This window comes from Peromyscus eremicus, chromosome 2 (assembly GCF_949786415.1).
Source record: "Peromyscus eremicus chromosome 2, PerEre_H2_v1, whole genome shotgun sequence".
NCBI classification, from domain to species: domain Eukaryota; kingdom Metazoa; phylum Chordata; class Mammalia; order Rodentia; family Cricetidae; genus Peromyscus; species Peromyscus eremicus.
Window position 1 is genome coordinate 17,927,346 of NC_081417.1, and position 576,716 is coordinate 18,504,061.

General features: G+C 40.0%; 5 protein-coding genes and 1 pseudogene across 6 annotated transcripts; 4 read left to right on the top strand and 2 right to left on the bottom strand.

Annotated features, from left to right (window-relative positions):
* Positions 1–666: 666 nt before the first annotated feature.
* Pip4p2 (phosphatidylinositol-4,5-bisphosphate 4-phosphatase 2) lies at positions 667–62,235 on the top strand. Its single transcript, XM_059253886.1, has 7 exons — positions 667–889; positions 26,134–26,282; positions 32,380–32,486; positions 33,482–33,605; positions 45,002–45,054; positions 59,382–59,472; positions 60,747–62,235. Exons 1-7 carry the CDS (start codon positions 784–786, stop codon positions 60,888–60,890), a joined length of 774 nt encoding a protein of 257 aa, XP_059109869.1. The 5' UTR covers positions 667–783; the 3' UTR covers positions 60,891–62,235.
* A 12,630-nt stretch (positions 62,236–74,865) lies between these two features.
* Positions 74,866–101,041, top strand: C2H8orf88 (chromosome 2 C8orf88 homolog). Its single transcript, XM_059253887.1, has 6 exons — positions 74,866–74,999; positions 80,678–80,776; positions 84,929–85,002; positions 88,926–89,001; positions 95,794–95,900; positions 100,627–101,041. Exons 2-6 carry the CDS (start codon positions 80,698–80,700, stop codon positions 100,648–100,650), a joined length of 360 nt encoding a protein of 119 aa, XP_059109870.1. The 5' UTR covers positions 74,866–74,999; positions 80,678–80,697; the 3' UTR covers positions 100,651–101,041.
* A 6,104-nt stretch (positions 101,042–107,145) lies between these two features.
* On the bottom strand, positions 107,146–257,220 carry Necab1 (N-terminal EF-hand calcium binding protein 1). Its single transcript, XM_059255604.1, has 12 exons — positions 257,035–257,220; positions 249,246–249,270; positions 230,211–230,319; positions 197,136–197,161; positions 190,107–190,204; positions 149,971–150,107; positions 137,622–137,743; positions 134,168–134,244; positions 128,710–128,763; positions 121,921–122,033; positions 114,737–114,814; positions 107,146–107,236 (listed from the first exon to the last, which is right to left on the bottom strand). The coding sequence occupies exons 1-12, from the start codon at positions 257,131–257,133 to the stop codon at positions 107,146–107,148; spliced, it is 1,029 nt and encodes a 342-aa protein (XP_059111587.1). The 5' UTR covers positions 257,134–257,220.
* A 95,612-nt stretch (positions 257,221–352,832) lies between these two features.
* Positions 352,833–401,703, top strand: Tmem64 (transmembrane protein 64). Of its 2 annotated transcripts, XM_059253888.1 has the most exons (4): positions 352,834–353,833; positions 368,767–368,922; positions 371,046–371,217; positions 401,588–401,703. In XM_059253888.1, exons 1-4 carry the CDS (start codon positions 353,039–353,041, stop codon positions 401,632–401,634), a joined length of 1,170 nt encoding a protein of 389 aa, XP_059109871.1. In that variant the 5' UTR covers positions 352,834–353,038; the 3' UTR covers positions 401,635–401,703. The 2 variants fall into 2 exon arrangements, with proteins under 2 accessions (XP_059109872.1, XP_059109871.1); XM_059253889.1 differs by lacking the exon at positions 401,588–401,703 and having other exon boundaries at positions 352,833–353,833; positions 371,046–372,978.
* Positions 401,704–498,765: 97,062 nt separating this feature from the next.
* Positions 498,766–499,855, bottom strand: LOC131904466 (heterogeneous nuclear ribonucleoprotein A3-like). The gene is given in 2 exon segments (XM_059255605.1): positions 498,766–499,261; positions 499,263–499,855. Coding segments are annotated over 2 exon segments (1,089 nt in total).
* Positions 499,856–535,108: 35,253 nt separating this feature from the next.
* On the top strand, positions 535,109–535,489 carry LOC131904467 (E3 ubiquitin-protein ligase RBX1-like; annotated as a pseudogene).
* The last annotated feature ends 41,227 nt before the right edge of the window (positions 535,490–576,716 follow it).

Genomic DNA, 576,716 nt, shown 5'->3' on the forward strand with positions numbered 1-576,716 from the left:
AGCCTATTTTGTGAAACAAAAGTTGTAAAAGTCAACACCTATGCTTAAAGTGCCGAAATCAAATGTCAGCACTCATGTTGCTAAAAATTCACCAAGGAAAAGAGGAAACCCCAACGAGTCCGCACAAATCTTCCTTAGTCGACAGATACTGGGCTAAGATTCACAACAAAGGAGAAACTTCCAAGAAGGAATTGATACCCAAGAAATAAACTTTCTTTACTCAACTGCAAAGTTTATCAGCAAAGTTAGAGCCCCCTTCTTCTTGGAGGAGCTGAACTTCATTGCTCTAATTTTCCCGTAATCAAGTACAGGCCTTTTCTTTTAGTGCCTTTCCAAGCTGCTCTTTATCCTCTTTCTCTAAGTTTAAAAGATTCCTCACCCTCTCATGCCATTGGCCCCTCCTCGTGCTTACTTGATCTCTTCCCCTCCCCCATTTCCTAAACAGTCCTAATCTGTTCCCTCTTTTCTCAGACTGGCTGGGTGCCCCTCCACCACTTCTTCCCTTCCTCCTCCTCCTCCTCCTCTTCCTCCGGGGCTCTTTCTTTCCTCTCCCCTCCCCTCCCCCAGCAAGGCTCCCGGCGTGCTTCCCTTCCCCCCGCCTCTCGGTCCCGCACCCTCCCCTCCCCCGCCTCCTGCCTTGTGACACATCCTGGGCCCTCCCGGAGGCCGTAGCAGCAGCAGCAGCTCGGCAGCCGTGCTGGCCACCACCTCCTCCTCCGGAGCCGCAACCCAGCTCAGCCTGCGGCGGGCCTTGCTGCTGCTGCTGCTGCTGCTGCTGCAGTCATGGCTGCTGACGGGGTGGACGAACGTTCGCCTCTGCTGTCAGCCTCCCATTCCGGGAATGTCACTCCCACCGCCCCGCCGTACTTGCAGGAGAGCAGCCCAAGAGGTAAGGCCGGCGTAGACCTTTCTGCTGCTCACGGAAAGGTCTGGAAGGATGAATGCCGGGGAGCCCTGGCGCGGGGGCGGAGAGCCTCTCACTTGGGCTGGGGGAGAAGGATGCGGACCGTTGCCTTCCCAGGCGGTGCCTGCCTGCCCGAGAGCCTCGCTGCAGGGCTTCGCTGCTGCTGCTAGTGGTGTGGGGAGTGTGTGCTTGAGCACTTCTCACCCGGGTTTAGGATCTGACGTGAATTTCCCGAGCTCTGTGCTGCTGTTTCCCAAGCAGCCCCTAAGTGTAGCTGGGCGGTGGTGCAGATCCTTCAGTCATTCACAAGTGCTTTGAGTTGCTGAAAAACCCGGGGTACTTGGGATTACTGCTCACCTTGGCATCTGTCCTTGAGAGGACTTGAGCACCAAACAGTCTCTTACACTCACCCCACAGCCCAATGCAACCAGGGAAGTGCCTAACCAGAAGGGACGGAGTTAACCAATATTCCCAATATGTCTGAAATCCCTAGGCTTTGGGTAATAGTCCTGCCTGTGAGGAGAAGTGTGTGTCACAGCTTGAGTGGTGAATGAAGAACTTGCAGATAGAAGGGAAAGTGAAAATTTTTTTATGTACACATCTGGGTGAGGTTGAAATTAACTTCCAAAAGTTACCCGAGTTCATACTGTATATATTTTTATTTGTATTTCCAGTGTAGAATAAAAAGGAATTCGGGTAAATGGTGCGGTGAGGAAAAAGAAGTCTGTTTACCGAAGGATTCGATTTATTCAAAGATCTGTCTTTGTTCAAAGCCTTCTGGATGATTATTACTCCAGGAGTCTGGAAGGCAAGCCTTGCAGAGACCATTAAATATGGCACGTGCAAACATAGCTTCCTCCGTCTTTCTGTTTTGGCTGAATGTGAATGAAGTGTAAAGGCCCAAGGAGGCCAAAGCTAATGCTTTTGAAGATAGAAGCAGGTCACGTGTCTTGTAACACAACTTTCCCTAAGTTCGTGTCTGAAATTGGAGCCACACTGGAACAGGTTGAAGTTGCCTGGCATTTAGCATTTCTGTTTAACATTGTATAACTTGAAAATTAGCTTCGAGGATCTCAGCCCACCTAAGCAAGACAAAGGAAAACTATGCTTAGTTGGGAGTAATTCAGTGTGATTGACAGCTTGAGAGGAAAGGGGCAAAGTCCGACAGAACTCACCCACAGAAAACCTACAGGTTATACTTGTTGGCCAGAATTTCACCAGAAACCAAGTTGGGGGATTTCCCTTAGTGGGCCAGTTCAATATTAATATTGTACTATTCAATATTGAAATAAATATTGAATAATATTTATTCACTGATTCCTTAACGAATATTTCAGTTTCTTTAACTTAGTCATTTGAGAGAAAGTATTTGACAATTTATTAGGGGACTGAGTTTGGACATGTTTTCATGCTCTGTCATGGAGCCGTCTTTTCCTACCTTTAGTCAGGTTGTAGTTACAACAATACATGATTGATACGCACACACACAGACCTGCATAGACCTTCGTTATTTTCTATAGATTTCCTTACTTTGATCAGATTCCTCAAACCACAGAGGAAGTGTGGTACTTTCAGATCAACCGCTGAAGAGAAGTAATTTCACTCTAAAGAACTTTTAAACCAGTACTCTTAAGGGTGTGTTTAATCAAAGAGCTCATTTGGCCTTGTAGTAGAATAATTTTTTCGGTACCGATGAAGGAGATGAGTGAGATATTTAAAACACTAATTTCATATGGGCAATACCTATGACGCAAGAAACATGAATGTGAAATAACGTCATTTTATTTGCATCTTGACAGTATTTTTTCTTGATTAATAACAAAGAACTATTTGCACATGTTCTAAATCTTGAACCCCATCAGCATTCATTCATTCAGCAGCTTTAGGGGCACCACAGTGTACCATGTGCTGTACTGCTCTGAGTAAGCCTGACCAAAACTGTGCCTTCATGGGGCTCATGCAGTGGGAGAAAGAGTAAATAAACTTCTGGCTTAATCAGTTCAGATTTTTAAGATATTTGTTATCACCAGACTCTGTTAATAGACGAAAACAGTAAAATTCTTAGTTGGAATCCAAAGACAAGAAATTGAATGTATATTTTGATGATTAACTTTAGTTTATGATATCATTTATAATTATTCAGACTGTGTGTGTTTGTGTGTGTGTGTGTGTGTGTGTGTGTGTGTGTGTGTGTATGTATGTATGTATGTATGTGCGCCATGTCTTTGCAAGTGGTCAAGGATGCCAGAAGAGAGCATTGGATGACCTAGAACTGGAGTTCCAGTTGATTGTGAGCCACCCATTGTGAGTGGTGGTAACCAAACATGGATCCTCTGCAAGAATAATGTGCGCCCTTAACCACTGGGCCACCTCTTCAACTCCTCTTTTTCTCACTTTCTAAGGACATAAATTTTAGTTCCTATCTCCTATGAAGAAATAGTGCATTTGGGGTTGAAAATTATGGTGTGTTTATTTCTAGGTAGACTATTAATAATGTAGTGGAGGGTATTTAACATTGGACACTAGGTTTTGCCCCAGAAGAGTCACATGTATTTCTTGGAAATATCCACCTGAGTTTCTGAGTAGAAAGCTAGTGGTCTCCACTGTCAGTATTGGGTAGCTACAGAGTGCGACTTCTCTCCTGACTGCAATGCTCCATGGTATATTGGCCAGCTTTTGTTCAGGCATAGAAATTAAAATCAAAGACAGCTTTAGTCTCATTTGAAAGGAAAGTAGGGACAAAAAAATACCACAAGCCTTAATAGTTTGGCTATATTAATTGATTCTCTTACAGATCTACTAATGTTTTAGACAATGTATGGGAGAATGACATAATTTTACATTTGCATTCTAGTTTGCTTCTCTGTTGATGTAATAAAACACCATCACCAAAAGAAATTTGGGAGGATAGAGTTTATTCTAGCTTACAAGTTACAGCTGGAGGTAGGAATCTAGAGGCAGAATCTGAAGCAGAGGCTGGTGAAGGAATGTTGCTTATTGGCTCGTTTTTTCCATGGCTCGCTCAGCTTGCTTCCTTATACAACCCAGAACCACCTGCCCAAAGGTGGTACTGCCTGCAGTGGACTGCTACTTCCCATGCCAATCATTAATTAGGAAAATGTCTGACAGACATGCCCACAGTCCCTTCTTGGGGAGGCACTTCCTCAGCTGAGCAAAAATTAATTGGCTCACTTTGCAAAATCTGTGAAAATGTTTTGAATTCCAGGTTGTCTAATTGTGCAGAGTATTGACAATGGGAACGTGACTTATTGCTTGAGTGTAATTCAGAAAGGGAGGAGATCCTTGGTTACATACAGAGGGACAGGTCTAGGTTTGTTTCTTTCCTTTATTCATCTACGAATCCTGGCATGTTAGCCAAGCTGTGGTAGGAAAGGGAAAACTGACTAGTTTCCTTTCTCTTATGATGTAATGTATTTCATTCACAGAAATACAAAATGCAAAGGGGACAGGACTGTGTTAGAAACACGGCTAGTACAAAGATACATGCTCAACTATGTTCATAGCAGCATTATTCATAATAGCCAGAACCTGGAAACAACCTAGATGCCCGTCAACTGAAGAATGGATAAAGAAAATGTGGTACATATACACAATGGAGTATTACTCAGCACAGAAAAACAATGACATCATGAAATTTGCAGGCAAATGGATGGAACTAGAAAATATCATCCTGAGTGAGGTAACCCAGACTCAGAAAGACAAACATGGTATGTACTTACTCATAAGCGGTTACTAGATATACCAAGGACAATCAGACTGCAACCCACAGATCCAGGGAGGCTACCAGCAGGGAGGACCCTAGGATGACTGTGGCTTATATTAAGTTTTGGTTTTGCCCAATCACTGGGCATGCTTTAGTGAAACATTTCACTATTAGGATAAAAATTTGTACCGTATCAAGCTGATGAAAGGATATGTTGGCTGTACTTTCAGGAGGGGAGGCTAAAATCTTTTTAGATTATGGATTAACCTATAGAAAAATGTCTGCTGTAAATCAAACAATAAAGGGGAAGATGAATAGGAATCTCGCTTATACAACTTAAGTAAAACATAGCTCTCTGAACAAATGAAGATAGGTTTCTTCTGTATCCCAGAATCTAATCAATATTTATATGTATAATTCAGCTAATATTTGGCTTAAAAGGGCTTATTGGGAAATGTTATAATTTTTATTATTTTCTACAGAGAACGTATTTTCCAGTTTCAAATAACTCTGGACGTTGGAATTATAACTTGTTTTATGTTTAAAAAAAATTAAGTGGAAAATGCTGAAGGACCACTGAACTGGATGTTGTATTTACAGATCTATATCTGTATAAAATAATGATTATAAATGTTTGTTTAAAAAGGTAAAGTGCAGGGTTGGGGATTTAGCTCAGAGGTAGAGCACAAGGCCCTGGGTTCAGTCCTCAGCTCCAGGAAAAAAAAAAAAAAGATGAAGTGCAAATGTGAATTTAACAAGAAGTTGTAGATTTTCAACACTGTACACTCCTTTGTTACATATAAATATTTATGCTTCTTACAAGAAAGAAAGAAAGAAAGAAAGAAAGAAAGAAAGAAAGAAAGAAAGAAAGAAAGAAAGGAAGAAACATGTCTAGTACCTTGATCACATACATTGTGATTTAACCTGGTTAAAGGAGACTGGAAAGGCTTTCCTGAGCCTTGATTGGAATTTAAAGATGGGACAGAGGTTATCCAGATGAAAAGCATACCAGATGGTAGGCAAAGAAAGTATGGGAAAAAACTTGAGCAGAATGGGGTATGGTAAGCCCTAGTGGGGAAGGAAGTTCAGTGTTGCTAAAGTGGAGATAGATGTAGGGCACATGCTGTAAAATGAGATTAGAGAGGTAGGTGGCTGATATTTCCCATAGATTCTCTCTCCTCCCTATAACTTTGTTTTCATGTATTGCAGCCCTGTAGAATTTCTCTGCTTCAATGTACGCTGACCCTGTGACTTGTTTTTGACGTCCAGAATAAGGTAGAAGATGTACTGAATGAGTTTAGATGCTAAATGAGAAGAGATTATACCGTTTGGGCTTTTGATATTTCAGAAGTACACTATGGAAAAAAGTAACTTGTCATGTAGGAAATGGGATAGCTGGAGACAGTCATGACTAGAGAAAGCCAAAACCAACCATGCAGAAAGGCCACATAGAAGAAAGATGTCTGACCAGCCCTTAGCCATGTGAATGTATTAGATACACCTCAGAGATGGGTCTTCAAATGACACCAATGCAATCCAAACTGTTACTGTATCTACATAAGAGACTGTAGATGACAACCCAACTGAACTGTTGGCACTGATCTTAAATTTTTGTTTAAGATACTAGAATTCTGAGTGATTTGTTCTGCTCCACTAAGGGACCCTACAATGAATATGAGTTGACTCCAGGGCATTATAGGCCATGCGAAAGAAATTTTGTTTAAACAAAAAACTGTGTCAGGTCATTATTTTAAATCACTCTATAGAATAAATGAATTAAATGATCTACCAGAGCACATGAGGATAACTGTCTTACTAAATTGCAGTAGTAATTCAGGTAAATTTGATGAATTATGCTGGTTGCTTGGACTCAGGTTGTATTAGAGATAGAATGCCCAGGGATGAGGTTTAGGAGCCAAGCATTGTGGCACAAGCCTATAACCCCAGCCACTCAGGAGAATTGCAACTTTGGGGCTATCCAAGGCAATTTAACCAGATCCTGTCTCAAAATAATTCAAAAAGTAGCAACAATGAAGAAAGAGATGGAAATCAAACCCAGTGGCATAGCATTTAACTAGCAGACAAGAGGCCATGGGCTTAATTCCCAGTCAAAACCCAAAGCAAATCTAAGAGTAGATCGGATTGAACTTGTTGGTGGATGGCTCTTGGGAGTGAGATGGCGATGGCAAAGATCTACAAGAATTCTGCTTCTATAGCTTTATGGTTTATTTGCCTGCACTAAAACAAAGAACACCAGAGGACTGCACTTTGGAGAAGACAGATCCCGAACTTAGCTTTAGGGCCCTATGAGCGTGCCAGGGCATATGCATGTATCCATAAAAAAGTGTTATGTGAAAAAAAAATTTAATTGCTTGAGTGTTTACAGCTCTAGTTGGTGGCATGTGGGACCTAAAAATAAGGTGTACTGAAGTTTCACGCAATATTCAACTTTACTCGAGCATCAGGCAATTTATACTCTGAGGATTAAGGGCAGTGGTGGTACATGCTTTTAATCCCAGCACTTGGGAGGCAGAGGCAGGATCTCTGAGTTTGAGGCCAGCCTGGTCTCCAGAGTGAGTTCCAGTCAGTAACGGCTACACAGATAAAACCCTGTCTCAAAAAACAAATGGAAAACCAAACCAAACCAAAATCACGTAAGTAAGGTGTTCAATCACAAGGACAAGCCACACATGGCAAAAACATGTTTTTCCATAGAGGCACATGAGTGACAGCAGTTGAAGTCAGCTCACTCCTATCGAATACCCCTGGGAGGGGCACAAAAGCACATTCCAAGAAAAATTTCGTGTTTTTGAAGAAAGTGAGGTCACAAGACTTTTTTCCGAGACAGGGTTTCTCTGTGTAGTTTTGGTGCCTGTCCTGGAACTCACTCTGTAGACCAGGCTGGCCTCGAACTCACAGAGATCCGCCTGGCTCTGCCTCCCAAGTGCTGGGATTAAAGGCGTGCACCACCACTGCCTGGCAATAAAACTCGTCTTGTTTTCTGACAAGCAGTTAGAATTCCCCCTGCACAACCCCATTCTTGGACTAAGATTGTTAGGGTCTGTGAGAAGTCCCAAGAAGACCACCAGTCACGATTCAATCAGCAGGAGCATTTATTATACCACATGCATGTTGGGTCGCTTACCTGTAAAATGTCGATCAAACTGAGGGAGACGTGTAAGCTCCTTTTAAGCGCAGCTGAAGGAATTCTAAAAGCAGTGTGACCATTCTACTTAGGATTGGCTTACACAAGTGGCTATCATATTAGTACATTTCTGATTGTTTAGGGCTGGCAGGGGTGGGCTAAGGCTATAGCTTTTACATTCTTGGCAAGACTGGACAAGTCCAAGGCTTTGTCCTTGTTTGATTATTACTTGGGGGAGGGGTGAGGAAGAGGAGTTAGGGGAGGAGTGAGGAAGGGGAGTTGCTCAGGCATATGCGCTTCATCCAGTGTCAGGGGCATTGCCCCTTGTTTGTGAACTGAGGCCTAGTTCTTTTTTTTTTTTTTTTTTTTTTTTTGGTTTTTCGAGACAGGGTTTCTCTGTGTAGCTTTGCGCCTTTCCTGGAACTCGCTTTGGAGACCAGGCTGGCCTCGAACTCACAGAGATCTGCCTGCCTCTGCCTCCCGAGTGCTGGGATTAAAGGCGTGCGCCACCACCGCCCGGCTGAGGCCTAGTTCTTAACTGAGTTATTGGGAGCCTGTCATGATATTTGCCTGGCCCTCTCAAGGTCTGAGACTGGAGGACATGTTTTCAGTGATGAAATGGTAAGTTTATTTGTCTCACTGGGTGAGAATAAGACCACTACCAAAGTTTTGAGCCAAATTTGAAGCAACCTTTAGTTAAATACTGGCCAGGATTATGGACTCTGGCCAGGTCCATTCCAGGGTTCTCAGAAAATGGTGAAGAGTCACATTTCAGAGGCTTAAAAAGACCAGATCCAATCAGGGGCAAGCATATATCCTGACATACTTTCTGACTGCGTCCCTCCTGCCTACATTCGATTAAGTACATCCAATGTAGTTGGGTCAAACAAACTTGTTTAGGGGATCAAAAACATGTAACTTGTTATCTTACATAAATAGCTTCCATCATCTCAGAGAGTATCTGTCCTTGGCCAAGGGGCTTACAGATTAGAGGCATTTCTGTTTTATGGATCTCTTAGGCACAGTAATTAAAACTTCAGACATAAATTTAGTTCTCACAAGTTGTCATTTATTATGCACTATTGTGATCATTAGGAAATACCGCTTGGTTTGGAATTATGTTCTTAGTGACCCTCTTATGTCTTATCCTTGGAAAAATCTGAATTTAGAGATTGTGCCTTAGTTCAAACTGGATGTGTAATCTTAGTTCTTTCGGAACTGCATTTTTCTATATTTCAGTAGACTGATACTGAGTCTTTAGATGTACTTTGTCAGTCTTGAATTTCCAAATCTTCTTGCATACTTGAAGAACCAAGATTGGTTATGTGTTAATAAGAAGAAATGATTTATATGCAAGGCCCTTTTCTGCACACAATCCCTGGTGAAGTTTATTTAAATGTTCATGTTATTTGCCAAAGACCCACTGAGAAGTCACATTGTCATGATAAGCAAGAGATGTAAAGCATTTTGGAGACAAGTGTCACTAAGCTTCTTCAGTGCCCTGGCACAGCGCATACCTTCTATGATGCTGAACAAACAGGGTCTTGATGAACATGAAAATTTGACCTTTGTGTTACTATAACCCACTTATGCCATTTTAGGGATGTCTTTCATATTGTTTCTTAAGTTAAACTTGGCTTCACTGAGATCAAATCTTCATTAAGGATGAAGTGTACCTGCTCCTGCCACTCTAGTGGAATGCCATGCCCATTTCCTGTTAGAATCTTTCCCCTAGTTCCGTAAGCACAGGCCTTCAAGGTTCTTTTATTCTGTTTTTATAATTCTCACATTTCACTCAGGTTCTTTCCAGCATCTTTAAATGTTAAATCAAGACCCCCTCCTGCACCCGCCCATTCAGCCATCCTTTCAAATATTTGAGTGCCTATTTTGCTATTCATATGCTGAAGAACTTCCATTCACTTGAGCTATGTACAGTAAGCACTATAATTTAAGAATAATAAGCAAGGAACAAAGGCAGAAAGTATTTCAGATGGGCGACCAGGAAAGATATTTCAGAGGTAACAATCAGAGCCCTGAAACATGAGTCAGAATCAGCCATCAAAACTTTAAGAGAAAGAAGAGTTTTCTGGACAATGGGGACTGCAAATGTAACAGCTGCAGTTTTACAGAGCTGGAGATGCCATGGGTTAGAGCATGGAGATTGGGGGAAGAGCAGTGGAAGAGGTCATAGCTATAGACTGAGAGACCAGGAGGCTTGGTGAGTCACCATCCAGAGAGGGTAAAGAAGACACCTAAACTTTTGACTTTTTAAGACTGTCCTGATTAGCATATGGAAAATGCATACTCGAGATGATGAGAAGAAACTAATAAGATACAACACTAACTAAGGGCTGTCAGGTGTGGACTTATGTTCTCAATTGTGGTGGAAGGGACTGAAAAACTGAAAACGCTGAGATGTGAAGTCAGTATCCATCCATCTATTCATTCATGTTCATGTTTGGAGACAGGGTCTCACTAGGTAGCTCAGGCTGTCTTGGAATGTGTGCTTCTCCTGCCTCAGCCTCCACACCTGTGTAAGCAGAGAGCAAGCATAGAGCACTTCCACCTGCTGATGGCACTGGCGGATGGGCAGAGGTGTTGCAGGAGAGAGCTAGCAAAGTAGTTCATAACTGTCTACCAGGGTAGTAATCCCTGGGAAACGATCGGGGGAACTTCTCCAAATGAAAACTGTAATCCTATTATGAGGTGAAGTAGGCAATTCTGGAGAAGATTTTGGGCTCAGCTCTTTTGCATTGTATTTTCATCATCACTAAGAGGTATTAAATATAATGGGAATAACATCTTCATAGTTTCTAAAAGGAATAAATATGTGTTTTCAGGGTTTGGGGTTTTTTTTTTGACAAAGCTTCTATACTTTTGTGGGTAGGGGAGGAAGAGTTCTAATGGATTTGTGTTGCTTTTATTTATTTATTTATTTTGTTTTTTTTTTTTCGAGACAGGGTTTCTCTGTGTAGCTTTGCGCCTTTCCTGGAACTCACTCTGTAGCCCAGGCTGGCCTTGAACTCACAGAGATCTGCCTGCCTCTGCCTCCCAAGTGCTGGGATCAAAGGCGTGCGCCACCACCGCCCGGCTGTGTTGCTTTCATATGTTTCTAGATATTTTTCTTTAATCACGTTGCTGTTATAAAATAACCCCATTTACTCCTTTTTATGTTCTATGAGAATAAAAATAAGGTATGTATAAAGACTTGCTCTTTTCCTTGACTTCAGGAGAGACTTCCAAGCACCATGGAATTCCATTCCTACATAGCCTCAGAGTCATTCTTACTGCTGCTGGGTGCTACCTATTTCATTTCAGAGCCCTGGTTTCTCATATCAGAAACAGTATATAATGTGACCTTTGGCTTTTATGCTTTATGGCCCAATTGTTTTGTTGTTTGTTTATAGCACCTGGAATATACCTATACAGAATATCTCTCCCAAAGTTTTTGGGATGAGAAGTGTTCTAGCTAATTAATTAACTAATTAATTAGAATATTTGCATAGGCTCTGCAGGTTGAACATCCCTAATCTGAAAAGGTAAAATCTGATATGCTCTGAATCTGAAATACTCTGACTGCCATGCTAGTGTTCAAAAAGTTCTGTATTTCAAAACATTTAGGGGTTAGATTCTTTTTTTTTTTTGTTAGAGATGCTCAAACTGTAATATATACTTAACCTGTATTACCTTTCTTATCTCACACCTTTACTTCCAAAGTCTCATCTTTGCTTAAATTCTTTTTTTTTCTTAAAGATTTATTTATTTTGTGTACAACTGGTCTGCCTGCATGTATGCCTGCATGCATGACAGAAGAGGGCAACAGATCTCATTACAGATGATTGTGAGCCACCATGTGGTTTCTGGGAATTGAACTCAGGACCTCTGGAAGAGCAGCTAGTGCTCTTAATCTCTGAGCCATCTCTCCAGCCCCTTAAATTCTAAATGTTGTAGTATTTAGAAATTGGAAAGACAGTATGTGAATCTTTTAGAACTATTACACATTTCTTCTTTTCAGAATTAGAAGTCTAACTAGCATGGCATATTTCATTTCTCTGTATATGCATATGCTATGTGACTGATTAGAGAACATTTGTTCTCAGCATGGGTGGGTGCTTAGAGGGAGTGGCAGATTATTTCCTCTGCCCCTATTTTAGTGAGTTATTTAAACTTGGTTGATGCATAATATGAATTTCAAAATAGTTTATAAGAAAGGCCCTAATTTTCCTAGATTTGAGTATATTATTTCAATAAAGGAAGAAATTGAAGATGGCATAGTACAATATAATAACCTTGTGGTGTCAAAAATTAAGAAAAGTACTAAGATTCATCATCCAGAAGAGAAGTAATATGTAGAAACGAGAGTGATTTAAATAGGAAGATTTTCATGGGATGTTACCCAAACAAAAACAAAAAAACAAACAAAAACAAAAACAAAAAACCCAAAGCAAAACTAAACAACCCCCCCCAAAAAAAAACCAAAACAAAACAACAAAACAACAAACTATTGATTTCTACTGAGCTCTGTGAATTCTATACATGAATACAAAATTATTTTAAAATTTGATAGTTTCCAAACTCATAGAACTATCTTTGTTCTCTGTATAGGACACTTTGCTAAACTCAGCGTAAGTAAGATTTGCTACCAATCTCTAATGAGAACAAAAATCATAAAATCTCTAAGACATGCTTCAATACAGGATGCTCCAAGTAGAAGCCAGATAGTATGTATGACTGAGGTTGAAAGTCAGATGATCATCACATCTGCCAACTTATTGGTTTGTAATTACAAATCACCTGGGTTCAAAATGGAGCAACTTCATCTTTTCATGCTAAGAGTGCCTGAGAACTCATGGTCATGTTACAAAACCACCACAATAAACCACAACATATACATTGAGAATAGAATGCTATGCAGCTGGAAAAGTAAGAAGTTTTTGTTTTGTTTTTCAAGACAGGGATTCTCTGTATAACAGCCCTGGCTGTCCTGGACTGTGCTTTGTAGACCAAGCTAGACACCAACTCACAGAGATCTGCTTGCCCCTGCCTCCAGTGCTGAGATTAAAGGCTTGTGCCACCACACCTGGCTTGCAACGGGAAATGTAAATGAGGCACCTGTATATACCATTAGAACACTAGTGAGGGAAGATTGCCAGAATATGCTGAGAGGTGACAAAACATGAAGTACAGTGTAAGGCACACGTCTTGTGTGTACAAATATAGGGCAAATGAGAATGTGCATATGTGCATATTATATGCAATAGCCCAGAGAGACACAGGAAGGGTGTTTAAAAGGTGTGGCTCCTGTGATCTACAGTGAGAAGACTCTCAGACCAGCATATAAATAACATTGGTATGATAATGTAGAGTACAGTTATTTTTCAAAATAAAAGTTATGGCAATATAAGCTTAAAGTAAAATTTTCATGGGGAGAAAAACCCACTATTACTTACAAGCTCATGATAATAATAACTCTTAACATGAAAGGGAAAACTTCAGAACTTTAAGTTAATGAATATTATCTTTTAAGGTATTTTAAGGTATCTGTACTATCCCATCATAATTATGAATTATAGCAAGTTTACAAGTTTCAGACGTTTTCCCTTTTCCAGATTGAGATTTACATTTCCTTCCTGTGGATAGACAAATGGAAAGGCAACTGTGGAACTATTAAAAGTAAAACTGCAGTAGCCCAGCAAAGCTCTTCTGTTTTGTGAAGGTTTTACCAGGAACTACATGTCCCCTCAACAGTGTGTGTTCAGTTTGTGTCCTAATACTTGTGTGTGTGAACTACATGTCCCCTCAACAGTGTGTGTTCAGTTTGTGTCCTACTGAGACAAGGCACAACATTTTCTCTTAGAAAATACAGTTTGTCATCCTCAGTGAAATGTGATGGGTGAGAAGAGTAACAGCAGAGGAGTCCTGCACCTGCTTAGGCAGGAGAGAAATTTCTTTTCTTTCCTTCTTTTTTTCTCCCCCATGGAAGTAATTATTTGTTCTATGTAACAAAGGAGAATCTAGGTATTTTTTTGACATACGTATCTGAAAGCAATATTATAAATGTCAAACTGAGAATGGAGCCATGCAAATAATCAGTGTGATTCCACATAAATCAGTGCCAGAAGTTTTTGTATTTCTGGAAATAGCAACAAATGGAATAATTGAAAAGCAAGATAAAAATACATTGTAAGACATCATGTCTTGGAAGCAGCTGCAGCAACTCCACAGGTGAAATGCATTGTTCAGGTCCAAGGAAAGTAGAAATCAGAGCAGAAGCTGTTGCTATCTAGGAGTTGGTTATTGGCAAGTCATTAAGTATTTCTTGCCAGGATCTCCAGTTATGTGGCCGTTCTTTGACACAGTCTATAACCTGAGACCTTAAGATAGTGCAAGATAGATGATAATAGTTCATAGAGAAATTTCACATTCATTGTTGACTGATAGAAATACCTGATTTGTTGGTGCCTCAGGTCTACCCTGGCTTCATGTAAGCACCTATAAGGAGGACTAATACCCTGGGATGTAAACCGATGTTGGTCTCAAGCTGTACATAAGGTGTGGCTATTTTTCTAGAGATGTTGATTGGAGGAAGACATTAATGGTAAAGTTATATGGAAGTGTTACAGTACTTAAAGGAATAAATGTAAGTTTTGCAGAAAGGACTGTGTTCACATCCTTTCCTCCTCCACTTGCAACCCTGGCACATGCTCTGCCTTCATCAGATTTTTCTTTTATAAAACAAATTGTATTTCTGTTACCATACAAAGTAATGATTGTCACTGTGGCATTGTTGTACATATAGAATCGTTATGCTTTGCTCTAATTTGCTCTCTCACTGCCTTCAGTGATCCTTCCTTCTCCAAGTATTTTAATGCCACATATGTTCTGTTAGCTTCTTGACCTCTTACTTGCTCCATTTAAACCTCTTCTACATCTTTCATAGCCCTGTTTCTGTTGCCATCTCATATATATGTGAGTGTATACATAAACATATATGTGCATAGACACACGTATATTTAAAGTCTAGATCCTGTAAATGAGAGAACATGACATTTCTCTTTCTGAATCTGCTTTATTTCACTCAACATAATGATCTCTAATACAGCCCATTATTCTGCAAATGTCATAATTTCATTTACTTTATGGCTGCAAAAATTTTGTTTTGTACATGTACATTTTCATTATCTATTCTTCCATTTAAGGACATCTAGGTTGATTCCATAGCATATCCTGGATACTATGAACAGTATCATAACATGGATGCCCAAGCACCTCTATGGAAGCTGACTTAGGGTCTTTCAGGTCCGTACCCAGGAGTTGAATAGCTGGGTCAATTTTAGTTTTAGCTTTTAAGAACTGTATTGATTTCCACAGTGGCTACACCAGTTAATGATATTCCCAGCAGTGGATTAGGTTTCCTTCTCCACTTCTCCAGATGCTCACCAGCATTTGTTGTTTCCTTCCTTCTTTCCTTCTTTCCTTCCTTCCTCCCTCCCTCCCTCCCTCCCTCCCTCCCTCCCTCTCTCCCTCCCTCCCTCCTTTCCTTCTTTCCTTCTTCCCTTCTCTCTCTCTCTCTTTCTTATCGCCACCTCTTCACCTTTCAAGTCTACCATAATGACTCTAACGTCTGCTATTCTTCCCGGGATGTGGTATTGCTTTCTGTGAAAATTCCAGAGACTTCCACTCTGCCTTCTTCGTGAGCCAGAGAAAAAAGGTGGCAATTAAATGGTTGTCAAGATGTTTGCGTAAATTATGTTTTCAAGAACTATTAAAATACCTTTTGAGTGGGTTCCAAGATGTACTGGAACTACTGTGAATTGTGTCCAATGAAAGACTCCATTATCACTTGATGGCCATTTTGAGTCTATTCACAGTGAACATTATTTGAAAGTCAGTTGAATTGCATTTTCTTTCCTCTGTAAACAATCAAATTGGTTACTTCAGCTTTCTTTGCAGAAGTTAATAGGAAGACTCACAGTGTATATACTAAGGCAGATGCTTCCGCCCAATCACAAGTCACCCAGTCCATATAGATGCTCTGGTTCTGTGAAGCTGCTTTTATTGGAAACCAGATGAAGGACTGTGGTTCTGCTGTAGCTTCTGAAGTTACATTGCTGGTTAGGATACCTAGAGTTTTTTCTATACAGCCAAGCAATATTTTTGCAGGTTAGCTAACCATTTTAATCCCTGGCTAATTTCAATTAGTCATTGCCAAAGGTCCCTGTGAGTCAGTATTTGAAAAATGCATGACCTTCCTTCATAATCCATGTACTCTTGTGTCTTTAGTGTTGACGTCTGCTAGTTTACAAGTTACTCTACAGTCCTTGTTCCCTACTGACACCAGACATCCCATCTGTGAGGGTAGTGTTAACCGTCAACTTCATGAAATCTAGAATCACCTGAAACACTCTGGACGTGCCCCGGAGGGGGAGGGGGAGTTATTTTGATTTCATGAGTTAAGGTACAAAGACCTACCCATTGGGGGTGGCACCATGGCCTGGATAGGACCCTGGACTGTCTCCACAGAGAAAAGGAGCTGAGCTTCAGGAATTCCTAATTGTTCTCTGATTCCTGATGTTGATGTGATGTAACCAGCTGCTTCAACTCCTGCTCTCTGGACCCTATCACAGTAGTCAATATCCTTGGCGTCAGAATAAACCTTCTCTCCCTTAAGGTGCTTTTGCCACAGCAACACATACACACAACTAAGACACATTCTAAGTGTATTGTGCCATACTATGTTTTCTCTGTATTGGAAAGTAACCACAAGGATGCCTGATTTCCTATAAATGATGCTTCATTTATTGGTTTATCTATCTATCTATCTATCTATCTATCTATCTATCTATCTATCTATCAATCTATCTATCTATTTTGGTTTTTCAAGACAACGTTTCTCTGTGTAACGTCCCTGGTTGTCCTGGAACTTGCTCTGTAGACTAAGCTGGCCTCAAACTCAGAGATCCACCTGCCTCTGCCTCCCAAGTGCTCGGATTAAAGGTGTGCACCACCACCACCTTTGAAATGATAGTTTTTGATTTCTTAGTGAAGGGAGCATGCTGTGAGCCATCTTAGGAGATGTAGTGATGTACACTTACATATACAGCTTTCTTGTGAGAAATCCACTCTAACATTCTCAACTCTCTGAACCTGTGATTGCTTCTTCAGAATCATAGTCCAAATGTTTTGACATCGTATAAACAGCAAAGTAAACTCTCAGAGCCAATTCTAGTGATATATACATCTATGTGTATATATTTTTAAAATTGAAAATAAATTCTTGTCATATAGTATGTTCTGAACACAGTTTCCCTTCCTCCCAGATCCTCCCCACTTCCCCACCCTCCCAGCTCCAAGCTCTTTCTTTCTCCCTTTAGAAAACAGGCAATCAACCAAACAAAAACCAGTCAAATCAGAATAAAAAACAAAACAAAAACAAAGAAGCATAAGAAAGACACACACACACACACACACACACACCTTAAAAACACAAAATTGGAAACCATAAGGTGCAAACAAAAGACCAGCAAGACAAAAAAAAATACCCAAACAAAACCATATGAGACCAAAAGTCTACAGAAATAACACTGAGTTCCTTTTGTGTTGGCCAACTACTGCTGGGCATCGGGCCTACCTTTGAGTGTGGTTCATGCACCCATTGAAACTCCACTGGACTAAACTAAATTTTTCTTTGCAAGCGGTTGGAGAGAATTTCTTGGTTAGGTATGGGAGCTTGTGTCTGCTTCTCCTTCCCAGTTCTGGAACCCCATCTGGGTTGAACTTACGCAGGCCCTGTGCATGCTGCTACAGTCTCTGTGAGTTTCTATGTACCTCAGCTAATTCCAGCTTTAAAACAAGGAATGAGTCTAGAAAATCTGGCTCAATTCAGCATTATATTTTATCTACTTTTGCTCATTCCTTGAAGATCTACTCAAAAATATTTTCAGGTTTGAGGTGATATGTACCACCAGAAATCTTGCAGTTCTCTTAATGTGTAAGTCAATTCTGTTTTAGAGTTTGATTTTATTTATTAAATTATTTTTAAGATTCATTTAATTTTACTTTATGTGCGTCAGTGTTTTGCAGTATGTACGTGTGTGTGTGTGCGTGTGCGTGTGCGTGTGCGTGTGTGTGTGTGTGTGTGTGTGTGTGTGCCTCTGGATCCCTAGAACTGGAGTTACAAATGCTTGTGAGCCACTGTGTGGATGCTGAGAACTAAACCTGGTCCTTTGCAAGAGCAGCAAATGCTCTTAATCACAGAGACATCTCTCCAGCCCCAATTTCATCCTTTTAAAGCACGCTGAGATTTTGCCATCATCCTGGCTCTTGAGGCAATAAGGGATTTTGATGGTTGCTCGGAAGGAAAATGGCCAGCCATCTCCTTGTAGGCCCTCTCCCTCAAGGGAAGGCTGACCTCCACAGATCCTGAGAAAGCTATTTTCTACTTGTGAGAGTCTTAGGGTCAGGGCTGTAATCTCAGCTCTGCTTGCATACATTCCAAGATCCGGAATTCCACTCCTTTGTAACCAGCGCTCTTCTTGGCCATCAATGGCAGACTCAGCCTGTGGATTTACCTGACATAGTTTTTAATCACCACAACTAAATTTTGTGTTTGGTTTCTAATTAGGGCTTCACACTTGCTTGCTTCCTTTTTTTGTTGTGGTTGTTTGTTTTTTTTGAGACGAGGTTTCCTCTGTGTAGCCCTGGCTGTCCTGGAACTCATTCTGTAGACCAGGCTGGCCTTGAACTCAGATTCACCTGCCTCTGCTTCCCGAGTACTGGGATTAAAGGTGTCACCACCATCACCTGGCACTTCCTTCCTTCTTTTGTTCTGAGGAGTAGGCAATTTATCAGAAGATATATTAATACCATCTATTGAGAAACAAAGGGGCAGAGCATGCAAGCTCTGAGAGTTTAGGTCTCAGCACTAGAGACAGACAGTCTGTCGGGGTCTCTGAAGAGAATCCGAGTTCATGTGCCAGGGGAGGGAGTCTCTTTGTATGCCTTTAGTAACCATTTCTTTATTAAAAATACATGATAATTTTAAAGCTGTAACAGTTGTCTGCTTCTCTGACGGGCTGAGAGTTTGAAGATATGAGCCTTCTTTTCTTCAAGGACCTGTATATTCATGTAAATTCTTTCATATTCCAGCCTGTACAGTAGTTATTACTGTTGTAATAATCGAATGAACCGGCCATAGACATCAGCTGTAACCCCAGGGTTAATCAGGTTCATCAGGATGACACTATACGTTGTGGATTAGTACCCTCCTGTTTCTCATTGATGAGGAGCTCAGCATGCTGGTCAAATCCAGACTCATCCAACCACTTATCTCATTCCATCCTTGTTTCTCCTGAGGTGTCTCCTTATGTTAGTTTCTGTAGCAGTCAAGATCTCATCAGAATATGGAAACAACTCAACAGAATTTAATATAAAGAATCGTTAGCTAGGTATGGCATTGCTAACTAGACAACTGAAAGGTAAATATCTTTCCCTCAAGTGCCCAGGAGGTAACAAAATGCAGTGATCACTGTTAGGGCCCAGGGAACCAAAGGAAAGACTGAAACTGTTAAAGCTCCTGAAGAGCTGAAATATGGCTTCTGAAGACACACCAAGCAGCTGGCCCTGGTATCTCTGAACGCTAGAAAAGACCATGCACCCACCCGAGGAGGGAAGTGCTGTCTGGAAGTTGGGGTACACAGTGAAGTTAGTAGTTGAAGACTGCAAACAGGATTCAGTGTTGCCGTGGGAAAGTGCTCTAGCCACTGTGAAGGAGTGCTCTTGGGCAGACATTGAGATGACCAGTGGGCAGTTTGGAAGCTAACAGGTAACAAACAGAAGAGACAAGTCCCTTCCTCCTCTGGTAGACTCCCTCAAGCACCTACTAACAGAGCACCTGTAGGCAGCTTACAGAGTCAGGGGGTGGGTGGCTGCCCTGTTTCCGCTCTGTAGTCACAATACAGAACAAAGGATGGTGAATGTAGGTCCCAGAATAAGGGTCAGGAACCTGATCACCAACGCACCGTCCTAGTTGAATTAGTGCCAGATACCTCCTCCAAACAGAGGCATGGTTCTGGGAGAGCCCGAGAGTCTCTTGAAATGACGTAATTTCTTTGGTTTCTGGGAAGGGGAGGAACAGGAGTGGCCTTTCCCTTTCTCTGTGTTGAGCTGCATTGGAGGGAGTGGCCACTGAAAGCAGATGTCCCATGACAGCTCAGCTGACTATGTCTTTAACCCGCAGTCTCCCAATGACCATGAGGAAAGTGGTCCTGAGATGGAAACCAGGGGAGAATAAAGCAGACCTTCCTCCCAGGCAGCTCCTCTGTAGCAGGATCCTAGACCATCTCAGACTTTAATCTGATGTCATTTTTCTGTTATGCATGCATTTTTGTCAACATTCTGTACGGCTGGATATAGTGAGTGTCTGGGTGAAGTAAGTGAATTCAGTGGGCAGGAGTGATTGAGATAGTAAAGGTCAGAGCAGCCAGGGAGGCAGTGCCAACCTTTAAAATACAGAGAGATGTGTCTGTAAACAGAGAGTACAGGTTAATACACTAGGATGAATTAGCAAAAATGGAGGGCTGTTTGGCCCAGAATAGATGAACGATGCTGATGCTTGTGATGGGAAACTGCAATCTGATCACTTGTGGGTTTGCAGCGTGGTTCTGCTTCCTCTTGAGTATTTCTGGAGCAGCATGATGCATGTCCTTTGATCCTTGGCTTTCAGTCTGTCTTTTCAGAGTCTCGGTTTTTCTATGAAGTTTTCCTTACCATAGAATGATTCCTTCATACTATTCAATTTTTAACATCCCCTGACTTTCATCTTTTTCTTTATCCACTGTACCCCAGATCTGATTCTTCAGAAGCCTTCACTAATAGGGTCTTGCCTGTTTCCATCGCCTCCCTTGTCTTTTCACCTTTCCCCCACATGAAGTCTTTGCCTATAGAACAGTGACTGGGTTCTGGGAGTGGCGGAATCTCTCCAGAGCCCTGCAGTGGTCAGCATCTCTAGGCTTTGGCTTCTTTGTAGAGAAAACATTAGACTTCATAGATTGATTCCACTTCTAATGTGGTACGGTCCTGAAGATTTGACAGGGTGGTTTAGAATTAAGGGCTGCAAATACATAGAAAGACAAGATCTTTCATTTAATATAACCGCATGGAGGAAATGACCATTGTTTAAGTGTCTACCAAAACTGAAAAACAAAGAATTTTTGACTTGAAAGTTAGTGAGCTGCAATTCTGAGATCACTGTACCCTTTTTATCTAGAAATTTCACTGAAGTACAAGTGGTTTCTTGGCTGTTTAAACAGTGAAAATAGATGACGTGAGAAAATCTAAATCCCAATTATTGTCGGAGTAACTGACTACATTTCCAGATTTGCAGGTCTCTTATGGGAGGAGATAGAGCTGTGGGTGAAGGTTTCCTTGGGGGTAAATTCCAAATGAGAGCTCAGTGTCTCTAAATTGCCTTAGGACTAGAGTGATGCTCAGACAATGGGAAGGAAAGGCCTAGAAGTGCTGGCTGGCTAGTGGAGCAGTTAGGCCACAGTGTCTTCCACTCTACTGACTGCATTCGTGTGCCGGGTCAAGCCGGTGTCCCCAGCTTCTCACCTCTGAGGGCGAGGTTTGGAAGGACCATTTTTCCACAAGGAAGAGAGCTTTCTTCTTTTTTTTCCCCCTCCAATGTGGAGCCATTCTTTTGTAAGGACCCTAGCTCCCCAATGAGGAGACTGGTAGTTATTTATTCATTTAGTCTTATTTTTCCAAGAGACATTATTGTACCCAATAAACATAAGTGCTTCATGAGCTCACTTTAGTGCTTCAGTAACTATGTAGTGAATGTCAGCCACATATGGGGCATCATGGCAGTGCTAGGGACTGAGCTATTAACAAACCAGGCATGCTTATCATCATTGGTTATCCCACCATTCTCCAAAAGAGCAGATTTGAACTTATTTTTGTCATTAAGGGCTTTTCCTGTTTGGCAGATTAAAAATTATAGTGCAAATCTTTGAGGATAAATTTTGTATTTCAAGTGATTGTTTTGTATTTCAAGTGAGGATTTTGTATTTCAAGTGATTGTTACAACACTGACATTTTATTCTTAAAAACCAAAACCTGAACCAAAAGAGACACAGGAGCTGGAGAGTTGACTTGGTGGTTGAGAGCACTGGCTGCCCTTCTAGACGACCCAGGTTCAATTCTCAGCATCCACTTTGGCTGCTTACCACTGTCTGTAACTCTAGTTCTAGGGGATTTGATGCCCTCTTCTGGTCTCCTCAGGTACCAGGAATACATGTGGTGAACAGACATACATGCAGACAGAATACCTATATACACACAAAAAATGATAAGATACTAATAAAAAAACACTGTATTTTGTTATTTTCATGTATGCATCTATGTGAGTGAAAGCCACTTGTGTGCAGGTACCTGGGGAGGCCAGAAGAGGGCATCAGATCATTTGGAGCTGGAATTACACGTGGTTATGAATTGCCCAGCATGGGTGCTGGAGACTGTAGGTCCTCTGAAAAAGTGCAAACATTCTTTGCTGCTCAGCCACCTCTGCAGCCCGCTCTTCCTTCTTTCCGTCCTTCCTTTATTCTCTCTCACAATTTTGGAAATGTATGTGTGTGTGTGTGTGTGTGTGTGTGTGTGTGTGTGTGTGTGTGTGTTTGTAAATTGCAAGGCCTTAAGTGTCTTCTTCACTCACTGTGGCTTTGACATGCTCTTGTCTTCTTTAAGCATGATGGGTCACTCTAGACCAACCTTAATGTTCTTTCAGGGATTTCAAACTGTTTTTATGATTTAAGACATGTATAGTTCTCTTTCATATTCAGTCTTTGGCAGAGCTCTGGCACAAACTTCCCAGAAATGTAAGCAATAGTGTCATTTCAAAGTGGCCGCTTGCTTAGAACCTTGGCTGCCTCAGGAATCCACCTCACGGATCATTTGACTGCACAGCACTTGGCGCTACATGTCTGCAAAACAGTCAGTTTAATAAGGCTATGCAATAAAAAGACCATATGTGGATTTTATTTATTTGTTCATTTTATTCATTTTACATACCAACTGCAGATCCCCCTCGCATCCCTCCTCCCGCTCCCCCCACCCCCCGGCCCCTCTTCCGCTCCTCTGACAGGGTAAGTTCTCCTAGGGGGAAGTGGGGGGACAGCTAAGCCTGGTTCATTCAGTTGAGGCAGGACCAAGCCCTTCCCCACTTCATCAGGGGTAAGCAAGGTGTCCGACCATAGATAATGGGCTCCAGAAATCCAGCTCATGCACCAGGGATAGATCCTGATCACACTGCCAGGGGCTCCTCAAACACACCCAGCTACACAACTGTCTCCCATGTGCAGAGGGTCTAGTCGGTCCCATGCAGGTTCCAAGCTGTCGGTCTAAAGTTTGTGACTTCCTTTGAGCTGGGTTCCTTATGTGGATTCTCCGTGGCGCAATGGATAGCGCATTGGACTTCTAAATATACCAATTGTACTGTTCTCTGACACTTTGAAAAAAATGTCACGTGATTCCAGATCTGAATTTCAAAGGTAGCTCTTTTCATGGAGTTGTTTTCTGTGTGCATGTCAGTTTTCTTTGGTGGCACTTCAGTCACTTGTTGGGTGGGTCTTTGTAGACGTCCTAAGATAATCCCTGACATCAAAAAGGCTTTTGATCCCAGAGGAGAGGTATGTCCCTTAGAGTATTGGCCTAGCTTGTGCAAGGCTTTGATCTCCAGCACCGTTAAAAAATATCCTATAGTTAGAACCAATTTGATGGCCTTGTAATCCCAGAATTTGAAAGGCTAAGGACAGAGAATCATGAGTTCAAGGCCAGCTTGGGCTAAATAATGAGTTAAAGCATTGGGCCTAACACACATACAGAGGAGCAAACAGAAAACACAGACTGGGGCCAGGCGTTCCTGTGGAACCCCTCCCTAGAGTGCCGTGTCAGGACCCTTTCTCCAGCTGATTTTTTTTTTTTTTTTGAAAAATAAGTGTTTTAAATTAAAATATAATTGCATTATTCTCCCTTCCTTCCTTCAACCCCTTCCATGTACACCCTCCCTGCCAACCTCCTCTTAAATTCATTGCCTCTTTTTCTTTGTTATTTGTTACCTATATGCATAAATGCACAAATACACACACACACACACACTCATATACATAAATTACTAAGTCCGTTTAGTGTTGCTTGTATGTATATGATTACAGGGCTGACCACGTGGAATAGGATAACAAATCGAGGCCTCATTCCTAGGGAGGACTGTTTCTCATGTTCTCAGAGGCTCAGGGAGGCTCTCAGTTGCCTGTCGTCCTTTGTCTAGGGTGCAGCTGTGAGATTTACTTCTAGAATATCAGATGATTGTAAACTAGGCATAACTCTTTACCCACTCAATCCAGTTTAGACATCTCACAAAGCAAAACTACGGCATCAGGAAATAGCTGTGTGTATGTTTGTGTGTCTCTTTGAGGCGTGGGGGGTTTCAAAGGTTTTACTTTTCTGGGTACTTAGGTTTATAAACCTGCCGCCTTCTTTCCCCGTATTTGAAAAGAAATTGGGAAACAAAATTTGGTCAAGGAAAAGGGATGTGTTTGCAGTTTGTCCATTGGTAGGTAGGGATGCCTAATTTCCTGCTCATGTCACCTGTGACCATTTTGCAATTTATAAGCAGCCATGAGAAAAGGGGGGAATTTATCCATAAGACGGCAAAGCAGTTCCTGGAGGAAGGGACCCAGACGCCAGGCTCTCTGTTTTCTGTTATGATGTCAGCTTTTTATCTAATCCCTGGCCAAAGAAAGTAGAATCTTACAGATGCTTCATTTTGAAGGGAAAGGAATCTGGGAGCTTTGTGGTTCATAAGATCCCCATGTATACTTAGAACGCCAGTGCTTTTCAGCTTGGCAGAATTCTTTGTCCATTCCTTCACTGTAGCTCCATTCACATGGAGGAAAAAAAAAAAAAAGAGACAGGTGATGACCTGATAGCTGGGGTGAGGGGCACAAGTCTGCCTTTAGAATATCTTCTTCCCTGCCAAGTCTTTGGCTTAAGATCAAGGTTAAAAAATATGTGAAACACATGTTCTTTTGTATCATTATATTCACTAGCTGTCATTGGTCACTCATGAATTTCCAGCCCTTTTTGTTGTGGTTGTCTCTGGATTATCTCGTCTCAGGCATCATTTTATTTTACTCATAACTCGTACGTCTTCTTTTAATGTTCTTAATGGTAAGTAAACATTTGAAACTAGAAATGGTTAAATTTACTTCATTTTGTTTGTGTCTGAAATGTGGATAGTCCCATCTTTTTCTCATCCTGTTAAGTTCAGTTTGCCTGGGTTAATTTTTCTCTCTTTAACTTTCTCATAATCCTTATTTTATTCTGATCATAGTCAGTCATTTTACTGGCCCAATATATAGAGAAAGCACAACAGTATTCAATTTATGCTATGTGTGAGAGATTATAATACTTCAGTGTGTTGACTATTTTTATTTTCTAGTAGTGAGAACATTTATTTATTTATTATTCTATGAAAGAGTCTTTTATGGCCATGTGAAACAATGTCTTGAGGGCTGGTGACATGAATGTGAGTAAAAAAGAATTTACCAAGGGTCCAAACAGTCATAGTGAAAATTGATTGAAAGGCAGGTTCTTAGAGAGGATGTAGCTGAGGGGATCTTGGCTCTAGGAGGGAATGGGGATTTTTTAATGCCAGTATAATAATTAGCAGAGAAGTTACTTGGTCTTATCTTTGAGCTGTTTGCAGGCATCCACATGTGGATAGATAGGCAGGCTTCTTAGTATCTTAAGGAGTAAATTTTACAGTGCTGTCTCTGGTCATTTAGAGTGTTGGGTGTCAGCTGTAAATGTCATTGTAAGTCACTGTGATTAGTCTCTAAGTAGGTCACAGCCCAGTTGTTAAAGTTGGGTCTCTCCAGCCTTTTGTCCCTTCACCCATGTAGTAGTCCAGGTTGGCTTTGTTTTTGCTATCCTCCTGTCTCAGTTTACCAAGTACTGCAATTACAAGTGCACTAGTATATGATTTTCAGTTAGACACAAACTACTACCACCACCTATACAAATGAACGTGAGGAATGGGGTGGATGTTTTGAGTAAAGGAAATTCCCCACTGTTAAGAGACTTAAACCATCAAAATTTGGGTTTTAGCAGAGTTAAGAATCATTCTGTTTGACAACACAGTCACATGCGTGTTTCCTCCCTGCAGCTAGGGCAGGTCAGCTAGTGTTACATCTTAAGTGTGGAGGAAATGTTTTTGCAGTTTCTACTGCGTGTCTAATGCTTCTATGCCCACACTAGCCACGGTAATTTTGAAGACTCTGACTCTGTGTCGTATCCTTTCAGCTGAACTCCCACCTCCGTACACAGCCATTGCCAGTCCAGGAGCCAGTGGTGTTCCTGTGATCAACTGCCGTGTGTGCCAGTCACTAATCAACTTGGATGGTAAACTTCACCAGCACGTGGTTAAATGCACAGTTTGCAATGAAGCTACGGTAAGTGGCGATTTTCATCGGAAACGTAGCTCACTAGTGGACGCCTTATTTCTAAAGGAGGCTCTTCAGTGGTGTTAGTTAAGTGCCAGTGTGGGTGTGTACAAATATGATGATCCTTTTCACTTTTCCTTCTGCCTGTCTTTTGTTATGTAAGGATGTCTCTACATGTTTAGGATAGCACCATTACAATTTTTTCTTGGTTAACTATAATGTCTTTTTCATTCTTTACAAGGTATTTATATTTATTTCTCTTTAGTATCTGTCCATTTTTATTTTAGTGCAAATCTACTGGGCTTTACTGTAAATGTGGTCTGTATCTCTATTATGTAGAAAACTGTTTATTTAATATCCATATAATGTCAGCATTCTTTTTCTTTGATTATAAATTTATTATTTCCTTTTGTGCCAATTCGTTTATTTTTAAATAGCCTAGCATTTAATCCATTTGCTAGATATTAATGCAGTGAAATTTGTAAATAAATGAAGGGTACTTTTAAAAAACTGATCTTTGGGAAGAATAACTAAATCTAAGCAAAATTTTTACAGTTTCAAATAGTATGTGGTAAGGGATGTACTATTTAGTTGATCTCTGTTCCTACTTGTATAGTTAGACTTTAAAATTTTTTCAGTCTCTTTTGAAATCTGCAATTAACTATGAATCAAATTTTGGTGTTTGTATTTTCTTCCCGTTCGGAAAACTGTAAAGAAGTTTGCTGGGGATCATTGTCTGTAATAACCACACATCATAGATACTGGGCTTCATATGTTTGATAGAAAGTTGTAAAATAAAACTAATTTGCAAAGCATTGTATTTCATTGCAATTTTTTTCCTGCCCATCATTTAGAGAAATGTGTCATGATAAACACTCATAACTACAAAGCTAGTGAGCGAGCGTGTAAGTTGATCAATCACCGGTGAACTTAATTAGGATCATCTTCTGTTGTGTTCTATGTAAGCTTGGCAAGCAAATAAAAGTGGTCAGACAAGGCCGGGCGGTGGTGGCGCACGCCTTTAATCCCAGCACTCGGGAGGCAGAGCCAGGCGGATCTCTGTGAGTTCGAGGCCAGCCTGGACTACCAAGTGAGTTCCAGGAAAGGCGCAAAGCTACACAGAGAAACCCTGTCTCGAAAAACCAAAAAAAAAAAAAAAAAAAAAAAAGTGGTCAGACATAAGTACTGATTTTAAAAGGCAGAGCTTTGAAGCTTTTCTTGGATTTAATATTTTCTCCCATTCTGCAATATCTATCCATGTGTATTTGAGATGGTGTCTGTCTTAGATGGTTTCCATTGCAGTGAAGAGACACCATGACCATGGCAACTCTTAAAGAAAACATTTAATTGGGTGGCTTGCTTATAGTTTCAGAGGTTCAGTCCATTATCATCATGACAGGGAGCATGGAGGCATGCAGGCAGACATGGTTTTGGAGAAATAGCGGAGTGTCCTACATCTTGCAGGCAACAGGAAGTTGATTTACCATTACACTGAGGGAAGTTTGAACAAAAGAGACCTCAAAGCTCACCCCTACAGTGACACACTTCCTCTAACAAGGCCACACCTCCTAGTAGTGCCACTCCCTTTGGGGGGCATTTTCTTTTCTTTTTTTTAAATTTATTTATTGTGTATACAGTGTTTACTTGCATGTGTCCCTGGAGGATAGAGGAGGGTTCCAGATCTCATTTTAGAGGGTTGTGAGCCACCTTGTGGTTGCTGGGAATTGAACTCAGAACCTCTGGAAGAACAGCCAGTGCTCTTAACCTCTGAACCATCTCTCCTGCCCCCCCCCCTTTTTTTTTGTTTTTTTGTTTTTTGAGACAGGGTTTCTCTGTATAGCTTTGGAGCCTTTCCTGGAACTCACTCTGTAGTCCAGGCTGGCCTTGAACTCACAGAGATCTGCCTGCCTTTGCCTTCCAAATGCTGGGGTTAAAGGTGTGCGCCACCACCACTGCCCGGCAGGGGGGCATTTTCTTTCAAACCACCATAGTGTCTTTGGGGATGTGGGTGGGGGTGTGGGGGTGTGGTACATGTGCATGTGGAGGCCAGAGAGAGATTTAGGATGCCTTCCTCTGTTACTCTTGGCCTTCCTCCTTTAAGACAGGCTCTCTCACTGAAGCAGAAGCTCAACCTTTCAGCTAGGCTGACTGTCTAGAGATTCCTCTACCTCTGACCGTCCCTGCACCCTACAATGCTGGAGTTACAGGGGTGTGCAGTCATGCCCATCTCTTTCTGTAGATGTTGGGAATGAGAATTCAGGTTCTCAGGCTTGCACAGCAAGTGCTTTTACCCATGAGCCATCTCTCCAGTCCCTTTAGGCACATCATCTTACTACATAGTTCAGGTTCCCTCAAAGTCATGATCCTCCTGCCTCAGCTCCTGAAAGTGTTAGGATTACAAGAATGTGTCACCGTGCCTGGCTTTTGTTAATGATAGGAACACACACACACACACACACACACACACACACACACACACACACACAAGTTTTAAGGCTTTGTGTTTACTCTTCGCAAGTAAACAGAACAAAGTAGGTCATTCTTGCTAAAACCTTAAAGTTTCTGAAGGTTCAACAAACAGGATCAGTCAGTTAGTAATTCATTTGTACAGGACCAGTGCAGTTCAGGACTTTGGTTCCTAAACAAAATTATGGCGATTCTTTCCACCATGGAGTAAAGAAATGTAAACAATCATGGAGACACTAGACTAGCTAATAGCATGTAACCAGACTGACTTGTTTCCTAGCTCTAACTTCACAGAGGAGGACAGAAGTAAAAAGGAAGTTTGGAGGAGTACCTGGATGTGTGACTTGATAATGTCCACATGTAATTTGATCATAAGCTTGTACATGAATTGTTGTGTGGCACCTGGGATTAGCTTCAGAGAACATGTCGGAAATAATGAATGAAATCGGCTCAGGTCCAACAGTGATTTCTACACCCACTGTCTCTGTCCCCTACGGTGATCCTTTCCCAAGCACCAGAAATGGGGCCTCAGAGTCTGTGTGGTAGCCACTCTGATAGGAACCTGGTATGTCTGTCGAGATTAAATGACCCAGAGCTAATTGTGGGCCTGAGATTCAAAGGCAGACAGACTGGACTGTGAGTCCCTGTTTTCTGCTCAGTAACTGTGTCTTGGGAGACTTCATATCTTAAACTGTGACTTCATAAAATAATACCAATTTGTATAATTGTTGTGGGAAACAGGAGTAAAATACCCAGCATAGTTATTGACAAAGCTACTTTTAATATTATTATTGTTGTTATTCGAGACAGGATCTTACTGTGTAGCTCTGGCTGTCCTGGAACTCACTATGTTGACCAGGATGGCCTGGAACTCATAGAGATCCACCTGCTTCTGGCTTCTGAGTGCTGGGATTCAAGGCATGCATCACCATGCCCAGCTAGACAACTTTGTTGTGCCAAATAGTAATTTTAAAACATGTGCTTGGGCTGGAGAAATGGCTCAAAGGTTGTTCAACCACTTGTTGCTCTTGCAGAGGACCTGGGTTCAGTTCCCAGCACCATTTGGTAGCTAGCAAGATTCTGTTGTAACTCCAGTTCCAGATGACCCATTGCTCTCTTCTGGTCACAGGCACTGCACACATGTGGTGCACAGACACACCTGCAGGCAAAACGGCCATGTACATAAAATAAAAATAAGTAAGTCTTAAAACAAACGAAAGCATGCTCCAGGGCGTGTCTCTTCCCTGTTTCCCACGCAGACCAAACGGGACATGATGAGGGGTGGTTCTGAGGGATAGGGCTCGAAGCCTAACTTTCTTGCCTTGTGTTATAAGCGAAGAGACTGATGTCCAGAAGTGAGAAAGTAATAAAGTGTGTGTGAAAAATCTTATCCATTGTCAAACATACATTCATTTCATGGTAAATTTTGAATACCATAAAAAAGTTTGTTACATAAATAAGCCCAAATTCTGTTTTTCTGGATGCTTTTCATACTATAGATATACATATCCTTGATGTTTGTGAGCATTAAACATTCAGATTTAGTTACCTGAAATATAATTTTAATTAGTTATAGATTGTTTTTTACTAACATTTATGTATTTCTATCACAGTTCTTTGCTTAAAATCTTTGGAATTCTTTTTTGTTTTTTAAAGAATAAGTGTTAAAAAATCATGGTATGTATGGATGCTTCTCGAGTTCCATCGCTTTTGTAACAATATGCCCATAAGAAACTTTTAGTACACCACGGGTACCGAGCATCCCAGCTTGCCAGTACAGTATGCTCACTGTGCAGTGTAGGGTTTTTCCCGTGCTGATCAAGGGGCTGAAAGCTGTAGCTTGCTGCTGATGCCCAAGAACTTCTTCAGAGAATCTCATACTTCATATTGCTAGCTCTGAAAAAGATTAAAAAAAAAATCAACATTCTAAGAGTGCTTTCCACTGAGCACAGACTTCTTTCTTCAAATCACCAAGTTACCGACAAGCTGCAAGTGGGACTATTATAATTTAAGGACTCCCTGCAGTTCAATATGAAGCATTCCCAAATGCCCATCATCCTGTTCTACAAATGTTAACACTTACACTATACATGCTTTTCTTCCTAAATAAATTTTACTAGTATAAATTTATCAAATGTAGAAAATTAATGTTGACATCATTCTGCTGTCTAATCTTATTATTTTTTTCAATTTTATTTATTTACCTTTTTTTCTCTTCCTTCGTTCTTTCTTTCCTTCCTCCTTCCTTCCTTCCTTTTTCTCTCTCTCTTTCTTTTTTTCTTTATGTGTATGAGAATTTTGCCTGTTTGGGTGTCTGTGTACCACATGGGTACAGTGCCTGTAGAAGCCAGAAGAGGGAGTCAGATCCTTTAGAATTGGAGTTCTCGATCTCTTTCTCTCTCTGTCTTTTCTGACTCTCTGTCTCTGTCTCTGTTTCTCTCCATCTCTCTCTGTCTCTCTATCACTCTGTCTCTGTGTCACTCTGTCTCTGTGTCTCTGACACACACACGCACACACACACACACACACACACACACACACACACACACACGGTCCTCTGGAAGAGTAGCTAGCTAGTGCTTCTAAGCACTGAGCGTCTCCCCGGCCCTGCTGTATGACCTAGTTCATGTTTCCCAAACCATCTCATTAGTGTCTTTGGGAAAGAAAAACTTCTGCTTCAGAAGTAAAACCAGAATCACGTGTAGCATATGTTTGTCATATTGCTGTAACATTCTTTTATCTGTAATTTGCTCTTTTTTTGTCTTTCTATTTATTGCTTTTATGTTTGGATCAGTTTAGGCAAGATATTTTGTAGACTGTCTCCCAGTTTGAGCTGTCTCCAGTTTCCCCATGCTTGGCTTCAGGTCATGTGTTTTGGAAAGAATATCGCAGAAGAGATCTGTTCTTTTCAGCATGACCATTCAGTTTAGCAAGCTTAAGTTCTAATATTGCAAGGAATGTTTTCTTCTATACTATTTATTCTCATTTTAAATTTACTGTAAATTTAAAAAAATATATACTAGTATTTGGAACAATGGCAATTTTTTTTTTTTGAGACAGAATTTTTCTGTGTAGTTTTGGTGCCTGTCCTGGATCTCGTTCTGTAGATCTTGAACTCACAGAGTTCTGCCTGGCTCTGCTTCCTGAGTGTTGGGATTAAAGGAATGTGCCACCGCCGTCCAGCCACAATTAATTGCAAATTTTTAAGTTAGATATGCCATTAAAATTAATCACTTGTACTGAGTAGTTGAAGAAAAGGTCAAATGAGCCCATTTTTCTCTAATGTTGCTTTTGTTGAGTGTGGGCCAGGTACAATAGTCCTGTGTATGTTTCTTCCTAAGTGGCTGGGTATATGACCTTCATTTGTGAACTTTAAGGAGAAAACAACCGGCATGCTAGATAACTGTTCTTACCCTATGTAAAGGCCAGCTCTAACTCACTTTGAAATGGGTTCTTTACAATCAAATCCTCAGTCCCTGAATTTCGGAGTGCTTGCCAGCATTTGAAACTATGTGCTGTGCCTTGGTAGTACTGTGGGGCCTTCCATGTTCAAGTCATTGTTTCCTTCTTAGACACAAACGATATGTGACAATTTGTATTTTGGTTGATTTCCTGTGTTTGCATTTTCTCCATTATCTAGCCAATCAAAACCCCCCCAACAGGGAAGAAATATGTTAGATGCCCTTGTAATTGTCTCCTCATATGTAAGGACACATCTCGGCGAATAGGATGTCCGAGACCCAACTGGTAAGAGATAAAGATTCCTTCATTCATTTGTTTGTTCATTGAACAAGTGTTTGCTAAGGCTCATTATGTGCGAGGCTTTGTCCTCAGTCACTACAGAGCATAGATTTTTCTTGTTAAATAGATTGTAGACCGAGAACTTGGCAGTCAGAAGTATTTGTAGATTTGTAGGATATAATGTTTTTAAATGGACAATGGATAGTTTCTTTTTCGTATGTGGGTATTTAATGAACTATAATAAATCGGTGGCTTACTTAAGTTACTTAAAAATAACTACTTAGCTTACCCTTGATATAATTAATTTTAACCCAGGAGACTTTTTTTTTATTGTGCATCTCCTTGTATGCTACATGAGTATCTATATAATATGTATTAATGACTGGGGTTGTTTGCCTATACCAAATGCCATTATGCATGTGCTGGCATGCAAGTGTATAAACACCTTCACCATTTTCTTTTTCCTGCAACTTCTCTGGCCTTTTGACCATCAAATGCATCATCTAAAAGATTGAAGAATAGAAAGGAAACATGGGCCCCACTTTACTTTCGCTACATCTCTGAGTGAATAATCAAGGACTACTAGGTTTTTCAGAGAAGTTTGGTTTTAGCTCAGCGCTGGGTCTTTCCTGACAGACGTATTTATTAATGTGGAAAATATTTTGTGCATTCAGTCTTCTTCCAAATTCAGGTCACCTGTGTAGATTAAGAAAAAAAAATGACCTTTCTGATTTGAAGTTATAAAAATTTGGAAATAGCAGTTAAATTGTTCCCAAAGCCATTGATTAGAACTGATGACACAATATGACTTATATTTGAAAAACGTATACTTTTTGCTTTACTTTCGAGGGATTATTGATACCTGCTGTGATTTGGGGCCCAGGGTTTGCTACCTGATTCAGTTAACCTTCCTTACTGTCATCTATTTCTGGCTGTGTGTTCTGGGTTTGCCCTCCGTCTGCTTGTGGATTCATGGGTTTGTTTGCCTTTTCTTTCCACAGTCGGCGCATAATTAACCTTGGTCCCGTAATGCTCATTTCTGAAGAACAGCCGGCCCAACCCGCATTGCCAATCCAGCCAGAAGGTACAAGGGTGGTGTGTGGGCACTGCGGCAACACATTCCTGGTAAGGAGCTGTGCCTCGGTCATTGGATACTAACCTGTAAATCTAGGCCATGAGCTCATAGATCTCAGGACTGTTTATAACTGTATGGTTCTATCCAAGTGTACATTGGTCAAAATGTTAAAATAAAGCCTGGTTTATGAAGATAAGGAGTCCAGCATATAGCAGGGATATATAACATCCTTTGTGCATTAGACAAAGAGGCATCCACTTTTAGATCTATGAGGTATCTTGTGAGCAAATAAATCATAGCTCTCTTACCTTACTTAGTGGCAAAGTACACATGTTCAACCTGGTTTATGGCTTCTAGACTCAAGAACCATTCTTATTATGATTTATGAAAAATTTTCTGACTTTAAAAATTATACTTGGTAGCGTGCAATGGTGGCACATGCCTTTAATCCCAGCACTCAGGTGGCAGAGGCAGGCTGATTTCTGTGAGTTTGAGGCCAGCCTGGTATACAGAGCAAGTTCCAGGACAGCCAGGGCTACACACAGAGAAACCCTGTCTTGAAAAACAAAACAAAACAACAAAAACAAAAATTGTATTTGGAGTAAAGGAAATTAAATTCTGATACTCATGATTAGAGAAACCATTGAACAAAATCTAAAATAGAAGTATCTGATGTGAGCAAATCTGAAGTTGTTTTTGTACTTCTAATTTCACCTCACAGTTGATTTCTAAAGAATTATTTTCATCGTGACTCACCCCATCTGGGAAGGTAAGAGGGGATTTCTATTATTACTCAACACACAGGAGAAATGAGAGTTATTTTAGGTCCTTAATACTAAATACTTTTTAGAGTAATGGAAAGGAAATCTATGAATGCTGCCATGGAATGAATAAGCTTAAGAAGTGTGATTGGCTCTTTTCCTTTTAAGTGTTTTTTGTATTAAAGCAATTTGTGTGCATACATTCTAAATGTCAAATCAGGCTTGGGACCACCTCATCGCCCTGGTAGTGTCCCTCAAATGCTTTCAGCTCTTCCAGCTACTTGACTAACAGTAGTTTTCTCTGTTCAAGCTGTTTCTTTTCCTATTTCTTTCTGATTTGTCAAGTTTGGGTTTTATTCACTACTTTGTAAAATGGAACTTGAACATTTACATTCACACTGCCTTCATTGTATTCCCACCCTCAATTCCTTTCTTTATTCCCAGTGGACTGACTGGGTTACTTAAGGTTTGTGGACTTTATACGATTAGGGTAATTGTGTTCATGGCTGAGCCTGTGATGTGGTACATTTTCCTCACATGACTTTTAGTATTTTGTTTGATCTGTAAATATTTGGCCCTCTGCTTTGGTTTCTTTAGTTTTCTATGTCTACATTCCTTGTTCCTTACGTGGTGTCTTAGATCTATAAAATTGCTGTATCTAGTCAGATGTAGCTAAGATCTCCTGCTTTGGGCTCCATAGCTATCATTGGGACCTCCTCCTCCACCATCCTGAAAGGTCTTTTTCAGTCTGCACCTTTGTCCCTCATGCTGACTTCGAGACTGTTGACTTTGTCCTGAGAAGAGACAGGAAGTAAAACTTATTTCTTGGGTGGTTTTTAATCTAATGTCAAATTTCCATAATGATTTCTTTAGATATTGAATTTGAAATTTCTGTTGTTCTTTCAGAAAATTACAGACTTTCCCATTGATAATGAGATTTTTACCGTTTTAATTCCAAGTTCTTCCTATTTGGCCTATTCTTCTCTATTTCTCCTTCTTTTCTTTCATTTTCCTCATTGATTTGAAATTTCATGAGGCGTGTCCCGGGGAGAGTATTTCGTGGGCCTTTGGATTTATTTTAGATGATCTAACTTAAGCTTAAATACCCAAGAGGCCTTTCAAATTCTGTTTCCTTTTGACTGTAATCTCTTCCTCATGGCATCATTCAGAAGAGACTAACTATACTTTTTAGGAGGTGTTATTTTTCTCAGTGCTTCTTCTCTGCTTCATCCTCATTTTTCTGTTTGTGTTTCTTTCCTAACAGAGATTTTACTCTAGTGTTTATTTAAGTTCCCCTATTGGACTCTACGTGTAGATAGAGGAGGCTAGATGATTTCTTTTCCATTTTCTCTGAAAATTTGTCATTCATTAATACTTGTAAATCTGCTGAGGGGCCAGTTTCTCTGGGGAAAGAGAGTTGGATCTGGGATCCAGCATTCTAGGCACTGATAGAGCAAAGTTCTTGCCTCCTGCTCAGACAGTAGACTTTAATTCCTTTGTTTTTAGAATACTTCTGCTTTTGTAGGGTTACAGGCTTGACTGCTCAATTTCTTGTCAGAATAAATCACTCATTTCTTGCATGTGTTCAGTGAAGAGTGCTTCTGGCTTTGTAGTATGGAGAGAGAGTTTACAAGGAATACTTTGGTATTTGGTTTTCAGCCTTGTGATATAACTGACAATGCGAAATCATATGTATTTAGGAGGTACAACTTATATTCATACACATGTATACATTAAAATCATCATAATCTAACTAGTGAACATTTAGATCACTTGGTATATTCCCTTATTAGTGTAAGTATCATAAAAAAACAACACTTCTACACTTAATATCTGCTTTCTTCATAAATTCAGGAAGATGAGACAGTACCTTCTTATCTATTCTTCTTCATCCTTCTGGAGCTACTGGAACAATGGTTGTCCTCTCTGCCTCCATAGGTTTCATTGTTTTCAGTTCTGTATACAGATATGGTCACACAGTGTTACTCTTTCTATGTCTGGTTTATTTCGTTTAACATAATATCCTCCACATTGACCTACATTGTCATAATGTGCTGCAGTTGCCTTCCTTTTTAAGACTGAATTATTTCATTTCATGTGTGTACCACCATTTCTTGATCTGTCAGTGAATTTATGAGTTGCTTCTGCATTTTGGTTATGGTGACTAATGCTTCAGTGAGCACGGAAGTGTGATGCTCCTTGCTTTTATCACACCCTCTAACATCCAACTTAGAAAGTAGGTCAAGCCGGGCGGTGGTGGCGCATGCCTTTAATCCCAGCACTCCAGAGGCAGAGCCAGGTGGATCTCTGTGAGTTCGAGGCCAGCCTGGTCTACAGAGTGAGATCCAGGGCAGGCACCAAAACTACACAGAGAAACCCTGTCTCGAAAAACCAAAAAAAAAAAAGAAGAAAAGAAAAGAAAGTGGTTCAAATACCTGAATTGCTATAGGAGTCCTATAGCTCAGTGGGACCTGCCTGCTTTTTCTGGCACGTCTCTCTGTAGGTAGTTAAATTGCAGCATCTAGGTCACTAAGTCGCTTGCTAAGCCTTTGATTTCTACTGTACACAAATTGGAAGCCATTTGCCTTTTGATTTTGTTGTTGTTATTACTTTTCTTATAGTATCTTTAATTTTTTAAAAAATTAATTTTATGTACATTGGTGTGAGGCATCAGATCCCCTGGAATTGGAATTATAGACAGTTGTGAGCTGCCATGTGGGTGCTGGGAGTTGAACCCAGGTCCTCTGGAAAAGAAGCCAGTGCTCTTAACTGCTGAGTCATCTCTCCAGCCCCATGTATCTTACATCTTTAAATTCACTTACTATCACTTTAGTCATGCTTGGAGAAGGAAATGGAAATTTATTCACTCATTTAATTGTGTGCATTTCATCGTAATGACTCCGATTTTCCTGATCTAGGATGAAATATAAATCTCCTTACATTATATTTTATTGATAAGAACAGTGCTTAGATAAATTATGGAATATACTTGGGATAAACCATCAATTTCTGTTTACAGTCACTTCATATTGACTTAGTACAGATTAGTGTACTTTACAGATGTCAGCAGACATAAAGTAAATTGATTTGGCTAAATATATATTTAACACATTTGTTGCTCTTTGTCTCACATGAAGAAACTGTCTTTTGACTGTAAAAATAATTTTTTTTAAGATTTATTTATTTATTATATATACAGTGTTCTGCCTGCATGTGTCCCTGCAGGCCAGGAGAGGGCCCCAGATCTCATATGGATGGTTGTGAGCTGCCATGTGGTTGCTGGGAATTGAACTCCAGACCTCTGGAAGAGCAAGCAGTGCTCTTAACCACTGAGCCTCTCTCCAGCCCATGTAATAAACATTTAAAACTCTTCAGAACAGACTTCTTTCCAACTTACTGAGGAATCTCCTTCTAGGGTGACCTTGCATTCTTTAAGTTTTATATTCCTAATCTTTCCATGGCTTATCTTTGTAGTTACCCTACAAAAGAACTAATATGATTTATTAAAAAATACTGAGAGTGTATGTACCAGGTGCTGGGCAAATCCCAAGGAAATCATGGCAAATAGGAAGCCATGTCTTTTTTCATAGTTTTCATATCTAGTAGGAAGGGAAAAGCATTTAAGAATCACATGAAAAGATGGGCATGGTGGTGCTCGCCTTTAATCCCAGCACTTGGAGGCAGAGGCAGGTGGATCTCTGTAAGTTCGAGGATAGCTTGGTCTACAAAGTTAGTTCCAGGGCTGTTACACAGAGAAACCTTGTCTGGAAACAAACAAAATAAACAACAACAGCAGCAGCAAAGAATCATGTGGAATGTATTTGGAATAGAGCATGGGAATACATTGTTTTAGTGCGGAGATGCTAAAAAGGCATGGTAGTATCTAGGAGTAATGGAAAATTATAAAAGTGCCTTCTGCAAGACTGGCAAGATGGCTGAGCAGGTAAAGGCACTTGCTGCCAAGACTGATAACCCTAGTTCAATCCTAGGAAGCCACATGATAGAAGGAAAGAATTGATTCCCACAAGTTGTCTTCTGACCTCTACAATGTGAGTGCACACAAACACACACACATATGTTGTTGTGTGTTTTTACTCTTTTGGGGGTGGGCAGCCACCCAGCCCCCAAATAAATCACACACGGAGGCTTATTCTTAATTATAAATGTCTGGCCTTTTCTTGGCTTGTTTTTTTTTTTTTTTTTTTTTTTTTTTCTCCGAGACAGGGTTCCTCTGTGTAGTTTTGGTGCCTATCCTGGATCTTGCTCTATAGACCAGGCTGGCCTCGAACTCACAGAGATCCACCTGGCTCTGCCTCCTGAGTGCTGGGATTAAAGGTGTGCACCACCACTGCCGCCAGGCCTCTTGGCTTGTTTCTTGCCAGCTTTTCTTAACTTTAAATTATCCCATCTACCTTTATCCACTGGGCTTTTCCCATTCTCTTACTTCTGTAAATCTTACTCTGTGCCTTGCTGTGTAGCTGGGTGGCTGGCCCCTGGAGTCCTCCTCCTTCTCTGGCTACTTTTTCTTTCTCCCAGGGTTCTACTATATATTCTGTCTGCCTGCCAGCCCTGCCTATCCTTTCTCCTGCCTCACTATTGGCCGCTCAGCTCTTTATTAGACCATCAGGTGTTTTAGACAGGAAAAGTAGTAACACAGCTTCACAGAGTTAAACAAATACAACATAAACAAAAGTAACACACCTTAACATAATATTCCCCAGCACACACACACACACACACACACACACACACACACACACACAAACACACACTAATGCAAAATAAAAAAATGTAAAATACGAATAAAAAAAGAAGTGCTTTGCACCTTAGATACATGGATGATACGCATAGAGTGGACTGACTGTACAGAGCTAAACAGATGTTCAGCTTTTACTCAGAAAAGTGATGATGATGATGATGGTTAGAAAAAGTATTCAGAATTTGAGAGAGAAAATTAATGATAGTCTTCATAGTGTGGGAAAGAGTGGGGAAAAGTTCAAGAAAAATACTAAACAGACACATACATATATTTAAATTTAAATTGCAGTGTAATATGTTAGATATCGTTACGGCATTTTGGAACAAAGTGTGTTTCCGTGGTTCTTCCTGTCATCTCCCCCGCCTCCCTGTTAGCCCGCCCCCTACCAGTAACTCCCTCGCTCAGTTCTTTATTCTTTCCCTTTTCATGTCCTCTATTTAGTACCAGGGGATCATCTGACAGTGAATTCTAGAGAAATGATCCAAATTGAGAATTTAAATAGATAATGCAGGAGGGAGAATTTTTATAATCTTAAAATATAATTTATGCATTTAGATATTTTGCTATCTGAAACCACAGACTCACATCTACAGGCAAATCTTCTCCTTAATATGTATAGGCCAGGCAACTGAGTCAGATGATCAAATTAGCATATTTTCCACAATAACAATAAGTAAAAACTTGAATTCTTTATCTAGAAGAGATGTTCAGTTTAAAATACAGAATGTAAAGATGATTTCAAGATTTCTGGGAAGTTATTTTTGGTAATAAGAGAGAACATTGCTGGTATTTAAAGGATGGGAGCTGAGTTTGACAGTTTCAGGTTAATGAGAGAAGCTGGATGGGATTGGGAGCTCGGTGACAGCTCGCTGGGGGTTTCTGCAGTAGAGGGGGCGTGCCTGAAAGTTAGGAGCCCCGAGTTCCATCCCAGCACACCCGCGGTGGAGAGTAAAGATTGCTCAGTGTTCATAAGTGAGCCCTGGCTGCCAAGCCCTTCTTGCTTGTGGCCCCATCATTATTGTGCTGGACATGAATGATCTTGACTCTTTGACTAGTTCTTTGTCCTGAGTGCAGAAAACCAAGAGAAGAAAAATGCGTCAGAAAAGAACATGAAATAGTATGCAGATACTTAATCCTGCAGAGATGAAAAGCTAGGCTGAACTATAGTTGAGTTTTCTAGAGACAAAAAAAGAAAAAAAGAAAAAAGAAAAAAAAAGAAGAAAAAAACCCACAGTATCTTAGAAGATACTTATGACATTTTAAACAAAAACATAACAACAATGAAAAAAAAAAAAAAGGCTTTCTCTGGACTCCAGAGACCAGAGAGGACATTTTTTTTGTGGATTCAAGCTCACTATGATGACCTTGTTCAACAGGTTGCTTCTGTTTTTCCTGTCATTTTCTAATAGGGTTATAATTCCTAAGTTAAGTTGGTTAGGAATTTACCATTTGACACTGTTTCAAGACCTACCTGCACTCATTGAGCAGTTTGGAAGAATGAGAGTTGTGTTTGTAAAATATATTTAATGCCATGTTTATTTAATGGGACCATCACTTATTATTCTATAAATACTTCCATAGATATTGGGAAGGGGTAGGCTAAAAAAAATGGGCAGAAGTTTTTATAAGTGTATTCTTTAGTACTTTCCGTGTGTGTCACTGTTGACATCTGAAAGGGAGTTTTTATGTTTTGAGAGAATCCTGTGGTCAGATAACAGCGATTATTTTGAGAGGCATGTTGAGAAAACAATTTCCTAGGAGAATAAAGTGATATGCAGGCTTAAACCAGTCCACCAGGAATATAAAGACCTTTCTTAATGTGCAGTGGAGGTTAACACTGCGTCCATACTGGAGACAGGTACGCACTTGCTGATAAAAGGCATATTTGTCCTGATTGAGGCTAGTGTTCTCTTACAGAACTGCCCAACTCACCACATGCGCTGAGTCACAGACAGTGGTGCAGTGGCCCAACTCACCACATGTGCTGAGTCACAGACAGGGTGCAGAGGCCCAACTCACCACATGTGCTGAGTCACAGACAGGGTGCAGAGGCCCAACTCACCACATGTGCTGAGTCACAGACAGGGTGCAGAGGCCCAACTCACCACATGCGCTGAGTCACAGACAGTGGTGCAAACTTTTCTCTGAAGTGGGCCAAGCTGGTACCTTCTGACATGGTCAGATTTTCTTTACTTGAGTACAGAGTTAGTGCCATAGCTGAGGGAAACGCTGGTTTCAGCGTTTTTTCCAGGTGTTTCTCATTGTCTATTACATCCATTAAAAATATTCCAGTGAGGTAATAGTAAGTGACTGATTTTATGCAATAAAGCCTTATTTATGAGCTTTCTTAGTTGAAAAATGTAACATGGGGCCACTGAGTTTATCTGTCCAGTAGAATGGGCTAAAAACAAATGCAATGTTGAAAGGTGTCTAAAAATGATTAAGTTTTAGAGAAGTCACTTTTAATTTTTTGACAGAGTGAGATTTTTTTTTTTTAAATGAGAACCATGTTATTTAACTAGATTTGCCGTGAAAGAGCAATAACCTTTACTTACCACTTTCCTTGCTGTTGTATAAACAGCATAGGAGCTGAAGGGCCGGCCTCCCTGCCGGATTCCCCACTTGAATCATGGGGGGAAATGCTATTAAATGGACTCCCCTGTGCGGCACAGAGAGAGTGAATAAGCATGCCTTTATAGAGACTTGCTGTGCTGTTACTATCTTAGGGTACAGTCAGGCCAGAGACAGAAGCAAGGGCAGGGGTCAGTCTAAGGGTCTCTCAGAATTAACCTGAAAAGCACCGAGCCCAAGGGTACCATCACAAAGGCGGTTACATCCAAGGAGGCCAGGCCAGGAATTGGCTAGGCTGAGAGCTTTTCTCAAGTGTTTAAGTTTGAGAGAAAGGGCTGCTAAAGTCCGTTCTTCTCTTTTCTGCATGTCCCCTTAGCTTCTAGATCATGGACAGAGGGTTCCTGCTTGGGAGCAGACTCAGCTCCCCTAGAATTTCATGATTCCCTAAGCTTCCATCAGGCGGGGAGTGGAATCTCTCTCTATGTGTGCCTGTGCCTGCAGGATGTCAGACAGAGATGCAGCTCCCTTGACCAGTTCTCTTGCCAGACTGTGAACCTCTTCCACTAAACTGTTGAAGATCTCAAGAGTCTCATGCAAACAGCACTTGGGAACCCTCACAAAGTCGTGTAATTGATGTTGTAGGGTATGATCACAGCCATATCTATATTGCTGTGTGGTTTTCTCCTGACAAATTGATCGCATCAAACTTGGAGTCAAAGTCTACCACATGTCCTTTCCCATCCACCACTGGCAATGCTGAGACTTGGCACTATGGGAAGACACTCAGAGCCATGCAGATGAGGGTGATGGTAAGGGCTGTAGCCAGTCTGTAGCTTTTCTAAGGATGCAGTCATGAATTCTGGCATGAGAACTCAGTGACAGGGAATTTGAGTAAGGGGATGTACGAGGCATTGCTTGATCCTGGTCCAGTTACTGTACATCTTGTTTTAATTAATGAAGAGATAGCATCAAACAAGCTGGGATGAGGAGAGATGCAGACAAGTGGCGTAAAGGAGCCCTGTAGGTATACAAGTCTTCTGGTTTCTGTGTTGTGCTTTCCAAGCTCATGGAGGTGTACCCAGGACGGCTCGGCTGCAGCAGTGTAGCATCTGTGTGAGACCCTGATGGTCAGCAGGCACACCAGGCTTCTTCCCATTTCACCACAGAACAGCACACACACCGCTAGTCATCGGGAAAGATACTCTCCTCTGCACCCAGGAGCATGGAGGAATCAGGGCAGAGCAGGGCTGAGCATTTGTGCAGGGAGGTAGACATGCTATTCTTTGGATTCTGGAGTCTCCTGCAGGTGTCATACCCCAGGTAGGAAACTACCTGAAGGGACCAAGATGCCAGAAAAAAGTTTGTTCGTTTTGCATGTTTGTTTCTATCAGGACTTCAAGGTTTAGCCGTTTTAAGAGTACAGGCATAGCATTTTAGATAAGGAAATTGTAGAAAGTCAAATTCTTTGCAAAAAAAAATTTCATCCATTTAAATACATTGACAGAAAATCAAGCCCAGCTTTAAAAATCTTTTCTTTTTTAAGTTGAGAGACCGCACTGGAGACAGCAGCAGCACCGTTTCTGTCAGGGTGCCAAGCGCATAGTTTACCTCCTTCACAATCAAGTCTCAGATGTTAGTAATCAATGAATTCGCCAAGATTAACCTGTGCTCAAATGCGCACTGTAAGATAATCATGTTGAGATGAGCAATCCTCTTTGGCTAGTCACCTAAAATTCGTATTCTGCAATGTGTCAACCTTAAGTCTTGGGTTTGGAGTTACCCTTGACTTAAGGGTTTTTTAATTGCCTCCTCAGGCCGTTTTCTGGTTTTAACTATAAAAATCACTTGTGAAAAGCTGTATAGATAACATCTGAAATGATATTACAAGTCCAACAACTCATCTGTTGAAAATACAAAAGAACACTTTATTTTGTGTTCTGTTCTGGCATCTGTGTAGGTCTCTGTTTGGCACATTAATTCCAGACTCTTTTGCAGATAAGAGTAACTGAAATAAACTAATGTGTTACAAAGTGTAAGTAGTGAGAGGAAGTTTGGTTGCTGCTTGAAAACAGTGTGAGTTTGGTTGACATTCTCCGATGTTGAAAATAATGTCTCTGAAAAAACTGAGTATTCACATAGTTTCATTCCTAGTTTATTTCCCTTGGGAGTATGTGCCCTACTTCGGTGGAAAGAGCATGTGAAGGTTTTGTTAAGGTTAGTGGGGTTTCATGAAGTTTGAATTAAAATGAAGAAACAGAGCACAGGAAATCCACACCCTTTGCTCATTTCTTAAATCTGGGAATGAAAGAAAAATGTAAAAGAAAAACCCGTAAGGTATTTTCTTAAAATTATCTTTTGTTATTTGGAAAAAATTAGAATATGCATAAGTTATTGAAAACTCACAACAATTAGAAGTTAGACACCTAGAATCCCAAGCAAAAATTAATTCTTATATGGGAGACTAGTTTTGAGTCAAATTAATGACATATTTATATCCCTGTAAAACCATGAAAGAAATATACTATTATCTTACTTAAAGCAAGATGGATAATTAGATTGTTGGGGTGTCATTGAGAGCCCTGGACCCCACGCTTGTTCAACATCAACAGAAACTCAGAGCAACAGCCACACCACCCTAGAAAGCCCTTTGAAAATACTTTCATGAGATAAAGATTTTAGCTTAAATTTACAGGAACTTTCTTTGAAAAACTTTGCCCTAAGGTCTCTATGCTATTTTGAGAATCCGAATAATAGTCTTATGAGAAAGGTTATACATTCTATTACATTTACTGGTAGATAGAGAAGAAAATTGTACCATTGGATTAATGTGGTTTTGTTGCATTTTACGAACAAGAGGGAGCAAGATAGTTTCCTGGTTGCAGTTCTGTTAGAATTTCATTTGGTTAGTTTATTATGTGTGCTGTGGCTTCTCACACAAGTAAAACAGAAAGCTGAAAGAAGTTATAAATCAAAATATTCAAGCATTTACAAGTTGGCTCTCAGGGCTTAAAGGAAGATAAAGTTTGAAGGTGCATGATCTACTTCATAAACAACTGAGAAGCGCAGAGGAAAGAGGTAATGTGAGTGTAGAACTGCTTTCTCTTTTCTTGCGAGGCAAGTCTAGATGGCGTCAGAGCCCTGAGAGAGGCGTGGGAACCGGTTCAGACTGGGATCCCAAAATGTGTTTTCAGGGCATGAGAGAACTGTTGGAGGTGAAAAACCGTGGAGCCGGGAGAAGGCGACTGATGGCTGCTGTCGTGATCCCTGGTGACATTCAGACTAGAATAAACATTTTCTCAGATTGGCTGGTTTTCAGTTGTTTTTCTTTTCAAATCCCTCTCTGTTTATTTTACAGTGGATGGAACTGAGGTTCAACACTCTGGCAAAATGCCCACACTGCAAAAAAATGTAAGTTCTCTGCTGCTGGAAATACCATTGAGAAGTGCTGGAGCTCAGTCTACAGGGTTTGGGATTCTCACTTAAGTAGATTTGATTTTTAAGATGTGCTATGAAGTGAGTGAATGCTTAATATATTATCATTTTCAAGACAAAGACAAGGTGTCTTTAGGCTAATATAGTCCATTTTGAAATTAAAATAATTGGGCTTGATTATTGTTCTTTAAAGGGAAATTCATTTCTAAGAGAGCAAAATTAATAAATTGTTAGTTACCTGGAGAGTTTTCCAATGTTATAAAGGTTATAATCTCTTGCAACTAATCTACAGTTTGTAAGAAATATTGTAATCAAGGAGAAAACCTATATTGTTTGTGAGTCTGTAATTAGTTGATGGTTAGTTTTCTGCTCCCTTCCTAATGAGATTATTACTATGGCAAAGTTTATGTAACTGTCTGTTTTAACTATGAAGTCTATTTATCTATGTTTCTAACTGGTTTGCTTAGGGAAAAGAACAAAAAGCAATATGACCATGGGAAACTACAAAGATATTTTGATTGAAAATATTTTATGGCTTAAGTGTTGGGGATTCTGAGGACCTAGATTCCGACTGAATCACAGGAGTCAGTCATTACTACGGATGATGATTTACTCTAGCTGAAGAGTATTAAGCATACTCAGTGAAGGGAAAAGACAATGGAGAACAAACCTTGGAGACATCAAGCGGCAGCTTCAAAGAGGCCTTTCCAAATGGAATCTTCCGTGAAGGATTGGTACCACATTTGCAATGTGTGCCCACTAAGGGTGTTCACTTGAGGCTTGGTGCCCTGGGGAACATTGGCACCTATTGCCAAGCACATACCCACATTCCAAATGCCCAACAGGAAAGTTCATATTTGGTATAACCCATATCACTCACAGAGAGAATGTATACCCTATAAGCCACTCTTACTACTTATGGAATGCTGGGAACTTTTTAAAAGCCTAAGTGCCCAGAGAGCAGCTAAGGACCAACCTCATAACAGGGGCTTTTTAAAATGATAGCAGTCTTAGGCTTGATATGTTAACCTTTCCACACATTAATTTTGATAATGAAAATTTAAATAAAAATGATTATCCCCTTACATGTGTGAATTATAATGTAAGCAAAGTCAATTAAACTGGAATGTTTTGACAATTCAGTTTTTAAAAGAGAAAATATAGATTCCTACTTTATATGACCTTTACTATGATCTAATTAACTTCATCTATTTTGACAGTAGAAGAATCCCAAGGATGGTTTCTCAGAGAAAATAATTAAAAAGTACCTGGAAAATTGAGAATATATAATAAAATGTCTCTATTCATCCCTGCTAAATGATTTCAATTAAATATATTCCTGGGATAATTTTCTTTATCATTCATTTTTAACTTTAAAAGAAGAGATTTTTTTGTGAAATAAATTTGTGAAATAAATCACCTACATTTTTAGGTTTATTGAATCTAGTGGAAGTCCATTCATAGATAAGAAAAGTAGACAACCCCAAATACATACACAGAAAAAAAGTCATGTTGGGAAGACAACTCCTAATATGTGAATACAAATGCTACCAAAATATGTGAATGTGCACGCTATCAATACATGTTTAAGCATGTATCACAAAATGCACAAAATTAAGTGGTAACTATTTTTCCCAAGGACATCAAGGAGTATTAAAAAGATCACAAAAAACAAGAAGCAAAGGATAGGATGCTCTAAGCACGGTGACAGCAGCCTTCCCAGCCCTGCACACATTGTCCAGAACTTCTGCAGGAATCTTAGAGTGCAGGGATGGCTGGCCTAGTCTTCCACGTTAGAAACTGCTGAGAGAGGGCAAGGGTTGTGCTTCCGGAACTTGGTGGATTTACTGCTTCAGAACAGGGCCCTTTTTTTGCCGATAAGAATGTTAAATTTCTGATCAGAAGGCTGTTACTTAGGGAGCAGTGTGCATAGAAATTCATGTGGATTAAACCAGCTTAAACATCATTCTCAGAAGATGGCGTGTAGAGTTGGAGTCATATGCTAACCATGGGGAAATTCAGGGCATTTGTTACTTCTGAGTAGTAAGTGTGCAGATACTGCCATGACATGGGCACCGTAGCTGGTTTCTAGATTTCTTTTTTTTTTTTCTTTTTTCTTTTTGGCTTTTGTATACGATTAAGCTTTATTAGAAACTTGGAGGGTCACATGGGAGCATCCATCCGACTATTATTGCCACTCTTCCAGAATCTTAGTTCCACTTTGATCCATGGTGGACTCATGACAGACTCATTCCTGTGCAGGTAGTGGTGGCCTCAATAAGTTCTGTGAGACTGTGATTGTATTGCCTGTGTCACACCCAGAATGCAACATTTCACAGGCCTCCTCCCTCTGTTCTGGCTCTTACATTCTTGCCTCACTTTCTCACCCCCTGAGGCGCAGGGGCTGATATAAGGTCCTGTTTAGGGCTGAGCATTCAAGCATAATGTATTCTCAGAATCCTGAGTATCTGTGAGTCTCTACATTCACCAATTCACACAGGCAGTCTTGGTTGAACTCTGTTGCCTTTACATGTTGCTCCCTGGACAGCAAACTGGTGTCTCCTGGTTTCTAGATTTCTTTCGGCATGTTTTTCTTTATAGCGACATGATGGGTTTGTTACAATAGGATGCTGAGACAGCACTTCATTTCTTTAAACATAACTGTCCTAGAATTCCTTTTTATTTATAGGAGTTATAAAGTCATTACTCCAAAACGAGTATGCCAAGTGTTGATCTCACAAGTGTTTGGGGACAGCTTTTCCCACAGCTCCACAGGCAAAGAAATGTATTCTCCTATCCCGTTTCCTTGTTCATGCAGAAGTGTAGGCTATTGTAGCTGAAAATGTGTTTTCCTTTCATTGTGGCTGGTGACTGCCATCTGGATATTGAGTTCTAGCATTCGGAAGTAGAATTTGGGCTGTAGTCCCCCACTGAAATGCTATAATGGATCTACGACTAACAGAGACATGGGCTTTTCAACTAAGTTCTCATTGAGTATCAATTCTACGCCCCCAGGAACTCCTTTGTGAATGCCTTTCTACTGTTTTCGGTTATTACGGACTCTTCCTCTTGGATGCTGTCCTTTAGATTTTCTAAGTTAGACCCTTTACTTCAGTAAGCACTCCAGTGTTACTGGGAACTTGAAATAAAAGACAAAAGTCTTACAGTGACACACCTTAGTTTGGTAGGCAAAAGGTGGGGAAGGGGCAGAATAGAAAAGCACAGTAAACCTTTTAAGTGCTGTCTTGGCAATGTTTGCTCTACTTGGAAGATTGGAGGGAAATCGATCATGAGAGGTGGCCTTCAGAAGAGGGTGAAATGTGATCCAAGTTGCGTAGACAAGGGGGGGTTGTAACGAAGTCAGTATGGTTCACCGCAGAAGCAGTCACTTGTTGAAAGGCAAGGGAGGACTCAGAGTGTAGCCATGCTGTTAAGGACGCAGCCGAGAGGACTGAGCATGGGTGGAGGCAGGCTGGGGCCAACAAGGACCTTATTTCCTAGATGCTCTGGAGACTTTAAGGAGGAACTCAGGATCTAGAAGACATGCAGCTGCAGGAGATGATAGGCTCCTTTTTTATCACAGTTGATCTAAAGAGACTCAGGTTTGCTAGTCACCAAGTCTTCACCTTGTCCATCCCCTATGCAAACGACGTTTTGGGTCAACATGGTGGTGACTTTCCCCTTCTTTCCGCAGCATAACTGAAAGCTGAAAATTTTGGTATTGGTTAGCCTTTTACTAATGTACAGCTTTACCCTTCCACTAAAGCTTTGCTTTTTATTCTCTTTTGAGTGTCCTTCCTTAATTTCTACCACATTGTCCAAAACCACTTACGTTCAGATCTTCTTGTTCCCCTTACACCCTTCAGCTCAGCCTCCTCGCTTTCCCAGTCTCCGCTGATGTGCTGTTTTCCATCTCTGTGAGACGACTGGAGCTGACTGTGAAAAGTTCAGCTTGAAGCCCTGTCTATGAGCGTGTCTTTGTCTAGGGCCGCTCTCCTTCTCTGGGGGGGGGGGGCTCTTCTGCGTAGGCTTCACCTCATCCCCTCGGGAGGAAGCCACCACTCACGGTTACTCTCCAGAGAGCCACTGACTTCGCTATGAGGAGAATCACATCTAGTTCCCAGTTCCAGCCACTCAGCCCTTGCCCACCTGTGTCCTCAGAGCAAGTTTGACCATTCTGGTTTAATATTTGTTCTGCTCTTGGTTATCAGAAACTGCTTTCTCTTGAGTTTTTCCACTCATGAGCACACTCCTTTGTTATTAATTTTCTCGGTCTCCTTGCCTTTTGTAACTTGTTACGTATTGGTGCTCTCCAAAGCAGGAATTTCAGTGTATTTTATGTGGGTTTTTATGTGCTGCGCTGTCATCTGGATGTCATCGCATCAGTTCAGATTTCTCTCACAAACTTCAGATGTAGCTAGATAATCTCCATTCATAATCTCATCTACAATTACTTCATTCTAGTATCTAGCTGACGTCACAAACACTTTAACAATTTCCCGAGCCCACTCTGCACACCAATGTTCCTTATAGAGGATGGATATATCAGTGAATCTTACCCCATCTCTCTAGTGCAGCCAGAATTCTGATTGCATCTTTTCTTTAGTCTCCATATATGGATGCTGATATCATATCAGTTATGTCTCTTGCCACTTTATTTTTCCCTCCATATTCTTACCATTTCAACTTTGCTTCACTCACTCAGCACCCTGTGTTAGTGCTCTGGCAGTGGCCTTCTGACGTAAACTTTAGCCTTAAAGTTTTCAAACAATTTCCTAGAAAAGCGTGCCCATATCCACATATGATTTTAAAGTCTGGCTTCAGATCTTCTAGTAGTTCCCATGGCATGCAAATGTGTGAGTTACATGCTGTATAACTCAAGAAGATGCCATGTCCCTTCTTATCTTAATCCTGTTCATGTTTTCTTAATTTTATCTTCCTAGTGGCATATAAATTGTTTTGAGGAAACAGTTTCTCTCTCTGTCTCTCTCTGTCTCTCACTCTCTTCTGTCTCTCTCTGTCTCTCTCTGTCTCTCTTTCTCTCTCTCTCTCTCTCTCTTTCTCTCTCTCTCTCTCTCTCTCTCTCTCTCTCTCTCTCTCTCTCTCTCTCTCTCTCTCTTTCTCTCTCAGAATGCTTTGTAGGAAGCTTTATACAGTCCCTAGATTTAAGTCTCTACCTACCTTCTAGAGCTTTCTTTGTTTTTCTCTGTACCTACAAACAACCCCTATGTGCTAACATCAGCAAATTCTTTTACTTCTGTAAACATCCTCTGCAATTCCTCCATTCTTTCCTTTATTCTTGTGTGGGAGCCATGAGCTGGCAGCGTGAGATGGCCTGGCTGCTTTACTTCCTCTCCCCTGCCTGCCTCAGAGGTGATACCCATTAAACCCCACAAACTAGCTGAAATCTCTTTTGCTTCTCTTGTTGACTTGTACAAACTTCCTGTGAGAGAATGGCTAGAGTATTGTTTTTTCTCATTCTTGTTTTTGGTTTGTTTGTTTGTTTGTTTGTTTTTTTCGAGACAGGGTTTCTCTGTGTAGTTTTGGTGCCTGTCCTGGATCTCGCTCTGTAGACCAGGTTGGCCTCGAACTCACAGAGATTCTCCTGGCTCTGCCTCCTGAGTGCTGGGATTAAAGGCATGCGTCACCACAACCCGGCTTTTCTCTCATTCTTGAACCATACTATTATAAACTAAAAGGGCCCATCCTTCTATCTATTCACACCTCGCCCTGCCTTCAGACCTCTCTGTATTGGTTCATTTTGTCTTGCAATGATGAAATATTATAGATTTCAGCATTATAAAAACAAATAAGGCTCATTTTAGCTCATATGATCCAGGATTAATAGCCGATATGTGGTGGTGGCCTTCTTGCTGGCAGAATTTTGGGATGGTACAGAGTTTCACAGGGCTAGTGATTGGGAATGTACACATGTGTTTCTCTCTCTGGTATTTCTGCCTATTCTTTAAGAACAAAACAAGCATAAAATTCATTCATGGTGCATTACCCTGGTGACTATATCTAATCCTAATTACCTTTCTAAAGCCACACATCTCTACATTCTCCCAATTAAATTCTCACACTCTAAAACCCTCACTGTGAAGATTACACTCCAACATGAGTTTCAGAAAGGAAGAAGCAATGTTCAAACCAGAGCACTTACCTTCCCCCATTACCTCATCTGAAATGCAAAAGAACATTGCTTGGCATAAAAAAAAAAAAAACCAAAAACGTTTTCATAACAATAACCACACCACATTGTACACGTGTCCCTCATAAGACTAGCATACCATAAAATGGTTTTGTAAACAGGGAAGTTTGTAATTTGAAGCATAATTAGATGCTTGGGAACACCAAATAATCTCTCCTCTTGCAAAGTCACTGTGCACATTTTTAAAATATACTTTTAAATAGCTATAACAAACATCCTCTTTGATACATAGCTTAGCCAATAGGAAAGTTAAAAAGAATCACGTAGGTTCCACAAATGAAGATACAATGGTAAGTGGGACCATCCTGAGGCTTTAGTGTTCAGGTAAAGAGAAATGGCCTTTGCCTTTCAGGAGATGGAAACATTGGAATACTGCTCCCTCCCAATAACCTTCTTAAAATATGTTCTCTCCAAATGTGTAGGTAATGAAAAACAGCCTACCAGAACAGGAAGATGTGGAAAAGATAGCTTGTGTCAGCAAGCATCTTAATAGCAATATGGAAGTCATAAGAGAGGGTTAAAAATACAACAGTTGGGGGCTGGAGAGATGGTTCACTGGTTAAGAGCTCTTCCAGAGGTCCTGATTTCAATTCTCAGCAACCAAATGGTAGCTCACAATCATCTCTAGTGGGATCTGATGCCCTCTTCTGGCATTAAAGTGTACATGCAGATAGAGCACTCAATCATAAAATAAATAAATAAATAAACAAATAAATAAATAAATAAATCTTTAAAAGAAAATAGTGTTAAAATTAAAAAAAATACAACAGTTGAGCATGGAGTGAAAGTAAAAGGACAGAAGAAGATATAACCATGAAACACTCACCAAAGGCAAATGCACACCAGGCAAATGCTAACGAATGTCAAAACATCCATGAGTTTAAATAGCAAGTCTTTTGTGCTTTTCTCCCTTTTAGTAACTGAACTCTGTCCCATCCCCACCCCCAGCTGTACCCTCTCTTACAGTGGAACAGCTATGTGCTTAGGTTGGGAACAATGGAATCAACAGTGATGAGTATAGCTTTCTGGCACACTCCTCAAACACAGAATTGATTGACTTGCAGTTCTCTTGCCTCTCTAGCGATCTGGACAGCTAACTGCAGCAGGAACCTTGCTACCAGTTGAGTGGAGTCTGCCAATGCCAGTTAATCACAGCATAGGGCCATTACTCAGCTCTAGGCTAGATACCTGCATCTGACTTTATGTGCAAGAGAAACATACTCCCTTAAGTTACTGTAGTTGTGCGTTTCCTTTGATGGTCTGGGTTTCTCTTTTATTACATGTACTAACTATGTAGTATAAAAATACCATCATGACCACTTCATCAGAAACATTAATTTCATACTTGGATGCACCATATACTATATATAGTATATATAGTATATATAGTATATATACTATATATATATATAATACTATAATGTCACAGTATGTAAAAATAGAAACTGGCAGTTATAATGACTATGTTCTTAAGATTTGAGATACAAAGAAACACAAAATTTTAAGACTTTAAAAGATAAAGTATTTTTGTAATGGATAAGAAAGAACTTCCTAGATAAGGTACTTAAAGGAAGATTGGTAATTTTGAATATACATAATTACCTTGGGCTGGAAAGACGGCGCTGTGGTTAAGAACATGTATCAGTCCTGCCAAGGACCTGAGTTCAGTTCCTAGTTCCTGCATTGGGTGGCTCATAATCAGCTGTTAATCCTGCTCCAGGGGATCCAACTCATTTGGCCTCTGTAGACACCTGCACTCATGTGCACAGGCACATATACCTACACATAATAAAAATAATAGAAATAAATCTTGAAAAAGAATTGCCTTATATTACATTGACTTTCTTGATTAAAAAAACTATCAAAAGATGTTATAAGAATGAAACTGGGTTACACAAATAAACCCTGTCTTGAAAAACCAAAAAAAAAAAAGAATGAAACTGTTTTTAATCACAGTGTGAGATATATATAGCACATATATCCATACATTTATGTGCCAGGAATATTATCTATAAATACCACCTGGGAATCAGCACACAAATGACAGCCTGAGTTAAAGACATGAGCATGTACTGAGTAGAAAAAGAATGGCCAACTATCAGTTGAAGTGTTTCCCCAACTTTAAAAATCAGGGTTACACTTATTCAGTAAAGTGTGTATTACTACAATAAAAACCCTTCTCGGCATGATAAATAAGAACAATACAAAATGGTACATGCTGGCAAGAATTTAGGTTGAATAATGGCATGTATCATACAATTTTGCTGAAGACATAAATTTTATATTTATTAGGGTTAAGGGTATGTTTATGATATAACTCAACACTATTTTGAGGAACATGTTTGAGAAATTATTACATATAAATGACATAAAATAGCGCTCAGTTCCCAGGTGGTCGTGGTGCACCCCTTTAACTCCAGCACTCGGGAGGCAGAGGCAGGTGGATCTCTGTGAGTTCAAGGCCAGTCTGGTCTACAGAGTGAGATCCAGGACAGTCAGGGCTGTTACACAAAGAAACCCAGTCTTGAAAAACCAAAACAAAAAATAGTGCTCAGAGTAGTGGTATAAAAAAATATATTAAGAAAATGTTCCATTCGTAAGATGAAAATTTATTATGACCTAAATAGTCTCATATCAATATAGATTTCCCCGTCAAGTATTAAACAAATCAAAGGTCAGATCCTAGGCAAACAGTTAAACACACACATCTGTAAAGGTTTCACAGACGCAGACATTCCTGGGTACTGCACACGGCACCACATATGTACTAAATACTGAGAAGGTTTTGACCTGTGCAATGAGCAGTCCTTGGTCCTTGCTTCATCCCTATGGTGGGTTAGCACTTAGGCTGTGGAATTGCAGTGGTTTCTTCCTTAATTTAAATGATTAAAAAAGGCATGGATTTTCTATTCAGGATTTACACAGGAAGGCTAGTGTAACTGAGTTATCCTCTTGGTTCACAGAAAAGCTGCTCTCATTTCACTCAGCATCTTTGACTTCTACAGTGGACAGTTCTAATCACCTTAGTTGGTTTCTCATGCATGGTAAATTAGAGACCAGCACAGATTGCTACACAGGTAGTAATGAGAAAGAATTAGCTGTGAGCTATAAGGCAGGAAACAAGAGTTAAACCCAAAAACAGTGTGAGGCCAAGCGGAGCATTAAGGCATTGGACTGTACATGTCCCAGCGATTGCAGACAGCCCTCTGCACAATGGAGTGTCAGTTGTCCCCAGGGCACCCAGATGTTTGTGTTAATGTTTAGTTCAGGAAAACTGATGGTACATATATTGCAGCAAAATTCGTTAACTTCTAGGAAGATTTGGGTACTGAAGGAAATTATTACGCAAAATTAACCTCTTTAGAGTAGCATGTTTATAAATTATGTCTAACAAGTGGCCTGGTCCTCTCTTTCACTCATTCAGAACAATCATTGTGTAGATGTAACCAACCTTCTTATTAAATAAGAAACACAGAACCAATGCAAAGAAGAAAGCCAAGAGGTCAGAGCTAAGAGCTAAAACCTTACCCTTCCTCCTGCAGTGGCCCTACCTCTCTGAACTCACTACCCCTGTGTTAATGTCTTTATATAGTGTTCCTGTTCTGCCTTCTCATTGGTTGTAAACCCAACCACATGACCGCCTCGTCACGGCCTGTCTGTATAGGCCTCCAGGTTTTCCTTGCTTGGTATTGAGATTAAAGGCATGTGTGTCCAATAATGGCTGTATCCCTGAACACACAGAGACTTACCCAGCTCTGCCTACCAAGTGCTGGGATTACAAGTGTACGCCACCCCTGCCCTGCTTTCCTATGGCTTGCTAATAGCTCTGACCCCCGGGCAACTTTATTTATTAACATACAAATAACATTTTAATACAAATAAAATATCACCATATTTCCCCTTTTCTATTTTAATAAAAAGGAAAAAAGAAAAAGCTTATAACTATCATAAGAAAAACTATATACAAAAGTACAATAACTATATACAATATATACAAGTAATAAATACCTAAACAATGTCTAGTTCATTTGTATTTGACAAATTCAGAGAAAATAATTCCATTATCTATTCTATTGTATCTAATTCACTTTCTATCCTAATTAATCGTCAACTATAACTAACTAATCTTCAACTCCCTCAGAGACCCAAGAAGGAAATAGCATTAGCTAACAAAAAAAAAAAAAAAAAAACAAACAAAAAAAAAAAACAAACAAACAAAAAAAAAAAAAACAGGAAGTATATGCAAGCAACTTCCAAAAACTTGTGAGTTGACAGAAACAGCCAGCTGCCTGGACAATCATCTGAGGTTTCTCCGCAGTGTTGGGGCATCATCTTCAGCCTATAGGCTTAGCGTATCTGACAGACTCATTTGTGAAGTAGAATGTACACAAGGTCAACAGTTCAACCTCACATTGGGTGAGAGCAGTCTATATACCAGAAATACCTGAATTCCACTAGTGTCATGTCATGATTCAGGATTTTAAATTCTGGAAATTGTTGATGTTTTTTGAATTCAGCTGTCCATTCTTCTTGGCTATGTGTGTATGTGGCTTCATTTCAGCATCCCGTTCTTCTCCACATCCCTCTATTAAATGCCATTCTTCTGTTGAGAGGTGTGAGCTTAATTACTCTTCAAGAATAACTGTTTCAGCTACCTCCCCATTGCACATCAGAAGCCATCGGCCCACTGCCTGTTCAGCTGCCTTCGAAGAAAAGGGCACTGTACCTTTCCCAGATTGCGAAGGCCACTTCAGGGATGGTGCTATATTGTCCTGGCCTCAGAAGATGCCTTTTGATAAAGCCATAACCACACTTGTTTTCACAAGAATCAGTAGTCCTTTGTTTCGTGTCCTGTCTGTCCTGTTTGTCAGCAGTTGATTCGAGGATACTTTGTTGTCCAGTGGCTAACTTTTGCTACAATGAAAGTTAACTCCAATTGCAGTTTTTTCAATTCCCATATTTTCTCTGAAGTAGATTGGTACTGTCAGGAGCCGACATGTCTCATAGTCATAACAAAAAAGAAAAATTTTCTAAGTTATTAAAACATTTTAAATGCCATATTCTGTAGATCTCTGAAGGGTTTGAAGATAACCTGTCTATCTAAAATATATCTACTCAATCTTGAAAACATACCTAATATAACTACAAGTTCTATTATAATGTCTAACTACTAACTTTCATTTCTTTATATCCTAATAGTTGGTAATAACAACATTCAAGGATTAGAAAATTGCATTACATTGTTAAATGAATGGTACAATTAGAAATATACATATAGCATTTTCTAACAATATCAATTTCAATATATTTAATTTGTATACAATATAAAACAATCCAATCCAATGTAAAGTATTTACATTTTTCTTTTCTTTCTTTCTTTCTCTTTTTTTTAAAATAAGAACCTTGGGGCTGGAGAGATGGCTCAGAGGTTAAGAGCATTGACTGCTCTTCCAGAGGTCCTGAGTTCAATTCCCAGCAACCACATGGTGGCTCACAACCATCTGTAATGAGATCTGGCGCCCTCTTCTGTATACATAATAAATAAATAAATCTTTAAAAAAAAAAAAAAAAAAAAATAAGAACCTTAAATCTAATCTCCTTTGCTTAGCCCTTTTCCTCACCCTTTACAACAACTTGTAACCAACCCCCCTAATCAATGAAAATTATCCCAGACCCAAAACCCATTAAAAGACCTAAAAGACCAAAAAAAAACCCAACCACCCCACACCACCTCTTTAGGAATGTGGGCGTCGTATTCTTGAAATTGCTTCCTGCTGGGTATGGGCGAAGTTATCTTTATCCTGAAAGAAAAATTTTAGGTTAATTGTCAAATTCTAGGAAAGGTAACTATATCCTTCGTTATCCAGTCTGTGTATAATGCCAAAGTTCAGGGTTTATCTCAAATCCTTATTCAAGTAGTCTTTGAGACTGGATCATCTCAGCTAGCACTCTCAAAATTGCTCTGAGCACTTTGTAGTTCAAAGCTGATCTGTAGATGATGTTTGTCAGCTTAGTGATGTTATTATTGTCCACGTGGAATTGTTGTTGGTGTGGGGCCCCATTTTCTTCCTGGAGACTTCAGTTGATGTTAGGCCTGACCGTGATTTCCTGCAAAAAACTGATAAGAGACTTGAACATAAAGACTATATATGCGGCTTTTTAGAATTAGTTAGTACTGTATATTACCATTTATATCTTAACAAAGTTTAAAATGTATATATATCTATATATATTAATCTTGTAAATTTTGGTATAAACTTCATACTTTAAGAAAAGTTTAAAGAATCAGAATAGAATCAAAGAGTTGAGATTAGTAATAGAATAGTCCCTTAATTTGGCTTTTCTCCTGTCCCAAAGCAGAAGATGGCTCTTTTCCTCTGGCATGATACAGGGAGTCTGTATTTTCCTTTTAACAACATGCTTGAGTTTAAAGAAGGAGAGAGCCATTCTCCAACTCCAAAGTCAGCTTTAAATTTTAATTGAACTGGGACTATTAGAAGTTAAATAGTGTTAAATCTTTAAAGAAAAGCAGAAACAAACATTTAGGAAGACATAAAATTTTTTTAGATAACATACCCATACGCCATTTCACTCTGTTTCTTAGGATAGACGATTTGTCCCTTTTCTTCAGTTGTCTCATTTGTCCAGTGTTCTTCAAATTCCTTAATGCAAAGAAGAAAGCCAAGAGGTCAGAGCTAAGAGCTAAAACCTTACCCTTCCTCCTGCAGTGGTCCTACCTCTCCGAACTCACTACCCCTGTGTTAATGTCTTTATATAGTGTTCCTGTTCTGCCTTCTCATTGGTTGTAAACCCAACCACATGACCGCCTCGTCACGGCCTGTCTGTATAGGCCTCCAGGTTTTCCTTGCTTGGTATTGAGATTAAAGGCATGTGTGTCCAATAATGGCTGTATCCCTGAACACACAGAGACTTACCCAGCTCTGCCTACCAAGTGCTGGGATTACAAGTGTACGCCACCCCTGCCCTGCTTTCCTATGGCTTGCTAATAGCTCTGACCCCCGGGCAACTTTATTTATTAACATACAAATAACATTTTAATACAAATAAAATATCACCATATTATTGATTACACATGGTCTTGGCACTGGCCATGTATGGTGACACCTCTTTCTGTCATTCACTGACGGTGCCTTCTCATGGTATGTGTTAATAAATATGTGCACATTAGCAAACAGTGCCCACCGGGCTTGGGTCACTTGCTCTCTTTATGCTTGCATCATTTTGAAAATTACCAAAGTTAGGAGTGGAGGTAGGTAAATATTATCGGATTTGGATTTCACTTGAGAAGCATAGTCTCAGTGTATGCTTTGATGAATTTTCTATAGGCTTTTCGACAGTGTTGAGACACCTTAAAAATTGAACCCCTACGATATCATAATTCTAATTCTAAAAAACACAAGACAATGATGAAAAATAAGCACAATGCTTTTAAGTGATGGTCAGTTGCCAGGATTTATAATGATGAAAACACTTAGGTGTAAGTGAGCGGGGAGGTGGTTGATTCCGCTGCTTACGTATTAGAACTCCGTTTTGCGAATGCTTGATAACAGGAAAGCGTTCGTGCTGCCTATGGGTCAGTATAAAGACGGGCAGGAAGAGAGTGCGCTGGGACACTGGGAGATGGTTTTATGGCAGCAGAATTACACGTTCTTCCCCTTTTCATTCATGTTTCTGTTGTCCACATTTTCTGCACTAAATATAAACCCTAAGCAAGCCAAATGTTACTTTAAAGCCAGCATTTATTCACCATTCTGGAAAAGACCTTTGGATATGGACATTTATGATCGAGGACCACGGTGATTTATTGTTGTTATTTATGTATTTGTTTTGTTGTTATTTATTTGTTTGTTTATATATTTATTTATTTATAGATGGGTATTGTCAGTGAGCAAGGAAGGCACCGTTTACCTTTGTCACTTGTTGACAAATGTCATTTTATACACACTATCTGTTACGTCCAAGAAACAAATGAAGCCAGTAAGTTAGTGAAGCCAGACATAAGAATTCAAGAAGACATGATGGAAAATCTTGGCATGATATTTCATTTGTCCCTTTGCTCTGCTCTTTACAGCTCTTCAGTAGGTAGTGCACTTCCCCGGAGACGCTGCTGTGCCTATGTGACCATCGGGATGATATGTATTTTCGTCGGAGTTGGATTAACTGTGAGTACTGCCCTTGTTTGTTTCTTTGTTCTGATACAGGCTGTCATGTAGCAGAGACTGGCCTTCAAGCTCAGGATCCTCTTGTCCCTCCTGTAATCCCAAGTGCTGGGATTATAGGTATACTGAGATTACAGGTGTACCCTGCCAGGCCAAGAGACTGAACACTACTATTAGAATTCTTTCTGCAGCTGTATCAACTTTAATCTGTCGTGAGACTTGGGACAGCCATCAGAGATCCCCAAGATGGTGGCCACTCAGCATGACAGGCTCTAGAGCTTCTGAAGGACTATGGTCAATCAGATAGGCAATTCTTGAGTAGAGGCCAGCAGAAGGTTTCAGATTCTCTGGAACTGGGGTTATAGATGGTTGTGAGCCCTGATGTGGGTGCTGGGAATCCAGTCTAGGTCCTCTGGATGAGCAATCAGTGCTCCTAACCTCAGAGCCATCTCTCCAGCCCCATTTTAAAAGATTTCATGACATTATATTAATTATATAAAGTCAAGATTTCATTGTTGATGAATTGTTTCTAAGGAGTCTGCCTACCCAGGGAAAGCTATGTTTGTGTCCCTCTCAAAGTCTTTAGCACTGAGAAATTCGCTATTCATTTGCCAAAAGCCCTCTTATTTTTGTTGAGTGGGTAGAACCAACTTTGCATGGTCATGGAATATCTTATATCCAAAACAACACTTGTTTTCATCTGAAAAATCGTTCTCTTTATCCATGTCAAGTAGAGATTTACGTTTGCTATGAGGCTAGGTTAGTTTCAGAGAGACTGAAGTTGAGCAGTTGGCATGGGAATTACATCAGGAGAAAGGAGTGAGGAATTGATCTGTTTTGCTTTCCATGCTCTGTGTTCTTTGGTCAATACACCTGGTCCCATGTTATTAGTAATGCTCTACGGTGCCATATGAGAGTAAATATTTACATGGATTAAATACCTTACAGAGATAACATCACATGAATTTCCTTCTTTACTTTTTTTACTTTTTTTTTTTTGATACCGAGCCCTGAGATTTATAGGCATTCACCACCATAACTGACAGTGTGCTTTTTTTAATTTACTTCATAAAATTAGTAGTTAATACAAATAGCATTGTTGTCTGTCAGTTAATCAAGAGCTACACATAGTCTTAGAGGGACTTATTGCCTTTAGTTTGGGGACATATTTCATGTAATCACAAACAGGAAGGACCAACACAAATTTTCCCAGCAGACATTTTCTTAAAGTTTCTAATCTCTTGTTTTTGTATTTTTTTTTTTTTTTTTTGTTTCAGGTTGGCACTCAAGATTTTTCAAGGAGATTTCATGCAACCTACGTATCTTGGGCAGTTGCTTACCTCTTAGGTTTGATTTGCCTTATCCGAGCTTGTTACTGGGGTGCAATAAGAGTCAGTTATCCAGAACACAGTTTTGCTTAAATCTGCCCCTGAATCCTTGACGCAGGTGAGAGTGTCCAGTAGTTCTTGATAAGCTCTTTTGGACACCTTCAAATCATGTAGCCTCGTGGATTCCATTCTGCTTTGTATAATAGTTTCAAGACTTTGTGAGTCTTTTCTGAACAGATACTCACTACAGTACATTATATGCAAGTTCACTTTGCTGCTAGGTTATCAGACTTGGAAAAATTAAGTGTGTCTTTGTTCTTTTAAATCAATTAAAATTATTTTTGGATTTGTCATCACATGTTACATCTAATATCAGTCTTTTATTATGTTTAAACCATTTTTTCCATTACTTCTGTGACTATTCCCAAGAAGTGTTTATAAATGTTTCTACACTAGGTTCACATTTATACTTACATTTTCAACAGAATTGCTTGCTTTAAAAATCTAAGCAATATGCGTTTTTGCTTGAACTGCTTACTGTAATTTTAACCTAAGACTATAGTTACCTTATTCAGGAAAAAAAAATTGAGTGTACTTTCAAAAACTTGACATTCTTGTCAGAGAAACATTTCTAGATATTATATGCTTGTTTTTCTGTTGTTTGTAGAAAGATACAATATTTTGGTAGTAAATTAAAATACTTAGGATGAACATATTTGTTCACAGTTGGATATGTTGGATAAATGTCTTTTCTCTAAGATTACAGAACTTTTTGCCTTTCATTTTTGTCTTTTTATTTAGCATTTACAAAAGTCTAGTCTGAGTTTATGGAATGTAATGTTAATCTGCTGGATGTATTCCTTTATAGACTGGAGGAAGTATTTCAGAAAACATATTTTATAATACTTCATCATCTCATCAAAGATATATTTACACTGGGTACACTTCCTTTCTTTAGGTCATGGCAAAACTTTCTTTTTGAGATCCTTGTGCACCTGTTTCTCTGTGAAGAGAACCTATGGCATTTTATATTAGCTGAAATGTTAGAATTAGAGATTCTCTTACCATTTCTCAGCTGACCAGATAATGACTCAACTTATTCAAGAAAATGGATCAGAGACAAAGAGTTTCATGGTTTCTTAAAACTTTGCTTGAGGTTCATGGAATCAGCTCCTTCACTGCCCATTTTTGCAGTTTCGAAGGAATTATTTGAGAATTAATGGTCTAAATTCTTTCAAATTGTAAAATTAGACAATGAGATGACCTGAGTAAATTAGTAGGTGATTCCAAAGAACAAGACTGGTATTTTAAATTATTTATGTTCCTGATTAATATAAAAATGTACTTACCACGAAGTTTGGAAAGAAATACATGTAAACCTCAAAGAGAAAATGATAAATGTATAAATGCAGTAGCTCAGGATTATATGTATCTTTGAAAATACACTAATAAAGATTATTATTCAAAAGTTACTTTGTCCTATTTCATCTTAAAAAATAAGATTTAGTTCCTAAAATTTACTTTGAGATCTTGCTCTGAAATATTCATCTTAAAAAAGACATAACATTTACAATGTTAATTTGTCATTTTTGTGCTATTTTCATAACTATGCTTTTCAAAAATCATTTTGCATGCATGGCGTTGGTAGCATATTTGACATGGAGTATCAGATAATCGACTTTGTCCCGTCTCAGTGACAGTCCTTTACAGTAGTGCAGGATGTTGATTGTCAACCCATTCTTCCCCTATTGGTTTGGAATCTCACATTGTGTTAGATGCTATTGGACAGTATCCTTCTGAATATGACTCTGGGAGATGTGTGACAGCTTGTTCACATGGTCATCCCCATTGAGATCTCTTCCTGGTACACATGGACTCTGTCTGAATGGAAGGATGAATGTGCACTGGGATAAGTGACTGTGGTATTTTTAGTCCTTATGTACACTCAGTCAGTACATGTGCATGAGGGATAAGTGACTGTGCTATTTTTAGTCCTTATGTACACTCAGTCAGTATATGTGCATGAGGGATAAGTGACTGTGGTATTTTTAGTCCTTATGTACACTCGGTCAGTACATGTGCATGAGGGATAAGTGACTGCATTATTTTTAGTTCTTATGTACACTTGGTCAGTACTCAGTGTTTTGAGCTAGAATATTTAGGTAGATATTATAATGTTAGGTTAAAGAAAAAAGTCCAAATATTACCTAGAAGCAAACTATGTAAAAGATTGGTATAGTAAGTGATTGAAACCAAGACCAACACTTCAAGAACTAGTGTATGAAAAAAATAAAATTTATAAATAAAAGCAAAAAGACAAATTGGTGAAGATATTTTCAAGATAGTTGAACCAATCTCTGAAATACGGGAAGGGTCTAAAGGCAGGAAGAAGCAACTTACAAGAGGAGAAATAAAGCTAAGCATGATGGCGCCCACCTTTAATCCCAGCCCTTGGGAAACAAAGGCATGGACTCTGAGTTTGATGCCAGCCTGGTCTACACAGCAAATCCAGGCCAGCCAGGGTTTCATGGTGAGAACCTGCTTTAAAAGAAAGGAAGGAAGGAAGGAAGGGAGGGAGGGAGGGAGGGAGGGAGGGGAGGGGAGAGAGAGAGAGAGAGAGAGAGAGAGAGAGAGAGAGAGAGAGAAAGAAAGAAAGAAAGAAATATGCAATTAATACTAATATCTTTTAAAAAATTCATTTCTTTTTTAAGATTAATTTTTTATCTTTAACTGTGTGAGTCTGTGTGTGCACATGCATGCAGGTACCTGTGGAGGACAGGGTTTTGTGTTTGTGTGTGTGTGTGTGTGTGTGTGTGTGTGTACATGTACACAAGCACCTGTGGAGGGCAGGGTTGTGTGTGTGTGTGTGTGTGTGTGTGTGTGTGTGTGTGTGTGTGTGTGCACATGCACACAGGCTCCCGTGGAGGGCAGGGTTATCAGATACCCTGGAGCTGGAGTTGCAGGCAGTTGTGAGCTGCCAGACCTGGGTATGAGAAATCAAACTCAGCTGTCCCGTCAGCGCTTGTGAGCTCTTAACCACGGAGTCATCTCTCCAGCCCAACAGGCATGCTTGTTTCTAGTAAAGAATGTAGACTAAACCAAGAGATGGTATTTTTTCCATTAACTGATAATGAAAAAGAGCAGTAATAACTCAAGAATTTTTAGAATATGAGAATCTCAATCTCTCCTGATTCCCAAATTCTTTGGCATTGTAATTCTAAGAATTTATACCAATGGTGCTAGTATTAGAGCAAATGTGTATATGGATGATGCTTATCACATTTCTGTTGGTAAATGTTAAAAAGAGGAAAGAGTTGTTTTTCAAAAGAATGGGTTATGGCCAACCAATTACGGCACATTTAACTTGTAAAATAGAAATCCACCACTGAAAACGTGCAAGAGCCAGGCAGTGGGGCACACGGCTCCCGTCTGAGCACTCAGGAGGCAGGGTTAGGTGGATCTCTGTCAACTCGGTGCCAGCCTGGTCTACAAAGAGTTCCAGGACAGCCAGGACAACACAGAGAAATGTAGTCTCGAAAACCCAAATAAATAAAATAATCAAATAAATGAATAAAAACATGAAAGAGATGAAGTTTATCAGTCACTAAGTAATGCCTGCATTTTGATCCATCGGGGAAAGTATGTGTCTGTATTCCAAATACCAAGGGAAAAAACAACAAAATGTTACCTCTGGATGGCGAGAGAAAAATGATTTAAACACTTTCTAACTACATTAATAGCTGAAAACTTCAAACTTTGCTCTTGAAAAATTAAGTATGGTGTGATCATATCAATATAGTTTCATTTAGATTTGTATACATATTAAAGCTTAGTCTTAAATAAATTACAACAAATTTGCTATCGATTCTAAATTTTGAAGCTTTATACCCTATATTATCACTTCTTTTGTGTGTGTGCAGCTCACTTCTCAGTGCCCAGTGAGTCTGGGGCTAGCATGTTTTCTCAAAGACCTTGTCAGAGTGACTAACCAGAGCACAAAGAACTTGTTCGCCCCCTGCTGCCCAAAGTGCTAAAAATTCCATGTTTTTAGAGGGGGAAAATGAACCTATGATCAGATATTTTCTTTTAAAAAGTATTTTATTATGGTGTGTGTGTGTGTGTGTGTGTGTGTGTGTGTGTGTGTGTTCATTATTTCATGTGCCATGATGTATGTGGTAGGTTACGGAAACTTTTGGAAGTCGATTCTTGCCTTCATTATTTTGTGGATCGGTGCAGGTGATCTGGTTTGGGCAGCAAACTTTTTTCCCCACCGAGCCATCTCACCAGCCCTGATTAGGTATTTTTGACCATCTTTTGTGAATATCGCTGTTATTTTAAAATAAAGGAATCTACCTTATCTCAGAGGAGGGAATGGGGGGTGGGTTGTGGCGGAGGGAGGCTGGGGGCGGGAGGAGGGAAGAGAGGGGGATCTGTGGTTGGTGTATAAATTGAATAAAAAAATTTCTTAATAAAAATACACATCAAATGACAAAAAAATAATTTATATTTATAAAAAAAAGGAATAAAGGAAATCTAATAATGATGTGCGCCAGGTACTGTGCTAGAGTCTCAAAACAAGTTGTGTACTTACAGGTGCCAAGGAGGGGACTGTGCTTTCTGTTCTACAGAGAACATGGGCATGAAATGTCAGAGTCAAACAATCTGCATTCAAAACAATCATTGCTAGGCCATTCTGGTATGTTTCTAGATTACTCCGTTTAAAACATTGTACACCAGATTGAACCCCCCTCCCAATTTCCTGATATGGAAAAACTTCTAATTGCATTTGAGTAACTAATACAATTCTTTGGTTTTGGCATGGCTGTATTTGGTTGCCTCTGCCATCGTGAAATGCTATGGCCGTTTTCATGTTCAAAATCCACATACTTGCTATAAGGCCAACATTTTCAGCTTCCGTATGTATGCTCTGGCATGCACGTAGGTATATATGTAACAAGCAATGAAGTAAGCCCTAGTGTTAATTGAGGGTTATATATATGTATATGTATGTATGTGTACATACATTAAATGTCCATCATACACATGAGATTCTGAAGAGGTTGAGTTGTTGAAGGCCACTGAGTGATAGCCCTAGCTGGCATCAGTTGGTCTGCTTTCAAAGCTCATCTGTCTTCTACTGTATGAGGCTGTTTTTGGAGGGGGATGGTTTGAGACTGGGTTTCTCTGCATAGTCCTAGCTGTCCTGGATCTCACTTGGTAGACCAGGCTGGCCTCGAACTCCTGCCTCTGCCTCTCGAGTGCTGGGATTAACGGCGTGTGCCACCCGTGCCCAGCTACTGTATGGGATTTACTGTGCCTCACTCCGTAGCTAATGACTTTTGGGCTTTATGTCCCTTTTTATCAAAATTAATAGTATTGTTTAATGAAAGTAGTTATCCTGAAATAATAGTTCAAAAATCTATGAATTTGAAATATACAACTGCATCAATTTAAATTTAATTTATATATTTTCATTTTAATAATTAACGTAATAGGAAGAGTGAGTAGGAATATTATTAAATGAGAAAACGGACATGAATTGAGCCTTAAATAACTTAGTTTTATTCTTGTAATGCTAATTAAAATGGTTACATAATAGTTTGTAAAAGGTTTTCAATTCATTTTACATGCTGACTCATAAATTTACATTTTATGCTCTTTGTTTTGCTAAATGTTCATGGCTTGAAGTGAAATACTCTGGAAAAAGTGAAAAAACCAAACCAAACCAAACCAAGTCTACTTCTTTTGAAGGCTGCCTCTCAGTAATGTGTCAGGAATGTCTGAAGACCCGTGAAGGTGGTGGTGGCACATGCCGTTGATCCCAGCACTCGAGAGGCAGAGGCAGGAGTTCGAGGCCAGCCTGGTCTACCAAGTGAGATCCAGGACAGCTAGGACTATGCAGAGAAACCCAGTCTCAAACCATCCCCCTCCAAAAAAAAGCCTCATACAGTAGAAGACAGATGAGCTTTGAAAGCAGACCAACTGATGCCAGCTAGGGCTATCCCTTAGTGGCCTTCAACAACTCAACCTCTTCAGAATCTCATGTGTATGATGGACATTTAATGTATGTACACGTGCACACAAATACACATACAGCTTGACCCTGGCAGGTGAGGGCTTTCATCTGCTGGAGCCCTGGTTTTGTTGAGAGTTGCCTGAGGTAGCTTTCTAAGGGAATCTGCTTATGTTGAGTTTTTGAATATTCCAAGTGGTCTATTTCTGTTTGTGTGTTCGGATTTAAACTGTTAAAGGGAGTTGGAAGTCTTGGTGGTTAACGTCATTAACTGTTTTGTTTTTTGAGATAGACTTTCTCTGGGTAAACAGCCCTGGCTGTCCTGGAACTCACTCTGTATACCAGGTTGGCCTCAAACTCATAGATATTCACCTGCCTCTGCTTCCTGAGTGCTGGGATTAAAGGCAGGCACCACCACACCAGGCAAGCATTAACTCTTTCAAAGTCCTGGAGTTCCATTTCCAGCACTCATGATTGGTATCTCACCCACATTTTGTAACTCATAAGCACCTGTAGTTATAGCTAGTGGGGATCCAGTACCCTGTTCTGCCCTCTGAGGACACCCACATACTTGTGTGTACATGCATGTGGTAGTGAGCACACACACACACACACACACACACACACACACACACACACACACACACACACACACATTTTAAAAAATCTTAAAACTATTCAAAGTTTCCTAGTGTACCAATAACATTTTCTTAAAGCCTTGAGATGTCTGGTATTTCCATATATCTTTGGCTTAAGGTATTGTACATTTGAGCAACCTGGAGACTTTTCAGACTTTAGTCTTTTGTAACAGGACGTGTGTGGAGAACTCCTTAGTCTGGGTAAGGCTTTTCTTCTGGTCTCTTCCATCATACCCGCTTTACTCATTACATGTAGCTTCCTCTCTGCATACCACTTGCTACCCACAAGTCTCTCTTTACATCTTCATAATCAATGGAGATTTCAGAATGTGTTTTTCATTCTTATCACATGGCACCACGTTAAATGTGAATGCTCTAATAGTACTGTAGTCTAGATCAATGCCTCTTAGACTTTTTCCATTCATGAATCCTTTTCTCCTGAGAAGCTTTCATGACACTAAGTATATATGCATATAAAATAGTCATGCAAATAAAACATTTACTGACAATAAAACATGAAGAATTTGACTTTGGCACACATAAAAACTTACCATTCATTAATGATGAAAGCAAATTTAAATACTAATGAGATACATGTGATTATTGTTACATAAAAATTAAAACTTGAATATTTGACAACGCATGGCACAGAACACCCTCAACATTTTCAGAGTTGAGTTTAGAGTCATTTCAAAAATGGTCAATTTTGTTCCAATATAAAGACAAAATGTTGCTTTGTATGTCTGTGGTATGCATGTGTACAGGCGTGCGCACCTATGACACACAGGATAGAGAAGAGGTCAAGTGTCTTGCTCTTTCATTCCCCACCTTATCCCTTTGAGACAGGCTCTCTCACTGAACATGGAATTTGTGTTTTTTTGGCTAAGAGTCAGCAAGTGCTAGCAGTCTCTGACTCCCCGACAACCCTGTGCAGGAGTTAAAGGAGCCCTCGGAAACTCCTGGCTTCTATGTGACTCTGAAGGATCTAAACTTAGGCCCTCATGTTTACAAAACAAGTGCTTTTATCCACCAAGTCACCTCCCCAGCCTGTGAATAATCTATGAGACTCAATTCAGCAACTCAAAACTGAAAATCAAATATTATAATGCAATATAATTAAAAATATGAATTTAATACACGCTGAGGAATGGAGCTAGGAAACCATTAAAAGTCCATGTTTTATGCAGCCTAACTATGGTTTACATAGAGCAGAAAACTTTAATATTACTTTTATGTGTATGTTTTGTGTAAATTTGTGCATATGAGTGCCAGGGCTTGGCAAGACCAGAGTGTCAGATATGAATCTGGAATTACAGGCAATTGTGAATCACCTGCTGTAGGTGATGGGTGATGGGAACTGAGCCCAGGTCCTCTGCAAGAGCAGTAGGTGTTAACTGCTGAACCATCTCTCCAGTCCCCCAAAGCAGGGAACTTTTCCATAAAGTAAAAGAACTACAATTCAAAGCACACACAGTCTTGTTCATTGACGTGTGGCTTAAGGGCATGAAGGGTGCACATACTGTGTGTTCAGAATTCCTTAGTTCTATATAATATAAAGCTATATATTCAACATGAGTGAGTACTGGTGGATACACCTTAGATTATGCTTCATTAAGAAGGAATTTTTCATCATTGTGCATTCAAAAACCTTTTACTCTTGTTGTTTTCAGCCCCCACATTTAGCTATGTGACCCTGTGTGGGTCCCAGCCTGTAGCTTCAGCATCTGGGCTCTAGACTCACAGTTCTTTGCTTCTGTTGGAACATTAGTCCTGTTCCCTTCTTCCTTGTGCCTCCTCAGAGGAACCACACAACTTGATATCTATATTCATCAGGGTGCCCACGTCAATAGTTGGTTTTACCAACTATTCATGTCTCATTCTCATACCCTCTACATTCTATCAGGTTTTTTAATCTCAGCCACATGCACTTTTCTTTCTTTATGAACACTATTGTTTGTGCAAAGCTCTCTAGTATATTACTTGGTGACTGTAAAAACGTCTACCTCTTTTACCTGGTGTCCTTCCTACCGTTTTCCCAATTTCTTTCCCATATTGCCACTTTCCAAATTATCACATTGAACCTAAAATCTTTTAATGCCTTTTGGTATCCTTATAAAAGAATAAAAGATCCTTCTTCTACAAAGCAGTCACTTGTATTTTATGCTTCTGTGGGATTGAATTGCTGTTATTTGTATTGATTCATGTTTCATTTATAAATGTGTGTAACATATATATTTAGTCGTTAAATAATACATATCATTAATATTATATATTAATATATCACATAATGAAATAATATATCTCTTTGTGTTTGTCTTGTCATTGCAAGGAGTATAGCTTTCCAATGGATCAAACGTTTTATGTTTGAAAAGTCTCCTTAGGCCCACTTGCCCAGTGAGCCCTTCCCTGGGCCTTTTATTCCTCTGATCCTTCAACAGTGTCTTTGTAATACGTTGTTTCCATGTGAACACTTCCACTACATATACCAACCTCTCCTTTGTTAGTCCATGGACACTATTGACACATTAATGACTACCATTTCTCTTCTTGTTAAATGTGCTTCAGCAACCCTAGTCTTTCCCCCGTCTCAGCTTGTATTCTTGATTTCTAGCATCTTCCATCAAACTTTTCTTCCTAAGTTGATGGATTCAAATATTTAGCACACTGATGCAATTCTACCCCTGTATCTGTGCAGGTTCTGTGCTCTGTTCTCGATTCCTTGTGGTTGTCTGAAACTGTGAATAGTGCTGAACCCTATCTATACACTGTTTTTCTTATATATACCTATGACAAATATTAATACACAGTAAGAGACTACTACTAACAACTATTCAGAAAACAGAATGGAAGAACATACTGTTATAAAAATTCCAGAATCATTGTTCTTGGGCTTTGGGAACATTATTGGTAAAATAATACTCACTTGACTATAAAGGCAACTGTCTTATCAATCTAGCCACTGAGATAGCTATGAAATAATTAAAGGGCATCTAATATATACCAAATTAATACAATGGACAGAGGAATGATTCAGCAGTTCAAGAATCCATCAAATTACTGAGAACATACAATTTAAACCTTATAAATTATTTCTGGAATAGTCTGATTAATATCTTTTATATTCTTTTTAAAATTAATTTTTGCATTAAAATTTTTTTTTGTTTGTTTTTCGAGACAGGGTTTCTCTGCGTAGCTTTGCGCCTTTTCCTGGAACTCACTTGGTAGCCCAGGCTGGCCTCGAACTCACAGAGATTCGCCTGGCTCTGCCTCCCGAGTGCTGGGATTAAAGACGTGCGCCACCACCGCCCGGCAAAAAATTTTTAGTACTATGTATTTTGATCATATTTTTTGCTCTCCCCCAAGTCCTCCCCAACTCTCCATCCATCTAAGTTCATATTCTTTTTGTCTCTTCAAAAAATATTCTAGCCAAAACCCAACCAAGCTAAACAACACAAACAAAAACCAAAACAACCCTCCCCCCAAAAACACCCAAAAAACCCAGAAACCAAAACAGTGTACCCTGGAATGTCCAGTGTCACCCCACTGCGAAGAAAACAGATTTTCCCTCTCCCAGCAACTATTGACTGTAAATAGCTTCTTGGTGGAAAGGATGACAGATACCAGAAAAATTATTTCAGAAAATATTTAATTATCTTCCACAACGCTTTACTCTATATTTTTAAATTTATATATGCATATATATTACTCTATCATTTGCAACAATATTTTGGTAATACGTTATGTTTAGTACGAACAAAATTTGATATCTCTTCAAACATTTTTTAAATTATTGAAATTTTATTTCACAGTTTGTTTACTATAATATCAATTTTTAGTACTGCTAAATTTGGTGAAACCTGTCATGAGTTTTGTGAGCTCTGAGATCTCAGGGCAATGCAATTCTATGGTTATGTCTGAGACAGACGCTCACTGTGCAGCCCCATTTGGGCCCAAACTCAGGGTTGTCTTGTTTTAGCCTCCTAAATGTTCAGGTTATAGGTCTCTGTCTCCATACCAGGCTCATTCCAGTTCGGGGCCAATAACAAGCCTTACTCAGTTAGTTGAAGCCATTTGTCTGTTGTCAAGGTTTCATGGTGGGTGTTTTGAATTTTAGACTATAGTTATCTCTCTCACGCCACAGCAATACGGATTTTTTTAAAAGGGTCAACACCATTGCATGGCTCATTTTCATCAATTATGAAAATAATTCAGGTGTCTCTTAATAGTATTTAAAAATTAATCTCAATAAGTTTTACATGAAAATGTCTTGCAACTAACATTTTTGTCACAAAAATTCCTATGGATTTCATGTAATATAATTAAAAATGTTATTGTAAGATGCTTATAAAGTTATACATTGTTTAATGTATTTATGAAAAAATATTTTGAATAGATGAAAATTGAATATCTACAATTTTCCACATGGGGGTTGGAGGATATGTTGTCTGTACTGCCCATAACTTCTAGTGCTATGTTGTAAGCCACATTTTTATCAAGATAAATCCATTACCTGACCTGAACTTTAACCTTTGATGCCAAGTGAGATACTGTCAGTGGATGGTAAAGAGTGTTCCTCAAACCTCTTTCTACACCAAGATAACCAGCAATACATTGTACATAGAAGTTTGAAACAGCTATTTTCTTTTTGGGCCATCAACCAGCTCCCAAATCATGACACGGAGACTTAATATTAGTTACAGATGCTTGGTCTTATCTTAGCTCTCATTTCCTGCTAGCTTTTATAACTTAACCTGTTTCTTTTCATCCACATTTTGCCTTGGGGATTTTTACCTTTCTGTCTTTATGGCTTACTTTCCTGCTATGTCTATGTCTGTCTGTCTGTCTGGCAGCTGCCTGGCTGGCCCCTGGCGTCTCCCCCTCTTTCTCTTGTGTTCTCCTCTCTTCTTCCTCTGTTCTCTTGAGCCAAGATTTGTCCTCCTATTTATTCTCTCTGCCCGCCAGCTCCACCTATCCCTTCTCTGCAGTTCAGCTTTTTATTAGACCAATTGGGTGCCTTAGGCAGGCAAAGTGAAACAGCAACACATCTTTTCATAATTAAACAAATGCAGCATAAACAAATGTAACACACTTTTACACAGTTAAAGTAATATTCCACAGCATAAGCGAAAGTAACACATTTCTAGTTAATTCCACAACAGAAGTGTTTTAGAATTTCATATCTTCTAAAATGGTAAACCATATATCACATTCCAGATCAAGATCTTTGTTTCTGAGAGCTTTAAAATAAAATTCAATTCCCTTAAAACCGTGCACAAAATACTGATTTTTGGCTTTTCCCATTCTCTAAACTTGTCAACATTATCGTTTTGTTTTCTATAGTCCAATTATACCAGCCTTACCTCAGTTTCTAGAATACGGCAAATAACAATTTTCTCCCCAGGCTGTTCTACCTAAACTCCCTTGCGTGGTCTCTACCGACACTCAAGCCTAGGTGACCATCCTTCTTCTGTACCCCACTCCAGTCAAACTTTGACTTGCCCCCCAAGTCTCATTTCCTTTGGAGGTTATTTTACCTTTTGAGGTTTTTTTTTTTTTCCTCCTAAATGCTTCCTTCTGAAATGTGCAAGTTTTTCTTAAACATATTTTCCTAATTCTCCAATTTATAATGCCCATGAAATATGTGTGTATGCATACAGAACATGTACCAGTGTACATTTTCTGCAGTTTTTGATATTACAAACTAAACATCCCATTATAATCTCACATGTAAGTCTCAAACTCTTCCTTTCCCAGGCCTACTTCTTGTATCCCATACATACATATATATTCCACCACTACTGACTCAGTTCATCCTCTATCAGATATCCTGGACACCCTAGTGTCTCATTCCCCTCTCCTACCAAACTGGCAATAAATTCACTGCTGTCTCTTCCTTAAGATCTCCCTTCTTCCATACTTAATGCAGACATCTCGTTTCTTGGTAAATTTCTCCACATGACTTGTGTTGCTGTGTCTGCCTCTTTCCAGAACATCTACCCCCCACAACACTGTTAGAATGGTCTTTAAATAATCAATTTTGATCATGTCATTTTTCTGTCACTTAAAGATAGACCATTAAATAAAGCCTCAAAGTCTGGTTTAATGTTTCATTTTCCTCTTCATCCACCTCTGCTAACTCTGCGCTGAAAACATTTTCCTCTCTCTTTGTACTTCCTCGCACGTTTCTTCCAGGTAACTGAAAACACGGAAGCATCGCCTTCTCAGAAAACTTTGACCTGGGCCTAAGCGTCAGCTTTGGCATGTTTCTACTGTCCTCCCAACCTAAGTGTTCTGTTCCAGTACCAGACCCACAGAAGGGGCTACTACTCTGTGTCGCTTTGTGTAAAGCCCTGTGAGGGCTGTCCTACACACACACACACACACACACACACACACACACACACACACACACACACACGTCCTTCAGCACAGGCCTGTGGGCACCCTGAGATGGCAGTGAACAAAGTTGACGAGAACGGAAAGGAAGGTGGAAAGCAGTGGATTTGGACTGAGTTTCGTTAACCAATTTTGATCTTTTCAGGACTGTAATCTGCTGAGTGGGATGTGGTCAACTCTTGGATCTGGAGTCACGATCTGTCTGTGAGGGAGTTTCTAGACTGGGTGGAGGTGAGAAAAGGAGCATTATAAATGGGTTGGGCTTGCGGGACTGAGTGAATGGGGCGAGGTGAGCTGGGCACCAGCGTTCACCTCCGCTTTTGACTAAGGATTGGCTATGACCGGCTTGCTCTTGCCGCACCGTCTTCACCAGGATGGTCTACAACACTGTGAGCCCACACAGATCCTCTTCTTTAGTTGGTGCCAGTGCTCCTTCGGTCACAAGAAACAGAAAACACGGTGAAAATGTGTATTCCTGCTGGATGGGCTCCATTTCTCCGCCACCATCCTTGTCCACAGCTGGAATCCAGAAGACATACCAGGCAGAGTCGCCGCCAGCCCCTTTAAACAGGAAAAAAGGCTTGGGGCGCCTGCTCCGGAGCTTGGGTCACAGACGCGGCACCCGCGGACCCCGCGGCCCTCCCTGGGTTGGCCTCGCTCACAGAGGCGGCTTCGCTCACAGAGGCGGCCGGGACCCCACCCTCGGGCTCCACGCAGCGCAGACGGCCCGCCTAACGGTCCCGCGACGGTGGGCTGAGGACTTGGGTGCCCGAGGCGGTCCATGCGGGCGCGCCCGGTCCAGGGCAAGCTCACCGCCCGCCCGCTCGCCCGCCCGCCGGTCCGCACCTGCCGGAGGAGGAGGAGGTCGCCGCTCGCCCGCCCGCCCGCCCCGCCTGCGCGCGCCGCGCCGGCCGCCCCAGGCGCTGCCCCCGACGCGCTCCGCCGGTTTAACGGTCCTGGCCCCGGGGCCCCGCCCGCCCGCCCGCCCGGGCCCGCGCCCGCGCCCCGCCCCCTGCCCGCTGCCGCGGCGCCCCAGGCCGCGAGCCGACCGACTCGCGGCGGGAGCCGTTCCCCGACGGCAGCCGGGCGCTCGGCCGCCGTGTCTGGGCTGAGCGCCGCGACGCCGCGCCGGAAACCCTCCCGGGTCTTGAGGCGGTAGGTGAGGGGAGGCCGCCCGCAGAGCCCGGGCGCCGGGTGGGCTGCGGGCACCGCGGAGGAGCGGGCACCGCGGGGGAGCGGGCACCGCGGGGGAGCGGGCACCGCGGGGGAGCGGGCACCGCGGAGGAGCGGGCACCGCGGAGGAGCGGGCACGGGGAGCGGAGGCACCGACAGCCCCGGAGCCTCGGTGCTCTCCCGCCCGCCCGCCCGCAGGTGCCCGCTGGTGAGAAGGTCCAGACTGCTCCGCACACACCTGTTGCCTGGACATCTCGTCTCAGCGATTCATTAAACTGTGTCTTTTATTGAAAGACACTAAAACAGACAAAACCAAAATCCAAAACATAAAAACAAACAACAGCAACTGAAAGCTTTTTTGTCGCCCACCCCCTGAGGTTTTTAGAGAAAGTGCGAAAATAAGATGCTGCGGGTAACTGTTGGATAGTTTTTGATTTTTTAAAAACCAAATAGGCCAGTTAGATTTATGGAATATAAAATTCTTTTAACTACCTAGTAATAGATTCTATCTCCCGTTCGTATTTGTTTTCTTACTTTTCATTTTTTTTTTTTTTTTAATCAGGACTGGTTGTCTTACCAAGCAGCGTTTGGTTTTAAGAAATACTTTGTAGTGTAGAATTTTGAAGTAGGAAATTGAATTTAAATCTTAACGAGTTTTCACATGGGATATATACGGAAGGTAAATAAAAGTGATCTTGTTTTTAAATTATACTAGAACTCCGCATCCTTATTTTGGTGGTGCTAGGAATAGATCTCAAGGCCTCACACATCCTAGCGTAGCACTTTCCCGCTGAGATACATCCTTATCCTCAAGACGCCCAGAATTTAAAGGGGAGCTCTTAATTTTAGTACTCAGAGTGTCTAGCCGTGGCTGGTCTCTAATTCACTCTGAAGCCAGGATGAGTTTGAATTCCTGATCCAAGTGCTGGGATTATAGGGGTGAGCCATCATACCAGGTTTTTTGCAGTGCTGGGGATCAAATCCAGTGCTTCGTACATGATAGGCGAGTACTTTACCACCCGAGCCACACACCCAGCCCTATATATCTTAAACTCTGAGTTATGATTAGTATGAGGAAAACGTCGCAATGAAATAGTCTAAGAAAAAATGTAAATTGAGGAAATGGAAAGTGTTAGCATATACAATGTATTCACCAAGGCTTTATAAATGAATGTGCCGTCTCCTGGTTAATTTTTCATCAATACATAAAATAATTGCATGTAACAGTGGAGTCATGTCTGAACAAATAAGCAACTTTGGAGACTGATGAATTGGCTAACTCTGTAGACTGGGGTTTCTGAACCTCATGTTTGTCATCTGTAAGGTGGGACTAATCATTTGGACAGTTAATGTATAGCTCAGTGTTAAGTAACATTTGTAAGGTATTTAGGATGTAGTAATATCTAAAGAAATGGTGTTTTAATTTAAAACATCTATACTCTATACAGATTGCATCCAAATTTTTCAGTTTACGTGCTTATTCTACTATATTTTAGAAAATTCTAGTTAATTTGTAATCTCAGAATTGATGAGGACAGCTTCTGCAAAACAAAGAAACCGAGGATGTAGTTAGTATTGGTACCTGTGGAATAATAGCTACAAGGTGCTTCACTAATGGGCTAATAAGTCCACTGATTTCACTCCTAAGCAACTGGTCCTTCAAGAGGATACGTTTTTCAAACTTGAAAGAAACTTTATTTAGCAACCATTCTGAGGAATATATTAATAGAAATGAATATTTTTGAGATATTGTGCCAAATGACCTTTTAAAAATATAATGAGGTCTAAGTCACAAACTGTACATTTGCATTCTAAAAGAGAAACTTCTTAGGGCCTGCCCTTTGCTACTCAACGTTATCAGTAAGATCGTTTCTTTTGCAGCTACTGTCCTTTGTAAAAGTCAAGGAGATAAATGCGTACTCTGGGTAGCGCTGGCAGCATCAAGGAAGCTGTTAAGCTCTAGGATGAAGCAGGCATTAAACACAGAAGTTATTTTATACAGCACCTTAGTAGTTCAGCTAAACTTCTGTTATTTTTAACTAATGGAATTTTGGATTGTGGAGTCCTCTCTTGATTAGAATCTATAGCTCAGATATGTGTGGTGGTTATCTTGTAAATACTTAACCCTCTAATTAATAAATGATGATAGCGTGTACTATTCTAAATCATCCTCTATCATGTCAGTGTGTCTGTGCAAACCGAGTTTGGTTTTAAAAGAAAACATACATTAAAAAGTATGTGTGCATCCATATTTTCTAATTTCCTGATTGATGTGAATTTATATATGGGAAGTCGTAGGTATCTCTTTTCTACTATCGACTGGAAGGTAGGTGGTACCAAAAGGGCTTCATTTTCTGTGTAGTGTTTTGCAAGATCTGTGACTCCCAACTCTTGACATTCCCCAGTATGAATACTGTGGATTTGCCTTGCTCAGCAGCTGGAAGAGACTTCACAGTCTACAGCTCAGTTTCAGCTGAGCAATGGAAAACAAGGAACTGTGTGCCAAGGTCTTCTATTCTTTTGTGTTCTGATTCACTAGTTTTATGTGGGAAACAGGGAGGACAGTTGCTGTGTGGTATTACTAGAGTCCTCATCAGAATTGTTAGGATGACCATGAAGTGAAGAAATATGTATTGTAGTTAATAATTCACATTAGACGGCTTTTGACCCTTATTTTAAATATTCCGTATAGGAAACAGTCAATATATATTTGAGGGTTTTTTCTTCCTGTTAGATCAGTGTTGTATCATGAACAAATGCAGTATTGATTTGTTTAGAAGGCTAATTGCTACGTTAAGACAGCACTAGTTCATATAAGAAAGCAAGATAGGCACTGATGGCTACTGGTTGGCTTATCCCCACACTTCAGGAAAAACTAACTCTGAGATGAGTTAGCATGGCTAAGAAGGAATATACTTGTTATTGTAAAATTGGAATTATGTATGTCCAGACTTTTAAATAAGAGAGAGCATCTCTTAGGACAAAACAGTAATTAGTAATCATATCTATGCTTGAGGAAATGTAAGTAGGGCTTACCATTTGCTTAAGATCATAATTAATTTTCAATGACCCGTTTAAAGTTAAGCAAGGTCTGTACACCAGAATTTAGGAAGCCATGTACTATGAAGATGTTGGGAGATTTTAGTTACAATAAGAAAGGTTTTTTTTGGTTTACTTACTAAAATTAATTATGTCGTAGATAATAGGATGAAAAGATAATTGAAATACAGTTCCTGTGGCCTCAGCCAATTATTGGTATATTCAAATAAACATATAATATATTTACATGCTACATTTTAGCAAAAAGAATAGACCAATGGAGAAGGAAGGTAAGGAAAGCCGAATTATTATTATTATTTTACTTTTGACTACTTATCAGAACATTGAAAACTGCTTTGCTTTAAGCTATGTGTTGAGACTCGAAGATATTCTGTGAGGAAAAGCAACACCTGGCTTTTGGTCCAGAAAGATTAATAGCTTTTGGTTGAAGAGCGGCAGGTAGAGTGAAGAGTCTAGATACATAGTTGGATTTGCATCTACGGTGAAACAGAATAACATTCATTCAAAAACTTAGTCAATATCCACCTTCACAGAGGAGTTGCTCACATTAGATGCGTTCCTGAAAGGGAGAACTGGAGCTCAATAGTTGGTGGGGGATTGAGAGTGGAGGAGAGTAGAGGGTTGGTATGATCATATACATTGAATACGTGTATGAAATTCTCAATAAATTTAAACATTGATTAATAGGTAGTTGCAATGTGTGTAATAAGTACTGGGTTGGAAGAGGTTACAGAAATGTTTTGTGAAATCATAAAAGGCTTCTTATTGAGAATCTGAGCAGTTTAGCCTAAGTGTGGGAAGGATCGAAGATTGTCCCCTAGCATGTGCAAAGCCTAGCCATCACTTCCTAGTCTGCTGACCTTGTATTATTACGTTCTCTGTCTATACCTGAATTATAAAATGAGAATGACACGTTAACTTCTACTGAATTATGTAACACAAGTGTTCCTCAGTGATTTATGTAAGTTATACTATTTAGTATTTACATCAAGCTTAGGGAGTACGTTATTATTTACTGTCATATAGGTAGGTGTTAGAGGCATGATATGAATCCAGGCATGCTTACATAAAATTCATTAATTTTGAGACACAGCCAAGTAGCTCAGGATGGCTTTGGATTTAACTAGGTGGCCCAGTGTGGCCTCTAACTTGCAATCTTCTTGCCTCAGCTTTCTGAGTGGTAGGATTACAGGGCATACCACTCTTCCTGACTTCTATGAATGGTATAGAGTTATTTATAATAATATGTACATAAGTGGTTTGTTATACATACCATGGATATAACCTGCTTCTATTATTATTATACTGGTGGGCAATATTTTTGTTTTGTTTTGGTAGTGTCAGGTAATGTAGATCCTTGTGCATGGTAGGCAATATATCTACCCTTAAGATATATTCCAAGGTATTTTTAACTTTTTTATTTTTCACATAGGATCTTGTTAAGTTGCTTAGGGTGGCCTTGCAATTCTTCTGCCTTATTATCCAAGCAGTAGTGGTTACAGCCTTCAGGCATGTACCACTAGTCACATGCTTATGTTTTTAAACTTTAGGTGTATACAAAAGGATCACAGTTCAAAAGATGGCAATATTTATCTAGTTGCTCAAGGAATAGCCTGCTTTATCCATATTTTATACTTTTCAGAGGATATTGGGTGAATTAATGTTTCTTCATTAAGAAGAACCTATTTTCCACTTTTGTCTAGTATGGAAGAAAAAGTATACTATAATGTCCTCTAAATGTTATAATGTAGACATATTCTTGGTGTCACAAGGTCACATGTGGGAATCATTTACATCTATTTAAAAGGTGGTCAGAGAGATCAATTAAGAACTTCTATGGCCAGACAGTGGTGGTGCATAGCTTCAATCCTAGCACTCAGGAAGCAGAGGCAGTTTGAGGTCAGCCTGGTCAACAGAGAGAGTTCAAGGACTGCCAGGGCTGTGAAATTAAGACAGTAGATAAGAATACATGAGGAATCTTTGGCAGAGAAATGGACAGGATCAGAGTGACTAAAACCATCAGACTGAGGGTGTGTCTAGTAAAAGAGTGTTTAAGGGAGTTGGTGATTAAAGAATTCAGGAGAAGAACATTTTTGATACCACAGCTCTTCACTCCATTTTGGAGATGTTTAATTGACATCCCAATGATAATGTAGAAATGGAAATAACAGTGGGACTAGCATTTAATACATAAAGGCTAAGGTATACATCATATCTTATTTTCATGTGTATGTGGATAGCGGTAAATATGAATATCAATGAGTTAGCTGAAAGGACTAAAGCTAAATGTAATCATCCGTATTATAATTATAGAGTAGAAGAGGAATCAGTTAAAGCAATTAGAAGAGGCAGCCAAAGACATAGGAAACAATACAAGATAATAGAGTCACATAAATTGAAGGAGGGAATCCCTTAAAGAGGGATTGTTGTGTGACTGTGGTGAAGACTGTATAGAGGTTGAATATTTTAAATGAGTTTCGTGTGTGTTTCCACTTTAATGTTTTCAAATCAGTATTGTTGTTGTTTACATATATGGAAAGGGTATAAATGGTATTTATTATTTTGTCTAAAAGATAAAAATGTGTTTTTCCCTATTAAAGTATGGAACCTCAAGGTCTTTATGACAATGGAAACCAAAAAATTGATTGGCAAACCGCTTCAACCAGCAAGACCTGTTCGTCATCTCTCTTCTTCTCCAGGTGAGTAATGGAGTATTTAATTCTTTAAGTATTAATTTATTAACTACTAATTAGTATTTGGAAGGTTAAATCATTTATAAGTAATTATTTGATGTGGATTTTAAAAGAAGTAATAAAAATTAATGATCCCTTCTGTTGGAAGAGTTTACAAATGCTTTCTAATGATGAAGAGATTATTAGCATCTGCTGACCCTGAGTCTTCCACATCAGGCAGGGAAGGGAGAATAAGCCCTTACTTGGGAGTAGCTGACTTTTAATGTCTTATTGCATAGTTAACTGGTCTCTGGTCAGAGAAACACCCTCCATAGAAATTATTTGTACCTTGTGATTATTGCCAGTGCATAGTAGTCATGTTGTATAATGTCTTTTAAAAACACGGGAAACAAAATGACCATTTTTGTAGCAAACAATGCTTAGAGGCTAACATTACATTGTGCATGTAATGCCAATAGGAGTTGGGGACATGCTTGAGCTGTTCAGAAGTCAAACAACAATAACAATGTAAGTAAGCCAGGACTCATGGCTGAGGCCTGTGAACGACCTGAAACATTAAGGCAGTAAGATCGCAAAGTCCAGGCTTATTTGGGCCATAGAGCCAATTCAGGTCTGATTGGACAGCTTAGTAATAACCTATTTCAAAATAAAACCAAGGGGCTGGCAAAATGGTGCAGTGGATAAAGGTGCTTTCCCCCAAGCCTGAAGACCCAACTTTGATCCCTGGGACCAACATGGTAGAAGGGAGAAGTGACTCCTGCAAGTTGTCCTCTGACCAATATGTGTGTACTATGGCGCGCACACACACATACACACACACACACACACACACACAGAATAAATAAATGCATTTAATAAAGAATACAAAATTGGCTAGAGATATAACTAATTCATAGAGCCTGGAACATGCGAGGTCCTAGGTTCAATCCCTGGTAAACCCTTTCCCAATCTTAAATGTTTTTCTTCCTGTTCACGAAAGTGTTCTTGGACACAATCTTGAACTATGTGATTCCTTGCTGCTAGAATGGTTTCTGTGGTCTAAATTAAGTGGCACACATATAAACTACTTCAAAATTTCTTTAGTCTAGTTTGTCCCACTGATTTAATGGATTGCTTAATAAAGGAAAAATATATTCCCTTTATTTCTATAAAAATGAAGCAGGAAATGTAGACATGTAACCAAACTGCTCCCATCCTTGGTTCCTCCAAGAAAATGGTCAGTATGTAGTCATGCTCCCTTTCAAGAGAGTTGTGCATTAACACAGACAGGTAACTTACTGGATCTTCCAGTTCAACAGCATTGGCATATGGATCCCATGTCCTCTGAATTGGAAGCTCTTGAGTAGAGTCAGATTTCCAATTTATCATAGAGTGAATGGCAGCTGTTCCTTCCTGTGATCAGCTTTTAAAAAATTATTAATTTATTTTACATCCTGACTGCAGTTTTCCTTCCCTCCTCTCCTCCCACCCCGACCCCGAATCCATTCCTCTTCTGTTTCTGTTCAGAAAAGGGCAGGCCTCCCATAGGTATCAACGAAGCATGGCATATCAAGTTGGAGTAAGACTAAGCACCTCCCCTTGTATTCAGGCTGGGCAAGGCAACCAGGATGAGGAGTAGGTTCCCAAGAGCCAGCCAAAGCATCAGGGACAGTCCCTGCTCCCATTGTTAGGGAGTCCCACGAGTAGACCAAGCTACACAACTGTCACATGTAGAAGGTTTAGGTCAGTCCCATGCAGGCTCCCTGGTTGTTGGTTCAGACTCTGAGTTCCAATGAGCCCAGTTAGTTGATTCTGTCGGTTTTCTTGTGATGTCCTTGACCACTCTGGCTCCTTCAATCCTTCCTTCCTTCCTTCCTTCCTTCCTTCCTTCCTTCCTTCCTCCCTCCCTCCCTCCCTCCCTCCCTCCCTCCCTCCCTCCCTCCCTCCCTTCCTTCCTTCCTTCCTTCCTTCCTTCTGCAGGATTCCCTGAGCTTGGCCTAATGCTTGGCTGTGGGTCTCTGCATCTGTTTCCATCGATTACTAGATAAAGGCTCTCTGATGATCATTAGGATAGTCACCAATCTGATCATAGGAGATGGCCAGTTCAGGCTACATATCCACTATTGCTAGGAGTCTTAGCTAGGGTCATCCTTATAGATTCATGGGAGTTTCCCTTGCATAAAATTTCTACCTGACCCCACAATGCCCCTCCCCCTCCATCAAGACCTCTCTTTTAGTTCTCTTCCCCTCCATCCACCCACCAACCAGATCCCTCAAGTTCCCATCCCCACCCACCCCCAGTCCACCCAGGAGATCTCTTTTGTTTCCCCTTCCCAGGGAGATCCATGTGTTCCCCCTTGGGTCCTCCTTGTTACCTAGCCTCTCTGGGTCTGTGGATTATGACATGTTTATCCTTTACTTTATAGCTAATATCTACTTATGAGTGAGTACATGTCTGTCTTTCTGGGTTTGGGTTACCTCATTCAGCATGATTTTTTTCTAGTTCCATCCATTTGCCTTTAAATTTACTGATGTCATTGTTTTTAACAGCTGAGTAATACTCTATTGTATATATATTTTTTATACATTCTTTGGTTGAGGAGCATTGAGCTTATTTCTAGGTTCTGTCTATTACAAATAAAGCTGATATAAACATAGTTTAGCAAGTATCCTTGTGGTATGATTGAGCATCATTTAGGCATGTGCCCAAGAGTGGTATAGCTGGGTCTTGAGGTAGATTGATTCCTATTTTCTAAGAAACTGCCATATTGATTTCCAAAGTGGTTGTACAAGCTTGCATTCCCACCAGCAGTGGAGGAGTGTTTCCCTTGCTCCACATCCTCTCCAGCATAAGCTGTCATCAGTGTTTTTGATCTTAGCCATTCTGACGGGTGTAAGGTGGCATCTCAGAGTCATTTTGATTTGCATTTCCCTGATGGCTAAGGATTTTGAACATTTGTTTCTTTGCCATTGACATTCTTCTGCCATTTGAGAATTCTCTGTTTAGGTCTGTGCCCCATTTTTAACTGGATTATTTGGTTTGTTTATATGTAGTTTCTTGAGTTCTTTATATATTTTGGAGATCATCTCTTTGTCATATATGGGGCTGGTGAAGATCTTTTCCCATTCTGTAGGCTGCTGTTTTGTCTTATTGACAGTGTCCTTTGCCTTACAGAAGCTTCTCAGTTTCATGAGGTGCCATTTATTAACTGTTGATCTCAGTGCCTGTCCTACTGGTGTTCTATTCAGGATGTTTTCTCCAATGCATTCAAGGCTCTTCCCCACTTTCTCTTCCATCAGATTCAGCTTAACTGGGTTTATGTTGAGGTCTTTGATACACTTGGTCTTGAATTTTATGCAGAATGATAAATAATGATCTATTTGCATTCTTCTACATGCAAACATCCAGTTATTTGTTGTAATCAATATCCACCATTTGTTGAAGATGCTTTATCTTTTTCCATTGTATAATTCTGGCTTCTTTGTCAAAAATCAGATGTCCATAGGTGTGTGGATTTACATCCGGGTCTTTGATTCGATTCCATTGATCTTGTTCCTGTGATCAGCTTTTGTCAGCACTCTTCCCCATCTCAATTTTGCAGGTCCAGATTTTCACTGACCCCTTTCCTCTAAGGCTGTGACATAGATGCATGGGAAGGAATGCAAGGTGACCCTGATCTGTAATTGAAGTATAATACATTTAAGATAGAGTGAACTGGAGGCTTGTTAGATAGAAAGCTAAATTAAAAAAAAATCAATCTTGAGCTTTCACAACATATTTGCACACTTTGCACAGCTCAAGTCCTTAGAAGAATTTTCTTTTCCCTCAAATGCAGATTAAATTACTTCCTTTGTGAAGCCTTCCTGGTACCCTCAACCAACTATGGCACCCCTGTGATTTCTCTAAAGCTCACAGTAAGAGTATAGTTACTCTGTATGAAATTATATGGTAACCATTACTTATGAGCTTGTTTTTAGACTGTGAAGTCTTCTCATGCTTGCTACCTTTCTCCTAACAAGCTATGACGCCAGAGGATGGAGTAAATATATGTTGGATAATGAACCTTCATAAGCATTTTGTAACAATGCCAAAGATGTCACAATCGTGTGCTTTTAGACTATGGTATATCATTTATTGAACATGTGAATACTTAAAATAGTTTTTCCCTCTTCTTACAGGACCAGTATTCCCTTTTAACTTTCAGAATGAATATCCATGTAGCACTCAGTGCTTACAAAGTGGAGTTGGCCGAGTAAGTCTTAGAGATTATAACAGATTGAGCTGGGGAGTAGCTCAGTGGCATAGTTCATGCTTATCCAGGGATTTTGTGTGTGTGTGTGTGTGTGTGTGTGTGTGTGTGTGTGTGTGTGTAATATATGTGCACACATTATAGACTATAAAATGACATTGCTAAGTGGCTGTATGCCAGATCTTATGTTAAGAGCATTGTTCTCTTTTTAAAAAAAGTTAAGATATATATCATACATATATCAATGATTGCATGCCACCCATATACTTCTCACTTAGCATTTTAAAATGTAATATTTTTCCTATATTTGTTTAAAAAATTAAAAACAAAAGCCTGACAATTCAAAACTGACTGTGTATTTCTCTAAAATTAATTCCCTTTTCTTGCTACCCTCCCCAGAGCTAACTGTCCTGGTTGCTATTTTTTTCCATGAATATATTTTCAATTTTTGCCATAATAGAATTAACTACTTTATTTTTTTTAAATATTCTTTAACATCAATGTTTGTGTTGAAAAATTAAATTCATGAAGTGATACCTAGTGAAGCTTTCCTTCTGGCCTACGGCCCTTCCTTGGTGGTCCCTTTCCTGGTAACCTAAGTAGATATCCTGATGCAGATACATCCAGAATTAAGCTGTGGGTACACAAGTGTTGACAACTGGAATTCTGGGCAACTGTCTAACAAACAGAGCAGCTCCATGGCTGCTGATGGAGAAAAACACTTCAGCTTACACGAACAGACCCCATTGTGAGTCCGTTTTCTTTTGATGGATAGTTGTTTCAGTTTTATACCAATGTCACAATGGCTCTCCAGTGCATTTTTCATTTTTTCAAGTTTGAAAGATTCTCTGTGATAAAACAATAAACAAACAAAACCAGGAAGAGAATTGCTGTGTTAAGCAATGTTTTCACAGGTGGTGGTGCAGGCCTTTATACCTTTAATCCCAGCAGGGAGACAGAGGCAGGTGGATCTCTGAGTTTGAGGCCAACCTGGTCGATAGAGCAAGTTCCATGACAGCCAGGGCTACACAGAGAAACCCTGTCTGGAAAATCAAACTAACAAACAAACAAAAAAAATAAAACAGAAAACAATGTTCTCACCTTTAGCTCTGTTAGCTACTCAGATTATGCAGTGAGGTAAATTTTCTATGTAGGGCATGGAACTCTTTCACCTAACCAAGGTCCTTATCTTGTTATTATCAGACATTTTTTTCTTGCCTAAGTGGTTGCAAATTCTTGTGTTGCTTTTAATTTTTATCTCTGTGGCCTAAGAATTGGAGTATCTTTTCATGTGTTTAGTTTGACTCATATAGTTTTTGTATGTGCAAAGAGAATTGCCAATTCACATCATTGCCCATTTTGTTCTTGTTAACTTCTTTCTTTATATTCCTTTGAATATATTTTAGCTTTTGATATTGTTCTTATATACACAGAAAATATTTGAAGAACATGGTCTATGAGAAAGTTGTTTCACATTTGGGAATTTGTGAGTTCCTGAAAAGAGATGTCATGTTTTTCTTTGTATTTCCAATTCAAACCACAGTGCTCCTATTTCATGGGTACCCTGTGTTCCTTAAGTGACTACATTCATTAGGGTGATTGCTAACTAACTGGCATCTTTGTTATATCAACAATATTATTGAAAAATTACAAGATGGTTATATTTTGTTCCTAGTCATTAAAAGTCAACATCAGTATGGCAAATGGCACTCCTTTAGGTACACACCTCATAGCTGTGTATACCAGCACCAGTCTTCAAAGCCCACTTCAGCTAGCTCTGGTCTGGCATTTGGCTTGTCACAAAACTCATCTGGTCTTTACTTTGACTGTAAACATGATGATCATGTTTACCTTTGTATGATTATGACATGTCACAGAACATATAATCACTTTGCAAAACTTTGAGTAAGTATTCTTTTTACAAGTGTGAAATATTTTAGATAATGATTATTTTAATGTGAATAGGCATGAAAAAGTATAATTTTACCTTTGATGTTAGGCCTTGCTTTGAAGTGGCTGTTTCAGAGTTTAATGATCATCCACTAAAATTTCAGATGTGAAAAAGAATTTTTCACATGTGTTTATTTGTGCAAAGTGTGTGTATGTTTTATAACTCACTGAGTATAGTTAGTGTTACTTGCATGTGTGTGGGTGTGGAGTTACTTAGTGGGTCATGAGCACCTTACCAGTGGCTGAGCCTCTAAAGGAAAATACCCGCCTCTCTTCCAGCTACCATTAAAGCCAATAGTCTCCATCTGGTCCTGGAGCTCATGTGCCCCTCTGCCCCCATGCAAGAACGCTAAGGGCTCAGTTGTGTGCAGGTCTTGTGAGATAGCCATAGCTTCCCTGAGTTCAAGTGTACGATGCCATGCCGTACACAGCAGCAAGCATCTCACAGCATCTTTATATCTTATACTGTTTTCACTCCCACCTTGGGGATATTCCCCGAGTCTTGAGGGGTGGGAGAGATACTGGTGTTCCATTTAGGGATGAGAATCAGCTTTCACTTTGACCAGTTATGAATCTTTGAATTAACTACTCCCATCCTATCAGAATGTGGTTAGTTAACTGCAGAACATGCATGCCACTGTTTCACTACTATTCACATCTCAATACTGGCAAGTCAGTCTTACATAGCACATGGGGGTTATCTGCAGCTGGAGTTTGCTCCAGTCCTGCCTGGCCCAAGGTCAGGACAAGTCTCTCTCACCCACCAGTCCCGAAGTCACTCAGACCCAACCGAGTAAACACACAGAGACTTATATTGCTTACAAACTGTATGGCTGTGGCAGGCTTCTTGTTATCTAGTTCTTATATCTTTAATTAACCCATATCTATTAGTCTATAAGTTGCCACATGGCTTGTGGCTTACCGGTACCTTACGTCTCACTTTTCATGGTGGCGGCTGGCAGGTCTCTCTGTCTCAGCCTTTCACTTCCCAGAATTCTCCTCTCTCTTTGTCCTGCCTATACTTGCCTGGCTACTGGCCAATCAGTGTTTTATTTATTAACTAATCAGAGCAACACATTTAACATACAGAACATCCCACAGCAGTTATCACTGTATCATCAGGATGAAAGCTATATGTCTGTGACCAAGGATGAGAGTATGAGTAGTTAGGAGTGTAGGCATAAAGATTTGGAAAGACTTAGACATGTTCATTTAGCAAAGCAACAGTAGTAAATTATCCCCGTAGAGTATATTACCTCACAAGCCATGGGCTTTTGACCAGGTTTGCGGAACCACGCATGAATTCCCTTCTGTGAAATGGGCCTGAAATCTTAACAGAATTAAGTGGTTAGTTAGCTGGGTAACATGCATGCCACTGTTTCACTGCTGACCACAGCTTAACTGGAAAGACACTATTATATAGCATACAGGGTTTATTAATGCATAAGATCATTCATAATTTGCTCCACAGTAGCCTGCAAAGCATCTTTTGGCACTATAAAAGCTAGCCACAGGGGAGGAAGTTTTCAGGTCAGTTCCAGTTTGATGCCTTTGTGGCAACCAAATGTGTGGTTTCAGAATCAGAGTCTTACCATCTAGTTGTGTTGGGTAACCAAGGACAATGGCAATAATTATATTGTTTTGGGGAATTCTGCCCCCTCTCCCTCGGCTCCACGAGCAGCTCATAGGTGAGCTGAGATTGACTTGGAATACTGTCTCCCTCTGTACCAGGCTGACCTTGAATTCACAACCCTCCCACCTCTGCCTCCTGAGTGCTGGAGCTGTAAGTGTGCAGCAGAATACCAGCTTTCTGTTGTCCACTTTAAAAAGCAAACTTATAGCTGGAGTTTATTAGTTAGCTCCAAGTATTCTGTGATTAATATTTTAGGCCTTACAAAATACCTCTGGGTGGTAAAAAGAAATGTTATATAAACGTTTCAGTCCCAAGTTTAAAAGTATGTTTTCTTACTCAACAGTGTAAGACAAATGGAATGCAAGCCTTTTCTCAAGGTCTTAATGAGCAACAGCAACACCAGTCTCCAGTTAAAAAAGGTAAACTTTTGCTAAAATTCTCAACTTTAATCACAGAGTATCCTCAGTATTCATATAAAGCTAACTCTTTGTCATTTTCCTACCTATCTATACATAAGAATTTTATTATATTTTAGGTTGAATTGTTTGTATTAGTAATTACATTCGTTTTTCTGCTCTCAAAGAGACGTCAGAATAACAGTTATTTCAATGAGATGGAAGGTTATATATTTTATCAAAATTTTCATTGGGTGGTTTGTTTGACTGACTTATAGTATACATATATATATGCACATACATACATATTCTCTCTTTCCCTCCCTCTCTCTCCTCTCCTCCCTTTTCCTGCCCCTCTTCACTTTTAGTGTTTAACCCCATCAGGTACCAGACACCTGATTTCCAAGTGTTTTCCCTGCGCTGGAACACATTGTCTCAGTTCCTTCTTTCAGTGCTCAGCATTTTAATTAGATGACTCCCGACTTGGAGTGTTTCTCTTTTGGTGCTGTGTTTTAGGATTAGATGGGAAAAAAAGACTCTTACCTATTATGAATATTTACCCTTGGTCCCCTCAGAGTTTGATACTTTTGTAACTTTTGGGCTTTTGATCCATTTTGAGTTAATTTATGGATTTATTGTGAAATTAGAGTCCAGCTTCTTTCTTTTTTTTCATGTAGCTATTCAGAATTAAAGACACATTTTCCTCATTGAATGTCCTTGGAACCTTTATTGGGAATTAGGTGATATAGACATTGGTGTTTGTTTATGAACTCTCAGTTCTAATCCTTTATCCTATATTTTTACCCTATGCTGGTGCCACACCATTTGAATACTATAGTAGCTTTGTAGGAAGTTTTGATTGTTGGAAGTATAAACCCTCTAATGCTGTTCTTTTTCAAGGTAGTTTAAACTATGTGGGGTTCATTGAAATCCATATGTTTTTTAGGATCAGATTTTCCATTTATGTAATAGACAACACTAAAATTTTGGTAGTGATGGCATTGAATCTATAGATCATTTGGGAGGAATATTACCATCTTGAAATACCATGTCTTCCAATCAGTGAGCAAGGTATGTGTTTGTTCCAGCTGCTGTCTCTTGTCCTGGGAATGCTTGTCAAACAGATTGAGTTTTTAGTGAAATTACAGAGTTCAGAGAAAGTTGATTCTTCCAGGTGTTAACCAGCTTTTTCCCAGCTTGGCTCTTTTCCATGATGTCACTCAGGTTTTCCCTCAATTTTCACTTTGTCTTCATTCGCCATCTCTCTTTGCTCAAGTACATTCTTCAGAAAATTTAGGAAGAAGGGTGTTGAACAGGTGTTTGAAAATGACGTTTTTCCACTTTCACATGTGATTGATAGTCTGGCTAGATAGAAAATTTCAGTTGAAGATGAACTTTCAAAATGCATGCTTTTAATAAGGTAGACACAAAATCTGAGCTATCTTAAGTTCTCGTTTACACGAAACAACTAGAAAAGGCAAGTCTATAGAAACAAGCGAGACAAAAGTGAACTTTCTCAATATGAAGATACTATAGGTAGGGTCCTCAATGTGGAATTTTTTTTGCACATTTCTTTGGTAGTTTTTCTCCACTCCATTTTTCTCTCTGTTTCTTTTCTAAAGCCCCTATTTGAGTCTGTTGTTAATAACATCGGCTCTCTAGTGTGTTTTATATTTCCTTAGTCATTTTTTACTTTCTGAACACTCTTTCCCTGCCATGCGCACATGCTCACCTTGCTAATAGCTTTTCTTTTTTTTTTTCCTGGGGCAGCACAGCCCAATGTGAAGTTACAAATCCTTAGTTTTCAGCCACTGGCTGTTCCCATCACGGAATTGATCCCATCCTATGAGCTGCTTCTACACAGCACTGTTTAAAGCAGCAACTATCCAGTCTCTTCCTCCTCATCTTATTATCCAAATTTCAAATCCTTTCGTCTCAGAGAGTCTATTCCTTAGGAGCTTTACCGAAAGATACAATGTAGATATTGTAGAAGTCACCATTTTAAGTGGGTGAATTGTCTGTCCTCTTGCTAAACTGCAGAACTGTGTAAGAATCGCTGCACTTCCATCACAAACACACTCATTTGTTGCACATTTACCTCATTCCCTATTTCCACACTCAAGCAGCGAATACTAGCTGCTGTCTTTTTCTATTGTGTATTACTTTTTTGTTTTTTGTTTTTTCTTGAAAAGTGGTGGATAGGAATTTCACTATATGGCTATACAACATTTTATTTATCCTTTTGCATTTTAATGTTTGATTATTGTTGATATTGATTGTTTATATAAAAAGTTATTGTTTGGATTTTTTTATTTCTCTGGAGTAGAAGTTGGATTGATGTACCATAGAAGAGGTAGATGCATAATTTCATCATACTGTTTTAGAGTGACATTATAGCTAGATGTATCTGTGACTCGAATTGCTTGACAGTACTTGACATTCATAGCTCATCATTATTATTTCAGTTGCAGTAATTCTAATAGACTCTAATTTTCAAATGGCCATATCAAGGAAATTTAAAACCTGTGTTCAAATATGTATATAGCCATTTCATCATGTTGAATGTTGGTAGGAAGTTGCTCATCCTATGTCTTTATTTTATAATTAATGTTTGATAAGAACTCTATTCTTTTTCTAGACAGTGGCCATTTGAGGTTGTTTTTTGTTGATTAATCAATCTACTGAGATGATAGTAAGAATCAGCTTTGTCTTTAATTATTTTGCTTTGTCTTTGGTGATTGTAAATTCCTTTGTCTTACTTTGGGTTTGTTTAGTTTGTCCCCCACTTGACCCCAGCATTTCAGTGTAGCTTATTAGGTCATTACTTGTATATATTTATTTTCTTAATGATATGATTTGTCTCCACAAACCTCTTATTGAGGCTCAATTCCCCATTATAATAGTAAGAATGGGGACCTAGTCTTTAAAATAGATTAATGCCAGTCCCTCTAACATGTTCATGCCTCCTATGCTAAGATGCCTCCTTGCGTGTTAAGATGAAGTCAACAGTTCCTTCCTTCCCAGATGCCATGGTGTTTGGATTTTTCAGCCACCATAATGATCAGCTGCTTTTCTTTCTCAACTACCTACAGTCAGGTATACTGTTAGAAGAACACAGAAACAGAACAAAACATTTCTTTATATGTTTTATGTTTTATTACATATGTTTAAAACATACATGTGTTATTAGTTGAGAATTTTGTACAAAGTGCTTTGATCACACTCATCTCCCTCTCATAACTCCTTCCAGATCTCCCCCAACCCTCCACTTTCCTACTAATCCAATTCTGTGTCTTTTTACTCTTTGAAACTCATTAAGACAAATTTCTGCTACCCCAATATTCTTAGATGTGTAGTATTCTGCTGGACTGTGGTCAGTTTACCAGGAGCTATAATCTGGGAGAAAAATGATTAACATTTTTCTAACAATTGCCAAGAGCTCCTTGGCTAGGGAAGGGACTTCATGTACAACCCCCTCTCCACGCCGGGATTTGGTGTGACTTGGGCTTGTATTGGTCCTGTGCAGGCTGTCATAGCAAGCACTGTGAGTTCATATGAGCCCTTCTGCCCTTCTGTGTCTAGAAGACACTTTCCTTATAGTTGTCTACAGCCTCTGGCTTTTACACTCTGTCCGCTACCTCTTCTTCTTCAATGATCTCTGAGCCTTTGGAGGAGGAGTTGGAATATGTCTGTTCCATTTAGGGCTGATCATTCTGCAGTGTCTTATTCTCTGCACCATGGCCAGTTGTGAGTCTGTGTTCATCAAGTAAATAGAAGCTTCTCTGATAAAGGTTGAGAGATGCATTAATCTAAGTCATGAGCAGTCACTTTAATACTGTGTTCACTTAGCAGAATAAAAGTAGTAACTTTAGGGATGGCGGCTTGGTATTGATAATCGATTGGAATGTTCTTCTTTGGGAAGACTACTTACTTCTCCAGCTCGTATTATTTCTTAGTTACCAGTAGTTCTTACTGTAGGGTCAAAGCCTGTTCGCTTTCCTCTGTCGACGTTAGCATGTCTATTGGTATTGTCCTTCAAAAACAATTTTTTTAAAGTAGTAACTTCTCCCTTATGGCCTATGAGTTGTTCAACTATAGGTCCTTGGCCCGATAATGGTGCCAGGTGTGGGTTTCATGTTGTGGAACAGGCCTTAAATCCAATCTCAAAGTAATTGATAACGTTTGTTGTGTTTACGGCACTACTGCCACAGTGGCATGGCTTGCCAGCCTGGTCATTATTATGGCTCCCAAGGTGTGAGATAAGTGAGGTAAGATTGATGGTTAACTTTTCTCCTCTCGTAATGTTCAAAGCACCTTCCAGTACTATGAAAACAAGCCAGTAGGGTGAAGCTTTTAGATCAGTACCAGCTTGATTTCTCCATGTTCTATGACTCAAATATGTGATGTCTTCAGCAATAGAGTTGCCCCAAACCTTTGATGCAATAAGAATTTGTTCCCATTGAAGCTACGTTTCAGCCATATTGTACATATTTGAGAAAGACTTACGTTTTAAATTTACGTGCATGAATTTTTTTTGCCTGAGTATATATATCAGGCACCAAATGTATGCCTGATGCCTGTGGAGGCAAGAAGAAGATGTCAGATCCCTTGGACCTGGAGTTACAGACAATTGTGTACCACCAAGAGGATTCTGGGAACCGAATCCAAGTCCTCTGCAAGAGCAGCAAAGATTTTAACCTTTGAGCCATCTTTCTAGCCCCACTCTACAAATTTTAAATGCTATATTTAAATTGTTCACTTTAAAATATTTTTAATTGTATTTTATGAATGTATGTTGAACTATATTATTTGACTTGTTAGAAATTTGAGATTTTATAGGTATTATAGATTTATAATTTAAATTTGTTATTATATAGGCTTTAATTAATTAAGACTTGTTTATGGTCTGACTTATAAGTGCTATCTGTACATGTACCAAATATATTAAAAAGGAACTTACGTTTTTAGGTGTCATGTTTATAATTTTAGTTAGACAAAATATTTAATAATGTTCTTGAGATTGCTGCTGATTTTTGCGCTTAATTTTCTTACTTTCTGAAGGAGGGTTTTATAATACTTGATGTTATTGTCTAAGTTTCCCAATTTATTTCTGTTAAAGTTGCTTCATGTCTTTTAAAAGTCCATTATGTAGAACATAATGATAATTACCTCTTTGTTTGAGAAGATAGCTAGCCACTTCAGATTTCTTATTCCTAGTCTTGGTATGATCTATCATATACATATATAACACACATCTATCTACAACATACACACATATGTGTATATATAGCTTCCACACAAATATATTTGTTTAATGTGTCATTTGCAGGCAGTACAGAGTAAGAAGAAGGCCTTCTTTACCCGGTGTCAACTTGTATGCATTTATGCAACGCTTTTCATAGGAGTCAGAAAACTATGGCTTATGGATCAAATGCTTCTTTTAGAAACAAAATTTGTTGAAAGAGAGCCACACTCTTCATTATGTATTATTGGGGGCCACTTTTGTGCTATGACACAAAATTGAATAGTTGTAACAGGTTGTATGATTCCATGATTGTCAAATATTTGTTAACTGGCCCTTCCTAAGAGAAGTTCTTGTTTTTTTAGAGCATTCACATTTAAAGTGATTGTTGATATACTTGGATTTAGGTCTATTATTTTATTATTTGTTTCTGTTGATAATAGATGATTTTTATTTTATTTTATTTTTTCTTGCCTACTTTTAGATGGTTTTGTGTTTTTTATTTCATTTTTATTTATTGACCTGATTTCTGGTTACCTCAGAGATTATAATATCTAACCTTGTTAACCTTGTTACTTATTTTTAATATTGTACTATTTCAATATATGGTGATGGTACATTTCTGGACATGTATGCAGGCCACTCTATACATCTATAATTTAGAAACACACCAGACCACATTAGAACTCTAGCCTTTAACAGTGACACACATTTGAATACAATTTAGAGGAAAGAGCATGAGTCTGCTGCACTTGGCCAGTTTATCATTTCTTGTGCTCTTGCATTTGAAGAGATAAGTTTCCATCTAGGATCATTTCTTTTCAGCTTGAATGACCTCCTTTAACAGTTCTTGCTGATCAGGTCTGCTAGTGGATTCCTTTGCTTTCCTTTATGAGAGAGTGTCAGGAGAATTCCTGTGGAATTTTCTCTCCACATTGATAAGAAATATGTCAGTTTGTTTCTTTTAGTTCTTTTAGAATATTATGGCCATTGCTTTCAACATCAGCATATGGTCAATATTGATGATAGTTCTGGATGATTTATGAGGAGAAATTGGGAGATACTTGAATAGTTGGTTGCCTTAAAGATATGGACCCTGTCTTGGAACTCTTTACCAGTATCTAGCATAATTCTCGATATACAATAGGCATATAATAAATGTTTTTGACTTAGTTTGATTGTATTAAAATTATAGTATTGATTGAGATTAGATAGGATCACCGTGGTTCCATTTTGGCATGATCTGAATATTACAATAGATATTAATAATATCCATTGGCATAGTCAACAGATATTGCTGCTGTTACACTTTATAATATTAGGTCACCTTGCTATACCTGAGTAAGCCCTGTATTACGTATTTTTCCATCAGATTCTTCTTTCCTTTTTTCCCTTCCTTGTCTTTCTTTCCATGTGAAAGGAAAATTTGATAAGCTTCCCCCCCCCTATCTTTTCAAAAGATACTGCCTGCCATTTAATAAAATAGTGGACAGTTTAGAGACATCTAAACCAAGTCGAAGAGTTATCTAGAATAGTATTGTTTTATAATTATGTTTAAATTTTACTATCTACAGAGAGAATTAAATACAGCAGAGATTTCTTGTTGAAGCTTTCAAGTGTTTCCATCTGCAGAAAAAAACCAGAATTTCTGCCTGATCATCCCATTGTACTTCAAAAACCAGTGAGTCATTTGCTGATCTTTTATTGCACAATTATGTCCCAGGTGTTAGTTTTTAACATTTTTAATTTGATTATTATAGATTAAGAATTTTGACATTCTGTATTGTAAGGTAATGGTAGTACAAAAAGCACAATAATTTAAATGTACCCATGTAATCAATCATAAAATAATCATTCTGCCGGGCGGTGGTGGCGCACGCCTTTAATCCCAGCACTCGGGAGGCAGAGCCAGGCAGATCTCTGTCAGTTCAAGGCCAGCCTGGGCTACCAAGTGAGTTCCAGGAAAGGCGCAAAGCTACACAGAGAAACCCTGTCTCCAAAAAAAAAAAAAACCAAAAAACAAAAAACAAAACAAAACAAAAAACATAAAATAATCATTCTACTTAAGAGATAGAACAAAATAATTTTTGTTTTCTGAATGCTAAAACTCTTCAGCTGAAAGATTATGAAAATATCATCTTGCAGCCTAAACGTTCTAGCTTAGTTTTCAATTAACTTCTATAATCTACCTGAAATTTGAAATTTATTTACAACAAAATGAAGTGGGAGTTGTTTTAATTTTTTTCCTGTGTGGATATCTAGTCATCCTAGCAATATTTAAAGAAAGGCAGTGCCCTGACACTGTGTGGTAATGTGTCCCTGGCCTATTTGTAGGCTTCTATTCTGTTCACTTAGTCTTTTTTTAAAATACAGACCACTCGTGTTATCTCTTTACTTTACTATTTAGCCCCTTACGTTTCCATGCCAAACCACCAAATATAGAAAAATACACACAGTAGTATATAATGCACCCTGCTGAATGCTTATAGGAAAGGACATGGGTTTCCCTATCACACTTGTGGTAGAGACAACTGACCAAATTGTTGCTTCACTCTGTATATTGCTAGTTCAAGCTTGGGCAGTAACTTTCCTTGAACCTCAATTTTTTTTTTTTTTTTTTTTTTTTGGTTTTTCGAGACAAGGTTTCTCTGTGTAGCTTTGCACCTTTCCTGGAACTCACTTGGTAGTCCAGGCTGGCCTTGAACTCACAGAGATCCACCTGGCTCTGCATCCCGAGTGCTGGGATTAAAGGCGTGTGCCACCACCGCCTGGCGAACCTCAATTTTGTAATTAAAGATGAGGCTGATGACTTCTGTGTGGCTAGGATTAAATCAAGTAACATATAAAAATACAAATAATGTGCCTACCAGTCATTTTGCATTCCATAACTTTTTTTATGTTCTTTTTCATCTCTACTAATTTTTGCCTTTTTTGTTTGTTCTCAAAACCACTATTTGCTTTAGGTAAAAGTAACACTTTTTCTTTTTTCATTCAAATTTTTTTCTCATATATTACATCCCAACTACAGTTCCCCTCCCCCATCCCCTCCTCCCAGTCCCAGCACACCCTTCCTCTCCCCAGATCTACTACTTCTCCATTTCCTTTAAAAAAATGAGCAGGCCTCCCAGGGATATCAACCGAACATTGCATAACAAGTTACAATAAGACTAGATACTAACCCTCATATCAAGACTGGATGAGGCAACCAAATAGGAGGAAAAGGGTCCCAAGTGCAGGCAAAAGAGTCAGAGGTACCCCCATTCCCACTGTTAGGTGGCCCACAAGAACACCAGGCAAGTGTCCTTGTGGTAGGATGGAGTGTCCTTTTGGTATATGCCCAAGAGTGGTATAGCTGGGTCTTGAGGTAGATCAATCTCCAAGTTCTGAGAAACCACCATAATGATTTCCAAAGTGCTGTACAAGTTTGCACTCCCACCAGCACTGGAGGAATGTTCCTCTTACTCCACATCCTCACCAGCATGAGCTGTCACTTGTGTTTTTGATCTCAGCCATTCTGACAGGTGTAGGATGGAATCTCAGTGTTGTTTTGATTTGCATTTCCCCGACGGCTAAGGATGTTGAACATTTTTTTTTAAGCATTTCTCAGCCACTGGAGATTTCTCTGTTGAGATCTGCAGTTCACTTTTTAATTGGATTATTTGGTTTGTTGATGTCTAGTTTCTTGAGTTATTTATATATTTTTGATATTAGCTCCCTGTCAGATGTAGAGTTGCTGAAAATCTTTCCAATTTTGTCCAATTGGCAGTGTCCTTTGCCTTCCAGAAGCTTTTCAGTTTCATAAGGTCCCATTTATTGATTGTTGTTCTTAGTGCCTGTACGATTGGTGTCCTGTTCAGGAAGTTGTTCCCTGTGCACGTTCCAGGATATTCCCACCTTCTCTTCTGTCAGATTCAGTGTATCTGGTTTAATGTTGAGGTCTTTGATCCATTTGGACTTGAGTTTTGTGCATGGCAATAGATATGGTTATAATCGTATTCTTCTACATGCTGGCATCCAGTTATTGAAGATTCTTTTTTCCATTGTGTATTTATGGCTTCTTTATAAAAAAATCAGGTGTTCATAAGTATATAGATTTATGTCTGGGTTTTCAATTTGATTCCATTGATGAACCTGTATGTTTTTATGCCAATACCATGTGGTTTTATTACCATAGCTCGGCAGTACAGTTTGAAGTCAGGGATGGTGATACCTCTGGAAGTCCTTTCATTTTACAGCACTGTTTTAGCTATCCTGGGTTTTTGTTTTTCCATATGAAGTTGAGTGTAGTTAGTCCTTTCGAGGTCTGTAAAAAATTGTGTTGGAATTTTGATGGAGTTTGCATTGAATCTGTAGACTGCTTTTGGTAAGATGGCCATTTTTACTATGTTAATCCTACCGTAAATCCATGAACATGGGAGATCTGTCTATCTTCTGATATCTTCTTCAATTTCTTCCTTCAAAGACTTCAAGTTTTTGTTGTATAAGTCTTTCATTTCCTTGGGTAGTTACTCTAAGATATTTTATATTATTTGTGGTTTTTGTGAAGGGTGTTGTTTCCATGATTTTTTTCTCAGCCTGTTGGTCATTTGTATGTAGGAGGGCTAATGATTTTTTAAAAAAATTAATCTTGTATCCAGTTCTTTCACTAAAGGTGTTTATCAGCTGTAGGAGTTCCCTGGTAGAATTTTTGGGGTCCCTTAAGAATACTATCATGCCATCTGCAAATAATGACACTTGGACTTCTTCCTTTCCAATTTGTATCCTCTTGATCTCCTTTAGTTGTCTTATTATAATTTTAAGATGAGACTCAGCATTGTAAGTTTGCCTGGAAAAGCTCCACTATGGGGTATAGAATACTTTCTCCTTTTCCTCTTTTTGGAATTTTAAGTCTTGAAAATTCATCCTATTTCCACAGTCATGAGGCTGGGATGATGGTTCATTGGACAGGAGCACTTGGTGCACAGTCATAGAGACCTGAATTTGAACCCCCAGAACCCGTATAAAAAGCTAGGTGTGGATGCATATGGAAATAGGGGGTTGCTGACTGTCAGCTGAGTTCCAAGTTCAGTGATAACACCATATCTCAAGAGAATAAGGCAAAGTCATAGAGCAAGACTCTTCACATCCCCATTTGGCATCTATGCATATGTATCTGTGCTTCAGTTGGCACACACATACAAACCCCACTGTAAATAAATAGATTTCCTTGGCCATAAGTTAAAATGTTTTATATTCATTGTTTCTATCAATATTCTATAATTGAAACTCCCTAACAGCTTAGGTGCCTCCAGCCAGTTTTTTATCACATTTTTATTTTATCTACTGTGCATGTGTGTGTATGCCTGACACTGCACAAGCATAGAGTCAGAAAATAACTTTGCAGGAGTCACTGTTCTTCCCACATATAGGTCCTGGGGATCGAACTCAGGATTAGCAGCAAGCACCTTTATCTACTTAGTCATCTCACTAGCTCATTAGCCATTTTTTCAAATTAAATCAGGAAATACATTTTTTAAAGAATTATTTATTTATTATATATACAGTATTCTGTCTGCACGTATGCATACAGGCCAGAAGAGGGCACCAGATCTCATTATAGATGGTTGTGAGCCACCATGTGATTGCTGGGAATTGAACTCAGGACCTCTAGAAGAGCAGCCAGGGCTCTTAACCTCTGATCCATCTCTCCAGCCCAAAGGATAGACTGCTTTTTTTAAAAAAAAATTTTTTTTTAATTTTTATTTTTTATTTTTCAAGACAGGGTTTCTTTGTGAAACAGTCTTGGCTGTCCTGGAACTTACTCTGTAAACAGGCTGGCCTTGAACTCAGAGTCACAGAGATCCACCTGCCTCTGCCTCCTGAGTGCTGGGACTAAAGATGTGCGCCACCATTGCCCAGCTTGGAAATAAATTTTTAAATAATACTCTTAAGAACGGAATATTTGGTGAAGGTTTTAAATACTTGATTTTCTCACCTGTTTGAAGATTAAGGGAACATATAATTTCTTGGTCTGTAAGAATAAATATAAATTCATAAAACAAATCAGTCTTTATTTCCAAGCTTAAATAATTTATTAACACTTTATTTTGTTAATAAAAGCTTGACAAACTTATTTTGGATAAATATACATTAGAATTGCTTACTTTTGTTTTATGCATTAACAGCATTTATAAAACTAGGTACCACAGAGACAGAACAACAGACTTAGAATACAATTTACTATATTTAAAAATGGATTACATAAGTTTATTGAAACACAAATGTATTTGATAGTTCCAGTTACTTTGTTTCTATAGTAACATGCATTTACATAGAAGTAGATTCATAGTATTTGATTGAATAAGCTAATTTGTGAAAACTGTTTTCAGTTAGTCTAATTGATAAATTATCTTTCTTCTATATTACAGGAAAACAACCAAAGTTATAAGTAGCATTTTAAGAACAGATGAATTTGAAGATAAAGAATTATTCATTTTATATTTTGGACACCTGCAAATGAAGTGGACCTAGTAACAATAACTAATGGACTGTGACGATTCAATTTATTTTTACTTTTGATGGTTGGCTATTTGGCTTCTCATAAAATGAGAAAAAAGAGATATTTTAAACTATAAAGAATTTTTCTAATCAGTTTCAGCTTTGCAGGCAGTTCCTGCAAAACTTGGAAAGTAACACTCAAAAGTGGGGATGTTGTTGGCGAAGTGGGAAGACTGTATTATAATTTGCATGCTACTTGCAATTCTTGTTTTTCATCACTTGTAATAATGGAATGGAAATGTAAGCTGTAAAGATTCTCAAATATAAAGTATTTGCTATGATGTATATATGGTACATAATTTTTGTTGCCTGTAAAGTTAATGTCCCTTTTCCCCACTGATTTCATACCAGTCCTGAACAGGTCATTAGGATGTCTCCAGAGGCTCAGAATGATTCAGGGTGTTCAAAGCAGTTATCAATGGGGGTGGAAGAGGGGAGGAGACTTTCTGATAGACATTTCAAATACATGATTGATGGTTCTCTAGGTTCTTAATAATAACATGGTCTTAGATCCATAACTAGTAGTAGAGATAAACATTTTGAAAACAATGATAGTTAATGAAACTGAAGTTGAAAAGCAGCTGATACTTAATGGCACTCATAAGATTATATGATTGAGAGTCAAGCAGTTGGAAAATAAAATTGAGATTGCTTCTAAAGGAGGACAAATGCAGGAATTTGCAAATAATTGAGGTACATTAAGTTTCAATTCTGTAATTTCTCATAATAAGAATATATATGGATGAAGAATTTTGATGCATAAACTTTTGGTTTTTTTGAGACAGGGTTTCTCTGTGTAGCTTTGCGCCTTTTCCTGGAACTCACTTGGTAGCCCAGGCTGGCCTCGAACTCAAAGAGATCCATGTGGCTCTGCCTCCCGAGTGCTGGGATTAAAGGCGTGCGCCACCACCTCCCGGCAGATGCATAAACTTTTAATTCCTAGGAATTTAGTGCACTAAGTTTCAGGAATACTGCAGACAGAAAGGTAAGCATAAACCCAGTCCTTCACACTTGTGTTCGGGGCCACTGGGAAGTCACTCGAGGTCACTAGTCACAGAAACCTTGTTTCTCCTGAGTGTGAAGTACCAAAGCCAGCACCTCTGCCACAGTAGATTTCCCAGCTTGCTCTTTTAGTAGCTTCTTTTTCATTGCTTTACTCCTCAGAGAAAGAATTGTTTTTCAATAGAAAAAAAAAAAAAGACTCCTGTTCATTTAGCGTAAATGCATTGTTTGTTTGAAAATGAGATATTTATACTATGGAATCGTGTGTGTGTTGCCTCCTATTGTTTCTTTTTGTCTTGGGATCCAGTGTATGTATGCGTGTGTTTCCATACATATTCATATACACATACACACACTTAAAAAACACATAAATAATAGCTAAGATTTACCATAGAGTTAAATTGGTTAATTATTTGCCTTTTTCTCAAGTCCTTTTGATTCTAGTTTAATATATTTACAAAACTCATTACAATTTGTAAGCAGAGGGCCTTTCTCCAAACTCTGTTGCTGGGCAGAGACCCTCTTCAGTTATACTACTATGCCACTTTGGGAACTACCTTATATGCAATACACTTGGTAGGATTTTGGGGTTGAATATAAAGTGGGCCAGCTAAGACAATGTTTGGATTGGTTGTAATTTGTATTTTGAAATCATTTATAACCAGCATTTCCAAGAAACATTTGTATGTTGAAAGACCCCTGGGTTTCAGAACTTTACAGTGTGTAATCACAGTGAGACCACAAAAACTCCCCTGCTGTCTCTTTGCCTTTCACATAAATGTATAATTTTTGTCTCAATAATCATTGCATAAAAAACTCCATTAATATTTTTGCCTTGCATATCTATACCAAAAGTGTTGAGCCAGGCAATGTTTCATAGTGCTTGAGGAATATACATATGCAGTGTGTGTGTGTGTGTGTGTGTGTGTGTGTGTGCGCGCGCGCGCGCGTGCGTGCGTGTGTGCATGCGTGTGTGTGTGTGTGTGTGTGTGTGTGTGTGTGTGTGTGTAGAAATTTGCTCATTTGGTCTAACAGAAACTATGAAAATTTACATAGATTGTTAAGTACTGAAATTATACAAAAGCATTCAATAAATCAATGTCCCATAAATTATTTGAGATAATATTCTAGATTGAGTCTCATATTTATGAAAAGAAACTTTCATTCAAGCCTTGTCTTTACTTAAGTTTTGCAACTGTTAAAAATACCATAGTATTTTGCATGTCTTTTTCCCTTAAGACACAGAGTTTCAAAGGCATTTGTATGAGAGAATAACATGGTAATAGTTCTATGTGTATTTTCGTAGCAGAATCTATAACAAGAGTTATAGAATTCTTGAGTAGATAAGCTGTGTAGTTGTTATCTTAGGGAAGTATATAAAATAGGTATATTCAGTACTAATGTTTTGTGCTTATTTTAAATTTCTTTATTCAGTTGAGCTGAAATTTTAGACTTAAAGTACTGAATTTGAAAATCTTCATTTAAATGCAAGTGTCCATTTTTCATAAGAATAGTTAGCTATTTGGATCATATATCAAAGCCATCTGCCATAAACTTTAATTTCCTCAATGTTTGCTCAATAATGTTTATCTTATATATGAGAGTCATACAAGCAAAGGTGTCACATTAGTAAATGCTCTAAGTTACTACAGAGTGTTCACTTGCAAAATACCACTTTACAACATGACTCACAGACAGAGCGTCTACAGGCTATAGCCAGTTTACAACATGACACATGGACAGAGCGTCTACAAGCTACAGCCAAGGTTGTTTAGTGCATTTATGTTAATGTTAAAGGAACTATAAAGAGAATAGTTGGAGGACCACGTGATGAGCATGTGGACCTTATTGAAGAATGTGTTAATGAAAAAGTCACAAAGCATGGATGTGATTCTTTAGAGCATATGCCAGTTTGCAAACCCTGGCCTATGATACAATGCTCTAGAAGTTCTCACTTAGCGTTTTTTTTTTTTTGTCTTAATTCTCACAATTTCATTACTTAATTTATATACCATTTTTATATACTAGGATTTTGTTATAATTTTGATTACAATGTAACAAATCAATTAGCATCAATTATCAAGAGTAACAATAAACTTTGAAAATAGTTACAGAACACACTTCAGAATAGTATACTTATAGTAAACACCTTGAACAAAAGTGTGCAGCCAATTGACAACCACAGAGAACTTTCCATTTTGAATTTTAGATAAGAACACTTGTACTTGGAACAATGAAGACAATGTGTAGGGGCATCTAATTGTTGTTCAGGATCCACCATGAAGCTGAAAGAAGAAAAACAATAGTTAAAATATGTGTTTTTAGGGCAGAGAAAGTCTAAACAGAAAAGAGTTCATTCCCTTCGTCTTCAGTATGCATAAGGCTTTTCTAGTTTTCAATTCTAGACTCTTTGGGATATTGATTTATTCCCATGTAGTTATACTATAGTTTTTTGTACTTTGTTGGCTAAGATGTTTTTGTTATATATGAATAACATTTGTTATAGCAAGATTATCAACACCCAGATGGTGAGTCATGTTGTTGCAATCTACCCAATAGTAGCAGTTGTTAGGAAATAACATAAGGTACTCTACATACATGCTTCAGGAAGTTTGAGTCTAAACAAATAGATGTATTATAAACAATATTTTTAATATTTTTAAATTTTAGCACTAGAAATGTGTTCCCCAATGAATATAAACACCTAAACATAACCTATGGCAAAGAAGTATGGTGGTTGGCATGCTGTGGTAAGAGGCAGATGGAAGGGAGTAAGCTTTGTTTTAAAGCTGTTGGCTTGCTTGCACACAGACCTTACTTTCCTGTGTACTTCTTCCCTTTATGGTAAGGACATTCTGGCTCCTGAGCTGAGCACTTAATTCCTGTTGTCTGTGTGGTTTATGATGGTTAGTGGACCTGCATCGCTGTATTCTAGGATGCTTCATTTGACACTTGCATTTAATAGCTTATAGGGATATACTTTGGTGTGTACTTATGTTGAATGGTGTTCAGCTTACTTGAGATGTGTCTTCTCTGTTTCTAAACACCACAGGTACTGCCTTCAGTGTTTAGACGTAAGTTTGTGCAGTGACTATGGTTTTGTTGTCATTTCTAACCTTCATTGTGGTATACCATACAAAATGCACAAAACTGGTCATTAAAATTAGTATTAGAAGTGTTATGGAGCACTAGTTGGACTGAGAGGTGAGTCTTTGTCCTCATAGATTAACACTCTAGCCTCTAGGCTTTGGGCTCAGGGGCATAACCTTGTGCCCCCACACCACCACCCTTTGCAGTCCCAGTTTCAGGTCAGTAGGAAAGTTTCCTGGAGACAGCTCAGGCTACCACCATCCCCCACCAGACCCTGTAACCCACAAACCCCACCCCTCTCAAACCCACCAACCTTCCAAGACTTCAGCTACTCCCTGAGACAGAGCCCACCAGTGCCAATTGGACTAAGAGCCCGGATTAGACCAAGAGCTCCTATTGGACCAAGAGTATCGATCGGACCAAGAGAGGCTCCCTCAGACACAGGGAGCTTACACTGAGTAGAGAAAGAGATGGGTAGATGCCAATGCAAAAAATACAGTCAACAACATAAAGATCAATATGGCACTATCAGAACCTAGTGGTTTCATATCAGCAAGACTTGAACATCCCAATGCAGAAGAAACAGAAGAAATTGGCCTTAAAAAATGACTTAAGAGGATAATAGAGGTCTTTAAATAAGAAATGAAAAATTCCCTCAAAGAAATCGAGGAAAAGACAAACAAAAAAATTGGAAGAAATCAATAAATCCCTTAAAGAAAGCCGAGAAAATGCAAACAGATGAAGGAAACAGTTCAAGATTTGAAAACTGAAATCAAGACAATAAAGAAGACAAACTGAGGGAATGCTGGAAATGGAAAATCTGAGTAAATGAACAGGAACTACATAACCAACAGAATGCAAGAGATGAAAGAGAAAAATCTCTGGCACTGACAATATGATAGGGGAAATAGATTTGTTAGTCATAGAAAACACTAAAGCCAACAGTCCTAACACAAAACGTCCAGAAAATTTGGAACACCATGAAAAGACCAAACCTAAGAACAATAGGGATAAAAGGAGAAGAATACCAACTCAAAGGCACAAAAAGTATATTTAACAAAATCATAAAAAAACTTTCCCAACCTAAAGAAGGAAATGCCTATGAAAATACAAGAAGCTTACAGAACACCAAATAGACTGGATCCAAAAAAAAAAAACCCCTTGCCACATAATAATCAAACCACTAAACATACAGAATAAAGAAAAAAATATTAAGAGCTTGCAAAGGAAAAAGACCGAGTAACATATAAATGCAGACCCATAAGAATAATAGCTGACTTCTCAATGAAGACTCTAAAAGCCAGAAGTTCCTGGACAGACCTTATACAGACACTAAGAGACCATGGATGCCAACCCAGACTATTATACCTAGCAAAACTCTCAATCACCATAGATGGAGTAAACAAAATATTCCATGATAAAACCAGATTTAAACAATACCTATCCACAAATCAGCCCTACAGAAAGCACTAGAAGGAAAAATCCAACCTAAGGAAGTTAGATACACCCATGAAAACACAGGCAATAAATAATCTCACACCAACAAATACCAAAGAAGAGAAACACACAACACTACCAACAAAAAATAACAGGAATTAACAATCACTGGTCATTAATATCCATTAATATCAATGGTCTCAATTCGCCTATAAAAAGATACAGGCTAACAAAATGGATACAAAAACAGGATCCATCCATTTGCTGCATACAAGAAACACACCTCAACTTCAAAGACAAACACTACCTCAGAGTAAAAGGCTGGGAAAAGACTTTCCAATCAAATGGACTTAAGAAGCAAGCTGGTGTAGCTATCCTAATTTCTAATAAAATAGACTTCAAACAAATCAATCAAAGAGATTGGGAAGGACATTACATATTTATCACAGGGAAAATCTACCAAGATGAAGTCTCAATTCTGAACATTCATGCCCCAAATACAAGGGCACCCACATTTGTAAAAGAAACATTACTAAAGCTTAAATCACATATGCCTTTAATCCCAGCACTAACCTTAAAGTCTGGTGGTCTGTACAGACAGGAAGTGATGTAGCTGGGCAAAGAGAAGAAATGAGATGGCAGAACAGAAACGCATATAGGAGTGGGTATATAGGAAGTAGTCTCTTTAGAGGCTGAGGCATGTGTAAGGTGAGGTTGGCTGTGGCTTTTCCTATTCTTTTGATCTCTCAGTTTTTTACCCCAATATCTGGCTCCGGGTTTTTATTAATAATACTGTCTAGCAATTCGTGTTACAAATCTTACTCCTAGCTATTCTTCCTTTAGCTTAGGTGGCTCTAGATTCAACTCCACTCCTCATCTTGATCTGAGGATCCACCCACTTGTTCTGTTTCTAAGGATCCCTCATCATACTCATTCTGGACTCCCAGAACTCTTTGTAAAACCAGATCACATTACAGCATTTGTATCAGCTCCAGGGTGGAACTCAAGAGAAAGAGTTTGCAACCTATATAAACCTTCCATCATGAAATAAACTGGAAAGCTAAGTGTCATTGCTATGAGTGGTTACAGAAAAAGAAAGAGATACCCCAGAAATGCTTTTTGAAGAAATTCTGAGTTACAAAGTCAGAACCAGTGACCAGCTTGCTTATTGCATTTCTTTGAGAAATACTGTGGGTTGCATTGTGAATGACCAAATGATATTTACACTATGAGATACTGTAATAGCATACTGTTAACATCCTAAAATATTTATGAAAAGATCTGGAGTATTAAAACATCCACTTAAAAAACAGAAGCACATGCAGAGATCCACGGCTGAGCCACAGGTGGAGCTCCGGGAGCCCAATCGGCGCGAGAGAGGAGGGATTGTATGAGGGAGAGATATTGAGACCACGATTGGGAAAAGCATAGGGACAAATAGCCAAACTAGTGGAAACACATGAACTGTGAACCAATGGCTGAGAAGCCCCCGTGGAACTGGACCAGGCCCTCTGGATAAGTGGGACAGTTGATTATCTTGAACTGTTTGGGAGGCCCCCAGGCAGTGGAGCCAGGACCTGTCTTTGGTGCATGGGCTGGCTTTTTGGAGCCTGGGGCCTATGCTGGGATACTTTGCTCAGCCTTGGTGTAGGGAGGAGGGGACTGGAACTGCCTCAGCTGAGTCTACTAGGCTGGGCTGACTCCCCAAGAGAGACTTTGCCTTGGAGGAAGTAGGAATGGGGGTGTTGGATTGGGGGGAGGACTGGGAGAATTTGTGGCTGATATGTGAAATTAAGTTAATTATAAAATAAAGGTATATATTTAAAAAAAATGGAAAGATCTCCCATGCTCATGGATAGGCAGGATTCACATAGTAAAAATGACAATCTAACCAAAAGCAATCTACAGATTCAATGCAATCCCCATCAAAATCCCAACACAATTTTTCACACACTTGGAAAAAAGAATACTTAACTATGGAAAAACAAAAAGCCCAGGATAGCTACAAGAATCCTGTATAATACAGCAACCTCTGGAGGCATCACGATCCCTGATTTAAAGCTCTACTATAGAGCTATAGTAATAAATATAGTACAGCTCGGTACTGGCATAAAAACCAATATGTGGACCAATGGAATCCAATTGAAGACCCTGACAATCTGCACACTTATGAAAACCTGATTTTTGACAAAGAAGCCAAAACTGTACCATGGAAAAAAGAAAGCATCTTCAACAAATGGTGCTGGCATAATTGGATGTCAACATGTAGAAAATTGCAATTAGATCCATATCTGTTGACATGCACAAAACTCAACTCTAAGTAGATCAAAAACCAACATAAATCCAGTTATACTGAACTTGATAGAAGAGAAAGTAGGAAGTAGTCTTGAATGCATTGGCACAGGAACCACTTCCTATATATAACATCAGTAGCACAGACACTGAGAGCAACAATTAATAAATGGGACCTCCTGAAACTGAGAAGCTTTTGTAAGGCAAAGGACACAGTTAATAAGACAAAATGACAGCCTACAGAATGGGAAAAGATCTTCACCAACCCCACATCTGACAGAGGACTGACCTCCAAAATATATAAAGAATTCAAGAAACTAGACATCAAAACACCAAACAATCCAATGAAAAAACAGGCTACAGATCTTAACAGAGAATTCTCAACAGAAGAATCTCAAATGGTTGAAAGGCATTTAAGGAATTGCTCAACATCCTTAGTCATCAGGGAAATGCAAATCAAAACAACTCTGAGATACCATCTTACACCTGTCAGAATGGCTATGATCAAAAACACTGAGGACAGCTTACGATGGAGAGGATGTGGAGCAAGGGGACCACTCCTCCATTGCTAGTGGGAGTGCAAACTTGTACAGCTAATTTGGAAATCAGTATGGTGGTTTCTCAGAAAATTGGGAATCAATCTTCCTCAAGACCCAGCTATACCACTCTTGGGCATATACCCAAGGAATGCTCAATCATACCACAAGGACACATGCTCAACTATGTTCATAGCAGCATTATTCATCGTAGCCGGAACCTGGAAACAACCTAGATTTCCCTCAACTGGAGAATGGATAAAGAAAATGTGGCACATATACACAATGGAGTACTACTCAGCAGTAAAAAACAATGACATCATGAAATTTGCAGGCAAATGGATGGAACTAGAAAATATCATCCTGAGTGAGGTAACCCAAACTCAGAAGGACAAACATGATATGTACTTACTCATAAGTGGATACTAGATGTAAAGCAAAAGATAACCAGACTATAACCCACAACTCCAGAGAAGGTAGCCACCAAGGAGGACCCTAAGAGGGACACATAGATAGCCCAGTGAAGGAGAAATAGATGAGATCTACATGAGCAAACTGGGGGTAGGGGATAATGGAGGGCAAGGAATGGGGGATGAACATAAGGAAATGGGAGGTTCGAGGTGGAACAGGGACAGAGTGGAAGAGCGAGGAAAGAGATACCATGATAAATGAAGACATCATGAAAATAGGGAGAAACAGAGTGCTAGGGAAGTTCCCAGGAATCCACAAGGATGACCCCACCTTAGTCTACTAAAAATAGTCGAGAGGGTGCCTGAACTGGTCTACTCTCGTAACCAGATTAGTGAATACCCTAACTGTCATCATAGAGCTTTCATCCAGTGACTGATGGAAGCAGATGCAGAGATCCATGTCCAGGTGCCAGGCCAAGCTCCAGGAGTCCAATTGATGAGAAAGAGGAGAGATTCTATAAGCAAGGGACATTGAGATTATAATGGGAAAATGTACGGAGTTGGCTAGCCAAACTAGTGGAAACCCATGAATTGTGGACCAAAACCTGTGGAGCCCCCATGGGACTGGACTAGGCCCTCTGGATATATGAGACAGTTGTTTAGCTTGAACTGGTTGGGGGGCCCCCAGGCAGGAGGATCGGAATCCATCCCTGGTGCATGAGCTGACTTTTTGGAGCCTAGTGCCTACGGTGTGACACCTTATGCAGCCTTGGTGTAGGGGGGAGGGGCTTGGACCTGCCTCAACTGAATGTATGGGGTTCATGGGAAACCTTGACTTGGAGGAGGTGGGGATGGGGGGAAGGTTTGGGAGAAGGGTTGGGGGCAGGGAGAGGGGGATCTGTGGTTGGTATGTAAAATGAACAGAAAATTTCTTTATAATAAAAAAGGAAAATATATGAAGATGTAGCAAATAAAAAAACAAGAAAAGTTAAAAAAAAAGAAGTGGTATGGCTGCTAAAACTATACATATTGTCTAAATTCCAGATTTCTGTTCAGGGTTGTCTTCCTGCAGTCACTCCTAGTAAACTTTAAAATAGGTTGGGATGCTCCAATGGATGGTAAAATTTTGTTTAAGATAGGTTTTAATTTGTGTTAGAAGCCAATACTAGCTTTTCTTTATATTCTGTTGAGTTCTATTTATCATTGTTGAGATTAGGTGTGATGTGGAAATTAATGCAAAGCTGGACAGAACTTAAATTGCATGAAGTTCAGCCTCCAAGGATGAGAGTTGATCCAGTTTTACTTGTGCCCAATTTTTCTCTGTAAATTAGGGAACACTGAGAGACAGTGGAGTGGAGTAATGCATGTATCAGTGATGAAATAGTTCATCACATCAAAAGTTCATTCAAAATCATGGATCAGAAAACTTTAGATTATTTTATATTTACAATGCTTACAATAACATCCCCCCACCCTCCACTTCTAGTTAACTCATGAGCTCCTTTCTGTATTATTTTTCTACTCTATTTTTGCCTACATGTTTTCTGACCTGGATAGACTCAAGACCCCAATAAGAACAAACAATACTTTCACCCTTTTGAACCAATGGGGTTTTGGGAGATTTGAAAATGGATCTGAAGGTAAACACAAAAATATTAATATCAGGTTTTGGAGATTTGAATGTCCAATACCAATACATTTGTGGTATGGAAGTCTTCATTCCTTCTCTTAGAAAAGTTTTACTGTTTTTGGGCATACAGTAGCAGCGGAGCCTTAAAGAAAAAGATGAGCAGATAAATGCTAGCCCTGCTTCCCTTCATTCTGTCAACAAAGGCAGTAGTAAGTCATATTTACATCATTGATTTGTATCATAGGCTGAACCTATTTAAAACAGCAAGTTCAAGCTTGCTATAAGAGTGAAGCTAAAACTTTACTAGATACACAGAATGTGGCTGCCTCAGTCTCTTCCTTCATTGTCACCACACTTTCCTGGTCTTCCCCAACTATGGCACCTCGTAATACAAACTGAGTCAAAGTGCAAAGCCTGAGGAACTTCACCATGTGCGTGTTTGTTTGTTTGTTTGTTTGTTTGAGGATTAAACCAGCTATACAGTGAGAGATTCTGTACATGTGTGCCCCCAGAGGCTCTCCTGGCACACCAAAGCTCTGCCTTAGACTGTGAGGATCAGCTACATTGAAGGCTCTCCCACTCGGCTCCTGGATCCTCAACCAGCTGCGGTTCCAGAATTCATTGCCTGGTCTCCATCTGTTCCTCAATATATCAGATCCCTACCCCTCCACTAAGACTCTTCTCTTCAGTGATGACTTTGTCAAATCCAATTTCCTGTGCCATTTTTCAATCACTTCACCCTGAATGCCCCAAGGAGCATGGTATCCTTGCATTCCACTCTGATGCTATCAGACCTGTTCTGGTTCTCCCTGGGATGGCGCCCCTTGTTCTCCTTAATAAAGTACCCCTTCTTCCTCTGCGCATCTGTTACAGAAAGACATTTCCTGGGCCTCTCTCAGATGTTTTGTTCTTATCTGCTCTTGTCCTCACTCAGAACTGATCTCACTGTGTGTCTGCAGCTGGAATCCCAGAAGGCTCTTGGTGTAGGTTCTTTTATCCTCTGGTCACTGTCCTGCTTGGTTAGTCTCCGCTCCATGATGACTACTTTGTCCATACGGTCAGTTATGACTGAGTGGCTCATGATGTCATCCATTTAAACAGCCTTCAAGGCCTCTAAAGCATTGCTTATATGACTAATTAGGATATTCTCCACCTTAAAGTTGAGTAAGAGAACTTCTTTAAGTCTACAAAGCATGTATTGCCTCTGGTGACAACTACTGTTTTGTGCCTTGAACTGTGTTTTGTTTTTATGTAAATGTATGCCCTTTGTAAACATTTTTTTTTTTTTTGTCATACTGCATAGACAGCACTTTACCCTTAGAGACTTTGCTTTTACTTTGTACATCAGCTCTTAACAAAATGCTTGGTCAGAACAGGATCCCAATCGGTGCCAATAAATCAGCTAAGCACCTTAGGAACTCCCGGGCCAAGCACACGCTATTACCTGGTAAATATATGCACAGTTAGCAACTGAGTGGAAAAGTAGACAGCAAGAGAATTTTCTCAGTGATCTTAAGCTTTGTTCAGCCTTCTTAGGCAATTTCATTCCAAATTTCTCTCCTCATAATCTTCTTTCTCCCAGTTATAAAAATCATTTTAGCAACTATCATAATGAACTTTTCTAACATTCTAAAATCTATCCTATGATTACTTATTTTAAATTGCATTCAGCATACTAGTTGAACATACTAGTTGTAATATAGTAAACCATTTAAATAATTGTTGAAGTATATTGTCACCACCTAAAATTGTGGTGACCAAACAGCTCTCAGTAATAGGCTTAATACAGCTAGAAACAAATAGTCATTAAGGACAAAAGACGAATGTTTCTTCCCCCTCCCTAAATTTTAAATAAAGGAACAGTAAAGAAAGCACCATTGACAAAGTGTGGAAGATCATGTTATCTTAAAAAAAAAAAGGCAGTAGAGAAGCACATAGAAGCATGGAGCATGCTCCAGAGTAGTTACCAGGAACTAGCATAGTAGATGTGAGCTCTGGAGTCTCCAAGAAATCCACGTTGCTTCTTTGGAAGGTCTTGCTGTAGTTTGTCTGGAGGTGGCTGTGAAATGATTGTAGGTTAAAGGTGTGCATTTTTGTTTAAAACCTTCCTAAGTAGAGTACAGCAGAGATCAAATTCAATCAAGATGTCAAGATTTGGGGTAGCTTGAGCTAAATGGCCAGATACAGTCTGCTCTGATGCTTATTTAACTTGGATAGAACCTGACTAGCAATAATTGTCATCAGAAATTGAGAAGAAAGGGCATTTAAGATAAGCATATAAAACATGCAACAACAGAAGGCAGGTTAAAATTTAGGAGAAATGTGCAAATGAAAGCATTCTAATACCTGCATGTTTAAAGTGCAGGATATCTAATATCAGCAGAGAATAAATGCTTGGAGCTAAGTTGCCCTCCAGGACTCTGCCTGAAAAAACATTGTTGTCATTATGTCTTCATTATAGAACAGAATGCTTCGATTATTTATTACTGGACATCAACACTCTACAATTGAGTTACATCCCAAGACTGCTCCTTGAAGCCACACACAAAAGAAATGTAAGGTGAAATACGAATCAAATGAATTTCCCAGCATTTTCTTTTATTTCCATATTTAGCACCCTAAAACACTGATTATTGGAGAGCTGTATTATTCTGTACTACTTAAAACCATCAGGAACTGTTTATGAGATAGAAGAACAAAACATTCCTTCATCACATATTTTTAAATTGCATATTTGTTAGTCATCATTTTTACTTTCAAAGTTGATTTGTAAGCTTTTCCAATGTCTTTTATTCCTTTATTTGTAATGTTTAAGGACATTTTAAAAAATTGTGTTAGCCACTGTGTATAGTTTTAAATTAAAAAAAACCAAAATGATGTCCACAGAGCTTATAGTTTATGAAGCTTCAAGCCCCCATCACTTCTTCCTGAGATGCCCATGACTAATTCCACTTCACCAAGAACATTAGTAAAATTCAAAAACTTAAAGTGAGATTGTTATCCAAAGCTATGAAACAAATTCCAAAGAGCATAGGATTCAGTGTAACAGGGAAGGCAAGTTTTAAGATGAGGTAAGCACCTCAGATCTGGTAGTGCAGGTCTGGAATCCTAGATACTTGGGGCTGAAGCAAAAGCATTTCAAATTCAAGGCCAGACTGGGCTACAGAGTAAGTGCAAGACCATCCTGAACAACTTATGCATCCTGGTTTCAAAGCATAAACTTAAAAGGAAGCTGGAGCCGGGCGGTAGTGGCGCACGCCTTTAATCCCAGCACTCAGGAGGCAGAGCCAGGCGGATCTCTGTGAGTTCGAGGCCAGCCTGGGCTACCAAGTGAGTTCCAGGAAAGGCCCAAAGCTACACAGCGAAACCCTGTCTCGAAAAACCAAAAAAAAAAAAAAAAAAAAAAAAAAGGAAGCTGGGATGTATCAGTGACAGAGTGCTTATCTAGCATGCTCAAAGTCTTGGTTCAATCTCTAGCACCACAAAAATAAGCAAAAATACAACTTTCCCAACAGCCTAAAAGTTTCACACATACATTGCCACACCCCACGTTTAACACAAGTCATTTTTCCTTACAACTTACCGATTCCACACACTGCTGTTCTCCCAGAACTCATAAATCATGTAGCGAGATTCGTTTGAAAGCTTCTGTATAGAGATGCTGAAATAGAAGAGGCATGATTGGGCCCTGGAAGTTAAAGAAGCCGCGGAGGGGTGGGGGAGATGGCTCAGGAGGCAAGGCATAAAAGACAAGCTGCGTGATCCTCATTGCGAGCTGCCTAAGTTTTTACCTTAATGAATAATGTGGAGAGCAGCGAGGGCACACTCCTAACAGTCTCCAGCTTCCATCTGTACCTGTGCGCACACACGTATGTTCACACACATATCCATGACCACTCACAGTGCACACACAGACAAAAGCGAACCAAATTTTCTAATCGCTATGTGTAGTATACAACAATGTTACCTATATGTATAGGAAACAAAGTAACTTAAGCTGGGTAGACTATCAAATGGATTTATCAAGAATTGAGTAGCCCCGTGCATCTATTTTGGCATATAAGTTTCAGTTTAATATTATCTTTGAACACTTTTATTAAAAAAGTTCTTCATTATTTGTGTTGTTTTGTGTTTTGCTTGTATGTATGTCTGTGCATCACTTACATGTCTGGTGCCCATGGAGGCCAGAAAAGAGTATCATATTCCCCTGAAACTGGGGTTACACTTGGGAGCCACCATACTTGAAATCTAACCTGGGTCCTCTGGAAGAGCAGTCAATGCTCTTAATCACTGAGCCATCTCTTGAGGCCCCATTCAAAAGTTTAACTAAGCATCCTTTGTGCCAAAATTCATTAAAAATAACTTGTTTTAAAGTATTCTGCTCACAGCAGTGTGGAGCATAATAGAGGACAGTCATATAAAGTGCAGAGAAAAGCTGAGCAGGTGGTAGAAGACGTGAGCAAGAGCCACATCAGCATGGAAACAGAAGAGCAGAGGGACAAGCTCATGAGCTTGTGTAAGAAGAGACAAAAGCGCGGTGTATGCAAAAACTGAGTTCTTAAAGGATATCTTTTTAGTCGAATTTTTCGTAGTATATTTAAATTAGGAAACAAAGTGAAGGATTTAAAAAATAAGGATTGATCAGTGAAATAATCAGTGAAGATTTAGGATTTATCTACTTGTGACCAGCAGGTGGCAGTAAGTACACAAAGGAATTTTAATATATTTTTGTTTTTAAAAGATCCTGCTCATGAGGCTGAGAGTGGATGTTTAGGTCAGCCTGAGCTACAGAGAGACTCTGAGACTCTATGTAAAAACAAAATAAAAATTAAAAAATAAAACAAACAAACAAAACCCTGGCCTTTCTGTAAGCCTTCAAAGTTTCTCTGGATCTCCTTGCCTCTCAGTATGTTTAATGAGGTGAAGGAAATAAAAAATAAAGTTTACAGTTTATCAAATTATTGATAAGAATGAAATGTGGTAGCCTAGTACACAGAAAGAATAAAGATAATCCCTGCACATAAGTGCCCAATAAATATTACCTATGTTAGTAATTATTTTATCACCAATATCATCCTCATTATCCCATCAGAATGTAAAAAGAGAAAGTGTTTTGTTCAGTGCTGGGTGTGCAGGCACCGAGTAGCCATGTCCTCCTGCACCGTGGTTTAGATCTCTCCACAGACTGTGCCGGGTGTGCTGGCACCGAGCAGCTGTGTCCTAGGTCCCATCCTGGCTGGCTGTGTTAAGTCAGGTTATGCCTTACTGTAAGTTATCATATATTGCATATAACTGTGCTTGTCAAAAGGCTGCACACTGCTCTAGAAGACTCCATTTTACAAGTATCTTCTGATTCCATTTTGAGGGGAAAGGAGGAATGTACCCCCGGGTGGACCAGAAGCTGCACCATCAGGCAGGCACTGTCACCCAGCACAAACTGGTGCAGAACCTCTTCCTGGGATGGAGCCACCCTGTAGGTTCATTGTGAGTGAGTTGCAACAGTAGATGTATTAAAATCGTATCACGGAAACCAGACCCAAGAAGCTGCTAGATACATCAGACTCAGGAAAGGGCGTAACTCCTTCATTTGGACCCATAAAGTGATGCACACATAATACTTCGATGGTACATCAGACTCAGGAAAGGGTGTAACTCCTTCATCTGGACCCCATAAAGTGATGTAATATTTCAATGGTACAGCTCCACACAGACCTATTATCTAATACCTGTTGAGTGCATCACAGACTGGCAAGTGAAGAACCCCCTGACTGTCCCTGGAGGTCAGCTTGTTCGGGTTCCCTGTTGTTGACATGTCTGCATGACTGCCTGTCCATCCACCTGCTCTCCCATCTGGTCCTGGACCTAAACCCACCATTTCCAGCTCTGGACGCTTACTCAGTCTTTCACTCACAATGGCAACACTGTCGCGCTCACTTCCTGATGCCAGCAGCGAGCCCTTCCGGGTTGGCACTAACCCAGTTCTTTAACAGACTCTCTCTTGGCCCACTCCTGACACCTCCTAAACTCTGCTGCAGGCTCTTTAACTTGTATTTATTCTTTAAACCACATATTAAAAAAAAAAAAGATCCTGCTCATGGCAGTGTGGAACATGAATACAGGACATTTTGTTCCTTTAATTTCTGTAGTATGGTATTTTTCACGTTTTTTTAAAATATAAGTATTCATTATGCATGATGTACTAATATTACTAACTCAAGATTTTTCTGAATAAATATTTGCTATATAATAATAATACAATAGGGAATTTGTATTTCTTACCCCAGGAGTTCATGGGTAAGCTTTGTGACTTTTTCCATAAACCTCCAAAGTGACCTGCAAATTAATGTGCACATATACTTTTTCCTGGGAAAAGAATCTATAGCTTATTTAGTGTTTTGAAGGTGTCCCTAATGCTCAAATATATTGCAAATTTTAACTATGTTTTCTTTAGAGTAAAGATTAAAACACCCAGCCTAGTATTTCAGGTCCCTCATTAATTGCCTCCTGCAAACTAGTTATTAATATTACTGATTATCTTAAAAGCCCAGTCATTGTACGATGAGAACCTTACATTTTCTAGACTAGCACAGAAAGGCTTGTAAACCTGTAATTGCAGCATTTGGAGGACAGATGCAGGAGGGTCTTGAGTTTGAGACCAGCTTTGGCTAAGTGGTGAGATATCCCTCCAGCAATCACACGCTGGAGATGTACTCATTGGTAGAGCACTGTGTAGCAGGTGGGAGATCCTGCATTTGATCTCCGGCGTTGCCCTCCCAATGAATTCACATGTCAGCACAATGCTCAAGCTTTCTGAAGACTGGGGTAGAGGATTAAAGATATCATGGTGTGATAGATGGTGGGCTAAAGAATGTCCCAACAGTACTACCACTCATTAAGTGTGCCACCTTTGGCCCATACTCAACCTCAGTTTTTCCTTCTGTGAATGGTTCTATGAGGACTGCAGAGGACTCTCTCTTACTCTTGGCTTTCTTCCTTCTCCAAGTGCCTGCCCTGCCTTACCCACAGGGCCAAACCAATGAAGAAAAAATGTAATAGGAGGTACATACTCCCCACATTTCTCTACACTGAGGTCTAGGTTTGTCCACCATATTTTATCTTATTCATACATATTGATAATTAATGTTTCAATGCACTCCATTAATTCTTAAGGGTGTCTCAAGAGTAATTTTTGCAATATAATCCACAGTCATGTTTCCTAGGCCTTTGACATTGGAAATATGAACATATTATATTTCTAGAATTTTGTAGCTGAGAGTAGCCTCAGAGATCACTTAGTTCTATTGAAAAGCTAGAATTTTAGGACAAGGATGATTGGAATTGCCTTCTACCTGCATGAGTAAGGATCCTGTTTCCAAAGTTAGATCATAAAACCATTGAAGACAGAAGCTATTTCCTGTCTGGCATCAAGGCTGATTCTAAGACCACACTGTATATGCCATTTACTCAACTGGTGATACTCTCACAAAAGGTATTGAGCATTTGTAATTGCAGAGAAAGTGAGCAGCATGTAATACTATGTCATTATATATCCACTTACATGAATGATCTGAGTTTTTCTCCAAATAATATATATAACTCTATCTATCTATCTATCTATCTATCTATCTATCTATCTATCTATCTATCTATCTAAATATCTATCTATCTAAATATCTGTATCTATCTATATCTATATCTATATCTATATCTATATCTATATCTATATCTATATCTATATCTATATCTATATAATTGGTTGTGTTTGTGTGTGTATAAGCATGCACACCAGGGTGGGTATGTGGAGGTCAGAGATAAGTTGTGGAAGTCAGTTCTCTTTTTCCACCATGTAGAACCCAAGGGTGGAACTCAGATCACTGGGCTTGGTGGCAAGCACCTTTACCCCCTGAGCCATCTTGTCAGCCCTATCCTAAGTCTCTAAAGCACCATTGATAGAATACTATATATAACCAAACCTCTGTCAGTCCCCAAACTTCCAAATTTCTTAGGGTACTCAGAGCAAGTGTTCTAAATTTGCTGCCTGAATTTAACAAGATTATTACTGTTATAACTGAAACAGAAGGATCTTGTGTATGCATTCCACTCCTAGTTAGCCACAAAAGGTTCAGGAATCTTTAATTCAACTATGATTATCCTGACAAAGATTGGACACATGGTTTTGAGTGCAGCTTGGGCAAGTTTTTAACACACCAGAGTCTGTTTTTTTTCTAAACTGGATGTAATGTATGCCTGTAACAATTCTGGTGAAAACTAGATATGAAAATAGCTAATCTTGTAAGGTATCACCCTTGGCAGCACTCTGTGTCCTACAAGAGGAGGCTTAGCTAAGCATTATGGGAAAGAAACCTTAAACCTTTGCTAATTCATAAAGCTTCATCAGCTCAGCACTAGGCAGCTGTGGAGGGTACCCAGGATCATGGCTGCTGACGTGAGTGGCATTTGATGATTCATCAACAAGTAGAGAACTGGAACTGATTGACCAGTTCATCTGAAACACTGAATCTAGACTGGAGAAGTCTCTTCCACAGGGTGTTCCACCAGTGTGGTCATTTTCTGATACTCATTACATTTGATAAAATCTACGTTCTAACAATTCCGGCAAAAAAAAAAATAGCTGAAGAATCAGCAACAAGTGGATGAAGAACCACTAAGAGACACAGCAGTGCTTGGAAGAAAAGGCAAGGCTGGGAGTCTGTCCTTCAGGAAGTGGTCCTCTCCTTACCTCTGCTCATAGCAGAGATAGTTCTTCCTGATTCTGCACGGTTTGCAGCAAGCATTACAGACTACTCCTTCTCTGACCTGCCCACAGCAGGGTCCTCCTCTCAGGGCGATTCCAGCACCCAGAGCAGTTTCAGACCTTTAAGAAATTTTTGTCCTTTTAATAAGTATAAAACATCTAACCAATCCCCAGGAATTCAGCACAGACTTTTCTCCGATCTTGCTGTCTCAGAAAGAGTTTACTGAGTTCAATGTTCTGCAACTGCATAGGTTCCTTTTGAGTTTTCCAAGTAGTTTTATTTTTAAATGAGTGGGCTTTTAGAAACTACATATATTTCTGTCTTGGCAAATCTCTAATTCTTCCAAGGGTGAAAATACTTTTATTTGTGCTCTTCTGATCCTGATAGAAAGTGGAATAGCAGTCACAGAAGTGCAACATTTCCTAGTGTCTGTTACAAAAGGCTGCACCGGGAGGTTGAAAGGAGTTAATGATGCTCACACTGCAGAGGTGGAAGGTCAGTCAGGAAGAAGGAATTAGTGAATCTAGCTCAGATTTACAGTCTTCAGTGGATGGAAAATACTATATTGGGCAGTTCACACATAAATATCCATGAAATGTGTGTGTGTGTGTGTGTGTGTGTGTGTGTGTGTGTGTGTGTGTGTAGGGATTGAACCCAGGGCCTTATACATGCTAGGCAAGTATTCCACTTCTGAGGTACATTCCTAATGCTTTCTATGTTTGGGACAAGATCTCACTAAAATTGCCAGGTTGGACTTAAATTCATTCTATCACCAAGACAATCCATGGACTAGTTATCTTCCTGCCTCAAGTAGCTGGGATCACAGGTCTGTGTGAGCAGGCCTCCTCCACAGGCCTTGATGATAAAAAGTGAGGTTTACAGCTAGTGGGAATCCCTAAGACACAAAGCTATGCAATCCCAGCTTTAGCCCAAGTTTAATCCTAGTTTACTTCAGAGACCTGAATGGTAGGCTTGAGCATAAATAAAAATCCATTAACCACCAGACAGAAGGGCAAAACAAAGATGTAACGTATGTGTTTTTGTGCTCATACAGATGTCTACCTCACTAACACACATCTGCCAAAACACACTCCCTGAACATTGAAAGAACATTAGGGAATGCAGTTGAAATAAGCTTGCAGGTGGAGGTAGATTGTTATGGAAGTTTTCTAAACACAGGTAAGTTTGGGTCTGTGCTGTGGACTTCTGGCACAGCATGAGAGACTGGCTGGATGTATATTTATGGAAGAGCTTGGTCAGATCTGAGGCATGGTAAGAAGGAACAGATAATGCCGGGTTATTGCTAGATGGCTGTGCCTATGGGTTTCTGGGTTTGAAGGCAGCATACTCATAAAGTCTAGCCAAATACCTAGCATTTGACATGATACTCCTTGGAGAGGTACTGCAGAGTCCTCACGATAGGAATTCTACCATTGTTTGTGGACAACTATTCTAGTACTGTTTTATTGGACCAGTTGTGATGAAAAACTACAGATAAGGTGTAGCATATTTTATTAGCCTTTTCATAACAGTGGAGAGGAAGCCATGGAATGGAGGAAAGAGATATTGCCATTGCTTTTATGAAGCAATCGTAAAATCTTAATTTTGGAGAGCCCTGTTCTCCTCACAATAGTGGAAATGGTCATTAGTCCACAGGGTAATCGAGGCCAGACACCCATGAGTAGGAGCCTTGTCTCCACAGATGATTTTCAATGGGTGCTGGTAGCCTGTGTGCAAAAGCGGAGATTGCAATCTATTTGAAAGCCTTCTCGTTCAGATGACTCTCCACTTTATTTCCCTTGGTACGTCTAATGATTAAATCAACTCTGGTTCTAAGATCAAACAGAGAATATCCTGTTAAACTCTGCAAATGCCATAACCCAGAGGGCTGGACTGCCCTGCAGAATTGAAGATGAGGATTTGGAAATGCCTGTGCTCCGGCACCTCCACCCTCACCCAGACTCCCACGTTCACCACTGTGCAGGGTGGGGGCTTGAATGTGAGCACTTACCGCAGGCACCCACTTTGGGCTGAGGCGCTCTCCACGTAGTGTTTCAGAGCAAGCTGGAACTCTTCCAGATCATCTTCTGTCACGGACATCTGGCGCTGCACGAGCATGATGTGCTGTGGAGGAATGGGAGCTTGCAGTTACACGCACGACTGCCAGCCAGAAACTGACAAGGGAAAGCCGTGACTATTCCATATCTCAAGTTACACAAAAGCCCGAAAATATATAGCAACAGAAGCTAAAGAAAGTGCCCTCTGCGCTGAGGCGTTTCCTCTTTAAAATTAAGCAAGAGAAGCCATTAGAATCATGGAGGAGCTTTCAAGAGTAGGTCTCTGTGAGGCGGAGGTGGCTGACCCAGGCACTGGTATCTTAAAAACTTCCCAAAGTGCCTCTGATGTGCAGCTGAGTCATCACCACCCCCTAAAGATATCAAGTTTTAAAGAGTTCTATCGCAATCTGCATAGCTTCAGCTTCTTGGATATTTTCTGATATCAGATACTGTGACAATCATTACAATCAAATTTGCTTTTAAAAATGTGGGCTTATGGATACGTTTCCAGTGCTGCATCGGTGATTAAAGGGCTATCATATTACCCATTTACAACATGTGCTATTCAGGATGCCATAACACTGTGTGATGCCCCATACTGTCAACTGATCAGATCCAGAATCACCTAAGGGACAAACCTCTGGGTTTGGTCTGTGAGGGAGTTTCTCTATCAGGCTAATTTAACTGGTAAGACCCAGCTTAACTGTAAGGCACCATTCCTGGAGTTGGGGTCCTGGACTGAGTAAGGAGCCAGCAAGCTGGGCACCAGCATTTACCTGTCTCTGCTTCTTGACTGTGGACATAATAGAACCAGCTGCCTCCTGACCCTGCCTCTGGTACTTTGGTGTCATGATGGAGTGAGCCCTCAAGACAACAAGGCCAAACAAATAGTAAGGCCTCCCTCCCTTCCTTAAGTCGCCTTTGTCAAATGTTTTGCCATAGCAACAAGACAAGTTGCTATTACACCCTGTTTAATGGCTCACAGTGGGCTGGCTGCTAACTGCTTTTCCTAAATAATCTTAATAATATTATAACAATTGTAGTTTCAATTCCCTAGAGAACTGCCTAGATTTGTGTGCCTCTCATGGAAGTATAGGTCTCAATATTCATCCTTTCTTCTTCTGCAAAGATTGAGGGAAAAAACTTAAAAAGTGTTAAAAATAAGCCCCATAAAAGTGAAAAGCAAATTTAAATTCACAAGAGTTATATGGAACATAAACAAAACTTGCCCACTATTTCTAGGCATGCAGCACAGAGGCTGCAGTTAAACCCTGATCTTCTGTTCCCTGTTTTATCCAATTCCTCAGCGCCAGTTAAATAGCTGCTGTTTGTCAAGCACTGATTGCACTGTAGGAACTACGTGAGGCACTAAAAATATCCAGTTGTGGTGGGTTGAGTAAGAACTGCCCCATAGGCTCAGATGGAGTCACCAAGGGAGTGGCACTATTTGAAATGGATAGAAGGATTAGGAAGTGTGTCTTTGCTGAAGTAGGTGTGACATTTTTGACAGAAGTGTGTCACTGGGGGTGGGCTTTGAAGTTTCAAAAGCTCAAGCCAGACCCAGTCTCTCTCTCCTTCTCCTGCTCTCAGTCTGCAGATTAGGATGTAGATTTCACAAGTCCAACACCATGTGCGCCACTCTGCATGCTCCCGGGGTCCCTGCCATGATGATGATAGACTAGATCTCTGAAACTGTAAGCAAGCCCCCCATTAAATGCTTTCTTTCATAAAAGATGACTTTGTCATGGTGTCTATTCTTAGCAGTAGAACAATGACCAGGATGTCAATAAATGCTTTTTTATTTTGTCACAGTAAATACTACATGCAGGATTCTGAGTATGCAGTGATAGATAAAGCCTAGATTTCTAGGGCTAGGGATTTAGTTCAGTGGTAGAGCACCTGCCTAGCATGTATATGTCCTGGCTAAATTCCAGTGCTACATGCACACACACACACACACACACACACACACACACACACACACACACACACGACTTCTTGTTTTTAAAAGCAAATAATAAGTCTATCTGTTTTTTGAGAAACAGTATTGCACTGCCATTGAAATACTAAAGCCAGTGATAAAATTATTCAGCTGTTTAGCTGTTAGAACTATGTTCCTGTCCACAAGTATATATGAACACTCAACGGGCTATGAATAGTGTATGTATCTTCCCCACTCCCCAGGAAGTGATGTTCTTCAGTTGGCTTTTACAGACCATCACAGAGGTTAATGGACCAGGGAAAAAATTTTTCACAAAAACAATTGGGTGGCAAGGCTATTCCAAGAATTGAGACCCAGTGTCTAATCATAGAATTCCCTAGCTGAAAAACGTCTCTCAGCTTGAATTCGTTGTTGTAATCAGGCAGTGAGGGCTGTGTGTTTCTCATCCACCCACCCCATTCATGCCTTATGGCCTAGTTTGATCACTGTGGTTCTCTCTCTCTCTCTCTCTCTCTCTCTCTCTCTCTCTCTCTCTCTCTCTCTCTCTCTCTCTCTTTCTCTCCCTGCTTCCCTTCCTCTCCCACTCTGTGTCTATCTGCCTACATGTATGAAAGGCTTGGCCATCACCAGCAAAGCTGATGCCCAGCTGACCATAGATATCTGAAGGGGGCCACCGGGGAGTCACAAGAACCATGCCACTGATCCCTGTCTAATTTTCCTCCCCATAAAGTCGTGGTTATTGTTTCCAAGTCCCTGAAGTTTGGGGTTGGGTTACTAAGCAGCAAACTAGTGCAGCATACATGCTTACTTAGCATCTAGAATAAACGTCTACGATTGCCTTGCTCTATTTACTACATGTTCTGCTTACTACAATTGTATCCTGAGTATGTCCTCAGAAGTAAAGTAACTTTTCTTGTACGGTGTAACTACATTTTTATTTCCACCTTTCTTTTTTCCTTTTATTGAAAATACGTTTTTTAAATTTTTATTTTATTTAATTAACATTTTTTCATTTATTTTACATACCAACTACAGTTCTCCTCCCTCCTATCCTCCACACACACTGCCCCCACCACCTCCATCTATCCCCCACCCCATCCACTCCTCCTCCATCTCCATTCAGAAAGAGGTAGGCCTCCCATGGGCTTGAACAAAGCATGACATACCAAGTTGAGGTAGGACTGAGGTCTTCCCCCTGCATCAAGGGTGGGTGAGGGAATCCAGCATGGGGAACAGTTCCCAAAAGCCAGTTATGTGCCAGACAGGTCCTGATCTCACTTCTAGGAGCCTTACAAACAGACCAAGCTACACAACTGTCACCCACATGCAGAAGACCTAGTTGGTTCCATGCAGGCTTCCTAACTGTTGGTCCAGAGTCCATGTGCTCCCACAAGCTCAGGTAACTGTCTCTGTTGGTTACCCATCGTGACCTTGACCCCCCTAGCTCATACAATCCCTCCTCCCTTTCTTCAGAAGGACTCCTGGAGTTCGACCCAGTGCTTGGCTGTGGATCTCTTCATCTGCTTCCATCAGTCACTAGATAAAGGCTTTCTAATGACAATTAGGGTAGTCACCAATCTGATTACAGTGGTTCAGACACCCTCTCCACTATTGCTAGGAGTCTTAGCTGGGGTCATCCTTGTGGATTCCTGGGAGTTTCCCTGGCACCAGGTTTCTCCCTAACCCTGAAAAGCCCCCTACCCCCATCAAGACATCTCTTTTATTACTCCCCCGCTCCGTCCTGCCCCCAACTTGACTCCTGCATCCCTCAAGCTCCCATCCTCTCACCTCCCCCATCCCCACTCCCAGTTTACCCAGGAGATCTTTTCTATTTCCCCTTCCCAGGGAAATCTATGCAGCCCTCTTTGGACCCTCTTTGTTATCTAGCCTCTCTGAGGCTGTGGATTGTAGGTTGGTTATCCTGTACTTTACTTCTAATATCCACTTATGAGTGAATACATACCATGTTTGTCTTTCTGGGTCTGGGTTACCTCACTCAGAATGATTTTTTTTCTAGTTCCCTCCATTTGTCTGCAAGTTTCCTGAGGTCATTGGTTTTTACAGCTGAGTAATACTCCATTGTGTAAATGTACCACATTTTCTTTATCCATTCTTCAGTTGAGGGGCATCTAGGTTGTTTTCAGGTTCTGGTTATTACAAATAATGCTGCTATGAACACAGCAGAGCAAGTGTCCTTGTGGTATGGAAAATAGATTTTTTTAAAATCACATGATATGTCCTGTTCCTCTTCTCTTTCCAGTTCTTCCCCATCTGCTCTCCCCTCTGGATCCACTCCCTTTCTATCTCTCATTAGAAAACAAACTGGTTTCTAAGTCACATAGGAATTGGAAAAGACAAATGAAAATGAGAAGAGCCAAAGGAAGGCACAAGAATCAGAGACTCACTCATCCCCTCACTCAGGAATTCCATAAGAACACTAAACTGGAAGCCATAACGTAAGTGCAGAGGACCTGGTGCAGACCAGTGCAGGCCTTGTGCATGCTGCCTCCTTCTGTGAGTCCACATGAGCTTTGAACATGTTGATTTAGAGAGCCTTGTTTTCTTGCAATTCTCTATCTCCTGGGGCTCTTACAGTCTCTTCTTTATGGTTTTGTATTAAACATATAATTCCGGATGCATTCTCTGATCATGTCCACTTGTGAAAACGTATACTCATCTATAATATTCTTTACCACATTTTATTACTGGTTCTAGTTTAATTGACTGTTTCCTTCTCATTTGTTTTCTGACAAATAGTATTCACAAATTTATCTCTAGACCTTTTCACCAACTGATGCATAGCTGATCCTTCAGTATTTTGTTTATGGAAGGTGCTTTTGCTTTTAGCAAGTGACATTTAGTGAACGTCCTTTAACACATTCCATGTATTTATTTATTGCAGATTTTAAGTACTCTGAGAGCTCTAGAGTACTGGAAAGGTGTGGTGTTTTCTTCTATCTGCTTCTACCATTTGCTCTCTTGTGTCTTCTCCTTTCTCAAGAACAAGGAGTATAAATACAAATGAATTGGCTTCACTCTTACTGGCTATGAGGCCTTAAACAAGATATTTGTTTTTTTCTTAAGTTTGGATACAAAAAATTGAAATACTGGTATTTGTATCATAAAATTGAGGGATACTACATAGTCTTATTGTCAGAACATAGTTCAAGAGTGGAGTCATGTGAGAATTCTCAGAGCTTGTAAGAGAACTCCAAGAAAACAAGGCGATAGTCTTGTGACCTCAGTTTCTTCAAAACACAGAATTGTTCTTGGAATGTGCTTTCCTGCCCTCCCGGATGTATAGGATAGGAGTGAGTTGACTTCAGCTGTTGTTCACATACCTCTATGGAAAACATGTGTTTGCCATGTACACCTTGTCCTTGTGATTGTACACTTTACTCAGGTGACTCTTCTTAACCTTTAGAGTATAAATTGTCTGAATAAAGTTGATGCTCTGAATAAAGTTAGTTATTACATGAGACTTTAGTCTGCCTCAGTTTTAGGCCCTGCTGCTCTCCCAGGTTCACACTGCCAACTAAAGTGGTAAATGCCTTATAAAAACTTTGTCTTATTTCCCTTACTTTGAGATGATGGGGAAAATGGGTTTTAGGACATAAATTGTATCTTGGATTCATCATTATGTAATGGCTCAAAAAGTTAGATGCAATAATGGTTAGATTTACTATGTTTCAATAAGCCCACCAATTAATCTAATCTCTTCTCACGATGGAGAAAAATCTCATGAACAACAACAACAACAAAAATCAACTGTTAATCCACAATCTTGCTAGCAATAAGCACCTCTACTGCAGTGGTGAGAAATCCATGAGACACTGTGTTGAGAGTGTTACCAGAGTGTTGAGAGTGAGTATTTGGGCTTCTGGAGCTCAGCTGTAAATTTAAATCTCTCTGCACCTTACTTTCTTCTTCTATGAAATGAGGCTAATGCTACTGCACCCCCATTTGGCTATCTTGAGGATTAACAACATAATCTCTTAGTATTTAACAGTCCCCAGATTTAAGCTAATTGCTAGAGATATAGTGATATGCAGGACTAGGTTTCAGCTTGGGCCTTTACAGTACTCAACCTAGTGGTGTTTACAAAATGCCTTTAGGATGACATCTGATGGCCTCCTTCTTTGCCTGTCATATTCAATTATGCAATAACTCATTGTCTCGTAAGTTTATAAAAACTTCATTTTGCACCTTGTGCGTGACAAGTTCATTCACACAAGCAACTATTGCCTGATGTGAAGCATTTGGTCCTCACAAATTCACATTAGCCAAGCAAAATGAATACAAGCTTTAAACAAAGAGCAAAACAATTGGAAAATTGCTGAAATTGTAATTTTTTTTCTGAAATCTGTCTGTATACTGTGCTCCTGGGTTTAGTAACTAGTAATTCTTTTTTTTTTTCTTTCTTTGAGATAGGGTTTCTCTGTGTAGCTTTGTGCCTTTCCTGGAACTCACTTTGGAGACCAGGCTGGCCTCGAACTCACAGAGATCCGCCCGCCTCTGCCTCCCGAGTGCTGGGATTAAAGGCGTGCACCACCACCTCTTGGCCCTGGTAACTCTTATGATGGGTTTATCTTGCTTTTTTGCATGCCATGAAATGTTTATTGTTATTGAAAGCAAAAAATAATAGATGTGATAATAAGTGCCATGGTAAATCTAAAAGGAGTGAAATGTGTCCATCCATTATTTAAGTTTTCAATTTGTTATTGGGGCACTAGATTTTGAGGGAAGTAAGTCTTGTCTTCAAAGTATGTATTTCTGACATTCTGATATGGAAATCACTCACAGGTTTAGTGCTCTCTTCAATAACTTCTTCTTCCAAGGGCTCAAGTTTCAGATCCTTCAGTCAGGGGAAGTAAAGGTAGAGAAAAAGAAAAAGATGTCAAGTTACATAACTAAAACAATCGGCATAAAACCATAGTGTAGTTTTGTTTCCATGGCTAATATTGAGCCTGAAGTGTAGATGTATCCAACCGTCTTATTAAATAAGAAACACAGACCCAATACAGAGATGAAAGCCAAGAGGTCAGAGCAATAGCTAAGAGCTAAAAACCTTACCCTTCACTGTCACTGTACCTCTCTGAAAGAGAGCTACTTCCTGTGTCTGTCTTCTTTTAGAGTTTCTGTTCTGCCTTCTCATTGGTTGTAAACCCAATCACATGACCTCCTAGTCACTGCCTGTCTGTACAGACCTCCAGGTCTTCTATGGTTGGTATTGAGATTAAAGGCATGTGTCTCCAATTAAAGACAATGCTGTCTCCGATGTCTCCAATGTGTATCCTTGAACACACAGAGATCTACCTAGCTCTGTCTACCAAGTGCTGGGATTAAAGGCGTGTGCCACCACTGCCCAGCTTTCGCTATGGCTTGCTAATAGCTCTGACCCCCGGGCAACTTTATTTATTAACATACAAATAAAATCCCATTTCAGTACAAATAAAATATCACCATACTGAAGCACTTTACTGTTTGAAAGGAGATAACTAGTTTTCATTTTACAAATTGAGCTGTTCTGATAAAGAGATATTGTATCATTATTAAAAATCAATGTTAAGGAGCTATTTATGCAATGTTTAAGTTGTTACTGCTCACTTCACTGGTGCCATCAGAGAGCAATGGGGAGACTAGAAATGCATTCAGAGGAGAAGCAAAGTTGGAATGACCAGCCTAGCAGGCAGACTGACTTTGCTGTGAGTATTGTCATGTCTTTCTTTCGTTAGGAGGGCATCATAGATATTTGTCTATTGTTATAATGCTTTCGTGCTCCAATGTAAGTTTTCTTTACTAAAACTGGTGAATTGAAAAATAAAGGAAAACTACTAATATTTGTTAAAATAAAATAAATATTTTTCAAACTTTTAAAACCTTTGTGTGTGTGTATGTGTGTGTGTGTGAGCGCGCACGCGCGCGCATGTGCTTGTGCATGTGTGTGTGTGTGTGTGTAGGCATGTGTACACCACAGTGTACGAGTTTAGAAGAGAACCTTTGAATGTCAGTCTTCATGAATGAAAGACTTTTACAAAGACCTTCAGGTCCTCAACGGTGGTCAGTGGTTAACACTGATGTACCCAGTAAAACCAAGAGAGTAAACCTTCGACACTTGTGAAGATACGTGTATTCCAAGTGAGGAATACGTGAAATATTTCCCTCAAAGAACTAGGAATAAATTGGCCATTGTAGAAGTCCAGTTTATGATAGACAGTGTTAAACTGGTCATCACAGAGCAGGTCTGCTCTGGCTTGGCTGTGTGTGGTAGAGCTTTGGGCAAGTGATTTATCAACTCTGGGATTCACTTTCAGTCCCTTCTGCTGTAAATTCCTTTCCCCATAGGCCTTCCTCTAGATGGCTCCTTCTTATCTTTCACACCCAGTTTTAATACAGCATCCTTTGCACAGACCTTCCCAGACCATCCACTCACACTGCCGACTTCAGGAGTTCAGCTGTTTGACTTGATTTCTTTCATAGATTCTTTCACGTATTTCTGTCTGTCTTTGTAGAGACAAACTATTTTACCCATTTTAAGTATTTCTGGACTGCTGTTGCCAGAATGCTGCTAGGCACATAGACATTGCAGAATCACCGAGTGCCTGGGTGATTCTAAATCATGGCTTTTCCAAAAGGTAAAATCGTGTAACGAATAAGAATATGAATGGAATACTCAGAGGACAGCACTGACAGAGCTGTGAGCTGGCAGTCTCTGACCATGTTTCTCTCACTTTTCAGTTCTACATTGTCTGATGTAAGGGAAGGAAAGCTTTGCTCATATGAGTGTGCCATCCTCAGTCAGTCCTCCTCTGGTGATCTGATGATACACTGGGGAATGAACAGTCCTTATCATTGCCAGTGTGTGTGTGTGTGTGTGTGTGTGTGTGTGTGTGTGTGTGTGTGTGCGTGTGCGCGCGCGCGCACGTTCCATAGTGTATGTGTGGAGGTCAGAAGGCAACCTTGAACATCAGACTTCACCTTCTATCTTGCTGGAGCTAAGGTCTCTTTCTTGTTTGCTGCTTCACACAACGGGATAAATGGCCTGTGAGCTTCCAGGAATTCTCCAGTCGCTACCTCCCATGTGTCTCCCCAGAGAAGCACAGGGATACAGATTGGTGCTGTTGCACCCAGCTTTTATATGGTTCTAGGTATTTGAACTGGGCCTCTCTTGCTGGCATGGGGTACATTTATGCCTAGAGCCATCTCCCCAGCCCTAAAGGTCTTTTGTATAAATTCAATTTAGCATGGTTACAACTTCAGTACACATCCATTATTACCCATGGAGACTGGAAAGGACAGACAAAAACCTGAAAAACTTGCAGGAATCATGAATGTTATTAACCACCAACCCCTCGAATGGTATCATGTTTAGTTTATAGTCTAGGAAGGATTATCACAAATATTTAATAGGCAGAAAAAATAATTTATGTTCTGCCTCAAGTGTATTTTCTTTTAACAGGGAGATGAAATCTAATGCTAACAACCACAGGAAACAAGGGAGTCAGCAGTGAGACGACATGCACTTAGCCGCTCTTTGGCAATTGGGTAGCTTTCCTCTGGAAACCTAATTCAGCACAGTGCAGGATAAATCATACAAGCAAACCTAACCCATACTGCTCCACTACTCGTTAAGACAGCTCACGCTGAGCACACACAGTGGGAGGCCCAGGCTGAACACCATCACACTGTACTTTCAGCAACTCTTGGATGCTGCTCTCACAATAAAACCGTTTCACAGGAAGGGAGGGAGACAAAAGTCTGGGAAAGAAAGGGATGTGACAATACTTTGATTTAAAACAGGTTAGAAAGCTATTACTAAAGTTTAAGCCATTCCAGAAAAAAGAACTGCACATATTTCATACACCAAGAAGAGATAGTTTCCCCAGGAACTTCAAAACCACTTCAAAAAGAGATATTTTGTTCTTTAAAAGAGTGTAAACTTATTTAACACAGGAACCCTTATGTTTCCATTGGGTTCTCTTTTCAAAACAGAGTCTCATATTCCTAGGCCTTTTGATATCAAAAAACTAATTTTCATATTTTTCCTTTAGTCCTAGCTGAAAATGTAGTTTTTTTGAAATGAAAGAGGAAAGTTGATCTGCAACATGCTTATAGTTCATGTGTTTGCTCCAGTAGAGGCCAAAGTCAATGAAGATGCCCTGGCTGAAGGACTGGAGCTATCCAGGAATGCTTCCCTCTGACGCGACTCCTTGTATAGAAAGAACCTTGTTCTCAGCATCCTGTCCATCTTCAGGCCCAGAGGTTTCACCTCAGCTGTGCCAAGTGTAAGACCTGACCTGTCAGCTGACCTCGTTACTGACACTTAAAGGGGTACCTTTGCCTATTGTACCCTGAAGTTGATGAATCTAGAAAGCCAGCTTCCTTTCTCATTGAACCTCAGAGTGGGGCACCCCTTGTCCCTCCCCCCATTTCTATGAGACAGTTTCTATGGACTCAGATAGGCTGAAATCCTCACATTGTTTGTGGGTTCCCAGCATATCCATCTGGTGGTACTGTTAATTCTACTTCTGATCTTGGAAGTCTTTCCTTTCCATTCACTCACATAGTATGGACCCATCTCTGGGTTCTGGTACATAAACTTGAAATTGATACCGTTGTTGGAGATGACTTCTTCAGCTTGCAACCTAGTCTTTTCTTGTTTTAATCCATTTTGATCTTGATTTAAAGCAATTTGTATCTCACTGCCTGGTTTTCTACCAAAAGATCTTATGTTTATAATTACCAGTTAAAAAATAATAACTGTGTCTGTTGTTCCCAAGACCAAGTCCAAATCCCTCCGTCTGTTAGAAATGCCCCTCATGATCAGGCAGCAATCACCAGGGCAACTTAGTCCTCACTCCTCACTCCTTTCCTAAATGAAAAGACAAAGCCTTTCCACTTCCATGCCTTCGCCGTCCTCTCCAATTAATTTCTTCTTTGTTTACTAAAACTTTACTTCTTCAGTTTGTTAGCTAATCAGCATTTATTCCAACTTAAATGTCAACACATTTTCTTTTCCATGAATTACTCTTCTCTTTCCACTGCAGTGGTCTGAAAGTCCCCCCCCCCGCCCCCACTTTCTCCAAGAGGCTAGCATGTGACCCTAACAACACCAAGCCCGTCTTCCCACCTGGAATCATGAGTAGAACATAAACAGACTGGAAATGGTTTGAACTCATTAATTCTAGTGGACATAGCCCAAGAAACTATAGCTCCTGCTAGCTAGACATCTGGAATCATCTTATCTCCCAAATTCCTGAATTCATGTCTTAGAATCCATTATCTGTGGATTTCATGAGTGTTTTCTATATCCTTCCAGAAATTTCTCAATTTTATTAAATTTTGAAAGATGATTTCTATTACTTGTAATCAAATTATTAATTGAGTTGTCATCAGTATTAAAATATAACTTACACACTTTGTGAATGTGAAATCGTTCCAAGCACCCAGCTCATGGAGACCATTCCTTCAGGTAAACATCTGCACATTGCAATTTTTTGGCACATGTCAAGACCTACTGAGCATTAGCTATGAATTCAGTTCTGACTATCAGTCATTTAAACAACAAACGCCTTTCCTTTGCTTGATTATTTGTACAATTATACATGGGTTCTTCAAAACTCGGGTTTTTCTGCCAAGCAAAAATATTCATTCTTTGTTGTCCTGAAGTCACAGAAAACAAGTCTTTTTACTGATTGACAAAGGTCACCATTACCATCAAGGCTGTATAAGCATAGTACCAGTATACTGTTAGGACACTTGATACAAGCTGAATCGCTCCATAAAGATATGTAAATTATGAACATACAATGGAGCTCCAAAGAAGTCTTCATCATATCCCTTCTTGTCCACTTACTAGGCAGGCTTGATGCTAAGATGATCAGTTAACATGTTAATCTCTAGAAGTTGAGCATAGAATAATCCTTTCTCCTAATTAAACTGAAAGAGTCATAAGACCTCACTTGTATTTCTCTATGAGATGCCATTAGCATCATTCAAACGTAACCTAAGAGTTCATTTAGTTTTCAGCCCTGGACCTCATTTTAAATGTAACTCTGAGCTTTCATATTTGACTTAACAAACAAAGAACCAGTCAGAAAACAAGCCCTTGTAGCTATAGCCAGCCATTTGGAGAGTCAGCTGGATGTTGAGCATTACTCTATCCATGTGACAGCCGTGGGTGGACATCCAGGAGGGAGGAAACTGGGTCAGAAGATCTTGCAAAGAAGGAAAGAGTAGAAAGAAAAGGGAGTACCTACCTTCTTTTCCAGTCTATCAATTAATTTCTGGAGTCTGTTTATCTGGGTCATCCACTGGTTGTCTTCTTCTAACAACGCTTGGGAGAAAATCACAAAGGCAGAATGTTAAGTTTTTAATAATGCAGAATGCTCTTTCCACCCTGAAGGAAGAACGCAGTGTCACTGATTTTTTTAAACAGAGCCCTAAAAACGTATCCATGAGTGATGTCTCACCGATTCACAGAGATCCCTGCATCACTGACTTTTTTCATGAGTCTGTTTTATTTTTTTTTCTTTTTAATATTATTTTCTGTACTGGCCTGTGAAGCTCAAGACAGCAGACCCTGCTGAGCCAGTTTTACCTTCCTAGAAGACAGTTTTCTTTTGAAAAAGAAGGAAGGCACTGATTCTAAACTCAGCTATGAAGCAGGGGCAAGGACAGGTAAAATCAGAACCTTGATATGTGGGGCTGTGCTGTAAAACAAGTGTAATAGTAAGGTAGCTGGTATTGTCTTTCCCAGTGACTAACCTGGGACTGTATGGACCCTTCGGTCATGGCTTAGGGGTGAAGAGTGCAGACCAGAGTCTGTTGCACTGTATTCATGTATATGAAATATGCTCATGTATATGTGTGGATATAGTAGGGACTACCTATGGATACATGTGCAATTGTATATATGTATAACACATATATACATACATACCGAATATTTATCTGCACTTATCTGCGTATCTGGTACCATGCAATATATATGACGTTGGCAAGTGTCATGTCTGAGCTCACTGGAAGCTGGCTTGAGAAATAGGATTACCCTCCCCACTCATCTCTGCGTGTTTGTTTACAAGTGTTCTTCAAGGCTCCTTGTCTGGGGATGAGCTGGCTCTCGAACTTTACAGCAGGGAGGAACTAGATCAGCAAAACAACTCAAGAGTAAACACATTACGCCCCCAGAAGAGCCAGCAGGTAAACTATTTCCAACAAGTGTTACCACTGTTTTTTCCAGGATTTAAGAGTGTCTGTAGTGGGAAGGAGAAGCCAGAATTCCAGACCCAGGAAGCTCATCCATGAACAGAGTTTCAACTGTAAACTCCATTGATTGCCTCAGCCTCCCAATTTAATGATGTCATCTTTAGGTGTTGCTATTTATTCTTTTACTTGGAAGCCTTGGCAAAGGGGATACTCTTCTGGGACTCTCCATGAGGAACTCCAGCTGGCTGCTTTAACAGGCCTTCTTCAGTCAGCTTCTATGGGATGTTTTTAGAGCTTGTAACATCCTCTCTCTTTCTCTCTCTCTCTCTCTCTCTCTCTCTCTCTCTCTCTCTCACACACACACACACACACACACACACACTATTCTTTTATTTTGGCTTGTTATCTACCTGATAAGCTCATCATTCAAAATCTAAAATATGGCTGTTATAGATCATTCTCTGGACTGTACAGAAAACACCGCTTTAAATACCACATAAACACTGCTGGTATTATTGCTTAACTATAAAGATAAAAAGGGAGACATTATGTTCTGAGACCTTGAATGATCATCCTAGCTTCCTGTGTGCTGATGACAACTCACTTAAGATGTCTTACAAATGCTTGTTGAAGTTACATTAGTTATTTTTCCTTGAAATGAGGTCAAAATGAATTCACAGCTATAAATCTTGCTTTATCATAGAAAGAAATGGACCTAAATTGTAAAGAGGTACTATTCACATATGAAAACAGCACAGTAAACCCGTTCATCTTTAAGACTGCAAAACATAAAGCCTAATGATTTGTATCAAAATGTACTTCTGTACCCACCTTTTGGAGAAAGAAATGCACCAACAAGTTATAAAGTAAAAACAAACATTAACGCTGCGACAAATAAATGCTATCAGAAATGAGAGTTTAAAGAAAATACTTTAAATGTAAAAACCAACATTCATGTTTAACACTTACTGCTCAAAATAGGTAGCATATTTATCTCTAAGCTGCATTGTTCCCTACAGGGATTTAAGGAAAATCAAACACCTTGGGAACTGTAGTTTTGACTATGCCTTTCCATTAAAGTAATAGCCAGGCTTCATCCTACTTATCATCTAAGATTAAGTCTGATTGATACACTCAGAATAGCATGACCATAATTGAGTATTTTCTGTATTTTCCCCCAAATTACATCACATTTATATTTTATTTATTTATTGTGTGTGTACTTTTGTATGGGTGTGTGTGCTTGCACACTCAGGGAAAATTCATGCATTCCAAGGCTTGTGTGTAAAAGTCAGCTGCCAACCTGTGGGAGTTGGTTCAATCATGGGGTCTGACTTTCTACTGTGTGGGTTTAGGGATCCAGTTCTGGTTGGCAGGCTTGGCAGCAAGCTCATTTACTTGTGGGGCCATCTCCCTGGCCCTGTGTTTTCTACATGGTTAAAATGGAAATAGTATAATCTGTGCTTGGCCTTGGGAACTAAGCACAGCCATTTTCGAGCCATGAGAGCAGCCTGTAATTTGCCTGCCGATTCCTTGCTCTTTCCTTCTGCACAGTTTCTGTGCAAGCCCTGGGGTGCGTGCGTGCGTGCGTGTGCGTGTGCGTGTGCGTGTGCATGTGCGTGTGTGTGTGTGTGTGTGTGTGTGTGTTGGGGGGGTGGACTCTGTACACCTCTTGCTATGGTCAGGGGCATAATTTCCTGCTCCATGACTAGTGGGCTTGGCATGTGACTTATTTGGCAAATGGAAAGTTAGGTGGCAAAAACTACATTGTAGTTTCAACCTATTTATATAATTTTGGCCTGGTTGCTTGTGCTTCTGACATTTACCAGGAGGCAAAAATGCTCTGCTTGTCACTTATTCCAGATGAAGCTACCAGGAGCAGAGAACTCAGCCTATAGCCTAGAACCACATCTGGCTGACAATGCCCAAACCACTGCCAATCACACACTCGTGAGGGAGAAAAACAATTATTTGTAGTTGTAATGATAGAGATTTGGGGTTTCTTTGACAATAAAAATGGACTAGTAGTCTAGATGATCTTAGAGAAGTCACTTCATATTTGGGGCTTTGGTTTCTTCCGAGTGAGCTGGAATAATGTGGAAACACATGTAGAATGTGTAAGGATTTGGGATAGAATAAGACAGCTATGGCTAAACCTAAGAGTTTCCCGGAAGAGTTCACGATACACACTTCAGGTGATTTGGTCGGGGTGTGTGTGTGGGGGGTAGGTACTGGGTGGAGGAGCAGTTTCAGAACTCGGGTGCGCTGCAGGGCCAGTCTCTCGGGAATCGGCTGCTGGAGTGCTTTCCTGTGCATTCATTCCTCTGTGAGCTGTCCAGGCACAGCTGCTGGGATCTGATGGGACTGGCGCTCATCACCTCCTCACTTCCTAATAAATACTCTGACCTCTTTAGTTTCACGTGCATTTGGTGAAAAGGAAAGCGTTCCGGGCTGCTGGTTTAAAGTCATCCACATGATGAAGAAGAGCGTCGAGGTCTGCCTTACCTGGACTGCTAACATTGAACTGCGGGCTGTTGGGGGAAAAGCTGTTGTGTCTCTGCACACGGCGGCTGGATCGCTTTCCAGGCCACTGAATAGACAGGACTTCCGGTTTGGCTGGGCCTTGCCTGAAACAAGAACCAACGCTGAAACTTCCTGTCAGACCTTCCGTGTGTTGCTCCTAGGATAAGGTCCTGAGGTATCAACCACTAGGCTTTTCTGGGATATTTAATGGAGACGCAGGGGAAATACTGTTTGCAAACATGCTCAGGGAAGTCAAGCTGATTGTTACTACAGTATACAAATGCAAGGATGAGAATGCTCTAGGCTTTCATTTTTCGTAAAATTAAGCCCAAGTAAATGTAGTTTGTAAACTACCCCTTCTTTCCATCATTGGCCAAGTCTTTAACAGAAAAAAATTTGGTGTATGATGTGTTGTGTTTTGCTTAATTTGAGAATGCCTATGGAATTTTCTTTGCTTAATGTTTTAAACTTTTGTTCCAATCTACTAAAATTTCATATATTCTAAAAAGTCAAATAATTCCATAGTTCTTACTTCAACAGATTGAAGCTCCCTCCTCCTCTTCCCAGATGTGCCTCCACTCCCTTTTCAAAGACATTTCTTAGCAAGTGCCTATTGTGCTATTTACCATCCTATCAGAACTCAGCATGCTTAAATCACTATGTCTGTGGTTTTATTTTAAGCTTCCCTATTAGCTTCCCAATGTGAAATTAGCTAGTGATAAATACATGGAAAAGTTGTAAGAAATGTCCAAGAAAGAAACTTAATTAAAATGGTGGATTTAGTAAAAGAGCAAGTTTGTCTTTCTTGTTTCTTGGTTGGCACACAGAACATTGTAGCTGAATTTCAACTCTCTTCAATTGTGGCTAACTTGAGAATGTAGGAGAAGTGCCTGGGATGTGAAGAAGAAAGACTGACCAGTATCGAGATGTTGCACTGGCCTTAGGCTGGCCTATAGATATCTCTAGCTAGAGAAATCCCCTAAGCATCTGAGTCACTTTCTAGATTTTCCATTATAGGCAGTCAACTACAGCACTCGCTTGCCTTTGTGAGAATCAGTTTTTAACTACCGTTCACTAGTGAAGACTCCTTTAGCTTTTATCCTGTGTTACTGGATTCCATTTTTCCATGGTTTGCTTTGTTTGGTGATAAATAAGTCCCGAATTACTTCCTAAGGTGGATTTCTCACACATTTCAGTGTGAAATACTCCCCATGGCGTTAATTTTTATGGCACTAAGCCTTTGAGGCAGCCAGTCATCTTAAAGAGAGTGTCCTCTGACTCTGGCTAACTGCAGATCTTCTTCTGTCCATCCTCTCCTCCAAATCCAATCCTCTGGTCTCATCGCTAGCTCCATAGCAGACCACCTGCTGTACCCTCCCTCTGCTTCCACCCCCATCTCCAAAAGATCACATAGATTTACCCCTCCGAGCTCCCTTCCCCTGACTCATTTAACTCCATGAGACACTTTCTGGGACCCTGCAGGCCACTCTGGCCATCCAAACAGCTAGTCTAACTTCAGATCTTCGCTTCTCCCTCTTTCTCCAAGTCCAGCCCCCGAGTCTGACTCCCAGTTTGGTAGTGAGCCACGTGTTGCAGCCTCTCCTCACTCTCTGCCCCTATTACCAGGGGACTAAGCTGATCCTGGTGGAATAACCTGATTTCCCCCCCCCCCCATGGATAACCTCAAGCCTTGCCCACGTCCCATCCCTGTTCCTAAGGATCAGCTTTCAAAGCTTAGAAACACATTTTGCATGGAATCCCCAGTGGTCACATCTATCAGGATCCCAGAAGAATTTCCACAACACTCCCCAAAGAACCAGAGAGAACAACGGAAAGCAAGGAACAAAATACTCATCCACAAAGACAGGACCAGACACCAGCACCCAGAGTTATCATTGTCCTAATGCCTAGATACCAGCATAAAAATTCAATAACAGTGAGAACACTGTCTCCACTAAAACCCAGCAATCCCACCACTGCAGGCTCTGAGCACTGAAACATCACTTAAATGCAAGAGAAAGACCTTAAAATAGACTTTATAAATATGATAGAGGGCAGTAAAGAAGAAATGAATAAATCCTCCAAAGAAATCTGTGAAAACACAAACAGTAGAAGGAAACGGATAAAACAATTGAAGACCTAAAAGTTAAAACAGAATCAATAAAGAAAACTCAAACTGAAGGAAATCTAGAAATGAAAAATTTAGGAACTTGATCAGGAACTGCAAGGATTCGGACCTTAATTACATCATCAGCCTTCGACGGCGTCCCAGCCTAAAAAGCGAGTGGGCCTTCTGTGTGCCCCTCTCTTTCCTTTCCGCTCCTTCCTTCCGTCTGGACCTCCTTCTTCTCTTTCCTCTCTCTCTCTCTCTCTCTCTCTCTCTCTCTCTCTCTCTCTCTCTCTCTCTCTCTCTCTCTCCCTCTCTCCCTCCTTCCCTCTCTCCCTCTCTCCCCCTTCTTCCAATAAAGCTCTAAAAAGGTAACCATGGGGGGCCAGAGAGATGGCTCAGTGGTTGAGAGCACTGGCTGCTCTTCCAGAAGACCTGAGTTCAATTCCTGGCACCCACATGGCAGCTCATAACTGTCTGTAACTCGAGGATCCAACACCTTCACACAGACATACATACAGGCAAAAACGAAGCAAAACCAAACAAAAAGCTACCATCATTATTTGCCGGGCAGTGGTGGCGCACGCCTTTAATCCCAGCACTCGGGAGGCAGAGCCAGGCGTATCTCTGTGAGTTCGAGGCCAGCCTGGACTACCAAGTGAGTCCCAGGAAAGGCGCAAAGCTACACAGAGAAACCCTGTCTCGAAAAAACCAAAAAAAAAAAAAAAAAAAAAAAAAAAAAAAGGTAACCATGGCTGTGATTCTTCCAATCAGCACTCTCCTCTGCCGGCATGGCCGCTGCCCGCGGCGGCCATCCATGAGCAGCATGCCATGTAACCAACAGGAACCTCAGAGACAAGCCTCACCAATAGATTACAAGAGATAGAAGAGAGAATCTCAGGTGTTGAAGGCATGATAGAAGAAATAAATACCTCAGTCAAAGAAAATGTGAAATCTAAAAAATTCCTGGCACAAAACATACAGGAAATCTTGGACACTATGAGAAGAACAAATCTAAGAATAATTGGGATAGAGGAAGGAGAAGAAACCCAGGTCAAAGGTACAGAAAATATTTTCAACAAAATTGTAGAAGAATTTTTTTTAACTAAGGTACAAGAATCGTACAGAATATCAAATAGGCTGGACCAGAAAAGAACGTTTCATCACCACATAATAATCAAAACACTAAATATACAGAACAAAGAAAAACATTAAAAACTGCAAGGGAAAAGGACCAAGTAACATATAAAGGCAGACCTATTAGAATAACACCTATTCAGGCACCAGATACGGATAGCCCAGTGTCCAGGGAAGATGCTACATCCGGCGTGGGATATCTGAGGAAAAAAATCTACGCATACGATGCTCTTATGTCTGTTAACTTTATTCCTCTAAGACAAAATTCTATCTATACAGCCACAGCTCCATCAGGCATTCAGGGCAGGAGTAAATCTAGATACACTAAGCTCTTTGTCCATCTACTTTATTTCTCTGGGATAAAATCCTGTCTACATAGCTTCAGTTCCATCCTGACACTCAGTTCCTCTTTGTCCTCTCTTTTACTGTTCTCTCAAAGTCCTGCTAACAACTAAGCTCTTAGGCTTCCTGCCTCATCTTCATCCTCTGTTTCTTCACTCTCTATCTCTACTTGCTCTCTACTCCTGGCTCTGATGAACTCTACAAGAGTTCTGCCTTACCCTCTACAAAAGCTCTTTGTTCTTCCCTTCTCCCTGGTCATGCTGTTTTGTGTGCCTCTACAGAAAAACAAAATCTAACACCCCTTCATGATAAAAGTCCTGGAGACACTATGGGTACAGAGGACATAGCTAAACATTTTACAGCACACTCATAGCTTACATCAACTTAACTACAGAGAAATACAAAGGAATCCCACTAAAATCAGGAACAAGATAAGGTTTTCCATTCTCTCCATGCCTATTCAATATAGTACTTGCATTTCTAGCTAGCAATAAGGCAACTGAAGGAGATCAAGGGGGTGCAAAATGGAAAGGCTGAAGTTAAATTTTGTATTTATATCTATACTTACCACCCTGTACAAAACTCAACTCTAAATGGATAAAAGACCTCAACATAAAACCAGACACATTGAACCTGATAAAGAGAAAGTGTAGAATAACCTTTAACTCATAGGCACAGGAAACAACTTTCCGAACAGAACACCAATAGCACAGGCACTAAGATCAACAATTAACAAAATGGACCTCATGAAACTGAAAAGCTTCTGTAGGGCAAAGACACTGTCAATAGACCAAATGACAGCCTACAGAATGGGCAAAGATTTCTACTAGCTCCACACCCAAAAGAGGACTAATATCCAAAATATATAAAGAACTCTAAGAACTAGATATCCAAATCCCAAATAATCTGACTAAAGATGAGGCACAGATTCTTTACAGAGAATTCTCAGATGAGGAAACTGAAATGGCTGAGAAAACCTTAAAGAAATGTTCAACATCCTTTACCATCAAGGAAATGCACATCAAAACAACTTTGATATTTCATCTTACGCCAGTCAGAATGGCTAAGATCAATAAAACAAATGATCTCTCATACTGGTGAGGATGTGGAGCAAGGAAGATATTCCTCCATTGCTGCTTGGAGTACAAACTTGTATAGACACTATGGAAATCATTGTGGTGGTTCTTCAGAAAGATGGGAATTGATCTATCTCAAGATCCAGCTATACCTCTCTTGGGCATATACCCAAAGGATGCTCCATCCTACCACAGAGACACTTGCTCAACCATGTTCTTTGCTGCTCTATTGATAATAAACAGAAATTGGAAACAACCTAGACATCCCTCAACAGAAATATGGATAAAGAAAATGTGGTACATTTACACAATGGGATAAAAAATGAATGTTAAAAAATGAAATCACAGAATTTTCAGGTAAATGGATAGAACTAGAAAAAAAATCATTCTGAATAGGTAATTCAGACCTAGAAAGACAAATATGTTATGTATTTGCTTATATGTGGATATTAGCTGTTAACTGTATTATAGCAATTTTACATTCCATAAAACCACACAGATATAGAATAAGGGACTTGTGGTGTGGGGACAGATAACTCCTCCTAGGATATGAAAAGAGAATAGATAGTTATGGATGGATGAGAGTTGCTAGAATTGGAGGATTGAGTGGGAAGAGGGAGTGAGGAGGGGTAGAGAGAGTGACAAGAGAGGGAATATGGAAAGAGACAGCTAAAATTAAGGACTATTTGAGGGGTAGTATGAATACCTAAAACAGCAGAAGCTGCCTGAAATATCTACATATTATGAAGGGGATCTAAATGAATTTGTCAAATAATGGAGGCAACATAGCACCATCTGGATATCTCTTGTCACCAAACGAAGCTTCCAGTACTGGAACTGGGTTGCATCTAATTGAGTTGTTGGCCAACAGGATCCCTTGGGAGTTCCCTAATCACCCAGGCAATTGCCAAGACTATAGGTTCCTCTCCACAATCTGATGGCAGGTCCCCACTGTTGAAGACAACACCTAGACAACTCACTGAACACAGAGGCATTGTCTCGGGCCTACATAGCACCCTTACCTGCATGTCTTAGTGTCTTTGGTACAGAAGGTACTCTGCACACTACCAAAAGAAAAATACCAACCCAGTTATAAACCCTTTGATTTATAATGGTGTCCTGCCTGCAAGATATGCTAGGGCAATGGTGGCACAAAGCCTGTGGAGTAAACAACCAATGTCTGGTTGACTGAAGGACCACTTCATGAGATGGAAACCATTCCTGATACTGCTTAGGGAAAGCCCAGGTACCTATGGTAAAACCAAATACTACTTTTTTTTTTTAAATGTAGCAATAAAATGACTCCTAATGACATTCTGCCATCCTCATAGATCTTTGTTTTGCTCAGCCATCATCAGAGAGTCTTCCCCCTTCATCAGATGGGAACAAATAGAGACCCACAGTCAGACATTATGTGGAGATTTGGAGATCTTTGAACACTCAGCCTTAAATGGGATATCTCCATCAATCCCTACCCTCAGGCCCCAGGGAATCCTGGGTAAGAAAAGGCAGAAAGAGTTTAAGAGCCAGAGGGGATGGAGGACACCAAGAAAACAAGGTCCTCTAAAATAACATGATCAAAGCTCATATGAACTCACACAGACTGTGGCAACATGCACAGGGCTTGCATGGGTCTGGACCAGGTCCTCTGTGTATATATCATGGCTTCCAGTTTAGTGTTTTTATGGGATTCCTGAGGGTGCAAACGAGTGATCTAGGCTTCTTGTGCCTTCTCTTGGGCTGTTTTCCTTTCGTTTGTTTGTTTTGTCCAATCCAATTCCAATGTGTTAGTTTTTGAAAGAGAGAGAGAGAGAGAGAGAGAGAGAGAGAGAGAGAGAGAGAGAGAGATCACATTCCAGTTCCCAGAGTAGATCCCTTTGTCCTTTCCAGATGTCCTGGCTTCTCCCTTACAATATTTGGACACATCTTGTCTGTAATATTCTAAAATGTCCTGATTGCATTCCTTAGTGTTAGATTAAAAAACATCGTAATGAGTTCTTAGTCTAATGTATCAAGCTGAAAACACATACACTTGTTCTGAAAGCTTTTCTTGAATTCTTCTTTGGATAATTATTCTCCCTTGTTCTTTTTCTGGAATTTCTGTTTCACATATATAAGATCTTTTAGACTATTCCCCAGTTTTCTCATTATATATTTCCTTTCTTGTTACTTTATAAAGATTTTTCTATAATTTTATATTAAAGTATTTCTCAAAGACGTTCACATTTTTGGACTCATGAGACAAGAGCTCTCTTCTCTGCTACGGCTTCTTTTTCCTTCAGCAACATCTTTACCAACTGATGGTTTTGGCTCTTTTAATATATTCATTTTCTCCTCTCTGAATCATTTTGTGATGGCTAAAGAAAGTCTGTTTTGTGCTACGGGTCCATCTTGGTACCTAATAGTTGTTTGTCTCTGACTCAGGTTCCTGGAAGATGAGCTCCTGACAATCCTGACTCCATGACCCAAACACAAAAATGTACAGTCATGACTATCTGCCTGTGATGATGCCTAACTGCTGGGTTTAGCTTCTGTAATTTGCTTATGCAGATGTTCAAGGACTATTTTATGGTCACCTTGACCATCTAATCTTGGCAGAGCAGAAGAGCTCGGTGGTTTTTGCCTTTCAAAGGCCTTCCTTTAAGCCAGGCAGTGTTGGCACACACCTTTACTCCCAGCACTCAGGAGGCAGAGGCAGGTGGATCTCAGTGAGTTTGAGACCAGTCTGGTCTACAGAGTGAGATCCAGGACAGCTAGAACTACACAGAAAAACCCTGTCTTGAAAAATCAATAAAAGGGGAAAAAGTCCCTCCTTCCCCGCCTCTGCACTGCTTGTTTCTGGTTTGGATTAGGGACTGTGTGGCCTGCTGGGTGCTTTAATAAAGCTGGCTAATTATAATCTGAATTGAGTCTGGTGGTCCCTCCCCTGGAGTCTCAAACTCCATAACAATTTCTGTTTCTTCTGTTTCTGTTTACTTGGCTCCTTCTGCTGCTCTTCCTCTCCCTCTCCAATCCAGTGGGGGAACTCACAAGGCAGGCTGGCATTTTTGTGTGCACTGCACATTAGCCAAATCAGGTCTTCCAATTGGAGTCTTTAAGCCTATTCCTAGGTCTGTCTCGGACTCTCTCTTAGATTAATCAGATCTTTCACTCCAGTGTCCTCTAACTGGATACTTGGAGCTCTGTAGTCAGTGATCTGGAAACACAGGATACAAAGGGGGTTTTAGATGCACCGGTCAGGATGAAGGCCTTCACTTGATGTCTCATCTTCAGATTTGTGCCACGCCCCCATTGTACTTGGTTTATACTTGTTTACCTCTAGGGTTCTCCAGACTGGGAAGGGGCAGTCCCTAAAAATGCCTGGTGAGGATTTCCACAATACACAGTCTCCCTTTCACCTCACTGTCAGTTCTACACGGCTCTGTTGATTCTTTAGCACCCCAGGTTCTCCGTGCTCACTGCTGTGAGAGCATCTTCCTCTCACATAGCCTGTGTGAGCTACTTCCCCGGAGCTTTGAAATCATTCTACATTCTTCTTTTCAGATTTCCAGTTTCTAGTTTGGGGGTTGGCTTTAGGGTGGGGCTTTCCCCTTTTTATTGTTTGTGTGTTAATGACTATTTTATTCAGGCATTTTAAATGTCAATTTTGAAAGTTTAGGCAAACAACAACAACAATTCACATGTATCTAGTCTCCAATGTCTAATTTCCCCTATGGATTTCCACACAGCATAAGCCCTGTGCTTTGGTGACACTGGCAATCAGTGCCGCCTTTCTCTGATCATAAGCCACAGGAGGATTTATAATCCCTTGTCAGTAAAATTAAGGCCTTTCCTTTCTTGTTCAATAGACAACATTCAAAAGGCGGAAGAAAAAATGACTTCCAAGCCCAGAGGGATTCGTTTGTATCTCTGCCTATAGAAGAAACTTGGAAAACAGATCAAACTTAGAGATTCCATTATACAAAGGAAATCCACAGATAATTGAACTGTGTTCAGGAAACGTAGCTTGTGAAGAGGAGGGCTTATGCAATAGAACAGGGGTCCTCTGGAGGGAAGCCTCCACATCCCATAATGATTATTCTTGCTGCTGGCTATTAGGTTCTTTGAAAAGATCGGGAATTAAAGTGGCTCCCACTTAGCCAGTTTGCCAGAGCAGATACAAAGATGGCATAGGATGCCATCTGAGAGTCTCACCTCTGTGACATTCCAGCTGTGCATATCCCGCTCTCTGAAATTGCCATTTTCACATGAATGGGCACAGACATTGTGCCCAGCCCAGCACGTCTGACTCATTATTGCGGGATGAATGATGCTGTGTGATTCTGCCTGGGGCTGCTAGAAGAAAGATGTTTTCTCTGGATTTCATCCTTCCCAACAAGTCTGTATCCCTTGGTTTCACAACTATTAAATTCTAAAGTAATGTTGATGCTGAAGGGGAAGAAAATTATTATGACACAGGGAATGTTAATGAAATCTGCCACTTACAACTCTTGACTTAGTAGGGCATCACGGAATCCTCCTTTGTGATATTAAAAACTGAGGAGTTTTATAAACTCTGTTTTGGCTTCTCCTCACTCTGTTCTTCTCTCCCTCAAATATGTGCTATATACAGTTGCAAGACTAATTTTCCTTTCCTTTCCTTGGTTTCATTAGAATATTCTTTTATAATCACTAACAGCAACCTATGATAGAATGAACTTCCAATGCATCTGTCTACCTTTTAAGGATAGCAGACAGATTGGTCTCTTCACTGTCCCTAACATGATGCTCACTTCCATTCATTCAACATGTATAGGGGAGAAATGCAATGTTCCTGCCATCTAGAAATGCAAAGACTAATGGAGAGGATGAGTTAGTTCAAGGCTGAGTTAATGAAGTGGGAATACAAGCCACAACCAGAGCACTTGGTATGGGATGTGGAGATGTGAGAACCTGATCTACATGGAGGCTTTACAGACAAAGAATTGTGGAGTGAAAAAACAAGCTTAGAAAATCTAGTCAGATGACAGATATCCAACATGGGGTGGCCAGAGCACAGTCCCCCAGTAGAGAATATCATCCTCCTTCTCAAAGTCCTCCTAAAGATCCAGTTCAAGGATCCCCAACTTAGGAAGCTTTTCCAAGGCTGTTTTGATTGATGTCTTGGGACAGGACAGCCTTTGTGCTACTGTCATTCTGTCATTGGTCCTGGTCCTGGGGTCTCTGCTCACATTGGCCTTTGGTGACAGCAGGTAGGAGACATAGCCTTCTAGGTTAGGGCTAATGAGTGCTTCCTTCTGAGTCACCAGAAACTTCATAATGGATATAATGGGCACAAGCCCACAGTGGTGTATTTTTTCTACTTATTTAAAAAATTAATTTATTCAGAAACTCCTGAGAGTATCTCAGAATGTAGTGGGACCTGGGCGTCCTTGGATGCTTTAGTGACATTCCATATCACAGCACTCTCCACAAGGACAAGAGACCTGTGAGGGATCCCATTATTCAAGCAGTTTGGGGGCTATAAATCTAGAAGTAAAAGGTTCATTAATCCTTTGCTATCTTCTATTTTTCTTAAACTCTGAATTACTTTGTTCCTTCTCATTAAACACAGCTGCTATGCAGCTTCTGGTTGCAAGCATGAGCTGAAAGCAAGCCTAACCCAAAACAATGGTTCATTAAACATTTGCTGTGTGTGTGGTGCTGTGTGTGGCCTGTGTTTGTAGGCAAAAACTATAGAGGGGGAAAATAGAACTAAGTCTCTTCTCAGGTGGAAAATGATTGATTCTAAAAGGAAAGAGTTTGAGTCCATGAGATCCAAACCAAAGAAATAATAAGGATCATCATTTTCTCACCAAGAACATGAAATCAATTTCATCATGCTTTAAGGCATTCAGTTATCTTCTCAAACTGGAGGAGGTGGGTTGCTGATGTCCTGAAGTGAATTTCTATGCCTTGCTGTTTGGTATGAAACCACTCAACACAGTGAAAAGAAGGTGTGCACAGATCCGTCGAATAATGCATTCCAGTGCTCATCTACTGCACTACAAGTCTATCACTGCACAGGCTCACTGTATTCTGAAGTTACAGGCTTTCCTTTGCTGGAACTTGGCAATGCTCATTCATCTGACACTATACACATGGCTGAAAATTCCATGATATTATGGAGATGTCTTGATAGTCATGTGTCCATTAATTTGTTTAGAAAAATTGGTCTTACAGAATAAGTTATCATCACCTAATTCAAAACCCTTACTGCACGGTCCCAACATGTGAATGTTTCATAAGGCATATCTAGAGGCTTAAAGTGATATCTTAATCAAGGTATGTCAGAAGAGCAATAGTTTTGCTATTGCCGGTGTTGCAAGGCACCAACAATGTCAATTCTGTAACATACTAAATGGTTTGACTTATTCTGACATCACTTCATCTGCTTGTAATGCAATCTTCTCATTGGCACTAGTCCTTTATTATGTTGTTAATTTTCTTCTTAGTGATACATACTGGTAGCGCTAGCTCTTAAATCTCTCTCATCGCTCACTTTTCTCCATTTCAAAAATAATCTGGCTTGCTTAATTAATGCCTAATCTTTCCAATATAACCACTATCATTTTATCTAGTAAGGCTTTTTTTGATCATTTCCATATTTTCAAATTATATTGATTTTGAAGATAGGCCGTGACTTTAAATTCCACTTTACCATATTTAATATTTTACTCTTCAGAAACCCATAGACAAGTTATTTCCCTTTCTCTGCATTTATTTTGTTGTGCCTTACAGTTTAGTTTCAGTGACCATGTTTTATGTATGTAATAGGTCTTAGCTCCTTAAGGATTAATATCTTGTTAAATATATATTAATATCATCTATATTGTCTTTTAAACTCTTCTTTACTTACTACATTCTCAATTCACATTTGTTGAATACATGACAGACAACATAATAAAAGGTGAGATTTTTTTCCCAAAGCAAATACCCTAGAGAGGTCCTTGGCATTACTTTAAAATCTATTAATTTATGTAATTAGCTTTCTCTAGAATAAGCAGAATGACCCCTCAACTGCCTTTCCGTAAGTAAAGCATTCAAACGCAAGGTGGAGCCTGAGGAACCCCAAAGAAGAGGGGGAGGAAGAATTATAGGAGCCAGAGGGGTGCAGGACACCACAAGAACATGGCCCACAGAATCAACTAAGTAGGGCTCATAGCAGCTCACAGAGGATGAAGGGACAACTGGGGAGTCTGCACAGGTCTACACTAGGTCCTCTGCATGTATGTTATGGTTGTGTAGTTTGGTGTTCTTGTGGGACTCCTAACAGTGGGAGTAGAGGTGTCTCTGACTCTTTTGCCTGCTCTTGGGACCCTTTCCTTTCACTGGACTGCCTTGTCCAGCCTTGATGTGAGGGTTGGTGCCTAGTCTTATTGTGTCTTGTTATGCTGTGTTCATTGATATCCCTGGGAGGCCTGCTCATTTTTTGAAGAGAAAAGAGGAGTAGATCTGGGGGAAAGGGGAGAGGGGACTGGGAGGAGTGGAGCAAGGGGAGGCTGCAGTTGAGATGTAATGTGTGAGAGAATAATAATAAAAAGTACGTATAGTATACTTTCATAGTATAAATGGTATAAAAGTATAAATAAAAATTAAGAGTATAATAAAAAAGTATAGCATAATCAGAGATATAGAAAACATTAGTTGCCTTTCTTGACGGGTTTGCTCCTCAGTAGTTTCCATGGCACATTCCAAAGAGTTCTGGAGAGACTGCAACTGATTTAAGGTCTCCTTCAACAGAAATCGAGTGACAAATTGTTCCAAGTTGGAGGCTTCTTGGTAGTCCTATGGGTTACAAAACAAATGTAATTAGAAATTCAGTAGCGACAAACACCAGGAATAGATTTTCCCCTCAAGTACTCATCATTTTGAGACTAATCCTTGGAAGGGAGAGTGGAGAGAGGAAAGAGGCTCAGAAGTCTGCAGGAGGACACTGTCCACCTGCCAGAGGCTGAATCTAACAATAGTGTGGACTGTATCACTTCTCATTGCACCTGCCTAAAGTTTATCAAGGACAAATTCCAGCATAATTAAGTAATAGAGATCTGTGGGAAAAGAAAACATTTCTGGAAAAAAATGTTGGAGTGTAGCTAACTTGCTTTGTTCTGTTTTATGTAAACAATGACCATGACATCATATATTTTCTCTTTTACCAAATATATATCCATGTTTCAACAAGTGCTTTAGTTCATTCTTGATGCAATTATCATGCTTTTATCCGTATTCCAGAGAAGACAGAGAAATTAGGTGTAGTTATTTTAAAATCTGGAAAATGTTAGGGTTGGAATATTTAAAGGCTTTACTCAATCTGTTCACGTCCTGCTCAGGCATGCTAAAGACTGCAGCTAACTTCTATCACAAAAATTCCTTCTATTCCACCAGCCACAAGTTGCCATGGAGCTAGTAATGGCTTTTACACAGCTTCTCAAGTCAGGTGAGTAAGCTCTAAATCAGTGGTTCTCAACCTTCCTAATGATGCCCTGAGACCCTTTAATGCAGTTGCTTGTGCTGTGGTGACCCCCAACCATAAAATTATTTTCATTACTACTTCATAATTGTAATTTTTGTTATTGTTATGACTTGTAATATAAAATATCTGTGTATTCTGATGGTCTTATGTGACCACTGTGAAAGCTGTGTTCAATCCCAAAGGGGTCACGACTCACAGGTTGAGAATCATTGCTCTAGATGCTACCAGCTGTAATGTCTCAGGGAGAACCAAGGAAGAAAGCTAGGTTAGTAAGAATGCAATGGCAGCAGAGTCTCCCTTTCACTTTATAAGAAACCAGTTAAATCTGAGTTTTTAGCATCTAGTAGTGCTGTGGTTTGAATCTCAAATGTCCCTTAGAGGCACATTTTGAATGTCTGTTTCCCAGTTGGTGGAGTTATTTTCAGAGGCTGTGCAAACTTTGGGAGATGAGTCAGAGCCAGAGGAAGCAGGTCACAAGTGATTGGCCTTGAAAGTTATATCCCATTGCTGCCAGCTTATTGGTTCACTGTCATCTGAGAAGCTTCTGCCACATTCTCACAGTGCCATGGACTTGCTTCTAGGCTGTGTTTTCCGTACTCTGTCATGAGCCAAAATAAATCTTTCCCCCTTAAATTGTCTCTGTCAGACTGTCTTGTCACAGTGATACAGAAGTAATTATTCAGGTGGGAAGGGTATAATTCAGTTCAGTCAATGAAAAGATTTATTTGCTTCTGTCCCTAAACAAAATGATATTTTTCATGATGGAAAATACAAAACCAAAAGGAATGATGATGATGAGATGCTGCCATGAATCATGATGTTCTGGGAAATTAGAAGGTATGGTTGCAAATCCAAACAAATGAAATATAGTTATTTAACCTTTGGGGACCTCATCCTTTTTGCTTGAAAATTAGGCTAAGTAACTCCAGCATGCAATACAAACTCAAAATATTCTGTGCGTCTATCAATTCTAATTTTAAAGTATTTGCTTGTGTCCTTCCGATATAAATTATTTTTTCCTGTCCACAAAATAACATCATAGAAGATTTCATTTAGGAAAATTTTCAGTCATTGGCCTTTAAAAAAACCCATTCCTTAGAGTTGAAAACCCAGACATTTTTCTTATCCACAACCTAGCAGCTTCACTTAAGAATTCAAAACTGTCCTTAAACTCTACTTTAAAAAAAACAAAAAACAAACATAAAATACTATGTCCCATGCTTACAATAGACATAAGAACTTTGGATAAGTTGAGTTAAAATACACAAAATACCCCATTCAATCTCAGAGGTTACTAATTTTTGCAGTCAAAGCTTCACAGAATTATTTCTCAGTAATTTTTTTTTTACAACCAAAGGAAGCTTCCCATTGACTGGATGTGTTGATGGAACAAAGGCGCATTGGATTCTTACCCTGCAGCTGCTCTCATTTTACCAACACATATTTTAAAAATAAAATTTATTAAAATGAACTCAAGACACAATTGCACAGCCAGAGATTCTGCCAACTCATCTGCATCTCAGTGTAAACTGTGACTAATCCTAAACAGGATGGCAAGTTTTGTACTCATTTGCAGACAGCATTGAACAGCAAAGATCAGTGAGCAATGACTACAGTGCTGGCCTTATTTTTCCTCATTTAAATGTTAAATATTTGTCACTATTATATCAGACTAGAAAAAGAATTATTTTAAAAAGTTAGCCAGTGGCAAAATTCCAGTCATCATTTTTTAAATTTTAGCTTCTTAGACGCAGGGAATACCATATATATGTGTGTATGTATATATGTATATATACGTATATGACCAAGGTAAATATTTACTTGATATTTTAGTGCCTTGCTTTGCAGATATATGTCTACTCTAAACTTTTATTATGTTGATATTGTTTCTATATATAAAGACATCAGTAAACTTTGATACTTTAAAAATTATTAATTTTTCTTTGACAATTTCACACACATATGATGTATCTTCATCAGTTCACCACTCACACACTTCTCTCTCAGAAATGTTGAGAGCCTGACATTGACAAGGATGGGAAGTGAGATGAAGCTTTGGGAGATTAAGATTTTTTAATCATTTATAAAGGATTGCTGCCATGTGATGTGATGCTCTTAGGTATGAGAACAAATAACTTGTCTTCTTTTAAAAATGTTAAGCTAATTTTTGTTAGCATACAAAACAGTGCATTTCATGGTGGCGTTTTCATACTCCGTCTTCCACTGCTGGTCCCCCTCAGTACCCTCCCTTCTGACTTCACACCACATATAATTCTGCTATCCTCTCTTTCACCCCCTCATCCCTTTGATAGTTCACCCTCCCCTCTATGGTCCCCTTTCTAGTTCATCACACACACAAACACACATACAAACATACCCAGGTAGAACATGCATTTTTTGTCTTAAAATGGGGCTCCCTTGTGACCATTCCTGGGCACATACCCAAATGATTCTGAGTCCTGACATGATGCTGAACTATTCACAAGAGTCAGGAAACAGAACTGGTTGAGGTGCTCACCAACAGATGAATGGATAGAGAATACAGTATACATACACACTGGGATTTCACTCAGCCATGAGAAAAAAAAATTATGATAGATGGAACAGGAGATCATTACTCTAAGTGAAAAAAGACCTTGATTTCTAACATTCCTGTATATCCTCCCAGGCTGACCTCACAGCACTGTCTTCATAGCCTTCACTGACCTGGACCCATCGTTTATTTTTACATAGTCACTTTCCCTTCTCTGTGTCCCTGGAACATTTTTTCTTTACTTGGGGCATAGGATTTGGTATTTTACATTGTAATCTTGTGTCACGTTCTTAGGTGTAAAGATTGTATCTTTTTCTTCTCTGTTTCCCAAGTGTTCAGAATAGCTCCTGGCCCACACCGGCTGCCCCTGAAATGGTTAAAGAGTGTGTGAAGAACAGGAAACTATGTAAAGACCTTGGGAGCCAGAAGGAATGCTTGAGCCAGGGTGCTCTAGACCTTTGCAGTTACCAGCTGCCTCCTGCAGTCGGCTCTTGCGGGTATGTGCCTCTGTCTGCTTTGTGTGGTTCTGCTATAAAGGGAAGTACAGCTTTGCTCTCAGCAGACTGTTTGTCCTCATTTCATTTCTTTTTTTTTTTTTTTTTTTTTTTTTTGGACCATTTGTTAGTATTCTCTCCTTTCTTTCCTCTGGATCCCATGATTTGAGACTGCAGACCCAGGTGGCACAGATCCAACCTCCTTCCCTTCTCCCACACACACGCAGATGTTCCTTTGGAAGGCAGTGGCAAAGAGGCAGATGGAAAATTAAATAGATAGCAAGCTGGGAAATGTCAAAGCCTGGACCTTTTTATCCTCAACAAATGTATTGATGGAGAAGTACAAAAAGCGATCTTTGCATTCCTGTCTCCCCAGAAGACTGGAGTGTTGGTATTTGATACACGTTCATCAAAGCCTAGTGTTTCCAAGAATGGAGAGAAGAATCTATAAAGCTTTGGATAGCAAATACTGGGTGTCTGGATTCTTCTTTCTCAGACATTGTTCAGTCTTCCTGACTATTATGAAGGTTATGGAGAAATGAGAGCTGGTTCTATTTCTCAGATCTAAATGATTTTACTCAAATCATTGGTAACTGAATCATTATAAGGAAATTGTTAGCCATATGCCCTTAAAATTTCCATTTTTGCCAAAATGCCAGCATCTCAATTTTAGGTTATTTATTTATTTATTTTGTGTGTGTGTGTGTGTGTGTGTGTGTGTGTGTGTGTGTGTGTGTGTGAGAGAGAGAGAGAGAGAGAGAGAGAGAGAGAGAGAGAGAGAGAGAAAGAGAAACTGAATCAGGGCTTGCATTTGTTCAAGTGAAAACCCCAGGGTTTGAAGCTAACTTGAAAATTGTGTTTCTTAGGGGACTGCCTGTGCATCTTAATTGGGAGATCATTTGTCAGCAAGTGAGCACAGCACATCTGCATGATGGAGAGTGGAGAACTTGGTTATTAACCCAATATGCATCATCTCGGTTAATCAGGAAGTTGGAGTATCAGACTTGCTTGTTTGTATTTGCCATATGTGAAACGTAACTAAATCAGTGGAATCCAGTCACAACGTCTCCTTGCTGAGGGCAGTTGGCAGGGCTACTGCTTTTATCTCCCTCTGCAACCAGCCTCCAGAACCCATGCTGTTCTGGTGTGAGACATTGTCTTTATTTTCAAACATTGTTCAGTCTTCCTGTCTATTAAAAGGTTATGGAGAAATAAAAGCTGACGCTATTTCTCAGATTCAAATCATGTTTACTCAGGTCACTGATAAGAGACACATACAGTGAATTATTGGGTGGAAACTGTTAACCATTCGTAAGCCTTTGCAGGGAGGAAAGGGAAGTGAGAAAGGATGTCATATTATAATCTCAAAAATAAAATTAAAAAAATCCTAAAAAATATTCTGAAGATGGCCACATGAGTTCTGTTCTGTGCTTGTGCCACTCGACAGCTGTGAGAAGTTACAAAAGTGTTCTATTTTTCAACATAGAAACTGTTAAAAATAGTTATTGCCAGGTTGCTTCAAGGGTCAAATGAAGAAAGCCATGTGAAATGCATATTATGTTGTCTAGCTCATAGATTTTGATAAATGTTTATTATCACTATTAATATCATGAAGGAGGATGTCATGAATTATGACCAGTAGCTCAAAACAAAAAAGACCGAGGTAGCAGGAATCTTAAAGGTACTTGTTAATAAAATTAAACCTTGGCCAGGTGTTGGAGTGAATGCTGGAAGGTCAGAGAACCAGAACAAGCCACAGCTACCTCACCTCGCCGGATCCTTAGTTGATCTTGTTTCCTCAGACTAGAGGCCTCTGAGTCCTCATCCAGAATGGGTCTCAGCTGAACTGCTGCTAGAAGCCTGAAAGCTTAACCAGCCAAATGCTTAACCAGGCCAAATGCTTCTAGTTCCTGGTCCTTATACCTTATATACCTTTCTGCTTTCTACCACCACTCCCTGGGATTAAAGGCTCGCTTTCTGGGATTAAAGGCGTGAGTCATCATGCTTGGTTGTATCCTTGAACACATGGATTTCTGCCTCTGGAATGCTAGGATTAAAGGCGTGTGCTACCACTGCCTATCCTAAGTATCTAGTGGCTTTTCTGTTCTCTGACCCCAGATAAGTTTATTAGGGTACACAATATTTTGGGGAACACAATATCACCACAGGTATACATTTGTCCTCCACAATAACAGGACATATCAGAATTACTCCAAGATAAATGCACAGTTGGTATTTGATGTAAAGTGGGTTCCCTATATAAATTATTTTTTTAGAATTGTTTATACCCATATTTTCATTTAAAAAGTTGAATTTTCAAAAATCTTTTGAGACATAATTATATCATTTCCTCCTCCCCTGTCCTCCCTCCAAACCCTCCCACTTATTCCTCTTGCTCTCTTTCAAGTTCATGGTCCTTTTTCTATTGATTGTTGTTACACACACACACACACACACACACACACACACACACATACTCCTAATAAAACCTATTCAGTCTGCATAATATAGTTTATTATTACTCGCATGTATTTTTTATGGCATATGTGCTACCTTGCTTTCTCTAAGATACACACATTTCATGTATAGATGTGTTGCTGTATTTAAGCTGTGGTTTATGGAATTGTCTTTGAGGAGGATGAAGTTTAAAATGTAGAGTTCTGTGGCAGGGTCAAAAGGTTTTTATAGCGTTGACTTGCTTCTCACTAAGGATAAATACATAGGGCGCAACTGATCAATCCAGTCATGCTTCTAGTATTGCCTTTGACCTCCTCTGAACATTGTCTTATTTCCTTCTAATGAATGCCCCATTGTCCAGGATCTTTCCACAATTCCTTGTCTGTCTCTGACTTTACTGTGTTTTCTTTGTTTCTTTCCAGATTGTTAGGTGTGTGGTTAAACATTTTTTGCCTTCTTAAGTCTGTGCAGGCCCGACTTTCACCATCGAGGCTCAGTTGTCCCCTGTTCAGTATCACAGAAGTATAGAAAGTACAACAAATGACTGTGAGGACTGGGGAAGAAGGAGAGTCCACGTTAGAAGAAATAAAAACAAATGGCAATATACAATACCGTGATAGGAAAGAGGGAACGAGAAATACTTTAACAACAAAAAGTAGCCAAGAAAAGAAACGAAGTTGAGTGGAAGTGACAACTATGGAATACAGAGAGTCAACCTACTGACAGGGTAATTCCAAAGAAGAAAATCGAATCTACCAGAGGAATGGAACACCAGGATCTAATGTTTAAGTGTGAACCCTCAAAGTTGAAGAGATTCCCCATAAAAACCTGCATGCTGCAAGGAAGAGCTATGAATTCGGAAGAACACAGTACTGGAATCGAAAACACAAAGCAAACACCAGGTGTGATGGTGCATACCAGTGAGGTTGAGGCAGGAGGATAGCGATTCTAAGACAGACTGGGCCACATATCAACACCCTGCCCACCCCCAAAAGGAGTAAAATTTCTTTGTGCACATAGATACAAAAGAAATCATTCAACTTCAGAGGTAAACTGAATATCCAAACAAAAAAATCATGACTTTCAAAAAGCCATTCTTTTGTGTTAGAAAAATATAGCAAAATATTTGTTTTTAAAATAAAATGATCTAAGGATTCCAGAAAAAAATTGACTTCTATGATGCAAGTCTTTCTGTGTCCCATGGCCCAACAAAATGTCAATATTTGAGAACTCCGGTATAATAACATCACTTTGAACCTTTCACAGGAATCCAGTAGACCACACCATAGACGGCCGAAATGACTTGAGAGTCTTCAAACAGGGATGATTTAGGTTCTAAGTATAGGCAAACTGGGTATGGAAGTAAGGCACAGGTTTTAGGCAGTGTGGATTTTAGGCTCTGTGAACAACGGGTCATGTATCCTGCCTCCGGAGTATGCAAGCAGCTATAGAACCTTTTCAAATGAAAAGTCTGGCTGTGTTCATAGACCACATAAAATCAGCAGTTGGTAGAATTTGGCCAGGTCTGGACCTTGCTCACCCCGATTCGGGCATTCCGTGTCAAAGGCTGCCACTTTGAAAATACATGACTCACAGTCTGTGAGTGTAGATGAAAGGGCGCTCGGGAAGGCCAGCCTTATCAAGTCAATGCTGAACTGGGCTGAGAATTTGAAGCAAACACTGAGTTCAGAGGACCCTGCTACTTTAGCGAGGTAAACATTGATACCTGAACTGTTAGCACAGTTTAGCTGATCTGCTACAGATACTTTGAAAAGTAAGTAAATAAAGCTGACTGGGGCAACCTGAAATGTAAAAGTGATGAAACAGATAAAAAATGCAGCCCGATCTGGTTTCTCGGACTGAACACACACATAATAAAGTCACAGTGAAAGGCAAGGAAGAGATGACCCGGGCAAGCAGTTTGCGGGTTACGCTCAGGGAAGGCAGGATCACCGCTCCTCCAAGAGCGTGTGGAAAGGCGCCCAGGGTCACCGGTTGCTTTTTGTTTTTTGATCTCAGGAGGTGAGGACTTATTTCCAGAATGTTTGCCTTAAAATCATCAGGCTCTCCACTTATTAGTTCTGCTTTCCTATTGTTGTTCCATTCCACAATAAAAAGGTCAAGATGTGTGTAAGAACCAATCTGGTAGAGATAAGCTATCTTCATATATTTGAACAGCTGTGGGAATAGACAGATAGAGGCTATAAAATATGGGATTCCTTGGCACGCAGTCGGGCCAGAAAATGTGTAAACACTTCCCAATTGGTAATTTCTTTCACCCCTCATATGCTCTGCCTTCAACGGCTAGCCTGCATTTCTTTGAAGTGTAATACAGTACCAAATGGTGCATTTTTCAGTACGAAGTCTGCTGGCCTACATTCGTACATAAATTATGCTCAACTCACATTTGCTGATTATAAATTATTACCATGTTTGTTTGTTTTGATAAATCCAGTGCTTTCTACCTTACTGCTCACACATTTTATTTTATTTTATTTTATTTTATTTTTTTTTTAGTATCGTTTTAAGCTCACAGAACAAGGATAAGACAATGCGGAAGCAAACCCAACCCCAGGGGCGACGCCTCTTCCTTGGCTCCTGCTAACCAGCACTGTGTCAGATGGATACTGCTATTTTAACCACGCTGCTATACTGTCTTCAGTTAACATCTCCAAGTCCCTGCATCTCCAGACAGAAATGCATTTTCAAAACACCATATTTAATCCTTTTGCCTTCAAGACATATTATCCTTCTCTTTGATCTGAACAAGTTTTGAGACAGGACAAATATTTGAATATTAAAATACTATGGACATTCTCCATCACCATGGTGTATGGGGAATAGTGGATACATTTTAGACGTATGAGCACCTGCCAAGTTTTGAATTCCACTTGCCCCTGTGACCTATGTCTAAAGAGAATACTCATGTACTCCACCAAGTTTTCATTCACAAAATAATAGCCCCAAGAATGATTAGCTTCTTCAATGATAAATAGACAAGAATTTGGCCCAGTAGAACTTGGAAGAAAACTAAATGCTGTAGTACATTAAATATAAAATATTGTTAGTTATAAGATAGAATATTACTTTGGTCTCTTTAGACAGTAATAGCATTCAGTCTGTTGAAACGAAAGACAAGATTTCTCATCAGAAAGTGGCAGTCTCTATATTTCACGGGTAACCAGCACGAAAGAACTGCATACAACCCTTCATTTCTGAAGTGAGGCCCACACAGATGGAAGACACTTGCTCAGGACAGGAGAGTACGGCCACGCTTTTTCTGCTGCCTACTGTGAAGGGGCATGTAAAACACAGCAGCTTACTGATCACTTCAACAGACTCCAGTCTCAAGAACCAGTGCAAGTCAAAGGGTCTTGATCATCACACTCCCAGCAAGGGCATCGCTGTAAGGAAAGCTTTTCAGGGCAGTGAACAAGCAATTACAATGGAAAGGAAATATTTCCTAGATTACAGGGAGCTTCTGTTTAAGCAGAGGGGTGCAAGAAGGCAGCATGATTTTCCAAACACACTGCTCTTCTGTAGAGAGACTTAAGTCGTGTCAGTCTTGGAAGTTTTTTAGGCAAGGGTTTATCAAAGTCTATCCTATGATGAATGTTTCCATCATCATGCATTTGTTTAATAATTTTACTTCTTAGTTTCATATTTGATACAGGCTTTTTGTGTTGAACCAAGCAACCAAAAACCTTCTTGCTAAAAGGCAAACCTCAGACTCTAGAAGGGATATGTCCCTATTGCCTACCAGTCTGCTTTTCATCACAAAAATAAAACTTTAAAAATATTTAGAATTATTGCTGGGCAATGGTGGTGCATGCCTTTAATCCCAGCACTCAGGAGGCAGAGCCAGGTGGACCTCTGTGAGTTCGAGGCCAACGTAGGCTATAGAATGAGTTCCAGGAAAGGTGCAAAGCTACACAGAGAAACTTTGTCTTGAAAAACCAAAAATAAATAAATAAAAAAGATAATAAATAAATAAATAAATTAGAATTATTAAAACACATCTGTACTGTTGAAAAAATTCAAGAAACTGATGACACAAAATTAATTCAATTATTATATAAACAACAAAACACATTTTAAGTTTGTACTTTGAGGTCCAGGTTCCGAGAATTACAGGAAAGATGATGAGATAATGAGAAACTCCACGGTAGCTTGATTATTTCTTACAAAACTGTTCATTTTAATCAGAGGCTTACATCTTGCTCTTTTGCCATGGCAACAGGTAGAGAATCCTGTACCCAGAGGTTACAGTGATGATCTTCATTAAGCTCAGAAGAGGCCCTGCTGCATTCCAGTGATCAGACTACAATGAACTAATTGGAATGTTTCCACTCAGGTCTGAGTAACATTTTCTGACCTTAATGGAGGATAGGGTGCTAAGCTGGGTGACAGACTTGACCACATTGGTTTCTCGAATCTATGAAATGGGAATGTCTGGCTTGGCTTTTTTTTCATCCAGAATGAGTTCCCCTACATCTGGGTGGGAAAAAGGAATCCTCTTTCTTTTTGTCCCACAACACAGTGTACTTACCCTTGTCCAGCCTGTTTTCTCTTGCTATAGGCCCTACACAGAGATTGGCAAAGGTATGGCCACACAGGTTGTGGCCATCATACTGTGGCACATTGCCATTTCACATGAGTTTGAATCTTCTTATTTCCACTTTTGAGAAACTACTCATTTGCTTAATGAAGTGAAGATAATAATTCTAATAATGAAAATGCAGCAACAGTAAACAAACTCCTCAAGAAAGACAAGTACTAAAGGTTTAATTATCATGCTCAGAGAAGAAAATGGCTTCACAACACAGCATTAAACACCACTAACTTCCCTGAAACATTAGTGTATGTTTAGCAACACTTTGTGTACGTGTGTGTTCGTATGTTCATAAGTGTGTATGTGTACGTGTTTGTGTGTATCTGCATAGATGTGTGCGAGTGTGAAGATATTGAGTGTCTTCCTTAATTGCTTTTCTATCTTATTTTTTGGGGGTTGGGGTGATCTATCACTAAGCCTGTAGCTCACTGATTTAGCTGAACTGGATAGCCAGCAAACCCCAGGGACCCCTCGCTGCCCCAGAGCTGAACTACAGGTACAGGACTCTGCGTTCAGCTTCTTATGTAGCATTGGGACTCTGAACCCATGTCTTGGTGCTTATGTGACAATACCAAGTGGCCCGTCTCCCCGGCCATTAGCAACACTTGCTGTCATCCTCACCGTGTATCTGATTTACATGCTTTTCATCTTTGGTTTCAGAATATTTCTGGAACATTTTGAGAGCACTCATATTTAGCCTTATCACAATATTGGTATTAAGCATTAAACTGACTTGAATTGTGAGTTGACTTAATGAGGAAGGGAGACTTTCTGGATCATTATGGGGCACAAGAAACCCATATAAAAGTCAAATGACCCAGTAGCCAGGCAGGAAGTATAGGCAGGGCAAGCAGAGAAGGAGAATTCTGGGAAGAGGAAAGGCTGAGTCAGGAGTCATCAGTCAGACACAGAAGAAGCAAGATGACAAGACAGAACTGAGAAAAGCTACCAAGCCATGTGGCTAAACATAATAAGAATTATGGGTTAATTTAAGTGTAAGAGCTAGTCAGTAATAAGCCTGAGCAAATGGCCAAGCATTTATAAATAATATTAAGCCTCTGAATGATTATTTTATAAGCAGGCCACGGGACTGGGGGGCTTGGTGGAGAAACTTTCTGGCTACAAGGGTTGTGGAGTGGCACCTTGAATTCCTTCCAATTTAAAGTTATTCTCACAGGGAAAAAGTAGGCTTGGCAGTCAGCTTTTCTATGTAATGAGTTGTGTGATTATGAGAATCTCTTCATTATGTTAGAAACGATCTGTACATATGACACAGAACTGAGGCCATATTATTTATCTGCTAAGAAGAAACAGGCTAAACCTAGGAAATTTACAGGGGATTAAGAATTTAATGTTATGAGATGAAAAGCCAGAAGGGGCTCGCAAGCCTTTAGTCCCAGGACTTGGGAGGTAGAGGCAGGCATATCTCTGACTTCAAGGCCAGCCTGGGCCACAGAGCCACTTCCAGGACAGCAAGGGCTACACAGAAATTCTGCCTTGAAAAACCAAACCAAACCATACCAAACCAAACCAGAAGAAAGACACCCCCCTCCAAATTGTAATGAGATGATAACTAATCTCATCTGACAGCAACAGCAAATGTAAAACAAATTATTCTTTAAGCTGTTTGGTTATTCCCAAAGCCATGCAAACCGTCTGTCCCCCTAATTTATGGGAAGCAGCTACCGACTTCTCGTAGTGTACTAAGCAGTGAATGGAGGCATTCCTAACCATCACTTGCCAGTGTGCCAGTACACTCATCAGGAACATAATTAGTTGTCTCCTAAGATGCCATTTTTGAAAGGTTAATGAACCCATTCACATTTCCCCCAGAGCCCTGGGGGTTAATTTTTGTTTGACTGTACATAATGTAATTCTACTGTTCTTTGAAATGCAATACAATTCCCAAAGAATTAGTAGTTTTCTTCTATTTGACTTACCTTTTGAACATCAGATCGTATGCCTTTCTGTACTGTTGAGTAACATAATCTGATAGTTAAAATTTTTATTAGATGATCTATTACTGCACCATATATAATGAGATAGCCGTTATAATTCAGCATTAACAAAACCCCACTGGGGCCAAGTGTAAGCCAAAGTTCAGTATTTTTCAGATCCTACAGAAGTAGGACCTAAAACACACCAGGTGTTCAGTAATACAAGATATGGAGACTCACCATGTAACTACAATATTGCTATTTTTCCCCACCGAAGTTCTCTGCATTAATACAGGTTTTGCTTCTAGATGGATTTGGAATCTATGTTTATCAAGCACCAACGAAATTAAAGCGTTCTATTTTTAGAAGTTCCGGACAGGAAGTGGTGGGACGACAGTGAATGTCATTCTAAATACCCTCTTGAGGAGGCCCTACAAAGATAATGAGAGGGAGAGAGAAGCTAAAAATGTAGCATAAAGTTGCAGCAGGGCACTTTGATTGCTGCTTTCTGTCTGTTAAATATGTAGATGAATCCATCTACAAAGTATCTCTCAAGCTTTATACACGATAGGATAGAGCTATAGAGCTTTGTCTAAAATGAGCAGCGAAGGAATTATCCTCCCACTAGAGAGCGATTAGCTCACTGAGATTTCATTGTGTCTGACTTGAAGGAGACAAATACACCTGGAGTGGAGGATATGAATTAAAGGAAGCAAACAGCTCCTTTCAACCACTGCTACATACTTATTCCACACAGTGAAGCACTCTGAAATGGCAACATTGTATCTGATCTTGTAGGGCTGTGGAGGGTCCCATAAATTCCTACCCGAATTTCTTTTTATCAAATTGGTAACCACTTGTTTTATCAGCTGAAAAAAAAAAAAACCCTGCTACAAATGATGAAGAGAGAGGTATTTAAAATACATTTCTTATCATATACACTTGATTAGAAAATAGGTTGTTGATCATTACATTCCTTTTGATGGCTAGCATCAGCCAACGTTTAGAATGTGGACATTGCTCCTTGTGATTTAAACGATTTGGGTTAAGAAACCTTTCAGCCACTACATACAAGACCTTCAGTTGTTTGATTATTGCTCTTCAGAAGACGTCTGTGCTTCCTCTGGGTTGAGCCTGGCTATGCTGTTTGCTTTTTGGAATTTGGAGGCATAGGATTCTGCTTCAGGAGCTATTTATAACTGGGGTATCTGGGTCCCACGTGCTGCCTTTCTGCTTCCAACTGTGTTGTAGGAGTGTATGTTCTGTCATTCAGATGATCTGTTTTGATCACCTTAATAAGAAAGTGGCTGACTAGAAGTTGTGCTTTCATCAAAATCTCCCTATATTTTCATGGATTAATTTCTGTTCAGTTTGATAATTTTGCTGTTGACAGGCATCTGTGCCTCCACACAATTCTCTACGCCTCTGCCTGTAAATAACAGCTTGGTCAATCATTCAGGGAAAATTCTCAGTCTTTATCAGAGAAGAGACTGCAGAGTGCTCATTCCTAAACGGGATACCTTTTCCTGCCAAGGCTCAGGGCTCATTGCTGAAGGAGGGGTGGAGAGACTGTAAGAGCCAGAGGTATGAATGACTACAACAAACCAGCTTTTTAAAGACACAACAGGGCTGCTGCACATAGGAACTGACAGTGGCCATGACGGAATGCACAGGACCTGCACATGATAGAGCCAGACAAAAGTCTAGCACGAAACGGGGAGAAGGCCAGGAAGTCCAACTCCTAGCTGAGGGGTGAGACAAAGATGGCGGATGGGGAGGGGAAAGCAGTTTTCTTCTTGGACGAGGTTCCTGAGAGGCTACTCATATTCCCATAGACGATCCCAGACCATAAACATGCTGGTAGCACCAAATGGATTCCATGAGTTTTTTAAAATAGAGAACACATGAAAGGGGAGGGAGTATTGGCAGTGGGGATAGAGGAAGAATCAGAAGGGAGTGAATGAGGGGTGAACTTGACCAAGGCATATTGTATACATGTATGAAATTCTCAATCAATAAAAAAGAAATGATGATATCTTTATAAAACATCGATCCATGTTTCCCAACTGTTTTCAGTAACCAAGCTTGGAACTTGGGAACAATTTTAGCAGTAAAAAGATAACTGGTCTATGTTTGTTCTATTATGGGATACATGTAGTCATACACTTCTTACATACACTGTCTCATTTTATCCTCCCAATATCTTTGAGAAAGAAGTAGAATTGTTCACATATACTAAAGGAAGAAATGGAGACTAGGAATTTAACATAAGTGTATATTGAGCATTGGAGCTAGGAATCAAATCAATGTAGAATTTTTTAAAATGTTGTTTTTTCCAGAGGCATTACTATATGTATGTCCTGTATACTATTTATATAGACAGTTTGGAAATACTTTTCCATATGTTACTGTACAAGAATAGGAAGCTATGTAGAACTCAAAGAAGAACAGAGAACTGAGAAGTAGGTTCCATCCTGTATAATGACACACATTTCCTAATACACTAAAAGAACTGGGCTCTGTTTAGCACCATCATTATAAAAAACTTCATCAGATAAAAAGGACAAAATTCTTTTTTGATATTAAATATTTAAAAGAAATCAAGAAAAGGGATGTTTATTGCCTAGAAGATTAATATTTTACATCACAGAAGAGATTATTTGTGATATACGATGATTACCAATATCAACTTTGTACACTGAACAAATTCAATCAGTCCTAATTGAACTCATTCTTTTCTGGTAGTAATTAATCAGAAAACACTATTTAAGAAGAACCTTTTTTCTACCAGCATTTTAGTAAGAAAGTAACAAATTCAGAATAGACAAAATTCTTAAGAATATAAAACCAAACACATTGTATGATTTTATGCTATACATGCTTCTATTTTTTCCCTCTTTGGATGATCAGCATGAGAATGAGGAATCTAAAAATATTGTTCACCTGCGCCTACCATATTCTGCCACATTATAATATTGGTTACAGCTCTGAAAATGTCAGAACAGAAGATCACAAACTGAAGATATGTCAGAGTCAAAATCTGCTCAAAGGCAAGTTCAACATAATGGACTAAGGAAAAAAAAATCCAACTGTGAGAAAACTTGATGCCGACCTACAATTTTTAAAAATAGCATTTACAAAAACACTAAATCGTGTGAGCACTATGTTAAGATTGTGAAGCCGAGTTTGTTTCCCAGACCCCCTAAGCTCTCTGCAAAGCGCACCTGGCCCCCTTGCAGGTGTACCAATTGTGCCCTGCGGAAATACCCAGTGCGATCCAGACAGATGGCAGAGAGCACAGCTTTTACTTCATGAGTGGTCAAATTCAGAAAGAGTAATTTATTTGCTCCAGGAGAACAATTATGGCAAAGGTTTCAAGCAGTCTCGGGAGAAAATTTGTGCCTTTGTTCCTTTCTCATTCTTTCCCTGGTTCCTTGGAATTCACATCCCTTTGGCTCCGGAGACTTCCCAGAATTGAAATATGGTTGTGGAGCCCCTTTTTCCTTCCAGTTTATTCATAACCAGCAGTGAACTGCAACATATCCTTTGTGCTTGTGGGAGCCAATATTTTTAACATTACGTGAATGCCTTACTAGCCCTAGCAGTAACTGTTGATGACGCAATGAGATATGACACTTTGTGTTACGGAAATAACAAACACCTGAGATAACCAGCCAATAAGTAGAAAAGGTTAATTTTGTCTTACAGTTTGACTGGGCAGATGCTTTCAGACCTCTCTCTAGTGGAGGGGGAATATCATGGCAGGAACACCTGGAAGAACAAAGCCAGCTGACTAGTGGCTGAGAGACAAAAGCCTGGAAGAGGAAGGGGCTGGAATCCCACTATTTCCTGAGAGGCACACTCCCAAAGACTTAAAGACCTCTCATGAGGCCCTCCCTCATAAGGTTCTTTTCACTACATCCAAGTAGGCTGGGTGCCAAACCTTTAGTATCTAGGCCTTTGGGGGACATTCCAAGTCTAAATTATAGTACACTTTGATTGACAGAACAAACACAGATTAAAAAATGATAATGAGAATATATGTGAGGAACTTAGAATAAACAGTCCTCTTTTAGAAGATAAAGATTTCCCAGATGTGGTGGTCGTTCTTGGTTGTTAACTTGACTACATTTGGAATTAACTAAAACCTAAGAAGCTGGATATGCTTGGGAGAGATTTTTCTTAATTAAATTATTTGAAATGAGAAGACCCGCTTTTAATCTGGATCTTTTGAGGTGGGAAGATCTATCTTTAATCTGCGTGACACCTTCTGGGGGCAGCCTGCTTAAAGAACACGGAAGAAGAAAGTTTGAGCTCTTTGCCAGCTTGTCCTCACTGTCACTGCCAAGTTCATTCCTTCACTGGCATTAAAGCCTACTTCTTTGGGATCCCTGCATATCCTGACCACCAGGTGAGGTATCTAGCCTCAAGGACCGAAAAACTACTGGATTCGTGAACATTGATAGACAGCCATTGTTGAACTAGCTGGAGCATAGTTTGTAAATCACTCTAATGAATCTCTCTCTCTCTCTCTCTCTCTCTCTCTCTCTCTCTCTCTCTCTCTCTCTCTCTCTCTCTCTCTGTGTGTGTGTGTCTGTCTCTCTGTCTCTCTCTCTCTCTGTCTCTCTCTTTCTCCCTCTCTCTTTCTCTCCCCCACTCCCTCTCCTTTCTCTCTTTCTCCTCTCTCTCTCACACATATGTATGTGTGCATGCATGTATGTATGTATATATGTATGTATGTATGTATGTATGTATGTATGTATGTATGAATCTTCCATTCTATCAATTCTTTTCCTCTAGAGAACCCTGAATAATAACCCTGGGAATCAATATTTACACCATTTCATAGTATTGCCAAGACTATTACAGGACTAGGCAGAAGAGAAGCAAGTGAAATCCTGAGGAAGGTTCTGAGGAAGGCAGAGGAATGCCATCCACAAAGAAGGATCATTGAACTATAGAGTAACTGAAGCTGAAAAAACATGGAAAGGATTGGCAAGAGGTGGGACAAGACACATGAGCAGGGTTACTAGATGTAAATGGAAGACTCAAGATTGAGTGTTCCTTGTGTGCTCTAAGAAAAGAGTCTTTCATGAGAGTGCTGGAGAACCATTGCAAGGCTTTAGACAGATGAAGGTAAGTCCTACTTTTGGAAGGATTTCTCATTGCAATGGTGTATGTACAACACTGGAAGAAGAGTAATGTATTAATGTCTGTTGTAAGAAATCTAGTGACAGCTGGGCTGATTCTGTGAAAAGTAGCCTACGTAGTAGGTTAAGATGGCAGAGGATGGAAAGGATTAATTTTTTAAAAGATTAATTCATTTGTTCTGAGTGGCTGATTCGACTTTAAGGGATAAATGGATGAAAAGAATGTGGCAAAATCTGAAGGGAATGTAAACATGAAAATTATCCTTTTATTTGAGTGCTGTTCATGAGTTACTTCTAGAATTGAGTAGTTCTGCATAAAATCACGTATATTAAGTTACAGAGAAAAATTTGGTGGATGGGATATTTATTGGCTGAACATTTCTGAATAGATAGAAATTATAATCTCGAATATTTATTCAAAATAGTTCTCATTGCCCATAGCTGATGACTGAGAAGATGCTTACTTAGATTTTGCATTGGTATGACCGAAATACCCACAACACAAACAACTAAAGAGAGAAAGAGTTTCGGTTCATCACGATAGGGAAGGTATGACATAGTGGAACAGTTTATATCACAGTGGGTCAAAAAGGAGGGAGGGAGGGAGGGAGGGAGGGAGGGAGGGAGGGAGAGATGGAGAGAGGGAGGGAGGGAGGGAGGGAGGTGGAGAGAGAGGGAGGGAGAGACAGACAGACAGACAGACAGACACACACACACAGAAAGAGAGAGAGAGAGAGAGAGAGAGAGAGAGAGAGAGAGAGAGAGAGAGAGAGAGAGAGAGAATATTCCCAATGACCTGTGTCTTACTTCCTCCAGTTCTGCTGTAGTTCCAGTTTCCAGAACTACCTTAAATGGTTCCACCAGCTGGGAACTAAGAACTCAAAATGAGAGCCTGTGGGGGACATTTCATACTTAAATTATAATAGTCTATCTACCCTTAGTTCCCAGAAATTCTTGGCCCAGTTTACCTTCAAAAGTCCCCCAAAGTCTAATATTAGTTTCAACATTATTCAAACTTCTAAATTAAAAGTTTCCACCTAGACTCAATATATATTGACTATTTGATGTAAGCAGTATGAAATTAATTAAAATAGTTACATATTTCCAAGATGCAATGGCACATATATTCACACCACAAAAGTGAGGAACAGAGGCAAATAAAGGAGAAATACAATAAAAAAGGACTTGACTTGAGAGCAACAAATACTGAATTATGTAGCTCTGTCCCAGTGCCCAGAGCATGCAGGTGCATAGTGTGACTTCTAACATCTTTAGACAAGCCCGTCCCCATGGCTTTACTGTTGTCAGGACACATAGCCTCTCTCTTAAGATACTCCGTTTGTTGCTTGGAACTTTCCTTGGCAGAAATTCCAAAGCCTTATTACCTACAGCATTTTGGGGTCCCTGTTCCAGGTTAGACTTCACCTTCATTGCTTCACACATCACACTGGAGGTTACCCAGAGGGACTCCATCCTGATAGACGTTGCCTAGCCTCACAAGATCCATTAAAGATCCCAGTGGTGGCCTCTAGAATATTGTTGTGAGCCTAGCCTTTAATGGCTGAGCCATCTCTCCAGCCCAGGCCTCTAGAATATTGTAACACTTGCATTCTGCGTGCATGCAAAACCAGCATGGCATGAACAACTTCACATTCTGCTGCCAGCTTGAGCAGTAATGGGTCCTTCTTGGACCAGAACTCTAGTGGCCTCCTAGTGCTACTACTACTGTAGTTCTTTGAAAACAAGATATCCAAGAAGCACTCTTTTCTCAAGGAGAATTCTTTAAATTTTTCCATTTAATGTATTTAATATTTTAAAATATATTTAAAATGTTAAAACATTTAAAATGTCATAATTTTCATCCCGCAGCCTGTAAGGGGAGGGGTCTTGATGGTTTCTTCAAAGGCAACTTTCCTATTATTTCAGTGTAAAGCATTAGACTTCTTTTTCATTGAGCTTGTTTAATGTGGGAGCCCACAGAGGTTTCCTAGTGAGAGCTGAGCTTGCTTTACCCAACAGGACTGCATAAGAGGATGATTGGACCACTGGGTACCAGGTGTTTGGAAGGGTCTACACTTGGCTGGATCTAGCAGAGGGAGGTCTTTTGCCTCACCTCTTAGATTTGTTATAAAAACCCCTTTTGAATAAAGTTCTAGGCTGGTGGATAAGGATCCAGGCCCTCCTGAGGCTATCCTGTGTTTCTTCTTCTGATTGTCTAGGCCTATCATTCTGTCTACAAGTTCCTTATTCCTCTTTCCTCCTCATAGGATCCCTGGAAAAGTGGGGACTGGTCACCCACAGTTGGCATCAGAACTAGGAACTTGGGTGTGGAGGAAGTTAAGTGATAGTAGGAAAGTACTCCATGGGAAGCAGTTGGGCATGGCTGGTAATGAATTAGTGAATTAAGGTTAAGGCAGGGGTATTCTATTCTTTGGGAGTAAATTTTTAAATATAAAGTAGAGTAGTTCAAGTTAAGCTAAATAAGAAAGTTAAAGTTAGGCTGTAACAAGTATCTCTCTAAGTTTCTCTCTTTCTCTCTCTCTCTCAATCTCCATCTACTAAATTAGGTTTAAAAATGGTAGTATAAGTAAGTCATAGAAATGTAGGCTTAGGTATATTAGGGTAGAACAAGCTTTAGGCATAAGGATATTGTGTAGGCTTAGGTATATTAGGGTAGAGTAAGACTTAGGTATAATAGAAATTGAAAGTAGAGTAGTCCCCCACCTCCACCCGAGTGCGGACAGAACCTGGGACATAGAAAGTAGCATTTATAGCAGACTGTGAGCTTGGCACTCTGAGCAGCTTCAGAAGCTCCAGAAGCCACCAACAATGGTGGATGCCAGAGCCAGCACCAGCAGCAGCAGCCAGGCAGCAGCACCTGAGACTCAAGTGGCATCAACGCAGTGCAGGTGGCAGGTGCCCGAGAGCCAGCACGAGCACAGAGGTTCTGTGTGCTTTCTTCCATGAGGAGCTGTGGTGAAGAGAACACAGTCAGTCAGGGTGCTTGCGAAAGCCTGACTGACACAGCTTGAGGCTACACTCAACCTTGCCAGCCGAGCAGGAAGACACTATGCTGAGAAAGAGGCAAACGACAGGCAGAGGCTTGGAGTGCAGCAAAGACTTCGGACCCCAGCAGGTCTGTCTCCTGGAGCTGCAGACCCTGGCAGCTGGAGCCTAGCAGAGACACTGCAGGAGAGGCAGAGAGCCAAGTGGGCAGCTGGACAGTGAGAGCTCAGGGTGCCACGGCAGCTCTGCAGAGACAAAGCCTCCATAGAAAGATGCCCTCAGGGTGCACACCAGGAGGGCCAGGGAACAGGTGCTCTGAGTCTGAGTGCTTTCCCAGAACACTGGGAAGCTTGAGGTGGTGAGGCAGAGCATGGGATGCAAGCACCACTGGCAGAGCAGGTCATGCAGCCAGGGTGCAGCGGTTGTGACTGACCACGGCTGGGTTTCCTCCTGGACCTTGGATGCTGAGAGCAGTGGTTCATAGCAGCAGGGTGGCCTCTTGAGCTTGTGTGGTGTGAGGTGATTGAGAGCCCTCAGGGCCTCAGAACACAGGGGTACTGGGAACAGCCCAGTTATAGGAGGCACAGATAGAACAGGACTGTGAAAGCTGTTGAAAGCCAGGAGCCAAAAGCCTTGCAGTTTCTGTTTGCTGGCTGTAAGAAAGTCTCTTTTGAGAGGACTTTGTACCAGCCAGCTCTTGTGGAGCTAATAGCTTTCTGCCTGAAGTAAGGTTCCTACGAAAAGACTGCCATAAAATCCTGCTGTAACTGGAAACACAGCTATAGCTGAGTGTGAAAGCCTCAGAGACACAGGCTTGAACTGAGTTGTTGCATGCCAGGGGGCCACAACAAACTTTGGTAATGGGACTCCTCATATTTTGAGCTGTTTGCTTCAGAGTCATTATAACTCTGACAGCTATACAAAACTTAACCGTGGCTGATGAGCCAGGCCATGATTTTGAGCACTTAGAAGAACTTTAAGACTGATATCAGAAAGCTTTCAGAAACTTTAAGACTGGTGATAGAACTGTGTTTTTGAACTTTTTGGACTTAAGAAATGGGATAGACAGGAGTGATTTCATTGCAATGGGACAATTTTGATTTACCTACACATATAGACTATTAACTGTGATGATTCACAAACTGTTTTGTGTTAAAAAATGGAACTGTTTTGTGGAACTGTTCGTGTTAAAAATGGAACTGTTTAAATGAGAAGTTTGGGATTTTTCTACCTAAGCTCAAGATGCAGCTTAAGAAATTACAGAGAAAAGGGGGGGGGGTTTTAATATTCCTCAGTCTATTTAATTTAATTAAAAATATTTTATTGCCCCTTGAGTGGACTGCTGTTAACTTGTGTTAATGTACCTTATGTTTGTATAATTCTATAAGAAATTGCTTTTGGATTTTGTTTGTTTGTTTGTTTTTGTTTTTCAAGACAGGGTTTCTCTATGTAGCTTTGGAGCCTGTCCTGGAACTCACTCTGTATCCCAGGCTGGCCTTGAATTCACAGAGATCTGCCTGCCTCTGCCTCCCGAGTGCTAGGATTAAAGTCGTGTGCCACCACTGCCTGGCTTGCTTTTGGGTTTTTGCTAAAGTTTTTAAAGTGTTAATGGTTATATTGAGAGTATTGCTTTTGAATGTAGGTTTGTAGGATTGTAATTGTGTATAGTAATATTAATGTTAGAGTTATTATGTTAACCTATTGATATTGATGCACCATGGTTTGGTTAAGTTAAGGGAGTATTTAAGTTTGATGTGGATGCATCAGAAGTTTATCCTATGTTTTGTTAGTAAGAAATGCAAATGGTTCTATTAAGAGATCGCTTTAAAGTGTATTTTTGCTCAAGTTTTTAAAGTATTATTGGTTCTATTAAGAGTTTGCTTTTGGATGTAAGTTTGAGAAAATTGTAATTATGTATAGTAATATTTATGTTAGAATTATGTTAAGCTGTTAATGTTTGGTGAAGCTAAATGAGTCTTTAAGTTTGATGCGGTTGCATCTGGAGTTTATTGATTTAAAAAGGGGCTTGGTGTGGCTAAGACTGCTATAGACATCTTAGATCCATTCAAAAAAGACCCATCTTTATCATACTCTACTCCTTCATTGGGAGGTGTAGCAGCTATGGGGATTGCTGTGGTTGTTATAGCTACTTGCAAGCCTTAATGGAGAGCTTTTTAAAATATTAAGAAGAGGGACTGGTGGGAGCCTACAGAGGTTTCTTAGTAAGATCTGAGCTGGCTTTACCAAGCAGGACTGCATAAGAGGATGACTGGACCATGGTCCTGGGTACCAGGGTACACTTGGCTGTATCTAGCATTTGGAGGATTTTTGTCTCACCCCTTGGCATTGTTATAAAAAGCCCTTTCAAATAAAGTTCTGGGCTGGTGGATAAAAATCCAGGCCCTCCTGAGGCTATCCCGTGTTTCTTCCTTTCATTGTCTAGGCCTATCATTCTATCTACAAGTTCCTTATTCCTCTTTCCTCCTCCTAGGAACCCTGGAAAAGGTGCGGGCTGGTCCCACACAGTTTAACAACCACAAACATATTGTCCTTAACATTCAACTCACTACATATTTTTCATGCCCTTCTTCTCTGAACTTTGCTCTCTGCAGTTTTCACTGCAACCCTAGATAAAGGCAGTCAGCAATAACCACACACAGCCTGAATGCTATGCTATCTTGAAACATGTTCAACCTACTGAGTTAGTCCATTGCTTTCTAATTCAACCTCATTCAAACTCTCAGGCCGTGGGCAAGATGCAGATACATTGTTTGACAGACTGTAAGGTGAATGATCCATAACCCATTTCAAATACAGTACTTATTCCTATCAGAAACCTCATAGCATGCATTACTATCAGTATTCTAGCTTTTGAGCACCAATCAAAATCACTTTTTAAAGCTGAACTCATAGAATTCTAGGGCTTCTTCAACTTATATCTCCAAACTTCTGGTTTCTTCCATAATCCAGTTCTAAAGTCCCAAGAATCTCATAGCCAGATTTAGTCACAGCAATAACTTTACTTCTCTGGTACTAATTTTGTATATTAGTTAGCTTTTGCATGGCTGTGTGATAAAAATACACAACATAGAAATCTGAGGGAGAAAAGGATTCATAAGTTTCAGCATGTCATGGTGGGGATGGCATGGCAAGGTAGAGTTCACATCACAGCCAGACCATGAGGGAAGCTTAGAGAATGTCACAAGAAAGAATAGATATAGTATATCACCAAAGACCCATGTCCAGTGACCTTCCATCTAGGCTCTCTATCCAAAGATTCTAGAATTTATCAAAATAGCAACACCAACTGGTGCTGAGTCCTCAGGAATATTTCAGATACAAACCACAGCAGAAGGTAATGTATTTCTCTACCACAACAGAGATAATACATGTGCATTAATCCTTCAGCCCAGCTAAATTCCCTTCAGTTGAAATATTGGTAATCAAAATAATACAGAAAAGCATATGACTATGTGAGGAAAAAGGAGTGATAAAATATTTAAGTTGATGTTCCCAAATAAACAAAGAAAAATCTTTACACAAACATCTTCTAAACATTTAACAAAATTGTTTCAATTTTGCTTACAGCAAACATTCTTGGGCTTTATCAAACTGCTGTGCTTGGATCATATGAAAATATATAGTCAAGTAGGAAAATACACAGTTCTCACAGTCTTGGCTTCATGCTTCTTGATTTATTTAGGGCTTCTAATAACCCCAAATAAATCAGATTAAGTATGGTATTTTTCATTAAAGTTTTTTCTACATAGGAATAAGTAATTCTTATTGGAAATAGTGAAAAAAAAAAACCCTCTCTAGCATTCATGGAAATACCTAAAATAGCACATGCATAAACATAAGAATATGCTATACCATGTATAATAAGTCTTCCTGAGAAGAAAAGGGAGAAATATTATGACTGATGTAAACACCCTCATTTTTAGATATGACAGGAAACAAATAAGGACCCATGAGAGGAGCAAAATCATGCATACTTATGTACACACACACACATAAAATAAGTAAATAAATGCAATTTTCCAAAATTAAAAAAGAGTATCTTTCTTGTGATAATAATTGAGGCCTGTCAGGTCTGAGAAATACAGTGCTGAGCAATTTTAAATCTCTTTCCCTGCATTTTTCCTCTTCAAATAAAAGAAATGAGTAACATCACATGTGATTATCTTGACAAAGGAATAGTGTGTGTGTTGTATAGCCCCGTGACAGTTCCTGTTCACTTTTTGTTCAAAGATCAGTTCTTTAGAAAAAGGTCTATATAAATTCACTCCAGTAACTGTATTTCAGAACTATAGCCTTAGGCAAAATAAACCAGATTTTATGTTAAAATAGTGTACTTTGTACACATCATTTTACTGAGCACAAAATTAACTTACTGTCTATTAATAACATATGTGTTCTAGTTAGTGGTTTAAGATAGATAAATTTTTAAAAATCCACATGAAGGAGACAGTTATTCAAAAACTATAAGTACATGATATAAAATAAAAATAATTTCATATAGTTTCTTATAACTGAGGTGGAGGAAGGAAGCAAAGGGTTGGAAAAACTGGGAGACTATCAACAAGTAGAGTGCAATCACAAAACTGTGATTATTAATGAGTCCCCTGCCTTGGGCGGGCATCAGTGGGGCTTCTGTTGCAATGCTAGCAATTTGTTGACATTTGTTTCTCTTTGTCTTTTACAGGCCAGGGATCAAATTTTGAATGCTAGAAAGCCCTGACACTGAGCTATAATGCTAGGACTCTGTTGAATTATTCCAAACCATTTCAACTCAAGATGGTTTGCAAGCTCACTGCTTGCCATTTCTGTACTCATTGAAGAAACAGTAAACAGAATGGAACTTTGTAAATTGCACCTTTGTGTGCTCTGGGTCCATTCATTCAAAATGACAACTTTTCTGTTCGTGAGGGAGTGCTTCTAGCAGAACCAGCCTTGAAAAGTGTCTCTTTAAAAGGTCAAAGAAATGCTATCACTCACTGGCTCTTCTATCCTTTCTTGATTAAAATTCTACACATTCTTCGATGCTCATGTCAGGCTTATTTATTTATGACCACTCAAGTGTCACCAATCTCTCCCTTTATTTAACAACAGCTATATCTATTGTTTGCATAGATGCATTAGTAATTAATTTAATGCATATTTTATTTTGTTCATGTTTGTTATTTTTCTTATTTTGTATCTTTTGAATTAAAGTATATAAAGAATCCACTGAAGTTTTAAACATGTTTGTATATGCAACATTTAACAGCTTAACTTTTTAAAAAACTATACCTGGTTTGTATAATATTCTAAAGGAGAGAGAGGGAGGGAGAGAGAGAGAGAGAGACAGAGAGAGAGAGAGAGAGAGAGAGAGAGAGAGAGAGAGAGAGAGAGAGAGAGATTGCCTTGCGGCTCTGAAGTAGGACTGAAACCTTACAGACTAACAGTGAATGTAAACTTTAAAGTTCCTGATTAGAAACATGAAGACCATGTTTGTGAAAGACTAGTTGGTTTTCCTGGAAGATACACAAGCCTTATAGTGGCAACAGATCTCAGGACTCAAGCCTAGAGAAGCAACAAATGAACTCCACATCTCTAGCTACTCAAGAGAGTGGCTACTGGAGTTAGGGACATCTATGGATGTCAATCACTTCCCAATATCACAGTAGTGCTAAGTTGTGAAGATGGAGAAAAACACCATTCAAAAAAAAAGAGACTAAAACATAAAATCACTGGATTGATAGAAGAGAAAATGTCTGAACCTGTATTAAATATTATAAAAAATGTACTAAGAGATAAAAGGAAGGTTGACTAAAATAAAAAATAATGCATGTACCTTAAAGAGAAGGGGAATAAATTCTAAATAGTTCTCTTAAAATTGCACATTCAATAAAGATATAACAACTTTAATGAAATGTATTAGTAGAGAGGAAAAACAGTTAGAAAATTTATATAAAATAGCAAAACAGAAGGGGAAAAGAAAGGAGGATTCTCATTTTCACATTTTAGAATGTGTTAAGTATCTGAAGTGAAAATGCTGTTCAGTGATAGAAGATACAGTTGTGTCAGGGGAAGCAGACAGTGGACTCTGACACAAAGCTGGTGTGTGACAAACATTCAGCCAATGGTAAAGATGGCATTTGATGTGAAAGGGTCAGGGATGAATTAGTCAATAAGTAGCCATGGATTTTCTGCTATTTGGAATGTCAACTGGTCGCTTGTTTGGATGCTTTGGGTCCCTGATAAGTTCATCCAGATTTCAGAAGGCCACCAATGTTTGCCTATTGTTCTTGACCACATTTCATATGGGAGGGTTTTATTTCATATTATAGTGAGCTGAAAGCTCAGTACACCTTTAACTTTTTGACACATCTCACTCAGTAGCCCAGCCTGGACTTGAACCCATGCTCCTCCTGCATCAGTTCCTTCCTTCTGGAATTACAGGCATGAGCACCACACTAGGGTTAAATAGTCATCACTTGACGTGAAATGTAACCTACCCCATTTTCCAGTTAAAGTTCAATCTTCTGTGATGACAATAAACTGTAGAAACATATAATTTCCTTTGCTTAGAACTTTGCTTATGTATCTTTTTCTTTTGGTTTTAGTATTTGATTATTATTTAAAGACTTAAGTATAATCTGCTTATGTCCATAATTTCTTGCACTGAGCTCTGGACATCTACTTGTTCAAATGTCTAAAAAGTATTCATGAAAATAATATAAGAAATAGGATGCATATCTCCATATCCTCCCACAGCTGAACATTCAAAAGGGCAATCATTAAAAAATCCAAGTATCTAACACAGAAAGTTTCCATCATGATATATGTTAGGATTTTACATTTGTTTTTTAAAATATTGATTTGATCCTTATATTGTATATTTCACAATTTTATTTGCATTAATTTTACTTTATTTACCTTCTCCTCTAACATCTTGTGCTATTTTTTAAAGATTTATTTATTTATTATGTATAGTGTTCTGCCTGCATGTATGCCTGCAGGCCAGAAGAGGGCACCAGATCTTATTATGGATGGTTGTGAGCCACCATGTGGTTGCTGGGAATTGAACTCAGGACCTCTGGAAGAGCAGCTAGTGCTTTAAACTGTTGAGCCATCTTTCCAGCCCTAGGATTTTATATTTGTAATTTAAATGTAGATTATAGAAACCTTAAATTAAAAAACCATTAGGAACTGATTAGATGGCTCATGGGATAGAGGCATTTGCTGCCATACCTGAGTTCCATCAAGAATCAACTTGCTCAAATAGCCCACTGATCCATACACATGCACTACCAAATGTATGTGCCCACACACCTACACAGCATACACACAAATAAATGTAAAAAAAGTGTATAAAAATTTTCCTGGTTTAAATCTACCTTTATGTGCTCAGTAAACCAATTAAAAACTGAGTGATTCTGTTTCCTCACTTCTGAAATGGGGATACTGTGGTAGAATATTATTTTAAGGTGTGTTACTTTTGTTTATGTTGCATTTGTTTAATTCTGTGAAGCTGTTTGACTGTGCCTGTCTAAAACACCTGATGGTCTAATAAAGAGCTGAATGGCCAATAGCAAGGCAGAAGAAAGGATAGTCAGGGCTGGCAGGCAGAGAGAAATCTGGGAGGAAAGGAAGGAGAGAAAGAAGGAGGAGGATGCTGGTGGCCAGCCACCCAGCTACACAGCCAGCCACCATGGAATAAGTAGGAAAGAAAAGAAATACAGGAATAGAGAAAGATAAAAGCTCAGAGGCCAAAGATAGATGGGGTAATTTAAGTTAAGAAAAGCTGGCTAGCAACAAGCCAAGCTAAGGCCAGGCATTTATAATTAGGAATAAGCTTCTGTGTGTGATTTGTTTGGGAGCTGGGTAGTGGGCCCCCGAAAAGAACAAAAACAACCAACAACAGAATATTACCATTTGTCTAGCATGCCTCATTAGAATATCACCAAGAATAACCAAAACTTCTGAGTAAGGTAGTAGAACAGAAGTTGCCTCCAAGTGATCAGGTTAAGAAGAGTCAGTCAAAGAGAAGGGATTCATTTGCACAGCGAGAAAGAGAAAGCCTCCAGAAACCCACAAAGGCAGTGAGTGGCAACATGTGGGAAAAGTGCTGAGAGAGGACAGGCTAGGTGACCCTCTGGAAGAAGACGACCAGTCCAAACATGGCCCTAGACGAGTGACTGCCCAGTGGAGAAGATGGAGCAGGAACCTCATCCTATGCTGCAGGTTTTATTGAGACAGTGGTTCCACTGAGGGAGAACACGGGAACAGTGGAGAGGAATCTCATTGCTCTCTCTGTGGGACTGCAGGGCAGTGGCTGCATGCTCTGTGGAGAAAAACTATTGTTTAAAACTGTGCTCCTGAGAGGATCAAGAATATGGAAGAACCTTACGTTAGGGAGTGTGACCTTTACCTGCTGCGGTCCTAGGATGAGGCAGAGGTCTAGGAGACAGCTGAGAGCACATGCAGCAGGAAGCTCAGATGAGGCATCAAATTGCTCGGGAAAGGCCCTTCTTCCTGCAGTGGCCCACAGCAGACCTTATCAACGGAGACTAACCCTGGGTTTGATAGGCCTGAATCTGAGGTTGGGGGATGATAGGTGCCTGGGCCAACTGTCACTCACTGCCGTAGAGTCTGAAAAGTCTGAAGCTTCATGGAGTACTGGACACTCAAAGCTGCATCCTTCCAGTAAGAAGATCAACAGTTACCGGGCACAGGAGGATAAAGATAAGTCTTCCACTTGTATAGTTTGTAGTGCTTTTTTTTCCCTTTTCCCACTTGGAAGACACTTTCCAGCGAGAATACCAGCCACTCCACGGAGGTACAATCTGGAGTGACAGGAATGTAGGAAAATCACTTAGCCCACAGGCTTCAAACTAAGTGTAACTAGCAAGGCCCTCGGTATGCACAGCAGGTAGTCACTGAAGTGGAGACAGCTCAGACAGGCATTGGACAGTTGTCCAATCTGGGCTCCATATCAGCATATCAGAAGCTACCATAAACGCAGCTGCCCGTCCCCCATTCAGAGAACTGGAAAAATCTGATCCAGTTCTCTTTTCTCCAGCCCCACCCCCACCATGCCACCCAGGCTTCCACTGCATTCTTGTTTTTGCTGCATAAGAGAAGAAAATTTCACTTTATTGTTATTTTTTTTTATTTTTTATTTTTTTTGGTTTTTCGAGACAGGGTTTCTCTGTGTAGCTTTGCGCCTTTCCTGGAACTCACTTGGTAGTCCAGGCTGGCCTCGAACTCACAGAGATCCGCCTGGCTCTGCCTCCCGAGTGCTGGGATTAAAGGCGTGCACCACCACCGCCCGGCTCACTTTATTGTTATTTAACTACAGAAATTTCTCTTTTACTATTTCATCCCTCCTCGTATATACACCTAATTTTCCTTATGCCTTTCCCATTATTGTGTAATCTTTCTTCCTTTCTATTTTTTTCATCCCACGTGTTTCCTCTGTTTTTAAAATTTTTTATCACACTTTTAGTAGTATTGACATTATTTGTGATTATTCATTTAATAGAAACTCTTATTTTTATTTTTATTGCTCATTTTACATTTATCTAATTTTGTTTTTGACATTTCTTAGTATTGGAAGGTTCTAGAGAATTTTCTATTCAACAAACTCAGAATCCCATGAGAGATTTTCTAAATCAGGCCATATTCTTGATCACAGAGCTGTATTTATACACTACAAAAGCATTAAAACACTTGATGTATTTTGTCAGATCACCTTGCACCAAAAAAAAAAAAAATGAATTCAAAATAGATCAATGACTTTAATGTAAGACCTGATATCTTGAAACTAGTATAGGAAAAATATGAAAAATACTTCAAGATACAGGCATAGCCATGGACTTTCTGGAAAGAACTCCATTAGCATATGAAACAACACAAGAATTGACAAATAGGATTCAATAACATTAGAATCCTTCAGTACAACAAAGGAGACATTTACCATAGTGAAGAAACAATCTAAAGAATGGGAAATAATCTTAGATAACTGTACATCAGACAAAGGATTACTATCTAAACTACATAAAGAATCGCAATAGTTAAACACAAGAACAGCAAATTATCCAATCAATGAATGTGCTAAGGAACTATCTAGGCATCTCTTAAAAGGAGATCTGCAAATGGCCAATAAATATTTGAAAAGATTTTTAATATCCTTAGCTATCTGGAAAATGCAAATTAAAATGGCTTTGAGATTCTGTCTTAAGTTGGAATGCCTTACATCAAGACATTGAATGACAACAAATGTTGGTAAGGCTGTGGGGGAAGAGGAACCAACCATTATTCATTGCTGGTGACAATGTAAACTTGTAGAGCCACTACAGAAGTCCTTGTGGAGGTTCCTAAGAAACCTAAAGACAGAACTACCATATGACCAAGCCTATACCACTCTTGGTATGTAAGTAAAGGACTCTAAGTCAACACAACACTAAAATACTTGTACATCCATGTTTACTGTTGCAAAACAGCTAAGAAATGAACCAGCCTACATGTCCATTAACAGATGAATATATAAAGTAAATGTGCTACATACACATAATGGAATTTCATCCAGACATAAAGAAAAATGAAATGATGACATTTGCAGGAAAATGGATGGAACTGGATACAATAATGTTAAGCAAAAAAATAAAAAAAATCTGGATTGAGAAAAACAAACATCATATATTTTCTTTCCTATGTAGAATCTAGGTTTAATTTATGTGTGTCTATGTATCTATGTTTATATCATAAAGGTTGAAAGATGAGTATGAGAGGTGAGGAGAGAAAAGAGAAGTCAATGAATCCATGTCGCATGAAAACAGAGGGGGTGGCTACTTCTGCGGAGGGTAGAGGTCGTCAAGAGCAGGACAGGAATGATGGGGAAGACAGAGAGAAATGAAGGAGAGAGTACAATGTCATGAATATGTGAACATCATTACTTTTTATGCTAACAAAATACTAATCATAAAGAAGAGAAAAAGAGTTCATGGACATTAGAGAATACTGGACACTCTAAATAATTATGTAAATACTAATTGGCGTAGACTGTTATTCCTAAGCTTCATTTTATTCTAGACTTTATTCCTTATCTTGGTTTTAAACTAAGTGTATTTAAGTGTATAAGTGTGTGTCTGCCAGTTCGTTTGTGCACTGCCTCTGTAAAGATGCCTGTGGAGGGCAGGACAGGGTGCTGGGACCCCTGGGACTGGAGCTACAGGCAGCTGTGAGCTGCGTCACCTGGGTGCTAGGAACTGAACCTGGGTCCTCTGGAAGAGTAGTAGCAAGTGCTCTTAGCCACGGAGTCATCTCTCCATTTTGCTCACCGGTTCTCAAGCGCTGCACTGCCAGCAAAGAGCAAGTAGTCCTCGTAGGTAACTTGGTGTAGGAAGTCCCATCAGCCACCAGGAACAGGGTGGGGCTTCAGCAATGGCGAGAAAGCACCAATGTCATCCGTGGTTGTCACAGGACAGGTAATCCAAGTCCTGAGCCAGCCCAGCCTTGGTTGGGAGCTCTGTTCTCTACCCTTTCAGCCGTCGCCTTGCTGATGATCCTTGTATGAATTAATACCCACATCACCTCGTGAATAGTGACAGGAAACTCAGTGCTCTTCTCCCCTTCACATCACCTCAACAGTCACATTCATTTGTTTCTCACTTCTGTCCTGTCCCTCTTTGCCCAGTCAGAGGTGCTCGGGTCTTCTGCCCAGGACTGCTCAGTTTCTGGGTCAGCAGTGCCACAGAGTTCTTTGCAAGGGCCTCCGCTGAGAGGACTGTGCTCTGATTTAATGGAGCGGCCTAGTGTTTCCCTCTGCCAAGTACTGGGCAGCAGTCTACATAGAAGTTTCTTCTCTCCTGCAGGTCTACATCTGTGGCCTCAAGACCCTGTTATCTCATTTTCCATGCCCATGCTATCCGTGGCCCCTTTGCTACACACACCCACATTTCCCAGGCCCGTGCTATCCGTGGCCTCCTCACTACACACACCCACATTTCCCAGGCCCGTGCTATCCGTGGCCTCCTCACTACACACACCCACATTTCCCAGGCCCGTGCTATCCGTGGCCTCCTCACTACACACACCCACATTTCCCAGGCCCGTGCTATCCGTGGCCTCCTCACTACACACACCCACATTTCCCAGGCCCGTGCTATCCGTGGCCTCCTCACTACACACACCCACATTTCCCAGGCCCATGCTATCCGTGGCCTCACTATATACACTCACATTTCCCAGGCCTGTGCTATTCACGGCCTCCTCACTGCACACTCACATACAAGTGGTAAGTGACAAATGGGAACCTATTTTGTCGTGAAGTCCAAGAGTTAATTTCCAGTTTAAAGAATGTGTAAAGGATAATAATGAAACAACAAAAAATGGAAACACCTGTCTTCTATCAGCCGAAATGGGCACTTCAATATTTGACACCTCATTTCACTTCTCACAGTTTGACGGAAAGAAGGGGTATTTTTTTTCATGATAAATCCTAGCACCATGGTAGTAATTATCATATTTTCCTCATAGTGAAAAGAGAATCATGAATATTTATTCATTTTTTGTATTAATAATAAAACTTAGAAACTTTTGTAATATTAAAATAGTGAGAGAAATCCAGGTCTCAGAGAAGCTTAGATACTAAATAATAGAAAAATGGGGATACTGGAGATATGGAAAGTTTGAAGGTGTCTAGTGTTGCCAGAGAAAGAAGCAACAGTGACCCCAAAGGCAGATAAGAACCAAGAATGACAGAGGTCTGCTCTAGAAATGGACTATTTTTCCTAAATATTGAAGATATTCTGTAAGATGTTCTTGCTTAAAACTGAATTCTAGATTAAAAATTATATACATATTTTAAATTTGGAAATTCCCATAGAAACATTCAATATAGTAACCATCACAACCTAAATATCATTTCAAAACTATTATTCTTCATTTTAGTTTATAATAACCTTTTAAGCCTTAATAATCAATAAGCAGGGAATATCACATACTTGCATAAAATTACATAATAACTTTGGCTGCATCAGAATTCTACGTTTTTATTTTGTAGCTACAATCACACTACAAACTGATGCTATAATAAGGCAGCTTATTACTCACTCTATCAAAAGGAGAAAAATAAATTGACAAATTTTGTCAATATTGGATGAGGGTTCTGGTTTTCCCTACTTTGATACTTGTCAAATGACCACGTGGAGTTTCATCTTCTTTGTTTTCTTCCAGATAAGTATGTACAGCCAATTAATGCAGGCCCTGTGGACCCATGTGAAGACTGGGGTAAGGAGACAAAAAGGGCAGTGTCCGTGCTACACTGTATCTGTCCTGAGTCACTTCCTGGGGTTTGAGTTAAACAGTTAGAACCCATTTATCTCTTCTCTGATATGGCAAACAGATGTGCTGCCAGTCAAGACATCACAAATAGCCTGGAATGTCAGCCTTTCCTACTGAGACAGCACTTTTCATCTGGATAAAAATACACCAAGTTTCTAAAAGAGAAACACTGGCTGCCGGTCAGGGTACTTCTTCACGCTGGCAGAGCAGAGAAGATAACAGGTCCCCGGGGGCTTGAAAGGTGTTGGGATGCTGAACTGCTCCATCTTTAAGCCATCATACTAAGATACGGCTTCTAATTTTATTTGCTACTGTTCACTTTCTCTTTTATAAAAGAATGCTTTCACAGATTAAGCAGCATTACATAAATCAAACACATTTTAAGGGTCAATGCCAAGAAAAAAATATAACTTAATGAAAATGAAAGATTGGCCATGGTTTAAATGTCACAAAGTTCCATTGTATTGGCACAGGGGAAAAAAAACCCAGGATTTTAGTGTGTATTTGTATGAAAATATAAAAGATTATGTGTCTGGCATACCTTCCTATTCAAAGAAATTTAAAAGCTTCTAGAACTTAGGAGAATTTTTTTTTCTTAAAGTAATTGAAGTTTTTAGCTTTTTTAGTGTATGAATGCCCCTTTAACTAAAACATTTATTTAATACAGCAATAAAATTTACATTGTGAGGACCTGTTCAGGGCTTAGGGAAAATGTGGCAGGTAAAATAAATAAATAAAGACATTGTTTTTATTTCATGCAGAAGTTTTTTTTCATTATGTAGTTACTTGTAGCTACCCATTGTCAGAGTCAATAGCAACAAACAAGTAATTTTGTAACAGAGGTGAAACTTTGTAGTCAGAGTAGCAGGACAAGCTCTGTATACCACAACTAAAGATAAGACCTAAAGAATGAAGAGGAGGACCATGCTGTCCTGCTGATTTTCTCATTGCTGTTTTCACACATCTAACAAGGAGCAACTTAAGAGGGTTTCGGCTCACAGTTTGAAGTGACACAGTCTGCCAGACAGGAGAAGGCATAGTGGTGGGTGACTTCATGGTGACGGAAGTGGGCAGCTGGGACCCTTTACCTTCTTATACCTTGGCAGAACAGGAAGTAAAGAGCAGATAGGAGGTGGAACAGGGCTATAAAACCCCAAGGTCTTCCCCCAGTGACCAACATCTCCAGGTAGGCTTTACCTCCCAAAAGTTCTACTACTTCCCAAAGCAGTGAAACCAGCTGGGAACTAAATGTTAAAACACATAACTCTGCAGGGTACATTTCACATTTGAATCACAATACATACCAAATTGATTTTTATTCATTTAACTGTAATACTAGGACTTGAACTTATGACCTTATGGATACTAAGTAAGTGCTCCAGAGATATACCCTAACCATTGCCCTTTTATTCTTTCTTGTTTTAGTTTTTTTTTGACATAGGGTCTTGCTGTGCTGCTCAGGCTGGCGTAGTGTGTAACCCAGGCAAGCCTTGAACTTGCCAACTTCCTGTCACCGCCTTTTAAGAAGTAGCCTACACCACCAGGCTCAGCATAGATTTTAAAATGACCACTTCTGGAGAAAAGTTACAAGAGGCAAAGTCAGTGACAGTTCCCAGAGTCTCCCAGGAAGTGAAGGTAAAATGCTTTCTGCTTCTGCTTCTGTTCTCTTTGCTCTGCTCACCTTCTGTGCCAGTGGTTATGGGTAAAAACATCATTGATTGATACCTCAATTTTCTATTTTGCTTTGCATTTGGGGAGACCTTCTAAAAAACCTGCTAGTATAATTGGTGCTCTCGTTTCACTTTCTTGCCTTGGGGTTGTCTGTTACTTCTTCATAACTGTAATATCGTCTCCTATTTTTATAAAGAGGTTAAAGAAAATATTTTTGAAAATTTCATTTTCCTGCATAATTCCCATGTTAACTCTTTTCTGTCTCCCTCTGTTCTTCTTTTCTTCTTCTCCTATTTGTGTCTCCACCCTCTCTATAAGAAGTCTGGTGACTCTTCTCGACAGATTGCATATTCAGTATCAAGAAGTAGGGAGGTTAGGGCATGCTGACCAGTGTTAGAGGGGAGGAGGTCTTGCTAGACTACACCTCCTTATGAATCTTTAGTTTTGTCATTTTGTGCTGTTGGGATTTTTGAAAGAAGAGTCTCCCTATTTGCATCGAGGATATATTGCCCAAACTCCCAGACTTTAGTGAGAAGAAATCTGGATACCTTTTCACTTACGATGCAAATTTTACTTAATCCCTCACTATGCCTAATACCTCCTCAGACCACAGATAGTATCTTACCCTTCAAATATCTACAAATTTCAATCTTGGTTGACAAGAAGTCATTGCTGAGCAGAGGATGGGATCTGAGGACCCAGTGCTTCCTACATACATTTCCAACAGGTCACTCCGTTTCAGCCCTACCATGACTCACCCTCCCCATTGTGGTAGCAAGGATTGCAACAGATCCTTGAGTCTCTCTTTACCTACTTCAACCTGAGGCTGTTTCCCCAGTGGGTCAAATAGTGCAGTGTCTCTCCTGTTAGCACCTTGTGCTCATGTCCATCTGCTTTGCTGTTTCCCAATTGTGTTGCTGTAAACGCTCCCATCTTAAAGAATCTCATTTCGGGGTTGCTCATGTGGTGTCGGAATGTCAGGATTCACTGGTGGTATAGATTTGTTGTCTTTATCCAAGAATTCCATATGTGCTTCAAAAACATTTTACCTGTCAAGCATCTTAAATGTTACTGTGCCACTTGATTCGCTGACAATGAAGAATTTAATTCTCATCTCTTAACTTCTACATAGCAGTCAGCATCAAACCACTCCCCATACCTTCAAATACTTCCCTTAACTTGTGGACACTGTGTGCTCCTGCTCAATCCCCTATCCTGGACCCTTCTCTCCCTACCATCATCAAAAGCTGTAATGTCTGACTGAGCAGTGTTATAGTCTCACCTTATTTTAGTTAATCCCCTGTGTCTAGATGATGCCAGTCAAGTTATTTATTGCAACTCCAACTCTAGATGTCACTTATGAGAAATAGATTTCTTTCTCCAGTGGTTCAATTGTCTCCTTCAGACACCACTAAGACAGTTTAGATTAAATAAAAGCGTATGCTCTTACATTGTCACATCTGGTCCTCTTTCAACATTCTGCCTAGGTAAAGTCACTACCCAAGTATCCAAGCTAAAGATTAGATTTATCCTGAATACACCCTCATTTCATCCCACAATTGCTGTGGGATGGTCTGTATGTCAAATGTGTTGCTGATTGGTCAATAAATAAATCACTGATTGGCCAGTGGCCAGGCAGGAAATATAGGCGGGACTAACAGAGAGGAGAATTGCGAGAACAGGAAGCTGGGTGAGGGAGACACTGCCAGCCGCCACCATTACAAGCTGCATGTGAAGATCCCGGTAAGCCACGAGCCATGTGGCAAGGTATAGATTTATAGAAATGGATTAATTTAAGATATAAGAACAGTTAGCAAGAAGCCTGCCACGGCCATACAGTTTGTAAGCAATATAAGTCTCTGTGTTTATTTGGTTGGGTCTGAGTGGCTGTGGGACTGGCGGGTTAGAGAGATTTGTCCTGACTGTGGGCCAGGCAGGAAAACTCTAGCTACAAATGGCGCCCAATGTGTTGGCAAGAGTTTCCACCTAAAACCTGAGTAAAAAGATTCTAAAACAGAGCTAAAAACAGCTCCTAGTTGTCTCTTTCAAGCTAGTGGCAGCCTGCGTGTTTGAGCTACTATGGCGGGTTCCTGGCATGTGCGCTGGACCTGCAGTATGGCGGGAATGGGCCTCTACAAGTGACACATTAAGCTGTGTGGTGGCTTTAGCCTTTGCTAGTACAAAACAACAACAAAAAAAGAGGTTTCTGGGCTACACGCTGCTTTGATAGAAGCATAGACCCACTATTTCTGAGAGTTGATGGCTCCCAGAGCTGGCAGAAAACATACCACCGCCATGTTGGGAAGCTAAAGTGGGTGGAGCCAGCAGCCATAGCGCCAGCGCCATTTCAGGCTTAGAAGGCTGCAGTTTAAAGCAATAGGCTCAAGCTAATATAAAAAAATAAGCCACATAAAGATGGCTACCACACAGAGAATCTGGATTATGTTCTCTTTGATATTCGTAACTAAAGAAAAACATTTGATTACAAAAGCTGTTGAGTTATGCCAAAACATATATTTTAAAGGTACCTTGACTTCAAAATTTGGATGTAAGGATATGTTGCTTTGGAAAGGAGGCTCTGCTTTTGTTTCCACAGAAAGCCAGAGGCTATGGATTTGTTCCAGATTAAGATACATCAGGTTTGACCAGCCAAGACCACCTGAAAGGTCTCCGATGACACCATGGCCCAGATGATCCAACATCCAGAACCATTTCAAGGCAACTGGCTCAGACGATACACCCTCATGGACTACTCCATAATCCTAAAATATTCTTTGTGTCCCCATAAGATACAGCACCCCCTCCAGCAGGAAGTGGTAAGAGAAGCTACGCCCAAATTCCCAAATATACCAAGCTGACTTTGGAGATGTGTAAAGGTTAAAATCTTTTTTTTTAAGAAAAGAAAAGGGGAAGTGCTGTGGGATGGTCTGTATGTCAAATGTGTTGCTGATTGGTCAATAAATAAATCACTGATTGGCCAGTGGCCAGGCAGGAAGTATAGGCGGGACTAACAGAGAGGAGAATTGCGAGAACAGGAAGCTGGGTGAGGGAGACACTGCCAGCCGCCACCATTACAAGCCACATGTGAAGATGCCGGTAAGCCACGAGCCATGTGGCAAGGTATAGATTTATAGAAATGGATTAATTTAAGATATAAGAACAGTTAGCAAGAAGCCTGCCATGGCTATACAGTTTGTAAGCAATATAAGTCTCTGTGTTTATTTGGTTGGGTCTGAGTGGCTGTGGGACTGGCGGGTGAGAGAGATTTGTCCTGACTGTGGGCCAGGCAGGAAAACTCTAGCTACACACAATTTCAACCTTTCTCCAAATTCCACAGCTACTATGCCAAAGACAAATGCACTTCACTTTCTATTCTCTGTTTTTCCCACCAATTTGTTCTCCAGATACTAGTATCTCTCACCAGAAATGGTTAACTAGCCTCCTTCCTCATCTTCCTGATTCTATTCTCTTGTATTTCTATCTCAACCACAGCCTAGTTCTCACATGCTCTTTCTGAAAGACTTCATGTCTCTGCTTGAAATACTGTTTTTATTTGCATTTCGTGTGTCGGCTTACATCCTTAGCTTTGGGTGCACCGTGAAAGATCAGCCCTTCCCTAATTCAGCTTCATCTCACGTTGTGTTAATCCCTCGTATTTCTGAACCTTAGTCTAACTATTCATTTTTACTTCCTAGAGTTGCCCTGGGCCCTTTCTGACACAGAACTCCTGTACATGCCATTACCTCTCCTTTGTCTAGTGACTATTATCTTGATTTCTAAATCTCGGGTGTTACTTCTTTCAGTGTGAACTAAGAATTCTATCTTGCATCCCTCTCTGTTACATAATAATGCATTTATTTACACAACTTGTGTTCCCACCATACTAAGAATTGCCAGAATAGCTTTGGATGTCTTTTTATTCTGAGCACAAAATAGTGTCTGGTTCATAGTTGATGCTTGTAATTGTCCTGTGAGTGAATAATACAGCCAATATAAAAAAATGAACTGTTACTGATAAAAGCAAACTGTATTTTCATTATATACTGAGAAATGCACATAATTTTAAAGAAAATATTTTTCAAGGAAGATACTGTTCTGGAGAGTAACCATTGACCTCCTTACTTTCTTTGTTTTGCCCATTGCCTTCAGGATGGAGAGATTCAGGTCTTCAAGTGCAGCCAGTACATTCTCATATTCACCCAAGTGCTGAGAAAAATATTCTGGAAAGTAAAAGGATTAAAATCAATTTATGTCAGAGTCTAGATAATCATAGGACAAAAATCTCAACTGATAATTTACTTCATAAATCAGCAAGCAACCTGTTGGCTATATATAAAAACCGGAAATCTTTCAAATGAGACTAAGGTAGCAGTATACTAATTTCATGAGGAAAGTAAAACAGAAAAAGAAAAATAGCCTAGCTGAATATAATTATCCACAAAAGTGTTCTTTCCTACAATGCCCCCCAGGAACACGTGAGTTTTGGTGTGATGACAAGGTTGATTCAGTAAAAGGTTATTCTCAACAGGATATGATCCTAGATCACAATAGGACAGTAATTTGAGAAAAATGTAAAACTGCTATTATTTCTTCAAGGAAACATTTCTGAAGGATAGCTTTCCCTCCAAGTTTGGTTCTGCAAATCACAAGGGAGGTCTGCTGTGGCTCTACTCACAGATATACTTATGTCGTGAGTTGTTTTTAATAATCTCAGCCACTTATTTCCATGAAGCAAAAGTCATATTTATCATGTTTTTCCATTGCTAGGAATAACTACTGCCTCAAAAATTATGATTAAAATGAAAACATGGCACACAAAATAATTTCAAATTAGTTGAAATGTGATACAGATAAAGGGAAACTTTATTTACAGAACTTTATATTTCTGAAATCAGAGACCTCTGATCTTAACAAACATTCATATTCTAGAAAGAGCAGAACTTTCATGTACTGTGTTCTGGAAAACCAATAGCCCTTACCAGTCCTATGAACCATCTATTGATGAACTACTATTTATTATTGTATTTCTGTAATGTATCATGATATTTAAAAATTACATTAGAATGATATCAACTCACATGCAGACTTAATTTTGGGCTATACTGTAATATGTTTGATAAAAGCTGCTTTTGTTAATCTAATACTCCAGATAGAACATTTGTTGAGATTGGTATTAACAAAAGTGGAGGCTGGAGATTTAAATCAGCTGGCTAGTATGCTTGTTCAATATGCACAAAGCCCTGGTTTCTATCCCCAGTACCACATACGCCATGTGTAGTGGTGCATGTCTGTAATCCCAGCACTCAGGAATTGGAAACAGTAGGCTCAGATAGTCAAGGTCATCCTCAGATACATAGAAAGTTCAAGTCATGCCTGGATTACACGAGACTTTGTACTGGACAGTTGACTAATTGGATACCCAATGTATAAAGTTCTCTGAGAATAAAAAACAATGAAGCACAAACATTCTAGATATTGCCATAATGCAGCCTATGCATACATAAATTAAAAACAAATGAAATATTTTTCCTAAAGCAAAATACATTCTTGATTCTGCAGTCTCTAAAACACTGTGACTCATCCTTTATAGAGATTCTTTTAGGGAAGAATTAGTGAAATAATAAATGAAGAAATACTCTTTAAATAAATGAAAAGTAAGATTTTAAGTTTTGGTTATGCTATTAATTTTCTGATAGGATTAGCAAAATATTTGTTTTATCTGTGTAGTGATTGTAATAAACGAAATCCATGTGGACAGTACTCTTTATGAATCAATATGCAGTTAATATTGCTGTAGAATATTCATAAGATGGGAAAATAATGTGTATCAAGATAGAAGCAATATTAAGTTAAAATAAGCAAAATATGCAAAGAAACATGAAGAAATGATAAGTTTGTTCATTTTTATTTCAATATATGCACAGCCTCAAAGAAGATTGTGCAGGAGTTTTACATGTAAGGAGTGAGAATTCATACTGTGAAAATACAAGAGAATTGAGTGTGTTAGAGGCTTTACACAAAGCAGCTAGAGAAGAAGCTATTTTCAATTTAAAAAGACCCATCACAGAACTCTTCTAATCATTCAGGATCCAGCGATGGCTTGCACCAAGATGGCGGCGACGAAAATGTTCAGATTGCTGATACATTTTGACACATATTATTTTAAATATAAATATGTGAAAAGTAATTCTGGATTTATGTGCACATTTAAAGTAAAATATGTCTTTCTGTATTTTTTGCAGGCATATACTTCAGGATGCTATAAGGAAAACTCATTGTGATAAAGGCTCCTTGGACTTGAGATTATTCTAATTGAAATGAAGACAAGAATGAGGCCAGGTGATGTGAACACAGATGTTGAAATTGTACAGACATCAAATAAAGGAGCTAACAGAAAGAAGTACAAATTATATCTAATATGTAGAAAATTGGAAAAGTTAATCTGCGTGGAGTAATTTGATTTGAGAGACTTTTGACTTCCACACAAAAGAAAATCAACGGAACTGCAGTGATGGCTCTGGAAGGTCTGGGGTGTCACTTGGCTTGAAGACCATCTTCCTCCCAGACCAGAGCTAATCCACCAGTGAACGCCAAAAGGTGAAGTGGTTTACAATGTGCAAATGAGAAATCTGATGGAATTTTTCTCCCAGGCTTTGTATTTAGAAATAGCCAAGTTCTCTAAAAGATACTTTATTAGCATCAACAACACAAAATATCACATGTATTTACTGGCTTATTTTGTTTTTTTATTGCTGTTCTTGAATTTTTAAATTGAGATATCTGTGTTTTGACTGAAAAACAAAACAAACCCAAATAAACAAAAAACAAAGGGACTAATGGATAGAGCTTAATTGGTAGGGTGATTGTTTTGCATTCATGATGGTCTAGGTTAGATCTTTACACACACACACACACACACACACACACACACACACACACACACACACTGAGAGAGCCCAGGAGTTTTCCTTTTTCCTTTATTGTTTCCTTTTTCCTTTATTGTTTTAAGAACGTCACACACACTGAATCTATGCCACCCTCCCTCTCCCTCCAAGTCCTCCTGTATCCCCACCTCTCACTTCAAAATTTTTGACCTCTTCTAAATGATTATTGTTACACACACACATGTACCTATGTAACATTTTGAGTCCATTTAGCGTTGCTTATATGTACATATGTCCGGAGCTGACCTTTCAAAATAAAGATGCCTTTCATAGTCAAGACGTTTGGCTTAGCTAGCAAAGCGTGGTGAAGAGAAATTCAGGTTTCTTTCCATTTTTACATCACGTGTGCTAGCACATGCATGCAGAGGTCAGTACAGCATATGAGGAAACTATGTCTGGAGGCTTCAGATAGGAACCCCTCAGGGTTTCATTCATTTTTCCCCTTCCTCATTTACACATCTGTTCACTTAGATTCCCCACATAGAGAGGGCACAACCACACGGTAAGTGATATAGCAATGACTGATTCTGAGCATGAGGGAATGACAAGACCATCCCTGAATAACAGCTTGAGCTGGGAAGCTAAGCAAGGTGGTGAGGCTCAGTGTCCTAAGATCGTCAGTGAGAGAGGAAGCTGGATGAGCTGTGAACACTCCTCACTTAGTGTTCTCCTTTTATCCTCAAGTTTAGGTTAGTGTTCTCAACTGTCTGTGTCAGAGTCCTCTGGAGCCTCACTGATTTTCTTCTCTGTGGACCAGCAGTTGGAATTTTAGATCACATCATCTCAGGCTCACAGGCCTGCTGATTCACAAATGTGCTTTAATAAGAAATGAGGTGATTTATGGGTACATTTAAGTTTGGGAAGCATGAATCTAGGGAACTTGCTACAAATGAAGATTATTAGTAAAGTCTCATCTGCTAAATCAGAATCTTGTGGTTAAGGCCCAGAAATCAACATTTCTACAGATTCTAAAAGTTTGACATGAAAATTAAATTTAAGATGGCTATGTGCAACAGGTAGGAGAGACATTTTGAAAAGAAGAGTGTTGTAGAATATTATTTTAAGGTGTGTTACATTTGTGTATCCTATGGAACATTTGTTTTAATGATTCAAAGATGTGTTGCATTCTTCTATGTTGCATTTGTTTAACTCTGTGAAGCTGTGTTGCTGGACATTTCTGATTGTGTTTGTCAGATTACATGGGATAAAACCCTGTATCTCATCTCACTTAGTTGCTTTTTCTGCCTCATTTACAAGGTGCTAACAAGGTGCACACTGTGGAAGTCATGTAGATTCATGAGAATGTTTTCTGATACTATTTCCTACACTGACGCAGTAGCTATGGGTCCTTTTGTTCTGACTTGATCTTCTTAAACCAGACCTGAAATTCAACTTGGAAGATTGAATTGCAGAATAAAATCCAAAATTTCATTAGAGATTATTCTAAGAGAGTTTGATAAGTGTGAGTGATCAGTCCAAAAAACCTTAACAGAAAAATGTACCTTAAAGAACCATGCATAATCAAAATTCCCTTGTCTATCTTGAAGGTACTATCCACATTCACCAATGGTGATTCAGCTTATATACTCAGACAACGCAATGTTATTAATTAAAATATTATTTATATATTACTCTCACAAGTTAGACTGCAAAGATATTTTAAAGTAATATTTTAATAGATTTTGAATTTAGGTCCATAATTGAATTAACTGGTGAATTAAGTAAAAGCTTAATTAAGCTAAGATCTAGATGCCTAGAATCTGTAATTGGTTTCTAGGAGAAAGTGCATGAAATCTCTGTTCTGTCAATCAAACCCCACCCCTCCCACGCCTACAGGGAACTTGCATGAGATGTGACTCGACATATTTCACTTGCTGGCACAGAAGCCTTGGTTCTGATTAAAATCCAACTTCAATATTTATCTTATATTCAAATAATAATTTGAAATGAAGCTGCAATCTAGAAATAAAAATGCATATTCTACAGCAGAGAAGAGGATTATAACAAGAGTGTGAATATAATCACTGGATTTAAAAATATAAAGAAATTCTGTGTTGAATTAAAGCCCAATCACTTTCTTTCCTACAACTATGGGGAGAGGGAAGCGTTCAAATTCTCCAATATGTACAGAGTAGATGACTAATCAAGTCTCATTATTATAGGGAAAGAAAACAAAATTCTGCTTGGATGATTAAGTGAAGACTCACAGCTACGCTTTAAAGTTTAGTAGTTTTAGGAGAAGACAGATCTGTAAGATACTCCTTAAGGACAGACAGACAACAGAGCAAACAGACAATAGTAACTAAATGTTTTTTGAATTAAAGATATTAATAAGTTATTTTTTCAATTAACTCTTCTTACTGAGGCAAAGGAATTTTTTAAACAATTGGAGAGAGTTGTTAATTTGGCCTGCTGCTGTGGTGATATTGTGTTCCCCAAAATATTGTGCACCCTAATAAACTTATCTGGGGTCAGAGAACAGAACAGCCACTAGATATAGAGGCCAGAAAATGGTGGCACACACGCCTTTAATCCTGTCACTTGGGAGGCAGAGATCCATCCGGATCTCTGTGAGTTCAAAGCCACACTGAAAACAACCAGGCATGGTGACTCACGCCCTTAATCCCAGGAAGTGATGACAGAAAGCAGAAAGGTATATAAGGCATGAAAACCAGGAACTAGAGCTGGTTAAGCTTTTAGGCTTTGGAGCAGCACAGGTCAGCTGAGAGGCATCCAGTCTGAGGAAACAGAATCAGCTGAGGAATTGGCGAGGTGAGGTGGCCGTGGCTTGTTCTGCTTCTCCGATCTTCCAGCATTCACCCCAATATCCAGCTCCAGGTTTGTTTTATTAATAAGACCCTTTAGGATTCATGCTACATGCTGCACCCAAACATCTGAGAGAAACAGGTCTCCAAATTCACGAAATGAGCAAGGTGGTTGTCTCAGTTCCTCCCATTATCTCACCTTCACTGGCAAGTGTTGTGGACCCGTGAGAATGGATTGCAACTTGACCTTCGTGGGCTTGGCCGTTCATCACACATTTTGGTGTCATGGTCCAGGTGAACTCTTTCATCTGTTTAACCCAGTAATTGTCATGTGTACCTGAAGCTACCTGTGACTGTGTGAAGGTATGGCAGGATTTCGCCATAACTCCAAAAACCTAACCCCCTGTGATACCCAAATGCCTGGCTTCTGCAATGGAACTTGTTTCTTCAGTTGGATGCTTGTCCCTGAACCAGAGAGGCATTGTGCAGGTATTATGCAGGAAGCATAGCGTCTAATGGCCACTGAAACATTCGAAAGCTCCTGGTCAGTGGTTATCATTTGCTTTGTTCAGTTGCTGCCTTCACACTGGATTGTGACACACCATCCTGGCAAAATCTCTGTTGATCTGCTGGAGGGTCAGCAGTCTTCAACAGTAGAAAGTGTCCGTTTGGATGATTGTGGTGAGCTCTAACATTGTAAGAAGTCTACAGTACTGAGAAATATTTGTGATTTCAATGAGGAGTGTTAGAAGACCTTTCTTCTAGCTACCTAAATGTTTCAGGCTGTCTAGACGATAAAATCATACTTGAGCAAAAGCGGTATTTGACACATTCGTCTCAAAATGAAAAATATCAAATCTTCCCATATGCAGAGACATATATATCTGTTTCAAGTTTAGTAGTTTCCATTTTCATAACAAAGAATAAATTTCAGATTATTTACTTTCTACATTTTTAATCTCTGCCCTCTGATCCCAGCCACAAAAATAACAGAAATAAATGAAGACTAGGCATTTGAAAATATTTCTTTCTCTGCACTTGTACATTTTTCAAAAAGGCATTTAAGTTTCTAGAATAATTGCACAGATATGGAACAAAGTTATTTTTATATTTCAAGGATACTGTTTTGGAAAGGCTGCATGTTAGTTATGAAGCAAATGGAGAAGCTGCATTTAGCTAGCGAAGAATTTGTTTCTGTAAAAACTATTTCACAATCCCAATTCTCTTTTCATGAGCAAATTAACTAGGCCCGACTGTTTAAGTAATATACACACCGAGGCCAAGGACACACAATTCCAGGACAAGAAAACCTCGACTGCTCTGCCAGATGCTTTGCTTTACTTCCGGACTTTTAACACCAAGGTGTGAGAAGTCTCTCACCTTACATTATCCCTTTTCTGAATCAAATCAACAACAGTTTGGTTGGTCTTAAAGATACTCACCACACAGTTCTTCTGTGTCAAGATTGCTGAAAAGAGAGAAAAAAAGATGTTACTCTTTGTTAATGGTTTTTCACTTATCTTTTTTTTTCTCCAGAGCTGAAGACTGATAAATTCAAAATATTGGGATAAAATGTTAATAAATATATTACTGTCAGAAGAATAATGCCATGGCCATGACCTGTGGTACAGAAATGAAAAGATACTTTGGTATTAGTCAATTACCTCACACATGATACAAAAGATCTTCCATGGGTCCGTCCATAGCCCTTCATTTAAGTTTCTAAACAAATACAGTTATTCTCCAGTCCCCATAACTGTTTAATAACAGTGTGTGGTTAGGATAGTTCTCTTAGCCATTCTACATTGTTGAGTACTTGCACGTTATTAGTAATGATTAAATCAGAGTCTGTCTTGAACAAATAATTCTGTATTTGTGCTTTTCCTTTCAACATACTAGAAAAATAATACACAATAGCAAAGAACATGAGCTCTGGGGCCAGAACGCTTGAGTCCAAATCTTAACTCCACAGTGATCTTGGATACTTTACCCCAATGAGTCTTATTGTCTCTGGCTCAAAAGGCTATTTCAGTGTTCAAGTGGATTGGGCAAAGGAAACTGGGATCACTGGGGCAAAGTTGATCATTTAATAAAAGCATCATGATTGCTGACTTAACAGAACCAGAGCTGACATACTTTTGAAACAAGTTTGCTTCAATGCTTATTTCAAGTGATTTCTAAGTTGTAATAGTTACATGGCTCAAAGTTCAGATATAAACAATAGAAAATCATTACAATTATGAAGAAAAATTCAAAATACTGGGATGAAATGCTAATAAATATATGTGATTATCAGAAGAATAATGCCATGGCCATGGTCCAAGAAGGGTATGGTACAGGAATGAAAATATACTTCAGTATTAGTCAATAAATCGTTATAACTAATCACATTATGAGAGAAAGGAGAAGCATACAATTTTAGCAATGGTAAATAAGAATTTAACTATAATTCCTGTTTTTAAAAATTAAAATACGAGGACTAGAAACATACCTCTTAAAGATCTAAAGTATATGAGGATCAGCTAGGAACATGAGTTTGAAAAATCTTAGAACTTCCACTTGTCACATGTCAAAGTTCAACATACACTTTCATAGACAAGTCTTCTTGTAAGTCATAGGAAGGGTTGCCAGACATGAGAGACACTGTCATAGCATTCCATCACCAGCCCTATCATTCTTTGTAATGTAACTAAACTCAAGATTTCATTATATGACACCAAATATTCTATCTTGTATTTGAAAATTTTGATACTTCAATGCATGGTTTTGTAAATAGATTTGCCACTAGACAGAATATGTAAGGTCTGTTGTGTTAGTTTTGGTGTGGGCTCCTCATTATTCATTTGTTTATTTCACAGACATGTATTGCTACATATTAGATATAATTGTAACTGCCATTAATACCTGAGGCTGCAATATATATCAAAATGAATATATTAGATTCCTAGTCTCTTGGAGCTCATTTCAAAAGTAGACCCAGAGGCCAGACACAGTGGCACTTGCCTTTAATCCCAGCACTCAGGAGCCCCAGGCAGGCAGATCTCTGTACATTCAAGGCCAGCCTGGTATACATAGAGAGTTCTAGGACAGTTAGAGCTACATAGTGATACCTTGTCTCAAACACACACAAAAAGAGGTAAACTCATATATAAAATAAATAAATTACAATAAATCAGTTGATTTCAGAGAACTGGAGAACTTTTCTCAGGGATCAAAGATTGTATCTCAGGGGAATACAATTAAGCTAAAGTTCAAAGGTTAAATGTGAGTAGAAAAAGTAGATGAACAAGGGATATTCTTATTAAAAATATTTTTTCAATAGAAGTTAAAAGCGTGACTAGGAATTCATTCAATTTCAGGGAACTAAGCTATTCCTTTGACTGAAATGTGGGTCATCAGTGAGGAAATGGGGCTGAACAAATAAAAGGCCTAATACAACAATATATGAAGTTCCTCTTTGCTTTCTTATCAATCTGGAATCACAGAAAAATCTAAAGGTGAGCCACTTGATTAGATTACAGTTTGACTAGGTTACAGCTTGACTAGGTTACCGCTTGACTAGATTACAGCTTGACTAGATTACCGCTTGACTAGATTACCGCTTGACTAGGTTCTATTGACAAATCAGTTTCAATTAGGTAGTGGTAGAAAAAAAGCAAAGACAGAGCCCCATTTGCAGGTTACCGAAGTATTCAGGGCTCACTGATGTGGGTGGAGCACACAACCCAGTGTGTACCAGTCTCATTCACGAGGTGGAGCAAGAGGATATCTTTGTATTTACATTTAATACTAACCTTTACTTTATTTTTGTGTATACTTATACAACATACAAACAAGTATGTCTATAAGTCTATATTTGGTTTATAATCTAATAAAACAGTATTTTTTTAAGATATAGTTCTCGATACCACTGCCCAGGACTCCACTTTTCCTATATTAACTAACAAGGGAGTGTGGTCTGTAGCAATTCTCTCCACTAGTGGTAGGCAGAGATGAGGAGAAGGGTGGGAAAAAGCTGATACTTGTGAAAAGTTTTGAAGAGAAACCAACAGAATGTTTTAAAACACATAGGATTCAGGGTTAGCTAGCACAGGCATTTTGTAGGATCACTGTAAGATATAAGATTTTGTTCTAAGTCTTACTGTTTTTATAGAACTGCAGACTTGAAAAGGACTTTAAAGTGCATTGGTTTTGTACTTGTTTTCTTCAATGGTCCACAGGTTCATGATGAGATTTATTTTGAATTTCCAAAAGAATAAACAGTTCCAATTTATTATTGAAAATTAAATTACTTGGAATACAGTATAAAGTAGAACAGCTAGGAATAATGAACACAAGAGCCCTGCTCGTTCATTACTACAAAATGATGCTTGTCAAGTGTTCGTGGCTCCAGCATGTTGTATTCAGTCGTTTTTGTGCCATGCTGTTAGTAGTGGGTAGGAAGTCATAGTTCTCGTTACAGCAGGCTTACATGGATAAATTACAATGGGACTCATTTCAGACTGTGATCTATTACCTCCTGTAGTAAGGCAAGATTTTAAAGGACACATCAGCTACAGAAGAGTCCAGAGTGTATCTGGTAACATGCAGGATTTTCCTGCTTCTTTCCATGTGTATAGCAAAAAGTCCAATGGTATTTTACCAATGGCATCATATTAAAATAAAAGAGAGAGAGGGTCAGGGTAAGAGAGAGAAAGCCAGATGAAAAGAATGAATTCTGGTTATAAACAGTTCACATTCCTACAGAAACAGAACAGGAGGGGTATTAATAGAAGAACCCCTTCTCATCTTGCAGCCAGAAAGGGATAGAAACCAAACACAAAGCTACCCATAGCCATCTGACTGGCAATAATGAAAATAAAGACAAAGAAAGCAAATGTGCAGTAGATGAGTAGCCATGTGAATTGTGTGTTATTATAGAATCACTAAATGCAACTGAAGAGTTCTCACTATCATGGAATATATATATATTCAAAAATTATACAAATATCAAACCAGAAGTAAATTGGCAATATACATACATATTGGTCCAAAATTATTTGGAAAAAGTGAATGAATATGGTGGTAGTGGACCCACACTACTCTTGGGTGATAGGACGTCAGGGAAGTTTGTTTCCTCCTTTTACTTTTCTAAAATACCGTTGTCTATAATCATTACATTTCCTTCTTAATGGAAATGATAAATTTTGTGGTTGGACTGAAAGAAATCAGGAAAAGTAAGGTGTTAAGGTTAACAGGTGAGATCCATAGTTTCTTTGCACGCACTATGCAACAGCCTATGAGTTTGCTTAGTAGAGGTTGCATTCAATCTGTTCATTTTGACCCAACACTCAATTTTAACACTCCACCACTTGACATTCTGTGTATAAGAAACAGTGACATAGTGGGCAATATTTAACAGCGTTCACATCCAACCCGAAGGTCCTGGAAGCTGTACTCTACTGTGCTGTGTTGTGCTCTCTAAACTCTGATGAAACCAAACTTCTCTCTTAAGTATGTTTGCCACTCAGCAAAAGAGAGAATACCATGGCACTGTGGTCGGTAACTCACGATCCCCAGCTCTCAGCTTAGGTTATGCCTCAGAACAATTTTATATTCATATCAATATTCCTATTATCTCTCTTAGGTATTTTCCTACAGATTTACCTGCATTTCAGCTCAAAAATACTAACAATGGATTGTAACTTTCCCATTGAAAGATCACCATTCTAAACTCCTCCTTTGCTGTTTCTGATTATATTCATTTCTTTATAGGCTCCTTTCCAAAACTACAATTTCCATATCCTATGTATCTTTGCTGAAATCTTTAAAGCTCAAGTTCATGTAAGAATTTGAACTCTCCTAACATTGAAACCAATTAAAATTAAATTGTTTTTTACACATTAACACATCACATATATGGGAGATAAGCTAGAGTTAGAAAAGGCACATTTTTTTTCCTTGAGCTTCAAGTTATTGATTCATTCAGCCATAACATACTAATTATTTCCTCTGTGCCTTGTAGTAAGCTGCTTTTTGTCCTCAAAATACTTGTGTCTTATACTCAGTATGTGAAATAAGGTCTTTGTAGATACAATTAAGATGGGGGTTATATTGCATTAGTATGTGTGCTAAGTGACTTCCTCTTTAGTTGAGAAAAGGAAGAAAACTTGGGATATTGAGACACAGACACAGAGAAGGCTTGTGGAGTCAGGCAGAGATTGGAACTGTTCTTCCACAAGCCAAGAAATGCCAGCATTTGCCAGCTACCACAAGAAGCTGAGAGAAACAAGAAAAGCTTCCCCACTTAAGACTGGAGAGAGCAAGGTCTCGCTGAGCCCGTATGCTGGACTTCAGAACTGTCACAGAATAAATTCCTATTGTTTTCAGCTACTCTGTTTATCACATTTTCCATAGTAGCTCTAGGAAACTCTTAAAGCCTTTTCTAATATCATGTGTGGGGTTCAAGTAGCCATGCACATCAAATAGCATCATGTTTTGCTCTCTGTGTCTCTTCACTGTCCTTTGGGCACTTCATGAACTCAAGAGATAGTTTAAAAGTTGGGTGTTACTACACTGCATTATGGTGAGAAATGTAAACAGATAGAGCTGGTAAACCACTGCTAACATGCATGGAGTACTGAGCAGGAGCTGTAGACCCCTTGAGCACCTTCCAGGGCACTTCACTCTACATAAAGACTCTATGACTTACCTGTTTCTTTCTCATTGTACAAGTGATGCTGTTTCTTATTAGAAATACCCATCCTATCCATTGAGTGAGTGGTGTCACCTGTATGCAAACCCAGGCACATCTAACTGGAGAGCTCTTGTCTTCTCATATGGGAATCTGGAGTCAGCTGCATACAGAATAGTCAGCTACAGTAAGGAAAGAGGTGAGGCTCTGAGGAGCCCTTTAAGAATATTCACCGGGACTCTTCATGCAAATGCACCACTTTTTAGACATACGAAGGAGAGACTAGGAAGTTCTCCAATTTTGTCTTCCTGGTGGGGCTCTATGCCACCCCACAGCAAGGACTAGGCACCATTCACCGAATATACAAATACTGAGCAGAGTTACTTCCACTCTGCAGAGACTCTTATTGCTCTGTAGAACTCTACAGAGATCTAAATGATGGTTTTTGGACTGAATCTATTATTTCAGGCACAAATGGAGGGAGAGGGACTACAAAGGAACGTGATGATCAGAAGAGCAGCCAGGAGGAACCAGTTCAGAAGGCAAGGAATAGGGAGCCATAAACTCAGACACAAAGGAGAAAGTACAGGAAGGTCTGGAGAGGGCCAGCTTGCAATTCACATTTAGGGCTTTTGATAACGTTCAGAACAAGACTTACAATCCTTCTCTGAAATCTGGAGCCTTGGAAATAACAGAACTATGACTCTGAGAAATGAGGCATTAAAGTATAACCAATGAACACAGTGTCTTCAACCCAGATGTGGACAGATCCCAAACAAGGACATAGATAACACAAAAGAGTTCAGTGAAGAAAGATATATTCTCCAGGCTTATCTCCAAACAAAGGGAACATGAAGATTTTTTTTTTTCAGGGAGGTTATACTCACTCATGTAGGGATTGAGATTGCCCAGTTTAAAGTCATCATTTAAGAAAGCAGAGATAGTAGACACAGTTTGGGATACACATGGGGCTATGCATGGGATGCAGTTTTGCAAAGATCCAAATACGGGACAGGCATGTCACCGGGTGTACTTAGGTTGCAACATAAAGAGCTTCTGCAAATAAGGAGAAGGGCTCTTTGCAGTTACACTAATAAAGTTGGACCTGAAAGGTGCCTGTATTTCTAAAGCTAACAAAAACAGGAAATAAGGTGTGACTAAGGAGACTGAGGGCGGAGGGCACAGAGAGAGGATAGCAGTTGCATTCGCAAAAGTGTAGAATTATAATTGAAAAATGAGGCAAGATGAGGCAAGGGGAGGGGAGGGGCCACAGCAGAGACCAAAGAATGGCCTGGAGAGTGGGAGGCAATTTTCCTTCTGAATTTGTTTTTCTTAGGGCAGAAATCTAATAGGTTTGTGCTCCAGCCTAGTTTTTAGTTTAGAGGTTTCTCAATCTAACTGAACTTAGGAACTGCCCGGGGAATTCAGAAATACAGATTCCCAGGCCAAACCCCTAGGAGTGTGCTTCAGGGACTCAAGGTGTGTACAGGGAATTCTCCTTTAGAAGCCTGCTGAAGTGATGTTTTGTTACCAGCCTTCACCTTTTAAAACTCTCACAAAGCAAACGAAGCATTTCCCAACAGTTGAACATAATCCACAAAGAATATTCCTTGCTCTGCAAGCAGGGCTTAAATTTACTATAATTATATACTCTGTTAATCTAAGCTCAATAATTATATACACAGCAATACACTCTGTTTCTCCTTTGTTCAGCTCCACAGAGAACTCAATTGCATCCAGTAGGGGGCGAGACCTGATTGTTTAAAAGGTCACTCCAAGTGTCAACAGACTATTTGGCTTTGCTCTCTTAAAGCAACCATATAACTGATGCAGAAACCTGGCTTTCCTGACTATTCTCCAGAGGACTGAGGACAACTGCTACTGTCCCTCCACATCTTTTTCACCTAGGGCTTATTATATTCGTTTCCTCAGGTATCATTGCCAGTAATAACTTACTTTCTTGGCCTTGGATTCTGTTTTCTCACTCAGACTCTGGTTTAGTTTGTGCAGCCACCTTCTGGGTTTTTTTTCACTTGAATATTCTACTGCTACATATCCCCCTCCATCTCAAACTTCTTCTTTTTTTTTTTTTTGGTTTTTTTTTTTTTTTTTGGTTTTTCTAGACAGGGTTATTTTGTGTAGCTTTGCACCTTTCCTGGATCTCGCTCTGTAGACCAGGCTGGCCTCGAACTCACAAATATCCGCTTGCCTCTGCCTCCCAAGTGCTGGGATTAAAGGCATGCACCACCATCGCCCGTCTCAAACTTCTTTTAATGTTAGAGTCACTCAAAAAGCTTGTTAAAATGTAATTTCCTGGACCCTATGCCTAGAACTTGCCCTACTGAGCAGTTTTTATCTCAAGCTTCCCACAATTGTGCTACTGATTCCGGGGTCACAATTTAAGCAGCAGTGATGGATGTCAACAGGTGCATTTGAGCTCAGTGTCTTTTTTCCCTGGTCCAAGTTAGATGCTCTAAAAAGTCAGGCACTCTGAACCACAAATGCCACCTGTCAGACTGCACAATTCCTGTCTCACTAACTTATTCTCAGAACATCAGCAAGTTTTCTCAACTTATCAATTATTCACAAATAGACTGACTTTAGACCCTACCTTTAAAACATTCAAAAAACTCAGGACAGTTTTCTTAAAGACTGTGATTTTTGAACAGTCTTCTAAGCACAATGTGAAAAATTGTATCTTGACTGATGGGGCCAGTATAATGGGCCTGGCAACTAATATTCTGGAATATTAGTTTGCATCCAGAAAACAGTCTGAATTTACAGTTGTGCAATAAGCTAACAAAATGAAGAGGAAGCGAAGAGAAAGAGGTAATAAAAAAATTGCCAGGCACTACACTTATTAAAATGTGTTGTCCAAGTGCTGAAGCATACCCTAACTGACAAGCTGAGGCTTAGCACTGGACTCCTGCTGCTTGAGGAGTCTTGAGCTCTAATTGGCTGATTGACAGTTATTGCCTTTCAGACTGACAAAGCTGTCCCATTGCTGATGTCTTCAGAGGACACACAATAGGCAGCTCTCCACCCACTCTCCACTTCTCTTTTCTGCTCTGTTTCACTGCTTTTGCGATGGTGTGCAACACCTCCCACATCCAACCTGCATGAGCTTCCAGACTCTCTGGGGACCTCAACTCCCCTTTTCATTTTCTGACTGTTTCCTTTATTATCTCTACCACCTCCTCCTGCCACTTCCTGTACATCATGGTTTTCAACTGGAAAGACTCATCCGTAAGATACAGTAAGCATCTCTTACTACTTCTACTTACTCCATCTATTCTGGGACTCACTTTCCCTGTCTTTGGGGAACTTGCACTCAACTGTATATTCCAGGAGGGGCTGCTGGTCATAGTACCCTGACTTAGTTAACTTTCTTACCACTGTGACAGGATGTCTGCTATAGACAACTTAAAAAGAGGGGAGATTTGTATTGGCTCAGAGATTTCAACCCATCACGATGGGAAAGCATGTGTATTAGTCACTTTTCTTGTTGATAAAATACCTGGCGAGAAATAACTTAAAGAATGAAAGGCTTACGTTGGCTTACAGTGTGGAAGGCTATATTCATTACTGCATCAAGACATGAAGGCAGGCAGGAAAGCATGGGGATGAAAGTGAGAGGCTGACTGGTCATTGGTCATCCACAGCCAGGAAGCAGAGAGTGAAGAAGAACGTGGGCTGTGCTTTAAAAACCAAGATATGTTTCCAGTATCCCTGCTTCTTTCATGAGAGCCCGCCTCCTACTGGCCCTTTAAACCCCACTGTTAGCTGGGGAACGAGTGTTCAGTGCATGAACCCACAGGGGCATTTTGCATTCAGACCACAATAGCAAGGTAAAGCATAGAAGCTCATAGCACAGCCAGGTAGGAGCAAAGAGTAAGACACTGGCCTTAGCAAGCTTTTCTTTCATCTCCTTTTATTTCATCCTGGCCACCAGCACAAGGCATGATCCCACCCCCAGTCACAGTAGGTCACCTTCAATTAGTTAATGCTCTTTAGAAATGCCCCCGAGTGTGTTGTACTAATCGCTTAGGCATTTGTTTGTTTGTTTGTTTGTTTGCTTGTTTGTTTTTGAGACAGGTTAATCTGTGTAGCTTGGCTGTCCTGGAACTCACTCTGGAGACCAGGCTGGCCTCAAACTGGAGATGGAACTGTTTCTGCATCCCGAGTGCTGGGATTAAAGGCATGTACCACCTGTGTGCCAGATTATCCCTGAATTCACTCTGTAGCTGAGATGACCATCAATTTCTCCTGATATATCTGCCTCAACCTTTAGAGATGGCTGAGTGCACCACCTGGGGATTGAATCCAGGGTTTATGCTTGCTAGACAAGTACTCTATCAACTGAACTGTATCTCCTACTAGGCATTTCTCAATCCAATTAAATAAGAATTAATATTTATCATCACATAACTCAATATTTACCCTACTTCAACCCAACACACCCTAGTCACAGGCACATGGACCAAAGTCTTCTCTCTCCTTGGATGTGACAAATGGTCCCAGACTGAGAACTTTACACAGTACTAGTCCACTGACTATACCTTTAGGACTTTATATGGCTGTCATAGGAGGAACGTTAAAGTAGCTGAGGTGGCATATTAACTTCACACTGTATAAAGTCAATCGCCCTCTGCGCCATAACGCTCCTTCTGGTTGAATAGAGGAATCCTAAGACCATGTGAAAGCCGAGGAAAGGAGTAAATACATAAGAATAGCGACATAGTGACTTAGATTATTTGAACCTGTTGTCGAGTCCAGGAAATCATTCACCACCACCCCTCACTCAAACTTCTCTCTCCTGTCCAAGCTATTTTGAGTTGGTGTTCTGTCATCTGTATCTAAAAGAAGACTGACTAAAACCGAACATTCGTAGCCACTGGGAACAACTAACAGGTAGGTTAATCTTTCCTAGAAATGTTAGTTTGGGGTCTTCTGTTTGTTTAGCTTTATCTGTTGCTTAGTGTTTGAGTTCTGTCTGTCTCCCTTCTGTGCTTCTTCATTTCTCCTCCACCAGCTCATCTACTAGCACCTCCCCTCACCCCCCGGAACTCTTCAGAAGCTGCACACAGCTCCTGAGGAGAGCTGTCCATGCTCTCTGGTGAAGTGTGGGATGCTTACATTTCCAATTCCTGCCAGACTGATATCTTTGTAGAACACTATAAAAATGAATGACTAGATCATGTACTTGGATGTCATGGGAGTGACAAATTGCTACAAGATTTTTCACGGAGCTCTTAGGCTCTTTGCTTGTCTCCATGTGGACAAATAACAGTTTGTGAGTTGACATCAGCCCGTGGCCTCTGCCATGGGTGGCACCCACATGGGTAGCTGCAGCAGTTCAGCTGGCTTTAAATCTCCTGATCTAAATTATATTTAAGAAATTGGTTTGTGTTACTACACTGTGGAATAAAAACCTGTTCCTGTTTGGGGGACTGTCACGAATAAGTCAAGTCTCCACTGTTTAATTTTGTAAACTCAATAGATATTTAAGAAGTCCAATTTTAACAAAAAAAATGAAAAGCATGTTCATTTAAGAACTCTAGTTCTTAAAGACCAAAAAAATCAAGAAAGCATTTATCATATTAATATCCATCTATCTTTTTACCATTTCATAAGTTATTGCACAATATCATCAGCACTGATATCATGAAATGTTTCACTAATAAGAAGGTTGAACAAAGGGAGTGAGTCTAAGAATTAAATGTCAGAAAACTCATATACAGTTTTGTGACTATACACAAAGCTTGAGAAAATTGTACTAATTTGCTATGACTTGGAATGTTCAAATCTTTTCAAAAAATAAAAAGAACTCAGAGAAATAAAAAAGTTGCTTTGATGAGTAGGAAAATTATGTGTTAGGAGCACTTAAATACCTTTTTATGTGATAAAAATTGTCACGCATAATTCTGAGCCTGGCATACCTCATAAAATGCTTGATCTCTATTTTTCCTAATATTTCAAAAATCTAATCTTTTAGGCTTATTGCAAAATACCAGTTTCCTTTTGAGTATTCAGTCTTTGTCATCAGGCAGACAGTACAAGAAAGTCAAGCAGAAATGTTCCAGAAAAAGCTGTTCAGCACGACAGGGAAAGACAATATAAGGAGTAAAAAAATGAATTTCCCCCTTTCAATCTTTTTTAAAACTGATAACATGTTTGTATCAAAATTCATTCAAGACTTTGAGTTAGACACAAGGGGGAACTGAATTTCTTATATAAATTTTGGTGTTATTAGGCAAGTTCAAAGTGACAGAATTGAAGCACAAAGTTAAGCTAAAATCACAAAATGTTACTTATAAATGAATGGGAGGGGAGTTATCGCAGGGACTCAAGATACGTTGTATTTGCTTCAGTTTTCTCATGGGCCAATTAGCAAATTTTCAGATAGCTTGAATTTTGTATGTGGGATGGAAGAGAACGGCTGAAGAAAATCCCACATTGCAGACTTTACATATATCTTTATTTATAATGATAAATAGAATTTTACTTTACTAATTAATTTATCTGCTTAAGATACCTTTGGGTTGTGATTTATATGAAAAAAACTCTTTCTCAAAGAAAAACAGAACTACATATGCCTGCATAATATGCTGAACAATATGTTCCTTTAGCAGCCTATACACTAGTAACTCATGAGGGATCTGACTCACTGGTTTGCCCTCAAAATGTCCTATGTTACTAAGATTTCTAAGACTGTTACTTGAAGTTTCTATTCCCTATTGCCATTAGTATCTCCGTTTCATCATCATGCAGTTGACCTGTCTACCAGAAGAGATAGTGGATGTGCATGGTATGACATCCATGGGATGAAGTCACCTTCAACAGAAGGAATACTTCCCCACCCTCTCTACCCTGAGTGGTAGCTCTTTTTCCAAAGGATACAAAGAAAATTATGCCTTAGTGGTCATAGAAGGTGAAAATTCTTAGTCAATTGTCATGTGACAGCCTTGTCTTTACTCTTAACCTTATGGAACAGTTGCCTTTCATCAGGAGGGGCTGGTATAACAAGGCCTACGCCATTCTATTTCTAACTGGTAAATTATACATATGACAGGGTAAGAGGATAAAAGTACGAGGTGATTATAGTCTTTATATCTTATCCCACCTCGCAAAACATTTCTGTGCCTTCCCCTTTCCAAAGAGCTCAGGTAGAAAATGGAGTTGTATATCACTCTGCTCACCAATGTCGGGTACCTAAAGGGCCAGGAGCTGCTGCTTATAAAGTGTTCCAATAGGGCGACGTTGCTGTGGTTTCCCTCTGAAGACTAGCTAGGCTTCTGATAGTGAGTGTCTCTGGACTTTCCTGACTTCAGAAACAGCTCTAAGACTTTAATATCACAAAAATCTCAGAAGACAATAGATAGGAAATTTGGCTGTTATTGAATGTTATAACTTCAACCAAGCTAAAGAGATCTAGAGAAACACCTTCAGACTGATGAGGGGCATTTTCTAAGAGTACCAAACATTTTACCTACTAGCTTATAAAAGCAATGTATTAATTAGTCTGAGACTGAGAAGGAAGGAAAATTTACTCTTGATGTTCAGTGAAAGAATGTTTCCAAGGAAGCCAACTCTATGGTGCCTGCCTATATTCCTTGCATTTAGGGAGTGCAGGCAGAAGGGGAGGTCATCAAGAGTTTAATAATATTCTGGCTACATAATGAGTTTGAGGCCAAAGTAGGCGACATGAGACCCTTTCTTAAAAGAATAAGACAATTTCTTCGAGATCCTGAAGACTACATTTTTCTTCTTTAATACTAGTGGGTGTCTTTTACCCCCCAAACTTATCTCCTACTCTTTTCTGGTCCCCTTTCCTCGTCACCGATTCCCAGGAGCTTTTCTCCCACAAAGTAAGTCTCCTACACTCTGGATACAACTGGTGTTCTGCAATTCAGCTATGATTCTAACCATGAGAAGCTAGTATGAATCCATGCAAGGAGGGCTTAATCCCAATGAATGCCCTTTACTTCAGATGTCAGTTATAAGTAATGAATTCCAAAGCAGGTGTCTGCCTCTATGGAAGGCACAGAAGCCCCATGTGCTCACCAATCCAGAAATTCAATTTAGAGTTTTAAGGGAGGCCTCACCTCTAGGCATGACAAATGATATCCTGACAACTAGTGATTAATTCTAGTCCTATAACATCTAATCCTTTCCCCACAGGATGAGGAGCTGCAGAGGTAATAGTTCTGATCTCATCACAGGGCGGCTCCATTGCTATCTGGTCCCCATTTTCTAAGAAATATTCTTTTGTGTAAACACTAGTATGGTTAAAAGGGGCTTATTATGAAAAGCAAAAGACGGGCCTCTGCATACCACCTCTCAGGACGTTTAGGAGTTATGGGCCAGAGACCATGAATGATGAACGCATACAAATTTCTTGTTTTTCTACAATATCACATGAGTTCAGTGGATACACAGAGAGGAGATATGAACCCACTAATTAGATACAGGCCAAGTATCCTGCCTTCCTCTTCCCTTCCAGCTGTCTAGCAGCGCATATTTTCTATGGTTTCTCTGAATCACGTTTTTCATATCTATCAGTGTTCTACATAGATGAAAATATTTTATGTGACTCACCTTCTTCTTCTCTCCAAGCTTTACTGTCTGTTTTAGATTGTTCCTCGGGCCTCTTTTCCATTATGTCATAGCTCTTCTATGCCAAAACCTTTCTATTCACCATTAATTTTACTGTTTCTTTATACAAAATGTCAGTGAAAAAATATGGTGCACATGGCCATTTCTAAGTTGTGGAAATGAGCATCAAGAGAAATTGCTACTAAGAGGCTAAGAAGATATTTTTTCCCTTCATGTAGAGCAACTACACTAAACCTATTGAATTACTTGATATTCAAAAGAATAATACACTAAAATCAAGCCATTGTCTTTTCCAATCATCTCTCTCTCTCTCACCCACCCACCCATGCACGTACACGCAAGCACACACACACACACACACACACACACACACACACACACACAGAGAGAGAGAGAGAGAGAGAGAGAGAGAGAGAGTCCATCTAATTTCATTTTTCACATTTCTATTTTTATTTTCTTCCTTCTGTTTCATGAGGAGAATTAGAAGTTTAAGTGTTTCCAAAAGTTAATTGACAATCATTCTGACAGATTATATTTAGTTATTCTTGCCTCTGATAATTTTTGGCACATTAAGTTAATGCTGCTCCATAGTCCTTTTCTTTGTAACTTGAAAAAGTCCAGGTACAAAAGCCAATTGATGTAGTATAAAAACAGAAAAGATAACTCAACATAATCATCAACCATAGTGATTTTGTTAGTAGTTCTGTTAGAAGCATATCTAGAGATATGCATTTTTAAATCTTCCATTATATCAATGCTAAATTAGAAACATAGTTTAAACAGTGCTATAACTTCGAACTCTTGGTCTGTTGTTTTTGCTACAGTCTGGTCTGGTATAGAGCAAACACCTAATAATAGAGGAAAAATATGGGTAAAAATAGTAAAAACTAACAAAACAAACCCCTACAACTTGTTTTTTTCAACGGTGCAGTCCTATTTCCAAATCATTTAAAACTAAATTTCCTTTCTTGACACCGTTGCTAACAAAGAGTGAATTTCAAAATCCCTATTGAGGCGGTTTTTGAGGCTGGTAGAACTATCGAATTTTAATAAACTAGAGGTCAAGTTAAGTTCACGGATTAAAACTATTACGACATAATTGCTGCACTTTCCATTTTGATGACAGTGCCATGCCTGTTATTTTTGTCTCCTCCTGAAGGATCAAGTTTAAGGACAATCACTGGGAAACAGTTGCTCTTGCCATTTCAATATTAATAACAGCTGTGTTGGAACATCAGGCCAGGGAAGACACCGCATGCCAGCGGCCAAAACACAGACAGGCACACTGGGAGCTTGTGAGCCCGAAAGATCTCCATTAAAACACATGTTGGCAATGTTGGGGGAGTCATTCCAGCACTGAAAGTTTGGCTTATGTAACTCTCTTGAAAATCAAACGCCATCTCTCCTGGTCCGAGGTACATTAAAGCTGGCAGGAAGGTAATTAGGCGCCATTCTGTGGTAATTAAAGATATGCCACTTTTATTCACTTAGCCCAGCTTGCTCTCTGCTTCACAGAATTTAGGATGTACCAGGTGGCATTGCATTCTCGAAAGCCCCGTGGTATGACGGCAACTCAAAGGCAGACACAAGTGGTGCTTTGCTTGCTTTCAAAAGCTACTTCAAGAAAAACACACTTCAAAAATTAAGAAAACGGATGCTACTCAAAAAACAAAAACATCCAGCTGTTCAGAGAAACCCCATTGCTCACTTATGAAAGTTTTCACCAGATTAAGGGACTGTTGATCTTCTGGTCTAAAAATCAATCTTTTCAATTAATAGAATGGGTGGTCTAACTGTACAGAGCAATGTAATCTGTGGAACATAAACCCATGCCATTTATACCCAAGTGCTGTAGCCTGTTCTGCTCTCTGCTGAAAAGCAGCACAGTGTAGAGAGAGGAGAGAAGGTGGCAGAGATTCAGAAAACCTGCTTTCCAGCCTACGCTGGGTCAATCATGGTTGTTGGAAATCACCTAACCTCTTTAAACTCAGTTTATGTAAGATAACATAGAAGAGCTGGAAAGGAAAACCCCTTCCAAAGAGGGGCTTTCTTCTTAGTGTACCCTGTCAGTGTCCTAAATTCCTTCTCCGCTGACATGATAAACACCATGGCCAAGAGCAACTAGGGGAAGAAAGGGCTTGCTTTAGCTTCTAGGGTATCGTTTATCATCCAGGGAAGTCAAGGCAGGAATGAGGTGGCAAGTACTGAAGCAGAGGCCACAGCATGCTGATCACTGACTTACTTCCCTGGTCATGCACAGCAACCTTTCTTAGACAGTCAGGCCACCTGTCCAGAGTGGTACCAGTCACAGTGGGGGAGCCCCATACACCAATTATCCATCAAGACTTTGCCCCCACAGACATGTCCACAAGCCATCTGATGGAGGCAATTCCTCAGTTGAAGTTCCCTCTTCCCGGCTGTGTCCAGTTGACAATTAAAGCTAATTATTAGTCAGTTATCTAAAAACACAAAGCAAGCATTCATCTTAGAAAGAGGTAGGTAGTACTGTGCACAGGTCCAAGATTCCACATCTGGTCCTTCCTAGCCCAAAGCTAACACCAGGGTTAAACAGATACTTGCTTAAGTGAAACAAAACAAATTCTAGCATTCAGTGTGGGCACTCCCTGTGGTCCAGGCATCTCCCCACGCCTCAGCATAGTGTTGAAGCATGTAGCAGCCAGTTCTCTAACAACATACAGCTGGATACAGCTGGGCCTGTGAGAACTCATTAAACACATTTCTATGCTACAGGCCAAGCAATATTGAAAATCTTTTGTTTGCGACTTGGTTAATCACAGCTGTTTTGGAACTTAAAGAAAAGGATAGAAGGGAAAAGCGTGAAGAGACCCCTCTTTACTAAGGAAAGAGTTTGCCCATGACCCTCTTGGATATCAAGGGGAATGGGATTAATAATTACATCCATCAAAGAAATGCTACTAGAACATTGAACAGCAGACATTTTCCATGAGTGCTGACCCCTACGCCCCACAGCCAAGGCTATTTTTCTGGCACCTAGAATCACTGCTGACCATTTCTCCTGTCTATACCAACTTTAATAAAACTCACATATCAAACAATTCATAATATGCATAATATCCCAAGATCTATCAAGAAAGACAATGAAAAATTCTCTGGCCACCTAAATGTCATCCTTGTCTTTGCACTGTTTGGTGTTGTTATGCAAAATGTCCCATGTCAGAAAAGCCTCTGGGTATGGTTAAAAAGTACCGACAGTCTACAGAGAAGAGAAAGCCTAGAACTTACTTGATGAGCAAAGAGCTCTCTAGGAGACAAGCTGTTCCAGCCCCCAGAAAACAAACAGGGAACAGCAACCAATAAGCCCTCCCACACAGTCCCTTGAGGGCTGCTGAGTTTTCCTCTATTTTCCATGATGTTAAGGTGTAGCTAAGCCAATCTGCCCTTCTCTCCTCTACTTGTCTCTTAGGGATAAGAAGCAAGGAAATGTTCAAAAAGAAACAACATCACATTTATTTGTTACACATATAGATTTTTGTATTAGACAAAACTTCAAGCCCCAGGACAAGGCTGTCCTTTGAAGCTGGAGATAAATAAACCTTTTAATGGGTGACAATCAGCTTGTAGACCTCCCATTCTAACTCTAGGGAACCACAGGCACTCTTGACTATACAGTCCTCCAGCTTCTGGCCCAGGCAGGCAGACCTCCACCACTGGGATTCAGAATGCTTTTCTCCATTCTCAGACTGGCCACCTCCCCACTATCAACCAGAAAGGATCTTCTCTCCCAAAACTGAAAGCCAGCCTGCTCAGCTACTTTCCTTCCTTGATGTCCTTGAAAATAAGTCTCAGGCTGTTGTCATTGTTGCTCAACCAAACACTGGGAGTAGACAGGGAAGCAGAGTCTCAAACAGGAATACCAGCTCTTAACTCAACCCTCCTTTCAGAGGAGTTAAGTGAAATAGTTTTAGTGTTCTCCAACAATATTCTACACCTGCCATCTACCTCTCTACTGTGCAAATCTATGTTCTTAAAGAAAGCCCATTTTACAAGGTATTGTTGCATCCAGAAGACATAATGGGTGTGGAGGTGATTTCTGTCAACTGCCTCTCATTTGTAAAGCTCTACAACAGAAGAGATTAATCTTGCAGAGCTCTATTCCTAAGCTAGGTTGTTGCCCATTTTTTATGAGCTTATCATTCTATTTTATTGTCCTTTATAGTACCTCTTGAAACATTAGATTTCTATTGATCAGGCCTAGCTGCGAACTAGTATCACGTATATTCCTGAATGGAGAGTTAGTGTGCAGAACTAAGTCAATGGCTTGACTTCACAGCCACCACACTTTCTCCTGTCCGGAACCCAGGAGGCAGCACTAAGCAATTAATTAATCCACATACCATGTGGTTCTGTATTCACAAGTACTGCTGACTCCAGTTAAACAAACTTCATCTATTTATGTAGCACCTTCCTTGGCTGGTAGAATAAACTGCTTAACATTTGTTCCTAAGCTTTCACAATTTTCCTTCCAGAACATATTATTAGCTCCACTTAATATTCAAAGAGAGTAGAGCATTGGAAAGTCTTCTTGGCCAGAAGCAGAGTGAAGATTGCTGCTCTGTCAGGCGACAAGGGAGTGAGTGTACAGAGGCAGATTCACTGAGCAGATGGGCAGAAGATGATGTGACTTTGGGGTGGTTCTCTACTTCACTGAGACTCAGTTTCCTCCTGTGCAAAATGGCATCCATTAGGAAGGAATGTGCCTTCAAGAATGAATTAAAAAATTGTTTTCTTGATACAGGTTCTCACTATGTATCTCTGGCTGCCCTGAAACTCCATATGTAGACCAGAATGGCCTTGAACTCACAGAGATCTGCCTGCCTCTGCCTCCCATGTGCTGAGGTTAAAGATATGAACCACATACCTGGCTTTGGAGATTAAGCAAATTAATGAGTAAAAACTACTTAGACCTGAACATAATAAACAATCCATAAAACTATTAATATTTTTCTACATCCCGGGGTAATTATCGTGATCCTTCTAGATCAGAAATGTTTAAACTGACACAGGAAGACGAAGGGTATAGATCCTTCGAGAGGGTGCTACAGACGGCATTTGGTCAAGCACAGCAGCAGGAAAGTCTTAACTGGTATGCCACCTCCAGACTTGTTACCTTTCATCAATTCTCTTTACTTTGGGATATCTGCGTTTCACTCCAGCCAGCTTCCGGCTGAGACTCTCACCCATCTCTGCACTGAACAAAGGGTAGACATCCCAGTGCCCTGCTGGCTCTTAAGCTCTTCCACAGCCAAGGCTTGCCTGTCAGGCATCTCTCTCATCATCTTGAACTTGAAGCTTCAGACATCGGCATGTGTGATCTTCAACTGCCACATTCTCTCACCTCAGGGCTTCCATGTACGCCCTTCTCTTTGATCAAGCTCTCCCCTCATCTCCTGCCACAGCCACTTCTTTGCCTTTCTTTGTTAATACACCATGAAAACCCAGCCATGAGCCTGAGATTTTGAGGACCTCTTTAGACCTGGTCAGTGTACTGACTCCCTCCAAAACACTGCATTTCCCTGTTATAAAAAAACCATTTTTATTTTGTTTTAATAAAAATATTTTCATACAATATATTCTGGTCATATTCTTTCCCCTCTCCAACTTCTCCTAGACACCCCCACCTCTCTATCCACCCAACTTCATGTTCTCCCTCCCTCTCTCTTTCCCAAACAAAAAATGAAAATAAAACAAACAAAAACTAATAAGACAAAACAAACAAACAAACCACTAAATCAAACAGAAACAAAAAACTCAGAAAAAAACCCTGGAGTCCACTTTGTGTTGGCCAACTATGCCTTGGCATAAGACCTTCCTTGAAGTATGGTTAATACAGTCAATGTTACTTCATTGGAGAAAACTGATTTTCTCTTTTCCAGCAGGTATGAATTGCAAAGAAATTCTAAGTTAGGAGTGGCACTTTGCATCTACTTCCCTTCCGCACGCTGGGATGTTGTTTGGAGAAACCACGCTCTATGTGCTATATGCTTACTTTCTCTACGAAAGGATAAACTTCTAGTTCACCATTACATTCCCAGAACCAAACAAAATACCCATCACTTAATAAACACTCAGTAACTCATTGCTGAAAGATGGCAAGCTCTGTTTGGATGGGCAAGACAGAACTGATTTCATGATTGTGCTAGACACAGTAGAACTTGAGTTCAAATTAAATGTTTCTTCTCTTCTTAAATGCCTGAGTCCTCTCCCCTGGAATCCTTTAGAATTTTTACTGGGCCTTTGCAATTCTCTCTTACAATATCAAACTAGTTTTTCTATAGCAGAATTAATGTAAAATGATTCATAAAACATGACTTGTAAGCTAAAAGGAAGATAAACAATAATGGTTCTTTGATGTTTGCACATAAAACATTGAAAGTTTTGTACAACAATTTAGCCGTTCTTTTTCAGTTCCCACCAAAATGAAAACTACAATATTTATGATATTTTATAGTAGATGTCCAGGATTGATGTTGCTCAGGTTAAAAATTTTGTTTATTTTCTTTGTTTCAATGATTGTAAACAACGAATCAGGAAACATTTCCTGTGTGGTCTGTTCCCATGGAAAGGATATTCTTGTCACAGGCTTCAACATTCAGATTACTTTGTTCACTTCACAGAAAAAAAAATTCAGTAGAATGCAATGAAGATAAATCCCACAAAAATAAGTTAAAAGCATAACCTGATATCTGAATCACAGCTCCTCCTGAGGTTCAGAAACCATCACGGAAGAGGGGGCAGAGAGACTGTAAGAGGCACAGAAGATGGATGACTAGAGTGAAGCAGTGCTGTATCTGCACATATGAATTCACTGCGGCTGTGACAGCATGCACAAGAACAATAAGAGGTCAAGGCAGACAAAACGCTAGAGGAGGGAAATGAGCTCAAAGTCCCACTGCTGCCTGATGAGCTACAGGATGGCTGATGGGAGAGGGAAGGTCAGCTTTCCTCAAGGATGAGGCATCTACCTATGCTCCAGGAGATGGCCCTCCATCTGTACAAATATGGGCCATGATGAGTGGACTCATACACTTGTTTGGGGAAAGTGGGGTTAGCATATCCTGGTCTTTTCATGGGAATATATCTCTCTGGAGACACCTTTTTACTTACATTATTTCTATGCATTCTCATTAATCATCCAAGGTATAGATACAATTAATGGACAATAGAAAAAAATGAAACATACAGTATAATGGCCTCAAATCCAAGATTGAGAGCGCAGAATACAAGTAGGAATTCACAGGAATTAGATTAATTAACAAACAAGAATTTTGATTTTAGACACCTCTTTTCAGCTTTTCTCATTTAAACAAATCCAGAACACACACAATTTCTTACCATGAAGTTGGAAAAGGTGGGGTGTGTTACAGAAAGGAATTAAATACACTAGACACAGTTTTACTATTCTTATTAGTGGTTTGAACAAATGTAAAATGATAATAAATAGTAATCCTCTGTTTATTTCCTGGTCCATAGAAAAGTGTTTAATTATTTTTCAAACAATTGGACTCTATTTTTCTGTCTCTAGTCTTTTTTTTAAACAACTGACCTTTGGGCCCAGAAGTCAGGTGACCTCCCTGAGATCAATGCATTATACAAGCATCTCTGGCTGCCTGGAAATATTGCCTTTAAATAACTTCCAGACAATAAAATTTTTTAAAGGACAGATTATTTGAACATAATGATTCTTATTAAGAAAGTAATACACAGTCATGCTAAATTATATTTTATCATCAAAATTAAGCACTGTGAAGATTGTGGGTTAAAGTCAAACATGGATGGAAATATCAAGAGACAAGGGTGTCTTACCAAACTTCTCAGTCATGGAAAGTAGAAGACATCACATATATTGGAATAAAAATCAGTTTTCTATAAGTTATTTGAAAAACAATCTCCCATCCATGAATATATCAGCTTACCTTAAATACGAAGCAACTATTCATATATAACACATGGCATGTGTAATTCACTGTAGGTGATGAATAAGTACTTATTGGATAAATAAATGAATAAGTAGAGAATAAATGACTAGTTTCATGGAATCTGCAAACTCAGCCAGAATAATTATTATCAAAATTGACAGTCTGGATTTTCACAGTGAAAAAGAAAAAGAAAAAAGAAAAAAAAAACTCAGCCAAAAGAAATTCTTCGTTGTGGCCGCAAGAGAGTCTTTATGCTTTTCAACCCCCATGCAATCAGGATGGAAAGATAGAGAAAATTAGTTGTTGCAAATTCTCAAACCCTATGGTCCAATAGAGGTAGATTTCTAATTATGCTGAATCACTATGTTTAATCTAAAGTTGATTAAAAATAGAATCCTTGAAAATCATAAAAATAAAATTAAATCCCTAAAGCCATTAGTGAATGAGACAAGAACAATAATGTTCACCTGAGGATGGTGCTCAGCTTTCACCCTATTAGATTTTGAGATAAGTGCTAAAAGCTTTTGTTATTTAGTCTATGTTTTTCTTACTGAGAAACCTTTTAAGGCCAGAGAAGAGCATAATAGTCTATGTAGTAATCACTTCTTCCTAAGCAATAGAAACTATTTTTACATATAAATGAAGAACCATTAATATTGGGAAAAATAAATTATTCATTTGTACTTATCTGTCTCTGTTAAAATAAGGAATTAAATCACATTTATATTTTAAATTATATTTCACAAGTTTTATTTCACAAGAATAGAGTATTATTTTTAAGAGAAATATTCTTTGAAACTAATTTTCATTCAGTCTTAAGCCAAATTAATCATTTACTGGGCTCCAAATAAAAGGGCTAATTAAAGAATTTATATGATAGACTCTATCAATGGCATTACTCCTTTTATCCAATCTATAGGGTCTAAATGCTTAAGTTCTTATAAATATACCTCTGCAAAATATCTTACATCAAATCAATACATAATGTTTACGTGTCAATCAATTAACTATAAGTTTAGTACAGTGATTACAAGAACTAGAAAACACGGGCTCTTGTTTCAGAGATTATAATTAGATTTAGAGACAAGATTAACAAGCTAATGAAACAACTATTTGAAAAGACATTATATAATTAGATAGTGCTTTAAGAAGGCACACATTATAATTATAAAACTAAAGAAAGATGATCCAGGAAAGCTGGAAAGGTTAATGAATCCATCTTAATTATCTTCATTTTATTGTTATTTTGGGCAGCTATTTATATACTGTTGGTAAGTTTTGTAAAAATGAGTTCTTATATTGGTTTCCTTCTTTTGACAAAGAATTTGAGAACAAATTATGAAGAACATGAGCTCAGCGTTCCAAGACAAGACTCTCCAGGTATTCAAGCCCGAGGCTGGCGATCCCGTGAGTCTTTTACACATTGCAGTAGTGCTGCATTGTGAGTTTGATGGACTTCTATGACTGGCAACTTTACTACGCAGAGAAGCAAAAGTATCTAAGCAAAAGGCACAGCAGGAGGTGCAAGAGAGCAGGAATGCATTTTCCTTTTCATCTCAAATACTTATTGAGCTCACGATATGTGCTGAAAAAAAAAATCAATGAAAAGCGAAGTAGTCACGACGTCTGCCTTCATGAAGCTCAGATTTGGGGAGGAGGCATTAAACAAGGAGTACAATAGATCTAGACTTGTAAATGATATAGTTGCTACAGAGAATTCTTTTTTTTTTTTTTTTTTTGTGTAAATGAGTTTATTGATGAATACACAAGGTAAAGTTTCTCCCCATCCCCCCACCCCCCCACGAACAGATCCCAACAAGAACAGAAGAATAAGCATTCTTAGGGCAATCTTTACCCTCACACCTGGCTCCATGGTCCCAAGCTTCACAACACAGACACATGGACCAGGCTTGGCTGAGGACACACTCAGGGAATCTGACCCGAAAGAGCTCTGGTGCGTTCGCTCTCCTACCCTCTATACTCCAGCGTGTCAGAGACACACTTAGGCCGAAGAGAGTGGACACAGGGGAACTGACCCCCGTTCTCCAATCTGGTCAAGTTTGAAAGGGGCCCGAAGGGAAGCTGTGGCAGGGGCAACAGACTGTCTCTTCTGGAGAGCCCCTTCAGGTGAAGCAGCATCCCCCCACCCCCACCTCCCACAACTGCCTGGGGTGAAATGAGAGGTGCCTTCCCCATGGGGTCAGACATCACGGATCGGCTCAGTTAGGCCAGCAGAGAACAGCAGCTGTTACCCATCACTGCAGAGGCTGAGAGGCCTCACTTTCAGGGGTAGACACATTCTGGCATCAATTATTCTCTCTGCTTGCCCTGACACATACTCTTCTTTTGGGAACTACAGTTTGCTTTGAGAGGAGAAAACTGTGTTTGTAGTGTGAACCCCTTACACTACTCATCTCCAACGGACTCCATGAATGAGTCTCACTCAACAAGGGAATTTTGTCAACTTGCTTTTCCACCCAACGTATCACCAACCTACCTGCCTCCCACACAACCCTGCAGTATTTCCTATTCCCCACATGGTGAGGGAGGGATGTATTTCCCTTCCACCAGCCAGCAATCCTCTTAAAGATTCTCGAGGCTTATGGAACTGCTACAGAGAATTCTTATGTTCCTATGAGTATGCAGACCAGAAAATGTTAATCGAACAATGAAACTTAGAATAAAGTTTCATGAAATATGCACAAGTATATGTAATAAAATACATAACATATATTGATGGAGAATGTATATAAAGCCATATTTTAGGTGGTAAAGACAGTCTATGGGGTGGAATAAGGCTAAATAGTAGAAGATAAGAAAGATAAAGAAAATAGCTTTCCATGATCATACTGGGATGTATAATTAGAAGCCATTTTAAGCAGACACTACTGTGATTATGTCAAAGTGACAGGGTCCCAGGAGTTCTATGCTCTGACCTGAGATTTTCTGAATTGTTTCAGTTCATTTTACAACAACCATGCTATTTTTAATCTCTTAATCATGGGTGACTTATTCTTTCTCAGTGATCTAAATGATTATGTTGGGCTTAATAATTAATAAATGACAGAAATTTATTATCCTATTTCTTGAGGCTTTGAAGTCCAAGATCAATACACCAGCAGGTTGAAAGAGGTAACAAGCTCCCTAGGAGATCTCTTATAAAGGCCTTCATCCCATTCAAGAGGGCTCCTGACTAAATCACCTCTCCAAGTTCTCACTGACTCAGGAAATCACCTCAGAGATTTGAATGTAAAGAGACACAGACAGTTGGAGAAATGTTTTAAAAAGAAGTTTTTTTTGAAAAACCTTTCACTTCAGCCGGGTGGTGGTGGCGCACGCCTTTAATCCCAGCACTCGGGAGGCAGAGCCAGGCGGATCTCTGTGAGTTCAAGGCCAGCCTGATCTACAGAGCGAAAGTCAGGACAGGCACCAAAACTACACAGAGAAACCCTGTCAAAAAAAAAAAAAAAAAAAGAAAAAAAAAAGAAAAACCTTTCACTTCAAAAATAATGATTTCAGGTTTTTGAAATTAACTCCTGCCTAAATAACAATTTTTTTTTAGAATAATGTGGTTTTAAAGATAAAAACTTTGTAGTGAGATGGTTGTAGTGGTAAAGATTTTATAAGAGCAAATTTTGTTGGTGCATTGGGTATGTGGGAAGAAACAATCCAAGAGGTGAGTACAGTGTGCTTTAAAGAGATTTTTGTTCCACTTCGACTGAATTTATCTCGTGCATCTGGTTGATAATAGTAAAGCTAGAAAGATTACACTTATGTATAAATAATTTACCCTAGAAAACTTTATTTCGAGTAGTAATTGACTTCATTACACCATTAGCAACTGCCCATGGCTTCTCATCTTCTCAATGAGGGAGTTCACTTAAGATGAAGGGAAAGTTCAAGTTCTTCATGGGGAAGAATTCATGACAACCAGAAGGAAATATCAAAATACTAAAAATGTTTGAAATATCAGCCTCTAATACCGATGATTTGAGAAACAGTGACACTCTGAGCATTCTGGAGAACAATGAGAAAATAGAGCAAAGCAAAGCGAGCAAAGGAGGGCAGGGAGCAGTCTAAAAGTAGAAGCTGACTTCCAGGTGTGAAGGAGGGAAAATGGGAGAAGAATGGAATTAATGTCCACAGGGAAAAAAAGAATACCTTTTCTACAGTGTAGCAACTCCCACACTTTAAAAACCCAACACAATAGACATAAAAAGCGGAGATAAAGGCAGCAATTAAAATAATTGCCTCTATACTGTACATCCAAATATATTCTATGGTTGGGGAACTAGCCCTCTTTTCATCAGAATAAAACACTTCAAAGTGACTTTTAAGAAAGGCCTTGAAATATTTTGATTTCTGATACACAAAATAGCTAAAAATATGGACTGTTCTTGAGATGGTATGACAATAAAGAGAGCCTAAGTCTTGATTTTCGCTAGACCTTGGGAAATCTCACGCTTCTATACAAGCGATTCAAGCACCTCTGGCACATCAGTTAACTGTCACTGATGAACTGCAGGCTGTGAATCGCAACGCAGTCTTATAAAGTCTTTGTGGAGATTAAACAAAATGATACAAATAAGTGCCTAGAATGTAGCTGTCTAATAAGTGACTCTCCCTATTCAGTTATTAATTGCACATTTCCCCTAGAAATTATTTTTTTTAGAAATAAGTGAGATGCCTTGACACAAATTTGACTTCACTACCATCTTTATCAGAGAAAATTAGAGACAATTTATTTCTTAAATTATAACTAAGGATAAATCATTTTCACATAAAATTTCCTTAAAATTATCTCTGTTGTAAATCTCCCAAGGTATGATAACACTTTTTATTGTAAAGTAGAATTTGGCTTATTAATTTCATACTCTTCCATGTGGGTTGGGGATATCTCTGTCTCTATTCACATTAGAGGCTGTGGAGTGACTTGATTTAGGAAGAAACCAAGATGCTATTGATAAAGCATCTTCATAGGAAAGAACAGAGCTTCCAATCAACTCTCAGAAATGCTTATATTTGTTTTTCTTCATTTCTTTGATAGAGAAAATGATGCTCCAAGTTAGTAAACAGGCTTAGCTAAATACTGAAGTAAAAACACATCTCAAAAATGGATGAATAACAAATAAATCTGTTGTCCTGGGTGGGCTGTAGGACAAATAGAATAAGTAACTGGAGATTTAATAGTAAGTTAAAGTGATTCATGTCTTTCAGCTTCTGTGGGCAAAAGTACACCCACAAAGGATGTAACGAAGTAGTGTTTCTTTCACCCATGCACATAAGTCTTTCTACTCTCTAAATTCTCAAGGGATTAAACTGGTATGAAATTCAAGAATATTTTGATTTCTACAGTAGGTGGGATTATGAGGGAGTTAGTGAATAAATATTAGATGTTGCTACATCCAAATTTTGGCAGTCATCCTAAATACACAGAGGACAGGACAGACCCCAAGGCCCAAGGAATAGTGTGACAAGCATGATTCCAGAAGAGTGTAGGGAAGCTAGGACACTGGTCAGTCAAATGGATGGAAAAGTCAAGAGCAGGGGGTTTAGTGGGATGTACAGGACCATGGACACCTTAGTGAGACCAGGATGCCCATTAGAACACAGAGATTTTCCTGAATTCAGGGTTTTCAACTACAGGTAACTTCAGGTTTTCTGATGATCCCACTGTTAGAATATTTTAAGAATTTTAACTTCTCTGAGCCTTTTTTGCTCTTCAAAAGGGGTTGGTTATGTTTCTATATAGTATAAGATAATAAAGATTTTTGAGGCCAAGTAAACAATTCTTCGATCTGTAGGAAACCCAAGTTGTATCAGCCAAGAATCTATACTCCTCTATTGGGATGCAGCATCCTGGTTTCAGTTCACATTCTCTTTCCCCTGAAACTGTGATAAATTGTTCACATATGCTCAGGAGAGCAAAGTAGGATAATGATTCAAAACCAGGATTTTGCTGTAGCAGTTGGTAAAGAACGGCAGTCTCTCTGATAGTTTCCTAGGCTGTCTTCTAGCCATCCTGACCTCTCAGTCCTTCTGAGAGAAGAGCTGATAGAGATAAAGGAAGAGGTAAACAATGACCACGATTCCAGTACCTGCTTCCCACACACTTCATAGTCACCTCCGGCTTCATCTGACACATGAGCAAGGTTTATCTTCCTTAAGTTAACTTAGGTTTTTGTCACAACCAATGAACTCCTTCTTTTCATAGTATCATTTTCCTTATTGTGACCTTTTCCCAAGTTGAGCAAAGGAGAGATTGAGGAATATCTGTTCAAAAAATGATTTTCCCTGGCTCCACAGCTCTGAGAATCCTGTATCTCCATCCTTTATCCAAAGCATTCTAAACACCATGTCTCTTGAAAGCAGTTTCCACATGCTGTTGTCTCAAAACAGGAGGCTTCGGGTGTGGACAAAGGATCAACCCTTTACCTAGTTTCTACAGGTAAGCTTTGGTCATGCACAGAAACAGCCTGTGTTTGATGCTGGCTTCTCTTGGCCAGTTTGAGTTATGAGCACTGTTCTGCCAGGGCTTCTCAGCCAAGGTCTTAACCATTGAAACTCAACCATGCCTTGCCCAGGCTGACCGCTCTATTAGGGACTTTCCTGGTCATTTGTTCCTTTGGCATATAGCTCTACTACCTTCCACCCTCTGGCTTCTTGCTTATAGCCACCACATACTTGTAATTAACATCTGGGATTGTGAACTATTCTACTCTTCAGGTACTAAATTTGTGGTTTTACCTCCTACATCCTCAATTCCAGTTGAAGGTGGTATAGGCTACACTAACAAGGAGATCCATCTCACTCACAGTTAAAATGGCAGTGGATTTTCTAATCATAATACCATGTACAACTATATTGCATACCCTTCAGAATGCCCTAATGTTTACTGCATGATGTTAACCCTGCATTCTTTTTCTGCTCCTCACAACATATGTCTCCCCTTAAGCAGTATAATGAATAACTCAGGAAAGACAGTAGCATTATCAACCAACTCATCATTCTTTAGTAATTAACCGTCATGCATAAATATAGGCTAAACAACTTTTCTATTTTAGAAGAAGCATAACTCTGCCATCTGAAACAAACTCTTTGATATAATTACTCTCTAATTATTATGGGATTTTAATCTCATCATTGGCGCATGAAAACTGCTTTCAAATGTTGGAGAGACATGTCATAAAATATTCATATTCTGAATAGCCCTAAGGAGTAGACTAAGTGGAAATTAGAGAGAGTGAGAAAAAAAAACAGTTTAGTATAGGAAAGAATGTTTCAATTCCAGAACTAACTCGTTTTAGTAGTTGATGATATTTCTGTCACTCTGGTGAGCTAACCAGCACAGGGTTGAAATATCAGAGCTCAGCATCCAAAAGACTATTTTAGTCTGGAACAAAGAATCTTCTGTTTGAACGTATGAGTTCCTAGTCATGAGCCCCTCTCTGAGAGTCTTGGGATACTTTCTTTATGTTCACTTTCTGCATCATGAGCAAAACCATCTGGTCTACCATTTGGTCTGCCCTGACAATCTGGAGCTCCTAAGTGCAGTTCACTGGCAGAATTGCCTTAGGTCTCTAGGGAGACTTTCTCCCATGCTTCTGCTATGACTAATACCTCAAGGATTGATGCTAAATTTTCTTTTTTTCATCTAACTGACTGCCAAATGTACCTGTGCTGGCTTTCTAGTGAGTAAAATTACTTCCTATGAGCTGTAAAAGTTTCTCCCTGACCTACCAGTCTTACCTTTATTCTTTTTTATTCACGGGGTGCTGGTCCTCATTTATGAGCATCTAACTATATATTTAGTTTTTGCTAATATTATTTTTCCCAAACTTAAGTATTAATAGAATTGTATTTTTTCTGAGTATGTCTTATTTTCATACAAGATGAGAAAACAAATGTGTGTCTAGAAATATACCTGAGCTGGGAGGGTTGCAATAAAAAAAAGCTAACTTAAATCACTGGGAGATTAACAATTTTTTTCTTTTCTTAAAGAAGAAAGATTGGGCATATCTGCCTAGAAAGAAGACAGTTCATATGGAGATTGAAATTATAAGTTTTAATAAGATGGAGGTGAAAATTTCTATTTATTTTGAAATATTAGCTTGTTCACAGTTACTTTAAGAAGTGAGTTTTCAATAATGTCACTCTTTGTTAACAATGTTTATAACTTCATCATCTTCTCTTCATCAGTCCATCTAATTCAAGTATTGTTTTTGCATACTCCATGAATCGCTCTGCAACAGTAATCCAGAAAGAAAAACATTCTAAGTGTTCAGACCTCATGAAAAACCCCTATCAATTTAAAATATTGATTTTAAAAAGTGATAGTTGAACATATGATGCCTTCAAATTTCTTTTCTTTCACTCGAGGTTCTTTTCGCTTTTAAAAACTCTGCATTGAGCAAAATGTTGAGGTTAGATGCATGAGGAATTCAGCTTCTGGGAAACCATTCCCCATCCTCAAAGTCTGACACAGCTTCAAACACGCAGAATGCTGCCTGGGATTCGCCTTAGAATGAGATTTTCTGAGCACTGAGCTCAAAATCATGCCCTATCCTGGACAGTGAATGTGAAGCGCTTTCCTTAAAGTCAAGGGCCACTGGTTCATAGGCTGGCTTGAAAATGAATTTAAAAACTCTTTCAACTAAGGCATTCCTTTTATAAGAAATAATTTACCTAACTTTGATAATTAACATACATTAATTTTACTGCATTGTAGATGCAAGCAATACTTAAACTTCTCTAGAAGACTGCTCCTATGGCCAAGTAAATATTCAACCACAAGACATTGGGAGGGACAAGGACCAGGGAGCTGCTGTAAGTGCAGAGAGAGTTAATTTGCTTGGTTCTCTCCCACCAACATTAATTGGCTTCTGGTGGGCCAGGCTGTGCTACTGATTACATTAGAGTGACTTTGGTTGTTGGGCAGTATCAGTATTTGGGAGGGTAGCATATGCCCTGAGAAAGTCAGTAGAAAAGGAAAAGCAATTGACTTTTATAGCAAAAACTTGGATCTTACAAGATAAAAGTTTTTTTTTTAAAAAAGCTTAAAATAAAGCTTTAGAATTTCTATGTTGAAGTTTGAATTAATCTTTGTAAAAGATCAAAGCTTGACACTGACAACCTGTTTTAAGGAGGAATTTCATGAATATAATTCAGAGGTCTCCAACTAATATTTTTAATTTTAAATTGATTATAATTATGCCAGAAAACACAGTTGTTGCTAATGCATATGATAGTAACCAATAGTAATATACATTTCTTTAGACTTGTATAAATCATTACACATCTCAGTTTTTGGTACTAAGTAGTCTTAAAAGTATACAGAGTAATACAAACTATGAAAAACGTAAGTAAAATGGCAAAATCCAACAAATAAAACCAACTGAAAACTTTCTCCTTAACTTTAGTAAATATGCATTGAAAAATATTCATGATACCAAATTCTAAAACTAGAACTCTTAATAAATGTTCCAAATCCAGATACTTTTAAAACCTGACATAATAAAGAGGCAATCATCAGTATGCTTGATGTAGTGTTAGAATACCAACTTCCAACAGGATACCCAAGACACAAGGGGAGCCTCTGTCTCCTCTGCATCCTTTGTCCCGATGGCTTCCTTCTCTGCATGGTCGCTCTGTTTCCTCAGTATCCCTTTAAAGTTTACCTAAGATCTGCAGTCTCCTCCATCTGCGTCATTTTAGCTGGTCCCTTATTGGAACCACAGTGACCTATACGATGTTGCTGGAGTTCTTGACTAGGATACCTTTGCCTTGCATAAAGTTGAAGTACTTTTAAAAACTCAGAATATAAATTATTTCTCACCCAGACCATTCTTTCCTCTGTTAATCCCCCCACTTTCAGCTGTATAGTTGACACTTTAGCGATCAGAAATTACTCTTTCTCACCTCATGCATCCAGAAGTTTCTCCATGCCTTTTCTTTTTGTTTCTTATTTTGTGAATAACTATTTTATTTCCAACATAGTATTTTTATTGATTATTTGGGAATTTCACCCAATCACACCAGCTTCCCAGTCCCCCCCAGGCCCACTCCCCCAACTTTTGAGCCATCTCTTCTCCTGAAAAAAGAGACAAAAATACTCCAAGTACAATTTGTGTTTCCCATGGACTCATATGCTTTTTCTTGATTGGAATGTTCTCCTCAGTTTCCTGCACTTCTTTACATAAGCAGTTTTACTTTCCTGTCATATCTAAGTTCCTGAGCCACACTGACCTATGATGCCCTTCTTTGTGATTCCCAGATATCCTATAAATATATCAATCACAGAATTTTTGATAGTATACGGAAATTATCAGTTACTGAGCCTAATACTATTTCTGACAAGAAGAGACTTAAGGCATTGTCAAAGCAATTGAAAATCTTGTTGAATTATAGAAACTTACTGATAGTTTAAAAATTATCAACCACTTGAGTAAAATGAATTTAACCTTCTAATTTTTTAAATAGTTTGCCTCAAGCAAATGTTTGTTCATAGGTAGAGCTCCAGAGCTTGTCTTAGCAGACTGGCTTATTGCCTGGAACCATGTCGGTGCTTTGCCTGAAGCACAATGTGATTGTTCAGCAGTAGGTGATGTGGTGGGTCTCCAGGCGTGTGTGAATCCATGCTCTTTTGTATTAGACTTCTATAATTGTGACGGTGAAAAATAATATGATTTGGTTCAGTAACCTTAAACTAGCAGTACATTTCTGTTGATCTGTATCCTAAAGTCCTTATTATCTTATATTTTCAGCATGGGAGAATATGAACAGAATCTTCCTACTCCAAAAGAGAGAGTTCCACATGCCAAATAAATGACGGTCATGGATCACCCTGTGTATCATTCTCCAGAGCTATCCCCTGCCCTACATTACCTGCATCTCTCAAGTGGCAGTGATTTTCAGTTTATAACTGCACTAATTTCATCTCAACATACCAGTATAATAATATCCAGAGGACAATTTTCAAACAAAGAAAGTTTGGCTTATACCAAAGATGGATAGTAAGATTTTACTTATTTATTAATGACAGACTATATTTATCATATCCTTTTTGTCTTATATTCTATAAAGAAGATACAATATAAAACTAATAGAATATTTATTTTAAAGATATTGAAGGTTTTTAGAATAATTGCATTTTTAGGAAAGGATATTACAGAATTAAACATTACAGAATGTACCATCTACGTGTCTCTGAGTGACTCATTCACATCCTCTCCACCTCATTCCAGAGTCCACTGATAAGAACTATTCCTTACTTGGTATTGTGTGTGTCAATGGTGTGGAAGAGCTCATGTAGTTCTTCTCCACTGAGAACTCCATCTGCAAAATATGCTTTAAATTCCTCAAAGGACAATTTTCCATCATCTGAAATAAGAACAAACAGAAAAGAAGCAAATCAATGTCATATACTGGTCTACTCTTGATTTTTAAAACTTACTCCTAGTGTTAGTGCCTGTCCTATTTATGTGGGGCACACATACGTTTAAAAAAGAATGAATGAAAGAAAAAAGAAAGAAAGGGGGGAAGGAAGGAAGGAAAGAGAGAGAAAGGAAGGAAAGAAGGAAGAAGAAGAAGAAGAAGAAGAAGAAGAAGAAGAAGAAGAAGAAGAAGAAGAAGAAGAAGAAGAAGAAGAGAGATATGTTTGAAGTGTTAAAAAGAAAAGAAACCAATTTACTGTCTCTTCATTGGATAAAGAAACTGATGAATGCACTGATGTATGTCTTCTTGGTTTTGAGTATTTTTGGCTGGTTTATTGCCTTCACAAACATTTAACATTCAAGGAAACATTTACCTAGCCACAGAAAATGATATCCACACAGCAACATAAGGGCCAAGCAGACGTTTCACTTACATGACACCAAGCCTACACAGAATCTATCAGACTGCAGGATAAATACTAGATGCTTAACAAGTATGTTTTGATTGTTACTTATATACAGTAACAAGTACATAAGTTACTGTAATTCAACAAACTATGTTCATTGTTGTAGTCATTAAACTAGTGAGTGCTTTTAAAGCTAAACACATTTTTCTTATTTGGGACACAATAGCAGAACACAATCAGAGTCTAATAAAAGATAAAATGTACAGACATAGCATACGTATTTTTGCACAGCTGGGAACTGTAAATTCAACAGGAGACAGATGCACTTTAAAGGTATGGGAATTCGAGTAATGGATTCTTTTCACTTCTAAGAGTGAGGGGCAGGGTTAGTATCATTTACACCTGACTTTGAATAAAAGCTCCAGATAAGCATAGCTGGAAAAAAAAAAACCCACACAGATTATCAACATGCAAACTATCTACGCAGGGCACAGAAACAACAAATCTGAAGGAGTGAAGGGCGCCCCAGGGAGAGTGAGCATCCTTTGCTGTGCACAGTCATCTATCAGCTTTTTCAGAGAGGCTGCCAAATGACTCTAAGTGATGGAATAAGCCTTTGCATTTATAACACAGGAGCCTACTCAGGCAGACCAGAGAAGGAAGTTGCCCAGGATCACAAAGCTCCTCACGCAGACCAACCGGCAATACTGCAATAAATAAAATAGAGTCCTGTCACTGAATAAAAAGTATGATTTAATAGGACTAGACCATCAAGATTATTTAGAACAATTTTCCAACAGATGGACCCAGACTGCCTGAAGTATTGTTTAAATGCTGGTTCCTGGGTGCTGCCCTAGCATCAGAATCACACAAAGAGCTCAGAGTGTGGGTCAGCAAGATGGATGGTTTTTAACGCCTGTACAGCTTCTCCTTGCATTCCAGGAGGTATTACTCTAAAGGAAACAGCAGGCCTGCATTACTCAGTTCTTCAGTAAAGACTTAAAGACTGGGGTATTTTTAAAGATCCTAGTTGGTGAAATACAGATCCTTGAGAGATTTTAATTTTCATTTCACTTTGCTTTTTCATTGAACAGTCACGATACACCGAGCTTCCATTTCATTCTTGCTAACAGTTAGCAGAGACGATGTGGATAAAAATCTGGATCTGGATCAAGCTTACAAAGCATCCCTGACCTGAGTGACCTCCTGGGCCAGTTACTCTCAGCCATGCAACCCCAGCATAGCTCAGCACAGTGAGAAGATCAACAGACCGGCTTCTCTATTGTCCGATCCATGCTTGTTTTTTAGTGAGCTATGGAAATTTAGCCCCATTCAGCCTATTGTATAGCTGGATTGCATCTTCTTATTTTGATAAAGAAATAAATAAGCAAGTAGAAGGAGAAATTGTTCATCAACTAGAAATTGTTCAGTCAGCTGTAGTGGTGCACACCTGATACGCCAGCACTCAGGAGGTTAAAGCAGACAAATCTAGATTCCAAGGCTACAAAGTAAGGCCCTGCCCATAAGCAAACAAACAAATTAATTAATTAAAGAGGAAAAACTATAAATGAACACACTATTTTCTCCACTGTCGCTGTGTTATGCAGTAAATATGACCTTACAAACTGATAATGGGATGTTTCTTTCTTTTTTTTTTATATTTCAGGTTTTATTTTATTTTATTTATTTTATTTTATTTTTCTTTATTAAGAAATTTTCTACTCACTCCTCATGCTATCCACAGACCCCCCTCCTCCCTCCTCCCACCCCCAGCCCTCTTTCCCAAGCCACCCCACATCCCCACATCCCCCAAATCGAGGTCTCCCATGGGGAGTCAGCAGAGCCCAGCTCACTGAGCCTAGGCAGGTCCAAGCCCCTTCCCACTACACCAAGGCTGTGCAAGATGTCACACCACAGGCACCGGATTCTAGAAGCCTGCCCATAGACCAGGGACAGATCTAATGGGATGTTTCTTATGGTGAACTTTTAATATTCTCCAGTGAGTTGAACCAGGCCTCAGAACTGTGGATTCCTGTGCTTCCTGTGGGTGGGGCAGGCCTCTGAGGTATGCTGCTTTATAACTAGGGGAACAGATTTCAAGCAGTAATGCACATTTTATAAAATAAAAGCTTCGGCTAGCAAATGCCCTGCTTTAAAAAAAATAACAAAAAAATCTCCTATTGGCAAAAAAATATATATATAATAAGAGAATATAAGCATTAAATTGCAGTCCTGGCTTGAAGAGTGGAAAGTATGTGTTGAAAGCTGTTTTTATCACATGCAGCATTCTTGAAAGTCTTCATGACAGGCTGCCACATTATGAAACAAGCAATTGCAAAGAATTCCTTTCCAGTAGTTCTAAACTAGTACTAAAATGTTAAACAAAAGCTTAAACAGAATGGTGAAAAACCCCCTTGTGTGATTCGGTATTAATAAGGCAATTATATTTTTATTAATATATTTTATTTCAACTTCAATATTCCTGCTGAAATCTTCATTTGAAATGGAACAAAACAATAAGAACTTGGCTTAAATTGGCTTGACTCACAAAATAGACATGCCTTCAGAGGCCTGCCTTCCTCCAGGACAAAGCTTCACTTTTACCACAATGTACACAGGCTTTTCAACTTCTCTTTTAGAATTATGTTCATCACTCAGTTTGTCCTGAACATTTTGACCTTCTCAGATTCATTTATTTTATTTTTTAATTCAATTTGCTCTTTGGCACCTGTGTACGTATATATTATGAATTCTGATTAATTCTCACACTGACTGTCTCTCATCTTTCTCCCTTCCCTGCCAAACCCCCTCTTCCTGGGTAACTTCTTTCCCACTGTTTATGTCTTCTCATTCTGTTGGTGCCCCTCTGGGTTTTGCCAGCTCCGCCTGTGGAACTCTGGGATTGGAACTCACAGTGGAGTCTGGCCAGTATACTGGTGGTCACACAACTGAAGACAGTGGCTATCAGTGGCCCACAATGCAGCAGTGAGGATTAAAGGCCCCAAAGCCCCTCCCAGTCCATGACTAACAGTTGAGAATCTTGTGCCAGTCCAGTGCAGGTAATCTCAACTGCTGGGAGTTATGACCACCTGTGAGTACTGTGTCTGGAGGAAGGGATCTTGCTGCCTCCCCCATCTTTCAGCTCTTACATTCTTTGCATCCCCTCCTCTGCATTGTTCCAGGAGCCTCACAGGGATTAGCATAAATGACATGTTGAGGACCAAACCCTCTTCCTATTCTCAGCATCTTGGGCAGCTGTGAGTCTATGCATTGACTGCCCTTCACTGCGAGGAAAAGCTTCTCTTATTAGAGTTGTGGGTAGCCTTAGTCTAAGAGTATAAACACATATTTAGAAGGCACATTGACATTTTGTCTGTTTAGCTAACCAGCAATAGTAATTTCCCTCATATGATCTATGAACTTCTAAGACAGGCTTTCCTTATTTATTAAAGTTTCTCATTCAATATATTTTGGGCATACTTTTTCCTCTCCAAACTCCTTCCAGACCCTCCCTACCCCTACCTATTCACATGACTTTGTTTGTATGCTCTCTCTGTCTGAAAACCTTAGAAAAATGAAAATAAAAACAAATATTTCTTGTTGTTGTTGTTGGTGGTGTTGTTGTTGTTGGTGGTGGTGGTGTGTGTGTGTGTGTGTGTGTGTGTGTGTGTGTGTGTGTGTCTGTTGGCCAATTACTCCTGAGTAAGAGGCCCACCCCAGTGACACTCCATTGGAGAAAATTGATTTTTCCCTCTGACAGTGGGTATGGTTTGCAAATAGTTTCTTGGTCAGGGGTGGGACCCTATGTCCACTTCCCCTCGGTGCTCTGACCCCATCTGACTTGTGTCTGTGCAGCTCTTGTGTGTGCCACCACAGTGTCTGTGAGTCCACCTCTGCAGTCACATTGTTTCTGGAATACACTGACTGGAGGCACCCACCCAGCACCTCTGATTATTACCGTCGGTGTCTCCTCTTCCCCAGAGCTCCCTGAGCCATAGGGAAGGAGTGGGAGGTTCCATGTCTCCTCCAGGTCACAGCCACAAATACACCAACAAACAGAGCCAAGCTCAGCCTTGTACCTCCATGGAAATTTAAGTGTATTTTTTTCTGATCATTGAAAACAATTCTGTAAATTTTTATGGATTTCATTCATGTGTTGTTTGAACATTTTCGAAGGTTTTAAATATTGTGGTTTATCAAAATCAAAACAACAAAACATGATCATCTGTCAAAAACAATATCAGAATCTGTGGTACAAAATGAACATCTGGGGAGGATTGCTGAGTCACACCAAAAGGACCGAGTATGTTTTGCAGGGGCTCGAAGAACATCAGATAACATCCAAATCCCATGTAATTCAGATTTAAGCATATCAGACTTAAACTGAAGGCTGCCAAGGACAAGGAGAAAATTTATCATGGAGAAAGCAGCAAGATAAACATTAATTGAGGACTATGGGTGAGAATACAGAATAATGGACTCACTAGCAACCAAACCAGTAGTAAAAGGGTATGTATGAAAGTATTTAAAGTGTTTAAGGAAAGCATCATTGTTAGAATTCCTCGCTCCTCCCCCAGCTACCTGACTGTACATGTGCTGTCCAGTAGCCAGGCAAGATGCTTAGTGATCCCAGGTCCTTTACATCCTACATAATCTGTGCGCTGCATGATCACGTAATTTGCCCACAGTGTGACCACGTAATCTATTTGCATGTGTGGCATAGCTACATAAGCCCATATGCACATGTGTGGAGAGAATCTATAAAAGCAGGTTCCACATATCCCTTCTCCTCTTCCTGCATGATTTTTTTCATAGGCCTAAGCACCCCCTTCTATTTCTTCCCCTTAATAAACTCTTATAGTGGGTTTTGATGTACCTCGTGGCTTTTCTTGCACGGTAAACAGTCCCACTTAATGAATAACATTGCGCTGCTTAATAAATAACAATCATGACATAGGATTCTATATCCAGTATGCCATGCTTCAACAGAGAAAGTGAAATCAAGATTTCTACAGGCAAACAAAAGCAAAATAATTCATTGCCTGCCACTGGAGCTGCCCTGAAAGAAATGGAAGAAACTGTTCTTTAGGGAGAAGGAAAGAAAGATTGGTAATAAACTCAGAGCCACATAAAACAGCATCAGAGAAAGAGGCAATGGAAGTGGAACACGATGTCTTATGTTTCTTATTCTGAATGACTCTGAGAGATGACCTTATGACACCAAAAGCATGTCCATGATCACAGCTCATTAATTGTGACAAATATATCACAGTAATGTAAGATATAGTATGAAAAGTTAGGTGTTGGGTTCATGAGAATTTTCTATATAGTATTGGTACCTTTAATTTTTAAAATGTGTTTATCGGTTATAATGTAAAGAATTATGTGGAGGGGAGGAGGGTCAGTATATGGTAGACATCACGTCTCCAGTGTTAGCCACATTTATATTTGATGTGGCATCTCTCCCTGGCCTGGAACTCAACAAGCAGGCTAGGCTGGGTGGTTTTTGAGACCCAAGAAACTGTGCCTTTCTCTGCCTCCCCACTGGTGGAATTACAAGCATAAATCACCAATCACCATGCCCAGATCTTCTTACATGAGTTCTGAGGATTGAACTCCGGTCCTTATGCCTGCAAAATGTCCTGTCCTAGTTACCTTTAAGTGGCTGTCACCTCTAAGTGGCTAGAGTCACCTGAGCAGGGATTAATTAAGGGATTGCCTTGATCAGATTAGCCTGTGGGCATGTCTATGGGTATTGTCTGGGTTGTTAATTGGTTTATAAGGGCCCAGCCCCACTTTGGGTGGGCAGTACCATTCCCTGGGAAGATGATCCTGAGCTGTATAGGAAAGTTAGCTAGGTGTGAGCCTGGGACTGAGCCAGAGAACCATCCAGTAAGCAGCATATTTCAATGGTTTCTGTTTCATATTCCTGCCTTGAGTTCCTACCCTGATTTCCCTCAATGTTGGACTGTGACCTGGAAATATGAGATAGATTAAACCCTTTCTTCCTGTAAGCTGCTTTTAGTCAGAGTGTTTTATCACAGTAATAGAAAAGAAAGGAAGGCACAAGGCACACTCTATCAACAGAGCTGTCTCCTAGGCCTCGAGAATTTTTACCTCATATTTTATTGACTGTAGTCATTACAACAACTTCATAGAATAGTTATTCCTTCTTATTCTTTTCAGGTAGAAAAACAACCCAGAAAACATAAAGAGGTAAAGTGGCTGACATGAGGTCACAGCACATCTCCTGGGACACGTTCCCGGAGGCCAGTCTTCAAGGCTAGTGTCAGATCCACCGAGAGCTCATGTGCCTCTGCAGACTCATCCTGCTTCTTCCCGGAATGGCCAACATACTGACAGGTTTTTATTGTCCACTTGTGTCTCATCTGAGCAGAGGGAACCTCAACTGAGAAATTGCCTCCATCAGACTAGCCTGTGGGCATATCTGTGGGGAATTGTCTTGATGGATGACTGATGGGGGAGGGCCCAGCCCACTGTGGGTGGCATCATCCGTAAGCAGGTAGGCCTGGGCTATATAAGAAAGCTAGCAGAGACCGAGAGAGGAAGTAAGCCAGTAAGCAGCATTCCTCCATGGTGCTTGCCTCTGTTCTGCTTGAGTTCCTATCTGCCTTCTCTCAAAGACAGGCTATAACCTGGAAGTGTGAGATAACACAAACTCTTTCATTCCAAAGTTGCTTTTGGTGTTTATCATAGCATCAGAAAGCAAATTAGGAAAGCTACCAAATATTTAGACACTTACCAGGAAATCTATCTGTTATACCAGAATATTTTCATTACTTTGGAATTGTGCTGGGAATATTAAAAAATAAACTTAGAGAATGAGTGAATATTACTGAAAAAAGAGACACTTAATGTCACTTCTACTGAGAACTAACAATAACATTTTATGTGAGATTAAAAATAAGGAAACCAAATACACCCCCAGTTACTGAGGCTTTCAGATAATGACAAATAAAGTATTCGTTAGAGGAACATTTAATTATTTATAGAGGACACAGATTCAAAATTAACAGCATAAAGCATACTCCAATTACAGACAAACTTAACTCACAAGTGAAAAATAAATTTGATACAGACCTAGGAGAGTTCAGCCCATAGCTGACTCGCTTCCTTTCCCCCCACCTCACCTTCATCCCTGACTGATCATCTCGGCTTTTCCTCCAACAGAAGAAAAGGCATCATTTTCACTTCATCAGAAGCCATTCTCCCTTCTTTGGATGAAACTGATTTTTACAAGGAAGATCACTAGTTCTTTCTCACTGGACTGCAGCTTTTAACATCCCACCCCATTCTGTGTATGTGTGTGTGTGTGGTGTGTGGTGTGTGTGTGTGTGTGGTGTGTGTGTGTGTGTGTGTGTGTGTGTGTGTGTGTGTGGTGTGGTGTCACATGTCCACATGTGGACATGTGACTATTTGGCCACTCAGAGAAAACTTCAGATTTTTACAAACTCATCATGGAGAAAAGGCCTCTCATTTTTGTCCTACTGAACTGGTGCCACGTGGTTCAGGAGGTAGCTTGCCACCGCAGGTAAGAAAGCCTACCTACCAGAAGACTAGCAGAAGAAACTACAACTGAGAAGCGGAGTTAGAGAGAGAGAAAGAGAGAACAGTTTCTGAATACTTGGATCTGACTGAGCCTGAAGCCATACAGTTCCTGGGTGTGTCAATGTTAAAAACTGGCGATTTCCCAACTTTAGTTACACTATTTCAAAATATTTAATTTAAACTTAATTGGTCCTAACCGAATATACATCTTTGTTTTCCTCTGGTTTTCTGAACCTTTACCCTTCCTCAGAGAATTAATGCAGAATAATTATTACATAAGCCTTCCTAGGCCACTCTATGCCTGGGGACCTTTCTTATTAGAAATTTTTTACACCTGTAGTCTTAGTAGTCACCGGGGCTCTGGATATCTCTTGCATCATTGAAGACATTGTTATTCAGTTTCCACATGCTTACATGATACTAAGTTCCCACAGGCCACCCTCATCCAGCAGTGATCCCCTTCTTTTCACATCACTAAAGGTTTCTTATTGATTAACTAAATTTTCTCAAATCTATGTACAATATTAAAGAGGAATCCCTTTCATTTCTCAAATCTTTAGTGTGTCCTATGAATATGAAGTCTAGCAAGAGCTCAGTACTGGTCCAGTCCACCTTTCACGGCGAATCTACAACTGAAGAATCCTGTCTTTAGGACCTACAGGGAATCGGTGAAGGAAGCTGACATGTTTGCATTATTCATAATACTAAACACCATCTATGGGGATTTACCTTTCTTTTTCTTCCCAATTTCCCCACAAATGAAATTTTATGATTGCTACCTAAAAAGCAAGAAAATAAGCTCAGAGAGATTAATTCTCCAATATCACAGCATAGTAAATGTATCCTAAAGTTTATATATCCTTTTCTCTTTGTATTCTCAAAAACTAGGATATTCTGTGGCACACAAAGGATGTAGATCAAAATATCTGGTGTATATACAAACGAAAAAACCCAAAAAAGTCAAGGTTAACATTTGATCTGTGTGGTTGCATATCTCCATTATACCATGCATCTTCAAATACGATAATAGTCAGGATAATTCCACATTTCCTCTCTTTTGTTCTCAAATTACTTTGAGTTACTCAGTATTATTCATCCATTATAGAAGATCAATATTTCTACTCTGAACAGAGCAACACTCTGCAGAGATGAGCTGTGGCAAATAAGGTGCCCTAGCTAGGTGCTAAGCCCCTTAAGTTAGAAGGGACTCTGGATACAAACTTTATTTATAATCTTTATGTCCTTGAGTTTTGTCTCAGATTACTCTTGCATAAAACGGGAACAATGATATCACCCTCTCTGTGGAATCTCATGAAGACTGGCTAGCATCTGGTATGAAGAAATGTTTTAATAAGTTATTTACTATTAGTAGTACAACAATTTCATTTGATGCATGAACTAATATTCTCAAGATTATATAAAACTTGGTAATATACGGACTATTAAATTTCAGAGTTTTATAAAACTATGTGTGATTTAGAATGTCTTGAGAAACACAGAAATATCACAGGTGTTTGTAGGAACTTTCATAAATAAAAGTGATACAAACATTGCAAAGAATTAAGCTCTTAATATGAGGCTCTTGCTAAGCAGTTTCACTACCTACCTTGAGTACCGAAACCAGAAAACAAATGTGCTTCCCACTCCAACTGCCAAGCACAAATATGTGCTGTTGAACTCCTTCATTTTTTCTAACTAACCCTTCAATTAATTAATAGTTATTTGCTAATTATAAGTAAAAAAAAAGTCACATTCACTTTGTAATCACTGTTCTTTTACCGCTGACCTATTGATGCCTTCAATAGCTCTACTCTGGTGGGTTTTATGATGTGCTGAGTCTAGACTCCAGAGGCTCTGGACTAGCAGGAACATGTGGAATGAGAAGCCATTGGATATTGACAGTGGAACCGACAGGCATGCTAATGAATTGAATGCATAATTACTAGAAGAGAGGGAACATGGAAGTGGTTGAAGCTTTTGGCTGGAGTCGCTGCTAACTGGTGGCCCTGTCCTCAGACAGGAGAGACTTCTGAGGAGTAGAGCAGGGGGCTAGGACCAGATGTTATGTTTCAGACATCAATGTGGGCACTGTCCAATATATACTTTTACAACTTGAGAACTTGTCTTCCTTATTCTCAGTGTTTATGACTGAGCTCTTGCTAATTCACTTCCCTGGAATCGCTTGTCCCCTAAATCCTCAATAGGATGAACTGAACTTTTCCTCAACATCCCAGGCAAAATTAGGCTCATTTCCCTTCACAGCATCACAACTATTTCATGTTTATGACAAACCTACCACAGATCAGGAGTTACACTTGTTGCTAAGCATAATAAGATGTAAAGTCCCTGTTTGAAAAGTGAGTATGTATGTATATATACACACACATACATAACTTTATATATACACATTTATATAACTTTATACATATATAATTTTACATAAAACATTTATATTTATATAACTTTATACACACACATGTATATAAACCTTTATATAACTATATAACCCTATAGAGACCAAGGGAACACATCCATAGACTAGCTGTACGATGTGGTAATATATGATGCTATGGATGGAAGAATCTAAGATAATTGGGTGAAGCATCAGTATTTGTTAAGTTTACCTTTCTCACTCGTGACATTTTCATGTGATTTCAACTTCAACGGTCCCATGAGGTAAGCATATGGGTATATGTTTATAGGTGTCAAAAGGATTTGACAAATTGACCCTTATTTATAAAGAATTCCTTTGTTGTCTTAGGGTTACCATTGGTGTGATAAAACACCATGACCAAAAGCAAGTTGGGGAGAAAAGGCTTTATTTGGCTTACACTTCCAGATCATAGTCCATCTTTGGAGGAAATCGGGATAGGAACTCAAGCAAGGCTGGAACCTGAAGATCGGAGCTAATGCAGAGGCCATGGAGGAGTGCTGCTTACTGGCTTGCTTCCCATGGCTTGCTTAGCCTGCTTTCTTATAGAACCCAGGACCACCCAGGAATGGCAGCATCCAAAATGGACTGGGCCCTCCCCCATCAACAACTAATTAAGAAAATGCCCTTCAGCTGGATCTTATGGAGGCATTTCCTTAATTGAGGTTTCCTCCTTTGAGATAACTCTAGCTTGTGTCAAGTAGACATAAAACTTGCCAGCATATTCTGCCAAACAGAATTCATAGAAGGCTGAATGGAAAGGATAAACTTTATTGGAGACCAATGGTTTGAAAGTCATTTCCAGCAGACAGAGCTATGCTTGTACATACACAGAGAGAGGTCATCTGGAGTTCAGTGTCCTACAGACACTAATGGAGGTAAGTAAGTAGGTAATGCCCTGCTAAAGAGCCTGTGCTTCATCCTGTGGACAATGAGTAGCAAATGTAGAATTCCAAACACACAAACAGAAAGATTACTCCAGGATGGCCCCTAGGGAAGACTTCTACCATGGCATTCATTATAATGTATAGTTCATGTCTAAATCAAATATATTTCTCCCTCAAAACTATGAACTTTGACTGTCACGCCAGACTCCTGCCTAGGGATCAACTGTCTGGAAACTTTGCAGAAGTCAGTTGAAGTAGTCGTCTCCTTGGCCATGCCTTCCCAGCAAGAGAAGCCTTTGCCCATGGATCAGGTGTAATGTCCAGTGGGAATGGACATATGGGCCGAACCTGAGTAAAATCCAGAGTCCATTTGCTGAAGCTACCATCAGACATAGGGATCTAATTAACAATGTAACGGAGAAATATAATCCCATCAGGCCTTTTTTATAGGATTGTCCAGCAATGTCTCAGGGACACCACTTGGTGAATAATTTCCCCAAACCTGTGAGTTTGACAGCTGGGTACTTCACTGGAATAGCATGCTCCAAGGATGCACACTGACATCAAATGGCCATCTTAATGTTCTGTATCTTTTCCATCTGTTAAGAGTTATCATGGTCTCTTATGTAACCCCTCCTCTGAGTCACTCAAACTGCTACCCTTTCTATCTTACCCCTTTGCCAGCTGAAAGCAGTTAGGGCAGTCTGTCCCCCAACTACTAACAGCAGTTAGGGTGACCTCTGGGCATCACGGGGGTGAGGGACCATGGTTAGATTTCCTGACAGGCAGACAGAGAGAGAGTGGACATAGGTAGGTAATAAAGGTAGTGAGTTTACAAGACTGGCTGGCTTCTTGCTCAGGCAAGAGACTGACAGTTCCTACCTAACAAAGGCCTTACCTCTCATCCCAACAGGCCCCCTGCTTGAAGTGCAAGGCTGGATCCGGCATGTTTACATAACAGTTGGGAGCCATCCTGTCTTTCTCCAAAATGACCAACCCTAAATTAGGGAAGGACCACCCCTCAGAGACTTTAAAAGCCCCAGACCTCAAGGAGAAGTTGAGCTCAGCCTCCCAAGCCCCACCCCACACCTACTTTGCAGAAAGTCTTTTCTTTCTGTCTTTCCATGTGTCTGCTGTATATGTGTGTCTCCTCAGCCCTAATAAAACTCTTTCTTTACTGGCAAAAAAAAAAAAAAAAAAAGAAAGAAAGAAAAAGAAAAAGAAAGAAAGAAAAAAAAGAAAAGAAAAAACAACAACAAAAAACCAAACTTCATTTTAACTAAATTCTGCTCTGTTCCCTGGTATTCTGTTCTCTGACTTCTGAGTGGCCATTTACTGGGCCCAGAAGTTGAATCTAGATTTCCTTCTGTGATATCTGATAAGCCTTGCTATGTAAAGACCAGAATTTTCACGATTTTCTACTTCTGGAAGAAAAGTAACACATTTGTGAGTGTGAAACTGCTTTACATATCAGAAAAAAAGAACTATGGGAATAGAAAATTTGTTTTCCCTTATTTTGTTAAAAATAAATCATTAGAGTCAGAATCTGCACTCTAGAGTTCTTCCCACACTCTCGGCACTGTGTGCTGTTCCTCACAGGGTCCTTCTTAGGGCACAGCTTAAGTGGCTCATTGCTCAGAGATACGGCTTTGGCTTCCAGGGTGGTAGGTGTCTAGTTGACTCTCCATTATACCTAAGAAGAGTCGTGGGCACAGAGTTATCTGAGAGTCCTTCTGGCAAATTGTCTTATTCTGTTTCATATCCATTTTAAGAAATGAGTGAGAAGTTATGAAATAAAAATCAACCTTGTGCCAATAATGTTAATTTCTGGGCATGCATCTCAATCTTTCCATTTTATTTGGGGCCACGTTCCTGATTACAAACGGGCAGGATTTGGGACTTCGCAAGGTGGAGGGATACCCGTCTGTGAAGCACACATTAAAGCACAGCTTCTTGACAGTTTCCAAAGACCACAGACCTCTCTAAGGCTCCGAGGTGAGCCTTAGAGGCGAAAACCTCGCCTCTCAGTAAAGAAGCTCTACCTACCGAACCTTTGTTTTAGTCTCTACCTATCTTATTTTCATGAGAAGATCAAATAAACCAACCTCTTGGAAATGATCTTGAAAGGCTTTTTAATCAATCCTCATACAATCAATTCAATATTCACTGACTATAACCCAATGTTGTCTTCAAAATAAATAAACAATATGTGAACTGTTGCCCAGGATTTTTCTTAGCTAATGCTATTTCCTGGAGATTTGCTAGTCATGCATTTATACCCTTTTCAGCTTTCCAGTGAAATATTTAACACATTAAATAAATGTAACTATCGTGTATTGAAAAAACAGAACACCAGACTTTTGTAGACTTGGGTTACAACTACAACAAATAGTTATGCATTCACATGCTAAAATATATACAATGTGTATATATATATAAAAATGAATAAGTCAATTTGGAGTACAAAAAGTCTTGAGCCTTGATTCATAATGCTGGTTCTGTTGTTAGCATGAGATATAACTCAAAGATAATTATTTAACCCTTATGGTTTCATTTGGTCCAATTAAAAAAGAAACAATGGCTATAAATATGAGCTATTATTACCTTGGTTGAAATTACTGCTGCACTGCTGGTGAAAAGTTGTCATCAATAGCCTTACTAAGCTGTGGACCTTGCATGCAACAGTTCAGGCAAGATGAGCTCACTGGTAAACAGTGGCAAACCTATCATGGAGGTAACCTTCCATTTTCTGATTGGATTTGATGCCTGCTTTACATGAGGAGTTTCACATACGATACTGTAAACATGATCAACAGCCTATGGCTGGGCCAGGGAGTCTGAAGTGAGGAAGCTACTGTTGTTGTTTTGCTGAATGGACATGATATATCTGTCAAATTACCTTCAGAATAACAATGCTACATACACAGAAGAGTTTTGCCACCAACTTTGGTCAAAGAAGCATCTTTTTTTTTTTGTCATGTGACTTTTAATAGCTCAAAGTACTGAGAATAAATGACTTTTGAAGCCCACTCCTAAGTGAGACAACTATATTGTAGTTGTCTCCACCTTGCTCCTCCCCGAGCCTCAGGGAACATTGCTGAAGAAGTGGAGAGAAAAAAGTGTAAAAAAAAAAAAAAAATCAGAGGAAGATGTGGGGAGCAATGTGGAACCCTGACTTTTGAGAGTTACATGTCTACTGTATGCCTGACCTCACAGCACGTATAACAATACACACAAGGTCTACACAAGATCGGACCTGCCAATACCCTGTCATGGAATTGGGAAGTGTGGGGGCTTCATCCTTCTCTGAGAATGTGTAAGCAGTTAATAATCGATGAAGGAAAAAACGTTTTCTTCAAGAATGCCCCTGTGAGAAATCCTAATGAAACTCAGTAAGTCACCAAAAGTAAAAGAAGAAAAAGAAAAAGGCATGAAAGAAGAAGAGGGGAAAACTGGGAAGAGGTAAAGAAAGGATTAGTGAGGGAGGAGAGGGTGTGTGTGTGTGTGTGTGTGTGTGTGTGTGTGTGTGTGTCTGTCTGTCTGTGTATGTGTGTGTGTGTGAATATATTATTCATTAAGAAATATCATAATGAAATCCATTATTGTGTATAGGTAACATAAAACAATAAAAAGTAAAATGCTTCAAAAGTATAATCTCATTTAATTCTTAAGACAGTTTTATGAGAATACTTTCATTAACCCATTTCCCAGATGAGGAAACACAGGAAAGATGAATGACTTGTTCAGTATTATGCAGCTAGACAGAGTAAGAGGCAGGGTACTGGAGCTCTTTTTCCTCAAATTCTGTTCTTCCTGTGGCTTTAAACTTTCACTTTCTGTGAACTTTCAGACTGATTCAAAACAATGTGTATTAAGATCTTAGGATTGGTCCTAGGCCATAATAGTCAACCATAAATTTTAGTCACTATTAATAATTGGTAGAAATAGCTACATATTAATCAAGGGTGAAACTTGATTAAATAAATTCACATGATTTGGTTTCCTCTACAGATTTCAAGGTCAAATTGTTGATAATGACCTTCTTACAAATATTCATATCTATTTATTGAGCACCTATGTCATGGCAGGCACTTTGCTCAGACTTTGGGACCTCAGACAGCTCTGCCCTCACAGACTAGAGTAACTGAAAGCCAGAGGAGAACTACGTCACAGGGCAGTTCAGTCGGAGGTTAGTCATTACACAGAGGTCACAGCCGCCATTTATTCACCCTAACCATTTGCTGACAAGCTCAGCAGTGGATCTGAGCAAGTGCATATCAACAAGAGGGACTGGATGCCACTATTCACCACTAGAAGCCTTTTCATTTTGCTTTTTACTAAGCTAAAGAAAATCTTTTGGCCCAGACGCAGAGCAATAAACACCGTATGATCTTAGTTATATGTAGAATCTGAAAAATGTCAAACCCATAGAAACAGAGAGTAGAGTGGCAGTTGCCAAGCACTGGGCGTAGGAGAAATGAGGTGATGTTGTTAGAAGGATACAAACGTCCAGTCATAAAACGAGCAAGTTCTGGGGACCTGCTGTGTACTACGGGTGCCGATGAATGTGTTAATCAATTTGGTGCTACCCATTGCATAAATGAGGACATACAGCCTAATGTCATATTATATACAGTTAATGTACACAATTCTATTTTGCCAATTAAATATCCTCAAGTAAAAATTACAAGTAAAGTATTTTTTACGAATTTGAAATATGCCTGTGTACTGCTATCATTTTCATTCAGGCCATGTGTGAGGAAGCTTCTTCAGAGTTCTGCATCTCTGGGTTTAATTTTGGGCTTTGGAGATCAAAGAACTGGTAACTCCCCTAAGCAACACTGTTTTCAAGTCTGTCTTTCTGCTTAGGATCCTAGCCTGTGATTTAAAAACAACAACCAGACCAAGAACTATCTCTTTAGGACACCATTATTATAGCTAATCCCTAATCATGTACTTTCTCCCATTTACCCAGCAGCTTCTCTTCTATGTCAAACAGAGTCCAAATGCTAATTCTGTCCTCTGGCAGGCGAACTCTCATTCTGTTTATTGCGTCTCATCCCTTTCATTATTTCAGCACCAATTAAGCTGTCCACACGGGTTTCCATCACATGAGAGTCTGTTACCAAGAGAGCAAATACACATAATGGCTGCTGATTTGCAACTATAAAATACAATAATTAGATGGTACAGAAAGATGGCTACTTTTTATCTTCTTATTTACACTAGATCACCCCCCTCTCCTTTTCTTTTTCAACTCAGCATGACCGGTAAATAGCCTTGTGTTTCCTCCCCACCCAATCCTGCTAAAGGAGATGTTACCGAAAGATCACCAGTTGCTTCGTATAGCCAAGGCATCAATCATGACACAAAAAGAGCTCACAACTTGGAAATTAAGTTGCTGTTGTGTGAGAGGCACTACACTAGAGGTTTTACATCATCTCATGTGTTATTTACAATGATCCTGACATACATGGAGTCACACAGTAGAAGAACTGTGATTGAAGTCTAGACCTGCTAAACTCCAAGCTTCCTCCAACTTTACACCAAGAGTCAGAGTGAAGAATAAGGTGGAGAGAAGGCACAGAGGAATGGACAGATCGAAGCAGTGTATCGTGGGCAGAGTATCTTCATTAGTAACTTAGTAAGCAAATATCCACTAGTGGAAAAGTATGCACTGGGCATAGTGTCGATGCAAAAGACAGATTTCTGCCCTAGAGAAGCACATTTGGCTAAGGGAACTGGAATCTCGGGGGATCAACTTCAGCCCTTCACTGTGATGATCTATATATGCGGAAGGGTTAGGAACTCAGAGAGTGGGTGGGGCCCGGTAGCATAGGGAAGACTTCTTAGAATACGATGCCTTGTGAGCGAGACCACATGCGATATGTGTACATTCTCAAGCTTCCTACAGTGGAATGCCATAATAAGCCATGGTTAAAGCAGGCCTGTATCATGGAGGTGAGCGAATGGAGAAATGCTCAGGAAACTGTGTTTCAGAGGATGGCAGGGTAAACACAGGCAAAGACTGTGAGAGGCTAAGAGCAGGGAGAAGGTGGTTTTGATCACGTGGTTAAAACCAAGCACTGGGAAAGGGAGTGGGGAACAGAAAGGAATCACAGGGGAGGAGTTGTCGGAAGTACAGGAAATGGAACTGGCGAACAGATATTCTGTGTAGCATAACTGTGAGGTTACTGTCAGCCACTACATTCATTCATGTGAATAGATTCATCAGATGATTTTTGTCGTGAATATGGATTGTGGTAACCGGATTTTACTATGATTGTGGGATATGATAGTTTTGATAGAAAGCAGAGTGATCGATAAAAAGGTAATATCAGGACTTGATCAGAGTTTTGAGATCCAAGGAAACAAAGGTGCAACCTGTAAGAATAAGGAGCTTCAGGTGAGAGAGGCCAGGTATATCAGAACAGGAGGCAGGTGCTGAAATACACAGCAGCTACATAAAGACCAGTGTGCTGTGTTACCCCAGGCCACTAGGGCCAGATACCAGGCAAGGTGCTAAAGGATCAGATATGAAAGCATCCTCACTTCCATATTCAAGAGTAATGAAGTGATACAAGTGAATAAAAGGCATCCCTGAATTGGTAATATAACAATTTCTGCAACATAATTTGAAAGAAAATATTCTGATGGTCACACAGAGGTTTATGTTATCAGACTCCGGATCCTTTCTCAGAACTCCCTGGATGGACAATTAGGTATTGGGAAGAAAGGTGTGCAGTGTCAGAAAAGCTCTTCTGGATCTGGATGCTTAAGGACAAACACAAAAACATGTTTTAATGGGCATATCTGACTGCAATCTTGCCTTGGAGATAAGAAATGAGATTTCCAGAATGGGAAAGAAGTCTTTGTATCCTGAAACCGACAAGCCACTCTTACTAGTAATATAAAAGTAGTGAAATATTTCAGTAGAACAGACTTAACAAGCTCTGATTCTATGGGACGAAACTTCTGGCAGAATCAAGGAGCAAAAAATACTTAAAAGCTCATAATTGGACTTAGCGTAGCTGCCTCTAAATTTCCAGGGCAGATTTTTATTTTTGGTTTGCCGTCTCTCACTTCTCTGTCTCTGTGGATGAGTTTCCCATGCCTCAGATGGAAGAGTAATTCGTACTATTTCCAGGCAGCTCTCCCAGGCCTTTGGATTTCCTTAGGCCACTGTGAGATGAGTGAGCCTAGATGCTGGTACCAAACAGGTTTATGTTGAAGACGCTTTCTAGCTTAGAACTCTAAGACTTAATACAGACGAAATACACTCTGTCAGCTCAGTACACTCTGAGTCGAAGCTGCTATTGCTCGATTTTTTTTCAAGCATTAAAGGGAGAAGTCACAGCCCAAGTATGACAAGACTCCTCACTTCAAAAGCATAAATTCCATCTTTCTGTCAAATTTGAGTTCATCTGCCAACTTCTCATGAGTATCTGGAGCCCTAAACTTGATGAAAATGATAACTATGGCTAAAACTGTATTTTACAGTTCAACTTCTACTCCTTTGTTATTCACATAAGACAGTCTAATGAATTAATAAATAGAAATTATAGAATTTTGGTCTTACCATTTTTGTCAGCTCTCCTCAGTATCTGGAAAGAAAAGAAGAAAATTTATTATTATTATTATTTTTTCTGTGCTGGGGCTGTAGCTCAGTGGTAAAGCACTTACCTAGCATATGTGATGCCCTAGGTTCAATCCCCAGGATTGGCAGGGGAAGAAAGGAAGTTTTTTGTTCCTAAATATTACACTGAATGCTATATTTACATTAAACAAATGAAACCCCAATGTTAAATGAATGGTTAACAACTGAGATCTTCCCTTTTTAATATTCTACTACCTGGAAGCAGCTCAAATGTCCATCAATAGGTAAACTGATGAACTAAGTGTATGATCAATACAGTAAAGAGTTAGCCAGCAATTTAAAAAGGATCAGCTATCAAAAATATTTTGCATGTAAAAATTTGGATGTGTCTGAAAATAATTAGGTTGAGTAGAAAGCCTGGACACAAAAATGCCTAGGCATAATTCTAGGTATATACAGTTTTTAAATGCATAGTAACATTTAGTGACAGAAAACAGATCAAAAGCTATCTAACAGTAGTCAAAGCCGAGAGCTATGGATTAGAAAAGTGTATAAGGAAACTGTTGAGGACAATACAAATATTAAATTATCTCAAATTTAATTGTTTCATTGTAGAGGGCATGAGGTCTTTGTGCTCATAGATAAGCAATAGAGAAACCAGGAATTTTAATCGCTCAGGGGTATGGTCTCAATGGAGGAAATAAATACCTGTTTTCTACCCAGAAGGCTAGGAGTGAGTCTTGTTAATGACCTGGATGGAGACCTTTGCTATCTGTAGAGCCAAATCCCCAGAATGTTTATCCCAGACTCTCCCTCCCTAGACCCTTATATGTAGCTTTGTTTCTCAGTCAATTGAACCCATCCTCAGAGGACATGCCACATGACCTTTATAAGTTGCTCACCTCTATGCTACCTCTGTCAGAGAGCACACCAGATCCTAGGCCCTTAGGCTATAGAACCCATCTTCATGTTAGAGGTCACATGTACTTTTCAAAAGAGTTCTGATGTAGTTATACCTTAAGCTTTATTGTGTACATGGGATTGGGATGGTTGTTACTTGTTACCAGGAAACTTTTATCCAAAACTCTACTGTATTTGAATACGTCTGAAATAAACTGGTCTGATGTTGGACTCTACAAGTCTGAACCAGCCCAGCTAAGTCATGCTGAACCGGGTTTCCATTCTTGCCTCTCCGCAGCTTGTTTGGCTGCTAGTCATGATGCTTGTAGGGACTCTCACATTTCATGTTAAAACTCAACACATTTATATCTTAAATGTATACACTTTAATATAAGGTAATTGTATTTCAATAAAACAGGAAATTAAAAACAGCAAAGAAAAATAATAAGTGATTGGCAAACAAGAGCCCACATAGCTCTACTACTTGGCTATAGTAATGTCATCCTGGACCCTCTTTAAGGTGTTTTGATGTACAGCAATTGTTTGGCCATCTGGTGTCCATTACTCAGTGGTAATGATTTCTAATTATTCCCTGAGAAACTAATCTTTCCTCTACTCTTGGTTTCTATGTTAAAGGGCTGGGTGAAGCATGTAGGCCTGACAGTCTTACATTGCTCTGACAATGGCATTTGATGGGTCAGGAGCACCTTAGTGCTAATGAATAACAGTCCACGCTTGAGCAGTTAGGAGAAAGATACTCCTTGTTTGCTTCTGGATTTAAACCTGGAAAGATACAGGTAAGGTATGCCCTTGGACGTTATGTTATCATATATGCTGTGGGTTGAACTGTTTTCCCCTGAAAACAGGTGTTGAAGCTCTGGTTTCTTAGTACCTGTGACTGTGACCTCATTTGGAAGTGGGTCCTTCATGAGGTGGGGGCCCTAATGTGATGGCCTTATAAAGAGACAGTGATTGAGAGACAGGCATAGAAGAGGGCTGATGACAGACCGAGGTGCTGGAGTGATATAGCTACAATTCCAGAATGACTGGAGCCGCCGCCGCCATCAGAAGCTAGGACAGAGTCACAAAAGATCGCCACCCTGCAGCCTTGGCAGAAACCATTTCCTACCAACACCTTCACTATACTCTTCTGGCCTCCCCAACTCTGAGGTTTCATGAGTTCTTATGTGCAAGCCACCCCATCTGTGATAGTTGCTATAGCCTTTTTCTGAAATTAATATAATTTATAACTTGAAACAAATCAACACTCCAGAAAGTTATGTTGAGAGATTAGAAAAACCAAGAGGCACTCTCTGAGGCCCTGGCTAGTCCCTAAGGAGACAACCCCAACTGTTTATACTAAGGCCAATATACTATTATTATACATTTAAACCTTAAACAAGTTTTGGTTGCTTCCTTCTGTTAGGAGCAATTAAATGAAGCCCATGTGATGTAGGTACCTGCAGAAAACTAACGGGATGACATAATGCGTTTCATACACGCCCACGGAGAATGATGCTCTACTGCATTGCAAATGCAGACTTGAATTACATGGAAAGAGCCCTGGAGGGTCTTGTTTTCCTGAGTAAGCTTTAATTATTGATAAATAGCTGGAACTCTCCTTGTTTTTAGATTGGCACTTCCTGGTGAACAGTTTAAAACACAGTCTACTTTTTACTACTACTTTATTACTATTTTTAAAATTTTTCTTCATTCTATTATAGGAAAAGTAATCTCCTTTCATTCTTCTGACTTCACAGAAGTGAGGTATGGATAAATATACTCTTCACTAAGATGTTTTCTATTATAAAATACCATATTATTCTAACAAGTGTCTTCCATGGAACTTTCCCAGCAACAGATGGGTGTCACTCTAGCCATCAGACATAAATGGCTCCTCTGCTTCATAGAATAAACTCAACTACTACAAGAGGATGACTTCATGATAGGAAATATGCTTAGAGTAGCCTGCACAGATTCTTTTTACTGCTTGGAGTAGTTGCTAGTGGAGACTTTAATGATCCATTCTTCCACTGAACAGCTTCTTCCTGACTTCCAAAATTGAAAGCTACAGCCAAGCCAGGGAAGCAGGAAGCACATCCTATCTCTTATCTCTGATTGGCCCTAAGGTTTGGCTTTTGAACCCTACTGTATACTCAAGAAATGACTAGAATAGAACTACACCTTAAGGAGTTGCACCCAGGATTTCCATCATTTCATTGCATAAATAACAACCGGATGTAGCACTCAGGCTCTCAGAGATGAAATTAAGACAGTAGCTCATGTTATTAAACTCTTGTAATTATGTATGGAAAGAACTGCCTTTCCTGCAAATTTTGCCTCAGAGCTCACGAAGTAATAAAAAAAAAATGCACTGCAAATGAAAATGGACTTTAGTATGCAGTGTTACCATAGTCAGCTAATCCTAACAGCTGCCCTCACCAGAGGATAGTAAATAAGTTTAAATATGTCCAGGCAGGACGCTTAAACACAAGGGATACTGCATTTTGCTATAACTTAAGGATTATAGTACAGATTCTTTTTTTTTTAACCTCCAAAGATACTCTTTGATGTCCATAAGTGAAATTCCTTATTTCTCACTTTAAGTTATTGAGGACAGACTTTAAACATAAATGTCATCTTGAAAACATAAGTCATCATTCACTGAACTAACAAGTGCCTCAGACCAGGATTCAGGTTAAGATTTAAGATAAGATGAGTTATCAATCACTTGACAGGATCCAGGAGAACCGGGATGTTCAACAGAAAATTGGAGCTCACACAGAGCATCAACTGATACACAGAAATAAAGAGCTAGGGGATGAGCCCTGGTGCACAGGCTGGGCACTCAATAGATCGTTTGGTAACACACCACTGCCTGCTCTCAGGCTGCAGGGAAGTTGGCACTGGAAAACACAGGACTGAAATGTAATCAGTACATTCTATTCCATTCTTCTCAGTTTTGCCCTGGGTAAGTCCTGTATGGAAAAACATGGCAAAAGCCACTTGTCTAGCCTTTCACTTGGCATTTTCCAAAACGGACAATCTCATTCAAGTAATCCAGTGTGCATATGTGACTGGGCAAGGCAGGGGATGTGTGACAAAAGCAGAATTCAGTCATAGTGTCATGGTGTCAGAAAACCCTGTCTGCTCTCCCAATCCTCCATCCATGTCTTCTCTCCTACAAACAAGTATGTGCCGAGCCTCAGAATCAAACATGTTTAAAAGGAGAAGCTAGTACTCACTTTTTCTGTTTGTTTTGTTTTTACCAGGTTCTGACCTTGCACGCCATGTGCCTTGCACAGGTTGATACACTGGGATGGAGGACCAGTAAATGTCAGACTGTAAAGCCATCCATCTGCTGACCTTCCGGCCTCAGTCCCACCTTACCAGTACAAGGAAGAAGGCCCTTCTTCTTCCCAATCGAAAGCAATGAGAGGCTGGAGGTGTGGTCCAGGGGTAGAACACCTGCCTAGCACGCACCAGGCCCTGGGTCAGATGCCCAGCACTGAACAAAAGAAGAGTCAAAGGGAACTTGTTCAAAGAGGGCAGTGCCATCAGATGAGCAGAGATGCAACTCATTTCTTTTGGAATTCCACTCGTGTCAAGAGCAGAATTGAAGGTTCTCCCCCACTGCACAGTAGCCCAGTAGATTAATCAAAAGAGCACCTGACTGCTCCAGGGTCTCACATTTTCAACGTGACTTTATTCTCCATTATCTAGAATAAGGGAACTTGGGGACATAAAGTGTAAAAGGGAAGTGATTGTCAGACTTCTGATCCTTTTGTGTTGCTGTGTGCTGGAGCCAGCTTGGGTCCTGTCTCACGACTCACAGGTGTGCACTGTGTAAACATGCCCAGCAGCAATGTGCCAGCGTGTTTGGGCACCAGCACTGGACAGAGGTCTTTAAAGTCTCACCCTCAGTAGGTATTCACAAGCAGTTACCATAAAGTGATATGTACTTCTGCCACCTTGGGGGATGTAATATAGATTATATTTATGCAGTTCCTGTATTAGTTTGTATAAACTAGAATTTAGCTACAGCTGTTTTTGAATTGAACATGAAACACTGACATACCACAGGACTTCAAATGTATATTGCATGCGTCCTTTCTTCCTTTGTTTTGTAGACTGTCACCCCATAATGACAACAGCCTTATCAAACTCATGGCAACTGCTGTGTGTAACATAAGAAAAATGAAAGACAATGACTTACAAAATCTGATTTTCACGTTCATGTCAACCATTTATCTCTAGTTTCTAACCAGCTTGCCGAGTCAAGTCATATTATCAACAGTATCCTCAAATGATGGTCCAATTTCTCTAAGAAGTCTAAAGATCGACTGTTTCAATGATACTTGAATATGAATTCAGTTGTCCCAAAATTTGGAAATTAGTCTGTGAGATGCAAAAGTCCCACAGTGGTTCCGTGTCTTTTCTAGTACAGGCAATACCTACCACCTTCTCCTTATGATTTTAATAGAATTCAGACAGCAATACCTACCACCTTCCCCTTATGATTTTAACAGAACTCAGACAGCAACCGTTCTTAGCAATGCTACTAGAATATACTAAATCTAATCAAATCAAGTGATGTATTTATGTTTCACATTTTGTTTTTGCTAAAAGCAACAGGATCCAGAAATGAATAATTCAGAGATCCCTAAATAACCAATCCTTTTTCATGTCACACAATTCACCAGAGTGTTAGATTTTTTCACAAAATAACTCAGAAATGTGTAAACAACATATTTTCTATCCAAGAAAAAAATTCAACTGCAGTTAATCTTTTTTTTTTTTTTTTTGAGACTACATTTCACTGAAAAACAAGCATGTTCACGCCTCTCCTGTGGAATCAGGTGGGCTTTTTTTTTTTTTTCTCTTCTTCTTCTTCTTCTTTTCAGTTCTAGAAATAGACATAAGAAGGCAAGGGAGCTCTGTCCAAAGATGAAAGTTCCTTCAGGACAGGGCCCTTACACTGTTTATAGAACTTGGGAACAACTGTGCGTATATTTAATAAATGAGATTTAAAATTTTGTTTTAGAAAACTGACTTGAACTGAGAGTGTCGAGTCAGGCAGGGTGACTCACTCTCCTCTTGTATAGTTTCAATTCGTTCCTCACCAGAGCACCAACCGGGGGTTCTTAGATGCGTAAGACAAAAAAAATCACAAGGTAGCACTCAGTATCCTTGGAGGGCAGAGCAGAAATCAGGCCCGAATGGATGAAGGTCCCACTTGACCCCAGAATTCACTTCTTAGGAGATTAGTTTTTTTCCTCAAGGCTCTGCCTGAGCAAGGCCCTGACTTCCTCTGACCTCAGGGATTGTCTTCTTATGGCTTGTCTTTACATTCACCCAGCTTAGTTCCTCAAGGGCTATGTCCTGAACGGCAGGGCATGAAGAAATAATACCAGCTAATGAAAGCATCGGCTGAACCTATGTAAAGATCTTTTTTTTTTTTCCCAAGAAGAATAAACTATAACAATTTGGTGCAGCAAAGGTGGAAATCAGATTCTTGTGTTTTCCAGGGAAGAAATGTCTGGCTCCCAAAGACCGAATCTTGTGTTGGAACTGCATGGTGATGGAGAAGGCTCCGGGAGCTGGGATTGAACCAGATCAAGTGGCTTACACAAGTTTTAATTATTGTTATGTACTTCTCTGCCAATTAAAAAAATCTAGAACATTCAAGACAAAATGAGGATTCCTTGCTTCTCTCTCCATTGTCTTCAAAATCTCTGACTGGCCATTATGATACTAGTATTTTATTGCCTCACATCTTCATTTTTCACAATCATTTGGCCTCTGGCCCACCTCCCACTTGCTTGGACTTTAATAAGAAATGATGGCTTGGAGAGGGGAAGGGCAGGGACAAGCGGGGCTCCTTGGCATGCTTTGCCCATTTTCCAGCATGCTAAACAAGCAGCGGCTACACCTGCCCCCACTGAGCCAGACACTACCTGCGGGAACAGAGTGAATTTGACAAGTGAGCAGCAGCAGCGGGAGAGCCAGAGCCCAGAAGGCATGCAACCCAGGGACAAGAAAGCCAGGGAACCTAACAAGGTAGCAGAGTGAGAAACAGAACCGGAACAGCAGAGGACAAAGCGAAGCAGAATCCAGGAGCAAATTAAGATCTAAAGCTGCCACAGAGAGAGAAATCACAGCACAAGTGGAGAAAAATAGCCCAGAAAGAAAGGAATGATCATGTTAGAGACGCGAAGGAAGGAAGTCAATTCCCAAGCAAGGAATGGGACCAAAGGGAAAACAGTCCAAAGCTAGAGGAGAACGCAATGATAGCAATTACAATTTAGGCTCAGGGGAAGAGAATAATGGGGAACGGAGAGGGCATCAAAAGGAAAAGAATCATCATCATAAAAGAGACCTTGGCTACCGTTGTAAAACGAAAAGCAAATATGTTCGAAGAAACTGTTTTTGGAGGCAGCTGGGAGAGGTTGGAGGGGCATCACAATTTCTAAGGCTTCCATCAGCGTTCCGCAGCACAAGTGGGGGTGCCTATCAGCAAACTGGGCAGCAGGGATGAGCCGGGAATCAAATCCTATACTGCCCAATGGAGATTCCTGTTTCCATCCCTGGCAGAAGCCTAGGCTGCTGGGAAGTCGAACTTTTTGGTCTCCCATAACGCTTGTAATCAAAGCTGCAAGTCTGGGACAGCTCTTCTTACAAGTTGAGTGGCGGTCCTTTCTCTGACACTTGCCTAGGGTCCTCTGGGGTGGGGTGAGGACAACGGACAGGAGATAGTTTGGGTGGAGGTCTGAGCTTATAACACCAGCAGCCAGCGGCTGCGCCCGACCCCTCCTCTCTCACAGGGGGGTGATGCCTAAGGTGCCCACATAACTCCTTCGTCTATACTTACGTCGAGGAAGATGGACATGCCCTTGGACAGCTGCAGGGCAGAGCTGAGCTCTTCAGAGGAGTTGTTGGAGGACGGCGATGTCTCCTGGGAATCCTCCATCCTTTGGAGCCCCGAAGTCGAAGCCGACGGGCGGAGACCGACTGGGCGGGATGCAGCGGCTCAGACCTGGTGCTGTCTCAGCTGCTGCCTCCCTGCGCTCGGATGCGAGTGGGTGTTCGCTGGGCGCGCGCCTCCCTCCGCTCAGCGCGGACTCTCCTCCCTCTCCCGCCTCTCGGCTTCAGCACGCTGGCTCTCACCGCCCCCTTCCCACGAGCTGACTGCGTCTCACTGGGGATCCGACTCATCCCTGCACTTAGCAACAACGTAGCTCCCCTTGCCTGTGAGCATTTCCTGGCTCTGGCACGCCCTTAGCCTCATGCTAGAGATAATCCTCTGGGACCCTGCCCACCACAAGACACCTTGCAGGACAGACCAGACAAGGCTTTGTCCTGAACAGGCAAGGGGCCAGGTCAGAACCTCTGGGGCGGGGAGTGGGGGGCATGAGTGGAAAGAAGGAATCTAAGTGGTGGAAGCAGGACTCTGCTTGACGCCCCGTCCCCCGTTCCTGGATTCCTCTCAGGAAGGGATGAGTAGTTCAGTTTGGAATTAAGGCACTGGGTTTGGCCATCTGCCCAAGCCTGCTTAAGTTACTTTGTTATCTTATGACCCAGCGAATCCCTAAGTCTTTAAACCTCAGTTTTACTAATCGGTAAAATGATCATCTTGGTGGTACTTAGCTCATAGTTCTGATGTTTACACATGGTGGTACTATCAGGTGTAGGGTGAGTCAAGCCAGGCACATCACAGACAAAATGTAGGGAGATCACAGACAAAATGTAGGGAGATAGCCTGCTCTTGTTCCGGGGGTCCTGGCCATTTGCTTTCCAGCTTTTTGTATCCTGGTGTTTCCATGTTGCAACTCCAGCCCGGCTCTGTATCTAGTGTTTACAAAGTATGAGTTTGGCTGGTCTCAACTCTGGCTGTACCGTGGAATCATTCAGAGCATGTGTTAACTTCAAAATGTCGCCATAGCCACAGATAAATGGTCATTTTTCATTCAGGTTCTCTTCATTCCTCAAAGACTGTGCTTTCTGAGGCAGGGCGCATAAAAGGCCTTACAGCTGCACCTTCCCAGTGGAGTATTTACTTGTTCTAGTAGTCAGAAACAGAGGAATTTTGGTGATTTTGAGCTACCATACTCTAAGAAAGCCCAAGCTATATGGAAAGGAATGTGTAAGTAGGTATCTGACTGAGGTCCAACTGAGCTGGGCCTTGATATCACCCCAGCCTAATTATTAATATTAGAATGGTCTGTAAAGACACCTCCACATGACTCCAGCCCCCAGCTCCTCGAGACACTTGTAATAGTCTGAGCCCAAATCCCAGACATCAAAGATAACCAGAAGATTTCCCCACAGAACTTGGAAGCACAATAAACTATTCATTAGATTTTACAAATAAGTTTTGGGCATCAGCCTGGAGCACGTAGCCTAAATAAAAAAGTAACCCCCCACCAAAAAAAAATATAAATTAAGGCCTGTACTTCACATTCAGACTCAAGTTCAGCTAGCATGTGGTTGTCACTGTACACACACACACACACATACATACATATATATATATATATATATATATATATATATATATATATATATACATATACTCAAGCAATCCTGATGAGCCCCTGATTAATAAGTACCTAAAGAAGAAGAGCTGTAGTAATTAGGTTGACGCTAGTGAACTCAGACCCGTGAAGTCCAGGGATAGAGAGCACTGAGCTTTATGAAGTCTAGGGTCAGAAAGATGAGACTTGATTAGGGGAGATATTGATTGGAGCTGTGCTTTGAGGTCTATTAATCTTGCATCTTTCTGTACTTATACCTTATTAACTGCAAACTTCCTTATCTGAACAACTGGAATAGATTCGTTCCTTTGACATTTGCATATGGAAAAGAAATTGAAAATCATTAAAAAGTCTAGCCAACCCTTCAGAGAAAGCCTGGTCATTCAAACCACACAGAAGCAAGTGGGATGCTGATGATGAATGCTATTGAGTTTGCAAAAACATCATATTTGTGCTCACTATTGACTGAGGAATATATTTTTTGTCAATAAGTGCAGCCTAAGTCTGTACTCTCTAAGTTGTATGAGTCTTTCTGCCCTTAAATTCAGCCTTGTGAGTATAATAGGCTTATGTTAATCCCATGGGAACAGGCATGGGTGATAAAGAAATTTTTTTTTATTATAAATGAAAAACAGGAAAGTAATCCAACACCATTGTTCAAAACTAGAGAACTAGCTGTAACACTCCAGTAAAAACATCCCTGTTTTTACTAACAAGGCATGACATTTTATGTACCTGTGGCTTTCCTTATTTCTCCAAAGGGGCTATCAAGAAGGAACATCAGCAGGCTGAAGAGAAGACTTAGTGGCTAAGAGCCCTTGCTGCTCTTGAGAGGATCTGGGTTCATTTTCAAGCATCCACAAGATGATTCACAGCTGTCCAGTTCCCCCACATGGTGCACATGCATACACATTCAGACAGAACATTGAGACACATAAAAAAAATAAATAAAAAGAATAGGAAATGTAGGACTAGTGAGGTGGTTCATCCAGCACAGGTACTTTCCATGAAATCCTGGCTGAGTTTAACCCCATGTAAAGGTGGAAGAAAGAATGGATTTCACAGTTGTCCTCTTACCTCTATAGGGAGTTCAGAGCACATGTGCCTGAACATAAACCACACACACACACACACACACACACACACACACACACACACACACAAACACATATGCACACACATAATTTTAAAAGACTACATGTAAATTATTAAAAAATCTGCTGATTGTTATTTCTTGTGGTGATATATTGTGTACCCCAATATATTGTGTTTTCTAATAAACTTATCTGGGGATCAGAAGGCAGAGCCAGCCACTGGATTAGACATAGCAGCAAGACAGTGGTGGCACACAACTTTAATCCTGGCATTCAGGAGGCAGAGATCCATCTGGATCTCTGTGAGTCCAAGGCCACAATGGGAACAGAACCAGGTGTGGTAGCACATGCCTTTAATCCCAGCACTAGTTAACCATAGATGTCTAGAGGTCTGTACAGACAGACAGGAAGTAACAGAACTAAGAGGAAAGAGGAAAGTGATGTAGCTGGGTGGAGAGAGGAAGTAAGATGGCAGGGCACAGAAAGGTATATAAGGCACGAGTATACAGGAAGTAGCTCTCTTAGGCTAAGGATTTCCTGACAGTAAGAACTTGTGGCTGGCTTGTTCTAATCCTCTGATCTCTCAGCTTTCACCCCAATATCTGGTTCCAGGTTGTTGGTTTTTTTTTATTAATAAGACCATTTAGGAATTTGTGTTACATCTTTTTTAAATGATTTCAACATGAATTATATTATGCTACAGCTGACTTATTTTTATGATGGGTGTAATGTTCAAGGAAGACTCCACTAGAAACGGATGACAATTAGATTCTCATTCACAGCCAAATTCAATAGGCTTTACAAGTGGTAACCAAACATATTTTTAGTTTTCTTTTTATCTAGACAGTGAGCATTTTGAAAACTGTTTTCACACATCGTTTTCCTGAAACACAGATGCTGTACTGCTGTGCATAGTATCAGTTGCAGACAGCAGACAGCTGACTGGAGGGAGGAAATGTATCATCTTCCCAACTTATCTGTAGTGAAGGCCTAGGAAGAAAGAAAGCAAAGGAGAAGGGAATGTAATTTTAGATTATAGCTCTCAGACCTGCTATAAGACTGACATGCAGGTATCTGGAGCATTTCAGCAGATGATGGCCATGTGGAAGTGTATTGAATTTCAATCCATCCCTGCCTTATGGAGGAACTATTATCTAAGCCATTTTAGAATGCCAGGGATCTATTTCATTTATACATTAAATCTAGGTAGTGCTATCCTTCAGAGCAATAACTCAGGACCCTTCCAGTCTGCTTAATGGACATTCTGTTGCTCTGGCAACCTCAGATCCAAACCCACTTTTTATCTGGGGACCTAAACCCAGGAGGTGTGTTCTGAAAACAGGCTGGACTCACATCTTCTCTACAATGGAATATGATTCCACTCGTAGAATCTAGTGTAGAGATTGAAATGTAGGCTTAGGTGACAGGGTGCTTAAATCCTTATCTATTTAGGGAGAGGCATTTGTTGATTACAATGGGTGCACAGAAGTGAGTGCGGAGGGGCCACAATGCTGCAAGAGCTCTGCAGACAACTCAATTAATTTAAAGAAGGATTTTGTGAATGAGATTTTCCCCTGATTTCTTTCCTGGCAATTGAATTACTGCTAATTAGAAACACCACTGATTTTCCTCTGCTGATTTAGTGTCCTACTACTTAAGTTATCTATAAGACCTAAGAGTTTTCTGGTAAAAGAATAAGGTTCTTCTGAATGTATGATCTTGTCATCTACAAATAGGGATAATTTGACTTCTTCCTTTCCTATTTGAATCCCTATTATTTCTTTCTCTGTGTTATTGCTCTATCTAAGACTCCAAGCACTGTACTGAGTATGAGTAGAGAGAATGGACACTCTAGCTTGTCCCTAATATTAGGAAAAATGTTCTCAGTGTTTTAGACAATTTGAATAATATGGTCTAAAGCTTCTCATATACAGACTTTCTTGTGCTGAAATATATTCCTAGTTTCTTCAGCGCTTTTATCAAGAAGGGTTGCTTAACGCTGATGAAGACCTTTTCTACATCTATTGAGACAATCATGTCATGTCTGTCCCTGAGCTTATGTATATGCTATATTTATTGTACTGAGCATGTTGAACCATCCTGGTGTCATTCAGTTTGAACCAATTTAATTGAGAGATATTGCATTTATATTGACCATTAAAATTGGTCTACAGTTTTCTTTCCTTATTGTTGCTCTACCTCATTTGATATCAAGTAATACTGGCTTAACAGAGTGCATCTGTTAGTGTCTCTTCCCTTTTAATTTGTGCAGCAGTTTGAGGAACACTGGTGTTAGCCTTGGTGTGTGTCTTAGTTGAGGTTTTTATTGCTGTGAGGAGACACCATGACAATGGCAGCTCTCATAAAGAATACGTTTTGTCTTAGAGTTTTTATTGCTGTGAGGAGACACCATGCCCAAGGCAACTTTTATAAAGGAAACATTTCATTGAGGTGGCTCGCTTACAGTTTGAAGTTCAGTCCATTATCATAACGAGGAGCATGGCAGTGTGCAGGCAGATGTGGTCCTGAAGCTGAGAGTGCTACATCTTGGCTTTCAGGCAACAGGAAGTAGACTGACACACTACGTGGTATCCTGAGCATATGAAACCTCAAAGCCCACCCCTACAGTGACACACTTCCTCCAACAAGGCCACACCTCCTAATAGTGCCACTCCCTCTGGGGACCATTTTCTTTCAAACCACCACAGTGTTGAATTCAGCAGTGACCCTAACTGGTCCTCTGTTTACTTTATCGGGAGGTTGGGTTTTGTTTGTTTGTTTTGTTTTCTTCTGTTTTTGTTTCCCATTGCTTTAACCTTGTTACTTGCTATAGGTCTATTTAAGTTGTTTCATCTCCTCTTAATTTAATTTTGGTGGGTGCTGCACTTAAGAATTTATTCAATTAAAAATTTCAATTGAATCGTCTGTCACACACACACCCCTTAGCTCTCAGTTTTATTATCTTGAGTCTTCTCCTTTTTTAAATTTATTTTTTAATTTTTTTATTTTCTGGCTGGGTTAGCTAAGGAATTGTTAATCTTATTCCATAATAGCTTAACAAAATAAAATATCTGGTAATAATGTAACTTACAGTAAAAAACCTTAAAATACTGAAGAAAGAAATTAAAGACACTCAGAGAAAGACTTCCTATGCTCATCGATTAGCAGACTTATATTGTAAAAAACAATAGTAATGGCTGAATTACTGAATGCAGGTTACAGATTCAGTGCAACCACTGTCAAAATCTAATGACATTATTCACAGAACTACAAAAAAAGCAATTCTAGAGCTCATGGGGAAGTACAATGCCTTGAACAGCCAATGCAGTCGTAAGCAGAAAACAACACTAGACATCTCATATACCTGTTGTCAAATTATACTTCAGAGTTGCATTAAGAAAAATGTAGCAGTACAGCACAAAAGCAGAAATGTACACTTAATGGAACAGAGCAGAACACCCAGAAATAGACACATCCTGGTACAGACGCCTATTTATTCACAGAGGTTTCAAAAACATGCAGGGAGCGGTGATTATTTTCCAACAGATGATTCTGGAAACCTGTGCATCCACACACAGAAGAAGAAATCAAATTCTGAATCTCTCATCCTAAGCAAACATCCATTCAAAACTGGAACAGCTCTTTCCTCCATCTTGGTACCTGGGAGGCCTACTGGGAGCAGGACTTCTAAAAGGCAAATACGTCTGGAAGGCCGTGATGAAAGGGCATTTTACTGTAAGTGAGGTCTCCAGAACCAAAGGAAGCACTCGATTCTTCTTAAAATTGAAGGTGTTTATGCCTGAGATCTACTCAGACAAGAGCTGTGCTTGTGTGTATAAAGCAAAAACAAACAAACAAACAAAAACAAAAACAAAACGAACAAACAAAAAAGAAACAACACAGTGATTTCCGGAGGCAAACCAAACAAAACCAGAATAATTTGGAGAAAGGTAACTAAACCAAATTCCAAAGCAAACTTCCCTTAAAGGCTATTGCACACAGAATCCATGTGATGCTGTAGCCCTCCTGGATTTAAACTTGTGAAAAGCAAATAAGCAAAATTTAAATAATGGAACAAAGAACGAAATAGAAGACCTGAAACTCTGAAACTGCTAGAAGAAAACATTTCAAGACACAAGCATAAGCAAGATTTTCTGAAAACGACTCAGATATCACATGAAATAACCCCAAGAATTGACTAATGAGAGTCCATGCAATTAAACGTCTTCTGTACAACAAAGAAAACAGTCCTGATGTGGAGGGGCTCCCAAATAGCTTGACCACACAGCAGCCATGACAGGCTTAGGGGCCTAGACACAGCTTCTGTGACAGGCTTACTGGCAGGCAACACCCAGATCCAGGAAAAGTCTTAAGCTGATACCACCCAGGGATCCACCCAGGGGTGAGGAAGTACCTGACATCCCAAACATTCCAACCATTAGATAAGGTGGCCAGATGTCCTGAGGATAGCACACACCTATTTTTGTTTTACAGATACCCCTGGACAGCCAATCAGGGTCCTGGACCCTGGAAATCCCCTCACCGCAACCTCTGCCATGATAAAAACTCTGCCCCACCTGAGCTCAGTGCTCTCACCACTGTGTTGGACAGACAGAGGGACCAAGCTCTGGAGCTTGAAATAAAGGCTTGTTGCTTTTACATGCGGGATTCGGTCTCCATGGTGGTCTTTTGGGGGTCCCTGCGATCTGGGCATAACATTTGTGGGCTATCCTGGATCCTCCAAGCCCATCGGGACCACCAGCCTGTAGAGCCTGAAGAGCCGGCTGATATGTTTTCTGTGTGTCTGTGTTTACCTGTGTCTACTTTTGAGTTTTCTGTGTTTACTTTGTTTTGGTTTCGTTTGGATATCCTTTTATAAATGGGCTTTTGGAATATCCTTTTGTGAGTGGGCCTTTAGGGGACGTTTGGATATCCTTTTGTAAGTGCCCAAAATTTGTAAGTACCTGCAGGTATTTGATTTGTACAGATGACGTGGGTTACTCCCATGGGACCAGCGTGAGGCTGGTGTCTTTTGGGTTTTGGTTTTGTCTCAGTGTGCCAAGAGAGCTGTTTTGCTATCTCGTTGTCTTGTGTATTCTAAAAAGTTTTGTTTGCCTTTCTGTTGAAATGTCCTACCTATATGAATGTGTGACTGTATGAGAAATGTGGCCACACGTATGTGTGTTTTATGCCCGGGCATGTACGTGTGTTATGACTCCTAATGGAAGTGGATGGACAGCCTTTGGGGCAGGATGGCCAGCTGAATGTGAAGGAGGGTTCCTTTGGTTGAACTGGGACAGACTAACAGCACTCCCCCATTGCTTCCTTGCTCTCTGACCAGAGCGTGGGCAGGGGGTGGGGAACACACTGCAATCAGTCCAGTGGGCAGCAGCTGCGCAGCCCAGGGGCCGCTGAGTGGGCTAGGCAGGCTGTGAGCACCACAGGACCCAGATGGGGCAGGTTCCAGACCAAGCCCCTGCTCTCTCAGGGAGCCATGGGGTGGAGGCATTGTAGCATGCCTCAGGTGGCGCCCGGTCAGCCCTGAGACTGCACGGGGACTAGGCATGGCTGGGTACTGGGGTGGACCTGAGCACTGTGGGGCCCTGGCATGGCCTGCAGGTTCTGGCTGGGCCCCTGTGCTGAGAGCTGCAGGGCAGAGCTGACAGGAGCCAGCAGGGGCCTTGAGGAGCTCAGAGTGTGCCTGAACCTGGTGGGGCCTGGTGGAGAACAACTAACTGCCCCTCCAGGGTCACAGCAGAGAAGTGGCCTACAGGTCCCTGGGCCCAGCCAGAGCAAGGAGTCACTTTCAGTCTGCCGCTCTCGTGTACTTGAGAATCGGGGCACAACACTGGAGTGAAGAAGCAGCCTTCAGAATGGGGGAAAATCTTTCATAGCTGTACAAGAGACAGAGGATTAATATCTTGATTATAACTACTGAAAAATTAAATACCCAGAATAAACCATGCAGTCCATGAGCATACTGATGAACGGAAGAGACAGTTATCAAGGGGAGAAATGCAAATGACCAACACATATTTTTTGAAATTGTTCAACTTACTCAGTCATTAGAGAAATAAAATTAAAACTGGAGATCTGACCTCACCCCAGTAGAGTAGCTATCACAAATGAAATAGATGACAAGAGGTGCTAGCGAGGATGTGGGGGAAGTGAACCCTTACTCACTGCTATTGAGAATGTAAACTCATGTAGCCATTGTGGAAATCACGATGGAGGTTTTTCAAAAGGCTAAAAAGAGAACAGCATTGTGAACCCAACAAAAGCCGTCTTAAGTATATACCTGAGAGACTGAGCCAACATGCCAGGGAGATACTCGCACACTCAGGTTTATTAAAGCACTATTCAAATAACTAAGAAACAGATTTTCATCGATCAATGGTAGGATAAAGAAAATGTGGTGCATATAAATAAATAATGGAATTTAATTCAGCTGTAAAGAAAAATTAAATCATGACACTTGCAGTAAATGGCTGTAACTGTAGATCATTATGTGAAGCAAAATAAAGCAGACTCAGAGGGCAAATGCTGCATCCTTTCTCTCATACAAGGAGTCTGGATGTGTGTGTGTGTGTGTGTGTGTGTGTGTGTGTGTGTGTGTGTGTGTGTATGTGTGCGTGTGGTGTGTGCACACGCATATGCATGTGAATGTTGTGAGGAGGATGAGGGAAGGAAGAGATCTATGAGAGCAATGGAATGCGTGTGACATGAATGCAGAAAGGAGGTCCACTGACAGGGAAGGAGGACCTGCAACAGGAGGACAGGGAAGGAGGACCTACAACAGGGAGGACAGGGAAGGAGGACCTGCAACAGGAGGACAGGGAAGGAGGATCTACAACAGGAGGACAGGGAAGGAGGATCTACAACAGGAGGACAGGGAAGGAGGATCTACAACAGGAGGACAGGGAAGGAGGACCTGCAACAGGAGGACAGGGGAGGAGGACCTGCAACAGGAGGACAGGGAAGGAGGACCTACAGCAGGGAGGACAGGGAAGGAGGACCTGCAACAGGAGGACAGGGAAGGAGGACCTACAGCAGGAGGACAGGGAAGGAGGACCTGCAACAGGAGGACAGGGAAGGAGGAGAGCAAGGGAGAGAACGATGAGTTAGAACAAAGGGTAATGGTGCAGACGCAAGAAAATGCATAGTGAAGCCCAACGCTTTATAGTCTAACTTAAAATATAATTCAAAGAAGTTGTTCATCGAAGATATAAAGAAAGAATAGGAATTATTAATTCAGCAGCCCATTCTCTAAGCTGTCCTCTGAGCAATCCTTCCCACAGACTTCCTGAAAAACCTAATCTCTTCCCTAAACTTTCCTTTCATTTCACTTTTTTAAAAGATTTGATTGAAAAGAATTTAATTACATGTATGTGTATGTGGGGTACACGCATGTGTAGTGCCTGTGGAGACCAAAGGAAGGTGTCGATTCCCTGGATTTGGAGTTACAGGTGGTAGTGAGTCTCCTGACATGGGTGTTGGAAACCAAATTCTACTCCTCTGCAAAAGCAACCCATGCTCTTAGACTCTGAGCTCTCTCTCCAACCCTTCAGTTACACGTTTTTCAACACCTTTACTAGGGTACATTAAATGTACAAAAGGAAAGATTTCTGGGCCATGGAGATGTGCCCACTCCCCAAGCATGAGGGCCTTGTTCAGATCCCAAGAATTCACATAATAAAGCTGGGCACAGCAGCACATCTATAATTCCAGCTCCAGGGAGGAACAGAGACAAGGAGATCCCTGGAGTTCATTGGCTGCTAAACAGCTTAGCCAAATGCATGAACTCTAGGTCCAGTGAGAGAACCTGCTTCAAACAAAACCAAGGCAGTGAGTAAGGAAGACACTCAAAGCTAACCTCTGGTCTTTACACACACAAAGACACATGCACACCCCTATGTGAACACGTACGTGCACACAAAATGAATGAATATAATTAAAAGCTTCATGATACTTTCATACATACTTTTGGCATATTTAATTGGTCACTTAGTATTTTTGCTGTATTATGCTCTGAATAATAAACTCTGTCTAAATTTCTCCTGCTAAAGAGAGCCATAGCTTAAACCACAAATTAAAAAATGTTTTAAAAAAGTCAGTTCTCTTCAAATACACATTGAGTGCCCACTTTATTGCAGGCAGCTGACAGCTATGGATGAAGAATGGTTCTTGTCAAAATCTACAAGTTAGGGAGACACTTTTGAGTAGACAACCATAATGCAGGACACAAGAGTGCTGCTGCAGGGCTGTGGTGGGGCTGGAGAGGAGACTAGGCAACCATAATGCAGGACACAAGAGTGCTGCTGCAGGGCTGTGGTGGGGCTGAGGGGTGGAGAGACCAGGAAAGGCTCTTCTTTCCAGCAGCGCCTGTTCTGTGCAGACATCTGTGCAGCTGCAAACAGCAAGAGTAGGCCTTGAGAGCTGTAAGTACTGTGGGCTTCTTAAGCATTAGCTAATGGTGACTACTTTGTTAGAAGCCATTTTCTCCTGGGGATAGAATTTTTCTTTTATGCCACTGTGTGAGTAAATTAAGCTCACATTTTATTGGCTTATTCAGTGTGCACTTCTACTTTAGTAAATCATAGAATCCTAATCATTAACTCTTTATGTTGCTCTGTATGTTTATTAACTCTGTATGTTGAGAATACTCTGTCTTCATTTTACTCATCTGTGGGTATTGCAGTAGAAGTCTGAAACGCCCCCATCAAGTCTTGCCACTTTAAATGGTAGGCCCCCAGCTTGTGGCACTGTTCAGGTGGTCTAGGAACCTTTAGGAGGTGAGGCCTGGCTGACAGAGTAGGTCACCAGAAGCTGACTTTGACTGGTAAACTGGTCCCTGATTCTAGCCCTCTTCCCTGATTTCCACCACCATGTGCACATCTGCTGCCACACACTTGGTCCACCATGAATTGAGCTGCTCCCATGTGCCACAGAACTGCCACACAGTGAAACTTCTGAGATCAAAATAAACCTTTCCTTATTCCGTGAGGTATTTTGTCACAGCAGTGAGAACAGGAATACAGTGGGCAAGCTTCCTCATTTGTAAAAGCAGTAATGAGGTATTATGTGCACAAGGCTCAGACAAGAGGAGTGTGCTCAACAAAGATTGTCATTGCCAGCCCCAACAGCCTTGTAAGGACAATGGATCTTCACATGAAATTTACAGAGCAGCATTTGCACACTGGGATGAGGAAGCAGTGGTGGTCACTGATACTGTGACGTGTTGTCTATTTTTCTAAACACTACTGATGGTTCCCTCTTTCTTGAACCCTGAGCCTGCCTTTTGAAAAAAATTACAATTCTGATTTTCTCAGCCTTCTTCTTGGAATTCTCCAGCTATTCTAGCCTTCTAAATGCTGGTCTCTGAACGTTGATCCTTACTCAACTCTCATTATTTCTCTTTTCCATATGCCAATATCATCTAACACTACAACGTCTATGGGTCTGAAGGCTGATGACCACAGATTTTTATTTTCATCTGGCCACTACACATCTCCTTATAGACATTTCTTAGAAATTTTGAGTTGAGACAATCTGAAAACACAATCCTTTCTCTGTTGAGGGAGATTTGTTTGTGTTGCCGCTCCGAGACTGCCAACAGAATCAGACCTTGGCTCAAAAGGCAGAGTCCACATTAACAGAGTTTTCTGATGGACTCAAAGGAAGCTAGAGGGACACCCAGGAGGAATAAGGAGGGGCCCAAGTATTGGGTGGAAAGAAGGTGGATTCCAAAGAAAACACTCGCCACTGATTGGATAAGGATGAAGATAGAGCAGGGGAAGGGTAGAGGAAATAGTCTAAGATTATTCCTAGGTTTCTCTTTTGGACAAATTAGAAGGGTGACAATACTTGGGTAGGTAGGGATAGGAACAGGAGGGATCAGGCAGAGGTGGTGGTGGAGGAAGAGGGTACTGGGAGAGATGACTGGAACTGGGGGGCAATTGGAGAGCGATGTGTAAACCTAGCGCAGTGGAAACTTACTAAAATCTATAAAGGTGACCCTAGAGAAGACTTCTAGTAACTGGGGATATGGAACCTAAACTGGCCATCTTCTACAACCAGGTAAGGCTTCCAGCAGTGGGACTGGGACTCCAACCTAGCCACAAAACCTTTGACCATTGACCTGTCTTACCTTCAAGATATTCTGGGGTAAAAGTAGCACAGAACTTGTGGGAGTGACCAACCAATAATTGGTCCAACTTGAGGCCCACATAAGGAGGGTGAGAGCCCATGCTTAACACTGCCTGATTGCCCAGTAACCAGAGGCTGGACATCTAAGAGACCCAAAATAGAACCAAACAAAACTGAGAAAAATTTCAATGAAGTGATTACTAATTATATTTTGCTGTACTCATAGATCTATGCCTAGCCCAAATGCCATCAGAGAGGTGTCATCCAGCAATCGATGGCAACAGATGCAGAGACTCACAGCCAAACACTAAGTGGAGCCAGGAGAACCCCACAGAAGAGCAGGGAAAAAGGATTGCAGGATCCAGAGGGGTCAAGGACATCACAAGAACATGGCCCACAGAATCAACTAAGCAGGGGTTGTAGGGGATCAGAGAAACTAAAGTGACAAACACAGACCCTCTATGGGTCTGAGCTAGATCCTCTACATATACCTTATGGTTGTATAGCTGTGTGTTCTTGTGGGTGTCCTGACAGTGGGAGTGGGGATGTCTCTGACTCTTGTGCCTGTTCTTGGGACCCTTTTTCTCCTACTGGGTTGCCTTGCCCAGCCTTGATATGAGGGTTTGTGCTTAGTCTTACTGTAACTTGTTATGCTGTTTTTGGTTGATATCCCTTGGAGGTCTGCTCTCTGTTTGAAGGGAAATGAAGGAGTGGATCTCGGGGAGAGGGGAGGTGGGAGAGGGGACCGGGAAGACTGGAGGGAGGGAAAACTTGTGGTATGGATGTAATGTATGAGAGAAGAAAAAAGGAAAAAAAAATACCAAAGAGAAAGAGGAGACAGATAGTGTAGAACATTATTTTATGATGTGTTACATTTGTTTATGCTGTGGAACATTTGTTTAATGATGCAAAGATGTGTTGCATTCTTTTATGTTTCATTTATTTAACTCTGTGAAGCTGTGTTACTTTGCCTGTCTAAAACACCTTGCCAATAGCAAGGCAGGAGAAAGGACAGGTGGGGCTGGCAGGCAGAGAGAATAAATAAGAGAAATCTGAGAAGACATCAGAAGATTTAGGAGTGAGAGAAAGGAGGAGAGGAAGACACCAGGGGCCAGCCACCAAGCAACACAACAAACCACGAAGTAAGAAGTAAAGAAAGGTATACAGAATAGAGAAAAATAAAATCCCAGAGGCAATTTAAGTTAAGAAAAGCTGGCTAGAAACAAGCCAAGCTAAGACCAGGCAAGCATTTATAAGTAAGAATAATCCTCTGTATGTGATATATTTGGGAGCAAGGTGACAGGCCCCCAAAGAGTAAAGAGTGAAAAACAACCAGAGAGGAGACAGAGAGAGAGAGAGAGAGAGAGAGAGAGAGAGAGAGAGAGAGAGAGAGAGAGAGAGAATACGTATGAGGTATTTGGATTTCTATCCCCTGTTTTGAATATTCTGAAAGTCAGAAAAATGTGTTTGAATTAGTTCCCATTTGGATGGCATTTCCTCGTTACTTTAAGAAAAAATAATCATTTAAACAAATCTAAGCATATACACTCCTACTTAAAATTCCCAGAGGCTCATTGGAGTCTGAAAAATAAAAAAAATACATTCGTGCATTGTCTTTGACATTCTCTGCCTACCTCCTTCCCAAACTCAACACTCTGGCCACCGTGAATTTCTGGAGTCAAATTGGGTGGTAAAGTCAAACGACACCCAAAAGAGCTGAGCGCCAATCCTAGCCTGGCTTACCATCTTTGGGTAATACCAAGGCACGCTGATTAGCTTTTATTTTTCTCAACTTCCAATTGAAAACGGGAATTGTACCCACCATGTGGTGTTTAGGTGAGGATACAGTTAAACAGTACATGCAAGACATTTAGCATGGTGACTTGCACAAAAATAATGGCAAAAATGTGGTATTTATCAGTATGTGCAGATTCCTAAATTTGACTTACTCCTCCATGTTCCTGGGCTGTTGCCCTTCACAAGGACTGTCTGGAGCACACATTTTCCTTAACCAGCCTGCCAATCACAGAGACGTTATTTTCTCCCCAAGACAGTCCTCTGCCCCCACACTCCCACCAAGAGGCAGAGCACAGCTGATCTCCCGTCTTCCCTTCCTTTCTCACAGGCTCTAAGCATAGCCATCTAATGCCCATTTTAACATCTATGTAAAACAATATTGTTGTGTCCTCTGCCCAGCTGAACTCAGATGCAACAGAGAGCACACTGAGATGGTGAAGAAGAAGAATTTGCTTCACAGCCTTAAAAATAAATTATCATCCAATAATGGGAAAGAGATAAATTAATGTCTAGGGAAGTTAGTGCTGCCCTTTGGTTAAAGTTAAAACATGTAGATCCTTTGCCTGAACAGTGTTGTTTCTAGCACTCTATCTTTTTTTTTTTTTTTTTTTTTTTTTTTCCTGAGACAGGGCTTCTCTATTGTAGTTTTGGTGCCTGTCCTGGACCTTGCTCTGTAGACCAGGCTGGCCTTGAACTCACAGAGATCTGCCTGACTCTGCCTCCCGAGTGCTGGGATTAAAGGCGTGTGCCACCACCACCTGCCTGGCTTCTAGCACTCTTTCTAAGACGATGACAGATGATGACAGATAACTTCACAAAGATCTTATCTTAGCCCAGTTTGCCTAGGTATAGAGTTTGAGGCAAGATTTGCATGGGCAACTCAAAATGGTAAATGCAGTCTCAAAACAACAAGCTTAGTGGGAAACAGTATCTAGACAGGAAAAGGAGGAGGGAAAACACTATCTAGACAGCCACAGTTTTATAATAACATATAGTCAATCATTGCATCAACCTTCTCCTGTCTACTATTTGGATCCCAGTGGCTCTCCGGTGGAGGAAGTAAAAGGGAATTCTCACATCATTTCCTTTCCATCCTGTGTCCTTCTCTGCTCAATTTCCCTTCACTGTTCTACTCTCCCCACATTAGGATTTCCTGTGTTTTAGGTTGTGCTATTGGTTCATTATCCAGGCAGCCTAGGAAAGACAGATTCAGTCTCCACCACACATTCCCAGCTCCGCACTCCCAGTGTGTCTGGAAGTATTCCAGGCCGCAGGACCTCCATGGATCCTTGAATCTGATCTGTACTGTAGCTGCATTGTCAAGCTGTCCCCACATACTATCACCCTTGCTGAATCTTAGATGGCCCAGGGACAGAAGATTGACTACTAGTAAAAGTAGCCACTGCCCTTCATTGAACTCCACTGAGTAAAACTCTGAAAGACAACAGAACCAGAAAAGTTTGGAGAATACCAGTTGCATTTCACACAGACACATATGGCACATTGATTTAAATGCGGCTTATAGAGTCCATGTTTTTATGCAACCCCAATTTCCAGGAATAGGGCATGAGGTCAATAAACTTTGATGAATTCAAATTTGGTTAAAAAAAATCAATATTTCCAGAATAATGTAAGTAGTTATATAAAGAGATTGTGATTGCCTGTAGGGTGAGTGTGTGTTGTGTCTAGAGATATAAGGAAGAAAATCCAAGATATTTTTGTCTATTTTCTATTTCATCTTAATGTAATATTTAAAATAAAGTTTGTTTTCTAAACATTTTCTTTCCTTCCTTCCTCCCTCCCTCTCTCCCTCCCCCCCCCCCCTCTCTCTCTCTTTCTTTCCAAAACAGGGTTTCTCTGTGTAGCCCTGGCTGTCCTGGAACTCACTCTACAGATCAGGCTGGCCTCAAACTCACAGAGATGTACCGGCCTCCACCAGAGTGCTGGAATTAAAGGCATTTGCCACCACCACTTAGCTAAACACTTACTTAGAAAAATATAATGACCGTATACTATATATTATCTGAAATATTAGAAATTTATTTCATGTGGAGAGAGATGTTTAAATAATAATAATGGAATATATTCATCATACATAAGAAAAGATAATTTCCCTTTCTGGGTATGCCATGCTCTGGTAGGTCCACTGTACATCTCATCTCAAAAAATATGTAACATCATATATAATGTATGTATTAAATATATATTAAATATTTATATCATATAAAAAGAATATGTGTGTATTAAAGATATATAATGTATATATTAAAAAGTATACATCTCAGAGAGAGAGAGAGAGAGAGGAAATTTACTCTGAAGCAACAAAGCTGAAACACATCTGTAGGCATGCTCATCATTACCTGCACAGCCAAACCTTTGGTCTGTGTTTGAAGTCAGTTAGCAGGGACTCCTTACATTATCCCTTCCTCTCTCTTTCTTAGACTCTTCTCACTATATTTTCTCTGGTGTCTCTAACTGCTCTCTCCCTCTCCATCTCCACTCATGCTTTGCACCATCATTACATCTCCAGCTCACACATCAGCCCTCCCAAAAACCTTCCCAGATACATGAACCCATTTGCAACTTGCTATGATTCCTAAAATTCCTATGCCTTTGTCAATATATCAATAAAATTCATATCATTAAATATTGTCAGTAATCCAAAAGAAAATTTGATTTGCCTACGTAAAACATCAATAACTATATTTGCAGTTTTAAATGTTCAAATTTATCATTTTCTGTGACAGGGATGAATCATGTTTAAAATGATACTTATTTATAAATAAAGATAGTTATACAATAAAACATATCCCAAAGCATCAAAATTAAAGAAATAAAATGACAATGGTTTTGAAGACAGACTCGGAAGCCATTTTGATGTTAGTTTTTGGTCACTGTAAGAAAGTATTGAGAAAGCCAACTGGCTCACAGTTTCAGAGAGTTGGTTCCCTGGTCATTTGTTCCCATTGCCTTTGGCAGCACAGTGCACTATGGCAGTAGTGTGAGTGGAAGAATTGCCTCATGATAGCCAAGAAGCACAGTGAGAGGAAGAAGAGGTCAGGACCACACCTCTCCCCCACAGACTCCCTCCTGGGCATGCTCCCTGTGGCCTGAGTTTCTCCACTAGACCTCACTTTTGGAAGGATCCACCATCTCCTGATCTAACACAGGCTGCTGACGCATTCAGCAGATGGGCCTTGGGGGGATCAGTGAAGAGTCTAAGGATATCAATTCCAGAGCTCTCCTTGATAACTTCCCAGGGAGAAGGTCACCTGCCAAGGCATCTGAATAGAAGGAACAACAGATCAGAGGGGCCAGAATTTGAGAGCTGAAGACAGTAACTCTCTTTTGCTTCTTGGCATCCACAAAGCATGAGGCAGGCCATGTCAGGGGACACCAAGGTGAAGTAAGGTTGAGGTAGGAGAGCAATGCTGTCCAACTTTCCAGTTGAGTAACTCAGTGTAGTCTGGAAGGAGGCATGAGTCAGAGACTACCAGCATATACCAAATAGTGATAAAAAATATTAGCAATTAATAATTTCACAAGGAACCTTCTGTCAGAGAATACTTGGAGAAAATATGCTTCTTGGAATTCATTGGACATTCAACCACTATGAGGTAGATATTATCCTTAATTTTTTCACAAGGTAATTGAGAGAAATTGGAATAATCTCAATTTGTGCAACTTGTAAAAGGCTTGATCTCAGACAGATGGTGATTCTGTCACGTCTGTTGGATTCAATATAGGTCACTGCTCTCTCCAAGGGCCTAACACCATCTCAGAAGCACATTAGTCTGGCCCTGAGGACCTTTGCCAGGGCATTGCATAGGCCTATAGGAAAAGTTCCCCATATTGACAAATTCTCCTGCATTCAGTTTGTCATTTTTTTCAGATAGCACCCCTAAAACTTCTCTTCAATGCACCCACATCTGTCCTTTGTATCCTTCCCAGTCAGCCTTATAGAGACTGACTAAAAAATTATGCTGTGGTATCAACCAAGCATTGACTATGAGTCCCGAGGACAGGAAATGTAGTCAAGTGCATCCCTGTGGCTATGGCAATTCTCTGAGAGGAAAGAAAGCCAGCATCTGCTCTCACTGCAGCTGGAGAGCTGTAACACAGCCTGGTCAAGGGGACCTGATGTCCCAGAGCCAATCTCCTGATTCCAGTACTGTGTGTATATGGACGCGAGTCCAAGTTAGGTAAATTATATAAATACAGTACTTGTATGTGAAATTCTCAAATAAATAAAATATTTAAAAAACCCAAAGAAAATATCACATGAGCCAGTTGCAAGACTGGTGACACTCTCAAAAACTCAAGCCATGCAAAAAGTGGTCTCCTCCCTACTGTCTCCTTTTATTTCACTGGGATACCTGCAAGGACAGAATAAATTCTGAAGAATAACTGTACCTGCTACAGATAAAGCTTTAACAAATAAGAGAGTCTTGATTTCTTCTTGATTCTGTCCTTGTCCACTTTCATATTTATACACTGGGCTTATCAAAGGCATAGCCAGGAATATAATAATAGCTGCTACGTGGGCTAGTGAGATGGTTCAGGGGATAAACACACTTGCCACTAGATTTTTATATTCATGACCCACATGGTGGAATGGAAGGCCCAACTCCTGCAAGTTGTGAACATGCAATACACACACACACACACACACACACACACACACACACGAATGCACACACACACACACACACACACACACTATCTCTCTGTAAATAAATGCAAAAATGTTAAAAAGCTTCAAAATAAAACAGAGAGTATGCATGAACTAAAAGCACAGGTACCTTTTCACTTAGCCTGGTCTGCTAAATGCTGCAGCTAAATATTGGAACAATAAGAGTCATATTTTTTTTGGAGCTCCTGGTATTTGTGTCACCCTTTAAGGGTGAAAAAGAGAGTAGGCGGTAAGTTAATTACATGCAGGTTTCCTTCCCTAGAAAGGATGGCAATTCGTCCTGGGGTAGAAGCAGGGATTATCTGTGCTTGCCACAGTTCCTCAACTGGTAGGGTCACCAGAATATACAACACTGCCTAGGATCACGAGACCCACAGCCAAGGCAGTGCAGCAGCGGGCATACGATGATAGGCTCCAGGGCTCCTGAAATACATGTTTTCAGTATCCTGCTGGTGTAAGATGCTGTTCTTCACGATATGTTAGATCCAGTAATTTGAGATTCATTACATGACATTGTGTACACAGTAAATAGAGCACACGAGTTTAGGAACTAAGGCACAGAACTGAAAATAACCCCAGTTACAGTCAATGCAAATAAATGGCTTTCTTAGGAATTCCTATTTTCCATCTTGGCAACACTGAGCTGGATAGAATAATGATTCCAGTCCCCAGAAAGGGAGAAGTCCCACCAGTGGAGTCAGCAAAAGTCTCACCCATCATAAATCTATTGCTGCTACCTGCTGGCTTGGGGGTCATTCCTCTAATAAAAGAACAGACAAAAAAAGAGAGGTTATGCAGATCATCAAGAGGAAATAAGATTAATGTCCTGTACCTGGAGCAGAAAGAATACACTTCAGACACACATCATCCAGGGAAGCCTCTGTTCATAGTTTCACATCCGGTTGTATTTGAAATGATAAATACAGTGGCCTGGCAGAGGCCAGGGAACCATAGGGTCAGAAGCATCAAGGATGAGGGGCTAAGCCTATCAGCAGGCAAGCCAGCTAAAAATGTCACTGAGGGAAAATAATGACAGTAGATGAAGAGAGTGGGAGTGTATTTCAGTTGCTTCTTTGGGATCAATAGCAGTAGCAATGCTGTAGGATGTCTCACTGATCTTCTGATTGCAAGTTTACCCATAAATCATGATTAAATACAGGCCAGAAGAAGCTGTGTATATCTTGGAAACAATGTAAGAAGCAAGTGCATTTGAGCGGTGCAAGGTGGGCTGTAGAAGTCTTGATTCTGTATCTAGATGCCCCTTGTCATACCATTGCAACTTGCTCCAGGTACTGTAGTTGTTGACTGCTGATAAGCTTTGCCAGTGAAAGAAACCTAAGCCCTACCTATAGATGCCTTATTTTGGACACAGTCTCTCAGTGGAAGTAAGTCAAGTCCAATAACTGACATATTTGGACATATAATAGGTAACATCTATGCTATGGCTTGTGTATAAAGCTCTCCAATAAAAATTCATATGTTGCCGGGCAGTGGTGGCGCACGCCTTTGATCCCAGCACTCGGGAGGCAGAGCCAGGCGGATCTCTGTGAGTTAGAGGCCAGCCTGGGCTACCAAGTGAGTCCCAGGAAAGGCGCAAAGCTACACAGAGAAACCCTGTCTCGAAAAACAAAAAACAAAAACAAAAACAACAACAACAAAAAAAAAACCTCATATGTTGTAGTTTTGGTTCCTGGCTGGTAAATTTAATAATTGAGGTGTGATTGGATCACAAGGACTCAACACTACCAATGGATAATCTACCAAAGGACTCATAATTTGATGGGGTTATTGTGGTGATGGAAAATTGGAGGTGGGACATATGTGGGGGAAGTATGCCATTGATGCATGTCCTTGGGGCACATATCTTGTTCCCAGACCCTTCCTTTGTCTATTTTTGCATTGTGGTTACCATTGAAGAAGTGAGTCACTTTGCTCTGCCATACCCTCTGCCTTGCTGTTCTGCCTAGCACCAGAATCAGATGACCATAGGCTAAAATCACTAGAGCATTCCCTTTGTAAATCATTTGCATAAATGTCTATTTGAAGACTCTGTGCCTAGGGAATGTCAGTAAAGACAATGTACAAGCATAGTTTTCAATGAATCATTAGTATTTTGGTACCAGAAAACCATTCAGAGTCTGGGTGAGATGCTTCATTCTTTGCTGGAACAGGATTGAAGATGAATGGGAATTTGCAGAGGAAAATGTCACTAGCTTTGAAGAATACAGGACTGCAAACACTGAGGGCTACACAACAATTTCAAGGTAGCCAAGTATCTCCTTGTACCTGGAGAAACAGCCCTTATAAGATAAATTATATATTTGGGTAAATGAGTCAAGAAGGATTAGTAGTCATTCCTAAAGACCTCCCTGCTTATACACTCCACTGCATTCAGTCAGACGGAGGCATTCTCTTCTCCTGGGGCATCAGCTCCATGATTATAGATTTCCAGTAATGACACTAAATAAACATTTGCACAATGCATGAATGAATTCTAATATCCCTGATGTCAGCTAGTGTGTATCTGAAATGCCTGGAGCCTGCTTATCACCATATATAATATTCATAAAGCATTCAGAATCTCTTGACAGAGGCTCTCTGAAGAAAGGATACAGTTATCTCTCTCTAAAGGATATGGTGAAGATTAATTAGTTAATTTCTGAAAAAGCTTTAGGGATGAAATTTCTTTGCAGAAACTAATTATAAATAGCACAATGTGTTCATACTATAAATTCATACCTCTGGAGTTGAATAGAACTTGCTTTTTATTTATGTAAGAATACTTAGGTATGCCATTACTTTTTTAAGCCACTAAGATACTTTGCAGTTCAAAATGTAGGCTTGTGGATAGTGTTAGATCACTGAGGCAACTTGAATCTGGTTAGACTGTCAGGAAATTTGTACAAACTTCTCATCTGGGGCCCATTCAACAATGCAGACATAGTCTATTATCATTGAAAACATATTAAATGTAGAAGTTAATATCCTTACTTATATACCTGCTAGGAATCTTTGCAAAATTTCATTTAGCAGATAGCAGGACCCAGCTCATGAGATTAAATCATATAATGTAAAGTAGGTTTAGCAAAGCACCTGCCTTCTTGTTAGCACTCAGCCCTTGTTTACATACCTAAGTAGAACAAGAATGATCAGAAACGTGAGGCTAAAATGATTTATATTTGTCTCCAACCATTCAACTCTGTTTTATTCATCGGAGGCATGTTTTACTGTTGCACAGAACTCCTAAGAGGCCTCCGAACTTTCCATCTCTCTTGAGTCACTTCTGTCACAGTGCCTTCTCAGTGTGGCAACTAGACCTGGTCTCCAAATTCCAGCAGTGAATTTGGAGAGAAATCATTTGTCTCACCTCGAGTATAAGTGGAGTTGCACTGCTTGCTTCTGGAGAATAGACTTGGGCTCTATAGCATAAAACAAGACAATCTAGCCTTCAGCAACCCTCAGGATTGGCAAGGTGTTTCCATTCATAGGAAACTGGTTTTGAGTCATGAAAGCTGACCCCGTAGGCATTAAATGAACTCTCCCTTACTATAGGCAGGATAGCTGGTGCTACAAACTTTGATTCTATGAAGAAGGAATCTCAACTGCAGATATGGAACACTAAAGAAATGGAACCTGACCCACTAAATATAAAACCTGGTTTTTCAACATTGGCTTAGTCTATAAAGGCTGCCATAATCTGGTGTATAGTATCACAACAAAGAGAAATTAATTTTTGTATAGTTTCAGTACAAAAGTCCAAGATGAAGGTACTAGCAAATTCAGGATCTGGGGTGGTTTCTCCCCATCTCACAGTAGTGTGAATATGTTATACAATTGTCCTACCACTAAGCTACATTCTCAGAGCTTTTTCCTTTGAGACAAGGTCTCATTATGTAGTTCAGGCTTGCCTTGAAGTTGAATTTGCTAGTACCTTGCTCTTTGTTGACCAATATGTCATGTAAGGACTCTAAGAAGTCTCCAAGCATTTATTTATAAAGTTGGCTTTCCTAGACATAAAAACTGATCAAATTGGGATTCCATGGTATCTATGCCTTTAATCATGAAAGTATCCACATAGCATTGGATACTAAATCAAGTATAAACATGGTCTTAAAGGTGTCTTACCTTGATGGCATGAAAACAAAACCTAAACATATGATGTATTAATTATATTTCTCATTGCTATGACAAAACGCCTGACCAAAAGCAATACAAGGGAGTGGTATTTATTTTGGCTTATGGTTTGAGGGCACTTAGTCCATTTTGGCAGGAAGGCAGGGTAGCTGGTGACTTCATGGCTACAGGAATACACAGCGACTTGCTCACTTCTCAATGGACAAGAGAGATTCCTCTGGTCCGGGGGTTGGTACAGTCCATAAGACCCACCTCCTAATGAGCCACTTCCTCCAGCTAGGCCCCACATCCTGAAGACTTCCCAAGACAGCAACACAAGGTTGAGACTAAATGTTAGAACACTTGGGCTTGTAGGAAGACAGTTTACATCCAAACTATAATGTGTGGAAAATTTCTTTCTGTAGAGGTATATCTCAGAGAGATTAATAAATCAATAAGCATAAGTAGGCAAAATTATGTGGGAATTTTTAGAAAAATGCTCTAGTTTTGTGACTAGGAGCAAAATTTAATGACATACATGTATGAAAATGTAATGATGAAGCCTATCACTTTGCATGATAGCTGTAAAATGAATTTACAAGTTTTTAAGTAGAAAATTGAACTAAGTTAATTTTTGTAATGCCTTTGGAACAAGTCTGGTTTAGGATAAGCACTTAGAAAGTACTAGATGGTGAAGCTATTATTATTGATGAATTTAGCACACATGGTCAGGACACTAGCACATAGTTGTTTTAGTAAACAAAAATCCTCATCAACTAGTATAAACAAAGTTTCTAATGACCTTTAATAAGAATATTCTTTTCCAATTTTGTATCTACTCATAAAGATGAGAATTATGTAAGCAACTTCTTTGCAGATTTTATTTTGGAAATTGTTATCAGGGCCTGATAGTTTAGATATAATTTAGCAGTGTATCCTCCGAGGACTCATATGATTGATTCTGCATGAGTCTATACAGGAGGTGGTTTAGCCTTTTAAGGGGTGCTGCTTACTGGATGGTCCTCAGCTCACTAAAAGTGCTGCCCCCAGAGCTCAGAACAGGTTGTTAATTCAGTCAAGAGCAAGTTGTTAGAAGAGAGAACCCGACTCTTGACTCTCCTGCTTCCTGTCTGGTGGTGTGCTGTCTCCTTCTCATCTGGGCTCTGGCCATCAACCCAGAGGCCATCATCAGAGTCAAGATGATGCTGTGTCACTGCATCTGCATCTCCAGAATGATGAGCTAAGGAATCCACCTTTACTTACAGAGATCCTTTATGCAGGTATTTTATTACACTAATTAAAAATGGACTAATATCCAAGGCAAAGATAAAATGTAAGGCTGATGCAGAGGTTGAGAAAGCAGGGCCTTTGTATAATAATGAATGAAACTAAAGTAAAGTTTTCATAGAGGGACATTTGATAATAAATGAAAAGCTTTCAAAACTCCAATTTTTAAACCCTTCTGTTTCTAGAATAAATCCTAGAAAATTTTGATCAGGAAGATGAACAAATGCAGGTGAGCAGAATACATATATATGCATATATATTTCCTTATATATTCATATATACATATATATAAATATAAATATGTATGTATATATGGTTTCTTAAGAAATCTGTAGCCCAGTAAAACATTGGACATGGTTTACTTATCTATTATGAAGGGAGCAATGAAGTAAATTATGCTATATATTACAACAGAACACTTCTCTGCCACTCAGTGGATATATGAAACCATTTTAATTCAAATGCCCATTATGCATTGGTAAAGGAGAGTGGCAGTTTGTACAGTAGTTCATAGCTGATCTTACTAGATAAAGTATAGAGTAATAAGCACCATTATATTTGTTCAGTTGTGCATAAACGGTAAGATTTGGATAGTTTTACATTTTGTTTGTATGAGGATGTTATATTTTTGCAATCATTGTGTAATTTTAAATGATGGAGAGATTCTTACTTGTATTCTTAAATCCATCCTTATTTTTCTTAGACTAGAAGAGAATTGTGCCTAAGAATGTAGATCCTATTTTTACAAAGCAATCCTTTAGGGAAGTTCACAGCCATTGTGAATAATCTCCCATTACTATAACTCTTATGCCATCTTCTGGTCTAAATATAATTCACCTAGCTGAAGCTGCCGAGCATTGCCTGTATGTGCTTTAATGCTGTTTCAGCTAGCTTGCCTTTTCTCTTTATGATTCAAGTATTTCTTTGCATATCAAATGCATAAACACTTTATAATCATGTAAAACAGCTGTAACTTAACAAGATAGAGCATTGGCAAATCTTGCCAAAATGTAACAGAGTGAGAAAATCCTTCACTGAACAGCCATAAGTCTAACAGATAATATGAATGTAGTTCTAAATATTGATTTAGGTACATTATAGATTGGCGCAGGACTTGGAATCAAAGCCTAAATTAGAATACCAGACCAGTGACTAACTTACTCTGTGATCTTCCTTAGCCAATTTATCTTCTCATTCACCTTTTATTATCTCTACTCAATGGAAATTATTACTTATGCCTTTATGAACTGCCTCAAATTCTCTCCTTTCTTTGCTTTTGAACTTTTAAAACTCTATATTATCATACACCACTGGCCGTGCACTAAGGGTATAAGGAAATATTTCAGTTTAGGACAAGGTAAGCTGATATTCTTTCTAAAAAAGAAAATAAAATAGTTGTTTGGGGTCCTTTGATAATTTAGAATCCATATTCTGTAATATTGTATACAAACTATATGACTACTTTGCATACACTGTAACACGCAGGATGAGAGTTAGCACAGTAACATCATCTTATCCAGTGCGCATGAAAAGGCATCACAGACCTGTAAAAACAGTGCTTCAAAAGTGGCAAGATTGTGTGAGAGATACTGTGGGAATTTTTTTATATTTATTTTTATTTTATTTTATTTTACAATACAATTCAGTTCTACATATCAGCCACGGATTCCCTTGTTCTCCCCCCTCCTGCCCTCCTCCCCTTCCCCCTAGCCCACCCCACCCCCCATTCTGACCTTCTCCAGGGCAAAGCCTCCCCTGAGGACTGAGATCAACCTGGTGGACTCAGTCCAGGCAGGTTCAGTCCCCTCCTCCCAGGTGAGCCAAGGGACCCTGCATAGGCCCCAGGTTTCAAACAGCCAACTCATGCAATGAGCACAGGACCCGGTCCCACGGCCTGGATGCCTCCCAAACAGATCAGGCCAATCAACTGTCTCACCTATTCAGAGGGCCTGATCCAGTTGGGGGCCCCTCAGCCATTGGTTCATAGTTCATATGTTTCCATTCGTTTGGCTATTTGTCTCTGTGCTTTATCCAACCTTGGTCTCAACAATGTGGGAATTTAAGAAGACAAAATACTGCAGTTTGGGTTTTCTAATCAAAATAAAAGATCACTCTTATTTCCTGGCAATAATTTCAAAATCAAAGCTTATGCACACATAGCCAACACCTCATCATTTCATTTCTGCTATTCAAAACCTAGGAACTTGCTCAGTGATTCATTACCTTCTGTACTTAGACCTCAACTCCCCTGAAATGCTGAAGTAATTTACACCTGTTACTAGCATTCCCTGCTGCCTCAGATGGAATCATTGTCAATCTACATTAATTTGGGGATTTATTTTTCAATTGATTAATATCTCCTCACCAGCTTAAACACTATCAGCTCTCTTTAATATCAGAGCAAATACCAAATTTTGTCTAGGACCCTGAAGCTACTTCAATGCATGCAACATACTATGCCCTCAACTAACAGTTTAATCAATGACTTAATGAATATAAAGAGTAAAGTGAAACAGGTTAAGTAGGTTTAAGTAGAACAAGTGTCTAAACCCATTTTAGTTATCACATTGAATACTGAGACTGAGTACTTATATAGAAGAGCTTTAATTAGTTCATCATTTTGGAGACCTAAAGTCCCAGACAGCAGATGTCTCTGGAAAGAGCACTTGCGTTGTGTTGTGTTGCTTCTTAGTGGAGAGCATCTTGGTGTGTGAAGAGATGACGGGATGAAAGGAAGCCAGGATGAGCAAGACCAATATTACTACCTCACACTACCCTACTAGGAGGCCTGGGAGCAAGCTGTGAAGCTCCCCATGCATGAATACTTAGAGGACACACTCAGATCATGTATAAACCATAGCAACAGCAAAGGCAAGTGACCCCCTACATTTGATCCCCGTTGTCTTTCTGGGAGCCTCGATACTACAAATGTCTTGTTGTACTCTTCTTTTGTTACAAAAATAAGGACCTCCTTTTTTTTTTTAAACAAAAAGCAAAAATATTTCATAGGGGAAGTTAAAATACAAGCATTATTTTATAAATATAACAATGTCACTCTGAAGAATTATGTTCCAAGTATTTTCCAATATCCCCACTATGTTCCATGCACAGATACTTAAAAAGTAGGCACTGTATAAGCACACTGTTCTTTTCTTTTTCAAATATCTTAGAAATACATAATTATCAAAATAACATGCTCATTAGTTAAATAAAAAATACATCTATAATGCCCATTGATAACACAGTCACCAATATTCTGCTTCAGCTCTGGCAGGTAAGATAAGAGCCAGGACCTTTCAACAGTCATAATGAGAGCACTCAATGATCAGAAATGGTTTAATTTGTGATCTATATTCTGCCTCCTAGAGGAAAAAAGCTCTGTAGTGGATTTTATATAAGATAGTATGTAAGGATAATCAAATTTAACCTTCATGTTTATCTAAAAGTGGTTTGGGAGAGATTCTCAACTGTACAGATAGAAGGTGGCATGAAATACAGGTGCATGGATCATCTGGGTTCAGAAGGAAGATGGCTCATGCTCTAGCCTCTCCGTTCACTACCTGCAAGATTCTTACTCTTCTTCTTAGGGCCCAATTCTCTTTGTCTGAGAAGTAAAACCAATTTATCGTATTGAAAATAATTCCAGCCACATTGCTAGCATTTGATAAACATGGCCCCTTATTCTTTTTACTGAAGAATGCAAGTGTCCTTTAGTTTTTATGATACTCTAGTTGTGAACTTTTAATTCAGGATTTGGGGGAAGTAGGCTTCTCCATCTGTGGATGTTCTATCAATAGCTGAGGATAGGGTACAGAGGAAATAAAATTTTTAAAAATGTGTTATTTACCCCATTCTTGGCTACCTAATTGAATCATTCATTATGGCCTATTTTACACACCTGACTTCTGCTAGATGCTTTCTTTCTCACTCTTCTTCATTTTGTTCCTAAGTTTATATATTGATTTCTCCTGTTTATAATGTCTGACAGAACCTCAATATGTTTCATTTCTGTAATGATCATCCCTCAGGGTACTACATACATACATCTACTCTAATCAATTCTTAACTTTATTTTGTTAACAGTGCACAGTTTCAGGTTGATTGCTCCAAATATGAGCCCTATCAGCATTGAAAACTTGAATGGATTCACAAGATAGTGGTTGCCCTCTGGTATTCCAGAGAAAATAATGATATTCAATGGTAAGTAAACCAGGAAGGCTCTTTAAAATAGTTTTGTGTGCTTCAGAGTCCTGGGTCTATTGGCTGGAAAATGGTGCAAACACATTATAAGTTTATTTTTCTATCATTTCTGTGAAAATATAATTTCCAGTTATATCTAATTTCCATAAACTAAAAACTAAACTTTGAACTGTCTTAAAATCTATATGTCAAGTATGGTATTAATACTTATTAATTATTTGCTAGACAGGAAAATAAATGACTTAATTGAACTGAGGTTTTGATATTGCTTTTCACTAATTAGAAAAAGAAGTAAGACCTGTGTGCATGTATGTATGTGTGAGTGTGTGTGCATGCACCTGTGCAAATAAGAAAATATCCCACAATAATGTTCTGGGAGATTTTTCCTGGGGAAACGTGAACAAATGTTTATTCACCACAGACACAGAACCAACGACAGATACAAGTAAATGTTCCAACAAAGCAGAACCTGAAGAACCAATGAGTGTTCCTTACAGGGTTGCAGTTATTTACAGGGGCATGGATGACTCAATGCATGTGCATAATGACAAGTATTACCCCAGCATGGGCCACTACTCATGAAACATGAAGCTCTCAATTCTGAAATTTCTGCAGAACGTACAGGAAGATCAACATGCTGGAGAGTTTCCTCCAGGAAACTTGGCTGATTGCAAGGATTTCCTAACAGTTAATTACTGCTTTTACTACCTTAGGGAGGGGCCTTGGAATCTTATTTCTGCTTTCCCAGACTAGGTAACATGTATACTAGCTGAGTCTCATGAAGCTGCCTCTTCTCTCTGGTTCAACTTGATTGGGTGTTTCTTGAGCGTCATTACTGTTCTCATGACTACTCTACTCACATAATGTAGCATCTTTGCACTTGGCAGGCAGTGGAAGCTATTTCACCTGAGTTCACACATGTTGTGGTTTATTCTATGAACTCCATTTAGCATTCTATGTTGACATTTTCTGCTAATTATACATTTCTTCAGAAATGTACCATAATATTACATATTGTCCCATGCTACAAAAGGGCTACAATTATTTTGTAATTGGCTTCAGATATATACGTGGTCACCAGATAGTTTTTTGAAAAAACAGAACAAGTCAAACATACTATTCTTATCTTAACCATCTGTAGTTTTTTTTGGAACCTTTAGCGAATAAAAAATTTAAGAAAATATTTTAACTTTGTGGAACATTTTTCAATTAAAAACACACAATTTTAATGGATTAAAAAAAAACAGATTTATTTCACTTTGGCCACCCATCCCTAGCCTTTCTCTTCAATGTCTCTTCTACCACTAGCTGACTGTTCTACATTGACTACCAATAATCCATCTTTAGCCTTCTACACTCTCTTCCAGTCCAAGTTCATCTAGTCACTAGTGAAACTCCATGGTGATGGTTCCAATTTCTTTGGTCCAAATTGTTAGGTCTCCAACCTGGGACAAGTGTCTAATTGAGGTGACCATTAATATACCAAAGTGAACTCTGGCCACCTAGTTCTCCCAGCATCCCTCAGTACCTGTTAGAGTCATCCTAGCTGGCATACTCCGCTCCCTACCCTGAAGTCTCCAACCCAGGGACTGGGCTGGACCTCTCCCAGCTGCTCTTCCCCATATAATCCAGCCATTTCGGCCATACAGGTCCTTTGTGGTCTCTGCCTCTTGGCTGCTGCTCTTGGCTTCTGACTCTCCCATCTCCCTTCCTCCACAGCCTGACTTAGTCTGCCGGTCATGTTCACTCTGGACTCTTACAGATGTCTCTGCCTCTGCCTGTGCTCTCCTTTACATCTATAATAAAAACCTCAACTCCTTAGGAGCGGTCATGCTCTCCTTTGATTTCTCTTTTTTTCATTTACATATCACCTTGTTGCATCTCTAGCCTTGATATCTCACTGCCCCCTGGGCAGCCCTGTCTTAATATACCCTACTCACAGCAAAGAAAATACATTCAAATGCTGAGAAACAAGTCATCATAATGTCCAGAGTGACGAATGAAGTCCTTCCTGACAGCATTCCATAACTTTTGTCTCCATCACATTTGATATCTAATAAATCATTACATCTTTTCAAAGGATTCCTAAATATTTCTAAGTTGAATCTTTTTCTCTTCAAGTGCTTTAGCCCAGATATTCATCATTTGTTTCCTGGACTTTACAATACCCTCTTTAATGCTTTATCTACTTTGGGAGTTCACAGTTTATAGTTCAACTTCCTCCAGTGATCTTTCTGAAATCCGAGTAATTTTATCCCTCTATTCCTGTCAGTCACTTAGCAGCTCCCACTAGCTATGAGGTGACATCTAAGTGGGGTATCATTTCGTCTTGACCATTCTCTGTAGCCTTATCTCCTATTCCTTTCCAATCTGCATTTCCTTATCTACTTATTGATAGACTTCCTTTCTCTTGTGTTCAGTCCTCCTGAAGCCCTGGAGAAACGTTACTCACATGCTAAGACTGCTTAATTTTTACATTTCCCCGGGAGAAGAGCTGTCACGTGATCCCATCTGTGTAATTCTGTTATGATTTCACAGTATTGTGAGATTCTGTGTGTATTTCTCACCAGACCAGAAATGTTTAGCTTTATGTGCTACCTGGCATGGAGTATCTGTGCTCTATCTGCTCAATAAATACCTCAAATAGTCATGTGCTTGTTCACAGGGTCCATTTTAGCACCTCCTTTCTGTACCACATGTGTCTTATTGTTTTTGCTCAAGAATAAATTAGTCTTATTTTCACGTATACATTCACGTAGGTGGCTTCTGAATAAAGACCCATATCAGATCTCTTTTCTCATTTGTGCATCTCCTAAACCATTGGTTTGTTGGTGAATGAAAAATAATTGTTTGTGGTGTTTTGAAACTGTGAACTTTATAACTGATTTTACTTTCTTCTTCCCTTTGACACTAAAGAAATTGTGTCTGATACACGACTGCCTCCAGAGTTGTCAGAAACTTACATTAGGATTTGTACATGAATCCTAAATTTTATTTCAGTGTTCCCTTTGTCTTTTATCAGATATGATTGATTTATCTTTCCTATATATGTTCTTTTAAAATATACATAAATATACTAATTAATACTTCTCAAATACCTCAAAATTATTCATGTTATAGTATGCAAACTGTCTTATCTTAATTCTTGTGGGAACATGTTTTTGAATAATATAATCCTTTTTCATTTCTTTGAATTATTAATAATGCATGCTTACTTTAAGTCTTGATTGGTTAATCAATTTCTGAATATTCTTATTTTTCTGCCTCCTAAAATGATTTATACTATACTTGGAATTACTAAATGTCTTGGATAAATGTAGTATCACTTCTTTGTATGAAACACTAATAGTCTTCAGTTTCTGTGTGTCTGTCATGGAAATCAAGAGTGCTGTATTCCACTGGGTGACAAAAATCATTGGTTAGAATATTGATACAATTTTTAAACAGGACATATATAGTGATATTGTGTTCCCCAAAATATTGTGCACCCTAATAAACTTATCTGGGGTCAGAGAACCGAACAGCCACTAGATACAGAGGCCAGAAATTGGTGGCACACACACCTTTAATCCTAGCATTCCTAAGGCAGAGATCCATTCAGATCTCTGTGAGTTTAAAGCCATACTGGAGACAGCCAGGCATGGTAACTCATGCCTTTAATCCCAGGAAGTGATCCTTTAATCCCAGGAAGTGATGGCAGAAAGCAAAAACGTATATAAGGCATGAAAACTAGAAGCTAGAAGCTTTTTGGCCTGGTTAAGCTTTCAGGCTTTTGAGCAGCACAGTTCAGCTGAGATCCATTCAGATGAGGACACAGAGGCTTCCAGTCTGAGGAAACAGAATCAGCTGAGGAATTGGCGAGGTGAGGTGGCTGTGGCTTGTTCTGCTTCTTTGATCTTCCAGTGTTGACCTCAGTACCTGGCATCAGGTTTGACTTTATTAATAAGACCCTTTAAGATTCGTGCTACAGATATATTTCTTAAGTTCTTCATCTTATTGATAATTGTATTGAATAGTCAACATACTTTTGTTGAACCTCTGTCTTAGTTTGTTTTCTATTGCTGTGATAACACGACCCAAAGCAGCTTGGAAGGTAAAGGTTTATTTCGTCATAATTTCCACAGAACAGTTCATCACTGAGGGAACTCAAGGCAGGAATGTGGGGACAGAAACTGAAGCAGAGCCCCTGGGGATGCTGCTTTCAGGTCTGCTCATATTCAGCTACCTTGTTATGCACCCTAGGGGTAGCACCGCCCACAGAGACTGGACACTCCCTCATCATTCATTAATCAAATACCCCCACTGCCTTGCCTACAGACCAGTATAATGGTGGCATTTTCTCAGTTGAGATTCCTCTTACCAGATAACTCCAGTTGTGACAAATTGACAAAAAACAGAAAACAAAACAAAAACAAAAAAGCTAATCAGGACACTATCTATCATGACTTTTACAAATGCATCATATTTCAAAACTAAAAATTTAAACTAATAATTCTATAAGTCTAGGCAGATATAACATTAATCATAAATATAACCCAGGGAGACATATACACCAATTTTAAATGATGAAAGTATGTACTTTGCTTTGTCAGTTAGGTTATTTGAGCTAATTTTACTGCTAAGAACAACCAGAAAACTTTCATAAACTATTGTTTTAAAAGATGTAAGGTGAACACTACAAAAGCAAAGACAGAATTCCTAGAGATAGAAATCCAGAATAGCAAGCCAGAGTTTTTCCCTCTGGGGACATTAGTTAGTCAGCAGTAGTTCAGAGGCTGAGAAGCTAAACTGAGGTTCCAGCAACAACCTAAGTTTAAGATGATAAACACTGGTGTACAGAGCCGTCCAAGGAGAGGTATGTCCCCCAAACCCCACCCCAGGCTTTATACTGAAGTTCCTAATGGCTGTACTTGAAGATTCAGGATGAACAAAAATACTTAGGCCTTATCAGGACTGAGGCTCCTTCTTAAATCACCTCAGTACTTGATTTACTTGATTGGATTAAGGTTAGCTAATAGTGCTTTCCCCTCAGCTATCTGGCAGACACGGATGTAAATTTTATTTTGGAGAAAGATAACTTTATTTTAGACTTCAAATTGCCCCAGTAATTTTTCAAATGCAGCAACTGGCACTGAATTTAAAAGATTAGGGAAACAGAGAGACAAAACAATGTAATGAAAACCCAGAAGGAAACAACAGACAATATAACAAACATTCCTAACATGCAGCCAGTGATACTTTAGACACAGGCTATTTAAAGTATAAAAGAGAACAATGCCATATACAATCTTATAACATGTAAAAGCTAAAAACCCAACGATCACTTCACAAAATGTAGCATGGTTTGCAAATCCTTATAGCACACGGCAGAGCTATAATACTCATTTAAACAGTCGCTGAGAAGGAACTCATAATAAACAAACTAACAACGGAAAATAAAGGGCTGTGCACCAAATCCAAACAAGGAGAAAACAACGGAGCACAGAAAATATAGTGGCCAGAAGAGAGGTAGGAAAGCTACAGTAGGGCCTCAAAATCAGAATGAACACAAAACAAGAAACAGGACGAATGTCTTGATCCCAACAATGAAGACCATCATCTGAGCTAAATGAAATAGATTCTCCAACAACAAGTAGGGATTGTTAGGGCAGAATAAGAACAATGGCTGAATACATGATTGTTACAAGGAAACAGTTTAACTATAAAAACAGAGATATTAAATTCATTAATCTGGGGAAAATACCAAGTCCAAGAAAGGCATAGCTATCTAAATAGGATAAAGAAGATAAACAGTATATGAGAGATATCATTCTATATTGATAAAAGACTATATTCATCCAGAAAATCTACAAATTCTGTCAAGACCCAACACATGCAGCCTGAGGTAGCTTTTCTTCAAGGGCTGTATTACATTATGTCTACCCCTCCTTCTCCCTGCTCCCATGCTATTGGGGACTCACACCCCACGAACCTCGCAACTGTCTGGGAGACAGTTCATGCAGGATGAAGAGTGAACGTTGAGTCCGTACCATCTTTGAAGGTCAAAAGGCTTCCAAAGTCTGACCTCGTGGTTTATTCTTACACATTTAAACACAGCAGAACTTTGGTAAAGGGTTTCCACATGACAATTATCACAACAGAGCTTTAGGCACGACTACATAGAAATTCCCTAGCAAAGTCTCTGTGACCTTTGCTATAAGAATAAATTCTACTGGCTGATAACTAGAGCTCAGGGCTAGGGCCTAGAGAGGAAGGATTTGGAAAAAAGCATAAAGATGGATTTTATTGATGGAGGATGCAAAGTACATGGGGCCTTTTTCATAAGGATGAGTTCTACTCACTGAGAGACAAAACTCAGGATTAGGGCCTACACATTGCTCAGGATACTGGGGGATTCAGGTGGAGGTGGGCTCCTAAGAGAACAGCAAAGGGCCACTTGGTTTTTTGACCACTGTCACCGGCATTCCAGGTGACCAGGTGTCTTTCATTGCCTTCTTTTGAGGAAAACAGGCCTGCCTGACTGACAGCCCTGATTTCTCCAAAGTTTACTCTAAACTGTGCTCCCTACACCATGCCTCCCCCAATTCCTCTCAAATTCACAACTTCTTAAAAATTAACTTTTATTGATTCTTTTCGGATTTCACATCATGCATCCCAATCCCATCCATCTCTCCCTCCCCTGCTTCTGCCCTCTGCCCTTGCAACCTCCCCCCAAAACAAAACAAATCTAAAAGAAAAATGAAAACCAAACACCAAACAAACAAAACAAGAAAGGAAAGGGAAAAAAAAAGAAGAATCCCATCGTGGAAGCTGTGGTGTGGCCGGTGGGTGAGTCACACAGTTTACCCTTTAGTTCTTTCCTCTTCACTTGCAAGTGTTTATTACCATGAGTGGCTGGTCTGGTTTGAGGTCTCTGTTGTCTGTCACACCATTGACAATGGGCTCTCACAGAGGGTCCCCAAGAACATCCAGCCATTGTCCTGTGTCCTGGGGAGCCTGCAGTTTTGGATCTGTAGGTTCATCCCCTTCTCATGCTCTAACAGTTCATTGATGAGGTGGATGTTGGGGTGGGCACACTCAGCCTCAGTCTGGGCCTGGGTGGCAGCTGGACAGGTCAGCCTGCCGCTTTCCCCTCTTGTCACCACCCAGGCTCACTCTCCAGCACTGTCAGCCCACCCAAAGCGTCCTGCAGCAAGGAGTGGGCCAGTTCACCTGAATCAGGCCCTCTGGTCTGGCTCACTCACACTCACATCACCAGGGCCAGCTCCACTGACATGATCAGGCAAGGTGCAGGACCCTCTCTCCCAACTGCTGTAGTGGGCATGTGGGAGTGAGGTGGGGTGAGGTGGAGGGTCAGCTCTTCTGTTCTCACACCCTCAGGGCCAGCTCACCTGTGTCCCTGACAACAGGGTCAGCTCTAGTGTGCTGCCCAGGTGAGGTGCGAGCCTGTGGTGAGGAGTGGGGGCATCTTTCTCTAGTGTGGGGGACCAACTCTCCCGTTGCAGTACCCAGCAAAGTGCAGGACCAGCTCTCCCAGGGCCTGTGAGAGGTGTGGGCAGCTCAGCATGGCCCTTAGATTTCAACATGCATGGTTTCTGTGATCCTTTTGGTAATATGGACCATGGACATCAACACAGACCCCAGCCACTGCAAGGCCATGAACCTAGACATGGCCCTTGGCAGCAGCTCAGGCCCAGATGGCTCCATGGCTCCAGAAGGTAGCAAAGCCCCCCGCCCCCGGATCAGTATGACCTCAGCAGCAGCATGGCCCTCAGACACCAACATTGTCTCAGGTGGCTGACCACATTCTGGGCATCTGTACAACTCTTCGTGCCAACAGGAGCCATGGACATCAACTCAGACCCTGGCTGCTGTAGGGTCGTGGACCCCCATGGCCCTTGGCAGCAGCTCTGGCTTAGACGATACAATGGCTCTGGATGACAGTGCAGGCCATTCAGATCAGCTTGGCCCTGGCACTGGCATGGCCCTCAGGCACCCACATGGCCATAGGTTGCAGCCTAGATTCCTGGAATCTGTGTCGCCTTTGATGGCAACATGAGTCACGGACGTCAAAACAAACCCGGGCTGTGGTAGGACCACAGACCCAGATATGGTCCTAGGAAACAGTCTAGGCTAGGATGGGATGTCACCATGGCCCCAGGTAGCAGTGCTAGCCACTCGGATTGGCATGGCCCTCGTGGCAGCGTGTCTCTTGGATATCAACATGGCTCGAGGTGATGGCCCACACTACAGATTTCTGCTTTGCCCACAATACAGGCTTCTGTTCGACCCTCAGTGGCGACAGGGGCCATAGACTTCAGTTCAGGCTTCCTCAGCTGCTTCATGACCTCAGATCGAGACTTGGCTCACGACTATAGCTCAGGCCTGGACACCATCTTGGACTTGGGAGGTAGGCAGGCCATCACGCTGGCCTGTTCCTTAGCACCCTCACCTCTTCAGATGGATCTCTCTCCCCCTGGCCCATGAACCGCTCAGTGTCTCTTTCTCTTCCACCTCCTGACCCTGTACTCGCATAATGGGGCCATTTCATAAGAGATACCACACCTGCATTCTCATGCTTCTTTGGTGATAACTCTGTGACATGTCGCACAGTATGGAAGCTCAAACACTATCTAGTGTTAGCAGATGCCTGCAAGACGTGCTGCAGTGAGAAAGGACAAGAGCCTGTCTATTTATCTCCACACTGTTCACTTGATATCTACACATTGCAGGTATCTGGTAAGAATATATTTGGAAGTTTAAATGAAAAAAAAAAAAAGGTTTGGCATACAAATATGAAGAGCAAGTTCCAAGGAAGAAGAAGCCTAAGAATATGAATATAAATTTTCTGGAACTTTATCCCCAGCACTCTGGGAAACCGAGGCAAATGGATCTCTGAGTTGGTAGCCATAATGAGGTTTTCATAATGAGATCCAGACCAGCCAGGGCTACATAGTGAGATCTTGTCTCAACACACACATAAACAAACAAAAGTCTGGGGACTGGAGAGATGGATAAGTAGTTAAAAACACACAGTGCTTTTACAGAGGACCCAGAATCCATACCAAAGAACTCTTAACTGCCAAATTTCCTCCACCAAAGAAATGAGTCCATTACTTCCAAATGTAGCTTCAGGAAATGGGCAGTAAGCAGCCAGATTCTTTGCCAAAATAGCAGGAATGGTCTATAGCTCCGTTGCTGTTGAGGTCCTTGTTTTCCTCTGAAACCTCTTTAGCTGGGCTTCTACAGTCTGATTTCTTTTTCTCGGCATTACTTTCTTCCAGGTTCCTACAGGGACAGCCTTAAGCCCTGCACACAGCATTCAATCACTGATTTTCTAGTCCAAACTTCATCTTCTACATTCCTCAAAAAAAAAAAAACCCCAAAACAAACAAACAAACAAAAAACACCCAACATGGTCAAGTTCTTTACAGCTACAACCTACTTTCTAGTGACAACTTTAGTATTACCTTTCTGTGGCTGTGATTAAACACCATGACCAAGCAACTTATAGAAGAAACAGTTTATTTGGGCTTCCTATTCCACAGGGATGGGTCCATCATGGCAGGCAGGCGAATCAGGAAGCAGCTGGTATGCTGGCAAGCACATGAAGCTGAGAGTTCACATCTTTGAATGCAAGCTTGAAGTGGGGGAGAGAATGGATTTGGGAATGAGCCCATTTGATCTCAAAGCCTGCTCCCAGTGATGTATTTCCTCTAGCAAGCCTGGACCACCTAAACCTCTCCAGATACTTAGACCCACTGGGAAACAAGAGCATTGAACCCAAACCTATTGTTGACACTTCTCATTCACACAACTACAGCATCACCTCACTTTTAGCTGTCCCATTTCTTAGTGACTACTGATGTTCCTCCAGTCTTCCTTTATTTGAAGAGGTCTTTGCCACTCTGCCTCTTCCCATTCACTAAATCACACAGAGGCAACTCCTAACCCTTCATCTCACCAAGAAAGAAACTGGCTTTTAGTGAAGAAATTTCAATAAAGCTGTACATGCAAATTTGTGGTAAATTATTCAGTCCTGGATTCAGGCTAAATTCTACATATAGGAATTTAAACTAAGAAAATAAATCAGTGAAATTGGAGGCCAATAGCCCCATTGCATAATAACAGAAGTAACTTAAGAAAATAAATCCATGATGTTAGGTGCCAATAGCCCCATTGTATAATAATAGAAGTAACTGAATAAACAGAACATTCAATAAATGTGGATTTTTACATAACTTACAGCATGTGTAAACACTAAATACAATGTAGCAAAAAATGTTATCACTTATTTGATTGAGAAATAGACATCATTTATTTTAGAGATAAGAAAAGGTTATATTATTAAAATATCTCAGTGAGTCTATACCTAAATGCAAATGCAGTTTATAGATACATGGATAGCCTTTATTTCTTCTTATTTAGATTGTATTTGCCATTTTTCTACAGTGGATATACAGTACTAATATAAAAGATGATCCCAGTTTAAAAAAGCAAATCAACAATGTGATTTGATTATGTCTATGCTACAGGACCAAGGAAGATATTTGTTTTTATGCTCATATTTATGAAAAGAAGGCAACACTTAAGAGTGATATTTAAATTAATGTGGAAATAAAAACTTCTTTAAATGTTTGATATAATGCAAAGCTCATTTACATTTTAATGTTAGGACTTGAGATATTAATGAAATTTTATTTAATGAATATGACTTTTTTCTGTTCCTAAATTTTATGGTACTATAATAGGAATATATTAGCAAAAAGCATATGGCTAGGAGAGACATGAAAGAAATATAAAATGATTAACTTCTCATAGGAAAACAAAAAAAGTTCCTAGTTCAAGAATAGTATCAGTCAAATTGTGTCAGGGTACTATAATGTCATTCTCTGTCTCAATACTGTAAGCTTAGCATTTTGTAAATACTTCCGCATTGAATTTTTATGACTGGCTGTTAGCATGGTGGACTCTTGTGGCTCTGTTATGAGGGAGGAGAATGAAGATCAGTGAGAATTGTTGTCTGGAAAAGCTCATAGAGATAGTGCATAGCAAAGCCAGTCAGTATACCTGCCATATCTGACTTTTGCTATGCTTCCTCATATTCCTGACTTTCTCATAGATTCAATGCAAAAAAATTGTATTTTCCCTTCCTGAACAAGAGTTAAAGCACTTATATTAATAGCTAAAAGCTTTTAAAATTAAATATACACTGATCAATATATTGTATTATAGCATTCTATTCAGAATCCATTGTTAATTTGAGTATAATTTTATCTACAATAAAGGGAACCAATCCTAGGTCATATGTCAAATTTATAATATTGTATCTCACCAAATCAAGTCTTTATTTTCACTGTACTGTAAGGTACACTAGCAAATTTATAACATCGAGAATTAAGAGCACAGAAAAGGCAGTAGAATTCAAGATTTATGTCTCTACTTTAGGCAAAAGTAGTTTTCATATGAAATAAAACCTCAGGCCCCAAATATAACTGTAGCAAATAATCCTTTCCTCACTGAGTTACTACATTGCTTTGAAACAACAAACATATTTTGTTTGTAATGTGTGTTAGAAAGTGATGTGCTATTTTCTACTCAGAAACTTAGAGTGAGTGCATGGTGTAACTTTTTGTCTACATATAACTAAAAGCACATCTTTGGTCACTGAAGGATAATAAAATTTACTAAGCGAACTGGGGTTGTATACTGCTAAGAAAATTCTGGGCCTGAACTTCAGCATTTGTTCTAATTTTGTCCCTGGGCTGCCTTCAGATGTGGTAAGTAGGGTCCCACTGTGTCTGCATCCCACGGCGAGGAATCGGGGCCTCCTGTTTCTCATTGCCAGATCTGAGAGATACCTGTATCACAATGATGGGACTCTTAATAAATGTGCGATTAAAATAAATGTGCACATAAAAATAAATAAATGTTCTCCAGCCTACAGTTTGCTTTACAATGGCAGAATGTTTCTCGGGTCATCTCTAATCTCACTTTAAGTTTAACTCTAAAATTAGCATTCTTTATGAAGAATTCAAGGAGAATATCCTGGTCATGAATACCATAAAACTCATATTCAATACTACTGAGACGTTGTCATTCAAATGTTTGTGCCTTTAGAGAATAAAAAAATTATTTAAACCATTTACTGTTTACTTAAAAAAAAAAACCGTAAAGGATATTCTCAAAACAACAAAAAATATCTCTTTCCTCAAAAGAAAAAAAAAAAAAACAATCAAAAGGCAATGAATGATTCCTTGCTGTGGTGTTTCTTTCATAGATTGACTCATAATCACTTTTCTGACTTGCTCAGACCTAACTCCCCCTGTGAGCCCAGTGTACAATGAGTGTCCCCCTCTACAGCGAGGTAGAGTGGGGTAGTGAATGCCCATAGACACCGGCTCATCTCCGGCATGCTCTTAGAACCTGCATTCACGACTTCCACTGCAAGTCTCAGCCTCTCTCGCAGCTCAGCACTCCTCAAATTCTCAAAGTATGGTAAGTTTGCAGTTTCCCATAATCCAAGATGTCTGACCAAGAACTGGGTTTGATAATACAGCATTTGCCATTAAACTTTCTAAATAGTTCCTCGGGGTAATTCCCCTCTTGGTAAGATGGTTGCGTAAGTTAGGCTGATCGTTTAAAAGTTCTCTAAATGAGGTGTCTGTGATGAATACCTTACTTTTAATGATATCAACATTCTGAAATATGTGGGCACATTTCAATTTTCTTTTCTACTAATCAAGAGTCATCAAAAAACAATTCACAGCCTAATCCATTCAGTCCCTTGTTTTTAGTTTCAGAGTTTCCTTTGAACAGAGCCTCTATTATTCATTTCATGTTGAATGGTTGTGAAAGTTATGGAATGGTTTACAAAGCCTTCACTATTTCTACCTGGTTCCTTACAGTTGTTGTTTGAGTATATCAAAGCCCCACTTGTCTCTGAGCCTGGAGCTGTCATCACTTCTTTTACAAGAGGGGCAATTGTCACTCACTAAGAAGGTGGTGCCTGGAAGCCTGAGAAAGACGTTCCCATTCATCTTTATATATCTACTTTTATACAAGGGCTTGTGAAATTCCAGGACATGCTCATAGCAGCTTTGGCAGCTGTCACCCCGAGGGCAAAACATGCTCTGAGCTGCAGATGTTCACCTGTGTGAACTCAGGGGCCAAGAGTAGGGACCAAATCACCTGGAGGTGAGATGCTCACAACAGCCACCCGCCTGTCACTGTAGTGTCTGCTTTGCTACCTGCTTTCTCGGTTTTAAGTTTCCCACAGCAAGCCTAGCCACTCACTACCAGTCAGCTTTTGTTGGATTGTTTCCAAGCAGAAAGCATTTCCCAAAACATAGAGCTGTAACAACAAAGACTCACTTCGCATTTATGCTCCAAATCAGCTATGGAAAATTTTCAAGATCTGATTCCAGAATCCAGCCTGAATACAGTTCCTCTTTGGTATATGCCACTTTATCAGCAAGTTAAAACTAGACGATTGAACTTGCCCTAATAAACACGGAATAGGGAAGTGTCCCCTCCCCTAAAGAAAGCATTTGTGGCAGGCACTTGCAGTGGATAGGATTATAATCTTACAGGGAGCATAGTGAAATTTTTGGAATGGTAGTACAGTTTATAACATGATCTTGTTTATGTCTTTTCCACTCTTGTCAGGACCAGGAACTTAATTTGGCCTCTGACACCTTCAATCCATGCGTCTGATTTGGACACAGCCTGTGGCGAGAGATGTGGCCTGGGGCCTTGCCCATGCTAGGCAAGTGTTTACCCACTGTATCTACTTTCTTTGATGAGTCGAAAACATCTGATCCCTATCTCTCCTGGGAACCAAATGAATTCTGAAGGCACGTTCGCAGAAGTTACTGTTCCAAGTCCAGGTACTCCAAGTTCCTGTTCAGAATCGCAAACCCAAATGGAGCACCATTGGTTTTGCTTTTAATCATTTTCAAAGATTTATTTTTATAAATTAGATAATTGTTCCAAGTTCTGATGAAAAGAATTGAAAACCCTGTTCTCATATCCACATCTACCTCATGGAGCTTTTTGTATTATTGATGAATTTTAAGCAAATGGTTTTTCTTAAAGCATCCTGGGAACTTGTTTCAAAAAGGATTTAGAGACAAGTTTCTCAATACTCGTGAAGAAGAAATATCATCACTGTATATAATTTGGATAGTATTTATATCTGAATATTAATTCCATAGTTGCATGTAAAGCTTAGAACTATACTGTTACTCTATGGTCTTCTCTCCACCTACAAATATGGTATGAAAATAGGTGTGAAATACAATGTATTGAATGTGGTATTTTGTAGCTGAAACAAAACATATTGGAATGACTGAAGCAAACAATGAGGATGAAATATTAGAAATGGAAGGTGGTATATGCTAACTACTCAGGTCTTTCAGTTGACAGGTGCTGATGTCAGGCCTCGCATCTGGCTTCAGCAACTTCAGTAATCATAAGCAGTGGTCAGAACACCTGACAAGGTAAATTTTCCAGAAAAATGATGGACCTTATCCAATCCCTAGTTATTATGATATCCTGTAAAATTAACTGTTCCTCAAATAAGTCTCTATTTGTGTATTACCAGAAAACCCCTGTAATTTAGAATAGTTTTCCAAATCCAAATGGCTGTTTTCTTCACTATCATTAGATGGGGCATTTCTAGTATATACTGAGAGACAATCATATGATAAAAAGAATTTTCTATGATTAAATTAGGGAGCTTGGCTAGCTGATACTGTGTTTGACAAACATGGTGTATGGTATTTGAATAGGCAGATTTTCCAAGGTAATATATGAACAGGTGGGCTTCAGAGTTGATTATTTATTGTAAACAAACCAAAGTTTGTTGTTCTCAAAGCAGAGTAAATAATCCTCTGAAGGTAGACAAGATGTCCTCATCAGGAATGATTATGGGATAATCCAAGGCACAGCTGGAAAACTGGGAGGGGCTTTTCATGGCTGAGGACTTACTTCCTCATTCCCAGATTCAAGTGAGTTTGCCTCCCTCTGAATGTGAACACCTGGCTTCTGGCATGTTCATCTCTCCATTTGTTTAAACACATGGGTGCTGGGAGAACTGGAAACTTCCCATGGCTTGTCCACTGCATGGAAACCTACTAAATGCTTTCCTCAAAAAATTTCTGAGACAAAAGTCTACCCTGTATTGCAGCATCTCCTTGAGTATAACCTAAGGACAGCCTGCATTAGAGTCAGCCAAGTAGTTCCTTTACAGACAAAATCATGACCCCTAACCCATCTCTACTAAAAGCAGAATATTAGAGGGAGGATCCTGGGAATTTTTTAATTGGCAGGCTGAGTGGTTGCTATCCACACAAGTATTTGAGAAGCATAACTGGGTAATTTAAGCAAATTACTCTCCAGATGTTACAAGCTATAAATGGATTCACTTTTCTAGGGAAAGCTTTGAATTTCTCTATCAGTTCTGCAATACGGTGCCTACATCTCAGAAAGTTGCTATTGCCTTGCAGAACTGAATGTCCTTCATTAAAATAATTTGTGGTATCATTTCAGTTCTCCAAAGATCAGAATTTAGAAGCCGGAATCAATCTTAAAGGACAAATTAATTAGTTGCATTGTTATCTTTTCTAGCAGAGGGAAAAGTTGTGTAGGAAGTAGAATTGAGAAGAGCAGCAGTCACAGAGGCTAAACAACAACCAAGGTTAAGTTCAAAATGGATATAGAAACCCTGTTGGCAGAGAGCTACCATACATATTAGACTCAATTTGAATTTATTTTCAAGGTACTACAAAAAAGAAAAAATAGAATACGCCATTTGAAAGATGACCTCGCACGGTTTTCCGTTCTCTGAGTATTCTCTCTAGGATCTTTACTGTCAGCTGTTTAGTGTACTGGAATAATAAATACCTTTAATTACATGACTATCCATGACGGGCCATAACATCAATGACAAAACTATACCAGGTAAACTCACTCCTCGACTGATGGCAAGACAGGAGGCAGTTTCTGGCTGCAGCACTTTCAAGCTGAGATTAAACTGACACCAACATTTGCCTTTTCAAACGCCCTGGTCAGTGCTCACACAGATTTCTTACAGGTGCAGGATCAAGTCTCAGTCTCTCACACACTAGGCTTCAGCTTGTCACTCTATCGGCAGAGTGAATGTGGCTCTGTTACGTGCCTACCCATGGGGGTTCTACCTTGAGCTTCCAGGAAGATAGATGTCCTCAGGTTGAGGTCAGTGTGGAGAGGCCAAGGGAAGAGACAAATGCCCAGACTCTTGCTTGACCCCTGCTTCACTCCCACTTCTAGGACTCTAGCATCTCAGGACTCTGTCCAGGGGTGTCATTTACAGAATAAATTCTGTGCTGAGCTACAGCTCAGAGTGGGAAGGAACTGAAATGAGAAGGGAATAGCGAGTCTAGAGTGTCATTATTTCTAATTCCCATGCTACTCTTTCTACCATCTTTTAAAGGCAATAGCTACCTGGGACTCATTCTACTGCTTTCTATTCTCACACACCTCCTCACCATTGGAGAATCATCCAGCGACTTCAGAAGCATCATCCCTCTGAAGGCTATCACTGCATCCACTGTGCATCTGTGTGCTTTTAATGAGACTCAGGGTGGAGAACTCGGATTGTCTGTTCAAGGTCACCTTCACAGTCGGTGAGAAGCAGAGTTGGCTGCAGAGACACTTTAAAGCATCTGCTCTAACTTGGTACACCTGTTGCCCAGATCCTCTCCTGTGCCAAATTATTATCTGTTTTGTAGATACTTTGGATTGTAAATCCTGACATTCCATCAAACTGGCATTTCTGCAAGTGTTTTCTTTAGAAAAGAAAGACCTTCAATTTTACATTTGTACTTCTGGAGTTGAAAAGCAACAAGTCCAGAGCAAATGCTGTCAGCTCTGTTCTTGCTCTGGAGCAGTGGTTCTCAACCTTCCTAATGCTGCAACCCTCATGTTGTGACGACCCCCAACCATAAGATTATTTCATTGCTATGTCATAACTGTGATTTTGCTACTATTATGAATCATAATGTAAATATTTGACATGCAGGATATCGGATATGCAAACCCCAAGGGGCTGTGCCCCACAGGCAAAGAACTGCTGGTCTAAATGATGCCTGTCTTCTGTCACTGTGACCATTTTCATTCTGAAGCTGCTCCATGTCTGGCTTACAGTGATCCTCATCACTGTCTTCCAACCCTCAGATGCTTTCCCAGAACACAGACTCATGGACCCACCCCTAGATGGTTGCTTTCCCTACCCAGAGCCAATCTCCATGCACAGGTCAAAACAATTCATTGTTTTTATAAAATGCACTCTTGAGAGTGTGTGTGCAAGGGTAGAGGTGAGAGCTGGGGGTGCCAAAACTGGGTATTAAACTTATTTAGAGAGAAGACAAGCCAAACTGGACTTGTTTGCTATTTTGTACTAGACAGGCATGGATCCCATGAACAAAATAATGTGAAGGAAGTCAATAAAACACAGCGAATGCTGTATTTTAAAACCTTTAGTAAGGCCGGGCGGTGGTGGCGCACGCCTTTAATCCCAGCACTCGGGAGGCAGAGCCAGGCGGATCTCTGTGACTTCGAGGCCAGCCTGGGCTACCAAGTGAGTCCCAGGAAAGGTGCAAAGCTACACAGAGAAACCCTGTCTCGAAAAACCAGAAAAAAAAAAAAACCTTTAGTAAATAAACCATATGAATGGGGATTGAATTATTTAACAAATGAAATTATTAAATTTAGGGCAAGTCCTAGCATTCACTTGTGCCTCCCCACTTCATAAAAACACAGTGCAAGCCCCAGATAGCTGTGAAGCTATGGACTCTACCCTAACTGTGTAGACCCTGAATCAGAGTCAGAAGCAGGTCCCTCTGCCACTGGGATACAGACTCAATCTTAACACTGATATATTCCATATCAATTATACAGAAAAATGGACTCAAGTTATATAATTTATCCACAGAAATAACACTAGTAAGAAGACAACAAAAAATGTTCATGGTGAGAAAAGACTTTAAGATGAAATACAAAAGAATCCCTTCCAGTTAAATGCTTTTTTAAGAATGTGTGGTTGTCATGGGATAATTTTAAACTTCTTAATTCAGCACTTTATTGTTTAAGGGACAGTGTCTGCAAACACTTTCCTGGATGAGTGCTGTCCCCTGGAGCAGCAGCTACAGTATCTCCTCACTGTTTTCTTTCCAGCTGTGTGTCCATCTTTCATCTCCTTCACATCCTGTTCATGTCTCAGTGTCAAGTCTTAGCTTTCTTTACCCATGAAGCATTTTCCAAACTTTTTAGGACAGGGCCTTTCTTCCCCCCCAAAAATGTGTAGCATTGATTTTCTAGAGAAATTATCTGGCAAATTGTTCTCACATTGTCTCCGGCTTATTTACTTTTTTTACTTTTACCTTTCATTGTGCCTGTAAGAGCAAAAATTACATATTCCTCTCAATCTAACCCACTACCCTCAACTTCGTTCTTTGTTTGTAATATTCATATAAAATGTGCTCGTCATGAAGGCAGTAAAAAGATCAGACCTCGAAGTCACTCTACTCTGGTGGAGTTAGGTTTAAATTCGCTAACTCCATTCTCCACAGTAAAAAGCTTTTAGTAATTATATTCTCTAAGATGAGTGAAATGTGAAATTCATGTAAGTGGTATGAATTACAGTTCAGTCACTAATATAAAGAAGGAATTCAATAAATTGTAGCTACTTATCACCATCATCATCGTGATCATGATGATTCACATAGTCCTTCAGATCAGGGGTCACATCTACTATTAGCTCCACATTACTTGTTCAACAAGCATTTGTTATGACCCTGTTGCATGCCAGGCATGACATGCTGTTAAACACAGCAAATAAATTCTTGCCCTCTGTGTCTACAGCCTCATGGGAACTGGTTTTCTCCCTAGAATCAAATCTTAAACAATCAGGGCAAGAAAGTTCTTTTCCAAAGACAACATTGTTAACTAAATCATAGTTTTTCTGTTATGAAAAATAATGCATTTTAACTTCTAATTGATTCAAATTACATTGTTTCATTGATTTACTTATTTGCAGAGAAGGCTTACATAAACAACTTCACATTCAAACATGGCCACTAATTTTGATTGGATTGTTTTGTATGTGACATGACTTTGTGTCATTTTTGTTATATTTTTGATGTTCATAAAGATTAAAAAAAACCCTTCTGTTGTGACATCAGAGAGGAAGCATTCTGAAGTACCAAGACTTCTTCACATGCTCCACCCTGGGCTTATGCACTGTACACAATAGTTTAGTGTACTTGGTGTGTCAGGTATCTGGCACCACCACGAAACTAAATGGCTTCCTTTTCTTTCATTTCCCAAATCCCTACACACCAAAGCTCATTCTAAAGCAGCCACTTAGCTGTTAACAGATGTTGCTGAAGTGTCTCCTGACATCAGCTGAACAAACATTTCAATAACGTAATAAAAAGTCCAACTTGTAAAACACTGGCCCCTAGTTAAACTTGATCTTGGAACTATGTCCTATAAATCTAAGGTCTCATTTTCCATAGCACCTGTTAGCTTCTTGGGTAATCAGTCAGCTTGGAGGCTAATATTTTCCATATAAATCAGTGTTTCAAGCAGCCTGGTATGTGACCTTAAGTGCAGCCATGAAGGACAAATCCTAAGAGTGAAATGAATATGGCCAGGAAGGGAATAGTGGTCACGGAATGGGGCAGGGACAAAGGACGGGGATACTTCACCTTGTCCCTTAGGCCTGGGGGAAGAAAAGGACATTTTCCATTTAGTTTACTTACTATTTACACATTCTAATACATGACAAACAGGACCTCTGTCATCTCACATTCCAGGGATAGTGGGTGGCTGTGGATTTGCCTTGGTGCCACTTTGTTTTTGTCTAGCTGAATGTGGGATGTAGACAAATTTGGAATTTTATATAAAGAAGTTGTGGAAGAGCTGGGGGTAGTTTTCTGGAAGAGGAGAGTTATTTGATAGCTTCCATAGGCATGGAATCTCAGAGAGAGAGAGAGAGAGAGATGCTGAGACATTTCTCATGGAGTTTTGCTATGTGTTATGTGACTGAACTCTAGCCTCTATGGTTCTTCCCACTGAGCTCTTCAGAGCTCTCACTGTGTGAAGGGGAAGGTAAATATAAGGCCACTACTGGCTGAGAAAGAGCCACAGGAGAGCTGGCTGCATTGCTTAAAGAAGAATTATGTCATTCTTCCACTTAAAATTTACCTCATTTTTCTTTGGTGCAAGGACACCTGAGTTGCTAACAAAAAATCTTGGAGTACCTTATCATCTCAAACCAGTTTCCTAATGCATAGCTCACATAAGTCAACTAAATGTAAAGATACATTATCAAGCAAACAATTCACTATTCATAATTTTTAAATGTAATATTAATCTGTCATTTTACATATTTGTGTCTCTCTATTTTCTGGGATCAAAATATCTAACAGTGTTTGTACAGAAAGTAAAATTCAGGGCAGAACTCTCATTTCTAAAAATTGTTTCTTATTTGCATTATTGCTAGGCATCCAGTTCTTGGGTTCAGGGAAAATTTTTAAAATTTCTTTTGTTGTCCCCTACAAGCTCTATATTTTAAAATCACTCCCCAGTCTATTTTGACCACCTGCTCATAGCTCTGTGAAAACAAGCATGTGCCACTGGTAACCCTGGCACAATGAAATTACAGAGTCCTTTACACTTATGTGTTCCAATATACTAAATGATGTTTTGAAGTTTAAAAACCATTAAATTGGACTTTCTATTATTTCCTCCTAGGTTGAATGAATATTTGAGACTCCACAATATTCACATTTAAAATGTCTTTGGCCTCATAATTATTTGAGAAGAATTAATATCTAACTCTTACTAGTAATAAAAAAAGGAAAATAAAATGAAAAGGGAGAATCCTAAAAGCCAGGAAGAGAAGGCCATTATGCTTCTGTTCTTTTCATATCCTACATGGCCTTTGAATGAGGAGGCAGCCTTCTTTCCCTGGAATAGTCCCTTGGTAGCTTCCCTCTGCTCTGTGCTGTGGTCCTTCATCCCCCACACTGTGGCTCACGAAACCTCCTTGGTTCCCATTCTGATTTTGGTCCCTTTTACATCCTGACCAGTGCAAAAAGCTGTAGTTAAATAATAGTAAGAACAGTTCAATAAGTCATTCATTATTGTTAAAAAAAAAAGTTATCCCTGCCCACTGACTCCTTATTGCTTTTTGCACCACACTTAAATAAACTCTCCAAACAATAGGTACCTAAACCCTTTCCTTCTGCCTCTGCACCTTCTATTCAAAACAGTGTTTAGGACTTTTCATTTCCTTATTTCCATCAGTATATTTATATATTCTATATTTATATGCATGATCCTTTCCCCTCACAACCTTCCAATCAGTTTTTAAAATTCCAATTCAAAACTAAAAATTGCACTTAAAATGCATTTCTATTTCTACAAGAGGTTTACCCTGAATAACCTAGTCAATTTCAACTCATGTAAGGCCTGCCCTCCTTCATGGTTTTGACTCCCAGGAAATGTTTTATTTATTCACTATTTGTCCATTCATCCATTTATTAAAATCTTTATTATGTACTCAAAATTAGGAACAAACTTGAATGCCAAAATGATGAAAATTATGGGCTTGGGTCTGGATCCTAGCTCCACCCTTTGTCAAATGTGTGATTAGTCCTGGTAAGTTACTTAACTTCCTTACCTCACACTTTTCCCATGAGTCACATAGACTTGAAAATAGTAACCCCCTAGTTTATTGTGAGTTTAAAAAATAATCTATGCAAAGAACTGTGGCCTAGTGACTGGTTTATGTCACCTATTTGTGATCTAGAGATGCATCACATTGTTTGGCATGAACTGGTCATGCTATTATTCTAATTTCTGTGTTCATCCTTTGGAGTAAGGGCACTGTAATTGGGCTCTACTCTTCTTCTGTGTCTTCAGGGTAATGAACTTATGGGGAAATATGTTCACAGTTCTTGTACAAAAGAAGCATAAGCTTCTCAGAAGCAGGTCCATTCTGAGGTAGGGATCCTGAGTCAAGGAATGCTATCATGATGGGAGAAGGGACTTTCTAATGCATAAGAGGATTCTGGAGCAGTTAGAGGATCCATATGTGAAGAAACTGCCTTGACCAGTGGTGTGTTTAGATAGAACCCTATCTTTTAGACATGAAGTGCATATTGAAAGGGACTGCTCATATTTAAAAAGTCCCATATGATGGCTGACATTGTCCCTCAGTATGGCTACTGTGTCCTAACAATAAATGTCCAGCTGTCATGATGTTCTGCACTGAGCCAGAAAAAGAAGAATGAGAGTGGAAAGTCGAAAGTAGGGATGCTGGCCTTTTCCTCTTTTACCCACAATGCCTTTGCTAGGGAGGTCTATGGGTGGGGGGAGGCAGGGATTTGATAGACATTTCCCCCTTTGCACTAAGAAGCCCTCTAGGCTGGTCAGAGTCCATTTATGACCACGTCAATTTTTAAAATTAATATTTAGTACACTTTGGATATGTATTACACAAAGCAATCTGTCACAAAACTTGAAATAGACACCCTCAAAGGGAGAAAATAGAATAGAGTCCTGATATTAGTTAAAATTAGAGATTTGTTTGAGGGGGCAGAAAGGCAGACAAAAACCACACTAGTGGTCAAATTTAGCTCCTTCTTTGTTTAGTTGTTTTCATTCCTGCACATTTGTATTCTTTATTAATAATACCTTAAAATCTTTCATGTAACATATTTACACACAGAGAGAGAAAAAATTCTATATTGTAAATTCCTATCCCCATGCTTTGGAAACTATAATTCATAAGTTATTGCAGAATTCATTTATAAACTGGATTGATTTCCTTGACTCTCTGTACCCCTTTATGTCCTTTTTTGGGGGATAGCAAAGTCAAGGATGTTTGTTCTTGTTTAAATGTTAAGTAGATTGGAAAATAAAGACATTATGAACACAAACAGTGTTTTAAACACTATTTCAAAGATTATCCTTGTCATTTTTCTATTGTTCTCCTTTCAGGTTTCTGTTGACTCCTTGTCCTTTCTAGAAAGGGGTGGATTCTGAGCACAAAGTGATGGCTTACAGTGGACAGGTAGTCACACCATAGAAATATTTTTCTGTTTAATGATCTGAAATTATAAAGTGTTCTTTTATTGCTTTGGCTGGTTTCATTTGCATTTATGTTCTGCAGTGGAAAGCTGGTTCTCCTAAACGGCTGGAGTGACCCTTTCCCAGAAGGCAGCACAAGATGGTCTAAAGTAGAAGTCCCTGGAAATCACCCAGGGGAACCTGGCGATGCTGCCGAGAGGCCCATTGTGTCACTGCAGGCCCCTGGCATCATGCTCTGGAGCACTTTGGCAAGGATGAAGAAATGTCAATTATTAGACAACTTTTACTAGATAGGACAGAGGTGTAACCCTTAACTCTCTTTTGAGCGCAGTGGTTTCTACTTATCCATTTTATTTGAGTTACAAAAGAGCAGTATTTCATATTCTAATAAAAAACGCAAACACGTTTTGTTGAGATCACTCTGCCCAAACATTCAGAGTTTTCCTAAAATTTGAGTTTAATTTGAGTGAGACCCTGTTCCTCTTTCTCAACAAAACCAGAAAGAAAAAAAAAACCTGGAATTTTTTTCTATCTTCACAAAATATTGAGCCTCAACTTACAATTTTTTTCTACTTTCACCAAGTCCAATCATTATACTACAGCATACTACAGTAGCCACTCAAAACAGCCAATGTAAGCTTATTCTTACTTTATTTCTCTAAATGAATTTCCATCTTAAGGCTGGCAAAGTGATTTCCCCATTCTTGCCTCTTACTCTATTTGAATCTACTTTTCCCTCCTCTGCACAGTTTCTGTGTACCATGGAACTCATGTGTCCCCCACACAGTACTGTTCGCATAGAACAAAACCTGGCATCACCTACATTTGTCAGGTGAAGAGGACATTTGGAGTCAATCTAATAGTGATGACCCAAAACTTAGGCATGAAAGTAACTCAAGAAGTACCTTTTTCTCTCCTCCCTTAATTATTCATAGAGGAGATCCCATAGCCTCACCTGGCATCCTAGTTTCCACAGGTAAGAAACCCTGGGTATACATTCTAAGGTTTTCCACTTCTCACGCATGGTTACAAGCTTGTGAAGCAGGGTGTAGTCAGTATAGGTGACTCCTCAACTCTTTCTCCTAGAGTTCTTGTGACACACTATAGCAGGGATTAATGATGCCTAAATTGCTTGGTGGTTATTATTGCCATATGATCCAGTAACTGCATTCCTTGGTGTTTACCCAAAGGTGCTGAAACATATTCATACAAAAAACCTGCACCCTGATGTATATAGCAACTTTATTCACAATTGTCAAAATAGGAAGCAACAGGTGACTGGATAAATGGTGAATGATGCAGATGATGGAATATTTTGAGTTCTAAAAAGATGTGAAGTATCAACCCATAAAAAGAACACGGAGAAAACTTAAAGGTGTGTTACTGAGAGAATCCAACCTGAAGTGAAGAGGTGCCATACCATAGGAATGACTTTTGACTGTGACCTTCTAGAAAAGGCAAAACTATGGAGATAGTAAAAGATCATGGTTGGAGCAAGGGGGGAATGACTATTTGGGGGACAGTAAAAATTACACTTAATGACAGATATGTGCCATTGCACATGTGCCCATAGAACATACAACACTTAGGGTGAGTCCAAGAGTAGACTATGAACAGTGGGTATCATCTGCCTATGCAGGTTAGTGAACTGTAACATGCGCACTCCCCTGGTGAGGGGCATTTGCCATGGTAGTCTGTAAATATCTGGGCATTTGAGGAATCCTAGTACTTTAAATTTGCTATTAGGACAAAACTGTTCTAAAAAAAAATCAAGTCTTAATAAGTAATTTCATGGACTAATTAATGCACAGTTTCCTGTTGGCTTCTTCTTCTTCTTGCAAAACCTTGGACAATATTTTGAGTTTTATTTTAATATCTTTGTGACAACAAATATATTTTGTCCTTTTCTGAATAATAACTCATAATCTTATATCTCCCCTTAATTATAAGCCTCAGTATTATAAACTTCTAATTTAATATGCTTTCTTTGCTGAGTAATTTGATGATAGTAGTACAAATTCACAATTTATAGTGTGTAAGAGTTGGGGCTGTGTGCTGACATTATGTGTGCATAATAAAAATTGGAAAAACAATCCTTGTGACTCATGTCTCATTCCTATGTTCCTAAGTTATCTGTGAAGGAAACTGTGTGTAGTAATGAGATTTGCATATTAAACGTCTCCAAAGGCCATATGCTAGAGGGCTTGATCACTCTCTGACAGCTATTATGTGGTGGTGGATCCTCTAGGAGGTAGGCCTGGCTTGGAGGAGACTGTCCCCATAGACTTCTATGTTTGAATGCTTAGTTCCCAGTTAGTGGAACTGTTTTGGAAGGATTAGCAGGTATGGCCTTATTGAGGGAGGTATGTCACTAGAGGTGGGCTTTGAGGTTTCAAAAGCCCATGCCAGGCCCAGTTAGTTATCTCTACCTGCTTGTAGATCAGATGTAAGCTCTCAGCTACTGTGACAGTACCATGCCTGCCTCCCTGCTGCCATGATCCCTCCCATGATGATCATGTACTAATCCTTGGAAACTGTAAGCCCTCAATAAACTAGTGTATAAGCTGCCTTGGTCATGGTGTCTCTTTGTAGCAATAGACAAGGAATGAAGAGATGGCCTAACAGAAATAAGTTAAATTATGGAAGACATACGGGATCCTTCCTTTCTCTACTTCTTGGCACCATGGGTAAGCAGCTTTTCTTCAACATACACTTTCTACCATGACCTTTCACCTTACCTTAGACCAAAGTAATAAGCCTAGGTAACCATGAACTGAAACCCTTGAATCCCTGAGCCAAAAATCAATCTTGCCCCTTGAGACATTGACTTATCTCAGACTTTTTGTCACAGTGATTGAAATTCAACACAATTTCTTAATCTTTTTTTGTTAAATTTTTAATTTGTTTTACATATCAACCATAGTTTCCTCTCCCTTCTCTCCTCCCATTCCCTCCCTCCCACCTCTTTTCTAACACTCCCTCCCAATCCACTCCTCAGAAAGGGCAAGGCTCCTCCTCCCTACATCAAGGCTGAGCAAGGCATCCCACCATAGGTAATAGGTTCCAAAAAGCCAGCTCATGTGCCAGGGACAGATCCTGATCCCACTGCTAAGGGCCCCACAAACAGATCAAGCTACACAACTGTCACCCACATGCAGAGGGCCTAGGTCAGTCCCATGAAGGCTCCCTAGCTGTCAGTTTAGTGTCCATGAGCTCCCCACAAGCTCAGGTCAGCTGCCTCTGTTTGTTTCCCTGTCATAATCTTGACCCCCCCTTACTCATATAATCCCTCTTCCCTCTCTTCAACTGAACTCCTGGTCAGTCTAGTGCTTGGCTGTGGATTTCTGCATCTGCTTCCATCAGTTACTGGATGAAGGTTCTATGATAACAATTAGGGTAGTCACCAATCTGATTACAGGAGAAGGCTAGCTCAGGCACCTTCTCCACTATTGCTAGGAGTCTTAGCTGGGGTCATCCTTGTGGATTCCTGGAGTTTCCTTGGTACCAGGTTTCTCCGTAACCCTGTAATGGGCCCTTCTATCAAGATATTTCTTTCATTGCTCTCCTTCACTGTTCCTCCCCTAACTCGGCCATCCCAGTCCCTCATGTTCCCATCCCCCAACCCCTCCCCTATCCCCTTTCCCACCCCTCACCACCAGTTTACTCAGGATATCTCATCTATTTCCCCTTCCCAGGGCGATCCATGCATCTCTCTCAGAGTCCTCCTTATTACCTAGCTTCTCTGGGGCTAACACAATAATTTTTAAGAACACATTTTTGTTAGTAATATTCAATAGTTCTAGTCTAGAAGAAAAGAATAACATAATAATTAGACTAATTATAATTAATATAATAATTAGAAGAGAAAGGGTATGTAATTATCTGGTCTGTCACTCAGATTATGTGTGATTCTGTGGTATGGAAAATGTCATCTGTTGGGAGATCAAATGAGGTCATGCTTGTAAAAATTTCTAAGCACATTATCTGCTAAGTGGCATGTTTTTGTTAGTATGGAGGACTGGAGACATTTTCTGACTTCTAAACGAATCATGAGCAGAGCCTTCAGATCAAATCTTACACAGTGCTTCCTGAATGGATGAGAAGGCAAGTGCAGACGACTTTCCTTCCCTCACACCCTCCCCATTGCTCTGGCTTGGCCTGTCCTTTGGTACCATGATCTCAGTGAGGAGGCCACCGATGCCTGCAGTTCTCTGATCTCACTGCTGCCCAGTCTAAGCTGCTTTGTCGTAGCTCTGGACACACAGACACCAGTGAACTCGGGCACCCTCCCCTCACGCTCTTGGGAAGCCACAGTCTTCAGCTGAGTGTTCTGGGAAGGTGTGAGGCAGGGGTGGCTCCGTCTCAGCCAGTGGGTGCTGTGGCCGAGAAGGGAAGAGACAGAGGTATGTATAACATTCAAAGTCCCACCCCACTCACCTACCTTCATCACCCAGGCCTCAACCTTCAAAATAGTGTCACTAGTGGGAACAAATAATTCCAAACAGCCTGTGAGGAGCTTTTCAGGTCGAAACCATAGCAACAAACATTACTTTCTCTTGTCTTCTTAAGCAAGACCGCAGGATGCTGTGGGAGAAAGTAAAACAAACAAACAAACACCCCAACAAAACACAACAACAAACAAATAAGAAGCCCAGTGTCAATTGTATCACTGTGTTCTTACATTTGCTCACGTCACCTGGAAACTCAAGGCCTTTCAGTAATTCTCTCATGTTTGGTAAGCTGTCTCTTCAATTCTACACAGAATCATCTCAGCAACACACTCTTCTTTTCTACAACCCTGACACTCCTTTCCTGCCCTCATTTGTAATTGATGACTAACTTTGCTTCCAAGCATTCTCTCTCTCTCTCTCTCTCTCTCTCTCTCTCTCTCTCTCTCTCTCTCTCCCACAGTTAAATTATATGTGGACCTTCCCATTTGGGAGACTGTCAGAACACAGATATAAGACAGTTCTCCCTCATCTTAAGGTTTCTGGTTTGGTTTGGTGGAGGGAGGATGGCAATTCTTTTCAAATTACTGGGGAGGGCCCCCAACCTCCTCAGTGACCCACTCCTGATACTGCTGCAACATCATCCAGAAGGAAGGGAATCACATACCAAAGGAACCAGCCAACTCACAGGAGATGTAAAGGGTAAAGAGAGGGGACTAAATCTTTTGGGGGAAAACTATTAATTATCCATTTTAGAATACTCATTTAGAACATCCTCACCTGCTCCAGTTTCTCAGCTACTCTACTTTCCTGGCACTTCACTTCCTTGCCAATCACTTGCCAATTTTGTTATCTCCTTTCTTCCAGCACATTGGATCAACTAACAGAATGTTCTCCCAGAGCTGGCTGTATCCTCGTCACCAGATGTCTTGGGAGGACCAAGCAGCTGCCAAAGTCTCTGTCCAAACAACTTAGAACACTGGCTGGGATTTGCAGCAACTTTCAAAGCACTAATCCAAAATTGCTGGCCAGCATTTGATCTGATTGACTAAAACCTGGGTATTCATTTTGCCGACTAAGTTCCCATAAGCAGGCAGATGTGCTTGTGGACCCCTGTCCTGGGTGGTTAGGCTGAGACAAGGAGTTAGTTCACTCTCTAACAACAAAGGCATGCCTGGAACAGCCAGGGGCAGGGTGAGAGTCTGAGAGTGAAGAAATGTTCTGGCTAATGAGATCCAGATGAAAGAAAATCTTTGATGCTTTAATGTGTTCTTTTAGTTTCAGCTAATATGTTTATTTTCGTTGCTGATTAGGGGGCTTGTTTTTCAAAATCCCCAAATCATTCAAAAGGACTGAGTCCCTGTGTGACTCTCTTGCTTTGCCAGACTCTGCTTTCTTATCTCCTTGCTTCCATTTGGGCATGGAACAGCATTGCAAAAAGTCAGCTTCATTCATGTCATTAATACTTGGCTGCCTGTCACGTCTGGAATAAACCCCAAATCCTTATTCAGATTCACAAGGAGTTGTCTCATCTGACCATTGCCATCTCTCCACGCTCTCTTTCCACGCCACTTCCTCAACCTGCGGGGCACCAGTATCCTGCTCTGCTGAACCCAAACATGCTAAGTGCACTGTGACTTTAGGACCTTCGTGTTCTTTCTCCTGAAGGGCCTGAAAAACTTGCTCAGTTAAGCTTTCTTGATGTATTTGATAACTGTTTGGCTCACATAAACAGGATTACGGCAAGCCTGTATTTATTTAGCACTCCTGAGCCTCTCTTACCACCCTTGGAATGAATTGATAAATATGCCTATGGTAGCCATGTTTTATATTATAAATGGCATCATTCATTCTCCAAGAAATAATATGCTGCCTATACCCTGTAAGTCTAGTGTTTAAGCTGAAAAGTTTAGTTAGTAAAATTCCGTCTACCTGTTAGATTTATAGTATTGAGTATTTAAGACCAAGCCAACTTGACCTTGGTTTCTTAGATAGAGACTATACTTCTGTAATAAGGAGCCTCAAATGAACAATGGCTTTGGTAGAATAAAGAGTTCCCTGTTGTGTACAGCATAGGTAGCCCAGGGGGGCTCTTACTTCTCTATCAGGACTTTTAACAATTCAGATTCCATCCATATTTCTCTTCTGGAAACCCTGGAACTCAATTCTCTTCTGCATAGTCAAACTAGCCTGCAGCCATAGCTATGATTTCATACACAGGAGAAAGAAAGAAAGCAACTTCTTTTTAAGCCAGTGAGGTGGAATTTTCACTCATCACTTGTGGTCATTTTCTTGGTTCAATGGGGCTGACGAATAATCTCTATATGTGCATCAATGTCTGTGGAAAACTGGGGACCCACTATCAATCTTCCATGCTCATGGAATCAGTGCTATATTTGAATAAACAATTAATTGATACACAGATGACAGACATCACTCTCTCTTATCCTGTATGGATTAGAAACAAAAGAAGGGCAGAAAGAAACTAAAACAGCTTAATAATTCCAAGTTTCAGAATAAGACAGACATAATCAAATCCACGGCAGCATTGGACCAAAACAAACCTTTCTGTGGGGGTGGACGGAGCTTGCCCTTGAAAGAACAGAATGCTTGCTCTGTGCAGGCAGATTGTCCCAAAAGGAGGGATAGCGAGACTCAGCTAGCTATGTTCAGATACTGTAATCTAATTTACAAAACATGCCATTTGTTCCCTTTCTCCTGAGGTGATGTGAGGGAGGCAGCGGAGGGAGCCTAGCACATCCTCTTTCCTAACAGCAAGAATGAGGAGAGCAAATCTCCGACTGAAATCAAGCGAGCAATGCCGGCACATCGCTAAGACCCCCATTCTCCAGCAGCCCTTCCTTTGGGTCCGAGGACGATCTTTTCGTCTCTCTTCTCGCACTAATTTCAGCTGTTCTCATTTTCCTCATTTCCTTACCTTGAACGTTTTTCTCTATTGATTCCCACAGATAAACATGGCGGTATCTTTCCATCTTACAGAGATTCTCATTTCCTTGGACCCTGATGCCTACTTTCTACAGCACAATCTTTGTTTGGAAGTGAGACCCTTGAAAGAGACTTAGGGATTCATGTCTTCGTTCTCTATTCATCAGCCCACTGAAACTGACTTCTGCCACCTCCGTTACCAGAAAATGCTCTTACTAGCTCAAAAATTAAGTGATTATTTGGTAGTCCCTTTCTTTCCCCACCCATCGGCGGTAATTAATACTCATCCCTACTCTCTATATATTTTAAATCTCCTTTCCTTGGGGTTTCTATGATAACCCTCTCTTTGCTCAGGCGAAATCCTAACTTACCTCACAGTGATAGGGAGCTTTTGAAGTATCCAGAACTTAGGATCCAAAGTAGTCACGTTGTGATTATCCACATAAACAGAGGCACTGATGTAGTATTTAGTGCCACAATCTTCAGTAACATTGTTCTGTTCCTCATGTACTTCATGCAGCATTCCAGACTCTAAAAATGTTGGGGGCCACATCATGGAAGTTACTGCTTAACTATATTCTAAAGCCAGAACTTAAATTTCAAATCCACGGCTTCCCATCTTTCTGTATTTGCTCTAACATATAAACTGTGAAATGTTAATCTGGAAGAATTTATGCATCAGCTTTTAAATAAAATACAAGCAAATCAATATTTGTTTTATTATGCAGTTTTGCAATGGAATGTGTATTTTATCATAAATACAATTGTCTTGCTCTGTTTTATGCTGTTATAACAGAATATCTGAGACCAATTTATAAGTAATGGAGACTTATTCTTCCAATTCTTGAATCTGGACAGTCTAATGTTGAGGGCTCACTTCTGAACAGGACCCACTTCATGTCACAACTGGCAGAGGGGAAGAACACAGAGAGTCAAGACAGGGATAACTGTCTTTTAGAACAAGCTGTTCTGGTCAGGACAAACACTCTTGTGATAATGCTATCAATCATAATGGTAATTGTGACAATTTCTTCTCCTATTGATCCCTTTCTTCCAATACTAATGCTCTAGGGACTGAGTCTCCAGCACATAGGGAACCACATTAAATCCATGTCAACCACTAACACCAGTTTTTAAAAAGGGACCTAAGATGCCATGTTAACATTTGATGGTAATACTGTGAGAAAGTTTTTGAACTCTTTTCTAAGCATGGTTTGTCATCAAGGACCATGGCTCCCTGTCTTCTCTAGTTGACTCTGTGTTTCCTGAAGGGAAACAGTCATCTCTGCATCTCTAGTATGGAAAGTTCGAGCCCCACGATTAATGAATAAGTGAAAGCTCACAGGGCTTCCTGAGTCAATGTTAAGATTTCAATCATCTAAATGGATGAGGTCTACATGAGCAAACTAGATGTGAGGAGGGGTAATGAAGGGCAAGGGTCGGGGGAAAGAGAGCTTAGGGGAGTGGGAGATCGTAGCTGGATCAAGAACAGAGAAGGAGAACAAGGAAAGAGATACCATGATAAATGAAGACCCCATGGGAATAGGAAGAAGCAAAGTACTAGAGAGGTCCCCAGAAATCCACAAAGATACCTCCACAATAGACTACTGGCAATGGTCGAGAGAAAGCATGAACTGACCTACTCTGGTGATCGGATGGCCGAACACCCTAACTGTTGTAATAGAACTCTCATCCAATGACTGATGGAAGCAGATGCAGAGATCCACGGCCGAGTCCCAGGCGGAGCTCCAGGAATTCAATCAGCAAGAGAGAGGAAGGATTATATGAGCAAGAGCTATTGAGACCATGATTTGAAAAAGCACAGGGACAGATAGCCAAACTAGTGGAAACACATGAACTATGAACCAATAGCTGAGGAGCCCCCAACTGGATCAGGCCCTCTGGATAAGTGAGACAGTCGATTAGCTTGAACTGTTTAGGAGGCCCCCAGGCAGTGGAGCCGGGACCTGTCCTTAGTGCATGAGCTGGCTGTTTGGAGCCTGGGGCCTATGCTGGGACACTTTGCTCAGCCTGGGAGGAGGGAGGAGGGGACTGGACCTGCCTCAACTGAATCTACCAGGCTGAGCTGAATCCCCAGGGGAGTCCTTGCCCTGGAGGAGATGGGAATGGGGAGTGGATTGGGGGGAGGGTGGGGGTGGGATGGGGTGGGATATGTAAAATTAAATTAAATTATAAATTTTTTAAAAAAAGAATATTTTACTCATATGTCAGTTTTTTGTCTTTTCTCTCTAATTCTTTGTAAAATGTACTAACTGGGGGATGAATTTTCCCTTTTCCCCCTCTACATGTCAGCCCTCCTCCATGCAAGTGTCCTATCGTGAAAATAAATGCTGTTTAGATGCTTATTGGAAAAGTTGAACTTTAATTTTTTATTTATACTAATAAGCTTTTCTCGAAACAAATGCAAATTTGGATTGCCTTGACTTCCAAAGAACCTATTGATCCGATATAGTTAATTAAACAATATGAAGAGAGACAACTTTTTAAAAGACACTTGAGTTGTGTTTCAACACATTTTTGTATTCTTTCCATTTTTCCAGTTAAAGAAAGAATGTTCCCTCTCACTCAGAGGGACTAGCAAATAAATCTGAATATTTCTAGAGTTAATTCTGCCTAAACACTATGCTTTGGGAGACTTGAAGGAGCTCTCCCTACAAAAGCTCCCCTTCCCCACTGGTGTTTTGAATGAAGGTTCCAGTCCAGGGTAAGATGAAATGTCACCCAAGTAGACAATCTACTGAGTTAAGTCCTAAATAAAATAGGTGTGCTTTGGGTCTTGCAGAGCTGTCAATCTAGGAAGGAGGCAGCTGCTGAAGAGGAGTAAAAGGCTATGCGTATCTAAGAGGAGAAAGCTAGAGTGCCAAGGTAGACCACAGAGAAGGGGCTCAGCACGTGAGCCATTGGCCTTGGGACCTGGACAGCACACAATGCTGACTTTGGCACCGCAGAGCGGCTTCACTGGAATCTTGATTTGGCTGTACTTTGTCTCATCACGAGGTTTCTGTATTGGAATGCTCCCTATGTCCCCAACAAGCTTATGTCAAACGTCCTAAGCCTGTAACATGTGTCAATTCTAAGCCTAAAGGAGAATGGAGTTTTTGCTAATCGTGTCTTTTGATGATTATATTTTAAAATTTGATTAATCTCCATTCCAGTCAGTATGAAGGCCGTGAGATTCTAAAAGCAAAAGCCTAAAAGCAAAGACATAAAAGCCAGGCCTAAGGAAGAGGAGTCAAGAGGTCTGCTCTCCTTTCATCTAGGCTTTTGGCCAAGGGCAGGGAAGAAGCTGTGAGTCAGCTGAGCTCACTAGGCCTCTGCTTTAGTGCCAGGGGCCTGCCGTGAAGAATGTGAGTGCACTGGCCCCAGGAAATCCAAAGACTGACTGGTTTCAAGGACTTGGAGGTCTCAACAAACCTTTCTTCCCACTGACTTAGTAAGTCAGATATCTAACAAAGAAAACAAGACTTGCGTTTTCCTTTGGGAATGCACTCAAATATTTGAAGTGTTTTTGCTGCACTTTTAGATGTGGATCCCCACATTCACATGTCCCACCAATCTAGGGAGGGTGGTTGGGTGTTCTCTTGGCATCATGGTAAAGACCAGGCTATGCCCAACTCTGTTACTGCACATTTCACGAAACAGTGTTTTGTCAGGCTGTGCCTTGCCTCAGGAGACTCCATTTTAAAAAGCAGTTTTGACTTCATTTTCAGAGACAAAGATGACTACAGCTCCTGGGTTTACCATCTATCCAGCACATATTGCTAATTGACTTATTCCTGAGAAAATGAAGACTCCTTATACATTAATTGGTGAGAATTGAGACTGTAGGGGCACACAAGTATGTAAAAATCAGAGTAAGCAGGGCCAAGAATGAATCAGATATCCAGACCAAGGGAATGATGTAGCACCCTTGCCTGGACCCCAGAAAATAATGGACACCTAATACAGCCATGGCATAGCTCCTCACCAACCTATCCTCCTTAAAGTGGTTTGTACAACAGGACTGAGAATCCTGGGCCCAGGGTAGGCCCTCTGCTACTGAGGTGGCCCATTTCACTGCTTATCTGTCCACCTGTTCACTCGTCTGTACCTGTCCCACGTCCTGTTCTGAACTGGTTCCAGCTTCTTCAGGACACAGCTGAATTCTGCAGCTTTGCTCTCAAACCTGACTGCGACAGCTCCTCCAGTAATAATTCCATCAGCAGTTCCCTCTCAGCCCAGGTCTGGCTCTGTGCCTTATCTATATAGGCTCTTTCTCTGCTAGAACTTTGGTGCATAGTTCTTAACTGGTATTCATTCTGTGACCCACGTAGAGAAAGCTACATGTATTTGCTGTGTGCTATGTGAAGTGTGGTATGAGAATACTGGAAAATAATATTGGAATAAAGAACTTGTATTTGCCTTGGCCAGGGTGCCAAGGTATACAGATTTTAGAGCTAAGGGCTAAAACTTGTAAATTCATTCTCACTCAAAAAATTCTGACATTGTGAAAGGCCATTCTGTGTTTGTGTATGTTTCTGGCATAGTATGATCACACTATCACAGGAGTTAATTGGCTACCTTTGCTAGGGTCAAAGCTTTACCTGGGTCAAAGGGTAGGTCACCACAGTCACCACAGTCTTGCTTCCTTCCCTGCTTCCCGGCAACCAATTGGTAGGCTGGCATGAGGGTGGAGTGTGGTGCCAAATGCTGAGCTTCCTTCTTTACCACCCCCTTGCTGAGTCTGGACCACAACCTTGGCCTTTTCATCCAAACACAGGTGAACTCACCATGTTTCCCATGATAGACTTTTCTTCGTATTTCTTAAGGTCTTGGGGAGTCGTGGGGAAAAATTAAATAAAGGATGACAGAGGGATCCTGAAAGCCAGCCCTTTAGCCTGAGGCTACTTAGGCCAATAGGCTCAACATAAACAAAGCCTTTCATATGATCAGCCATTTTAAATAGAGCTCTGTTCTGTGGCTAGAAGCCAGTTCCTAGCTAATGAAGTTTGTACTGCTTTGTTTATTTTCTTCCTTGCTCAATTGCTTTGTGTGACTGTACCTCTCAGAGATATTAAGGGAGGAAATAGGTACTTGCAGAAAGCAGAGAGATAGTCTTAATACTCATGGGAAAAAACACTGCTCAACAGTGTTTTAGATGAGATGTCGTACGATCTTCTGCAATCAGACAAGGCTCCCAGTGGTGGGACTGGGACACCAACCCAGTCACAAAACCTTTGACCCACACCTGTCCTGCCTGGAGGATGTGCTGGGGCAATGGTGGCTTGGAGTTTGTGGGAGTGGCCAACCAATGACTGGTCTAACTTGAGGCCCAAGACACAAGAGAGAGCCCATGAACAACACTGCCTAGATGGCCAGGGCCTGGATGACTCAGAGAACTACAGTAGAACCAAACATGACAAAAGACCAAAAAAAAAAAAAAAAAGGCCAATGAAAGGATTCCTAATGATGTTCTGCTATACTCACAGATCAGTAGCCCAATCATCATCAGAGAGACTTCCTCTAGCAACCGATGGGAGCAAACACAGAGACCCACAGCCAAATATTAGGCAGAGCTCAGGGAACCCTACAGAAGATGGGGAGGAAGGATTTTAGGAGCTTGTAGGAGCCAGAGGGCTCAAGAACACCAGGAGAACACAGGTACAGCAGGACTCACAGGGGCTCACAGAGACCGAAGCAGCAACCACAGAGCCTGCATGGGTCTGCCCTAGGCCCTCTCATACATGCTGTGGTTCTTTAGCTGGAGGTGTTTGCAGGACTCCTAACAGTGGATGTGGGGCTGTCCCTGACTCTTTTGCCTGCTTTTGGGACCTTTTTCCTTCTACTAGGTTGTCACACTCAGCCTTGATATGAGGGTTTATGCCTAGTCTTATTGCATCTTGTTATGCCGTGTTCAGTTGATATCCCTGGGAGGCTAGCTCTTTTCTGAAGGGAAACAGAGGAACAGTGGATCGAGGTCTGGCAGGGAGGTAGCTAAAAGGTATATATTGTATGACAGAAGAAAAGGAGAAAAATAATATTTTAGTCTTTACAAATTTACCTTTAAAAAGCATGAAAATTCAGGATTAAAGGATTAAGAGGGCTGAGGATGTGACTCTGTTGGTAAAGTGTTTGCTTTGCAAGCACACAGACCTGAGTTTGATGCCCCCAGGACCTGTGAAAAAACTGGGCAAGGTGGCTTTCACTTGTACTCGTAGCCCTGAAGGAGCAGAGACAGCAAAGTATCCAGAGCAAACCAGCCAGCCTAGCCTACTTGGTGAGCAGCAGGCCCATGAGAATCAGTCCTTGTCTCAAGAACAAAGGTAGCAACTGAGAAACAACACCCAAGGTTGTCCTTTGATGACCCCCCTCCCCTGACACACTAAAGTGTTTAAAGCAAAAATGCTGTTTCGTTGTAGAATCTATTTTACTAATATAGGCACTAGGGAATACCCTGACCTTCACTGTAAACAGTACAGCATACAGCAGAATAAGATACTTACAAAAGAGTTGAGGAAGACAAAAACATCCTGACCATGAACCAAAGACTGTCCACCTTCAACAAATGGTACCCACTGGTCCTACTGCTGATCACCTGACTTACTAGGTTTCCAATTACAGAAAACTAAACATTGAGACAAGTGATGTGGACACTGGTAGTGTCTCAGGATTTTTTATTACTGTGAAGATACACCATGACCATGGCAACTCTTACAAAGAACACATTTAACTGAGGTAATGGTTCACAGATTCAGAGGTTCAGTCCACTATCATCATAAAGGGGAGCATGGCAGAGTGCAGGCAGACGTGGTGCTGACTACATTGTGACCAGAGGATCAGGAAGTTGACTGACTATCACACTGAGTGAAGCTTAAGAAAAAGACCTCAAAGCCCACTCCCACGGTGACACACTTCCTCCAAGAAGACCATACCTACTCCAACAAGGCCACACCTCCTAATAGTGCCATTCCCTTTGGGCCATTTTCTTTCAAAGCACCACAGGTAGCATCATATATCTGCCATGAATCACATTGTAGTCAAGGCACTCAAGTTGTGCCATGAATGGTAATATACCAGATGGTAATAACATAAAGACTTCCCATTGCACACGTTTAAGAGTATTATCTCTTTCTAGTAAGAATATAAGTTCTGAATCTCAGAGATCTCCACCTATGCAGCTCTGTTTGGCAGTCTGAACCACCCTGTAAGGTGGGCAGACTAGCAGTGGATCTTCCCTTCATAGAGTTCTCATGCCCACCTAGTACTCTTTATTATTCATTAGAAGCTTTGCGTGTATGGTTTAAAGTGCACATTAAAGTTCAGAGCATAGACTCATATTGTCTAACATCTGGGTTACACTGCAGTATTAGCCAGTTCAGTCTGTCTCCAACATAGTGTCCTTGCACAAATCTGAATGACATACAGATGTGGTATAACACTCAGTGTGACCTCTTGACATGATCAGGAGACACAATGTAAAGAATGAGTGAAGTCCTGAGTGGATGTATATTGTTGACATGGGCACAGCCATGTCAGGGATCCCAGTGCCTCAGCCCTTCCCCAGTTGAGGCTCGACGGGATAACAAAACCTCCACCATGTTTGAGTGTGAATGCTTGACAGTATTTAAAGAAAATGTTCACCGTGTCTTTTTTTGTCTTCCCAGATGTTTACAGCCTAAAGACTGCTCCCTTACAGAGCCCACTCTGGATGAGATTAGCCAAGTCCTTGTCCAGTTGTATACAATGACCCACCTCCTTGGTTTCTGTATGTAATAACCTCACCTCCCTGTTCAAATGTATATAAGAAACACACCGAGCTTCTGGGGTGCTGCAGCTTCTCCATCAGAGAGGTCAGACCATGATAAAGCTCTTCTGTGTGTGTGTCTGTGTGTCTATCTGTGCTTTCTTCATTCACCTTGAGTCAGGGTTCCAGGAGCCACGCTGTGCAAGAACATGGCAATGCAGGAAACAGGAGATGTGGCCGCTCCATAGAAAACTCTTAGTAGCAGAAGGAACACACGCTAAGATGATGACTCCACAGTATAGTACAGTAGGTACACCAGCCGGGGCAGTGCTATCTATTACTACCAAGTGCTGTGTGCTGTACCTAATTGTGTGTTCTCCACTTATATAACCGTTCATGCGGCAGCTGTGTTGACACAAGCGTCACCACAGACACATGAATCATTAGTTGTTCAATAGAGTCACTTGGGGACAAAAATCCATCTGCTTCATTATAATCTTGGGAAGCCACTGATGCCTGGGTGGTCGGTCCATCACTGATAAAACCATTATGCTGCATACTTGAAAGTGAAGGCAAAATTTTTGATTTTTAACTTTGGACCAGGGCTTCTTACACTTCTTTCATGGTAACTCCTTTTCATCTGAGAAACATCTGTATAACTTATGGTGGTATTTTATTTGTACTGAAATGTGATTTTAATTTTATGTTAATAAATAAAGTTGCCCAGGGGTCAGAGCTATTTGAGCCATAGCAAAAGCTGGGCGGTGGTGGCGTACGCCTTTAATCCCAGCACTTGGTAGGCAGAGCTAGGTAGATCTCTGTGTGTTCAGGGATACAGCCAGCATTGGAGACACACGCCTTTAATCTCAATACCAACCATAGAAGACCTGGAAGTCTCTACAGACAGGCAGTGACGAGGCAGTCATGTGTTTGGGTTTACAACCAATGAGAAGGCAGAAAAGAAAGACTATATAAAGACAAACACACAGGAAGTAGGTCCTTTTCGGAGAGCTCTCTTGGCTGAAGAGGATTGCTGAAGCAGAAAGGGTAAGGCTCTTAGCTCTGACCTCTTGGCTTTCTTCTCTGAATCGGCTCTGTGTTTCTTATTTAATAAGATGGTTGGTTACATCTACAATAACCATGGGAACAAACATATATAAACAAGGTGTATAAATCAAGCATTCATTGATTGAAAAAACAGAGAATTTTATTTTAAAGCAATTCTTTGATATTTATACATATAATTTACCAATTATTAGCAATAAAATAATATTTTCATACTAATAAAATATGTTGTTTATTTTTCCATAAAAAATTAAACCTTGCCAGAATATTTGATACTGCAGGAAATAGATCTTTTTCAACACTTCTCAGAGTTGATTGATATTTTTATGCTTTCGCCATCAGTGTAAGAATATTACCTTGTTCAAGTTTGCTTTGCAAAGTATCACAGCAATGTTTAAGAATATTTCAGTGATTGTCTTAATTCTAAACCACAATCATTTAATACCTTTTTTAGGATGTGCAACTCAGCAACTAAAACAGCAAGTTTTAAAATATAATATCCTAACATAATACAATCCAAAGATATACTTATTTAATATATGCCAAGGGATGGCGGTAGGAAAATAGTCTTCTTTTCCATAATTAAAGCACCATGTTTCTCTAAAACTGCAAAAACTTTGTATGCACAGGAAAAACACTTTCTTAACGTGCAATAGTCTTAAATCTAAGATGGGTCTAGCCAGTGCTTGTTGGTGTTGTATGACCCAAGAGCATGTGCAGGGTAAGTGTGTGTATTTTATGTCCAGAATCAAGGATGCAAAGGAGTCGCACAGTGTGTAACACAGACAAGTGTTGACAGAAAGATCTTGGGAGAGAGTTGAGGAGGGAGGGAGAAAGGGGAGAGAGAAATCTGGAGTGGAGTGCTGTAATGAAGACGTTGAGGTTAAAATTTTTCATCATGACAGGGAGGTGAGAGGGTCTCATGTTTGTTCAAAGCAGCGTTGCCTTTAGAGAGCTGATAAAAATGCTGCACTCCTGTTTCTCCCCTGGTCGCAGGGATTATTCTGAGGACCTCGGATAGACTAGGCCAGTACACTACCAATGAGCTATATTCATAGCTTGTGTTCTTTTCCCCTAGCAAATCTCATCTGCTTCCAACGCATTAACGAATCATTAAATCGCTGGCACTCTCAAAATGGGATCTCTAGGCCGGACTTCTCTCACATCTTCTGACTGATATGTTTGCTTGCTTAGTAACTCCTTGAAAGATACCTCAGCTCAGCTTGCCTTGTGCAGCATGAATGGGGCCGAGGCAGCAGGGAGTTTCTTCAGCCACACCTATAGACAGACAGGCTAAAATGAAGGCAAGCTATGCAGGGACCAAAAGCAGTTGGCCACTGTCAAGTCTGAAGTGTTCAAACTGTTTCCTTTTATTCTTTATGACACATTTTCTGTATCTGCAAAATGTTAACACTTTTTGTTTTAATTCCAAATTACTTTTGTTCTTTAACATCCACCCAAAGTCTGTCAAGGAAAGAAACCCCTGGGCTGATCCCAGCAGACAAACACAAGGTACAAGTGGGTTCATCTAGGACAGACATAGCCCTTCCACAGTTGAAACGTCTACATCAACCAAACAGGACCTGGGTTTATCTGGAGATCTTCTATTCTGTAAATGTTTACATAAACTTTGTAAGGCAGCATTGTAAGAGCAAACATTACCTGATAATTTCATAACAGAAATAGCAATCACCCTTATTTTTTAAAAAATGTATCTCAAAAAATTTAAGTCAGAAGATAAGTAAAACCTGGAAAGAGGAATTTCCATTTAAAATAAAGACAGGATTCCACTCTCCCCAGACTCACTCTTAGTCTTGCTGCAGCCCGCCAGCCTGTAAGAACTCCTCCCTCCACCCCACCTCCCTCCACTCCACCTCCACTTCCTGAGAGTTCCACCTCTTGGTTCAGACCCAGGGTTGTCCCAGCTCTTTCCCAGGGACTCTCTCAGCCTCCCCTCCTAACCCATCTGAACTCCTTTGTGTCAGCCCCAATCCAAAGGAACAGTTTCTACTCGGGAACCCCCAGCAGTCACACTGGTCTGAAAGGCAAAGCCCCACACCCTCCATTCTTGCCTACAATTCAGAGTGAGCAATAGCAACCAAAGAGCAGAAGACCCAGCCAACAAAGATGAGACCAGATATCTCCACCAAGAAACAACCAAATCTCGTAACTCCAGATTCCTACATCCCATTGCAAGACACAAACATGAACCACCAAGCCAACACGTCTCTTCTGGAAGCCAGCAAAAGGCCCTGAGAAAAGCAACTGACCTGAGGCACAGGACTTCCAAATAGCTATTATGAACATGTTCAAAGACCTTAAAGTGGACATGAGTACATTCCTTAATGAAGTCTGTGAAAACACACACAAAATGGAATGAAATAGTGAAAACAATTCATGTCAAGAAAGTAGAATTAAGGAAACAGAACCACCAAAGGAAACACCAAACTGAACTAAACCTGGAAGCAAAAGAGTTAGGAAGTCAAACAAAAACCTCAGAGGTACGTCTCACCAACCAAGTATGAGACATTAGAGTGAACCTGGTGCTGAAGATGAAGTAGAAAAAGTGGATAACTCAGTCAAAGAAAATGTTAATTACTAAAAAATCCAGGAACAAAACACCCAGGATATCTGAGACACTGAAAAAACAAATGTATAAATGATAGAAATATAGAGGAAGGGGAAGAAAACCTCTCAAGACGCAGAAGTCAAGTTCAAAGCACAGAGAATATTAAAAAAAAAATCACAGAAGAAAAATTCCCCAATCTAAAGAAAGAGATGCCTATCAGGGTACAAGAAGCCTACAGACCAGAAAAGAAATTCTCCATAATAGATAATAATCAAAACACTAAATATACAAAAAAGGATGTTAAAAGCTGTTAAAAAACAAATAAATAAAGGCAGGCCCATTAAAATGAGGTTTCAATGGAGACTCTGAAAGCGAGAAGGATGGATATTCTACAAATTCCAAGAGAACACACACACCAAGCCAGATTGCTATACACAGAAAAACTTTTATTATCAACAAAGAAAGTAGGAAAAACATTACATGATACAACCAATATCTATCTACAGACCCAGCTATATCAGAGACACTAGAAGAACTTAAGAGGTTAACTTCACCCAAGAGCATATAAGTAATAAATACTTTTAAAAAAAGTTAATCAAAAGATGGGTAAATACCCACAACATAGCAACAAAATAACAGAAATTAATAATTATTAATAACTGAATACTAATGGTCTCAATTCCCCAATAAAAAGGCACAGACTAATGGAATGGATTAGAAAACAAGATCTGTTTTTCTGCTGCATCCAAGTACAAAGCCTTTCATCAAGGATAGACACCACCTACCACAGTAAAAATCAAGATTAAATAAGCAATATAAACAAACCCATAACCCCTAGTGAATAGAAGCACTAATTAAAAATCTTCCAACTAAAAACAGCCCAGGGCCAGATGCATTCAGTGCATAATTCTACACCAGACCTTGAGGAAGAATTAATGCCAACACTCCTCAAATTATTCTGCAAAATTGAAACTGAAAGAACAGTTCCTAATTCTTTTTATGGGGTTTGCTGTTATGCTGATACCCAAACCATACAAAGACCACATATAAAAAAAAATACAATTGGAGACCAATATTCCTTATGAACTTGGATGTAAAAATTATCAATAAGATACTTGCTAACTGAATTCAAAGACATATCAAAAAGATCATTCACCATGATCAAGTTGATTTTATCCTAAAAATGCAGGTATAGTTCAACATATATAAATCAATAAATGTAAATCCACCACATAAATAAACAGTAAGACAAACACCATATCATCATCTCATTAGATGCAGAGAGGCCTTGATAAAAATCCAATACTGCACTGGGTGGTGGTGGCCCATGCCTTTAATTCCAGCACTCGGGAGGCTGAGGCAGGTGGATCTGAGTTCCAGGACAGCTTGGCCTACAAAGTAAGTTCCAAGACAGCCAACACTGCTGTTACACAGAGAAACCCTGTCTCAAAAAAACAAAAAAGAAAAAGAAAAGAAAGAAATAAAACCCAACACCCCTTCATGATAAAAGTCCTAGAAAGATTAGGGATACAAGGGACATATAGACATACTTCAACATATAAAGGCAGTTTATTGCAAGTCCATGGCCAACAACAAAATGGAGAGAAACTCAAAGCAACTCCACTAAATTCAGGAATAATACAAGGCTGCCCACGTTTCCCATAGCTTCCTAATGTAGTACTTGAAGTCTTAGCTAGAGCAGTAAGACAACTAAGGGGATACAAATTGTAAAGTGAGAAGTCAAAGTATTTTTATTTACAAATGATATGATTTCATACATAAAATATTCCCAAAACTTGACCAGAAGACTTTTTTATCTAATAAACATCTTAAGCAAAGAAGTAAGAGATAAAATTAATATGCAAAAATCAATAGCCTTCCTCCATACAAATGACATACAAACTAAGGAAGCAATCAAGGAAATAGTACCTTTCACATAGCCTAAAAAAAGTAAAATATCATGGGATAATTTTAAAAAACAAGTGAAGGACTTATATAATAAAAAAACTATAGGACACTGAAGAAAGAAATTGAAGAAGACACAAGAAGATGGAAAAATTTCCCATACTCATAGATCAGTAGTATTAATATAGTGGAAACGGCCATCCTACCAAACCATCTACAGATTCCATGCAATATCTTTCAAATTTTAACACAAGTTTTTACAAAATTGAAAAAACTAATCTTCAAATTTATATGGAAATACAAAAAAACCAGGATACCCAAAACAATTCTGAAAAATAAAAAGAACTTCTAGAGGTGTTACCATCCCAGCTTTCAAGATGTACTATAAAGTAATGGTAATAAAAACAGCATGGTATTGACATAAAAACAGATGTGTTGACCAACAGAATCAACTTGAAGACCTAGACCTAAGTCCACATACTGATGAATACCTGATTTTTGACAAAATTATAAACCCTGAAAACATACACTGGGAAAAGATAGCATCTCCAACAAATAGTGCTGGTCATATTAGATAGATGCATGTAAAAGAATGGAAATACATCTATACTTACTACCCTGAACAAAATGCACATCCAAGTGGATCAAAGGCCTCAACAAAAAACTAGACACACTAAACTCGATAGAAGAGAAAGTAGGGAACAGCCTTGAACACACTGGCACAGGAGAAGACTTTCTGATGAGAAAATCATTAGCACAGGCACTAAGATCAACAACTAATAAATGGGACCTCATGAAACTAAAAAGCTGGGTAGGAATAGATCTAATTCAAGATCTAGCTATACCTGACCTATATATCCAGGCATGTACCTGACCTACTACAGAGACACTTGTTCATCCATGTTCATTGCTGCTCTATTCATAATAGCCAGGAAGTGGAAACAGCCTAGATGTCCCTCAGTTGCAAAATGGATAATGAAAATGTGATACATTTACATGTAGAATATTATTAAGCTGTTAAGGAAATTGAAATTATAAAGTTTGCAGATAAATGGATGGAGCTAGAAACAATCATCCTGAGTGAGGTAACCCAGACAAAAAGACAAATAGAGCATCTTTTATATGTGTATGTTAGATTTGAAGCTCTTGATATGTGTGTTACAGTCCTAATAACAATAGAGGTTGGGAACCTAATAAGAAAGGAAATGATTCTGCAAAGGACACTATCATTCAGATAAAGCAGCAGCCTACAGAATGGAAAAAGACTTTTTACCAACCACACATCCTTTAGAGGGCTACTATCTAAAATATATAAAAACCTCGCCGGGCGGTGGTGGCGCACGCCTTTAATCCCAGCACTCGGGAGGCAGAGCCAGGTGGATCTCTGTGAGTTCGAGGCCAGCCTGGGCTACCAAGTGAGTTCCAGGAAAGGCGCAAAGCTACACAGAGAAACCCTGTCTCGAAAAACCAAAAAAAAAAAAAAAAAAAAAAAAAAAAAAAAAAAAAAAAAAAAAAAAAAAAAAAACCTCAAAGAACTAGATATCAAGAAAACAAATAACCCAATTAAAAATGGGGTACAGATAGGAAGCAATTGAAGATTAATAATACAATTAAAATGGGGTGCAAGGAATTCTCTAAAGAGAAAACTCACATGGCTAAGAAACACTTAGAGTCAGGGAAACAACACCTTCCACAATAGCCTCACATATTATAAAATATCTTGGGGTAACGTTAACCAATCAAGTGAAAGGCTCACATGATAAAAACTTTAAGACACTGAAGAAAGATATCAGAAGATGGAAAGATCTCACATGTTCATGATTCTGTAGGATTAGTATACTTAAATGGCCATCCTACCAAAAGCAATCTACGGAGTCAATGCAATCCCCATCAAATTCCAACACAGCTCTTCTCAGATCTTGAAAGTACCATTTTCAGCTCCCAAGGAAGGGGAAGTAGGACATAGTGTTATGGAGAGTTAAAGGGGAAACTAGTATAGGAGGATAAATAGGGAGGGGGATGGGAGAGAAAGGTAAAAGAGGGAATATGGGGAGGGACAATTAAGGCTAAAGGCCATTTGAAAAATATATGGAAACTTACTACTGTAAAAGCTTCCTAAAATACATGCATGCATGAAAGGCATCTAAAAGGAGTCACCAAAAAATGGAAGAGACAATTCCTCAACTAGACATCTTAAGCCACTAAATAAAACCTCCAGTGCCAGGAATGAGTTATATCTTGTTGAATCATTGGCCAAAGGTATCCCACAGAATCCCCCAAACAACTCAGGCCTTTGTCAAGGCAATTATTAATTGCTCTCCACAAACTGATGGTGAGGTCCTATTGATAAAGACAACACTTACTTAGGGCACTGAACACAAAGAAGCTTCATCCCTACTGACTAGCACTCATGGTACTGGAAGGCAGCCTGCACACTACTGTAGAAGAAAGGTAATCATCAGAAATAAAATCAGTTTTCACCAATGGAGTATCACTGGGTATATCAATCACACTTCAGGGTAGACCACATGTCCGGGAGTAGTTGCCAACACAAAATGAACCCAGTATTATTTTTGTGAACTTTTTTCTTTTTCTTTTTCTTGGAGTTTCTTGTCTTTTTGGTCTTTTGCCTATCTGAGGTTTGTGTGTGGGTGTAGGTGTGTGTGTTTTATTTCTCATTGGGAGAGAGAGAGAGAGAGAGAGAGAGAGAGAGAGAGAGAGAGAGACTGGTGGGGAGGAGGGATAGAGAGAGGACATAAAGTTGGGTGGACAAGGATGTAAGAGGTTCCAGGAGGAGTTGGGGGAGGAGGAAAACAAGAGAAAATATAAAATAATAAAAATAAAAGATAGGAAGTCAACTTTATGTGAGTTTGAATAATCACTAAAGATTCTGATTTGTTAGAAATGCAGACATGTATAATCCCACACAATTAACATCTAGCATCTTTGTATAAATTTGGCAGAAATATTTTTATACAGGGAGGAATGTTTTCCAGGATTATTTGTAAGGGCATTTCAAGAATGGAGTTTTTCTTTAGCATTTTTTTTTATTTTCTTATTTTTCTATTTATGTTTGTATCACACAATAGCAAACATTATTTCACTAAGAAGGAAAATTTCCATTTGTCAGAAAATAGGAATATATTTATTAATGGGTAAGTCTTAAACACAGTGAGTGCAATTCTATTGCAAATCTTCTTTGATATATGTAGGAATGTATGTATGGGTGTCTGTATGTATATTGTGTATCTGTGTACACGTCTGTGTGTACGTGAGTATGTGTGTGTGTGTGTGTGTGTGTGTGTGTGTGTGTGTGTGTGCATTGTATGTTCATGTGTGTGTGTAGTAGTATTGTTGTTGTTGTCGTCGTTGTCATCATCATCATCATCGTTGTCATCGTTGTTGTCTGAATCAGTTGTTTCTTTCTCATCTTACAGTCTAGCCAGGATAGGCTGGCAGACCAACTCTGCCATGTCAGTACCCAGCTTAGCAAAGAGAAAGACAGCAGAGAACAAGATGGTTCTTTTTCAACATGCTGGGCTGGAGTTGCGCACATCACTTTAGCAGCATCATTATATTAGTGAGAACACATTTGCGTATCTTCCTTAGCTATGGGTGAGGCTGGGCGGTAGCATCTCTAAATAGGTGAATATAGCTTCAAATGCTACTAGTATGCCAGGAGGAAGATTAGATTGGAGAAATAACAGTAAATGATAACTTCCTAAAACTTGTGTTCTCCTTTCATAGCTTTTGAAGATTAAATGCAGCTTAGGCAGAGGCAGTATCAATTATACACTTGATTACAGCACTGCTCATCTTCATAGCTGAATAAACATTCTCTGTGCTGCATTGATATTCACTACCTTTAAAGGAAGAAGCTCTTTTTCTCTACTGTCTTAGTCAGGCTTAATACTGCAGTGATGAAACATCATGACAAAAAGCAATTTGGGGAGAAAGGGGTTTATTTGGCTTACATATCCTGAATCTCAGTCTACTGAGTGAAGACAAGCCTAGTTTTATTTTTCCTCATATGACTCAGATACATTTACTCTTTCTTCTGGACATGTGGAATAATCCACTAGGCAGTTTCCTTCCCTGGTTCTCCTCATTAGTGCCCAATAATTTTTTTAAATTCAAATCTATTCCTTTATTTCTCAAGTTGCAAAATTTGCATGTACTACTAACTACTATAGAATAAAGTCCAAAAACTGAGGAGTGTTTCTTAAAATGTACTTCAAAGACCAGTTGCACCTGCATCCCTAGGGAATTTGTAAGCAATGCAAATTCTTACCCACTTTCCCCAGCCAGAGACCTGCAAAAATCAAAGTCCCTGGGGATGAGGTCCAGTGAAGTGCGCTTTTAAAAGCTCCTCAGGGAATTGTGATGCAGACTCAAGTTTGAAAACCACTGCAAGGCAAATGTACATTGATGCTGCTCCTGTCCTCCAGGCTCACAGATGTACTCTGCATCTACTCTCAGAATATCCCATCACATCTCAAGCCTGTCCTGCCCTTTTGTGCATACATGACTTGGCATTTTCTATGCCTGAAAAATTTACTCTATTCTTTTATGGTATGGTCAGATACCATAGGCAATCATAAATCCTTACACAGGATATAACACAATGGAAGGCGGATGCCTGAGGCCCATGCCAGGATCGTAGTAGGTACTCCATTTGTTATTTTTGCTTATTTTCACTCTCCCACCCCCTCTTTTTACTGAGATAAATCATATTCCAGAGAAGATTCCTCTTCAGCTAAGGGCACTGTTTGACTATGAGCCAATTAATTACATTAAATCTAAAGGTCAATAGTAAATATTAAGTCCCAACTTCATACATCTAATAAACTAGTAATTTTGAAATAAACCTAGATTTAAGTTCAAATTCTTAAACTTTTTACTCTTAGATATTATTTGTTACTTTATAGAGGAATTTTAAAATTATGTATTTTTAAAATGTTAGAAAATGTATAATTCTCTTTCTGTAAGTGTGGCTAAAAAGTGACTGACTGGCCTGCTGAATTGGCTCAGAGAGGAAAGGCACTCGCCCCAAAGACTGATGGCCTGATTCCATCCCTGGAACCCACATAAAATGGAAGGAGAAAATGAATTCACATAGTTCACCGACTTCCACACTGTGCCATAGCATGCATGTGCTGGCATACACACATCATACATACATAGTAATAAAAAATACAAATTGAAAGTAAAGAGATTTTTATTTAAGAAGTAATATGTTTGTCTTGTGGAAGTTTTATACACCAGTCTTATCTATACTAGGAAACAAAGTCTCATTAGTAATAGGATATTCTGAGTTTTCTTTTCTGTACATCTTTACACAAGAGTTTAAAGGCATTATCTGTTCAGTTTTCTTCTTAATATGATACATAGTGTTAGTATGGTAGCTAGACCAAACAGCACCTTGTATGAACATTATCTTGTACAATAACAGAAATAAAATAATTAAAAGATTTAGCATTTTCATTCATATAAGTGGTCAACAGTTTTCTTTTGGGGATCCTGAAATATCTTTCCCTCAGAGCTTCGACTATAAAATCTGCCAACATCAAGTCATATGACCTCTCTGGACTAGAAGTTACATCCATAGAGTCAAATCTGTATGTTTTCATTCTCTTATTGTGAATAACAACTAAGTAAACATTTACTTGGCAGATGCGATCTGTCCCCTCCATCACATCCTCCTTCTTCAGGGTCAAATATGTAGTGAGGTGTAGTGCGTGAGGTAGGAGAGGCTAGAGGCACCTAGGAAGCTATGCACTTACTCAAGTATGGGCAGACATGCAAATGATCGTGCCAGATCAAGCCTGGATGAAACTGCAGTATTTTTGGCTACAGGAGAAGAAGCAGTTGAGGTTGGCTGCTTTCCCAATCAGCTCAAGTGCTGAAGAAAGCCTTCAGTTTGAAGTGTCTAGTTAAGTACGACCAAGGAACAGAAATAAGAACACCATTTGAAACAGGTACCCTATCAGGACACTCTCCATATGCCTGCCATCCTAAGCCCTTAAGTGGCACTCTGATGCTCTTGTCACACAGGCTTTGCAATGGAATTATTGTTCTCTTTCTTATAATTGGATTGCATTCCCCAATTGTAGAAGTGCCTTTAATTCATCCTTCTGCTCTCAGAGGAGTCTGCCACAGCATATATACTCAAAATATTCCTGTTGAACAAATAAGCTGAAAATCCATCATTTAGAAAGAATTCGTGGTTAGCTGAAAAAGGCAGTTTTATGCAGGATCTAGGTATATTTACATCTATTTAAATTATATAGCTTCAGTAAGCCTGAAAAGAAAGGTACTGGTCTCCTTTAAAATGAACCCAAGCTATTTTCCTCACTAGAGCCACTGAAGAATAACACTGTCATCCCAAGTCCACCTGCTTGTATATGCTTGTTTGTGTGGGGCCGGGGGGAGGGGGGAAGGAGGAAGAGGGGTACCTCATGTATCCCATGCTGGCTGTATACTTGCTACATAGCTAAGGATGACCTTGAACTTCTGCCTCTAACCCCCAAGTGCTAGGATTACATGCATGCACCACCAGCCCTGGTTTATGAGGTGCTGGGGATCAAGCCAGTTGCTTTGTGTATGTTAGGCAAGCATCTTGTCAGCTAAGCCATGTCCCCAGTCCACAAGGCCACTAGTTGATGAAGAGCTTTATACTCACCTGGCTGCAGTCCTGTTTGGTATATATGTTTACATGATACAAAGGTAAGCAAAGAATTCTAGGCTTCTGAAACCCTTTAACAAAATAAACCAAGTCCTAACTTGAGTCCAGAATCCTAAAATCTCCCCAAGTCAAATGTTTTAAGGGGCAGCAGAGGAAGGTAAATATACCTCCGACCATCCTGCCAAAGCCAAGGGACACTTAATTCCACTTGAGAGATGATTTGCTGAGTAACACCAAACCACAGTGAACTGATATCAGCAGTTCCAATATTGACATATATCAAAATTATTATGGATTTACCATACAGCATATAAAAAACAGTTGTAGATACTTTGGAGTATGGAAAGTAATTTGCCATTGAATTTAATAGCACCTTCCATTTGGCATTTAAACAAGATTAGTTAACAGTGTTTTTGCACTACATTACAAGGAACTTGAAAACCTTTGCCTGTTGTATGGCTGACATGTGAAAAAGCTGGGAGCATAAATCAGGTCTCCTTAATGTTCAAGGAAATTCATGTAAAACCTGCTCCAGGCTATCAAAGGAGAGACAAATCTATCTGCATTCTCCCAACCATAGTCAAATAAAACCTGAAATGGCAGAACCCATCGTGTTACATAAACACTGGAAAATAGAAGAAATAACTCTGCACTGCCTCTCAGAGGAAATGCCTTGTCTCCTGTAATCTTTCTTCCATATCTTAATCCCACCCTCTCCCATCTCCTGCCCAACCTGACTCAGCCCTTACTTCCTCTCTTGTGATCCTTAACCTAAAATTATAAAGATACTGGAGTAACTTAATATCCATATCATTCTTGCCCTGCATTAACTTCTAGCTCCTTTCCCTTCCTTCTGTAAAGATTATGAAAAGTTATTGAAATTTATTCCTTCATAGCTCCCTTTTAGTTACACTCATACTTTTAAGAGAGATAAGTAAGGGATCCTCATTGGTCCTTTTCTCACCTTGATCTTTTGCTACCTTGGGCAGTGTTGACCTTCCTTCCCTTCTTTCTCAGCTTCTCTTTTCCTTGTATTTTTACTATACAAAAGCTCTCTTGAGTCCTCTTGAATTTACTTTTACTTTGAAATCTGATTGTACTACTTTGCCTATGTGGCCTTGGGTAGCTTACATTAAAAACAAGTGCAGATTGTACTGAACTGGTCGGCCTCCAACTTGCCTCTCTGTGTCAACCAGGCTTTCTGCCTGGAACAGAAGCAAGAGTATAGCCTTATGGTTTATTTTGCCAGCTTGACTGGATTGAATGAACTCTAGAAAATTAGTAAAGCACATTTTTGGGGTATGTCTATGAAGATGTTTCCAGAGAAGACTGGCATGCTGGAAAGGCAAATGAGGAAGACTCACCCTGAATTTGGAAAGTACCACAGGGGTGGAAAGAAAGGAAGAGGAGGAACTCATGCGGGCTCACAGCCTGCTCTTGGTGAGTTTCTGATGTTGTTTTGACTTGGTTTATTCTTGATGCTGCTCTTCCATGAGGACATGAGAATTGAGAACCCTTGAATTGTGTCTGTATCATTTGATCCATCTTGTTGGAGGCTTCCCTGGACTGAGCAACTATGGCTGGCCCTTACTCTCCAGTCTTTCCCAGCATACAGGCAGGGACTAGTTAGCCTCTGGTTACATAAATCATTTCTAATACAGCTCTTCATAATTACATATTCTACTAGTTCTGTTCCTCCAGAGACTCCTGACAAATACAATAGACTAATCAAAGTAGGAAAAACATCAGGAAATCATTACCAGAGTTGGGAAGGAACTGGAAACTTAGGCAATAGGAGTTCTTTCCAGGTAAGGACACAGCTAATGCCAAAATCACAGAGAAAACTAATTAGGAGGAGATATGCATACAGGTTACCTTTCATCCCTCCTGTCCTATCTTCTGCTAATGCTGATCATTACTCAAACCTATGTGGAAACTGACTTCAAATTAGAGGTTGGCTGATGTGCTAGAGATCCACCTACTAATGTGCATATAAAGGCAGGCAATGGTGGAGGGTTAGTATTTTGAAAAGGCTACACCAAAAATGATCTACAGATTCAATGCTATTCTTATCAAAATCCCAATGATATTCTTCATAGAACCAGAAAAAAAAAATTAGTTCACAAGGAAGAACAAAAAGATCTTGAATATCCAAAAGCAACCTTCAACAGAAAGAGTGATGATAGAATTATAGCGTCAGACTAGGAAGATAGAAAATTACGGCTACATGGAATGAAAAGAGGGAAGGACACACTGTTCCCCAGACCTGATCTGATTTTACTGCTGAAAAAGGTAGGGTACTCATTTGTTGTGGAATAATCTTTTTGAACACTGTGAAGATATGCCACTGTTTTGATTTAATAAAAAGCTAAACACACAATAGCTAGGCAGGATTTTAGGGGCAGAGAAAGCATGGAGAAAAAGAAGGCAGAGACAAGAGACAAAGAACAAGCAAGACATGCATGAGGAGAGGTAACAGTCATGATCCATATGGCAGCACACATATTAATAGAAATGGGTTAATTTAAGGTATAAGAGCTAGTTAGAAATAAGCCTAAGCCATTGGCCAAGCTTTCATAAGTAATAAGAAGTCAACATGTGGATATAGACAATCACATAAAAATAGTTTATAAATAATAAGTCTTTAAAGAGAAAATCAAGTATAAAAACCATAAGCCATGTAGAGTTGGGAAATACACATGGAGTCTGAATCCTGTGTGGTGTTGTGTTGACTTTAAATTTTTTGATTGCTGATGAGTGAACAACAGCTGCTGAGACATACTGGATTATGGAAACTGCTAAATTAAACCAACTTATATATTTTAAAAATGTCTTAGCTTCAAAACGGAAGTAAAAAACTGAGTTGGGGAAGAGGTTATGTGTGGTGATATTTTATTTGTGCTGAAATGTGCTATTTTATTTGTACGTTAATAAATAAAGTTTGCCTGGAGATCAGAGGCCATAGTAAGCCATAAACAGAAGTCAGGTGGTGGTAGCACATGCCCTTAATCCAATCACATGGCAGAGTCTCTGTGTGTTCAAGGACACAGCCAAGTGTGGTGACACACGCCTTTAATCCCAGTACCAACCATAGAGACCTGGAGGTCTGTATACACAGGCAGTGATGAGGAAGTCATGTGGCTGGGCTTAGAGCCAATGAGAAGGCAGAACAGAAAGGCAATAAAGATGCAGGTTAGACAGGAAGAGGCTCTCTTGGGAAGTGACAGTGGCATAGTAAGCTAACCTTAGTTTGGTGGCTATCATTATTGCTCTGATCTCTATGGCTTGCACCTCTGTATTTGGCTCTGTGTTTCTTATTTAATAAGACTGTTTAGAAATTCGTCTACAGTTATGCTTTTGTTTTCATAGAAAACAAAATGCTGTGGATTCTTTCAAGATTGATAGAGATCAGATTTGATCAGGGAAGACCCCCTGAAAATCCTGGCTATAGACATAAAGAAATAAATCTAGAAAAACTACAAGACAGATAAGGTATACTTTGCCTGCTCAAACATAAAACAAAACATCTTTGACTGGCTTGTACACAACATACAGCCTATACTTGTATTAATACATATATGTATGTTAACTTTAAAAGTTTGTGTGTTTTCAGAGCAAGAGGCCAGATACCAAGGAGAATGGGTGACCCAGGTGATCCAACTTCTCAGAGTGCCTCTCTGTTGCAGTTTCTTCAGAGTTCTATATCCAGGACAGCTTCAAGGCTGCTGGCTGAGGTGGTTCAGTCTCATAGACTATTCTGGCCAGAACTTGACCATTATCCTAATTTTCTCAGGTTTCCCAAGGATGCCCCAGACAACAGGAAGCAGCCTAGAGAACATGACACCCACATTCCCAAGAGATGGGGTGGTGCGGGGCATTTACCCACCAACCCCAAAGTTTCCCATATTTTTCTTGAGTGAGAGCAGCAGGAAATATTAGAAGAAGGATTTAGAATGTGGAAATAAACAGATAGAAAATACAGGTTAGCCTTGAGAGGGCCTGGAACCTATTCCAATGAGCCCTGACTGTCTCTGCCCTAAGGTATTTATAGAAATGCCAAGGAGGTGGAGCAAAAGACCTCCCCCCCAGCACAGCCAAGTGCAGACCATCTCAGACACCTGCACTCGGGCCCATGGTTCAATCGTCCTCTCTATACAGACGTGCTGGGTAAAGCTATGGGGAACCTGAAAACTGGCTCCCACAGGTCCCCCTTTCTTAATATATAAAAAATAACTATTAATGGCTTACAGCAATCTCCACAGCTGTTACACCTCCCAGTATGGGAGTAGAGGATGATAAAGATGGCATTTCTTTTTTGGATTAGGTCCAAGGTGACTACAGCAGTCTTAGCTGCATCAAGCCCTTTCTAAACCAAAAACTCTTAATGCAATTGCAAACCTAAAGAATCCCTTAGTTCATCATTACCAGTAACAGGTTAACATAAATATCGCTATACGTAGTTACTATTTTCTCAGTCTTACAACTTAAACTCTTAATAGAACCATTTGAATTTCTTGCTAACAGAACATAGGAAAAGTTTCTGATGCTTTTACATGAAACTTAAATATTTCCTTAATTTCAAACCAGGGCACATTAATATCTTCTGCAAACATACATTCAACCTTAATTCACTCATAACTCCTCCTTTTTTTTTTTTTTTTTTTTTTTTTTTTTTTTGGTTTTTTCGAGACAGGGTTTCTCTGTGTAGCTTTGCGCCTTTCCTGGAACTCACTTTGGAGACCAGGCTGGCCTCGAACTCACAGAGATCCACCTGCCTCTGCCTCCCAAGTGCTGGGATTAAAGGCGTGCGCCACCACCGCCCGGCCTCCTTTTCTTTATAATTTTTTAAAACAATCTCAAACCTAGTAAGAATAAAACCCAAACTTTCACAATTTCTACAAGCCCATATTTAAAAGCAATATTCTCAATCTAATCATTAATACTTTGAAAACTTTTATCAAAACATCCAATAGCAGTTTCATAATAAAACTCTTCACACTTTAAAGTAATCTTAGTATACCCATTTGCATTTCTTACTAACAAAACATAACATTAATCCAGTCAAATAAGAAAATATTTTTTTAAATTAAATACACTAAGGAATATTATTTCTCCCTTTTCTTTATAATTTTTTAAAACAAAATCTCAAGCCTAGTTAAAACACCCAAACTTTTCCATTTAAACAGTTCCAATTTGTAACACAAAACCAGTTCCATAAGTAATTCCATTTTTACATAAACAGTTCCATAAAACAGTTCCATTTTTAACGCAAAACAGTTCATGAATCACCAGCATATATGCATACACAAAACTGCATCTTGAATCTAGGTAGAAACCATAAATTTCTTCATTTAAACAGTTCCATTTTTAACACAAATAATTCTAGAAAACAGTTCCTAGGTCATTACTATAAGTACATTCAAAATTGTCCCATAGCAATGGAATCACTATTGTTCATTTCTTAAGTCCCAAAATTCAAATATATTCTGGTACTAGCCTTCCAAATATGAAGAAATCCATAACAAAAATCTTTTTGTAGTTTTATCTCATTTAAGTTCAAAAAGTTCAAAAAAAGTGAATTCTGGTATCAGACTTCCACTTCCAAATATGCAGAGACATTTTACAACCAAAACTTTTTGCAGTTAACAATTTTAGCAAGCAAGTGTCTCTGCAGCTTTGATTCTCAAGCCAGAGACCTTTTTAGTTACAGTAGTATTTTAAACCACACCGTTTTTGCTGTTAGCTCAGGTTTTTCTGTGTTGCATTGATTTTTCATGGATCTCAGCTGTGGATGCCTTGTTGTGCTGGTTCTGGCGTCCGCCATTCTTAGCTTCTTAGCGGCTTCTGGAGCTTTTGAAACCATTCAGATTGCCTGCTTTGCAGTCTGCTGGGACACTAACCTTCTGTGTGTCTCAGGTTCCTTCACCATATACATTAAGCATAGGCTGACACTCAACATTTGTACTTTGCAAACTCACATATAACATATGCTTAAAGCATAAACTCACACTTAACATTTACATTTTTCTTTACAAACTCATATTCAACATACCTTGCAAAGCATTTAGACTCACATTCAAACATTCACACATTTTTACAAACTCATATAACATATTAACATCTACTTATTTATACTTCTTAAGGAAACTATAAGACTACTTTAGCAAATATATTTCTTATTTACTTCTTATATTCATCTTATATTCTTTTACAACTAGCATCTTTACTTATTTACTTCCTATATTTTTATTTAACACCTAGCATCTTTACTTCTTACAAGCTTATTACTACTGTCTTAGGACTACCTTAGATACTTATTGCAAGCTTATATTCTAAAAGAAATTCTATAGATTTTACAAACTTATATTCATAAGAACTATTAAGCAAACTCTCCAGGGCTACTATTAGCATATATCTAACTTAGCAAACACCTAAAGATTTCTTAACTATCTTCCAACAAGACAGTAATTTTCTACTTTTTACTCTTAATTATTATCACTATCTCTTATTGGAAAGATTCTCTTAACTAGACAGGAAGTATGCAAATCATTTCTAAAGTTCAGAGCTTATCGTTCTGAAAGTTCTTGAGAAACAAGAGTTTAATTCTTTAATGGCTCTATCTTAACTCTGGGACTTAGTGACTTCTGTTGTTATGCATTTCAGATATTTTATAACAACTCTATTAAGATCTATCTCAGTTTACAGCAAACCCAAAAGAAAGAAAAGAGAAGAGAAGAAAAACCTTGTAAGAATTATTCTGTTTCTGATTGCTTAGTTGGCAACTCAACAGTCAATTTCCCAACTGGAGAAGATAGTGGTCTAAATTGGAGTGGGGTTCCAGACCTGCAGCTTTCAGCAGGTCTGAAAACACTGCTGAGACTTAGTTACAAATGTCTCAAACTCCTCATGAGTCTGGAAGCCTCTTTATTGTCCTACTATCCTCAGACTGCAAGATGGAACCTTAACATCAGGAAAACTGATTTAGCTGCTTTTTACTCATCACCAAACTCTGATACAATTTCTCCCTTCTTAATTTTTTTAAAGCTGTATTTGCCATGAATTCTTTAACCATGCTGATGTTTCTGATAGATTTTTAATTAGCCCAATATTTTCACCAAAACTGCTACTATTCAAAGGAGTCAAGAACATAGATGTTCTTTCACAAAACATATCCTTCATTAGCTTACTCTGAGGAAAAGCATTTTCATGATTTAGTATTTTCACTTCATTAGCTTTAACTCCTGATGTTATTATTAGCAGCTGTGACATTTAGTGTTGATTTCTTATAAGAAACTTTTTTTTTTTTTTTGTTTTGTTTTTCGAGACAGGGTTTCTCTGTGTAGCTTTGCGCCTTTCCTGGAACTCACTTGGTAGCCCAGGCTGGCCTCGAACTCAAAGAGATCCACGTGGCTCTGCCTCCCGAGTGCTGGGATTAAAGGCATGCGCCACCACCGCCCTGCTGAAACAACTATTTTTTAAGACAGATTTTTCTGAAGTTTGTTTCCCATCTATAAAGCAGTCATTCTTTTTGAATGTCTGTTTCCTTGTCTCCTTATTAGATTTGCAAAGGAATCTTTTATTGCAGGTTGTTTGTACAAAAGACGAAGAACTTTTTAATTTTCACATAAGTTTCTTCATATCTAAAAAATGTTCAGTTTATAAACTGCTTTTTTAAGGATTTTGAAGTGGCTTGTTTGCTCTTATAGGTAGCTTTTTGTCATCCAACTACCATAATAATTTGCACAGCTATTAGGGTAAATAAGGTATTTTCTCAAAGAGCTGGTAAAGCCAAAATGCAGCAGAGCTCTGAGTTTTGTATTCTTACAGTCTTTCCTTAGAACTAACATTCAAGAAACTCTAGATGATTTTCCTCCTTGTTCTTTTAAAAGCTGTATTTTAAGTTTACTATGAACATATTTTCGAGCTGACAAAAGTCTTTCAGGGCAATTTTGCCATCTTCAGTGGAAAAACTACCTTTAGCAGTTTCCCCCTGGGTACTGCACCTTCCTGCCTCAGCTCTACGTTCCAGGAAATTGTTCACAACTGTAGGCACTCTAGTATCCCAGAATGCACTCTAACTTGGAGGTACTGGCCAGTTGCTTCTCAGCTGTTGGTTAGAATCAAGGATACAATGCTAACAGAGAAGGTTTCAGCTCATCACTTCAGGGGATCTTTGCATTGGGGCAATTAGGAGCACCCTTTCATGCTGTTAGACTCAGAAACAAAACCCTTGATGCCTCAGATGGCTGTAACTGAAAGGCTTGCCTTTTTTTGCTTTTCCCAGGTAAACAGTGTCCTGCCCTATTGGACTCTATGGCTCTTCAGCCACACTGTCCCAAGCGTTTCCCTCAGGGGACTTTGACCCATTGTCTTTTACTAGCTTGAAGAGACAGAGCTTAGAAGAGATTTTTAGGAACTCCATCCCTGTCTCCTGCATTGCAGGAAGGATTTTTAAAGCTTGAAAGAAAGACAGAACTTAGGTTTTGCTGTCTTAAGAGGTTTGTTGTTTTCCCTTAGACTTAATCTCAGGTGATTCCCATACTAATATCTTCAGGTGACTCTAATTTTTGTCCTTCTGAGAGAGAGTTCTGAAAGGCTTTAGTTTAAGTTTTTTTAGAGAGCTTTTAGTTTGAGAAAGATTAAGGCTTTTTAGAGATTCCCCCCCGCCAAAAAAAAAAAATTTTTCCATGAAAAGCCTTTTAGTTTAAGAGAAAGATTTTTTTCCCAAGAGAGAAAGATCAACTTTTCTCAAAACTTCTAAACTTTAAACTTTTTGGCCTCTTACACCCACATTTTTGCCTCAGGGAGAAATCACTTTCTCCTGCTGCTTGGACTTAGTATTTCAGCTGTCCCCAGGCCAAACGCTTCCATAGGAAACTTTTTTTTTCTGCCCAATAAAGCTCAAAGAGCTTTTTTGCTACCCATAAAGTTCAAAGAAAGATTTTTTCCCCCAGTTTGCATTCATGGCCCCCAAAGTTAGAAAATTGAAGAATTTTTCTGTCTAGTTTGCCTTACTTATCTTAAATAATTTTTTTCTATACGATCTTACATTTCTAAGTTTTTCCTACAGTATATTACTACACTATACCTTATACTTATTTTTCACAGATAGAAATTGAGAAAGAGATAGAAGATAGAAATCTTTATAGAGGAGATTTTTGTGCTGCAGCATCGGGCATCCTTCCAGTCCGTTTTTTCCTTTTCTCTCAAGGATAAAACCCCTGCCCTTTATTTTATATATATATATATATATATATATATATATATATATATATATATATATATATCACTACAACACTGGACATATCCCTTTTTTTCACTGGCAGGATCTGACTCAACACTTTCGCCAAAAACTCTGTATAAAACTATTATTTTCCTTTGTCTTTAGTCCCTGTTCATTGTGCCATTCTGCGGGGTGTTTACCCACCAACCCCACAGCTCACCAGAGTTTTCTTGAGTGAGAGCAGCAGGAAATATTAGAAGGATTTAGAATGTGGAGATAAACAGATAGCAAATACAGGTTAGCCTCGAGAGGGCCTGGAACCTATTCCAATGAGCCCTGACTGTCTCTGCCCTAAGGTATTTATAGAAATGCCAAGGGGTGGAACAAAAGACCTCCCCCCAGCACAGCCAAGTGCAGACCATCTCAGACACCTGCACTCAGGCCCATGGTTCAATCATCCTCTCTATGCAGACGTGCTGGGTAAAGCCATGAGGAACCTGAAAACGGGATCCCACAGGGTGGGTGGTTTTTGGTAATTCAGTGAGTTATGGATGTTTGTCATTGTTGGAGGTGGTGGCTATAAGCTGTTATTGGTTATGGTCAGGAAAAAAGCTAAACAAAGGAGATTAGATTCAGGGATCTCATTCTGAAAAGAAAAAGGGGGGTATATAGGAATGATAGGAATAAAGGGTAGATTATTGAATCTACTTTTAAACTGAAAAAGCAACTACTAGTCTTAAATATTTTCCATTGGTGTGGATTTTTGCACATTGATACAAATTTAAGGTTATTTTTGTTATACTGAATGTATGTTTCTACTCTTGTTTAAGGTATTGTACCTATGCAGTGCATTTAAACATGTAAGGTAAAGTTCTAGTCCTTGAAAGCTGTTATTATAAATCATTTAGGATAATTAAAGATGCAAATTAGTAGTTAGTCATCCATAACAATCAAACCTGTAGTTAAGTTATGTTAGGTATGTTTTCAAGATCATACAGGGATATATTTTAGATAGATAGTCTTCAAACACTTTAAAGACCTACAAAATATAAAATTTAAAATGTTCTGTTAACCTAAGGTTTTTCATGACAGTGAGGCACATCTGCTCCTGGTAGCACCAATCTACTTCATGAAAGGATTATGGGCATTAAAGAACCTCCATATGGAATTTGCTTCCACTGTGGCAAAGCTAGCTATTTGACCAAGAAACTGTTCTTGCCTTGAGAGCTGACAGTATACTGTACAAACTGGACAAGCAGGATATAAAGGAAAAAGACTACTGCACTTTGCCAAAACAAGGCAGGAAAGTTCTTCAAAATTCCTGTTTCATAGAAGTTGGCCAGACATTCTCCAGAACATACAGGAAAGTGACTGCTGAACTTTGCCAAGACTAGATGAGACAGTCTTTCAAAATTCTTGCTTCATAGAAAAATCTACGAGATATTCTAGGTGTATAGGCTGAAGATGGATTCCCCAAATGTTGCAGAAAACCTTGGGGTGACTGTCTAGGCAGCTAGATGTCTCTGTTGTTTCTTAGTTTTGGAAGTGGCTTGCACTGCACTTCTTGTTTACTCAGGTAATATTATATCCTTCTGGGATCTTTGATGGAGTTGAAGACTAGATAGTTATAGTTTTCTTTAGTTATGATAGAAGATAAATTAGGTATAAAACTTTGGACTCATTAAGAGAGGATAGATAATGGAGTATTTTCTCTAAATTTGTCAAATACAAATAGACTGGACAGTGTACATGTAATTCTCACCTGATAATTGTTCTTATTGTATATAGTTTTACTACGTTAGAGTTAAAACCTTTCCTTTTTATTTGGACAAAAAGTGGAAATCTTCTTGTACACTGTGAAGATATGTCACTCAGACTGGTTTAATAAAAAGGTAAATGGCCAATAGCTAGGCAGTATTTTCAGGGTAGAGAGAATGCTGGGAAGAAGGCAGAGATGCCAAGAGATGGAGAACAAGTAAGACAAGCGTGAAGAGAGGTAACAGCCATGAGTCATGTGGCAGCACATAGATGAATAGAAATGGGTTAATTTAAGTTATAAGACCTAGTGAGAAACAAGCCTAAGCAAGCTATCAACCAAGTTTTCATAATTAACAATAAGTCTCCATGTGGTCATTTGAGAGTTGGCTGGTGGGACAGAGAAAGACTAGCTACATTCACTGGTAAGGACATATGGTCTGCAGAGACAAAATGTGTTTTCTAAAAACATTTTGTCAAAGACAATAAATAAATTGCTCTCATTTAAGGCCAAATCTTACAGTTATCTCAATCAAGGAAATAAAGCTAGGCTTATATAGGGCTAACATGATGTGTAATCTTATATTCCTAACACTCACTCCCTAGAACTAAATAATGCCTCTCATAAATCCACCTTACAACTTTGTTTACTGAGAACACTTCTTTACCCTTTCATTTTACTACAAATTACACTCTTAGGAGAATGTTAGAAAGGGGGGGAGGGGTCTTCCTTAGCAATCTTTAGAAATGTAACTTGAGAGTCACCCAAATCCCATCTATCTGTTGTTTTTGGTTGGCTTAGCAGCTCCACCTGAATCTACTAATATTTTAACTACTGTCTGCAGCCCCGAGTCCCCACAGTCAGCACCCAGCCTCTCAGGTCGTGGCCTGGGTGGACTTCCGGTCCCTCTGGTACTGGCTCTGTGGCTGCCACCAAATGTAGTTTTTAATTAAGTCTCTATCTTTGTATTTACCAATAAAGACTCAGGAGTCAGATGTTGAGATTAAAAACCTGCTAGCACAGAGAGGCCAAACTGACCTCCTTTTTGGCCAGAGATCCAGCAAGAGGGAGTCTCTCCAGCTATCCCAAGCCAAAATGCCTGCAAAACTCCAAGCCCCTCTCGACTCCTTCCTGTGTGTCTCTCTATCCATCTTCCTGGGTCTTCTGTACTCTCTATGGCTAATTCCTGTCAACTAATTGCTGGCTCTGCCACCTGAGCCAAAGTTGATTTTATTAACACAGTCTCAGGTTTCACAGTGTGATCAAATATCCCAGAACATATACCCTTTGTATTAAAACCCAATTGTGACTTTTTCTTAGAGAAGCCTATACTTGTCCTATTGGGTGTACTTACTCTTTCATTCTTGGAGAACCTTCTATTCTTAATAATTGCAATTTTGCTTCATATTTTGGTTGCCTTGAAATCTACTGTTTTGTAGAACCATCAATCTAGGTTTTGCATGAGTAGAGGTTTTTGAAGAGAACTTCAGATAGCTGCTCCTGTGGTATGGAGATGTGTTCCATTTGCCAATGAGAGTGTCACAATACCTAACTAATAATATAGCAAATCATGATGCAGACATATGGCAATTAAAACTGCATAGCCTAGTGCATGTGCGTGCACACACACACACACACACACACACACACACACACACACACACCCCAGATATGCAGAATAAAAAACAGAATAGAAGATCGATAAGCAAACACACACATACACAGCTATATCCACCTATTTTTAATAAAAGTGCCAAGAACATACACTGGAAAAATGACAACCTATTCAATAAATGGTGCCAAGAAAACTGAATATGAAATTAGATCCATATTTCTTACCCTGCAGAAAACCCAGTTCAAAATGGATCAAAAATCGTCCTTCACATACTATCAGAAGCTTTGGAACTGCTAGGGGAAAACATCTGAATATATAAGCATAGGCAAGAACTCTCTGCAAAGGACCCCAGCAGCATAGGAAGTAACTCTAAGAACTGACAAATGGGATTATGCAAAAGGTAAAAAGCTTCTACACAGAAAAGGGAACCTGAATGAAAAGAAATCCTACAGAATGGGGGGAAATACCACTGCCAACTGTGTGCCACTCAAAGGTTAATCTCTAGAACACATGATTGAAAAAATTAAACATTCCCAGATCTTCTGATCATTACATGCATTAATGATTTGAATGGACAATTCTCTAAGAAGTGCAAGTGGCCAGTGAATTCCTTTGCTGTTGGTGAAATGTCAATTAGAACCACTCAGAGTTCCTCTCACCCCAGTCAGAGCGGTGACCATCGATGGAGAACAGAGGGAAGAGGAACACTTGTGGAATCCTTACTCACTGCTGGTGGGTGAGCTGCTAGAGTGCTGCCAGTCACTACGGAAATCAGAATGGAGGGTTCTCCAAAACTCAAAACAAAAAAAACCCAAACCAAACTAATCAAACAAAAAACACAACCAAGCAAACAAAAACCTTTATACTATAAACAAGAAACAAAAAAACTCCTGAGTGTATGTACCCAAAGGACCCCAAGGCACTGGCAAATTCATGTTATGGCTGCTAAGAAATGGGACCACCCTAGATACCTCCAGTAAATGAATGGATAAAGAAAATGTGATACATAGGTGATACATATACATAAGGGAATTTTTCGGCTCTAACGAAAGCTGAAGTTATGACATTGCAGAAAAAAGAAAAGATGGAGCACATTGCGTGCAAAGCAAAATAAGCCAGACTCAAAGAAATATACTGCATGTACTGACATATGCAAAACAAGCGTGTGTGTGTGTGTGTGTGTGTGTGTGTGTGTGTGTGTGTGTGTGATGGAACTAGAGTGAGAGGTCTGAGGGAAGCAGGGAGGGGTAAAAGAGAGGTGATTATAGAATATATAAATTGTTACATGAATGCAGAAAGATATTATCAAGGGGTGGCAGGGAAGGTGAATATTAACAGTAGGTCAGGGGGCAGAGGAAGACTAGGAGAGGTGGCAAATAGAAACAAATTTATTAAAATTCCACAATGAAGCACATTCTCTGGATGCCATATTAACTTAATTAATGACAATAAATAAACTAAATAAACTTAATTAAAGACAAAAACTCCATCAGGTATTCTGGAGAGCTAGGTTATTGGGTCTCACAAGACAGTAAAAATGGCAACTTTCACAGTGTCTTCACTTTGGAGGGACAGACAGTGAATTAAACACACAAGGCAGTGTCAGGTGGGGATTGTGCTAGGAGGAAAGTGGGGAGTACCCAACTCTTTGGTAGGCAGACTTGTCCTTCAATAAAAGTCATCAGGGATGCCATCTCTGAGGAGAGGTCGGTAGAGCTTAAAGTGAGTCAAAAAAATTAATAAATAAAACCAAACTGGGCTTTCTAAGAGACAAGAGAAGATTGTTGACCCAAGAGAGATCAGCAGGGACAGAATGGGATCAGTGTGCAGTAGGAAACTTGTCGGTGAGAGAGTGAGAGAGGAGGCCAGCACGCTAGTGTGTGAAAGGGCAAGGGGTGATGAGGTAGGGGGGCAGCAGACAGTGATGTCATAAACACCTTTGTAGGCCAGGTAAAGGTTTAATATTTTCCCAGAAGGGGTTTAGGTTGACCATGATGGGCTGCTGTATGTAGACCAAGGCATGCCTCATTCCAGTTGTAAAATACAATTTTCACCATTCTATGACAAATAAATTACAGTGGGACAAGAGTGGAAACGTTCCATTGCAGTTTACACTGCGGTGGCCAAAGCACTATGCTCCGGGGAGACAGTTAATATCTCGGATAGGCACGGCACTGTGTAGCTAGAGAAGGACTCAGGATCCAGGATTGGCCCATCCAGGCTGGCTGGCAGCCCATGAGCTGGTTCAGAACTAAGGGCTCTGCATCTGGATTATAGTCTTCTGCAGTGTGACCTGGAGACTAGCACAAGGCTTATTTATGGAGTTGGTGATGTGGAGTAAACCAGGGACAGAGACAGAAACACAGTGGGAAATAGGGGTTCCTAATAATAATTATTATTACTATTACTGTTGAATAATATTGAGGCAGTCTTCCAGATTCTCCTTACACGACTCTAAGAAGCATAATGAAATGAAACTGTCTTAAGGCTTCGTTTCTTAGAACTGTTCTCAGTCACATCAGTCAGAAGTGAAAAACACCTGTCTTGGTAACAACACTCTCACATCAGTGCTTTTTCTTCTCACTCATGAAGTGATTGAGATTCGATTCTTCGCTATCTTCCTTCCCAAGATGAAGAATCACAGAGCTCAGTCTCCGGAACTTTGACAGCTGACATGGCACATAGTGAAAGGATCTAGAAACTAGCCACAATTCACTGCCAAAAATCATAAAGATTGACCCAAACATAAGGCCTCGACAGACAAGCCAGCCTACCATGTACTTGAGAAGAAAATGGAATATTTGGCACACCCACCACCATTCACTCATCCATAACTATGGTTTTAAATGTTGCCTGTATAGCAATGTCAACCTTCCTAAGAGTGATAACTCATGTCAATGCCATATTCGCATTTTCAACCATCTACTGGAATGCCACATTTGGGTAGTATTTTGGGTATCTCAACTCTCATGTATCAACCTCATTTTTTTTCTTGCGTAATATTTTCCTTTGGTCAACGGCTCCCTATCTACTACCTCCAATAAGAACTCTAGCTAGTACCTTGACTCCTTACCTTGTTCTAGTCAGCCATCAGTCTACAGCCAGAGAAAGGGGGCCGCTTGGCAACAGGAGCCCTTAACGAAGGTCCTCCGAGGGTCTTTTCCACTATCCCCAGCACAGTGCTTGGCACTCAGTAAAGAACTAGGGACCGAGAAGCGCATCCTCTCAAGAGTGGCACTTCACAGCCAGTTCCCTGGGCTCCTAAACGGCCAAGTTGCCTAGAACACATTGGGAGACTTTGCTCCCTGGGAAGGCGCATCTATCTACCCTCGGAACAGAACACGAACTCCTGCCCTAAAGTCGCCAGACAGCCTCGGATGTCCGCGACGGCGCTGCGGGGCTCGCAGAAGTCACTTCGGAAACCGCCAGGGAGGCGCTGGGCTAGCGGGCCAGCGGCTGCGGGTCATGGACACGCAGGCACGCGCGCGCCCGTGGGAGCGGGGAACGCGCAGCCCGGGGCCCCCTTTCCGCTTCCCGTGGCCTCCCTCCGCCTCACATCGGCCCCGGCAGCCGCGGCCGCGGTTGCCCCAGAGACCTGGATACCGCGCCACTCAACGCGGCCGGGGCAGGGCGTCACGGAGGCGTGGCCGACCGGGCAGCTATGGCTCCGCCCCCCTGCGCGCGCCCCGCCCCTCGGGCCCAAAGGGGGCTGGCTCAGCGGGCGCGGGGTCCGGCCAGACTCGACGGGCTCCCGGTGGGACCGCTTCGCGACGGCCGCTCGCCGCCCTTCCCCGGCCGTTCCGTCCCCGCAAGCGGACGCAGGGAGCTGAGGCCCGGCGTGCGGGGTGCCATGGAAGGCCGCAGGCAGGCGGACGCGGCGGCAGCGGAGACACTGACCGGCTGAGGCCGAGGCATGTGGAGTCCCGGCGGGAGCCTGCTCCACACCCTGCCCCGGGCCTTGCAGCACGCCGGTCGGCTGGGCGGCGCGGAGCAGCCCGGCCGCTGGGCACCGGAGCGGACGGTGGGCGGGGACTGCCCCGAGGACCGCCTTCCCCGCGGGGGCGGGGCCGGCGCGGCTGCAGCGGCGGCGGCGGCCTCCGGCGCCCTGCTCGGCGCCTATCTGGAGCGCCACGGTCCGCCCGCGGCCTCGGACTTGCCGGCGCCTGCCGGGGCGTTGGCGGGCGGCCCCGGGAGCGGCGGCGGCGGCGTGGTGGTCGGGGTGGCCGAGGTGAGAAACTGGCGGTGCTGCTGCCTCGGCAGCACCTGTTGGTGCCGGAGCCTCGTGCTGGTGTGCGTGCTGGCCGCCCTGTGCTTCGCTTCCCTGGCCCTGGTCCGCCGCTACCTGCAGCATCTCCTGCTCTGGGTGGAGAGCCTCGACTCGCTGCTCGGTGTCCTGCTCTTCGTCGTGGGCTTCATCGTGGTCTCCTTCCCCTGCGGCTGGGGCTACATCGTGCTCAACGTGGCGGCCGGCTACCTGTACGGCTTCGTGCTAGGCATGGGGCTCATGGTGGTGGGCGTCCTCATCGGCACCTTTATCGCTCATGTGGTTTGCAAGCGGCTGCTCACCGCCTGGGTGGCCGCCAGGATCCAGAGCAGCGACAAGCTGAGCGCCGTTATCCGCGTCGTGGAGGGAGGAAGCGGCCTGAAGGTGGTGGCGCTGGCCCGGCTGACTCCCATACCTTTTGGGCTTCAGAATGCAGTGTTTTCGGTAAGTGGGGTCCCGCTGGCCCGGCTCTCTCCCCAGATCTGTCTTTTAGCGGCCTTGTCACCACCCTAGGAGGCGCTCCATCAGATAGATACCTAGCAGAGGAGTCATTGACATTTTCATGGTACCCTGAGAAATTTATCCTACAAATGCATAGAACACGGCCCCTCGGAAGACTCGATGAAGAACTACTTTTCTGGATGCATGTGTTTGTTTTTGAGTTTGATAAAAAATGAAGTATCCTTTTCACTTGGGCCGTGGGAGACGGGCAAAGGTAAGTGTGCCGTTGTGTGTCTAAAGCAGTTTTGGCAGCTCTTGGGCAGTAAGGCTTTACCACTTGACCCCCCTAGCTTACTCTGCCCTGTAATCCAGGTTTTGATTCAAGTATCTGGTTACATGGGGCTGAGGGCCGCTTTTGTTTTAACAGTGGAGGAGACAGCAGTAGACTCCAGTTCTTGGAGCTTCCTAGGTTTGTAATGGATTTCTTAAAGGTAGTTTGCTGTAATACTATGTGAAAGCTAAGAATTCTGTTTGTCTGTCTTTAGAATTCTAATTTGAAGTCATTCAGGTGATTAATTAAGCAGAATGAACATCCACTTTTCTTACACCGTCTAAAGACTCTGCCTTCCCTACCCTTGAATTCATATTTTCTGCTTATTCTGTAGGGTTTCTGTAGGTAGTGTGCACCTGGTTTAAGGTAGAAACTGCTGGTGAGGTAGTGACCACTTTATGGGAAACTGTATGGCTTTAGAACGAATTATTAAACCTATCTGACTTTGTTTTGTTTTAAGATACAGTGTAACTCTAGCCCAGGCTGTCCTAGAACTCACTGAGTAGCTTAGGCTGGCCTCAGACTGGCAGTGATTCTCCTGCCTCAACCTCCTTAGTTGAGGAGTGCTGGATTAGAAGCGTGAATCCCGAATCCAGCTTTGGATTCACTTCTGCAGTAAAGGGACTAGATAGATGCCTGAGTTTCCCATGTATTCTAAGCCAGAGTTTACACCAGAGATTCCCAGGTATTCAGCCCTTCAGCTAAAAGGCAACTGCCTGAAGTATTGAGACCCAGCAGTAATTTGGCCTCAGCCTTTCCACTTTTACTGTTTCACATTGTGAAATATGAACATAATTTTTCTTCAGTTTATAATCGATCCGGTACAGGTACTGCTGTACCAAGACTTTGACAAAGGTGACGGGGCCCAGGAATGTGTATAGTTTCATTCTAATAGTGTGATCTGTCTCCAGCACAGCCTGCATCTTTCTTATCCATACAGAATGTGCTGACTGCTGTTCTAGACTCTTTCCAGGTAGAAGTGACTGTACACATCTAATAGTTGTTGCCTACAGCAGATGAGAACACTGGGCCGATACTCTGATACTCTGCAGTCCTGCTGTCTTAAGTGTCTGCTGACCTGGGCTGAGTTGTCTGTTCTTTCTGCACCTTCATTTCTGGTTGTAAATGAGGAAAGTATTGGACCGTGTTTGATAGGTTACTGGGGTTACATAAGATAAATATGTGCAACCCAGTCGGGCTTGCAAACACAAGTTGGATTTTGTCTGTCCACTGTTTGCTCTTTCTGCTGTTACTGTCCACAGTAGCAGTACGTTGAAGTGAGTGGTCGAGTCAGACTTTGAACTGTCACCTAGATAGAGCCTCAACCTATGGCCCTCTCTGTTTCTTCATGGACTGTTTAGTCCCTAATCAAGTCGTGTATATTGAGGAAGGTATTTATTGATTTACAGTGTTACTTTTTCCTGTCCTAATGTCTCTTGCATATTAAACTTATAAGAAGTACTTTACTATTGGAAACAGTTTAAGATCACTCAATATGTAGTTTTGGCATTACTGGATCAGGAGAAAAAGAAGACGACAGATTTCTGCTGAAGAGGGCATTGTTACCGTTTTAGAAAGGAAGAAACGAAGCCTCGCTTCTCCTGGACCATGTAGAGTCACCTGCCAGAGGTGGAGCTTCAGTTTAAACATGCAGTCAGCTGTTGTGTGTGCTGCTGTAAAATTCAAACGCAGACAAGCAGGATGGGTCAGGAAACCACTGGACAAGGTCTGTTAATTCATCCTCCGAGCTGGTTTCTAGCAGGAGAGGCCTTTTGTTGTGTTTACTCAGGAAGACAAAGGGTAGGGTGATGTTGGCTTTAACCTGATTTTTCCTTTTGCCTTCTAGACTTTCATTCTGCCTCCACCCTCTGGCCTTATACCCATCACATTTACTCTGGCACACTTCTTTGTTTTCTACTTTACTCCTTATTGAACCCTTGAACACCCCCCCACCCCGACTTGAAGCTGTTTTCTCATTTGCTCAATGACCATGAATACAGTATTTAGCTCAAAGAGGAAGTTAGGTGTAAAGGTCGTGCAAACACACGTTTTGAAATAGTCTTCACTTGGTTCCTGCTGAGTGAACTCCATGCTTCCTCATTTGTAACATACTATAGAGTCATGAGTGTCTATTAAGCTAGTGCTTCGAAGGCATTATTTTACCTGGCCCATACAATTGCTGGTGGTCAAGGTAGTTTTATTTTAGAGGCAGAAGCCAGTCGTAAAAGTTGAGTATATAGAAGACGGAAAGGGGCTCCCTTTGCTTCTAGTGATTAACCATGATTCTTTAGTTCTCCTCATGTGCTAGAAAGAGATTAGCAAGCTGACACACAACATTTGAAATTCTCAAAAGAGAAAATAGCGCTTTATAGTATTGATGCTTAAGCTATAAGAAATACAGTTCTTCAAGTCTGTATTTACATTTTTTTCTCCCATCGTTTCTTCTCAGAAACAGGTGAAGCGTCTCCCTCCTCACAACATCTTTGGTGAAATCTTGTATCTGCAGGTCTTGCTGCACATTGAAGTGAATCTCTGAACTTACATTTTGTGTGTTGCTAAGTACGGTTCCTGACTGGACACACATCCGAGATGACTGTACACCTTTCTTACTAGATTGTTCATGGTAGGCTACATTAGGCTGCATTGACAACCTCCATTTCTCAGTAGGCGAAAAGCAAAGGTTTGCTTATTCTGCTTTATACAGGTGTAGATGGAACTTCACTTTGAAGAGGGACCCACAGCTTTACATTGTTTTGACTCTGGGATTTGGTCTGGCAGAGCCATTGCCTTGTACTTGGTTGCTGGGACTATGGAACTGCATTTTGTACTTTAAATGTCCTTGGAGTGGACCTTACTTTTCCCTAGCCTGAACAAGTTACATGGTCATGGACATGAGCAAGTTACCTGTTAGATTGTGTGAGTCCCCATACCCAGCTTTGACTTCACTTTTAAAGGGACTGACTGGATGCCTGAGTTTCCCACGTTTGATGATTCTAAACTGGAGTTCACACTGAGATTCCCAGGTACTCAGCCCTTCAACTTTTCAGTGTGAACAATGAACATAAATTTTGACCAACTTTATGATAGTTGGGCCAGGACTTTGAAAAATGACTAGGTCCAAATACAGGTTCCATTACCTTGCACATGGTTGCCGAGAAAAGTGAATTAATTCTGGACTCTGGACATTCAAGCGTCCTTTGTAGTGGATCTCATTTTCCTGGCCTCAACAAGTTGCGAGGTCATGGCTAACCTTACAGAAGTGGTGGATGTGTGGCAGGAGAGAGGACTGGCGCACCTAGGGAAGTCTGGAGGCCTCTGGTACATAGCACACCTTCTATACCTTAGGCATTATTGTCTGAGTCCTGGGGGTTTTGCCTCCTGACACCTCCGTCCAACCTACTGCCTCTGCTCTGATTAAGGAACCTCTACCTCATACCAGGTATCCCTGCTTCCTGCTTCAGGCTTACATCCTCCTATCTTTATCCAAAAATAACTGCAATACAAATGTGATCTGGTTATTACCATCTGTGAGTTCTTCAATAAGTCTCCCCCCCGCCCCAGGATGAATTCCCTTGGACTAGTTCCTCTCTTTACCATCTAGAGTTAGTTAGTTGCTGTGCCCCTTTTGATGTCTTCATTTATTTAATCCTCAGCACCTGTGCAAGTAGACAGTATTTAAATTTAGCAAATGAAATCCTGCCTCTACTAGAAACTTCAGGTTTCCCTTTTCTCAGTTTCCAGTTAAAAGGAACTCAGATCAGTAAAGAGAGACTGTTGATAATAGGTATAGGAGACAAAGTTCTTAAAGAGTAAAATCTAGAGGAAATGCTTTGAGAAATTCATTGTGACTGTCTTACCCTGCACTTAATAAACGTTGGACTGTCCTCATAATATCCACTATGTGAGACCCCCTTGGAGACATGCATTTTAAAGTTATTTCCAGTAAAATGGTATTCTTGATCCCAAAAGACCCCATGATTGTAGCTTGTATGGGTAATGAAATCCATAATTGTATTTTCAAACCAAGTGGGTCTGATGTAAAACCATGCCACAGGAGTTCCTACAAGTCTTTTCTACTGTAGTCAGAGAAAAAAATACAAAGTCAAAAACTCCTGTAGATTCCTTCCCTCAAACAAATGTACCTGGGAAGTTTATTTTCGTTAACCTTAAATATTAAAAGACACAAACTCTAGTGTACAAGATGTCTTACTCACATGCTGGCCCCCCCCCCCCCCCACATACAGAGCAGATTTCCGTATAAGATACCCCTTAGTTTTCCATCACAGCGGTTGTCTGAGACGTTGATCGTAAGAGACAGTGTTTTGAAGGGCAGATGTCACAGTCTTAAACCAGAGTTGGCTCTAACATTTAGTTCGTCATCCCGAGGAAGTTATAGTTACTCTTTTGAGACATACTTTGTGTTGTAAGTCATGTTTAATAATATCTACTACAAAGCTGTGATATGCCACAGTTTGCTCATTATTTACTATTTCTATCTGTTCTCTACATCCTCAAAATAGGACATGGGGTGTAGTTTTTGTTTTTAACTCTATTCTTTGGGGGCCAGCCACCCAGCTCCCAAATAGTTACAGGGAGTCTTATTCTTTCTTATGAATGCCTAGCCTTAGCTTGGCTTATTTCTAGTCAGCTTTTCTTAACTTAAATTTTCCCATCTACCTTTTGCCTCTGGGCTTTTACTTTCTCTATTTTTGTCTATCTTTTCTTTCCTTCTTATTCCCTGTGTGGCTGGTCCCCGGCATCCTCCTCTCCTTCTCCTTTTCTCGCTCCTCCCTCTTCTCTTTTTCTTCTTCTATTTATTCTCTCTGCCTGGCAGCTCTGCCTATCCCTGTCTTGCTTACCTTTTGGCTGTTTAGCTCTTTATTAGACCAATCAAGTGTTTCAGACAGGCAGAGTAACACAGCTTCACAGAGTTAAACAAATGCAACATAAAGGAATGCAACATATATTTGTATCATTAAACAGGTGTTCCACAGCATAAACAAATGTAACACATCCTCAACTAATATCCCACAACAGAGTTCCACAGCATAAACACATGTAACACATCCTCAACTAATATCCCACAACAACGGAGCTTATTTTTAAATGTTTACCAGTATCTCTGTTGTCTATAGGAAAGACCGGGCACCATTCTCTCGTGTGGGTATTACTTATTTAATATTCACATTGATCGTCATTTTAGAGTTGAGACCGTTGAAGCACAGAGTGGTAAAGCAACTTGCCCTTTGCTAGTGCCTGTTTCAGTGTTGGTGCAAGGAGAACTGACTTTCTCAGAGGTCTGCTGTCCTTATGAACCCAGATGTTGTACAGGGCTTTGCAGCGCTGAGTTGGTGTCAGACCAAGGGTCAGCAAACTACCACAGTGTGTGTGGTGCATAGTATTTCATGCACATGAACATTCTGTGAAACTCAGATTCGGGCATCTGTGCATCATATATGTGTTCTTTTTAGTCTTCTTTCTTCTCTGTCTTTTTTTTTTTCTTTTTGAGAAAAGACAGCAAAGTTCAGTTGTTGAGATAGAACCTATGCCTGCACAGCCTAAAATATTCATTACTTCACACTTCACGGAAAGAGTTTAGCTGTTGCTGCTTTATATTTAGTGCAACAAAATACCCACTAAGCCTCAGTTACTGATGTTGCAGTTGGAAAGAGGCCTTTGAGTTCTCAAATATATCTCATCTTTTCAAGACAAAACAATTTAAGCAGAGGTGGTATGTATTGTGTGTAAAGTGAAAACAAAATAAAAATAAGTAAATGTAAAAGTACAAAACATTAGTACTATGTCTAATGTGGAATACCTTCAAGAGTTGTACACTGCTCAGCTTTTCATTACTGTAGTTGTTTGTGTGGACTCTTAGAAGGTTGGAAGCAGCCAAAAAAGGACTTTGCTTATTTATTTTATTTATTCTGAGTGAGAGACCAGGGAGCTTGTACTGACCAGAATACCAACAGCCAAAGATGTCATTATAACTTAAAGCAGACGGAACTACCCTTGAATACATTTCCCTAGAATTTGACTTATCAAGAAGAGTTTCTTTTAGTAATTTTATTCACAGTTGAACTTTGATTTATTACAACTAATTTATTAAAAATGTTTGGCAAGTCCATCTAAATCCATAAATGTGATAGCACCATAGCCTGGGGACTGACTCTGGGGACTTGTAGTTCTGTGTTGGCTACTGTGTGTTCACGAAGAATTCATTGATGAACCTGACGTCCAGTTGTCTTATTGTAATTGGTCCAGAGTAGGCAAGGTCTCAGAGTCTGCTTTTTTAAAAGCAGTGACTTAACATTACATTTTTAATTTTTCTAAAAAATTTTAGTGAGAGCATGTTTTATAAAAACTGTCTTCATTTCCTTAAATTCTTGTTCTGTTCTATGAATACAGTTATAGACGGGAATAAAGACAATAGATTATGGTACTTGTCCTGAGATAATGTATCAAATCATCATTTGTTTTTCTATGAAAATATACCGATTTGTTGCACTTGGAATGCAGAACAGAAATAGGGGAGCTAGTCCACTTTGGGGGAGTTGGTATCAACTCCGAAGGGCTGGATAAGGTGAGCAAATTGACACATAGATAGTATCTTAGCCCACATGCTCAGACCTTCCTGTTTCACTGAAGACAGCTGGCTGTTCATGCTTTTGTTGAAGCTCTTCTCTTTTGATGCTCTGCAGTTACCTAATCTGCTTCTCTGGTGTCTCTGTCATATATTGGCTTAAGTTTCACACATCTGTATCTGTAGCTCAGCAGTGTGTGGAGTGTCTTAATAACCCTTCCTGGACTAAAGATGAAAAATCAAAGTAAAAAGGTCTGAAAGCTATTTTAATGTGGTTTTTTTTCCTCTTTACAAAATGTATTTGTTAAAAGAGCTTAAAAAGTACAAGTCAAGAAAACAGTGCTTAACGTTTTTTTGTGCTTATTTTTCTTCACTTTGTAGTTATTAATCAATGTTTTTCTAACACGCGTTAATGTTATAAATGATTTATGTGACCTTCTTATGCTCAGTGTACAGCCACGTGACTTTTGATGACCACACAGCGATACTTGTTTCTATTTAAATTCCAGTTTAGTGTGAGACCTTATGTACTAAAAGTGTTGGACCAATTTTTGTTGAATGAATAGGAAAAGTAAACCTATAATTCATCAAACCATGTAAAGAATTTTCAACTTGTGTTTTAGAGGTTATAATTAGTAAGGATGCATCCTTCCCCATCCCTCAGGGAGAGTAGTGTTATGTGTTAATCAAGTTCTCAAATGGACCACTGGTCTCCAAATTACTTGGGAACCATTAGGAACAGTTCCTAATTTAGGGATGTTGGGCTGATGAAGTTTGCACGTGAAGGTGGATTTGGCATCCGATGACCAAGTCATTTCTGTCGGTAGATCTTCTTTGTCCCGAAGTCCTCTCTAGCTGATAGAGTGGGGTCCCCCAGAGTCCTACTTTTTTTTTTTTTTTTTTTTTTTTTTTCAAGACAGGGTTTCTCTGCCTACCTTTTTCTAGTAACAAAAATTTTCTCAGGAATATCAGAGTTGCCACTTAACCAGAGTATCTCAGTTTTGACACAGAAGTTACTGGAAATACTTTGTTTCTATCCAGCAGGTAATTAGTAGGTACCTACTGTGTACTCACTGCTGTTCCAGATGCTGCACATAAATAGCTGTGAATAAGTCAAAGCCTAATATCCTGAGACAGGAACACACATTGTAGGCATATGGTGGAGAACACGCATTCTAGGGATATGGTACAAATTCTGTTGGTAGGAAGTTTTTAGGTAAAATGTTTTCTGTATGCTAGGCAAGAGTTTCTCAATAGTCCATTACAAGTAGACTTTTTTTTTTAAATCTTAGGCTGCTTGTAAATATCAACTTGTATTGTTTCCATAAATCTTAGGCTGTTTGTAAATATCAACTTGTATTGTTTCCATATTTGTAAATAAACCAGTTTTGAGGTTGATACAATTAGCCTTCAATCAGCATTTATTTACAGCTAATATGTATTAGATATTTTGCATACTGGTCTAGAAGCATAAAGAAAACAAGGTAGATGGGTTCCTTCACTCACAAAATTTAATCTGGGCTAGGGACAAACAAGTTGTGAGACCTCCAGTTGCATTGTTGTCCAGTGTGGGAGGGGAAAAGGACCATCCATCACACCTGCTGGAAGCACTTCTTAAATGTTGTCTTTGGGTATCAGATTCTCCTAGAGGAATCTTGGTGCAGTGACTGACAGTTGCCCTAGTCAAGGGAGTGGGAAGAAACCTGAGTATCCTTTCCAGGAGCAAAGGATGTACTAGGAGCTAAGAGCATTTAGATACGGCTGGAGCCCTGTGACCTGAAGCGTTAGATGGTCAAAGGCTAGACTTTCAAGATAAGATGGAGATGACACTGAGGAATCTCTCCCTTTTGAGAGCCACAGGCCAGAACTGACTGAGGATTAGGTCTGCATTTTAAAGAGCTTTCTGTAGGATTCAGTCTTTACTAGAAAGAAGACACTGAGTAGGGGGAATCTGAACAGGTGGTGGGTGCCATTTAACAAGTTGTAATAGACAGAGTGAGGGATGGGGATGTTGCTGCATGATGGACTTCTGAGGTTTTAAACATGGGCTGCTGAGACTGGGAACGAAGGAAAGGTTTGGAGAAGGGTCTGCGGAAGAGGGAATGACACCTGGGGTTTTCTTTGTTGTTTTTTGTGGGGTTTGTTTTGGTTTTTGAGACGAGGTCTCCTGTATCAGACATTTGTCTTGAATTCATTATGTAGTGGAAGATGGCCATGACCTCCTGAGGGCCTCAGGCCTCTACCTCACCCATGCTAGGATTACAGGTGCAGACCAAAGTCAGTTTATGCCTTTGTATGGCTGATACCCAGAGCTTCATGCATACTACGTGAGCATTCTACTAACTGAGCTACACCTCTGGTCCCTTAGGCTAATTGAAATATTTCTAATTTTCCTATGAGTGAAAATGACCTACTTGTTTGAACTTTTTCTCCCTCTTCTCTAACCTTTCTGAAACATTGACAGAAAGTATTTGGGGGATGTATGCAGGAAAAGCACATACTATATCCAGAAATACATGAAAAGAAGCAACTATAGTCACTTTAGTTTCCTTTGTCTTTGTAGAGATTCATGATTTTCCTCTGTCCTATTGAATATATTGTACTTATAATTTATGTGAAACCTTAATAGTAACTGTAGATGCACAAACCATGAAGTGCACCTCACGCATGAAGGTGTGATTTGCCCAAGCCAATGTTGGACTTACAGAGTTACGGGTCAAATTTGAGGTCTTTGAACACATTGCCTTTATGCTCTTCAGTAATTCTCTGTCAAGTTATTCTATGTAAAATGATCAAGTTTTGGTGTTTTGAAGTAGAGCTTGTAAAACCCTATGTGAGAATGGGAAACTTAAAAATGAGCTCATTTCTGGAGCAGAATTCCCCAGGAATTGTATTTTATACCCCCCTTAGAAGACTGTGGATTCCCAGTGCTCTCCAGGTGAGTCACAGGAACTCTGGAGATGAGAGTATGTATCATCAGTGTGGACAAATGGCACTGGCTACTCTTAAAGAGGTCCTGGTTCCCAGTGCCCACACTGGGCAGTGTGCAGCTCCTGGGACTCCAGTTTAAACCTGATACCCTTTCCTGACCCTTTCAGGCACCTGTGTATTTAAACTTCACACACACATACTCAGGCACTCATGCACACACATACATGTAAAATAAAAACAAATTTTTTACAGTATGTATTATTTACGTACAATATGCTTATATGTATGTGTCTGTCAGGTGGCACTCATAATCTCTGAAAATGTCACTAGATAGTTTGTATACCATAGCAACTGTCCAGCTAATGCTGATGTTTAGATTGACATTTTCACGGGCTCTTTGGGTTTGGAGGAAAACTCCACAATCAAGGTAATCTAGGAGGCCATCTCAGTGGCATTGCCCTTGGTAGATTTTTATCTCTGAAAGTGGACAGACATTTAAAATTCTGTGGGCCAAGACTTTGTGGGAGGGGAAGTTGGGGAGATCTCTGTAGGAAGTTGTATTTGTCAAAGACTGAATCGAAATGCAGGATCTGACTAGGATTTGGGCTTGTCGGAAATGCTACATTAAAATAAGTTGGATTCTTATCTTCAGTAATGTTATTAATAGCTTAGGAACTGATTTGTTATGTTCCCTCTAGCAAAGCTGTTGAGAGTGCCATTTGCTTCTCATAGAAAACTATAGAAACAATACATGGAAGCGGGGGCAGTTTTTCCCCATGATGAGGGTTCATCCTGAACATTTTGATGAACTTTGACTTAATATTGAGCAGTAATCAGGTTAAAGATTTGAGTGTCCAAGTCTGTTCAGGTTTCTGAAATCTGTTTCCATTCTCATTTGGATATTTTTGATGTCCTTTGAATATCAGTTATGGGTTCTGCTAAGAGACATTCCATTACATTTAAGACTGTGGACTGAAGGTTTCTATTAGAACATTTTTGGAATGTAACATCAGTATTTTTAAGATTTATCTTATAAATTATATGTATGTGTATTTCTCTCTCTCTCTCTCTCTCTCTCTCTCTCTCTCTCTCTCTCTCTCTCTGTGTGTGTGTGTGTGTGTGTGTGTGTATGTGTGTGTGTGTGTGTGTGTGTGTGTGTGTGTCTGTGCTGGTATTTACACACAAATGCAGGTACCCGTGGAGGACCAGAGAGGGCTTTGGATTCCTGAGCTGCCCAGTGTGGGTGATGGAAACCAAACTTGGATCCTCTGCAAGAGCAATATACATTCTAGACCACTGAACTGTCTCTCCACCCCGCCCCCCAGTTTTTATTTTTATATATGTGTATGTGGGTGTGTCTGTATGCTAAGTATGTATGTGGGTGCTCATGCCCAGAAACTGGAGTTACTGGAGTTACAGGCTTTTGGGAACCAAACTTGGGTCCCCTGGAAGAGCAGCACACACTCTTTAATTGCTGACTTCCTCTCCAGCCTCCTCAATATTTATTTTAAATATAGTTTTGATAAATTTCATGTAAAGCATCGCACAGGATTTTTATCACTCATTTTGCCATGTTTTTTCATTGTACACATTTAACACATGATATTCTAAAGAAGGACCCTCTTCTGTGAATAAACTCCCTGGTTCTTTTCAAGCCTGCTAACAGGTTTGATCTTAGTGACGCTTATTGTCTTTGGTGCTCAAGATTCCCTCTCATGAGTCTACACAGTCAATCCGGAATGCACTGCCAACTTCATTAATGTGTCTGTACCTCCCACAGTGTCTGTGCGTGCTTCTCCCACAGCACCTGTCTTCCTTACGGTACCCATTTTGCCTGTTAAACCCACGCTTAGATTTTTGTGTCCATTCTCACTGCCTCCTTTTCTACAAAGTTGCCCCTCGGCCTGGACTCCCATAACTGATTTTGATTCCTCTCTACTCTTCAATGTTCTGCACTTCGTCATTCTCAAGACTCATTTTCTGTGTCTGAGGTTGTTGTGTGCTGTGTGTGATTCCCTTTAAGGATAATTGCTGTGTCTTATTCTGTGTCTCTTTCAGGGTGTCTTGCAGGGCCAGTTACCAGCTCAGTGATAGATGAAATGAATTAGCAACTCATTGCAGTAATATTCTATCCAACCCAATGCTGCATCTCCTGTTCATTTATAACTACAGATTAATTCAGGTGTAATGAAATTATAATTTACACAATTATTGTATGATAGTCATAGAGCAACTGTCTGTAGGTAGCTAAAATACTAGATCTTAAAAGTAGTCTTAAAAAGTTTAATGGAGTGGTAACTTTCTTATGTAACAAGAATATTTAAGTGGGGGTTTGGTGAAGTTACTTTCACAGTATATATATATATAGAAGATTAGAATTTGACTAATAAATGCATGACACATGAATTAATTAGCCAAACTTCAGTAAAACATGTTAAAGATTTGAGTACTTATACAAACAATTCTGGATAAGGATACTGAATGTGTAGATCTTTCATCTACATCTGAATTCATTATAAAATTTAACTTAGTTCTTTCAATGATAGGATGATCTGTAAGAATAAGCAGTGAGAATGGACATGGTAATTCTTAGGAGTGATGAATAGGGTTTGAAGGGAGTGGGGCGTTCATAATAAACCCACAAACAAATAGAGGAGCTGTTGATTAGCTAGTGTGTAATGCTAGCCAAATTAGCTACTGGGAAAGGAAAGGAACAAATCAACGCCATTACCTTTAATGTGAATAAATCCCAGATTTACATAATGGCAAATATTAAAAAGGAAGACTAATCAGAAAAAAAATTAAGAAGCAAAAAAGACTTCATGAAAGTAAAAGAGAATGGTTTTCAGTTATATATTTATGTTTCTGTAAGATGAACATGAAGCAGGCACTGTGGTGCCAACTCCTTCGGAAGGCCTGAGATGGGAGGACAGCTGAAACCCAGGCATTTGAGGCCCACCTGGACAACACAGTGACACCATGTCTCAAAATTTAGGGTCTGGGGACAGTACCATAGGAAAATGTGTGATAAATAAAATAGATGAAAGCATGCCCTCACTATGTAAAGTACACTCTGAATAAGAAAATTCTGAGAGCAAGAGGCAAGTATAAATAAATGAAACCACAAATGAAAATTAAAAATTGTCAAAACCGAGTAACAGTATAAATGAAACACAGTGCAGATGGTATCATGGTAAGATGTAATTTTTACCTTACCAGGCTACAAGATTGACATTTATTAAAGTCAATGAGCATAATGGACACATTATTACTTGCAGTATGCCAGTCACTGTGATTGATTTGGTATGTAGTGTCAAGTTTTTGTTTCAGTAGTTGCTGTCCTAGTGATCTATCCTGAAATAACTGAGGTGCATATATATTACTGTTTAACAGATCACTTCAGAACGTAGTGATGTTGTCAGTGGCTGAGGAATCTCTGCAGTTAGGAGCATGTGATTTGCTCTCTCATAGTTCTACAGTTAAGTGTGAGCCAGGCCTCTAGCCATCTTGAGGCTTGATTGGCTGAGAGCCCACTTCAGGCTCACTCTTGTGACTGTTGGCCGACTGGAGCCTTTGCTAGCTCTGGCTACAGAGATCAGTTCCTTTCACACAGGTCTCTCCAGAGCTGCTTCTGCAATACAGCAGCTGGCCAGTGTGGGTGGGTAGGGGGAAACCTTCTCTTCATAATCTTACCTTAGAAGTGATTTTTCATTTTGTCTGCTAGTGTATGTTTGCTAAGAAGTGAGCAGGATGCAGCCCATGTTTGAGGAAAGGATTGCCCAGGCCATGAACACTAGAAATTAGATTCTTGGGCGTGTGCTGACTTCCACTTGTTAATAATTTGTTCACTATGGCTTTGTGTAGCAGGCTTTCTTTTAGGCCACCAGCCAGTTCCCAAATCATGACCTGGAGACTTCTTATTAGTTATGAATGCTCAGCCTTATATTAGCTCTTATTTTAATCTATTTCTCTTTATCTACATTTTGCCTTGGGACTTTTTACACTCCTCTCTCTCTCTCTCTCTCTCTCTCTCTCTCTCTCTCTCTCTCTCTCTCTCTCTCTCCCTCTCTCCCCCCTCCCTCTCTCTCTCTCTTTCTTTTGTTGGTTCTCTCTCTCTCTCTCTCTCTCTCTCTCTCTCTCTTTCTCTCTCTCTCTCTCTCTCTCTCTCTCACACACACACACACACACACACACACACACACACACACACACTTTCTCACTCTCTTTTTCTTTCTGTTCTACTTTCCTGCTTCTCGTGTATGGTTGGTTGATGGCTTCCTGGCTTCTGGCTCCAGGTGTCTCCCTCTTTTGCTCCTCTCTCTTCTCTCCTTTTGCCTAGATTTCTCCTCCTACTTATTCTCTCTGCCCGCCAGCCCCGCCTATGCCTCCCCTGCTACTGGCCATTCATCTTTTTATTAGACCAATCAAGTGCCTTAGGCCGGCAAGGTGAAACAAATGCAACACATCTTTACATAATTAAACAAATGAACAAATGTAACACATCATTACATAGTTAAAGAAATATTCCACAACATAAACAAATGTGACACATCTTTGCCTAGTTAAACAAATGTTCCACAACAGCTTTGTGGATTTATTTTTTAATAGCAAGAAAACAAAAATTATCACAGACACCAAGAAATACACAATGCTGCTGTTTCTGCATTGAGAGTGATGGAGACAGTAATCCCTTGGACTCTCAACCCTACAGTATACTGTTCCAGCATTCCTTGGCTTCAGAGTATAATATCCCATTGCCACTTAAGAATTTTGATGCTTATTTAATAAGATGAGAGAGACTCAAAAGTTTTTACATAGTGATCTGTATGTGGGTTTTACTTATAGGTAAGAAAAATTGGTTACTAAATGTTCTCTTTTAATAGTAGTAGAATAGAATAGCAAATTTTTGTTTAAACTTTAATTTCATTCTAAATCTATAATTTGCATATATAATTGATAATTGTTCATAATTTCATAAGTTATGTTCTATACTCAGCTCTCTACTCTGAAAAGAAAGCAGTGGTAAAACTTAGAGAGGCTAGGTTGTGACTTGACTTGATGACAAATCATTACCTTCAATCTTCTTCCTAGATTGCTGACCTTTCTTTACCCAACTATCTCATGGCATCTTCAGTTGGACTGCTTCCCACTCAGCTTCTCAACTCTTACCTGGGTACCACCCTGCGGACAATGGAAGATGTCATCGCAGAACAAAGTGTTAGTGGATATTTTGTCTTTTGTTTACAGGTGAGTGTGAGGCCAAGAGTTGTCCGGCCCTACCCCTCTGTACTGATGATTTAAACCTAGTGTTTCCTTACCACGGTTGAAGAATTGCTTCATTTTAGATAGTTGTTTCAATACTGTTTTATATTTGGATAATAGTTTTAATTTGTGGATACCTAAAAGTATATGGATTTGGTCAGATGCATTGAATATCCTCTTCAAAATTAGAAAAAAGAACCATAAAAATATGATTTTTTTCCACAGGGATTATTTTTAAAATCATTACAAGTCAAATGCTATATTAGGACTTTGTATGAAAGCTTTGCCTTCAAAAAATTTTGTAATATTTGACATTCAAGGAGTTGGTTTTTAATCTAAGTTTAGAAATTTTGTTTGCTTGCTTTATTTATGTGACTAAGCATGCTAATCACATAATGTTAAATTTTGTATGTATTGTACCTACAGTATATTATGTGTAACTTACTCCGTGTCCATTTCAAAATACAATGAGGATTCTGGCATATAATGCATTCCTAAGCTTTCTTAAGATGATTAAGTATGTGTTATTTTCACTTTTCTAGAAATTAGAAATCTGTCTGAAATATCTTTTTAAAATTAGTGTGTTTGATTAGACTTCCTCACAGCATTTCCACTATTGAAATTTTATATTTTTGTACCATCTTTGTAAATTACTCAACTGCACTCATTAGTGCTTCCTAAAACTAGAATCATCTCTTTTCCAGTCATTTGTTAACCCCTTTGTTTGAGCTGGCATGTTTAAACTTGAAATACATTGCAGGAAGGAAAAGACACATAACTCTTAGCTCAGGCATTTATAGAAAGATGGAAGCAATGCTTTGGTTTGGCCTGTTGATGTTAGTTACAGCTCGAATTGTTTTGGAAAGGATCTAATGCCGCTGGTTTGTAAAATGGTAGCGAGGGAGTGGTCCTGAAGGTGACATTGGCAGGGGAAAGGCCAAGCATAGGGCACGGTTAATAGAGCGAGTCACTTGCCAAGTCTTTCCATGCTAGAAATGAGCCACAGATGATTTGCTTTCTGGGTCTTACAGCCTACAGCCTCAGGAGAGCCTACTCGTTGGAAAATTGAAACATTTCTTGTATAGACATTCAGCATTTATCTCTGCTTCTTCATGTTCTGTATGTTTCTAGTCCCACTTTCCAGAACTCCAGTCCCACATAAGTCCAAGTTTGATCTGCTCTGTGTGTTATGGGTCAAAGGTCCCAGGATGCAGATGGGTAACATTGCAGTTCGTGGGTCCGGACTTTCCCCAGTGTTCCAGCTCTCCCCCACACTCCACTGCTCCACTGTCCTCTTCTCCTCTCCTGTTGGCTTGAAGCAACTCAAGCTGCCTTTACTTGTCCTTTCCCAGCCTCCCTCTGTGTCCTCAGTAGACTGTTCTCTTTTTCCTTAATAATCGGAAGCTTCCATGTAGGAAACCCTCAGGCTATCTGAGATCTGTTCTCCTGAATCTTCTGCCTGTGCTCCAGCCTGCTTTCCAGCCAATGGTGGAAGAGACCCTTGTGTTTCTGCAGAAGGCCTGTTCTCTGGCCTCCTTTCATTTAAATAGAGAAACTTCAGAGAGTTGCTTTTACATCCCGTCTGTGTCTTTCCTTTTTCCTTTTCCTCTTCATGAGACTAAGGAAGAAAGTGAATGCATGCTGGGGAAGCCAGTGCCAAGTATATGCCTCCTACCCTGCCCGTTTAGCTGAGCCCCTTCCCAGAGCTTCTGTGTATAGTAGGACTGCAAATTCAGTGTGACTTAAACAGATTTAGCATCTTACACAGCCTGTAGCACAGATTCTCCTAACACTGTCTCCATTTCTTTACATGGCATTATAGTCTAATGGAAGTTATCAAACTTTCAGTTTTCAGAAAATATATGATATTTCTTTGGAAGAAATAAAACAGTTACAGTCTTTAGAACCCCACTTTTTTAATGCCCAGAGTAGCATCTTAGTGATCAGTGGCTGCTCAGTTAATGGCAATAGCTGTTACAAAAGTGGAACTTGCTACCTCCCGCTTTTAAGGACCATCCATGTGAAGCTTCTTTATGCCACATATTTATTGAATTCATGGCCTTTACTTTTATATGCGTTGGTAACTAGTGTTTTGTTTTTATTCACAGATTGTTATAAGCATAGGCCTCATGTTTTATGTAGTCCATCGAGCTCAAGTGGAACTGAACGCAGCTATTGTAGCTTGTGAGATGGAACTGAAAACCTCTCTGGTTAAAGGCAGTCAGCCAGATCCCAGTGGCTCTTCCTTCTACAACAAGAGGACCCTCACGTTTTCTGGAGGTGGAATCAATATTGTATGATTCTTACAAACTGGTTGTCAAGAGCCTAGTATGCTGTATAGGCCTAGCAGTCACTTGCCTAGTGGCAGATACGAGTGCTGTTGCATTATGGCACAAACAAAACTGACTAGTTTTTAAATTGCACAATTTTCTAAAAGCAAGAATCATTTTCTGAGTCTGTAAATGTAAATGTAGATGCAGCTTTGGCTGCCCCTTGTTATACCTGTAATGCCTATAGGTGTGCACTTTAGTGTTGTTGAATGGTTTTATTGCTGGGACTTATGAACAGAGAAATAACCCAAATATTTTTTCTGTTTAGTATCTTTATTTATAAAGCTCATGAATAGTTTTGTACATCTGTCTTTAAAGATGAGTAAAAGTAAGCAGTTCTAAATGTGTCATTACTGGATGTTCTTTGCTTAGGTAGTCTTTCCAGAAGGAGTAAACTGTTTGTTTTTCAGGTTTTGTTTTGTTTTGTTTTTGTTTTTATTGTTGTTGTTCCCTTGTCTGTTTTAAGTAGGACAACTTTGCTTCATTTTCTTTGCTTGTAAGAAAATAGATATATTTCAGTTGAATGTATGTTATCAAGCATTATGTCATTGTGGGCCTTTTACACCTTTTCATACAAGCTTAAATCCTACATTGTGGGACTGAAGTGCTCTTAAGATTCCTTTTTATTTTCACTGTGTAATATGCAAAGCAAAAGGGAAATTATTCAGGGGTTGGTGGCTCAAAGGTAGAACCCACATTCTTACTTTATTATATTTGTTTCACCCTCTAGACCTCATCAAAGGGCTGTCTGATAGCATTCTTACTAAACCATTTTCCATTTTTGTATTGATAATTAGGCTTTGAAATAAGTGTACTATTCCTACAAAATGGTGGGCTTACCATCTTTGAAATTGTCTTTCAGGTGGCCTTGTTTAGTCAAAACGCCTTGTTAAAAAGAACCAAGCTTTAAAATCATGTTTATAGTTCCATTAAAGTACTTATATATTTGTCCCCATAGTCTTCAGCTTTAAAATTATAAACATAATATTAACTAATGCCCATGTTTGTGTTATCTGTTGTGTTATTGCTGCTTTGTTTGGGGCTTTGGTGTTCCTTTTCCCTGGGAAGACTCAGGAACTCTGAAATGTGAAATTGTCTCAGTTCTTTTCTTGTAGCGTGTGTGTTTACTAGCAGCACTTAGGGCTGTAGAATACAGTCATCCAATGTGACTCATATGGCGCGCATTCATTAATCAGCTTTACTTTTAAAATAGTTTAATTACAAACTTAATGGCTAGTTGATCTTGTTTGTTATGAATGAGATTGTAGAGATATGGTAACATTTTCTGTTAAGTACTTCATTTTTCTGACTTTTCAACGTATCAAAGCTCTCTCCTCTGCCTTTTCCTTGCAGTAAAACCTTTGCCCTGGTTACTGCTGACCCACAGAGTAATCCTTTGCAAGCAGATTTTTCTAGTCTTCCGCTAGAGATGAATTCGAACATGTTTGTATCCACGATTTTTGCCCTGTTCCGGTTGTTTCCCTTCCCTCACTGATACAAAAGTTCCTTTGCCTTTGAGTAGCAGTAGAAGACCAGAGAACTATGATGAAAAGCATTTGGTCTACAGCGCATGATTGGCCTCCAGATCTTGTCTGTTATTGGTAGAAAAATAACTATATATACTTTTGAGTCCCCATTGCTATTTAGTTTTAAATTTTATTTTAGTTTAACCATCCAAATAAAGGAAATATTTGATTTATTCTTTTCGGTATGATTTGGCAACATTTCTCTTGTGTTTCTCATTAATTATTTTTTTGTTAAAGGAATCTTTATTTAAGATCCATGTTTTCATACTTGTTTTAAAGTTCATGTATTTTAAAGTGCATTCTATTACTTAGTATTTGTGACTTCAACAACTTCACCAAATGAGTATCTGTTGGTAGTTTGTAATGAGTTCTTCCAGATGTTAACACTTTCCCCGGTATTTGTACTAAATATGTAAAGGTAAAAAATAATTTTCTGTATTCTGCCAATCATAATTTTATATAATAAATCATCAACGTTTATAATAGTATGGATTGACCATTTCTAAAATACTAATTTAGCTATACTTTCCCAGGGTCCCAGGAAACAGCAGTCCATTATTGCCATATTATTTGATAGGTGCATCTGGTGGCTGGTGTCCAGGTTACATTTATACTCACGGTAATCTGCAGCATAGCTATGCCATGTTCACTGTCTCTAACCCTGCAACCTAGACTTAGGGCAGCAGCAGTTGCCAGGCAATGCTTTCATTTTGGGCACATGTCGCCTCCAGCCATATGTGTTTATGAAATGCATATTCACAGAAATGAGATGCACAGCATTCTTTCTCACTGGTTAACTACAGTCTAAAGTTACTTTATATTCAGAGTCCACCTAGTTTTCAAGTCTGGTGAAAGTTTTGTCCTGTTTTCTTTAAGATTTCCACCTTGACAAATTTGCATTACCTCTTTTTAAAACCATGTTTATACTTACTGTGTTTTTATGTCTTTTTTATTTGATCATCTGATTTGTGAATTATTGAAGTCCATACTCTTGATGAAAAGTCGTATCACCCAGTCTCTGTCTTTAGAATGCTCATTTTGAGTTTATATTTGGAAGTTACTGGATTTATTCAGGGTCAGCCATACTCACCCTTGATGCACTGTAACCAGCTGCTCATGTTCCAGGATGGCTTCCCAGTGCTCACCTACTCGACTGTCAGACAGTCTCCTCCCTGTGAAGCTGTGAAGGTCAGTGTTCGTTTGCCCTCACTGTGAACAAATTAAACAGTAGAGGTGCTCCCCTGTCCCCAGCATCATATGTATTACCTGTGGTGGTAATTTGAACTCTTCCTGGGGAAGTTGCTAGGACTTAAATTTGTTGTCCATGAGACTGTCTTTCCAGGTCTTGGAAGCCGCTAGGTGTGTGCCACATTGGTGCAAATAAATCCATACTGTGTGGCAGATGCATGCCGTTCACAGAAAAGGAGCATTTGACGAGAAGAAGAGGTTTATTGTGAAGCTAGAGAACAATTGTAACTAGGTTGATGGCCTTGGTGCTGAGATTTTGTTTCAGCTGAAGGCTACACCTAGGCTGTGAATGATACTCCATGTAATACTGTCAGGCTTCTCAGATTCGATTTTTCTGGTTTCTCTTATGATAAGGTATTTAGGATATATATTTTTAAAAATCATTGCTTTAAGCTGAAAAGCCATTTAAATGGGGAGAGGAATTACTGTCATAGGATATTTAAAACTCAGGAGTTCAAATAAACTCACATGTTGAACAGACACTGTTGACTTTGCAGCTGAATTATAACCTGGTGTATCTGAGCTGCAAAGTGATTGCTGCAAGCTGTTCTCAGAGGTGGTTGGGATTTACAGTGGAGAACTCCACCAGTGAAGCAGTGGTTTGAAAATTGGTATCCCACATCACTCGTGTGCCTAAGAAAATAAAAGGAAATGTTTTACTTTTCTTCTCTCTTCTCTTTCTTTTCTATGGTTGTAAAGACGTGTTCATGGGAGAGAACAATTCAGGGGGAGGGGGATGCATCCTGCTTCTGGCAGTGGTCATGCTGATGATCAATCTCATGATCTCATGTTGGGTGTTAGGATTGTAGGAGCGGTGCTGTGACAGGTGATTCTGATTTCTTAGATTGGCCTTTGCTTTTCAGCTCCTGTGTCAGAAAATGCCATCTGTTAACACAGTGTTAGTTTCTTGATGCTTTTTCATAAAATCAAAAACTTGTCCTGATTTAGTTTTCTGTCCATTTGTACCTAGTTTCTCTGACAGTTTCCTGGAAAGTACATTGCAGCTACCATAAATGATCTTAGCATCCAGAATGATGTTTCTTTTTACCTGATCCAATGCTTTTTTTCATCTCTTGTTGTCAAAATTGCCTTCTAGAATAAAAAAAAAAAAAGGGTCCACAAAGGAAGCCAAGTATGATGATGTATGCCTGTTATGCCGCTTATGCCAGCACTCCTGGAAGCTGAGTTCAAGGACAGTCTGGATTACATGGCATAACCTTATCTCAAAAACAAAACAAAACAAAAATCAAAAATAAAATAAAGAAGCCACAGGGAATAATCATACATTGCAGAGGCTTAAGACTGGGTGTAACATCAGATAAGCACACTGCTGGGTGCCTGTCATTCAAGGTCGTGCACCGGCAGGCTATGGCCCCTCTCCTTGTTGATATTAGAATACATGTTAGCACTCTTAAGCTTGAGAAAATGTATATTAATAGGGTATGTGCTGAACTGAGTTTAAAAAGCATATCAATGTGTGTATTGTAGTGTTAAACAAGGTATGTGCATGTGATAGGTTTATATTGAATCACCCTGTCAGGTTAAACAAACATCATTATCCAGGTTTAGTAATAACCAGATAATTACCACTGCTTTAAAAACAACTCAGAATTCCTCAAGGTAATGTGCTAGATAGGAAACTTGAAAATTCACAAAATATGCAGCAAAATTGAATAGAAAAAGTGTGCTGTATGTGGATAAGACCAGAAATAAACACTTTGAAATTCTTATAGAGTGGAATACTTTAATGTAAATATTTAGCATGCATAAAGTTCATGGCCAACATGAATGCTTGGAGCATGGTCTGTTGTTTGTCTCTTGTAGTCTTGTTCAAAGCGTACCTTGCCAAGGGTGGTAGGGACTAAACAGTTTTCCACTCAATTTTTCAGTTTATTACTTTGATTTCAAGTTAATTATCTGGTTTTTCAGTGTCATGTTTCCACTGTGAACATGCAGCTGGCCCGCTTCCTGTGGAACCAGTGACTCTGGGCTGTAGGAGAGCATCCTTTCATTAGAAGGGCGTGGTCTAGGAGCGCTGACTCTCAGACGCATTGTTTCTCCTCCTCTGCCCTTGGCTGCCAGGTCAAGATGAGGCTTTGTTTTTTGGTGGGCATCTTGGCAGAAAACCCAGGGCAGGGGTTTCTCTGGTACTTGCTTGGCTAGTGTCAGTGGGTGGAAAGAGAGAGCCAGAGATCCTGGGAACATACTGGCTTTCAAGTCTGTGAGCTTCTGAAAGGAAGTTTGATGTTGTTCATACCAAAAACTACCATCCTCTGTGACACCCAGCATGCAGCAAAGGAGCTGATAGGCCTAAGTGTCCCTGCTATGGGAGGAGGAGACAATTCTGGAAGAGTAGATGCAGAGGAGCTTCTCCCAAGGGCTTCCCGTCATCCGCTTCCCATCCCACCACTAGCATGTCTGACAGCTTATTTATCATGGTTGTTCCCGTGGCACCTGGAAACAGCACAGCACCCAGAGGAGTGATAGAGCCAGTATAGGAGATTCAGCAGACCTCAGATAGGATGCACTAGCTGATACCAGTGAGCTAAAAGTTACTTAGGAAAGAGGCAAATGCTGCAACTCTAACAACAGCACATCTTACACCAAAGTCGCATATACATTTGTGTGATAGCAACATCGGCATCCGCCCATGGGATGAATGTAGTCGTGAAACTGCAGAAGGACGCTTACTAGTTTAATATGGGTTCCTCAGCTGGTAGTGGAGCATACAGGCTTGTGTCCCAGGATGGCATGAAGAACAGTGAAGACCAAAAGCTGAAAAGGAAGGGGAAGAAGAGTCACACATGAAAGTAAAATGGTGTGGCAGAAGTTATCCTTGAGTTAAAGTGTGCTCATCATGGGTTTACTGCCCGAAGCCTTGAGGTGATGCAGCACTTTGCTGAAGAGTGAACCTACTTAAGGTCAAGTGCCCTGAACCATCCCAGGTCCGCCATCATTCCTGAATGCAAGCTCTTGAGAAGTTAAGAAGTAAAGTGTTTCTGTTGTTCTGTTTCACTACCTGGGCGGTAATAGTCTGCCTCGTAGTATTTGGGGAAGTTAAAGAGGCTGTGTAGAGAGAGAGAACTAAGAGTACAGTAAGCTGTTACTATCCAAACCTACCTCATTCTTCAGAGCTGAGAGACCCCTCCAGTGGGTGGATGTAGAAGCCTAAGATGACTGGAAGGGTCCCTCAGCTCTGAAGAATGAGCAAGGGCAGTGGAGCATTAAAACTCCTACATGGTTCTGGGAAGTTGCAGACACAACATAAAAAATAAACCCTGCATGGTTCATACAGCATAAAAGAGCAACATAAAAACCCATTGACACAAAATGCGTGAGTAAGGAAAGCAGTGCTTAGAGAAGTCACTGAGTTGGGTGAGGTTGGGTTTTTCTGTTTTGTTTTGTTTTTTTAGTTTTTTGAGACAGGGTTTCTCTGTGTAGCTTTGTGCCTTTCCTGGAACTCACTCTGTAAACCAGGCTAACCTTGAACTCACAGAGATCCGCCTGCTTCTGCCTCCCGAGTGCTGGGATTAAAGGCGTGCACCACCACTGCCTGGCGAGTGTTTTTGCATGTTGCAAAAACATAGGAGCCCTTAGCTGAAAAGACAAAAAGATGAATGTCCTAGAGAGGAGGGAACGTCTTTTTTGTTGTTTGTTTCATGGACAGATGACTTTCCAAGTCAGTACTTCCTTCCCAGCTAACTGCTGCCTCCACCAGCAGCTTTTAGTAGCTTAAGCTGGTGCATCATGTAGACTTACTGGAATTGATTACTGCTTTTGAGTTATGCACTCTTCACAGGGGCTACCAAGTTCATCCATCCTTGTTTATGATGCCAGTCTACCTTTTGTATCATGTCAATATAGTTCTGAATGAGGAAAAGAAAATTTGGATTCTCTGATTTTGCATTTCAGCCAGTCACTTTTTTTTTTTTTCAGTAAAAACAGAAAATTGGTTAGATATATGCTTGGCCTGGGGTTATGGCGATAAGAGTAATAGGAGGTGAACTCTCTCTTGATGAGGGAGGTGGAGTGTGGAAACAGTAGCTGTGCAGTCTGAGCAGACCTGTGGTGAGTTGAGGAAGGCCAAGCAGAAAGAACAGGAGAGAGATGAGTAGGATTGCAGGGGATAGGCCAGAATTAGAAGGTGTACCATAGTTAGTGATCGCTGAATTGAAGTCTGAAGAATAAATGCAGATTGTTAAGGAAAGAGGAGGGACATGGGAATTCAAAGCACAAGAAAGTATCATAAATATTTAAGTACAGCGAGAACACGAAGGGCAGGAAGCGAAGTATTAAACCAATGCTGGAGTAATACATAAGATGCTTGTGTTGTAAATGCACAAATGGACTCATATAATACAGGAAGCATGAGTTGTATATTTATGGATAAGAAAATGCTGAAGTAGCAAGAGCATCTGAATTTTCAATTGCACACAATAGTTAAGGAAATTGAAGAATGCCAAAACCACTAATCCAAGGGTTAATCAAGGGTGAAGTAAAGACCAGAAATCAGATATGACAGTAAATATAGGAAGGAGATGTGCAAAATAAATTTGGCAAATGTAGGATGCAGATTGGCGTATGGGGAAGGCACTGGGATGGCTCACTCTTTCTGCAGTGGATGGTAGCATAAATAAGAGCAGTTTAAGGTCAGATAGCTAAAAGGGTGGTGGCAGTTGAAATGCTTCTAGGGTATGGCGATCAACAAACAGACAAAGTAGGTATAAATCTGCAACTTAAGGGATAGGGCTGTGATAGAGGATTGGGAATAAACACAGAACATGTAGCGGTAGATTTGGTACCAAGTGAGGATAATAGTGACCATGAATAGAACTGGAAATGAGAAGAGTCTGAGCCTGGTAGTGCAGCCTGAGGAGAGCCACCTGCAGTGTGAGATGGAAGGTTCTAGAAAGAACTCAGTTTGACTACTTCAGAAAGGAGAAAAACAAAGCATTCAAATGTATTCAGTGAGCTTAACCATTAAGATGATGTTGGTGTCTTGGTGACAGTACATGGAAGCAGGAGGTATGAAGCTTGGAGGGGTGTGTTGTGTGACTTGGAGATGAGGAAATAGATGCTGTAAATTAGGTCTCTGAATAACTATGGCAACTGAAGGAGTAACAGAAAAAACCCTGAAGTGAAGGGAGACCTGCTTTTCAAGGAGGTGCACACTGCTGAATGCCTTTCTCTAACTTTTGTTTTTCTTTTCTTCTCTGTGTGGTACTGAGAATGGTACCCCACACACTAGACAAGTTACCAATCTGAGATGCTTAGTTTCTCTTTTTATTTTGAGATAAGAGTCTCACTAAATTGCTCAGACTGGCCCAATACTTGAGGTCACCCTGTCTCAGCCTCCTGAGTAGCTAGGATTCCAGGCATGTATGCTCAGGCCTGGCATCTTTCCTCTGACTGTTCATGTCTTTTCAGTTAATACACCTATTAACTGTGTCAGTGTAAACTTCAAAAGACGGACTGAAGGAGAAGAGAAAGCCCACTTGGGGAGCAGGGAAAAGATGAGGCAGAACTAGGTTCTCCACATTAAAGTCATCTGGGAAACCAAAGCACTTGCCACGCTGGCTGACCTTTCTCACCTTTTCGTTCTAATATCTCTGAGTAGGTCTTCGGCGTGCACACCTCTTCAAGAGCCTCAACCAGTTCTGATGTTCACTGCTGACGACAGCGTTTCTGTTAAGGTGGGATGACTGAGGTTGTTTAAGCAGTGAGGTAATTGCCATCTACAACTTCAGTTAGTGTATTAACTCATTGGATTATTCCTTAGCTTATCTCACAAGATACGAGCATGGACTCAGTGGAGCATTGGCCCGGAAGCTGTGGCATAATATGAATATTTCTGACTGTTGCCAATTAACTACATAATGTTGTTACAGCAGAATGTGTCCACAGTATACTGCTCCTTTACCTGATGTCTATTTCATTTTAAAGGGAGTTGTTGTTCATGTGTTTTATTCTTTTAATTTAGCTAATCTCAATGATCAACTGCAATAGTGGTTGAAAATATACCCAAGAATTTTTTTAAAGCAACAAAATTGACTTAAAACTCTCTTCTTGCAAAGGAACATGACTCTAGAATGAGTAGCCTAGTTGTTTCTGTGGTTAAATACAATGCCAACTTTAACTGATCTAGGATGACTTTTAAGTATTTTTTTCTCATCCCTCTCTAAAATAAGAATATCAAAAGGCTCAGAAGAGCAGGCAGATCCAAGACCATCCATACTAAACTCAGTCTAAAGATTTCCTCTACTCGATGTTTATAGTCCAGTGGCGATTTTTTAAGCATGAAATAAGGCAGACACAGAAAAACAAATACCACATCTTCCCACTGTATTTTGGAAACTAAAAAATTGACCTCAGAGAATAACCTAGATGAATAGTGGTTAGAAATAAACACTATTAGATGAGAGGGGAGTGTGGAGAGGGATGGAGGGAAGTTAGATAAGAGCTCTAAAGTATCAGGGGGAACAGATTCAGTGTTTCTATAACAGGATTTGGTTACAGCACTCCATGATCTACTTCTGAGTAACTAGAAGACTACATAGTTCCCAACACACAAAAATGAGCAATGTGTGAAGACATGGAAATGCCTCTTATCCTGACTCCATCACTACACGTTGTTTACATGTGTGTACTTAGTATAATATACCCCATCAGAATGCATAAAAATGAGTTTTAAAACATTTATTGAAAAGTTTGGTCAGTTTTAGGAAATGGTCTTTAAAGCAGAATACTGTTCAGATGTCTCATGTCAGGAGGTAAGTCATTTTTTTAAGATCAGAAGTGGGTGGCAAAGCATCCTCTGGCCCCATCGTGCTTTCTACACAACATCAGGAGGCCTAGACATCAGTGACAGCTTGCTCCCTGAGCTGGTTACAGCAGGGGCCATTACCTTCAATTAGTGAAATTATCCCCCTGCACTTCAATCTAGATTTTGATTAAGGCAGAAGTCTCTGAATATATCAAGTCCTATAAAACACATAGCAATTACAAAGACTTTTGACACACAAATCTTTTTTTTTTTTTTTTTTAGTTTCAAATTTCTGAGATGAGGAAAAATGATTTGGGACTGGGGAGATGGATCAGCTGGTAAAGTGGGAGAGTGTGATCACCAGAACTCATGTGAAAAAAATCCATGGAGCCGAAGACTGAGGGATCCCTGGGGCTCCCTGGCCGGCCAGCCTAGCCTACCTGGCAAGCTCTAGGCCAGCAAGAAATTGTGTGTCCAAAATGGGTGGACAGCATAGGTGTGGGGACATACATCTTTAATCCCAGCACGTGGGAGGCACAGGCCTGCAGATCTCTGTGAGTTCAAGGCCATCCTGTTCTACATAGCAAATTCCAGGCCAGCCAAGACTAAGTGAGACCCTGCCTCAAAAAGATAAAAAAGAAAAGAAAAGAAAGGTGGATGACACCTGAGGAACAACACCCAAGCTTGTTGTCAGGTAGCCTACACCTACACACACACACACACACACACACACACACACACACACACACACACACAGGAGAGAGACAGAGAGAGGGAGGGAGGAGAGACATGATCACATAGTTAAGATAATGCCAAAGTTTGTTACATGTCAAGATAGGATTTTTCTCTGCAAAAAAAGGAAGCAAAATCTGTGCAAATTCAGGGACATTTATAAGAAATAACTGAAAGGGAGGGGGATTATTTGTAAGTCACAGTTACAAGCATTTTCTTCCCTCCTAGCCTTCTTCTATGTGTGGCATATGGTCAGACCAAGGGTAGTTCTCTCCAGTGTTAGACTCAAGCTGAGGATGTGATAATGAATGCTCTGCAGATGGTCATCATCCCGACATTACTGTGGAGGGAAGAGAAGAAGAGAGAGGGGGAAAGGAGAAAGGGGGAGGGGAGAGGAGAGAATGAGCTTTGAATACCCAGGAGCAGATCCATAATCATTAGATGTTTTCTTAGCTGGAGGACCTTTTGAGCATATTGATTTGCTGGAGTCAGAACCAAAATGGGATTTTTTTTCAAACATCCAAAGAACCTGTTTTTCTATTACATTTTATTTGTAATTCTACAGAAAGATTTTGATGTTTTAAAACCTATGTTTTGCCACTTGTTCAACCTCAGTTGGCTCTTAGTTACAGATGGGAGGTGATGCTCAGTGTAGTTTCTCATGTGTACTTTGGCTGCATTCTCCCTAAAGGCTGTGAAATGGTGGTAACTTCTGCAAGGCATAAACCATGACAGACATGTGGACTGAGAGTCCTCACTGCCCCTCTTCATTTACTCTCAGATTCTTTACCAGTTCTGCAGGGCACAAGGGGGGGAAAAGGCCCAAATATTTTCACTCAGGTCTGACATCAAATCATTTGGAATTATGTCATTGCCAAGTGTTAAGTGCCAGAGACAGACTCACAGTGACTTGTAAGTTGGTTTGTGGAGACATAGGTGTTGCCATATAGCAACACTGGAGTAGACTGGCTTTCTCTGATACTTGTGACACATGAACCCCAAATTAACTTTAACGTGAAGTCCCAAGGTTAACATCAGGTTTAATTGAGTTAGAATCACCTTTTGCCTTATGATTTGTTCTTTCATATTCCTCCTCAGAATTAAACAGGAGCGATTCAGCCCCACTGTTCTTCCTATGGGGCTTGCTACAGCAATGTCAGGGCTAACTTACACCTGGGAATATGTGAGTGAGCCGGAGAAGCCTGCTGATCCCATGATCAAGTCGTGAATTCTTTCAAACTAGTGTCCCATCTTACAATAATTACCTCCAAGCATTTTTCCTGCTTTATAATGTGCAAGAATGATGCAAAGATCATCTCCAATAAGTATTAGGTCTCTAACCCACGACAAATGGCTAGCTGAGGTGCCTATTTAACATATCAGAGCAAGCCTGGCCATCTGGGATGCAGATTCCAAGGGGGCACCTGGGGCTGGCAAGTTGCTGGAGTAGTGTGCAGTTGATTCAAAATCTGCTGGGACAGATAGATAGATTGGGGACAGAAGGTTAAGTTTAGGAGTTTAGGGGGAATTTTTTATCTTGATTGTACATTTGAAACCTCCGGGCCCATGGTCCTGATAGTTGAGGGAAGGGAGTCCCATGACTAGGGGAGAAAGAGATTCCACCCTCAGGAATAGGCAGAATAGGCAGAATGGGAAACAGGCTGTTGATTGGCAGTACTTATCTGGAGTCTGTTTGCCTGATGAAAGTTGATCCAAGTGGACTCCCTGAAGCTTACGTGATTTTTTCTTAAGTTTATAAAAAGAGATAAAAGTTTTAGATGTGTTAGCATTGCCACTGTTTGTAACCTGTACTGAAATCCACATTGTAGAAAAAACAGTAGACTGGTGCCTTTGAGTCATAGTGAAAGCCTGGGAAATAAAAAATGATTTGGGATTAAAAGCACCTATGAGATTAACTCTTTCAGAGTCTGGTAGCAAGGTGAACTGCTTGTCTTCCTCAGCTGGAGACCCAGTAGCTCTAGGAAAGTGAGGCCTGAGGCCTGACTTACCTAGGGAGAGAAGGTAGCTGTAGTGTTGGGGGAGGAGCTAGTATGCCTGCTGTAGTCACCCTGACAAAGATAGTTAGTCAATATCATCAGAGACCTAGGAAGGGTAAATTATAGCAGGAGGTGTAATCAAGTGGCCTACGTATCAGTTAATATGACGGAGACTTCCCCACTACCCAGATGGTTGCTCTAGGCTCCTGTGGTCTCGGTGGCTTCATGGGGGCAGTGGTCAGTCTGCTGCTGCTGCCCAGGATGACATTTCAGCTTCAGCTTCCACACAGGGCGGTGTTTGCCTTCAGCAGCCAGACCCAGGTCTGAGAGGTTTTCCTGTGGAGAAGGACCTTGGGGGACTGGACTTATTTTGACCAGGTAGAGTAAGGCAATCACCCCAAAAATGTCCACAGCTTGGGCAGAGCCCTGGTGGCAGGCAAAGCATGGGCCAGTTTTGCCCTGTGGTTAGTGTTACCACAATTCAGGTGGAGTCATTGTGTCCCATCTGTCTTCTTTGGAGACCATACCATTCCCTGTAGGATCTGGCATATCTATTATGGGGAGCTTTTTTTTATTAAACATCTTAAATTCCATATTCATCAGATCTCTGAAGAGTTTGAGGTTCTTTACCTGTAAGTATACCAGACTTAGTTAGTTGCTTTAGGTTTAACCTTGAAAACACATACAGGAGGCTAAATAAAGCTTGTCATTAAATGAATTACATAACGGCTTATAAATTAGTAGCTTTTATAAGATTAGGATTTTACAGCTTTATTTCTGTTAAGTTTGAGTCTTAAAATTTGAGTTGAATATTTAAATGAAGACCCCTTAGCATTAAAAAAAAAAAGAAACAAAAACTTTAAACTATAAATGCTATAAACTTTAAACTGTAAATGCAGTCCATAGAGAGACTGGGAACTTTCCTGATCTTTTCTGTAGTGCACAATTACAGAATGTTACAGTTTCTTGAATGACTCAGTTTATCCAAATAGTTGAAGTTTAAAAAAAAATGAGTAAATACAAAGAGGCTAGACAAATATTACCTTGAACCCAAGTAGACCTCAGGGATTAATAAACCTTATTTATCCAACGTATGTTGTTACTTACCTAATTTTTTTGAGAGCCTGATGTTGAAAAGAGTTAGCAAAGACCTAAGTAGTTAGACGTACATTTCTAAGTTAGGTTCTGTTAACCTGAGTCTGCCTTAACCTTAGGGATTTATCATCATATAAAAATCCATCCTAACCCAAGACATTTGGAAACCTGCTGTTGCTCCCTTAGTCTGAAAGTAGATACAATGATAAACAGAGGCCTCAGTAGGACGGAGACATCTTATACTTCTATTTGGTTTATCCCATGTGGACATCTTAATCATGGCGGTGAAGTCACATGACATGTACCCTTTAACCTGAGTAAACATGGCTGCCAGCCATGTGGCTGTTATTTAAAATACCTTTTTTTTGTTAGACCTAATGTTTTGGGGAGATCTATTTTTTTTTTTTAAACAAGAGTTGAATCCAAGTTACATATACAGTTTATTCTAAACAAGAGTTGAATCACATATATAGTAAGTTGTAGCAAATTAAGATTGCCCATATATAGATTTTTTAATAAGCCTTTTGTTTTAAGCCAAATTTTGTTACAGATTTTATAGATTTTTAACCATACCCAGTGAACTTAACAAATCATGAGATAGACTTTACAGCATAGTCTTAAGTGATTGTTTCAGAGCAGAGCACAGAGAAATTGTAGAGATAAAAGATTTTCAAGAGTGGGAAGTAGAGGAAGTGTAGGGCAGAAGTTTAGATGTAAGAGACTCGGATCACTTGTTAGTGCTGTGGCAGAAGTTGTTAAATATGAGAGAGTTTGAAAATCAAGTATACCGTCTGTGGCCATTGGTCGGTACTGAGGCCAGGCTGATGTAGTTCAAGGAGGAGAGAGAGAAGGTTGAGAAGCGAAACTTGGCTGGAGGGAATTTCCATAGACTCCAAGAGGAGCTAAGAGAGTGTGTAGTAGTCCAGATGAGCTCTGACTTCAGAAGCTGCAGAAGGAGCTCCGCCCCTCCGCCCACAGGAGGAGAAGCCTGGAAGGGCTTAAGGAAGAGACCAAGCCACAAGCCACAGGGGTTGGGAGTGGGGGAGGAAACTTTAGGAGGGAGCTGAGAACGGAAGCTGTGGACTGCAGGCTTTCACTGAGAGACAGTGGGACTGCAGTTCCTGGGGCGAGGGGAGAGAAAGCAGCCCTGGATGAAGTGCCTGGGCATCCCCAACGGGAATGGGAAACTTGTCAAGAGAAGTGTGCTGAATCACAGAGGATTCCCTTCCCACGTGACCAAGGTGCAAGTAGGGTGAGAGGAACTTCCTGGCACACCGGTGTGGCTTTTGTAGACAAAGCAGGCAGTTCCGGGTGACACTTACCCAGTAGAGAGAGATGAGAGAGCTGGGGAAAAAGGAGACTGTAAATGTCTTTAGTAGAGACACCCAGACAGGTGTAACAGAGCCCAGAGATGTGAGATGGGCATTCAGGGTGGTGACTTGGGATTATGAAGTCTATCAGAACCAGAGAGACACTTATGCATAGACAAGGAGAGGACTGGTTAGAGCACATGGAGGGGAGAAGTAGTTGAGAAGATGAACTCTAGAATTTGGGGTCAAATTTGATGGATGGCAGGAGCCAGGGGAAACAAAGAATGCATACATACATTAGCAGAGTCAGATCAGCGATTTGGTCCAGAGCAGCTGAGTTCCTTGGGTGGAACTCCCAGGGTTCAGCACCAGATAAATGAGAGTGTGTGTGTGTGTGGGGGGGGTGTGTGAAGGAGGAGGGTTTGACTGCTCCTAGGTGTGGTAGAGGAGAAGGTTTGTTATAGATATGAGAGAGAGCGCAGCCAGAGGCAGGGATATCTTGGAGAGTCCAGAGTGAGCATGACCCTCAGCCTGCTTGTGAAGAAATGTGGGAGAGGAGAGGGGAGGGCCAGAAGAGTAAAGGGTAGACATAAGGGCCAAGTAACCAAAATGTCTGGATTACATAAGGAAGGGAGTTGGGGGGAGGGCAGCTAGCCCCTGGGCTGGAGAAGTTTAAGGCAGAGAGCAGAGTAAGCCAGCTATACCCTGGGACCTGGGGATGCTGGGAGAACCTGGTGGCCAGGTCCACTTTGATATGTTAAATAGGCACCTCAGCCATTTGTCCTGGGTTTGAGACCTAACCATAAGTAGTTGAAATTATCCTGAAAAGTTTTGAAAATAATTAAAAACAATTAAAAACAGTAATGGACTTCCTGTACCAGAATAGACAGAGGTAGGGAAAGGAGCGAGGCCCCAGGGCCTGCACATCTACAGAATGGCAGTGTCAATCCATTGCACTAGGAACACACAACTATCTTCTAGAAAAGTTAAAAGGTTAAAGATACTTCTACCAAAATAAAGGGGCCTGGGTAAACTTTAGGTTTCGTTCTGTCTGTATGTTGAGGTGCTGGGATGAAACTCAGGGTCTGGAGTGTGCTAGGTAAGTGCTCCACCACTGAGCTCCACGCCAGCCCTCAAATTTACATTTTTATTTAAACAACCAACCCTTAATTCCACTTCCCTAAAACACTTGTGGGATTTTTTTTTCCAGTTTTTCCAGAAGTATTACTTGATGCTGAACTGTTTTTATTGTGTTTTATGTTTTATATTTAAAATTTAAAAAATATTTTTAGAATATTTTATCTTCTTATTTTAAAATACTGTAATGATCTTCTTAGATCTATGTAGCACTTTCCGTTTTCATCTAAACAGTTATTTTATCCACCTTACAAGTGTTTTGCATAATGCAGTATAAAATAATTCAGTGCTTTGTGTAAAAGCCTTTGAAAGGTTTTCTTTTTCTGCATAAAAATGTGAGTATGTATTTGTTCCGTTGAATGCTATATAAACTATTATTATTTTCTTTTCAATGTATTATGAAAATGGATAGACTTTAAAAGTTACACCATCTCATTGTCAAGATGAAACAAGATCTGCTATGATTTTGTTCAGAAATCAAATTGTAAAGACTTTCTACATTGTGTTTAAAAGCCTCTGTGTGTTCTCACGCATGGAGGGTGAGTGTGCACGTGTGTGTGTGTGTGTGTGTGTGTGTGTGTGTGTGCCTGTCTGTGGAGGCCAGAAGACAATCTCAGAGGCATTTAGCTTAGTTTTTTGAGACAAGGTAGTTCATTGGCTCTTTGGGCCTCACCTGGCTTAGGCTCGCTGGCTATTGAGCTCCAAGGATTTGCTTTGTTTCCACATCTCCAGTGCTGGTATTACAGTGTCTGTTGTCACTCCCGTCTTTATTTTTGTAGAATTTGGAGATCAACTCTGTTCCTCATGCCTGCAAATCAAACACGTTGCCACCTGAACTGTCACCTAGCCCTAAAAAATCTTTTTAATTTTAGTTATTTGTTTTCAAGAATATACCGTTGGATCTTACGGTTTATCGGAAATTTTAATTATTTTTATTAATATACTTACAGGTAGTCTTTTTAACATTTATTTTATTTATGTGTGTGTATGTCTCTCTCTGTGTGTGAATGTGTGTGTGTGTATGATGTGTGTATGTGTATGATGTGTGCGATGTATGTATGATATGTGTGTGTGATGTGTGTATATGATATGTGTGTATGATGTCTGTGTGTATGATGTGTGTGTGTGTGTGTGTGTGTGTGTGTGTGTGTGTATGATGTGTGTGCCACTGCGCATGTGTGGCAGTCAGAGGACAACTTCCAGGAGTCACTTTAGTCCTTTTATATAGTGGAGGCAGAATCTGGTTTTTTGCTTTATTGTGGACTCCTGGCTAGCTAGACCAGGAGATTCTGGGCTCTTCTGACTGCAACCCCTGTTTCACTGTAGGAGCGCAGGGATACAGATTGGGCTGTCACACCTGGCTTTTTTCATGGGTTCAGTGCATTGAACTCAGGTTACAGCCTTGCACGCGCTTTTACTGGCTGAGCCATTTCACTGGCCCTGTTGCATGTATTCTTACACTTTCAATTTGTAATTTAAGAAATTGTTACCTTCCTCTTTATTGTTAAAATATGATGTATATTATATTCAGATTAGTATTATGCTTTAATAAACTTAAAAAGTAAATGTCCTTTTTGACATTTTTAATTAACTGAGCTAATTCATAAATATTCATAATGTTGAAATTATTTATTTGTAACAATAAAATTATATACTTGCTAAGGATGTGGGAGGGGTCATACTGTTTTTTACTTTTATTCTTTTTCATTTTTGTGTGTGTGTGTGGTGTGTATGTGTATGCATGTGTGGCGCACAGGTGGAGAGGTTCACATGTAAATGTGTGCCCATACATGTAAAGCTTGAGGTAGATGTTGAATATCTTCCTGACTGATCTTCCACTGTATTCACTGAGTCACAGTCTCTCAGTCAAACCCAGAGCTCATCCATATGGCTAGCCACTTTGCTTTCGGGGATCCAGTCTCTGCCTTCTGAGGCTGAAGGTACAGGTAAGCCACCACAGCCACCAGGAATTTACATGGGCTCTGGGATCCAAACTGTGGTTCACATGTGTGCACAAGTGCTTAACCACTGGCCCGTTTCTCCAGCCCCTATTTAAGAAGTGGAAATACTCTCAGGACCTTGGGCAATGCTCTGTGTTCCTGCATTCTTCATCATTAGTTAATTAGAAGCATTTTTCTCATCAGTTTTTATCGTATTTAGTAATTAGTAGCCTTCCTTGTGTTTCTATGAATATTTGTAATTACTAGTTTCTATCAGTAATTATATAGATTCTAGTCATAGAGTTTTTATTTATCTTTCAGTTTCACAATACTTAACATAAATACTTAGCTGCTTCAGTCTAGAAGCTCTTTTTTATGTGTTTATTTTTTGGAAATTTCATACAATATACTTTGATCATATTCTTTGATCATATTCTTTTCCCTCCCCCAACTCTTTTCAGATCCTCTCCTACCCTTGATCTCATTGGTAGAAATTTTTATAGCATATACTTCAGCACTAAATGTTACAAATATAAAATGCTTTTAACTTTACCTACTTAACAGCTACAGATGCTTGATGTAATTTTTAATTTTAAGATTCTTGTAAATTTGCTTGTGGCTGTAATAAGTCATGCAGAGAGACAGAATGTTCCTCAACAGGAACATCTTACTGCACTTCTGGACCATATCCCAGCCAGGAGGCTGACCTTGATACAGAAGAGATACAGAACACCTGTATAACAACAAGAAAAGCCCCCCCTAGGATGCTCTGTGATAAGTGTGTCCACTCCTGTCTCCAACCTCTCCTGTATCCCTGGCAGTTAGGAACTCACTCTCTAACTCTGAAGTTTGTTACTTTGAGAATATTATGTTAATGTCATGATACAGTATGCAATCTTGGAATAACTTTTGTCCACTAAATGTGTTTTTTTTGTGATACACACTGAAATTGTTATATGTATTGATAGTTTCTTACATTTTCCCCTAAAAAGTCTATATAGTTGTATGTTTTCCACTTAATTCTATGATCCATCATTGACATTTAATAATATTCACATAACATTTTTGATCTGTTAGTGTGATTTGGGTTTCTCTCTCTCTCTCTCTCTCTCTCTCTCTCTCTCTCTCTCTCTCTCTCTCTCTCTCTCTCTCTCTCTCTGTGTGTGTGTGTGTGTGTGTGTGTATTAGAGACAAGTTCTCACCATTGTAGCTCTTGCTGGCCTGTAACTTAATATATAGACCAGGCTGGTCTCAAACTCACTCACAGAGATATACTTGCCTCTATCTCCTAGTGCTGGTATTAAAGGTTTGTGCCATCATCCACAACATATTTCAATCCTGACTTCTGCTTATTTTCTTACTTCTCTAACAGGATGAATTCTCGTCTGTTTTTTCTTTAATATCTCTAAACGTATCTCCTGCTATAATTTCATCAGTAATTATGCTTCTGTGAATTCTCTATTTAGCACTTCTGTTATTCTTGGATTTGTGTCTCTTTTCCTTTCACTGCCTCATATCCTGTTTCTAGGACAGCTCTCAACACATATATGTTATGCAATTATGTACTAAATATTTCAGTCAACAAATATCTTCCATGCCTCTCCACTTATCTGGCATTTTTCTCTTAGTTATTGTTTTCCTTAGTTTTTTGTTTGTTTGTTGTACATATGCTAGCATTAAATCCATTTTTGGTAACATTATTGGACCATTTGTTGCAGCAAGGACGAGTTGTCTCAGAACTGTGTTTCTAAGATGATTTGAGGTGGGATGCAGCTGTGTCCCAGGTGAAGGCAGAGAGCTGGTCGAGGAGTGGCACAACATTGGTAGGGTCCAGATGAGGTCTTTATGCAGGTGGACTGAAATGCACTAAGTAAAGAGGAAGGCCTGTTTCTCACTATGAGAGAAAGGAGTTACAAACAGGAAAAGCAGGAAACTTAAAATGAGCCAGCTGGTTTACAATTTTAGTATCATTAGTTTCTAAAGACAGACAATAGATACAAGATAGATGATGGATAGATAGGTATATATATATGTAAATATATAGACAGATATAGATGATAGATAATAGATTTTGTTTAGGCTCTGTTCATTGAGAGGGCCTGGGAGCAAAGATACTACAATAGTAATAATGTCACCTAGTATCCAGATGCTGGTTTTAATATGTCATTTAACTAAAAGTAATTGGTGGTCTTTGAAGAAATGGGTAACCCTAGGGCTGGGGCAAGGAAAGAACAAGTGGAGTCTGGACCTGTTTTGTACTGAGAGTAAAAAGGTGTTAAAGAATGCTAATGACACCTCAGGAAGACACAGGAGCCAGTATCTCATCTGGGACAATTTGAGGAGCAAAATGATAGTCACAGCTCACTTTTCTGCCGCCACCAATCCAACTGAGCTGTTACCACAGCCCATCAAGGGGACATTGCCAGAAATAGTGTATGGTGGCCACGAACATGACCTGGTAACAGAATATGTTGTGGAAGCCATAGATGCTTGACACATCAGTCTGTCCCCATGAATTCTGAGGTCATGCTTTTCCTAGGATGCTCCAGCCAATCTCTGAGCATGCTGAGGGAGCAGGTGCTGAGCCTACTCATTCCTGCTGCATTTCTTTATCAGGCCGCTTTGCTTGGAGGTGCCCCATCAGCCAGTGTGAAGCTTTCTCAGAACTGTGCTGCAGTCTATTTCCTCCTTCTTATTACAGACCATGTGGCACTCTCCTGCCTACTCCCTCCTGCTTCTTCCCCCGCATCCTTTACAGATGTATGCATAACTAACCTATCATGGTCTTTACGCTGCCTTACCATCTACTTCTTGAAGACTTGAACTGATACAACCATATGATGCATGCAGTGAGGAGGGGAAAAGCACCACTTCGTGGATTATTTTTTTTACTAATGTATAATATGAATATTTTCATGAGGAAATACAAGGCACAAACTGAGATAGTGATAGAAAATAAAAAGGTAGTAGTTTAAAAGTGCCAAGTTTGACATTAAAATAAAAATAGAAACCACTGCATCTTGAAGGATCCTAAAGAGACATGACAACTGCCTGTCATGACATCTAAACACAATATGTGGCCCCAATAGAATCTTTAGTCATCAGAGACATTATTAAGATGACTGGAAAGCTTGGACAGGCTCTTTGTGTTAAGTAACAATAATGTACTAGTGTTTATTTATGGATTTGAAGGCAGAAGAAAGACTGACAGACTCAGGATCAAAGATGGGATTATCATGCTTGAAATGACTCAGAAAAAAACCCACATCTCTCACTATTATTGCAACCTCACTGTCAATGTGAAAATCTTGTCCAAAGTCAGTCTGGTGGACTGTGGAGAATGGATGGATCATAAGGAGACAAAGAAATGTCGGCAAGCAGTTAAAAGGCTGTTTTCAGTGTCTAGACGAGAGCGAAGGCCAGCCGCTAGAGAGAGCAAAAAGAAATTCCAAAGTACGTAGATCCCAGTGAAATCATTGACAGAAATCTTTAACAAACTGGACATGGGATTTCGGGAAAGGGTGAAGACTGGAGATAGTGTTTGCTTTTGTTCCTGTCTTGAGCAACTGAGTGGGTGCCCACAATTTAGTAAGGGAGACGGGAATGAATTGGGGAGAAAAGCGAGCAGCGCTGGGTTGGGTGTGCTAGAATGAAGAAGTCTGTTAGACATCCAGGAGGAGATATTAGTAGGCATCTAGTAATAAGGGTCTGGAAGTGAAATGGAAATCTTAGAAGTATACATTTCAGAGCCTAAGCCTTAGAGCCGGAAGCCTGCACATCAGAACCTGGCCACCTCCAACATTTACAGGTCACTGAGAAACGGCAAAGCAGAGACAAAGTTAAAGAATTCTCATCCAGCCCGGGCTTGTACAGCGCTGGAGAAGAGGGACTGCACAGTGGAAGGGAAATGGCCAGGGCTGGGTCTGTCCGCTTCTCTGAGCAGTGCAGAGGCCCTCAGCCTGGGGGAGCCGACCAGTCCTGTCTCCATCCCTGAAGTACTCTGAAGTAAAGGCAGCCGGAACAGCAAAGATAAGCTCTAAGCCGGTTTTAAATGTGCACATAAATAGGCTCAGCCCTTGAAGAAGCTTTGGGAATTAACTGTTTCTCTGGAGGCTCATTAGAGGCTTCCTAGAGTTACAAACAGGCAGCCATTTGCTTTATTACATACATAAAAGGGGAAGCAGTCTTTCTACTCACCTTCTACCAACCATCCATGTGATCATGAAAAGAGCTGTGAGAATGTTCTTAAGGGTACAACACGTATGAGGCCACTTAAGTTTTCTTTCACAAAAGTCTTATTTTTAAAATTGTAAGTGATTTGTGTCTCAAGAAAAATACAAAACAGGTGCATTGTTTTTAAATGTTTTATGGTTGCCAGTACACAAGTTAAATCAAAGTAGCTTAAAATGCTAAAAATAAAGATAAGTGATGGACCGTTGCTGGTACCACATTAACCAGTGGGTAGAAAACTCTCAGTAGGTGTGGAAACGACACTTCCCAGGGCTGTAGGGATTCATGACCTGGTACCCTGTCAGTAGGAGGGGAAGAGGAAGCTGCCACTGACATTCTTAGTGACAAAGGGTCTGTTTTTCTGCACTGCACGATGTGTCCTTTGTGTAACTCCTATCCAAGACTGTCCAGAGAGTTCCAGGGAGAGTTGACATCAGCAGACCTGAGGACTTTTAGATGGTCTGTCGGGTCAGCAGAATGTGCTCTCTCTCTCAGCTTGCTTGTTAACTCGGGAGTGGAGGCTTCACTAAGCAGACTTGGCCCTGGCAGCCCCCTAGGTCTGTGTTCTTTAACTCTGTGAGTATGCATAGAACTCTTATCCCCCAGTCCTCCAAAACCCTAACAGTGAAATCAGTGTTAGCCATGTGCTCAGTTACGTGAACAGCGTTTATAGTTACAATCACGCAGAACAAAAGAAGCCACCTGGGCAAAACCTTTCCTTGCCAGTAGCTGGGGCACAGTTGCTTTTCTTACCTTCCGTGGAGGAAACTGGGGACCCCAGGTAGTGCTCAACAGAGACATATATGGAAGTGTTTCACGGCATCTTAAGAGATACCCCCAATGCGTACTCAATTATAGCCACCTTGCTCTCTCTGAATCATTTGTCCTATTCTTCTGCTTACTATTGTATGACCAGTACCTAGTGGGTACACTAGAAATATTGACTGACCTACTGAAGTGAAATTAATATCGCCTTCTATCCTACCATTGTATGACCAGTACCTAGTGGGTACACTAGAAATATTGATTGACCTACTGAAGTGAAATTAATATTGCCTTCTATCCTACCATTGTATGACCAGTACCTAGTGGGTACACTAGAAATATTGACTGACCTACTGAAGTGAAATTAATATCGCCTTCTATAAGTAGAATATGATTTAGTAAACATTCAGAAATGTTGACAGTAAATCACATTCACTTTTTATATATGATGGAAATGTCAGGCTTGTCAATTAATGCTTACAACTATGCCATACTAAGGATATTGCTTTTTATGAATTACCAAAAGCAAAACCTTATCATTTTCTTTTGAGTATATTAGAAACTGATATTTTTAATGACCTCAACAAGGGATCTTTTAGAATTCAGTATAATGAATATGCTCATTAGGGTTTAGAAATTAACTTTTAATTTTAAAAATCTAGTCTTATTTCATGTGTATGGGTGTTTTGTGTTTATGTGTGTAAGTGTATGCCTGGTGTCTTCAGAGGCCAGAAGAGGGTATTGAATTGTCTAGAACTGGAGTTCCACAGGGTCATGAGTTGCCACGTGGGTGTTGGAAACCAAACCTCAGCTCTCTGCAAGAGTATCAAGTGCTCTTTGCCACTTTCCACCTGTGACATCTTTCCACCTGAGAAAATTAATATTTTGAGGGAGCTGTGGAGATAGCTCAGTGGTTAAACCCTTGCCATGCAAGCGAGAGGACTGGAGTTCAGATCCCACCTACATAAATGCTGGGTGGACATGGAGGCCTGCCTGTAGTTCCAGCTATGGAAGGCAAAGCTGGGATCCCTGGAGCAAGCTTGCCAATGAGACTAGCCCTATCAACAAGCTCTGGGTTTGATGGAGATACCCTGCCTCAGAGGATAAAGTGGAAGAATAATAGAGATTCTGCACATCAACTTCAGATCAATTTCAGGCATCTGCACACACACACACACACACACACACACACACACACACAAACTCATATACACATGTACCCACACACAAAAATGCCTATACATATGCACCCACATGACATATCATACATGTGAAAAGACAAAAATGTGCTTGTATTTTTTTAGTAGTTTAAGTGCTTATTTTTGAAAATTTACTTTCATGCCAGACATTTTTATAGTTCACAAACAAGTGATTTATATTAGATATGTGGACAGACTTTTTTCAAAATGAGAAAACATACCACTTACCATAAAATAATATCCCACCAAACAGTATTTTAAAACCTTGAGCACTCTTAATGGAACTGGATGTTCACATTATTTTAATGAATTCCAAATGATCAAACATTTGCTTCAATGATTTCTGAATTTGTATAAATGAACTGCATAATTGATACAGAATATGTTAGTGATTTCTTTTTCTTTCTTTTTGTGATTTAACCCTGGGCCTCATACCAGCTAGGCAAACACTGAGCTCTTAATAATTTATACATTGTCTGTTGGTTCTAGTATTAAAATAAGAAATATTTCACTTACTATTTTTGCCTTCTGTTAAAAGAATTCAGAAAAAAAACTGTTTAAAATTAGCTTTTGATCCTTCTAGTTTGATTCTTGCATATTTAAAGTGCTCTTCTTTAACTTGACTTTTGCATGTATATATCACTTAAAAACCAGGGCAGGGAGGAAATTCTGTGATGGGTAAACATTACTCACATAAAATGCACACCTTTGCATTTTACGGAACTTAAAAGTCACTACTGTATAAGCACTCTGGCTTGATGTCTTTGCGATTAAGACGACACCAATGTATTAATGTTCCCAGATGAAACTGTGCCAAGATGAAATGAACGTTGTGTAGCTGGAGAGCTTCTCTCCAGGTCCCACCAAGCTCCCGCAGTCCCACAACCCACGTATAAAATAATCACTCAGATGTTTATATTACTTATAAACTGTATGGCCGTGGCAGGCTACTTGTTATCTACTTCTTCTATCTTAAATTAACCCATATACCTTGCCATGTAGCTCGTGGCTTACTGGCATCTTCACATCCTGCTTGTCATGGCGGCGGCTGGCAGTGTCTCCCTGCCTCAGCCTTCCACTTCCCAGAATTCTCCTCTCTCCTTGTCCCGCCTATACTTCCTGCCTGGCTACTGGCCAATCATGTTTTATTTATACAGAGCAATATCCACAGCAACGTTGTCTCATACGTGTAGAGTAAATCACTCAAAGCAGATTTGGATAAATCTTACTAAACATTTACAAACTCCTTCTTCAAGTCCATGAATTTATTTCTACCTTTCACCATAAATAATACCAGTATGGGGCAACAAAGGGAGAGACAGAGCAGGAGAGGTGGGGAAGTGGAAGGGAGAAGAAACATAAAAACATGCTTTGTCGAAGAAGTCATAATGGTACCTTAAAAAAATATAAAATTTTTAAAAAGAAATGTTGACTGTAAATGTAGTTTTAAAATATTTTTGACTAAGTACCTTTATAAATTAATGTTGAAAATTTGTCATTTGAATCTCCTTTTGTATTTATTGAATTCTATATTATCCTAGAGTAAAATTACAATGAAATCCCTTTGTGGCAAATTCCTTTTTGAAACTATTGTAAACTCAAATTACAATAGAATTCGTCTATCAAATATATGTTTCAATTTTATTTAGTAGGAAGTAATTTTCTAATTGAACTTGTCTTACTATAGAACATACAGGTTGACTAAATAATGTTAATTATGTCAAACACCTAGACAATTAAGCTCCCACTAATTAAATATTTACATTAATATTAGGCATTCTGTTTAATTTGTAAGTAAAATTTTCTTTTAACCTAATTAAATTCACATTAAAAGATACCAATTTTTCATATTTTGTTATTGAAATGCAAATCTTGTGTTATTTTTTGATGATGGAAAATGCTACTATGGCCAAAATAATAATTTAAAGGACAATTTGAATATAGAAAATGAAGTCATTTCTGGAATAGACATCTGTGCTGTAAATTGTGTAAGCTAGATTCTGTCTACTCATTGGAATTTTGTTTTCTAGAATTATTTTTGGAAAAATGTATGTGTGTAGCTGTGAAGCTGTCTTTAGGAGCAGGGCATGGGTATTTCCATGGTAACAGTGCAGTGTTTTCTGTAGTGACAGCTGCCCCCCTCATCTCTCGGGAAAAGGAATCCCTCTTTCCACAGCAGCTGATCTGGCTTATTCAAGAGAGTCTGGCTTAGATAGTTCTGGGGTTTGAATGCGGTGTAATGTCTAACATGTTTTGAGCTCCCACTTTGGTTCAGGCAGAACCGCAAGTACTTTACAGGAATGGTGAGCATCATAACTAGGAAGTGCTTTGGAAGATACTTTAAGCTGAGTTGAGGACCTCTGCTTTCCCGCTTCTGGTGGTAGAGCTTCTCAATCCTGAATGTGCTGCAAACACATCTCCAAGTCTGTCACCTCAGCCTGCCCTTCTGGGAGGACCTAGAGCCCAGGGCCGTAGGCCTGGGAGTAGCATCGCACATTTAAATGATGCTACAAATGCCTATGCCACAATATGGAAGGGTCCAGCCAGCGACCACGCTAGAAGGGAGAAAACATTTAGAAATCCATGAAACATGTTTCCTAATCTGCCATTGACACTAAATGTTCAGATTCAGCAGTCCTCTAACAAGGGATGTCTTTCATTCATTCTTACAGCTTTCTTTGTTTTTCCTCCTGCACAAGTATTACATATGGAAATTACATATGTACATTACATGTGGCTCAAGAGCTGAGAGTAATAGTTTCTTCCATGGGTATCTTGTTTATGCTGCATGTTGGTTATTCTTAACTGATAATCAGGATGTTGATTGCCTTTTACACACACACACACACACACACACACACAGACACACACACCTTAGCTAGATTTCAACTAGAGTCGTTATATCACTAAAGCTGGGATTATATACATACATATATATATTACTATTTTGTGACCAAATGCTTCCTAGTTAGTCAGAACTGGCAAGTGTTTAGGTTTCAGTCCTGAGGTTTGCAAGGGTTCATGAGGGAATGCCCTATAAAGAAGTAGTACTGGCAAGCATGATGAAGACAATCATATAAGAAATGAATTGGGTTACTTAAGAGTCCTTGAGTAGCCCAAAGAGAAGTTAGGGACCTCACATCACTTTGGTACCTGGGATGGAAGATAGAATAGTTGGCAATCCCTGGGCACCATAGGAACAGCCCAAGGGTACCCAACTGGCAATCTCAAGTGGTTTAAGTAAACGTGTAGTGACGCACAAACATTTCCCTCTAGTGTTTTTTTTTTTGTTGTTGTTGTTGTGATAAAAATGATTTATTTGCAATGCAGAAACTACTGGAGCTCATCTGGAAGCATGGTTTGTGGTTTTCCAGATTTTGACCTTAACAGAAGCTTCCTAATAAAGAGGAGAACCTGTGGTAGATAAGTCAAAGGCAATAAATAATTAAGTAAATAAATTTAAAAACTCGTTACAATAGATTTACTTCATCAGAGTGCTATTCATTTAAACATGCTCAACCCAACTTCTTTCCTGGCAGTGGCCATCTCAGTACCTCTGACTGTTGGTCATTGAGTCTGCCACCCTGAGTACTGGCCAAATACCCTAGAAGGGGAAACAAAGTTGTTGCTGAGGTTGTGAGCCTCGAGGTCTTGATAACCATGGGCTATTGTGAAGGAAAGAGCTCCAGGAAGAGGAATCAGAAGGGTGTGTTAGAGATGGGGAACATAAGCTAATTCTTTGCTGATGTATAGGTATGTAGGAAACAAGAGACCAACTTGACTGGTCAGCCTGATGCTCTCAACACACCAACTACCCCTCCCCCGGAACCTCCCTTCACATCTTCTGTCTGGACCATTGCTCCCATAATGGTTTCTGTCTTGAGCACTCCACTTACAGAAGTATGGCGCTTTTATTCAGGTCCTTGGGTCATTTGCTGCATAATACTCACTGAATAAATGAGAAGTGGAACACGAAGATGTTGTCCTGTCAGTAGTCACCTTCTAATAAACTGGTGGGGATTGGACATCGGGCTTCCTGTATGCCAGGGCTTCCCAGAACAAAGACCAACATTCTTAAGGTCAGAAGCTCTGCTGGGTCTTGGCTCTGATTTTTCAGGAACTGGAATCCTAGTCAAGCAAGCTTTCCCTTGGTGGCAAGAGAGTTGATCTTCAGGCTTCCAGAGTGATTTTGTCCATGGTGGGCCCTCGGCTTACCAGAGGAGTAGATCACTCATCGGACAACTTGGGAGAACAGCCCATAATTTCAGAAGCAGGATATGACACAGGAGCAAACCCAAAACTGTTATGGAAGTTCAGTCTCGAGATCAGTTTTAAAAAATGCCACCCCGTGCTTGAAGTGGCACGGCAGCGAACAACGGGAAAAGAGGATACATTTACTCCTCCTTCGTTGTTTAGCTTTTATATTCGTTTATTTTGTGTGTGGATGTGTGTGAGTGCAGGCATGCGCATGCCGAGGAGCATGTGTGGAGGTCGGAGGACAAGTTCCAGGAGTCAGTTCTGGAGGCTACACTCTGCTATCACATCTGTAAGGCAAGCATCGTCCCCGGATGAGCCACCCGCCAGCCTGAAGTGGTGTTTTGGTGGTGTTGGCTTGTTTCTTAGGAGAGCAGAGATAATCAGAAAACCTTTCGGGAAGACAACTTAAAGTCTGCGATGCTTGTACTGTGGATGAGGACAGCGTTCCCTGTCTGAGTACAGCAGCTTTTCCTGCTTAGTCTCTTTTCTGCTCTCCCGAAGTGCCAGACAGTTTTTGGTCAGGAAGCAAACAAAGTCGCTGCCAACGAGGCACAAATGTTTCTTGTGTGCTATGAAAACAAAATCGAGATTAAATTGATTATTCAGAAAAAGCTCCATTTAAAATAAACTTCTAACAGATGTATAATAATTGTATGTTTCTTTTTGTCATGCATCTGAGCTCAGAGAGCTGCTTCCCTGACAGTTTCCTCAGCACCACACATTGCTGTTAGGTCCTGGACCAAAGCAAGGACTGTGATCAGATAATAATCCAGCACCTACCAGTGGAACTTGTTTGTGTGGTAATGGATCACCTGCGTAACACCTCAGGGGGTTCACTTCTTTATTACAATGAGCTTTCAACTCAAGCGTGGCTCTATGGGTCAAGTGCAGTGTCCTGCATGTGCCACTTAAAAACCTAGGGTCAGACTCTCCCCTTGGCTCACTTCTTGGCACATCCTCCTTTTGGTGCTCGTGACCCAGATTGTGATAATTCACCAAAAATAACAAATGTTCTCTTATACGGTGGCGCTTTAAGCAATCTTAGATAAGCAGTTTATGATTTCTGAACCTTGACGGCTTCATCTGTAAAATATGAGGATAAAGGGATGTGGTGAAAAGCGCCTGCACAGTGGGTGGCCTGTAAGAAAGGCAGACAGGCCTGCACTGAGTTCAGGGAAGTGTGTGAGTGGGTTGCTGTTCTTTCTCCCACCTTCTCCAACCTTCAGACGGCTGCTTATTTCTTTCACAACTTGCTGGCTCTGTACTAGAAAACTGATCTTTCCTCCTGATAAAGATTGTCAGCTCGCCAGGCCGGACCAGACTCAAGCACACTGCCTGGCCTAAGAAAACCTTTTGGTAGAAACCAGTACCTTGCAACTCATTTGTGCTTTTTTAACCTCACCCTTGGCCCTTCGGATTCTGCCTCCTGCTGCAGAGCAGGTTTGAGAGCTCTTTTTATAGCTTTGACTCTTAAGAGAAATGACAAGGACTCTTCAAAAAGACCTTGAAAGGAAACTGTAGTCAACAGGGAAGACAAACATTCTATAAGACATAATAAGACACAGAGCAAGAAAAAAATAGCAGTGCTCTAATCTACACTTTTCTGCAACAAAATGGGATATTAAGGTCCTGCACACTTCTCTTCCTTTGAGTATTTACAGTGGGTTCATCTACACTGACATTGGAGAACCATAGAAATCTGAATCTAAATACATTATATTTAAATGTATTTATAAGATTTAAATATTAACAATATATGCATTTTTAATTTGCCCAGGAATCCTAGACTGTTGATGCTGTTCTTAAACATTTTATAAAAACCAAGTTGAGTAATTACCTAACATCTTCTGGTAAATGATAGAGCTAGGTCAAAACCCGTCCAACCTGAGCATCGACAATCAGCCTCCCACACAAGGTCTTCCGTGGTCTGTGCAGGTACAGTTACCCAATCCGGGAAAGATGATAGCGTGGGATTCCTTTAAAGGGGTGTTCAGAGTGCTGTAAGTGATGGTTATTTTTCTTGTACGTTTTAACCTCTTAACCTTTTGATTTTGCTCTCACCAAAGCCCTTGGGGTTAATTTTAAAATACTAACTTACCTGTTCTTTTGTGTTCCTTGCAGCGAGAAACATAAGGCTTCGGGAAAGCCACACCACTGTACACGTTTGAAATTCCTTGTGAAGGACACAGCGGCATAACCTGTTGAATCCATACAGGAATAAATGGTGACTCTGTGAATTGTGTGGTTGGGATTTTTCTTTTGTGATCTATATAGTAAGGACATTGATTAACTCCATATGAAGATGTACCTATATATTAAGAGATAAAGAACTGGTTGTATAACTCAATGATGGAGTGCACACATGAGGCCCTAAGTTAAATTCTCAGCTCCATACACACAAAACACACCTAGTGTTTATTTCTCCATATCAAAAATGAAATGCCTCCTATGTAGAGCTTGACAATGAAAAATAAATCAATAGGGATCACCTGTTAGAAGATACCATGAGTCTCATCACTATGGTCCCAAGAGTGAACATGCAGCTTTTAAGAAGCTGCTGTTCTGGTAGAATTTTGATTTTAATAACCCTACTGTTAATTATTCTTAATCATATATATATATATATATATATATATATATATATGTATATATATGATTAAGAGATGGCTCAATGAGTAAGAGCACTGGCTGTTCCTCCAGAGGACCTGGGTTCAATTCCCAGCACCCATATCTCAGCTCACAACCATTTGTAACTCCAGTTCCAGGAAATCTGATGTCCTCTTCTGCCCTCAGAGGGCACACGGCATGCAAATGATGCACAGATGTACATGCAGGCAAAACACCCATACATATACAATAAAATAAATTATGCAAAAATATTCTAAAATAAGTAAAATATATTACTTATATAGAATACTATGCCTATATTTATGTATTATAACATTATATACACATAAAATATAAGTATACCTGTGTATATACATACCCATATGGTACCTGCTGAAATAGCCTTTTAAAATAGGCTTATTTTAAATTTCATTTATGTGTTTGTGTGACTGCATGCCATGTGTGTTTGGGTGCCTCAGGAGTCTAGAAGTGGGCATCAGTTTCCTGGAGCTGGAGTTACAGGAGGTTGTTATCATGGGATATGGGTGATGGGAACTGAACTTGGGTCCTTTGGAAGAGCAATCAGCACTCCCAACATCTGCCATTTCTCCAGCCTGCAAAAGCTTTTTTTGGGGGAGAGGGGTTCTTTGTGTAGTTTTGGTGCCTGTCCTGGATCTCACTCTGTAGACCAGACTGGCCTCGAACTCACAGAGATCTGCCTGGCTCTGCCTCCTGAGTGCTGGGATTGAAGGCAGGTGCCACCGCTGCCCAGCTCAGAAATTTTTTTAAAAGACCGTTTCCATGAGAAAAAGTTAAGCCATAGAACCATTGCCAGGTGACTAAGTTCCAAGAGCATTTTCAGGACAGGCTGGATTCATCGCCATGGAAAGGTAATGATAATTAAAAGCCACAGCTGGGTCCATGGGTCCTTGCAAATGTCTAAATTATCTTCTAGTCTTAATTATCTTAATTGCTTCTAATTTAGAAGTAAATGTATACGTAAATGACAGTCATTGGTAAGCGGTTTCAATTGTTTGCAGTTAGTTATCATTTCAGTGGCTCTTGCTGCATATGCATAGACCTGAGGGTCCCCTCCACCCTCCTCTTCACCTACTGCCTCCTCCAAGGTTGAGCTACCTCACTTCTGTGCTAACACTCTCCTTCCCCACAGATGGTTACCCAGTCCACTTACTCTGTCAGATGAGCTCATTCCCCAGTCTTTGCCTGGCCTGCTCGTTCCCTCGTGCACATGTTCTGTCTCAGCTGATGTAGTTTACCTCCCTCCAACTCGTAAGAGCTGCTTCTCTAGTGCCCTTTATGGAATCCTGGCCTCTTTTCTTTCAACCTTCACCAGTCACTTGTTTCGATGTCTGTCTTCCAGCCCCAGTTTGTCATAGCTGATCTCCATTCCCTGGACCCATGTTTAGGTGGAGAAATAATGAATGACTGCAGCCCGGTTTCCCTTGTGGGTTATGTAGAGGCTGCCACAGTGGTATCTATGTAGCTCTGTCCTCTTTCCTTATCAACACTTGGAGCTCTGTGACCTGTCTTAAGCACTTCACTATTACCACTTAAATCAGCTGTTTTCCCACTTTATTTTTCTTTCCCCTTCTCTTCCCATCTTTTCTGTTTGTTAGCCTTGCTAATCCTGGTTTTCTGAGCACTGTTACAAAACTGACCTAGTAAGTGGCAGCTGGGAGTGCTACTGAACACAGGGTAGGAAGGCACTGGGAGACTTGTGCAAGGCCAACAAATTTTAGATGAGACAGGATTTGGTAGGATATTTGGTGCTTTTTAAATACTTATTTTATTATCATATTGTTTGAGTGTTTGGCCAGCATATAAGTCTGTATAATACACATGGTCCTGATGCCTATGGAAGCCAGAAGAGGGCATTAGATCATCTGGAACTGGAGTTACAAGCTGTATGAGCTGCCATGTGGGTGCTGGGAATCAAACTGATGTCTTTTGGAAAAGTAGCCGGTGCTCTTAGGTACTGAGCCTTCTCCCCGGCCCTCAGGATACTTGATTCATTACCATTATTTTGTGGTTGACATATAGTTATTGTACACTGGCCATTGACCATAGTAACCTTCCAGGATCCCACCCTCTCCTCTCTGTCCTTCTCTACAGATGAGTCAGACTTGCATGGCAGGTCCACCTAACTGCTGAGGCAGCTCCCTATCTCTCTTCTCCCTGGCTCCTGATCTCTTTCCACCTACCTAAGCCTCTGTCTTTACATTCATTCCAGAGAAAGGATAGAGACATCCTGCTCTCAATAGAATATTTTATTATAAATGCAAAAATACTACTGACTTACTTGTTTTATGCCTTGACTTTGTTTAATTGCAAAAACAGGCCATGCATTATAACCAGTCATTATCCATTTTTCTATATCGCAAATTCATATTCACATCTTATTCCAGTTAGTTGACTCAAGCATACTTGGATATGTCTGATTCTTTTGTGGATCTGTATTACTGACCTCTGTGACTCTCTTTGCCCAAACAGACTTAAACAAAACAGACAGAAGGCCTTAAAAGAGGCACCGTCTTCAAGGTTTATTTTTATCACCATTTTCTGTTGCCTCTAGTGTTATTATTGTCTTTAATGTCTTCTTAGGAATGTGCCTTACAAAGCATAGCACAGTAGGTTTATCACCTTCTTAGTATTCAGATACTTACTTTAGATTTGCAATAAATAGGAAAATTCTGGCTGGAAATAATTTTTTTTTTAAATGTACAGGGGGTTTTGCCTGCACGTATGTCTGTGTGAGAATATACCACATTTTCCCAAACTGGAGTTACAGACAATTGTGGGTGCTGGAAATTGAACCCGGGTCCTTTCAAAGAGCTGCCAGGGTGGCCAGTGCTCTTAACTGTAGAGCCATCTCTCCAGCCCAAAATGTGGATTTTTTATATAAAGGTATCACTTGCCTTTTAAGGATTTCTAAATGAAGAAGTAAGTATCCTACTGGTTATGTTACTGGAAATGTTAATAATTTACTTTAACTGAGGTACCAATGACTGATGGGGGAATACAAGCAGAAGCATCTTTTGTTTGTTTACCGTTCATTGCTACATTCAGTTGTGAGGAAGTGCTACCTATCTACCCAGCCTGAGTGCTTTGAAGCAGATGCTTCAGCTCCTCATTCTCGAGGTTGCTGAGGAGGAAATGATCAGTGCTTTTGGTTGGCCACGGAAGGATGTTGAGGTTTCAGCAGCCTCGAGCTTTCTCTCTGATAGTTTGCTCAGAATAGGATAATATTTTATGTGACCTATTACTGCTTCACAAAAGAGAAACGAGGTGGGTTCCCAATACTCTTGGCTGCTCTGGGAAACTCTTAGGACTGGGAAGTATTGGTAACACATTTTAAAGTAAATTAAGCACTAATTGAAAGTAAATTAGGAAGTTGGCATTGCATTCTCAAAGGGCCAGCAGTGCTCGGTTCAGAGCCCTGAAGAAAAGTGAAATTTGATTCTACAAGATACACAATGTGTGAAGGGTGAGTCAGCATTTTATTGAGGAGGAGTTTAAAAGTTAATTGACAAGCAAATTGGATTGGTGGACTGCATTTTATCTATAGCATTACAGCATTACTGGATTATACAAAAGATGGTAAATATCAAAGCTCATTTATAAATGAATTCTAGTAAACAACGTGCTTAGTAAAATTTTACAGAGTTTTATAGTTTATGGTGCTCTTTTACATATTCAATATTATTCAATCCCAGTCGGAAGTCCTGTGACTTGAGAACACAGACTTTTTGGTACTTCGGTGACAACACTGAGGCTTACTGCAGTTAAATGACTTGTCTGCGTGGTATAATCTTGTCAGGTCTCAGGTGTAGAGTCCCTGACGGCTGTGCCAGTGCATACTGCAATATTCAGTGCTGCCTGCTGTAAGGTCCCGCTCAATATGACATGTATGGAGCGTTTTCTTTTGCCTTTAATCCACTTGATCACAGGGCCATGCACTTGTGTCTGATGACGGCAATGCATGGCTGCACCCAGGCACCGCGCCAGGCAGTTTAAATAATTGACTTCCTGTCATGGTCAGTGAAAGTTTCACTTAGTTCCTCATTTGTATTTACTTTTCCAAGACTTCATGCTGAGCAGCCATGCCATCAATGAAACCAATTATATAATTATAGCAGACCATTTCCAGTTTTACAATCTCTATTCAATGGATTGTCTTTCTTCCATTGGTACTTCAAGTTGATTTTGATAAGGAGTCACATGTTCTAGTGAGTTTTAGAATCTGGACTATTTTAAAAAGTGTGTGTGGGTATGTGTTTCTGTGTGTGCATGCATGTGCACGTGTGTGTGTGTGTGTGTGTGTGTGTGTGTGTGTGTGTATGTGTGTACATGTGAGTGCACTTGTGTATGGAAGCCAGAGGTTGACATCTTGTGTTCTTTAATCTCTCTCTGTGTTTTTTAAGACAGAGTGTCTCAATGAGTCTGGAGCTCCTCCTCTAGTTATCGCTCAATAGCCAGTGAGTCACAGATCTGCCTGTCTCCACCTCCCCAGAGCTGGGATTTCAAGTGTGTGCCACCATGTCCCACCTTTGTTCTTGGGTAACGGAGAGCAAACTCAGGTCCCCATGCTTGTACAGCACACACCAACTGTCTCTATAGCCTTATAAAAGCATTTCTAGTCTCCATTTCTGTCACAAAAGTTTAATTATGAAGCTGTAGAAATCCTTCAATAATAATTTTCCTGTCTCAAATACCATTCTCCTGATAGAAATGGTCTGGGATGAAAGGATACAGAATATTAATGGATAAAGCTTATCTAAAATAGGCTATACTTGGTTTTGCAAAGAGCACCAATGAAGATCCTATTGATAATCGAAACACACTTTGAAAAAAATTAGGCCAAGGGAATTAATCTTTTCTTCAACCTTTTTGATATTTTTGGGGTTGAGCATTAGCCTTGTCCTATTTGTACTTATATGTTTAGCTAATTATATCTTGAACCTTCAAAACTTATATGAGAAGCCATTAACAGTTCTTATCTTTTCTTATCCTTATCGTATCACTTCCCCCCAATTTCTTCCACAGACTTTCATGACTAGCCAGTTTATTCAAGCCATTTCTAAAGACAGAAGCATCAATCACAGAAAAGAAAGGCAGTGTCATAAATGCTTCAAATTGAGGGACTTTAGGTAACAAAAGAATATCTCTTTGAGGATTAACTTTAGGATTCTCTTCTAAACTAGCTTCTGTCGGGGTTTAATAATTCGGTCTTTGGATAAAGGACATATGACTGTAAATTATTAGTCAAAGTCAAGTTAAAAATATTCTTTTGATGAAACTTTCAGAGGAGCCAAGGCATATTAGGAAAGCTGTGTTCACAGACTGTGATCTCCAGCCTTGAGAATCCCTACCAGAGTTCAACTCCACTGTCAGCCCAAGTGAGGACAGTAGGAACAGAGCACGGATGTCACGTTAAAATTCTTTGTACTACTCCACTCTAGCACCCCAGAGAAACACAGTACCATAATGTAACACATTGCCATTTAGAAGTATTGTGCACAAAATTTTAATATCACTCTTTATATAATATTCTGACATCTATGTAATTTTCTCATTATATATACAAGAATTGTTTTTATTTATTTTAAAAGTGAGGCATTACTATAACAAGTCAGAATAGTTCATACCAATAAAGAATTCTCTAATGAGGGCTGGGAGATGACTCAATGGGTCAGCATTTGCCACACAAGTGTGAAGACCGTAGGTCAGATCCTCAGCACTCATGTAAAAGCTGCAGATGTGATGACTGTCTGTGATCCTAGTACTTGGGAGCCAGAGACATGGGATCCCTCGAAAAGCTAGCTAGCTAGATCAGCTGGAATCGATGAGATTCAGATTTGGCAAGAGACCCTGCCTCAATAAAGTGGACAGCAATTGAGGAAGATACCTAACATCAACTTTGGGCCTCCATGCACACATGGGCACACATGTGCATACTCACACACAATGTACCTGAACACATGTGAACACATATGCTTGCACACACTGCACATACACCTGAGCGCACACACGAATACATGCACAAAATAAAAATGTATACAAAGGAAAAACACATGGTCCAGAATGATGGCTCTGCTGTTAACAGTACTCACTGTGCAATTGTGAGAGCTAACACTTGTCCATGCATAGCTGTAACCCTAGATCTGAGAGGGGCAGAGACAGGTGCTCAGTCTAGAAAACATGAGTTTCAGGTTCAGGGAAAGACTCTGTCTCAAAAAGATATACAAAATGTGACATAGAAGAATATCTGATGCTCTCTTCTGGCTTCCACATACAGGTACAAGCCTGCACAGCTGTGTACTAACATGGACAAGCATACACTTATATATGTGTGCATGTATGCACACATACACACACTAAAATTTAAGAAGTTCAAAAGAATTCTCTAACAAATTGATTTCTTAGCATAATTCTTGCACCTTTACTGATGATTAAAGCAATAATTCTTGAAATATGCTGGTGTTGACTATGAATCTGGCATGAAGCTAAGGATGGTATGAATTGGTTGATACTTTATTTGGATCATTTTTCAGCAAAGAACCGCAGGAAACACTTTAACAGAATCACAGAATCAGTAAGTGGTAGAGACAGGATTCACTGAAGGCCTATTTAAATTCAGAGTCTGAATGGTTAACCAGATGTACAGACGGGTCGAAGGAGTACCTGGCTTCCTATGAACACAGTCTTTACAAGGCAGATCTTTGCACCAAGAAAATAAGATCACTTTGTTGACTGTGATGATGGTGGGACTGAGATTAGTAGCAGCAGTGTGAAAGCAACATCTGAAGCTGGTAGCAACCTGGCTTTGAGTTACCACCATAGCTTCACACTTCTGGGGATGCTGGCCACTCCACTGTGGGATATGCACTTTTTCGCTTATATGTATCTGCCCATTAGTTGGATGTTTATTTATTACTTAGTTGTCATTTATTATGCCATGTGTTTTCTAGTTCTAGAATTGTTTCAGAAGTCACACATTAAAAAACAAAAACAAAACTTTCCATCTGAAAGGAAAACCTTAGAATCCCTGAAGGGAACAGATAATCTTTCTTCCCTCACCGTAGTACCTTGGTTTCCTCGTGCAGACATGCATAGTGGATCATGAGGTGGAGTCACCTGCCTGCACAAGGGTATAGCTGTCTTGATCATTCACATGATCTAGTGACAGATATTTGTAGGACATCTGATAACATCCAGTACATTGAGAAGCTTCCAGGCAGCTGTGGGATATTGAGGCACAGTTTTGGATAGGGAAATAACTGAGTGTCTCACATAGAGTCTAATACATGAGCTTTTAGTAGTAAGACTTTCTACTAGTGAGTGGGTAATAAGAGATTTGGCCAGGAATTAAATATGAACTAGTATTTGTAAATAGCTTGCCTAACATAACATAATGGCAGTCATTCAGCTAAACACTCCAGGTTTGCATCTGTATTTGGATAGCCCTGTTACAATATTTGTCTCACATTGCCCTGCAAAAAGCTGAAGTGATTTCTCCTGCCCAAAGATCTGTGTAGAAGTTCTCAACCCTATTACCTCAGATTGCAACCTTATTTGGAAGCATAGTCATTGCAAACACAATTAATTAGTTAACTAGGATGGGGAACTAATCCAATATGACTTGTGTCCTTCTCAAAGGGGTAAATTTGGGTACAGGGATGCACATGCACGGGATGAAGATCATGTAGACATGAAAGATAAATTCAGGATAATGCATTTCAGAATTCAGGCTAAGAAACCCCAGCTCTCCTGCAAGCTGTAAGAAGCTGGGAGAACCATACCGCATGGGATTTTTCTCGTACTTTCAGGAAGAGCCCTTTTCTGCCCACACCTCCATCTCACACTTCTAGCAATAGATTTCTGTTGTTCAAACAGCCTAATTGCGATACTTTGTTTTGACAGTGCTCCTTCACAGAAGACAGCCACCAACTAGAATTAGGTGTTTGTTTCTCTGTATCTTCAGAGTATTGGCATGAGTTCTTTTTCAGCCTTTTGGTTGATGTAGCCATAAATTTCTCTGGTCCCACCCAGCCCCACGGTACCGTGTTTCTCAGGTCGTGCCAGGCCCTGAGGTCCCACAGCCACTTATAAAATAATCACTCAGAGGCTTAATATTAATTGCAAATTATATGGCCTATGGGTCAGGCTTCTTGCTAGCTGGTTCTTATAACTTAACTCAACCTATTTTTATTAATCTATATGTTGCCACGTGGCTGTGGCGTTACTGGTCTGCTGGCATCTTGTTGTTCCATTGGTGGTGGTCTGGAGACTCCTGGAGTCTGCTCTTCTTTGTCTCATCTTCAGTTTGAATGTACTGCCTAACTTTATTCTGCCCTGCCATAGGCCAATGCAGCTTTATTTATCAACCAATCAGAGCAATACAAATTCACAGCATACAGAAAGACATCTCACAGCAGGCTAAGATTGAGTACACAATGTAGGCATGAAAATGTTGTTAAATAACCTTTGTAATTCCCAAACCTGTTAATATGCAAACATGTTGTAATAAAAAAACGCTGTAATGAATCCCTACTTGAAAATTCTACAAGCTAACGTATGTGCTTTTCTTTAAAAGCGAGCAGTTCCTACTTTCACTTTAAAAAAACAAAATGGCTTTCGATCTAAGTACAATAGTTAATAAATTACACAAGGTATCCCACACCTTTTTCATTGTGCAGTAGGCTTTTCAGTAAATGATTTGCCCAAATGCAGGCTAATATAAGTGCTCTGAGCACATTACAGTAGGTTGGGCTGTGATGTTTGGCAGATTAGGTGTATTAAATGTTTGTATGTTAGGATGGGCTATGATGTTATCAGACTGTGAGTTGAGGAGAACTTATATATATATAATGTTGATGCAGCTCATTTTCATACTCTGACATTCAGAAAGCTTCGAAACTAGTATGTTGCTTAAATGATATAATCTTGTCTGTTAGAATTTGTGGTAGTTTGAAAGAAAATGGCCCCCAAAGGAGTGACACCCTTAGGAGGTGTGGCCTTGATGGAGGAAGTGTGTCACTGTGGGGGCGGGCTTTGAGGTCTCTTTTATTCAAGCTTCCCTCAGTATGACAGTCAGTTGGCTTCCTGTTGCCTGCAAAGTGTAGCACTCTCAGCCCCAGCACCACATCTGCCTGCACACTGCCATGCTCCCCTTCATGATCATAATGGACTGAACCTCTGAAACGGTAAGTGAGCCACCCACAGCTCAAAGTCTTCTTTATAAGAGTTGCTGTGGTCATGGTGTCTCCTCACAGCAATAGTAAGCCCTAACTAAGACAGAAGTCGAAGTCTTCTCTAGACTAGTCATTGTGTGTCTGCTGCTAGCACCGTCAGTTCAGAAATCTCCAGATCCAGTATCGCCCAACCCATCTCTTCAGAAGGGTGTGCACAGCTTCTGCATAGTGACCTCTCCATGTTCCCTGGCTGTTCCGCTGTTTCACAAATGTTGCTTATTCTGTCTCTGCATAGAACCATTCAGTGCAGCTTAGCTCCGGTTACCAGGGCCTTCAGGTCTTCTTGCCACCAGCTACAAAAATACCTCCCAAATTTTACCTGTCATCTCACGATGATTGCTTCTGTCCCCAGTGTGACTCAGTTGGTTGTGCCCCTTTTCAGACTTTGGAATCTGGAGTCACAACTGGTTATGTCTAAGTTTGTTTTACCCAGGAACTTTGACAGCACCAGGCTCACAGAATGAAAAGTGACGGGGTGAGCCTTATCGTTAGTGAGGGGCAGGAATTTAGCCGCCACGCCGCTCCTCTTTGTCTTGGCTTACACTGCAGCATTTAAATCACATGACTGTTGACAATGCTGTGGGATGACAACCGTGGCTATAGCGTGACTGGTGCCGTGGAGGTGCCGCCACAACTGTTTCAAGCAGCTTGCGCAGAACTTCCTTTGCCATCGTAGTCACCCAGGCCAAAGGGGAAGTGCACGGCCGAGCAATGGGACTGTTAGGTCCAGAGCAAAAGAAGTCATGCCTTTATTGGTGTAAATGTCACATGAAGGTCTGCTATGGTTGGCTGGAACACCTGAACACCCCTTTTGTGGTTGTGTTTGAGGAGGCCACCCCGTGAATGGCAGACAGGTAGAGTTACGGAAGCAGAAGAGCTATAGTCACTGGCAACAGTGACAACGGCAGAGGCAGAGCAAAGTCTCAGAGAAAGCCTGATCGGTGTGACGGCCAAGGCAGCGGCCACGGCATTGACAATGGCAGGGGAAGAGCCGTAGAGGCCTCAGTGCCCCAGGTCTGAGACAGCCTTGGGCCTGGAGGTGGAGCCTTCTTCTCTGCCAGGGTCTTGGAAACCTGACCAACCTTACACTCAGGAGTTGTAATGAAAGTACTGTCAAGAGCTGGGGAATTCTAAATGGGCAGAGCTTCCGGTGCGTCCATGATTTATATCCTGGTAGAAGAAAGGACACCAGTTACCCGAGTGGTAACACTTTCAGTAAAACAATGAGTCAATGTGGATCAAGAACTGTGACTTTTGTTTCCTTAGCTGAGTATCATGTTTTCAAGAAATGTCAGGAAAAAAATTTTTGAGAGGATTTGGGGTATACCCCCCAGAGACCATTAGTGCTGAGAAATAGGCTACAGACTAAAATTTCTTTGTGGAGAATTTGTGTTATTCCCTCTGTACAGCAGGTCTGTATTAATTTCTTATTTCTAGGATCTGGGTCAAATTGTAGGTCTGGAAAAATGCCAAATAGTTCTATACCTGGATGCAACCAATCAAAAGCTATCAAATAATACCAAGAAAAGGTATGTATGATTATATGTAGTTGTTTGTGTTCATTATGTAAACCATTATGTAAATAGCTTATTGCTATTATCCCTTGTCCTTCTCTGTATTGGAGTTTATATTTGAAATATTTATTCCAATCAGACGGCAGAAAAGACCTTTGCACTCAGCTACTTTTCAAGTTTCATTCTCAAGGGAGAGGAGCTAATGATTGCAGATCAGCATGGAGTTTTCAGAGAGGTTCTTAGGCTGATGACCCAGTTCCCCTTCTGCTCAGATTTCTGCATCCTATTTGGATCTCAGCCAGTGTCACTTCAAAGCCACTGTCCACTCTGCCACAGTGATTCCAGGGCCTGATGGTGCTGGTTCACTTCCACGGGGCTGGCACACATTCACAAAGACACTCCAGAAAGCAACATAGTTGCATCAAGGCTCAGAAAAGAAAGGCTTGATTCAAGATAGCTTTTTGGTTTTTAGGGAATTTTATTTTTTGAGTATGTGGTACCATTAATCAAACCCAGAGTCCTGCACATTCTAATTAATTGCTCTACTGCTGAGCCACATGCCTAAGCTTCCAGTTTTAACAAGGGGTTTATTGTAATGCAAAAATTAATGATGTAAAATATTAAAGTTTGTTCTTGGTAATGGTTCTGTGACGATCTACTTTTACCTCAAAATTCCCACTAGAAACATTTGAGACAAATGGAACTTTGACTATATTTGAGTCTGCTGTCAGTTAAAGCTTTAATAGTCCTGTACCCCCAAGGTACTGTTTTCATATTGTAAAGTGAAAAGCAGTTTTGGCCAGGTGTGATGGTGCCCACTCTTGTTAGACAAGGATAAAATGGAGAGGACAAGGCAAACCTTAGCTCCACAGAGAGATCTGTCTTAACAAACCAAAATAAATTAACAACTCAACAGCCATTTTTACAATGGAGCTGAAGCTGCATCTTATGAGTAAGTGGAAAATCCTTTTCATGATTCCTTGAATGTACTCCAAGGCTCAGGAGACATATAGACACATTGGGGAGTAAAAGGAAAACAAGAGACTTGGTCAGTGGCTAGGGTTTTGGGGTGAAGTTAGCTGGGCTGTAGGAGGTGTGGACTAGGAAGAAGTATTCAACTCAGAGAAAAAAATGGAGTTGACAAGAAATGGAAAAAGATAGTGTCTTAGTTACTGTTCTACTGTTGAGAAGAGACACTATGACAAAGCCAACTTAGAGAGCATGTAATTGCAGGGTTTGCTTACAGTTTTGGAGGGTGAGTTCATGATTATCATTGTGGAGAGCATGGCTGCAGGCAGGCATGGTGCTGGAGCAGTAGCTGAGAACTTACATCTGATCCACAAGCTGAAGGCAGAGAGGGAGAGCCCGGACTTGGCAAGGGCTTTTGAAACCTTGAAGCCCACCCCCAGTGGCACACCTCCTCCAACAAGGCCACACCTCCTAATTCTTCCCCAAATAGTTCTATTCACTAGGAACCAAGCATTCAAATATAGGAGCCCATGGGGGCCATTTTCATTCAAACCACCAAAGACAATGAGAGGAGCAAGAGAGATGTAACTTGTAACATTGGACTAGATACTTAGAACTACAAGAGAAAGGGGAAAGGTAGACAAAAAGTTCCACTTTTGTGCTAAACTTTCAGATGGAAGTTGAGGAATACCAGATGCTATATGTTGTTTAGAAAAAGAAGTAAAAGTAAGATTGGAGTTGGGATATTCAACATAAAGAACTGTTTGTGAATAATATGGTGAAGTGTATATGAGAAAAACAAGATAGTTGCGTAGAACATGAACACTGTAGGCTAAGGCTGCACATCACACATCTGTAATCATATACTCAGCAAGGCCATGTTTCATAAAATCAGGCATTAGCTCCCTTGGCACTGTGCCCATATAACACTTTTCTCTAGTATCAACTTTATTTGAAATATTCATAGTGAAATTTAAATTGTTTCACTGAACACTTTAAAGTTTATTGTAACAGAGAACAGAATAAAAGTCTTGGTAAATTCTTCCAAGAGCATCTCTGGGAGTAGCTTTTGGTTATAATGTCTACTTCATCCCTAGGTTTCTGTTGAGTCCTTCAGCCATTAAAGGGATGTCTGTGGACAAGTTTGAAAGTTGGAAGGTTGATCTGTCCAATGTGTACACTGCTGGGGCAGTAGAAGAGGAGGAGAGGTGTTTCTCTCTGGGATTGGCCATGAGCAGAGAGCCCAAGGATTCCAGTATGTTCCTATAAACACTGAAAATGCCTTTCCCCCATATTTGCCTTGATTCTCACAATCCTTTGTACTTAGATGTGGTATGGTTGCTGTTTTAGACTTGGAGTCTGAAGCCAGATCAGCAGACCATGTGCCTAAGCCATAGAGTATCATCAGCACAGGGACTGGGTGTGGCTGGAAATACCACAGCTTGGAAGATTTGGAGGCCATCAATTCACCAAGGAGGCAGAGCTCGGCTGACACAGAAGGGCAGCAAAGGGAGGTGCCACTATTTCTTGCTTGTTTGATCCTGAAGTGATTGCATGAATTTTGTATAAAGGGAGGACATCATGGCTCCATGGTGTGGTTGAGGGGAAAGGTTTATTGTAGACATGAGGGAGAGAACAGCCAGAGGCATCTGGAAGAATCCAGAGCAGGGAGAAAGTAGTAGACTGAACATGGCCCGAAGACTGGACCTTGTCTTGAGGTGGAGGGTGGACTAAGAGAGGAAGACAAAAAGAAAGAGCAAAAGAGAGCACATGGTCAAAGTGGTGGGGTTATATGGGAATGAGAAGCTGGGGAAGGGAAGCTCAGGAGCTGGAGAAGTTTAGGTAGGGACGGGGTGAGAAAAGCTGCAGGTACTGGGGGAGCCTGGAGGCCAGCATGTGCTTTGGCATACTGATGGCACCACAGGTAGCCATTTGTCTGGAGTTTCTTTTGAATCTGACAGACTTAACAAACTCTGTGAACCTTATTAAAACACTGAAACCTTTACCTCTCTGTTCAGTGTCCCTTTTCTGCGTTTTTTTTTCCCTTTCTCCACATGACATAAGCATCACAAGTTACGTGCTTCAAGAAACCGCAACTCTATTGTATTAGTTATAAATAAACTTACCTTTTCTCCACACCATCTATACAAGGAAAAGAATGAACTCAAGCAAAGCATATCTGCCTGCTTGTCCCTTCATCACGCCTGCATCATCAAGGGTTTGGGGCTACACATCCCAGAGTTATCTCGAGTCTGCCCTCATGCTCTCCCATCACTTCACTGACTTTCCCCTGTGGGGTAGGATTAAAGAAACCTTTTCATTCCCTGTGGAGATTTGAATTATTAATGCTGTTGCTACTGTGCAGTTAGTCCCCAAGCACTAGCCACAGTTCCTATATTCTGCTATAGCTTTCATTTTATTTTATTTTATTTTCCGTTTCTACTAAGGCATTGGTATCTACAATTCAAGTATCGACTTCAACTGCAACCCAATTTACCTGTGAATCAGTCCTAAAGCTGTTCATTTTCAGATAGACAGAAAGGAAAGTCTAGATTAGGAATGTTAAAACACATGTAATGCGCTGAGTCTGCTGGCTGTATGCATCCTCACCTTCAGAGGTTATTGTGTCTGACCAGGTGAAGAATGACTATCGGAAGATTCAGGTATGATGCAAGACCAGCAAACAAGAGGTGAAGAGCTATTAGGACATACTGCCTTTCACCGATTCATCAAGAGCAAGTAGTCATATTAGTTCAGTTTGGGAGCTAATATTGCCAGAATCTTTTGATATATTTCTCTCAAATAGTGGAGGCTAGTTGAAGATGTGTGACTGATTTCCAGATTAAGTAAGTGAATAGTTGATTCAGTACAGCATTGATAACCCTCAGGAGTGTCCATCGGAATTCAACAAGAAGTCTTTACTGCATACTTGCATGTAGTTGGGGGAGGGAGAGGCCCAGAGGGAGCTGAGGGCAAGACAGGAATAGATATGACCAAGATATATGTCAGACAAGTGTAGTGGTTGGAATAAGAATGTCCTCCATAGGATCATATATTGGAATGCTTAGTCACCAGTCACCTGGGAGTGAAATTGCTTGAAAAGGTTAGAAGAATTAGGAGGTGTTGTCTTGTTGGAGGAAGTATGTCACTTACGGTGGCCTTCTAGGATTCAAAAGCTCATTCCAGGCTCTGACTCTCAAAATAATTTTCTAGATCATATGATTTTTCAAAAGAAAATGGATTGACTTTCAAAGGCAAAATACTAAATAAGTCCAAGACATATAAATGATTTGATTATATTTTAAAACAAGTTGACAAAGCCATCAAAGTATTATTTCTCAAAAGTGGAAATGTGGTAAGGAATATAAACATTGAATTCATAAAGTCCCACCTGATAGATATCTCAATGGTACTGTGTAGTGAATAACACCAACCAAAGCCCTGAAGTTTTCCCCAGAGAGTTCTCTGCTAAGGGGAGTGTTTACAGGCAGTTTAGAAATTTTGTCAGAATGACTTCCTCCTTCATGAATCTTAGAAATGGATAGACCCCTGTAGGCTGTTGGTGAAGCTCTTGAGATGAATGTTCTCTGCTAAGAAGAACATATTCATTAGAAATTGAGGGCTATGAACTACATTCCAAACATTGGAGTAACTATCAAAATCTGCCTAGTTTATTCTCCAGTCATTAAAGGGAAAGAAGAGGGCTGGGAAGGGGTTAGGGTGAAAATAACACTTAATAATAAGGAGAATGTGATGGGAACCTAAGAGAAAGCCCAAAAGGTTCTCCACTAGCTCGTCAAGTCCAGGTGTGCATCACACAGGAAATTCTGACACCCAAAATAGGGCGTGACTGGGTAACTCCATTAAGCACATTGTGAGCAATTAGGGGAATTATTTTAGCTGGTGTGGTAGTTTCAGTGTAATTGGCTTCCATAAGCTATAAGGAGTGGTACTATTAAGAGGTGTGGTTATGCTGGAGTAAGTGTGAACTTGTTGGAGGAAGTGTGTCACTGTTTAGGTGGGCTTTGAGGTCTCTTAAACTCAAGCTATGCCCATTGTCAGTCCACTTCCTATTGCCTGCAGATCAAGATGTAGGACTCTCAGCTCTATTTCCAACACCATGCCTGCCTGCATGCCACCATGTTTCCCACCATGATAATGAACTGTAAGCCCACCAATTAAATGTTTTCCTTTATAAGAGTTGCCCTGGTCTCAGTGTCTCTTCACCGCAATAGAAACCCTAACAGCTGGTATCTATCATTTTTATTAAGCCAAATCAACAGCATCATGCTTTTCCTCTTTATGAGAATGTTCTTCAGCAGTTGTGACCAATGTTTTTATTTATCACTACTGTCCACTTTAAACTTGCTGAGTAGACACTTTTTGCACTGGGCACATGGTCTTCAATGTCTTCTTATTCCTTCTGGAGAAGTCCCAGTGGTGGACTGTACCATGCAAAGGCACAGTTGACTGACAGGCAGTGGGTAATTCCAAGCCAGTGGTGATGGGTTCCCCACGGCTCTTTTGGGGTCTCCTTACCATGTCTTGTAGCCTGGGAGTCATTAGTGAGGGCCAGGACACCTCTTAAGTTCTTCCCCCTTGCGTTGGTTGGTGCCCCACTTTAAATAAGAAGCAGTAGATCTCCATCGTCACTAAGCAACTGACCTTTCATGTAAATTTGTTCTAAATTTATCCTTCACCAATGTCACACTGGAGACTTGAGATAGGGTTATAATAGCAGCTGTTTAACATTTGTTAATCTCTGGCATTCAAAAGAGAGGTTGCCTCCCTTGAGCAATTTGCCATCTAGAAAGTAGGCAGAAAAGTTAAATGGGAAGGATATTTCAACATTTATACTTAAAAATTCTAAATGCTGTCATTTAACAATGCTGGGTAGGGGAGGCAGGTGCGAGCCCATCCTTGCTCTGCACCAGACTCTGCTCCAAGGTTCTTTAGAGGCACTCACCTCACAAGGTGTCCTACTGCTTGAATTTGCAGATGGGAGCCTGAGATTCCAGGGTAGGTATCTTGCTCAGTGGCCCAAGCTGAAGAAGAATGGAGCCTTGTGAAACTCAGGCCTGTGTACTTACCTACCACAGTGCACTGTAGGTGCCTGCCCATCTTTTTTTCCAGTTTAATGGTGGGGGGAGGGGAGAGAATGATTGTTAAAAAAAAAAAAAAAAGAACAAAGGGATCTAAGATGCAAAAGGGAAAGGAGAAAATCCAGGAATGAAGAAGATAGGGATGATGGGCTGAGGAATGTAGCTGGAGTTTTCTCCAGTCCTGCTGGGGCCCACAGCCACTCAGACCCAAGTAAAAACAGAGACTTATATTATTTATAAACTGTATGGCTGTGGCAGGCTTCTTGCTATGTAGTTCTTATATCTTAAATTAACCCATTTCTATTAACCTATAAGTTGCCATGTGGCTTGTGGCTTACCGGTATCTTTACATGTTACTTCTCATGGCGGTGGTGGCAGCGGCGGCGGTGGCTGGCAGTGTCTCCTAACTCAGACTTCCACTTCCCAGAATTCTCCTCTCTGCTTGTCCCACCTATACTATACTTCCTGCCTGGCTACTGGCCAATCAGCATTTTATTTATCAACCAAATCAGAGCAACACACTCACAGCATACAGAGCGATCGATATCCACAGCAGAGGAATCAGAGAGGAAGTAAAGGAAAAGTGGGTAAGGGCAGGGAGAGGGCCACAACAGAGTGCAGAGGACCTTGCCAAGCTCTGCTCCCTCTTCCTGCTTCCTGCCTCACAGGCAGCTATTTGCCTGGTTCAAATCCTTCATTTCTTCATTTGTAAAATAAGATGAAGTGACTTCTTGCTTCACAAGATCATGGTAAAGATTAAAACACCACATTAAAACTCCTAGAATACACATGTACTGGTGTGGTTAAAGGGAAAAAAATCCAATCTTAAGTGAAAAACAGAGTCTGGGTGCTGGTATTTTTAAGACAGCTGAACATTAAGCATGAGCAGAAATGACCTGCTGTTCATGTATTATTTTAGTTCCTGCCTCTCTCCTCTCTCCCTTCTTTCCTCAGGAGCTCTCCCTTCCTATCCCCTAAAATCCAGGGGTTAAATTAGGGCCCAAATTAATATTTTCAACCTTTTCAAGTCTAGCACTTTAAGGATCTAGCTTTGCCACCCCCTCTTTGGATCTCTGTGCTTGAGTCTTCCTGTGACTTTTGTTCACAGCAAACCAGTTTGACATTTTAGCTTTAAGAGTAGCCAGTACCACTACTGCACTTCTCAAAAAGGAAATATGGATGGGAAACAGGCCGAAGGTTGATGGTGCCCTTGCCTACCTGTGGGAAGCTTTACTTAACTCACACTGGGATTGTCTCATTCTATTTGGTCTGTGGCACAAAGCCTGAGGCAGATTTTGAGGGGAATAAAGTGGAAGATGCCCAGAAGAGGCAGTGGGAAGATGAGCTTCACCAGAAGACAACCATAAGAAGGAAGCCAGAGAGGCTTGAAGTGAACACAGTCATTTAGTCTGTGTGAATAATGAAATGATAGCACAGTCTTGGTTCAATGTTGATATAAATAATAATCTGAGCTAAAGCTTCAGTTGTCCTATTTTGCCATTGAAGTTCATGAACATGCATTTCAATGTTCTGCAGCTGACTTAAAAACTGGCTGAGAGCAAACTGACTAACACTTGGGATGTCTCAGAACATCGATGTCTGATGTCGGCTGGAACAAATGCTAGGGTGGAAACTGAAGTGTTGCTTCTGCATCACTGAAGGTGACTGGGCCAAGATTGTCCCAAGTGGTTACCTGGCTGGTGACAACATCCACTGGAGGTGACTGCACTGGACTTTTCTAATTGCTTGCCACCGAGGGCAGCTTCCTACTTGACTTGAAGATGATATAGGGAGAAAAAAGGGATTAAGTAAATTTGAGAATAAACATTGGGTCCCCTTGCCTTTTATGTACACTCTGTGGGTGTTTAATGAATGGTGTGTGGCTAGCACTCTGTCTGCATTACAATAAAAATGTGCTATCCTTCTGTAGACCAGCTGGGGTGGTGGGGGAGTGGGGAGGTAGAAGATTGGAACAAGAGGCTCCACCTCTTCTTCCTTCAGAGTTCAGGAGCTACCTAGCCCCTTCCTGATCCTTCTCACCTTCTCAATTAAAATATCAAAGCCACATGGAGTTCAGTGATGTGCTTATAATATTGAACTGGACTTCCTTTCTGTTGATCTGATGTTTACCTTCATCAACTAGAAAATATTTAGTTTAGTTATTATTACTGGAATCTAATGACTGTGGAAGTGTCTGCCAATAACTTAAAATATTAAAGCATTTACACATGCATATACACATACAACTATATATATCAACATTGTCTTTTGGGGATCCTCACACTTTGGAATACTTGAGTGGAAATTGTAAATGTCAAGATATTGTAGTACCACTGATGACCACTTGATGGCAGGATGCCAACACTTTTGATTTGCTGTTTTTCTAAAGCCTGTATTCACTCTGGAGATTGTTTTCAATCTCTCCTTTTCTTCTTTGGTGAGGTGGGTGTTTAAAAAAAAAACATTTGCATGCATATCTATGAATCATAAGTGAGTAAACGTGAAGTCAGTCAAATATTGCAGTTGCAGAAATGCATCCTTATGGGACTTGACTCAAATAATAATCTTCCAAAGCAATAATTTTTGCACATTTTGAGACCAGAAGGATCTTTATTCTAAAACTCTAAAGCTTAGACTACTGGGAATTATTTGTAGTTCAGTTAGTTAAGGGTGAATATTGTTGCCTTCGCCCATGAAGATAGGCGAAGAAGTCAGCCTGCTCATTGACCCCGAACCTCAGAGATTCCTGAGGGAAGAAAATAAAGAACAGCTCTGTTTTCCTTTCCAAAATGTGTTTGAAAAAGCACGATGGAATCCACGCTACTGAGCTGACTGGACTCTGGAAAATAAGACACATGGATTTCAGAAATAATCACCTCAGCCAAGCTTTCCAAAGCTCAGGATTAAAAAGCTTCAATAAGCTTAACTTTAAATAGGATTTGAGGAAATCCTGGGTGAAAACAGGGTCAGTTTCAGTAGATCTCCACAACTATCCCTTGTGCATTTGGCTGGAGTTTCAGTATTTTCTAATTTTATACTAGAGCTAAGATTTTAGGAATAGTTACTTGAAATGAGAAGATTTAGAAAAAGGTGTTTAGAAAAAAAAAGTATGAAAATCAAAGTTATCTGGAAATGGGAAAGACTCTAAGGCTTTTTATCATTCCTTTTCCTAGAAAGATTTTTATTATTTATGTTTCAAATATAGTTTCCTGTTTTTAGAGTTCTTTACATAAATAAATTCTTTTTTAAATGCAAATTTTGGTATCAATCTCGGGCTTTCAAATATAGTATGCAAATTGGCTAGTGCTCAGAATTTGGGGATGCCTTGCCAGTTAGTGCTAGAAGCTAGAAGAACCAGGGAAGCTGGGGCTGGGGCTCAAGGTCCGTGGATCTCTTATTTGTCAGCATCCAGAGCTAGGACAATGTGGAAATTTAGGAGGGCGAGTCACACACCCATGCAAATATGGCACCACTAACTGGACTCCATGAGTTATTGTGTATATGTGTGCGAGAGAGAGAGAGAGAGAGAGAGAGAGAGAGAGAGAGAGAGAGAGAGAGAGAGAGAGAGAGAAAGAAGGAGGAGGAGGAGGAGGAGGAGGAGAAGAAGAAGAAGAAGAAGAAGAAGAAGAAGAAGAAGAAGAAGAAGAAGAAGAAGAAAAGAAGAAGACGACAATGACAGAGAATGAAGTTGGGAAGGGGTTGTGGTTGGGGAAGGGGAGGCCCAGAGGGAGTTGAGGGCAAGATAGGAGTAGATATGACCAAGATACACTGCAGACAAGTGTAGTGGTTTAATAAGAACGGCCTTCATAGGTTCATATATTTGAATTCTTAGTCACCAGCGAGTGAAATTGCTGAAAAGATTGCCTGCATGTTGCCATGTTCTTTGCCATGATGATCGTGGACTAAGCCTCTGAAATTAAGCAAGCCTCCAGTTAAATGCTTATTTTCATAAGAGTTTCCCTGGTCAGGGTGTCTGTTCACAGCAATAGAACCATGTCTCAGTTGACTAAGATACAAGCATGTAATTTTCAAAGAGTAAAAAAGAAATTAAGGCTCTTCCAAGAGGTGACACTTTCTTCAGCCCAAACATGTCAACGCTGAATTATTTCAATAATTTGTTTTCTCTCTGAAAGATATACATGCATGAAAATAAGTAACACTAATCTAATTTATTTATATGGTCTTATAAAAAATAAAGAATTTTCAAATATTCAGTCACATCTTTAATTTTTCTGGAAATAGTCAGCAAAGTGTTCCAGCAGAGAACAAAAGCTAATGAGTCAGGTCACTCCATGAATTTGATTACATGCCTTCTAAAAGTCTATTAGTAGATTTTACATTTGAATAGTTGTTTGTATCTAATAAAAAACAATGATTTGATAGTGTCTGAGTGATACTTGTGTTGGGCTTAGAAGTTATGCCAGGGAGTCAGAAGTTTCTTTTCATACAACCAAAGATAATGGTATTTTTAGTCCATCAATTCATCATGAAAACAAGGATAAATTCTAGAAGGTAAGACTTCATTTCTGGAAATATTAATATGCCATTTTGAAGATACTATATTTAAAAACTGCAAAGCTCTTCTGTCTTAGAACTGTCTTTGATTGTTGACCTACAAAGCAAAATTTGTCTTTAGTCACATGACTGATATCACACACCATTTGCAGTGATTTGAAAACAGGAAGTGCTTTTTCTATTTCCTGATTCTGTCTCTAGTTTTGCATATTTTCTGTGTATAGAGAACCATTTTTGCAAAAGTGGGGGACGAGTAACTGTCTACTTGTCATAGTATCAGACACACATCACATACACTCTGTGGTCAGACATTTAGCTCTGTGGTCTGTCTGTCCCCTTTAACTATGAGTAGTACAAGACCAGCACCCAGAAACATATCTATTTAGTTTATAATTATATTGCCAATGTCCAGCTTTATTAAACCCTGGAGCTTAATAACAGCCTAAAAATATTTGTTCCATACATTGGCTAAGACTGATTCAATGTAATTAATTCACTTCTAAAACCTGGAGACATAGGCCATCCCCCCACCCCACCCCGGGTCACACGCTCCATCCTTGCCGTGTTGTTCTATGAGAAGATAGAGGGAGGCAGCTTTCTCAAAAAAAAAAAAAAAAAAAAAAAAAAAAAAAAAAAAAAAAAAAAAAAAAAAAAAATCCGAGAAACAAGTGCTGTCCTGGAAATGAAAATCACATGGTCTCTATGGGCTAGCGGTCTGGTTCACTTTATTCGCTGCTGTATCATCACCATCATTTAGAATGCCTGAACATTTGGTGTTCAGTAACACTAGTGAACAAATGAATTACACAATGGGAGACAGGTCGGACTCTTTGATACAGCTCTGTTAATTCTGCAGCAGCCTTAGTGGGAAAGTTTCAATTTCCAGTATCTTCAAGGTTTCTCAGGCTGGGGAACTGGCTCCATCAGTAAAGTGTTTGCCACAAAAGACCTGAATCTGAATCTCAGAAAACACAGTTTTCAAGAGCTGGGTATGGTGATCCTGAGCTTGTGGTCCTAGCACAGGGAAATGGAGGTGGGTAGATTCCAGGGGCTCCTTACCCACCCAGCTGAGCTTATTTGGCGACTCTCCCGGCCAGTAAGAGACCCTGTCTCAAAAACAAACATGGACAGTGCCTTCAGTAAAGACACCTGAGCTTCCTCTGACTTCCATGTTTCTGTGCACACGAATGTGCATACAAACAAGCATGCATTTGCACACATGCACACCCAAAAGAACAAGATCTTTAATATATAAAGTTTATTCTTCCCCTGGGATCAGTGGGGACTGAGTGCTGGTAGACTGTGGTTGGTTGAATATCTTCAAGGGCACTCCCAGGGATCTTAGTGGTCCTGTCCTTCCATTCAGTGGGGCAGAATGCCATTAGGTTACAAGAGTAGGGACATTACCAGGATCCTCAGGAAGATTTACAAGTCATGTGTTTTCCAAACAAAAAGTAATATTGTAAGTCAGAATACACTCTAACTGAAGAACTAAGTGGGGTTTGGGGGAAAAGTGAGACTGTTTCTTTTTTGTTTTCCCTTTTTGATTTTTACTTTTGAGAGAAGCACTTGCATTTAGCCCTAGCTAGGCTTGAACTCTGATCCTTCTGTCTCAGCCTCCATAGTGCTAGGATTGCTTGTATGCAGTACATTGTGGTGGGAGGCAACACTCTGGCTGCTATGGGAACTTGGGATCTGAGGAAATGGGAGGATTGTGCTGGCAAAGAGTAAGAAAAGAGATGTGTGTGTGTGTGTGTGTGTGTGTGTGTGTGTGTGTGTGTGTCTGTCTGTCTGTCTGTCTGTCTGTATCTGTCTCTGTCTCTCTGCCTCTGTGTGAGTCTCTCTGTGTTGGGGTTTTATAATGTAGGGGAGGTAAAATGTTAGCTGCACTCTACCTGCTTAGCATCTTAGTTGAGTGTGGGTATTAGATTAACACAGATAATGGTGAATGAACGGGAAGAAGACATACAAATTTAATACAAATTTCACATGACATGGGAGCTGTCATATGAAAAAGGAAACCCACATGCTTGTGTTAGATTCAGTCAAGAGAGGCAGTATAGGGAAGTAAATTGTATCTGGAGGACAAGAGAATGCAAAGTATTTTAGCCAGGTTTGGTTGTATAGAACTCTCTACGCTGAGACTTTCAGTCACAGAATGTTGCCATGCAAAAGGTCCAGGAGGGCATCTTTCTCACTGGAGTGCGTCTTTCCTAGTTTTAGGAAGAAAAGGCAAGGTTAGACTGTTCTACTTTCATCTACTGTTTTCAACTTCCTTTATCACAAAGTGACCCCTGTGTCAATGTGGTTCTGTCACTTCAGTAATGTCGCTCAAGGGGTGAGTCAGAACGTTGCATGACGTTTTGAGGACTCTCGACCAGCGTTTCTTCTCATAGAACCATTACACATTTAGCAGAAAAAAACAAAATGAAACAGCCTTTTCTAGTTTTCAGTATTCTCCAACCAGCACCCTAAATTGTAAAGAACTAAGAATTCTCATATGAATTTTGAAAAGCAGAGCGGTTTCCTTCAGATCAGTGAGAGTAGATGTGTTTTCTAAGTCTCCAAAGAGATGGAAGCCACCATCCTATGTGGTGGTCCTGGAGAATGTCTGACTGTTTCAAACCTGTCCTCCTTGGTTCCCAAAATGGGTTGACTTACAATCTCAACAAGTCCAGCTCCTTGCCAACTAAACTTTCCAGGCAAATGTGGTTCAGGTGAAAGGTCAAATACAAATGCTAAATAATGATCATAGAGTTTATCCCAGGCTTAGCCTGCCATTGTTTTTCTCTAAAAGTATCTCCTATGGAGAGTGACTAACCACAATCCCATGGGGCCATGACATACTGTGTGGACAAGTTTACCATTGATAGAACCATACCTTATCTCTTGTAAAAGTAGGAGGGAGGGTGGCTGTCAATGCTGGGAAGAGCAAACGCTTCTGAGAGGAGGAGGATGACATCAGCTGATTCTTTTCCAATTACCTATAGTGAAATACAGTCGGTCAATACATAGAAACATTGAGTTCTTTCCTATTTTGTTGAGGAAAATGGCTTTGAGAGCATTAAGGAATGTGGTGAAGGCAGTAAACTGGCCACTGACATGGGCTGGAAGGAAGACCAGCTTTGTGACTGACTTCACCTGCCCTGTGTGCTGCTGGCACACAGCAGGGGCAAGGTCACCAGGTTTACACAGATTTCACCTGAGCTACTGATCTCAAATAATTGTCTATGGCTTCCTGGAGCACAGTGAATACTGAAGATAGAAGGATATTGTAGATTTCTTTATTATTGTTTGATTAAAATTATACTTATTGTGTATATGTGTGTATACATGTATGAGCACAGACACACATGTGCAGGTCAGAGAACAACTCTCCAGGGTTGGGTTTCTCCTTCCACCATGTGGGACCTAGGGATTGAACTCAGGTCCTCAGACTTGGCAGCAAGCACCTCTACCAGCTAAGCTATCTCGCTGGTCCAGGATATAGATTTCTGTAAGAGTGTAGATGACTTGCAATGTCTGGGAAGAGAATGAAGGAGGATCAACATAATGGTCAAACTTGGCCAGCAGCAATTTGACAGAGCATTTTTGTCAATGAACTTGAAGCTATTGAATTCAGTCAACTTAGTTTTACACCTCAGAGATCTTTGTCACTCACTCCATGTCAAATCCTAGAACTTCATCAAAGTAGGTGATATGTCTTTGCTTTTCTCATTGAGCTAGAAGTCTGGAGAATATGTGAAACCCCATTAAAAAAATAACCTGGGAGTGGGAATGAGGAGAGCACCCACTCAACACAATGCTTAGCCAAGAACATGGACCTGAGTTTAACCCCAGAACCCCAATTTAAAAACAAGCCAGGCATGGTGGAGTCTGCTTGAATCCCATTTCTGGGATATGGAGACTAGATGATCCCTGGACCTCACTAGTCAGCTAGCCTAGCCCATGTGGTGAGTTTTAGGTGGGTGAGAGACCCTGCCTTATAGTAAAAGGTGGATGTCATCTGTGGAACAACACTCAAGATTGCATTCTGGTATCCACTCAGACTCCCTTCCCCCTCACGCACACATCCTGGCTATTAACAGGGAGTTCTGTGTACAGAGTTGCTATAAAGAAACATGCTTTTTTCATGTTCAGCTCACAAAGGAAATCCCACTGTTTGGTAGCAACTGTCATGAGTGCATGTACTGGCAGCTTTGAAGACTAATGGAGAAACCAAAGTTAGAACCTTTGTTATCAGCAGCCGACATGATGATGTTACTGTTCTGTAAATTCATTCTCTAAAGCAGTGTGGTTCTCAACCTTCCTAATGCTGTGACCCTGTAATGCATTTCCTTATGCTGTGGTGACATCCAACCGTAAAGTTGTTTTCGTTGCTACCTCATAATTACCTCAACTGTAATTTTGAAACCATTATGAATCACAGTGTAAATATCCGTGTTGTCTAATAGTCCTAGGTGGCCCCTGTGAAAGGGTCATTCGATCCCCCCCCAAAGGATTGTGACCCCACAGGTTGAGAACCAACCACTCCTCTAAAGAGTACTAGACCAAGTTTCTCCCTGACATTGCATTCATCTTATATGTGTCTATTCAGATCCCCTTTCTCCTTTTATATAAGCCTATTTGGAACTTGCTGCTCCTACCCTCTATTTATTTATAGAACCTTCTAGTTTACTTACTGCATGGCTTCTCCTTGCTTTCTTCACTCTTTAGTCTTTGAATATATTCTATCCAACCTTCTCCACCTCTCCAAAGTCATATAGTAACTACTGTTCTAAGTGACTACTAACAACTAAACGTGCTGTCTACATCCTAAACAATAGACCAGTAGTTCATAGATAATGCCCTATGCCCCGCCTAGTGGCCAAGTGCAGGAAGGAGGGCTAGCTGGACTGAAGGTGTCTGTTGATGGGATTAGCCAGCCTTCCCAGCATCTGTGCAATGGAGGGATCATAAATCCTTGCTGAAGCACAGGAACAAAACATCCTGCTTTCTTCTTAGAACTATGTGTCAACAAAGCTGAAATCAGAAACAAAATGCTTTAAGCACTCCTATTTTCCTTTTAAGTAAGTGCTGCAGGAAGCTTTTGTAAGCTATTAGAATACAAGTCTTAAAGGTTTTCCACATGCCTTGGTCCCTTTATCATAGAAGAAATCTTTAAAACATTTCAGAGGAATAAAGGCAAATTGTCTGTGAAGAAAGATTCAAAAACAAAATAAAACTTGAAGAAATCAGATTTGAAGTGGTGGAGGGGAGCTAACAGTGGGAGAAACAGGAAGAGTGAACTTGGGAGGCAGAGCAAAAAGAGATGTGAATAAGCAGAGAGAAGAGCAAAGATGTCAAGCGTTAAAGCATTGTCTCATCAGAGCTGGACATGGAGGCCGCAGTCAGAGAGCTAGAAAATGCCTTGAGACCCTGTTTATCAAGTCTTGAATTTCTGTTTTTCATAAACGTTCGCACTATAGGAAGCCATTCTTAGGGTTTGACTGGGCTCATCTGGTGGCATGCTTTTAGATTTCTGTTGAAAATTTGAACACATACTTGACTTATAACCCCTTCATGAGGCCTTGTATACTGACCAGCCATCAGAAGGCTGACTCATGATGCACGTGAGGGATTTCAGACCTGTGTGTGGGGTCATTTGGCTCAGCTCTCTCCTGTTGGAGAACAGTGGTAGCACCTAGAGTAAGCCAGTTCTCTGCTTTTGTAAAGTATTACTTTATTTTAGATGTGCTGACGAGTAGAAAATGCTCGACTCACAAGTGTGAGGCAAGGGCTTGACTGCAGAGCCAGACGTCTGGCCCTAGGCCAGTTCCTTGTCACGTCTCACCTGCAGCTAGATGTTTAGCATGTCTAGGCCCTGGTGGGATGTACCAGTTGTGGCATCTAATTATAGTGAATAAAGCAAGGTTCACTCTCTCAGCCCGAAACATCATTCTAGGGGACACTGTCTATTTGGCTAGAATCAGTGATCTCGAGATGAACTATTTCTACAGCTCTGGCCACAAAACTAATGCCAAGGACAGGCCACTTGACATTTTCACACAGGGGTAAGAAAAGCAATGATGTCAGTCCTCTGGGTATTTATCACACGCTAAGTGAGCTTCAGATGTGCTGTTTTATCTGGTTCTCCATGAAGATGGCATCAGTTGTTGCAGTGAGGTCTATCTGATGGTAACACTTAAACATACCCAAAGGCCACTCAGGTTTGCCTCTAGTAACCCAGACAATCAGACATATCTAAGGTCATGACTTCAATGGCTATTGGCTCCTCTTCCTAAATTATTTAACCCAGAGAAACTGAAATTTCTTTTTACTGGCCACAGCATTAAAGAGTAATAGCTACATAGAATAACACTTGGGATGTTTGGACTTGTAGTTTCTGTATACGCAGCACCATTCACTTGGTGGTGGTGGGGGGGTGGGGAAGATGTAAGAGAATTGGATAGTAAGGATACTGGAAAACCAAGACAGTATCATCAGGAGGCCTCTGTGGCTGATCAGTCAGAGAAAGGAAAAATAATTCAGATGGAAATGCTGGCCTCAAAGTAACACTCAGTGCTTTGGGTATGAACTGTGATCTAGAAGTCACCAGACAAGGCATTGGGAACATCCAGAAACTGAACTGCGTCTTCATGGACAACTGCTGAGGACAACAGAGACCTCTACCTTTAACAATGTTCCATAGGGGTGAAAAGATGGCTCAGCAGTTAAGGGCACTTGTTGCTCTTGCAAAGGACCCAGGTCCTAGTACCATTACTCACCTGGAGGCTTATGACTATCTATAACTCCAGGTCCAGAGGATCCAGTGTCCTCTTTTGATTTCCACAGACACCAAGAGTGCATGTTGTGTACATACATATGTGAAGGCAAAACATTCTTTTTTTTTTTTTTTTTTTCGAGACAGGGTTTCTCTGTGTAGCTTTGCGCTTCTCCTGGCACTCACTTGGTAGCCCAGGCTGGCCTTGAACTCACAGAGATCCGCCTGGCTCTGCCTCCCAAGTGCTGGGATTAAAGGCGTGCGCCACCACCGCCCGGCTAAAACATTCTTAAATAAAATAAAGTATGTAAATCTAATACAAAATATTTAACCATTTTCCATTGCAAATGTGTATTGACGCCTCTCTGTTGTGACATATGGGGAGCTGTGACCCCTGTGAAACAGGAGTTCATTGGCTGATGGACATCACTGAAGGATGACCAGGCACATATCCTTCTCATTGTAGGGCTTTCTCAGCCTCAGCACTGTGAACATTTGGGATCGGGTGATTCTCTGTTGCATGGGGCAATCAATCTGTTGTACAGCAATTTTCTGGCATTAAAATGTTACCCCAGAAAGGAGGGAAGAGGCTCATGAGACTCAAGAAGTGAATCAATGTCGCATATTTGGGAAATCTGAAATGTACAAGATTCTGAAGGACCCCCTCCCTAAGGCTATGGAAGCGGAACTGGTTAGGAGACTAACCGGACAGGATTGTAGAGAAGAGCTTCTCTAACTTGTAGGACTTAAAGGCACTACAGAGGCGCCAGGGATGCAGCTTTCCTGAGTCATAGTCCAGGTTGCTGTGGTTTTTACAGTGATGGACATGCATTTGAGTTGCCCCTGCTCCTGTAAGCAAACCCTACCCATACTCACTCCATTTACTTGTTAGGTCACTAAATTGCCCTGTGGCAGAATCATCTCTTTATCTGTTGTCAGTTTCCTATCTGGGGCGAGTAGACGTTTGTGCAGCATCTTCCCAGGAAAAGTCTCACACAGTACTGGCCTGCATATTCTAAGATGGGTAACAGCATCTCTGCCCTTTACCAGGAAAAGTCTCACACAGTACTGCCCTGCATATTCTAAGATGGTAACAGCAGCTCTGCCCTTTACCCACTAGATACCACTCTTTTCACTCAGTCCTGAAAACCAAAACTATCTTCTGAAATTGCCAGATATCTTTAGAGGTAAAAGTCCCACAAAGCCGAGAACTGCTGGCAGAGTTTTGAGCCAAATGCTTGGGTATCACAGGAGGAGAGCGGACTTCTTGCAGTCTTGCCTATACAAGAGGGTCAGTATTCAACGCAAACCACTGATACTCCATGTGTCTTTGATGACTGAATGATTTTGCATAAGACTGTGGAGAAACACTGAGGAAATTATTCTAAAAAATTGTTATAGGTTGAATATAAAACGCTGCTTGTAGGCCCAAGCGTTTGAATATACTTGGTACCTAGTGGGTGCCACTGTTTAGGAAGGTTCTGGAGCTTTAAGGAGGATGGACCTATCTGAGAAAAGCGGATTTCTTGGTGGAAAGAGGATGGGCTTCGTAAGATGTAGTCCAAATCCACTTCTGGTGTGAGTTCTCTGCTTTCTGGCACACAGGGGTGTGAACAAGCCATGCTGTGAGCTCCTATTGCCACACCAAGCTACTCCCAGTGCCATGCCCTTCCCACTGTGGTGGGCTATATCCCCTCAAACTGTGAGCCAGAATAAAGCCTTCCTCCCGTAAGTTGTTCTGGTCAAATCTTCTCACAGAGCAACAGGACAAGTAGCTAACAGAGGAGGCCGTGTTTGAACTTCAGGATGAGGACATGAGAATGAAGGCGCTCCAGGTGAAGGGGTGTGGTGGGCAGAGAGCAGAAGCAGGAGGGAGCACTCTCTGAGAGCATACAGCATCTTAATCTCTTACCCTTCTCAGGCCATCAAAGGCACTTTGAAGTGAGGTATAAAACAGAAGGATGCTCAGGGCTAGATTTTGAAGGTTTTTTTTTAATATATATCATCCATATTTAATAGGCACAAAGGCCAAATAGAAGAAGCAAAACTGCATTCAACCTGGACTAAGGGGCAAGATGAGTTTCCTATTCCTTAATTTTTTAATTAAACATTCTTATTACAAAAGAGATGAGGGAAGATTGCTCAGTGAACATAGCAACATGAGTTTGGATCCCCAGCACCTCAAGTCATGTACTTTTATTCGTCTCCACATCCACTTGAACTTAGGTTTTACATCAAGAAACAGTGACTGGATATAGGGGAAAACAGACTCTGGACCTTGAATAAGAAGATATGGTCTGAGTGTGGATGAAGGTCTCTGGTCCCTAGACTCCTAGAAATTCCTCCATACTCAGACCACACCGCGTGATTCAAGTAAGTATGCAGTTTAAGAAACCAAAACTGATGCAGCACATGAGGATTCGAGGAAGTGGTAAAGTCTGTGTGGTTGGGCTGGATGTGGAGTTGGCAGAATGCTTGCACTTCCTTCTTAGCCTTTGAGATTCTGCTTGATAATAGTGGAATCAACATAATAGACTGGAAAAATGTGGAAATCGCCACCACCCCTCTGCCCTGTCCAGTCTATATATAGAGAAATGCCGAACAAACACCTAAAAAACAGGAACTAGTTAGGAGTGTGACAAGAGAAGACAACATCCTTGTGGCAAATGAAACTTGAAGACCAGTGGTCCTGGCTGCACGTGGTATGGAATGATCTTCTCACACCTATGAGGTATTAAAAAGTTGACTTGAGGCCGGGCGGTGGTGGTGCACGCCTTTAATCCCAGCACTCGGGAGGCAGAGCCAGGCGGATCTCTGTGAGTTCGAGGCCAGCCTGGGCTACCAAGTGAGTCCCAGGAAAGGCGCAAAGCTACGCAGAGAAACCCTGTCTCGAAAAACCAAAAATAAATAAATTAATTAATTAATAAATTAAAAAAAAAGTTGACTTGACACCCTGAATAGTGGATCTTTCAAGGGGTTGTCCAGTGTATGAATTATTAGTTCTGTCCATCAGTCGCAGCCCTTTAGGCATGGTTTGATGCCAAGTCACTGTAACGGGCTACGATAAAAGAGCTTGCTCAGTCAAAGAAGTCTGAGCAGTATGAATACAACTGTCTTCAAGGACGGAGACCCGGCAAAGAAACCATGTGAACAACTCATAAAGAACAAACCAAACTCATAAATTCACCATAGGCGAGACATCATACTTCCACATCTCTAGCTGAAAATACTGGAAACATTTCCATCCGAAGTGAGCTCTGTTAAATATTATGTAAAACCCAAGGCCAGTAAAACATTTTGAAACAAGAAAAGTTTTCACCAATAGAAATTTGAACATAGAACAACCATGACTGTTCAAAACTAGAATATGAAGACTGTGGAGTTTAAGAGATCCTTAAAATATATTTATAATAACCACAGACATACAAGAAATTATGGAACATGTAGCATACATTCATCACACTACAGACAAGGGAAATTGGACTTATTCAGAGCAAAGATCATTTTCTATGATGACTGACATTTAAGGTAGTTAATAAATAAGCTAAAGAGCACACAAAGGAAAGTCAGTCTGAAACTGACCCAGCCTCTAATACAGTGGGGAAAAGAGATGGAAAATGAAAAGAACAGGTTATATTACAGAGAAGGTAATTGAACACTAGCTTTAGTAGGAATTCCAGAGGTGAATATGAGGAAATAAGGGGACAGGCAATGGTGAAGTGATAAGGTTACAGTGCTCCAGAATAGAAGGGAAATGGGAAGCACTGGCCAAAGCCCCAGCCAGGACTCACTCGCTGGCCTCAGAGAGACTTGGAGTACCCCAACACTGGCTGGCTGCACTTAATTTGTGGTTTTAAAGTTCTCTGGATCAGAAGGATGCTGTGGAATAATCCTTTTGTACACTGTGAAGATTTGTTGCTGTGGTTGGTTTAATAAAGAAGCTGATTGGCCAATAGCTGAACAGGATAAAGTTAGGTGGGAGAGCCAAATTGAGAATGCTGGGAAGGAGAAGGGAGGAGTCAGGAGTCAGATGCAGAGGGAGCAGGAGATGAACATGCCATGCTAATAAGGGTATTGCCATGTGGCAGAGCATAAATAAGGAATATGAGTTAACTTAAAATATTAGAGCTAGTTAGTAATAAGCCTGAGCTATTGGTCAAGCATTTAAAATTAATATAAGCCTCAGTGTGCTTGTTTGGAAGTGGCTGCTGAGATAAGAGGGACTCTATATTTATTATGTGTATCAATTGCCAGATACCTTTAGCATGTCATTGGAGCTTGTATGTGGGGGAAACAAATGTATGTAAACAGTGTATGTGGGGGAAACAAGGAAGTGAAAGGCAGAAGAAGGGAAACAAGGCAATGGAAAGGAAGAAGGAAGATGAGAATGAGAAGGCCAGACTGGAAGGAGGGAAGCTGCAAATCAGAGGGGCAGTTGGTCTGTGTCAAATGCTGGAGTCCTTGGAGATCTATGTGCATATGTGCATAGGGTATACACATACATGTGTGAGGACACCTCCGCTCTTTAACACAACCACAGGCATACACTGTATTACATAATCTAACTACTTTACATATAACCTATTCATTATTACATAAAGGTCGGAAAGCAATTTCCAAAGTTGGAAAGGGTATGGGTGCAGCACCTTTTCAAGGTTTAGTCATGATGAGTAACCAGTTGAATAAAAGTAAGTAGAAAACTTAAGTAGTTAGTGCTCAGTCGGAACTGGCATAGCCTGACTGCTGAGTGCGTCATGTAGATTTGGGTGAAAGAAGAATTTTAACTTTTATTTAAAATCTAAGCAGCCTGTATCTGCATGCTATTTCAAAGCTGGCTGACACATTCTACCCTAGAGACTCTGACTTTTTAGCAGCAGCTGATGTGATAAAGGCTGATGTTCAATTTATGTAATAATTTTATGTTCTTTAAATGAGAAATAAGAACTATAAAAATCACGAGAAAATGTTTCTGAAGTAATTTAAGTACTTGATATTGGAAATACTTTATCCTTCCAAAAAGATATGATAGACTTCCTAGAAGTCTTTGAGAAATATGCTTCCTTTTGTTGAAGATCTTTGTATGTGGATCTTGAATTGAAATTCTCAGCATTACATATATCCTTTATTCCCCATCTCTCCTCCTTAGCAGAGGAAAAGGCCAAGATGGACTCATCTTAGATCACGTTAGAACAGTTGACATGGTTCTAGCTGTGTCCAAATCCCTTCCTCTACCAAGTGTAGGTGTTTTCAAAGATGATCACCATTGCTTTTATGGTGCATGTGAGTGACATTTGGTAGGAGTGTGTGAACAGTGTGAGAACACATAGTGGTCCACTTTCCTACCCCTAAAGTGAGGGAGTAAGTCCCACACTGAAAGCCTGTGCTCCACTGAGAATTACAAACTAGATAAAACTTAGAACAAGATCCAGGCAAGGGACAGGATCAAGATCCCTAAGAAAGGGGACACACTTAAGAGGTTGGCCAGCACTCTTGCCTGCCTGGCAGTACTTTGTGGACCAAAACGTGGAATATGAAGTGTGAGCAGACTATAGATTTCTCACTGTGGTAATGTGTTAGAGACCAGAGTTCACAAAGGGAGGGGGACCAAATCAAGCCAAACCAAACCAAACGAACTGGGATGAATCCAGTAGTGTTGGATTGCGATTGAAATATTACTGCAAACTTGCAGCTTATAATGACTATAAAAGGTGAATATAGGTCTAAATGTGTATAATTTTATTTATATGTATTTTCTAGCACTATCTACTGAGTGAACTTAGGAGCAGCACCACCTCACAAGTGGCTAGCAGAATTACACTCCTGCTCCTACCTCCTGAGTACCATTTTCCTTGAAAAGGAAAGATTACTTCGAGGCTGGAGCAGGGGAAGTGGAAGACAAGCACGAGATACCATTTTTTTTGTGTGTGCCAAGAAGTTATAAAATGCTCAAAGAATGAAATCTGTCAAAGAATGTCAAAAATATGACACAAAGAACCTGTAAAGCATTTGCCAAATCTCCCATTAGTAGTCAACACAGGGATAATTTGAACATTGAAATGAATATAATTGATTTGAGCTGACTCAATAAAATAAAATAGAAACACAAAAAGACAGAAATGAACAAACAAATTAAACCAGGAAGAATGGTAGAGTCACAGAATTTAAAAATGGTGTCTTACCAAATACATACTAATTGCAAAGGGGAAAAGAACAATTTAACAGTGAAAAATCTTGGCAGAAAGTATTTAGTTAAAATCTACATCATAAAACAGAGGGAAAAGTGGTATTATGTTCCATCCAGTAGGAAGCAACTAGAATATGGTACCACCATGGTACCCCTGCCTAAGATGCAGCACCAAAAAGTCACCCCAAGGAAAGATGAACAAGTTCTCTCCAATGGCCAGACTGCAGAACAGCTCACCTACATCCTCCAGAAGTGCCCCCACCAACAAACAAACACAGAGAACTTTTCCTCTTTAAGTAGTGTGGCCACAGAAAGCTTAGAGACCCCTGAGCTGAACCTGTTCTGTAGGGACATTACTGCAACAGTTGGAAATCTCACTGAGTCTTCAGCACTTAAACAACAATATTATTTTCCTGGCTTTGATTATTGTATCTTGCTCGTACAAGCTTGAAATGATTGAAGTATATTCTCTAATCACAATAATCACAATATTAAAATAGAAATAAATAACAAATTTGGAGCCTAACAAATACCAAAATATCTAGAATTAACTAACACATTTACAATCCCATGAATTAGTGATAAAATAAAAAAAATTCTCAATTTTTTCAAACTGAATATAGATGGAGAAAAAGTTATTCTAGTAAAAACTGACATAAGAATTAAAGTAAAACCATGACATGTTTAACAGAAAACCTGTAACTAGAGAAATTGAATGAACAATCAAAAGTCCTCTAACAAAGAACATGACAGGCAAAAATTTCTCCAGTTTTATATTGTACAAAATGTCAAAAGAATAATAAAAATTCTACAAAACTCTTTAAGAAAAAAGCAACAGAGGGGTTCTCAATAGTTTTTTCTTTGTTGGCATAAATCTGATAACTAAACCAAAGAGGGCTATGTTATTCAAAAGAAAATCATGACTACTATCTAACCTGAGGCACCAGTTGAATGAAACATTGGTTCCCTAAGGAGTGGTCTGCAGACAGAAATAGTCGATTCCTGGAAGGAACTTGCAGGAAAGCTGCATGGACTCTTGGACATGGAATGCTAAAAATAAGTGTGGAAGTGAGCAAAGACTAAAAGAGTAGACAAAAACAGCTGGGGATCCTAACTAGGAGTCTAACCATACCATATATAAGCATCATGCAAATTTAAAAAAATGAAATAACAGTCACATAGCACAAAATTAATGATTTCAAAGCTTACAAGCTGGTGCATTTAGGGATGCACACGTGTGTGTAGCTACAACTATCAGTTCTAATACTCACTGCCCCAAAGAACACCTTTTACCCATTGTACAGTCTTTTTTTCCTGTCTGGCCCTGGCAGCCATTACTCTATCTCTTAGTAACATCAGAATATTTCAGTTTGGGAATATTTTCACCATTTTTTATAAAGGAAAATGATGCATGCAAGTGAGAAAACATTCACTTAGTGTTTCTATGAGCTAATGTGCTGAACTTTTAGAGGAATTCATGTGTTGTGTGTCTCACAACTTGTAAAATAGAAGCTGTTAAAATCCTCCTTAATTTCAAAAAATTGAGATTCAGAGAGATTAACTTTTTTGAGACAGCTGTCAAGTGGGGGGAACAGACATTTCATCTATTATTCATTCTGGTTTATAATATGAACATTTAATCACCATGTATTCAGGTGTATTAATGAACAAAATGGTTGCCAAAAATGCATACACCCATGTGGTATAAATGGGGCTAACTGTAGGTCTGCTCATTGGGATCACTTAGCAGAAAAGTACTGTTAGTTCAGTTAGACAGAAACTTTAGGGAAGCCACTTAAGTGCTCAGTTTTCCAGGATACAAAGTCTCAGCCAACCACCCAATCACAGATTACACATCAGAAGAGTTTAGGTCTTTAAGGGGCCTACATATTTCAGTTCAGTGCGGTGGGAGTCCATAACTCAGAAGCTGGAGAACATCAGTTCAAACTGTCATCCTCATACTATAACATTGTTTAATAGATAAGATTGAATTGTGGACTGACATTTTGCTCTCAGGAAGTTCTTCAAGGGTAATAAAGATATTACACTTTTCTAATTGTTCACACATTTGTAGCCCATGAAGAAAGATTAAGTAGGAGGTCTATGTGTAGCCTTATGACTGGCTGCTAAGTATCTTACCAGCTAGTTTGCTGTATTGATCAGAGTTCTGGAGGAAAGAAATGGTACTGCTCAGGAGGACATTCTAGTGAACCAGCTTTTCTCATGGCTAACAGGTCATTTATTGGACAAAGGGAAGCTAATAGAAGGCATGGAAGCACTGTAAGGCTAGCAAAGTCAGGAAGTCAGCATCAAGAGTAGAAGAAGAAGCAATTAAAGAGACTACAGAGAAACTGGAAGCCTGGAGGTCAGCATGCAGTACCTGCGGTCTTGTGCAAAGAGGTAGGTGATCTCAGGTGACTCCCAGGGAGGAAGCCAAATGGACAAAGGAGCTGAACATCCTCTGATGATATATTGGTGCCACCCATGACTAAATACTGTCAGAAAGGACTTGTATACAATAATGTTAGCTCCTAGAGCACACAGCAAGGTAAAGAGGGGCAGGGAGTGGTTCTGGAGAAGCAAATGGTAGTGTTGCAGAAACATTTTGAATGTGACTACTTACATATTTCCATCTCATCACACCCTAGCAAAATGTGAGATAAATAAAGAGTAAAAACTTATCATTCTCTTCCTGCTATAAAATCAGGTCATTTCTAATAAAAAATTAACAAGAGGGGCAGGTAATTGTTCCCATTGAAGTGATAACAAGCAAAGGATGGCTGCCACAAGAAAGGTGATTGCTGTTGGAAGAAGATAACATTACTTGGGACTGCTGGTATGTAGGTTACTGAGCTGTGGAGTCAAAAGTGCCCACTAGGGTATGAAATTCACCAATAGGATGTCCCCAGGGGAAAACAATGAAAGTAGAAATTTGTTTTCAGTGGCTGCCCATACCATTTACTTGTGTACTCTGTGGATCTCTAATAACGTTCTCATGCTACACCAACTAGTCACGATCTTCAAAGTGGCATCTAGTGTGCTTATTAAATAGCCTGTGATCAAATGTATTCTTAAATTTGAAATCTCATTTCTTCCCCAGACACTTCTCTTGTGGCCCATTTTAATATAGCAGTTAGAGTTGGCATCATCACATCGAGACTGAAGAACTGACAGGCTGTGTTTAATGGTCAATAGATTTTCTATAGAGTTGTCTGTATTAATAAAGGGATAGGTAATAACTGAACACATGAAGTCTGCTCACACGTATCGAGTCACAATGGGAACCATCTTTACTGTTCAATGGTAAAAAGTCAGGGCTGTTTAATGTCCTTAACGGCTAATCATTTACTCCAAGAAACTTTCATCCGAAGTCCGCTTTGTGCCAGGCAACAAACTACTGTTAAGTACATTGAAAACAAACAAACAAACAAACAAACATACTTTTTGTTGTAGAGAAGTATACAATGAAGATGTTCTGTGTCAAAGAGATATATGAGATGAGGTCTATGAGTGTGTGGGGCAATAGAACAAGAAAGGCTTTCTAAACAACTGGCTGTATTTCCCTGCATTTTTATATAATATCAAACCCTTAAAAATAAATTTGTGTGAGAGAAAATGGGAGCATTATAACGAAACATGTCACATACCCTTGGGATGCAGCTAGTATGTATGTAGCCTCTCAAAAAAAAAAAAAAAAAAAAAGATACTATCTTTCCACAGTGAGAACATTTCTTTTATTTAAAAGGGTTTTTTTTTTCCATTTTACATAAAACCACAGTTCCCCCTCCCTCACCTCCTTCTGTTCCCCACCTCTCCCCACTCCATCCCACCCCCATTCACTCCTCAGAGAAGGTAATGCCTCCCATGGGGAGTCATCAAAGTCTGGCATATCAAGTTGTGGCAGGGCCACCCCCCCCCCAGCATCAATGCTGAGCAAGGTATTCCTTCATAGGGAATGGGCTCCAAAAAGCCAGTTCATGCATTAGGGATAAATCCTAGTCCCATTGCCAGGGGCCCCACAAACAGACCAAGCCACACACTTTCACCCACATTCAGAGGGCCTAGTTCAATCCTGTGTACCCCTTACAATAGCCACAAATAACATAAAAATATCTTGGGGTAACTCTAACCAAACAAGTGAAAGACCTGTATGACAAGAACTTTAAAGTTTTGAAGAAAGAAATTGAAGAAGATATTAGAAAATGGAAAGATCTCCCATGCTCATGGATAGGTAGGATCAATATAGTAAAAATGGCAATCTTACCAAAAGTGATCTACAGATTCAGTGCAATCCTCATCAAAATACCAATACAATTCTTCACAGATCTTGAAAGAACAATGCTCAACTTCATATGGAAAAACAAAAAACCCAGGATAGCCAAAACAATCTTGTACAATAAAGGAAGCTCTGGGGGCATCACCATTCCTGACTTCAAGCCCTACTATAGAGCTATAGTAATAAAAACAGCTTGGTATTGGCATAAAAACAGACATGTGGATCAATGGAATCAAATCAAAGACCCTGACATTAATCCAGTGAGAACATTTTTAAAAATCAATTTCAATAAATTTTGTCCAGGAACTTTTGGAAGCAGAAAATGCCAATCTGGCAGTGATGTATTGTTCTTTATACAGATAAATATAAAGAAATATGGAGAGAGATAATTTTGGTGAAAGTGATTCTGTTATTAGTTATGAAATCAAGGTCAGTAAGAGAGGAAAGTCTGATGAGGTTGGAATGAAAACATTGAAGAAAAGGGTAGAATGATTAAATACCAGAGAGATGACTTTAAGAGAGAAATGTACAAAGTGGAGGAGTGGTTATCAAGTCAGTCAGGAAGGACAGGCATTTGTAGATAAACTGGAGAGTGTACATGGTTGAGAGTTTGGAGGTGAATCATAGCCTAGAGGTGATAAAGTTAAGGTTCATCAGGTTAAAATAAGATGAAGTCAGGGATCACAAAAGGCGGTTAGAAAAGAAAAAAATGAGGCTGCTGTTGTGACCACATCTGTACTGTGGAGGAAATGGGAGAAGGGTATGTGAATAATGGAAGGAATATTTTCTGGATTCCAATTAAATGACATGACAACATAGAACATGTGGAGAACAGTAACACAGAGGCAAGAAATACCCATGAGAAACAGCAAAGGGGGAAACTGGACAAGGAAGCAGGTACAAACTCATAATGTTGTAGTAGATCAAGACAGGACTTTGGACTAAAGACATTAAGAAGTGATTCTCCTGTCTCTGAAACCCAATCATTACACATAAGCTGTCTGTCAAATATTTGAGCAAATGTTTGAGCCACATGACAAAAACGTGTGGTAGAGACAATGCTAGCTAGCCACTACCTCACTACCTCTGCCTTTCACCTTTTTGCTAGCCACATAAAAAGTAATCCTCCAGATCATGTGTGACATCCAGCTGAAGTCACAAGATTTTTTTCTGACCAATGAAATACATGTCAAGTGGTGGGTCAAGCCTCTAAAAAATCTGGCATACTTCATATTCTTCTAATTGATCTGTCAGTTGGCGAAATGGATATGGTCCAGGGGAAGATTCCAAGGAAGATTTAGAGATCATAATGCTATGTGACAGAGAATTACTGTCACTTGAAGGGGAACTGCTGGGAAGAGCAGCCACTGGACTATGGCATAAACAAGGAATCAGCCTTTAGTATGGCAAGTTGCTGGGAATTGGCAACTCCTGTTGGAGCAGATAGCATGAACTGTACTGAGCAATACAAGAGAGTTCACTGGATACTCAGCAAGGGAGCGATAAAATCAAGTGTTTATGCTAGCAAGATCCTCTAGCAGCTATCAGAAAATAAAGTAGGGATGGCTTGGGAACCTTGGCACCAAGGAGACCAGTCACATGACCGGTGCAATAATCTGAACAGGAAATGAAGGTGTCTATAATTACAGCACTGGCAATGAGGAGGAAAGAGAAGCTACTATTACTGGGGGTTAACAGGCTAGAGCCAAGGTGCTGTGTTTAGCTTCAAGGATCTAGAGAAGTAGTTTATAACCCTGGCTGCACCCTAGAAGCTCCTGAAAAACTCTGCGCAAGGCCAGTATCCAGGTTGTGATTGAGATCAATTAGGGCAGAATTTACATTGTGTGTGTGTGTGTGTGTGTGTGTGTGTGTGTGTGTGTGTGTGCAAATTCAGAATCCTTTATCTCAGATCAAAATCCTTTGCTCTCAGTCTCACACTGGTTGGAGGTACCCAAGTTGGCTATTAACTCTTCATGAGCCAAAATAAAAACCTATATTAACTTTTTCTAATGGCATCCTTTCCTGGGGTTGGTTGTACTTTGCTGTATTTGCTGTATCACTCTTTGCCTGGGCACTAAGCCCAGTTAGAATTAACTTGTGCCTGTTTTGTTTTGCACAGTGCCCCAAAATTAATATGTATGTGGTCAATTTATAAATTATTAGTAGTAGTCATTATTATAGTTAACCTAAATTTTCTGTTTCTAAATTAAATATACATAAAACAATTTCATGCCAGTACATACCTGGTAGTCATGCCTATAGATTCTGCATCCAAATACCTGGGACCACATCCTAGCTTTGTTAAAAACTAGCTCAGTGACTTTAATTATTCTCTGACCTAATTTCTTCATTTGTAAAATAAATATGATATACACAATTCCTAGAATTTTAAAACCAAAATAATGAAGTATGTTTGTCAGACTGTTATCTAAGCAAGAACCACACCTTCACTGCCCAGGATCACTGATGTTATCATTATCTCACTTGGGATAAGATACCTTACCCCATCAGCATTTTTCAGTCCAGCAACAGTTAACCTGATCCCAGACAATGTTGTATAGCAGCCTTGTATGATATTAAAAGTCCATGACACAAAGGAAGAGGTACACTTGATGGACTGCTGAGTCCTAAGTACCATGAGTAGAAATGAACACAAGGAGAACTTAAGATTTGCTTCTCAAATCCGTGAATGACAGGCTGACTAAATAAATGGATCTATAGGTAATACAGATGAACCTATGCTAAATTTCTCTTTGTACTTTGTACCCTGCAAGGAAAATACATTGCACAAAATCTTAGGGCTTTTAGGGATTCCCGATACCAAAGCAGAGGAAGAGAAAGTAAAAATAAAGATGAGGATGTTGACACTAGGGATTGCCCTCCCCAGGGCATTGTCCCATTCCCATGGTGATGGACTATGCATGTATCTTTGGAACCTTAACATTTCATCTTCTTATGTGGCCTATAATTGTGTTATTTTGACAATAATTTAAACTAAGGAGTATCTTTCTTAAAATGTGACAATTGGGCTTTGAGATGGCTTTCTGTATAAGCCTGATGACATAAATTTTATCCACAGACCCCAAGTTCTATCCGCAGAACTCAAGGGTAAAAGGAAAAAGCTAATGCCATGAAGTTGTTCTCTGATCTCTCCCTATGCTGTGGCATGCTGCCTCTTACATGATACAATAAATAAAAAATAAAATTAAAAATGTGGAAACATATATAGGGAATATAAAGCATTATTTTAAAAGAATTTCATATATGTTAGCTCAATTTTACTGCTTTTTTCCTGACATCAATATATCAGGAAAATGTAAATTCATTTCTAAACATTTCAGTTATAAATAACAATTACATATGTTTAAGAGGCGCAACATCATATTTTATAGAACGATTAAACAAAACTAACAAATTTGTTGCTTCATATGCTTCTTTGGGACAAACATATTTAATAACTGTGGTCAACATTATATGGCTGGTTCACTAAAAGCTTTTCTGCCTTGCTCACTGAGACTTCACGAACATACCCAACACCTTTTCCCATCTACTCACCTTCCCAACTCAGGCCATGGTTGACCCTGTTCTATACACCCTTTCTTTGAATTTGACTTTTTGAAATTCTGCATATGCATGCAATTCTTGCAGTATCTGTCCTTCTATGCCTAGCTCAGTTCACTTATCATAGTGTCCTGGACATGGTGTTATAAGCCACAGAATTTCCTTCTGAAAGGGTGACATTTTCCACTGTCCTTCATTGAATTTATGAAAATTTTGGGTACATAAGTGGACATAATAGAATGAAGAAAAAATATTTTTGAAACATGAAGTACTTATTGGGGAAGACCAATTTCAAAAGTTTGCTTAGAGGAGGCTTGGAGATTGTGGAGGGTAGTGATACAAGAGAAGAATGCATAGGAAAAGGAAAGAAGTATTGAAATAGCAACTTCTTTTTGTTTCAGGAATTCCCCCCGCTCCCTAGAACCATTCTTAAGTACTTTAAGGAGAAAAGAACTTTCTGGCTTTATCTTTTGTTCTTTCACTGATGTATGGACAGAACTCTCCAAACAGTTTGAGACAAATGCTAAAGATGGCTTAGAAGCTACTCACAGATAGTAAGAAAGAATGAGTCATTTACTTAAAAGTGCACTTGGAGATACCTATTGAAGATGATCTAAGTGATTGAAGTCAACAGAACAGAGGTGTGCCAAAATAAAACAATCAGAAAGCAAATATTTCTAGCCCTTAAGTTTCATGAGCTCGAGGCTGAGTCTGGCTTACAACTGTGCCACATAGTCTGACTGGGGACTTGATGAATGGATGCATTTGACTTCAGAACCAAAGTCATGCCAGTGGCATAATTAGTTTTCTTCTCTCCTCTTCCTCATTCCCTTTTCATCTTTCTTCTCAGCTGATCTCTAGTCTCTCTTTGGTTGATTCCTGCTTTCTGGGGTAGATTATTCCAATGCATGGAATCCAGTGAGCAGCTGAATAACTGAAATACCTCCCTATAGTCTTGGCTTGGCATTTTGGTTCAATTTTTATTTAATTTCCTACTTGGTTCCTAGACAATCGGTGTTTAATGTCCCTGGATTAGGCTCACCCTTCCAGTCCAGTCTACTGCAGGGCAGGAAGATAGAGTCAGTCTTCTAGGCCTAGGTGTTTCCATGTTGGATTGGCAGGGGAGTGCTATATTAGTTTCTGTAGCAAAGTATCCACACTCCAGACTGCTTATAAAAGAGACATATCATTTTTTTTTTCACATTTCTGAAAGCTAGAAGTCTAAGCTTGAGATATCAGAAGTTAGCTAGCAGTAATCAGGATCACACCAAGTATGGTTGCTCCTGGGGGATGTACAAGATCTGTTCCAGACTGCTCTTGGCCCGAAGACGTTTTCTCTCTGTATCTTCATATCATCTTTCCTCTATACTTGCTTATGTTCAAACTTCTTTTTTTAGGAAGACACTATTCATGCTGGGTTAGAGAATATGCTGGTGAGTTCTTTTTACATCCAATGACGACTATGAAGAACTTGTCTCTAAATATGTTAACACCCTGAAATACTAGAGGACTTGCACATCTGGATTTAGAGGAGGGCACTGAGAGTACACAATTAGCTCACAACAGATGCATTCTTTAAAACACTGGTGGAAAAGTAACTCTAAATGGATGCTCCAATAACAAAGAGGAGAGAATATGAGACATATGCTTGCTATCTCACTGTGAAATAAAAATGTTTATTTTCAAAACATTTGTCACAGAGCAGTCAGAGAATACTTTTTCCTAAAAAATAATAGAGAATTCTCTTTATTCTTCTTTACATTTTAAAAGAAATTTAAAATTACCCCAAAAGTGAAATAAGAAATCATCTGTGCCTCCAGATAATTTTTTTGAGGTAAGTACTACATATGGAATATATTAATTATTCCAGACATTGAGTGCTGGCCTTTGATATTTCAGACAATACAAAGCAAATCAGCATAAAAATGGTCTTACAAGGCATACAAATGAAGCCTATGCTCAATTGTCAATTATTCATCCTCCCCTGGGCAGGAGAGGTTAGGACTCAGTGGTGTAGAGCTGTGCATGACAGTGGGCACAGAATGAATATGCAGCTCCAGTAGTCACTGCTGTCGCCTTTGAATCCAGCTGGGCAACAGCAGCCCCCATCTGCGGAGGAGTCCCAGACCTCATAAACTATGCATCTGCCCCACAAGGCGGACAGAGATGAAAAGAGCATGAAGAGAGGAGCAGGGTGCAAAGGTCAGTCCTGAGAGGCTGCCTAAGCATCAGAGGACAGGCGAGGAGTAATACAACAGGATGCTTGCAGGAGTGGCTTCACAGTGTCCCCTGGAGTTCTTGGTACAGGGATGCTCTGATTTCTGAAGCAAGAAAGCTGCCAAAGGCAAGGTCATCCTTGTGTGCATATGCACATACACCACACACATTACAGTAAATGCTGTTTAGTTTACACTAAGAAAGGAATGGTTTCTGCATAATAGCAAAGCCGACTTTATGACAACAGCTAAGGGACGCAGCGGGGGAAACGTTGGGACGCAGCGGGGGAAACGTTGGCACCACCCTTCTGCTTTAGTGTAAGAGTGACAAGTACCCCCTAACAGAGTTAGCCTGAAAAGCTCAGCTGCTTTCCTCCCTCTGCCTGTGATAAAGGAGCATGCTGTTGATAAGGCTCACTCACAATGCTTTTCCCATGAAAATTAAAGGGCCAGCATACGTTTTCTAGCATTATGGCATTAAAATTTTCATAAATCCCATTATTTCTCTTAAATTGTATGACAATATCTTAATATATATATGCTGAAGTTTGAAGATCCCAAAGAAAAGAGAAAGTTCTCAGAACAGAAAAGGTGTTGTGTTTTATCAATATATAGGCAGCATAACAAAGGCCATTTCTCAATGAAAGTGTAGTGTAGGAGGAGCCGGGCGGTGGTGGAGCATGCCTTTAATCCCGGGACTCAGGAGGCAGAGGTAGGCAGATCTCTGTGAGTTTAAGGCCAGCCTGGTCTACAGAGTGAGATCCAGGATAGACATCAAAACTACATGGAGAAACCCTGTCTCGAAACAAACAAACAAACAAACAAACAACCAGAAAGAAAGAAAGAAAGAAAGAAAGAAAGAAGGAGGGAGAAAATAGCGTATTTGATGAGAATATGAATTTCCCCATTAAGCTCACAGCCAGTCTATGAACTATGTGACCATGGTGGCAGGAGATACTGTTGTTAATAATGAAAACAGTGTGTTTTGACATTTCCTCTGTTTTGATTTTCCTTGTTTCATGGGGAAGATGAGTGTGTATATTTTCTGCTCTTTCCACCCTGCCTCTTCCTGGGTTTGGGGATTACAGATTTCTAGTCCTTCATGAAAAAAAAAGAACGGCTTTTGTTGTTGCTTGTTTTTCCTTGTAATATGCAGTGGTTAATTAGAAAATAATAATAGAGATTTCCCAAAGAAGCTGAAACATTGCAAGAGGAAAGAAGATAGGAGTCCCACAATCTACTGATCTATTAAATAAAATAGAGAAGTCCTACCTTGTTCGAGGAGGGAATGGGGGGGGGCATGGTGGGGAAGGCTGGGGGCTGGAGGAGGGAAGAGAGGGGCATCTGTATATAAAATGAATAAAAAATTTGTTAATAAAAAATTAAAAAAATAAAATAGAGATGTCCTTCACTAGGGTGGGACAGAAGGAGGTCTGGCCTTGATAAATGCACTACACTGAGCAAGATGCTTCTACTGCTCCCCGCTCTTTCAGTAACATTAAACTAGCCACTTGGCTCTTTAAAGGAGTCTCCATTTTAAAAAAGAATATTTACTTTAGGCGTTTGTCCTTGTCAATCCTTCCTCTGTCCCTTTTTGAGGTGTTCACTTCATCCCTTAGCAGTTAAAGGTTTTTAAGGTTCTTGTTGTTTTGTTGGTTTGGGGCCCAGATGAAGAGCTAATGCTGTTTAGCTGTTTAGTATCTGCTTCACTAACAAAGAGGGTATGCGCCATATGGCTTGGGTCTTGGAATCTCTAGCCAGGGCTGATGAGGGAATGAAGAAAGAATAGACACATCGACAAATCAATAGTGAAACTAGGATCAGGAGATTCTGCTAATGCATCCACTGTATCCAGAACTCCTGCATATTTATTAGGTACATCACAGAGGGAGAGCTTAGCTAGTCTTCTTAGGAAGCCTCTGTAGGACATCGGTCTCAGGCTGTAAATCAAGGAAGTCACAGTTTCTAGTCTTTGCACCTATGGATAATCATTTATAAACACTCATACTGGGATTCTCAAGGAAAGATTTGCCATTCTTTTTGAACCTGGCCCATATGGTAATAGCTTTGCCAAATTGTCCTATAGGTCAGCTATCTTGGAGTTCTCAACATAGACACCAGTGTGCACATGCCAAAATACCATTCACTCAGGACTTTACTTACTTGTGGCTTCCTGTGCTCCCTACAGGTGTGACTTAGGAGAATAAAGGATAATTTGTGGCTCATGAGCAGAGAGTATTATTACAAAGGGTTAGTGTGGGTGAAGAGATGGTTTTAGGGGTCTGCACAGGTCTTTAGAGAAGATGGCTATCCCTGACATCTGCTGCAAGGCATTGCACTTGGCAAGAAAGAGGCAGTTGGTTGGTGTTCTTAGTGAAAAAATTTTCAGTTGAATATGGGACCGGAAGTTTAGTAACAATAGACCACAAAGTAGGGTGAATAAGAAATGAAAAAAGGTCAAAAGTACAAAGCAATTACCTTTCAATAAGCTTGGTTATGATGAAAACAAGGAGCTTGAAGGACATAGGATTGATGTAGAATGCTTGCTTGGCTTTGCTCTGAGAAGACTAGACAGAGTGTTTCTCAGTTCAGGAATAATTGAATTATACAGTAGGGTTAAAAATATGAAGGGCAGGAAAGAGAACCCACACCTCTGAATAAGTGTGTTGGTGTGAGAAATAAACTTGGAGGATTCTGGGAGGAGGTGACCCTGAAGGCAGAGAAGAGAGGTTTATTCTCTGAGCTTAGAGGGAAGGAGGTAAGGGTAGATGTAAAGAGAGAGAGAGAGAGAGAGAGAGAGAGAGAGAGAGAGAGAGAGAGAGAGAGAAAGAGAGAAACGATTTGTGTACACAGAGAATATAGAAGTTGCTATGTCTCCAATGAGTTAGGAGATGTAGTTGTCTGGCAGGGGTACAGAAAGAGACAGTAGACCAAGTCAGTATGCACTGTGGCCAGTATAAAGATCAACTGGCCAGGTACAAGGGCAATGGTTACTGGGGAACTTCAAGTTTACCATGAGTTAAATGTACTTTTAATATAATACTTTTATTCTTTGAGAATTTTATGCATGCATACTATGTATTTTGATCATACACAATCCCTTCTCCTTCCCATAAATGCTCCCAAATCCACTTCCCACATCCCTTCACAACTTTGTTTTATACTCCCTGAATGTCATTCTCAAGTATCTAGGAACCATCTGTCATGAAATCAAGAGAAAAGCGGTCCATGTCGTTCCCCCTTTAATACTGTTGTTCTCTGGTGCTCTTGTATTTGCTTGCCACTTAAAAACACTCCTACTTGTTACTGAACAAGTTTAATACAGTACCTATTTTCTCTTTCAAGGGTTTTAGATTCCTATTTCAGTAGTCTTGTATACATTTTTTCTTATACATTTAACTTCTGCAGAAATTTCCTTTGACAACATTCCAAGCAAGAAAAAAAGAACTCAGAGGGAGCACATGGAAAAGTAGCCAGTACAGGATCTGCAAAAGATGGGCCTGCCTGTCAATAATGACGCATGATAAAGAGACTCAAGGCATCTTACACCTTACTAATAAACTACTTGCTACTGATAGATTGAGAGAGCAAACAAATCACTGTGTCATGCACGACACCACTAGGCTCCAATGGACACCTCTAATCCACTGGTCACCGATGGTCCGGTTTAAACTACATTGTTCACAAATCTAAACCTAAAGTCTTGAACTTGGAAAAGGGACTGGTCATGAGAAGGGCATGTTAGTAGGGATAAGAAGGCAATAAGAGAAGGTATTGGTGAGAGATTAATCAAAATACATTTTAAACATTGCAAAATTAGGAATGAAGCAAAAGAAGTCACCAATATGAAGAAATGATTGATGAACAACCAGAGACTCATTCTTAACTCATCAGTGCTGCATGTAATATAAAATGGGGCACAAACTGGGGGAACACATTTGTTCAGTCTAGTCAACGGGAACTCACAGTGAAGACAGAGATCTATCTGCCTTCTCAGCAGCACACATTGTTCATACTATGGCCACTGGCTTCAAGCCCCACTGCTATGGACAGAGTGTTGGTGCTCTCCCATAATCATTATGCTGAAACCCAGGTTGCTGGACCTCTGTAAAGAAATTCAGCCTAGATAAGATTATGAATTTGCATCCCCATTACAAGAAGAGGCTGGACATGGTGGCTGGCACTTAAAAGGATGAGGTGGAAGAATTGATGGGAATTGAGGCCAGCCTGGCATATAGAGTGAGATTTGCTCTGAAAAAGCAATCCTATGGGGTTGCTTTGTTCAGCCTCGATATGAGGGCCTTTGGCTTCTCTTACTTCGTTTTGTTTGGCTGTCATCTCTTGGAGGCCTGCTCTTTTTCTGGAGGGGGAATTGTAGGTAAATTCCACGTATTGCAACTCTGTGGGTTTGGTGTCCTGGGTTTGGGCACCAAAAATGTTAGTAAATTGGTTGCAACAAGTCTGGGTTTGGTCCTGGATTTTGGCATCAAAATGTGAGTTTTGCAACTCTGGGAAAGGTGTCCTGACTACCTGCTTAGGACAGCTCTGATCGCTGAACTGCAAGGAGACACCCTGGAGGGTGAAGTATCCCAGACACCTTGAGCTGCTCAGAACAACAGCTCTGCCCTGAAGGTGTCCCGGATACCTGGAGCTGTTTAGCACAGCTACTGATGGCTAGAACTGCAAAGAAGCAGCCCAACGCTGGAAGAGAAATTTTTCTGACTTCTTGGGAGAGTCAGGCCTGGAACTGCTTCAGGAGGGAAGGGTGTCTTGACTCTTTGGGAAAGTCAAGGTATACCTGGTATGATGGAAGATGCTCTCCCCACAGGATATAGCAATCCTGGAGAGCCTCTACAGCTGAGCTTTGCTCAGCCCCCACTTAAGGGGGCTTTCTAGTAGAGCTCTGCTTCTCTGGCCTAAGATGTTGCTTCTTTTGCTTCACTCTGGGAAAGGGGAAACCCCTGTAGAAATGTAGCAATCTCCTCTGGCTCCGGAGAAAAGTGTTACTTTTCAGTTTGCTGTGTCCACTGAGAAGATCTCAGCAAAGATCTTCTGTTCAGCTCCTTCTTGCTCTGCTCTTTCAGCTCTCCCTTGTTTTGTCCACTGGGGGACATCTCAGCAAGGATCTTTTCTATGCCAGTGAATGAAGATCTTTACACCCAAAACTCTTTTGAGAAAGAGATTTATTTGGGAAGGAGGAGTCCAGGAGAGTAGCTGCCTCTACCAGGGTGGAGAGAACAGCCTTTTTTCTAACTGATCAGGCAGGGTGGTTTACACAAGAAGTCTAGTGGATGGAGTCAACCCTGGGCCCAAGGTTCTACTATCCTGCTCTGTGATTGGTTGGTTTCACAAGTCAGTTGGCCAGGGGCAGAGATGGCTCTGATCTGACTGAGCCAAACTGTGTGTCTTTCACTGGCCTTATCTGAGCCATCTTTCCCCAGTTCTGGGCTCCAGGGTCAGGGTGGGTTTCTTTAGGCAGCCCCTTTTCCCTACAGGAGTGGATCTGGGAGAGAGGGCTGGTAGGAGAGCTGGGCGGAGTAGAGAGAGGTTGGTATGCATTGTATGAGAGAAGAATTTGTTTTTAATAAAAGTAAAATTAAAAACAAAACAACAACAACAGCAAAGAAAGAAAAGAAAACCACAAAAAAGAAAATGTAACAGGAGAATAAGAGGAAGAGGCAGGTGAGATAAATGCTCACTGTACCCTGTGGAACCTCATCAGAACCAGCCATAAGGGGAGTGACACATAAATTTATGGTTTTGTGGCTATCAAGTCTATATAGTATTTTATCATGGAAGCTTAAGCTGAGATGCCCATCAATAAAGAAAGGAGGAAAAAGTCTTGGGTTCCTGAGTGAATGGACATGAGAATGGGTAGAACATCTCAAAAGGAAAGGCCAAGAGAAGTCAGACTGAGTAGCAGAGAAGAAGGTAAGAAATAATGGCTTGGGTGCTGGAGTGACGGCTTAATGTGTAAAGTGAGTGCTGCCCAAGCATGGAAAACTGTAATTGGATCCCCAGTACTCTTGTAAAATTCTGGGCATGGCGGCTAATGCCTGTAATTCCAGCACTGGGAGGCAGAGATAAGAGAATCCCTTGTGATTGCTGACCAGTCTAGCCACTCAGTGAGTTCCAGATCAATCAATGAGGCAGTGAGTGATCAAAGAGACACACAACCTCTGGCCCCTAGACAGGCACTCATGGGTCTGTGCACACACACATATATATCACACACCAAAGAGAAATAATGGCTTGGGGAAATGGAGAAAGAGTTTATAAGAAACTACATTAATATGGGAGATATTACAAAATGAGGCACAAAGAATCATGATTAAATTTTCAAAATAAGTGGGATCCAGCCTATGGCTATTTTTGAAACTACTTTAAAATTTACTCTTAACATCATGATATTATAATTTGATGACATTAGCATGATTATTAAGGAATTTCAGTAGTCCAGGTTTATGATTTACATTGCTTTTAAAAAATAATAATAACTTGAAATTTTGACAATCTAAGACTTCCTGGAACGTGGACTGAGCCGCCACTTCTTCCCTCTTTGAATCCTCTTCTTCCCTCTTCCTTCCCAGCATTTAGGAACAAGCTTTGGCAGTCTCCAAAACAATTCCACACCTATCCACAAGCCAGGCTACCCTCATCCCACCCTGGTCCATTGCAATAGCCTCTCTTCTGCTCTCCCTGTCTCTACATTTGCACATCTGTGAGCCCTTCTCTGAGGAGAACAGTCAATTAAAAAAACATATAAGAGACCATATTGCTCAACTATGTGAAATGTTTCGATGGATTCCCATCACCTTTAAACTACAATCTCAGTTCTCCATCATGATACAGTTATGCCTCTGACCAGTATTGAAAACCCATTGAGGACATCTACTTTGAAATAGCCTCATTGGCTGAATTCCCTCTTATAAGACTTTTGTTCAGCCTCTATGCTTTATCCTCATCCAGTTCTCAGCTTAGATAGTCTCTTCTCAGGCTAGGCTTCTTAACCATATAATTAAATAGCCCAAGAACTATTCACTACTTTTTGATCAATATGCTTTTCTGTGTCTGAAATTCTTATTTATCATTTGTGCAATTATTTATCATTCTGACCACCAAATCTTATGAAAGTGCATATAGTTTGCTTCTTATATCTTGGTTCTTATCTTTGGTACCAGAAGAGGAGCTTGCTCATTGGTCAAGGCTACTGAGTCCCAAGTCAAGCAAGATTCTAATTAAGCATTGTAATTATGCTATGTACTCATGCCATGGTACATGTAGCATATCCCTATTTATGTACTTCACAGATATCATGATGCTGGTGTCAAATCTTTCCTTAGGATCAAGGCTAATTCCCACTGGCTCTTGTAAACAACTAGTTTCATTTCTTAGTCAATCCTCTCCTGCTCCCTTCAGCATGATTCTGTGTGTCACAACTGCTACCCAAATCCACAGGGTCTTGAGCTCTCTGATTGTGAAGGTTTTGATCATGTCCTGATGAAAATGCTGATACTTTATCTTCTACTCCCTGAGATCTAAAATGCAATTTACAGGAAGCCCTTCCTGACTGCCACTTTGTCTATCAGGAACAACTGTGAATCTAAGACTTCTGTACCAGATGTCTGTGTGTTTCCAGATCTTAGCATGCTAGTACTTATTCAAGTTGTAGCAACTGGCTGCCTGATGTCTTCTCACACTATCTTTGCTTTCATGCAAGAGAACAATGCTGGGAAGAAATGTTCAGGCTGCTGGCTTAGGGGTGTATCCAACATTGTTACCCCAAGTTTCCTTAGAGGTGCAAGCCTCTGGCTCACAGTGGGTCTTTATTTCTATTGCAGCTTTTGATGGCTGTTTCCTTTCCCTTCACAATTTTCTATTTCCCACTGGACATTTTCTTTACCTCCCAAAGGAATTATTTCCACCTACTTCACTGTGTTAGACTTACTTCCCAGGGAAATGGAACCAAGGGAGCATTCCATCACAATTTTCACAGTTGCCTAGAGTGCTTGCTCTAGGGAGAGAGGCTTGCATTTTCTCTCTGTGTGCTTCACACCTCCAGGAAAGTGCTCTACCTAGTGAGCATGCAAAAGCCTTCACCAAATCAGTGAGTAGTGCTTAGTAGATGCTAGCAAATAAGCTAGCAAATAAGACTTCTTAATCTAAGAAGGAAAGATGCAGGATTTCTCACTTAGCTTACCTTCGAGTTACTTTCTGGTTCTGCAATATTATCCCATTAGAGAGGATTCACAGTATAATTTTTTCCCATTCTGTTCTTTCTTTTGCACTAATGGCTCCTCAATTATAATTTACTTCCTTTCAATGTTCAGAGCTGCTCTTCAGTAGTGAATGGATATTCTGAAATTTATCTCAGATAGTCATGTTCCTATAATAGGCATCTATATGATTTCTGTGAAATAATACTTTTGTACTCATTTAATTTTGGTTATTCTTATCTCTATCTGTAGCTGGAAAGTTTCTCTGGTCCCACCCTGCCACAAGGTCCCACTTGGCCCAGCGGTCCTGTAGCCAGATATAAAATAATCACTCAGAGACTTAGTATTATTTACAAACTGCTTGCTCTATGGCTCTGGCTTCTTGCTAGCTAGCTCTTATAGTTTAACTCAACCCATAACTATTAATCTATGTATCGCCATGTGTTCTGTGGCTTTACCAGTCTGCTGGCATCTTGCTTCTCCTTCGGCAGTGGTTGGCATCTCTCTAGACTCCACCTTTCTCCTTCCTTTCTCTCTCCTTCAATTTCCTACCTGCCTCTAAGCTGCCTTGCCATAGACCAAAGTAGCTTATTTATTAACCAATAGGAGCAACATATATTCACAGCGTATAGAAAGACATCCCCTAGCATCTATCTACTTAGAAAAAACCCATTATGTAATATAATTGAAGATCACATAGTAGAATTAAGTGTTCTTCCCACAAAATATGAGTTCAACTGAAATATTCTACAATATATACACACAGCAAATCACCATGTTACAATGATAAATATATTTAGTTTCTATTATTATGAAAATAATATTTTTTAATTAACACTTTCTTACTATGGCAAAATTTTTAGACTTTATTCTTTCTATATTAGCAGTTAGTAGGCATAGCTTTTCTATTTATCTGTGACCTTGACATAGCTTCTCATAAAAAGAAACCTAAAAACTTAAACTCCAAGAAATCTTATTCTCAATATTGTCCACTAGAGCAGAAACATTTTTAAAATGCCCTGTCTGCTCCTTAGGTGATTAGCTCAGGCTGCACTCTGTAGCAATTGCACCTACCCCTGCTGTGAAAGACTGTTCTGTCTGATACTTTTCTTCCTCTTTCTCTGGAGCTCTGGTCTTTGATTATTTCAAAGGTTTACACATGTACATTATATATAATACATATAATTACATATAAATACATAGGTATATATATTTTCACATATAAGACATTTTTGACACTTCAAAGTAAAACAATTTTTAGTATTCTTACTTTCACTGTGAACTTTGAAATGGTTTCTTAGGACACAGTCACCATTCTATTTCTTCTTCCCAGAGTACAAAGAGCAAGGAGTCTTGTTCTATGGATGTACTTAACTATATGCCTTGTATTGGGAAAAGGATGAATGTAGTTGCCTCATGCTTACACGTAAGAGTCACAGTTTCCACAGTTTGGCTTGTTAGGCACCTTAGTTAGGTTTTCTATTGCTGTGAAGAGAGACCATGACCACGGCAACTCTTATAAGGGAAAAAATTTAATTGAGGTGGTGGCTTATAGTTTCAGATGTTCAGTCAATTATTATCATGGCAGGAAGCATGGTGGCATGCAGGCAAACATGGTGCTGCAGAAGAAGCTGCTCCATGTTGATATGCAGGCAACAGGAAGTAGACTAACACACCAGGTAGTATCTTGAGCATAGGAGACTTCAAAGCCCACTCCCACAGTGACATACTTCCTTCAACAAGGCCACACTCACTCCAACAAAGCCACACCTCCAAATAGTATCACTCTCTTTGGGGGCTATTTTCTTTCAAATCATCATAGCAGGCTCTGTCATTCCTGCCTCTGTGTGGAATCTCAGAAAAATATTCCCCTGGGATGGGTGCCTTTCGACATAGATCCCAGCATTGTGACAAAGGAAATCAACCTAAACATAATTGTCTTAGTTACTTTTCTATTGCTATGATAAAACATCATGACATAGGCCAATTTAAAAAGAAAGTCTTTAATTCGGGGCTCACTGTTTTGGTTTCAGAAGATTAGAGTCCATGGTCATCATGTCAGAAAGCATGGCAGCAGGCAGGAAGGCAAGGCACTGAAGCACTAGCTGAGAGCTCACTTCTTGACACAAAATCATGAGGTAGAGTGGGGAACACAAAATGGCAAGGGAACTAATCTTTGGAAATCTCCAAGCCTGGCTCCCAGTTACACACTTTCTTCAACAAGGCCACACCTCCTAATACTTCCTAAGCAGTTCCACAAACCGGGGATCAAGTATTAAAATTTTTGAGCCTATCATGGCCATTATAATTCAAATCACCACAGTGACCTTCAGCATGAAATGGAGTGACCACATCCAACAACAGAGATATGAACAAGACAGTTTATGTTGTCTGCTAGTACAATTTTGTGAGAATTAATTTAAGATATAACATTATCATCCTAGAAATTGACAAATATCAAAAGTATCCATATAAATAAGATAGTTAAGATATTATTATTCTAAAATTGGGTAAATATTTTTGACAGTTTCATAGGTATATTTTATTACATTATATATAATGTTATATGTATATATATACTAGATATATTATACATGTAATATGTATATTTTTGTTATATTCATCCCCAATTACCCTTGGTTATGCCCCTTCTTATCCCTATGAGCTCTTCTTTTTTCCAACTTTTTTCCCTCAGGGGCTACACCACTGAACAAAATGACACCTCCTCCCCTCAGCAATCATTAGACAAGTTAAAGGCTCAGTAGTCATTCGATGTGTTAAAGGATCAATAGATCCCCAGAAAGGAGTGGAAGCCCATGGCCACCAATTTTATCTGTGATGAAAGGCTGAAGGCCCTTGTCTTGTGCAGGTGTCCACAGCTGCTGTGTGTTTGTGATTGCAAAGGCTGTGCTGTGTCTCGATGTCAGCATTTTGTGGTACTCCCCATCCTCTGCCTCATTCTCTCCCTTTGTAATGTTTCCTGGGCCTTGAGAAGATGGTGATGTCCTGGTTAGGGCTGAGCAGTCAACAGTAACTTATTCTCACCACTTTCATCAGCTATGAGACTCTCAATTAACCACTACCCTCAGCAAAAAGGAGCATCCAGCACTGTGAGTAATAACCAGAAGGGAGGTGACTTGGAGGTCAGTTCCAAAAAGCTGGCTTAGTATTTGACCATCATTCATTTTCTATACTCCTCTGGAGTGGGAGCATTTAAGAAAGGTCTTACAAAACAGCATTTATGAGCAAATGTGGAGCACTGTCAAAAATACCTTAATGGCAGTGAATTTTCATTATGTTTTCTTCTGCTTCAAAGTCTGAGTTATTAATGTCCACTTACACATTCTAATATTTTTAATGAGGCCAAATAATTTCCACCAGAGAATCAGTTAAAGATCTTACCCCTTTAGTTGTTTTTCTAAGAGAATCAGAAAGTTGTGAGAGCTTGAGCACTTGTGTGTTAGTGTAGGCTATATGCTGGGGGAGGAGATGGAATATCCACCTTTCCTTGTCTTCATAGAATTTGCACTTTACTGACACATGGCAGGTGATTTAACAGCATGTGATTAAATTTAACTACAACATCATGATGACATTTTATCTGTGGTTAACTATCAGAAATTGAATAATACTCAGAGTCAGGACTCCATATTTCAGCTGCTCCCTCCTTGTCATCTCTTGACAATCATCATTCAGGTTTTGTGTATTCATAAACCACAGAGGCATGGATCATCAGTGTGGCCTGTGTATTTATGGTCCACCCCTGACAGATGTCACAGTCATGATCTAGTTCAATAAAACCTGTGCATGTGAACAGCAAGAATACGAAGGTACATTTTGTTACAGATCACTGAGAGCAAAGCTGCTTGTTTGTTTTTCTTTTTCTGCAATGAGAGGGGAATCAATGGCATAGTAATTATGCTCGTCAGTGGGAAAGAAGAAATTCAACACAGAGCCTGATTCTTTCTAAGCTAATTATGTAGATAATTTCCTTGACCACCCAACCCAATTTTATCTTCTAGCAATGGTGCCAGTACTCTTAACATCTGCTTGAAGAAAGCATATGAAAAAGTTTTATGAAATTATGAGATATTGAGCACATTTTACAAAGAAATTAGAATTGGGAATAGATGCCTGTGGGATCTTGTTCTCTAAATGAAGAACACAGCGTAGTGCTAGCTTTAGGTCTTACAGTTGGCTAAATTATGAAAATAATCCTTTCTAAAGCTAATTAACTCTGATCAAACCTTACATTTTTGTGCTGTTAGAAAGGCTTCAATGTTGAACAGTAACATGCCCGAGACCCTGCCAATTCTGAAGAAACAATCCTATTAAAACTGACTCTGTTCTAAAGATCAGCAAACTATGGCCTGCTGGCCAAATGCAACCACTCTGTTGGGTAAATAGGATTGTCTGGAATATGGCCACACTCTTTAGTCTGTGTATTGCCTACAGCACAGAGAGAATGGTTGGAAATGCCTAACATTGATTCCATGTGATCATTTCCAGAAAGGTTGAAGATTCCTGGTCTACAAGTGGATTTTGTTTAATGTCAGTCTGTGACTTTTCTGCATTATTGTCCCACGTCTAATTAACTCAGGCATTATCTCAATTTCCAAATTGATCTAAATTTGTGTATTTGTCACTTTTTGTTGCTGTCATAAAGTAGCTGTGAAAATCAAGTTAAAGTTAGAGAAGGTTATTTCAGCTCCAACTTTGGGAGGTTATAGTTTCTGGTGAACTTCTTCATTGCTATGGGGCTCAGTGTCAGGAATGTGCAAGAGCAGCTTCCCAGGAAACTTTAAAATGACAGGAAGGATCCAGGAGCAAGGCATACCTTCTAAGGCTCACCTCCAGAGGCCTGCTTCACCCATCTCCTAGTTTCCACCACCTCCCAATAATGTCATCAAATTATGAGTCCATCACTGAATCAATACACTGATGATATCATGTCTCTCATGAGTCAATTGCTTAAAAAAAAAATCCCACCAGTTGATGACCAAGACTTTAGCACCTTTGGGAGACATTTCAGACATTCAAGCTGTGGCAATTGGAAACAGCTCGAAATAAAGTAAAATGTTGCATTTGAGATAACTTTTTGTGAATGGAGTAAAAGACATTAGCCACATTGTTTTAGGTCATCCCTCCATCAGTCTGGAAACTTGAAGGGCTTTGTTTCCACTTTGAGAATATCTTGGTGGGGAATGCATGGTCAGGCATAAAGGAGAAAATGTTAGTGTAGCTAATGAAGAATCCGAAGAGCTCTCAAATGCTGAGTCTCTTAAACTACCTTTAAATATGTTTCAGGTGTCCTTCAAATTTTTTAAAATTTAAGTGCATGTATGCGTGTCTGAGAGAGTAACATATAGGTGTTGGTCTTCTCCTCCTACCACATGTGTCCTGGAGTGAACTCAAGATGTCAGGCTTGGTAGCAAGCACTTTACTTGCTGAGCCATCATGCCAACCTTCAAATATCTTTTTTTTTTCTAATTTAATTTTTTTTTTTACTGATTCTTTGTAGATTTCACAGCATTCATCTCAATCCCATTCATCTCCCCACCCCACCACATCCACCCTCCACCAGTGTAGTCCTCTTCAAACAAAACAATACAAAACTTAAAAGGAAAGAAAAGAAAAGAAAAATCTCACCGAGGAATCTGTAGTATGACACAGTGAGGTGCTGTGGGATGTTCTGCATGCTGTGAATGTGTTGCTCTGATTGGTTAATAAATAAAACACTGATTGGCCAGTAGCCAGGCAGGAAGTATAGGCAGGATAAACAGACAAAGAGAATTCTGGGAAGAGGAAGGCTGAGTCAGGAGAGGCCAGCTCTCTGTCCCAGGAGTAGTATGTAATGGCACACAGGTAAAGCCACAGAAAAATGTGGCGACATACAGATTAACAGAAATGGGCTGAGTTTAAGTGTAAGAGCTAGTCAGTAGTTAGCCTGAGCTAATGGCCAAACAGTTTTAATTAATATAAGCCTCCATGTGTTTACTTTGGTCTGAGTGGCTGCGGACCAAACTGGACACAGGAAAACTTCAGCTACAGTGAGTCATACAGTACACCCTTTAGTCCATACATCTTTACTTTTAAGTGTTCATTGCGATGAGCCATTGGTATGGTCTGGTTTCTGCTACACTATCAAACCTGGGCCCTCACTGGGACTCCTCTTGGATATCCTATTGTTGTCCTGTGTCATGGAGATACTGCAGCTTTGGGTCTGCAGGACTAGCCCCTTCAAGTGCTTCAAAAGATCATAGATGGGGGGGATGTTGTGATGGGCCAACTCAAAGCTCTGGTTCTGGGCCTGGGTGGTAGAGGTTGGTCAGCCTGCCAGCTCTCCCTCATCACCACCACCAGGGTGATCTCTCCAGCACCACCCATGCTAGCTCATCCTATGCAGTAAGCAGCAAGGGGGCAGGGCTGGTTCTCCTGCTCTCAAGCCCTTGGGGCTGGCTCACCTGCACTTAACATCACCAGGGCCAGCTCTATTGTGCTGCCCAGGTGAATTGCAGCAGCTACTCTTTTGAGGCCTACAGCTGGTGAGAGGCAGATCTCTCTCTCTCTCTCTCTCTCTCTCTCTCTCTCTCTCTCTCTCTCGACCTCAGAATCAGCTTTCCCACCTGACATTGGCAGCAAGGGATGGGGAAGGTGGCTTCTCTCATTCTTCTGTGCCACCATATGGCAGATGAGGGCCAGGACCAGATCTCACATATTCTCAGGGCCAGCTCACCTGCTCCCCAGCCCACCCCCATTAATAGGGTCAATTCCATTGTTCTGCCTAGGGAAGATACAGGGCCCAGCTCTTCACAGTGCTGCAGTTGGTGAGGGGAGAGGTCAGCTCTCCTACCTGTCACAGGTGGTAAGGGGTGTGGGGGGAGGGTATCTTTCTCTCCCCCATGCTACCATGCTGGAGACAAGGGGGGCATGGAACAAGTTTTCCCACTCTCATGCCCTCAGGAGGGCTCACCAGAGCCCTAGCCAACAGGAGCAGCTCTGTCGTGATGCCCAGATGAGGGGCAGGGCCAGTTCACCCTAGTGTTGCACCCGATGAGGGGCAGTGCCAACTCTGTGTAGCCCTATTGTCTTGGCCTTTGGTAATAATAGGAGCCATGGACATCAACACATACCAAGGCTGTGGCAGAGCTAAGGGCCCAAATATGTTCCTTGGCAGCAGCCTGCCTTTACCTCTTCAGATCTCTCTCTCTCTCTCTCTCTCTCTCTCTCTCTCTCTCTCTCTCTCTCTCTCCCCCATACCCCACCATATATTTGCTCACCATAATAGTGCTTCAAGGCCCCAGGCAGACCAGTGTTCTCCTCCATGCCCAGGGTGGATAATCCTGGGCAGGCATGTAGGTCTTCTTCTCCCACTCAGTCCTAATGGCCAAGATATCCTTTTTAAAGTGAAATGTAAGTGTGGATAAACAGGAAGAAAATTGAATTCCCTTTTTTTTTTTTTAAATGCACTACATGGACTGGAGAGATGTCTCAGCAGTTGAAGTGCTTGCCACATAAGCAAGAATGTCAGAGTTGGGATCCTCCTAGGACCTCACGTAAATGCTAAGTCGGTATGGAGACATGCAATTCCAGCCTGGGAAGGTGGAGACATTTATGCTACTCAATCTGCAGAAAAGAGCAAGAGTGATTTTTTTTTTTAAATTTGCTCTTTGCTCACATTCTAGTATATACTAGACACTGTCATGATTACTCAACAAATCTCCAAAGTGAGCCACATCTGTTAGTTTTGGGCAGGCACAGCTGGGACATCCTTAGCTTCTGTACTGAACTTTTTATGTGGGTGTAATTTTTAGTTGCCTATTCTGTCCGTATTTATGCAAATCACAGTGTTATTTATAAGCAAGTAAATAATCATTTTAAAGGCAACATCTGCACTTCTGTCTGAACGTCAGACACCTGCAAAGTTAGTTCACTTTGAATGGAAGACCACGTACTGCTTGGATTAGATCCGCAGCTTGAAATAAATTTCAATCACTTGCATGCCTCTTAAACTCAACTTTAATTGGAGAACTTCATTTATTAGTGATAAATCTTAGATATACTGTTTATTGCAAAAATATTTTTAAGTCTTCCAAATTTAAAAATTTAAAGGGATGAGCAGTGAGGAGAGATACAAAATTTAATTCTATATCCCCAAATCATGTGCTGACTACATGAGCCTGTGACTGGTACTTAAGCCTATTTTTTCCTCCTCCGTCTGTAAAGTGACAGCACTCCTCTCATAAACTATTCTGAGGCCGGAATGGGAACTGCACACAAGCATCACAACTGCTGTCCATTCTCAGGACACAGTGGTTATTGGTTCTCCTTCCTCAGTTTTCTTCTGGTCCTTTGGAAAGCTTAATTCTCCTACTCTGGTCCCCTTCCCTCTAAAAACAAATGGAAATGGTTGCAAGGGGAATCTAAAGGCAGCAAAAGGAAATCTGGGGAGATCCTAAGCCATGCCATATAGTAGGATAATTATTATTTTTTCTCATAATGGTTTACTTTTGAAAAATCTTAAGAATTAAAGAGAAAGGGTAGAAGTTATATGTCAATATTTGAAGATCTTGGATAAAAAAGAAGGAACTGTGAAGGAGTTCCTTTTGAAAACCATTTCTGTAAAATCTGCATTATTGCATCATGTATCTGAAGACTGTCAGATGCTAAACATATTAGGAATCATGTAGATTGTACACTGTATCTAGCACTAATATTTCTGCCTATTAAGTATGTCCACAAACATGTAGATAATGGTAAAAAGACCAAGAAAGTATGATAAGTTAGAAGTTATTTCTGTCCATATCTGTACCATTTAATGAGACCAGTTTTATTTAATCAATTTCCTGTATTCACTTCTTGAATGGCTACCAGCCAATTACAGCAAAATCATTAGTGCTTGTTTTCCTAACCATTCTATTGATCATCCCCCTAGCAGCTGTGCGCCTACATCCACTCCATTTATTAATTTGCTTCTCTGTAGTCAATGCTGCCCTCCCTTCATTAGGGATGACATTTGTAGACTTGAAAGCAAAAGAGCTGGTTTTCATCTTTCTTCTACCTCTAATTAGTCCTGTAACTCTAGAGAAACCATTTCTTTATTCCTCAGTCCCCCAATTCCCTATTTGATGGGCCTTTGGATCCACAGAGCTGTGGCGTACTTAAAAACTGGACCAAAAATCAGGAGAGTTGAAGTCTAGCTTTGTATCGTCCTTGGCAATTTGTTGGGACTCCAGTTTCCTCCGCTGTAAACCAGGGGGTCTAATAGGGTCATCGACCTTGTTATAGAAAACAGCAACGATAACATGGTTATATGCTGTCAGTGGTTCGTAGATCATCACAGACATTGTCTACTACTGTCCTCTCGGTGAAAACAGGAGGGTCCAAATCTTTGGGGGCAGCGGTTTCCACTGCATGCATTCTCTTTCAGTGTTCTGGGAAAGGAGGTGCGGTGGAAGAGAGCTGGTGTGGTCAGTGGTTACTGAGGCCCGGAAATTAGCAGCCACGGGGACATTCTCAGGTAATTTCTGGGCCATTAGAGACAAGATCTCTAGTTTCAGCTGGACGGCTATAAGGATAAAGGATAATTGTGCTCCTCTTCTCTGAATTCTGTTTGCCTTAGGAGATCTGATATTCTTAGTTCGCTGACTTCTGTGGAGTGAATTAGATCATAATGTGCAGGGGGTGGGCAGAACTGTCTGAGTCACATGAAAAATGGAGTCAGGGCTCACTCAACTGCTGGGAGATGAAAACCATTTATGGGATTTTTGGGCAAATCATCCTTTCTGGAAAGAAAAACCCAAAAGTACAATGCTGAGCTTTCAAAGGTGTACTAGATATTTCTTTACTTGTTCAATTTCAGGGCCTTGACATACTCTAACTACATTTCTCTTTGTGTGTGAGAAAACTGGGTATAAAGGAATTAAATTTACATGGCTAACTGAAAAAAAAACACACAAAAAACCATGTCCTCAAAGACAGAAACAAGAGCAGATTCCAGCTCTCCTTATTTCATTCATTTTCCACTTTGTTTTTAGCCAACTCTGAGAAACCTGTCATATTGAAGTAACATATGTGTAATGGGGGTCAGAGGAGGGATGTCACCCCAGAACATCATACGGTAAAAGATGAGAAGGAATTTAAGATGTTCAGTACTAATTGGTCAAAAAAGAGTCCAGTCTAAAATAAAGTTCCAGGCATGGGACTCATGGGACTCTTTGTAGCAAGTTTTTGAACTTCTGTATCTCAGGAGTATGTTGGAGTGTGTTTTACTCAGTAGGGTGGTACATTCTCTGCTACAGTGTAAACAGTCGCAGGAATCCTGGTTCCTGTTGCAGGGTACAGGGCTGGGTAGCAATCAGGTTGACTCCTCACCTCATTTTCTTTTCCCTTTGTACTAAGAAGGTTGTCTGTCCGCGTGGCATCAGAAAGAACTACACATCCCTCTGGGCTGAGGACAAACTTTTATAAGATAGATCCCCATACTTTACCACAGGAATTTGGAGTCAGTTAGTTTAGAAAAGGCAGAGGCTTTTCTATCTTGGAGACATGTGGCCTTTGGGTTTGATATGGTTTATCTTGATTGTGTGATCAATATGTAAAGATAACTATGAAAAATAAGTTATCTTTAGCTTTGATGAACAAAGACTACTCTTGAAAGTCTTAAAACTTCTAAAAGAGAAAAAGAACACAGATTAATGTAAAAAAACAAAAACAAACAAACACCCCCAAAATTATTCAGTATGTTTTCAGTGGCATTTTCTCCAGTCACTGCTGTCATATAGAGTGATAGACCCACAGAAAGCAGGTGGTATGCCTTCACTGGCAAGGTCAGTTCTTCCATGTCAAGTTATATATCATTTGGTCTCTTTATTCTGGGCACTAGAATTCTGATTGCCATTCATCTCTATTAACTCTTTGCAATAACAAATAGATAAAAACACCATGAAGAATCAAGCGACACCAAAGTGTCATACAGTTGTTACACATCAATATAAAGAGTAGATGAGCAATGGATTGAGTGTAGTGGAATCCTTCCATTGATATCCAATGCTTCTCCTCAAAGAGAGTTCATCCCCTCAGCAGGTGGAGCTATGGCGGTACTTTGGCTCAGGTCTGCAGGTGCGTCTTCTGTTCTCTGTTCATTGCTCCATTTACTCCCTCTGACTTGTCCTATGTTAGTCTATGCTATGGTGCTACTCATGTGGGTTAAATTCCTGGCTGTCTGTGATAAAGGATTCCTCATTCTCTGCCTGCCACTGCTCAATGGTTATATTTTCATAAGAAATTGCTTATAAAATGAGCCATTGAAGATGCTTGCTTTAAAATAAAAAGAGGCTTGTTTTCATATAGATAGCATACACCACTGTATTTTGGAAATTCTGGTGGAGTTTCTCTGCTCTCCCCTGTATATCTCTAACTTTGCAGCAGAATCTAGGAAGACCCATCACACCTCTATTTGGTTAGAAGGCAGTTTGTACAGTAAAGCCTGCATTTATCCTTCCGTTGATAGACTGACTGACTACTCATGGTCACTCTTAAGAGAGTTCCTCTGCTAGCACAGCCTGCATACACAGTATACCTGTATTGATCTGCTACCATGTAATCATGATATAGGTTTTAAATTAGTTATTTTTGCTGTATTTGGAGGTTGCCATAGTTGGCTTCAGTTGTCAACTTGACATACTTAAGAAGAGGAACCTTTACTTCCATCATATTAGCCTGGATCTGTCTACAGGGCATTTTCTTCATTGCTACTTCATGTGGAGGGCCCAGCTCTGCAGATGGTGGTATCTTTAAGCAGGTGGGGCAAAGAGAATGCCAGAGGAAGAAAGAAAGCCATTAAGCAGCACCCCTGCATGGTCTCTGCTTCATTTCCTGCTTTCAGCTTTTGCCCTTGCTTCCCCAGATTATGGACTGTAACCTGTAAGCCAAATTAACCCTTTCTTTCCCAAGCTGCTTTTGATTATGGTCCTTAGCACAGTAACAGAAAAGCAAACTAGAGTAGAAGCCATAGCTAGAGGCTGTTCTTCAGCAAGTGTCTATAGCCCCATAACTCCTTTATTGGCCTCTCAAATGCTGCATCATCATCCACCTGCTAAAATCACTCCAGAGTTGAGTACCGGAGGACCAGAGACTCCCTGTTCCTCAAAGCCTGTTGATACTATTCAAACTAGACAATCCTTAGCCCATTCACTCTGCCTTGCCTGTTTCTTAGCACAGATGACGGTCACCTGCAGTTCTCTGATGTGCCACTGTTTTCCCTGAGTGACCTGCATGATGCTCTGTGTTCTTTCCAAGAAACCATGAGGGCCATAAAACTAAGAAGCTCTTTCTGGCTTCTCCCTCTTGATCTACATTTGGCCCCACAGTCTGGCATCTGAGGTCATATGGATAAGGTTCATATATGTCTTAAAATTTCCTTGGAAGTAATGCTTCATTATAACAACTCTAGCATCATCCAAATAAGAAAGAAAAAAAAAAGATATGATGCCATAGCAAACCAAATTACTATGCCCCGACAGATCCTCAGGAGTAGGGAAACAATATGATATACATTGAAAAAGACTCTTGTACATTAGAATTCACTGGACAATTTTATAATGGTATTTTTATTTCATCATTTCGAGTATCTGGAGTTCCATACTTTGTGGCATTATTAAAGTCCCATAACCGCGGGCGGTGGTGGCTCACACCTTTAATCCCAACACTTGGGAGGCAGAGCCAGGCGGATCTCTGTGAGTTCGAGGCCAGCCTGGGCTACCGAGTGAGTCCCAGGAAAGGCGCAAAACTACACAGAGAAACCCTGTCTCGAAAAACCAAAAAAAAAAAAAAAAAAAAAAAAAAAAATTAAAGTCCCATAACCGTGATCAACACCAGTTACACGTTTTAAAAAGTTGCACCAATGCACATAACCTCTAAACTTGCGAAGTTCAAGGTTAGTTTCAAATCACTGTAGCTCCTATGTTTCCCAACCTGGATCCTGTCGTTCAAAGGTGGGACTCATTTCAGGCAAGTTGTGAGTTTATTGCATATCTGCTGTTCATTCAGCCCTTCAGGATTCTCATCATTTTTTCAGTATATTATTATCTGAAGCAGAATTGGTGGTACATAAATGAAAACATCTTCCCAGACTCTCTGTATTCTCTAAACTTAGGAGCAAAGCACAGTTGAGGAAATTAAAAGGAAGAATGGAAGGAGAGGCAGAGGGGGAGGATTTCCTGTTTGTTGCAGTATATTTAAAATGATGATAAATAGTGGCCATTAGACAAGGAAATCTACATGTCTATAATAATCTGGCATACAAGAAATGGTACTGTATGTATACTCATATTTATTATAAGATTAAGAATGAAAATCCATTCTTTGATTAATTTATTTCATTCCATTGCCTTCCCCCAGCAATTTCCCAAGAGATTTGGCTTTGCTCCTCCCCAATCTGTTGCTTAGATACTTAGTGAGTGCTATGTGATATCTTGAACAAATTTACAAAGGGCTAATAATGTCAATAAACATGCTACCGATCCATACTTCAAAGTATACCTGGGAAAAATTATCCTTCAAATAAATCACACTACCCTTAAAACTTGCCTAATATAATCTGCCATTGAAAGCTCCTGTGAATAAAGTGCTTGTGAATTTTTTCAAGACAAATCTCGTCAATGTAGAATTATGCACACCTGATGAACAATTCATCAATAATTAATCTATAAAAAGATTCCCGGTTGATGGATTCACACTGAATTTTTCTCTCTAATTAATTCACTGTAGAAATGGGTATTTCCTACTGTCATTATATAGTCTTGAATATGCATGAAAGGCTCCTAATGAAAATTACATGACTTGCTTAGATGCCTTAACAATACTGAATGGTGCTAATTGGGCTAAATTTTCTCAGCCTGGATTCATTCAATGTAATCTTTCCTGAGCATGGAAAACAAGACTCAGTTTCCAAAGCTCATGAACTTGCTGCTGTGCAGCTCATACCTCAAGTATCTTGATTTAAATACTGAGCCATATTCGCAAGAGCAAAAAAATTGATTTATTAACAGATATAGAGTATTTTATTTTAAGAACTATAAATATTTTTACTTTACCTGTATTAGTCAGGGTTCTCTAGAGGAACATAACTGATAGAATATACTTCAGTATATTCAGTACACACCAGAATCCTGAAGAAGTAGACTCTAACTCCAGTAAAGGAATGAACCCATCAGTGAGAGTGAGGGAGAGCAGGCAAAGAGCATGTGCTCCCTTCTTTCTTATCTTTTATAAAAGCTGCCACCAAAAGGTGTGGCCCAGATTAAAGGTGGGTATTCCCACCAAAAAAGATCTAGACTAAAGCTGGGTCTTTCCACTTCAAATGATTTAATTAAGAAAAATCCCACACAGGTGTACTCAGCCACTTGTGTTTTAGGTAATTCCAGATGTAGTAAAGTTGACAACCAAGAATAGTCATCACATTACCACATTTTGTGTGTGTGTGTGTGTGTGTGTGTGTGTGTATGTGTACATATAAATATGTATATGTGTATTTATGCATGTTATATATATAATGTATATATGTATACACACATATGTATGAATAGGTTATGCAGTTATGATCAACGGATTCAATCATGGACTTTTATGTTTTATCTTTCTTTGAGACTCATAAGACATTCTGCTCAGTGGGAGGTGTCTTGGGGCTCTCCTGTTAGACCCAGGTGTGGATATGACCCGACAAGATTTGCTCTTCCTGCTTCTCCACTTTGACTCTGGCCACAGCGCCTGTCTCCTGTTTCTGTTTCCAATCCCCTTCCACTCTCTGACCATCTCACAATTTCTGTCATATTTGTAAAATGATGCCTACATGTGTGACACTCAGTTGACTAAGGTGTCTAGACCTGACCCAAAGTGCTTAATATAAGGAAATAGAGTTGCAGAATATCAGCAGGCCTGCTAGGGCATGCCCTGAACAGTAATGGAAGTACTCCCAGGGAAGGAGTAACCCAAGTACTCAGCCTAAGTTCTCTCCAGAGAAGCAGCAATTTCCTACCTCCCAGAATCAGCTGCAGCAATCATTCTAGGTGAAGAACCAGAACCCCCAATTTCTATTCAGATGGCAGCTGTGCCACAGATACTGGAGATGGGTTTATGATGAATAGCAGATATTTGCATTCCATCTAAAACTTGAAGTCTCCATGGAAGAAACTAGTTGTGTTTGACTATCTAGGACTATCTTATCTTTCTTTCCTTCCTTCCTTGTTTCCTTCCTTCCTTCCTTTCTTCCTTTCTTCCTTCCTTCCTTCCTTCCTTCCTTCCTCTCTCTCTTTTCTTTCTTTCTTTCTTTCTTTCTTTCTTTCTTTCTTTCTTTCTTTCTTTCTTTCTTTCTTTCTTTCTTTCTTTCTTTCTTTCTCCTGGTGTTGAGGATCAAATGCTTGAACATTTAAGGCAAGTTCTCTATCACTGAGTCATAGCTCCCAACTATTGGTTCTTTGAGGCAGGGGTGTGTGTGTGTGTGTGTGTGTGTGTGTGTGTGTGTGTGTGTGTTTTATCATTTTATTGCAAGATTATCATGGGTGAATTCTATGGATAACAATGTTCTGTCCAATAGTTAATGTTTAGACAAGTGTGTAAAGCTACACCCATGAATGAGCATTCCATTGATCTTGTTTAAATATTGGGAAGAAAATATTTTGATTTATCCATCAGAAAAATTACAGGTTTATACAGTAGAATGACATGAAGTTTAGACTAAGAAAAGTTAGATTTTATTTTCCAGATAATTTCAGAGTTGTGATTTAAGTATGAAATGGTCCTCTGAAGGTTCACATGTTGAATACTTGATCCCCAGTTGGTGGCCCTCTTTTGAGGGGTGGCAGAATCTTTGGGAAGTGTGACTTAGCTTTAGAAAGTAGTTTACTAAGGGTGTGCTTTTGTGTCTCCCTTCCTCTTCCTCTGCTCCTGTCCACCATGAGGTGAAGAAAACCATTCTTGACATGTTCCCAACACCACAGTGTTCTGCTCTAGTGCATGGAACCAAGAAACCAAGGCCGGAATTCTCTGAACTCAGGATCCCTCCTTAATTGTGTCCTCTCAGGTATGTTGGTCACAGCTATACGAAAGTAACAGAGTGTGGATGTTTGCAACAGACACATCATGGATGTGAGCTGAAACCATGACCTAGGTCACGAAGCTCTTCTGCTTCATAGTTTACTTATAGATTAATAAAGCCTGTGGCAGACCACTGCACTGCAAATTCAGCCCAACAGCAGCTCTTGGGTTATCATGGAAAGGAAGGTGGATGGCTGCTCATCAGTCAGAGTCATTGAAATCAAACACTAAAGACTAAAGGTGGTTTTTGGCACTCCATGAATGAAATTGGCTGTGTGCTCAGACAGAGAGCTGTCAATCAGAGTTAAGGTATCAAGTAATACTGGTTCTTAAGTATGTTTGAGTTGATTCTCTATTAGGAGCCTGAGGAATAAAACTAAACTCATTAGTTTAGGGAAAGTTTAGGAAAAGCTACTGGGCAAAATGAACAGACAGAATACAAACGATTGTAGAGTAACATGGAGGAAACTTCTATCATGTTAGACAAACTATGAAAATGTCAATTTTTTTCTCCCACATGTTGTTTACCTAATCGAGGAAGCTGTTAATGCAAACCTCAGTATTAGTTGCATCAATCAGTATTCTATCATCTATATGTAAATGCTAATGTTAAGTATGATATTCACATATAAATTAAAAAGCTGTCAACTTAGTTATCCAAACATATCCCATTTTAACTCATTCTGTTTAAATTATACTCAGTAACAACTGGGTACAACAAGAAATATTGAGTGAATTTTGGCACTGACTTTATCACTTTGTAATTCTGCCTTTTTTGTACTTTGAAGTACAATAAATGACATTGAAGCACAAAAATTAGTGTTCTCTGTCCACTTAAGGTTTTAGGTTAACAACTGTCCTGGCTAGTTTTATGTCAACTTGATGCAAGCTGAAGTCATCTGAGAGGAGGGAAGCCCAATTGAGAAAATGCCTCCATAAGATCCAGCTGTAGGTAGGCAAACCTGTAGGACATTTTGTTAATTTGCGATTTATGGGTGAGGGTCCTGTCCATTGTAGGTGGGGATAGCCCTGAGCTGGTACTCATGGGTTCTATAAGAAACCAGGCCACGCAAGCCATGAGGAGCAAGCTGGTACCAGTACTCTTCCATGGTCTCTGCATCAGCTCCTGCCTCCAGGTTCCTGCCGTGTTTGAGTTCCTGCCCTGACTTCCTTGGATGATGAACTATGCTGTGAAAGTGTGAAGCAAAATAAACCATTTCCTCAACACACTGCTTTCAGTCATTGTGTTTTCTCACAGCAATAGTAACCCTAAGACAACAGCACCCAGTTGAGAGAGTAAAACCTTTAGCATGTTTACAGTTACATATCTATTCTCTACTAGGCATATAAATACTAAAACTGTCCCCTTCTATGGTATTTTAAAATAGTGTTTCCCAATTCTCAATTAAGTACAACACATAGACTATAAAATGTAAAACATTTCAGTGCCCGTTAAGTTTATTTAGTCAATATAGACAGCTGGTCCAGGACATCCTGGCTCAAAGGAGCCCTGTTTCATCACTGAGTGACAAGCACTTCCCGAAGCTCAGCTTGGTTACTGTACACATCATTTGTTCCACAGCAGGACGGAGAGCCCTCTTTATTCGGACTCAAAGGAGTGGGGCTTCACTCAACAGCCAATGCTTCTTTCACCATCATTTTCCCTCTACTGCTACCATATGAGCTCTGGTCTCTCTCTCCCTTCAGCCCTCATCTCGGTCTTATTTGCTTCTCTTTTCCATAGAAATTAGTTTCATTCTTGACTATCTGCATTGCAATGGGTACAGTGTATCCTTGTCTTCCTGATGCATTTGCAGCATATGTTCATTGAAGCCTACCATATGTAAGGCACATTTTTTTAGGTACTGTAGATACAGCTAAGAAGAATTACAAAGTCCTTGTCCACAAGGGACTTACCCATCTTTGGGTAAGATAAATAATGTATAGAAGATGTCTTTCTAAGAAGGTGATATTTTAGCGTAAACTTGAGTAAGATTAGAGAGCATGTCATGTATGCATCAGTATATTGGAGGAAGAGCATCCAATGCGGAGGGAACAGCAAGAGTCACAGCCCTAAAAACTGAGTTCACTTTATTAGAGAGTGGTAGACAAGAAATACATCAGATGGATCCTGTTAGCTGTGATAAGAAACTGAGATTTGATTCTACTACAAAGGGAATAATGGGACCATCAGAACCATAATTGTGGTCTTATATGGCTCAGGCTGGCCTTGAACTCATTATGTTGCTGAGGATGACCTTGAATCTCTTGAATTTTCCCGCCTCCACCTGCCAAGTACTGGGATTTCAGGGTGCATACCACCTTGTCCAGTTTAGGCAGTTCTAGGGATGGAACCTAGGGTTTTGTGCATACTATGCAAAAATTCTTTCAACTGAGCTACATTCCTAGCCCCTTATTTACATCTCATTACTTTGCTTAAAAGTCTCACATTAGCTACTATTATTGTAGGTCTGATTTGATGAACTGTAGTTATTTCCTGGCAAACATTTGTTAAGTTTATATACAACTCAATTTAATCTTTACAATAATCCTGTTTGCTAGATAGTATTGTCTCTTTCTTACACACGTGTAAATGGAAGTGGCTTCAATTGCTTTTCTGTGTTAATAACCAAGTGAGCCAGCTCAAGCCCAAGACTGTTTGGTTCTGAGACCTGTGTGTTTCCCTCTATAGTGATGTTTTCTTTCTCTATAAGGAGTCTAACACAGACTGAGAAATGAAATCCAAAGAGTCACTTTCAATAACAAAGAATGATTGGGTATTGGTCTTTGCATTGTGAACATTCCAGTTTCTCAAAACTTGGGTGTTCTACCTTTCAGTCATTTGTTTCAAGAATGTTATATGGAAAAAATAAATGTTCATCTTGTTTTTTTCTGTCCTTCTATAATAACTACTGAATTCAGATTTAATAAATTCAGAATACAAATGTCTTGAGTAGCTTTCTTCTTGGGTAATTCCCCAGTGTTGGCCACAATCATCATTTATCTTTACAATATAGATATTAAATGTTTTCTGAAAATATTTTATTAACTCTTTCAAATTTAATTTCTATTTTTTATCAAAATAACATAATGCACAAAAATATGGTAAGGCTCACTGTGAAAACAGCTGTCTTCTCACCAGCCTACCACAGCTCCATTCCTCATTTCTGAAATGTGAGTCTATCCAATTCAGAAATGAATTTTCTATGGCTTCTATCTTTATGTTTCCAAATAATGTGTTTACATGGTTATTTCCCCTGGTTTTGCCATAATCTTTCCTTTTTTGTTTTCCTCTGTTCTTGTCTACTCCAAGAATTTCCAAATGAGCTTGAAACTCTTATGAAATCCTTTCTGTGCTGTTCAAAGTCTTCTGGTTGCTTTCTACTTATTCCACATAAGAGCCAAAATCCTGTGCCAAGGGCCTTTGAGGTCCTACATAGAGCATTGCCCTGCCCAGACTGTCCCCTCTAATGTCATATTAATTTTTGCCATTCATTGGTCTTCTCAGCCACACTGAGGTCCAGGATACGTCTCCAGACTGTTACACTAACATCTTTTCCTGGAATCTAGCACAATAGAAGCTTCTTGAACTATACATGTACATGAAAGAAATTCAAATGCATCACCGAATAACAAGGGATGCAAAGCCCCAACTAGACATCTCTTGCCACCAAATGCAACCTTGTCTATGCGGGTCATTGGCCAAAGGGGCCCCATGGAAACCCCCAAACAACCGAGACCATTGCCGAGGCTGTTGGTTGCTATCCACAAACTCAAGGTAAGGCCCTATTGCTAAAGACAACACCCACATAATTCACTGAACACAGAGAAGTTGAGCTGGTGTTGACCTAGAGCCTTCACCCCTACTGACTAGTGTTCATGGTACTGGGAAGTACTCTGCATGCTACCATAGGAAAAAGGTGAGCACTAACTATCCCAGCTACAAACTTTGTGATAGACTCTGGTAACTTGGTTGTAAGTTGAGGTGGGGCAATGGTGGCACAAAAGTTGTGGTAGTAGCCAACCACTGTCTGATTAGATTTAAGACCCACTCTATGAGGTGGAACCCATGCCCAATACTGCTTGGCTGGCCAAGAACCTGAGACTAGATTTAGGCCATGGATCTAGGGGGAAACCAAACACTACTGTTCCCTTGAAGGAACAGAATAATAAAATGACTCCTCATGAAATTAAGCTATACTCATATACCAGTACCTTGTCCAACCATCATCAGAGGAGCTTTCTCCTGCAGTAGATGGGACCAAAGACAGAGACTCACAACTGGACAATGTTCAGAAAGTGAGAGACTTTGGAACACTCAGCCCTAAACTGGATTTCTCCTTCAAATCCCTCTCTGCAGGGCTCAGGAAACCATATGAAGAGGAGGCAGAAACAGTGCAAGAGGAAGTAGGAATGGAAGGCACCAAAACCCAGATACAATAGGACTTCAAGTCCTTCTAATAGGACTGACATACATGTGACCTCACAGAGACTGTGACAGCATGCACAGGGCCTGCAGAGGGCGGGGCCAGCTGGAGTCCCAGCACTGACAGGAGACGTGGACACATGCTCTCTTCCCTAACTAAAAAGTCATCTCCAACTGACAGCCACTCACAAAGGAAAATACAACCTAGTTTTCTTCAACTAAGTCTTATTTGGTACACAAACCACACCTATGGGCAGGCCCCATGTCCCGAAGCCAATGATTAACATAAAACTAACTCAATGGTTGTTTTGGACTTTTGGAGATTTTTATCTCATAATGCTTTGTTTTTGCCTTACAGGTCTTTTACTTGCATATTATGGTTTCCAGTTTTGTGTTTTCATGGGATTTGTTTGTGGGCAAAAGGTCTCTGCATCAATGTGTTTTTCTTCGGTGATTTTTTTCTTTCTATTTGCGTGTTTGTTTGTTTCATCTTCTTCTGGTTTATTTGTTTTTATTTTCTCATTATTACTTTTTTAGATTCCTGTTTATTTTCTCATGAGGGAGAGCAAGTAAGGGTATAGATGTGAGTGTGTAGGAAGATAGGAAGGATCTCAGAGGAGCTGGTGGAGGGGAAACAATCATCAGAATATAATATATGAAAAAAAATCAATTTTCAATTAAAAAATAGTTCTTTTCCTGGAAGATTGTCTCTTCAGATACCCCATAGCTCCATCTTTCATATCCTCTAAGTCTCATTGAAAATACAAATATATTTCTTAAATAAATTATGCCTCCTCCCCTTGGATCACCTTTCTCCCTCAGCTTCCTTATTGTTTTTTTTTTCTGGCTGACTTGATGAACTTATTTGATATTTGTTTACTGTGGGTATCCACATATTCCACTAAGCTCCACAGGGTAATAACAACATCAGTTTTATTAGCTGTTCTGTTCCCAGTGCATAAAACAATGCTTGGTACAGAGGGGTGCTAAGAGTTGTTGGATGAACGGATTGTTTAAGATTGAGCTGTGTAATAGTCTACAATGAACTTAATTTCTTCTGTAATGGTCTGCCTTTGCATTCCCACTGCTTTGCTTATTAGATTGTTTTTCTGTATATTTAATCAGCTTAGCCTAAATTATGCTGATGCAATAAAAACTAGTCGAATCAATGCGAGCTTCTTTTTCGCTCTAGTCTTCTCTGGGTCAGGGTGGAAACTCATATCCTCTGGTATCGTCTGTCTAGGGCCCAGGATGAATAAGCAGTCTTTGGTTGTGACCTACTGAACTCAGGAAAGGCAGAAAAGAATGAACTGGAAAACCCTGTGATGGCTCTTAAGGCTTCTTGTGTGTTCACTGCACGACTTTCGCTTTCATTCCACTGGGCAAAGTAGATTGCACAGCATTCCTCATGCCAGTGTTTCAAAAAAATGCACTCTCTTCCTGAAAATGCTGGGAAAGAAGTAAGTATAATGGAGTAGGCAGCATTATTTGCTAATAAATTATTTGCTATTTTCTTTATCCTTTCTTTGTGTCTTGTTTTGCTTCTCATTGTGATAAAACATCATGGCTGTGGCAGTTTGAATGTAATTAGTTCCCATAGAGAGTGGCACTATTAGGAGGTATGGCCTTGTTGGAAGAAGTGCGTCCCTGTAGGGGCAGACTCTGAGATTTCCTGTGCTCAGAAATACTTCCTGTTGTCTATCAACTTCCTGTTGCCTGCAAGATGTAGCATTCTCAGCTCTAGCACCAAGTCTGCCTGAATGCCCCCATGCTGCTCTCCACCATGATGATAATGGACTGAACCTCTGAACCTGTATGCAAGCCACCTCAATTAAATGTTTTCTTTATGAGAGTTGCCATGGTCACAGTATCTCTTCACAGCAATAAAACCCCCAACTAAGACAGTGACCAAAAGCAACTTGGGAAGGAAGGTGTTTAATTAGGCTTATACTTCCACATCACAGTCCACAACAAGAGAAGCCAGAGCAGGTACTCAAGTCAAGATCTTCTATTAATTAATTAATTTCTTCTCCTTCTCCTCCTCCTCCTCCTTCTCCTCCTCCTCCTCCTCCTCCTCCTCCTCCTCCTCCTCCTCCTCCTTCTCCTTTTGTCAACTTGATATAAGCTAGAGTCATCAGGAAAGAGGGACCCTCCATGGAGAAAATTCCTCCATCAGATTGGTCTGTAGGCAAGTCTGAGGAAATTTTCTTGATTACTAATTATTGTGGGAGGGCCCAGTCAAATGTAGGCAGTGCCATTCCTGGAAAAATGATCCTGGATTGTATGAAACATGTAGCCAAGCAAGCTGGGGATGGGGACAAGTCAGTAAGCAGGGTTCCGGTGTAGTCTCTGATTCATTTCCTTCTTTCAGGGTCCTGCTTTGAGCTCCTGCCATGGCTTCCCTTGTCGTGGATGGTAATGTGGAAGTAGAAGCCCAATAAACCCTTTTTTCCCCAAGTTGCTTTGGGTCACAGTGGTTTATCACAGCAAAAAGCAAACCAAGACACAGAGGAAGGATAAGGGAGACATAGCAAATAATTTTCTAACAAATAATCCTACCTACTCCATAATAATTACTTCTTTCCCAAACTCATTTGTAGAATAACATTGTTCATGATTTTACCTATGAGTAAGAATTATAGTTCCCAGATTGGAAATCCTTTTGCATTATTTCACTTAGTTCTGGTGTCCAACATTAAACACTTGAGGACATTCTGATACTAATATTTCGGAAGCTTTCTTCTCACTATCCGACAGCTTATGAGTTCTTTATCGATTCTGTGTTTTTTTTAAATAGAATATTCAGCCGGGCGTTGGTGGCGCACGCCTTTAATCTCAGCACTCGGGAGGCAGAGGCAGGCGGATCTCTGTGAGTTCGAGGCCAGCCTGGTCTCCAAAGCGAGTTCCAGGAAAGGCGCAAAGCAACACAGAGAAACCTTGTCTCGAAAAACCAAAATAAATAAATAAATAAATAAATAAATAAATAAATAAATAAATAAATAAATAGAATATTCTAATATGTCTTAGACACATAACCATATTCTCAAGTAGGAAGAGTTTTAATGTAGTGAGTGCTAAGTTCATGCGACCTTGGAGAGTGAAGGGAAGTGTGGGAGCCTTTAAGGCTTCAGATACTTTATCTCTGCTTTCTGAGCAGCACAGTGAATAATCCCACACTGGCAAACTCCACATTTGACACTGTGAGTGAGCCTCTCCACAGCTGCTGCTCACCAGTAACAGGATTTTCTTTTCTTCTGCATTCTGAATCTCTTATGACTACTGCTTATTTGTAAAAGAAATTTAAAAATAACTGACATCCTGAGGGAAAAAAGCACAGAAAATGCAGTTTCCAGCTTTCTTGCCTACAGTGCAGGAAGGAGCTCAGGGAAGTGGGACGTCTGGTTCTGTGTAGACACACATGCTTGGTGAAGGTCTCCACTCTGTGTGTAATGGACACATCTCATCTTGAAAAGCATACCATAAGAAACTGCACTGAACCCATCATTTAATTGTCTTGGTTATCTCCTCCTGGACATTGTATCAATCTAGTATTGAGATCATTAACATGTTCTTACTTAACTTTAAGCATGCTCCCCTATTTGCTGTGCTTTTAAACTATATCTCATTTTCTAAGATTTTCTATTGAAGCTCTTGAATTTTCACTCTACTGAATTTTTATATTTTCTTGTGGTATAAACTTCTTTTCATATGGCATATTTCTTATATGCATTTTTAAATGCAAATAATTATCTATTATGTATAGCATTTATGTTTGTAAGATGAACATAAATTTGAAAATATACATTATGAAATATATATTTAGTTATATAATATATAAATCATTGGTATTTAATTTTCAAAGAATTTTATGTTTTTAGATATTCTTTTTTTCTTTAAAAATAAAAATGAATCTTTATTCTAAAAGAAGTTTGCAAACAGGCTTTTTGTGTTGCTCATCCTTTTAAAACAAGGAACAGAACTGAAAGCACGAATGGGGACTTGTCCCTACAGTCAACAGTGACAGCAGACTCAAGGTAAAATATCCTGTGAGGCATGTAACTGCCTAAAAACCTTGAATGACTAATGCTCACAGATATCCTTTTTTTTTTCTAAATAGCATTCACTTTTTACATTGTATATACAATATTTATTTTTATTTTTATTTTTTAGAAATGAAGGGTTTTACTATATTGCTCATGATTGCACTGCTCTCAGGGTCAATGATCCCCCTGCCTCAGCTTCCCAAGTATCTAGAACTATAGATGTGAGTGACTAGGCCTGGCACTATTTTCTGTGTGTGAATGTGTGTGTGTGTGTGAACACACACACACATTCACACACACACACACACACACACACACACACACACACACACACACGTATGGGCATATGTGTATTCATGTATAAAAAGGCCAAAGGTAGTCTGGTATATTTCCCAATGCTCAGCACTGTTTTCTGTTGTTGTTTTTTTTTTTTTTTTTGATTTGTTTGTTTTTGAGATAGAGTCTCTCACTAAATCTGGAGCTTGCTGAACTGGCTACACTAGTTGGCCAGTGGGCTTGAGGGATTTTTCTGCTTCACCTCTCTACTACTGGGATCACAGATGCACAACAACAAGCATTTTTGCTCCAACTGTGCTGATATTCCAGCCCCAACACAATATTTTTATATGTATTTAATAATATTATAGCTTTTCTTAAAGATTTTTGTTCCCTGTATTATCTATCTATATCTGCTTTTTAGGTATTATTCTTACCTTAAAAGTATTTCTACATTACTGGCTATATGCTCCAGAGACTGGATGCCCTCTTCCCTTCATGGGCATCTACATGCATGTGGTGCACATAAACTTATGTGTACATACACATACACAAAAAACGTAAGTACCTGATAGCATGATGCCTTTGGTTCTTCATTGTTGAATGCAACCATAAGACCACATTCAGGCTACTAGTAGAGAATAGATGGGCCATACCACTTTCAGGCTAGAGAACTTAAGGCCTCATTCCAGTCTCCAGAGAATTTTCACTCAGGCCTTGGCATGGTGACTGTTCAGTTACAAAGGATGGCTACCCTACCCATCTAGGTCATCAAATAACTAGGAGTAACACTGCAGAATCTTCCTGGCACTCTCTGGTAAGCATATAGAAGGAAATGGGAAAATAACTGCTATTTTATACCCCTACAAGCTTGAAGTTGTTTGCTTTGTAGCAAAACCAACCTTATCCGCAGCAGCCAGGCTTTCAGCTGGTTTATTTAAGCCTGTCTTTTAGATTATAGGAATCTCTCCAACAATTTTTCTTCTTGGCTGTCATTTTTATATTTGAGTAAAACTCTGAAAGGGGGTTTACATACTCAGTGGACATAGCTAGGCTTTTAATAGAAGGGCCACATGGAGATGTGACTGCACATGCTGACTTTTATCTTTTGGTTTGAAAGTAAATCCTGAGGAAACTCTTGTTATATCAACAAAGGAATCATCAACAGCAACAACAGAAAAGGGTAAGTGAGCAAAAGGATAATAATCTTCCTTCTGCCATGCCCATTTGTATCTGGGCTCTTACCAGAAGGTACCACCACCTTTAAGATGGGTATTTCCATGTCAATTAAGGAAATTAAGACAATTCCTCAGTTGAGGTCCCTACTTTTCAAACATGTAGCAAATTGACATTAAAACCAACCATCACACCCCTCAAGAGACAATAAGTTCCTATCATGTCTTGATTGTATCCTTGAGCTCTAAGTTATTAGTTAAAGTTCTCTATTCAATTCTGTCAGACAAAAATCATCCTCATTGTGCTTTTACGTTTATATTGAACTCTTATCTATCTTATCTTTAGGTCATTTGTGGTGGTTTGAAAGAAAATGGCCCCTAAAGGGACAGCCTAGGAGATATGGCCTTGTTGGAGTAGGTGTGCTGTTGTTGGAGGAAGTGTGTCACTGTGGAGGTGGGCTTTGAGGTCTTTTTTGCTCAAGCTCCACTCAGTGGGAGTGTCAGTTGACTTCCTGTTGCCTGAAAGATGTAGCACTCTCAGCTCCATCACCATATTTGCCTGCATGCTGCCATTCTCCCCATCGTGATCATAATGGACTGAACCTCTGAAACTGTGAGCAAGCCACCCTCAATTAAACGTTTTTCTTTACAAGAGTTGCTGTGGTCATGGTATCTCTTTACAGCAGTAAAAATCGTAAGACATCATTTTACTTGATTCAAAGGGATGTGATAAGAATTTCATATGTAGCATTAAGAAAAACAAGTAAATGCAAATATACAAAAAGTATATTTATATAAAAAGGTAAAGTAGGCAAAAAAAGTTTAATGGGGTCATTCACAGCTATGTTTTCTCTGTTCGTGGAGGACTATAGGCCAGGAATCGTATACTCTTTCAAGGAACCCATCTGAAACCATGCTGAGAGTAAAGAGCTTTGATTCTGCTGTAAAAGCTTGGAGTGTGGACAGAAAGGTTTCAGAATATCATATTTAGTGTTATCTTTATTCTGATGATAACTGCTCACATTTTATAGATAATCCTCTGATATTGCCTTCTGAAAGTTTTATTTCAAAAGCTCCATGTCCATTTTTTCACCTATGTTATTGAGGAAAAAGCTCATAATCCCAATGCTTATATGAGCTGTACTCTATTTCCTGAACATATTGTAGCCATGGAAACAGGAATTAGAAGTACCAAAGTTGTATTCCATGCACCTAATCTACAACCTGATTTCTCTTTGGAAAGCTACTTATGCCATCATATTATCAAAAATATCTACTGGGGAGAAGTCTACAGTGTCTACAATGAGAAGTACTCCCATTAGTCATCATCTTATCTTTACCAAAGTAAATGACTACAGTAAATGTAATCACTGAAAACAAATGATTGTCTGCCTTAAGTAAGATAACAACAAGAACTGAAATGATTGACATGGGACAGTAATGGTCTATTGTGGTCCTTGAGCCAACAGTATCAGCACCATCTTGGTAGAAACCAAAGTTCATTTCAAGGCTTAGAATTAAAAACTATAGAAGTAGAAAACAGCAGTCTGATTCAACTAGCTCTCCAGACTGCTCATTCTGATACTTATAAGAGTTTTAGGTATGTTCTATAACGACAAGATAGCATGCAGAAGAATAGCAGGTCATCAGATAAAGACTATAATATATTCAGCTTATTTTTAATACTATCTGATAGTATCATGATACTACCCTGAATGTAACTTAAGGATGCAGTTGGTTCCAGCCTTTGCATGAAGCCAAGAGGATGTCTAAACAGAAGGGAATAAATTTCTATTTTCTTGCTGAGGTGAAGTGATTAACTGTTACAAAGACTGCTCCATTGCTCCCATATCCATCTTATACTATTTATTTTGTGGATCAGAAAAGCCTGATAAGATCGCTTATAACTGAAGAAACTGTAGACATGAGACAAACTCAAAGCAAAACAACAGTGCTAATATGACTGGATGACACGTTGTGAGAGTCAATAACTTCTGTCTGCTGCAACACCTAACATTTTAACTTATTCTTTTGGAGAACAATCAGCACATCAGTCTGAAAATATTTTAACTGGAAGTGTAGGGACAAATTGCCCTTATTTTAGTGACTATTAAAGTGAAACATTGATGATAAAAGCTACACATTTACCAAGAGGTAATCTAAACTGCATACCATGCTAGCCCTACTTAGTTTATGTTAAAGTGTATTCATAAGTGCATTTTCAAAAAATATAGAAATATATGATGAATAAGCTGCTTATAAAGTGACTATAGTTAGCCATTATTAATGTTTGTACACAAAAGCCTCCAGCCTTTCTTAACCATTGTTAGATACCTTCACATGGGATGCCACGGTATATGAAAGCCATGGCTTAATTCTTGTGATAGTTAGTCTTAATTGTCAACCTGAGAAGATCTAGAATCACATTGAAGATGTGTCCCTGTGTGGAATTATCTGGATTAGGCTAATTGAGGTGGGGAGACTTGCCCACTGAGGGTGGTGCCATTCCCTGTGATGGGATCCTGGATGTAATAAAAAGGAGAGAGTGAGCTGAGCACAAAATTTATCATTCTCTGCCTCCTGACAGCATTAATGTCATGTGACCAGCCACTTCCATCTCCTTCTTCCTAACTCCCTATCAAGATACACTGCACCTTGATCCTGTGAGTCACAATAAACTCCTTTGAGTTGCTTTTTGTCTGGGTGGTTTATCACAGCCACAGGACAAGTATCTACACTTAGACATATATAATTTGGGGGAGAATTAGGACTATTTGATTTTTCATTTTTCTTTTCTTTCTTTCTTATTTATTTGCTATTGCACAGAACTCTTTGATCAATATCTTTGCCTGCCTATGTCTAAAATTCTGCGAATTCTTAGTATATCTTTTCTTTGATGGTAACTTATAGACATCTTTTAGATAATGCCCTGATACTACCTGCATTGAATTTTGTTTAAAACTCTTGAAAATAATGGACATACTGTCAAAACTAGTATTACTAGGCTTCAGACCAAGACTATTCTAACACATCTCCCTGGTTGTTAATGGCCGTATCTCACCAGTTGTTACTAAAAGGCTTTCCCCTTATTGACTTTCACAAACTATGTTTTTGCCTCATTTTTTACCACAAAGAAAATATTCTATTTATAACTTTGTTGTCTTCATATGAACTTTTAAAAAGTATGTTAGGATAAGTATATTCAAATAATTATTCTCCACTTACATTTGTTTTTCTAAGAACTCTTTCCATAGTCTTTGTCTATGTGTTTATTCACAGCTGAGTGATTTCTTATTGGTTTTGGGAACTGCTTTATCAAGCATTTTTCTCCACTAAGATATTGAGATTTGGATCTATACTAAACAGCCCTAATACAAAATAAGAAAAGTCAAGTATAAACCTAGGGAAAATTCAATACAAGGCCTTGCTTGTGGCACATGTCTTTCCCAGACTGCTCATTGAATCGTCATCCCTGTATGCTATATCAATCCAGGTCTTCATCTGTGAAGCCTTCCTTTCCACCTCTGCTGTAAACCTCTATCTAGACTTTCCCTATTGCCTTTTCGTTATCTTGGGTCCATCACTTACATTCCTCTAATCTGATTCGTTGTTTGCTGTTAGCATCAGCCCTGAGCTGGGCCTTGGATTGAGCATCAAGAAATTTCAGGCCATGCCTGCAATTGATGGAAGTCTGTGCCACTGAAGAAAAGTGCCCCACTTCCTTAACAACCCTTCCTGGTTTATGTGCCCTCTGATAGGGGTGGGGCCCCATATATCATTCATGACTGACTCCTGACTCCTCCCTTCATTCCATGAAAGAGTGTTAATAAGCTCAATCTTATGAGTATCTTCTGTAGGTAATTATATCTATTCTGATTTTAAGATAGGAATATCCATGTCATAGCCGGAGGACAGGCTTTTAACATCCTGCTCGTCATGTATTATAATAAATTTACCTATAGGTCTCCTAGTCTCCTGGGACAGCCAAGGAAGGAGGAAGTTATTGTTTCTTCCTTCCTAACTTATCCTCGAGCTCCTTTCTTCCCTCTACTTAACACCATTTGTTTTTCTGGTTTTCTTCTTTTCAGTTTCCCCAGTGTTTCCTGTCAGACTTCTAAGAAGGCCTCTGCTGATTCCTGTCAGCAGTCTGTATAGGTCTTTAGAGATTAATAATGGGAGACAAGGAGGAAACAGTGGAGAGCAGAATGGAAGGATGAAGGGAGAGAGAATGAGAAAGAGAATATTATTTAGTAGATGATATGGATTGCCATTCTTTACATTGAGAAGATGCTGAACTCCTCCCTTTACATTGAGAAGATGCCGGGTCTCCTCCCTTTACATTGAGAAGATGCTGAGGCCCCTCCCTTTACATTGAGAAGATGCTGAGGCCCCTCCCTTTACATTGAGAGGATGCTGAGCCCCCCCCCCCCTTTACACTGAGGAGATGCTGAGGCCCCTCCGTTTACATTGAGAGGATGCTGGGGCCCCTCCCTTTACACTGAGGAGATGCTGAGGCCCCTCCCTTTACATTGAGCGGATGCTGAGCCCCCCCCCCCCCTTACACTGAGGAGATGCTGAGGCCCCTCCGTTTACATTGAGAGGATGCTGAGGTCCCTCCCTTTACACTGAGGAGATGCTGAGGCCCCTCCCTTTACACTGAGGAGATGCTGAGGCCCCTCCTTTTACATTGAGGAGATGCTGAGGCCCCTCCCTTTACACTGAGGAGATGCTGAGGTCCCTCCCTTTACATTGAAAAGATGCTGAGGTCTCCCCCTTCAGATCCATTGCAGTAATTAGTTTGGATCCACTCCTGTATCTACTCACCTGATTTTTAGTTCAGTTTCTAATTTCTAGCCGATGTGCCATACTTTTATTTCCTGGTACTTGTAAATGAATAAGTAATCTTATCCTTACATAAAATAATATGTTTCCTTGAGCTAAAAAAAATCTTTATCTTATATACCCTGAGGTAAGTCTTTAAGCACCTGGCTTACTCGGGGACTTTATATTCACAGAAAAGAATTGGAAAATCATTTCAGGTATTATCTTCATTTATTGACTTCAAACAACCCCATCAAATATTTTTCATCCAAGTCTTTCCTTGTTTACTTTTCAATCAGCATAAAACAGCTTCCTCCTGCCCATCTAAAGCCCACTAACTTGTACTCTGACCTCCCTACCTCTCCTTAAGCATTTCCCCGTCTCCTAATCCTTCCCTCTTTTGTGTACCTTTCTATGCTATCTCCTCATTAACTCACTTATTAGGTGAAATTCTTGTTTACCCTTCCCTAGGTGTGAGGGTGTCAGGGTGAATGGTAGGGGAAGCAAAGGGAAGGATAGGGAACAGAAGGGCTCTACCCTAAAGAAACTTCTAAGCACAAGGCTCTGAAACATGATGTCCTCCTCCAGGCTCTTTTATGAAGATTCTCCCTGTGGGAACCCTCTCATTAATTACTTTTTATGACTTGAGAGTCATACCCAAATTCTTTTTTCAGACAGTCTTCCTTGGACCTTTCAATTTCAATTAGGAAGTCTTCTTTTATGTTCACACACTAAGAATTGAAAGATGGTTATTTTTATTACAGTTTTGCTTCCTTGCAACCCCATCTATAGATTGAGAATAAGACAACTACCACAATTTAAGACCAAATTTGAAGCAAGTTTTAAACAAATACTGGCCAGGTGGATGGGTTCTAGCCAGTTCCATCTCCAGGTTTCCAGAAATGGCCCCGAATCAAATTTTGCAGTGGCCTAAATATTTCCCATCAGGTCCAATCAGGGGCAAGCATACATCCTGACTTACCTCCAGCTTACATCCAATCAGGGACTAACATGCATCCTGACATATTTCCTGCCTGTGAACCTCTCGCCCACATGTGATCAAGCACATTCAGTGCAGATGGGTCAAACAAACTTGTCAGAGGAGTGAAAACATGTGGCTTGTTATCTCCCATAAACAATAGCTTCCAGCATTTCAGGAACTATCTGTGTTAACTTGTGTTAATCCCATCAGAGAGAATAATTCCACTACCACAATTTGAGCCATATTTGAAGCAAGCTTGATTTTTTATTGGGGTGCACCCAAGAGCTGGCCAGAGACTGCCTCCTAAGTCCGGCTAAAGAGAGCAGCCCCAAATCCATCTCTTGGGCTCCTTTTAAGGAGCAAAATCACAAGTAATTTTACAGAAGGGAGACAATGGGGCAATAAGGAAATAAGAAACATCTTCTTTAAAAAAAAATCATGTGGTCACCATGTGATTAGGGAGGGGTCAGGGAAGGTCAAAGGAGGGTATTCTAAAAAACAAACCAGGTCATGGGTTGGGGAAGGTCAGGTTCCAAGAAACAGAAAGCAACTCAACCCTCACAGTAAATAGAAACTTATTTTTAAAAATACAGCATAATAGGTCCTGCCTTCAAATTGGATTCAGGCAGGGCTCCTCATTTGGGTAAGGAGCTTGCAGATCAGAGGCATTTTTGTTTCATGGATCTTTAAGGCACAGTAATTAAAACTTCAAATGTAGCTTTGGCTTTCACATCCTGTCACCTGCTCTAGACCACATAGACAGGAATTGTATCTCCCAGTCCCTATATTCTATTAAGAATAAATGAATAAATTATGAATATTCAATACAGATTGGTTTCTTAAATGGAATGAACTAGCCTCCTTTAGCCTGACTTTGAAATAACATGCTATTGTACTCTATTCAAATAAAAAATATTTACCTAAGCTTCAAAATTGTTCTTTTCCAGGATCCATTTATAAAAACTTCAATGTGTTTTTAAAAGAATTTGTAGCATGCTAACTTTGTAATGAAAATACAAATCTTCCATTATTAAGTGTAGATGTAATTCTAAATGGTCTTATTAAATAAGAAACACAGCCAAATAAAGAACTAAAAGCCCAGAGATCAGTGCAGTAGCCAAGAGCTAAGACCACCTCATCTTATCACTCACTGCCGTCCTCCTGAGAGAGAGACCTTCTTCCTGTGTTCTGTCTTTTTATTACCTTTCTGTTCTGCCTTCTCATTGGCTCTAAACCCAACCACATGACTTCCTTGTCACTGCCTGTCTATACAGACCTCCAGGTCTCTATAGTTCATACTGAGATTAAAGGTTCAGGTTACTGCTTGGCTGTGTCCTTGAACATACAGAGACTCTGCCTTCCATGTGATGGGATTAAGGGCATGTGCCACTACCACCAGACTTCTGCTAAATGGCTTGCTTTTAGCTCTGATCCCCAGGCAACTTTATTTATTAACATACAAATAAAATCACATTTCAACACAAATAAAATATCACCATAATTAAGTATTCATATTTAGACAAGAGAATGGGGTGGAGAGGGAGGTCTGCAAGGCTATAAAATTAGCATGTGAGAAAAGTCTTTCTCAAAGAGGAAGACTGGAAGCTCTAGGCTGAGACTAACTACAACTGGCCAGAACTGGTGCAGGTAAAAAGTACTCAGAGTGTCCAAAGGTGATCCAATAGCTCATTATAATACATAACAAATGCCCCTGTTTGGGGATTTAAGGTGTTAATGAAACACCTGACCAATAAGATGGATGGATGAAGTTGTAGAACTGTGTGTGTCAGGTGAGAAGCCCCCACCATGTGACATCAGACCCATCCCCATAAAGAAGAGCTGTTGGAACTGCTACTCTTGGTCTCTGCTCTTCCTCCCTTGGGAGAGGATCTTTCCCTAGCAAACCCCCTGCCTCTGCTACTATCCATGAGTCTTTCCAATTCCTAATCCCAGGACTCCAGACCCTGGAACCTCTCCAAATGTGCCACGCCTGTATGGCAATTGAGCCCAAAATCTGATGGGGGAAGTTGGGATGAACACAGCACACACTAGTCAAGTTGCAAGCATCAGGACTCTTTTATTCTTTCTTCCCCATCTTATATACCCTTTCAGAAGGAGGAACAAACAAAATTGTTTACCAAGCACCCAGGGTCAAGGAAAGGCCAGCATTGTAGCTAGAGTTTTCCTGCCTGGCCCATGGTCAGGACAAATCTCTCTCACCTGCCAGTCCAGTAGCTGCTCAGATCCAACCAAGTAAACACACAGAGACTTACATTGCTTACAAACTGTATGGCCATGGCAGGCTTCTAGCTAGCTGTTCTTATATCTTAAATAACCCATTTCTAGTAATCTATAAGTTGCCATGTGGCTCGTGGCTTACCAGTATCTTCACATGGTGGCAGCTGGTAGCGTCTCTCTTTCTCAGTCTTCCACTTCCCCAAATTTTCCTCTCTCCTTGTCCCGCCTATACTTCCTGCCTGGCTACTGGCCAATCAGTGTTTTATTTATTAACCAATCAGAGCAACACATTTAAAATACAGAACATCCCACAGCACAGCATGCCCCAGGAAGCCACAGCTGCCAAACCACGAGAAGTACTGATCAGCAAAACATCCGCAGAACAGCCTGACTTCAGTGCGCTCAGAACAGGGGAGTTGGGGGCAATCTTAGAGGGGTCAGAGCCATTCTGATCCCAACATCTCCTCTCTTTTTATTTATTTAAGCGGCACCTGTCTTAGGTCGACCGGGTAGCATGAACTTACCCATCATAGGAAAGTGCCCTCCATACTTCCTGTCTTAGGCACCCATGCTATCCTAGGAAGTTACCTGTCTCTGGCTACCACTTATCAAGCATCTGAATCCACACTTGAGTGGATTCAATGTGTGCTGAGACAGCTAGCGGGGCCTGTCAGGTGACACCTGCATGAGTGGTAAATTGTGTTTTAAGTTGGCAGAGGGCCCAGCAGCATACCCCGATTCCAAGACATCCTAGGATTGCCATAGCAAGCAATCCTGACCATTTTTGAAACCAGCCTCCAACCTGGGCCACCCAACCCCACCATCTAATATCTGAAACTGGAATAATTTTAGTATCACTAATGGCTAGTATGGCATGAAAAGGCTGCATAGTAAAGTTTACAAATGTCATGTTCCAGGACTCTGAAACATACTTATTCAGCCTCCAAACTTCATGAGAAGCGTTAACAACCTTCCCAGGGGTCACACACATAGATATGTACATCTGAGAGCAGGTCGACTATTGTTGAGTCCATAACAAATCTAATTGTTCTTGTACCAATGCCATTTGTTGATTAAGCGTTGGCAGTCCAGAATGTACATGTCCATTTATCTGATTTTGAATGTCCAAAGCATTAGAGACTCTTTTCACTATATCAGCTTGCTGGGTCTGTTGAGAAAGGGCAATTCCTGCAGTAGCGGCAGCAATCGTAGTAACAATGGCAGCAGTGATTCCAAAACCCCTCTTTGTTCTATACAATTGTACAGGAAACTGGGAAGACGCTTCCACCGGCATCAGAATGGCAGCAGGAATTCTCACAATTAACGCATTATCTTTATCACACCAGCAATTGCTAAGGCTGCAACTCTGAACAGAACAATTTTAATAAAGCACCCCCTCCTGCCCAAGTATCATCTACACAACAAAAAAGAAAGGAGCTAATAAACAGGGAAAGGAAGAAATGCTAAAATTTTTCCCAGAAGAATAATTGACTTTAACAGACTCCTCAAAAGTCAGGATGAGATGGAATAGAATCATTAAAGTTTTATCCATAGGTATACAAGCTGACGGACAGCCCATAGTCCAATTACTAGCATAAACAGAAGGAAAATAGGGCTATGTATCCTCACAGGCATCAGCACTGGGGGATTTTTTTAACCAGACTCCAATATACAATCTCTGGCTTCACTTGACAAATCAGAAGCAGCATTTCCTTCAGTTTCCACAGAACAAACACACCTCTCGGGAACCCACACTGGTGACTCAGTATCTGGAGCATAAATACACACCGCTCCCCTTACCCTAGCCAGAATCAGGGCAGGGTCTTTCCAAATACCTGTAGACAGATCTTTCCATCTAACCTATGTCTGTACCATAGACCAGCCCTGAAAATGTCAGGGCATGGCAGTAAGGCCCTGTTTATGAACCATTAAAAAAATTTAAAATGTATAAAACAGATGATAATTTTACATTTGGTCCTGTTTCTGGCCCCACAATCTCCCCCTCTTTTATTTTAATTAAATACTGCTTGATGGTAGCATATGCTCCTTCAACTATAGCTTGGCCTTGAGGATTATAAGGAATGCCAGTAACATGATGAATAGACTAGGCAGCACAAAATTGTGCAAACCTTCTGCTGGTATAAGCTGGGCCATTATCTGTTTTTACTTGTCTGGGAACTCCAAGGTGAGCAAAAGCTTGAATGCAATGGTTTTGTACATCTTTTCGGTGTTCTCCTCTATGTAAGGAAGCGAAGATAGCTCCTGAACACGTATCTACTGAAACATGCATATACTTAAGCACACCAAAGGAGGGCACAGGTGTAACATCCATCTGCCAAATATCATTGGGACAGAGACCTCGGGGATTTACACCCAGTGCTGGAGAATTTAAAAAGAGGGCACAGGTAGGCCAGGTGGATGTAATTTTTTGAGCTTCTTGTCGAGAACATTTAGTATGGAACTGTAAGGATTGTGCATTTAAATGATATTTTTGATGCGATTGCAAGGCTTGATCATATACAGTGGCAATCATAATAGCTCGGGTTAAGGAATCAGCTAAGGCATTTCCTTGAGCTAAGGGGCTAGGCAAGCCTGTATGGCCATGTATGTGAGCCACAAACACAAAATGCTTGCGAACCCACAATAAGGATTGTAATTATAGTAACCATTCATGGATCCTCGAAATAGAGGCAACATAAGGAGAAGTCTCAAGGGGTCCTACTATTTGACTTGCATAAATACTATCAGTATAAATATTAAGATCTTCCTTGGGAAACTGTTGAAGAGCCATTACTAAGGCAATAAATCTTGGCCTGCTGAGCAGAAGAATGTAATATAGGTTACCGGAAAATTTGTTGACCTGAGACAACCATAGCATAGCCATTATTAGAGGCATCTGTAAACACTAATCGAGCCTCTTTAATGGGTTTATTCTTAACAACTTTAGGAAAAATAACAGGGTGGTTTCAAAAAACATCCATGAATTTACTGGCAGGATAATGGCAATCAATATGACTAGCAGTGGTGCTAAGAAACAAGCACCACATATCATGTGTAATCTGTAAATATTGTATCTGTTGATTATTATATGGGAGAATAATTACATCTGGTTCTTTATCAAATATCCTAATACTCGTAAGCTTGGCTTTCCATAATAGTTGTAAAATTAAATCATAATATGGAGTAACTGTTCGATTTGGTGAAGCCGACCCATGAACCCAAAAGAGGGGGGCCTCCTGCCAAAAAACTCCTGTAGGACTAAATTGAAAAGGAAAAACTACAAAGTAAAATGGCAAATCATAATTAATGCACCATGAATGAGCATTTTCCAAGGCTTCTTCTACTAGTTGAAGGACCTTTTTGGCTTCCGGAATAATTTGTTGCAAAGAATTGGGACCCGATATAAAAAAATCATATAAGGGCTTTAATGCTTTAGTGGGTACAGATAGAAAAAACTGAATCCAATTTATATCTCCCAAAAATTTTTGCCAATCATTCAATGTTTTTAAATGTTGTATACTCAATTGTAATTTTATAGGCTTAATGCCTCCCTGGTTAATAACATGGCCTAAATATCAATAAGGGGACATTAACTGAACCTTCTCTGGGGCTATAAGTAAGCCTGCTACCTTTAAACATTCTTGCCACCGTGCATAGGCCCTTAAGAGTTGCTCTTCTTGGGATGCAGCTATCAATATGTCGTCCATATAATGGATAATATACAATGAAGGAGACTCCTTTCTTAGTGGCAGGAGTGCTTCTGAAACCTACATTTGACATATAGTGGGACTATTGGCCATTCCGTGAGGCAAAACCACCCAATGATATCTCTGAGCGGGAGCTCTTAAATTGATAGAAGGCACACTAAAGGCAAATCTTTGACAATCCTTAGGATGTAATGGAATAGTAAAAAAACAATCCTTCAAATCTATCACCATAAGGTGTCAGTCCTTAGGTATAGCCACAGGACTAGGTAAACCGGGTTGTAATGCACCCATGGGTTGCATAGTAGCATTCACTGCTCTAAGATCCTGTAACAATCTCCATTTTCCAGATTTTTTTCTTAATAACAAAAATAGGGGTATTCCAGGGTGAAGTTGAAGGGACAACATGTCCTGCCAAGAGTTGCTCTTCTACCAACTGATTAGCGGCTGGCAATTTTCCGGCTGGTGAGGGCCATTGTTCCACCCACACAGGTTTACATTAAGCCAAGTAATAGGTATGAGGTGCAGCCGTGGAACAACAGCCCCCACTAAAAATACCCTAGTCCTGTTTGATCGGGAGTGGGCCCCTGTGGCCATTTCCCGGCTGTAAGGGTTTCCCTTCAATGTCTGTGTTTGAACAACAGTCGCTACTCCAGTGAGCCCCTTTCCAGCATCGTGGACAGATGCCAGGAGTAGTCTGTTGTCTGTTATTAGAGCAGTCCCTTTTAAAATGTCCTGCTTGTCCTCAACTAAAACAATTGCACTGTCCTGCATTACCTGCAGCCTCTCCAAGGACCTGTCCCGTTATGTGATTTCCATCTATATCTCTACAGATCCTGATATAATCATTCAAATTCTTACTTCTATGAGATCTTAAGGCTTCCTTACAGTATTTATTGGCATTTTCAAAAGCCAATTGTTTTACTATTGGCATGGCTTGATCAGCATCCCTGAACAACTTTCCAGCTAATTGTAACAAGCATGAAACAAAATCTTGATAAACCTCAGATGGGCCCTGAACCACTTGAGACAGTTGATCACCTGCCACTTTATTAGGCAATGCTTTCCAAGACTGGATTGCGGCAGTAGCTATTTGTGCATATACCCCAGGATCATAAACGGGTTGTGCCGCTAAGGCAGCGTACCCTCCTGAGCCAGTCAGCATGTCTAAATTCTTCTGAGGAAATCCGTCTTGTGCATTTAAATAGGCAATTTGTATACACTTTTCCTGATACTCTCCTCTCCATAGTAAGTAATCACCTCCAGACAAAATGGCATGCCATAGCTGCTGCCAATCGCTGGGTGTCAGGTTAGATGCCTGGTAAGATTCTACCGAAGATAAAGTAAAAGGAGCCAAGGCACCGTAGCTGGATACAGCTTCCTTCAACTGCCTCATTTCCTTGAAGGTGAGGGCAACATGCTGTCTGATTCTCTGACCAGGGTTAGTAGGATCATCTGTCTCTATGACTGGGAAGGCATGGGCACCTGATTTTTGGAAGGCTATTCCTCAACACTCTTACATTTGGCCATTTCCAATCCTCCTCCTCATAATAGGCCGGAGATAGAGGTGGCGCAGATGGCTGAGTGCCAACAGTGTCCTCTTTGCCTGAACTGTTTTTTGGTTTCACTTTACATTGTTTTAATTTTTTCTTTAACTCCTTGATTTCTTGCTCTAATCTCTCCTCCTCCGAGTCCTCTCCTTCTGAGTCTGACAACTCGGTCTCTGTGCCCCCTAACATGTCTGATTTCTCATCAACAGTGCTTACAGATTTCTCAGTTTCTTCCTCTTGAACCTCCTTAAAAAGTCTAGTAGCCTCAGCTAATTGTTCTTGTACTTTAACCTTCTCTGTTAGCAAGGCATCTTTAACTAATCTCCATAAGGAAAATGTAGCTATAGGTAAGTTATCTGGGCCCCTCTCATGAAGGGCCCTTTGTAAGTCCTGTTTCACTTGTTCCCAATCAGGGATATTCAATCACCCTCCAGTTAAAAACCAAGGACTGACTTCTGCAACAATTGTAACAAATGCAGTTGTGGTACTTCGCTTAATTTCTGTTTCTTGCTTTTTGAAACCTTAGTGATCTCAGTGGCCATCTGAGATTTACTTGTAACATTCCCTATGGTAGGTACCTTAGTCACCCGTGTCCCCAATTCACTCCGTTCGCTAGTCAAGGAGTGACCCTGTCCTTTAAGTCCCTCTTTCCAGATCTCTGTGGGACCTCCACTTGCTGTGCTTGCAAGGCAATTGAGCCTGAAATCTGGCGGGGGAAGTCAGGATGAACACAGCACACACCAGTTAAGTTGCAAGCATCAGGACTCTTTTATTCTTTCTTCCTCATCTTATATACTCTTTCAGAAGGAGGAACAAATAAAATTGTTTACCAAGCACCCAGGGTCAAGGAAAGGCCAGCATGCCCCAGGAAGCCACAGCTGCCAAACCAGGAGATATACCAATCAGCAAAACATCCTCAGAACATCTTGACCTCAGTGCACTCAGAACAGGGGAGGTGGGGGCAATCTTAGAGGGGTCAGAGCTATCCTGATCCCAACACAAATGGACCCAACAAACCCTGATGTCTGCTGATGGAAATATAAGGAAAACTGTTGAGCAAAAAGTAATCTATCATATCCCTACTATTTCATTTCTGTCTCCAGGAGGAACACTGCTGGCAGTCTCTAGACATACACAGACAGAGCTTTAGTTTCAACATGAATAGATGATTTGGAAGGTTTTACATTTTATCAACACACAGCACTTTCTAAAAATAAAATGCTGTTGCAATTATCGCACTTCTACTTCCCTTTAATCCCCACCTAATGCTGAGCCTCGAGGGCAGCTTGTGTGTACCAAGGACCACGGACAACACGTACATCTTCCTGTGCTGACCCTGCCGCAGAAGAACACCTAGTCAAACACATGGGGCAGGATACGAAAGAAGACATTGAGAGCAGAGCTTCTAAACAGACTGCAACACTGCTGAGATGTGAGCCAAAAGTAAGTGAAATCAAAGGAGGGTCTGGAATATATCATTTAAATTGTCTTGGGTTTACCTATAAAGGCTCACCCCTATAAAATTATGAGCCAGATCAATTGCTAAAAGTCTGTAATTTAAGATGTCTAATCAAGGATAATTTAAAAAAGAATAGTATAAAAGACAAATAAATCACTTCCACATATAAAGTGGCAGTAGCTTTCTTGTCTCTGAATTTTAATACAACAAGCAAAAGTACGGTATATGTAACTAGTGATAAGTATGTCATTATTACATCTTACATTGGATTGTTCTTCTGTAATCCTTCTTTCCCAGTACCTTTGCGTAATCAAATTACTAATTATTTGGTAGCATTAATGTATTTTAGTGGCCTCATGTAAAAGGCAATGTACACATAATGCATAATTCTTAATTATTATTAATACAGTTAGGAATTACAATACTATTTCTAGACCTCTGTCATCCAAGTTTACAAGCACTTTTTCCGGGAAAATAATAATAGATTCCAACTGCAATTAACCTTGACAGGAAAATTTGGCCTATTTTGTTTCCCGAATGACAAGGGAATTGTGATATTTGACAGCTCTTCTCTCTGACAAAGTTAGATTAAATTCTGTTGAATTTGCTAATACTACCTGGAAAAAAAGACTGTAATAAAACGTTTCCTTTACTTGTATGGGGAGGAAGAGTGATAAGAGGGAGTTTCAGAAAGGGACCAGCAGCTAACATCTCAGATTCACATGGATTTTATTAGCTTTGTGCCAGAGATGGACAGCACAGTCAACGTCAAACAAACTCACCTGTTCCACACACTCACCTTGGCCAACCCTTGCCCTGTACCAACCTCTTTGCCTTCCAGACTTACCCGTTTCTCTTTAATCTCTCTATGCTGTCTTTCCTGGATACTTCTTTTATATGGGTTCCATCCTCTAGTGTTTTTCCGTCACCTCTCTGCTTCCTGTTCACTCATGGTGATAGTCACACTCAGCAAACACTTCCTCTCAGATGTAAATTCAAAGGGGAAAACACTTAAATGTTTACATTTTTGTGTAGAGAAACATTTGCAAAACCCCATTTCATTGGAACTGTATTAAATTGAATTTGGTTTAAGAAAACTAACAAGTCATGCTCTCGTGGAGGGTGAGGTTGGTTTAGTGTTAACTAGAAAAGCTCTTTTATTTCAGGCAACTTCTGGAGCATCCAATTCTTGACTCTGCCAACATTAAGGCAATGCTGTTGAGAGAACATGGAGTTGAAAGTCCAGGCTTCCTTAGAGACTCCTAGAGTCACTGGGTATCAGTGTTGTACAGTTGGTATAACCTGGACCACTTATAATGTTTGGAAGAGCAGAATGCTCCCCACCCCTGATCTCTGGCCTCATACTCTCCTGCCTCACTCACTCACTGTCTCTGAATCCTCCTGCCTCAGTTCTTCTGACCCTTAAATTCTGCAAGCAGATCTTGGTGGTGGAGTTTTCAAACAGAGTACATGGTGAGGACTTGAGCTACAGGTGATTCTGGGAGCTCATGGGAGGGTCATCACTCTGGCCCTCAGTGTCTGTCTGTGTTCTGTTTCTTTTTCCCTATCATGTGCCCAGTGTTTGATGAAAGTGCTTCATGGAGTGTGCAGTTCTTTGAACTATGTGAGCTAGGGGAAGTGTTTCAGAATCTAACAGAGATGGAGATCTTGCTGCTCTTTCTGTTTGCAATGTTTCTCTAGCCTATTGAAAATAGCCTTTTACATTTTAGTAATTGCTTTGGAAGTGAACTTTAAATTGGAGTGTAGAATTTCATAATTCAGTTTAGTCTCTTAAATCATGTGTTTTATAGACATGCTACTTACCAGCTAGATTACTTGTTCTCTTATGTTCTTACTTGCACTGAAATTGCTTTTCTCTAAGGCAACTAATCTCTACAGTTTAAAGATGTGCAATGTGGGTGGCATTAGCAAATAATTCTATTTTTGATATACATATTTTTACTTTATGGGAGTTAATTTGCTCTAGGTGTGGCATGATGTCTGACAGGCAGTGAGTCTAGATGCTAATGCCTGATTAGAGGTGAAGACCCTCCAGCGGAGGAGACAAAAAGTCAACCCAACAGGCATCCTTTGGAAATAGAAAAAGGAACTCGAGTTCCTTGTGTTTTAGACCCAGGACTCACATGCAGACACTTTAGTGTGGACCCTAGAATCTCAGAAAGACACCCTCAGTTCCCAGAGGATTATTATATACTTTATGGGTGTGGTTTACATATGCATTATGGGGGATAATTGCAAGTCCGTGTGTTTGCGTGTGTGTGTGTGTGTGTGTGTGTGTGTGTGTGTGTGTGTGTGTGTATGGTGGTGGTGGTGCATGCATGCTTGTGTGTTTGTGCACATGGAGGCCAGAGGTCTACTTCAGATTTTTTCCTCAATCATTCTTCACCTTGTCTTTTGAGACTAGGCCTCTTTACTAGAACTTGGGCTCTCCAATTCAGCTAGGGTTGGCTGGGCACCAAGCCACATATATTCTCCTGCCTCTGTCTCCCAGCACTGGGACAGCAGATGCATATCATCATGATCAGTTTTGGGTGCTTAACAATGAACCCAGGTCCTCATGCGCCTTACTGACTGAGCTACCTCCCCAACCTTACATGAAGATATTTAAATTTTTCACGAGTTACTTAACATTTATCTAGAGTTGAAAACTTTGCAGCTCAGGGTAATGAAAGGTATTTTACAAGAAGCAGCTTGCTCAGGCCATGTCTCTAGAATGAGGTGACATGGAGGATGTGTACTCACTGATAGGTAAACGGAGCTGGTGGCTACACTGGTGGAGGTGCTGGTTACCATGTGGAAAGGTCACAGTCATGACAGAACCCAGTGCTAGTTTTAGAGCTTTATTAGGAGGGAAAGTGGGGTGGGGGAGAAAGAGAGGAGAGCCAGGCCTGGTGGGGGAGGGAAGTGTGGAGCAGAGCAGAGAGAGAGAGAGGGAACAGAGAGAGAGGGTAGGGTCCATGTCCAGCTTTTTTTTAAAATTCCTTAATTTTTTATTCCTGGTACCACTACCACAATTTACAGGGCAATATACCTGATGTAATGAAAAGACAAAGACAAAGCTACAAAAGATAAAAGGCGTCGGGAATGTCCATCTAATTGACACGACATTGCATGAATCAACAGCTGCACTTTTTACAAACTGTGGCTGTGACAGTCCTGAACAAGAAGGGTTTCCTGTTTAAGCTGCAGTAACTTTTCTGACTATGGATCATCGCTCCTTCTGTGGCAGATTTTTACAGTTCCTCTGATGCATTTAGGACGACTGTCTCAAAGTAACCTGCAGCTTCCCTGACAACTCCTCCCTTTCTCTCCTGCTAAGAACTGTGGCCCTTTTCTGCTGTTACTTTAAACCTTCTGCTACCATATCCACCACTTCCACCACCAGATCCATAGCCACCACCATGGGGACTGCCTGAGCTTCTTCCACCAAAACTGCCCCCTTTCATGGGCCCATAATTTAATTGCTGTTGTCCATTATAATTTTCAAAGTCATTATAGTTCCCACCACCACCATAGTTACCTCCACCAAAATTTCCTCCTTCATTGTAACCATCATATCCTCCACCACCACCACCACCATATCCACCATCTTGGTTTCCATATCCTGGTCCACCACCACCATAGCCTCCTCTACTATCGTAACCAGGTCCACCACCATAGTTGCCACCATCACCTCCAAATCCATTAAATCCACCATCACCACCTCTGTAACTACCTCTGCTGCCACCACCTCCACCACCATAGCCTTCTCTTCCACCAAAGTTTCCACCACGACCAAAATTACCTCCACCACCTCCAAAGTCTCCTCCATGACCCACTTCCACGACCTCTCTGTGATCCAGGAGACTGCATCTCTTGTTTAGAAAGGGCCTTTTTCACTTCACAGTTATGCCCGTTAATAGTGTGGTATTTCTGAACAACAATTTTATTAATGGTGTCATGATCATCAAAAGTTACAAAAGCGGATCCTCTCTTTTTTCCACTCTGCCTGTCTTCCATAACTTCTATGGTTTCAATCTTGCCATACTTTCCAAAGTAGTCTCTCAGATTATATTCTTCTGTATCTTCTTTAATACCACCAACAAAAATTTTATTCACAGTTAGATGGGCAGCAGGCTTTACAGAATCCTCTCTAGAAACAGCTCTCTTTGGCTCCACCACACGCCCATCAACCTTGTGTGGCCGAGCACAGATTGCAGCATCCACCTCTTCAACACAAGAGTAGGTCACAAAACCAAAGCCCCTGGAACATTTTGTTTGGGCGTCTCTCATTACCACACAGTCTGTAAGTGTGCCCCATTTCTCAAAATGTTCTCTTAAGCTATCATCTGTGGTTTCAAAGCTCAGACCACCAATGAACAGCTTCTTCAACTGTTCTGGTTCCTTTGGATCATGGCCCTCCATTTTGAGACGGGAATCGCCTCTTCCAACTCCAGTTCAATATGGGCCATGTCCAGCTTTTTAAGGTGCAGATTGAGTGACCATGCAGCACGTATGTGGTCACCAACACCCCCTGATGACATAAGAGGCAAGACACTGAGCTGCACATGTACAGGATCCTAATACAGCATATGGATTCTAAGACTGGCATAAGCTCTCATGAATGGAACAAAGGGCATTGTCAGTTCTGATCATAAGGTATCTGGACTGTCCCATTAATCTCTTACTTTTGTCTTTTATTTATGTAATTTAAGTTATCTGTGGAGTTCTTAAAATTACTCAAAAATTGTCTTTCACTTTGTTCTGTGTAGAACCCTGAGACATCTGGGGCATCTCAAAGTGATTTTAGGAATCAGGTGGGTAACTATAAGTTTATCAGGAGGTCTATGGGTACATCTTCCTATAGCCAGAATAGCAGGGACATTGAAAAGTCACAAGGTTTTGAGTAGAATTAGTAAGTGCAATTAGTGCCCTACATATAAAAAAGACAACACACTCATTTTGTCTCTCCTTGTCTATCCCTCCTTCCTTCTTCACTCCCTTCTGAAAACCTGGGAGTGACCACTCACCAGAAACTGCAGCTTTCAATTTGCAGACACCATCTGAGACTTCCCAACCAAAGAACTGGAAAGTGAATATTTGGTGCTGTTCATTCCAGGACATTTGTGACAGCAGCCTGAAATAAACCAGTTTTCAGAATAATTGTATGTGTGGATAGAATCATGTTCTAGTCTATTTAAATATTTAACATCTAACATAATAATTATTTCTTTTTTGAAAAATTAACTTAATTTTTAAGTGTGTGTCTGTGTGAGAGAGAGAGAAAGAAAGAGAGAGAGAGAGAGAGAGAGAGAGAGAGAGAGAGAGAGAGAGAGAGAGATGAACGTGGGTGTGTGATTGCATTGCCCTCAGAGTCCAGAAGAGGGCGTCAGATTCCATGGAGCTTGAGTTATAGGAGGGTGTGAGCCTTCTCATGTGGGTACCAGGAGATAAACTTGGGTTCTTTGCAAAAGCAGTAAGTGTTTAACCATGGTACTTAAAGAAAAAGAAGAAAGAAGCACTTGCTTTTGCCCAACTCTGTCACCAAGAGTTACATGCCTCTCTAAACTTGTCCTTTGTTACAAAGGGAGCTCTGAGAAGGCCCTGGGAGAGGGAATGATTATCTGTCTGTCTGTCTGTCTGTCTATCGGTCATCTCTCTAGCTATCATCTACTATCACCTCTAAATCTTCTATCCATGCATTTACATGTCAAACAATTTAATATTATTTTATATCTATATCTATATCTATATCTATCTATCTATCTATCTATCTATCTATCTATATCTATCTATCTATAAATATCAGAATGCTAAAAGTGGTTTATATAGCAAAAAATAAAAATACATTTAATAATTACAGAAATTATCAGTTATTCCAAGGACAAACAGCTGTACCTGAAAAAAAAATGTTTACATTTCTACTGTGGAAAGTATGGTAACTACTGAGTATAAAAATGAAAGTCATTTGTCACAGGCCTGGAGAGGAAAAGTAAAGAGACAACACAAATGACTAGAGACCTGACAAGTGTTCACAGTGAGCATATTGACTGGGGACTGAGGAGACCTGCCCAGTGTGGGATTGCTGTGGGGCTCTGTGTCTCCAATGGCAATGAGAAGGGGGAAATGGAAACAGCAGGTGGTAAGACATACATTTAAGATGCTAACACAGACAGGAACAATGGATGTCAAACAGCAAACATTTGGGGCTGATGAGATGGATCATTGGGTAAAAATGCTTGCTGAGCAAGATTCCTGACCTGAGTGATCTCTGGAACCCACAGAGCGGAGGGACAGACTCCTGCATGTTGTTCTCTGACCTCCACATCCATGCTCTGGTAAACTCCCTCATCATATACATGCACACAGAAGCGTGACAAAAATAAAATATTCTAAAAATGCTAAATTGCTGGGGTGGTTGAACAAGCAATAGGGTGCGTGTAAAATGTGCTCACTGGTGGAAATGGACTGCATTGCTGAAAATTGCTGCCACCTCCTGGGATTGGTTTTGCAACTGCATGTTGCCATGGTCACTTTTATTCTATGGAACAGACGTTTCCAGTAACTTGAGTGAGGAAAAAACAAGGCTGATTTTGCTGTGCTTGCAGACTGCCATGACAGTAGAGATGATGTGATGTTTTCTACGATCAGATAATAGATGTCAGCTATTTTTTTTTTTAACCAGAGCCTGTCAGGAACACAGTAAATATCTCATTAACTAGGAAAGAAAAACAAAATATACTCATAGGAAGGTTCTTTAAAAAAGGATTCAACTAAAGATAGATTGTAAAAGTAACATAAATAATAGTTAAATAAGTTAATTAAGCATTGATAAAATGCTTGAAATTAGGTTGCAAATTGGTTTAAACCTGAATAGTTAAGAAAAAATTCTAAAAACTTTGATGTAGTTGGTAGTTTCAAGAAACTTCCTGGAAAAGGAACCATTATAATAAACTATTTGCATTGAAGTATTAATTAAAAAATCATCTTCTACATTGAGTTACACGATTTAACTTTCATCCAAATTAGAGCACAAAAGCCTTGCTGAGGACCCTGGTCCTTCAGTAATGATACATGAAGGTAAATATTCCTTTCCCTGGAACTGGAGGACTCACACATGGAGAAGAATAGTCTGAAAATAGCCAGGAAATTTTTTTCCAAGAAAATTTAAGTGCCTATTCAGAGAAAGGCTGGGACCTTGCCAATGGACTATGGGGCTGGGGGTGGGGAGTGCTCATATATATGTGCTGGTTCTGTTGTAAAAATAAATTCTGCAGGCCTCTATTTGAACATTTTCTGATTATTAAATGTACCTATTAAATATCTAAATACGTTCTCCCCACACAAAATCTATTTGCCTAGCAGAGATGGTTCTATGTTTATAATTTGTCTTTATCCTCTCCTGCTTCACTCGGACTCATGTTCACAAAAACACTTTTCTGGGAAATGTACCCTTGAGAAAAGAAAAGTCACACATTTTCTTTATACTTTCTTGCTTCAAGAGTGAGAAATCTTAAGTAGGCTGGTCAGCCTGATGGTTAGTCTTGATCATTGGTTTACATGCAGCAGATAGCAAATGCCCATCTCTGGGCCCTTCTGTGATGTTGTTTTCAGAGAGGATGAACCACAGGAGAAGACTTGCTCTAAAGGTGGGCAGCATCCTTACATTGACTATTGTCCAAATGGCATAAAAGGGGGAAAGGAGACGGGAACATAACACATCATACTCTTCATGAACAAAAGTTTTATTTTTCAATTATATGCCAGTAAAATTTTAAGGAAAAAGAATTTTTTTGAGGATTTGTATCAGTGATCTTAGCATGAAACTGTGAGTAAGTCATAAAAGGTATTATTTTCTGTGTGCTAGGATTCCTGAGAAATGTAGTTAAGGCACTAAAAAGAAAGATGTATTTATATCAAGCAAGGATGTCCCATTTGAAGAAGCCAATGGCCTTCAGCTCCAGGACAGCTGGGTGACTGAAGACACAAGTGTTCTGTTGTCTGGAGAACAGTGAATTTCCTTGTGGCATTTTTAATTGACTATGAATCATTCTGCTGTGACAGCAGCTATGAAAAGGTGAGATTCTGGGAAAATATATGCAACTGATGCCTGAGCCCTGTACATGTTAGATACAAAGAAAAGGACAACAGTTATGACTAAGCCCCTGTTGTGACCAAATACCCCAGGAAAAAAACTTAAAACTTTTGGGTCACAGTTTTGTAGGATTCAGTGCATTGGCCAATGCACCTGACTCCATTCCTTCGGGCTTGTGATGTGGCTGAAGATGATGGCAAGACAAGGGGGCATGGACAGTAAGCAGAACAAAGCAGTTTGCAATCATGTTAGACAGGAAGCAGGGAGAGGAAAAACAGGAAGGGCTGAAGGTGAAATATGGCCCCTAAGGAAGTGTTCCACTTGACCCGTTCCCTTCAACTAGATCCACCCTCCCACTTTCTGCCACCTCCCAGTAATGCCATCCTATCTTGACCCATCAGGAGTTAATTCATATATTAGGCCAGACTCTTCATGGTCTAATTACCTCTGGAAATGATCTCTCAGATATACCCAGGGGAATTTTTTTACCACTTTCCTAAGTGTCACTGAATATAATCAAGTTGATAATCAAGATTAACCCCATGTATCTGTCAGGGTGCTGCAGATATAACAGATAATTTTGAAAGTTACACTAGAGCTTAAATTTGGTCAATTTGAGCTCCAGGCTGAGGAAATTGAATGCATTGTGCTACTGCAGCTTGGAGGTAATGTAGGCCTCAACTACACAGTGACATTAGCAGTGGAAACAGAAAAGAACAAATGAATGCAAATAAGAATTAGGTGGTCTGCATTTTGAAAAGTTGGTTTAATCTTCCATTTTGGAACTGTTGCTGGTTTGATATCCCACCAGGAAAATAAGAATTCATGCCTGGTACTATTAAATGGGTCAAAAAATCCATACTGAATATGCAATAGGGCTTAAGGCAGAACCTAAGACTATTAGTCTGCTAAATGGGCATAATAATAAACAGCCCTCTAAGTTTATATCTTTACAATCATAAACATGCTCATTTCTCAACTCTCATTAGAGAACCTTCTTTTTTTAGTATATGTTTACTAATACAGAAAGACTCAACTGGTCAACTTACAGAGAATAAGAGACTGGGCATGCTCAGTACTAAGTGGAACAGCTAGATCATACCCCTTCCCTACAAAGTTCAGGGTATCACTGCAGAAGAGTGGGCAGAAAGGCCATGCAAGCCAGAAATAGTGGACATCTACAGTGGAATTTTATTTACTGGACATTACAGAGTTGTCTCACAAATAAACTCACAACAGACATGAGTATTTGGATATGATCCGAATAATATGAATGGAGCCCAAATCCAAGCATTGATGTGGGAGAGATTCAGGAAGTCGCACCCCTGGTTGAGAAGATATTGGCAATTGATGGCTGCTGGGAGCATTCAGTTGTCTCCAAGGATGTAGGCTCTGAGAAGCTACCCATGTTCCAGCAGATAGACATATCCATACGCATACAGGCAACAGTAAAAACTCAGTGAGTTTAGAAAAAAAAATCAAGGAAGGAATACACATTGTGGTATTGCAATACATTTAGAAGAATTAGCCACAAAACATTTCAATAACACTCTAGGAAACTTAAGAAATAGACCTGATTTTTATAATAGTTGAGAGAAGTTAAGAATATTGATTTGCTTTCATTGAGTTTGTATCCAACACACAATGACAGTTATGATCAGAGGCCAATCATTACAGACCAAATGAGTTTCTTGCCCAAGGTGTTTTCCCATCTTCACAGGGTCTAATGACCAGCCATTGCCTGTTTGCAAAGGAAGCATGTGGTAAATACAATGAGCTGCAGGCACACTGCATGAAGTAGTACTGTGGAGAGAAAAAGTGGCATTATGTAGATCTTAGTCTCATCTTTATAACTAAGTCATTGGACAGCTTTGAGTAAGCCGAATGATTGTTTTACTCAACATATTTAACAACTAGGACATCTCAGCCCAATCAGAATGAGTGCTGTCTTTCTTGTTATAGTAGTGAAAATACCATTAAGTCTTCTGGCGAGCCTGGAAAGGGTTGAATTGGATTAGGTAGTTCTTCGGTGAAGGTTGTTCTGGCCATACATGGAATGGTTAGCAGTATGTCACAGCCCCCATCCTTAAGCTCTAGTTACTCCATGCTAGTATTCCAGTCTGTCTCTCTCACAAAACACACAAAAGAGCTATGGATACCAGCAACATTTGTAGATATTTACACATGCCCCCAACAAAGGTACAAAATTCCTCAAGTTGAAATACCACTGAGCTAGATGTATTTAGTCAATGAACTATTTCACTATCTGTTCTTTTCCTTCCTCTGTGTCTTTCTCTAGTTCTCTAAATCTGAGTACCCTTTCACTAACTTCAACATAGATTATAACCTTCTTTTTAAAACACAATGAATTGGCATTTACTTGAGTAGTTCTACAAAGAGGTTGATTTAGATATTTCTGTAAAGCTTATGACCAATTTTTAATAGTAAGTTTCAATGACTAAGATTTTATATAACATTTCTATTTACCAGTATAAGGAAGTAGAAGATTTCGTTCTCACAAAATTAAAATGTTATCCATACTTACTTGATATCATAGGCAGGATGTTATCTTACATTTAAAAATTGTACTCTTTCCTGTTTAGAAAGAAAGTAATTTAAGCTTATATTACCATATGATTGACTATCTGTTGTGTTTGATTTTTGCTATCAATTTACATCTATTGAGTTATAAAACACAATTTAAAATATCTGAAATTTTCTGTTATTGTTATCATGATCATCATCATTTATGGTAGGGACTGAAGTAAAGTGTTGCACATGCTAAGTACATGCTCTACAACTGGGTTACGCTGGTAACCTCTCTTAGAACTTCTTTAAATAGTTAGGGAGAACACAGAAAAGTGAGCAGCTATTATTGAACTAGAAACATCAGTAGTGACTATCATTTAGGCCTGTACATTGATACATGACCTGAGGAATTTATATGCTTCCATGTAATCAACCAGTAACACATTCATTCAATAAATGTTTATTACCCATACACCATGCAAATATGCTCAGGACAGAGCAGTGAAGATGCTGTTGCTTTCTACCGATGGACACTAAGCTGAAAATGGGGACAGGAAAGCAGTATTCAAGTCAACCATGAATTACGTCAGCAGAAAGAAGCAGGGGAGAGGCCAGTAGAAATGGTGGTGGGGAGAGCATTGTTGATTTTCATGGTCCTAATGAAAAAACTCTTCATATGTTGACATTTGATCAGGGCATGAAGGCTTTGAAGTGTCCCCTTTTCAATAAAAGAGTTTCCCTGTTGGAGAAGTAGCAAGTATTGTAAAGGAAGTATATTCTTGGCAAACTCAAAGAAAATCAAGATATCCAAAGATGGGCACAGCAAAAGAGAAAGTTACAGTGATGATCAACTCAACTGTCACTTCAGATCCATCGGGAAGACTATGGAGGAGCCGGCCTTTCTTTAATATTTATATTTAAAGTATTCTTTTCATGCCTATGTGAAGGGGAACATACACATGCACATAGGTGTGTATGAGGTGTGTGTGTGTGTGTGTGTGTGTGTGTGTGTGTGTGTGTATTGAGGTATAGGTATGGATGTGTGTGTCATATGAATGTACATGTATATGGGTATATTCTTCCATGCATATACTTGTGAAGGCCAAAGTTTGACCTCATGTGTTTTCTTCTATCATTTTTCTACTGTAGGTTTTGAGACAGTAAATATTGAATCTGTAGCTTGTTTTGGTGGGAATGGCTGGCCAGTAGGCCTTTTGGGATCTGACCATCTTGTCCCCCACCGCAGAACTATGGTTACAAATGAGTACCACTGCATACATTTTTTACATGGGTGCACATTTAACCCACTAAGCCATTTATCCATCCCCATTTTAAATATTTTGTTTAATTGTATGCTTTGGCAATAAATGCAAAAACATTACATGTATATGTATATACATATCACATATAGGCTTTAATATAAATATTCTAATATAAAATATGTTTATATATCTATATGAAGCAAATCTGTAGTGAGCATGGTTGCTTAGAATGCAAAACATAATTCATATTTTAATATTCTTGTGAGTATTTTAATCTAAGGTATAATATGAGCTAGTTAATAATCACTTGAAAACTTAAATTTAGAAAAGAATGACACATGTCAGAACCATTTACTTGAATTTTTGCTTTAAAACTTTTTCTTTTTCTTTATAGAGCTTTTCAAAACAAAAGATTATTGCTTTAGCAAAAGATATGTGCTTCAGAAAAGATGCATCTAGCATATTCTGGTTAATGAATTATAGCATTTCTTTGAGTTTCTTCTAACCTTACACATCTGTGATTCTGTTAGGATTCTGTTGGTTAGAACACAAGGCCAATGAGAACAATACCATAGATTTGACACCTCTCTAGACATAATCACAGACTGGCTCCATGCATTATTTAGGATTCAGAGAAAGCTGTTCTAATAGCTGTTCACTGGGATGCTGCATGCTGTCACAATTAAAAAATTACAAAAAATATACTGTTCCATTTTCTTACCAGTGTTCTTGCTCTCCTAAAACAAATCCTTACAGACATTTTAATGTATCCCACACATTTGAATACTAGCATTCCAATAGTGTATAAGAAGTGACACAACAACACTGAACAATAACAATACTGTTCATTAACTCACTATGACAGGTGTTTCACACTGCCTATAGAAACATGCTGTTAGGACATCAGCTCTTGGGGTCCCCCTTCAGCACTATGTGTTTAGACCTCATTAGTTCCTACCTGGGCTGTTCCTCCTTGTACACTTTAGAGTGCCCTAGAGACCATAATGGCCTTGACTTGACTTGTGTTATGTCTGTTTTACTCTCATGGTGAGTGTGATTCTACTACCTGCAGTATTCACTAAAGTAAGCATTTCACTTGAGTGGATATTAATGAAACTTTAGATAAGCTCAATGAAAGTGAAAACAAATGTTATATAAGCAATTTAATGGTAAGCTCTGAAGTTTCCATGGCACATAGTTTGGCCACATGTCATAACCATGCTAAAAATTGCTGAAGTAACTATTTTTGGCGGTGAACCTAGCCTTTAGTGGCTCAGCCATCCTCCATCCCTCTGGAGTTACTCTAAATGGCTAAGCTGAAAAGTGCTTTCAACAGTGTTCTTTTTGAATGAGGAGTTATTATCAAAAAGCAAGAACAAGTCATGTGGCTTGCTCTATGCATTGACTTACAAGGCAAACCTAAAAGGTCATGTAGAAAGCTAATGGATTTCATGGACTGGGCCTTTAAAACTTAGTGCTTCATATACTGGGGTTTTAATCTTTTGATTATTCTCAAAAGGAAGAGAATCAGAGTCTGATAAAACTACCTGGAAGTTAGGATGGAATAAAGGAAAGTGCAAAGGACCAAGGCTAGTGGAGACTCTTCTGCATAGATACCATGGAAACACAAGGAGATTGCTTTTCTAAAGTAGGATGCTCTTATTCTGATGAATTGAAGAAAAAATGAATCCAGAGCTTACTACAATGGCAAGCTTGATTTTTTGTATTATCTGGGAAATTGAAAATCTTTTGTTAATTTGAAGAGGTCTTAAGTTTAGTCCTAGCTTTAACTATTTGTTGTTGATACCAAGTACTGCCTTGATGTCATTGGCACTGTTGGTAGATACGAAAAGCAGAACTTTCTTATGTATAAACTGTAATAAATATCAAACATAGTTAAAGTGTTTGTAAACAGTTTAACACTCAAATGTAAGTTCTAGAAAATACAGAGATGAAACTCCTTCCTAAAATGAATTTTACATGAATAAAATGCAGTTCTCATCACAACCAAGTATTCAGTAGGTGAAATTTGGAGTCTGGGCCTCTCAGATGAAATGGCCTAACAAGACTTGTTCACAAACACTTCAACTATCCAGTGCAAAGTGGAAATAACAGTCATGTGATTTATGATGCCTACAATAAACAGTGTTAATTGTGAAGAGACAAATGACCATGGCAACTCTTATAAAGAAAACATTTAATTAGGGTGGCTCACTTACAGTTTCAGAGGTTCAGTCTATTATCTTCATGGTGGGAAGCATGGCAGCATGCAGGCAGACATAGTGCTGGAGCTGAGAGTGCTATATCTTGCAGGCAAAAGGAAGTTGACTGAGACACTGGGTGGTATCCTGAGCATAAGAAACCTCAAAGCCTGCCTCCACAGTGACACACTTCCTCCAACAAGGACATACCTACTCCAAAAAAGCCACACCTCCTAATAGTACCACTCCCTATGAGATTATGGGGGCCAATTACATTCAAATATGTTTAGAAGCATTGTTGCTGTAGGAATGCGTGCATGCACGTGTTTGTGTGTATGTGTGTGTGTGTGTGTGTGTGTGTGTGTGTGTGTGTGTGTGTGTGAGTGTAACTAATGTATGGTATGTTTTTTGTTTGTTTGTTTGTTTTGGCTTTTCAAGACAGGGTTTCCCTGTGAAACAGTCTCAACTGTCTTGGAACTCACTCTGTAGACCAGGCTGGCCATGAACTCACAGAGATTTGCTTGCCTCTGCCTCTTGAGTGTTTGGATTAAAGTTGTGTGCCACCACCGCCCTGCCTAATGTATGTTTTCATATGTATATACAGATTTGAAAGGTATGGGATGATTTTCCTTTTCAAATAGAAGCTCAAGTCTTGAGCATATACCAGCTAAGTAACTACCATATAAGAACATCACAAGGAAAGATATGCCATTGATTTTTAAGAATTATAACATTCACTAAGTTTCTGGAAATGATAATGCTGTTTCTGAGTATAAACATACATCTCCCAATTTAATAAATGTTGCTTACCTGACAAGCAGCAGAAAACATTTGACAGTATACCAGAGAGAGTAAAATGTAAATATTATTTATTCCTTGACCTTAAGATGTTCAACCTGCTGAGAAAGAAAAGCACATCAAAATGCATAGTGAAGGAGCTTTGGATTCAAAGAAAGGAGTAGCCAGAGTCCTACAACGGGGAGAAGACATTTGTGCATATGGAACTAACTTACAAAATGGTAGGTGGGAATTAAAATGATTATGAAGGACAGGTGGTGGTACTGCACACCTGTAATCCCAGCACTCGGGAGGCAGAGGCAGGTGGATCTCTGTGAGTTCCAGGCCAGCCTGGTCTACAAAGCAAGTTCCAGGACAGCCAACACTGTTACACAGAGAAACCTTGTCTTGAAAAACTAAACTAAACTAAACTAAACTAAACTAAACTAAACAGATTATGAATACAACTGAATCCTAAAAAGTAAACTTCTTCTAAGATCAAGAGAACAATATTTCAATAGGTTTAAGGAAAAACTTGGTCCTGCCACCAATCAAATCACTTCTTTTTTAAAAATCAAGACATTGCTGGTATTTCAAGAAGGCGTTGTGACTACTTCTATTAAAGTTGATAATTTTAACCACAGGTCAAGACCACGAAAGAGAGAAGACCATCATGGAAGATTATTAAGTCTCAGCTATGTCCTGGCACTATCTGAAGACTGTGCCTATCAGCCAGTGTAGTGCAGCTAGAACAAAATATATGAAGTTAAAGTCAGTGAAGTTTAAAAAAAGAGGTGGAGTTAACTGGGAGGCCAGTGGTTACCGACAGGTGGCGTTGACATGAAAACCAAGTGATGCACAAGCACCCAGCTTTTCTGCAGTACTCTTGTCTATGCTTCTGTGTGCTTGTGCGTGTGCTCTGGATGGAACCCAGGGCTCACACTTGTTAAGTATGTACTACACCCCTGAGATATACCCACAATTCTACCTTCTCATCTGATGTAAATGCCTGCTGAAAGTCACTCCTCCCTGAAGTCTTGCCTGAAGCCCCGCAAGTGCCCTGTTCCTAACACCCACACCCACACAGGGTCCTTGGAGTTTCTAGTCTCTGCTCAGCACACTCATACAGCCTTGTGGGTCGTGATGCAGGATGATTACTGCTGAGGCAGTTGTTCCTCCTACATGACCAAATATTTCCTGAAGAAAAGGCATCCGGTTTATTTATCTTTATATTCCCATAGTCCTGGCACATTGGAGACACATTTAGTAACTTACCCTAAGTGAGTCAGTAGAACTCCATAAGAATACAGGATGAGAAGTATAAAATGGTAAATTGGATTGAGTTTGATAAAGGACTTAAAAACACAAATACAGAATCTTGAACTTTACTACTGGCAATAAATTCATTTTATCTTTCAAAGATGGAAAGTGGTCTCAAATTTATTTTGTAAATGTACACCAGCCATCACTGCTCTTTGATTAAAATGTTTACAAACTAAAAAGATAAAAATTATATCTAGCATGTTTCTTATTCTACAAGTACCATAGAGAAGGAATAGTAGTTGCTCTTGCGTTTGCTTCCCAGTTAAGGATTTGTGATTTTCATAAATCCATGACAGGAATATAGGAAACATCAGGGTTTTCCAAGTCTGCACATGAGGAAGCAGCTGTCTGTGCATGAAGTAAGCAACAGCAAGTCACCTTTGAGTTCATAACATCTAGCAATGTATCCAGCACGAAGTAAGTGCTCAATAAATATTTTTTTGATAGTGTGAATGAACAAGAAAAAAATTCCATGTGATTCCTGAATAAGACAACTAAAAAAATGATTTAAAAAATGCAGCATATGGTGCTATTTAGAAAACATCATGAAGTTTTTTTCATGGTGAACTTAAAAAAATACTGTACCATTAAAATAGATTTTTAAGCTTTTCAAAACATAAATAACATGTTTATTTCCAAAAACGAAAGTGCAAACATCTGGCAGCAAGAGCCGAGTTCTTGCCCTTGGAAAGTATTCCTTATTTTAAGATGTATCCTCTGGTGTTGCCATGACTACTGGCCATGAAGTGGAACTGCTGTGTAATACGTTCTATCCCCCATAGTGAGTGTATCTGAAACCAGCAGTAAATTTCTAGTAATTAGAAGAGACAGCCTCAAAGGTGGACTTGACAAAGTCTTCAAACACTGTGTTAAAATCTTCTCCTGGGGTTTGGGCAACGGGTTGTTCATTTAAATGGCTCATTAGTATGGACAGGATAATTAAATATGGAGCTGGATATCAGGCCTAGGAGAAATCCTTTTGCCACATTTGAAACTGTCAAATTATTTAAAAAGGAGAGAGAGAGAAAGCCCGATTCCACAGTAATTGGGTGGACAGGAGATAAAGCTGTGTATTTGGTAGATAAATGCTGATTCTCTTTGATTGTCAAAGCCACGGACTTTTCACGGTAATTCTGAGGAGCTGAAGTGGGATGACATGCAGTGATCCCCAGAGTGGAGAGGATGCAGTGGGGTGTGTCTATACCTACAGCACCTGATAATTTGTTCTTTCATTACTGCTAGGGTGATTGACATTATTTTTACATAAGCTAACAAGCTTTGTAAGTCATGTAGGAGAAATTTAATCTTGCTTTAATAGCATTAGGTCTCTCTTAACTGCATTCTTCCAGAAGGCAGATAGATGGCTGCCTTTTCCTGGTGTGTGAGTCCAGCCGCCACGGGAGACTGACACTGTGGCTGCTCTGTACCTACAAGGCCCTTTTGTCGTTTTTAGTTCAGAGCTAAGAACCATACATTCTCCAAGGCTAGCTGTGTTTTCAGAAATACTGTGCTTCCAGAAATACTGTTCACAGTAGCTGTTAGGACAATTATTTTAGCTGAGCTACTACCTCTAGTTAGAGCAATGGTTCTCAACCTTCCCCAGGTTGTGGTGACCCCCTGCCTAAAGTTACTTTCGTTGCTACTTTATAACTATAATTTTGTTACTGTTATGAATCGTAATGTAAATATCTGTGTATTCTGATGGTCTTAGGCCACCCCTGTGAAAGGGTCGTCTGACTTCCTAAGTGGACAAGACTCACAGGTTGAAAATGACTGAGTTAGATGATGAGTGAACAGAAGAAAATACACTCATTGCCCTGATCCTCATGGTGCATGGTAGAAACGGAAGTGAAAGAGAACACAAAGAAAAGGAGATGAGAATAGGAAATAACACCGTGTTGTACTTTTTCTCATAAACTTAAAATTCTGATTTGGTATTTTAACAGTAAACAAAAGTAAAATACATATAAGATATATATGCAAACATATATATATATATATAATACACACACACACACACATATATATATTTTAAACAGGAAGAATTAGTCTTTGGTCTCATACTTCTGTCTACCCTGAATGCTTGTTACTCATAAATTTGAGAGAGAGAAACAGACACAGACAGACAGACAGACAGACAGACAGACACAGAGACAGAGAGAGTTGTTCTAGGAGAGGGCCCTTCTACTCTGTCAGAGAAAAGTACTGAGATGTGGCTTCTTTCTGGACCACAGCCTACAACACACCTGTGCTGGGCTACACATAGGATTTCTGGATGTCTGTAGAAGCTCTGGGAGGGATTTGCTAATTGACAGCCCGATTTGCTCCTTAGCTAAAGTGTGCTATGGAGTCCGCCCCAGCTGGAACTCATTTGGACCAGTCCTGGTTATTTGCATAGGAACTGTGGTCAGAATGGGCTGAAGGCCACACTCCCTAGACCAGATGCCAGAGTCCCTTTGGCCATCTCATCCTGATTCACACCATGGAAATGCATGTTTGGGAAAAGAAGGCACCGTATTGTGTCTAGCTGTTTAAAAGTATTCTTCGTTTTCTACACAAGAAAAAGTCAATCATCTTTCTGTTAGGATCTCAAGGATAAAGTCTTAGGATATCCTTTGACCATGATTCTGTTTACTGTATCAGCAGTTTTCTGCGATTACCTGATACTATTGTATAGGAATATGAACTTAGCTTACATCACTCAAAGGCCCACCTGGTGCCTTTTCTTAGCAGAACTATTGTTATAGTCCTCAAGCTTTCCATAAAGCCTTGTTATTTGAATACCAGTAATCAGAACCTTCCCTCTGTTGACCTGATTTTTGTAAGCAGGATGGCCCTTGAACTTAGTTTTCCTAAGGCATGCCCTTGCTTCATGTTTATGAGTTCTGTGAGAACATAAGCCCTATAGAAGGTTGAAATACAAAAGGAAAAACAGTGATACAGTTAGAACATTCTGAGAAAGGCATCAGCCGAAGCCGCAGTATGGATGCATTCAAAAATATAAAAGCCAAGTTAGTGAAAAACTCACATTGCCTTTTGTGATAAGGAAACAAGGTACTGCTGAAGTGCGGGGTGCCCCCGCCCCAGGATTGTAGCTAACATTTATCTCTCCTCATTAAAACTCTTAAGTTGGTGCTCAGTGATTGGCAAGGATGAAACTGCACGAGAAACATTCTTCTTCCTTACCCCAAAGCAAAGACAGCCATCATTTCAAACTGGCACATTAATGACACTGGAAATATTGAATGGTGGCAGACAGCAAATGGCTTAACAGAGAAAAAAGCATAATATGAACTTTCCTTGGAAAATTTATTTTTCATTATCAGACATGTCCAAGGTGTGTGTGTGTGTGTGTGTGTGTGTGTGTGTGTGTGTGTGTGTGTGTGGTTGTGTATCTACAGCCATAAATAATTTGAATACGAATTACTTTAGGTAAATGGCCTTTATTGAACAAATTAGACATTAGTGATCCAGCATAACTATGGGAAACAAATGACTGTAATCACTATGACAATAGGACTTAATTGGCTGGGTTACAGACAGAATAATATAAAACAGACAGAGGCCTGAGCTTCAGAGCCGGTTCTCTTGTTATGTCAGGGTAACAGATTGGGTATTTAGGAAGAGACTTTCCTGATCCCAGCATTCAGGCATCATCATTTCATTTGTGATATAAGGGTAGATTACTGTTACTTGAGATTTCATCCAGATTATCACTATTGTTAGAGAAGAACTCTTTCCCCCTCACCAACATTTTCCTTATTTTCTGAATTGTTACTTTGGAGAATTTAATGAACTTAACAAACTCTTCTCTGAATGAGGTTCCTGTGAAAATTGGCCCTCCCCAAGAGCAGTCCAGTATGAATATCAAAATTAAGTATTTGCTAAATTCAGCCCCAAACAGCTCACTTCTGTCCTTGGGATACAAGAATAAAGTGACGACGACAAGGCAATTCAGCATAAACTCACAACAGCAAGAGGGAAGGGATGTGTAAACTGGCCAGAAGGGTTTTGACATACTAATTTCAATGTTTGACCCCCTCAAAGTTGAAAATCAGATCATTTTTGCTGTATATAACAACTGTATACATTTTCAAATTCACCTTTTGAATTCTCATTTCAATTCTTACTAGTGATTTTAAATTAACATGTATTTGTGCATATTTACATGGTACAACATGGAATTTTGATTCATGTGTATGTCAAGTAGTAGTCAACTCAGGGTTATTAGCATATATATCATCCTAAACTTGCTTTCTCCATGATGAACACACTAAAATTAATATAGAAGTATAGGCTTAACTTGCAACCCCCAGCGGGCCATCTGATGGCTTTTCTTAGAAAGCCTTAGACTCTTCTAAATCTTTTAAGTATCTTGAGATATGAAATGCATTGTTGATAATTTTATTCGGCCTAGAGTTCCATAAACATCAGAACATATTTCTCCTACCTAGCAACACATAATGCTTTACCTATTGTCTGGACTTTCTCTTGATATTTTCTCCTCCACATTAAGACCTCTAAAAGCCTTAGTTCTGCTGCCTGACAGTAGATACAATGTGAACAGCTATCTCAGGCTCTACCACAATGACCTCCCTGCCGTGAGGGACAGTACCTTCATAGAGCTCTTCAGCCTAGGCTGGCCCGAATTTGCTAGGTAGCTGAGAATTATCTTGAACTCAATATTCTCCTGCCTTCATCTGTTAAGTGCTGGTATTATAGGTGTGTGGCATTATGCTTGGCTTTCTTTTCAATTTATATTGCTCCATTTTTTTAAAATTTATGAATAAGACCTCTACAAATACTTCTACTTAAAAAGAGGATTGTATAAAGTACACAAAGTATAAATAATTGAATATTTACATTGCAATTCACATATATCATCAGATAATTAATGGGAATTTTCAGATGTGAAATGTAATTATTTAGAAAAATTTAATGAAAAATAATTGAAAGAACACACAGGAAGATTTTTTCCATGGTAATAGCCACTACTGGACAGTCTACTTTAGAAATGTGAAGAACTTCTAAGACTTGACACCTTGCCATTTTTCCTGTAAATATTGCTAACAACCCTACTAGTTTCCTCTATCCCTGCAGACATCCCTTTCTAGAAATTTCTCTAGTTCTGAGGGTATCTTCTTAAAAATACTGTTGAATCACATTCCTATATGAGATTTATTGAAAGGTGAGTAGCTGTAGTGTGACTGGCCGAAATCTACAGCCCGATCCACAGAGCTCCATGTTCTGGATGGATTTTTGTCAAAATGGCAAAAAACCTAGTCATATCTGGGGAGACAGACTCTTAACCGAGTAAATGTCTCTATTAGATTGGACTGTAAGCAAGTTAATGGGATATTGTCTTGATTAATGATTTACGTGGGAGGGTCCATCTCACTCTTGATGGTGCTGAGCAGATGGTCCTGGGTTGTAGAAGAAAGCTGAGCAAGCTATGAGAACAAGTTAGTAAGCATCATTTCTCCATGGCCTCTATACAGTTTCTGCCTCAAGGTTTTTGCATTGAATTTCTGCCCTGACTTCCCTCAGTGATGCACTGTAACCTGAAATGTGTAGGACTGATAAAAAACCCTTTCTTCCTCAAGTTGTCTTTGTTCATGGTGTTCTAACACAGCATTAGAAGCCCTATCTGAGAGTCTCTGTGTGGTTGGAAACAAACTTAATTCTCAGGCCTCATCTCAACACCATCAACTTCCTCTTGTTTCTGAAGCTTTTTCTGAATTACTTTTCTTTACCAGACTGTCTAGACTTCCTCATCTCATTGTCTTTGTAAATGCTTCTTCCACTATTGAGTCACCAGCCCTTCCCCTCTATCTGCCTGTTCACCATTAGATCAGTTCCCCAGATGGGCTCTGACGTTCCCTTGACATTTCTTAAGATCCTTTTACCAAGCTCGATTATAATTATTCAGTCTTCCTGTTATATAACGTGATTTCCTAGAGGAGAGATTGGAGCTTGTCCATTGTCATGAATAACTCATCAGATGTCAGCAGTGGCAGGACTGACTACTAGTCAAGTGCATAGGTACTGGAGCCTAAGCACCAGGGTTCCTGGCCCAGTGCAAGTTAACTAACTTCTCTGTGCTTCAGTGAGTTAGTAGAGTAAAGAGCTCAGAGCATGTCTGACACTTAAATCAGCATTAGTTGTCATTCTAGAATTATCATTACTAGTGGCTGACTCGTAGTTCTTGATTCAAGAGACATTACTGCAAATATTAGTGGACTATCAAATATCAAATGTTGTGATTTATCATGGCCAAAATATGGCTCAGAAGGAGAGAGAGACACAGACAGACAGAGACAGAGAGACAGAGAGAGAGAATGATTGAGAGATTACCTAGTGAGACCTGAGTCCTTAGGTCCAATCTCCAGAAAGGAAAAAAAGAAAGAAAGATACCCAATAATTTTCAATTATTCCATTTTTATTATCTTTTTCCCACCCTTTATTGTTAATAATTGTCCCATTTGTTCAGTAAGCATCTGTTTTCTATTCTGATAGAACTGAGAACTATGTTGAAAATACCCACTTCATTTTGTAAAGGGCTTTGAAAGAAATCCACTTGTCATAAAAATGATAGAGTCAGGCTGAGGCTCAGTCTCTCAAGTGCTCATGATAACAGCCTCCAGTTAAAGTTAAAGTGGGAACTCTCTGGGGTCTTCCCCAAAAGGAAGAAAATGATTGCAACTTCTCTTATCTTTTTCATTTCCAATTCGTGTAAACTTTTAAACTTTCAGCATCTCACCTATTATTCAATCAAGATCAAAAGCAACTTGTTATAAAAAGAAAATGAAGTAAACTATGAAACTAGTTACTTCATAAAACTGTATCTAAAAGGCAATCCTCACAAAGGAACTGACCAAGGGAATGGATTCAAAAATGACAAAAGATCATGTAGAAACTACTGTGAAATTAACATTCGTTCAAAAACAAATCAAAGACAGCATCAAGTGTTCTTGTATGCCACACTGCACCTTGTCGCCTTTTCCCAAAGCACATCTGTTTCCATTGTCTTCCATTACAATGTCTTCCCTTTTTGTATGCTTTCTCTTCTGTCTTCTACCATTTCTACAGGGAGGTGGGTCCTGGAAACATCAGCGAAGAATGATCAATGTTCTCTGTAGGTCGTGAGGATGTTGAGGCCTTTCTCTGCCATGAGAACACAGAGCAAGTGCATTGACCTCTGTGTGTCTCTTTTGGTTCGTCTCTTCTGGTTCCATTACATTTATTGTTCTCCTTTATTCCTTTGCTGTTGCATCTTATATCTACAGTGACAATAATATAGGTCCTTGGTTATTTCTTTTTATCACCGGATGTCTTGGGGTTTCTATTGCTGTAATAAAACACCATGATCAAAGAAACTTGAGGAGGAAAGGGTTTATTTTATCATATACTTATCAAATCACACTCCATAACTGAGGGAAGTAAGGGAAGAAACTGAAGGCAGGGACCTGGAGGCAGGCACTGATGCAGAGCCTGTACTGTTCACTGGCTTGTTTCTATAGTTTGCTCAACCTGCTCTCTTATAGAACCTAGGATCACCAGCCCAAGGATGGCAGCACAGGCAGTTGTCTGAACCATCCCACCTCAATCATTAGTCAAAACAATACCTTACAGAGTTACCACCAGCCAATCTAATGGAAGTATTTCCTCAACTAAGATTCCTTCTTCCCAGATGTGTCTAGGTTTGTGTCAAGTTGGCAAAATCCAACCAGCACAGTGGTTACCAAAATTTAGCATAGCGTAGTCTGGCCCTAGACTCAGGTAAAGTAGCTGGTGATAGGTAGAGTTTGGGTGTAGGCACGGACTGTCCCACTGGATATGCTGCATTTAAGCTGAACAGAGAACCTCTTGTGTATAGCAGGGACTGTGTTTATAGCTGCACACCCAGAGACAAAGGGAAGTGCAGTCTGGCTCTTTGAATGTGGCTCAGTGACTCCAGATTAGTTAATCCACTCTCTGAGTCTACATCTGTTTTTCAGAGATTTTATATTTTATATAAAGATCTTGTAAAAGTCAAATGAATTAAACTGTAATGCAGTCCGTTGTACATAGTTGGTGTTCAAAACTTACTTTGGGAGAGGAGAGAGGAAGAGGAAACTGTCCTATCTTTAAACAAGCTAATGTTTGTTGAGACTTTAGGGGCAGAATGAGAGTCCCTAAAGCTGTTACTGTGTTTGAAACCTAAAAGATGGTGAGACCAGGACCCTTTGGTTCTTCTGTTTTCTTAGTTTTATTATTTGATCCAAGTGTAAATGGGAAGGATCAAAAGTGCCACTTTGGATAATAATCCTGATTTCGTGCAAGTAGTTCCCAGTGTCTAGGGAGTGAGCAAACCTCTACTGGTAAGGTGAATCCCTCAGAAAAGGATGTCACCCAAAGATGTTTGTCTGTCAATAAGAGAAAGCGGAGGGCTCCAGAGCCAAAGTCCATCTATACAGAAAACGGAGACATGCTTGGAGAGTTCTCTCCTTTGGGGAGAGTGGAGAAGAGGCCCTAGAGAATGCACTGGCACTTCTTGCAACTGGCACAGATGTAAATACCAGTGGGAAGCCCAACAATGTAACACTTCTCATTTAGCAGTGTTCTGTGTGTTGATACTCCAAGAGAAGTGCTCAGAAAGTTGAGGAAACGTGGACTAGTAAGCACCTGTGTTCTCACCCTTAGTAAACCCATATGCCAGTGACGGGACAATGGTACACAGATAAGAAAAAAATAAATACAACATAAGAAGTGTGTGAGTGGAATAATTTTCCATGTGTTGATAGATGCTCTTCGTGCTTCACACCACCGTTCCTGAGGTCCCCACTGACGTTGCCTTGATGTTGGGACTGTGGGAGTTTCCACACCTCCTGTTGGTTTCTTCTCTAAGAGAGTTTACCTCCCTGAAATCTGCTCCAGTGAAGACACAGGGGAGCTAGGGTCCCAGAGAGTGATCCTCAGTCAAAGAGGGATACAGCCTTCCACAGTTTAGATAAAGAATTTCGGTATAAATTCTGCATGACTTCTTAGAGAATCCCCAGCAAGAAGAAACACTGGCACAGAGGCCATGTCTGGCTTGCTGTTCCTTGTGCTCAGGCTCTGCTCACTTACTACTGCATCATGGAATCACTTCTCACTTTATCCAGACCCCATTGTAGGCTTTGATTTTGACCTTTGAAAGAGAACAAAATCCTGGGCAAGGACAACAGCATGTGAAGGATGGAGAGGTGCCTGTGGGAGGTTCTGTGTGTGCAGCCCCTGAAGAACTGGAAGGGTGAGTGAGAAATGAAAAGCAGCTCATGGGTCTGGAGAGCAAATCAGAAAGAACGTAGCTGCAGGGGCGTTGGAGAGGGCAGCATGAAGGGAAACTTACTGAGATGTTGAAAGCAGGGCTGAGTCATCTTGCTACCATCCTGCTAGAGGATGTGATCAAAGATTGGACAGATGAGCATCATGCATTTATTTTATTTTTATTTTTGCCAAATAGCCTCATGATTATCCTAACCCAGCAGTTGTTACTGCTGCAGATGGATGTTTGTGAATATTAGGGAGGAAACCTCTGTTTCTTGCCAGAGGACTTTTGCTGACTTGCCAAATGATCCTGCTATGAAATGATACCTTACCTACTGTTCTACTGCTATCAAGAGAACCATGACTAAGACAACTCTTATGAAAGAAAACATTTAACTGGGGGCTGGCTTACAGTTTTAGAGGGTTAGTCCATGATCATCATGGTAGGAAGCAGACAGGCATGGCACGAGAGAGAGAGAGAGAGAGAGAGAGAGAGAGAGAGAGAGAGAGAGAGAGAGAGAGAGAGAGAGAGGGACTAGGCCTGGGCCTGGTGTGGGCTTTTGAAATATCAAAGCCTACCCCCAGTGACACACCTCTTCTAACAAGGTCACACTTCCTAATCCTTCCCAAACAGTATACTACTAATTGAGGACAAAGTATTCAAACATGTGAGCCTACGGGTGCCATTGTCATTCAACCTTTTTTCTCAGGCTTAGATTTGAATCTCAGTTCTACCAGCTATAGGTACATAGATGGCCTCAAACAGGCTGTGCAAATTCTCTTTACTCTTCTTCATCATCTAGAAGAAATAGTGACCAGATGCATTAGATAGGATTCTTTGGAGGAATGGAAACAACAGAAAAAGGGATTTATTGGGGCTCACACGGCAGGGGCCTGGGAATTCATCAGAATGGCTGTTTACATACATCCTGGAGTAGACAGTGGACTTAGTTTCTAGGCAGGAATCAGGGTGCCTCCTCAGGCCCAAACCCATGCTGAAAAGCTGGAAGCTCCTTGGACAGTACACAGTGTAATGTCAAAGGAACTGGAAACCAACATCAGCAGTGCTAGACATGAATACCCAGAAAGAAAAGGGCTTGCCTCCAATGACATGCTGACTTCTTTTTTCGGTGAGGATATTGCCCAAGTTCAGAGTAGGTCTTTTCCCCATCCGTGTTTCATGTCACTCCACTCTGGAAAAGCCTCTGAAAACAAACAGGTTTTCCCCACCATCTTAGACATTTCAGTGCAGTCAAGTTGGCAATGAACGCTAACCATCCCATTCCATCATACGGCTATCAGAGTTGTTATTCAAGTAAATATATGCACCATATACTTAACTTACTGTTTGATCCTCAGTAATAGCTCAATGGATGGCAATTTTAAGCAACAAAAACAACATACTTAATTTAAAAATTCCTTAGCTCTAGCCAAACAGACAAATCTGAGTGTCTTCATAAAGTTACAGGGTTCTGAACACACGCAAGTGAATCTTTGGAACTACCAAAGGATGGAAGGAGCTGGGCATTTCGTGTAGCAGTCTCATTTACTGATTTCTTGAATCCAGACTTTGGCTCCAATATGCAGACTTGAGTACAGCTGTTCAGCATTCTGATGGGGAAGAAACACTCAAACTTGGCACAGTTCTCCACAGTCAAGTACTGCCATTGTTTGGGTGTAGTAGAAGCTCCCCGGTGCTGTGTAGTCTGGCCAGGCTGTGTGCACTTCCGGGCTGTCCTTGTGTATTCTCAGAAGTTCTTCCTGAAGAGTGAGCTTCTCCCTGAACCTGAATAAATAACCAAGACAATAATACCCTTCCAGGGCTTCAGTCAAGGCCCCCTTTAGTTCTGATTTTCCAACTTGCAAGTGTAGTCTCCAGTTTCTATTGTTTGTGCACTGAGCATTTGGTATTTTTATGACTAGGAGGCATTTGGTGGGGTTAACAGAGCTCCTTGAAATGGAAATTACCCAAATGAGAAAGAGTAGTGAAATGACAAGGGTAATCAGTTCTGCTGTCTTAAGAGTTTCTTGTCTTAAAAAAAAAATCATCATCATTTGTCACATATTTGAGTCATCACGTAAGCAAGCATGCTGATGGAGGAAGTGACTGCTGGAAAGGCTCTATTTCCATGAGTCATATATAAAGAAATCTTGCAACATTATTAGAAAATATTCACCAACTGGTGCCATTTCCAAAAAAATGATAGCCATAATATGTGGTTTTTGAATAAGACAGAGCAGTAAAAATGAGCATTCAGATATTAGTTATTAATCCTATGCTTCCATATGGCACTTATGGTTTGTCTCCACTGTGTACATTCTAAAGCATTTGATTTCACATCATACAGAGACTTTATCCTTATCTCTTAGGTTAGCTTAACAGTATTTACTTATCCTGACCTAAAGGTAATGAGGCAAATATAACTTGAGTTTGTTCAAAACTTCAAACTATTAGGTCCAGGTCCAGTCTGTTAGACTTCATTTCTGTTAAGAACAACGTAAGTTGCAATACAGTCAATAACTGCTATTTAATGGCAGATTGATGAAGCTTTGTCTTTTGCAGAGTCAAATCATTTACTGAGCTATAGCCATTATTGAAACTATATCATGAAATGCTGAACCACAAACCCAATCAGGCTTTTTGCACAACTTCTACCTTCACCTTTACTTTCTTGTTTCCATATGTAGTACACGTCTACTACGCAGACAGCAAATGGAAGCAATCTTGGTGTTTGTTCTCTTAATACGGCTTTTGCACAAAGGCATTAGAAACAATGTGTGCCTATATATCCTAAGTCCTACACTAAGCTAAGCTCTCAAATGTATAACAGTATACAAGTTAGTTAGGGAGATACTATCTTTTAGCATCTGCATTAACTCTTTCACCTTCACGAGCCTGCTTCTTTATTGGCTAGCAAAACTCTGGGCTTGTTTTATTTGGTCTGCAGTGATTTCATTGTCTAAGACACAAGTGCAGTAACACATAAGCTGTTTCCCATGGCATGGATTTTGTCCTAATTTCTTTACAGTGTCTGTTACAGAATGGCCACTAAATCAATGTTCACTGAAGTGAAAAGAGAATAATCCCTGCCCAAGTCCAGGGGGTAATTAGAGTCTGTTGCTCAACAGCCCATTGTGGTATATGTCCCAGTTACAAATGATATGGAAGAGGTTAGGGCTCTTCTCCAAAGCAGCCAACCTGAAGTAGTATATAGTATATATATATATATAGTAGTATACTATATATATATATATATGCAGTAAACAGATGAACAATGTCTTTCTAGATAGAAATGTTTTTGTTTTAGTCAGTCTTATTACTAACTCCTGAATACCCATTCTCCTCTATTTTTCCTCCAGTTTTCCCTGATCCTCCTTCCTATTTGATAAATCTACTTCATTTCTCATTCTCACGGCCAGCCACACTGGCCTTCACTCGTACTGCCTCATATGTGGACCACTGAAGTACATTCTCCAGCATCAATCTCTCTAATACTGCACAATACTTGGGAAAACAATGAGATACATTCCAGTTCGATGCTGTAACTTGTGATTCTGCATCATTACCTGTAGAAGAATCTTTGTCTGATGTCAGCTCTTTCTTGCTTACACTGGCAGCCTACTTTTCTCTGGGCCTACAGTTATAGGCAATTTCACATTCTTGTCTGTACTAAATAAACTAGTTGACAGTTGTTTACCTGAATTGACTATTCAATGGGGATAAACACCATTTTTTTTTTTTTTTGGCTCACTGTCCTTCAGTTACAAAAGGAATATGAAAACAAGTGTTCTTCCCATTTCTGGAGACAAGTTACATGGGGTCACAAAAGCTCTCATGGAGCTGCTGAACTGAAGCAACAGGGAACCATACAGAGCCCTGGTCACTAGAGTTCAGGATCACTGGGGAACCTAACTAAATGTTATTATGAAGTATACTAGCATTTATTTGCCTTCTAATGAAAAAGCTTTAAATTTATTCATGTTCCTCTCTCCAAAACAACATGGTATTGTATACCATTTGTAGGTGAGCATATGTATGGCATTCTTTGACTGTAGAGAAGTGAATCTATGCATAGTCAGTGGTGTTTTTATTGGGAGTATCATAACATTTTGTTTTCCCAATATCAAAAAGGAAGGTAGTCACAGACTCTACTATGCTTTAACTGATATCCCAAAGCATCACTGATTGATAAAATGGACCTGTGGTGCCTGCATAACCTCAAGACTTGCTAAAATTTTGGTCTAAGTACTTACAACTTTAGCACAAATACCCAGTATACCTATAATTTACAGTCTTTGCAACTGGACATTGATTACATGCTTAAAATATTTACTAATGTGGCATACAGGAATAGAAGAAATACCAAGGTTTTGAGTTATACATTCACACGAAGTTAGAGCAAACCATCAACCTCATAAAATACAGGAATCATCAAACTTACAAATGAAATATTCCATATCAAAACACCCAACATAAAAGTTATAGATACCATTAGGACCTTAATCCAGCTGAACTGAAGCAAAAGAACACATTACTCAGAAAACAACTGAATTTCAAAAACTTTGCTCTAAAAGAGAATAAGCACATAATTTTCTGAAATCAATTGCCACTCTAAATTCTAAAATTATAATAACTGGATTTTTTTTCAGTTGTGTATTGCGTGTTTATAACCTAGTGGGTGCTAAAAAGCTGGTATTTACTTATAAAAAGACTTGCTAAGGCAATCCATTTAAATGATCAAGAAAATCAGGCTTGGTTCTTTTACTGACTATATTATTATATGATATCAAGGACTATTGTGTTGCTTTGATTGATTATAAGTATTTTTCTTTTTGCTAAACTGGCTTTAGGGCAAATATGTAAGAAAATATAACTTAGAATTGAGTTCAATTGAGATCATTGATGAGTTGTTACATAGCTTTGAAATGATCCTCAAACTTGATTGATGTTTTGAAGTATGTCCCTTCCTCTCTGTCTTCAGAGCCCAATGAGACACCTTAGAGGGCACTTGCCTTACCCTTGGCAATTTGATTCAGAACCTGGTCAAAGCTCCATATATGAGAAACTGACTTCAGCAACTAGACATATATATATACACATATCCATGAGTTTGCTAGTCACTGTGAGAGCCTTGAGAGAAGCAACATCATGTCCTAAATCCTTTCCTAGCAATGTTATCATCTACCATTGAGAGACCTGTTCAAATGTCTATTGTGGTATCCAAGCCAGCTTCTCTTAATAGCTGTGCATTTTAAAGGTGCATTTTAAGGTACATTTCAAACTTCAGTTAGATTCTCTTTTCTAGAGAGGCTTGCTTCTATTCTGTTTGAGCAATTAAAATTCAGCAATTCAGGGACTCATTGTATGGCTAATGTTTCTTGTCTATTGGGTATATTCCCAGGGAGAGTTTTTCACATTATTCTTTTCTTCTTTAAAACCTGTGAGCCTAAATTTGGAATCAGAGGCAGAAGGAGGAGGATTCCAAGGCCAGACTGGGTTATATAGCAAGACCTCTCCTAAAAACAAGTAACCTGCTGTGGGATGTTCTGTATGGCAAATGTGTTGCTAATTAGTCAATAAATAAAACACTGATTGGCCATTGGCTAGGCAGGAAGTGTAGGCGGGACAAGGAGGAGAATAAAGCTGGGAAGTGGAAGGCTGAGTCAGAGAGATACTGCCAGCCGCCACGATGACAAACAGCATGTGAAGATGCCGGTAAGCCACAAGCCATGTGGCAATATATAGATTAATGGAAATGAATTAATTTAAGCTATAAGAACAGTTAGCAAGAAGCCTGCCACAGCCATATAGTTTGTAACCAATATAAGTCTCTGTGCTTACTTGGTTGGGTCTGAGCGGTTGTGGGACTGGCAGGTGAGAGAGATTTGTCCTGACTGTGGGCCAGGTAGGAAAACTCCAGCTACAGTAACCAACAACAGCAACAGTGAACAAAGCTAACACCCAAATTGAGAATATATTATATTCAACAAACATTCTCCTTATTAATCAAGAAGCCATGTGATTTATGATACATTGTAATTCTTTCCTTATTTCCATCTTTGGGACCTCAGGCTAGAGTGGCCAATAATGTTGTTGATCTATTAGGAAATTACATCTAGAAATTATTCTCATGATGGGCTATAACATAGGACACCTTCTCCCTTGCCTTGTATGGCATCTTTTTAGGGTTCTATTGCTGTGAAGAGACACCATGACCATGGCTATTCTTATAAAGGAAAGTATTTAATTCTGGCTGTCTTACAGTTCAGAGGTTCAGTCTATTATCATCACAGCGAGAAGCATGACGGTATGCAGGCAGATGTGGTGCTGGAGAGGTAGCTAAGAGTTCTACGTCTTCATCTGCAGTCACCATAGGGAGATTGAGACACACTGGCCAGACTTGAGTTTGTAAGACCTCAAAGCTTATCCCCACAGTGACACCCTTCCTCCAACAAGGTTACACCACCGAATAGTGCCACTTCCTATGGGCCAAGCTAAGAAGGCCAGGCAAATACCATAATAGGCACCTAATAACTCAGTTAAGAACTAGGCCTAAGTTCTAGCTGTTTAAAGTTGTTTATTTTTTCTAACTTTTTAAAACATAATTGTTTTTATTGATTCTTTGGGAATTTCACACCATGCCTCCCAATCCCACTCATTTTCCAGCCCTACCCTCCACTCCCAAAAATAAAATTAAAAAAAAAACAAATAAACAGAAATATTTCACTTCTCCGTCTTTCCCCACCTCTCCATCACATATACTCAGACTAGTATGACCTGGTGGCATCATGGTCCTCAGACATCAACATGGCCTCAGGTGGTAGCCCAGATCATAGGCATTCACGGCCCTTAGTGGTATCACCAGCCACAGACATCAACACAGACCTGGGCTGCGGTAAGGCCATGGACCCATACATGGCTCTCAGCAGCCACAAAGGCCCGGAGATCACATGGCCCCAGATGGCAGCTTAGGCCACCCACATCAGCCTGTTCCTCAGCACCATCCATCTGCATTTCTGCTTCTCTCCACAGTGCGTGAACCACTCTGCTTCTTCTTTCTCATTTCTCCACTACATACCTGTTCATAATGGCAGGGAGGGGAGGCTGTGGCTACCTTCCTGCCCACCCCGGGCTGCCTGTTTTTCTCTTCATGGAGCTTCCCTTTAGGACGTTTCATCCCACCTCCTTGTAAACATCCTTCCTAAGAAGTTTCTATCAAGATGGAAGGTTTTAACCTCAGAGGAAATTGCTACACAGCAACACTACACGCCTCTGCTGCACTTCATAGAAACATCAATCTGGAACTGACCAGGAAAATTTTCCTCTGCTGACTAGCTCTCATAGTGCTTAAGGGTGCCATATAGGCAACTGAGAAACAGAAGATATTAATGATCTTACCCAGTACTGCATGCTATAATACCTACCTGCCAGGCTAGACGTTCCCACTGGTGCAGTAGCTGCTAATGTTGTGAAAAGGCACGTGAGAGGCCTGGGCGGGTTTGGACCAACGTGCCCTGCATTGAGTGAGACGCACCACGAGGGTGAGGGCATGGAGGGATGACAATGTGGTCTTGTGGAAAGTTACTCACAGAGCAGACACAACATTCATGTGACAAGTTTTATTATTAAATGGAGAGAGGAGAGAGGGGAGAGAGAGGGGGGAGAGAGAGAGAATGGAAGAGAGGGAGGGCAGGAGGGAGAGAGGGGGAGAGGTAGAGAGAGATGGAGAGAGGGAGGGAAGGAGAGAGAGAGAGAGAGAGAGAGAGAGAGAGAGAGAGAGAGAGAGAGAGAGAGAGGTGAGCACTATCTCTGGTGAAAGGTAAGAGAGAGAAAGAGGGGAAGAGTTCCTTTTCCTCTTAAGAGGACTTGAACATAAGATGACATCAGGATGCTCAGTGGTCTCCAAGGGGCGGGTCAGAATCCTAACAGTAGCCCCATGACTGTTATGGGGCAACCACCTACTTTCTGCTTGGATTTGAGATTAGTTCACAGAAGGGATTCCATACCTTGTACTGTAAACCTGGTCAAAAGCCTATTGATGAGGATCATGAATTTTAAGGGGAAGTTCCTACTGTCATTTTGAAAAATAGTCACGTGGTCAAACTGCCTTCTAAATATTTGGATAAGCAACTGTGAGTTATTTAACTTTGAAAGGAACATCTATATCAAAGCTCCCTTATCCCCACCAAGGCTTGAAGAACAAAGTGGGAGATAGGACTGAACGGATATAAGAGCTGAAGGATGGGGAAGAGTGCTGTGTGATGCTGTCTTCAGGTCACAATGTGGCCATTGTACACACAAACTCCCAGCAACTGTGATAAACTGAGTAAGAGCTGCACAACCCCAAGCCACCAATACTCCAGTGTGAGTGGGGGAGGTGTTCATGATGTCTCACTCCTAGTGGAGGAACTATTTGTAGGTGATAGCTCATATGGGAGGGAACCCTCATTTTCTTTGGGAATGTGGCTGCTGGGAGGTCACACTCCAGCACATGACCTTACATCCATGCACAGAGACAGTCCTCACTAGACTCAGTGAGTTGTTCGTTTGTTTGTTTTTTTTTTTAAAGAGGATATTAAGTTAGGAAAGAGATGTGTTAGACAAGCCAAGGAGAATTGGATGGAGAGCAAGGGTAGATATGATAAAAAACAATACTTGGTATAAGTTTGTGGAATTCTCGATGAATAAGGTAAAACTATTTTATTTAAAACTTCGAATCAGTCTGGGTGGTGGTGGCGCACACCTTTAATCCCAGCACTCGGGAGGCAGAGCCAGGCAGATCTCTGTGAGTTCGAGGCCAGGCTGGTCCACAGAGCAAGATCCAGGACAGATACCAAAACTACACAGAGAAACTCGGTCTTGAAAAACCAAAAAAAAAAAATCCTAATCAGATTAATAAGTATTAAGGTTAATCTAAAATTAGACCAGAGTAAATACTGGGGTGACTTTATAACTGATGCCCAGATATAGCCATGAAGACAAATGTGGGGGTTAACATTTAGGATAAACAACCTATTCTTTATCATGCTTTCCTGGAATGTAACTGAAGGTCTGTCAGTAGAAGTGACATATGATAGTTTCAACTCAAATCCTGATTTTCTTGAAGGCAAAAGAAAAATCAGCATGCAAAGATAAGACTCATGTAAAGAACTCCAAGCATTGAAAGTTTCAAGCAGAAAGATTAAACTATTGTATAGTAGCTGAAACAATACAGTGCCATAACTTATGCTAAATTGTAGTAAATTGCTTGAGTATTTCTGAGACTACACAAACTACTGTTTTTAATCCCAGTTTCAAAGAGTCTGAATGGTTGAAATAATGATGTGCTAATATGTGCTAATTAAGCAAATCAAGAAAAAAATGAAGCAGTCTAAAATTTTATTTAATGTCACTATTCAATGTATGTTCCCATTAAATTTCCATTTAAATGAGTTTAACATTCTAGCTGTTGATGGCTAACAAAAGAGTGACATTCTGCCATCAGTGGTGGACAAAATCTTGGTATTCCTGATTTATAGAATGGGTGTGAATCATTAGCAAGCAAACAATTACAAAGGAAAACAAGCATGTGACATTTTCATCAGTGAGTGAAGAAATACACTGTTATAAAAAATAATAAATCACCTATTTTAAAATTCAAATGTGTAAGCCAACAAAATTATTACTTACTAAACTGAGCAAGTTTCACGGGGTTTTGAAAATTGGTGTTATTTTGGCAAGAGAACATTGAAGTGCATACTTAGACAATATGCTGGCAGTAAATAGGAAATTATCTTGATAATACTCCTGAAAGATATGGCAAATGCATATGTATGCGTATAAATCCACAATTTCACCTCCAGGAATTCATCCTAAGGATCTTTTAGGATTTTCATAAATTTGATAAGTAGGAGCCATTAAAATCTCTAGCAACAGGACTTGAAGAGATAACAGTAAATATATACAAAACACAAATTCCAGTAGATGCATAAAGGCAAGATTAAACAAACCAAGTGTGGCAAATAACAGGGCGTGAGCTTATTGGTAACAGTGCAGCCAGGTGCCTAAGTGTGAGCTTTGGAGATTCAAGTGGAGTAGGGAAGTGTTATGGTTGGAACATAAAATGTCCCTAATGGGCTCAGGTGTCCTCAACTGATGGTGATATTTTGGGAGGTCCTGAGATTGTAAGAGGGGCCTGATTAAAGGAAAGAGATCACTGTGGTGTTCAGAGGCTGTACCTGGTCCCCTGTCCTGAGCTAGGTATCTACTTCCTGTCCATCATGAGATGAACAGCCTCCTCATTCACATGGTCCTGTCTCTATGGGTTCAGACTCAACCACAGACCTACAATCAACAGAAGCAAGGATTATATACTGCAACCTCTAAACCACTGTCTTCCATCCTTAGGCTATTGCCGTCCATATTTTGTCATAGCAACAAGAAATCCTGACTAATATAAAGAACTCCCTTTCCTACACCCAAGCACAGTGCAATAAGGATTTTGTTTTTTAAAGTATTGTAGCAAATTGGAGGTATATAATGGGTTTATTCCATCAAACCAGAATTTCCTTTGAAACTTGATGAGACATAATAAGATTATTATAAACAAAGTCTTATGTTCAAAGAATAGACTGTGAGAGGAAGCAGATACAATTTCTGGAGACTAAAAATAATCCATGAACTATGTAACAACATAAGAGTCATAACGAGCATCTGCATTTGAAACCTGAAACAGCATTAGGGTTCTGCAGAAACCACAGCCAGGCAGTAAATATTTACAACTGGCCGACTCTTTTCCAGGTCTGTGCCAGGTACAGAGGTACAGAGTCAGTAGTAGTTTATGGTCAGATTCCACATGGTCATGTGAGTTAGAAAGTGCTTGGGAAGTGAGTTTATCAAATCCAGGCTGATTCCCCCGGTGCTGATGGTCCTACTCTACCTGGAGTCACTCCCGTGTGCAGTGCCAGCAACTGTCATTAGTTCTCTCTGCACAAAGCAGAGAAATCTAGTACCTTGTAACAAACCGCCCCAAACTGCATAGTATGTCAAAAAGCATCAATTACAAATGTACAATTTTAAATTCTTCTATAGGGAAAATCAGTATATTTCAGTACCGAGAGTAGAGAGCTGGTTTAAAGAAGAGGTTGTTGTATGTGATTGGAAAGTATATAATGGTCCTATTGCACTGAACACAAAGTTTCTGATTGCTTTGTCACAGACTCTACAGAACATTTCTCTTTGCAAATATCAAAGGTAGAGAGCTAAGATAGAGTTAAACATGCAAAAAAAATTATATATCATTTTTATCTTTGAAACTTCATGCCAAATGTTCAAATAACACCTATTTTTCATGGCAAGGTTTTTTTTTTGGGGGGGGGGCAACAGTTTTAATTAAGGTATAATGTTTTAAATATTTCAATTTCTTCAGCTTCATGCAATGAGGGAAAATCTTGAAATAAAAAATAAATACAAATATCCATAAGATATTTCCTCCATATTTAAATTGCGTGTCTTAGGTAGACATCTCCCTTCATTTAGATTGTAAAATTGTTTTGCTCTGAGAACAGGCAGAAGAAAAGGATGAACAACCGCTTCTTCCCAGAACTCCCTTATTTAAAGACTGAATGAAGCAGTGGGCTGTTGCCCCGAGTTTCGTTCCTTCAACCTGAAACTCATCATCTATATCTGTGCAATGATATTTGGTGCATGTATTTTTAGATAAGCTCATTAGTCTCCTTTTAGTATTAAACTAGGTCTCATTACAGCATCAATCTCACACTTAGATGACAGGAATGCATTCTCTTTGGTCTTTAACTCTCAATAACACAGTTCAGAGATCTTTCCACAAACTCAGATGGCACAAATTCTCATCACAGAAGAAAGAGTTTTAAAAACCAAATTTTGCCATATTTTGTGAAAGGAAGTATTTACTAACACATATGCCTGACACAACTCAAGAGCATCTTCAGATTCACTATGTATTTCTCCCTACAAACTGTACGTGGAGCAGGACTAAGGGAGTAGTCTCCTCTTAGTCTACCTTGTATTAAAGAATCCTACAGATAGTAACTGATAAACAGCTACAGAAGCTTATTTTCCTGACAGTTCTTCAGACTAGGAAATTGAAGGGTCAGCATTTCTGAGGCAGTTTTGCTGTCATAACACAGAGGAAGCCACCATGTGCATGAGGAAGAGGTCACCAAACTAACTTTCACAGCTCACCCACTGCCGAGATTCTTACCTAACTACACTCATGTTTGTAGTGCAGTAAGGCAATTATTGACAGGACATGTTTTACAAAAGTTGGGTGAAGACGGGATACATTTCAAATGCCACCTACTCTGATGACCATGCTTCTAATCCCTGACAATTCTAATACTCACTCCCCCCATCACTGCCTACTCCACTAAGAAGGCCTTACACCAGTGCCCATTCTCCTACCCATTCAGTTATTGCCCACTTTCCTACCAACCCAGCCCTCACCTTTTTTCTCCTACACATTCTCAGTGTACATTCTCCTACTTGTTCTCACTGCCATTACTCCCCACTCCTCTCCCCAGTCCACACCATTTATCCGTGTTCCTACCCGTGGCCCACCATTATTACCACTCTTACACTTTCACCCATTGCCACCCATCACTACCTATTCTCCACACTCCCCCATTCTTACACCCACTGCCCATCATCACGACTATCCATTCTTTACCTGTTTTCACCATCAGTGCCCACTCTTCTACTTTCTTCCTAACCACGATCATTTCTCATTCTTCTCTCTAGTACCAACCATCACTGTTGACTCTTGTACCCACTCCCCCATCATCATCACTCCTCATGCTGCTTCCTAAATTTCACCTTTTTGCCCACTCACCTCTCCACTCTCCACACTATAAATATATTGCCCTCCCTCATCCCTCTGCTGGATTTCATTGCCCACTCCCTGACATCAATCCCCAACTCTTCCGGTTTTTGTCCACTCCTATCTCTGTGCACTCCTCTCTCTATTGCTGCCTAAGCTCACGCCCACTGACCTGTCCCTCTTCTATCCACTTCCGTACTCACCATCAGAGTACACTCTCTTACTGCAGAGGTGACTACGCCATCAGTTAGATGTTATCTCTCTAAAGTCATGACTTAAATCCAAGAACAAATGGTTAACTTTTTCACATATTTAGGTGTAATCCATATTTTTATATCTAACATACACCAATTACCCTCATTTATTATTCCCTTTTGAGAGCTTAAGTCTATTCTTTTGATCTTATAATTAGTAGCTCAGTGATTTTACTTAGCTTTGGGACAGATTCTTTTTCTCTCCTTCCATTTAGACTGAGAGTGGGGCCTGGAACCTCAAAGGTAGCATTTACATTTGTAGCATGTGATGGTATATTGTCAAATCAATAGGATCTGGACATGTCTGTTGGAGAGTGTCAGATAGAAGGCAGGCTGAGTTACTCTAAATATGGGTGACACCATTCCATAGACTGGGATCTTAGATTGAATGAAAATGAGAAAGCATGCTGAACACCAACATCCAGCTTTCCCTGCTTCCTGAGTGTGGACACAATGTGACAAGTACTGCGTCGTGTCCCTACACCGTGCCTTTCTTGCCACGATGGACTGTACACGATCCATAATTAAACCCTTTGGAATGGTGCTAGAATCCTCCACCAATCTCTGCTTACTCAGTCCTAAAGCTTCTGTAGCCATGTCTCCAAACTCTTGCAAATTCATCTCACAAACAAGTTCTTAGGTTTAGCCTCTAAATGCTTAGGGTTTCTCCTAGTGGTGATCCTACTCCACTAGTTTTCTGTATTAGCCTTCTCATCGCCATGTCAGACCTGAAACAAAGGGTGAATGGCTTATATAGACTCACAGTTTCAGAGGGTTTAGTCCACAGCGGCTTGGCCCTGTGTGCTTGGCTAGAAGATCGCAGTGACAAGAACATATGGCCAAGGAGAGTTTGCTTCAAGGTGGCCAGAAAGCAGAGAAAAGGGAGCTTTTGTGCTGGACTTACTTTCTCTTTTGATTTTTTAAAAATTCCACTGTTGCCCCTACCCTATACTACGGCACCATCTATATTCCAAGGTGGGTGTGAATTCTCTCTGGAAATTCTCTCATAGTCACACTTAGAAGTGTGTTCTTGGGCGATAGGCAGTGTGTTTCCAAAATGGCTGCAGTGATGGATGTGGGTACCCCCAGCGATGGATGTGGATACCCCCAGCGATGGATGTGGGTACCCCCAGCGATGGATGTGGATACCCCCAGCGATGGATGTGGGTACCCCCAGTGATGGATGTGGATACCCCCAGCGGCACCAACAGTGGCGCGGGCAAGAAGCGCTTTGAAGTGAAAAAGTGGAATGCAGTAGCCTTCTGGGTCTGGGATGTCGCGGTTGATAACTGTACCATCTGCAGGAACCACATTATAGATCTTTGCATTGAATGTCAGGCCAACCAGCCATCTGCTACTTCTGAAGAGTGTACTGTCGCATGGCGCGTCTGTAATCATGACTTTCATTTCCACTGAATCTCTCGATGGCTCAAAACGAGGCAGATGTGTCCGTTGGACAGCAGAGAGTAGGAATTCCAAAAGTATGGTCACTAGAAAAGACTCTCCCTAAAGCTTACCTGTTTGTTCCTTGTGTGGTGACTTGCTTTCCTGTTAATTATAAATTAGATAGAGCCGTGGTTTTTTTCTTTCCTTTGTCTTGGGAGTTTGCTGTTCCCACAGCCGTATTGTATGTTGTGTCAAATAAAGTTGTTAAGTTCGAAAAAAAAAAGAAGTGTGTTCTTACTGGATGGATGTTTCTAAATATGATCAAGTTCTCACAAGCGAAATTATCACAATATTGAATTTAAAGATGTTTATAGACAATAGCATATTTCATAAAAGTATCATAGTTAAACATCTAATAAAGATGCTATAATGTTTAGCTGGGGCATGCCGAGTGTGAGAAGGTAGACAAAATGTTTACATTAGGATCAAACTGATCTAAGTCTTCTGGGCCTGCCAGACCCAAGATTATTTCCGTGTGCCCTGCATTTCCTTTCTCCCTTTATTCCAATCCTTTGAAACAGCTCTTGACTTGTCAATCAGTGACATGACAGAGCCCATTAAAACAAACAAACACAAGCACAGGGCTGGAGAGATTGCTTAGTGGTTAAGAGCAAATATTATTTTTGCAGAGAACTTGAGTTCAGTTTCCAGCACCTGCTTTGGGCAGCTCACAACTGTCTATAACTCCAGCTCCAGGGGGTCTAATTCATTCTCATACACCCCACTCCCCACATAATTAAGAATAAAATCTTTAAATGGTAAGATTTATATTGTTTGTAGAAGCAAACAGGGACTGTAGAAGACAGAGACGGAAAACACCCTGGTAGCCTCTGGGCCAGCTAGCCAGTGACACTTGATCACAAAACAAGAAACTCTGTCTTAACCAAGGTAGAAGGCAAGTACTGTCACCAGATGCTTTTTTCTCCCTACCATATGTGTGCTGTGGCAATGCACAACTTCACTCATGCTCATGAACATGCACATAACATATATGCTACACACACACACACACACACACACACAAACAACAAAGCAGTATCATCAGTCAGGTGTGGTGACACACACAGACACAGGAGGCTGAGGTAGGATGACCAGGAGTTTGAGAACAGCCTGGAATACACAGGATATCTCACACTATCCTCAGCTACACAGTGAGGCTCTGTCTCAAGCAAACAGAGCCATTCATGGTGGTTTATACCTGTGATCAGGGGCTCAAGTAGGATGTATACCAATATTTTTCTTTTGGGCCACCAATCAGCTCCCAAATCATGACACAGAGAATTCTTTTTTTTTAATACATTTAATTTGCACTGTATTTTTATTTTTTATTTTATTTTTTTTTAATTTTTATTTTGCAATACAATTCAGTTCTACATATCAGCCACGGATTCCCTTGTTCTCCCCCCTCCCGCTCCCCTCACCTTCCCCCCAGCCCGCCCCCCCATTCCCATCTCCTCCAGGGCAAAGCCTTCCCCACAGACTGAGATCAACCTGGTAGACTCAGTCCAGGTAGGTCCAGTCCCCTCCTCCCAGGCCGAGCCAAGGGACCCTGCATAGGCCCCAGGTTTCAAACAGCCAACTCATGCAATGAGCACAGGACCCGGTCCCACTGCCTGGATGCCTCCCAAACAGATCAGGCCAATCAACTGTCTCACCCACTCAGAGGGCCTGATCCAGTTGGTGACACCTCAGCCATTGGTTCATATTTCATGTGTTTCCGTTTGTTTGGCTATTTGTCTCGACACAGAGAATTCTTATTAGTTATGAATGCTCGGCCTTACCTTATGCTTGTTTCTTGCTAGCTCTTATATAACCTGTTTCTCTTTATCTACACTTTGCCTTGGGGCTGTCTACCTTTCTTTCCTTCTGTATGTCCTATTCCATCTAGCTGGCTGGCAGCTGCCTGGCTTCTGGCCCTGGGCATGTCTCTCTCTTTCTCCCTTGTTCTCTTCCGTCCTCTCTCCCGAGCCTAGATTTCTCCTCCTACTTATTCTCTCTGCCCACCAGCCCCACCTATCACTCTCTTGCCCAACTCTTGGCTGCTCAGCTTTTTATTAGACCATCAGGTGCCTTAGGCAGGCAAGGTGAAATAAATGCAGCACGTCTTTACATAATTAAACAAATGCAGCATAAACAAATGTAACGCATCTTTGCCCAGTTAAAATAATATTCCACAACGGGGATGATGGGGTTTGAGGCTAACCTTGGCTATAGAGCTAGCTCTCATTAAAAAAAAAATGAAAAAAAAAAACCCACAGGAAAACAAAACCGAATACCAAAAAATGAATATCCTAGTGAGGATATTGAGAGGGAAAATATACATGGAAACTTTTAAAGAGAATTCTAGTGAGTATTCAGGACTCACAAAGCAATATTTTGAGGTCTGTAACTGATCATGCCTAAAATCCAGAATCCCTGTGGCTACCCTTTTTCAACTTGCTTGAAGCCTGAACACCTGGACTCACCCTGGCCCTGGCCATGGTCTAGGCTTCACCATGTTTAGAAATGTCTCCCTGTAACATGAGCTGACTAAGCAAAAATATTCAGGAAAAAGCGTCTCTGCAAAGTGTTTGGGTGGGAGCTCCACCTCAACCCCTGGAACCCTGGCACCCCTATACCCAAAGAGTATGGAATGTTTGGAAGGATTCTGGTGGAAGACCCACCTCAGCTCCCCTCCTCATCTCTTTCCCTAAACACTCCCCTTCAAAGCCAGCTAAACACAGCTCCATCCCCCAGAGATGCTCAGGAGGACTCCCACAGGGGATATATAAGCGGCATCCCAGGAAACAGACTTGTGGTTCTTCTGGTCTCACAACCCTGTCTCCTCTCTGCGGGGCCGGGAATCACCTGGGAGTGCTTTCCCCATTAAACCTGGGCTTTCCAATTTGGTCTGATTCAGTTTATTGAGATGGCAGAGAGGTCTCCAGCAGGCCTAAAACTTGTCATAAAGCACACGGCAGCTTCTTCCATTTTCTTGCTCTTTTCTTCTTGAGTGCTCTCACTGCTCTTTCAGACAAATCTCAGTGATAAGCCCTGGAGTCATCCAGGTCTGAGTGGGCATGCTGGTACCCACACATGTATGTGTATACATCTCTCCTGCAGGATGGCCGCCTCTCACTGACTCTGTTTCCTCACTTGTTCACAGGGTGAAAGAAGTGAGGAAAACTTCATGCAAATATTTCAAAAAGGAAGTGATTTTATGAAACACTAGACAAGGAATTCTGTGCACAAAACACTCCATAAACATCAGCCTTTTGCATTTGCTTTTTGTTTGTCTGTTTGTTTGCATGGGTAAACATTTGTGGTCATACCATTAACCTCTCTTACTCTCTCCTATTCCTGCTGGCTCCCTTCCTCCCAGTCCCCTCTCCCGACCCCATTCCTTTTCTTAAAGGCAGCCACACCATATCCAGAAGGAAGCATTTCACAGTGCATCTCTCTTTCCCTTGCTCTTACAGTGTTATTGATCCTCTTCCATGTTCACTGGGCCCTGAACATCGTGATATGGATGCCTATGGCTGACCACTCAACAATCACTCTGAGTACTTTGACCAGTTGTGAGACTGTATTGACTGACACCCTCTGAAAAGGGAGCTTCTCTGACCCAGACAGATAAGAGCACTATTCCATAAGTATAAATATTAATGTTTATAAGGCAATTTGGCTACAAGTCCACTTAGCAAATTATAGGCAGCACACTCTGCCTGTATTACAGGCTGTGATATTCTCAGCCCAAGGGTTTTGCTGTTTTTTTAAAATCAGGTTTATGGTATCAGACATGTATTCTCTCCCACAGAGTGGGCTTCAAATCTAATCAGGAAGCAATTGGTCATCCCTCAAACATTCTCACAATTACACCAGTGAGCACTTCTTGTCTGGCAGGCTGGAATTATAGCATACAGAGTCAAAAGCTGTGGAAGACTATTGATGAAATTTCTGTCTGATTAATAGGGTGAATTTCTCAGAGAAAGTGTTTCTGCTGTCAAGATCAAGAAAACAATATTAACTAGGTCCAGATAGGAAGGTCTAGGGGAAGTGCCTGTGTCCAGTAGAATCATCGTGCCAAAGTCCCAAATACAGGAAGGACAGGGAGCACCCCTTCCAGGATAGAAAGGAGGCCAGTGTAACAGAACACAGCTCAGAAAGGCAAGGTGCTGAGAACAAAATGGAGAGAGACAACGTCCTGAGGTCAGGTGCTGTGGAATGTTGTTCTGTATGCTGTGAATGTGTGTTGCTATGATTGGTTGATAAATAAATCTGTTTGGCCAATGGTGAGGCAGAATAAGGTTAAGCAGGACATTCCAACTAGAGAGAGAGGAAGGAGAAAGGCAGAGCTGGGGATACGCTGCTAGTTGCCATGAGAAGAAGCAAGATGTAAAGTATTGGTAAGCCACAAGCCACATGGCAAAGTATAGACTTATAGAAATGGGTGAATTTAAGATGTAAGAGCTAGCTAGCTAGAAACTTGAGCCATTAGGCCATATAGTTTGAAAATAATGTAATCCTCTGTGTGTTTATTTGGGTCTGAGCAGCTGCAGGACTGGGTGAGACACAGGAAAACTTCCAGCTACAATTGGCATATTAACATGGGGCTCTCGAATTTCCATAAGGCCTAAAAGAGATTTAAAAAAGGCTTCTAAACACATAATAATGAAACCAAAAATAGCTTTCTACTTCATGTCTCATGTGGGCTGAGATATAGAGATGCCAAGGTACAGAGATGCTGTGATGTGAGAACTTGAGCTTACAGTATAAGGGGTTCATAGCATATGTATGGTTGAGTATAGCATGGTGGATTCCTGTTGCAGTGTACAGAGGTTTCTCCAAGCTGTGCAGTGCACTGCATGGTGGATTTAGCTTTTGCTAGTATAGACAGAAAAAGAAAGAAAGAAAGAAAGAAAGAAAGAAAGAAAGAAAGAAAGAAAGAAAGAAAGAAGGAAAGAAAGAAAGAAAAGGTTTTTGGCTACATGTTGCTGGAGGGAAGCACAGACGCACTACCTCCCAGAGTCAGCAGAGAGCATGATATCCAGGGTTGCCTGTAAATATACCACCGCCATATTGGGAAGCTGAAATGGGTGGAGTCAGCAGCCAAGGCTGCTTTTTTTTGGACTAGCTAGGCAGTTTAACAATTTAAAATCTCTCCTGGTCAGAGAAAGATTATAGGTTCACAATAAGACAGATTCAGATGAAATAAAATTCTAAACTGTTTACAATGTGTGTAAAAAATGTACATAGGCTTAGAAGAGAAAAGAAAATGAATATAGACAGTTATATAAAAAATAGTTTTAAAAAATAAAGTCTTTAAAGAGACAGTAAAGGTAATATAAAAAATAAGACACATGAAGATGGATATCACACAGAGAGTCTGGATTATATTGTCTTTGGGATTTTTAACTACAGAGAGACATTTGATTGTAAAAGCTGCTGAGTTAAATTAATATGTATATTTTAAAGATATTTTGATTTCAAAATTTATGTCTAAGGATATGTTACTTTAGAAAAGAAGTACTGCTTTTGTTTCCACAAAAGATGAGAACTCATGGATTGCTTCTAGGCTAATATGGTTTGATCAAGGAAGACCCCTTGAGAGGCCCAGATAATCCAACACCCAAAAACAGCTCAAGGCAACTGGCTCAGAGAATACAGAATCACAGACTGCTCCAGTCAGGACTTGACCATAATTCTTAATTTTCTCAGGATCCCCATTAGATTGCCAGCACCCCCATCCAGCAGGAAGTAGTATGAGAAGCTACACCTAAATTCCCAAAATATTGTTTATGAATGTTTATTTTTATTTAAAACAGGTTGATTACAAATGTAACCTCTTTCTAAAGAAGAAAGGGGGATAGTATAGATATGATAGGATGAAAGGGTATATTAATGAATATACTTTTAAACAGCAACAACTTGTTTAAAAATATTTTACATTGCTTTGGATTTTAGTTTACTGATACAAATTTAGAGTTGATTTTGTTATACTATATATATATTTCTACCCTCATTTAAGGTATTATGTTTATGTAACTCATTTAAATTGTAATAGATAATTAAGAAATACAGATTAATAATTAGTCTTCTATGATAGTCAAACTTATAGTCATGTTAAGTTTTCTAGGTATACATAGATACAAGTCAGTTATATACATAGATATAAGTCTATACATAGATACAAGGCAGGTAGTCTTCAAACACTTCAAAAACCTACAGAATATGGCATTTAAAATGTAACTTAGACTTTCTGGACAGTGAGACATGTCTGCTCCTGCCAGCACCGATTCACTTTAAAGAGAAAGATAAGAGTCGAAGACACTCCATATGGAGTTTATCTTTTTCTTGGCAAAATTAGCCATTTGGACAAGAAAATGTTCTTGCCTGGACTGCTTGACAAAGTGTTGTATTGACTGGATATGCAGGACCCATAGGAAGGTGACCACTGAACTTTGCAAGGCAAAATGGTCCTTCAGGTTCCTGCTTTGCAGAAGAAACTGCCCGACATTCTACAGGACACAGAGAAAAGCAGTTAAGAGACTCTAGGCCTATTGGCTGAAGATGGATGCCCCAACATTGCAGAGGAACTTTGGGTAACTGTCCAGGTAGCCAGCTGTCTCTGTCATTCTAGATTTTTGGAAGTTGCTTACAGTGTTCTTCCTGTTTACTTAGGTAATATTATATCCTGAGGTCTTTAATGTATTTGAAGACTAGTTATAAGATTCCTTGGTTATGATAAAAGATAAATTAGATATGAAACTTTAGATGCACAAATATAGGATAGATAGAACATTTTCTTTAATTTTGCCAAATACAAATAGACTAGTTATTGTAACTGCAATTTTTATTTGATAACTGTTCTATTATATATAATTTTACTATGTTAAAGTTAAATCTTTCCTTTGGGATTAGACAGAAAAGGGGAAGTGCTGTAGAATGTCATTCTGTATGCTGTGAATATGTGTTGCTATGATTGGTTGATAAATAAACTGTTTGGCCAATGGTGAGGCAGAATAAGGTTAGGCGGGACATTCCAACTAGAGAGAGAGGAAGGAGAAAAGCAGAGCTGGGGAGACACTGCTATCTGCCACGAGAAGAAGCAAGATGTAAAGATACCAGTAAGCCACAAGCTATGTAGCGTAGTATAGATTTATAGAGATGGGTTAATTTAAGATGTAAGAGCTAGCTAGGGAGGAGCCTGAGCCATTAGGCCATATAGTTGGAAAATAATATAATCCTGTATGTGTTTATTTGAGTCTGAGTGGCTGCAGGACTGGGCAGGACACAGGAAAACTTCCAGCTACAGTCAGGGTTGTCTACCTTGTTATGATTGACACAATGCTAGATGCACCTCTGTGGTGTGGAGCTGCATGTGTTCACCAGGTGCCTTTAGTGTCCCCTCTCCTTCTGATGCAATGATCAAAATCTTTTCCAGTATTTCTAGATGTCCTCTGGTGGGGGCAAAGGGCAACAAAATCATGAAGAACTTTTTGGACTTTCATGGGGGGGATTTGAACCCCCATGCCCTTTATGAAGAACAATGGAGCACCCTTGAAGAATTTCAGGAGGAGGAGGATGTGATATAACTATGGTGCTCAAGTGTGGGGGTCTGAATGTGAAATGTCTCCCACAGGCTCACTTATTTGAAAGACTGCTACCCAGATGGTAGCACAGTCCTGAAAGGTTGTGGTATCCTTAAGAGTTGACATTTCATTGGGGGAAATGTGTCACTAGGGGCAGAGCTTGAGATTTTATGGCCTGACTCTCCTTCCTATGAGTTCTGGCTTTCTGTGTGGATGTAATGTGCTCAGCCAGAACCCTGCTTCTACCACCATGGCTTCCCTGACGTGATGAACTGTGTCCTTCTGGAACTATAAGCCAAATAAGCCCTTTATCGTTTAATTTGCTTTTATTGAGTTTCTTTTCTTTTGTTTTTTCCTTGAAGTCACCTCCTCTCATTTGTTGAAAATAGATTCGTTTCTCATACAATATATCCTGATTACAGTTTCCCCTCCCTCTATTCCTCCCAGTTACTTCCCACCTCCCCTCCCATCCAGATCTACTACTTTTCTGTCTTTTATTAAAAAAGAACAGGCTTCTAAGAGATAATAACAAATCACGACAAAATTAAGTACAATAAGATAAAATAAAAACGATCACATTGAAGTTGTACAAGGCAAACCAACAGGTGAAGAGCCCCAAGAAAAGGAACAAGAATCATAGACCCACTCATTCACACACTCAGAAGTCCCATAAAAACACTGAGCTGGAAGATATAACATATACGTAGAGGAGCTGAGGCAGAACCATGCAGGCCCTTGTAAATACTGGTTCAGTATGAGTTCATGTATTTTGCTCAATTGATTCAGAGGGTCTTGTTATCCTGGTGTCTTCCATCCCCTCTGGCTCTTATACTTTTTCTGCAACAGAGTTCCCTGAGGGAGGGATTGAATGGAGACATCCCATTTAGAGCTGAGTGCTCCAAGATATCTCTCTCTCTCTCTCTCTCTCTCTCTCTCTCTCTCTCTATATATATATATATATATATATATATATATATATATATATATATATATATATATATATATATTGTCTGGCTGTGGGTCTCTGTGTTTGTTCCCATCTGCTGCAGGAGGAAGCTTCTCTGATAATGGCTGAATAAGCCACTGATCTTTGAGTATAGAAGAACATCATTAGGAGTCATTTTACTTCTACTTTTTTTTAGACCAGTATTATTTGGGGGTTTAGCCTAGGTCTCTTGATCACCCAAGCAGTGTAGGGTATGGGTTCCATCTTGTGAGGCAGGCCTTAAGCAAACTTTGTGCCATCACTGCCCTAGCATATTTTTCAAGCAGGACAGCATTGGTTAAAGGTTTTATGGCTGGGATGGTGTTTAGTATTCTCTTTTGATAGCCTGGGGAGTACCTTTCCATGTCATAGACACTAGACCATGAGGGTGAAGGTTCTGTGTAAAACCAGCTTGACTTGCCCATGTTCAATGAGTTATGTGGCTATGGCTTTAGCAATGGGGCCTTGCCAGTTTGTAGAGAACAACTTACTGCCTTGTCAATAGCCAGAGTTGTTTGGGGATTTCCATGGGACCTCTTGGTTAACAACTCAATTGGATGTAACCCAGTCCCGGTACTGGAAGCTTCATTTAGTGACATGAGATGGCCAGTTGGGATTCTATCTCCCTCATTATTTAGAGACTCAATTAGGATCACCTTCCAATATGTTTGGAAGTTTTCACTGCACTAGGTTTCCATACCACCCCTCAAATGCCTGTCCCCACATTCCCTCATTTATCCCCATCTCCCTCCCCCTCCCCACATCATCCTCCTGTTCCTGTCTCCTCTGCCTAGAGTCTACCCATAAAGACATCCTATTTCCCCCTCCCACAAAGATTCATGTGTCACCCTAGTCCTTCTGTCTATACCTAGCCTCTCTGGGTCTATAGATTGAACATTGTTTACCACTTACTTAATGGCTAATATCCACATATACGTGGATACATACTATATTTATCTTTCTGGATCTGAGATATCTCACTCAGAATGATTTTTTTTCTAGGCATCATTTGCTTGCACATTTCATGATATCATTTTTTAAAAATCTGAATAATACTCTGTTGTATAAATATATAACATTTTATTTATCCATTCTTCTGTTGAGGGACATCTACGTTGTTTCCAATTTCTGCCTATTATGAATAGAATAACAATGAATAAGGTTGAACACGTGTCCTTGTGGTAGTAAACTTGCCATGATGTTTTTTCCAGAGCAATAAGAAAGTAACTAAGACAATTTAAAAGGGGGCGTCTTTTTTCTTCTGTAAAATAACAATTTTACCTCTTATCACAGTTACCTCCAATTAAGCCAAGATACAATTTCTATGTGTGATTCTTGTCATCTACTGCTAAATCATAGTAGTTACCAGTTATGCTCAGAGTTCCCAAACATTGGATTTAAGCATATTGTTCTGTCACTATTGCTGAGTTGTATGTATACATCCTGTGGAGCTCATTACCAACTCATACATTCAGTAACCACAACTTGTATAAATATATTCTAAGGGAATCAAGTGCATATCTGGTTATTTCTCTGGGAAAAAAAGATCTGGGGTATTTTAAGCCTACTCATTTCTTTTCTTTAAACGAAGGAGAAAAACATTAACTATTCTGCTATTCCATTTGTTTCACCTTTTTATTCTAAAATTCTAAAGATGGCCTTATTTTTAATATTTGGATTTAGCGCTTGGTAAAACAAAAGGGAAAGACGCACAGTGTCTGGCCAAGGGAAAGCTGGCCTTGATTCCAGACTAGACATTTAAATAAGGCATCCTTGGCAGATACATTTTTCTATAGTTAGGAAAAGATATCAAGGTAAGAATCTTGGCTCAGCATGATAAGAAGATACCAATTAGCTGAATTTAAATATGCAAACTTTCAGAAGACAAATACTTAGCTCTTCCAAAAATTCAGAACCTATCAGAGTAGAGTAGGAGAGGAAAGTGGGGGCGGGGGTGCTGAAGCTACTGAGGGGAGCAGGAAGTAGGAAGGAGTAACAGAACCCAACGTTGTCATGAATGAGGTATAGGAGAGCCACTGTTTTATGTTCATTCCTCCATGAAACTGGTGGCAAGTGACCCAGGTCTTCTAGAAGACAATTAAGCAATTGCTGCTTTGACATACTGTAAAAGAAGACACTAAAAGTAGTAGACCTAGTGTCTGGCACAGGAATTGGTAGGTTAAGAATCTCCAATACAGTATCTGAGACAAAGGTGATGTAATAACATCCCAGTGACCACCTGTCCTGGTTTTTCTGGAGAATGGGACTCCCTGAGTCATAGAATTCTCTATGCAGAAACTCAGAGCTAGCCCACATACAGTACTACAGTGCCAACTGTCACCTGAAAAACATGCAGAACATTTGGACAGACATAGTTTATGCTGAGACAGAAGGAAGAGGAGGAAGGGAGGGGAGGAAGAGAGGAAGAAGTGGAAAAGAAAGAGAGGAAGGAAAAGAAAGAAGAAAGAGAAAGAAAGAGAAGAGTGGGTGGATGGATGGATGGGTGGGTGGGTGGGTGGATGGATGGATAGATGGATGGAGGATAGATGAAGGATAGATGGATGGATGGATGGATGAAGAAAGAGAAAGAAAGAGAAGAATGGGTGGATGGATGGGTGGGTGGGTGGATGGATGGATGGGTGGGTGGGTGGATCGATGGATGAGTGGGTGGGTGGATGGATGGATGAGTGGGTGGGTGGATAGATGGGTAGATGGATGGATGGATGGATGAATAGATGGATGCATGAAGGATAGATGGATGGATGAAAGAAAATATTAGGAAATGAGCCTAAGCACATGGACCAAGTATTCCTTGGGCCACAGCAGTATGGAATGTGAGCCGTTTTGAAGACATTTGAAAAGAAAATTTTTGTCGACTCCTCTATTTCTCTCCAGAGAATTACTATAAACCAAAACTCCTAGGGCAGAAGTGGGAGAAGGATGAAATTAATAATCCATGTTTAAAATCTGTACAAAGTTGGCAGGAGTGCTTGGTAGGTAATGATGTTTGTTCCCAAGCCTGATGATCTGAGTTTGATCTGGGAACTCACATGGTACAGGGAGAGAATCCATTCCCACAGTTTGTCTTCTGACTTCCCCACAGGTGTAGTCCCCAGAATAAACAAACACAGAAGTCAAAAATTAAACTTAGATGATGATTAAAATGGAAATTTGATGTAAAAATGGAAAATTAAGGAAACTATTATTGTTCTCAAAAACTATAAATAGATTGAAAGAGAGGACAGTCTTGTATACCACTAATCTCCAATGCTTTGTACACAGTGACCAGGCAAAAGGTTTTCATGGATACAGAAGGAAAGTATTTCTTGTTTCATTATTATTTTCCATTGCATGACACTAGGTCAAGTGTGGAATAAAATTCCAAGAACAGCACCATAAGCACAGAGTCCCAGTGAGACCTCACATGTAGATGGGGCAGCAGACAAGTATGCCAATGAAACACATCATTATAGTTAGGGAAGTTAGAGAGCAGGGTTGTTGGGAGGAGAGTTGAACTGATGACATTGTACCTAATTTCTCCCTCATCCTAATCTCTTATTATCATGGGTCTCAGAGCCTGTTTTCCCAGGTTGAAGCAGAAGCATATTCTCAAGATATCAAGATACACATGTCCAATAAAAGAATTAATTAAATGCATGAACTAGCAGCAAATGTGGGATACTGTATAATTGTGATGGTTTGAATAATAATGGCCCCCATCAGCTCATATATTTGAGTGGTTGGTAGTCACCAGGAAGTGAAACTGTTTGAGAGGAATTATGAGGTTGAATTAGGTGTGGCCTTGATGGTGGAAATGTGTCACTGGGAGTAGGCTTTGAGGTTTCAAAAGCCCACACCAGGCCCAGTCTGTCTGTCTGTCAGTATCTATCTATCTATCTGTCTATCTATCTATCTATCTATCTATCTATCTATCTATCTATCTATCTATCTATCTATCTATCGCTGTCTGCTGCTTATGGATCAGTTGTAAATCTCCCAGCTGCTTCTCTAGCACCATGCCTGCCTGCCTGCTGCCCACCATGATGATAATAGACTAACCTTCTAAGACTGTAAGCAAGTCCCCATTAAATGCTTTCTTTTATAAGAGTTGCCTTGGTTATGGTGTCTCTTCATAGCAATAGAACAGTGATGAAAACTGTAATTTACCCCAATGTCTGTTTAGAACAGGAGCTCATTTAGAGGTAGAGAGACTGAGACAGAGTGTCAAAGGATGGTTGTGATTAATTTTCTAGTTGTGAGATGAGACCAAAGTACGGAAAGAGGAAGAAGCACTGAAGAGTGAATGGAGCAATTAAACTGACCAAAAAGAGCTGAGACTTCATTATTACTATTTTTAAAAATTATATTGATGTGGAATATATTTATTATTTAATTGCTGTGTGTTTACTTGGTCATATGTAATGTCTTAAGTACATGATAAAAGTTATTTAGTTCTTACAAAAGCCTTCTATGGAAAGTACTTATACTGACTTATTTTAGAAATAAGAAGAGCAAAGTGTCCCTGCATAGGCCCCAGGTTCCAAACAGCCAGCTCATGCACTAAAGACAGGTCCCAGTCCCACTGCCTGGGGGCCTCCCAAACAGTTCAAGCTAATCAACTGTCTCACTTATCCAGAGGGCCTGATCCAGTTGGGGGCTCCTCAGCTATTGGTTCATAGTTCATGTGTTTCCATTCGTTTGGCTATTTGTCACTGTGTTTTTTCCAATCTTGGTCTCAACAATTCTCGCTCATACAATTTCTCCTCTTTCTCGCCAATTGGACTCCTGGAGCTCCACCTGGGGCCTGGCCGTGGGTCTCTGCATCCGGTTCCATCAGTCATTGGATGAGATTTCTATCACGACAGTTAGGGTGTTTGGCCATCCTACCACCAGAGTAGGTCAGTTCTGGCTTTTTCTCGACCATTGCCAGCAGTCTATTGTGGAGGTATCTTTGTGGATTTCTGGGGACCTCACTAGCACTTTGCTTCTTCCTATTCCCATGGGTTCTTCATTTATCACGGTCTCTTTTTCCTTAAATTATAAAATAAAATAGTAAAAAAATAAAAAAAAGAAATAAGAGATTTAGGGTTGTCTGCACTCTCTTAGTCAGAACTCAAAGTGACAAATCCAGTTTCAGAGCTTACATCATCATGTAGTAATCCACGGAGTATCCCTATTATGCGTCCAACCTTGCTGTATGCTAGGACATTGCAGAGAAGCACTTTCAGGAAAAACTGGGAAGACAGTATCGGGCATAGACGGGTAGACACATGTATTATAAAAGCAATATCAACCTGTGGGGCTGCGTAGATCAGAACAAGGCAATTTAAGTGTTTGATGTAGAACTTCAGCATTTCTCCACTCTGCCTGCATTTCAGAGGGCTCTACATACTCCAAAGATGAGAAATGCATATGTCATGAAAAATGTCATGTGTAAGGTGTGTAAGCAGAACTAAGTGACAATAAAGTATCATTCATGCCCATTACTCATCTTCAATTCAACTTTAATCTATGGAGGAAACCAAAGCAAAGATTTATCACTGATCATACATCTCAGCTGAAATGATTTTCCATTTCCTGGTTACTTAAACATTAAAAAATTATTTGCTGTATAATCCATTACCTTTATCAGAAAAATTATCAAAATATGGCAAAAATCGTAGAGTTTGAGTATGTTTTTCAATATGTTGTGTGGCAAAGAATAACATACTTAGTTTATCTTATTGATTATAACTGATTGGAGACTCCAGATTTCATGAAATTACTTATTTGAAATATTTTAAGCAATAAAGATGAAAATAATTTGGTGACATAAATGAGACTAAATAGCTGTGACATTTTGGACTATCTGGAGCAGCATTAATAAAATCAATATCAGTAAATGTCTCACATTTCTTTACTAAATATTCTATAAATACCTAAAAATTAAGTGTTCTTTGAATCAATCATAACAGCATATTAATTCCATCATTAATTAATAAGTAAAATCTTGTGGAACCACAACTCTTTTCTTCAGATAATTACATTTTATGTACATAATACTTCTGACAATCTGGAAATAATTCTTTGGTTGTACTTCTTCATATTTGTGATGCTAAAATACATTAAAAGTATATCTGCCCACTGATAACATCAATTTGACTTTCAAAATCATGGGTAAAAGTTTCTCTTCTCTCTATTCATCACTGATGCTCATCCTGTCCACTAATTTCTGTTGTTATCACATGGAATTTTTGTTTGTTTGTTTGTTTTTGTTTTTCAAGACACGGTTTCTCTGTGTAGCCCTGGATGTCCTGCAACTCACTCTAGACTAGGCTAGCCTTGAACTCAGAGATTCGCCTGCCTCTGCCTCCCAAGTTCTGGGATTAAAGGCATGCACCACCACTGCCTAGCAAAATCTTGATGTAGCTGGACAGACAGCAAATCAGATAGCAGAACAGTAAGGCATATAGACGTGGGTAGACAGGAGGTAACTCGCATTTGGAAGCTGTAGAGTTGGTGAGGTAAGGTTCACCTCCCTATTTCCTTTTCCCCTATTTCCCTGATCTCTCTAAGGCTTTCACCCCTATATTTGGCTCTGTGCTTTTTATTTAATAAGACCATTTAGAAATTTAGCTACAGAATCTTTTTTAAGACTTACTTATTTTGTGTGTATGGATATTTTGTCTGCGTGTATCTATGTGAACCACATGTACACCTGGTGCTGGTGGAGGCCAGAAGAGGGTGCTGGATCCTGCAGAAATGTAGTGGAGGGTGGTTGTGAGCCACCATGGGTGTGCTGGGATCTAAATCTAGTCTTCTGCAAGAGCTGTAAGTGACCCTAACTGCTGGACCATCTCTCCAGCATGAAATGTTCTTGAAACACATCATCTAAAACGTGTTACTCTTTACTTGAAATTATCATCTCTGTTGGGGAATCCACATTGTGTGCAGTGGGTAAGCAATATGAAAATGTCCTATGCTGCTGGCATCATGCCTCTTCCTTGAGTAGACACTCTACTTCAACACATGCTTGTCTGCTCCCATGTGCAGGTCAGAAATGTTTTTCTTATGATGAAAACTGGGGTCTTGCATGCCCTTATAAAAATGCAGTCCTGGGAACTATCAAAAAACAAATACAACCACACCAATAAAAGCTTTGTAGTCCTTCCCCACACCTGCTGCAGAGGCAGGAAAGGATTGTGAATAACTAAGTCCGTTCTCTTCCAAGATGTAGTAAGACTGAAAGGACTTCAGCTACAGGAAAATGACCTTTAAATGCACAAATTTCTAAAGCGTCTGACATTTCGCTAACAATGAAGTTCATGTTTTAAGTGTGGCCATGAATGAGTATTCGGTTTAAAAAAAAGCTCTACTTTAATAGGCTTTAATGAATGCAAAGATATTCAAGACTATTAGAAGGATGAATTCCAATGAGGAGAATTAGAATAAATTAAAATATTGCTCAACAATTTAATTAACCTTTTAAAATTGCAAAGCAAATCAGGTAATGCCATATTGTGCTCACGTTACCTAAATGAGACCAGTATATACATAGAAATGGATACTCTAATTATATCATTACTAACATTTTTCTGAAGTAAGTTCTAACATTTTTGCCACTCTACATTAACATTTACTATGCAAAAATTGAAAAGTTCAAAATAATCTTATCACTAATAATCTGATGTTTTTGCACCAAGGTGTTTTGGTTTTATCTGTGCATGCGTTTATTTATTTATTTGGAAAGGAAAACACACTCAAATTATGTATTGAAACGCTCCAATTATGTAAATATAAAGAAAATACATATTGTAGCATGTAGGTAACTGATGTTTTGGTACCTAGGCTAAGCATAGTCAGTCACGAACATAAGGTATGCATACAATTGTCTCTTGAAAATATTTCTGCTTAAGATCCAAGCAGTAAACCTTTTATTCCTTATTTGGATCAGAAGAGATAAACAGAATTGTTGCTCAGTAGGTTTTTTGTTGTTGTTTCAGTTTTGCTTTGGGTTTCTTCCTTCCTTCCTTCCTTTCTTTCTTTCTTTCTTTCTTTCTTTCTTTCTTTCTTTCTTTCTTTCTTTTTTACTAGCCTGTTGGAAATAACACATTGTATATTTTAGGTATTTCAACAAAATAGAAACACTCTATGGTATCTCAAAAAATAAGAAGCAAAGAAAGTAGGAAAATTTCCAACTACATCCATTGTAATTTTGAGGAAAATGCTGGATTTATTTGATTATTATTGTAAAATTCTATTGTCCAGGTTTCTAATGCTGTGAAGAGACATCATGCCCACAGCAATTCTTATAAAAGAAAACGGGGTGGCATACAATTCAGAGGTTCAGTCCATTATCATCATAGTGGGACATGGTGGCATGCAGGGAGACATGGTGTTGCAGAAGCAGCTGAGGGTCCTAATTGACTCACAGACAACAGGAAGTGGTCTGTCTCACTGGATATGGCTTAATCATATATGAGACCTCAAAGCCTGCCTCCATAGTGACAGACTTCCTCCAACAAGCACACCCACTCCAACAAGGCCACACCTCCTAACAGTGCCACTCCCTTTGGGGGCCATTTTCTATCAAACTGTCACATTTCATTCCCTGGACCCCAAAGGCTTGTAACTGTATCATAATGAAAAAATACATTCAGTCCAACTTCAACTTCAAAAGTCCCCATAGTCTGTAACAGTCTCAAACTTATTTAAAAGTCTAATGTTCAAAGTCTCTTTTAAGACTTGTGCAATCTCTCCGCTGTAATGCACTGTAAAATCAAAATAAAAAAGCAGATCACATACTTCTAACATATAATGGCACAAGATATACATTACCATTCCAAAACATAGGGAAGGGAGCATAGTGAGGAAATACTGGACCAAAGCAAGAGCAAGAACCAGCTGGGCAAACTCCAAACTCTGCATCTCTAGGTCTGATGTCAAAATGCTCTTCAGATCTCCAACTCTTTTCAGCTTTGTTGACCACAACATACCTTTTTTCTCTTGGGCTGGTTTAATATCTTTCCTCAGCTAGATCCCGCTACTCTGGGATCTATAACATCTTCAGGTCTCAAAGAAATCCCAGCTTCTCCTTCACAGCTTTACACAATGGCCTGCCTCTCTGGGACTTCATTCAGGGACACCCCTGACACATACCTGGCCTCAGTGGCTTTCCTTAGTAGAAGAGGAAGTTCCCATAATGTTTTTTTCTATCCTTGACTCTAAAGCCAGAACCACATGGCTGAAGCTACCAAGTTCTGCTACTTGCTGGGGCTGGAACATGGCCCCTCGTTCAATTACATCTTCACTAGCTTTCTGTTTTCCATGGTTTCCTTCACAGCCTAAGCTTGGCTGTCCTGAAACTTTCTCTGTAGACCAAGCTGGTCTCAAACTCAAAGACCTGCCAGTCTCTGCCTCCCAGTGGCCCAATAACCAGCACTTAAAGCATTAAGCTGCTTTTCTAATCCACAGTCCCAAGGTCCATATTCCTTCAAACAAAAACATGGTCAGGCCTATCACAGCAATACCCCAGTCCCTGGTACCAACTTCTGTCTTAGGATTTCTATTGCTGTGAAGATACATCATGACCACAGTAACTCTTATAAAGGAAGAATATTTAATGAGTGGCTTACAGTTCAGAGGTTCAGTCCATTATCATCATGATAGGACATGGTGTTGTGCAGGCAGTCATGGTGCTGAAAGAGTAACTGTGAGTCCTACATCTTGACTCCCAGGCAACAGGAAGTGGTCTGTCTCCCTGGGTGTGAGTTGAGCATATATGAGACCTTAAAGCCTGCCTCCACAGTGACACACTTCCTCTGACAACCACACCTACTCCAACAAGGTCACACCTCCTAATAATGCCACTCCCTTTGGGGGGCATTTTCTTTCAGACAACCACAGTAGTATTTTTTCAAAGAATGGAAAATGGCAATAAGCAGTTCTTACTCTGAAGCAGACATGGAAGTGTTTCCTGTTATTTGGGGCTCTTGTTATGCTGAAGGTTACAGTACCAGGTACAGAGAAATTACAGAAGATGTACAAAGACAAGGTGACTGAATGGCAAAGCTGGTGAACAATTTTGTGGCTTCCAGTTGCAAATCTCCTGTTTTGTCAACTGTCCCACACTGCCCCTAGCCCATCTACCTCTGTTTATCCCTGATCTTGGTTGACCTAAAGTATACAGAGAGAGTACTGAATGATTAAAAAAAAATACTTCTTTGTCAGCTACGGCATTCATCCTCTCCTAGAAAGATTTCAAATATGGTGTGTTTAATTGCATTCTGACCAAGGATACAAAAAATGAGCACATCTTTCAAAGCAGATGATTCCTTCTACAGAGGCCTGACGTAATCATGCCCAGATCTGCCCCACTCAGCTCTCTAACCACCCCTTCTACTTCTGTTCCTACTTCCTTTCTTTAGGTTTCTAGAATATAACTATGTTTTTCTCTAGAATCAAAGACTGAGTCTATACTATCAAAAAGAAGGCAATTAAGATTTCAAATTAAGCAGGAGAAAGTATTTGGTCTAGTGAATAAGGTCATTACTTTAGCTATTTATTAATTAAATATACACGAGAAAATAAATAAAAGTAGTTAAAATTCAGTCACCTGGGTAAATGACTTGCTATTTTATTATTATTATGCTAATAAGGATACAAACTATCAAAGAAGCTCAGAGAGTTGAAATGTTAATTTTGCCTAAAAGGGTCAAGAGAGGCTCTGGATGCACATGAACTGCTCTGCAGGATTGAGACCCCTGCCAGAGGCACAGATGTGGAAGGCATATCCAAGAAATAGGATGTAGGGAGCAAAGGCACAGAGAAGTACTGAAGTACAAAAAAATGATGTGAAAATATTAGATTGTTTCCTGTGTGTAGGGCGCACATGAATTGGGGTATGAATAATTACCTGAAAAAATCTGATTCTTGTGAGTAGCCAAAAGTTAGCTAAGAATTTAAACATGGATAAGAATGCTTCCTAGAAAAGGACACAAGTAGATTTTTACCTATTTTACATGGTATTGAGTATGCTTATGTGATGAAGTGGTTATTTTTCACAGTGAGTATCTGAGATATGCAAAGTAAAATTCCTTTTCTCTCTAGTTCCCATTCTTTCTTAGAGCAATCAACATGTCCTCAAGGACCCTTCTTAGACAGAAGCAGGACTGAGGACAGACAGAATGCATACTTTATGTGCCATGGTGTTCAGGGTCAGCCACCAACTCATATTGGGCAGCTCTGCCCCACTTCTTTCAAAGTCTGGACCAGGCCTCTGTAAACTGGAACCAGTCCTCTGTAAAGTCTGTAAAGCTAAACAACATTTGTTTTAGGACAGAGGAAGAGAGATGTGGAAAGACACAGCCACTAAACTACCTTGGGCATTTACTTCTTTGCAGCTGAATTCTCATTTGTAAAATAGATATAATAATATTTATGTTGCAGGGCTCTTGTGAGAATTAATCATGATAATAAATGGAAACAATAGTTTCCTCATCAAGTGTTAGCTTCACTGCAGAGGCATAATTTTGTTTCCATCACCATATAAAACATTCTTTTCTATCAAGGGAGAGTCAAGCAATAGAGAGAAGAAAGTTTAACATATTAAACATGCTAATTAAAACTGGGAATGAGCACATTTTCTTTACTTTCTTGAAATTTCTTCAAAACAAATGACAGTGTGCCCTAGCCTTTACTAATTAGTCATCCACTGTTGAGAACAGGAGTGTTACTATGTAATAAATGAAATAGTCAATTGCTTGGTTGGAAGCTAAGAGATTCATGCTTTTAGTGAGGCTGGCAGGAAGCTCATCATTCTTTCATTTCCTCTGAGAATCATTTTCATTTTCTTTGATTATGAAGTAGAATATTTCCAACATTAGTTCCTTTTATATGTATCAAGCTATTTAAATACTGCTACCATCAGGGCTCTTTGGCAGAAATTGAAATTTGTTTTTTTCTGCTTCCAATTAGCAATGGTGAGTCACCTGAAGATTGTCAGCTAGCGTGTTACTACTATCCTTTATTTCAATTTAAGTAGGGTACTATTTGGACAAAGGTCATAGCTCCATTCATCCATGTCCCATTTAAGCATGCAATTCTATGCAGAGAGTGTGCCTTCAGTTATTGTTAGCTGGGGGCATTGTAAAGACAGAGCTTTTGGGGGAGGGAGACTGTGCACTGGTTGCTTGTTTCCCTTATTTCATTGTTATTATACTGAGAATCTCTTGATGAGTGGTACCAAAGCTAGAATTAATGCATGTAGAACACAGATAAAGAAAACACAGTGTGAAAAATATCTTCTATGATATTTAATATCTGCACTGTTTTTAGGAAGGCTACACCAGTTAGGATTCATTTGTGGGCTGAAGAGAGGCAGACCACGGTGATAAGGCCAATCCAGAAAAAAATCATTCTTTTAGTCACTGTTCTATTGCTGTGAAGAGACCCCATGACAACAGCAACTCTTATTAAAAAAAAAAAAATCAGCCGGGAGGTGGTGGTGCATGCCTTTAATCCCAGCACTCGGGAGGCAGAGCCAGGCGGATCTCTGTGAGTTCGAGGCCAGCCTGGTCTACAGAGTGAGATCCAGGACAGGCACCAAAGCCAAATAGAGAAACCCTGTCTCAAAAAACAAACAAACAAACAAAAAAAAAGCATTCAACTGGGTCTTGCTTTCATAAGTTGAATCCACTTTTATCATGGTGGGGAACACGGCAGACATGGTACTGGAGAAGCAACTGCGAGTTCCACATCAGGATAGACCGGTAGGAGGAAGAAAGAGACACTACTAGACTTACCTTGGGCCCTTGAAACCACAAAATATATCCTCAGTGACATACTTCCCCCAGCAAGACTGCATCTCCTAATTGCTCTCAAGTAGCACCACTCCCTAATGACCAAGCATTAAAATACATGAGCCTATAGAGACCATTCCTATTCAAGCTACCACATTGCACTCCCTGGCCCCCACAGGCGTATAGTCATGTCATAATACAAAAATTCATTCAGTCCAACTTCAAAATTCCCTATAGTCTATAACAGTCTCAAAACTGTTTAAAAGTCTGATACAGCAATCTCTTAATTATATAACCTCTTATAAAATCAAAATTAAAAAGCAGATCACATACTTCTAATATACAATGGCACACAGTATACATTATCATTCCAAAGGGGAGAAATGAGAGCATAGTGAGGAAACACGGGACCAAAGACAGACCAAAAATCAACTGGACAGCCTCCAAACTCTCCATCTTCATGTATGATGTCAAAGCACTCCACATCTCCAACTCCTTTCTGTTTTGTTGACTGCAGCACAGTTCCCTCTCATGGACTGGCTCCATGTCTGGTCTTCAGCTTCCCTTGGCAGGTATCCCATGACTCTGGCATCTCCAACATCTTGGGGTCTTCAGTGAAATCCAGGCTTCACTTTCATGACTTTATGCAATGTCCACTCTGGGCCTCCATGCAGGGACACCCCTGACACGCTCCTGGTCTCAGTGGCTTTCCTTAGCCATGGAGGGATATTCCATAACCCTTTTCTTGTATCCTTGACTATAATGCCAGAACCACATGGTTAAAATGGCCAAGTTCTGCTGTTTGCTAGGGCTGGAACTTGGCTCCTTCATTCAATTACATATGCACCAGCTTTCTGTAGTTAATATTTTCCTTCACTGCTTAAGCTTTTCTTTAATTCACAAGGTGGAAAGTTAACTGGGTGGGGTCTTGCCTTGAGGTAATCACTTCCTTTATTCTATTTATCATCAGGCCTTTCTTATAATTTTTACCTTCTTTTTTTTTTTTTTTTTTTTCGAGACAGGGTTTCTCTGTGTAGCTTTGCACCTTTCCTGGGACTCACTTGGTAGTCCAGGCTGGCCTCGAACTCACAGAGATCCGCCTGGCTCTGCCTCCCGAGTGCTGGGATTAAAGGCGTGCGCCACCACCGCCCGGCAATTTTTACCTTCTTGAGCCCCGAACTTACACTTCATTACACTTCTTGGTGTTCCTTTTCTCTTCAAACTATACATATTGAATTTTTCCTTGCTCACATCTGCTTAAAGGTGACCACTAATAACTACAGAACACAGTCTATACTAGGCTATCTTGAAACCTCTGCCAATACCATTAATAAAAAACTCTTCAATTTAGCCCCAGGCATTTGTTTTTGGACAAGGGCAGAAAGAAGTCACATTCTTTGCTTAAACATGACAAGATTGGTCTCTAGGCCATTTACTAATATTCTTTCCCTCTGGAATCTATTGAGCTAGGCCATCATAACCTACATTGCTTCCAGCACCACTGTCTTCCCTGCTCCTACTAGTATGGTTCATTAAGCCTCACTTTTTTTTCTTTATTAAGATTTTTTTATTTGTTTTACATACCAACCACAGATTCCCCTCTCTTCCTTCCACTCACTCCTCCCAGCCTTCCCCCCACAAACCACCCCCTATTACCTCCTCCAAAAAGGGGAAGTCTCCCATGGGGAGTCAGCAAAGCCTGGCACATTCAGTTGAGGCAGGTCCAAGGCCCTCCTCCTGCATCAAGGCTGTACAAGGTGTCCCACCATAGGTAATGGGCTCCAAAAAGCCAGCTCATACACCAGGGGTAGATCTTGATCTTACTGCCAGGGGTCCCTTAAGCAGACCAAGCTACACAGCTATCTCCCTTGTGCAGAAGGTCTAGTCCAGTCCCATACAGGCTCCACAGCTGTTGGTCTAAAGTTCATGAGTACCCACTAGCTTGGTTTGGTTGTCTCTGTAGGTTTTCCCATCATAATCTTGATGCCCCTTGCTTAAGAATTCCCCTTCTTTCTCTTTGACTAGACTCCTGGATCTTGACCTGGTGCTTGGCTGTGGATCTCTGCATCGGCTTCTATCAGTTACTGGATGAAGGCTCTATGATGACAATTAAGGTATTCATCAATCTGATTACTGGAATTATACTAGGAAGGGGAAACAGATAAGATCTCCTGAATAAACTGGGAGAGGGTGTGCAATAGAGGGCAGGGAATGGGGTCTGAGAACATAAGGGAATGGGATAGTTGAGCTGGAACAAGGGCAGAGTGGGAGAGCAATGAAAGAGATATCTTGATAGAGGGAGACATTATGGGGATAGGGAGAAACCAGGTGCTAAGGAAGTTCTCAGGAATCCACAGGATAACCCCAGCTTAGACTGCTACTATTGGTAACAACAATAATAAGTAATAATACTAGCAATACTACTAGTAATAGTAGAGAGGATGCCTGAAATGGCTTACTGCAGCAATCATTAAACCCTACTTAAAGCATTCAACTGCTTTCCTAATCCAAAGTCCCAAAGTCCATATTCCACCAACAAGCAGCATGGTCAGGCCTATTACAGCAATACCCACTCCTGGTACCAACTTCTGTCTTTGTCACTGTTCTATTGCTGTGAAGAGACACCATGGCCAAGGCAACTCTTTTAAAGAAAGGCATTTAACTGGGGATTACTTATGGTTTCAGAGGTTTAGTCCATTTTCATCATGACAGGGAGCATGGCAGCATGCAAGAAGACATGATGCTGGAAAAGCAGCTGAGCATTCTACATCCAGATCTACAGGCAGTAGGAAGAGAGAGACCCTTGAAAACTCAAAGTCCACCCCCAGTGACATACTTCCTTCAACAAGTCCACACCTCCTAATCCTTCTCAAGTAACACCATTCCTTAATGGCCAAGCATTCAACTATATGAGCTTACAAAGGCTATTCCTTTTCAAACCACCAGTCATTAAAGGACCAAAGAGAAGTCTCACTGAAGACCAGAGGCCCAGCTGGTCTTTGGGGTTCTTCCTATCAAAAATACAACTCTGTGATTTATATTAGGTACAAATAGAACTGTTTGTTCTGATCCTTATTTTCTTTGCTTATGTTCAGACAAATAGTATATGACAAATGTACCCTGATATATAAAGATGATTACTTATTAATGAGACAAATTCTTAAAAAAATATAAACCTTTTTGTTAAGAAAATTTTTTCATTCACTTTACACACCAATCAAAGATCCCCCTCTTCCCTCCTCCCACCCCCCAGCCTGCCCCTCCCAATCCACCTCCCACTCCCACCCACAAGAAGGCAAGGCCTCCCATGGGGAGGCACATTCAGTAGATGCAAGTCAAGCCCTTCCCCCAGCCTCAAGGCTGCATGAGGTGTCTCATCATAGGTAGTGGGCTCCAAAAAGCCCACTCATACACCAGAGATGGATTCTGATACTACTTCCAGGGGGCCTCCCAAGCAGATCAAGCTACACAATTGTCTCTCTGTGCAAAGGGTATAGTCCAGTCCCATGTAGGCTCCACAGCCATTGATCCAACTTTCATGAGTTTCCTCTAGTTTGGTTTATAAAAGCTAACAAAATTAAAATTATTGTGGAATGAAGAAAAATAATAAAATTTTTAGTGCTGTTTTGATTTTTTTTGGTTTTTTGTTTATTTGCTTGTTTGAGATATATAATCCAGGCTGGCCTTGAGCTTACAATTGCCTTCGATCATTCTCCTGAGTGTTGGGATTGTATGTGTTTACTACCACAGATGGATAGAATATTTTATTCATTAGTTAGTGAGACAACTCATGAGCATAGAAATAACCATGGAGTAAAAAAATATATCCTATTGAATTTGAATTTAGTATATCTAGGGTATATAATTCTATTTTTAAAAATTCTTGTAGCTACATAAGCATAAGCACATAGAAAGGGAAATAATTACAGAAGAGAAGTTGGCATGAGAAAAGACAATGGCAATTAGAGTATCTTCAAAATGGACTAAACCACAGACTTGCGGTAACACTGTTAAGTCTCTGTGAGATGATGTTGGAAGAGCCTCTATTACTGAGAAGGAGTCTATAATCCTAGCTCCATTAACTTCATGATAAATCTGTTTCAGAGGGCACTGGACAATATCTTTGTGTCTGTCTTATAACAGAGGTTACCACCCCAATCACCATAGTGTCTCAAGTAGTTTTTGACCTTTCTTGTATGTAAAAGTATTGGTATTGTAGTTCCAAGTACAATTCTACAATATTTAATGTACAATTATGTTTAAATATCCAATTAGTAAATGTTTGATTGTATGAGTTGTATTTATTTATAATACATACCAAGCATCAAGTATTTTTGTATAATATATGCCAGGCAATAAAGAATAACAGAGAATCCTAGCTTTCAAAGAACTACTATTGGAGAAGAAGGACTGTAAATTTTACAACACAATGTGATTACGGGTCTTACATGGTGTGTGACTTATATGTTGTAAGTATATAAACTCTACTGGGGAAAGAAATAAAATACAAACCAAGTTTGGAATGTTGGCTGCTTCTCTAAATGAAAGTGGGGAAAAAGCAGCAACAAGGTCAAGTCCCTGATAGGGGAGGCAGTGCACAAAAACTTCCATGTATTAGAGGCTCATAGAATAGTTCACATTTTGAGAAAAAAAAATGGATGATCAAATTGAGCTCTTGGGTACTGAAATGGCCTGATGGTACAAAAAGTGGGATGGCCAAGTGTGAGAATGGGAAGGTTTGCAATGTAAGATCAGACATGGCCCTTGTGATTAGGTGAGCTTTTTTCCCAACAACACTGTGAAATCACCAAGATCGAGTTAAAGGAGAGGAATAAAGTGAATACTAAAGAACAGGACCAAGTGTGTGGCTTGGTTACAAGGTACCATTATCATACCTTAACCCCCATAAAGCATTATAAAGCAGGAAAAACAAGCCATTTTGACAGCTTCCATTTTAAGTGTTGAAGGATATTTAAGGAGAAAGAGCCCCAGGACAAAGATGAACAAAGCCATATAAAACTCTAGAGAGGTATGTGGCAAGATTTACACAGGTACTCATCTCATTACTTCATCATATTAGTTTAATCTGTATTTGCTTAGGAAATCCTATCAAGTAGCCTGGGAATGCCATCTGCTCTGGCCAGGGTGGGTTCCTCATCAGTTCCTTGCTCACTTTGGTTTCTCCATTACACTAGGCTTTAAGCCTATAGACATGCCAGCCCTACCTTTTTCCTTTTGATAAGCCCAGTGCCAGGCACATGATGGACATAACAGGTATTTGTTTAATGAGATAGCAAGTGATAACAGTTACAGAAGAAGCAAAGGAGCCTGTAAAAACAGACTGAGGGGTTAGCAAAAGTTGGTGATGATGTAAGAGGTTTCAGTGTTATAAAGTTCAAGCAGAGAGCTTCAGAGAAGGAGTTAATAATGGAGTCACCTGTAACAGAGATCAAATTAAAAATATCCAAGACACATCAACTGGATTTATCAAGAGTAAAAGCTGTTTCACATCTTGTCCTAAATTTCATTCTCGTTCTGATTTATGCTATTGGAGGTTCCACATTCCACCTGGGTAACATAAAATGAAGCTAAGTTCTTTAGATGCTCTTTGTATCCTTAGAAAACAATCAAAGTTCTGAGGAGGACTGGAAATTGGGAACATAAAGGATGTTTTTTACAAATTCCTATATTTAGTGACTCATCAATCTTGAGGCTCTCACTAAACCTAATGGCATCCATCAGGTACCAACATCAACAGTCTCATTGGCTATAGATGCTAGGAAGACATTTCCTGCTGGAACTTCCCTTAGAAGTCTGCCTAAAGAACACAGTGCAGTCAATAAGTATCCTCTGATCCAAGAACCCCATTAAGAAACTGCCTTGTCTCTGGGGCTTTATCCTCATTACCAACTCTTCATTCTTCTCCTTGATCAACCTAATCTTCCACCAGGGAGAGGTGGGGGTTGGCAAGCCTGGTAACTCTTTTTTCTTTTGTCTCACTCACTTTATCTACACTCCAAACATTTTTTTTTCATGATAGAGTTAAAAATAAGACTGAAAGTCACATTCTTAATCTCTTTGCTTAATTACCCTCTTAGGATACTTGCCAAGCATGCAGTTCTCTACTTGAATGGGGTCAATGAGAAGTGTGAAAAATATTGGTAATTAAACAAATTAATAACTTAAAAACATTTCACCAGAGAATAACAATATTTTAGAAGTATGACAGTAAAGAAGGAATATGGAAGCTTGAGATGTATGTAGGGTTGAGGGAGAGTTCTCTGTATATAAGAAGGAAAATACAAGTATATTCAATAATATTAAGATGACATCAATAGAAAAACAGAAGTAGCTACAATAAAAGATTGATCACTGAAGTAAGGATCCTATGTAGAAGAAGACGGAAGAAAAAAATGTCTCTAGAATTTTTTGCAAAGTGAAGCTTCAGTGGGATACTGGGAAATATCCATGGGGACAGTATCTCATTTCTCAGAGAGAATGGAATGGAAATTGGTATGCAGGGGTTTGGGCTAAAATAGAATGCTGATGAAAAAGAAAGAAAACCAGAGCTTTCAGGATCCAGTTCAGTTGCTGACTGTTTTTGGTGATGCTCATCTGGAAGTTTCTTCAGCAGTAGTAAAGTAAGGAACACAGACACAGGCAAAGAGTGGGCAGGCAAGAAGACAAAGCCTTCTTTGGAGTTTCACCACTTGTAGTGCAGAGACATCAAAGTGTTCTTAATATACTTATTGGAAACAGGAATAATGAGTGCTGGTGGCTATCTTATTGCTTAGAAAGCATCTTCTATCTTGCTCAAGTTCAATATCTTCCCTTTGCTCTTGAAGTTGACATTGTACAATTACATATTCAAGAGATTCCACTTAAGCCTAACGGCCTAAAAGACTTTTAACAGCTGTAAAGCAAATTCAGTTAGGTCTGATTTAGTGAGGTGCTTGCCATGAAACCAACCATGGTCTCTGTTATTAAACAGAAAAGCTGAATTTGTGTTTATAAAATGGGAAAAAAATAAGAGACTTGTAGATCTTTAATAGCAGGGGGAGATTGTGAGAATGGAATGGCCTTCATCAACTTTTCACAGAACAAAGGCAGATTGTGCCTTCCAGGAAGACATGTCCTCATTTGACCTGAAGGAAAACTCTAATAAATGTATTTTGTCTTCTACAGTGGGCTATCCTTCCCATTTCTGTAGCCAGTTCTAACTCAAGCTAACTATTTTTAAAATAAATATATAAGTAATGTAAATATTTTCTTAGTCTAAAATAATCATACAGAGTTAAAAGGAAGACCACCTTTCCTCCCATTCCCCACTCCAGTCTTTTCCTCTGCCCCATTCTCCAGAAACAAAACTGATGTGAGATCTCCCTATAACTGTTTCTAAACTCTTTCTAAACACATTATGTATAAATTCTCCTTAAAAGGTAATGAAAGCTACAAAAGAGGATATGAAATGATTCTATATTTCAATTTTAAATGGGATTCTAAAATCATTTTACTTTTAAATTATTGTCCCTTTGATGAGATAAATGTTTTCTGTATATTAATTTGTGTCTGTCCACATAATAGTGAGACTGACTACCTTTTCATTTGCTTTTATGGATATTTATATTATTTTTGTCTAGATTCTTTTCCTGTTCATACTCGTCTATTATTTCAATTATGCTGTCTTTTCCTACAGTTTTCTTATTAAAAAATATTCACCAGGCATATGCAGCTTTATATTTTACTTTGTTTATGATTTTGTTTATTGTTTGGTTACTAGCTTTAGTATGGTAAAATCTTCAGTCTTCCCTTTTATATTCACCAAATTCTGTATATAGAATTTTCCTGTGACCAAAATTACAAAATGAGAACCTTTTGGATTTTGTACATGCTTTAACTTTGAAACTATTTCTTTTCCTTGCTTGATTTACCAGTCATATCAACACCATTTTGGTGAAGGGTCTGTCTTTTCACCATTGACAGAACCATTTTCCTTTACTATGAACAAAATACCAAAAATACCCAGGAAATCTGTAAGGATTCTTGTCTGTCCCACTAATTTGTCAATTTATCAAAGCTTAATGATTAAGTAATTTAACCTTCTTTTGAAATGAATTAGTCCTTATTTTTCCAAACCTTATAATTACTTTGAGGTAACTTTTAGAATTCTCTTTAATTTTATTACAGTTTTTTTTTTTCTGGAAATTTTTGTGACTTATTAAATCTATAGCTGCTTTGATTCTACTTCTTAACTTTAAAACAGTGAATCTCACCTTTTGTGAGTATTTCTTCATTCGTCTGTGTATTCTCTTTGTGCAGTGCAGTTTCATCACCGAACTAATAAAGGCTCTACAGTTTTATTATATCTGTTTTTTTTGTTTTTGTATGAATATTTTTGCATGATAATATTTGTTACAGAAATTTTGAAATTCTTAGACTGGTTGTGCTACCAATAATGGCTTCTCAGTTGATTTTCTAGTCCTTGAATGAGGCAGCCATGCTGTGTGCAAGGATCAGTAGTTAGCACCACATTCTGTTCCCTTACTTTACTGCCTTGCCAAGAAATCTGCTGAATAGTCAAGATGCTAGCAGAAATTCCTGTCTTACTGCTGACTATTTCTGAGGATATTTCCAACACAGCAATGTGGTGATGCTTGCTGTAAATTTATACCAAATAAACATTTCAAATCTAAGAAAGCAATTTTTCTTTAGTTTGCTAGAATATTTAGATTTAAACAAATTCAGACATGGATACTATGTTCTATTAAGTTATAGTTGTATTGACTAAAGAAGTTATAGTATTCTTTCTTGTGCTAATTGATCTAGGGAATTACAATATAGAGTTTTCCTTGGAAACAGAATAATTGTATTATTTTATTTTATTTTACCAAGTAGAGCCAGACCAAGAGAAAAAGCATTTACTACATGCTTTTTTTTTAAAGTCTGTTAGGGTACACATGATGAGCTCACGTGCACTCTATCATGAGCCCCAGAGACCAGATGTGGAGCTACAGGGCTTGGTGTTTGCTCTGTTGTTTGAGATTTGCTTTGGTCTGACTTTTTCTTGCTATCTTCCTCTTTCCTTTTTAAGTGGGAATGTTTACCTTGCTACTGTATGTTGGAGTTATGAATAACAGCTGTAATTTTGATTCACAGCTTGAGAGCCTCAGAAAAGACTTTAGACACTTGAACCCTGTTGGAGTGGCTCAAGATTATGGGGACTTTTGCAGTTGGGATGAATACATTTTTCTTTAAGAAATGGTCTGCTTCTATGGAATCTAGGGTAAAGATCATGGCTTGAGGTTTGTGTATATTAAGATTTGGTCCTAGGCTGATACTACTGTTTTACAAGGCTCTGAAATCTATAGAGGGGGTTGCCAAACTTAAATTATTAAGGGTGGATTGTAGTGATTATATCCCAGCTTCTATCTCAATCTTTTACTCTGTTTCCAAATCCACCTAGATGCTCATCAAATATTCACTGTCATTGCTACAAACTGCACATGGTGTTATGTCATTCTTACCAGAGAGTGATGTAACCTCTTCCTAAATCTTGAAGCAACATATAAACTCTCCCTGCCAAAGTTGCTTCTTACCAGGTTGCTTGGTCAGAGCAATGAGAAGCGTAATTAATAAACTCATCATGTCGGTCAGTTCATTTGACTCTCCCCTGTAAATAAGTGGTTTCCCCTGGGGTCTCACATTGAAGATATCATCTACAGAAATCATCGTTGTGGTGATTTAAATTAGAATGACCCTGTTGGCTCATATATTTGAATGCTTAGCCCCCTTGGTGGAACTGTTTGGGAAGGATTAGGAGGAGTGACCTGGTTGGAGGAGGTTGGTCACTGAAAGTGGCCTTTGAGGTTTTAAAAGTCCATAACATTCCCAGTTAGCTTTCTCTATCTACTACTCATAGATAAGAACTGAGCCCTCTACTACTATTTCAGGACTTAGTCTGCCCGCTTGATACCATGCACCCCACCATGGGATTCTAATCCTCTACAACCATGAGTCTCAAATTAACATTTCATTTTTAATTAGTTGCTTTGGTCATGGTGTTTTGTCACTGTAATATTAAAATAACTAGGATAATCATATTACTGATCTGTGTATGGCTGGGCCTAAAAACTGTTTAGATCACAGTGGGATCTGTACTATTTTGGACATATTGTTTTGTTTGTACCCTGTTTTCTGATTCTAAAGGATTATCCTCTTAGCATCAGCTCAAAGTCTTTTCATTGTTCCTAACTCTGATTCTCCATGTTTCTGACTTCTTCTGGGCTACTTGTATATTGTGATTAGTTTTCTTGAACAATGGAAAGCTTGTAGTTACTGACACAATAATGTTAGAACCAGACCTCTTGTGAAATAGGCTGTATTTGGGGGCATAATACCCAGGGAAATTATGCAAAGGAATGTTTAAGAAAAGCAGTTATATATTAGAATAGTATAGCAAATGAGAGTTCCTGTATTTGAGGAATGACTGGGAAAATACAGGTATGCCAGATAAAGCTATCTTATTTGTCTTAGTTACTTTTCTAATGGCCAAGGCACCTTATAAAATAAAGTGTTTACTTGTGGTTTACAGTTCCAGAGGGTCAGAGTCCATGAGCACCACAGCAGGGAACATCAAGCAGGCAGATATGGCCCTGAAGCAGTTGCTTTGAGCTTAAGTCTTTGTCTATAAGCAGGCAGGGAAACCTAACTGGGAATGACCTGGGCTTTGGAAACCTCAGTGCCTGCCCCCAGTGACATACATCCTCCAACAAGATTGCACCTCTTAGTTCTTTCTAAACAGTTCCACCAACAGCTACCAAACATTTAATTAAATGAGCCTAGGGGGGACATATTTACTCAAACCAACAAGATTGCTTGGTAATTAAGAAAGGTTGGATTGTGTTTTAGACACCAATGCCAATGTTTGTGAGAGTCTGAATGGTTTTTGAGAGCAGACAAATATTTTCTTTCAGTCCCCCTGATGTTCTTTCTGCTTTGGAATAGTTCCTAGCAAGCACCAAACAAGAAGAAAATGTCTCTGGAATGAAGAGCTTTTTGATATCATTTAAAAACTTAGAAGAATTTTTTGTTAATTATGCCTGTTTTAGGGAGTTATTGCTGTGAAGAGACACCATGATGACAGCATCTATTATAAAGGAAAATATTTAAATGGGGTTGGCTTACAGTTCATAGGTTTAGTACCTTGTTACCATGTAGGAATCATGGTGGCACATGGGCAGACATGGTGCTGGAGCAGGAGCCAAGAGTTCTTCATACAGATAGGCAAACAGCAGGAAGAGAGAACAACATACACCTTCCTTGAGCTTCTAAACCTCAAAGCCCACCCCAAGTTACACATATTCTCCAGCAAGGCTACACATCCTAATAGTGCCACTCCCTATGAGCCTACGGGGGACATTTTCACTCAGACCTTTACAGCTCCTCTTTTCATGCTGTCCGTTCAGACATTCAAAGACATTACCATGAAACACTTTTGATAGCTTGCTCTTCTTGCCTAAGAGTAGAGGGAATTTTCTTCAGTTCTGCTTTCTTCCTAAGGCATTTCATCAAGAATTTGTACTGTGAGGAGGTCATGAGAAACCAGAACAATAAAAGCAAAGGATGTACTGGGTTAGAAGACAAGGTTAGGAAATTACATTCAGAATAAGGTCAGACAAGTCCAAGGTATGAAAAAAGACTGAGGCTTTATCTTGTGTTGCTACAGAAATAAAATGATGAAACATGAATCAAAGGCAAATAAATCTTATAAGCTGCAATATGTCATATATTATTTGGTCCTATATTCTACTCAATAATTTGTTTCTTACTTGTATAAGGGCAAATATATCTAAGTCACTTACCCCTACCCCACCCTACCCCCTCCCCTCATCCGTACTTTCTTCCACTCTTTGCATGTGTTTGGTTTTGTATAATTCTGGCCAACTTTGTTAATGTCATTCTTAATGTTCACTTGGCCCAACTTCTGGCCCCTATGATGCCTATCACTGTACCATCATGGCCTCAGAGATTGTTAGAGCTGCTGAGCTCCATCATCTCTGCCCCTGGCTAGTCGGACCCTGTACAGCACAGTACCAGGGATAAACATGTGATCTTTGCAGCAGGAAGTATGGGTCTCTACAACTGCTATTTGGTGGGGGAAAGTTTTTATACCTTCTAATGACATGGTTATTTACTTTATCTGTCATTTTAATTTCTTAAATGACTCATGTGTTACTCTGGCCAATGTTTCCTAAACTAAGAATGACCCTCAGGTACAATCTTGTAGTCTACCTGAAAAGCCCAGTTATACAGGACAGAATATTTGAATACTGTACTTGACAAAGTATGTAATGAAATTCTTCTGGGATAGAGCTACCCAAACTCAATTTAAGGAACCTTGTCTTCACTTTTAAAGTGTTTAAGTTCTTTTAAAAACTTAAACTTTACAAAATTGTTCATACAATATATTTTGATCATATTCTTTTCTCTCTCCCAACTCTTCCTAGATCTTCTCCACCACTATACCCATACAACTTTATGTTATTTCTCTCTCTTAAGAAATAACCCAAATCAAACAAAACAAAAGCAAAAACATACATAGAATCATATCTGTGTAGTTAACTATTCCTGAGCATGAGGCCTACCCTGGAATGTGGTTGATATAGCCAATATCTCACCAATGAAGAAAACTAAGTTTCCCTCTCTTCCAAGCTATTAATTGCAAAGAGCTTCTGGTTTAGGGGTGGGACTTTGTGCCCACTCCTCCTTCTCCATACTGGGATTTTGTTTGGCTTGAACTTGTGCAGGCCTTGCACATATTGTTCAGTCTCTCTGAGCTCATATGTACATCACTCCTATTGTGTCTTTAAAATGCTCTTTCCTTGGACTCATTCTTTCTGGGTTTTATGATCTTTCTACCTCCTTTTCCACATAGATTCTTAATCCTTGAGGTTAGAGTGTGATAAAGACATCTCACTTAGGGTTGCATTCTCCAAGTCACTTACCGTTTGCATATCATCCAGTTGTTGATTCCCATCTACTGCAAGAAGAAACCTCAATGATGAGAGTTGAGTAATGCTCTAATCTACAGGTATAGCAACACATCATGAAGAGTCCTTTTTTTGCTGTTTCTTTAGCAGAAGAATAGTAGGTTTTCCCCTAAGACCCACGACCTATGTAGTCTCAGGTTCTTGGCCACTTTAGTAGTGATGTATGGGTCACATCTCATTGAGTGGGCCTTAAATCCAACCAATTTCATTTTTCTTAACACCTGAATAATGTTATACTGTGTAAGTGTACCAAGTTTCATTATCCCTTCATCAGTTAATGGACATCTATGCTATTTCAAAAAATCTAGCTATGATAAATACAACAACAATGAACAGAATTGAGTAAGTGTTTCTGTAGCAGTATATAAAGTTCTTTAGGTATAGTCCTAAGAATGAGATAACTTTTTTGCAGTTCATAACAAGCTGTATTTTTCACTTTCAGGACACTTTTTAGGAAACCTAAGACTGGAGGCGGGGGGGGGGGGGGGGCGACGACTGATTGATAGCTTTCAGGTAGGAAAAGAGGATCAGACAGAGAGTGTTCTACTGAACCATGCCCCTGGATCTCACGAGTTAAAAGTTCCTTCTAGTTTTCATCCACTTATGACTCTTTAGTACCTGTATAAAATAAACTGTCAGTAGACAAAACTGAGTCAAAGAAGGATGTTCCTTAGGCCTTGAGACTGCAGCAGGCTATATTGCTTAAGTGAATTAGCAAGGAAGCTAGAGAGATCCAGGACTACAAGATTAGATTCTATGCTTTTAAATTTTAATTTGCGTTATGATTAATCTGAACATATGAAACATGACCGCTGCACACGCAGCCAAGCCAAACCAGACTTCCAGACAGAGCTAGACATCAACATTTCTTTGGATTGCTTTTAAATGGAGGACCCTTAAAGTGCCTTGCTAAAACGGCTTTGTGTGGTACCTCCTGAATCTACCAAAAGAGAACTGTCCTGGGGACCCTTAGACAGCCTGAAGTGCTGCAAGTGCTGATACTACTAAACTACATGATGCTACTAATGTCAAGGAGAAGCCAATCTCATGGTGATCTTTCTGTCATGTTCTAAGATTGAAGATCTTTAACCGGTCGACATGGTGCATTTGAACTTCGGTATTAACAATAACAAAAACAAATGTGTCCTATTCTAGGAATAAGTCACTGAAAGGTTGAATCCTGGGACTCAGTGGCAAAAAGGTTCTAGAAACTTGAACTTAGATTCATCTGCTCTTACAGGAAGTACTGATGAATGAGGTTATGTGTTGTGGAACTCAATGGTCTGGTAAGCTGATAGCCAGCAAAGTGTCTGTTGCCAGTCATTTATTTACCTGCTCTTTACCTTTTCTGCTTTGACCATCACAACCAGACCAAACATAAGATATCGGTCCTATTTACTTTCTCCATAAGTAAAGGTAGAAATCTGAACACATATCTGATGAAATGTAACAGGCTATAGTAATCGTATTGTTTGATATTCTTGTCAACACTTGATGCTTCAGTATTGTTAACATTAGTCATTCTAGCTAGTGCACCAATGCTTCCCATTATGACTTTTATTTACATTTATTACATTACTCAAAGAAATTCAACACTTTCATGTATTTATTGGCTATTTGCATTTTTTTTTATAGAATTTCTATTCAAGAGACCGTAATCCTATCAGGTCTTAGGTCTGTCTTTTCTTACTGACTTTTGAGAGTTCTTTATATTTTTATGTAAAATTTTTCACTCTCTGGTGTGATCTTTTGATAAATATATTTTCTAATTTTAGTCTAGTCTGTTACATAAATATTTTCCTGTTTCAATGGTGTCTTTTGTGTTAACTAAACAAGATTTATCTCTACAGAGAGTATAGACCAAAGGGCCAGGATTCAAACCCCTCTCTGGAATATAGCTTGATCACATAATTTAATTCATATTTGTCTCATATGACTGTAGCTTCCAATCCCTAGAATGTTATAGAAATTAAATAAATTGATGTGTGCCAAGTTCCAAGGGAGCCTGTCATATGATTAAAAAAAATACACTTGCCATTTGCCAGGATTTCTTTCCTCATGGACAGTACACAGATTCTTTATTTCTAAGAGTCTTTCATAGAATTTTTACTTATTGCCAGGTGGCAGTGGTACATGCCTTTTATCTCAGCACTCGGGAGGCAGGGCCTGGCAGATCTCTATGAGTTTGAGGCCAGCCTGGTCTACAGAGTGAGAGAGATCCAGGGCAGGCACCAAAACTACACAGAGAAAACCTGTCTCAAAAAAAATTTTTTTTTTTTACATTTTTTTTTTTTTTGGTTTTTTTTGAGACATGGTTTCTCTGTGTAGTTTTGGTGCCTGTACTGGATCTCACTCTGTAGATCAGGCTGGCCTTGAACTCACAGAGATCCACCTGGCTCTGCCTCCTGAGTGCTGGGATTAAAGGCATGTGCCACCACTGCCCAGCCGAATTTTTACTTATTATGACCAGATGATTACAATTCTGTCTTCAACATACTATGGGAACATGTCACCTTAATTCCAGTGTTCCTTCCAGACTCACTTGGAGCAAATCAGTCAGGGAAACACAGTCACCAAAACACCAACATGTCTATTAAGAACAGTGAGCACAGCAAATTGATTTTGCCTCCCCACATTTTGGTTGCTAAATGACACTACATGATATTTAAAGTCTTGATTTCAATTAAAAAACATGCTTCCTACCTTCCTTCAAGGCTATTATACATCCACCTTTTGATTAGTGCTCTCTGCCTTTGGGAAGAGCAGATGCTGTGCGAGGCCATTGTTATTAGTTATAACAACAATTATATACTAGAACTATTGTGGTAATTTCTGCTTGAAGGCAAGGATGGCATATTAAACAATCTTATATTCAACATATTTTAAAGGTGAATACCTTTAATAGAGAAACTGCATGGTGTTGTAGGTATGATTTTTACCTGTAAATAACTCACAACGAGGAAATGGATTTAAGGAATATAATATATATTAAACTACATATTTTGAGGGATTCTAGCTTGATACATAATCAAATATTTGCCTTGCATAGTTTAAACCTTGAATAGCCTTCAGTCCATAGTTGGGGAGGGGAGCTTGTTGAAGCCATGGGTTAAATACAGCTAGTTTTAAGATCTCTTGGTTCTAATGTGGTTTATGCCCAGATTTATGCATCTGAGACAAACACACACACCACAGAAGTCCCCAGACAAACAAGAAAGAAATATTTGAAGAAGCACAGCACAATGAGGCATTAAATTAAATGATGTTAATATGCATACATACATACATACGTACATACATACATATATACCAGTTCCTATAAATCCTTGATTTTATAGAATTTGTCTGGAGCTGGGCTTGGTAGCATGTGACTAATTCTAGCACTTGAAAGAGGAGAATCAGGAGTTCAAGGTCTTTCTCAGCTGTATAATGAGCTCAAGGACTACCTGAACTACATGAAACACTGCCTCCAAAAGCAAAGCAAAACAAGACAAAAGGAAATTGCCTGAGAAATGCTTAAAGGGCCCAGGCTGCTAAGCTTTCAGCTGGGCAAACCTGGATTTCAAATTATAAGTTTACATTTTAAACAATTCTGCTAGTGACATGGGATTCAAGAAATACTAAGGTGGACTCAAAGTTTGGAGAAAGAATCTTTTATAAACTACTGAATTCAAGTTGGTAGAGTCCAGAGGTGGAAGATGATATTAGACTCATCTTTAAATCAAAGGTGGCCTCCTGAGCTGGCTGATATCTTGAAAATTGAGCCAAAGAACAACTGAGAATTTGTCACAACATCATCCTCAAGATATAATGAAAATACTCCCAATACATTCATTCAATAATAAATAAAACATGGTACACTTAATAAAGTTGGATGTATAACTTTGTTTGCCATATAGTTAATGAATACCCATAATTGGTAGAAATAGAGATAAAAGAGAAAGTAAAGACAATGAATTAATGAGCAGTCAGGTGTTGCTTTAGCTCTAAAAGTAGTGGATAACATCTAGACATTTGGGTCTGTTTGCCACTGACTTGCATAAAGCAGGGCCCACTATAAAGACTGACGAGGAAAAATGAGTATACATTTTATGTCTACCTAAGAATGGAAGAGAAACTCATAAAAAAATTGATGCTCAGGTCTGTGAGTCATGAGTTTTGAATGTCAATTTTATTTTTTATTTAATTCTAGAGTTCCCAAGACAAAAATATAACAAAAGATCATGGAGTAACTGGCAGAAAAAAAAAGTCACTCAGGAGTGATATCATCATAATTTAAACAAAGATTTCCCAAAGTGAAAAACAAGCTGCAATGAACATAAGAAAATACATGAGCAACAATGAATCATGAATGCAGAAGATGAGACAAATATGAGACTAAGCGCACAGCCACTTAGAGCAATAGAATACCCACAACAGCGACCTTTTAAAAATACATTTTAAATGATTGATGAGTTACAAAGAAAGAATAAAACTTAGCAGAATTAAACCAAGCTTTAAATGAAACCCTTTAGCTAATGTGAAAGTTCCAGTGAAGTTTTAAACAGCCTGTTGGTGATAGCTACAGAGAGAAACTGGCTGGTGGTTCAGAAGAAATTACTCTCCGTGGAGATCAGAGGAAAGAGAAACTGAAACATCCTTGAAATATTGTGTGAATCTCCATAGGGTGATAAGGTCAAGTGGTAACCACACAAAGGACTGCTGAAGACATGAACTAGGATGGGTACTAAGTTCCCTGTTGACAAAGGAGACGCAGGAGATGAACAGGAAGTCACCCTTGACAGTAGAAAGAAGTCAGGAATTATATCAGGCTTGATTTATAAGAACAAGACAATAATATTTATAGGTAAATAGCCACACGTTTTCCAGATTTTGATGAAACATGCAAATCAAAACTGACAAAGCAACTAAGTATGTGAAATTTTATAAAAATCCAACTCAAGTGATTCCTCTTCTTAGCAGATCTTTAAAAATACCCCAAGAAAAGAAAGTTTTAAAACTAATAAATAAGAAGCAAATTACTCATTCAAAAGAAACTAAGGCAAGAAAGGAGTTTTCAACAAGAGTAAAAGAAGCCAGAAGACATCATGATAATGTTTTTACAGTACTAGGAGAAAATAGATGACAATGGAAGTCTCTCTTTTCAGCTAAATCATCACGGAAAAGTTGGGAAGTTCCAGATAATTCCATCATGGGAAGGAGTGAAGCTTTTTCAACAACCATGCTGCTGAATTTGGTTGGCTGAGAACCTATGAGATGGAATGGGAGAAGAGGGAGTGAGGACTCAAGAGAGTGATGAGAGATATGACAGCAAATAATTCTCCCAAGGACAAGTTTGCACAAGAACTGACCACATACAGGAAAAGTGTTTCTTAATATGAAAGCATAGTTATAAGGGAGATGAAATTATAATGCAGAAAGTAATTTATAATATGGTAGGACTAGTGATCACAGTTAGAAATATTAGAGAATTACAGACCAGTTTCCCTTATGAACATAGATGCAAAAATTCTTAATGAAATTCTTGCAAACTGAAGCCAAGAACACATCAAAAAGATCATCCACTACAAAAAGATCAACTACCCCAATTGTCATCAGAGAGCCTTCATCCAATAACTGATGGAAACAGAAGCATAGACCCACAGTCAAGCACTAGGCTGAGCCTGGGGATTATATGAGTGGGGGTGGGGTGGGGGGAAGGATCAGGGTCATCACAAGGGAACCCACAGAAGCAATTAGCCTGCTCATGAGAGCTCACTGACTATGGACCAATGGCTAGGGAGCCTGCATGGAACCAACCTAGGCCCTCTACATGTATGTGATGGTTGTGTGGCTTGGTCTACTTGTGAGACTCCTGGCAGTGGTAGTGGGGTTTATCCCTAATGCTTTGGCTGGCTTTTGGGAACCTGATTCTAATGCTGGGTTGCTTTGCCCAGTCTTAATACAAGGAAAGGAGCTTAGTCCTGCCTCAACTTGATATGCCGTGCTTTGTTGGTACCCATGGAAGACCTGCCTGAATGGAGGTTGAAGGAGGGATAAATTGAGGAAGTGGGGAAGAAAATGGGAAGAGGGGGGAGGGGAAGCTGTGGCAGGATTAAAATAAATAAAAAAATGTTAATTAATTAAAAAAAGATCATCTACATGATCCAGTAGACTTCATCCCAAAGATACAGGGATGGTTTAACATACATAAATTGATAAACATAATCCATCATATAAACAAACTGAAAGAAAAAAGCCACATGATGATGGGGCTGGAGAGGTGGCTCAGAGGTTAAAAAGCCACATGATCATCTCAGGCCTTTGACAAAATCCAGCATCCCTTCATGATAAAAGTCCTGAAGATATTAGGGATACAAGGGACTTACCTGAATATAATACAGGCAGTTTACAGCAAGTCCATGGCCAACATCATCTTAAATAGTGAAAAACTCAAAGCAATTCCACCAAAATCAGGAACAAGACAAGGTTGTCTGCTCTCTCCATACCTATTCAATGTAGTGCTTACATCTTAGGTAGAGCAATATGAACAACTGTGGAAGATCAAGGGGATACAAATAGGAACGGAAGAAGTCAAAGTATCATTATTTACAGATGATATGATACTATACATAAAAGACCCAAAAAATTCTGCCAGGAAACTTTACAGCTGATAAACACATTCAGCAAAGTAGCTTGGTCAAAATTAACTCACAAAAATCAGTAGACCTCCTACATACAAATGACAGAAGTTCTGAGAATAAATCAGGGTACAACACCTTTCACAGAAGCCTCAAACATATAAAATATTTTGGGGTAACTCTAGCTAAGCAAGTGAAAGACTTATGTGAAATAAACTTTAAGACACTGAAGAAATAAATTGAAGAAGATAACAGAAGATGGAAAGATCTC

Bases quoted from the DNA above. Each gene is read 5' to 3' on its own strand.
- C2H8orf88 (XM_059253887.1), top strand. From the start codon at position 80,698: ATGACAATGGAAACCAAAAAATTGATTGGCAAACCGCTTCAACCAGCA. The intron at 80,777-84,928 runs GTGAGTAATGGA...CTCTTCTTACAG, and splicing joins TCATCTCTCTTCTTCTCCAG to GACCAGTATTCCCTTTTAAC. The intron at 85,003-88,925 runs GTAAGTCTTAGA...CTTACTCAACAG, and splicing joins TACAAAGTGGAGTTGGCCGA to TGTAAGACAAATGGAATGCA.
- Pip4p2 (XM_059253886.1), top strand. From the start codon at position 784: ATGGCTGCTGACGGGGTGGACGAACGTTCGCCTCTGCTGTCAGCCTCC. The intron at 33,606-45,001 runs GTAAGGAGCTGT...TTTATTTTACAG, and splicing joins ACTGCGGCAACACATTCCTG to TGGATGGAACTGAGGTTCAA. The intron at 59,473-60,746 runs GTGAGTACTGCC...TTTTTGTTTCAG, and splicing joins TCGTCGGAGTTGGATTAACT to GTTGGCACTCAAGATTTTTC.
- Tmem64 (XM_059253888.1), top strand. From the start codon at position 353,039: ATGTGGAGTCCCGGCGGGAGCCTGCTCCACACCCTGCCCCGGGCCTTG. The intron at 353,834-368,766 runs GTAAGTGGGGTC...TCTTCTTCCTAG, and splicing joins TTCAGAATGCAGTGTTTTCG to ATTGCTGACCTTTCTTTACC. The intron at 371,218-401,587 runs GTGGAATCAATA...TGTTCCTTGCAG, and splicing joins GACCCTCACGTTTTCTGGAG to CGAGAAACATAAGGCTTCGG.
- Necab1 (XM_059255604.1), bottom strand. From the start codon at position 257,133: ATGGAGGATTCCCAGGAGACATCGCCGTCCTCCAACAACTCCTCTGAA. The intron at 230,320-249,245 runs GTAAGACCAAAA...TTCTTATTTCAG, and splicing joins GAGGAGAGCTGACAAAAATG to ATGATGGAAAATTGTCCTTT. The intron at 190,205-197,135 runs GTGAGTATCTTT...TTTACTTTCCAG, and splicing joins TGACACAGAAGAACTGTGTG to AATATTTTTCTCAGCACTTG.